This window comes from Larus michahellis, chromosome 6 (assembly GCF_964199755.1).
Source record: "Larus michahellis chromosome 6, bLarMic1.1, whole genome shotgun sequence".
NCBI classification, from domain to species: Eukaryota; Metazoa; Chordata; class Aves; order Charadriiformes; family Laridae; genus Larus; species Larus michahellis.
Genome location: NC_133901.1, coordinates 42619564 through 43117017, shown reverse-complemented (window position 1 = coordinate 43117017; position 497454 = coordinate 42619564). Strand labels below are relative to the sequence as shown.

The window sequence follows — 497454 nt, the reverse complement described above, 5'->3', positions numbered from 1 at the left end:
AGTGAAACTTCTGGTTGCGAAGACAAAAAGTTACTTTTTAATTCATCCAAGAGATTTTTTTTTTCACTGATGCTAGTCAAAAGTGAATCTTCTGATGGCACCCCAATGCTATACAAGAACAAAGATACAGTTAACCATTTATTATTACAATTATCCCTTTCATACCTGCTAAAACTCATTCTAAAGCATGTGAATTTTAATTTCCTCTGACAAATAGATTTTGCTTCAGTTGCTCACAACTTACCATATAAGAATATTGGAATAGGGCATACGACTCCTATTCTTATTTTTCTTGAATACCCTCAGGCAATGTGGTTACTCTTGCCTCCACAAGGGATTTCAAGCAAACAAAAATACAGTAGGGACTTGCTGAGGTTGGTAAAGTGCCTGTGAACTGTACACATTATTTCATTCATAAAAACTCGCAAATAAAAATCCCTAGCTACTTTTTAATTTACAATATTTTAAGACTAAGAAATTTAACACACTGATTCAGTTATTCTTAGCATTCAGCACACAGCTTGTTGAATATTTTGCTGAAATCCAGTCTCATTTAGAAAAGAGGGCAGCTATGGTGCTGCCATTACTCCAAATGGAGTTGTGTGACTGAACCCACAGAGAGATCCATTTTGTTCTCACACTGTCATGTCCCATACTCAGTCTCAAATACATTCACAAATGCATACTGCAAACACAGCACAATATTGCAAGCAGCTGATAATTGAGTAAAGCTCATAAATTAGAGATGCCACAGCTGAAGGCTGGACAGGAGCTAAGCATGCTAACCTTATTTTGACCTAAGTATACACACTTGCACAAACTGGTTAATCATATTTTTCACTCAGCCTTTGTGCCTGTGAAATACTATTCTAAATAACCTACCAAACCAGGTGAAAATAATTAGCTGATAAGGACAGTATCTTTCACCACCTTCTTTCTTACACATTTACAAAAGTTAAAACCTTGTATACAAGTTGAGCTGCTAATGAGAATCTGGAGATGATAGAAATCAAATAGTAGCTCAAAACCATTAGAACCACTGAGAACACTGCTATTCTGTGAACTGAAAATGAACACCAAAGTGGAAATTATCTACTAACCACCTAGAGCATGGACACAAAAACATAAATCAGTAAGTTTGTTTCTGAAGCCCTGTGGGAACATCCAAATAAGAAACTGACCTAAGAATAAGCTCCTTCCTTGCTTTTGTTCCCATATCACATACTATCCGTATCACAACCATATCAAGACTATGGTTATAAAACATCCTCACAACAGATAAGAGACAACCATTCTCCTTATTACTGGTCCTTATGACAACTTCTCAGGAATCTTAAGACAGAGAAACATGAAATCAAGATAAAATTTGAGTATCAGTTGCCTGAAAAATTTATGCATATTAAAAGAGTCTGTGACTAAATTTCCTGTTGACAAATACACACAAAAGTTATATTACTTTCCCACAAGCCTTGCAGCACAGTCCTTGTATGTCCATAGTGGTTAGAGAGATTCCCACAGAGATAAAGCAACTTCCTAGTTATTCCTGCCCTAAGGGCATTGGTCTCCCACATGCCTAAAGAGAAAAAAACCCAAATCTGTATTTCCTAATTAGCAGCCCAACTCCTACAGAAATGAACAAATCGCTTATTCTTTCTGAAGCAAACCTGGTAAAAATGCTGCAACACACTGTCTTGCAGGCCCCAAAAGCGGATCTGACAGTTCAGAACATCATTCTTAGAGATGTACTCAGGAGTCTGAGCTACATAACAACAAATTCCCCTTAACAGACCTGTTAGCAGATGATGCAGGTATTAACTTGAGGCCTCTGTGCCCACTTAACCGGACAGCCAATTAAACACACGTGGATAAGCTGTGTTTGCCTAACAGGCTCCCTTCAAAAGGGGTCTTCACAGAAACTACATTTTCCCTGAAGAATTTTGCATGCTGCACTATGTGGAAGCACCCTTACTTGTATTTGCACCCACGGTACGAGAGGCTTTGCCCAGCCAGGCCTCCCTCCCCTCGCCCAGAACCCTGTCGTACCCGCGCCGGGCACGGAGCGGACCCGGGCAGCCACCTCCAGGCTCACACTTGGGCTTCAGGGAAGGCTGCTTGCCCCACGTTCTTCACGGGCACCGGCGCCTTGCCCAGCGCAGGGCGGCGGTGCCAAGGCTGACGAGCGCCCCGCCAGCGGCAGCCGTTAACAGTCACCCAGGCGCGAGAGGAAAGGGAAGCTCGGGGCGGGAGCGGCTTTGTAGGGCGGGGCGTGGGGCGCGCACCGCCTCACACCCCTTCCCCCCCTCCCACCCGCGCGCGCATGCCCGCCACACCCCCCTCTGTCCCGCCCATGGCGAGGCTGCCCGCGCGCCGCGCCCCCTTCCCCTCCGCCAATGCCGTCGGGGGCGGGGCGGAGCGCGGAGCTCGCGCAGGCGCAGCGGGCGGGCGCGGCGCGTTCCTCGGGCTGCCCCCGCCCTTCCCAGGCCCTTCTGTCGTCCCCCCCTCGCACCCCCTTCCCCCCTCCCCATCCCGGGTCCGTTTAAAGGCGGCGGCGGCGGCGCCTCGCGCCTCTGGCGGCAGCGGCAGCGCCGGGCTCCGCCACAGCCTCCCCGTTCCTCCCGTCCAGCGGAAGCACCGGCGGCCGCCGCCATGTACCGCTACTTGGGGGAGCTGCTGGCGTCCCGCCTGGCCGCCGGGTCGGTGCTGGCGGGCGCGGATCCGGGCGGGCCGGCGGCGGCGGCAGCCGGGGGAGCGGCGGCGGCGGCATGGGGCGGGGGCCGGTGCCCGCGGCGGCACTACTGCGAGGCGGCGAAGAAGGAGGACGACCCCAACTTCTTCAAGATGGTGGAGGGGTTCTTCGACCGCGGCGCCAGCATCGTGGAGGACAAGCTGGTGGAGGGGCTGCGCACCCGGGAGAGCATGGACGACCGGCGCCACCGCGTCCGCGGCATCCTCCGCATCATCAAGCCCTGTAACCATGTGCTCAGCGTCTCCTTCCCCATCAAGCGCGACAACGGCGAGTGGGAGGTGATCGAGGGCTACCGGGCGCAACACAGCCAGCACCGCACCCCCTGCAAGGGAGGTGAGACCCGCCGCCCTGTCGTCCCCCCGCGCGCCCCCTCACGCCCCGCTGCCCGGGCCCGCTGCGGACTTGCCCTGCCCGCCCTTCCCCGGCCCTCTCTCGCCGCCCTGAGGTACCGGGGGGTAGACGCTTGGCTCCGCGCCGCCTGTGAAGGGAAGGTGGGAGCGGTTATTCCGCGGCCCTGCAGCTCGGGCTCCCCGGCGGTGACCTCCCGCTCAGCCGAAGTGCCGAGGGCTCCTGGCCCGCTGGCCCGGCGTCGGGCAAGGCGGGGGGCGGGAGGGCAGCCCGTCGGACGGCTCGGTGTGGCTCAGGCCTCTCGGTAGCCTGTGTGGGAAAACACACGGCTCCAGGTGTCTGCTCTTGAGCCGGCAGCTGGAGAAGCCATCCCTGCTGTGCTCGGGAAACCCGAGTGTTCCCGCAGAAAACCCCGAGTAGAGAAAAATGACAAGTTTTCCCAGTTAGCGGCTGGATACACAGGAAGATCCCAAAGTGCTTTTTCAAGGGAAAAGCTGACTTGGCACAGGTGAGGGCAGCGGCGTGGCTGTGCAAAGGGACCGGCCAGGAGGGAGAATTCTGCTGGATCGCTTCGAGATCAGAGCTGGGCTCACGTGGGATCAGCTCCGATCCCGGAGGAATCGAGCTCCCTTTTAGTCCGGGGTAGATGGCATTTCCTTGAAAAACAAACACAGATGTCGTTCAGCATAATTTATTCAGGAGCTCTGGTCTTTGCGGATAGTTAAGTATTGGGAGTCCTTTCCAGGACTGTGTCTGAAACCAGAGCTTCTATAGCCTATAAATCAATTTTTTCTTAATTCAGCGCAGACCAGCTTTGTGGTAAATCATGACGGTTGCAGGAAGCAAAGTTTTCTCTCTGATTTTTTATGGGTGGAGACCTCTTGACTCCTAGAATAGAGTAGGAAGGGTGTTTTTAGGTAAATGGGTTCTTGATAATCAGTCAGCTGGTGTGTATATAGACATGGGAATTTTTGCAGCACTAATAGTCTGTCCTGTTAATGTGGTTCCTAACTTTCCAAAATCAAATATGTGGTGAGCATCCTGTGGCACGTTTAATTCTTACCCAAAAGAGGCTGACTCAAAATAATTTCTGGTGATTATTTGGAACAAGAGTTACGGGCATCAGACTTAGTTGTAACTGAAGTTGGGTATGGCTGAAGCTTATTCTGTGTGGAGCTACTGTTTCTCTGCCATTTCTATTACTTCTTTTAAAAACTGATGGGTATTACACTTCTGTTTTGTCTCTGTTCAGGTTAAGTTACTTTTTGCGGCTCCTTACAAGAAGTCCTTTTCTGTACGGCCTGTTACTCTTAAGATCCCCACTTGCATAACAAAATACAGTTCAGTGGCAAATGAAGTAACAAGATAGTATTTAATGTATGATAATGTCTAATATTTCACATTAGTATTGCTCAGAACTGAAAGAATTAATGTCTTCACAACAAAGACTTATAAATAAAACACTTTGTACATGAACAAAAACCAGCAGCGGGGTGATTGGATACTTTCTGTTCTGATACCTACATTTCTAAATCCTCACCAGAATATCTTGATTTTCAGTAGCATTTCTTATGCCTGTCAGCACTGACACTGGAGCAAACACTGGAACATTTATGGAAAGTTACAACTGTAAATTTCAAGGCAGTTGGAAATGACAGCTAAAGAAAGTACTGCCTCTTAACAGTCTGTCCTTTTCTTCCTCTGCTGGTCCCCACCCCCCACGGGCTTAGGGAAGGAATTGCAAATGATATTTCCTTTCCACTCTTTTCAGCGTAGTGATCATAAATGGATTTCACCTTCTAATGCTCTCTAGGAATTTGCTTGCTCTCAGATGACAGATCTGGCTTTGTAGTAAATTTAAATGGGACGTATGATAAGTGTAGATCAACTGCTTGAAACCTGCTGTGAAAAAAGGTGGGAGGAAATAGAACATTTCTACTTAAACTGCAGAGAACAGGAGTAGTGAAGATATTTCTGCCTTTATGGTACACTTGATCTACTGGAAATGCACCAACAACTTGAGCTTTTGTCTAAAAGTGATTTTTTTAAATTAGAGTCCTAGGAAATTTCACAGGGGAAAAAACTCAAAGTCCAGTGAAATGCAACTCAACCTCCATAGTAGTATGATATAGGAAAACTTGCTGAAGTGAGTGTTTCACACTCTGTGGAGTCCAGAGTCCAATGCAAGTAATTCACACCAGCAAGAAACACTAAGGGACATAAGGCCACCTTTTAAAAGAAGGGGTGAGTTGGCATCTGGAAGGCTTGCAGAGCAGTAGGAGGAACACAGCTTCCAGATCTTTTCAGATGCAGAATTGTGAACTCTATCTCTGCACTTACTGAAAAGTAAAGTTTGATAAAATAAGGTTCCCCATACTAGTTTTTTTTTAAGGATCTGTGTTTTTTACTAAGAAAGAGACAGCCTTTAGTTACTGCTACGTAATCGCTAGCAGGAAGGGATGCTTTGTCATCTCTGTCATTCTTTCAAGAAGCATTGTACTTTAAATGCTCATCTCTTGTATTTCTTGAGGTTTACATGTTATATCAATTGTAATAAAATTTGGCCTTACATCTCTAGGTACATTTGCAGACAAAGTATGCCCATTTATTACTTACTAGTAAGCTAAAGGATATGATGCTGTTTAAAGAATATTCAGTACTGTTCTGTATGCAGATTAGACAAACGATCAAAGTGCACTTTAAGATTCAAGTATGGAATGCAGGAAAACAAATGTTTTTAGGTCATTTAAAGGCTGTCTTCCTTTAATTTTGTTCCTCATTTCTTTTTATACACCCATACTAAAATACTTCATTGGTGTTTGTATGTTACTTTTGTATACTGTTTTTGTTTATAAGGTCATATACAGATTTAACCATGAACTAATGAAGAATTTATGCTGTAAATCACTTTAAAAAAAGATCTCGATTGAAATGCTCTAAACCTGGAGACAACTCAATTACTTGACAAAACAGAGACTAAATAAACATTTGAATTATCTGCACTTTAGCAGCACCTTCTGTTTCTACTAAATGTTTTTAGCTTAACGTTATAGCAGTTAGATTATGTTCCTTCTGCCACAGACATCATCTTCAATTTCCTTGCCTGCTCATTCTCTTCTAGGGTGAAACCTCAACCCCTGCTTAGTAGTCTAGCCCAAATCTGGAAAGTGCCAAACTTCTTATGCAAGGTTGATCTTTATGAAGCAAGTTTAAAATTAACATGCACCTGCAGATGACACCTGCCAGTAGAAATGCAGCAGTTCCTTGACTACTGCTCCCTCTGTACCTCCTTCTCTGCTGTCTTCTCTGTTACCTGCAAGTAGAAATAACTCAGCAGAGTGAATGCCAGGAGAGGCCTGACTGGATGGGTGACTGTGGCCTGATACAGAAATGGAATGGCAGACCACATGGGTTGGGCTGGATGAGTGAAAATTCAAGATTCGTCTTACATTTTTTGCATAGACAAACTTCTACACCTTGGTGGGTAACTCGACTGTCAGATTTCTGTTCAAGAAGGATGATGCTCTTAATACCCTAGTTCTAAGAATCTAAAGCCTAGTTAATAAAAATAGGAAGTTATTTAATGGCTTATCCTTCTCTCCTCTCTCCCCACAAAACGGGTGTAGAAACAAGTCAATTTGATTGTGTTGGACAAACTTGTCACTACATGGTAGTGCAGGTGATTCTTCATTGGGTCAAGAGAAGAGCTCTTCAGGAAAACTGCCACTAAGTACTGAAACATGCTTTCTTTTCTGTTTATGACTTGTGGGCTTTTTCCACCTCATTTTGAGAACCCAGAAATAACATTTATTGTTGCATCCTGTGGCGCTTACCTATTTAATTGTTGTAGAAATGAAACCTTTGCAACTCAAGAAGGTGGTGATTCTTTTTCTTTTGGTGTGTTTCTCTTCTGTGCTTTAGGAATCTTTACAAAACGGTCATACATATACCCATTTAAGCGGTAGGCCTTGCAGTATGATCAGCATGCAAGTACAGATTTTAAAGACTTTGTTTTCTGCAATGTAACCATTTGCTGGAAAGGAAAATTAATTAGAAGCTTCCTCATCCCACTGAGAACATGGAGATAAGCAATTTTCTTGTCTGTTGGAACTCAAGTTGCTTATGATCCAAACTTAGTATTTGTATGACTGGACTGATGCTGCCTGGTAGCTGAAGTAATGCTGTGGGTCAGATCACTCTTTCCCTTGCTTACGCAGTGACTCGCGTGCTAGTGGCCAGCACTAACAGGAAACCACAGCTGCTCTTGTTCACTGCACTGACAGCTGCCTAAAGAACTAAAACAAACCAAATGGGGTACAGGAAATGAGATGGCTGAATACAGATGACTGTTGAAAAGTACTCTGGCCGTTCCTACTTAAAATAATGAATCTTTGTAAATGATTTTATCAGGTTCTATGAAAGGTATAAAACTGGTTACACTGTTTTTTCATGTGGTTGCTGACGGCTGTTTTCATTAATAGGTCAGTTTCAGAGAACAGACTGGTGAAAATAACCTATGTGCAAGTATGAATAAGCTTATTAAATTCCTACCTGCTTAGTAGTATGGAAGTGATTCCATGTTTGTTAGGCAGCATTTGCTGCGGGGGTAAAGCTATTAAGTGGTTTAAAACTCTGTAAAGCCTTTTCATGTAAACTGACTGTCCAACAAGTCTGTTATCAATGAAACCAAATGAATCAGAGTTGGGAAACAGCCTAACCTTTTGTTTATGCTCACCCAAATTGCCTTAACCAAGTCTCAATGGCTTCCACAGTTCCGAAAAGCTTTAACACCATCTTTAGTTCCAGACTCGATTTAGGCTGACTTTCACTTACATAGGGATTTTGAAAAACTTTGTCATGCATTACTTCAAAGTTCGCTATCTGTATATAAAGATAGATGATTCTTACTTTATTTGCTCGGTTGACTTGGAGGTGAATGAATCTGATTTTCTGGGTGGTGCTGCTTCGGCTGGTTAGCGGAAGGAACTGTTCTGCATTACGAAAGTTTCCTGTGTTCTGGTGTTGGCTGCTTTTCTTCTGCCTATTAGGATTTATCTTCCTCACCTGACTTAATGATTTCATGTTAATGAGCTTCTTTCTGCATAAGGTGACATTTTTTCATGCTATGCTTGCTGCAGTTTTCCAATTGCAGAGACCTATCAGTGCCCAGTCACCAAATAGCCTCTGTTGCACACATTACCTTGTTTAAAAAAATATATATTTACATCATGATGGTAACCTTACTTGCAAAAGAAGAAGGTTTACCTGCAAGAGTTGGACCAGTGCAATTCCATGTGTTGTCTTGGCTACCGTGACATTGTTTATTCCCCTTTGTAAGTGGGGGAAGTAAGAAGTAGTGCTGTAAGGTATCTTCACTTCAGCAGAGCTCTGTTTATTTTGTGGTTGTATTGGTAGCTTTGCTTTTTTAAGTCATGCATGGATGAAAGTTCTGAGGTCATGTCTTTGGCCCAGGGGTTTTAGAGGGTAAGACGTGGAAATATACCCTAGGGACCATGAAACAGATGGAATCATAACATAGACCATCTGTAACCTGAAATAAACCATGGAAACTGATCTAACTACAAAGGAAAACGAGAGTTTTACAGAAAAAAAGGTAATTAGCCTAACTGTGATAGCACCACTTGCAGTGTTACAGTTAAAGTTTATATCAGTGCCTTATTTTCATACTATTCTGTTTTCTTATTGTAGAGCATACCTAAATTTACAAATAGTACAACAGTGGATATATATTTAAACTGCAAATTGAAAAAACAGGACAAGGAACGGGCGTCCCATGCTTTTGCTGTCCTTTAATAAACTAGTTGCAGTTCTCAGTGAACCATATCTGTTTTGTATTTTTACCTTTGATATTCTTGCAGGAGGTTATCTATGCCTTGCTCTTCTGGCTCTCAATCAATCTTTTTGTTTCAAAAGCTTTTCAGCTTTTTCGTATAATCAGCTCATATTGTTCATGCAGTAGCCAGCTTTGTCCTTGATCTTAAATAGTTGTTTTCCCTTGCTGCTGTTGGCTCCTTGTCTATTTATAGAGAGATCATACCTCTCTCAGCATTGGGCTTTCTGGATAAACATGTGTTGGAGAGAGTGAGGAGGGGAATCTCTTGCGTGGTAGTCTCCCTCCTGTTCTCTGGGTCATCCTAGCAGGTATTCTTTGTTGCATGAATTAAAAACAGCTACGTCTTGTTAGGAAATAAACTCATAGGCAAGCATGGAATTTCCTTGCTTCATGTCAGCACTATGGTGGCTTATTGTTTTGTGGCTGCTATGGCATTCGGACTAGTCAGGGCCAACTCGTGTGTTATTTCCACCCTCTGCACATAACCATGCGCGTGGTATTAATATCCACATGGAAGTAGTGTTACTGCATCTTTCTGTATCAGTCCTTGTTATTACAGTGTGAGTGCAGTTCAACGAGCAACTTAATCCTTTAGGTAGGGTTGAGGTAGTTCTATAGGTGAGACTCTACTTCATAGCCATATTGTAAGTGCATGAATTCAGGTAATATCTCCTTGCCTGGTGGTATACTAAATTTGCCACGTTTGCATTAAAAACACAAGATCTTACTAATCCACCACTCTTCTTTAAATGGAGAATATTCTTGGCTTTTCTCTGCGTGGAATGAAATAAACATATACGCGTATATGTTTAAGTATATTCCAAGTATAAGTACAAGTTATTGAAAGTATACAAGAAGTGGTATACTGAAGTGTTCTGTCTGGTTGAGTACCATAATGGCTGCTAATAGATAATTCTGGTTAAATCAGAATGGTGGGCTGTGTCCACAGGGGAGTTTCTTTTCTGTCTTTTTCCTGCCCTAGGTTATAGCTAGCTAATGCTGTGTGGGAAGATATAAATATTTTTATCTCTTCTCTTGGCAGTTAGTGAATTGAGTTTAGGAATGTTCTTGTTTTCCAGCACTGAATTACTCATCTTGCTTTGTTAGGTTTGTCTGGAATTTCTTAGTCTTCAGTAATTACAAATTTGTCATTGTGCTGTTTAACAGACTTTCCAAATGGTTAAATAACGCTAAGCAGTTTCCTTATAGGGAAGGATGGATTGTTTTACTGGATTTAGAAAAATGTTCTTGTTCTGAAAGAGCCTAAGGATTGGTTGGAACATCGATTCCTTCTGTGTTAGGTGTCAGTGATTACATAGAGTTTGATAGTAGCATAATCACAGTCTCATTTACTTACTTCACAAACTTCATCTAAATGAAAATGTAATACATGATCCAGAGTTCATTGAGGAACATTGAGGAACTAAGACATTACAATAAATGCTGGAGCTGATTTATGGATTTTTGGGGGGGATTTTGCTGAATAGTTTGAACAAGGTGAGCATCTTTATTGAAGTCCCTTTAGGCTCTGGATGTAATGTCAGCTTTCGGGACAGGGTCAGGCAAGCTGTTAACCCAGAGAGCCTCTGTAGAATCCAGTGTTGCTAATTGGGAGATTAGTATGGCTGTAGTCAGTTCTACGAAGTTTCAAATGAGATCTGTTTTGCTGAGTGCCATATGGATAGCGTAGGATAGCTGCTGCCCTGAAATACTTGTTCTGATGACCAAGCATTTTGCACACAGAGGTGAGCAAAACAAATGTACTGTCTTAACAAGAACTGCTATCTGTAAAGGACCCAACTTAGTTTCAAAGATCAAAAGATGATCATAACTAGAAGAAAACACTGAAGTCAAACCAGGACAAAAGCCTTGGTTAGATATTAATAATTCAGACTGAGATGCAAGTCTGTTCCAGGTTGTGGGGAACTTGAGAGACTTGCTAAGTTTTGCAAGATATTTGGTGCAGGAGGAGTAGTTTACCAAGTGTTTTGCTCTGAACTGTTACTATGGCAACTGTTTAGTTTTGAGACTTGCCTTTGAATAGTTCACACTTGTTAGCGGTAAGGGCCTACGTAGACACTACCATTTAAGATCACTGGACTAGAAGGTCAGGAAATAATTACACTAACTTTTCTAAATATAGATTTTTAGGCATAGTAGAAAGGCAATAATCATCCTTGAAAAGTTGGTGGTTCCGTACACCATGTTTTCAAAGGAAGCATAATAAACACACTGAACTCTGTACAACGTAAAATCTAGTAGGATGTATAGCCAGTTTTCTTTGAAATCAAGACCTTTTTCACATGCCTGCTAGTACAAACTTGGTGATTGAAATGGTAAATGACTGCTGTTATTATAGAATCCGAAATACAGCCTTACAGATAATTACTACTTTGACATTTATTTAAAAAACACTGTGTTTCAAGTGCTTTGCTACCTCCATTTGGAAAAGTGAAAATTAATCCATAGCATCTATCTAAGAAGCTAAGCTTAAATCATGAGAAAATTTTACTTTGGACAAAACAACTACTGGGCTCAGTGCAAGAGGTAGCTGGGTGAAGTATAATATCTCCAAAATACAGATCATAAAAAAGAAGTTTTAAAAGCGTAGACACTGCAATGTGATGATAAAGCCTTCTCTTTATACTGACCAGTAATAAAATTAAAATTAAAACATTTCCTCATCTAGACGGCCTTGGGCATTGAAAAACAGTCTCTCTTAGCATACTGTTTAACTTCTTGGGGTGTGGCAAGGAAAGAGAATTCTCAACTAGAACAAGAATTTGTATGTTTTCCAGTGAAAAGTATTTTCCATGGCAGTGAGTCATACTGTAACTTGAGGCTTTCTTCAAACTATTTTTTGTAGCTAGTTCACTGTAAAAGTCACAAGTTTCCAGAGACTTACTGCGTGGGATTTATCAGGGCTTAAAAAAATGATAATCTTGCTGCATAGCAGTGACTTTCATTTGCTTGTATATATCAAGAATCTTTAAAAAAAACAACCCAGTACTTTATCTGTGTATACGGTCCATTTTTAGACTCAGGCTATTGAATGCATAGTAACACTGCCAAAAGAGCCATACAAATGCATGGCAATACTCGCCTCCTGCCAAGTTGGGAAGCTGTCAAACTAAATTTCACTGATGTCCAAATAGAATAGAAATTAAGTCTTTTATCTTTGTGCATCCCCTTGCAGATGGAATGTACAGCATTCTCAGATGCCTGCTTCTCATCAGTCCTAACAGCTTAGCACAAATAACTTCCCTGTCAAGAGGTGGGCCTCCTGTAGAGTAGTTACAATTCCTGGAAAATGGTAACTGGCCAATTTGTGAAAAGGAATGAAATGTTAGCGCATCTTAAATGTTACTCACTCATGCCACAGAAGGGAAAAAAATAGTCACATCTGTCAGGGAGCCTGGAATCCACACCTTAAACTATGCCTGACACTGTAATGAAAGTTTTTAGCAGATAAACTGGAGCAAAGTGGCTAGTGAAGTCAGCACAACTCTCAGAATTGACAAAGATAAAGCCAACAGACAAGCCATTTCAATTAAAGCGTTTAAAAGGCCAGAAAAAAAGCTAAATCTTGCTTAAAAATATGAAGTTTACCAGAAAATGACAGTTTCAGCCTCAAGACTGAACATTTTCCTTATTCTGGTATACTTACATGGGTGACAAATAGGCATCTCAGCTAAAGCCTTTCAGTAGTTTGTTGGTCTTGGGGCTTTTTCCCTAGTTCCTTGGGTAGAAAGTTTAATATTTATTACAGTAAAGTTTATAGTAACCCTTGACTGTAATACAAGGAAACTGGAGACCTAACTGTTTTGCATGTGTTTGAGTCTTCTAGTTAAAATGCAGCTTGTTCACCTTTTCAGATCCCACCTTCAATATGATATGCAGAAAAAGCTGCTTTCTGCTTTTATGTTTTGTTTCCCTGGTAAAACTGTACAAAATAACTATCCCTAACTATTTAGCCCACTGCTGCTTTCCATATATCAATAAACAGCATCTTGTGTGCCTGCAGGAGTATAGCTGTAGCAAAACTGCTTTGTGTATGCAGCTTGAAGTTGAATAAATATCTGGGTTGAATAAATACACAGTGACCTATTTCAGCTGGGGGTGGCGGGGCAGAGTTCATTTCTGCCCAGCATAGATCAGGGCTTCAGACTTGTCTGGCTTGAGCAATGCTCAGATGAGACCTGTCCCCAGAGTACCTGCTCAGCCAAGAGGGAACAGTGTCCCCAGGCAGGACAGTCAGTGCCAAAGGTGGTGTTTGTTCTTGCTCGGGGATTGACAGAAGGATGACCACTTCTCTGGAGGATCGGAGTAAGGTGTTAAAAAACCCACATACATTGTAACTTTGACTGGTCTGTTGGGCTCTGATGGAGTCCACTTAAATTTCAAATACTACTTCCTGTGAGAAGGTTCTTGAAAGCCCAGACATTAACACCTTACAGCTAGTTGGTTTGCTTTTGGAGACCACCCTTCCTCCATGTACACACAAAATCTAAATTCTGTTCTGCGGAGGCATGGTACTTTCTTTTACTGATTGAACTTACATAAGAAAGCAGCACTTGGCCCTGAGCTTTATTTGAGCAGCACTCAGTTCCTTTGAAACTGGGATTGCTTCCAGAGCATTCAGGAATGGCTTTCATAGCAGCACAGTGTTTTAGTTTGGATAATGTATGCTGGCCTTTTTTCACTCCTGAGGACCTGAATATGGTCTTCACTTTACATAATAGGAAATTTGTGATGCCTTGTACCTAGCATCTAAAGGACACTCTGTGCCTGCTACAAACTACCGTGCAACTTGGCACAACCTACAGACAAGGATTTGGGGGGTAGAGGTGGGGAGCGTTAGTTCTTCATGGCTCTGTTATATGCTTAGTGATGGAGGAGAAGCTTGGATAGAAGCTAACATATAGGTGTAGGGGTTTATTTTTGCTGTGGCCGCATGACTTTGGGCGCTATGTTGATCTTAAAAGTCATGTTTAAGCTTCTGTAGTTCTGTATATTTGCCCTATCAGTTTGGTTAAATATTTTCTACCCTGCAACTATCTCCAGAATACATGAGTTTTAACTTTGAGTTCAATCAATTTATTGGACGGCCACAACCCATTTTTTAGAAGACTGGCAATAGGCAGGTGACAGATCTCCCTACCTTTGTGTCATTGTTTTCCACTCAGTTTTGAACTGCCTGGATGGCTGGGATCACCCATTTTGCCTCTGAGCCGCTATCAGATCACAACAATTTGAATTTGCTTCTGGACCGTGTGTCAGCACACACTTGTGGTTCTGCTGAATGACTCAGAGCAGGGAATGCAGGTGTGGGCTGGCTCCCACACGGGTGCGGGATGGGTGGCCTGCTCACACAAGCTTGCTGGGGTAGAGTTATTCCATCAAAATGTTTTGAACAAATTTGAGTTTGTGGAGTGACATGCTGCTTTCTGTTATGTGGCTGTGCCTAGTAGCCAGAGCTCTGAAGCTACATATGCTTTTGTTGGACCACAGCCAACGCATTGCAAGGCTTATAACAGGTGCTTCCATTACTTGAGCAAAGAGATCTTGCTTATAACTTGTAGTGATAAGTTACGTTCAGGTACAATGGATGAAGTCCAAAGCTAAAGTTCTTATGGGATGCTGATGAGCTTTATCAGCCTCCTGAAAAGTCTGCTCTGAGTTACCTATCAGCTTGGCTTATCTTCCTCCTAAGGAATATTCACTTTTGGTCCAACGTTGAGTACTGCTGTTAAACTACTTAATAGAGAATTGCTGACATTGAATTTCTGCTAACTGTAAGATAGATATTTAAGTAGGGGAATGGGGGATCGTTCTTTAAAGCCTTAGAGCAATTAAGTTGATAAATTACATACTTGCATGTTATAGATGGCTGGTCTAGAATTAACTTTCCCAATTGGTAAATACCTGTGAAGTTGTTCAGTGAATTCCCTTTTTTCTTGTGTGTCTTTTGCAGGTATTCGTTATAGTTTGGATGTTAGTGTGGATGAAGTGAAAGCCTTAGCATCTCTAATGACATACAAATGTGCTGTGGTCGGTAAGTGACAATTTTTCAAGCAAGGATACAATCGTTAATTTCAATCAGTACTGATGTAGTTTACAGGAAAGGCATCTAAAGGATTAAATTAAGTTTTAGACACTAATCTCTGATTAAAATCTGTAGCAAGATGGGAAAAAGTATACAGTGACCAAAATAATAATAATAATAATAATACATATTCCTTCTGCTGTTACTGTAAATACTTTGAATAAAGTTACATTTTCATTGAAAAGTCAGAATTCTGCTAGTTACCCCCTCCTGTAAAAGTACTGCTCTTGAACTCAAATCAAAGTATGACAAACTTGGATTAGGAGGAGGCTAATTTTAGGGGGAACAGATGAAGGCTGTAAAAGATTCAGGTAGGGGAGCTGTGGAGAGAGAAGGATAAAATTCCTCTGTGGGTCATAAAGAAGTATAATGCATACATGGCTGCTAAGTTGTAGGGGAGTTTGGAGAGAATCTGCACATTATGTATAAGAAAACAAAATACTTATTAATGTATATAGAGACACTTCACTTGAGACTTCCAAAGTAAAATTTTTGCGCTAAACCAGTAAAATATAAACGGTAAAACTTACTGTTTCTACAAGTGCCAAGTACAAGAGCTTGAAGCATAGAAAATTTAAATAATGAATTTCAGAGTTTCAAGGCCATTTTCAAACTGCGCTTGAGAGATTTCTCATTTTATAGGAGTACCTAGATGAGATTATAGCTTATGCTTGTGAAGCCCTAAATGTGGCAAAAGCAAATTCACTGCTAAAATCAAAGTTATAATTCCTCACACATATTACTGATGCATTCTGCCTTTATTGCCTTGTTGAAAAAGTAAAATGATTTTCCTTTGCATTCTTGTAGATGTGCCATTTGGTGGGGCAAAGGCTGGTGTCAAGATCAATCCCAAGAACTACACAGTAAGCTTAATCATAGATAAAAATTCAGTTACCTGCAGCACTGAAGCCAGCCAGTTAAAAAAGCTCTTCTAAGGGCATTACTGACCACTTAAAACTTCCTGCCACTTCTGCCTCTGTAAAGGCTGAATTTAGCTTGTGCATGCAATAGGTAGGAAAAGAATTTTTAAAACGTGTGTTTCAGAGGTGGAATACTTCAAACTATTTAATTTATTACTTTTTTCCTTAAAGTCAGAAGACTACCAATAATTTGGAACCTGATTTTTTTTTAAGTTGATACTGTTAATAAAGGCTTAAATTAAATTACTCTTAGAAAAAAGTTAATATTTTTGTTTATTTTAACAAATAGTTTTATGCTCCATTAAACCTTTCTATGCAGTGTTCCAGTGTGAATAATAACTAACTTGGCTCATAAAAAGTTTACTGCAGGCTTGCCATCTTGCCCTAATTAAAATAACTTGTACAGAAAGACATACTAGAATACGTAACAGATATCGTAAGCTGGAGACTCCTGTAAGGATTTGTGTGAAGTCATTCTACTGTGTTGATTACACAACCAGCAGGCTGGCTACTGCTGTTGCTGGTTATAAATCTCTCACATAGGATATCAGATTTGTTTGCTGGAAATCTCTGCCACGAGCACAGGTGGTTCTTCCTGTGCTGCACTCCTGACATGAGGATCAGAATGTACGGAAAGAAAGGCGAATGTTTCCTTGTGCTGCCTGAGTACCAAGGGTCTGTTAGGCAGTGGCATATAAATATATGAATCATCCTTTCTTCTAAAAGAAAAGGGCATTTGTTTATGTTTGGGCATAAGTTCTAGCAAATATTCATAAACACTAATGATTTCTTGTGATATTTATTGCATTTTCTCTATAGGACAATGAATTGGAAAAGATCACAAGAAGGTTTACCATGGAGCTGGCAAAAAAGGGCTTTATTGGTATGTTGTGCAATTTTACTATTAAAATTTAGGAATCTGACTTACTGTGCACTGGCAGCGTCCACTAGTTAGTATCCTTAAAATAACCATATTTTTGAGAGCTGTAAATAATTTGGGTATAGAACTTTCAGCAAAGAGCCACAACGAATTGAGTCATTGCATCTTAGTGCATTTTAAAGGGAACTGTGTCTTAACTTTTTTCTGGTGGCTGTTCTGCTATGAAGAGCCCCAAAAGCTGAGCTCATAGGATCCAAAATGAATCACATTTCTCTTTGAGGTAGATTATAAAATTGTGACCAAGTTTGTTGCAATTTTGACCTCTAATATCAAGCTCTTCACTGTTACTGTTGCCTGTGGTCTCAGTTGAGGCTTTTGGTAGATATCTGAGGAAACAGAGGAAGGAAATAGAAAATCTACCCCAGAGAAAGTTGATGGCTTCACCCATGGCAACCACAGGCTGCAAAAGAAGCATAGGCAAGAAGCATAGGTGCCTGTTGTAACAGAACCTCAGGTCTAATGTTAGTTGGTGTTTCATTCAGACTCTCAATCCTGAGTTGTTCTGATAGCTTGCTGTCTGGAGTTGCTATCTGGAAGTCTCTTCTGGAGAAAGCTGAATATTACTAGCTCGACTTGTAATTAAATGGAGGATCTTTACCTGGAGGAGGTTCTTACTCAACTGAATAATAAGGCCTGTAACTAGTTAAAGGTCTGTCATGTGTTCCTGATGTCTGAATACCCCTGGGAATGCATATCCATTTATCTGCATTTTCTTGCTCTTCAGCCAGTGTTTGTTATCTGCTCTTTCAGACAGAGCATTTCTCATATAAATTAAGTTCTGTATAAACACGCTTATTTATGTGACATGTGACTAGGGGAGTACTATACACTAAGCCAGCTATAGTGATGGTTAGTTCAGTGACAATTAAAATGGTTTAATTAAATTTGTCTTCCTTTTTGGCTCTATGGTTGGTTCTAGGTAGCTTTCACAAACCTTTTAAAAATAATTAGGAAAAAAAAATGAGTAGAGGCAAAGTTGCATTTAAAATCTTGCTGAGCGAGTCCCTCTGATCTTAAATAGGTTGGGCAAATGCTATTTTTAGTTATCTATTAAAAACAGACAGAATTTGCTTTTATTACAACAGATGTGTGAAAGTTCTTTTAAAGCTTTATTTCATCAAGAAAGATGTAATGTCTCTTTCTTGAAGTGAGGTGTAAAATCGAATGTATGTGCTACAGTGCAATGACTAGGAACTGCCTATATTTTCAATTTTTAAACTCACACAGAAACAAAGAGGAAATTCTAATGCAAAAAGCCCTTATTAATATCATGGTATGTAGAAATCATACCTAGATATCACCCTTCCTGTGTTACAGCAACGATTGACAAAAAAATAAAACTGTAAATATGGTTTTGTTGCATTATCTTACTCTGAATTTTTTTTTTTTTTTGACAAACTGACGTTCATTTTACTGACTGCCTTGCGTGAAAGGTTGGAGGTCTTGACAGTATTGTATAAATGCATGATACAGCATCTAAAACTCAACTGAATCCAGAAGAATCTGTTGATTGCATAATAAATTGAGGATTAAACAGGAAAACAGTTCTTCTCTGCCAATCCCTGCATAGTTCCCAAGGGAATAATGGTTGAAGATAACTATTCATGTTCAATCCTTAAAAGCTGTTTTCACTGTTGCCAACAGGACCTGGTGTTGATGTGCCTGCTCCTGATATGAGCACAGGGGAGAGGGAGATGTCCTGGATTGCCGACACCTATGCCAGTACCATAGGACACTATGTAAGTTCCGAGCAGAGGCTTTCAAGTATAAAAGCTTTCTAGGTCTTTACAGAAATCCTTTTATCTAGAAATTTACTACCGTGCTGCTTAACCATATAATTTTATTTAATTACGTGGACCTAAATATACTCTTGCAAACTGTAATAACTTAATCGGTGTGAGGTTTTTAGGATGCAGCTGAGGAAAAATAGCCTTAAGGTTAATCTTTTTATACTAAGCTTAAATTAAGTTTGAGACAATACTGATTGCAACTGTTCAGCAAAAAGAAAATACACATTTTTTAAAGGTCTCATACTTAATCTAAAATTGATTTCTATTTTTTTTACCATTTCCCTCTGTTTTTCATTAGTACTATAATTACTAATTTAAAGTTGTTAAACAATTAGTTCATAATATTTGGTATAGCCTTAAGGTACTGAAATCTTTGTTTTGGACTACTGAATTTACAAGAGTTATTAAATAAATGCTCTGGTTTTGTGCATTCAAGACACCATGTAAATTAAGTTTGCACTATTCATATAATCTGTAGAAGTATTAAAGTTGTCTGGGGTCCCCTAAAAGTAGCAAGTAATCAGTGTAAACTTAATCAAAGTCTCCAAAATGTAAAACTGATACAATTTATTGCCCAGAAGGCAATAAAAAAATCAAGTTTTTAAAAATTAGTTTTTAATTATAGCCCTTAATTTGCACTTTGTTCATATGTTGCTGGGGTTATTTGTACCTGTTTTGGCTCTACCAAAAACATGACTGTAGACCAAGCACTTCTGTTGTATACTTTTGACAGGACAAAAGGAAAATATATTACAGACAACTTATTTCTTAGGGCCCTACTGTCCATGCTACCCAAACCTTCTAGTTTCTCTTTCAGACGTTGTTTCCGCTACTCCAGCAAGGCATGCTTTGCTACGGAATCTTGCCATAGCTTTGTATTAGTGTGTTGATATGCTGAGGTTTCACATGTTTGCCTGTCCCTGCTCCTTTTGAATTGAAAAGACTTTTCACTGTCTGCAGTCCCTTCCAATAGTTCCTGAGAAACAGAGCAGGGTGTGCGCTCCCAGTAATAAGGCATTAGAGCCAGCCAACATGTATTTCTCTCTGGCATGTCTGTTCAAGACGTGCCTGGCTTCCTGAGACAGCCTTTTAGCAGAATACTTGTCTTGTGCTGTCCGATGCCTTTAAAAATAGGAGGGGACGATGGCACAGGTTCTTCTAGGTCTGAAATACAGTCTAAGGTATCTTAGGGATGGGGAGGAGGGAAGGAATGCTTGGGGAGTAGGCTATGGCATGCCGATTAGTTGACTTTAAATCACTTTTAGACAGAGCTGTCTGTTAGATAGGGATATCAGTATAAAACATTACTTGCTTTTTGTTATTTGTGTATGTAAACACAAATATTCTATTTAAAACTGTAAACCTGACAAAAACCCCAAAATTATGACTTCAAAAATACATTAGCGTGCACAATAGCAACTTGCTCCCTCAGTCATAACATTTTAACAATAACATTTTAAGTTATAACATTTAACTCATTTCACTAAAATGTGTATTTCTCAGTGGTGCAACAGCATTGCTGTATTACGACTGACACAGAAGGCTCACAGCACATGACCTCCTTTAAGATTTACTGTATCTGTTAATAGTTCCCATACAGTTTTATACAGAAGCTTCAGGGTTTTTAATAGGTGGAAAACTAAACACTCATACAGGAAAAGATTTTTAAATGGCTGAATTACTTACTCTTTCCACTTTGTCATCTGAGCTTGTTGTATAGTCCTGCACATACACACGCTTCAGTAACAAAAGAAGACAAACCAACAACTACCGAGGATAAAAATACAATTTGAATTACACTACAACAGCTTCTCTTATTCCTAGGCACTCTCTGCATGGCAGTATCTTATTCTTAAAGAATAAAAAAAAAAAAAGAGAGGATTTAGGTACATTTCTCTGAAAAGGGAATTAAAAAATTGAAATAAGGAAAGCAATTAAATCAGTTTACTTAATTTTGCTGGTTTGCTTGGTTTTATGTGGAAGAGAGAATGGTAGCCATATTGGAATTTATGAGCTATGGTGGAGAATGACCAGGTGTGGAGAAGGAAGGGGCAACTCTGACGAGGCTGCAAAAAGTGGAATAACCTATCAAAACCAGTTTGTAGAGGAAGATGTTTCAGATAACTATCTGGTTGATACACCAAGAACAAAAATAAAGGTGATAAGGAACCACCAGATATATAAATGTGACCGTGGGGGAAGGAGGGAAGGGAACTAAGAAAAGAAAACGACGACTGAAAAAAACTAAAACTAAACCACAATTCAGAAAACAGATGGAAGCTATGCAAGGGTCTATGTTCAATTGAGTGAAAAGATAACTCTTCGGTGAGAAATCTACAGACCTGATGAGTCAGTGTGGTTGCACACAGATGTGTTCAGGGAGCTTGCAGTGGAAAGGAAAAGCCAAATAACAGATAAAAACAGATAGGGGAAGCCTGCTTGGAACCTAACATACAGAGACAGGAAGCTGGAAAGACAAGGAGAATATTATTGCAGCATGGAAATGGGTTAAGAAACAAGCAAAAGTTCAGTGTCTGAACTTTGCCAGCTAAGTTCATAGACTATTATTACTAATATAGAAGTCTTTAATGCCATAAGCCATTTTACAAGCTTCTCATTAAAAGCCATAGTCTTTCTTTTTGTCGCAAGATGCGTTAAACATTTTTTTAATAGACTTAAAACCAGAGGTTTTAGGACTTTGACACCGACTGTGGTTTCTATGTGTTTCAAAACGACCCGGACCTGCCCTCACCTCACGCTCTGTTTTCTTGCCAAACCATGCAAGTCTTTAATAACTACTGTGTTAACTGTTCCAGAAAATCCATCGTAAGTTGCTGGATTACTGAATTATATATGGCTAAAGTTTTTGATTAAATTCATCCTTTCCACTCTTCTGGACTTCCTGACACATCCAACTGACTTTTGGGACACGTGAAGGGACTTTAATAAATACATACTTATGTACGGTGGGAGGCTGTATTTCTTTGGAAGTATTTATAAAACATACTTCCTCCTTTGTAAATGCATGAAGGCTATAATGTAGTTTCAGTCTGAAACAGAATGAAAACCTAAAAATACATCAAAATGCCGGGCCAAGTCGTTCCTAGCAAAACACCACCACAGATCTTGTTTATGGTCGATATACCACCAGAGGGAGCATACAGCTTAATGAGAGCAATGCAGCTACATTTTGGGAAACTGAAATAAGAATTTTGTGGTGAGCCCAGCATCACTTTTATTGTTATTAAAGAGGGGTTTTCTTTTGCTTTCTATAGTTAACTCACTATCATTTTCAAATAATAAATAGGATTTGTTTCCATCATGGCTCTAGTCATCTCCTGCCATTCGGCCTCCACTTACTTTTGTCTGCTCCTTTCCTTCCTCTCACCAAGCATCTTGTGCTCACGCCACAGGCATGCAAATGCATTTGGCACAAGTGATGGAAAGGAGGGAGCCTCCCAGCGAATTTGTGGTTGGTGGAACAGAAACCCATCCGGCTGCTGGCAGACTCATTTCAGTGGATTGCCTTTCATCCCTACTCTTTCACTTGTGTTGGATGCCAAGCCACTGTGTGACTGTTCCCAGGGTGTGGGAGCATGGGAACCAGTGGTGACAGAAGAGGGACTCCCAAACAGTGTCTAGTTTGGAAGAAGTTTTTTCAACTTATTAATGTCAATTTGAAAAATTAACTCTGGTTTTAAATGGTCTATTTTATCTTGGCGAGTGTCTAGCATATGGAGAAACTAATTTTACTGCCACCAAATTAACAACAGAGGCATGATTGTATATATTGCCTTTCTGAATAAAAGTAGTAAATACTTATCTAACTTTTCCCATAATACCTTCTTACTATAGATTTTCCTCTGAGATCAACAACAGAAAGGTATTAGGCCTGTATTGTTGTTTCAAAATAATTGAATTTGGTATAAAGGAACACTAAAGCCTGTTTAAAGATGATTAAAAACCAGTCCAAGGATACATCTTAAGCCCTTTAAAAGATTAAAAAGTCAAGAATAATGATGGAAATTATGACTGTAATAGGAGATTATTTTGAGAAACATGTCCCTCAAAGCTTTATGATTTGTTAAAGGCCTGCTTGTTGCTAACAGTGCTACATGGATGTGACCGTAATTAATTAACCACAGACTGAAGTTAGCATGTACACTTAAATACAACAAAAAATTACAGAGCATATCCAATATTGCATTATGCAACTTTCCTGCCATCTACTAGAGTACTTCTGAGGTGTTCAGACGAAGTCAGGAAGGAAATCATCTTTACAGACTAAATGTATATAAACTATGTCATGTTCTGACTCTTATGATTTGTGTTTTCACTTATCTCTAAAATGTACAAAACTTCTTGTTCCACCTGTTTGATTAATTCTATAGCTCACAAGTCCTTCACTGTTTTACAGGATATAAACGCACATGCATGTGTAACTGGTAAACCCATCAGCCAGGGTGGGATCCACGGACGTATATCTGCAACTGGTCGTGGTCTTTTCCACGGAATTGAAAATTTCATCAATGAAGCATCATATATGAGTATATTAGGAATGACTCCCGGATTTGGGGATAAAACATTTGCTGTTCAGGTAACTTTTTTCCTTTGACTGCAGGGAAAAAGCAGTAAACAAACTTCCAGTAGAGCTGTTTTTAAAAAGGGCTGTAGCAATAAATCCTGTTAGGGTTTTACGACTTCCAAGTTAACCTTTAGTCTCTAACTTCAGAAACACTTCTCAAGCAACATAGGTGCCCTTTATTTTGGACTGTTTTATAAAAACTGAACTTTCAATTGCACTCTACAGGCACAGAGCCACATCTCTAGTCTTTATAAACATAGGCTGCAAAGAAAAAAGTGAAATACTATTACAGGAGTTCTTTAAACTAACGCATTGCACACTTTTCAATGAGCTGTGACAATGGTGCTGCCTACACAAAACTCATTGCACTGTTTTGTAATAAAAAAAATTTAGAGAGAGAAGGAATTGGGGGTTATGTTCTTGTTCTGCTATGGAATGAGCAATTGGAAAAGTAGAAACCAGTACCTTATTCTAAATATGTAGGGTTAAACGTACGTTGTTGGTGTTCGTAAGACTTCAGGATTTATATAGTTGATTTTTGAAGGAGTTTGATATTCAGTAATATGCATTATCATTCCTAAAATTTCAAAGAAAGAACTTGTCTGTTCAGCTTTGAACAGTATGTTAACTTGAGGGATTACTTTGTTTTGTTGGTTTTAGTACCAATGCACTGGTTGTTTGCAGTAGCAGAGTAATTGTAACCTCCAAGTTGTCCTCTAGTTAACCAGTGGGCTGAAACAAACATCTTTGCCCTGCACGGACCCAGCAGCACACTCTTCTCCCTGCACTTTGGCATGTTCATGCCTGGCAGAGGGCTAACCAACAGGCACTTAAGCGTAACTTAGACTGAAAATACGGCCATAAGAATAGCTGAAGATCTTTCTACAAAAATAAGGTTACAGCATTACAAAGAGACCTAATGCACGACAAACTACTGTATTGAAGTTTGCTTCTAATATATAAACAAAAATCCTAAATGTAATTGGAGCTGTCATACAGGAATTTAACATTCAGCTTTTTCCCAGCATATAATCTTACTATAAACTTTTGATATGGGTCATGTGACCTTTTGGTCTACCACATGTGTTCCTTTACTTCCAGAATGTTAAATAACGGCCTGGAATTAGGTTTTCTACACCAGTGAGGATGTAAAAGATGCTAATTAAATAAAAGATTATCTAAATTTAAATTTAGGCAATCTGTTTTGTACAGGACCACTTCAGAAATGTGTTAGAAATTACATAGCTTCCTATTAGGTTGTATGTTTTAATGTGAAGAAGTAATGATGTTCTTGTTTAATGCTTTCCATTGTAGGGAGGGTTTTACACTTGTAAGCCTCCCTTGTCCAAATTAAATGTGAGTGTTTCTTGGCATGCAAATGTTAGTCAAACCTTTGAGTAGTCATACAAAAATCCATGAACCCCTCTAAGACAGCGTCAGTTATAAAATAGATAAGTATAATGTTTCTGTGTTGATAAATATCATAGTTTTGACACTTTCATAGTAGTGTTTATGCTTCCCTTCTGTATTTCCAGTATAAAACATTTAGCACAACTGTACATTGCTGGCTACAATGCATAATTTCTACAGTGGTATTCAGACTAGAACAGAACACGTAGATTTTTTCTGTCTCTCCTATACACATCATCTAATGCCAAGATATGCCAATGGATTAAGAACTATTTAAAGCTGTTCAAATTTATAGAAACCTTAGCAGTAATCATCATTTTCGCTTAAGGGTTAACTACTTTTCCCTTTCTCTTTCCGCCTTCAGGGATTTGGTAATGTGGGCTTGCATTCTATGAGATATTTGCATCGTTTTGGAGCAAAGTGCGTTGCTGTCGGAGAGTTTAATGGTTCTATCTGGAATCCTGATGGGATTGACCCAAAGGAACTAGAAGATTACAAATTGGTATGAAACTTAGCTCCTGAGCGGAAATAATTTAATTTTTGTCAGCTTTGCAAGCACATAGGATGACTGTAGACTAGTGTTAATTTGTGATTTTTAAAATCAGGCTGCAATTAGTACTTACAAAATAGCTTAGGAATGTTGATTCTTCCAGCTTTCTCCTTAGCCCCAGTATGAGTGCAGGTGGTTAGCACTAACTGATCTTGTCACTTTGCTCTCTGTTTGGTTCATAACGTTGTTCTTCTTTTACCCTTTGACCTGACTCTCAGAAAAATGGCAAGGCTTGCATGTGTGCAGGCTTACTTTGGTTTCAGAGTTGTATTGGTGATTATTTTGCCTTTCTTATGACTAAACTAGGAAGGATGTATCAAGGAACCAGGGCAAGGAGGTTCCTAAAGGATTCCTGATGGAGAATCAGGAGCATGTGGCATTTAAGACTTCAAAGTGCACTTTTGCTGCTTCTTACCAATGGGATGTTTCTGAAAAAATGAAAGCCTGTGTGGCAGCGTGACTTGAATATGTGGTTTATAATGAAAACTGGGTATGGTCTTTCAGTTTCCAAGCGAAGCAGCCTTGAGGGAACAGTTCACAGGCACTAAAACACGATTTCCCACTTAGGGTTTTTAAGGGGCTTAATCGACGTGTCTTCTTTTGCAAAGGTAGCATTTGAATGTCATCATCACCCCTTTCTCAAAATAACTAAATGCTCCAGAGCCCAAATGGTTATCAGTGTCTTTGGCCAGAGAGCACTTATGCCTCAATCATGGCAACTTGGACTGTTATCCAAGTTTTGTAGCTTCCTTTTTATGCCTAAGCTAAGTAAAGATAGGAATTATGTTATGTGCTGTTTGTCTAGTACTGTTGCTGCTCCCTTCTTTCTTTTTTGAAAGTTAGAAGAGGGCAAGTAAGCCAAACAAGTACACACACACACTAAAAACCTCCTGGTTTGTTTTCTTCAAACAGCAACACGGGACAATCATGGGCTTCCCTAAAGCACAGACACTTGAGGGCAGCATTCTGGAAACAGACTGTGACATTCTTATCCCCGCTGCCAGCGAGAAGCAGTTGACTAAGGCCAATGCTCACAAGGTTAAAGCAAAAGTAAGTCGGAGAGCTCAAATGCAAATGAAAAGTGGAGAAGGCCTGTTTAAATACTGGTATTCAATAATTAGCATGGATGGAAACTAAAATATACCTCTGATTTACTCTGCTGTGATTCCTTTCAGATTATTGCTGAAGGTGCCAATGGGCCTACGACTCCTGAAGCTGACAAAATCTTCTTGGAGCGGAATATCATGGTTATCCCTGTAAGATTCTATTATGACTTTTGATTTTCAGTAGAAGGGTAATATTTCTGTAAATTGTAGCAAGATGTTATTTATTGAAGGTTTTTATTAATAGCCGATCCTTTTCTTGAAGTGGTTTTTAACTGATATCTGGGAAATGGGTGTCAATGTTGCTTAAGATTGGTAGTAATTACTTACACTGCAACTGTAAATGACCAAAGATAACTATTAAATGAAGGCTATCTATTCAGAAGAGAGAACAATGCGCAATTAGTTCTTAAATCTGTAGTTTTGCATTTCGGAGTATTGGCTGACATTTGCTCAACTAAATAGCCCGCTAAGCAAAGGAAGAAGGCAGAGTAAATACACTGGCCAATCTGTTTGTAAACATTGTGTCTCTGGGTGATGCGCTGACAGAACTGTGTATCGTAGATTGTATAGCACAAATATTGTCTATAGTGATAATTTGAAAGAGTAAGACGTATTTACGTATAATGATATCCTTTTCCCAGAGAAAGGGTGCCCTGATCGAGTGATGCTGCTGAAAGAGCGGCTGATCTTCAGCCTTTACTCACTAAGATGGCCTAAGAATGTTCTAACTTTCTTAATTAAAAACTTGTACTAAAATAAAAAAAAGTGGTCAGTCAAGCACACCTGAACTTCACGTGTTCTAACGTGAAGTCCTCTAAATCAGTAAAAATTATCCCTGGGCTGCAGAAGAGGATAAGGATTGTCATGCAAGAATAACAGAACTGGATTGTCTTCTGTACTGTAGTTTAAACTAGTACTTTGTACATAACACTTGCGCTTGCTTTTCCTTAATCCAATAGAGCTGTCTTCATCCCATGGTAACAATTCAATCCATTTACTATTTCTGTGCAGGATCTTTACCTGAACGCTGGCGGTGTAACAGTGTCCTATTTTGAGTGGCTGAAAAACTTGAACCACGTCAGCTATGGCCGCTTGACTTTTAAATATGAAAGGGATTCAAACTACCACTTGCTCAGTAAGTGCTCAGTTCCACTTTCACTGTTTAATTGATAGATTGAACTAGCAAGCACCACCTGTGGGAGAAATGAATACAAAACTATTTTAAATTCACCTTAATTTCTCACAAGTCTATTATTGCTGCATACTGAAGAGTAGGAAAGATTTGATAGGTTAATTGACGTGAACTCTAGTGACTTAAGTTAAATGTGTACTTTTTCAGTTATCTTTTAATTCATAAAGTGATGCTGTCCTCAGTTTTGCGAAAATACTAAACTTAGAGCACTTATGTGAAATATTTATTACTTCTTAATAAATGTCTTTCAGCTGTACTCTTGGTATTTGAGAAGTATTCAAAGTTTGAGTGGGTAACATAGTTCTGTAGATAGAGATTTTCTATAAAGGACAATAATGTAATTGGTACAGGTGCTGTAGAAATCTGCTTATGGCCTGCAGCTCCAGGGCCAGAATACCAATTACATGGAGAGAGAAAGCTTAATGGAGAAGAACTGCAGGATATCGCTCCATTTTAAACAGTACTCTGTAGAAAATATGAAAATTTCAGGACACAGGACTTGACAAAACATACATCTAAATGTTTTTTAATATAACATTTTCTCGTAAATGATACCTTTCAAGGTGTTTCTAAAGTGGTTGAGGGTTATGGCAATTCTAATTTAAATCCCTTTCTTAACTTAAAGATTGTGTCATCTGAAACACTCTGTAATGTTGTTTAGGAAATCTTACTAATTAAATTACAAGAATTAAGATGAAATAAATATCAATTCCGAATACCAAAGCACTTCTCATGCCTTAAAGAAAAAAAATAAAATTCCACATTGTGCTTCTTTCATAGGAAGTAGTGTGTATGCAAAGTGCAATTAGAGATAATTGATTGTTTTAACTTTGGGAAACATTTTGTCTAATGCTATCTATCAAGTTAGGAAAATTAATCCAGATTGCTCTATCAGCTTTATGAGTTTAGTGAAGTGGGATCAGTAAGTCCACAGTCACTTGCCACGTGACTGTACTATAGCAATATTGCTGCTAATATTGGAGGGATTCACCTGTAAAAACAGATAAATCAACATTTCCCCCTTTTCTTAGAAAACAAAAATAAGATGACTCACTTTGCCCTCAGCCCCTGTATTCTGCATTTCATGCTATTGAATGCTGAAAGTCCTGGAGTCATCTCTTTTGTTAGGGAGCACATTCCTTTCCTTGTCCATTACCTTGCCTCTGCTTTTTCTTCCTCTCTAGTGTCTGTCCAGGAAAGCTTGGAAAGAAAATTTGGGAAACATGGTGGAACTATTCCAGTTGTGCCTACAGCAGAATTTCAAGATAGGATATCGGTAAGTTGTTGCTGTTGTGTTTCTTTTACTGTTACTGTAGCTGTACTCTGATGTTATAACTGCAATCTAAATTTTACCGTTGTAGCTGTTGCAGAGGTTTTTGCCCCAGGCAAGGCATTAGTCATAGTTGGCCTAATGGCCAAACAAATAAAGCTAGCAAATGATCTGAACTGCATAAGAATACTGGAAGTAAGCAATTTTTTCTTTCTTTTACTTGAGCCCATGCAAAATACCTCCAATATTGCTTAAAAGCTACAGTTTTAATACAGATGCATTTTCTATTTGTAACTACTGTTAGATTGCGTGTTGCCATTCAGAGTTTTTGAGAGCAACAGGTTATCTCCAATTGTTTAGGCAAACTGTGTGAGTTCTTTTTACTGGGGAGGGTGTAGGGAATGATTCTTTTTTTGCAGGCCAGTAAGGAAAACTTAAAAACCTGCGGTTTTTTTCCTCATGCTTTTATTTGCTATGAAATACTTGATATTTCTGCTGGCTAACCTGATAAATATATAGATTCCATAATTTCTTTGAACCCTAGCTATCAACGTCTACAGAGGTTTTGTAGTGGGAAATCCTACCTTAAACATTACCAGAATTAGTTTTTGAGATCTCGTTGATATAGTTTGCCCAGATTTCCAAACAACTTTCAACAAGATCCCACACCACAAACAGTTTGGTATGCTGTTTCTGTAATATAGGCGAGAGTTGACTGAAAAATTGTAGAATGTTCTTTTAGGACTGAATTAATGAGCAAAGAAATGTCAGCTAAAACTCATTGTCTAATGTGTGGCAATACACGGTAGGGAAATTTTCTTCTAAAATTAAGGGTTATGAGCTCATCTATTTGCATTCAAATGGAAGATCTGGAGGGGATGACAAAACATAAGCTTAGAAATCCATAGAAATCAAAAAGCAAACTCGGTGTTAAGAGATTGTTCTGAAGGGAAAAAAGACTGACTAACAATGCCACAGTATTAACCCAGAGTGTGTCTGCCATCTGAAGCCTGCATGCAGGTGAGCTCTCTGTATCTTAAAACATTGTAGATATGAAGAAAGTTCAGAGAAAGATCACAAGAATAATCAAAGATGCAGAAGCTTCTCATACATGGAACAATGGCCTAACCGAGGTCTACCTAGGGTAGCAACAGTAATCTATAGAACGAGTGGTGTGAAAATGGATGGATAAGGATAGATTGTTCACTGGCAGGAAGGGTGAAGGAGGCACTGTCAAAACCAGCGGAGTGAGGAACAGAATGAAGAATGGGGATGGTTCTTAGCACAGCAGACAGTTACAATGTGGAATACCCTGCCAAGGGATGTATAGGAGCTAAAAGGTTTGGTCGTTTTGTTTTTTAACACAAGTTCAGGGCGAGATGGGACAAATGACTGGGGGAAACAATCCAGTGAGATGTGAAAAACATTAAACCATGCTTCCTCAGGAAGAAATTGGGGGAAGTGCATGTAAACTTGTGCCACTGTCAGATGATGGAAAGAGACTTTAGCCTGCTCCAGTATGATGCTAGCACTTTCATAAATGTTAGGCTGAATGAATAGCACAGTAGATAGGTTCTGTGGCTTAACATGATTACGGTGATCTTGTAAACACAAGCTGTAGAAACTGGCCTAGTAATTTCTACATCCAGCCCAAATTGGTATTAGAGGAAAAGCATGTATTTTGTGAAGCCAGGTCTCAAATTGTTAGTCAGTTACAACAGTCATAGTGATGAAACATTGAAGGTGATAGCCTAAATTAGAATGACTGAGTATCTTCAATTATTTATCATTCTGTGTATTTAAATTTTAATGGGAACAAAGTTATTGTGGAGTTGCTCAGGGCTAATACAGTATTGAATATATGAACTGGGGATCCATGCCTATCCTAAAACCTGATCATCTTCAAAACAATTGGAAGTAGTTTCTCTAGGTTATTAACTCTTGGCAGCTTTTTTGTTTAACATTTACTGTGTGTTTTGAAGGCTGAAAGCAGTAGTTACAACATCAGTAAAAAAGGCAAGCATCATGCGTGTAGAAGCTAGGCATATAAAAGATTCCAGTGCTTACATCTGAGGTTTTAGAATTGAGTTGACCATAATTAGCTCTTCAAGTAACACAGTGAAGGTGATTTAGTTTCTTACACTAGTTATTAGCAGAAAATGAGTGAGCAGACCTCAGTAATTATGGGAATCCAACATGTCATTGTCCCTAATATATGACTACCACCTTTTTGTGTTTTGAATTAAACTCTGATTTTTATTTCCTGTTGTTGCAGGGCGCGTCCGAGAAAGACATTGTCCACTCTGGGCTGGCTTATACAATGGAGCGTTCTGCCCGGGTAAATACTGCATTAGTAAATGTACTTACAGGAAAAAACTTACGTGGTTTTGCGACAGTTTTGAATGTGTGGTACAGAATTTCTTTGCAATTAAAGGAGTAGATAAGCAGTTCACAATAATGGAAGTCACTGTGAGTATGAGGTATTTCTGCTCTGTGCAAGGATGCCCAACTTTATCTGAGTATAGTAAACATGAGAGACTCATACATGTAATCAGGAAGTATTTTCTAGTAGGAGCTGTAGTAATTAGAAACTTTTTTAGTTGTCCCTTTGTACCTGACTAGTCTGGGACACATACCTAAGAGTGTTTTACTTTGCCATCAGCAGTTTTAGATTAACCCCTTTATGCAGTATTTCTAATTAGTGGGGCAATGACTAGTTGAGACATCCTGTCTCTCAGGTACATGCGGATCCAAGACCTGAAAAGAAGCAATATAGTAACCTGGGAGAGAGCCTTTCAGATCTCAGTTTTAAGGGGAATCAGGGAATTTTAGACTCGATCCTTAAAGGATCTGAGCTCTGATACCAATCTAGCAGCTCTTCTACTCCTAACCTAGATCCTCTAAGCAAAATCTAGTGTAGTTCCTATGGAGAAACTTGCAGAAATCACATGTAACCTTTTCCGTTTCAGCAAATCATGCGTACTGCCATGAAGTACAACCTGGGTCTGGACCTGAGAACAGCTGCCTATGTCAATGCAATTGAGAAAGTCTTCAAAGTGTACAATGAGGCTGGCCTGACCTTCACATAAATAGGCCATTACCGCTCCTTATTGTATCCCATCCCTCTCGCCATTAATGTACCCTCTTCTTGAAAAAGCTTATCACAAGTTTACATGTAACCACAAAATTTTCTTTTCTTCTGACATTATAGTGGATTCTATTCTCAATTAGTTTCAGTCCAAACTAGTCTTTTTTTACAATAAAAACCCATGGATTAGGAAATTGTATACAAGTATGCATCTGAAGATAACAGTTCATCTGCGCTTGTGGGGGCCATTCTGGGTATTTTGCCTACAAAACAAAATGGTACATTCTACGTATGGAAGAGTGGTCTTGCCACCTGAGCCACTTCTCAGACTTCAGATCAGATACTGTACTAAATGAGCACTTAGCTCATTATTACTTCATGCACTTTTGTTTAATGATGTAATTTTGGCTTTGGCACTTTCAGTAAGGCCTTGTATGATCAATGCTGTGGCATTGTCAAAGGAAGAATGGGCCTCCAGCAGGGATTAACTTTGATAGAAGTCTAATTTTTATTTGTAGTAAAGCTTCAGGCCTGATTATCTTTGGGCAATGTTTATTCTTTAACTGTGCTGCTGTTATAGGACCGCCTTTTATTGCTTGTTCAAGCTAGCTTGACTATCACCATGAAGTATGTAGAGGTGGCAGACTAATATTTTTATAAGCTGAAACTATCGAGCAACTCTAGTTATGTTTTTAATCAAGTATCTACATAACTATTCTGACTATAGATTGTTTTTTTTTTTTTTTTTTTTTTTAAAAAAAGGGATAGTCTGAATTTGGTAAAGCAATCATACTTAGGTTTTTTGGAATTCTTTTTTAGTCTTTTCCTTTCAGAGGCTTTCTGAAAATTAGATACTGCCTCAGTGAACAACTAAAGTGAAAGTGAACCCAGAAATCCTTGGCCAAACTACAGAGGAGCTAGAATGCTGCTATGAACTTAATCCACTGTCTTAACACACACAGCCTCTTTTTTTTATCATCAGGAGGTCTTGAAAGTTTTGAACACACTGGAGGACAACAAAATGGACCTCAACACAATATTGGATCAAGCACAGTTTTTAAAGTGTAAGGCTTTTGTCCAGTGGAGTCCCCTTGAAGTGCCAGATGTTATTTATGTAATGAATATGAATGTTTTTTTTAAAAGACAACTAGTCCCTCCCAGAAACTCATGCTTTTTTTCTAACTACTTTGTAACTGCATGACATAACCTGGAGAGAAGAGCAGTTATTAAAAAAAGTTGACCTTTCCAAACCTATTATGCTGGTGTATTACTGTTTTCTATTTCATTCAATAGCTTTCCGTAGTTACAATCAGTCCGTGAATCTTCACAGCATACTTTTGTTTATTCATTACATGCCTACTGATGAGATATCGTCTCTGATTTATTTTAAGGGGCTCACTAATATAGATCTCTGTCTCTTGAAGTTGCCTGTCAGCAAGACTTTCAAAGTTGGGTATATTTGGTAAATCATTTTGGGTCTTTACTGTGTCCTCTCAAATTTGTGTGAAGAACTATTCTAATAGTTAGCATGGAGCAATAAACCTGTGTGATGCATTTAATTAGTGGCTTACTCCATCATATATGCTGATATCTAGGGCTATAAAAGTACTACAAATCACCTAAATGCAGTATTTATATATACTGGCATTTATTTAAAAAAAAAGAGAACCCTTTGAGCATGAAAGAATTACCACGATCAAAGTGTGGATCTCATGTTTAGAGATCTGTATCTTGGATCATACTTTTCACTGTACTTTTTATGGAAACATTTATTGGATAGTAAAATGAAACTAAGATTGTAACCTGCTTCCACCAAAACTTGGAGGCTAAAACACACACTAATAAAGAATTGTGTTATTGAAAAGAGAAAGAATGTTAAAAGCTGAGTTGCATAATCTGGCAGCAAAGTTGAAAGCAAAGTGAAGTAGCTGTGAAGAACCTTGGCTAATTTACTGTTGTCCTCCCTCCCCCCGACATTTCTTCTCCAGCTAGTAAAGCACATTGAGTTTAGCTGTACAAACTTGAAACATTGACCCTTTCAATGTTGGAGCATATAGGAAAGCTAACTGGGATATCTTCTACCTGCTATATACTTGGAAGGAAAAAGCCAAGACCTGCACAATGCCTGAATTCCCTAGTTCATTAGAATCTTATACTTTTGTACATCCACACATTACCACTTCTTTTCCCAGGACATCTTGAAATAAAGCAGACCTACCACTGGGTAGGATTTTACCAAACCCAGAGATGAGCCCTTAAGGTTGACTGGATTTCACCTCAGCCAACTTGATGGCAAATAGCAATAGTTACCAGCCTCTTGTTAAGAGAGTTGGTGTTGGAGAGCTGCAAGGCGCAAATCTGAGCATATGCAAAGGCTAGTATAAGGAGAACTTGGGGTATTTTTGATCAAAGACCTAAGATCTTTGAGATTAATGCCTGGAGTTGATGGGTTGTAATCTGACTTCAGGTTACAGCACATCAGCTCATTTGCCCTTTTGTTGTAGCCAAAAACCAAACTGTATCGGCGAGTCCAGACTTCTTATGATGGATAGCCTGTTCTGAAATGGCCTTGTACAAAAAGGACCGGTGCTTGCGCTCAGTCCTAAGATCAGACAGTTAAAAAATAAATAAAATTTTGTGGCACATACCTCTCAAGACCTGGCAACAGGAACAGAGAGAAGAAAGTGAGTTAACATGATTTTAGAAGCTTGGGTTTAAAGCAGCTCTGGCCTTTTCCTAGCCACAGCTGAAGAAAGCACTCACTCTCTGGGATGTAGGTTATAAATAACTCTACTGGGGTTTTTTTACTGTAACTCCAGTTCGGTGTTAGACCAAATATCTTGGGGAATGCCCCTCTCCTTACATAGACACACCAACACACACAAGTTTTATCTTCTAGCTGAGAACATTGTCACTGCATGTATTCACTTGTGCCACTAGGCATTCACCAAGAAGCTTGCTAGGATGTTTGGCAGGGAGACAGTCACAATACCCGAAGTTAGATTTAAGCACAGATTTGAACCTGCTCTGAACCACACCTACTACTTAGAAAAAAAAAAAAAAAAAAAAACAAACCACACATCCTTGCCATAGCAGGCGTTTGTAATCTCTCAGGCAGCATTAAGAATAGCTGGTTACGTATGATGTAGCTGGTTTGTGGTGAATAGTGGCTCAATAAGTACTCTGAAGATGCAAGTAAATTTCATATGGGTTACAACTACAACATTTGGAGTTACATGCCTCCTGCAAACTACTAAATGCAAAAGTATCTCTATTGTACAGAAGAGCAAGTAGAACAATCATTTTTCATACCAAGCAAAGAACTCAGACCTACGTCTGTTTTCATTGATAGCAACTGTCACCATCAGGAAGAAGCGTCAGAGCAATGTTAATTCTTGCTGTGATTTCAAGATGCCAAGTAAGTGACCTTTAAATTACCATTAGTAATTGCTGAGCATGTAATATCAGGTCCCTTACTCATTACAGTAGCAAGTAATTTCTTCCCTTTTTATGTGCATGCAGGATTTTTTGGTTTGGTTTTGTTTTTTCACAGCCCAGGCATCATCAGTTCTTGTTTTTTCAGCTCCTGCTTGATTACTGTATCAGTAATGGTAATGACACCAGTGCCATGCTGTGTGCTGTGTTACACAGCGATGGTGTGCAGAGCTGTTGAACTTCCACCGACGATGCAGCTCGGGCAGTGTTAAGCAGCCCAGTGGTGAGCTACCTGCTCTGCTGGCAGTAACGCCTGGCTCTGCCATTAGCATTAGTTTGAGTATCACAGTGCTCTTTTACAGTGGTTTTGCCTACCTTAAACCCTCTCAAGTCTTTATCAGCACAGTATCTAATTGCAATTTTACAGATAAGACCAGAAGTACAAGCGCAGTCACAGAAGCACGCAGCTACTTACCTTGCCTTGTAAGGGCTGTTTGCCTGCTCAGCTTGTGCGACACACACACACGATGGGGACTGACTCAGTGACAAAATGGGGAGAGACACCAAATCTCAAGTCCTTGGCTTTACAGTGTGCCTACTCCACGCCATCCCTTAGCTCATAAAAAAACCAAACAGCATTTGTCTGCATTAATAGCATAGCACAGCTTTAGCTGTCTGGTCAGTGACGTAATCCAGTCTTTCTAGACAAGGGATTGTAAATGCGTTTGGTTTGCTGGTTTTTGGTTTGGGTTGGTTTTTTGGGGGGGGGGTTTTGTTTTTTTTTTAATATCTGTAAGCAAAGGATTCCGAAGGAATACATGCAAGCTAAGTAGATTATAAGTATTTTCTTTATTTAACAGTACATGTAGTAGAAACTTGTTTACAAAAATTTCAGTGGTATTACATTTTTGTCTTCATTGTCCGAAGCTTTTGCCCCAGGAAGTCGCTTGATTCGCTACATTTTTTACAGCTTTTTCACCAGTTTCAGCAGCTTTGTAGACTTCATCAAGAGCTTTTAAAACAGAAAAATAAAGGTAACTGTAGCATCACTGCATGGGAAAGGGACAAGGCAGGGTTGTGGGTCTATCTGGAATTTCACTGATGTGACATTACTGAAACAAACAGAAACGTTACCGTACCTTTCTTACCAACATCCTTAGCCTGTTCTGTCGCCTGCTGCACGGTCTGGCCCACTGTGTTAACTGGAATTAGGGGAAAAAACAAGTGTAAATCAAGTAGTCTTTACCCTTCCCCTAAACTCAGTAATCATGTTTTAGAAGGCTTTGCTAAATGTTCCAGGGCTAGAAGATGAACAATTATTCTGTGAGGATGGGCACCCTGGCCTAGTGGGAGAGAGATGCTGTTAGGAAGCTGGCTGTAGTTCCCCACCTTATCATGTGTCTTGGTACAGATGAAGGTTATGGAAGTTACAATCTGTGTCACCTACAGTGTCAGGAAACAAAACCTTCCTTTTACCGAGCCTGGCTAGGATCTGCAGAGAAAGCAGGCTTGGGCAGTTTGGCTGGTAAAGATTTTCCAACTGCATAAGGCTTGCTGCTTGCTGCCTGGAAGAAGCGTGCTGCGAGGGCAGCACATCAGAGTTTAGTGGGCAGCCTCATACTTCTCTTGTAGCTAGAGAAAATTGTATTCTGTAAGAGATCGGTCTAATTTTAAAGGCATGAAAATGTCCACTGGAGGAGACTTACTGAGATGTGAAGAACAAGAGAGGGTGTCGCCTTAAAGTGGAGGAACTGCAGCCTACAAAATAGTGATAAACATTTGTGTGATCAGCTATGATCAGGGAAGTCTTGCTCACAAGAGTCAAATAAAAGTTTGGGGCGAGTGGCGTTCAGTTGAAGCTGGATTTATTTTATTTCCCCAGCTCCAAATTCTACCTTTTAAGAAAAACGATGTCTTCTGCACAACAGAGACTGACAGAGCAAGCCAGATTCCTCACAGACATTGCATGAGGGAGAAGTGCTGAGGTGAGGAAGGACATTTAAGTGAACTGGGAGTGTCCAAAACTTCAAAGGTCTCCAAGCTCGGATTCACTGGCTCCCGAACAGTAGTTGTTTTGTCAAGTGTCTTGTAAAAACCAGTGGCCTATTTCCCCTTGGGTTTGTAGGGCACTTTCTAATGCTTAAAAGATGTGCTAATTATCATCATGCATCATCTGTTGCTGCAGTTTCCTAACTGGTGAATGGTGTACGCCGCTCATAAGGTGCAGCTAAGAAAAATGCTTCCCATAGCAATCTTGGGTCACGGCTGAGTCTGTGGCTCCTCTCAGGAACCATGGGGTAGGTCATAATTTTAGATACTTCCAAAGCCCAGTTGTGTCACCCTGCACTTAGCGATGGCTCATGGGACTGTGCCTTTGGGGCACACGCGGGCACAACAGAAGCAGTCCAGAGATGAAGTAAAGAATAGTTGTACAGCCACCAGTTGGACAGTCTTGTTCTAGTTAGACTAGCATAAAATCCCCCTTCATTTTCATTTAAATGGGGGTTTGGAAGGTACCTCTGCCTATAGTACTCTCAGGAGCAGGTGCAGTGCTGACACTGATGCAACACAAGTTCAGCATCAAGCGCTGTGTATTTACTGCCTGTCATCGAGGTACGAGCCAATGGCACAGAAGTAAGTGGCCAAAGTCAGGCCAGTGCCTGGGAGCTCCTGGTGTTCTTCCAGGATCCAACTCCAGCGGAAAGAGCTGTGCTGTGGCAGAGGACTTGCTGGGAAGATGCGTGTGGGGTTCAGGCCCTTTGCCTTTTTTTCTTCAGACGCTGGTGGTGTCTGAAGAACTGGTTTTCAGCTTCAAATGCTTGGCATAGAAGGGGAAGGACTGCTGCTACTATTTAAAAGCTTTGCTCTTAGAGTTTGTTGACTCCTAAATGCTTAGTTCAATCAGCTGAACATTAAGATTGCTACACAGCTCCTTCAAGATGACACATCCTAAACATGCATTGTCTAAAAGCTCCTTCAAGATGACACGTTTAAAACATCCACATCAGTCTTCTAGCATAGGAAGCCATAGATAATGTTTCCACAAAGTTAAAAAAACATACGGAACATCAAAAAGCCTCCAGAAATATGCATTTCTAGGGCTTCTGTGCAGCAAAAGCACAATGAAGAAATCCTCATTCGAAAACAAAAATTGATGGTTACTCTCCACTTGCTCACGACCTGGTGTTTCTCTTCCATGCTTCAGCATAGAAATAGTTGATTTAAGAATCAGCTTTGTAAAAGAGGGCAGTGGGTCTGGAATTAGGCACCTTTCATCTTCCTAGCAAACTGAACCAAGGATAGAGGATAAATAAGCATCAGGCTTTCCACTTGCTTCATTGGGCACATAAACCTGCCAGTAATATTTCTACTGCACTTGAAGTCACAGGCAAAATATCCATTTACCTAAACGTCATGTAAAGAAATATGAAACACTCTTCACTGCTCGTGTCTTATATGCTAAGCCCAAACATTTCAGGAATTGCACCAGTGCAGATCTCTCTTTGTGTTAAAGCTTCACTAACAGTGGCTCATAGAAGGAGCACACTATTTAAATTCAGGGCCGATTTGGCAAGCCTCTCCATAGGAGTAACCTTGACTCGGGTGCCCTGAGCCCCCACGACTGCGCTTGTGCTTTGTGCAGGGCGAGCGGCTGCGACACAGCCCAGCTGACTTAACTGCATGTATCTGTGCAGCACCCAGCCGCTCAAAGACCTCACAGCTTCAGGAAACTAATCCACTGCACTGCTGCAAAACTCTTATTTATCATGGCTGTTCATGTTAGGAAACAAAGCCCTCAATAAGCAGCCTTGCCTCCCCTCTCGCCTTTCCGCTATCCTCTCTTCGGTGCATCATCTAGACACCCACACAGTCAAAGCCAGCGTGGGAGTTGTGGGAAATCAGTAGTTAATATCGGTCCTTCGTTTACGATTGCGTTAGAGGGTTTGGAGATGGCAGGACATACTGACTGCACCCTTGAGCACAGCATCTATAGAGCTGATGCCTCAGAGGCAGATTTGCTCCCAGCTGCAGGGGTGGGAGCAGGGCACACACTTTAACACCTAAGGCACAGGAGGAGGGAAAGCAGCGATTCGTATTTACCTGCCACCTGTGCGGCACTTTCCACTTGTTGCGTGGCTTCCTCAGCAAGCTTCTTCCCAATCCCAAACATGGCTGCGCTGGGTTCTCTCTCCCCGCAGAGGATGGGTGAGCGAATCCCTAAATTGGGTTCTGTTACAATGTTTGGCAAAGTGCAGCTTTTTATAGACAAAGCAGGACTCCTCCCAGTAGTTACAGGGCAAACGCAAACTGGAGCTGGGAAAGCCATGAGCCCTTGTCGGGTGATTAATATACGAGGCATAAAAGGGTGAAGAAACATTAGTGTTTATTATGTTTTCCTCCCCAGAGAGAGGGCGTGGATTAATCGGCAGAAGTTTTCCACGGCCCAGGAATGAGAGCTTTGTTTTTCCATGTTGAGGAGTTGGTAAACAGCATGTGTGTGCCGCAGCTGTCCCCACCAAAGGCTCCCCGGCCAGTGCCACGGGGGGAGATAGAGGCAGGCACAGCCCGCGTTCCACCGGGCAGAAAAACATTGCATCGCAAAACACGCCACTGGAGAATTGCTTAAATCAACTTCGGCATTTCAAAACCTTACATAGAAAAGCATCCAGTTTCAGATGATTCTTGCCCACGTTTTTTTTTTCCTCCCCAGCGGGACTTAAAATTCATGGTTATAAAAAGAAATGGGAGGAGCTAACCCCGCTTTTTAAAGTATCTGGTGAAATCTTTGTTGTGTTAGACGAAGCTAATAATTTTGTGGTGTGTCATGCTTAATACTTTAACCCCTTGTTCCCAATGCCTGGCTCAGGAGAGTGGACAGGGGGGCTTTGGGCCCTTCCCTGTCCCCACAGCGAACACCAGCAGGATCCAGAGCAGCCATGGGGCTGGTGGGGTGCAGCCCCCCTGCCCCCCCGTACCCGGGGCCAGGCAGTGCTGAGCCCCAACACCAGCATCGCTCCACCTGGGCAGGCAGGTGAAGAGCTGCTTCTGCCAAGAGCTTGTCCAGCTATTTCACCAAAACACCAAAGTTATAGGTAGGGTTGTTTTCTAATAGTTAAGCACTCTACAAAAAAAAGTCTTGCTGCCACCTTGTTCCCCAGGCCAGGAACACCTCTCCTGATCCCAGACACGTCACTTCATGCGCAACAGTTCCTCTACAACGTCCCTTTCAGAATTACAGCAAAAGTTCTGTTTTCTTCCAACCATTGCAGTTTCTTATTGACCACAGAGTCCCACTTTAAATAAGATGTGTAAGGGTTTCTGGGGGTGGGGAGGGGCTTCTCTGCATCATTTTGTCTTGTGACAGCAGGGAGAGGATCACTCACCATATCTGAAAGCAAATTCTACCAAAATATGCTCACGAAAAACAAAAGGAAAGTAATAATTTTGGTTTTAAATTAATGTCTTCCTTGACGTCAAGTCAAGGGGCATTGACAAAGTTCAGAACTGACCTACAACGCAGAAAAAAAAGCCTGAAATATTTCAGATAACTCAGGGCAATGCTAGACCCGTGGAAATTCATCACACAGCAGCCAAGTGGTAAAATGCCCCCATTGTTCCCTGTAACATCCTCAATTACCCACGGTTGGCCTCGCTTGCAGGAAACAGCAGTTTCCTAGCCCTGCCCGGCTGTTGCTCCAGCTACTGACAGGGAGAGATGTGCGGAGACAGCGAGGCTCAGTCAGGCGTGTGTGTTTGGCGAGGCCACTGTTTATCTTGCAAAGTGACATTAGAAATGCCCCTCTGCATCCTATCCTAACTGCGAGGCAAAGGACGGTTCCTTCTCTCCCACGGTAGAGTACTGCAAACACAACCCCTTTTTTTTCAAAAGCCACATCACCACTAGCTCCCGAGCAACTTCCATGAGAGGAGATCGGTACAGCACCAGCACTGCTGCTTTGGCTTCCCAGTGAACCTGAGCATGGAAATAAAATTACAGCTACAACCCTAATTATATTACACCGACGCACTGCAGGTACATATTGAATTATAATGCTAGAGAGAGTACGTGCCATTACAACGCTCCCTACAAACAGGTGAGGGTGGTATTTGCCTCACAGGAGTAAAAATATACAGCACTAAAACATGCCACAGTTTTTGAATATAAAAAGGACCTATTTTCTGTTACTGCGCATAGACTAAAGCCATAGAAGACCAGTGAAGAAGTGCCGTTCTCTGCAGGCACCAGGATTTTCACCACATACACATTTAAACCGACATTTGGCTGCATTCAGCGCGGTAGCTCGTGCCATCCACCAGCACAGCCTCAGCAATGGCGTCTCCCGGCCTCACCCCATGCAGGCGGTGCAGGCACCCAGCACCAGGGCTCCCACACCACCACCCGCCGCTGCCCCTCCTCCCCCCGACACAGGGACATATCCCAGTGAACTTCACTCGTTAGTGCACCAGAGCTAATGAGAGCAGGGCCTTGAGAGGTCCCCACGCCTCGCTCCCCTCCCCGTGCCCAGGGCTGCCGCTCAGAGCCAGGGATGGCAGCATGGCATGCTCAAAACACGGACTGAAGCTGCCAAGGCACAAGCAGATACACGTCCTGAGCTCAGCCACCAGCCCACATGAGCAAACACAGCACAGGAGCAAAGACAAAACCCAACCTCCTCCGCCACAAGCTGCAGGACACTCAAACCCCAGCATGGCTGAATAGCAGCACCCACCACCCAGGCTGTCCCAGCCTCTGCCACCCAGGGAGGGGGACAGGAATCACAGCACTGGGGGCAAACCCACAGCAACCACATCACCCACACGACATGCCACCAACATCCCTCCTCCCCGCAAAGCGCCCAGCCACCTCACACAGCCCCACTCCTACCTGCCCACCATGTCTGCAGCCAGGAACCACCCAGGCCCCCCCTCCCACAGCCATTTTAAAGCCTCCCCAGCACAGCTGGGCAGCCCCGGCACAGGTGCCGGCAGGATTCGGGCTCCTCCAGCCCCCAGGTGCCAAACCTTGTGAGGTTTCAGGTGAAGGGGCAATCTATGCAATTGGTAGGAGAGGAATTTAAAACATGAAAGGATGGAAGGTTGTTTTTGTACTGTGGGCAACAAACCCCAGTGACCCCGCTGCCACCACAGGCTCTGGGAGCAGACAGTGCTGGCAGCTCCAAAAACTAGCTGGACAACATGACAGACAGTAGATCCGTTCATGACCGGAGACTCCAGGCCGGGATGTGCCCTCCAACATCGCTAGCCCAGCAGCCGTGGCTGCTTGGGAGTGTGAGGGGAACAGTGTAGAAAGTGGACATAACCCGGTCAAACATGTCCTGCAGAGGGTCCCCGCATCACCTGCCTCATTGCTCCGTGTGCTGCTGCCACCCGTCAGGAGGGACAGGGGCTGGGGATGGCGTTGGGCATTTTTTTGGATCATGGTGTAATGGCATATCGCAGTCAGAGCGTGCGGCCAGCACGGTAGCTTCGCCCCCAGCACGTACCAGCGGCACATGGAGAGCAGCATCCAACGCAGCGCCCGTTTATCCAACTTTATGTTTAGTCAGGAAGGCGAGTTTCTTTCTGCGGACGTGCTGCCCCATCTCATGGTGAGCAGTCTCTCCATGGTGTCCTCATGAAGCAGTGAGCTGTTCCTGCACGTGTGCTCTGTGAGCCCTGGCACGGCCTCGGTTGCGGCTCCTGCCTGGTAGCTGCTGGCCTCCTGCAGCATTGACTGTGTCCTGCCTTTGTCCTGCCTGTGTCCCATCACTTGGCCCCAGGGCCAGGGAAGCCCACCACGGCAGCCCCCAGCCCGCCAAGGGACAAGAGGAGCCTATGGGGTCTGGGGACACGGGGTGTGCCATGGAGGGGAAATGAGAACCCGATTAACTGCAAAAAATGTGACTTGGGAAAAGAGGTAAAAAGAAGGAAGGTTAGTCCTAAAGGTGAAAGGAGGCTGTATTTCATAAAAGCTGCCTAAGCTAGGTATGGGAAATGAAACGGCAGCTAAAGCCGCAAGGTGTGAGAGCGGGACCTGGGGGAAACTGAGGCAGGGTGAGGTGACATGGGCAGGCCCTGGGGGGCTGCTCCTATCAAGGCCAACAGAAGAGCAGTGAGAAAGTGCTCAGCAGTTGTGTGCTCTGCTCCCCAGCTTCTAAAATTAACCAGGAGGGCTGGAAATGCTGAAAGGGTGCCCCCAGTTGCCTGGGCTATGTCTGGGAATTGCAAAGAAAGAAATAAAAAAAAATATATATATGTGAACTGTTACTAAATGGGAAGAAGTAGCTACTTATAAACCAGGTTTGGATGAAATTCCTGGTAATTTCCTATCTGAAGGCAAAAGGAAAACTAAACAAGCATCACTTGTGTGTGTGGGGGTGCATGCGTACTGCTGCGGTACTGGCTGAGGGGCTGACATAAAGTAGGAGAAGCATCTATTAAGGCAGGGCTTATGAGCAAAGTGAAAATGGCTCATCTAAATCTTTCCGGAGGCTGTTGGCCCCAGTGGTATGGAGCCTGGCAGTGCTGGCAGGGAGGGGAGCTGGGTCCCAGGGCTGGGAACTGCATGGAAACCTGGGAAAGGGCACTGTGCTGAGAGAGAGGCAATGGGGATTTACCAAAAAAAAAAAAATCATCTTTGCATTTTGCCACATGACAGGAAACTACAGCCACAAAGACAGGTTTCAGAAAGGCTGGATTCTCGATAACCCATAGACCATTAATCAAAGCATTCACCTGAGATGAGGATTCATGTTTTCCTGGGCAAAGGAAGGAGACAAAGGTGGATTTTGAGCAGTCTGGTAAAACCTGTGCCCCCTGAGCCCTACCCTGCTGAGCTGTGAAGGGGAGATGTTCCCCCCGGGAAGGTCTCCGGGGTGCTGGAGTGGGGCACGGGGCAGGTGGTGCTCGCGCTGGGCAGCCTGGCCAGGCCAGAACATGAATCTCCTTCACTCAGCATTTCACGTCTCAGGCAGCTGTGGGCACACCCAGAAGCAAATTTTAACAAATTTGAGAACTCAGGTGTTGGGTAACTTCATGTGTGTCTAGGCCTGATGGCACAAGAACTGGTAGGAGCTTTAAAGACATTCCATTTGCTTTTACACAACCTCTGGAGCCTTCAGGTGGGGTGGGAAGGCACAGTCTTGGTTGGGACACGGCTCCCTGTGTGATGCACGAAGGAAGGTCAGCCCCAAATACTCTAAGGCCAAAGAGCACTGTGAATAAGGCAGTGACCTTATTTGTAGAGCAAAGCTCTAAAGCTTAGACCCAGAACCACTTGCCAGCAAGTGACTCAGACTCACGGGTGCCTGTGGCACAGCATCCACCCTCGGGACAAAAGAGATGAGAAATCCTCTCATCAGGCTCCTGGGATCGGTGCTGAAGTAGCAAAAGCATCCCTGCGCTGGGGACCAGGAGTCAGGAGCTGCCTCCTGGTGCTCCTTGGCCAGATGGAGAAAGGTGCTTCTCCTCTCTTGACCCAGCGGATGGCCTCCAGCAGTCCCTTCAGCTGGGTAGTCCAGCCCCTACCAGTGCTGCTGCCAACACTGGGCCAGTGCAGCGACAACCCCTGTAGCTACAGTGAAGAGGTCACCTGTGAGTCCTCAGCACGAGAAGGACATTGACCTGTTGGAGAGGGTCCAGAGGAGGCCACAAAGATGATCAGAGGGCTGGAGCACCTCTCCTGTGAGGACAGGCTGAGAGAGTTGGGTCTGTTCAGCCTGGAGAAGAGAAGGCTCCGGGGAGACCTTATAGCACTCTTTAATACCTGAAGGAGGCCTACAAGAAACCTGGAAAGGGACTTTTTACAAAGGCATGTAGGGTAATGGCTTCAAACTGGAAGAGGGTAGATTTAGATTAGATATCAGGAAGAAATTTTTCACTATGAGGGTGGTGAGACACTGGCCCAGGTTGCCCAGAGAAGTTGTGGAGGCCCCCAGCCCTAGAAATGTTCAAGGCCAGGCTGGATGGGGCTTTGAGCAACCTCAAAGTGGGAGCAGGGCTGGAACTAGATGATCTTTAAGGTCCCTTCCAACCTAAACCATTCTATGATTCTATGATAAAAGCCGCACACCAGGAGTCAGGGCTGCGTTCCCCACGCACAAAGCAGCAGGAGTAGAACCAGTCATGTAAGGGCATAACAGGTATTACAGGCAAAAACCCCACAACTGTTCTTTTTTTTTTTTTCTGTAATATGAACGAAGAAATGGCTTGCAGAAAAAAAAAAGGTGTGATGGAGGCTGGTGTATGGACCACTGTCACCCACAAACGCAGCACTGGTGTCTGAAACGCCGAGCCTCAAGGGCTCATTCTCTGAAGATTTCACCATCAGGGAGGTAACCATGGAAAGTACTAAATAATTAAGTACTATTGAGGGTTGCCCAGTAACTGAGAGTGCAATGGTCTAATGCTTTTTCTGTGAGCTTGTTCTTGGGTAAATATTTAGGCTTTTAAACCTTTAAATGACAGTGGACATTGCATTGGGACACTCTGTGCAAAGCCCTGGACTATGTTTACCCGCAGATGGTCTATTACTTATAGGTTCCTCTAAAGGCTCTTCAGTCCGTGCAGTCCTTGTGCAGATTGCAGTGGTCTTTGGGTTCAGCGGTGAGTCAGTCTCTCCTAGGACTGCATTCCCCAGGATCGCTTTCAAAAACCCCTGGTCAACCACAGCTCTCGGTCAACAGGTGAGAGACAGCAGTATCTGAAGCTGGCCTGGATTGCCCTATTTCCTTAAATCCAGATGCTTTTGGTTATTCTTTGGTTTTCTTCAGTGAGGCCCAGATTAGCTTTTTACTGAAATCAGGCTGGTAAGGCTTCAAACCAGTAGGAAAAAAAAAAAGAAAAGAAAAAAAACCAGAAAGAAAGAAAATAAAGAAAATATTGCCTAGCAATGAGAAAGACCCAGAGGCCAAGGCAAGAGCACTTGCTGTGAATAAGCGGGTATGAGTGCCTTGTGTTGACAGAGGCAGCACTAAGTGGGCACCCTGTCTGGCTGCAGCAGCCTCTGATTGCCCAGTGAGCAGCAATCTAAAATAAATATTTCCATCTCCTAGGCGAGAAGATTACCCACTTGCCTCTCTCATGCCAGCTCCAGTCATTGTTAGCGTTAGTGCTGCAAGCGTGCATTGGGATAAAATCTCTTATTTCTATCTTTGTGAGATTTAACAGGAGATGTGTTGTGGATAACAAGAAATCTAGATGGGGAACAGACACAGGAGGGAAAGGACAAGGGGATGGATGGCTTGCAGAGACCACGGGGCTCCTCTGCGGCACGGGGCTGTTGGTTTCCATATGTCTGCCAACCTGCCAACCGATTCAGTACTCACCTTCCTGACAGGATGGTCACCGACCTCACTGGGCTTTGAATCAGAAAGCAAGAGAGATTTGCAAGACATCGTGCAATCCTTCACTGAAAGCCCAATTAAATAACAAGAGTACATAAAAAGGTGATGCACCTCTGGGTGGTGGAAATCTTACAATGCATTTTATTTATCTTAACCTGAAAATACAGCAAATGGGAACAAACAAAGAGCTGACATGAAATACAAGCCCAGCTTAGCTTTAGATTACTGGAAGAAAACTCGGTTTCATCACACAAGTGTTCTGGTGTCCTGGAGCATGAATGTTTTCACTGGTTTTGGAAACACACTCAGCGAATGTGGCAATAATCATAGCGCTGTTGTAAGAGCAGGGCAATAGCATTGCTGAAGCCTTGTGAACCGTGTTGGAGATTGTGAACAGATGTTACAAGATGTGCTAAAAGATGTATTTTTCCTATACGAAGGAGGGGCAGGGAGTGTCTTCTGCCTTAAAATTTTGTATCTGGAGACAGAGAAATGATCCAGATCTTAAACAGCTTTTTTTTTTTTTTTTTTTTCCACACAAAGCAGTAGGGAATCGCAGACCAAAGAGAGAATTTTTTTATATGCAATACTGTTTACTTAAATTAGCATCATTTCTTAAACCCGCATTTTTTCCCAAGGCCAGACAATGCTTCTGCAGCTTGTCCGGTTGCTTTTTCTACCCCATCTTGTGCCGTCTTGGAAGCCTTGTCAATAGCTGCAAGAGAGGGAAAAAGATAAGCAAAAAGCTGGAAAAATGCCACATGGTTTAATGTTTACAATGGAAGGGGGAGGTGTGAAAATAACTATAAAAATATAGGGATATATCTTTAAAAAAGAAAGGTTCTCCACATCCAGTTGTAGTTGGGTTTGTCAGGATGTATTTAGGATGGGCTGTAAGGCGTTGCTAAATTGGAGTGGTCACTCAGAAGTTTCGGGTTCTGAGCTGGAGCAGCATGAGATGAACGATGGGACAAAGCTGGAATAGATCGATCTTGGTGTACGTGCGGCCTGGCTGATGGAGGAGGGATCTTTGGGGTAAGAAGTACTGTGAACACTGGGGTGTTTGGGAAAGACAAATTGTATGAAGTGCTGGGGAAGGCGAAGGATGCTTTTCCCTCCATTTCCTTCTCGTCAGTATTTGAGGCACCGCCGGTGAGGGCTGTGCTCAGCTGTGGGCCGTGGGCGCAGGCTCACTCCTGCGTGGGACCCGACATCAGCCAGGATGGGAAACACCAGCAGGGTCTCACCAGGAGAGAGGAGACCCTCACAGACGGGGCACAGCTTCTCTCTTTTCTCTGGGATCTTGGCTATATTTTGGCAATTTTGCTGCCTCCTCAGTCTAATGTCAACGAGTGCCCAAGCCCTTCCTTCTCATCACTTTCCTGATGGCACATTTCCAGCTGCGGGACCGCTAATGTTGGACCCCAGTTGCTGCCTCAGCAGGTGCTGGGGGCTGGTGGAGGGGCTGGACCTGGATGGACCCCTGATCTCCAGGCTGGGGAAGCAAGAGGCATCGCAGGATTGCTCAATCCTCAAGAAAGAAGAGCAAAGTTTTTTCTGTGCTGTTTCCGCAAGTTTTCTATAAAGGAAGCCGAAATCTGGATGCTGTGCACGAGACTGGGTGGCTAGGGGGGTGTCACCTGCCATGGTTCACCTGCCAGTAAGCGTAGGGAGCTACTAAGCAACAGATCCTAAAATATTTTCCCACGAGATTTGTGAAAGGCCAAAAATTTGTCACTGAAATCAAGAACTTTCAGGCTGAGAAGGCCCACGGGACAGAGGGGGAATGTGCACAGCTGGCTTGTGTTGAGCTGCCCCATCGCTTCTTGATTTGCACCTCATCGCTCCTACCTTTCTGGCTTGCATCTGTAATTTGGTTGACTGCATCCTGAGTAGCCTGTCCCAACGTGTTTGCTGTAATTAAGGACAAAAAAAAAAAAAAAAAATTCATTTCCAGCTGTTCACACTGATGCTTATAGGAATTCCCTGTGTTAATCGTGTTTTCTGCATGTCTGCAGAAGGTTATGCCCCTGGCAAGAGATAAGGCTGGTACGGAGCTCTGTGTGTCACCCTGAGCACCCTGGGGACCACGTGTGTTGTCGGAGGAGTTTGCTGTGAGATTAGCGTTCACCTAATCCCTACGGTCAGCTGAGCGAATCGATGACAGATAAGAAGATAAAATAAGGAGGAGATAAAGAAGCAAAGATTAGCAGCGAGTTGGAATGATGACATTTAGCTGCAAGTTGCTTATTTTACACTACACTTGCTTTTATTGATTTTTCTAGCGTATTCTACTTGGAGAAGCTTGGCCATTTAGCACGCATTTTCTTTGCGGGCTGCCTGGGAGTAATGCCTTTTCCAAAACGGAAGCAAACACATTAAACGGAGCAGGATAGGAGAAGGGAGAATTTGCAAATAAGATATAACTAGAGTAAGAAGAGGAGCAGAAGCTAGAAACATAACAGATCAACTCCAGACTATATAGCATTAAAAAAGTGAGGTGCCATGTAATTGTAAGATGTCTGATGGTTTATGAAAGAGCGATAGCCATCCTATTGCTTTTGCTAGGAGAAGAAGTGGCCCCTCAATGGCATGAATACATTCAGGATGTAGCAAGGACTATTTTGTTTTTCAGAAAGGTGTTCTGTCATGTTTCTGGCTCTACTTTGCATTTGATCCCAGGCGTGTGGAAACTTACTGCAACTCCAAAGAAGTTGGTGAGGTTACTCACGTATTTCAGCCATACAACAAAGTGTTTGCAGGATCAGAATCCAGGACTGGTACAAATTATACCCTGCTAGGAATGAGCTGCACGCAAACACTGTAAGGAATATGCTATAAAATGCTAGCATAAGCTATTCACATACTGAAATTTAAAGAAAAAGCTGTTATATTTTGCATTGAAAAGCTGGTTACCAACGCAGAGCACTAATAATAATGCAGAACTTGGCCCTACAACATGGGCACAGCTATGACGGAAATGCGTGCACAGATTATTTTTTTTAAACCCTGCAAAGTCCGGTGATCACTGCTGGAGAAGAATACAACAATAAGAATAAAACTTGTACTACTTATTACAAACAGTCCGTTGCAATCAATATAGCTATTACCAGAAGACACTGGTAGTCAGGCCAAGTAGCAAACGTTTATCAAAGGTCAACTCCAACTTCTTAAAAGGAGAGCAGTTTAAAGAGGATGTGAAAGGACTGCCCTGAGCAACGTAAATACACAGGGTTATTTCTACCAAGACAGGCTTCACTGCTCTAAAAACACTAAGTTTGGGGAGCGATAAGGGTTGGACGATGCCCAGGAGCCGCTGAGGGAGCTGTGGGTGGGTGGAGGTGGTTGCTTGTGCTGAGCCAAGAGCCATGGCCAGCCTGGGGCCTTCTCCAGGTGACAGCTAAAACAGGAATTGAAAGAAAAGGAGAAGCTATGTCCTGCTAGCACTGATGGAGCTAGTAGCTTAACTTCAGGTTGTGGTTTCTGTAAGCAAAAGCAGCAGCTAAGCCCCCCACAACTATACAACAATATTTAATCTTTCTTACCAGCATCTTTTGCTGCACCTTCAGCCTGTTCCTTCAGTCCCTGGAAGTTTTTAGCTGACATTGTGGCTTCTGACACCTGTTAACACTCCTCTCCTGCAATGAAACCAAGCGCCGGGCGACGTAGAGCACACTGTGTGAGGGGTGTCCTGACCTGTCCTGGTTTTATACGTGTGCCAGGAGACCTGCTGATGCTTTTGGGGGTGATTGGTACAATGGGTGGAGTTTGAACGTGAGGAATGAGAGCTGAAAATACACACAGAAAAGCCACTTATTTACCCTCCCCAGTGAGAGGGTGTGCCCGGGTGGAGATTTCTGCTTCATCACACGGTCTTTGTTTATAAGTTTTGGTGTTTTTTTTAAAAATCAAAACCACAAGAAAACCTGTTCCACCATCACAGACAGAGAAAAAAAACCACTGAACTGGGTTTTGTAAAGGGTGCTGGAAAACTACTGAGGTGGCGGTGCCTGGGCATGGCCCACTTTCGTCCCCGCCGGGCTGGCGTCTTCCTCCTTCCTTCATCCCCTAAGCTGAACCCTCCTGAGAACAGAAACCAGTCCAAAATTCTTTCATTTTTTAGCAGTTTTAGTCACAATCCCCTTTTCTTGTTGGGTGGGATACTCTTAGATGGGGAGAGTTGTCATTTATGTGTAATTTTAGAAGAAATTGCAAACCTGATCATCGTTTCCAGGTGCCTGCTCAAGTCGGATTGCAAAAGCCCAGCATCGCTGAAGGCCGTGCCTGGGTCAGGCAGGTAACCAGTGCCAGTGCTGGCAATTCTCAGGGAAAAGGAAAAAAAGAAGCCAAATTAGCAAAACCACCTTTTCCTAGTACGGCTCTGCACTATGGGTTTTGTTAGTACAGAAATAATGTTTAAAATCATTTCCTTACCTAGCATCATAATGTTACATAAAAGTTAATAAAAGTTTTGGGCTTTAACCTCTGGCATTTCACAGGTTTCCACTAGCCTTTAGAATTTACGTTTTCTGCCACCAATCCTCAGCACAAAGAAACTTTGTACAAATGAATTATGGGCAGAGTCGGGGGCCAAAGGGCTCACCGGCTTTGTGGGGCTCGGGTTCCACATTGCCGCTTTCCAGGGTACAAAGCACCTTGGTTCAGATGTTCACACTCATACCCATATTTGTCTTCCTTTTTTGTTGAGAAAAAGGAAAAAAGGAAAAAGGAAAGCTTTTTTGTTGAGAAACGGGCACAAGAACAAGATGCCGCAAATAAAGTAGGGTGGGAAGTGACAGTGCTCGTAAGTTTAGTGCTTCATTAGTACCCAAGTGAGGACGGGCAGCAGAAAACAAGGTTAAATGCATTCCTCTGCGGCTCCTGTTCAGCCCGTCATTTCAGAGAGCTCTTTTCAACTTTTGCACCCCTGGCACCGCTTATTTATTATTTCAAACAGCAATTCGCTTCCCCCCCCTCGACGGGTCAATTAGCATTTTAATTATATATTCACATCAGGTATCTTTTTCAATTCCTTGCTGATTTCGTTTTCGGAATGATTCTCTTATTTGGATTTGCAAAAAAACTCAGATAAAGGACACCCAATATTGTGAGGCTCTGGCATTTTTTGGACAAAACCACTATCACAGACCTACTTATCTTCCTTGCCCAAACCGGAGAACTCAGCAACAGCCAAGCCATAACAAACAGGTGAATTCCAGCCGCCCTCAGCCCCCATAGCCAGATGGCTGCAGCCTCCATTAACTTTGTGCCGAGTGTTTGTGAGAGCAAGGAGGAGGCTCTCGGGCACCCACCAGGCAGCTCGTCATGGCCCGAGAGAGGACGTGCCCAGGCTCCAGCGGCAGATACCTTCCAGCTGCCCTCCCCGCTCTTCTTGGCTGGTGGATTTTCAGCTCAAGGGCCCCGCTGATGCCGGCTGGGACACTCAGCCTGAAAGGGAGGACAGGAGTTTTGGGAGAACATTTAAAACTGATGCACGCTTACACCAAGCATTAAACACACACCATGTTATAGCAGTATTTTAGAGACTCCTGGGCAGTTCAGGTAAATATTGCTCTGTAATTCTGCTCTGATGCCTACCTGGGTTACCCCAGCTCCAACTATTATTCTTCCAAGTGGAAAACTTTGGCACTTTGGACCCAATACGGGTGTCTGATCTGTGCCACTGCTTGCTTTTACCTCCTGCTCAAAACATTAAGCACCACGAATTTGTGAGTAAAACCTACACTACTGTCAACATAGCAGCATGACTTCTCATCTATTGTAACCTTATCCTTAGCATTAATACCATTATCCTGGTTCCAAGCGAAAAAAAAAAGGCAAAGAAAGTAAATTACACTTGGACAGCAAACTGACGTGATCATTATGATGCAGCCCAGAGCAGAGGGAAAAGGGACCCTGATATAGTATGTATTTGTCCCATGAGATGGGACAAATGGTCTGTGCATCAGGTGGCTCACAGAGTTACAAAACCACATCAGAAAATTAAGGGAATGTATTGCATCGTCTTTATTCACTTTGTGGATTAACATTACTTTTTTAAAGCTAACATGAAGTATTTTGAACCAATGTTAGATATAGATTAGAGCACTCAGATATAAAAACGATGGTTGACCTGAGCAAAAACGGGGATTTGCATTTCATCTGCTCAGAAATTTACAGCAGTTTATCCCTGAGTTTTCATTTTGTTCTGTTACGAATATTGAAATTACTAATGTAGATTGCATCTATTCCTGGATTTTGTAAGAAACTATTTCTCAAAAGAATTTAACCTTTTCTTGGCCTCTAAAGAGAATAACGTCACAGGAGAAACTGTTGAAAGCTTTTCCTGAGACAGACTGTTTAAGGAATAGTAAAAGTAAAATAGTAGCTTATTTCTAATTATAGATCAGTGAACTAAGTGAAATAACCATATGGCTTTAAATTCATTCCTGTCCTGGTCCAAGCTATAGGTCGTCTGACTTACATTTCACTGCGTCTGCCTCCTGACATTAGGTATTCACGATGGGCTTCCACGGGCCTCTTACAAGTGTCATGGGAAGTGTTTGAGCTCATGATGAGCTGGATGTCCCACCTGGGCATCAGCCTTTCCTGTGACTTCAGCTGGAGTTCAACACACGTGTGGCATCCCTGGGAAATGAGTTGCTATGTTTTCAAGAAAGCCAGTTTTCAAATCCGTGGTCTTCTGAAATGCTGTGTCTCCGCTATCCTGAACATCCGGGTGAAGAAATGAGCTTTTTTAAGAACTGTTCCTCATGAATCCCAGTCTTTGCTCTGACTCTTTTGTGTGCTTTCCAATAGTCTGTCACCACTGTCAGAGAGGATCTACCCATCACTTGATGGACCTGGCCGGCAAGTATTGTGGGGTTGTTCATTTCACCATTGTCAGTTCCCACCTGTGTTGTCTTGTGACAAGAGAAGATAGGGGTGGGGCGGGAGATTATAAAGTATTTTGAAAGCTAAATGCCCAAACACTACAGGCTGTGTGCTCCTTGTCTTCTGACGTCTTATTATTTGGGTAATACTTTGGAGTATTACCCAAAGATCCAGCCTCTAAGTACATCTACAGTTCCTACCTCTGTTCCTTCCCATGCATTACCTCTTTCCGAATGGGTTTCCTGGTCTTTGATTGCATCATTCGGTGTGTCCTAAGGTCAAATCAAACTGCCTACAGGTGGAAAATTAGTTTGGACTTTTGCTTCATTTGGGTCTTGGTATCTGCTGAGCCCACAGACAGAAATCCTGGTTAACGCCAGCTGGGGTAGGTACCACGCTGTGCAGGCAGGGCCACACACTGAGATGCCCCTGAAATTTCAGGTTATTCCAAAAGTTACTCCACCTGGTAACGCCAGAGCACATCACTGACATTGCTTGGCCAGAACCAAGACCTGAATAAGCGTCACCACCCCCAGAAGCTCTGTCTGCTCACCTCCAGCAGGTAACTTGTCTCACTGACACCCTTCGCCTGTGCCTGGTTCCATGGGCCTTTTCTCCATATTCTGCGCTTTCTCAGTCTGTTGTGTGTGACAAGCAGTTATTTGTGTTTGGAGGGAAAAACCCCAAAACTACTTCCTTAAGTGCTAGGAGGGCTCCACGACCCACAGCTCTGGAGCTAGTTGGCAACTCCAAGCATGCAGCCCAATCAGCTCTGAGTTAAATCTAAGGCACTGCAGGGAAATTAGAAATTGTTCTGGTTTCCTTTCCTTTCCCTCCTCTTCTATGGCATCTTAGAGCACCCTTTCACATATCAGTAACGTGAACACCTGACACAGGTGAGAAGAAATTGATCAGAGCTAGAGCTCATGTTTTACACATGAAAATGGGCAAATGAGGTTAATTAAATGGGAAGTGTTGAAATTTATTTGGGTTTTGTTCAATTACAATGTCGCCAGTGTTGAGTTTCACAGATGGGTATGGTTTCCATCAGCAAGGTAAATGCAATGATGTGTCAGGGCTGAAAAGTGTCACACAGACCAATCCTGAAGTTAATGAAGTGAGCAGTGCTCAACATCCGCGGCTGCTAAAAGAGCCTGCTATCAGCGTGGAAGGGATGTGACGTTTACATTAAGAAACAGAATTGTTTTAAGAAATAGAATTGTTTGCTGATAAAAAGATATAATTATTGTAAGTCATAGGTTAGTCATTTAAAGGATCGAACTAAAGCTGTTCTAATTAAGCTAAATTAGCCCTTCAGTTCAAATACAGAAATATTTTTATGGGAGAAAAGTAGGTCTAACTGATTCTTTGTTTACATGGCTGGTAACTTTCTCCAGAAGTCATCAGCCAGCTCTGCTTGAAAGCATGAGATCAAAATAAGGCCAGTATATACGCACATCTTTACCCTCTGGTTTCTGAGTCTTCAGGCAACGTCTAAGTGAAGTGTCCAGTTTCTGCCATCTTCTGGAGCACTGAAGACTAAAACATGCGTAAATACTGGGATTTTTGTGGAGTCTCATGATATCCTGCAGCTTGAGTATTAGGAAAGGAAAAAAAAAAAGTCTGGTCTTTAACTTATAAGGGGTAAAAAGATGAGAAAGGCTCGGCCACCACCTTAAGATCTGGCACAGGGCTACAGAAAGAGATAACTGGTCGTATCCCAGGGGTGGCTGGGAAAGCTGAGGATGTGAGCTGGGATGTAACCCGAGGCTAAGGTCTCCAGGAGAGCTTTGTATATTTTTCTAGGCACACTGAGAGGAAGAAGCGCCTTGGCTCTACCCTCCTGGCCCATGGCCACGCTGCCCACCCCACCTGGGGCTCAGGGGCAGAGGAAAGGCAGAGGAGCGGAGCTGCTGAGCTCACTTCCCTCCCTTGCTGGAATCCACCCAAAAAAGCGGCGCCAGAGCTCAACAGAGAAACTTTGCGCTGCTAACAGACCTGTGCAAAGTTGTGCGGGCAGGGGTTTATCCGACATTTAGAAAGCTGAGTTTTAATCATCTGAGTTGTTTTTCTAATACCCTATTAAAAGTATGGAGGAGCTTCTTGTCATTCGGTAGGGTTGCAATGCATTTATGAAACAGTTAAAATAAGCTACATTTCAATATAGAGAAAAAAGTCTCAAAGTGGTGAGAATATGTGATTGTATCTATTTTATGGAGAACAGTATTAAAAAAACCCAGCCCTTCAGCTTTTAATCAGGTGCTCTTTGAGTTCAGTTTTAGGACATGCATTATGCAGATGTGAAAATGGGACTTTCAGGTGAAGTGGGATATTAAGAAGTGTATTATTACCTGATTTGCATTTAAATTAGTGGGATGCACATTGAGATATTCTGGAGAGAGCCACTGCTTTCCCTCCTGCATCCCAGACAAACATCTTTGAACAATCAGGCCCTGCATGCCCTTTAGCCCTTGGCCAAAACGTATTTAGGGGGGGAGCTCTCAAAGGCTATGAACTGTATCAGAACAAACCACTTAATAAAGCTTAACTGCAGTTTTACACGGTAAGTAATTTTTGCTGTAACAAGGGGAAAAAAAAACAACCCACGTTTTTCAGTGTTTTGTTGGTCATTTGTAGGGTCAAGTTGAGGCAATATTTGGCAGCGGCTGTTCCTGGCTCGTTGGGTGGTGGAGGTCTGAGTGTGAGTGCCTGTGGTCACGCCATCGGGGATGGACTATGGCCCTGGCACACCTGGCACCGAGCGCTGAACTCATCACAGGAGGATTAAATTAACAGCTTCTATGAAAGAGCTTTTACACAGACAACGTCCGCTTAAATAAATCACAGGGTGAGATGCGTAAAGCAAACTCTTGATCGCCCAGACCATGACCTGTCAGCAAAAAATTATTTTGCTAGTGTTTGCCTTCATCGGCTTTTACCTGGGGCAGGGGATTCCCAGCATCTCCCCTGTGAAAGCGCCTTCTGCTGAGGGATGTTTTCTGGTGCATCTCCTCCATCCTCCCACTTTTCAGTTTCCTTCCACCACCTCTCGTTGCGCTTGTCTGAATACTCGTTAAAAGTACAGGCTTCTTTTCCATGCAGTGAACCAGACATACAACGAAGTTTAATTGAGTAATTAATCTTTTGGCTCTTGTATGACAGACCCCTTCGACTTCAGGAGAGACGAGTGTTGACCTTCCTTACCTCTGCTCAGCCTGGCACCCCAGGTCTCCCTGGCTGGGTACTGGCCAGTCGGGAGAAGCGACAGGAGGAATCATAGAATCATTTAGGTTGGAAGGGACCTTTAAGGTCATTGAGTCCAACCATTAACCAAACACTACCAAACCCACCACTAAACCATGTCTCTATGGAACAGGGAGGAACCTGAGGCTGACCGAGCCGGTCCCTGACGCATGATGCTCACGTGGGAGGAAACCACGTGGCCCCATCGCTGGCTTCACGGCTCGTGATTGCCCCGTGCAAGGTGCATAAATGATCCTCTGGGCTCTGACGGCAGCAGGACTAGACCAGACCTGGGCAGGGGCAGTGGCAGGGAGATGCCGAGCCCCCGTCCCAACCGGGCACAACAGGGTGCTCAGTGAGCCGAGAAGCAGGCAAACGCAGAGCCCGATCTTTAGGGAACATTCAGACACTTTCGGTGCCCACGTCTTAGGCAATAGTCGAGCAGTGGTTTTAGGCTCACGGTTCTAGATATAGGTGTGTAAATACCAGTTAAATCCCTCCCTCCCCACAGGGAAGAAGATGTGGTAGCCCAGCAGATCGATGTGGAGTGCTGCAGCCTCCCTCCTAAGCAGGTACGTAGCTCCGCCGCAGCGCAGCGTGCCTGCACTCTTAGCTCAGCAATTGTAATTCTCTCCTGCTTTAGGTCCTTTTGAACCAGGGGTGAAGCCCACTTGAGAGATGGGCATGCGGGGAGCCTCTCACTCCTGCTTTGAGCCACAGCCTGGCCCAGCTGATGCCTGCCCCTGCCTCCCCCATCTGCCGCCGCTAGCGACAGCGCCCGGCTCCTCTTTCCCTCTGGCTGGCAGAACATCTTGTTTGTATCCCCGTAGAGCGAAACTCTGGAGCAGAGGGATTGTTCCCTGTCTCTCTCTAGTGAGCACTAGGAATCGGCTCCAGCCTCCTGCTGCTGGGCATGAGCATCACAGCCCTTTATGCCCTTTTACCTTGGCCTCGATTTTAGTCATTCTGTTTAATTGGCAAGTTCTGCAGATGTTTTGCAGGACATCAGAAAAGAGTATGCACATATTGGATATAACTTCCTTTGAGGGGCCTTGTTATCTCTGCTAGGACTGTTTTGTTCCCATTCCTTGTCGAGATCAAACATCCACTGGGATGGAAATCCTGTGGTCTCGGCAAGGCAAAGCTTTACATGCAGTGTCAGTGTGTGCGAGAGGCTGACATCAAAGCTCGCTGGATCCTTCCATGCTACAGCAGGTCTCTCCTGTAATACCTTCCGTAGTCATCATCATTATGCAACTTAATGAAGAGTAATGGTCTGATTTTGAAGCAGCTTAAATCAGTTTATACCGGCTTCTCATGGATCCATGGGTGCTCTGCCTGTAGGTGAATAGAAGACCCCATTTTTATATCCATACTTACTGAGGTGCTTTAAACTCTTTCTTCATTATTTACAGCAATGGGCTCATAGCAACCTTTTCTGTCCTCTATGTTTGCGAAGGCAGAAGGTCTCTCCTGCTCTCGCTCAGCACCTTCCCTGCAGACTGACCGGCTGCTGCAGCCGGTACCAGTAATTCTCCGTGTTCGCCTGGCACCAGTAATTCTCCGTTGGCACCTGTTATCAGACTCACGCGTTTCGCAGGAATCCTGCCCGCACTAATGCCATTCTGATCCAAGAGGCCAGTGCCCATCATGTTTCTTTAATTACCTGCTAGCCAGAAGACGTCAGGATAGAGTTTCCAAGCTCTGCTGTAAGCAGGATAAACAGCAAAGAATAAACGCTAACCGAGCTCAGCATGACTTTCATGTTCCTTTACAAAGCCTTCTATTTTCCTGTTTCCCCCATGCGCTGTCTCTTAAACGTGGGGGAATATTTAAAAAGTGAAATCTCTGTTTTTCAGCCCTGAGAGACAGAAATCTGACCTACCTATGCTATTGACTTCAGAAATACAATTTTTCATTATTCCCCATCTTTTACATCACACTCTAAGGGCCTTAAAGTCATGAGATCCTTGTATTTTAATACCATGCTTTTACAGGAAGAGTTCATCGGTTTGCAAGGATCAACGTCTAAAATGTGCAAATAAAACTGACAAAACCAAAAAACTTGTTCAAACACCTTTTTATTTGTTTAAAAAAAAAAAAAAAAGAAGAGTATTTCCACAATACCTAGAGATCCCAAGTGCCAGTGCAGATGGAGGCGAGACACGGATCAGTGTGTCTGACCAAAAGTGGTGAAGCGCGTGGGTCAGGAAGCCAGGAGGGATGTGGGGAGGGAGACACACACCCTGGTACACGGCTGCATTTTGCTTACAAACCAGAGGAGTCTGGCTTACGTATATTGTACGGGTGGTTTATGGGGGAGGTGAAAGGCTACAGAGCTGAGCGGAGTTAGTCTATGGAGAGCGGGGTGTTCCTGTTGTAGTGCCAGCTAGTATTTCCATGTATGCTCTTGGAATGTTCTCTTTTGAGCTTGAAGCCCTTAAGTTGATTAATTGCCTTCATTTTCACCCTGTGAGAGAAGACAGACAGGAAAACGATTAATATTTCCAGTGGAAAACATATAGAAATAAAATTAGGAGGAAAACCCATGCTGGTAGTCACCACATAAAAACCCAATGTGGTGCAGAAAATAAATGAATTATCTGTTCCTTCTGGGTACCAGACGCGCTCCTGCTGTAACTCAGGCCCTCCCCTGCCCCCTGGGAAAGCCAGGGTGTGATTTCTCACGTGGTGGAGGAAGTTGAGCTCACGCGGGGCCGGGCTGCCACCGGCTGGCATGTCCTGATTTCTGCTGCCACCTTGGCCTCCCGCCCCGGAGGGAGGCCAATTTTTGGGATGCGCGAGTGGCAGCCCTGGCACCGGGTGGGGGGGTGGGGGTGGGGCGATGACTGGTGGAGGGCAGTAGGTGCAAGCTGTGGAGCTTCAAGCACGAGGAAAAGAAGTCTGAGCTTCGGAGAGGCTGAAAACTGGGGACTGAGCGTGCCTGCGGGGCTGGTAGCCAAAGGGCTGAGCACCCAACCTGTAAAGGCAATTCCGTGCTGGGCAGTAAGAGGTCGTCCTCCCAGAGACAGATGTTTGGTCCAGGGCTTCAAAAGGACATCGCAAGCAGAATAGATCAAAAACTAAAAGAACTAATTTAAGTATAGGAAAATATATAGAAAAATCGAGCTTGTTATCTAGAAAGCTACAGGAAAATCTGACTTGTTAGCTAAAGCTCTTCTAAAGCATGGCTGCAACCAGGGAAAAGCTATTCCATGTGATGATAAAAACCACAGGATAACATTAACTATTGTATATGTGTTTTCACGCCCAAATCAAGCAGCAGTTTGGTCTGCCCGATCTATCACTCATGGCAAATTCTTGGTCCCAAAAAAGGAAGTGGCAAAAGCAAGAACCCATGGGCTCAGGTTGTGTCAAATAACTCCTGAAAATGGGAATACCGATGGGGTTCCACGTGCAGCGGATCTACAACCACAGAAAGCAAAGTGGAGGTTGTCCCGGAGAAAACCAGTAATCCAGAGAAAGCCCAGGTGCGGTGTCACCAGCCGGGGGACCGCGGGGACGTCAGGGCTGTGGCATCACCTCACCTCGCTGCCTCTGTCGGTGCTGGCCGCCGGGTCCCCCTCTCCCGCCGCCCCCGGCTGCTCGGGCGGCTGCGGCGCTGCCAGGTCCTCCTGCCAAGTCACAAGCGAGACATTTGTCCTTGCCAGCACATGCAGAGTCACCCCCCCGCAATCCCAGACAGGCTATTCGAGCAGGCTGCGCAAAACAGGTCTGAGCATTGCACAAGTGAACAAAATACCAGGTTTAATAGTTGGCAAATATTGCTCGAAATCCATTTTTTTGTGCAGCTTGTTAGAGCAGATGTCTATGAAAAAGCAATTCAAATTCATACAGCCTCATTTAGGGTCTTTTTCATACAGAAAAACAGTTCTTTTTCTGAAGTTTTCTTTCCTGTCACTGAAACCAAACGCAGTTTTGACTCCTTCAGCGTGAAGAAATTTGGGAGCAACAAATAAATTTACCTGGAGTAAGACAGATTACGCCTAGCCTTTGCCCACATTACCTTGCTTACGCTAAGCACTCATCGCATAGACTAATACCAATTTCAGATATTGTGGCGGCAGGCATTAATGTCACGCCTCAGATAAAATGTCATTATCAAAGGATAAGCTTCCCTTTGTGTTTGAAGTCCAAGCATTTTCATAAGCACTTCGGGCCCTTTCAGCTACTTCCTCACATCTTTCAGCTACCTTCCTATTCAAAGAAGAAGGGAAAAGGTTTTATTACTAGGTAATTACTTTAAACGTGATTTCATCACATGGGAAGAGAAGACGAAAGTCCTGACCATACTGGGTGTGCCCAGGGGATGGACGGGTTGCAGAGATGAACCTTTGTGGGGTCAGTCAGCAAGAGCAGGGGGAAGCAGGAATAGCAGGACCCCTAGAGTCCAGCCCCAAATCAGCAGGGAACTCCGCTAAAATTACAAAGCAGTATCCCTGAATTTTTACTCCCTTTTCCCACATAAAGTCAGGGCCACCACAGAAGGAACCTGGGACAGGTATATTACATAAAGGGAAAGTCAACTTTGCACACAAGGAAGATATATCATTTGAATTTCAACATTTTGGAAACAAAAGGCCACCACTTTCCCTGGTGGTGCTGTTGACGCAGCGCAAATCAAATGTCCCTGTCAAACCTACTGGAAACAGAACTTGATACTCCATGTGTTTTGGGGGACTCCACTCTTCCTTTTCCTGCCCAGTCACAACTGTTCTCGTGAGCAGGAGAACACCCCTGCTGCTCTTGGGACTGAATTAGGGAAGAAGAGGTGATGTGAGATAAAAAGTCAAAAATAGACGTATTTCACAGAGTTGCATCCCATGAAAATTTAAGCTGGAAATTGGACTTCAGATCCATTTTTAGCAGGAATGGGAGCCGGAGAGATGGAAGCATTGAAACCTGATTTTCCTGCCATAGGCTTCCCGCTCTCCGTGCAAGCTACCGTGAGAGATTAATCCACCAAAGAACGAAAATGGCCAAAATATGAGCCGCAGCCCAATACTGATGTCTGTCGCAGCCCCAGGCGTTCCCTTCACCTCCCTGCCGAGAGTCAATTACTTTGTTTACAGCGAGAGCCATGCATGGGGGTGTCTCCATATGAAAAGCACAGTGTGAATAAATTTTTTTTCCCCTAAGAAAAGTGCCCTTAATTTGCATCACATTGTTGGCCGAAATGATTCTTGCTGGTATCAGCCTGGCCTGTGTTAAGTAAGTGCCGGGTGACCTCATGAAACCCGTTTGTGCACATCATGGAGAGCAGTCTGTGGTCTCCAGCCGCCGGCGGGACAGGGACACCAGGCTGCTGGGGACAGGGCACCGCTCCGGTGGAGCCACAGCCCTTCCCACGTGAGTGAGCTCTCCTCTGGTCAGCAAGCTGAGCTCACTATTCTGAATTTATGGAGGCTCACCCAGCCTCAGGGTCCAGTCTGTGGCTTTAAAATGCCTTACATGAGTGTAGAGCTGCAAAAAAGGACTACACCTTATAACTCAAGAGCGCACATTAGGTCAAAGCAGGTAAAGAGCCTCAGATTGTATTTTGAAGGTTTACAAGCAGTTTTTTTGACTATTAGATGGAAAGAAAAGAAACCTGCAGTGCAAGCCAATGACAACAGCTGCAACAGCAGTCGCTTCGTAGGGTTTTTTGCAGGTGGGGTTACCAGCTGCCTGCGAAATCGTGATGGTGAATCAATGGCAACTGCTGAAGGCGTTGAGCTGCGTTGGGAAAACTGGGGAACATAGGAACACAAGGACAAGCGCAGTGCACCCCATCTTTCTACAGGGCATGACCACCTACTCTTCCTGTGGGCATGGAGCTCAGCTCTGGTAGATGTGGAAACAGTCATGGAAAAGTGTATCCCTTCCTCAGGACCATCCTGAGGACACTGCATCCAAGGGCACTGGGTGGGCTGAAGAATCCCCGTTCAGCTATTGTGCTGCTTATTATATCCCTTAAATCATGCTGCCTGCCAAGACTCTGCTCCAGAAGGATAAAAGTGACTCATCCATCTATTTTTAGAAAGGGAAGCAACCATGTTTCTGGAGAGCGTTTCTAAACTGGTGGAGGAACCAGCACAATCGCAGGATGAAGAGGTGTCAGGCCGTGTTAGGGATGTCGCCTCACAGCCTTTTTCTCACGCGCTTCCCACCCTGCCCAGAATAGCGAGCATGAGATGAGGAAGGGCTGCATTCTTCAGCTGGGTGTTAGCTGGCTGGGGAGATCAGGAAAATAATATAGAGAGAAGGATCATGTAATGTAAGGGTCTTCGCTTAGGATGGAGAGACAGAAATTCCTGGTACCAAACCCCAGCTGTAACAGTGACTCACAGGGTGGTGCTGGGCAAGAAAGAAAGGGTGACAATCCAGCTTCTCTGGAGGACAGTGAGGACTTTGCCATTCCCTTCAGTGCTCGTCTCCTCATTAAAAGGGATAAAATGTTCTAAGGGAAAGGCATGTTGCAACTACGAAGTAATTAGTAACGCTCCTCCTGCTCTTAAAGGGCAAGCAGATTTCTTTTTCCCCTCAGAAATTATGTATTGCCTTAGAAAAAGCATTTAAAATGAAAAAAAACTGATTTAGTTTGTTATGGGCTGGTTTCTTCTTTTTTGGGGGGGGGGGGGGGGGACAGGGTTGAATCTTTTTGGCTAGAGAATAGAGAAAAGCGAGTAGTTTAACATAATAATTAAGTGAAACACAAGACCTTAGAATTCATTACAGGAATGCTATACAAGTTTTTAAATATTTTATATATATAAACATATATTTGTATATAGAATATGCACACTATAGAAGATTTATATATATATAAAATGCAATATTTCAGTAAGGTTATGAAACATAGTTACATGTTCAGATATCACTAATGAAAAACTCAACAAATTAGGGCCTGCTATTTATAAAAATATTCCTGCACAATGTTAAGAGGTCTTAAATAGAGCATACTACAGGCTTCTGGGATCAGATATTTTAATATGTTTTTTTTAAAAACCTATTTTAAAAGTCCACAGATTTTTCAAAAGAAAAAATTAATTACAAGTTGATTCTTCAGATTTCTCTATTTCATGGGTTCTATGAAATTCCCTTTTCAGCTCAGCGACTGTGTTGTTTGTTCTACTGGCTGAGTCCATACATTAAATGGAATTTATATTTTTATCCATATTATGCTATAGGCCAGTGAGGGTTTTTTGCCATCCCCAAAAATTCTGAGATAAACAAGCTTATTGGGGTTATCTTCCTTATCTAACAGAGAAAGCATGCAGAGCCTAAATGTTTTGTGCTGGAACATTACTCATCAGAAACTCAACAAATTCAGTGGCAAGTAAGATTTCTGTTATTATTATTATTATTTTATTTCTATTTTATTTTAAGGCTGTAAAACCATAGAGGTTCACTGACAACCTAATCTGCTACAAATTTAACAGCCTGCAATGGGATATCAATTGCATAAGGCGGAGAAAGGTTCAGCCTCCCATAGCGCTCTTGACCTTGGGCGTTGGAGCAAAAGCAACGCTACTTGGCAGCATCCCCAAACCGCTCCCCTGCAAACCCTCAGGCAACCTGGCAGGTCCTACGGACGGGCTGTCCTGGGTTGGGTTTTGGGCTGAACGTGATCAGAGTGATGCTGACAGCTCTGACTAAGAGTCAACCCGTGATTAAAGTGAGTGGACCCACTGACAGGACAGACAGATGGGCGCACAGGATTCCTGTCTTACCCTGCAAACCCAGGTGGACTGTTGGGGTAGCTTTGTTTTCATCCAGCTCACAGCCAGACTCTCCTAGGGTTTCCTGGGGCTGCTTATACAAATAATACATATTTAATAATGTTTGTGTTATTGTCCTACAGGATTACTGGGGCACAGCCTTTGGCCATGAAGCACACACACAGTCTTATAGACTTTAAGGCTTCCCCAGTGCCGCTAACTCAGCTATTCTGTATGTGAAAAATGTAGGCCTGGATGCACTGATGAGACTGGGAGGGAAGCAGAGAAGAAGTGCCTGTGGGCAGAGTACCCCACGCTGCTTCTGCAGTCTCCCCTGCTCCATGGGACGCTGAAGGATACCATCGGGATGCATCACGGCATCAGTGAAGAATAATGAAGCTTGAATATGAAGGACGAAGCTTGAATACAAAGGGGAAGAGTTTAGACTATTTATTCTACTTAATTGCAAGGTAGTTTGGCTGTTGATTTCCCTGCTCCTCCTGCTTAGCAGCTTTGCCCTCCGTGGCCTCTCAGATGCCCTTGGTTGTCCTCAAACCAGGACGCTCTCTCCTAGTGGCACTCGCCCTACCCAAACTAACTTCAACAGGGAGGTCACTCATCAGTTTCTGCTTCTAATTCCTTCAGTGCGACTGTCTCAGTGTCGGTGGCATCACAGGGTTTAACTGAGCAGAATTAAGGCCATGAACGTCAACCATTCTTACTCAAAATGTGCAGTGGTTATGAAAGCAGTAAGCCGCGGTGCGGGTACGGTACACGTGTGCTAGGTCAAGCGCAGAGAGAAACGATGTGATCCAACGAACGCGCCCAGCAGTTGTACGTAACTGACAACTGCTCAAATTAATTAATGGAGTGAAATAACAAAAAGATCAAACCCAATTCAAAATGACAGAGTCACGAACTGACAACTAAACCATATGCAAACTGCCAGGGCAAACAGATCTAAAGGGAAGATCTCGGTGGAGGGCGTAGGGAAGCATCAGCTATGAGGGAAATTCCTCCAGCCCCCGAGGGACATTTTGTGAGTGTGTCTATGTACACGCGCCTGTTCCCAGCCACGTGGTGTCTGCAATGCAGCAAACTTCGTGCTGTGTCATGCAGACAAAGAATAAATCCTCTTCAAGTTAGGGCTATTAAGTGGGTGGTTACCTCAGCAAAATCCCTTAGTGCCCACCCCAGGGGCTGGGAGGGGAGCAGAGACACAGCCAAAACGCATCACTCATGGGTCTCATTCCTTTGCATATCAGAAAAAAATTGTGGAGGGTTTATAGTCTTTTAACTTACATATTTTTTTACTTAATACTTAACAACTCCTCCGAAACAGTCAATACTTTCTTGTACTCAGTACGCAGTGACCAGGCCAGTGCCAAAGCCCTATTAGTGATGCCAACGCCACTCGAGGTTGCTCTCGTCTGGCACTTGACACCCCTTGGCTCGCGGTTCCCTCAGCCCCACTTCCTTCTGCCTGGCTCCGAGTGCTCCCACTGAGGACAGCAAGGAGCGGCGGGCTGCCAACTGCCCCACGTGTGCCCACATTTCAGTGCCTGCCATGTTACACGAAGGGCTGGATTCTTCCCCATGGCCAATGTCGCCATCTGATACACCCTCAGAGCTCAACCACTCCACGGCTGCTGCCCCAAGCAAAACTTAATCCTTAGAGTTTCCCACTCCTTGCTAGTATGTGTCTGTCACTGATCCCAGCTGTCAAATGCACAGATTAAATGTCAACAAGCTCTCCATAATTGATATTAATACTGGGAATGCTGAGCTGGGGACATGCCTCCTAGGCCACTGGGCTCCCCAGATGCAAGTCATCCTGTAGCACTGCTCAGTGCTCACCATGCATTCCCACAGATCCCCTGGTGCTTTGAACAACCCCTCTATAAAGTCAGCAGCGAACAATACTGGAGGTAGTTGAAAATAGAAATAAGACATTAGCAACTGCTCTTTGTTATTAAAAAGGAGGAGGACAGGATGGAGCATGAGCAAGTCTCAGGGCTGGATACAACAGCTTTCTCGGACGTCAGGGGCTGGAACACTTGTGTGTAATTTCTGGCTTGCAGGATTTTCACAGTAGATATTTATTTTTTAAATGTCTAACTGCTATACCTTATCACAGTGCATCTCCAGCAGGTCTCTCAAATGCATTACAGTGCCCGGCACTGCTCTTGGCAGCCTCTGGCTCTATTTCCATTAGCAAATTGTGCAGCACAATAGGAGCAGGTCTGGAGAGAAAACAGCTGGTGCCCAGAACCCAGCACAACCCCTCCGCTCCTTTCAGGGCCCTCCCTCTGGAGCAGCTCTGGCCCCACGGCCGTTAACCATTAGCAGTTGGGATGCACTCAGAGCTCCCTCTTCCGTGTCATTGCTACCCAAAAGGTGTCTAGCGGGTGCAACTGAAGTATTGCGAGTGAGCATGACTAGAAGATTTGCACTCCTAATTTAAGCTGCAGTAAAATGCTAGAGTAGAGAAGCCCTCTCTTTCACAGAAACAAACATTTTTCCTGAATTTATTTCTCCTGTGACTTCTTTAGCCTTGCTTTTCTCCTTCCTTTTTCATTCTGCTGCCCACCTCTGCTCTTTGGCATGATACCACGATACTGTATCCAAAGCAGTTTCCTGGCTCCCTCATTCAGTCTGCCCTTCGGCATGGGACACATCCCACTATTTTTTCTTCTTGATCAATCCCCACTTTACCTCTAAGCAGGTGGACATTGCCAGAAGATGCCAGAATGACAGTTCAGATGCTTAATGCTTTAACTCTGTGGAAAACTCTCGGCTTTTGCGTATCGCCGGCAGTCTGCATAAACTTGAACCATTAGTACGGCGAAGGAATCACTGATTTTCTAAGGGACTACCTGCTCAAAGATGGAAACAGATAACATTGACCAGTTTGAGCTGTGAAATTACCACCTGTAGGCTGTAAGCTCATCAGTCTTTGAGGAGGGAGCTCTCATTTAGGACTAAAGGGGAAGAGGATTGCTGCTGCTCAGTCCTTGCCGTAAGGGGAGATGGTTCACTATCTACAGGATGGATTCCTACCATCAGCAAACTCCTGGCTCTCCTGGGTCAAACACCCCATGCCCTGTCAGTCAAAAGGTACAAGGGGGTAGTCTGGCCCCACGGAATTAGGAATCATGGGTTGCACTCCTGTAGCCTAACTGCTGTTCCCTATGGGAATAGGGATTACTCTTATCCCAAGGGTTTAGCAGAACTTCTGTATCTGCCCTTTTCACATGCTTTCAGGAGGACATTTTGCGTCACTCATAGCTGCTGTTCTCTTTTGTTAGGCTATTCTCTCAGGATTTATATGGTGTGTAGAAGTTTTGTTTCATATCACAATGTGTTTACGTGCAGGTCAGGAAATTCATCAGCCAACTGTCTGAACAATTAAAACAATTTTGGCGAGCCTGGCTTCGCTTTGATTCTGGGTTTGGGTTTGTCGTGACTCATCTAGCTCATGTCGCTATCAACACTATTGACCACAGCTCCCTCAAGAGGGGCAATGCATCCGGGCTCACCAGAGAGCTGCCAAGTATTACCCTCATGTTCTGTACAAATGGTTGCTGTTCGTTACCACCTGCTGAAAGCATCTTCTCTAATGATCAACTTACTTTGCCTTCATCTAGGGAGCTGTTCTGCTCCTTCACATGCCCCCTTATCCCCTCACTTGAAGCAACCCAGTCTGTCAAATTAGGCTGGAGGACAGAAGACGCCTTGTCTGAATCTGGCTTAATCCGCACACAGTTTGGGTCACGCGGCCTTTATCAACAAGCACTTGGTTGTTGACAAAATCAGCACGAAGCAGAGCAGGAGGGTCAGGCTCTCTGCTGGGACCAGGCTTTGCTGGAATTGCTGCTGCCCTCAGCTGCCTGCGGAGCTTCCGGGGCCAGGGCCAAGGCTGTGTGTTGCACAGGCTCCGGCCAGGTCTGAGGGCAAGCACTGAGCTCCTGCTCCTCCACACCTGGCACATCCCAGAGCTCTGACCCTGGCCAGGTGCTTGCTGCACCTTTCTGCTCAAGTCCCTGGACATAACGCTTTTCTACATTTATAAGAGAACGGGGAGCCGGACTCTTGCCAGCAGTGCCCACTGATAGGATAAGAGGCAATGGGCATAAATCGATTAACGTGTGCATCTGAACACAAGAAAACACTAATTTTTTTTTCCTGTGAGGGTGGTCAAATGCTGGCACAGGTTTCCCGGAGAGGTTATGGAGTCTACATCAGTGGAGGTGTTCAAAACCCAACTGGACATGGGCAACCTGCTCTCATTGACCTTAAGGGGGTTGGACTAGATGATCTCAAGAGGTTCCTTCCAAATTAAACAATTCTATAATTACATATTAAGCATTATACAATAATACTAAGCATTATATAAAAGTAGATATTGCTGAAAGCCTCTCATAAAATAGGTAAAACCATCAACTCTAAATGTTTGCAGTATTTTACATATAATCTGAAGACGACTCTTCTGTCCTGCACATCACCGAAGAAACAAACATACCTTTTTTACAACTCCTGTAGTGGCCACGATGGTCTCTGCTCCTTCTACGGTCTTGTTTGCCACTGTGTTCACGCTGGCTACTACCGCTTCTCCCACCACATTGGCCTGCTCTTTGGTCTTCTCAGCAACTGGGATTTCAACAAAAGCAGAAAGTCAATGAGCCAGGGCACCGCCAAAAGGCTGCCAAATTCACTGGAACCGATTGCAAATGGCTACACCAAGGTAAGAGAAGAAGTTGGCCCTGGTACAGTCCTTATTTGGATTTTTTTCTATGAGATCACGTCTGATTTTAGGTCATGTACGTGAGGGTTTTGTCTGACTCACAATGCTGCTCAGAGAGCAGCGCTGCAGCCTGTCAGTCTTTGTGGGCAATTGGAGAATGAAAAATTCACTGTAAGATGTTAAGAGACAGTTGTGCAAATAAGGTGTTTCACATTGTAGACTGCGTATGACCTCTCTCCAGGTACCTTCTGTTTGATTTAATACCCTTGGGTAGAAAAAAAAAAAAAGTAATTCAGTCATGAAATTCTCCAGGGAAAGGATCCATTAAACTCTCTTCAAGGCAGTCCAGACAGCTGCCCTGCCTTGGAGGTTGGGATACCTAGGAAGGGTCCCTTTACAGGCCCTGAGTCTGTGACCGCCAGACAGGAGTCTCCCAAAGGCCACAGTTTTGGCCCATTGGGACCCGATGCAAGTAAATCCTCTCTGCACACTGGGCAGCACTCTAGGCATTGTGAAATGTCTAAATTGCTGTGAATTATCTGAGTCTGCCAAGTAACATTTGTTAGATTGTTTTTGACCTGCTCTACCGATTAAATATTTCTCCCATCCACGTGGACTGCAAATGCCAGACCCTGACCCATCGCTCCTGGCAAGCATTCTCCATTCATCAAATGGAAGGTCATGCAGATCAGCGGTATCCCCTAGAGACCTCCCATTTGGCAGGAACGATGGCCTTATCAAAAGGCCCGGCAACACGTCACAGATTTCCACATCCCTCTCGGGGCTGTGCTCTTACCTGAGGTCACGCTTTGCACTACGCCTTCCTTGGTTTTGGTACCTGTGAAAGGAAACACACGGTCCATCAGTGCTACCTGGCAAAGAACCCCCTCGTTTCTGGACACGGACAGCTTTCTGTTCTTACTAGGTGCAGTAGGGACCCATGGGGCCAGCACCTCCTGCTAAGACATAAGCCATTTGTAGAGCCAGCAGAAGGAACCAGCTTCCTTTCCAATAAAGTCAATGAGTCCCTTTTTGTCAGGAGCTGGAGAACTTCAACAACAATGTCTGGAGATGTCTAGACCTGAAAAATCATGCTGAAGTATGAGAAATTGCCCTAGAATATTTCCAGAAATGAAAAGAACAGTTGAGTGGAGCTAAATCAATGTTCAGCTAATTGTCAAAATGAATGTCACCTGGTAAAATCTCACCTACATCTGTGATCCTCTCCCGCCTTTGGCTGCAGTGGTCATTTAAAGCTTCATTCTATACCTCTAGTAAAGACTCTCGAGGCTGAATTTACAGAAAAACCACCCACCTACTACATACCTACTTACTAGATTTCCATTTTGGTGCCTACAGCCTAGGCTGTAAGTGCCTGCTCGCAGCGATACACAGATTACAGATGCTTTTATCTCAAATTATGAAAGTACGCCATATGAATGCTTACATTGTAATTTATCTCGCTGTTCTGAAGGCAGAAAAGCTAACAGGATGTGAGGACATTCAGTTCACAACACAAGTAGCCCTTAAGGAATAATTAACCTCTGCAGTTTTCCTCCAAGCTTGAAGTGACCGGCTACACATCCCTTCAACTTGTATACTGCAGCACATATGTTAAATCGTATGCTAGATGGGCAGCCCCCACAGAAACTAGATACTTTTTCACATTCCAAAAATAAAAGATCAAATTTGTCTCTGTTGGAAGTTAAATAAACACGTGCCAAAAGGTTCCACTGGTCCCACTTGGCTGTATTTTGTAAATCATCTGCACCTATAAGTTTCCCATACTGATACAACAAAGGGATTTTTACGGCAAACTGTCCAGATGATAGAAGTAGAGACCCAGGCAGATCTTTAACTCCAGAGGTACTAGAGCATCCATGGGTGTGGTGGGAGAAATCAGCTACAAACATCAGCTACATCACGTTCTCATTAGCAGCCTGAAAAGCAAAACAGGTGCAGCGGCCTGATAACCACAGATCCAGCCCAGCTCTGTTCTGCCTGATACACATTATGTATTATTGAATGTAAGTCTCAATTGTTGATTTATTTTAGTGGTTGTAACGGTTGCCCGGGGCAGAACAAAGCTGTGCTACTACAATATGCCTTCAACATTTCACTCCACCCTCCCAAACTGTGTTAAAACTGAAGAGATGAAATCTTTGTACTTATACTTGTTTTTGCTGTAAACTGAAATTCCTAATGATGCATATGATACTTGTGCACTGCTGTAAACTGGATTTAATAGTGATGCCGATGATACATGCATGTGTACAGAAGCACAGCAGTAAGCAGAGCAGATGCCAGCCTGGAGCCATCAAGGTGAGCTTCTGAACGGGCCAAACGCCCACAGCCCAGCTCAGCCCCCGTCCTGCTTCAGTTTCCCTCCCGGTGCCATTCCAATAAACGACTGCCACTGTATTGATGTGACATACAAGATCTTCTCACATCAGATGCAGATGTTCAAGCTTAGCCCTCCTGTGCTGTTTTTTTGGTCAAAGAGCAGATTTTAGCTAAGCAAAGTATATAATTTGCTATACTAGCCTTGCATATGTTTGTTTTGCAGTAAACATGCATAGTGAGACAAGAGCTGTACCTCTGGGTATTTTTTTACCTGACTTTTGATTTAAGATGACTATCTGGGCTCAATTCTTTTGCAGGGAGAGGGGAATGGGTGAGTGTTGAATTTTCTGCTGGAAAATAATTTCAGAAAGGAGGGATGCAACTAGAAGAAAATTACCCGAATCCGTTTGAGGACAGAGACGATGGCAGTGGGAAGTGCCACCGCTGGGGAGAGATGGCCTCATCTTCCTAACCAGGGCTCCTAACCACACCCCATGACTCAGGCTCAGCATCCATCATGCACCACACGGGATCTGACCTTCCGCCGCGTACCCTTGCCGGCAACCCGCATCTGTTGAATCAGAAAGCGATCACCTGATGCTCAATCTCATTTCGCTCATTAGTCCTTGCCTGCAGCTTGTGTACACAGAATTAAAAGTTCATGCATCCTGCCTTTTCTGAGAGCTGTGAGTCATCTGTAATAGCTGAAGTATCGCAAGGGTGCAACTAAGGCGGCAGAGCGCTGTGCAGTGGGAGAAGAGCTGTGGTAGAAAACAACATTATGCCGTGCTATAAATCCTGCGGGAGTTCCTGCTGGAGTCACTTCGTTTAAGCAGAGCTTGGTGCGTCGGGGCTTTCTGCGGCATGCGTGATTGAAAGCTGTTCTGGAAAACTAGAAGGGCATTTTTTGTTGAGGCTTCCTGAACTGTAGTATTAAACAGTGTTAATGACCTTATACTCAATACTCCGCTGCAGCTTTGCATTAACTTCAGCATCACTTATCCCCCTATTTAAACCCAATAAAAAAGGCAGCCCATTGAATCAAATTCTGGATACACATTAACCGTGCATGAACCCACAGCCCCTTCGGCATACCCAGAGACTCTTACAACTTGGAGAGCAGACTGTGATGTCACTGTGCGCAGAGGTGGCCCGTGCTAGAGGATTTCTCTCTCTTTTCGTGCACCCTCTTCTCTGCCCTACACATTCAGCAAGCGGGGCAGGAGCACCCCACGCTCGTGACTCCCCTGGCCATGGCAGCATCTGTAACCAGCCAGGCTGTGGCCCACATTGCAGCGCTAGCATGGGAGGGAGGTACCTCGGGTGTGGTTGTGGGACCTGAACCTGCGTGACTCAGCGAGGAAGGATGAGGTGGCCGCAGAGCCCCAATGACACCGTCTGCTCCAGGCGGATGCCTCTGCATCAGCATGTTTTTTCTCCTGGGGTGGCAAGTGACTCACCAGATGTGGTGGTTGTGCCCAGACATCTGGAATCCTCCTCGGAGAGTCAGTGATGAGTTAGCACAAACCTGAATAAAAGCCAGGGATCCACTTAATCCATCCTAGGCTTCAGGATCCCCCATCACCCTCCACCCCTCACTTTCCTGACTCTCTGAAAAGACCCTCAAGCTTTTGTACAAGCATTATTTTCTCCTAGCATCCAAAAATTCAGGTTGCGTCACATAAGGCTCCAGCCCAAGCTACTGGGATAGGGCTCTGTAAAGGAAGGAGCAAGGAAGGAACAGTTCAGGTCTCTGATTAACCCTTCATGTGTCACAGAGCGAGAAAAGGTGGCACAGACAACATACTAATCACTCCAGTTTTAATTGATATACCAGGCCTCCACCTTCTCCACTTAAAAATCAATTCTCTGAGGTAATCAGCATCTGGCCTTTACTCTTCCTGCCTGTGAAAGACTGAATATTCCCCAAAAGGCTGCGCATCCCCCAGCGCGCAACCAGGAACCGACCCCCCCCCAAGGCAAAGCACTATCCAGTGCATGACAGGGCAGGAATTGGAGCTATACCAAAAAACCCAATGAACCGAAACAAAAAACGAAAAGGAGAAAGCGCTTCATCTTTACCTTGATTCTTTATTTAACCCTCATTCAGAGATTTAGGTTTTAAGAAGGTTTTTAGAAAACTTTATTGAAAAGGTTGGAGTCTCATGAGCAGACTCTGTACCTCATGGCAGAAATGAACACAGGTCACAGTATGGAGACGTACAACACGACTGAACAGAGATGTGAGGAATTATGTATAAAAGTTGGAATTAATCCTTTCTAACATCGCTCAAATCAGGAAGCAGCCGGAGCAGTAGGGATGCCACAACTTGGCACCTAGATGTGACGTTTCACAGGCTGGTGTTTCAGTTACTGCAGTTAGTTTAATTATTTACAGGGATGCTGTTTACCTTTTTTCTTGCGAATCAGCTTCAAATTGAAATGTGAACATACACATACGTTCACTCACAGCATGCCAATACTTGTGCGTTTAAAATTTCAGCATGAAGACATTACCAGATCTGGTGCACATAAAATTTGTATTTCCTTTGTAATTTACAAATATACATCAGTAGCTATACAACTGTTTTAAATATAGTAGCTCCATCCAGCTGCAGATGTTGCAGCATGACAGCAGGAAGAGCCTGCATGTAAACTTTCCTACTAAAAAAACCAACCCCTCACTCCCACATCTAGCAAACATAAAAAGCTGTGTGAGCTGCAGTAATCAGCACCGAGGCAATCAGTCTTGGGAACCTAAGACTCCACAGATTTTAGAGTATCTGGAATATCTGACATGCGCTAGGTAGTGGAGATCCTGGATTTCGAGGGTGACCTTGAAGGGGGGGTTTCTGAAACAGCCACACTAGCTGTGAGAGGTCTCTAGCAGAACAGCAGGTGGGCTGTTTGCTAGATCCTATCCTGTGGGCACAACGAATTTGGGTGTCTCTTGTAAAGCAAGATTAACCTGTGCATGGGGAACGAAACAGGTTGGTGAACAGGAGAAGGATTTCAGGTTAAAACAGTATGTTTGTGGGGAAACAGATGCATCCTGCAACCCCCACTTAATAACACTGCTGGCTCCTCTCAGGGACCTCCTCAGCGTGTCTCTCACAGGGTAGAGGTGAGGTGGAGATGAGCAGTGCTTGGATGCTTGGAGAGTGACTGACTCACCCTGCAATCAGTGAACAGTCATAACAAAAACCTTCCACCTGGTCATATGCTCCTTAACATTGCTTTAGTTCTGCCTCCCCTGAAGCAGTGGCTGTTTCTATGTCAAATTTACAGTTGGGGAAACTGAGGCACGGGGAGGATAAGGCACCCCAGGCTTACACAGCCACTCTGTGACAGAGCTGAGGAGGATATCCAGACCTCCCTGCCGTTCACTCCAAATCTTTAGCCATGATATAATTCCCCCAGACTTTCTTAGAGACAGTCTATGCCGCGGTTCATGCTCAAATGTAGGTTGAAAATAGTTCTCTCTTACCTACATACATCACCCCTTCTTTAGTCTTCTCTGCAGCCTCCGTCACTCCCTGCTTGGTCTTTTCTGCAGCAGCCACCACACCTTCTTTAGCAATGGAGAAACCTTTCTTAAAGACATCCATTCCTGTTGCGTGCTAGGGTATTACCTGGGGGCTCCGAGTGAGGGACAGCAGCAGAAAGCACCTGCAGACTGGGACTGCAATGTGCAGCCTCACCTCGGCCGGCTCTCGGTTTCCCTGACAGTGCCTGCCTTTGCTCTTACTCCTCCGCTGGATGAAGGCAGTGTGGCAAACCTCACAGCCTTTGCCGGCTCTTATTGATGAAGCGCGCTGCAGTGTAGCCAATGCCTGTGAACAGCTGATACTGAAATATTAATGATATGGATCCGCTTGGGAAGATTTAAGAAGGGAGGGGGAGAGGAGGAGGAGGACATTGGTAGGTAAGGGACTGTCTGGAAAATTTCCAGACAGATAAAGCTTTTAAAATATGCTGCAATGCTTGCACTCAAGGATGCTCTCATGTGAAGAGGGAGACTTTTTATCTGAAGAGCTGAGTTCCTGAAAGGGCATCTCCCCGAGGCTGCAGCAGGAGGCAAACACAAGCCCTCCCGGGTTCCTGGGGCCGGAGAGCACGTAAAAGCTGATAACGTTTGTAGCAAACAAACAGGGTCAGGTTTCTTGGTCTGGCAGTTACCAGAACCAATCCTGCACAAAACCCTAAGAGGAACATTATTTCTAGTAAATACTGCAAGAAACCTAGAGGCTGGTGCTCCAGCGAAGGGAGCTGGAAGCCCCGCTTGCCATGTTTGTCAGGTCTGAAGTTGGCCCCTCGAGGCATTAAGTATAAATTACAGTTTTTGGTCAGCTACACATCCCATTACAATAGTTCATTTCTGAAAAATCAGGTGCCTGTTGGGGGAAATCCTGTTTCCTATTTGTTTCTCTGAGCTGCTGTGGATAGAGCTCCGCCGCCGCAGAGCGAGACGCTGTTTTACACTGACGCCACGGCTCACGTCAGAGGTCTGTGCTGCAGAAAATCATCCAGCTGAGAACCGACTGGGGAAATCTTACAGTTTGCAGAGAGGATCCATCCAGCCTCAAGGCCTCACTAGCAAAAAAATACCAAAATGTATCATCGTTAATCACAGTGGGATATCCTAATGCGCTTAAAGTTGAACTTGAGATAATTGTTTTCTGAAGTAGATTCTGAGTGGCCCAAATCAGCTGTCATCCCACTAGCACGAAATTCAACGCAGGCACCCATGAAACAATTGCTGGTGCAACAAGGTGATTATTTATTTTTATTATTGTTTAATGGTGCCATATCTGAAACTATAGAAGCTACGGAGCACTGGTCTGAGCACAAACCCTGGCCAGCTTTGGCTGCTTTTCCCTACCAGGCAAACAAAGAGAACACGAACTGCAGAGGTTTAACTGCGCTATGGGAGGGCAGCACACCGTAACATTGTGAAGCATGGTGGTCCGTAAGCCACTGCTGCCACAAGTTATCCACCTGGAAGGGTCAGATGGGGAATGACTACAGAGAAAAGACAAAAGTCCGAAGAAAAAATGACATGTCTGCACATACAAAATGACATGTCTGTACATACACGCAGACATGTACACAAACATAGTTCTTCCTATGGTAGTAAGCTTACTTCTTTAGTTTTTGGGAGCGTTTTTTTAGTCCATACTGAAACAATTGAAAGACTGTTGGACTGGGAAATAACATACATATTTCTTAATCTTTTTCTCACAAATGGGTCCCCTTACTTATAAGTTAAGAACAAATTTCCATTTGAATGTAGAGTAGCCAGACCTCTGACAGACTAATAAATGTATCAACTGTTAATTAAAAAAAGTGCAAGATTCAGAGGAAGGCCACCACGATATACCAATTATTATAAGAGCTCTCATTGTTCTAGACAGTTGCAGCAAGGGGTGAAAAAAGGTTTTTCTTACCATTCTTCAAAATTTCTTGTAAGTGGCTGATTGACCACTATCCAAGGTGCACAGCTGGGGTTCATTTCTGCTCCCAGTATATTCTTAAATTGAAGATAATAGGTGTTGTATTGTATCATATGACCAGTGGTTTAAGCTCGCTGCTCTCGGAGTCAGTTGCAAGACTCCCATTGATTTCATTAGGCAGAGGGCAGGAGTCTTGTTTTTACTGTATTTGGTAAAAAGGGAATTTGCCATCTTCGGGATTGCTACCGGCCCATTTCCTTTTGCACTAGACTTTCAAAGAGCACTAAAGCAGAGCACAGCACTTCCCAGGGCTGTGGGTTTTCAGGAGAACGCCTAGCCTGATAAGGCTGAGTGAGAAGCATATTTTGATTTTGTTTAGTTCTTGCTCTGCATTGTGATTTGTACAATTGAATCCTACATATTTTGCATTGCTACAAAAGGTAATAAATACTTGAAATATCAAGCCATCCTGGGATGTGAAACATGAATCATCACCAGATTGAATTAGCCAGTACTCGAGAGGGATACTCCTTTCCTGCTTCTTCCTCTCCTGATGACCTTCAGAAAGAGCTCACAAGAGGCATTTAAATGCCGTTGGATCACTCCCAAGGTAGCAGGCAGTTTGCACAGGCTTTGTTTTACCTTGAAACCCTTTTAGGAATGCTCTGGACTCAGGACAACACCGTAGGTGATCTATATAGAGCAAGCATCAATAACGGCTCCTGAACGTTTGCCACCCCATGGCAACTGTGGTACCCTATTTCTATTCTAGGCAGAGGATTCAGTTCTGATTTGTTGCCAATCCTGCCTCGGACAAACCTAACAACAGGAATTAATGTAAGCAACCTTGGCTTTCAGATTTTTGCGAGGATCTTAACTTTGTGCCCAAAACCCCAATATTTCCCTTATATTAGATAACATGATCAGCAGCTAAAGAGAAGCTCCTCCAGTGGGCCATTCAGGGAACCCAAGTTCCCATGTCTCCTGACAGCAATCTCTTTTTCTCTGTTACCTACCTTGGGACACTGGGGAGAAGTCAGTTAAACTAGACATTAAGTTCCCATTCTTTTTTCCTATCGCGTTGCATCCATATCACTTTGTTAACAAATTTGTATCTCACAAACATTTAGCTGATCTGCGTAACACCAAAAGAAAGCCTCGTCTTGATTTGTGCAATGACAAACCATCCAACTGTTGTTCATTTAAAGTCTGAATTCTGGCTGCTCAGGCTTCTTCATTGAGTCTCTTGTTGCATAACGGTAGTTTCTGGAGAGTCTAGAAAGTTGTGGTCCCCCACATGCCTATACCTCTCTTGGGTGTTGGTGGTTTATACCTGGAAGGATACCTGTGCAACGGTTGCCCTTAATTCTGGAATATGGGCAACACAAGTCTAACTCAAGTCTACCTATTCCCAAAGCATAGACGCAAGGGAAAAAAAAACAAACATGCAAAGCAGAAATCAAGATTCCCTGTTCTCTATGGCCTGACTTGTCTCTGTGTCCGCAACAGATTAAAACAGGATCATACTTAATTTGCATCTCATCCCTCTTTATTTTTTCTAATTTCAACAAAACCTTAACCTCATCCTTTAATGGTGAACTTACGCCGGAGACTATCAATCAGCCAACAAAGGCATCTCGCTGGATGAAAGGAGTGGGATTCGGTCATATTCTATTGAAGTATTTAAATGGTGCCTGATGTTTGAAAGACAGGTAAGGAAAGGAAAGACAGACTGCTTTTGTGGCTGATAAATATCCTCTGCTCAGGAAGTTTTTGTATCGAGAATAATATTAACATTAATGGGATCAAACCTTGCACTATATAAACAGAAATCCTCCCTCTCTCTCCATTTATGAAAACTTCAAAATGCCGAAAGGAGAACTGTCTCAGATTGTTCATTTCCATGCCCTAACAAAAACAAGCAGTTCTGTCTGACATCCTCTTGGCAAACAGTTTAGGACTTGCACCCCTGCATGTACGTTTGCATAGTTAATGAGTAATTTCCTCTGCCAGGGAACGAATAGCGTGAAGGCTGACGGACGAGCCATTTTTAAGGCACACGTAAAGTGAGCAGAGTGCTGCCGGTACAGCACCCAGCAGTCTTTCGTGACTGATCCCTGCCGTTGAATACCATTGATAGCTTTTGAACAAACTAATAAAAATATAGTCAACAAGAATTCATCTTCCACCTTTGAAGGAGAGACCACTGAAAGGAACCCTTCTGAGCCCAGCAGCCCCTCTCCCAACACCCCTCTCCCTGTGCTCCCCTTCTTCTCCGGAGCTGCCGCACAGGCACGTGCACGCATCAGCAGCCGGCAGGGAATGAGACAGCGTTTTCTGAAAACCAATGCCTAATGAGAAGTTATCCCTTGCTGTGCAGCTAGCAACAAAACTGTCCTATTCATCTGCCCAGACATAAAAGCCTTTCAGCTATTCAGTCTGCTTCAGAGATTTGGACCTGGGATACATGAATCTAAAGCAATGCGTGCTTATTAAAATAATGCCCACATGCTTACTAAAACAATTCCAGCTTTTTTTTTTGCTTTTAAAACATTTTTCCAAGGCTTTTTTTTTTTTCTTTTAAATACACAGATTCTGAATTTAAGTCTATAATTAAGAGCATTATGGAGAAGGCAGTGAATCTGGGAAGATACAAAACAAAAAAAAATCTGAATCTATTAATTGAAAATTTAATTTCTAAGGGCTCTTTCTCCAGTGAAACACCGACTGGAATAGCCAGCGCATTTGCTTTCCAAGTCCGTACAAGCCATTTATCAAGCGTATTGTTTGGCACTGTTTACCCTGTGCTCACCCACCTCCTACCCATCTGCGGCTGCAGGGCTCTGGCTCCAAACAAACTGAAAGGGGCCAAGATGAAATTTTACATCTTACACAGATTATCCAAAAGACTTGATTATGGAATTGCAAATGGGACATTGAACCCTCCAGGTAGGCAACACTGGAGGGGGTTAAGAGCTGTGTTTAATGGAAATGGTTATAATTACAAGGCAAAACTAGTTTGAGGTCTGGACACTAGTTTGAAGAGATTGAATAAGTATTTCTCAAATACTTGGGGGAAAACTTTATTCATGAATAAGGGCACAGGAAAAAAAAAGCCACCAATGACTGGGGACCAAGAGTGGAGGAACAATATCTGTCCCCTGTCAAATTTGTTGCCAAAACAAAGAGCGAGTGGGGTGGGTTTTTTTGGCTAGCTGTTCTGAGAACTGCTAGAAACTTCTGAGAGGTATCTGGGCAGCTCCAAACATCTCCACGCTGCTATTATCACGTCACTTACTAATAGGGTTTCAAGTATACTTTTGGAGTAACACCTATTTCCAAATAATTTTCCAAATTATGTTTTAAATTTATCTCACACATTTTTTCCATTCCAGCAATGGTACCCAGCTCCGTGAGGTACACCAAGCCTAAAGTAGGCAACTGAAAAGTGAATAGATCTCTATTGATGTTAGTTGGTCTTTCTCATCTAGAGCAAATGAGCAAATCATTACAGCAAATGACCTTGTATATCTGTTTTCCCTGGTTCCATGCTGAGCCAGGGGCTCAAAAAAAAGAGGCAAAAGTTGTGGTGTATTTCATTCCTAAAAAGGTACATTCCTCATACCTGTTCCTCTACAGATGTTAAAGCAAGAAAACTTACACATCAGTCTGCCACTAAATCTAATGTTATGAAGCAACAGTATGACCTGAATACGTTACCAAATCACAACAGCTATCAGACAGAAACTTTAAATAGTGCTTAGTAAGGAGGATCCTTTGAATAATTCATGCCTTCCATGTGTTCACGGCAGCACCCTGTGCTATGCCCATCACAAGGAAAGAGACGTCAGTCACAGCCACGCTCAATATTTTAACATCTTTCATAACTGCTACCAAAAAGTCATGCTAAATTATTAACTTGCAAATGGCTGAGCAATCTGTGCCTCCTGATTGCTGCACTGGTTGGCAGCATCACTGCAAGGGCACAGAGAACGGGTTCTTGCACCTGAAGGAGCAGCAGATGTTCTGAGCCAGGAGGACGGCAGAGAAACATCGCCCCACCTCTTGGGAGGTATCACATCCACGAAGAATAAAGGTTTAATGGATGAGTTAAGACTAAGTGGAAAGGTATGTATTGAAAGACAAGTCCGAAGGGTTTGGAAGTAGAGTGGGACAACTTCAATACCTGTAGCACAAAAATCACTTTTCTGCAAGCCACAATCACACAGCAGTTCAGATTACAAACCTGTTTGTTTTGTCTCATGTTTGTTTCAGTTCCTTCCCAATAACAGGTCCTATTAAGTAAACAAACATAATGCTTAGGTCACATCCAGTTACTTGGAAGAAAGGCACATTTGTATGTGAAACACGGCACATAAAATATTCACACATTAACACATATTATAGCAGGATGCACACAATTCTGAAATAAAAGCAGCAGGAAGGAACAGAGGGAGGTTGCTTATTTCTTTCAGTCTTCAGTCCAGAACTTGTGATTTCATCTCCCTGGAGAAGTGATGACAACAGCAAGAGCAGGTTTTGCCCTTAAAATTATCAAAATCTCTCTCTGCTTTGCCCCACGTGCCACTGTCGCTGCCCTAGGGCTTAATTGCTCTTACACAGTGGAGTCTGTCACAGGTCGGTATGGGCAATTCTGCAGTTTTCTAGGTTCTTCCATTAAGCGTAAAAGAGGGGCAACCAGAAGGAAAGGGGGCCAGATCCAACCAGTGATAAGGGGATGCAAATCCACTGCCTTTAATAACACGGCTTTCCAAAATCCTAGAGAGATTTTCTCCTCTATTTTTCAGCTGGCATTGGAATGTGTCCAAAAAAGCTTTACATTTAATGCACTGCAGGGTGTGTTCAACTTTGGGCTGCGCATCTCATCATTCAAACTGAGACATGATCTAGCAGCCCTGCACCAGAATTCCCACCTGTTTTGTCAGTGGAGCATCATCCTCCCTCATTTTATTCTTAAAAATGCCAGGGCACATCACCCTGCAAGACAGCGAGAAAAGAAATACAGTTTATGACAGCAACAAAACTAAAAGCAGCACCACCAAGTAAAGCAAAACCAGTAAGAAAACTACATCCAACATCCTCAGCCTTTTTTTTTTATTCATTATTAGCATAAGGTGACAGAGGTAGCTAATTCACAGCAGCTCTTGGCAAGTGTTTTTTGGTAATGCTAATTAAAAACGCACAAAAAAATTAGGCATGAGATACAAAGTTGACAACCCAAACAGATATTCTTAAAAATGGTTAATAATCCTGACCTCTCTGAAGGGCGAAATCATGAAAGTCTTCCACTTTGATGGGAACAGAATATGATTCACAGAGCTGGTTTGCAAAGGCCACACAAAAACCGATGTTTGTAAACTCCTTTTTGCTGTGCGTTTGCTCTGAATCCCTTAATGCCCATAATTTGTCGTTGTCACAGATGGAAATATTTGGCACAGTTATGATTTAGCAGCAATTCAAAATTCACTAACAATTTCAGGTAAATTAAGAGGTTGAATTTTAGCAGCACTTAATCATTAACTGATTTAAGCATTTACAAGATGATTTAACAAAATAATTGGGCGACTTGACTAGAGATTCGAAAATGGCAAAATTCACACTAACTTACCATAAGGTATCCCAAATCAATACATACCCACGTGATCACAAGCACAGGCCACTTGAGGGGTTGCACACACCACCCCCCCGAGGTTTTATCTGCTGGGACCAAAGGTCCTTTCGCAATGGGCAACTCCAATGAGGCCATGGGTGCCCCTTTTAACATGAGCACAGACAAATACTTGGATCCAGTAAAATATGAGAATATCCGCACTGATAAGAGCTAATGCGTATATAGAGAGGTGGGTGAAAGAGAGGCTACATAGCCTATAGTTTAAATTTCCCTCTTTGAGTTTGGAGTAAATACTCACGCTGCATTGTCATTCCTAAACTGAGACTCGAGGGGGGATCGACTCACCTTGGCCTTTTGATCCTGGAGGTGTCTGTCCGAGCCGTGTCCCGACTCAGGGGAGATGCTGGTCACAGCCTGCTGTGATCCAGAATAGAATCATAGAATGTGTTAGGTTGGAAGGGACCTTTAAAGGTCATCTAGTCCAACCCCCCTGCAGTAAGCAGGGACATCTCTAACTAGATCAGGTTGCTCAGAGCCTTATCAAGCCTGGCCTTGAATGCCTCCAGGGATGGGGCCTCCACCACCTCAATAGCTCCAAGGCTCTCGCTAGAATTGCTGCTTATAGGGTCCGAGAAAATTGGCTTTTGTCAGGTACTTTTCCACTCCGGCCCAACTCAGACAATGGAATACTCTGGCACTTTTTATCAGCTGTGCAAGCCCAGAACTTGCCAGGTCTTGGAGTTCTGGTATCACCCCCCTCTTTGGGCACTGTCCATACATTGTCAGGAACAATCGATTATTGTTATTGTTCCCAAGCTCCCATCGTACTCATGGGAGCCAGGTATGCTAAGGGGTTGCCATAGTATTCTGGTCTGTTACTCTCCAGCCTTTTCTCTTGTTTATGTTAGACCATTATGTATCTCAGGTAATATTCTTGTCCATTGTATTGTTATGTGGCCCGGGTCGGGGGGAAATTGCTCCAACCACCTGAGGGGGGAGATGTGTGTTGCCCACCACAGCTGTACATACCATGAATATTCTGCTGCTAAAGCCAAGGTATTTCAGCCTTTAAATTGTAGGAAAAAAAAAAACCATGTGCAGACACTGGAGCAAGCAGGTCTGTGACATTTTCTGGCATGGTAATGAGAGTCTGTTACACCGCTCAGTATTTTCTTTCCTTTCTTTTCTCTTCCTTTCCTTTAAGCTAACATCCTTTTCCTGTGCCTGAGGGAGAAGGCAGTTGATAAAAGCCAAGTTCCTGTTCACAGATAAGTTTAGAAGGCAGCCAAGCTCAGAAGTTCCTTGAATAAGCTATATTCCTACCACCTTTTTTTTTCCCCTCTGTCAGAGACATTTGAGCCCCAACAGGAACCAGGCTCACATTGTTCAATAGCCACGGACGTTTCCACAGTAGCTGGGAGGGTCGAAAGCTTTTTCCGCTCTTTGTTACAAATCTTTTTTTTTTTTTTTTTTCTTCCTTCCTTCTTCCAACTTTCCAGTTAAAGAATATTGCCGGGGCATTCCTGAATTAATCCAGGCTGAGGTTCAGAGAAGAGAACAAGAGACAGGTGTAACTGTGTGGGAAAAAGCCCACAATGCTAGTGAAGCTTTTGCTCATCTGTAATGCAATAGGGTTGGCAAAGCTGGTCAAACACTCAGACTATCACGGGTACCACGATGGTTCCGTGCACAAGCCACGAATTCATGAGACCTCTGCATACCCCCAGAGAACTCCTGTGTCACGCGAGGAAGATGCTTACTGGGAGGCAGAAGGGCTCAGGGGGGATACTCAAGATTACCCTTCAAGTATGATCTCCCTACATCAGGACGAGAGAGAGGATTTGGAAACTGTGAGCCCACAGTTCCGAAATGGGTAAGTACCCTAATCTCTGTCTTACATGTAATGGTAGTGCAGTCCTGTCTGATTCTGATGCCTTTTTATCCTCTAGATAAAGGACCATTTTCAATAGAAGTTTCTCATTAAAATATATTAGATTCTAGGGACCAATCTATATCCAAATAGGAGGGCTTTAAATGTTTTAACTACAGAAACAGAAAGCTGAATTGCTCATGGAGGATGAAGCCACAGGTGGGACTGTCTCTTTGTCCTAGTCTGAGGAGGCAGAATGGGGTTAGGTGCCTGCACACAACTGGCAGATGTGCAGCTTTCCAGTCCTGCTATAGCACCATAAAACAAAACGCTATTTCTGGCAAAACAGAACTATATGAAATTAATATACTGACTTTTTTCTTATCACAAACCAATGCTGATTATTTTTGCTGATCATGACAAGTTTTGCCCATCATTGGAATGTGCCTAGCTGCAGACTTGGGCCTCAGAAATAGAAAGGGAAAGAGAATGGCAGGATGTTAGAAAAATAAAAATAGCAAGGAGTAAATATAACAAGGTAAGGAATAATAAATAAGCATGAAAATGACTACAGATTCAACCCCTCCAAAATGTTTTCATGACAGTGAAACGCTTCTCATGGTAACCTATAGGAGAAGAGTAGCCATCCTGAGCGGAAAAGTCATGTACTTCACTAGAAACATTTCCAAACACTATGATTTTTGTAAGTTTTACAGGGCACGCAAGTAGGTCTCTAAATGTTTAAAATAGATGAAAACAAAGCAGGGCGGTGAGTGCATCTTTTATAGCCCTGATGAATGGGTACTGCACAGCCCTGTTTAGGAGAGCTGAAACAGCAGCACAGAGAGTGCTGTTCACAGCTCAGTGCTTTAGGATACCCTGCTATTTTTCCCTTTAAATGCTCCTGAGGAAAGGTAAAAAGGGAGATGGAAAGAGACTACAAAACCTTGCTCATATCATGCTTGCCTTTCATGCAAACTAAAGTATGTGATCTTGTTTCTGATCTCATCTACATGTAAAATTAAGGCCTGCCTCCTGCATGGTGAGTGTATTCAAACCCTGTTGCCCTTCATACTACATATTCCCACAAATCTGATCTCCCACCATTACCCTTAAGTCATTTTCTAAAGCCTGTAAGTGTTGACTTCCAGTTTCCTGATGGGTAGTGTTCAATAATGACATGCTCTGTTAATTCACCAACTCCTGGTTAATGCATTTCAGACACTGTCAGAGGAAGGAAAACAAAGCCTAAGTGGTACTCTGGATTTGATTGCTGGTTGAAATGCTGAGAGCAATTTGAAAATTCAGTGGTGTAAAAAGGTGCACGTAGAGGTCAGCAAGATGCTGTAATATACTGTCCTAATACGGATTTCTTCCTTTGCGATGCAACTTGTTCAGCACCAGCTTGTGTAATTCAGTTCAGGACCAGCTATTACTCATCCTAATTTCCTCCCAAGAAGAGAAATGCTTCCTCCTTTTATGGAGATAGTTGCATAATGAGTCAAATCATAATGTTCTTCCCAATTATAAAACTATGTTGATGACTACAGGCAACAAAAACCTAGCCTGGCAGTAGTTTTAAGGTATTTGTTCTTTTATAGCGCACACAAGCCCAGGAAGCTGGTACATCCCATGAAAGAAATCTGAGACTTTGAGAAGAATTATGTCTAAAACTGAGGGGAGAGAGTGCAGATAAGAAGGGACAGCACAGCTCCCCTTGTAACCACCCTCCAGATTCCCAAAGTCATTGCAAATGGTTGAAGCAATGTACCTTCAGAGCCTGAAGTCCTCAAGTACTCATGGCCAGAGTACCCTGCTATGCACAGGCAAGAAGTTGTCATGAATCTGGTATCTCACATGTGTGACAGGTGCCCTGGAAAAAACCCTGCGGAACTGAGCTTATATCTCTTAAAGGGGAGAGCAAGAAGAAAAGCATCAGAAGTTCATCAGGAACGGAGAGATACAGGAAGATAAAGACATGCCACAAAAATGCCTGGGGTGGTGGAAAGTAATTTCCTACCAAAGCCATGTCCAGCCTCTAGTTCACTTTTGAAATAAGCGAACACTTTCTTTTCAGAACTAGGAAATAAACATATGAAAAAAACTATGGTAATTGTCTCTGAGGTAAAGTTTTGTCTCATCATTTTCTAACAAAAATGATGGGTTTTTCCGACCTTTTGCTATTTTGCCTATGTATTAGAAATAGTGGTTGTTGCAAAATAGTCTTACATTTAAAAAAAAATCAGAGCATTATTTTACTCATTGCAGTTATTTGAATTATTGAGACCACCGTGACTAACATGTCCAAGGTAATTAGTCAGACAGAATTCTCTGGTTTCTATTTCAGCATATAAGGTCAAATGACTCCTTAGATCCCAGTCAAATGCTTGGATATGTTACTTTACTAATTAATTCCTCTTAGAATAACACAATTATTCTAATAAGAATTTTAAAGTAAGACAATCAGTAAGACATCACTGGCCTTTAGGTGACTTTTTTTAAAAAGAAATGTGTGGATAATAATCCTTGTTTCAACTATTCTTTATAGGAAGAACTAGGTAACAGTTTAGCATCTCAGCTGTTGCTTTTATCTGAGTGCACCAGAGAAGCTCTGCATGTTCAGTGTTTGCACATGTTAACTACAAAAATCAAAATTATCAGAAAAGGCCAATTTTCCAAAGGAAATCACCTGTTTCTTCCCCGCTCCAGCAGCCGTGCCTCGTACGAGCTGATCAGTTTGAGGTTAAACATTTTATTCTATGGCTGAGGTGAATGGATCCATGTGTACTGAAACTTCCAGCAGAATTAAAAAGGGAAATGAAAGCACCAGTATATGATGAGATCTGTACTGTGAAATTGCTGGACTGTACTAGCGTTTGCTTTAGCAATGGAAGCTGAAGAGTAGAGAACAGTAAGAACAGATTCTGGATTTCATAAATCCTCAATGCATAATAACCAAAAAAGGTAATAAATACATTTGCATTCTTCATTTCCCATATAAACAAGATGCCTAACGCAGAACCTTATAGGAACGCTGTGTTGTTACTGGTGGCTTTCCTGCGTGCGGACACAGGCAGCCAAAATGAGGCTTGAAAATGTGCCTGGGTCATGACCAGATATGTGGAAGTTCTAAAAGTGACCCAATATCAAATAAGAGCCTTCAAGTTTGCATTAGCTCATCACCTACTCTGATACTTACCACTAGGTGTAACCAATTCAACTGCTGTCTAATAAGTCATATTGAAAGGGACAATAAACATGTCAATGAGATAATACATCACTATTGTTATTCTGATAATTGCTACGTGGATGACACACCTGATAGTTTGTGAAAATTGTCCTAAACTGACAAGCCACTTCGGAGATTTTTCTTTCTTTAGAGCCACTTCCATCAAATACTTGGTAATGACACGTGCCTGAGCAAGGCATGGTGCTGAGCCGACCTCAGGGGAGCTGAAGGAGAGGGCCACGTAAGTATACAGCTGTGCGCCCTTCCTCAGGCTGTAGAATTCAGACCTGGGCAGATAAAACTGGAATACATGTCCTCCTCCATACGGCTGTATGAGGGCCAGGAACATGGTGACCCAACCTTTGAAAAGAAAGGTTCCCTGGCCCTGGGAAGAACATGCCATCTTCTCTATACCCTTGCCATGGATTTATATCTGTTGCTCTGAGATCCATGGAAAGACCTCTACTGCAATTATACTTGGAAGGGCTTGTTTTCTCTCCCTACAAAGGGATTATTTCTTAAATCAAGCAACGCACTGAAGCACCACTAGCGGAGCACTGTAGCCCAAAGCTCCTATCTTTTCACAGCATTGAGCAGAATTGCAGCCAGCTGGCTTTAATCCAGGTGCCCACAACAAGAAGAACAGTCAGGCTGACACCTCAGATTTCATGCACTTAGTGTTCATATTTAAAAAAAAAAAAAAAAAAGATAAACAAAGCATCTAAAAGGTACAATTCCACCACATGCTACCACAGCAAAGCCCAAAGCTGCCCGTACTCTCAGTTGACCTGACTTGTGTGGCAAGTAACACTGTAAACCAGATCACTTAAGTGTTCCAGGTTAAAAATAAACTTAGGAAAAAAGCAGAGGTTATTTTTAACTTTCTCCCTCAGTAACCACACTGACAGAGTTGGTCCCCAAATGGACGGCTGACCCAGTAAGGGAGACATGGACTGTGGTGATGAGATGGGAAGGAGCACAGCACCCAAAGCTGGTTTCCCCAGCTATGACAAAGTCTCAGAGACCTTCTCCTCTGTCTTGCCAAAAGTGTAATCATTGCCAAGCAGCTCCTGGTTTGGATTTGCCCTCTGGTTGGGCAGGTGGTTTAGTTCTCTGTTTTTCTCTTTAATCTGCAAACACATGCTCCATCTTGCACCTACTGGGATTTTTCTTACAATTACAATGTGTTTGCAAAAAATGAAAACAACAATCAAACAAACCAAAACCAAACTCCGCCACCTGAATTATAAATAGCAGAGGCAAGAATCTTCAGCATAAGTAAATCCTTAATTGCATTAACATATTTGGAGGTTTGGACACATGATTCTATGAAGTCACCCTTGGTTACAGGAAGGCTTCCTGATGTCAACCAGGTGTGTTGTTATCTCAGTGAAACACACATCTCTTCCTTAATTCAGCACTGAGACAGCCACAAAGAAGTAGGCCTCTTTTTCTGATTATATGGGGTGTCAAAATACAGAACAACTATCCTCTGAACTATAGACAAGCAGAGAAAACCCAAATCAGTTTAACTAGGGATAAACTTATTCTAGGGAAAGTCAGAACAATGCTCAACCTTAATAGCTTATTTTCTTTGTCTACTTTTACAGGAAAATATCCATTGATTTAATTAAGAGCAGTTTCACACCAACTCATCTATCTCTTCCAAATTAGACAGGGACTTCTCTTAGGAAGCTTACGCGATACTGAAATTTCCCAACAAAGGGGCATAGAACATATACTTAAAATAAGACACGTTTGGATGAAATGCAGCCAAATGTGATCTTCAGCCCCTGACATCCTGTGAACTAGTGGAATGGCCACTGAGTGCTCAACAATAGCTTCCACAGTGCCAAGTTCATTAACAGAAGCAATGGTTTCCCATCAAAGTCAGGCACTTGGCTCCTTTCAGGACTTCAGGAAATTCTCCAGTTAAGCTTTTGCCTCAGACAGTGACTGCTGACAAAAGCCATCATTCGATATTTGGCTCTCTTGTTGAGCTGCACAGCTGCAGGTGGAATTGCTCCCCATTAGGGTATTTGATGCAAGTGAATCAGCTTCATGGCATGTGACACAGGTGTTATCGAACCCTCTGTGCCTACAGGATTGTTTTATTTCCTTTGTCACAGAGCTCGTTAGTGCAAGCTGCAGCCGTTCATTCTTTCAGCAGATAGCAAGGGATCTCTGGTTTCACCACAGCCACAGAACCACTGTCAGCACTTCCTACTCCTGCGGGTCAATACCCCTTGAATGAATGATCGTTGGCCGACCCTGAACAAAATCACACCCATGACCAAAACACAATCATGGCAAGCCTTGGCACACCTTGTCTGCACCCTGGATTCATGCCCTCTGGGAAGCCTGTTTTCCCCCGCACCTTTGCCTCGCTGGCATCAGCACAGCTGTGACAGTAGGTGGCCACTGGCTGCCATTCCTGCTTCAAGACAAGGTGGGACAAAGGAGTGAGTGTGCTATACACAGGGTGAACTTAAGTCTGCAGGAATCAAAAGATGAAATCCAAGTGTAAGCTGCACTCTGGGCGGGCTTGTATTGTGGGCAGGATAATATAGATGAGGTAACGGCTGTGACACTTTGTGAAGAGGAAAAACCTCTTGCATTTATTTCTCTGAAGTAGCTTGTACAGCAGTTGGATTTGGCTCAAAACCAGCTCCCAGCCAAGCCTGCCTTCTCTAGGGCGTCTGCTCCCAGTGAGGCTCCAGGTTCAAGGCTGTATTTGCTCAGAAAGCCCTCACTGCACTAAGTCTTCAGGATATTCTGCAGGACAAGTCCCAGCTGATAACAGATTAACTGGCACTACTGTTGGAATAAAAGTGGCATTCCACCAGCACTACTCAGGGCTCTGGAAGGCTTCCAGCACTACGGAAATCCACATGTTTCAAACTGCCACTGCCACTCTTTTCAGCCCAGCTTGTTAAGGTAAACCAGAAATCCATCAGCCTGCTTAAACCCCAGGGAAAAACCGGGTGTTTCATGGGATGAGTCACAGGAAGGTGCCAGACCCTGCCTGAGAGGGAGGTCTACCCATCCTAAGGGAAAGGCAGAGAAATAGGAGAATTTAATTTCTGCTGTTTAGTTGTAACACAGGGCTGCTCAGGAAGAGATGGAGAATTCACTGACAGACCACCAGCAATCACTCACTGTCTGCTAATTAAAAGCCCAGTGGCACACTGTGTTCCCTCAGAGAGCCAGCACCTTTTTCAACAGCTGAATGCCTTCTGCATTCCATAACGAATAAAAAGATACATCTGACTTATATTTGACTTGCATAGGCCTAGTTTAGATGAATTTAAATGTGATATTTTACCTCTGTTCCTCTGTTTTATTGAGACTGCTTTTTCTTGTCAGTGAGAATTTTGCACTGAGGGAAAAACAGAACATAGAATATTCCATAGCTAATGCCTCATTCTTTTTCTTTTTTTTTCTTTCCACTTCAGCTGGTATAAGCCAGGAGTCACTCTGCACACATTAGCAGAAAATCACTTGATTAAATAGAACATAGTCTTCTATTGTCATCTTGTAGCACATTTAAGCAGCAATCATTGCTTATCTGGTGCCTTTTGCATTGTATAGAAAAGGAAAGTGTCATGGACCTGAAAAGTTTTGTGCTCTGTCGGTGGTAGGCACAGGAATGGCTGGACAGGAGTTTTCCAAGTAATTATAGAAACTGGCTTTAGAAACATGAGGAAACTGATGTGAAAGACAATTTGGTTGTACAGCCAAAGGAATAACAAAACTTCTGGAAAAACAACGTCCTGAAGTCCTGAAGCTTTTGTTCAGGCAAAAATTCCACTGGCCTAGGAAGTGTCTAAAATTATGCATTGCAGTGCCAATCATGAGAATATGTAACTAAGAAAAATAAAGCATGTAAAGTACCTAGCTGAGCTGGGGGACAATATTCACACCATCATGCTGTGATTGTCAGTGTAGCAGTGTATGAAAAAAGCGATTCAATTGAGCAGTGATAATTACTGCAGAGCAGCCATCTCACTTTATCTCCTGGTTCTGTGGGTTTTATTTTATTGGCGCAGCCAAATCCTAGAATCAGAGATAGAACTACTTGCATTTTGCAATGTTTCAGTAAAAGCAAAAGTAGTATCCAACATAAGAAAAAAAATATCATTGCTCAGTTTATAGCTTAAAGACCTTAAAGGTTCAAATAAAAGGAGCTTGAGCTAACCTAAAGTTGCTGAATCTTATTTAAATACAGAACACCTTGTCATCAGATGTATTTAACGTCAGACAAAAGAACACACTTACTTCAAAATAAGGCAAAACTGGATGACTCTATTCATATGAAGACTCTATTCAATAAGGAGATTAGAAGAAAGCCTAGAAAAAAAGCCCTAGTCTAGTAAAGAAAATTATTCAGATCCTTTTTTCCTGCTTGAAGAAAAAGGATTAATTTACTTGGAATGTAAAACAGGAAACGCAACTGAACAAATGAAACATCTGTAGCCCTGGATTTGCTAGGGTTCCCTCAAGTGTTGCTCTAACTTGTAGTATTGTTATAAACTTTACCATTCCCCAGACTGCAGAGAAAGCTGCTACTCCTCTCTCCTTGGCAGCAGAGCCTTGAATCAAAAGGAAAGTGCATTAAAGAGAATGGAAGCAGAGGGTGTTAAGCTGGTTATATATTCAGTGAATGAAGCAACAGAATTACAAAGAGGGAGAAAAAACACAGAAGCAGAACACAAAGCTGCTGTGTTCCAGCTGAATAAAGGAAGGGCTACTTGTGAAAGAGCAGCTCTTTGAAACTTCAGAGCCTGATTCAGAGCCCACTGGTGCCAGCAGAAGTAGTCCCGCTCACCTCACTGAACTTTAGTTCAAGCCTTTGTAAGTCTTTAAATTGTTCCACTTAACATTAAAGAATGACATATTTTCCCTCAAGGTTAATACAGCTAAGGAGTATTTTTAGTAAGAAATATCAAAGCTTCCTTGAAGGAAGCATTTGACTAGATGTGCAAAAAATACTGCAATAAAAGTTTCACCTTTGTGCATACATATCTATATTGCAGCTCATTACAGATGGGAAAAACAGGTCTTATTTACTTGTTTGACAAAAGAATAAATTTTGGTAAGCTTCACGCAACTCAAAACCACTGAAGGTTTTTAGTATTAAAACCAAAACATGGTATCATGTAGCACTTCAGCTTTTAAGATCAAGTGAAGGAGAACTAGTGACCAGATACTAAAGAAAAATGGACACAAAGAAATGTGACCACCGTTAAAGGAAATTTTTGAGACTATCAAATTCCCTTTTTCTCCATGTTATTCATTCTGCATACTGCTAATAACTGTCCTAAGTAAGCCTCAAGTTGGGATCAAACACTGATTCCATTTCTGATACAATATAAGCCCTTTCTACAAGTGGGAAGCACTACAGGTACGTCCAACTCATTAACAGGTTTGGAAAGGTAATCCTCATGTTTTCTATTAAATTTGTGTGCACATTTACATGTGCAATATAGCAAAAGTAGTCACAGTCATACCGTGCCACATTCTTGCTCACACACGTGTTGATGCACGTCAACACTTGGTTTAGATTTGTATGGCCTACACGACTCAAAGGACGTGTCTGGGAGCAGCGTATGGTGGGAAAAACAAATCAGCCCAGCTGATGATTCATAGGGTGGGGATTGTTTTCATTAGGAAAGAACAAAACACTAAAGCGAAAGAATCCTATTTTAAAAGGAGGTTTCCCCACTGAATGCAGACTCCTGCCTGGAGCTGGCGGGCATCCTGCGGGCAGACCCAAGATACTGCACCTCGCAAGGATGCCAGCGCACTCCAGCAGAAGCATCGGGTCACTTTATTTCCCCAGAAAAAAAGGGGCAGAGAGGATCTGAGGGAGTAAAAGCCACTCCCAGCTATGGCTTGCCAGGCACATGTGAGAGGACAGCCTAACGGCAAACACAATGAGGGTCTCTGTTTCAGAACTTTTCATCTTACACCGACCACTGAAAAGCAATGCAGGCTTATAAAGCCTGGGGGGCACATGCACGGCTCAGAGGCAGACGTCAGCCAGAGCACGTGTGTGGGTCTGCCGGCTTTAACTGAACCGCCCAGTGACACAGGCAGAGCGTTTGACTCTGGAAGAGTAATGATTTAATGAAAACTTGACGATTTGTCTTCTGGTTCTGTCCCATAGGAAAAAAGACTCCCATTGATAATAGCCAACAAAAATTTCCTCAGTCACTTGTAAAGGCCTTAAAACTCCAGCTCACGAAAACAGCTGTTTTGGCTTGAAATCACAACAAAGGCTGCAGCGGCCTGCTTTCCTGTTCTGCTTTCCCAGCACTGCAGGCTTTGCCACATTCCTGACCCTGCTTCTAGGAGATGAGGAGTTCTGCTTGCATGGGTGTTTGCTGAAATCACAATCACGTTTTCCTTAAGAAACGGGGGAGCAAGAAAGGCTGTCCATGTCCCAGCAGGCCTGGTGAACCATCCCCAGCTAGCCCAGGCTGTCTGCCCTTTCCCTCCTGAGGTTTCCAGCTTCCTTCCCTTCTCCTGGCCGCCCGGCTGCTGTGGCCGCAGCTTCTGCTTTTGCGTGGGACTCAGTTCCCCATTGTTTCTGCAACTCTCTCAGAGGGGCAAACTTTTTCCATATATGCTGATTATCAGAGATTTGGTTCCTGTGTTCCCATTTAAAAATATACTGCCTGAAGTTCAGCTATTCTTTACAGCTCTCCCACACACAATGCTCTGCTCCATTATAACACGAGCTGCAATAAATTCAGAGTACAAGAACCCTCCATACCTCCAAATACCCCATCTGACACTATCAGTACTGTAAAAGGTCTGATATTACTTTTGTTCTGAGAAACTAGTGGTGATTTCTTAAGGGAAAGGAATTCAATAGTATGCACAAAGGCATATACTGCGATTTCTAATTTTTCTCCAGGCTTCATTTAAGCAGATACGCTGTGTATATTAACCCCAGCAAGCTCTAAGGCTCATAGTAATGGCTATGAGTAACCATACTAGAGGTAGAACAGCAGACCCCTAGAGATGCCAGACAGAGGAGGGAAAAATTCCAAATCATGTGAAAATAGCACCTACTCACTCATCAGATTTACTCTTGGGCATTCAAACTTTCCAAATACTGAATTGCCAGTGGCCGTATCAGGAAGAACAATGTTAAAAAAATATACCATAACGACCAGTTCTTGTCATCACTAATACACCTGTCACACGGACATCTAGCTCATTTTTTGAGATCCAAGTGGTCTTCAACCAGAACAGCTAATTTCATGACAGTCAGCGAGCTGTTTCCTCTGTGGGTGCTTTACCCCAAGGGAGCGGTGAAGGCCTCAGACCCCTTTTGCAACTCATTTCATGCCAGTCTTCCCTTCTGAAAAACAAGACTGTGATTTAAACTGTGGAGTTTAGCGTTTTGGTTGAGAATAGTGAACAGCCCCAACCCAGTGAGCATCAAGGGATGTTTAGAGGAGCCACAGGTTCTGCTGCAAGGGGAAGAGCTGGATTTCATGGGTCACTGGGAAGATGGAGTCCTCTGCAGCCTGCCTGGTGCCCAGGCAGCATGGGCTGTGGACGGTCACCACTTCAGAGCCCAAACCACAGAGGCTGAGCTGCCACAGTCACCGTAGCACTCTGAGCCCCTTATCCCTCAAAAACTGCATCTTCATTCAAAAAGAAGAACTAAATCCAATCCCTGCTTCCATTTCCCAGACAGGAACCAGAAGGTTAACTGTGTTAACCTGGTAGCCTGTTTGGACCTGTCTATACAGAGACGCCCTGAAAAGTTATGGTGAATTAGCTATAGCCGTGAGGGTTTAATTTCTCTCTCCCCACTACTCAACGCCACCTTTTCCCTAAAGAAGAGGTTTAGCACATTTTGACACCAGTATGTTTTTAAGTGATATGTTGCAACTTCCTAAAGTGCCCCGTGTGCACAGTTTTAGAAATAACCATTGTAGGTGCTCTCCTACAACAGGCAGGACACGTAGCCAAACTCCTGTGAAACACAAGGCCCCAGACTGTCTTTAAGAGAGGTTGTCTGTAAAATGCAATTGCTGGTTCAGTGACCCTTCCTCTGAAAGTTTTGTAGCCAGAGTTACAGAGTGAGAGAGCAGGGACCCCTTATCTCCCTAGAGCTCCTCTGGCCAAACAAAGCCATCACATCTCTTTTCTACTCATCGCTATCCATACAGAATGGCAGGATCCCTTGGTGCTTAACCGGTGAAGTTCTGTAAACACACTATCTGAAATAATGTGTTGAATACATGCATAGTTTATGAACAAAAGTTGCAATTACTAATTAATCAGATGCTAATCATAACTATTTTTTTTTCCATTTCCCATTATAGTTACTGCTCCTCACTTACTGTCACTTTTCATCTTAGATTTTAACCATCAAACTTCAACCAACAGTACAGTTCCATGTCTTGACTTTAAACTCCTGAAAAGGAAGAGGCTTACCTACACTCTGGAATTAACAGTTGCCTATATAATTCTGACTTAGAAAATCTACCAGACCAGTAAAACTCATTTGTCCTTGCTAGAAGCATAAAACTAAAACCCAAGAAAACAACTCTCATTTTTCCAATATTGTTTTCCTGCAGGTGATGGGAGAAATTACTTCAAAGCTAGTCTAACTAATAAAATCCAATCAGTTACTATATTATCTTGAAGAAGTAATACTTAGGGAGACACTGATTATTAATGGAGTTTATGTCGGATTAAGTTTTCAGAAGCAGTCTGCTTCAACCTGATGAGTCAGTCATTAGGCATCTGAAATGGCAACATGCCGAGAAAGGCAATTTGACACTTAAAGTGACATTAACCTGCAGGTTATCATGGGTTGGAAATTTCTTCTGCTAAATGAAAGGACTGGAAATGGAACTAATGCATCAAAGTTCAGACAATCAACCCTTTTGTAACAAACTTAGATAAACATCCCAAATGAAAACAAATGAACTAGGAGTGGAGGGAGAAGCTAGCAAGCATTTTCCACTTTCCTCATCACCCAGCTGACAAAAACGGGAAAAAAAAAAAAAGAAGAAAAAAAACCCAGAAGGCCCTTCTGCATTTCACTCTTCCTTGGCAGTGTTACAAGCACAGGCTTAAAAAGACATTTCAAATTCCTTTCCCATGTCTTTCTTCCACTAGGAACTGGTGTTCCTTCCTGCAGTCTCGGCTGGTAACATACATAGAAGCCTGCATGAAGGAGAAGTACATTGTCAATTCCCAACAGCCCTGTCTAACTGGAGCACCAGACTGCCAGAAGATCATGTAAGTACCCTAAATAAAACCACCGAAGAGAACAGAATTTTCTCTCAAGTACCTAAATAATATTTTCAGAAGTATTTAATGACACATTTTAAAAACAATTAAAAGCATCAACTCAGTTTAATACCAAAGTGATGTAAGGTTCTGATTTATGTACCTCAGGTGATCAGGCATTTAAGTAACCTGGGAGAACAACTGCCTTTCCAAGCCATCAAGTACAGGACTGCAAGGTGATTAAGTGATTTTTCAAATCCTCCCACACGCTTATTCAGAGAAAATAAATAGAGACCATACTTTTTCCATGATTTTCAGGTCATAATACCCATGCAAAACTCAAAAAAAAATCTCTGCCTGTGGCCATCAGTGAGACTATTTACATGGCAGGAGTCAGAGATGTGCAATTGCCCAAGTGCTTACTCTCCTTTCAGAAGGACTGGCTGCCCAAAGGGTACTGTGGAAGCCCAATAGTGTACCTTAAGGCACCAGCACTGACTCATTTTTTAAGTTTGGATACCTTGAATCACAACACACCTTTGAAGTGAAATAATATTTAATACTCATATGTTTTCACATCTACGTAGTTACTTAATTGCAAAAATGCTTTTGCTATTTGTTAATACAATTTCTTTCTCTTTCTCTGAATAACAACCAAAAAAAAAAGTTTCATGATTATTTCTAGTGAAGTTTTTAACCAAAGTTGTATCTTCCTTGGTAACAGTGAAATTTAGGAATATTTGTTTAAAAAAAAGCATGAGGCAGAGCACTGGAGCCCTGCTCACTGAATAGTAGCTACCTTTATGTCAGCGTGTAAGAATTTGCACACATCTCCTGTTGCAGGAAATAGTCCTGAAAGGCAATTTTATGTAGGGGAAAAAAATTGCTGTGGACTGCCCAAGTGTTTTACTAAGCAGCAGTCATACAGTTTATGACAAATTTCTTTACTGTGTTCTGCATTAGTCATCTAGGACACACTTGGCACCAGACTGCTGTGAGAGTCAGTGAATTTACCCCAAGTGACACCAACTGACAATAACTTGGAGTCTAATGCCCAGACCCTTACTCCCCAGGTACAGGACAGCTCTGAAGCCAATCTATCAAGTGAAACAGAAGGTTTTGAAGTCTTTGCAGTGGAAATGCTGCCCTGGATTTATCGGCAAGAACTGTGAACAGCATGGTAAGGAAAGCTAGAGAAAAAGCGTGAGAATTAATGACTAAACGCCAGTCATGGTGGCAAGAAATAAGTTTGCCTATTCATTTTCCCTCTTTTTTTTGAGAATTAATGCCTTATTTTCTTTGGATTGCTATGTCCCAAATCACCGGTACCTTGAAACAAGGAGTAGTTATAATTAGCTGCAATTAGTAGCTAATAGCATTAGCTACTTATTCTTCTGTTAGAAGCACCTTTGTAATCTTTACTCATGGAGAAAGGTGCCCAGGCTGTTACTGCCACGGAAGCTCTAGCAATAGCCTTTACAAACAATAAACGACTACAACCCTTTGTGCTGCTGAATAATGATGCATGCACCTGCTAAGTAGAAGAGAGGGGAGACAGTGTGGTTTAAAAACCAGAGCACTTCATGGCATTGGCAGGATTTAGCAAGTAATACACTAAAAGGAAAAAGAGAATTTAAATGGATAAAAGGTAATTCCCTCTAGAAATTAAGGCAACCATAACAAAAAAGGCAAACACCTGTGTGAAAATTTTCACACAATCTATGTCTAACTCACCTACAGACTCCACACATAAAACAGGAGTGCCTTTTTTTTTTATCTCTGTAGGTTTAGCTTCACAGATAGCTTTTATTCATAGACTTATCTCTAGGTGGTGCCCCAGCCTGACCTTCATTTATAATGTTGTAAAGATATTACCAAATACAGTGCTTCTAGTTTAGTCTCTCCTTCATTACACTCATTGACTGAAACCAGTTGCTCCATCTTTATCTCCTCATTTGTACAGCATCACTCACTGTAGTTGGTGCCATCAGAAAGCTCAGGTAACTGTGGAACAAGGAAGAGGAATTTGCAGATCTTTTGATAGGAACCCCCAGAAAAAAAAAAAAAAGCGCAGATATTTGCAATAGACTCATTTCTTAAGAGCAATAACGCAGCATCACCCCACCCCTACTGCATAGCATCACCGTTTATGCAATATGCTAGTGCAGTGCCATAAGCAAGTAAAATCGTCAGACAAGATGTTCTTTCCATAAGAAACCTGCAACGCAGAAGCCTGTCTCCACATCAGTCACACTACACATGAAATTGCCCTGCGATGCCTTGCTAAACTGTAGTAGCTTCTGTGTCTAAAACATTTTCACAGATGTGTTACATCTCAATTGCAGATCCCAATTTTATTCCAGTGCCAGGAAATCAAACTGAAGGACGGGAAGAGGAGGAGTTCTCAAACCACAGTACGTGTTTGAAGTCATTTTGCTTGCCGTTCTTTTACATCTCAGTCACAGATCAGAAAAAAGAGATCCATTTTTAGCTGCAATTTTAACAAGATAAGCTATGGACAATATCTCTAGTGAAAGTATTATTTGGGAAAGCTTTTACACAACTACATTTATTGGCATAAATGAGGGCTTTTGGTATAAGACTACATCAATGCTCTAGACAAAGCATCCAAAAAAGTTTCAAAAGTTGTAAGCTGGCTGGCCATCAGCGATACCTCGTGAGAATGCCAGCTGGTACAGAGCGCTAAACCTTTCAATGGCAGGGATGTTCAACGTCTTGCCCTGCTAAGGTCTTTCACAGGAAAGCACAGGTCTTACCAGAAAAACGATCTATTCAAAATGCTGTTTTAGAGCATCTACCCAGTAGCTTTGAGATTGTTATCACGAGGTATCGTAGACTCCTATCTCATGCACTCTATCCTACCGATCTAAGCATCCAAGAAGGACCTTTCCTTACCCTCTGGGGAAGTGGTGTGGCTTGTGGTGCTATTAAGTATCTTGTAGCAATTGGCTTTAGGGAGGTGTTGCAGCCCTGAAAGGGAGTCCTCTTTACATTATGCTCTCAGCACTAAATGAATAAGCAGTTGCTTTACAGGACTTACTTAAGTTAATAAAACCATTAGATTGAAATGTCAAAGGTAACCCTGGAGGGTAAGAGGCTCCCAGGATGGTACAGTTGGGATATATCAGTTTCTGCAACTCTCAGTGTACACTTTGAAATCTATAGCTAAAATTAGCAGGTATTTATTTAGAATAACATCAGTTAAAGGCCCCCTCAGCAAGAGTCAGCTCTGACACTTACACCCTATGCTTCTGATTCCTTAGTGAAACACCTCAGTTGCTCTTTCATCCTCTCCTTTTATTACGGGTGGTTAAACCTTGCTATGCTTTCAGTCAATTGGCTTGTAAGGAATTATTATTCAAGAGCGTGGGGAGATTTTAAATGAAAAACATTTTACTGCCATCATGGCTAGCATGGCTGCAGTTCTTCTGTTAATATTTAAATATATTAGGTTTTCATCACTGTTGAAAAAAAATCTTTGCAAAGACACCACAAGTTTAGGTGCTATAAATCAACAAACCTCCTTAAAAGTCAGTGCAAAAAGTACACAGGTGTCCTCAGAGGTCTTGTAGGAATACCTGTCACCTGGTCGCTGCACTCTGTTGCATGACTTTGTTTTTTTAATCTTGTGATTAGTGTCAACACCTGTGGATTCAAGAGAAATGTTGGAAGTCATTCAAAATCATGAGGCTTTACTGGATGATCTTCAAAGTGATATTCATCAAGCAGTCAGCAACTTAGGTGACTTACAGAGACTATTTGAAAACAACGGTACAAGCATGGTGTTAGAAGTGAACCAGAGCAATTCAGGTGAGAGGTCTGACACAGAACTATCAGCCTGCCAATAGGCCATGTAAAACCATGCAGATCAGAAAGAAAAATTGAGAACAAAAATACCATGATATCCCTTGGTCTGCTGGTTGTTTCTAAAGAGAGCAAAAATGGATGCAATTCCAATACAAATGAATAAAGCAAAGTCAAGTGTAATCTGAAATGGGAAATGAGACGAAGGGTAGATTCCTTCATACTTTTCTGGAATTTCAGAATATGCCTTAACAACAGAATAGAGGTTGCTTATACTTTGAATTTGTTAGCTTACTTTTCTGCTTCTATGGCTTCTTCTTGTCTATGGGGATACAGAGTTTAGGGTTGGCTTTTGTCCTTTTTTCATACTCATGCTATATAGTCCAAAGTGTGGAATACCAAACTGGAGCACGTAAAACAAAAACCAGTAACATTCGACCCTTTTCTGGAACATTATTCCTGCCATATATAGGAGTGGGAAAAAAAGAGCTACCAAATTTGACCTACTAATGGGAGCCACTGGCTTGCAGAAACATATTCTAATGATACAGACTATTGTTGCCAGCGAACTTCAAGGCACTCAAGTTTGAACATTAAAGTCAGAAATCAAACCTTAGTATAATTCACAGCTAGTGCAGATACTTCACAGATCTTTCAAGTTATTTACTCCTGCCTGGAATAGTCAGCTGTTAAGATGCTGTATAACTTTGTGAAGTAGAAGGTGCATTGTAGAAAGCATCAGAAAAAGAACAATGTTATGAGACAGTCAAATAAGCAAGAGCCCACCAGATAAGAACTGTTGTGAAAACAGGCAGTTACAGCCACTTACAAAACTGCTTGTCCAGGTGTTTCAAAATGCAATATTTTTATTAATTAAATAGAGCAGTCAATAGATATCTAAGTTATCGTCTGCAGACTCAAAGACACAATGTGCTTCACAGTAACTTTGATTTAAAATTAGGCTATTTTTGCAATTGTCAAAATTTATCATGTGGTCAGATTTTGGGGAGTAAGATGGCAGTTACTATAGAAAAATACACAGTTGAGTTACCCTGGCCAGATTAAGATGTGTTCCAAAAGCAGAATTTAAATTTAATTGAATTATTTTTTTAAAACTGTGCTAACAGATCTACAGGAAAGGCTTCTGCAGCAAGTTCTGTTTCCCCATGTGGAGAATTTTCTACGGAAACATTTTACCCCTATGTGGGCAAGCTTCAACAGAAGCTTACAAAACCTCTCGAACATGGTAAGAAATCTGTCCCATGACGTGGAAGCCAACAAGAAAAGCATAGAAAGATTCCAAGAGAGCACTGTGCCCAAGAAGGAATTCCAGGAGCTGGGAACTAAGTTTGAATCAAAAGTTCAAGAAAACGTAGTGAAAGTTGATCAGGTAAAGAGAGATATTGAGAACCAACTGCAACTGCAGCAGGCTAATATTCACTACAATCTCACCATGATCAAGGCAGATACTGACACAAAGCTCAAGAAGTTTCATAAGATACAGCAGTCCCATTTCTTAGCTTTCAACAACAGCATAGCAAACATGAAACAAGAGCAAAACAATCTCAAAAATAAATTTGAGACTTTGAAAAAAAATTTAACAGAACTCTCCTCACATCATGGTCCCAAAGATGAAAATACCCAGTTAACCATCAGACAAATAAATGACATGCTAGCAGGGCACGCAAAGCAGCTTAAAGAACTTTATATGGAGTCAGATGTGGCCTTTCAGAATATTGCCGTTTTAGAGAGGTGGTTCAAGGAGTTAAAAAAAAATATCTCAAAGTATAGGCCAGAAGATCTTACAATAACTTTAATGGAGAAATCACTTATTATGGAAGAAAACAAAGCAGCAATGGAAAGGCAGATCTCAGAGCTCAACTATACCCTCTCAAATCTTCGGGAAAACTATTCAGATCTGTTGAGGTACATGGAGGAATGTAATTGCCAGAGAATATCTTCTGACACTGATGTACTGGAGGAAGATTTAAAGAATATCACTTATTCCCTTGAAGGCACACAATCAAACTTAAGGGACACAAAACACTTAGAGTCAGTTTTCAGAGATCTCTTGAGGAATGAAATTGAAGAGCTCTCCTCAGCTTTTCCATCTATCTATCAGTCCCTTAATCTCCGTCAAGAAGAAAACAGACAGCTTCAATCGCAAGTTATGGCTTTTTCGGAAGACATAGGCTCCTTGAAGAAGAAAGATGAAGAAATTCATCGATACATTAAGTATCTCAACAGTTCTTTCAGCTCTCTTTTGCAAGATGCCATGCGGCATGAAGGAGCACTGGAGGCTTTACTGGGAGAAGAATTTATGGAAATCTTGTTTGAAGAAGATCCTAGTATCCTAATATCATCAGTATTTCAGCTGCAAGAATCTCTCAGGCACATCTCAGATAAACTCCAAGAACAAAATGTGACTTTAGAATCTCTTATGAAGAGATTTCATCTCTTGGAGAGAGGTCAACAGAATAATCATCATGCTCGTATATCTCCTAAGCATCCCACAGAAGAAACGCAGACATCCTCTACTCTAGATGAAGTTAGCAGTCAACGCAGCGTCGTAGAACATATGGAACCTAACTACGAGGCTGCCAAAGATGACTCCTTGGATAGCTCAGCTTATAACGATATCATGACTCTGAAGAATGATATCAAACACCTGAGCCTGGCAATCAAGAGGCACGAATCCAGCTGCAATCGTACAATAGCAAATGTAATTGAGCCACTCAACATTTCTGTGGAAATTCTCTCAGCAGACTTAGCAACCATCAAGCGGAAGCTGGAGGAACATCTGCTGATTTTTAAAAAGCTATTTGGAAGCAATGAAGAATTAGTTGCCTCAAATATAAGTCTGGATGTTACAAAGATTCAGTCAATGCTGACCAGAAAAGGGAGAAGGCAACAGAAAGGTCAAGACAAGCAGAGAGACAAGAAAAAGCCTGAGAAGCACAGAGAAAATACACAAATGATAAGTGGAAGAAATACAGTGCAGACAGAACTTCTGGAGAAAGGTAGGTTCTTTCCTTTTACTTGCTCATGTGCAGGTCTAGCTTCTTTCTGGGCCCTGCTGTAAGTTCCACACGCAGAGCACGTTAGTTGTGAGACCTGTCAGCATCTTGTGGGATGCTGGAGGGAGAAATTCTGGCATCATTTACATCTTTTCCCCTCCATCAAAATAAACAGTTTGAGTGAGAACCAAGTTGAGACACTGCTGCACTTACGCTTGAGGCCGATAAAATTATCCCCATTCTAGCTGCTGGGAAATTGGCCTTGAACTAATTCACCTTCAGATGTTTAGAACACAAGTTTTGTTTGTGGACGCTCATGTTAATGTAGTAGCAGCTTTCTCTTTTGAAGCTGATGGGGAGCATTAGGCTTCCTGGTCTTGCTTCTTTTTCCTCTGTTGTATGAGTCCGGAAGAGGCGTACTCAAAGCACCAAATCCTTCCAAGCGTGGACAGATATATTAAGTGACCTGCTATAATTTGCACAAGTGGAACAGTGAGGACTGACCAGAGACCACACGCTCTTTCTTATGGCTAAGCTTCAGAGGCAAGTTTTCACCTTATATCACTTTGGCTGGCCAGTTCCCTTTCCCTGTAAACATGTGGCCATAAGCACCTCGCAATTAAAACCACCACAGCTTTAGCACTGGCTTTTATGATGTAGCCCCTGTTATAGACATATAACATAGAGCAAAAATCAGCCCTTTTAGGTATCCGTGCTGCAAAACTGTAGTTAAGACTAAATAAGCAGAGACTGTATTTCAAACTAATTTATTTTTAGGACAGAAAAAAAAATGCCTCTTTTTTTTTTTTCTGGGTGGTCTCAGCCTTATACTTTTCCAAAAGTAGTGGTTCAGATATTTCCAGGGAACCATTTGATCTCATCCCAGGCACATGCCCATTTCAAACATTTAGCTCTACAAAGGAGCATGTAGAAATCAGGAGTGGTAAGGCTTCACCCTATCACCCACCCTGACAATCCCAGAGGAAGAAGAGTGCTCACTGCTAAAATCCTGTTCCTCTTTCTCTTTCAGACTCATTGGTGGCATTCCACGTAGGATTCCCAGGAGGGCCAGATAAAGAAAAAAGTCTGAGGTTTAATGAAACTTACCTCAATTATGGAAACGGCTATTTCCCTGAACACGGCTACTTTAAAGCACCGCATAAAGGTGTCTACCTGTTTGTCATCTCTGTGGAGTTTAGTTCAGGACCAGCACTAGGACAACTCTCCTTCAGCCGGGGGTACAAAAGAACTCTCTCAAGTAGTCAGAGGAAAACACCAAATGGAAACACCATGACTACTTTTGCTATGGCCGAAATGGAGAAGGGGGAGAAAGTATGCTTTGAATTGCTGCAGGGCTCTGTAGTGAAACGGAGTCCAGCTGGGACAACAATGGGTGGATTCCTAATATTTAAAACTTGAATAGTGACATTTTGTTTTATTGATATCTTTCCATAGATGCAATGGATCAATTCCCTATTGCTTCATCTGTGATGTATTCAATCCTACTGCATGTGTTTAAACATAGCAATACCCTAGATTTGTCTTCATGCTTCTTTTCTGGAAGTGTTTGGCTTTTGATTAGTTGCTTATGAGCAGCAATGGGATTTCCTTTCAAGTGATAAGCTAATGGTTTGGACTCCAAATGTATCAGCACACACGTTCCCAAATCCTTCCACTGTGAGAATTGTACCTCATTAGAAAATATGTTTTATGGGACTTTCTTCACTTACAGCACAAATAATTTCTCCTTTCCCATGGCAAAAGAGTATTCTCCTATGGCAAAGACCCCCACCATTGGCAAGGAAAAAATTTTAGGAAGGACTGTATGTATCAACTCTCATATTTTGTAAATAGTAGCTTAAAAACAACAAGCCAGGACAAACAATTTTACCTTTTAGTTCTCGGTGGACCACAGGCAGTCACAGACTGTCTTGGAAACTTCGCAACTCACTCCAACTCAATGTTTCAGTCTGTGCACAACATGAACACTAGAAGAGATCAATCAAACCCAATAAGATGCGCCCTATGCTAGTATTTGTAAGCAAGTATCTTAGAAATGGCCTGTTCTTTTTGGTTATGGACCTGTGTTGTACTTCAACTACACTGCAAAAACTTAATAGTAATATAACATTGCTATGATGAATTACACCTACATTTAGACATTAGGAAAATGTCAACAATATTCAAACATTTTTGGTGAAAATGCAGTTTATTTCTAAAGATAATCCTGAAGAATATCGTGAATTCAGCCCACAGTTGAGCACTTAGTAAATCGTTTAAACCCAAGCAAGCAAGCAAAAAGAGACAAGCTCATTGGTCTGCTGTCATTGTTGAATATAAGATAAATTTATAATTACAGTAAACCAAAGTGTAGGATTTCTGAACTGTGGAGTTTTTTTGAATTTCGAAAATCTCAAGATGACCATATCTGGTCATGTCCTAAACTTTTCTTCTGTCAAATAAAATATCCCAAAGGCTTTCATTTTAAAGAAGTTCAATTTTTGTGGTATTTTCTTTGTCTATCCTATTGCCTTGCACAATAACATTAAAACAATGAAATTTGCCAAAATGAAATGCATTTAGAAATTCCCAGTATTTCTGATGAAAGAGGTAAATTCTTATTATGTACTTTATGCCTTTTTAAGGTAGCATTTTCTGACAGAAATCTATCCTGCTAAGGGGTTTTCTCCCCACCTAAGTGTATGCTAAGCAACACTAAATACAAAATTATTAAAACACGCATCAGTACCGATATCACTGCACTCCAGATCAGTTTGACAAGCAGACAACATGTACCTTTTGAAAGAAAGCTACCAAGCAGTTTCAGCTGGTGACTTGCTGAGAAGACTGTTATTCTCCATCCTGAAAAATCCAACAAAGCAAACGACTGAAAATGATTTCCCATCTACTCCTAGCCAATGGTGATTTTCACACGAGACTAACGGGACAAGTCTCCCCATTTATCTAGCAGGGAGCCACATCTGGCACTGCTCCACAGCAGGCAGCACAAAGTGCCCGCACGCTCCGTGTCATCTTCAGTCCCACAGATCACTCAAATATTTCAGGGAAGAAGAAAAATTTCAAGAGGTGAAGTGTCAAAAAGGAAGAAAAGCAACAAATTGTAAGATTAGATTCTTTCAGTACAAAGCTACTACGCTGGGGTGACCCAGATGATTTTACCAGTGATGCTCTGACTATGGGCTTTTGTGGTGGCAGTGTCCTGCGGGGCCAAGCCAAGTGTGCTGTCTAGGTCTGGGTAGCTCAAGGAACACCCCAGTTGTGCAGCTACCAGATAACTTCCACAATTAAATACAGGCAGGGGATATATATACATTTAAAAACACTTTTCTTGGTTTTAAAACTTTTAACAAAAAGCGTCAACTGGAATGAAAGCCACACAGCTACCTGTAAAAGTAGGCAGTAGACAGGATTGCAGTTCATCCAGACAGGACTTTTAAGGGTTTGGCATCCTTGTGCTTACCAGAGTTTACTTTTGTTGAAGAATAAGCCAGGCACGTTCAGAGATCATCCGCTCCAGAGTGAACACAATGTTAATATAAAGATGTTTTCATATTTGTATTCTTCAACTATGCGCTTAAGTTAGCCACCTGCATATACACAGAAGATACACTTGACTGGATCACTCTTATTTTTAGACTATGAAGCAAAAAATTAACAAAAGAGAATGGGTTAAAACATTCGATTGGCCACATAAGCCAGGAAGCCTGGCTTGCTTCTCAAGCAACAAGAGAAAAGATGATTAAGCTACTGGTTTGTGGTGTGTTTCTTTTTTAAATGAATACCTCAGCTTTTTAATAAACTTCCATCTAAATCACCTCTCAAACACAAGCAAACTATTTGACTACTGGTACAAATTTCTTTACGGCCACATCACCGTGACCTGCATTTTTAGGTAACAAAGTAGAGGAAACCATTTTAATGAACAGACACCAGACTCCAGATTAGGACCTAAAGGAAATAAAAACTTGCCACAAAAATGGAAAAAGGATGATTAATTGATAATTTTAAAAAATTGGTTAGCTCAATAGATTAAGAATAGGGGATTTTCAAACATGAAGAACAAACTGAAGCTGACCATAAGCATTAGGAAAAGAGCAGTCTGTAAGTAGACAAGTTGCTTCAGTTTATCTCATAGCAGACCAACTAGACTAGCATGCCTGATGGCAGTTTCAGCCAAGCACCAACAGAAACATGTATGCTCGTTCCAAGATATATATAGATATAGATATATATCTATATATGAAATCAAACTGAGCATCACATTTAAAAAAAGGCTTCCAACTTCTCTTTGAACTTCCCAAACATCCTGCAACTGCCAGAAAACACTGCCGATAGCTCAGGTCTCTGGATTTCCAGATCAAACCACTAAGCTTTATAAAAGATAAACAAAGCTGGCTGTGCATCTTAATGACTTTGTGTAATTATTTTCTTACTGAAACTTTTACTGCTTTATGAATGTCAGTATCTTATAATGCTTTACATTTCAGAATTAAAGTCTCCTAATGTTTTTTTCTTTTCCGCTACTAAGATGATCTCCTTCCATTACTCAAAATGCAAGTATCCATTGTACACCAACAATTTTACTCTCTATACATCCATCAGTGCCTGAATTCTGCAATCAGTTTTTCAGATATCCACATCAAGGCAGCTTCTGAAGTCCATGGTGGTCACCACTCATGAACCAGGTTCATGAGGTGGTCAGCCCACAGTAGTGGTCCTCTTGTGACTCAGAGTCACAGCTGCTATTGACTTACTACATTAACATCAGTGAGAAAGACTGAAGTGGTAATTTGCGGGGAGGTGAAGATAAAGCTGCATAAGGGATTAATGAAATTAAATCTGATCCTTTATGAAATTAGTGATACTTCTTCAATTTATTTAAAAGCTTGCAATTCAATTCACCAACTACTCAGTATGTTTTTTGGCTTGCACACAAAATAAACGTGGATTTTTTTAGACATGTCACTGGATATGTCTCTTTCAGTTCTTAAAGACTGATGCAAGCTCATCGATAACATGTTTTTATATAGAGGTCAAAAATAATCATACACAAACATTTTGATGTTTATTATTAGCAGGCAGTAGAATTTATTTTCATTTATCAAAACCCCCAAGTTTTTTGAAAAGGATCTTCATGTCTTTAGGCTATAGCACCATCCTGTGGTCACTTTAAGAAGCAACACTGGTGGGGGAAAAAATTAAGCGCTCGACAAAAAGACTGGTGCAAAAAGTTTCAGTTACCCACAGTATTTTCATTATGTCCTGCTGTAATGCTAATGTAAAAATCCCAGTTTTCAATCTAACCATTATCAGTGTAATTAGTGAAGATATTCCACAAACTACACAATAGTTTAATTTCCTGGTATTGCGTATTGAGGGAAAAAAGGTTTAAAACTACATAGTCTTCAACTATACCTTCCAGAACTCTAATGCAAAATTTAATACTGGAATTTACATAAAAAAGTGTTATAATTATCTTTATAATGTACTGAGAACAGCTTACATGATGTTCACATATCAACACTTTCTAGCTACTGTAAATAAGCCTATCTTTAAAGCCAAGATTATTTCTGAACAACAGCAAAAAGAGAATAGAAATTGATCTTAACTTCTTCCTGCTTGCAAACTAAAAGTGAACTCTAACAAGAGTAGCAGCCGATACATTTCTGCAATGAGAAAACAAATTCTGAGATTTTATATAGTTGTGTACTCACAGATGCGATATCCCCTTGATTGGTCTTCATTTGCTTGAATCATAAAAACCAGAGTGAATTTAGCAGGCTATACATAAGCACCTGTATAATTTTATAACCAAGAGTACCTAAGTATATTAGCTCAAACCTCTTAACTTGGATATCACTACACAAAAAGAATGTTGCATACAGAAGGAACAAATACCAATTACAGAATCCTCCCACCCCTTTATTTTTTCTTTTTTTACTTGAAGAGCTTGAAGCAAATTTATATGGATAAAACCAACGTGTAGTGAACCAGGATATGCTCAAGTAAAAGTACTACTCAATTTTGACTTGCTTCTGGCTTTGCTATAAACCAGCGATGAAAATCAGAAGAAGGAAACATTGGTTTTACTGTTGTGCCCAAATTTTGTCCAAGGAATACAGAGCCTGAACTCATAGAGCACCAAATAATTCTGAACACCACTGAACAATAAAAGTGATCATTAACAACTTATTCAAAGACTGTGGGGAAAAAAAACATAAACGAGGTATTAAAAAGTAGGGAATTATTTAGTTACAGTATTACGATTTCCAAGTCATTACATTTTTAAGGCAGAATCTTATAGTAACAAAACACATAACTAATGTGTACTAAAATAAGGTTATTTACTTAAAAATGATACATTGGACATAATTTGTGTACAGAACAAGCAATTCATGGTAAACTCAATAAGGCACCTTCTAAAGCAGATGCTGTACAAAATACATTAGTGTGTTACATTTTTAAAGGAGTATTCTACACTTCTGGCATATAACACACACAAGAGTGTGACCATTTGTCTCGTTCCACTCTTCTTTCATATTTTATTTACATCTTCTCTAGGTTAACTACAATGTTATTTATTCTTCTTGTATACAATATAGTACATTTCATTTTGGGCACGGCATGTCAGAGCACAAATGTCACTACATGATGTGGGCTTCTGTAATTGCATTCAAAGGCAAAATATTACAAAGCAACAAGTACATGAGATTCGTTCAAAAATTAGAAGTAATGTGCACTCCACTTCTGCAATACCAACCAAGGCTAATACACCATGGCTCCATAAAGCACTGTATTGTGCAACATTGCCAGCCATTTTTAGACATCACCCCTATTTGCAATAAAGATCATGGGCACAGGAGAAAGACTTGACTCCACAGGCACTGACAGAAGAATGAGGAAGTGCTAAATCATTCTTAACAGTTGAAGACGATAAGCAGGTAACTTCCCTTTAAAACCATCTGCAGTAGCCAAAGAATGCTTTTTAACTCAGTATCTTTGCTTTTCGAACATTTTAGACCGTTAAAATACAGTCTATGAAGGCAGAGTAGATGAAATGTATCCAAATGATTTGTTTTATAAACACATTCAAACGGTCAATTAGATCAAGATCTAAAATTTGATTCTAGACTACTATGGAGGTAACTTAAAATATTGATTTTATATTTTATTCAATACCTCAAAATAGACTAAGAAAATAATTGGGGAAAAGTGACAGAGATAGGGGAAAAATGTCAGTTTCTTGAGTAAAACTCAGGAAAAATTACATATTGAGTAAAACTCGGCATAAACTCAAAATGTAAGCCTACATTTTTCTGTAGGACTACCATGTTTCTTGTGGAATTCACAAGTTAACCAGGAACACAGAAACTTTCCTTTCAGTTGCTGTAACAGTAAGAATTATATAAGCGACTCCAATTATTTTCCACTTAACTGAAATCACATGGAGCGGGTTAAATAAACAAATAAATAAATAAAACCCCTCCATATGTGAATGTTTAAGAACTTCCAAGGCACAATCTTGAGACTCCCGAAGATATTTTCCACACTTCTGATTTTTATATTAAAAAAAATAGAATGAAAACACATTTGCCAGTTTTGGGTGATAATTTTTTTGGACGACAAATGCTTAAAATTTTGACGCAAATGAGACTAATCATACTCCAACAGAAGAATCCTATTACCCCTCCCTGACCTTAAAGGCTTCCGAACTCCACAGTTCTGCATAAAGCAACAACTTAGCTTTAGAATTTGCACTAAGGATGCTTAATTACGTAAAAATTAATGGGCTAACTTTAAGCAAAGATTTTTTTCCAAATGATTGCTAAAATATCAGTATAGACACACTTAGGCTCCAAAGAGTGAATGACTTTGCATGGAATGTACATTCGTGCTCAAGTGCTTTATGTAACCAGGTCCTTTAGCAGTAACATTTTTGGGAATATCGGGGAATCACGGAATGCTAAAGATCTAGCAGCTCCTGTTCAGGACCATGACAACTGCACATGCATGATACGTCCGAGTATGAAGCTAGTAACTGAAATGCTGAAAAATTAAGGGTTTTTTCCCTCAAAGACCATCTTCGTAGCAGTCAGCTCACATCTTCTGCATTAAAGTGAATGTGTAAATCAATTCAAGTCTTAAGATGTCTACCAAAGATCACCATCCTATTGCCTTGAAAATGCCTAAACAATGGAGGAGAAATTATGTGGATAATTAAAAACTATCGGAATTCACACTTCCAGCAATGGCTTCCTGAAGACTTGGGAAAAAATGAATTAAAAAATTCATAAAACAAGTTTACAGTTAATAATTTTGTGGCAACTTCTAGAAGAAACAAAAAAAATATTCTAAATAGGAATGGGTTAATTTAAATAGACCTCCATGCTCTGAAAGTTCAAGCTAGCAGGGTATTTACACAAACATTTTTCCTTCTTATCGATAAAAATCCTAGAGAAGGGGGTAAAAAAAGAAAAGCTTAACTCTTACTTTTTTTGGCTCATACCAAATATTTTCCAACTACCTGTGCAAAAATTATGTGCGAAGACATGAGTAACAATTTCAAACTCATCACACATTTCTTGGCAATGGACGGAGAAATTTTCTTTTAAAAAGTCCTTTATCATGAGAATTGTGGCAAAATATCATATATCTCTTGCTGTTTTCAAATAAGTTAAAATCATGGCTGACACGCCTATGAACTTTTCTGTGAGAATACGTATTAATACTTAAAGACATTACTGAACAAAAGTAATGACTTTATTTTTTTTAAAAAAAGACATGTCCCTCGAAATAGCTAGTTTTCTATAAAATATGTAGAACTGTTAAATAAAGTCTGTACATCACAATAGAAAATAAAAATACTGCAATCTTTTGCCTGACCATTTACATTATGTGAACTACAGAATAAGAACAAAAAAATAACATGTTAGAAAGTTGTAATTGTTCACAAATCACTTTAGTTCTGTATTACATTGTTTTCTATCAGTTGTATTTTCAAGGGAAATTTAAACACATATCAAAACAATCTCCATGTACATATTTTAAGACAACAAAAATCTGGCATAAATCAATCTGAAGTTTTAACATTTTTTCATCATTTTTAATATTATTCCTATTATTCCTAACTTTTTTCTTCAAATCTCAACTATGGCGTGTGTGTGTGTGCATGTATATAATTGTACACATGTACCTAGGACTAAGTGGTTTTTTGTTCACTAAAGCACAAAACACACCATATAAATAACTTCCCTTTTTAAAGTTATCTAGAACAAGATTTACAGTACAAAGTTATAGGCACTTAAATTATCAAATAAGTTCAATGGTTCCAATACTGTGTGTTCATTCTTCCGATGATTCACGCATTTGAAGCTTCAACTGGAGTTATAGTACTATTTTCTAACTTCAAAGTAGAAGTGCCAAAAGAGTTATAAATCAGTAATTCTGCCTTTACAGTAACCTTATGGAGGGGTTCTGGTTTTTAATCAACTTGTCTGGATCTGTGAAGAAAAGGAGGGAACTACAATTTCTTGTGCATGCCAAATAGTTGGCACAATAGGACTAAATTTTGCAATTATGTTGACTTACTTTATCTGCATGGATTATCTTTCAATGCCATTCCTCTCAAACGTGCCTAAGTAAAACTTAAAACACCCACTGATTTACCTTGTCTCAAATCTTGCGTTTTGCAGCTGTCCACTAAGTGGCCCACAGATGTAGCCTCCCACATGTACATCGGGACAAGCCAGCTCAAAATCTCCTGCACGTTGTGGATATTATCTTCAACAGTTCACATACTCAGTTCTCCTGGCCTTGACTTTGACTGTATTCTCTAACCTTCCAAGTGCCTGGCCTGCGTCTCCTGCCTTCCCTCTGTTGTGTCTGTAAACTAGACTTGTTCTCAAGCCTTTCAAAACTCATCTTCTGCCTGGTTTTGTCAGATGATGAACAAGCACGCTCCTACAGCTGACCGATTCCTTCCTGTATGGAAAAAAGTTCAGAGCATTGCAGACACCTACCAGTGAGTCCCAATAAAGTAGAAAGGCAAAACACGTCATCGATGGTCTTTCTGTTGAGATGTTAAGTATTCTACAGCGAAAACACTGGTTGTATGTGGCACTGTGAAAAATATGCCAAATTTGCCAATTACGGAGCTGACTAGACTGTAAGTGAGATGACCAAGGCAGTCTATATGTCTAAAAAAGATTGTTTCAAGCTCTCTACAGACTCAGGCAGGCATTCCTTAATATGTTAATGGTTCACATTTTTACAGTTCTCCTTGTGACCAAACCAAGAATAGAAATAAAATTAAAACTGAGATTCTGGAAGATAACTTAATGGCAAGGAGTAAATTCTGTAGCAAATCTCTGATTGTGAAGGCACAAAATGCAGAGCCCTGACCATAAAACTTTGTTCATTTAAATGGTTTCTTATCTATTCCAAATGACAGCAAAATAATCCTGGCACACACATAAAGGCATAAGGAACTGTTAAACTGAGTAGTATCACAAACAGATTCATAACGTACAGGCTGTTTCACAAAAACTTGCATGGATTGACTAGGTTTTATCAGGTAGAAGGCAAAAAAAAGCTTATATTCTCCATCTCTGTTGAATCCATATAGCTTGTTAGGCTTTCACAGAAAGCACTGTAATCTGAACATTCAATTCAGTACCCAGAGTTTTACTGGAGACTCACTAAGTATGACTGAAGTCTCAATGCAGCTCAAACAAAAACAAAATGTGTATTTTATCAAGGCTGTCCATATACGTAGCATGTAGCGTACAGATGCTCTCAGTATCACAGTCTATGAAGTACTGAAAGATTTGATTAGCAGCCTGTAGAAATGTGCTGAGAAAATACACTGAATCTCAGTTATTTCCTCTTTCCACATAGGTCTCACCCATTTTTGAGTGAAAAGATCTAGGAGTCCACCTTTGCTCTCCCATGTCTGTTTACTATGTCAAATCTTTACATCTTGTGACTCCACCATCTTGGCAAGCGTCTTCTTGATCCTCAAGGCAGTGAGCCGTGAGGCAGGATTATGAGCCCAGCATTCAGACATCAATTTCAATATTGCTCTTAAACACTGTAAAATAAGAAACAAGGGAACAGTATTGTAACAAGTGACAGTCCTGAGAGGTGTATACTTTTGGTTTGCTGCCAAGCCCAAATTATAGAACTCTGAAGTACAAATGTGCAACTTCTACATTTTCTCCAAAATTGCTGACAGAGAACTATTATAAATACATCAACTGAAAAAAACCCAAAACACCCCACCAGCAACCATGTCCCACTCCTTCTGTTTCCTCCCCTTCACTGCCTGGTATTACAGTAGCTGGCACTAACTGAAGCGTTTCTTTAGTTTCACAAAGAAGCGTTACCAGAACTTATCATTACAACTCAAGAACAGCAGTACAAAACCGGTAGCAATAAGTAGAAAAATGTCCATATATATGTCAGAAAAACTGTGGAGAACTTTTCCCACTGAAAACGAAGATACGACAAAAGTTCTTTCAGCAGTCAAAAAATAATATGGAAAAAATTGGGAAATCCGAAAAGAAATCAAGAATTTGGGGAAAAAAGGATATGGCATATCTAGCTTGCTATGTGAAATAGTTACATCTTAGTTACTGTATTCAAGCATGCTTAATTTTAATATTTTAGTTACAGCATAGTTGCCCTGGAATGTACAGTAAAAAAGAAAAAAAGAGGAAATCTACAAACACAAAGAAATTGTTTCGTATTCCATGAAACACCTTAAGTGACAAGCCAATATGCTATATACATTAAGACTAATAAAACCCATTAAAAACTCATTTAAGTTTTAGCTCCAATCAAAACTCTGAAAAATATTCTGCTGACTAAAAAGAAGATCCCAGAGCAGTATTCATACACTTCAATGCTGCGTAAAGATATAATCCCCTTAGATTACTGAAAAGATACATTAAAAAAAGACAGTATTTTGAGTTGACTTCAAACATATCTTTCTCCTGTTGTTGCTGTGAGGTTTTCAAAATATCAGAATGGCTGAACGTAGTCCCTATTTAACAATGTTTCAGTATTTATTAAACTAAAATACCCTTCCATACTAGTGAACAAACTGAACTAATTTTTCCTTTGAGCATACTCACTTCATCACTATTCCATCTATTCGATACTACTGGGCGGAGGCGTTTGACACACACCACTTCTCTCATGTCCTCATAGGATGGATCATTTGGCACCATGTCATAATATGGCAACTGATACTCTTCAACAATACCTGGAGATAATTATGAAAGATCACGAACCATTACAAAAAAATAATAAAAAAAAATAATCTATATATCTACTCTGAGATTTCCTTAGCCAGGAGCAAAAGTTAACTCAGTTTTGCGTCAAGGCAAACCCAGCACAGTGTTGTATGTGATGAAAATCTGAAAATTTCACTATAACAATCAGACATTTCCCAGAAAAACTCCAATATTATGAATATTAAGTTTAATAGCTACAAGAATTCCTTGCAGCCCCTTTGACTTTGATACTCAATGTAGAGTTTGACATCTTCTAATCTACCACATGCTACAAAGAAACAGAGGGAAAGTGTAAGATGGAAGAAGAAGAGAATACAAGTAAAGATCTATAAGGTCACAAAAGAAGAGTGAAAGAAAAGGAAGGACAAATCACAAAAATACGTGTAAGGAGAAAACCGAATTACATCAGAAAGGCAAGAAAGTATAACAGAAGAATAATACCTTATCAATTACATTTTAAAAGTTTTATTAATAATAGAGAGTGAAATATATCTGCATCCCACTATTTCTCCTAGACCAGTCACTCTGCTGTTTCAACGAGGAAAAAAAGCTTGAAATGCTCAAGTGTAACAATCAAAAAGTTCAGTGATTTTTCAAGCTGTGGTCTGGACAGACTGTTACTACTGCATTTAAAGAATGCAAGCCTGTTGATATAGCAGGCTTGTTATATTATTTCCTGGAGAAGTATTGTTAAAGTGAGACAAGGGCCTGGAAGATTTTATACCGAATATTTAAAAGTTTACCTCCTGTGACGCAGCGCCGAGCCATTTCCCAAATGATCAGCCCAAAACTGTAGATGTCAGCCATGATGTATGGCTGGAAATGGTTTTTATTCAGGCTTTCATCTAGGACCTCTGGAGCCATGTAACGTTTTGTTCCCACTCTAGTATTCAAGGGAACATCAACTTCGTTTGTGTCACTATATGAAAATATTAAGAAGTTAGTGAATTTCGGACTATTACAAGACACTGTATGAAATCCTGTATGATGCAACCATTACACTGCAAAGGTCCCTTTTACAAATCAAATTCTTTATTTTCTTTCCCTCTCAATACTACACTTAGGCTTATGTTTTCTTTCAGGCTCTATTGCAGCAAAAGACAATTCTTTGGCTCCATTGAACCTAAAAAAGTATTCTATAATACTATTGTAGCATTACTTTTTCAATTAAGTTTCAACTCCCTTTACACTGTTCAGATTTTCTATGAGTTAATCTATAATGAAACTACATTATAGTAACTATTATGAAAGGCCAGTTTTGAGTGACAAATGATTAGCCTCCTCTTCCTTTTCTTTACAAAGCTACTTTTATTTTCCACAAGAGTCATTTCATTGTTCTCTTAACTTATTTTCATCTTGATGCTTACCAGCATTCAAAGGAACAGCAGCATTTTACTCTCAAAAATGAAAAAAACTGAAAGCATGCAATCAAATTACTCCGTCTTCCTTACAAATTTGACATCTGGCGCATTAAAAAAACCCAAACAAAACACAAAAGTTTTCCCATTACAGAGGGTTTGTTCATCTACCTGTTAAACTTGACTGCAAGACCCAAGTCAGCAATGCAGCAGGTTCCATTTTTCTTTATCAAGATGTTTTTACTCTTCAGGTCCCTGTGTGCAATAGCAGGCTTGCCTTGTGTCCCATAAATTTCTGTGTGTAGATGGCACAGGCCACATGCAGCAGAATACGCCAGTTTGAGGAGAGCCCTGTTGTCTAGCGTGGTGCATTTCAGAAAATCATACAATGATCCATTTTCATGGTAATCTGTAATCAAGTAAAGCTGTGTCCAGGAGCCAGTGCCTTTAATATCTGCAGCTATGAAACCTATGAAATATAAAAACAAAGTTACAATTTATTTGTACACAATTTTTTTATACAACAGATTTAGTAAGAGCTCCTAAAGCTATATTGTCTTGGAGTGTATCATAAGATACCTGTTACCTTTATGAAAACTAATAATGTAAAGCTCAGATTTCAACTACGCATGAAGTTACCGTTCCAGTCTTCCAGCAAAAAGATTGCAGGCACGTTTGCAACCAAGAGCAGCAAGATTCTACCCTTTTAATAATATTTTATTAGCATACATTACGGGACACCCATCTGATCATTCCACAGAAGCCACCACATACCCCTCAAGCCACCCACTAAGAACTCCTCCTCCTTCATCTTCACACAAGCCCTCCAGTAGCCAAACAACGTGCTGCTTCCTTACCAAGGATGTTTTCGTGACGCATTAAAACAGTTTGGTAAATCTCTGTTTCTCGGAACCAACTGGCTTCTTCTGTGGTGAAAAACACTTTCACTGCAACTTTTTCACCCCTCCATTTACCCATCCACACTTCACCATATCGTCCTTTTCCAACTTGCCTCACCATCTGAATTTGTTTGGCAATAGTGCGCTGAACCTAGGGAAGGAAAAAAAAAAAAAAAAAGAAAGAAAAAAAATGAGGGGAAGGTGGAAGAGGGAAACCCAACGATTAACCAAAAGCACCTGGACAAGCTAGCTCTCAAGCTTGGATTGCTTTGAATTTTGATCCCATTGTAAAATTTGTCTATATTATTTTTCCGTTATTCCCATTGCAAACTCATTATAGCTGCCTCCAAGGAAGAGTTGTATAACAAACCCCTAAAGATTAAATCAGCTCAACTTCTTATTGAATTCAGATGCATTCTCCTGCATTCTAGTTGTTTCTATTTTATAAAGAATTACAGTCATCTGTCTCACTGGCTAATTTTTATGCAAGTATTATATAGGAAGGTGAATCAAAAATTATGATTCGGCAAATAAAAAACAAATCTATTTTATCAGACAGCAAATACTAAGAAAAGAAATACCTTGGAGTTTGCTGAATTCGATACTCAATTCATTGCATTTTTATCTTTATGTCCGTAAGCTCTGATTTTTCTTTAAATTTTGCTGATGCCAACAGATTTTCCAAAATATAATCTAATTTTGCACTTCATTTTATTTACGTGTAAGAACGGCTTTTGTACATGTTTAGCTTGTACTGTGTCTTTCACAGTAATTTTATATAAAATAATGAACATACTGTATGGATAAACTGCTTTGTTCTACGCTATAGGTACAAACCAAACTTTGTATTTGATGGAGAGAAGTTCAGTGAAGAAAAAAATACTAGTTTCTGATTTACCAACAACGGTAGTCCTGATCCACTCCCAGAACTCTGTGACTGGTCAATAAGGTCTTTTAATGACTCCCCAGCTGGAATAAATGCTTCATCTTGTTCCAGGTCACGATTATAACAGTGTCTCTTTGCCATTGACTTACAGTAATGCCTGCAAAAAATAACAGGAGAAGTGAAGCTCAACTCCAAAACACTCTTCAATATATGTTGTAAATTGAGCTAGGCAATTTTTTTTTTTTTACTGTACCTTTTTTTTCAGAAATGTAACTTACATAGTTTTTTAGTATTAAGAAGTTGTTGTAACGCATGTAGAGGCACATCAGTTTATTATGAGTCAGGCAGAAACCCAGCATTTTTAATACACAGCTCACCACCAGCGTTACTAGCATAACATCGCTGGTTTTGGTTTAAACTAACAAACTGAACCTTGGACCACAGCAGATGAGGCTGGCACGTGCACGTTTCTACCGAAATTGCTAGAACAACAATCATCTCTCCAGCACAGGACTGGAGCTGACAGCAGCAGGCATCATCTCTTAAACTGCACCTGCATGAATTGCCATAGCTCAGCTGTTTTGAAACACAGCAGAAAAAGGAAAAGTTATACGTCACTTTAGGTTTGCAAAAGCACTTCACAAAGGTAAATCTCAGAAATAGAGGGAATTTAACAATCAAAAGTGACTGAAGATCCAAAAACATAAAAAGCATTAAGATAATCCCATTTACTGGATGCTATAGCATCAAAGTTACATGTAACTTAGAAAACTGTAAACACTTTGTAGCCAGAGGAAAGGATCAAATTCACTTAAAGTCTATGCTGCAGAGATTTCATGTTACCTAGCAATGCAAACTGCTATCCACAGAAATGTGAAATTAAGTTACAACAGTTTCACTTCCGGTATATTTTTGTCAGAAATACATATGATTAACTGAGTACATTTACAAAATAACTGTTCACACTCTTTGGGGAAATTAAAAACGTTGCCAATTAAAAAAGCGCTTTCCTTACTTGTAACAAAAGCAGCTAAATAAGATGATCATGACAATTATGCAGACTGCCATAGAAATCAGCACTGCCATCCAACGAATGCTGCCATCAAAAAGTCCATCTATTTAAAAAGAAAAAAAAGTTAATTTTCCAAAGTCTATTAATTAAACAACTGAAACACGGGAGGTTTTGTCTAAACATCAGGAAATACTTCTTTACTGCGAGGGTGATCAAGCACCAAAACACACTGCCTAAGGAGGCCATGGCATCTCCCTCCTTGACGATATTCAAAAGCTCTCCAGAGATGGTCCTGTGTAACTGACTCTAGGTTGTCCTGCTTGAGCAGGGGGGCTGGACCAGATGATCTCCAGAGGTTCTGTCCAACCCTCAACCAGTCTGTGATTCTGCGACAGGATGTCTTGCAAAACGTCAGAAAGGAGCATGACAGCTGGTGCATGTAACATATCAGTTCATACGAAGTTACACAAAATTTATGGTATTTTAGTATCAAAGTAAGTATTTACATCAGGAAAGTAGAGATAATGTCATTTGTGCCATGACAAAAAAAAAAGGATTTAACTTGAGATTTTGGAGTTGTTGGGTTTGGTTGACTCTTGTTAGTTCTTAGAAATAGTAATGAAGGATTTACAGCAGTAAGATTCTGAGAAGGTATTAACCAACACTTAAACCAGTACAACTTGACTAGTAATGAATGAGTAAGTGCATGAAAATATAAACTCTTTTCACTGGAAGCAACAGAAAGAAGAGAATGAACTTAAAGTAGATAATAGTTAATAATGTCAGAATACTTTTTTAAGATACATTCATCATGGCAAAGGCACAGCAGAGCTCAAGAAAATAATTTTAATACGAGAGCAGGTTGTGGAAACAGAATAAGAACAGATCAAAAGATCACATGCAAATCAAGATATGAGCAAACTGAGTATGAAAATAAAAATACCATGAGAGGCTGGAGGAAAAGATTAACTTGGAAGTGGCAGCAAAGGAACACTGGAAAGAGAGTATGACGTGTAGTACAGAGCTTCATATCAAAATTACTTAGTAAGGAAAAACCAGATCTCTGCAATACTACAGTTACGTTTTCTCCTTATTTTTATCTGTTCATCAGGACGAACAGAATCCAAGTAGCATTTATTAGTAGCAGTGTGAACATCTAGGAGCTGTTTACCTGTACTATCAAGTGGTGGTAATGTTGGTTGTAAATCCTGATTGCAGAAATCAGTCCGACAGCACTCAATCGTTCGTCGCAATTGTGCTTTAGGCGAGTCCTGTTGAAGGAGAATTGAGTAAACATTCAGATTTTGAAATGATCAGCTAGGATGGGGACAGATGATGCTACCGATACAAAACAGCACAGACAAAAGTTTAAGCTATTTTATTAAAAAAAAGCCAAAACAATTCAACCTTACTATTTAATGTAAGAGACAACTTCACAGTGGCAGACAAGCATCACCTAATGCATATGTTCTATGTTCACATTTTTTTATTTTTCATGGAACTTTTTTTTACGTGGTGCGCAGAAAGAGATGGTTCCTACTTAAGTTGCTATTTCATGCACTGCAACATTTTTAAGCTTGGTCAAAAGCAGCCAGTCATATGTTAAATAAATACTGCTCGTAAGACAAAAAAAACCCAAATCCCTTTAGAAGCTTTTCCCTTGCACTCATCATAGCAGCACTGTTTGCTTCAAAAACATCTTCAATACAACATATAAAAGATGGAAGGGCATGAAAATTAATCTGAAGGTAAGACACTAATATAAATACAAGAACAATTTCAGGAGGTCACCATGACAGCTCAAGTCTGATTTGCAGTAACCCTAAACATTCAGTTATAACTGAAGTCAACAGTGCTTCCCCAAACCAGTGCTACTGACATGTACATTATATAGAAACTGAAGTCCTAGAGATTTTAAAATTGAGTATACAAACCAGTGACAGCATATTGGAAAGGGGAGGGGGGGAAGCAGCAACCTGGCTGGTGATTATCTCTGAAAGCTTTGTTTAATGTAAGCAATGTGACAAAAGAAAAAGCAAAATCCAGTTTCCAAGGCAATATTCATTTGCTCAGCTAGCGCTATATTCCTGTCTTCTAAACAAATCACTGCTTTCTTAAGTGTGTTTTCAGTTCCAACTTTGGTAATAGATAAAGAAGTTCTAAAGACAGCAGTCTACTTAATTATACCTCTTTAAATTAAAAGCAAGTTATACTCATGCAATTAACAATACGTTTCTCTTCTAGAAAGGAAAAAAGTTATATGTCGGACAGGAAAACATGCAGATGTGATAAACCATGTACATGTTCATGAAACTTTAATGAAGCTCTTGTGTAATCTGTGAAGACACCTCCGTATGATTATGCTCATCTGTCAAATCAACCGAAGAAAACAGGAAATTCCAAATTAAAACAATCAAGAAATTCTGCATTGAAACATAAACTATGCAGATCAATTAGATTGACTATAAAGTTGTCTCTTCAACTCAGGAATCAGCTGACAGAAGTGTAAGGTTGATGTCCTCCGCTCATTTTGTCAGTGGCTTACAGATACTTGCAGAGAACTCCAACAACCTAAGATTCTATACCAATCTTTGTTCAAACACCATTAAGTGTCCCTTCTGTCACTAATCGCCCATGATTGTTCAAGTCCCATTCTCCTCAGTGGTAAGTGGCAACATGCAAAATTCTATGATTGCAGTTGTAAACTACAGAGATTTAAACTGCTTATATGGTTTCCCTACATAATCTCCACAGAGATCTAAATTTGTAATGATATCTCATTTTTTTTACCTTGCACTGGAAGTCTGAACCTTCATACTTCATGCAGCCAGAAGCAAGCGTGGGTTCTCCATGTTCGTCTTCCTCAATGATAGCAAAGCAATGCCCATTAGTTCTGGAATAAACATATCAATTGTGCTTTACCAGGATGTTTGTTTAATATGCTGCATCAGTTGACCACAAACCCATTAAGAATACCAGAATGACAATATCTAGTTAAATTCCTCTTTAACATAGTGGTTACCATACAGTTTGAGAACAAAAGACCCACACAGTATTTTCAAACAGAACACTGTAGGAATGTTTTCTCCCGAATATTCTGTCGTCTGCTTCCTCATCCCCCTTCAGGACTGCTCGTATCCAACCACACATACACAGTTATTCAGAAACAACTGAGGGGGTGGAAGATCGAAGATCTGACTAAAAAAAAGACTACAAGATCTGACTAAACTGACTACAATTTTATAGCTTAAAAAAATATTAAAAGTCACTTGTGTCTGTTCTTGAAACTGCAATGATAAACTCTCAAAGAGAAGTCCCAGTATGTGAAAGGTGGCTATTTCAAGGTCAAAAACTCAGCTACACTTTTCCCACATAAACTCTCTCAAATATTCAGCCTTTAGGGCAAAACAATCAAACAAACCCGCAAACCCACTTTCTGAAGCTGACAACAACAAATAGATTACATTATTTAAAAAAAAAAAAAAAAAAAAGGCACTTCAATTGCCCACTATCTCTTTATACAAATGCTTTGGTTTCTATCCTACATGAAATTGTCAACAATATTTGTAAGGAATCCCAAATTAATTCACAATGGTAGGTCTGTGCTTTCACTACCTGAAAAAGTAAGATTTTATTAAGTAAATCAAAGTTCATTCATTCCCTCCATGCAGATATTAAAAAAAAACAAATCCAGAATATTTTTCTTTGCCTTTTTTTTTTATTTAAATGAAGCTAATGAAATGCAGATTTGGGAAGCATAATGCCCTAAAATACCCTGCCCATCAACACTGCATAAGTGTTATTAACTTTCTAACAGTTTTATTATCAGAATGTCATCTATACAGCCGCTAGTTCAGAGGCAAAAAATTAGTAAGGCTAATACTGACTACAGACACTAGAGGGCGATAAAAAGCAAAAAATAACTACCAAAGGAACTGAAAGACAAAATACTGGATCCCAATTGAACATTTTCTAGGTGCAAAGCTATGTTTGCAAAATACTACTTGTGTTTACATTTTAAAACTATACTAGTGTTTATTCCACCTTCTTAGGTTCCACAAAAACTGCTTTATCTGTCAAGTGACAGCTTTAGAGAGGCTTAATATTACGTGTTGAAGTGAAGACTAAAATTACAGTAGCAAATAATATGTTTTTTATTATGTATCGTTATATTAATTCTTAAGAAAGAAAATAGAACGGCCTTAAAAATGGAACTGCAAATGAAGCAAAAAGAAGAAAAACAGGGACATTTCACAACACGAAAAAGTCATCTTAAGCAAACACATTATCAGTGCGCAAGTCTCTTAGAATTCTTGAGCCTATCAAAGCTACAACAACCCTCCTGCCCTTACATGTTCAGAGGCTTGTCTTTTTTTTCCCTGCCTTTCTCTCATACTCTACAACTAATGAACACGTAACAAGAATTCTCAGTAAATGGCCATGTTGGTAACATTACTTTTTGACTACTAGGTGAAAAAACATTAGACTAAGCAAGCAGGTAGTCATATCAGAAGGTTTAGATTTGGGTCATTTAATACTCACCCAGTTATAAAATGCTACAGTTTACTTAAAACCTCATTCCTTCAAAGCAGTTGCTGGGCAAAACGACAGCAAACGGTTCTAAGGTATGGTGAAAACAGTATTGTTTACATACAGATGACCCTGGGGTTTAGTGCTCAGCTCTCCACAGAACCAGTGACTTTCTAATAAATTATGGTCAAATCACCTGACAGAACCTCAGCTAGCACTCTACAGATAGTTTGCTCTCTCAGGAACAAAAATGAGCCCCTTCAAAGAGCCTCTTCTATCCTGTACGCAATACTTACATGCATGTGTTATTAATAGCATCATCTGGACAATGTCCTGAGCAGTAGCACTTAAGAAAAGGTAAGGTGTCCTCTGGAGCAAGTGTTACTCCATTTGCTTGTTTCTTTTGGTCAGGATTTGCCTTCATTCCTGTGCCATGAAGCATGCTGGGTAGATTTTGACCTGGACATTTAAAAAAAATAAAAATAAAATTGCATCTCTGATAACTGTGTTCAAGAGCTTCACAGGCAAAACACAATAGAATAATTGTATTAACAAATAATTGAATCATACAAGATGTAAGAACGCCCTCTCCCAAGATTATGGCAGAAATTTGAGCTAATAATTTTATTCTAGAAATACCTGCCTCAAATATTTTGTATCTCAAGAGCAGATCTTCCAACCATAATCAATGTAAACAGAAAGAGGATATTTTCCCTTTCTGAGGTGGGGCAGAAAATAGTGATGTAACTGGTAAGAATTTTCTGAAGAAAGGCTTTCTCATTCATGTGTTTAGGAAACCAAAATGCTGACCACTTGATAACCACAACAGTATAATTTTATGCATGACTGAACATACTTAATATGCAATTTTCTCATTTTCTGAACTGAAGTAATTTTTTATGGATTCACAGTCTCATAGAAGAGCAGTAATAACTCCAACATCTCTTGGGTTTTTTGATCTCTGTATGCATTAGCAGTTCAAAACAGAACTAAAGTAAATCTTGTTTGCAAATTAAATTTCAGTAAATGACATGAACATCCACACAAACGAGCTTTCAGGGAATAAAAATAGGGCTAAATTACATTCCAAGTAGCCCTCAATTTCTTAACAGGAGGAGAGCTGAGCATCATTTGTTCTAGTTCTATTAAAGTGCTTTTGTGAATGTAGGCATTCAGAAGAAAAATTCCATTTGTTTTCTTCTTAGCAAAGAGCATCCAGAAAAAAAAATTAGGAACATTATCTGCCTCATTTGAAATATGCTTTGTGACCACTGTATGAGGTGAGAACATCTTCATCCATCTCCTCCAGCTTTATCATGCATAATTTTCCCAACAGAAAATACCTTTCCATCATCTAACAGTATTCTTGATTCTAAGTCCTCAAAGTGTGAATCAAAGAAAGCTATAAGAGTTGTGAACAGAGTGTCACCTGCACCGTCACAATTTACAGCAGGTCTCTGCGGGAGGCTCAGTGTGCAAGACAACTGAACAGCCAGTTAGGACTGATAGCAACTTTTACAAATTCAGTTACAGTTAAAGAAGTGGAGATATCTCAGTAGCACTCAAAAAGATTTTAGTCACTACAAAAACATTGATTTATCTAAGAATTGGAAAAAAAAAAAAATTGACCAGGAAACTCAAGTCTCTTTTAACAGATCTTTGCGGCTTCCTATCAAACCCACTGAACACTAGCTGTGAAGTAACGAGAACATTGCTTGAACGTGCTTGAAAGATGTGCACAAAAAATTAATCAAGACCCTGTGCAGATACCACCCTCTGTATCACTCCATTGTAACATCCACTATATCATTCAGCCAAATGTGTGACTAAGTATTTGTGAAATTTGATCTTATCATTCTGAAAAAAGGTTTCCCTATCCAATTAATACAGTACACCCAGTGCATTGTCCCGATTTAGCCATTTCCCTGAAAGTAAGGACACTGTGCCTTTTTCAGACACAATTAAGAGTATATCCTAAGAAATACAGCACCATTTACCTAAACCCTCAAATCACTTAGCCATGTCTTATTTGAAATGTAGTTTTCAACAGTAGTACTTCAGTAACACCCGAGTTAACAGTGTACGTACTGGGAACATTTAACAAGAAGGTCCAGTGCTAGTAACACAGAGTTTACGTGTGCAATAGGTATTTCCAATTTAACCAAAAGGAGTTTTGCACATATGAAATAGCAGCACCTCCCATCTGTCCCCTCTCTCTTTCTACCATTTTCTTCCCAGCAAAAACTGAAAGCTCATTTTAATACTGTGCTACAGATGCTACGCAACAGTCTGTATTCACATTTAAGAGACCCTTACCTGCTCAGAGAACAGGTAATTCTACTTAATATTGAAATGCCACTGCATATGTACAAATACTGTCTTTCCTTCTAATATTGTTGAACTACTAAGGTATCTTTCCTAATTAATGTTATGAAATACCCTTTATCTTCAGGGATATTCCACATGTTAAAAGTCTGAATACTTTATGATGTATCTCTCAGTCACTCATCCATCTTCCTACCCTAAGCACCAAATGCAGCATTTTTTCAATTTGTTAGAAGAGAAATCAAGGAGCACTTAAAGCAAGGCTTCTCCTAACTCAGAAGAAAAGGAAGAAAATTTCTATGCAGGTCTGTGATCTTTTAAAACAGTATTATTCTTTGTAAACTAACACTGATGCATGACTATGGGTATACCAACCTTTTATACTGAGATGAAATACATTTTTTTCTCTTAATTTATTATGAAGGATTGTATAACAAGATTTATGAAGAATACATACCAAATAAAACCCGAAACAGCTAACTGTATTTTCAAAGAACTAGCATCTTTGCCTTTTGTAGAGTTTATATAGGGAAAGATTTTTACTTAATGCAAAAACAGACTACAATTTCATTATCTTTGTAACGTGAAAGAGAAACAATACTCCATGGTAGCCCACTTTCATCTTACAGGTAACTGCACAAAGAATGGGGGGTCATAAAGAAAAGAAAAAAAAAAAAAAAAGAACAACAACAAAAAAATCACTTCCCTCTTGCATTTTTACTTTCTATGACCATAAAGAGAACTCTTATTAAACAAGAGTTTAATTAGGTATCCAGGGAAGGAAGAAAAAAGTAAAATACTGAGTCTGAGATCACTTCAGAAGAAAGTTTTTAATAGCTCCCCATCTAGACATTTTACTGCAGTACTACAATTCATCCTCAGCATTTCAAGAGAGATTAGTGTTTATCTTAAAGATGCTAGGTACGGGGAAGGGAGTTGAATGTGGAAAATGAATTGGCTTCCATTCACCTGAGCTATTAAGAGGGCAGATCAAGATCTGAATGGGGTCACAGGATGTTTCATTGCTGTTTTTCCTGGTTAATAGATACTGGGTAAACCAACAAGAATGGATGAAGGATATGCCTAAATGACATCTTGCTTCAGGAACCACCCGACCTTCTTGCACCAGTGCTCTCATTATCCCCCAGCCTCTGAGCTCCACCTCTCAAACATTCACAATGCTTTATCTTCCTTCTGGGAGCCGGACAGAGAAAGGGAGGATCACGTTTGAGGGATCTTGTGACACTACACTACTTGATGATGTAATTAACGGCTTCTTTTCCATGACACATGCAGTTGTCAGCTCTGCGGTGCAGCCAAGAAACACACATACACCAATCCTACATAACCTTCAAAGGTGTAAATGCTGTGCATTAATACAGCTTCAAAAGAAAAATGTTTGCACTGAAATATAGTACCCAGGGATTTCAGGCACAGCAAAGCTCCTTTCGCCATTATTTCCTACCCTCTATCTCTAAACTGCACCAAGCTGGTGGGGCAAAATAATATACACTAGCAGCAAATAAACTGACATGCTGGAGGTCTTGTTCAAGATCCTGGACCAGTTTCAGCCTGTTTGTCTAACCTTTACCATACAAACTGCTCTATAATGTGTATTTTACAACATTTCCAAAAAAACACCAACTTACAACATTTAATGAAATATCAAGAGTGAGTGTGAGCTGCAACATTCCCCTCACGTAACCACCGAATAAGACAATAAAGAGAAATAAGCTGATGGAACTTCAAGTTCCCCGTTTGTCATTTACTCTGCCCCATCACAACATAGTCTCATACATACTGCATTAATTTTAGATTTCTAGAAGTGTGAACAATTGCTACAGATAAGAAGGCATTAAAATGGCTTTCTGTTTAAAAAATAAACCATTTTTTTAAAATAAAAAAGATCAAATCCTGCCAACGTATCACATCCAGACCATGATCACAAATATAAATTATTCAAAGAACTACTTCTTCCAATCATAGAAAATAAGTTAAGACTATAAAATGTATTTTAAAGCAGTACAGTACCCACTATGTTACAAAAGTAAGTCTACTTGACTGCATGGCTTCAAATACTAATATGAATAATTTTTAAATGGTACTGCGCGTGACAGTGAAGTGCTATTAACCACTAAAAACTGAGCTAACTTGGTTGCAACTCAATGCCAGGATACATATGTAATTTCATTAAGTCTTCTGATCTAAGAAAATATTTGTACAACCCATACAAAAACCCAGCTCTATTAAGAAATGCAGAGACAAAGAACAGTTAAGTGAAAGAAGACAAATACAGAAGTCAAATTATGCCTATGGTTTCTTACTTAACTGTGTCCCCTCTACCTCCACAAATAACGCTGCAATGCTAGAACTAGTAGCCTACAGCATTCAAGTTGTTCAATACCTTTCTGAATTCATAATGGTATAATTAATATAGATGTTCCACATAAAAACGTTTTTATTCCAGCCTAAATTATCCTTAAAAGGGATTTATCCTAGCAGAATTACAGTACTCTCCGCATTTCTTTGTAGCTATTCTGATCCAAGCCTGTAAAACCCAATAAACCCAATATTTTTAATAAAGAGAATGTTTGTCAGAAGACCACCTTCATCTGCCTTCCTGCTGATGCTAAAGCTGTTTGCTGGGGCCAGCTTACACTGAGAGCTTGACCATGCTGGGCTCTTTTCGTAAAAGATAAAAATTGTACCAAAGATCTTTATGTTAGACAGGCCATCCTTATGAAAAACACATAAGCTTGAAATTTTTATGTGGTAGTTTTAAAGTACTTTTGCTTCATAGCAGATACTGCAGAGTCATCCACTCCAACAAGGACATTTCACCTTTCTACCTATCACAAGCTTTCCTAATGATTTAATGTGTACTGCTAAGTGAATTAAATCTCGGTATAACTGATAACAGCTTGAGTAAAGTATTAGTACTTTTTCTTAAAACACAAAACAATTTTAAAGAAGTCAGAAAAAGCAGTTTCATGAGTGCAAAGAAAATATCTTAAGTGCTTCTGTGAGCTTCGTGTCTGGCATTTTAACCATAATTCTCCCCAGAGTGCATTTTTATATATCAAGCCTGTGATCTCTGAGGACTAGGCATGTTAGACGTAGCTCCATCTAGCAGAACTGGTTCCTAAAAATCACAGCATGTTCCCAGACTACTTGTTTAAAATCTCTCTCTACCACCCTCCAGCTCTCCCAGGAGCTACACCAGTGCTCAACACAGAAGGTCCCTGCCTTCCCAACCAGCCTCTGCTCCCACTTCCCTTTCCCAAAAAAGTCACTTCTGAAGACGACTACTCTCTGTTCATATGTATTCAATACAAAAGCCAGAGACAAGAAAATTTTGCGTGTATTTTACTTTAAAAAGTACACTGCATTCTAATTTAAATTAAATGGATTTTTAAAGAATAAAGTTACTTAAAACTAAATTTGACATTATAATAAAGAAATACATAACCTTTTAATAATCCATTAAAATAACTTTAATCAAATATTTAACAACACATGTTTGCTGACAATATTTTAAAGACATTTAAAGACAGATGCAGCCATTGGGGAAATCACTGGTAAGCAGAACTACATCGTCCTCAAGCAATAGATCAGCTTCCAACAACTCTAAGTTCCTTTTGCAGATTTTAGAATATTTTCTTTATTTCAGATTTCTTTATATGTTTAAATTCAGTAATTATTTCACCTGAAATTCAGAAAGTGTATAAAGGTAAAAAAAAAAGTAATATCCTTTTCTGTAAGAAATCTTTGAATAAAAGCAAGTATGACAGTGAAATGTCTACAGATTTTTGTCAGTTCACTAACAGACAAAGACAACTTTAATGTCTGTTTTAATATCGAATATTAACACTAATTATTTTAAAATTTAACTTTTAATGAACCTTTCTTCATACATATTGAATACTATTAACACATTTTTAGTCATCTAATTTACAAGGATTAGAATACTGGTCTTCTGTGGTGTCTCTGAAGAACACATAAAGGTGGGATGAACCACGTATCTAACATTACATCATATGGGAAACTGACAGTAATGAAGCACAAAATTTAAGAGAACATGTTTAAGTATACATTTAGTTCTTTAACTACATCATTACGTACATTGATTAGTTACGCTCATCGATGCATTATAAAAACAAAGAAAGAACTCTACTCGGAAGAAAGACTGGTCATCTGAACTAAACCCCTGCACTAGTGGGAAGACAAAAGCATATTTACCACAGTCCTTGATTGCGACTGAAGCTGATAAACCCTTGCCTTAGATGAGCAAAAGTAGGTGGATGAAGATGCAGAGCAATTCACCGGTCTAAAGATACTTCAAAGGCCTTCCACAGCCAAAAAGGAAATACAAAAATGGTTTTCTTGAAAAGGGTGCTATCAAATCTAGCCATCTGCTACCCAGGTTTATTTTCAAACATTTCCCAACATAAGTGAAAAAGTCCCATAACCTAGAAAGAAGACACAATCCAAAGGGTAACCACTGTGTCCCCCTGCTCTGTAATAGCAACCTAAGAAAAAGCAGCTGTTCACCAATAATTTCATGGAATGACCTCTGTGTTCTGCTGTTCTTTAAGAATATTTTCACATTAATCAACACATGCAGCCACTTGCGTTTAAGTTGCCTATTAAGGAATCTAGTGCGTATATATACATGCATGTATACAGACACACTTGCTATTATCATTCTTTCAGGTCTTGGTAAGCCTGGAGATTCCTACTCTTTTGAAGAAGCCCCCAAAACAAGCAAGGGAGCAAACAATTACACTGGATGCCAGTCACTGAAAGCACACACGCTGGGTGCCCTCCACTTTCTCTGCTTTTCCCTCCTCTTTCTGTAAATCACACAAATTCTCTTCAACTCCTCTCATGTCTTCTCCACCTCTACTGGTTCCTTTATGATGCATTTTTGTCACATCCTGCATATATTTTCCTTGTTGAAACTATTCTTTTCACTTTCAATTTCCACTTTTCAGACTTTTCACTTTGATTTCCTCTTTCCTATAAAAATTTGAAATACTTGTTGACTATTAACTTTATTCTTTCCTCCTCCCCCCAAACACAACTCCTCCATGAATCTGGGGACAAGCAGAGAGACTTGACTGTTTTTCTACTCACCACCTCTAGAAACCAAGCATATTTCATATGTTTGAAGACAAGCCCTCAGGCAACTTGCATCAAAGAACCAACAACATTTCAGCAAGCTCAACTTTCCCATGGCTTTCAGAACTCAGTCAGTATTGATTTGAAAGTTAGAAACATGCCTAAAACAAGGCAATTTCTTCTTTAGAAGCTGAAAAAAAGATTTTACAGGGTCTTTAAACCTTATTTAGCGATATTATTTGTTAGAAGGTATTTACTGAACCATTATTAATAAATGTGATCATGGCAGGAGTTAATGCAATTTAAATTTTACCCACTATAAGACCTGTATATTTGTATTATTATTTTTGTATCTAGAGAGAAAAAAATTGGTCCTTCAGTTGCTATCGCCTTTGAATAAAATGATGAATATTGACTAATGCAAAGGGGTAACCATGATTTCCATAAAAACAAAGCATGTAATTCCCAATCTCTTCAAGGAAAGAACCTGGTATCTTCTACAAGAGGCAGCAAAACCGCTTGAATACTAGTAGAACAAGCTCCACTGCAAATTGCTATGCCTGAAAGTATTTTAGAGTGGAAGAGACCTCTAGAAGTCACCTGATATCACCACCTTGTCAAAGCAGGACCAACTTCTAAGTTAGACCAGGTTGGTCAAAGTCATTCTGGTCAAGTTTTGACTCTCCCTAAGAATGGATATTGCACAATCTCTCAAGGCACCCTGTTCTAATGCTTAACCACATTCATAGCAAAAATTTCTTTCCTGATTTCTCACCAAAATTTCCTTTATTACGATATGTGCCCATTACCAACCTAATCACCATAGAGTTACCTGTAAATATTTGTAAATCTGTACTATAAACTTCAACTATATCCAAACTAGGCTATTTCTGCCTAAATAGATTGAGCTATTTCTCAACAATTAAAAACTGTATGTCCACAACAGGAAGAGGGACTGCTCTTGAGAATTTCCCTCTTCCAACTTGACTAATGTAATGAAGATGGAAGAATACTGGATTTATGTTCATTTGTTGCTTTCAACCTTGAAATCTTTGCTGCAATGGCAAAGGTTCAAACCAAGACCCACGCTCTTCTGCACTCCTGAAATACATGTGTGAACGCCTACGCACACACACAGAGTGAAATCAGCCAAACATCAGTGCTTAAAGCACATTCCTAGAAGTTAGGCGACACTATTCTGAGCCCCCGCAGGCTAAAAAAGATGAAAGCACTCAAGTAACTTGGCAATTATACAGGAACACTTGTCCAGTTTTGGAAGAAAAGTGTTTACAAATCTGTAGGCTGTACTCAATGACACAGAAGTCTTCAGTGTGCTCGTGGTAGCCTCCTGGACTGAATACCACAGAAAAGTTGAAAGGAAGAATGGCAGTTTTAAATACCTTTAACAAACTGCAATTCTGCAGAGATCCAGAGAGAGGACCCCTGTTCCATAAAAGCTTAGCTCTGAATGTGTGTGTGGGATGGTACTTGAAAGGGTTTAAAGACGATCCTCCTTGCACTGAGGCACTATTCATTTCACTCAGGTCTTAGTGTAGTTGGCAGCTCATCCCTGGTCAATTCCAGGTAAATATTTTCAGTGTCATTTATATTTACCACTTAATAAAGGTTTGGGTTATGTTTAAGGGTATGTCCTTTTTCTCTAAGTGCTTCTCCTTACCCAGGTTAGAAGCTCCAGCAATTCCCAAATACACATTGGCACTTCGTTACAAGAGGATAAATACCAGCACAGGGGAAGAGGCAGAATCAAGTGGCTTGATAGGGGCAGGCCATTACACACTTGATGCAAGTCTGCTCTTAAAATCAGTGTCAAGCTATGTATCAACCATAGTCTCAATAAGAGACAGTCCCGTTAAATCCTTTAATCTAGTAGTGCAGGTACTCATCACAAACAGAACAAAGATTGTCATTTAGGTACTTACAAGGCGTTCTTCTCTCCCCATTTTAATGGGTTCATTGAATCGTTATTCTTGAAAGTAAATAGCTCAAAGAATATCTTAAAATAAAATCAAGCACTAAGCAGTAATTGATATAAGCATGAAAAAAGAATACGAAACTTTTTACATTCAAGTATTAAAATGGCAGTACCAAATTAGTCTTGTCTATTTCCCACAGACCGAAAGCTCTGTATACTCAAACATGTGATAGAAGCACAGCTGGGAGAACAAAAAAATCTTACACAGAGACCAACCACGGAGGTACACACTTGATGGACATGAAGAGCACTACTGTTCACATCCCAAATGTGAGAATATGATATCACTTACAGCTCAGATACCATTCTGCTATGCTGACACTTCTCCGAACTACAAGCAATTACAGAACCAGATCTGCCAGGGTCAGGTGCCAATAAGGAGTAAGGAATAGATTTTCCCACAAACTAGTTACAATCTTTATACTTAAGCTTCAATTTCTGACAGAGCTTGAGAAAGGCACATTGGTCAGTTCCCAGTACTTTTCTTTTTAATTCAACCCGATTTGACAGAGGAGTTGAAGTCCTAGTGATTAGTGATAATCGGATTTCCAGAAGTTTTTGATAACTGGTGGCTAGAAAGACAACAGATGTACAAAACAAGTATTTTTGCTAACTGGAAACGAGGCTATTGTGAACACCACAAACAAGTATCTTCACTAACTGAAAACCAGCCTATTGTGAACATCACATAGCCTCACCTCAGCCCATCGAGTAGGCATAATAAGTTTATTTAGATTCATTATGCCCCACTATCTCTTGGCTGCTGGGAGCATTTGAAGGCATGGGGAACTGCATAGCGCAATTTCTTCAGTGGGTCAAGTTTAAAGGGATCAAAGATGCACACATAGGAAACTGAAATTTAGAAAGTCAAACCTTCAATTCTGCTGCTCATATAACTTGCTCGAAACCGTACTATGCTCTTCTGGTATCATCTCTATTTAAGCATTTGCTAAAATATACCTAATCTATAACCTATACTACAACAACACATGATGCTTGTAATGTCCTTTTTAGGGAAGTGTCAATATGGCATGTCAGGCAAATAAGCCACCTGCCTGCAAAAGAACCAAAATAAAAAAAATAATAAAAAAAAAAACAAACCCCAAACGAAACCCCAAACCAAAAAAACCTACCCCAACCACTGGAATACATACATCTCCATTACAGATGAAAACCAAAAACTTTTTCCAACTAGCATATATTTACCTTGAACATGGAGAATGATAAGCAGGTAGGCTCCAAGGAATCGCTCATAAACTCTCAGTCGAGTCATTGTTCACTGTTAATCCTTCCTGTGCAAGGCAACTGGCCTCTCTGCTTGACAAATGTTAAGCTTAGTCTGTTCGGTGAAGCCTAATACAAGATTTGGTGCTTGACTGCAAAGATGATTTTGTAACTTTTCCAACTTCGTTTCCTGAAAAATAAAGCAAAACAAAGCGTTAAGAAACTCCTTGCATTTCTGAAGCAAGAAAAAACCCCTCAAGATTTCTCATCGCACTGATCACAACCATGCGACTGCAAAAAAGTAATTAAAAAAGCATATGTTTATTAAGAATGTAAATTATTATCCATATTTACTATCCAACTGAACAGTAGGCTTCTTCTGAAATATGCATTTTTGGTAACAACCCACAGGAATGTTTTTACATTCCTATCAAAAATATTAGATATGGTAACTCACTAGTCACAGACATATATTTTAGACTCACAGAAAGCTATCATAGGTAAAAACAACGTATTAACATGTAAAGGGCAAATCTGTTTGAAAACTATTTTCTTAATGGAACTTAAAATACTATTTTTCTTAAAATGAAACTCAGCAGTGACTTCCAATAATACTACGGGGGAAAAAAGCAACACCATGTTGAGCCACCAGTTGAAAAATGCTTGCAGAGAAGCCTTTATTGCAATAAAATTCCAGCCTCTCTGCTAGATGAAAGCTAAATTTGTATTAAAATTGTTGGTTTAGTTACCTGATTTACTTACAGTGTTACTTTTGTCTTATAGACTAGTACGTCTTTATAAAAAAAAAAAAACAAACCACCAACAAAAAACAACCACAATCCCATTTAACATTTGACTGAAGAAATTAATTTCTCATTTATCATCAACTATATTCCAGTCCTTCTTCCTGTTGACTACCACGTTATATAGTGTTTTCTGGAGAATAGAAATTTAGCTCAGTTCACAACACCAATGAACATTTATTATTAATCTCTGTTAACTCCAATTCAAAATCCCGGTGTCTTTCTGGATTTCCAAGTTTTGTGCAAATTAATCCCTCCTGAAAAATTATGCTACTATACGCACATGCCATTTGCTCCAAAAATAAAATATAATCCTACTCATGCAGTGGATGAGCACATAGCTAAGACAGCCAAACTGAATAAGAAGTTACTTTTTCAGACTGCAGTAGTTGCGGTCACGTTCTGCTTAACGAACTTTCTACAGCGATTCACAAGGGAAGCATAATTGGGCCTCAAAGGACTAAAAAGCAGCTCGAACACCTAAATAGTTAATCGCAACAAAAGCGACGTTGCACAAAGGGGAACAGAGGAGTGATTTTGCCTTTCCTCGGCCTCTTGTTTCGGTGAGCTTGACCCCCCTGACCCCTGTCAGCCCGGCGCTGCTCATGAATGCCAGAACTGGCGTTCACTCGGGGATGGGCTGCAATTACTGTTGGTGGCCGCTTCCACCATCAATAACTCAATCTGTCCGTCGGTGAGACCCAAGAACTTTTCATTTTAATTGGTGCTCCGGAGGCATTTAACATGGAGGCAAATTAGCGGCCGAGCCGGGAGGTGTCCGTCACTTCCAATTTCGGCGGGGCCGGGGCAGGCCGCCCCCGACCCCTGGCCTACTTTTCACACGTCTCTGACTTCTCCCTAATGAAGCCACAAAGCGGCTCCGCGCCGGGGGAGGCCGGGGGCGAGCTGCCATCCAGGCTGCGCCGCGCTCACCCATCCCCGCAGCCAGCCTCGCCACCACGCGCTTCACCCACCTCCTCACGCTCCGAACTCCAACACACACCTCCATCCTCAATAAAACACGTGGAAGATGAACACTGCCAACTGCTTGCACGTAGTGAAACAACAAAGGCTTTCTTTACAGTATTATTTTTGCAGTCCATCAAGGAAAAAAACCACCCCACTAATAGTCTGTTTAAATTATACTTGAAAATCATTTCTGTCTGTCTTCTCCATGCAAGTTTCAGTATGGACTACACAGTCTCACTCTTCCACATTTCAAGAGCAGGAAAGTTTTAAACTTTCAGAAAACTGGTGGATCTCGCTCCCCAGTTCAGTAAGGTAAGAGGGCATACACTGGCATGGGAACTTAACACGCAACGTGTATTTACCACTCAACTACACAGTACGTCAAAAAATGAAGAAGAAATGGGGAAAAAGGAGAACCTTTTAATGCAACCCACTGCCAATTTCATGGCGATTTTTGTTCAGTGAGACAATCTAAGGCAGTTTTCAAAAATGTTGTCCAAGCTTGTTCAAGAAAACAACGCTCTCCACTTAGAAACAGTATTTTGTACCTGAATCTTCCTTTCACTAAAACTTCACTTTTCACAGATATGCATGTATTAAAGTGTAAATATATAAAAACATGTAATAAAATGACACTGAGAAGAAATTCTGTCATAATTCCCCATTTTACAATCATTCTGAGAACACTTATCAGCATTTAAAAGAATACCTCAAAAATGGAAAGCAAAACCCAGCAGGGCTGTAATTCCCTTCTCTTCCCCCGAAATGCATGTATGACACCATAATACTATTACTTAAGTTTTCTTTCTGTTGGTGCTTCTGCCTGTGTCAAGTTTACCAGAAGAGCCCCGCAGCTGGTGGCAAGGCTTCGGCAGACAAGCCCTGATGAGCCTTGCTGCACCCACAGCACTAACGGGAACATTTCACCCATGGGCAGGTGGGACTAAGTCACCGATGTAAAAACAGTGATTTACCATAAAATGCCCCAATACGAACTACGTGAACTTCAGCATGGACACGTGTCCTATTCTACCACCCACACTACAGAAGCAAGAAAGCTACGTCAAAAACACCACATGGACGGACTGAAGCAGTTTTTTCAGTCACCACAGTACAATTCAGCAGAGCTTTCCTGTCACAGGTATCAGAAGAGACTTCAGGCATTTTTTACCCATCCTTTCAACTGCTCTTCCTTCTTCTCATGTAAGTTTCTAAGCTAAACAAACTAAGGCAATTAGTTCTCTAACAGCCTATGTTGCTCTTTCGCAGAAACAGACACTGTTTGAAAACACTTCGTTCTTAAAATCACCTGGCACTCCAATATAGCTATGTAGTTTAACAGCTTAAAAAAAAAGTTTTAAAAATCTGACTAGTTGTTCTAGTGCTTCTAACAAATGCCACACCCCAAAATGACACAGTTATGAATATAACTAAAACTAAAAACAAAACAAACCACAACAACAAAAAACACATTTGACAAAATTGAAGAGGCCACAGCGACACCTTTTCTGAGCCCCTTCTGGATTCCCACTGAAGATGAAGACTGGTAGCCCTGCTAAGGCACACTACCTAAAATGAGCAACAGCTGGAATGTCTCCAAAACCTGCCTCATATCAACAGTGTAGAACGACACAACTAAATGACTACTTCAAATGTGTTAAAGCAGCAATTAACACCTGGAATGCTACCCTGCCAGAGCAATGCTGAAGAAATTCAAACCCATAAGCCAATCAGTTGATTTCAAAGCCCTCAATCTCTCTCTTTTTCCTACTGTAGCCATGAAGAAGCGTTCAACTATAATCCGTTAAAAAGTAATTTATTCATCAATTGTAATACCCAACTTGTCTACAGTGTAATTTATTATCCTTCCTAAAAATAGTTTATTGGAGAAAATACTTTTGTTATTAAAAATGGGGGAGAGGGAGTTTCTGAACTGGAACTCAGCTGTGAATTCATGGCACTATCACGGCAGCCTTAGCCCTACACTCTGTATGACTCCAAATATATGAAGCTAAAGTATGCAAGATTTGTCATATGGTCCAAAAAGATTCTGGAAGCAGGGAGTTCAGTAGTAACTGTTCTTTAGATGTGGCTCTGTAATATTTTTAACAGCATGATCCCCAAACCAAATGAGTTGCACTGTCCCAAATTTCAATAAAGAATGATAATACTGAACGTAACCACAAAGACAGTATTGTAAACGGGGAACACATGAAAAAAGAAACGTCAATCTCAGACTTCACAAGCATTAGAACATTAAATCCATTTCAACACACAAGATGTTTCAAAACATTTGCAGCAGTACATACAATACCAAGTAAAAGTATTTGCCAGAGCAAAACCGAAAAGTACTAAATGCCTCTCCTATGTGTAATGGGGGCAAGAAGTGACTTAGGTAACTGTAAGCATATTATTACCTCAATCACATGTACAGTTTTGAACACAACTTTGAGGCGGAACAGAATGCCAGAGACGAACTGGACTGCCAATCTAAGCCAGTATGCAACAACAACTTTTCTATCAGAGCTTAGAAAAACCTGATATGGTGCCACAAAGAAAATTATTAATTTGGATGAAGAAAAGAGTGGTTATAAGAACAGTAAAGAATTCACTACAGGGCAAATGACAACTAGTTTCATGAACAGAGATTAGTAGTGTAGTTCAAATGACGTTCAAGGACCTTGATTCTTGAATCAGCTTGATTCAAGAACACTTACCTCTCTTCATTAATGAACTAAACACAAAAAGTAAAACTTTGATAAACCTTGCTGACAAACATGAATTGTCAATTCAGCTGAGTGTTGTTTTTATGCAGGAAGCTTTAGACCACATGAAGAACTGAAGTAACAGAAATGGAATTAAATACAACAGCATGAAATTGCTTAAGTTATGCATATCGGGAACTCTGAAGAGTTTCTGCATCACATGGACTAGGAGTTCACACACAGGGGATAGCCACCTCCAAGGACTCAAGTACACTAACTGATTACACAACATCAGACACATCCAATGGGTGCTGGTGGGAGAAAGAGACAGACACAACTCTAGGATTTCCTAGGGAAATTTCCCAGGGGAAACGGTAAAACATGAACAGCAGAGACAGTACGATTGATAAATTCAACATATGCCTAGGAGGACTGATAATACTATCTGGAGAACAGGAAAGTCCTGTGAATGGAGACAAAAAGAAAGGAAAAAGATTAATACAGTGAAAGCTGGCAGGGAAATGATTACTCTTTGAAAATGTAACATGGGAATAAATGCAAGTAAAGACAGAAAGCACTACAACCTGAAGAAAATTACTGGTTCAACAACAACTAGGTATGGATTGGCCATTAAAATTCACTTAGATCAGAAATTAGAAGACAATTCCTAACCACTGGTTAGAAGGTTCTAGGGCAGATTTTCAAACTAAAAGGAGTCCAAAAACTTAATTAGTCCTTAGTTTACAAGGGCCACTATCCCACGTAGCTGCAGGTGACAGGATGGGAGCAGACTGATCCAGGAGAGCCCTTGCGTCTCCTTCCTGTTATTCTTAATACAAAAAGAGCTATAGTTAACTTCATCTTATTCAAAGTGAAACAGTCAAATTTAACCAATCCATAACAAGAAGAAAGTTAAAATAAAAGTTTCAGATTCTCTACGGTGTAATTCTGTCAAATACTTGTACAAGAACATTTTTTAAAGGTGTTTCTAATACTTTATTGCAAGGCATGCCTACGCTAATTGTTTAAGTGTCACACTGAAACAGCTGAACTAGCTATGCTTAGGTGCTGTCAAATATGTTAAGTTAAAAATGCAGGTAAATCCACCATCAAAATCTATGAAAAAAATCACAGAGTCGATGGAGAAGACTGCTGGCTATTGCAAGGTAGTTGGCTGCATGGCCATCAACAAAAACTACTTCAAATAAGGCCCTATTTGTTTAGGCACTAATCTGTGCAAGCTCACAAAAATAATTACATTAAACCATGGATTGTATTAGAATTATTTAAAACTGTTAGTGACTGCATAAATTTAAAAGCCAAAAGACTGTGTAAGTTATTTCAATGTCTTCTCCCTCTACAAACTGCTACAAAATGTTAAATTAAGCACGTGTGTGTGTGTGTATTACATACCTCTCAAAACACTGAAATGAAAAAATATCTGAGTTCTATTTGTAGGACATTTATAACCATGTATTTATAATGCAGGTACTGCAACAGTGGGCTTGTTCATTCAAAAACCACGAGGCCCTAACAACTGCTTTCTGCAGCAAGAGTTCACAGTCTTAGAAAAGGACTTATAATTTTTGAACAGCTGAAAGAAAAGTCACCAAAATCCACCTAGGATACTGTAACAGAAATCTAACAGGAAAAAAAAAAGGAAGATTTCACACTGCTTGCAAATATCAAATGTGTGTACATTACGGCAGAATTTAGAAGCCAAACTACTAAATTATGATAGATCCGTCTGTTTCATAAACAAAGTTGTTAACCATGAAGAAATTAAAGCCTAGCTGCTTTTTACCATGCCCAGCACAATTAGGTAATTGGGGACGCCACTCATTGGACTCCTGAATGCCCATCTCACTGTTACTCTGGAATTCCAATTAACTAACTGCTAAAAAGTTTCTGCCATTAAATTAACAGTAATGAAATTCAGTAACATTGCTTTCCCAGTGCCATCAGGTATTCAGACATATCCTAGTGTGTTACAAACGTGACACATTCTCTTATTTGAGTGTATTCAAATAGGATTTCGCTACACAATTTTTATTCATCTTGACCCATTTCCCCTCTTTCAACTCCATCACTTTGGTGATGAGCTGGGTGAGAGCTTCTGCCCTTAAGACAACTGGCAAACGGATACCCGTGCTCCTTCTACTACAAATGACATCAACTTCTGCTATTCTACCCAGAAGCTATCATTTTTAAATGTGTTTATTATCTATTTATCATTTTTGCTAGTTCCTTACTGTCATACCAGTCAATGTGAATGAGGAGAAAAGTCTCCACATGTAATACATTCCATCTCTAAATCTAACAAATCCAAACTGAGAATGTAACTGAAACCTTTTAAATTTCATTCACCAAGAAAATTATTTAAAGAATGCCTTTTATTCACTAAACATAAGCAGCAAGAGAAAAAGTCATTTAAATTCATACAAATTTCACACGTTGCTATTGAAAATATTATGGCCATACTATACCGCCTACAAGACCTGTCGCATACTTTGGCTCTGAATTACAATTATTTTATACAAACAACATACCTAGGCTGAGGAAAGGAAAAAGCTGGGCCTCAATCTTGAATATGTACTTACTCACTTTTTAAAAAGTGAGCAATGGACCTTAAAGTCAGGGCCAGTGCCTTTAAAAGTACAAATGCTTCCATAGGAAGGGCTTCTAATAAAGTGCAACATCCCTTTCAGCACTATGAAGACGACTAATGAATGTTTTCACAACCTTACAGTAATTTTTTCATAATTTCAGGACAATTGTTCATTAATCTATGCCAAAAAAGTCCCCAGACCAAAAAACTGACAGTGTAAGCTTTTATTATACTTAGATCCCATGCTCTTGGCTTGTTTCTGTTACACTTATAACCTTTGCCCAATCTAGAAAAAGAAATCCCCAACTACTTTTTGTCTCCAAAACGAAGGCGATTATGCAAATTCTGGGACTCGTGAAGAGTTCTCCAGAAACTGGGATTTTGTTTGGTGGTTACACAGCATATTTTTCATTTCACGGTGCCTAAGCAGAACAGCCTTTTTTTGGATACTGAATTTAATCAATAACAAAGCATGCTATATACAAACCCATGCTTTTCCCCCGATGTCACTGACATTGCTTTCTCCTCCAAGAGAAGAGCAAGGAGTAGAAAACCAAAAGCCCCCCCCCCGCCCTTAAGCCAGCCTGCAGCTCCAGCTTCCAGCACACTTTCCCATCCCAACATTTTGCCCACATGAGGGTAGTGTAAGCTAATTTCTGAGTAGGGGCACGTTGCTAAAATCTACATCTCTCCCGCAGAACGCTGTTTAGAAAAAGTGGTTACTATTTCAAAAAAAACACACGCATCACTTGAATCTCAATTTTGGTACAAAGAAGAAAATAGCAGCAACAAAACTGAGGCAGCTGAATGGGGTTTGGGGAGGGGTTGGTTTTTTTAACATGAAAAATAGACTGCAACAGCTTCTCTCCCCGCTTCCCCTCGCTTCCACCCTTAATTCTTGTTTTCTAGGTAGTAAGATTTTTCCAAGTCTTATGGCCAGCTGCCAGCTCCATAAAGGCAGCCGGAGCGGAGCTCTCCCCTCTGCCCGGGCCCCTCCCTGAGCAGCCCTAGGCGCCCAGCCTGACATGCTTTTCCAGGCGTGCTAGACTGCAGAGCAGACTTTCTGGCTCCACTTCCATTGTTTGCACGGCTGCTTTGCTCCTTATCCAGAGCGCGGATTAGCATAAGAATACTGTCTTCCCCCTCTGCAAGCCAGCTCCCCTCTAGAAGACCTCTACCCCTTAAGAATAAACATGGGGTTGGGTTTCTTTTTCTCAGATTTTCCTCTTTAAAGCCCCTTTTCCTATTCAAGACTTGTAAAAACCAATAAAATAAATAAAATGCTAAATAAGCAAGGCTGACAAGGCTCAGAAATAACCGATTGCATAGATTAGTAATTACCAAAGTCAAAAGAGTCAATTTGATAATGCTATTCATGGAGCCCTCACTCCTCACACTCACGTTGTGGTTATGATTTTAGTTATTAAAGGATACACTTTCCAAATAGAGCAGAGAATAAATAAGTTCTAGGAAAGAGTAACAGAAAGAAGACCTTAAACCCGCCCCCCCCCTTTTTTTTTTTAAATTTACCCCTGGGAAGAGGGAATTTCAAATTAGTGAGAACAGACAGAAAGCATTACTTATCAACACAACCCTCAGCCAAAAATACAAACAACCCCCCTCCAAACTGCTAGTAGCGAGACCTTAAACACAGGAATCACTGCTGCCTACTTATACAACTGCAAACCCTTTCCTCTGGTATCTGACCAAGACACTACAGTGTCCCTTGTAAAGCAAGTGACATGTGAAAAAAAAGGCCAAAAAAGACATTAAAAAAAGGCCAACAAGAAAAGCATTTCACAAGAAGCAAACTGCTTGCCCTCAAAAAGCTTAAAACTGTCAACATGGACATCATTTTTTGTTCTGCTACCCATAAGATAACTGCTGCCCAAATTAATTCATACATTGTTTTGTGAACAAGATAAAAGCACACTTGCAAATGTTACTTTATAAGCAAGATGCATAATTTTTAAATCATCAAATTCAGCACTCCTCATTGCAATGGGCAAGAGAAAAGCCGCCTTTAACAGTGTTTGCTCAATACATACAAGCAGCAGAGACAAGACTGGCAAGTTCAATGTCATCACGATTTGCTAATACAAAACACTGCTTGGCAAACCTTAATCCTCATTTTCCTCACCTGCTTGCCATGCCCATAGAAGCACCATATTCTGCTGATAGGATGAAGTCTCTGTCTACCTGTTCTCACACATCACTGTAAATAACACATGGATATTCTCAAAGGAGTGATCTCCACCAGTCTTCCAAAGAGGCCTTTTCGTAGCTGGGGAGGCCAAATAAATGAAGTAGCAGATGCTGCTCCTTTACACTCCCCTAAACACAGATGTGGCGAGGGGAAATTATTCTTTAAAGTGTTCTTACTACAGAAATAAAATTTTAGATATGTACTTTGCAAACTACATTTAACTGTTAAGTTTGTTCTTCATGTTAGTTACATTGCCCTTCTAACTTTAAATTGCTGAAACGCGCCCTTTCAACCTCTCCTACAAGTCTTTTGAATTATATGAATAGTCAGCTAATCGCTCTTCTGTCCTCAGTGAGCCTCAACACTCACCCTAAAAACTCACGTTGGGATATTTTTACGAGGTTACAAGCTCCAGACACAAAACACACGGAGGTTACCACCTCCACAGCAAGGGCAAGAGAAGTGAGCGAGTATTGTCGGTGGCAAGTCTAGCATAGCCCAAACCAGAATCAGTGGCAGTTTAAATTAATATGCCGGGCTCTGAACAGCTGTGGCTGATGAGCTGCCGCTTGCTTGATACTGCCACAGAGGTGCTGACCTCCAGCAAAAGAGCAAGGTGGACAGCTGGGGGTAGTCACCTCACAAGTCGCCTCACTAGGAACTCCCAGAGCTTGCAAGGAGAACCCTAATGCATACAAGTAGGTTAACAAACCTTCAATAGGCCCAAGCGGAAAAGAGGAAAAAAAAAGAAAGAAAAACAAAAACCAAGAAAGGAAAAAAGAATAAAACCCCAAATCCATCTAAGAGCGCGTACCTTGTAATTACAATATTCATTATCTTACATAGAGCCTGCAAAGTATTTGGTTATTTCCAGTTTTGTAGAGCAACAAATGCTTCTGTATAAAGCATGACATGCTCACTCACAGAGTTATTTCACAAATACTGGAGATATTAAATTAGATGGCTATATTAAGAAAGTGCTTCCACAGTACAAATAATCTAAAATGAATTCTACGCTGCATTCGGTTTCTACTTTCATCTGCAATATTTAATTTTTAATTGTGAAGTCTGTAAGAAAATATTATTGCTCTGGGAAAAATTTCCAGGACTCTAGATGTATGTGTCTGAGCCTATCTTACTGTGTTAGTATTCTGCAAGTGTTGCTGAGATGAAAATACATTTTAATGCAAACCAAAGTTAAACTCCAAGTGCATTGTAGATCCGCTTGGTTAACTAACTACAGAAACAACATGGCTCACACCTGCACACAAAATACTACTCCTAAGTTTAAACAATGTACTTTCATCAAATATAGCTTCAAAGACATTTCTAAATCCAAACACAGTAATCTTTCAATAAGTAGACAAAGACAGAGTTCAAAGGTAATGTTTATACTTCAACAGTTATAGTCCCCTATTTCCCTGCACTGAAGTGCTAAAGCAATACTGGTAATTATTTATTTATTTATTTTCCCCCACACAACATTATTTCACACACAAGAAGCACGACTAGAAAGCTCAATAAGACTAAAACATTTAAATTTAGAATTTTGAGGTTTTATTAGTAGTATCTCTCCCATTAGTATTCAAGCAACTACACTACTTCTTTTCTTAGTGCAAAAAGGTTATTTTAATACACTGAGAAAGAGAAGTTTTTCAACAACTTTTGCACATTAGAGCTAAGAAGAGCAAAACATCAACACATAAGGTAGCAGTTTGGTTGGTTTTGTTTGTTTTGGTTTTAGATTAAATGAAACTTCACATTCAGCTAATAAAATCCTTACTTTTTTCATTCAAATCTTTGCTTTTCTCTCCATATTGTAAGAAAGCAACTGGACTAGGACCTAAGGAAACTAAGAAGGTACAGAGATTATACTATATATTCCTTCTATCAATTTCACTTGCTTTCCAACTTCTTGTCTTTGACCCTTGTGGTATATAACTTAAACTGCCCATACTCAGTACTACAGGAATGATTTGGACACTTTTTTTTTTTTAATTGCATATATTTCCCCCATTCCCCCATCATCCTTAAACTTGAAAGTATCTCCTCTGACGTCTCAAGAGCTCCTTAAGCTAAAAATCTTAAAAGTAAATCCATCTGCCTCCCAAGTCACTTCTTCATTAACTTTGGCAATTCAATTATTCCCCAATCATTCAAGATCACATTCTTATAACCATCTCATTCTGCCTTTTCTTGTGTTACTTCTGTGAAGTTATTATACCTAAAAGTCACTTATTCCTTCCACATCTCCACTATCAAAACCTTCTTTCTTTCATGATTCTTCAGCCTACACTAATCACCTCCAATAGGACAGAATTAAGGCTGATTCAAATTAAATCTGTGAAGGAAAAATTGAGGGTTACAGGAAAACCACAGATTCCACAATGGGAAGAATTTTTTGTTGCAAGTTGAAGAGAATAAGGAATTACTTTAGTGAGAAAGAAAGGGGACAAAAAAGTCGTTGTTATTGAACCTTCTATATCAAATGCCATACAGTATCTTGTAATGAGCAATTCTCTATCACTTCCCAAGTATTTTTTCCATTCCCTTTTTTCTTTGAGATTTTTCACACATATGACTTAAGAACTGTACTGAAACAAAACCAGCAGATGAAATACTGTAGTACAAACACAGCTCTGCCAGAGAGGCAGATCGGCCCACCGTTCCTATGCCCTGACTTTAAGAACAGTCAGAAGGAAGTGTTTAGGGCAAGAGTATAAAACCCAGAGAACAATTAGGATGTTCTTTGTCCGGATATCCCACTACAATCATTGCCTCTGCTGCAAAATTTATTTGTATCACCAATACCCACAGAGGGATCTACTCACTATGAATGTGCCCCATATACACCCTTTAAGTCCATTTTAAATGTTGGTCTCTACAACAGTTTGCAATAACTGAATGTCACCGTGTAGATCTGCCCTATATTTAAAAAAAAACAAAAAAACAAACAGAACACCTCACAGACCTGGAAACCGATACATGAACACTGCTAACGCTTTCAAAAACTTCGGTGATAAGCTATCGATTGGCTGTCACAAGGTACACGAACATACTTTACCAAAATTCCAGTTTTACATGAAAAATATAGAACTTCTTTCATAATCCTTAGAAGCATTTTGCTTCTCCCAGGACAGCATGAAACATACAAGAAGGTATTTTTTATTATCTATCTGAAGCACAGTTTTGATATTGTGGCACAGAAGTAGTACAGCAGACTGTAGACAATATACTTCTCCCAGATCACAAATCTATAAATGCTTTACATGTTCTGTTGTAACTGCTCCCTTTTTAGTAACAGCAGCTTAAATCTCTAATTTAAGCATTTCTATGTAAGTACGTATGATTATTAAGAAAAAACCCCCCAACTTTTATTTTCAATTGTGAATTTTTTCCTCTTTCTTCAGTTACAACATGAGTTACATAATTCGCTTTTTTCTTTTTTGGGGGTGAACAGTCAAACTAAATACCTATTTGCCACTGAGACAAACGTTTTAGTTTTCCAAGGAATTCATTTCAGCTTATCAATTTACCAACTGTAAAATCCTCAGATGCATTAGCGCATTTCAAAGTAATGTTTACAAGAGCAAGGAATTAGGAGACTTAATTGCTTTCAAGTACGCAGTACATTTCATATTGGATTTTGAATTCTATTAAATGTGATTGACAAAACCCAGCAAGTGCAGCCATTCTCACTGGTTCAAGTCTTCCAGAAGATCTTTTCAGATGCTTTTTAGGATTTTCTTCCCACTCACAGGAACGGTGACAATATGCTTTCTTTTCATGAGACTGTACATCCACATAAGGGTTCAGCTACTGATCAGGCTCTGGCAGAGTAATAGGCAGGGGAGGGGGAAAGGTACCATCTACTAATGTATGGAGACAGTAAAAACCAACAGAACTGTTGATGCTAACTTTGTAAAACTGATAAAGAACACCACCCCCCCCCAGTTAAAAAGTCTTGTTAATTCAAAGACTGGGGACATCACCAAACAACAAATCTACTAAGGGCAAAAACTGAGTAGATTACAAGTGTACATTTACAAATTCTATGATAAATTAAAGTGCACAGAACTTCAAGACACCTGTATAAACATCCTTCTTCTCATCCACTGCCATCTCAAAGACTACAGGGAGTCTCCTATGTACAGGCGGACCCTTAATCACTATCATTCCATTGAAAACCTAGGACCAAACTGTTTCCATAAAAAAATTTCATATTTCACAATTGAAACAAATCACTGTTTTTGAACAACCGGCAACTTGAAGGAACACGTTTGAATGAGAGCAAGCATTTTAGATCTTGGGAGATGAACAACAAAATGCATTTGAAGCATGGTCAAGTGTAGCCATCTGGGTCTCCTGCACATCATCACTGTGGAAATTTTCCTAACAGATGGGACTATGGACCCCTCTAGCATTACTCTAACAGATTCCAATTTTCTGTCACTAACTGTGATTAACTGCAAACATTTAAAGTCAGACTGCAAGATGACCTGTTTATACCAAAACATGGAATAATCAGTGCACAGAAATTTCCTCATTACTGTAAGCAAGCCACAGCTTCTAGGAAATTCACGTTAAAAATCAGGAACATGAAGCTGCTGTTTTCTTCAAAAGTTTGTATACAGCACAGACCAATGCAGGCATATGCATAAGTTTTTTCCCATGCAACTTATGCATTTGATCATCCACATGATTATTCTTTTTTAATACATATTAAACAGTGTTGCAGACAAGTTTTCACTGAGAGGCAAGAACTCAGAGGACTATGTAAACCAAGCACTTAGTTCTACATATGTTGTCTTTCGGATTTGTTCATTCACAGAATTGCAGAAGACAGGGGCATCCATTTCATTGTCTTTATGCATGTAGTGCAGGTGCTAACAGCTAGGTTCATGAGAACGGATGGGTAACACTCAGGTTCTAGCAGGTCTCTGTTTACTGAGATGACAGTCTGTCACAGCTTTTCAGATACATGTTTCTAAAACTTCACAATAACATCTACTTCTCAATTTCTTATCTATTGTAATGTTCTAATTTTTTACAACTGTGCCTTACTACTTTAACTAAATAAAGAACTGTCTACTGTGGCAACACCAAAACCCTTGTTCTCGTGGAGACAGCAGCAAGGCTCCCCTTTCCTCCCCTAAAGCAAATATTTGACCACAGCTCATCCTACCTAAATAGTTACATTTTCCTTACCCTAAATTCATACTACAGTACTACTAAAGAAATTTTTGCTTTCATCATCCTTGCTTCTTCAGTCATTCTAGAGCTGTGTACTTCCTCTATTTTTCCCCAAGCTATATTACCTTGCCTTTTTTCCTGTTAGCTTGCCCTTCAGATTATTAGTAAATACAACTGAAGTATTACTACTTCTTGGCATATAGCTGCCTCACCTGTCTTTTTTTTTTTTAAATTATTTTTCAAGTCATTCCATTGTGAAACCAGAATATTGTTATAATATTTTTCTCACTAATTTTCTAAGCAACTTCTGCCTATTTCTAACTGTAACTAGCAAACTTACTAGCCTAAGACTTTAAAAGGTACATACACTTTAAGACTTTGTGCACTTGCACATCATAGCTGAACCCGTGTTTTACATTTGTTCTTCCCTATATAAAGCACACCATCCTAATATTCGGATTATGTTACTAAAAACTAACTACTGGCATTATCGCATCATGTCCATTCATGACAGCACATGAAAGAAAAAAAATACTGCTTTTTTTTCCTCTTAAAAAAATAATTAACCTGTACATTCAAGAAGTTATCTTCCATTCTATAGTATTAAGATATTTCCCTATTTTCCAAAAATGGCAAAATATTTAAATTAACTAGCATATGACTAAGCAATTCATGAGTATTTACTTCCCAATTATTCAGATTATTTTTCACCATAGGTATTTTAACAAAGAAAAGTTTCAGAACAGAATATTTAAGTTTTAGAAGATTCAAATTATTACTCAAGATCCTGAAATTCCTGTACCATGTTATAAATGCAAAACGTACATATTTTAAGGACATGATAAAAGTACGTCTTCTTTACCTAGACTTGGCTATGATACACATTTAAGTTTTTTAAATAATATTACGTATCTGGATTAGAAATAAGAAAAGCGGCAAGTTTTTCTCACACTGTTTTTTATGACGATTAAGGATACTGTACAAGGACCCTTATCTAAATCAATCTTAAGATTTTGGTAAGTTAACAAGTAGCTTTTTATTATTTAAAATACATTTTAACTGGACACCTAGATTTATTTCCATGCAATTCTGTGTCAACTACAACACTTCAGAAATATTTCACCTAACATTTCATGAAACTTATCATAACATCATAACCTTGGAACCTCTGGAGAAGGATATTCTTGACTTTTAAATCTAGCTCAGAGGAACCTACTCCATAACTGACTTCTCAGGACTGTTTCAAAATACTGCCATCAGAAGGAAAGGTTTATCTGCTTGGTTTTGATTCAAGAAAAAAATAAAAAGGAAAATAAAAGCAATTCTTGAAAATTAAAACAATGCCGGTATTCATGTTTAGTAGATAACCACATTTTACCATTCTTAATCTAAACATTAAGTCAACAAATAAGCAAAAAAGAAAATCTGGTATGTTTCTAATTACATATCCACATTACAATAATCTGACTGTAAGATATGTTCCTATCAATACAAACACCTTCAAACTGTACTGTGAATGCATTGCCTGTATACTTTTCTCCCTGTAAGTTCTTGAATTAGTTCTCTATCCTACCCCATAAAATACCCATCTCCAGATATGGAAATAAGATATAAAATTTAGCCTCCTCTTATTACATAGGAACTTGTCTGGATTTTTTTTTGAGATCTGTTACCCACTACACTTTTAACAGGAGCTTCTGAGCCAAACACAGCCAACATAAAGACTATAAAATGAAGGAATGCTTGGACAGCTTAACTTGACCTTCCTGAACCTGACAGTCTTGGCCTAGCAACAGGCTCTTGTTTCAGGCTGAGATCGAGATGGTCACACTACTGGAACCAACTGGGCAAAGCCAGGCCAAATGGAAGTAAGCAAAGCACTGCTAGGAGGATACTGGTCAAAGGCCCAGCAACACGTGTGACAGCATGCCGCAGAACAGAGCGGCTCTAGAGTGGAATCACTGGCACTTCCTGTTTTGATCAACTGATTCAGAAGACAACACGGACTTCTGGTTACTCCACTCCTGGAAAATGCTTTGAGCACACTGACCTGCATTTCCCATTTGTGGTTTGAGCCTGAAGTGGCTCAGCCTGTTTGTTATGGAATTAAATCCTAGCAAATAGTTTGCCACCAAGGAAATTCAGTGGCAGAATAATTGCTTCCTAACTGAACAGAGCAGATCTTATGCAGTCTTCGTGGTTAATAAGAAAACCATTGCAGGAACACCATCTCATCACTGGCAGATTTCCTTCTGAAACACTTGGCATGTGTTCCTGGCTACTGAACGAAAAAGCTCCATCACATGAGAAAAGATGGTTCTACCACAGCCGGTGTGGGAGGAGACAGAAAGATGACAACTCTACAGACACTAGAAGCTGAAGTAGGAAGTTATTGCTAAACTGTCAACTAAAGTTATTGGTTCAACAGTTGTACATTAGAGGTCTTTAATCTCATTCTAGTTGATGCCTTGCTGCAGGCACGTCGAACTAAGGGAGTATTTTACATTTTAATGGAGGGTGGGGGGAGAGTCATCCAAACTCAGTTTTCGATACCCCAAGGAAAACAAAGTAATCTTTCAACTCAAATTTTTATATTAAATAAAGAGAAAACATGATACAGGAGACGAGTTGCAGAAGGTAATTAAGCACATATAATAGCCGTACCGATTAGGTGTAATATACTAAGCAGTATTTCTCCAGTTACATCACACTAGAAATGCTGAAGACTTGCACTAATTCACACTAAAGAAAGATTAAAATAACCATCTTGAGAACTGTCAAAGAGATGTATGATACTCTTCATTGAGCCTAACATGGAGGAGATAACCAGAGAGATTTAATCAAAATTTCTCTCTGTACACCTACTAGAAACTAACAAATAACATTATCAGGCAGTAATTTTAGACGCAAACAAAATGCACATTTAAAACTAAAGCATTCAATTTCACAAAGTTTTGCGGGTGTGAAACATCATAAATGGGCTCAAAACATACACCTGAAAGCAGGTCAGGCTATGAAATACATTACCACTGATCTCTCACACTCAGGAAGTATGTAAAATGTCTCATCAACATGTGGGATGATGTACTCTGTCCACATCTGGTTATTTATAGCTTTTACCTCTTTTAGCCTTAGTAACCTTATTTTTTGTCATTTTTCTTTGTCACCTTGCTACTGAAATTGAAGTATAAAGTTATGAAAACATGGAGTTAGAACATACATAGGAACAGAAATGATTAGCAAAAGGACTTGTTTTTATTTGGTTCTGAGAAGCTCCCTTCTTCTTCTTGACTTACAAGCCCATAAACCTCAGTAAAAACAGGACAAGCTGTGTCAAGATGGGGAAATTTTGTGGTGGAGTGGTGTTGCCATTTTATTTTTTGCCAGCTACTTACATACAGGGAAAGCATTAAACAACCTCCCTCCCTCAATTGTTGCTAATACTATTACTATTTAAAAAGACAGTGGACAAGAAGGGAAAAAAAGGAAACTTGTGAAGGTAGTCTGGTGGTGGTGGGTTTGTTTTGTTTTTCCCTTTTTAAAATAATATTGCATCGAGAGTTTTCAACCCAAGTGCATACGCTTATGCCCTGCCACCCTCTGTAACAGAAGGGCATCCACCCATTTGTCAGCTAATTTCAATTCAGGATAGCATCTGAAAGACATTTAAGAGGGAAATACAGATAGTATCCTGAGGACATATTAATTAGCATTTACTGGTATTCTTTATTCATTATACGTGGTGTCTCCAACCATTACCCTTCCCTCAAATCTCTTATATGAAAGGAGTGAGATTTTTCATTAATAAAGTTTATAGCATCACTTCTATAAATACTGCATCAGCTCTAAATGCTTTGAGAGAGGGACCATTGAGAACCGAGAGCAGAATATCAAAGAACTGTTTTATGATGACCCATTCTCTACCCTCTACCATTCTCTAATCCTACAAAACCCTGAGTTTTACCTAAATGCAGATTATCTTTTCACTTTAGCACATTGATTGCACTTCTAAATGGCTTATGTGGTTCTGGTGTCCATGGCAGACCATCTAGGTTAATGAAGCTATTTAATGCTACAACTAGCTATTAAAGCACAGAGTCTTCTATTAGTACGCACATGTTCCCCAAACACTTAATCTCCATTTTGAAATTTGCTTGTAATTACAAGCCTGAGAATAGAAACTGTTCTTTCTGGTAGACAAAAGAGCAATCTTTCAAGACACTGCCTCATCTGCAAAGTCCTCTACTGATAAGCAATTTGAGAACTGTTATTTATTGTTCAACTGTCTGTCTCATTGGAGGAAAAACGATCTGCTCCCTTCCTCAGGGAGAAAAAGGGAGGAAATTAGTTCTTGGTTTTGCGTCAGTGCAAAGTCCATAATTTTCAGCACTGACTTCAAGTCCTCCACTTTTGAGTAGTACACAAGTACGTTAAGTCTATGCTAGCTGTTGCTTTGTTTGTGAGATACACAGTATAACTGGCCTTCGAATTATCCAGCGTCTTTTTAGGAGTATGTGATTGAAAGAGAAGAAACAGTACTTGCCTGTCTTCTTGGTCTTGTCAGTCATAAAATAACCCAAGTAAAGCAGGAAGGTGAAAGAAGCTAACATACACTATCAAGACAGGCATTCAGCATGTAGACCAGATTATGATCTTCCTCACCTGAAATGCTGTAGATTGACTACAAATTTTGCACTTGTCAACATGAGCTCCCACTTTATAGCTTTGTGAATTTGCTTACGGTGTGCAGAAAGTCAAAAAAGTTTTGAGCAATAAATCAGCTAAAGGTAAAATAAGTTAGCTGAATTCAATGCAGATCTTTCCCTAGGAGCTGTTTCTCTAAAATTTGATCTCTAAAAGAGGATACATGCTCCTCGCTGTCAAATGTATGAATGTCAAATGTATGTTAAGATTCCTTGGCTGATCTCCATAAGTGAAAGAGGCACGGTCCTGTGGTAAGTAAAATTTCTGTTTTCCTGAAAAGGGGTCTAACGTCAGTTTGTAACAGGGGCCCAAATCTGCAAGACAGCATAATCGGAGATGCAAACTTCCCTTGAGAACGAGCAGATGATGACTGGCGAAACCTGCTAGCCTAAGTCTTTGAAGCTGTCCCACCTGTTACAAAGACCCCACTTCTACCCAAATGGGAAAAAGTGAGAAGGGCCAACAGCATCACAGCTTAAAAACCACTGTATGTGGCGATTCCCTCAGCTCCAGTTAAGCAAAACTGGAACAGTGAGACGCTAGATAGATGAGGGCCAGTGCTCACTATCTGTTTGTTGGCTTTTTTTTTTTATTTTAAAAAACCAGATTCAATGTTGCAGAAGAGAATTCTGAAATCTGTCAGAAATCTGACATTTCAGGATTATTCTACTCAGCCTCTTAGTTACATAAAGGAAAAAAAGCTTCAGACACCACAAAGCAGCAAACTATGAAGCAAACACCCCCCACTACTCATAATCAATCACAGGAATGCCTTTAAGATATCAAGGCAGTGGAATTTTGTATGAAAAAAAACCCAGAATGTTTTATTAATAGCAGTAATAATAAAAAATCCAGTGTAATAACATTTTATACAAATCAAACACTGTGCCAGAAGACAAGATGCCCAGCAGGCATGCCACTTAGTTGTGTTACCAAGTCCTTTATTTCAACTAAAGCATTAGTAATAACCATGGCCAGACAGACTGTACCAAACAAAATTTGTCTGATACGGTAACTTGTCTCCAATGTATCTTTCTGCAACAGATGTCTGTGTAGTTGATGCTGTTTTGTCTTTTTTCATAACTGAAACACGGACAGAGAGTTGATCAAACAGCTGTTTCAGTATGGTATTAAAGGCTGTCACTAGCATAAAAATGAAGGCTCAGAAATTTTTGTAAGAAAGATATGGTGGCTGCATATCATATGCTTTTTATCCCTGAAATACTTGACATAAAATTTTGCATGCATTAGCCTTACCTCAGAATTAGGAAACTGAATTAAACTGTATTGTACTTCAAGCTTCCTCCAGACTGTTTTCATCTGTACTTCCACTTCATTAGTTCAAAGGTGATATTATGGAAATGCATATTTCTATTAATCTGTAAAACAGGAAGGGAATTTGAATTAATAGATATCCAAAGAAATTGTATTGACAGTTTATAGTACATAATGTGAACTGCACATTGCAGATACTGGTATGTGGAATTATGAAAGCTCTCTGCTATTATGAGCTATAAAGAATTTCCTAGACTCCTGCATTACTAATAGTTGCATGGTTGCAGTATATTTGTAAAATAATGACACTAAAAAGCCGTTAAAATTCATTTTATATATATTAGATCATCAAATCATTCACTCATATACTTAAAAAAAAAAAGATTTCTATCCTTTAGTTTAAATATAGGTTTGCCTTAGATTAAGTGTTGTCAGAAAGGAAGGGTGTTAAAAATCTCTGTAGTTTTCCTATGAAAATAAGCCATTCTGATCTCTCCCAATAAGTCTTGGATTCACCTGGTCGACACCAGCCCAACTTGCGAACCTCCAGATACCAGGTTTCTCCCATTTCTTATTTATTTTTTTCAAACAGTTAGCAGACTAGAGGAAGGACACATTGTTGGTGACACCAATGGGAAAACCAAACAAACAATGCACAAGTCAACCTTTATAAACACTAGACAATCTGGAAGACTGCAGTTTCACAACAAAAATTCACTGCTTTCACCCCATTAGTTCCAGTACACAAGGAACTGCAATATACTGAGAAATAATCAATAGGTTTATTGTAGCTGCACACAGGCATGACTACTCCTGGGAAGAAAAAGCAAGCCTAGAATTTGGAAAAAAATACTGGCAATAGGGTGGGTTTGACTTTTTTGTTTGTGTTTTGAACTGGCGTACATCCAAGCACTAGAGGAAAGTATGGCACAGGCTCTTACCCGGCACTCTAACAATTGTGAGCAAGCCTGACTTGTGTCAAGTCCCAAAGTTTTCAAATGCATTGTGGATAACTAAGTTGGGCTATCAGCTTTACTATTTAGATTCCATCTTGAGCGTACGCCACCTATTGCCCACTCTTCACATTTTATAACATCACCATTTTTGAATGTTTTCATCACCTGAGGCTTTCAAAAAGATCATACAAGAATTTTATCATTTAGAAGTCCCAGTCTTGTGACTGCAAACAGAACCTTGAAAGTAACACAAAGGCTTAAATGCAGGTAATCCAGCTACACTGTTAAAAAAAAATAAATACAACCTATCTTATAGTACAGAGATGTAATGAGTTATTTTTGAATGCCAAGGCCAACGGTACTGGGAACAGGGATGGGTAGACCATGTGCCTACGTGATTTCCAGCAGAGGAAGTTTCAGCATTCACTTTCCTTCTCCTTTCCCTTCTAAGCACCATAAAGACCTCTACCATTACAAGAAGGTCAGAATACTTCTGTCTCCATGCCCATTTATAAGCACTGTTCCTCACACACTGAGGTTTAATAGTCTTGGTAATAAATAATAAATTTGTGTAAAATGGTAACCCGACACCATCCTGAATATCAGATAGCACCAGTTCTTAAAGACAACTGTCTCCACTGAGCAGACAGGCTGACACTTGACTGTTATTTCTTCCATGGTAAAACTGAAAAAAAAACATTCTTGCCATGCAAAAGTGTTTGTGGAAATTGTGTTTTTTTGTTTTTGTTTTGTTTTGTTTTTTTTTTAAGTAAAGAATTTGCAAAATATATCCATCTCTCTATATATAACCAAGGAACCCAAGTTCATCTTCTGTTGGACTCCAAAAGGAACAGCTACTATAAACAGAAAAAGTTGGTGTGCTTTCTGTTTTTACACCGCCTCCAATCCCCCTGTATCTAGTATCTGATTTATACAAAGGCCACTTTGTATTATTTAAAGAGGCCGCTTTACAAGGGTGAAGACATTTCTGAACAACGCTTGCCTTCTGTTTTTTTTTTTTTAAATTATATCCTCCTGATATTTTTTCCAAACTCTCAAATTGATGAAATTCTTAGTAACTGTTAATTTCTGTAAGCATTCATTGTATTTCCCGATCCCACTCCCACGTATTAGTTATCCAAGCTGTCTTACCAAACAAAATTATTTTAGTGAACTTCCTGATCTGCACAACTGTAGGTACGTCTACATTAGCATTTTAATTCAAATCAAGATTGCACTTTTGAAATCCATCTCCCAAACAACTCTTATTTTCCTTGCTTTGCTTTACATTGCAAAGCAGTCTCCAAGTACGTGAACCAGATTTCTTTTGAATAAAACTAGATCAGAGAATGAGCTTCAGGTGTGCATTGTACATGCTCCAACCACTAACAGAAATCCAGCCACAGAATCAGACGAGGACCAGTTTGAAATAAAACCCTCACAACCTGTTCAGCGTGGATGCCAGGTTCTCAGCACCTGACAGATCTGATCCTATTACACCACACTGCTCGGTAATGTGGACACAGCCTCTTTTATGACTTACCAAATTTTTGTGTCAGTTCCAAATTCATCTCTCCCTTTTTTAAAAGGGGAACTACAAAACCACTGTCAGAGATGGGACTGAAGTTAAGGATAATTACTAATTTATGTGAGTGACCTCACTGTGTTACCATTTCTTCCATTCTTCATCAGCATGAGACGCTGCTTAAGAACATACTTAATTTTATAAAAATCAATTGACTTAAATATTTATTTTATACAGTTATTCAAAACGCTTAATTATTAATAGATTAGTTTCTCAAAATGTTTAGTGCCATTCTTGATGGCATCTTCCAGAGAAGTGCTATCAGGATCAAAATAAAACTATGAATAAATTATTTGCACAACTCCACCTCCACTGTATTAGAACTTGGTCTACTACAATGACTACAAGACACACAAACAAATTCAAAAGTACAGAGCCTCACAGTGCTTGTCACTAGTTACATATTAAATCCAGATTTATCTGGGAATTTTTTCTAAGTATTAGGATTAAATTCAGGATCTTCACGTACTATTAACTCAGAAATATCAGCACCCAATCTGGGAAAAGAAAGATCTGAATTACATGAATACACTAATTACCTAGCTAACCCAGAGAAATGTAAATTTTGTGCCACTGGCAGGTCCCAGGGAACAGCCAGAATATCTAAGCCGAGTGGATTTAAGCCTCATCCTGTGTGTACCCTGCTAGCACAGGGCAGAAACCAACAGCCATGAGCAGGACAGACAGACAGGAAGGACTCGCAATAGCAAAGCTCGAGTCAGACTGACTCACCTTGAGGAGGAAACCGTACTCAGGCTGTGGATTCCTTTTTCTTGTCTTCCTACTTATCTCTAGATCCTGCTTCCCTTCTCAGTAGCTCCGGTTCCTCCAGCTCCAGGGCCACGTGCAACTCATTCCCTCACCTGTCTTTTCTTTTCATGCTAAAAACTTTCCTGGCACTTGACTCTCCCTGCACGCTGTTTGTCCGATTCATTTCCCCCTTTGCCCCAACTGCCTCACGAGTTTTCAGCTGAATTACTTTATTCATCTTAAATTATATCTTCCTCCTCAAAGGACCTTGCTACTTGTTACGGTTGGGGAAATACGCCAAGATTTGAGAACTGCCCTTTATTTGGGGGATGGGGTGGGTGGGATATGTAACTCATTCCTTCAGTATGAATTAGAAATTTCACAGCAGAATACGACACCAGAAGTAGACGAAGGGCATTCCTGATGTGGCTATACCCACCCAGCACCCTGACAAACCTATAGCTGAATAAGCACCGCAGCTTTTAGCCCAGAAACAGACAGGAAAGGCTGGCACATGGGAAATCTGCAATTGCAGGAAGACGGGATGCTCAGAAGGGCTTCATCTTTATGAAAATTGACTTACCACAATTTTTAGAAACAGAAGGGTGCAAATGGCAAATCTTTGTGCTATTAGACATCTCTAACTCAGGTGTGCATTTTAAATGCAAAATTATGTGTATTTAAGGAACATAAATTTGGGAATTAACTTTAATTGAAGTAACATAACAGTTAAAATAATTCAATTGCAATTGAGTACACGACCATGCAAGGACTCATTGCTATGGACTATGGGTTAAATACTTCTTCATTCACTCCAGCTTCCAGTTACATCTTTCCTGCTCTTTTACTTTCTCCAGCCACCGGTGCTTCACTTCTGCAGGGTTAACTGTTCAGCTAATCAGACCTTTACCCCACTTTATGAAACAGAACTTGTTTTAAAGTTCCTGTAAATTCAGATCATGTCACTGACACGGGCTCGGGTGATAAGAGACAAACAGTTAAATCAGAAAAAAAAAAAACAACCCAGCAGCGATAGCCTTCAGCATCTGATTTGGGGTGGGAGCAAAGGGGAGGAGAAAAGCAGGTTGTGCTAGCAACATGTGTCTGTATGCAGTGTCAGAGAGTCCATGGCCAGCTGATGGCTCTCTTAACCATAAATGGGAGAGGTTTCAGAAGCAGAATTATTCATTTTTGGGTAAGCTACAGTCCTAAACAAAAGGCTTTTTATGCACCAAAAAAATACACTGCAGGCCCAGACAGCAACCTAGAAGATGCTTCAGTTAACAGTCTCATGACTGCTTGTCCTGGTTTAGCCAGAGTTGCTGGAAGCTAAAAAGTTTGAAAAATGCTTTTAGAAGTCTACTATAGCTGTGAAATTTGAGTGGAATTTTAAAGGGAAAGCAGCCATACCAAATTTCCAAATCCTACTTCAAAGTTCATGTCCAAGGACATGAATTTCTCAAGGAAAACTTCAACAAATTTACATGCGAGAAAAAAAAAACAGCACGCTGGAAAGAGCAAATGTAATACTGCCTGTAGCACATTTAGGGCTTGGTAGTTTTGTCTGTAGAACAGTGAAGGTATATGAGCAAGAACATCCCATTGAACAAATGGCCCTTCCAAATTCAATGGGACTGTTACATGAAATAAAATGAACAGGCTGAGCAAGCGTACGTATCACTTTCCAGCCTCTGGTCACCAAGTTTTCCAAGTAGCAAGATGGGAAATAAGAGCCTGAAATATAGTTCAAGCACATTCATCCAGTCCTCGAGGTAAGCTAGTTCAAAATTATTAAAAATCACCCAAGTAAAAATATATCTACATGAAAGCTAATTTTAAAAATTAATTTTATGACTGCATTCCCTAAACTAATACAGAAAAGCATCAACTAGTCAATTTAAGTACTAATCTAACCCGGCTGGTTGTTTTTGCAGGTAGGTAGAATAATGAGTGATGTTGCCACTAGTCCAAAATCTCTTGATTGACCTTTCATTTCCAGTCTGACAGAAAATATAGGACAAATCTGTAAATTTAAAAAAAAAAACAAAAACAACTGATTTTCTTTAAGTGACGTCTCCCTCTTTTTAGGAAAATTTTCTTCTCTATCAGAGGCATGCAACTTTCTTCTTATTGAGACAGAATTTTTGTTTATTTCATGAACATTATTAGTCGGAAGTTAAATCAATGGACTAGACCTAGCACACTGATGTAATTTTTTTGCAAAACAGAGACAGCTGCTCTTCCAGGTCCTTAAAGAACTTTTCTACTTGGGAGGTATCAGAGGACTCTTTACATGTCATATCATTCGATCCCTTTACATAGAAGGAGAGAACCTGTGCCGTAGAACAACCTGAGCTTTTTCTTCTGAGGCCTTACAACCATGCAAGCGGGCACAGACAGACAATACCCTGAACAGGCAATATCTGAAAAACAGACACACTGCTTCACAGCTAGGCACTCTCCCTGTCCTCATTACACATTTCTGTTTTCATCATCTGAGTTTCCTGCCAATATATAAAACAAAGTGTTCTACACAATCAAGCTCCTGCAAATCATTGCCCCTGGACATATCTAGAAGTATTAGAACACAAATTCCTGAGCAAGGCGGGACTATGCAGTACCAGACAGATAGGATGCATTTTCCAGAATGACATGAATCTGCATGAATCACAATGCACCATACTCTCCACAGCATCTACTGACACAAGGAATTCATTACTGGGGCCATGAGAATCCAGACAAAAACCGTCTTAGACCCATAATGTAAGCCTGCCTTGGCTTTTACCTTATCCTGGCAGATGTAACTCCCTATAGTAGAAAGAGTTTAAGCCTCCTGATTTCTTAGAGGATATCTTGAATATGTTATTTTGGCACACCTAGCTACATCATCTGGAGTCATCTGAAGGACTTCATAGCCTGCTGTGCTGTCAGAGCAGGCTCTGCGCTCCCAGTGAAGCTGCAGTATTCCTCTCAGTTGTCGTAAATGTTCTTCATTCAATGAGCCAGCAGAAGCTGAAAAATCAGCTGACTCTCCATACTTCGGGGATAAAAGGAATCTGACAACAGCTCGCTATTAAAACAAAGGTGGTTATATAGTAGGCCACCCTCAAAGGCAATCCCATCAGCCTGCAGCACTGGTGATGCATCAAAGCCAGACAGTTCATGCAGCGTGGAGAGATCAAGTCAGAATCTGACTTGCCAAGCTTTGTCAAAAAACAACTGGGCTAAAACCTTTGCTGTGCAACTCCTTTCACCATATCCCACAGCTCTCTAAGTATCCAAAACAGTTCTCTAACAAGTACTTTTGATTTTCAAGAGAGATCTAAAACTCAACTGTTTTACCTGAACTTTGGAGGTACCCAACCCAAAGCTCCTCCATTCACAATCTGAACTTTCTGTCAGGATACTGAAGACAGAGTGGCCCACAATTAAAAGTCTTCTGCTACACTCGACACCCCTGAAAACGTAAGGCTAGTTGTGATACCATAGACTGCACAAGCCTTCCCAAATTTCAAAAATTTGTCAAAAAATACCTAGGCTCCATGCTGTTTAGGTATCAAGCAAATTTCATAGTCAACTTTCCCAGCGTGCTTCAGACCCTCACTGGGTCCTGCTGGCCACCTGGCTAATAGGTTGCCCTGTGTGGATGGAAGAAAGAACAGAATTGGATCACTTGGCACACAGACCCAGAGGCATGCATTCTTATCATAATACTGATCCTGGGAATGCTGCCCAGACTTCAATTTCTCTCTGACGAAAGAGCCAATGAAATCTAGCTTCTGCCTGTGCCGCAGGACATATTAGACCACATTTTGATAGGTGATCCTCTTCTCCCTCCCTTTAAGATTCCTGCAAAAGGTCAAGTATTTCTTCAATTTGTATTTTTATAGAGTAATTAAAATAGTGAGAAACATCTTCCCTTTGATTTAAAAAAAAAAAAAAAAAAAAGTTCTGCCACAACAACCAGTCCTCCCCCCAGCGGCACACAGGGATGGGGAATGGGGGTTGTGGTCAGTTCATCACACATTGTCTCTCCCGCTCCTTCCTCCTCAGGGGGAGGACTCCGCACACTCTTCCCCTGCTCCAGCATGGGGTCCCTCCCACAGGAGACAGTCCTCCACAAACTTCTCCAACCTGAGTCCTTCCCACATGCTGCAGTTCTTCACGAACTGCTCCAGCATGGATCCCTTCCCTGGGGTGCAGTCTTTCAGGAACAGACTGCTCCAGTGTGGGTTCCCCACAGGGTCACAAGTCCTGCCAGGGGCCTGCTCCAGTGCGGGTTTCCAATAGGGTCACAGCCTCCTTGGGACATCCACCTGCTCTGGCATGGGGTCCTCCATGGGCTGCAGGTGGATAACTGCTCCACCGTCAACCGCCATGGGCTGCAGGGGGACAGCCTGCCTCACCGTGGTCTTTACTATGGGCTGCAAGGAAAAAAATCTCTGCTCCATCACCTGGAGCACTTCCTCCCCTCCTTCTTCACGGACCTTGGTGATTACAGCATTGTTGCTCTCTCATATTCTCTCATATTTGGCATCTTAAATACGTTACCACAGAGGCACTACCACTGCCACTGCTTGGCTTGGTCTTGGCCAGCGGTGGATCTGTCTTGGAAACAGTTGTCATTGGCTCTATCAGGCACAGGAGAAGCTTCTAGCAACTTCTCACAGAAGCCACCCCTGTAGGCCGTTCCCCCACCCCTCCGCTACCAAAACCTTGCCACACAAACCCAATACACATAGCCACACAGAATCGTATTAAACACAGCTTGTGGGGTTGGTAACTTCTGACAAGGAACATGGGTGACAGGAACACATAATTGGGAATGAGAAAACCTTTCAAAGGAGATCACTGCCTTCAGCAAACCACTAAGTCAGAGCCATCATCTCAACAGCTCTGAACACATGGAAGCCTGACAGCATCTTTAAGGAAATCAGGAGACACCTCAGACACCCACTTCCTCCCCCAAACGGTTAAAGGCCTTCACCATGAGCAGACTTATCATGTACGTAAGTTTTCCTGCAGAAGATGACGTGGACTATACTCTAACATTCAGGAGAGTAAAATGACACTCCTGGGGGAACATGTGCTGGAGCTCAAAAAATTACTTTTTCATTCAGATATGAGAATACAAACATATCTAGACATTTTTGGCACTTTAAACAGACTTTAAGTACTAAGAGTCCTTACAATTAACATTCTTCTAAAAATCATAAAAAACACTTCTTTATTAGCTCAAAAGTGTTCTTTCCCAAAAGCAAAATAAACACCTATGTCTCTGTCATAACTCAGTCTTTCACAACAGAACACTCAAAGTATGAATGGTTTCCCCTATTGGATCTGACACACAGAAAACAGTTGGAGGTCAGTCATGATGCATGTTAGTTGTCTGCAATGAGAACTGTTTAAAAAGAATATGAAAAACTTAAGGTCCAGAAGTTAGTAGCTGGCACAGAGACAGAGTTGAACATTTTTTTTTTTCCCCTGGCGCTATAAAAATGTACATATTCTATTAAATGGCCTGTACTGAAAACAAAGTCGTATTGGCATTAGAGGCACAAAAGCACAGAATTCTTGCCTCGCTCAATAAAATCTGTTTAAGTTCTGCTAAAACATATAAACCTTAAAATTTGCATTTGTTTCCACCATTATAAAGTAAAATGAAAGAATCCGTCGACTATCATTAAATCTTAAAATTGGCAGTGACTACAAAACCTACTAAAGTACACTTAGATGAAATTCATACAGTGTGCATCATATCAAGAACATAGAGAAGAGCATTCACATTTATACACCAAACCCTAAATTTAGGCTCCTATTGATGCAATCCCTAGTGATAAAAAAACCACAATGCATACTTTATTTTCTATAACTGATTAGTCATACTTTAATCAACACTAGAGTTTTACTAAAACGTATTGCAAAGTGTTTTCCTTCAGACTAGTTATGACTTATCAATGCTGCTTTGGGAAAAACTGACTACAGTAAGGATGCTGAAATAGAAAGCAGATGGGGTGGCTCAGAATGTTGCAAAGGATCTGTGCATCCTTTGGAGATTCCAGCTGTTGACAATCATCTATAAAAAGATATATAAATATATAAAGCTTTGTTCCCAGTAGGCCTATTCAGATTCCCCAAAATACAACCTTATTTCTGTAAAATAGTGATACGACATTTGGAAAATAACTGAACTCCCCCAAAAAGTCTTTAAAGGAGACAACCAAGCACAAAAGTTGTCCTTTTGCGGACAACAGCTTTTAGATAAGGATAAAAGACATTACATCCAGCCTTCTGCTCTCTTTAAAGTCACTAACTATACAATATTGTATAACAAAAAAAGAAAGGCATATAAAAATATTTCAAATTTTTCTAGACAACTTCAGAATTCATTTGGTCCAGGTGTAGTATCTAAAATTCAGGTATTTCCGTGGTATATACTTTAGAACCTTTTGGATAAAACATCAGAAAATCAGAATGCGATGTTCTTCTAATGCAGTGTCCCACATGGTTATTTAACGGGATGTTCTAGCTTTCCACAATTTACTGATGTTACAGAAATAACTGTAAGTCTTTGGCAGAGAAGATACAGAACTAAAAGTTTTACCATTTTTTGTAATTCAGTGGTACAAAAAAACCCTTCTATATATAAGAATAAGTGAAAGAGTGCTTTATAATCCAGAAACCTGTATGAAATTACCTTGGTAGCATTTGATTGTATCTGATCTCAAGCAGATTGAACCTTCCTTCATCTGTTTAAAAAAAAAAACCAAAACAACAGAGTACTACTCTTCCTCATACAATAAGACAGATTTTTTATTCAGACAACTGTTAGTCCCATCGCCAGAAAACACAAGTTGTCCTTTTTTACAAAAGAGGTTACACGTTAAAAAAAAAAAAAAGGCAACTCAAAAGAAAGATATAATCATGAAATCAGAAGTCTTCTATTAAGAAGTTTGCACTGGGGACTTATCCCTGCATACTCTGTCTCTGGAATTTCTGCAAACATTGTTATTTCTGAAAAAAATTAATTAGGGGTATTAGAAGAAAAATCCCAAGTAGTAAAACAAACTGGATACTGCTAAAGTATCATTTTATTCATTAGGATCTCAGAAGATATGACCATAAAAAGAATTGCCCTCCTTACCACTTGCGTGATGATACAAAACTCGATTTGCAAGTCTAAACTCAGGCCACCATGGCTCCAGCTGAGGTGAAGGGGTTGGAGTAAGGCATTGCTGCATCACGTAGGCAGTAATACACATGGGTAATTCAGTGTAGAGACTAAGCTGCTCAAAAATCCTCAGCCATTTCTGCTACTAAGTCTAACAATTATATATTCAGAATGCTATAATATTATACTGCCTGCAGTTCTTTGGCCACTAAATCATGGACCCTTTCAACTTGGCCTGAGACTTCTAATGACGGATTTGTGAAAAAAATACTCCATACAGAATTGATCTGAGGGCCACAGCAAAACAGGGCAGGAAAACTCAAGACTGCGATCTCGGACATGCCGCATAGTTACCTAAATATCTAAACTAATGCCTCTCGCATTTCCTCCCAATTTATATATCCAGAAGTAACAGTAAAGAATTCCCGTTCATCTCATCTCAAATTCTCTTCTCCAAATTCACAGGACTGCTGGTGCCTTCATTTTATTTTTTTTTTAATTTTTAAATTTTTTTTTAAGAAAACACACAATGAAAAAAATTCTGGTAAACACTGGTGACAGGCCACTTACAGAGAAAAATAAAGCTCTCTTCTGGTTAACTGCCTGGGAACAGGATCATTTACATAGCAAAACCACCTTCTATGAACAAATACTGTAAAAGATGGGATGTATCCAGAAAAAAAGGACTTTAAAAAGAATGGCTAAATTAAATCCATAGCTTCATCAGCTGGGGAGAGGCTTTTGTCAACAAAGCTCTACAGGCACCAGAGATGTAGCTACCACCCAAGCTAAAAAGCACCCATCTGCTTAAGCCTGCTGAGAACTCCGACACGCTTGGTATTCTGCACATACCTTTAACCACTCTGACAACACTGATGTATGCTCACAAACTTAACTGACAGACGCTTTCATTCAGACACATTTTAATATATTAATACAGAAGTTAAAGCACCATCCTGCAAGTTGTGGATGAACAGGGTGTTCCAAGATAGACCTGATGAGTACAAGTGATTGTTCTCTGCTGCACTTGCTGAAGACATGTCAGTTTACAGAGAAGAGCACAAGGCTCATGGAAGAAAGGGTAAAAGGGAGAAAACAGGTATTAATTGGTTTTTAGCCAATCAAGCATGCTTGGGTTAGGAGAAGACTCTTGAAACACGACCACGTTTTAATGTATGCTTTATAGCAAAATACACTCCAAACAAGAAGTTAATTTATTATTGGGAGGTAGAGAAAGTAAGTTAGACTTCACTGTCTGTGTTCCAGAGCGGCATAAAGAATAATATAAAAGCTTTTCCACCACATTGAGACCATCAGGGAAATATGTACATTTGTGACAGTTACATTGTTCAAGAACGTTTTTGGAAATTTCATGTTTATTTTCGTTCTGGAAAACTTGCCCTGCTACAAGAAACTTAAGATATTTGACATTGTTGCTTTAATGTGACTTCTAACACAAAAAGGAAAAAAAACCCCACACCAACCCACTGACACTAGCAGCTTTTTCTACTTAGTAAAGGCACTAGAGCCAGCAGATGACATTTGAATCTCATCTAAATTCAAACAGGAAATACACTTTAAAGACTTATCAATTATAGACTGATTCACCCATGACTGCAGTGGATTCTCCACTGTGAGCAGTCTGCTAAAGGCATACTGGATATATTACAGTTAAGTGCATTTATGGCACACTGGGGTAGGCATTTATGTGGGTTTCCTCTTTTGCCCTGAAGTCCATGAACAGAGAACAATCTCAAGTAAAATTCCTCAAACTTGAAAACACCACACATTGCTCTGTTCAGACTAGCCAAGCAGAGCTCCTCATGTACAGAACCACTTTGAGTTCAGTGGAAGCAAAGTTCCATTGCACGGAGCATGGACCATTACAGGAAGATCTTTAATCTTTAATTTTTCCAGCACTGTCCCGCTTGTTGCTAATTAATAATATTTAAATGTTAAAAAAAATAAATCTTTGAAAAAAGATGGAAGTAGAGCTATTGCAGATGTATATATTATTATAACAGGTAATGTATATCTTTTAACAAAAAGCTAAAATAAATTTTACAGATACACTTTAAATTATTAATTACCCTAAGTAATTGCTGCTCCATTATTATTTTCTGGGATATTCGAGAGAAAGGAAAACAGAGCATCTTTACACGTTCCCTTAACTTAGGTATTTCATTTCCTACCCAAATAAGTGAATAAAATTCTTATTTTAACCAAGAAAAAAAATGCAAAAAGGAGTTCAAATATAGAGGTAACCTCTGTCCCTCTCTACACTGAGAATCATCTGGATTCTATTAAACTGTCAAGCAAGTACCAAGGTTTACAGAAAGAAAAATAAAGGAAACAGCAAAATGTTTAACATTGGTAGCTTCTTTATAGGCTACACGAAAGCTCTGTATGAATCTCAGTTGATTTAACACTTCAAATGCACATCTATTTTATAAAATTATAGAGGGAAAACTGCAGCTAAATATTTTGACCTACTATCCTAGCTGCGTACTCCTCCTAAGCAACTTCGAGAACTATTTATAAAATAGCAATCAATACTGTGAAATTTAGGGGAAGGCAACAAAGGCCAAAGGCTTCCACATAAAGTTTTCAGATTATCTTATCTTTTATGTTTCTGTGTTTTAATGTTCTATGTCACAGAATACAGACTATACATAGCACTACTCAAAGATGCAGTGACGAAAGGGCTCAACTGCAGAAGAATTATCTCCTGGGCTCTAAAGAAATTCAGCCTCATCTAGGTGTGTGACAAACTTGCATATGACTTACAAACCTCACCAACAGGAGCACTCCTTGGAATACTTTCATACTTTAAATAGATAATAACAATGCAACTGAAGCATCAGTCTTCAGGTAGGCCTTTTCACCATAACATCATTCCCACCAAACCAGGAAGCCACTGAATTTCCTAACTCCTTGCAGAAACAAATTTCAGCCCACTAATGACTGACTGGAACTTCAGCATTCTCTTTTGACTAGAATGCAAGACACTTGCAAGTGCTGATACATTTCAACGCTGGATAGTTTCCAAGAGTATTCATTGAAAATAGCAAAGAATCCCAGTTCAGGACAGCAGCTTCCTTATTCAGGTGAAGAAAGGTGAAAGGCTGTCCAAGAGCAAACTGAAAGTAAACAACAGAAAAGTCAGGTTCTCCTGAAGTGTTTTAAAAAGGATTGGTTATTTACATTTTGCCTCTGTTTTCTTTTTAGAGCAAGGTACATCAATTAAAACTCTGATATGAATACCACATAATTAAACAAGATTACAAAAGGAAGAGATATACAGACCTACCATGACTGCTTTTGCTTATTCAAATCTGAAATAAAATTGTTGGAACAAACAATTGTTGGGAAAAATGTACAGGTTATGGATTTAAAATTTGTAAGATGATATGTCTTACAACGGCAAGCAGGAACAAGTTTTATATTCCAATGTTTTTAAAATGTAAAAGAACATGTTATTTCTGTAGCCCCTTCCTTATAAACTACAGAATGTTAGGAAGGATGAAACAACTTTCCACCTTTTTATAAGGATCTTCTAAAACAACTAAAACTGACACAGAATTACATAGCCATGCAGGAGCAGGCTCTGTTTATAGTAGTATCTTTCATCTTGCCCCGTAGAAGTATGCAGCTTTCCTAACTATCAGCCCTACCAACTCAACCCAAGGTCAAAACCAGGTTACTTTCCTTTGTGGAATCTTCCACCATTAACACAATGCTAAGAAAGCATGTACCCCAGATATGCCCCTGCATTTACTTCAAGTGATTTATTGAAGTATACAGGACTGCAACTCAGGAAACAGCTTTCAAGCACATGAGGAAGGTTAGAAAGTCTGACTTGGTTCTGCTGGCTCTAGAAGAGTCACAAGATAATAAAAGTTACTAAAGTGAGCAGAAATAAATGAATATGTTTAAACAGAAGTTCTGCTGAATAGATGCAGTACTCGTGCACATTCCTTCTCACATTAGTATATTCTCAAAACTAAAACAGAACAGATTTGAGTATATTTAAACAGAACCACACAACAACTCAATAACCAGTTTACAGCTCTTTATATTTAAAAAGAAAACAGAACTTGAAAGATCTAAGCAATGCAACTACATTTCAATCAAAGAAGTATGCAATCATATGCTGGCAGTCACTAGAGCAGATGCCTGCCATTAGTGTAACATAAGCATCTCCATAGCCTAACTCATCCTTATTTAGAGAGGAAAAGAATACCTGGGGTAAGAACGAAAAAAAAAAAAAAAAAAAAAAAGTTTGAAGTTACAGGAAACCCAGGAAAGGGTGAGCCCAAGATGCTGTAATGTATTTTATTTGTGCATTTATGCCTGGAAGTCAGGTGAGATCCAGAAATTCTGAAGTTCTTTAAAATAGAGGACGTCTGTCTCTAATAAACCAGAATGTTACAGGATAATCCAGTGATGTGATTAAATAAGTTTTAGACTGTCAAACCACCAAAACCCCACGTAGATCAGACTACATGGGTCTTGGCCTTTCCTTAAATTGGAGAAGGGAGGGGGGAAAATAAGGAGGAAACAATGATGACACGGGACAGAGATATGCATGACCCAAACCAAAAACTCCCAATAGTGTCCTTGAACTGGACTGCTAACTCTTGCCAAGGCTTGCAAAGGCATTAAACAGCCTCCGGTTATTTTGTGTTTCCCTAGGCAACTTGGGAGGCAGAGAGGACAACCCTCTTAATACATATTCTTCAAGATACAGCTCGAAAAAGCTTAAAGATTGAAGCATTCAAGAATTCTTTTGATGAATGAGGAGCTTGTGGGCTTTCCTTGTCCATGCTCTCACTCAGGGGTAAGGTTTATCTCTTTGTCAACAGAACCTAACACGCTGCAATTTGTACAATGACAGTATCAGTTCTTCTGTGCGCAGTCCAGCAAACTGGTTTGGCGGAGGTGGGGGTCTTCTTGGCTGCTTGGTGTGGGGCTGTTTTGTTCTGTTAAATAAACTGGGACCTGCCCATAGTTCCTCCTTATTAAAGGTAGCAAAATATTTATAATTTATCTCAAGAGGAACATTCTTAGATACTGAAAAATAGCAGCAGTTCAGATCTGTAATTCTTACCACACTATTTGTAACTTGATCCTAGAATTGACAAACTGAATTACCTGCCTGGGGAGTGTGTGTCAAAAAAAAGACACCTGATCATTTGAAAACTACATGCTCAAGATGCTCTTAAAGATACAGAATATGTTAAGCCAAATACAGGAAAAACACTAGCAGGATGAAGCAATACCCTTCTATTTGAGTTGATAGATGAGACTTTCAAAGGTGTATCAATAGGAGGAGGAAAAACAAGATTTCACCCACCATCAGGTTCAAAGGTCATAACAAAGAAAAGTTTATCAGCAATGTATATAGGAAGGCGTCTTAAATAATTGAATAACTGAAAATATTTATACTTTGAATGGGATGTAGAGCAGGGAGACTGCTTAGGATAACGAAAGAGGTAAGGAAAAGATGTGCAGAGAGAACAGCTTTGTTATAGCTACTGCTCCTCTCCAGACAGAAGTTAAAATACTCCATAATTCAACCTACTTGTACAGCGAGGGAAGTACCCACCCCAAAGCTCCTCAGCCCGGCCATGCTGCTTCAGCTGCACTGATGCCATAGAGCGGCATCCGAAAAAGCAAATTGTCTACTGCACATGAAGTAATGACAAACAACTTTTCCATTATTGCACAGTAATAGTACATTATTTTTCTACAGATCTTTCAGCACCTGGATTATTTTTAAAAACATTTTCCACATTTAAAAAAAATTCTATTTTTAGACTTTTACAATTCTTACACTCTTTAGTCAACTGCTCTTTCTTTCCTGTGGTCATGAATGTTAGAATTTTTCACAGCTTAAGCTCTATCTGTAAAGTTGGATGTATTTTGATGTGCTACAAGGGCTTCTCTTTGCTAAAACGCATGACAGGATACAACACTGAACAAACAGAAAAGCACATTTAATACTTTAGACTGTTCTGATGTTATGTTTTTAGGACAAACAATTGTGTGAAACACCAATTAAACAGCACCACCAGGATATGCAGCTACCACTGAAAAGCAGATAAAGAGCTTTCCAAGCCACTGTCAGCAACAGTGAAACTAAAGTAATTTATGGAGAATCTAGAACTACTGAAATCATGATTTCTGCTACTGCAGTACTAAGAAACACTGCACAAGAATTATGATGGGATGTTGCCTATAATATGGTCTTATCTTTATTACATTTATCTTATTATCTTCATTTTATCCTCCTTAAGAAGGCTTCCTCTGATGCTATTCAGTTTATGTGCTACTAAAAAAAAGTTAAAAAAAAAAAATCAAAAAAGCCACTTCTTACCTAAGAAAATTTTCAAATACAGTTGTTACAAAGAATATATCAGGGGAAGAACAATTTTCACTTCTTTCATTAGCTAATCCTCTGCAAGAACACCTCGACTTTTCTGACAGTAATGGTATTTAAACCAATCATTCAAATTTAAATGATACACACAAAAAAAAAAACAACCCAAAAGACAAGGAAGAAAGACCTGAATTCCAAGGAAACATGTTTTTTTAAAAGTCTGAGTTAATGCAAGATAAAAAAAAAAAAGAAAACAAAAAAAACCCACTTAATGAAAAAACATAGTTGTATTTGCCTGACGTTTTCTTGAGTTTTCTCTTTGATAAAACTACAGTCATATTTGAGAAAGCTTTCCAGCTCACAGATCCATTCTATTTCTTGTTGATGTTGCAGTACATTTTAATTAAAAACTCTAACAAAAAGGAAAACATCAAATGCACAGTTTTAAATAAAAGCCAAGAAAGATACTAAATGTTTATATTTCTACCTTCTAATGATGTCTGGGGGGAAAACAACAAGCTACAGAAAAGAAGTAACAGTTGCACAATGGCTATCAACACACCATGTAAACAAATAAAGGAATATTTTGGTTTTGGGCCTAACTCATATGCACCATCTTACAAGTAAACATGACTTGCAAGCTAACGCTTGTCCTTCAAAGTTATCTTCATACATTTATATGTATGTGCAGTATAGAAATTGTAATTTTCAAACAGTCCAAATTGAAAGAAGTAGTAACAAGAGGATAGACTAAGAGATGTTACTTAATGCCAGTCCACAGCTGATATTTGGAAAACACACAAAGAACGAGTGAAAGATTCTTGCTTTTAGTATTTGTGGAATTTTCTCTAGTTTAGCAATCTGCCTTAAGGTTTCTGGTCCTCCATCAAGTTCCAACATGGTTTCTTTAACAATCTGATTTAAACATTTAAAATAGAAAAGAATTCTATGGAGTTGAGTGATAACATTCACATTTGGTAACGTAGCCAAGAAAAACCCAACTGAAAATAGAACGTAATGATTTACTTGTGCAAGACCTGCAGATAGCCAGAACACCAATTCAAAACCTGCCAGAGTTTATTAAATATTATTACACAAATGATACCTTTGTCCTTTCCTGAGTTTGAAAACCCGATGTGCATGAACTTAAGCTGAAAAAGTTTGCCGTCAGTTTTCCATTGCATCTATTTAAAAATAATTGCTTACAGGCCAACGATTCCACCTATAGTCATTTCATATCCTACCTCACAAAAGGAAGGAACAAAACTAATTTTACTTCACTTGGAAGTAAACTCCCCCCTTCTAAGTCCTACAATAGGATTTTAACATTTGCAGAAAAATCATGGGACTCACAAGAAGTACATTAAGAGTTACTCCTTTCCTGGCAAATTGTTTCTTGTGTTTGTGAACCACTGCCAAATCTAACACTGACAGAAGAAACACTTCAGAACTTCAACATTTTTAAAAGTCTTTCCATTGTTTCAAATATGCACTTAGAAACAAACAACATTTTAACAACCATCGTATTACGTTCTCTTTCCCAGGTCACAAACACCCACAATTTAAAAAACCCTAAGTAGTAACTGCTGTAAGCACAAGACTACGTACAGTTACTTTTGCTAATACAGATACTAAGATTTAAAATAAAATAGGAGCCCAAATAGATTTAGACAACTAAGTGGTCAGACCAACCAAAAAAAAAATAAAATGCTAGGCATCTACCCAATAGCTCCCACTGACAAAATATTTTCAGATTGAGATTTTCAGATAGCCTGTAGCAGTAAACCATTTGGCAGCTCTCCTACCTCAGTTCTCTGTGTAAAGACAGACTTAAATCAGGGAATAGAAGACTACCACAAATGGGGGATAAACAGGAAAAATTGCCTACATAGTTTTTCATGCCCCAACCTAGATCTTTAGAAAGCGAGAACTCAGGCCATCCGAAATAAGCATACCTCAGTTACAAGTAACTAATTTTAGAAGTGAATTGAAAAAAAAATAAAGTCCTGTGAAGTCTCCTTCTAAAGAAAGATCTACTAGAAAAGCCCACCTACCTGACCCTAAAAAAAAAGGCCATCACTCAGTGCCACATCTATTAGCTGAGTTCTTCCCTCAAATGTGAAACAAAAGGAAGACAGTGGTACACTTGCAAACTATACACTAAAGTTTCAGTTTTCATTTTAACTCACTGACACACAATACAAATCAAATTTATCCACTGCATATAGATAAACTAACACGGCTGCTGTTGAACAAGGTCAAGCATTTTTTGCTCCTGTCCTCCATTCACCCACACATTCGAGTAAAATGATGCCAATCAAAAAGGACCAACCAAGCAATCTATTAGACTGGGTCAGAAATCAGATCAAGACACAAACAGTCAGAGCTCCAGAGGAAGACAAGGTGACCACACGAACTGGAAACCTCATGCATTCTAGCTGCTGTCAGACAGAACCATCAACTCACAGAGGATGGAAGAGACTTATGGAAGTCACTCAGTCCAACCTCCTGCCCAACACAAAGCCAAATGCAAAGTTAAGTTGCTCAAGACTTTGTCCAGTAATACATTAAATATGTCCAAGAATGGCAGTTCTGCAGCCTCTCTCAGCAACATGCCCCAGTACCTCGTTATTCTATTTTTTTTAATCCAGTAAGAAATTACCTTGCTGTAACTCGTAACCAGTAGTTTATCATCCTTTCAACTTGCACTCCTGGGAAGACTCTAACTCCACCTTCTCTAAAACAGCCATTGGGTAGCTGAGGACAACAAACAGATCATTCCTCAGCCTTCTGCGGGCAGAACAAACACACCTGGTGGTTGGCAGCCCCCCTGCTGCAGGCCAAGCCGTTCCATCAGTCGCTCTTGTACTGGGGGACCCAGACTTGAGAGACCAAGCCTGCAGCCTACTGGCTACAATTTCTGTTCTAATTCAGCAGAACAGTGAGTCAAAACCAAAAGGTTTAGTCCTGATCCCGCTACCTTCCCCCGACTCGCAGACCAGAGCTGGTACCCCACGTAACCAAAGGATGAGGCTCCTCAAGTAACTGATGTGATGGGTTTGGTGTTGGGTTTTTTGTTTGTTTTGGGTTTGTTTTTTGATAGGTTGGATTTCTGACTGATCAGGACAATGAAATGACTTAACCTGGTCACCACAATTGCTAGATGGACTATAACAAAAGAAGTGAAAGGCGCAGAACCACCCATTACCTCACTGCCCTACCAGATAGACAAACAAACACCTGAGAGAGTTTTACTGAGAAAGCAACACTGGAAACATACAGCATATCCTCCATTTGCAAGCCTGTTAGCTCAAATACCGGGTTATTTTAGTGCCAAAATAATTTTGTTGCTTGCCACAGCAGATTAAGGGAAGTATTTTTAATGAAGACCTATGCAAACATTTTGCAAGGTAAGCATGCGTGGGCAGAAGCAACATAATTCAGATATGTTCGTTGCTAACTTACAGCGTGACTGCAGCAGCTACACTCCGTTTCAACTAAGGCAGGAGTGTTGGCGATACCATTTTACCCATTTAGCTCTCCATCTATTAATTCACCCTGGATCCCAGCGCAGGGGCTTAACCATCGCAGTTAGATTGCTTGAAGTTTCTGAACTGGCACAAGTACCTAAGTAAAATACATTACGTATGCATTTATAGTCCTTTTCCCACTTCTAGGCATTATACACACTGAGATCTCAGCTTAAAAATCATGAAACTGTCTGAACTGCACTGAAATCCATTATAGATATACACACTGGAACAGAAACAAAAAGGTGAAGGTTTTTTATATCAGTTACCTTTTTATATCAGCTGCCTCTGCTGCATACTGCTTTTTTGGAATAAACATATTTTTTAACCAACACTAAACAGATTTTGAAATATAGCGTGGCACACGCTGAGTTGAGAAAATGCTGAAAAGAATCTGGCTAAAGAGTAGATGAGATGATCAAGTCATTTATTTTTACTATATATAGTCTTACTAAAAAAACTGAGATAGTGTCCATTTTCCTTTTTACTCTTAAGGTCAAATTTTCTTGACCTTAGGGGTAAACTCCATCTTCCCAAAAATTTATGTTCAGATTTTAAACTTGTGGAGAAGACAGTAACCAGTCAAGACTAGATTTCTCCTGTTCAGACTGAGAAGAAAAATTCTCCAACCTGTCCCAGAGACACTTCTGCTGGGAGAGGTAAAAGACTCCCTGCAGTGAAACAGAAATAACCAGTCTGACCCCATTGGTTTAGGGGAGCTCAGGGATAAAGCAGCAGCAACTCTTAGAAAGAATTTTCATCAGAACAAGATACTCTCTGCTAGTGCTTTGTGCTAACTAAAACAACTGTAGAATTTTGACATAGGACTCCCCATTTCAGTGGGTGATTGCTTTTTTTTGTGGGAGGAGGGAGGGGAATAAAAGGAATTCCTTTGACAAGAAAGCTGCACTGCTAACCACAACCAGGATCATTTTACCTCTTTTGCTACAAAGAGGTTACATGCCATGAAGAAAAATCCCATGATCTAACAGCTCCATATTATTTTACAAATAATACAACTCCAACCAGTTGCTATATAAGATATTTTTGCAGTTGATTTGCTTTGTACATTTCACAGCACTTGATATACAGTAGTCATCGTTTAGCCTCCAATAAATGTGGTATCTCATGCTCTTGCTGTCTTCTCATGAATAAAGCTGTACTTGGCTCTTGAAGAAATCTAGAGTCATTATTTACCCGATTTCTGTGATACAGAAAATAGGGGAAAAAAAAAAAAATCAAGTTACAGACACCTCACTGGCAGAATGATTTAGAACCTGAATTAAAAAGGGGGAGGGGGGAAAGGGAAGGAACACACCAAAACCCACAACACAACATGGTCAGAGTTTCAAATTAAGATTTCCTCCTTAGTTTCTTTTACCTGAAAATATTTTTGCAGCCTCAGGAAAGTACACCAGACACATGGTAATGACCCTACAGGAAGAGTAGATATAAGCTGACGTTGCTGTATCTTTGCACTGTAACTACTACAATAAATATTCCACAGAGCATTCTGTTCCAAAGTCAACTTGAAACTTTAAATACAAACACAGTTCTATTATAAAAAGCCTTAATGATATTCTCCTGCTTTTTTTTTTAACGGTGAAGGCTTTAAAAAGTGTGCACTAAGTACACAACCATTGTTCTGCCAAGGAACAACTAAGTACTGCTGCAGTGCAAACATTAAATGGAAATTATACGATCTTTAAAACACATTACTTCAAATTGCTATTTTGTATCCATGGGAAGAGATGGGAAAACAAGCAAAATACACAAACCTATATCTCCATGAAAAAAGTAAATATTTGCCTAGAATTTACATAATACTATAAATATAGGTAGCAACTTGAAAAATGAGAAGGAAATAAATGCATCAGATAACTAACTTTCCAGCTCTCGAAAGAAATATTTTAAGCACAATAACCTGTTTCCAGAAAGTCCTTATAAACACTGCTACAGCTAAGCAGAATTAAACGCGGATTTCTGGTATCTAAAAATACTTCAAAACCGAGTTCTTTCCTAGTAAGTTCTTAGGTTTACTCGGAGCCAACCCAAAACCCCCGAAATCCTCGAGAAACGAAAGACACTAGACGAGCCGGTGTCCTTCTCGCATCCCGGGTGCCTGGGAGGGGCGCTGGAAGCAGGGAGCCGGGCTCCCCTTCCCCGGCCCCCGCCCGGAGAACCTCCCCGGGCCCGGCCCGGCCCTGCCGAGCGGGGCAGGGCCAGCGGGGAGCGCGACGGGGCCGGGCCTGGGCCCGGCGGCGGCGCTGGAATGCGCGGCCGGTAACCCGATCTCCTCCCGCCCCTCCTCCCGCCCCGCAGCCCTCAGAAAGTCATTTAACCTCTTAAAATGGCATCTCGGCGCTGCCGAGCAGGGCACGGAGCTGAAATAGGAAAGAAAACGATTTATTTGTTGCCGAGCGGCGGAGGAGCCGCGCCGCCGGCGGTGACAGCCCGAAGCCCGCCGCCGGCCGGGGGACAGCTGCTGCGCACTCGGGACACCGAGGTACCGCTTCACTTCACCATACCCGCACTCAAAGTTCACCCTCACTACCCTAACAAACGAACAGATCTTACTCGGGAGCAAGGAGTTAGCAAGAATAGCTCTTCTTCACCCAGAGAGCTTTGCGTCTCAGAACCAAAACATTCTTGGGCATCAAATGAGACAGAAATTCATTCAGAATGCCACTACATAAACCCAAATGAAAGGGACAATTTTGCTATGAATTCACTTAATTTTTCAAACTATACACATACAGTTTATTTAGGATACAACTACACTACAAGGTCTAAGTTTTCAGATCAGTTACATACATGCACAGAAATAACAAATAGCACAATAAAGTTATCCCTCAAGAACATAGGAGCTGATCTTACAGATATACAAACTGTCTCCATCTATTTTCTCTAAAAGATACTATTTCTGTAGCATTCCGAACTGCCACAGCCTTTTTTCATAAGTATTTTGCGGTAAACAAAATTGCCAAGATTTTTACCATTCTGAACATACTGAAATTACTAAGATACTATTAACCTACTAGATAAGAGACAAAGACTTGAAAAAAATAAGTTATCAATCATTCTAGTGATAGCATAGTATAAAAGAGAAAAAATAACTCGAAAAACATTTTTCAAGCAGTAGTAATTTTACTCATTAAACAAAATACCAAATGTTATTCTATCAGGAACAGAAAAAAACCCTCAAGGTATCTCGAGAGGGTGCAAGCCTTTAGGGAATCAGCGTGGCAGTGAGGAGCTCACACTGATTTTTCTCTTGTGTGATTTCCATAGGAGGTGGTTTATACTTTTGTTGGCTTAACTAAATATGACACTGCAAAACACCAGTAAGGGTGGCAATTCTTCTGCAACTCTAACAAGAGGAGACCTTTGGCCATCTGTAGAACCACTCTGTTCCTGTAAAAAACATCTCGCCAACAACAAAGGCTGCCAGAAACTCTTAACTATCATCAAGCTTTGGGCCTAGATTTTTAAATATGTTTAAGAAGTCAAAACCAGAAATTCAGAGATGAGGGATCTTTAGGTAGAGGATCCTTCACTCACACAGCTTCTCCTGTATTGATTCCCAACTACAAAATAGGAACACATTCTGAATGTTAAGAGGTGTTGATCTGAAACAGTGTTTTCACACTAAAACCCCAGAATCTAGCGAGGAATGTCAAATACCACTAATGATAGGGGCTTCCAGAAGATTTTAAATCTGGCAAAAAAACTAGAGTAGGCATGATGATTAAAATAATCACCCCTATCAATATACTAATACATTTACAAAAAACCCCACTATGAACGTTTCTTAACCTTGGTTATTGCAGGTCAAGATCAGAAGCACTAACAGCTGGCTACTTTACCCTTACATTCTAGGCAAAGTAAATGCAGGGCCGGGGTTTTTTTTTTTATGTATCAGAGCAAAAATCCTACTCAGATGCCTTTGTTACTTACAGAATATGAGCACTTTAAACATGAATATTTTTATTTAGTGCAAATATTGACTTATATTTGCAAGACCTCTTGTTATTTTACAGAAGGCAACATACAGTCATTTTGCTTGTATGCGTTATATAAAATACATTTAATCTTTCAGATTATGCAAAACTCTAAGTCTTTTAAATCTTTCCCCGATGGAACCTCTCTTATATGTTATTAATCTAAAAATTTTTTTTCTGGATCATTTATTTCCAATGTGTAATTTGTATCAGACAACCAAAATTCAAAGTAGGATCACAATTTCTAACTGACAGTATTTTCTGTTTTACTCAGCATTTCTATATTAACCTCAAGGTAACAGAAAATGCTCCAAATATTCTAACACATCATCAGTTATTTTTCTTTTAAAATTTATTTAATAACACTTACTCAGTTGGAATAAAATTTATTCAAACGGTTGAAGTGGAAGAGCAAGTATGTTTACACATTAAAACTGAAGCTCAAAACACCATAACATGATTACCTGACAGCTATTAAATGGCTTGCAAGAAGTTATTAGTGTCGATTCTCTTTCAGAAGGCCTATATAACAGTTCCACCCTTCGCACCCTCCCTGTAGTTGTTAACTTTGTTGTGTGTTTTTTTTAGCATAAACTTCCCCCTCACTCCCACAGGTCGTGTTTTGGTCTCCAGACCTATTATTGGGATATTTCACACAAGCACTATATATAAAGAAAATTAAGACAGCCCTAAAAATACAGAGTAATCCTGAAGGCTTCAACATACTGCGCTAAAAATAAAAGAACGTATACATGTTTTATTGAGGATTCTCTGCTAATGCACTGTTTTCCAAAAGGTCAAAAGGAAAACATGACTGTGAAGTTTTATGAGGACATTCACAAATGCCTTTAGTACTTCAGTTCAGCACAAGTTTCATGCCAGCAAAGATTACAACCAGTCACTGGAGGGGGGGGGGGGGGAGGGGGGAAAACCCAACACCAAAGAACAACAACAACAAAAAAAACAAATCAAAACCAACCAAAAAAATCCAGTAACCCTAAACTCACATTGTCAGTGGAAACTAATTATAACAAATGAAAAATAGCGTCAGGAAATATATTTGCTTATAAAAACTTTTTGGTTTTTTTACAATCACAGCCTTTGAAAGCTGAAGACTACATACATGGTGAAACAAGTTACCCGCAGAAGAGACACAAAACAGATTACATGAAGTACTGTTAAAAAGGAGTATTGAAATGGAAAATCTCCTCTAACTTCTTTTAACTGTACTACTCCTGGGTGCACAAGCAATACAGACCCTGACAGGTGTCATTCTAAAGGAACTGTCCTTTTGAACAGACTTTATCCGTATGAGAAACGTGACTGTGAACGTTACTAACTGTTTTAGCAAGTGCCACTTTAGACACTGATCTCTAAGATAACTGTGCCCAAGCCGCCCCACTGAGCTATAACTGAACTCTAAGTCTAGCCAAACAAAGCTATGCCCATGTGTTACTGCTTTCAAGAGCAGAGAAATTATCTTCTGAAAGATGTATCAAAATTACTGTTTTAAATAAAGTTATTTTTAAAGTCTATTTTTAGAAACTTGCATTCTAAACTAAAATTAAAAACTGAACAACATGGGGAAATTTGTTTGCATGATGATAAAATATTTCCTAATATAACTTCCAAAAGCACAAGTTCTGGATGATAATGCTTCCCACTGAAAACAAAATTTGGTGCAAAAGGGTGGCATTAGGAAAATCCAGCATTTGAAAAAACAAGTGAATTTGCAACAAGCAGTGTATACAGAATCTGTTTTCTATTACAGTATAATCGGTTCAGCAGGTGGAGGAGTGTGGACTGCATACATACTAATATATAAACATGTGGCTGCATCAGTACTCCTATGACCTTGTCAGACATTTCAACACTGTATTTTTAGATTATTCTCTCATACCAACTGCACTGTTAAGATGCATTTAATTCCACTATGACCATTGTCAAAAAGCTAGTCTTCTGCTTCAACTGCAGCAGTCCTTTGAAAAATATATTTTAAACAACTGCATTTAATTCTCAAATATATTTCCCCCATTCATAGCCGTGAGCCAGCTTCATGTAATACACAGGAAGGAGCACCCACGTTTTACTTGATAGATGCTATGTCACTTTAAGCTCGTTTTTGACCACCTCTGTAAAACTCCTTGGATTTAAGAGTAGCATACACGTTGTTCTATCTGTCCCTGCTATATAAAGATTTTATTGTGCCTTGTCTCTGTTCTACTAAAGCCTAGGTTAGATGAGGAAGACAGAAGAAAAAAACCACTTAGTTGAATCGATCCCTTCTGCCCTGGCAGTGATGCCAAACACACACCTATGGTATTTCTGGTTTTCATACCTCAAGTGATTCTTTCATCTCAAATTTTCCTCTTCATTCGGAGGGGGAGGGGTGGGGAGGAAGGGAGAGGGGGAGGAGAAGTCATCACACATCAAACAAATTGCACACTATGAGCAACAGACCTAGGAAGGCCTGGTTTCCTACAGATTTATGTTCTATTTTGGTCTGTATCTTTTCCCAACGTAATTGCCACAGCCCTCTCCCTATACACTGTATGATTTCACTCTCCCTGTCCTTTGCAATATATCCATTCCCCCACTCACATGCATATTCCCCTAACCACAGTTCCCTCTCCCTTTCCCTCCCACATCCTCTGGTGCCAAACAACATGTCTCACTGGCTGGACAGTATGTGCATATTGACTTCCCCCTTATCAGGCATAACAAGTTTACTGAACACTTCTGATCATAACATCCTTCACCTCTGGGGACATTAACACAGCTCAAGACCTTTGAAACCGAAGCAGTGTGCCATCCACTCCCTAATCTTACCAGGCATCTAATCTTCAAGCTTGCTGATACATGCAGCTTGTCTTTGAAGTTTTATGTATTAGGAATTTGCCAAAATCCAAAACTTTACATACTAGATCAGAAACATTTAACAAAACTACAAAACAAAGGACACGACTGCAAAAGAAGAAGAGCAAAGAGGAATGTGGGAAGGGGAAAGTAAGCTTTTGCTTTGGGGAGGTGGGATATACTCAATACACACGAAGTTACATGGGATCACTATTATTCAAGCTAATGAAAAAAAGTGTTCCAAAATGGGTAACGCTCCCAAATGACAGCCTTACCCACAAGCACACTATGCTACAACTAAACTGCATCTGGAAGGGGCACTCTTGTTCTGAACACCAACACTGGCGCTTGGTCTGCCCCCACAACCGCAGCTAGGCTGGCAAGAAGCAAAGCCTATGGGGAAAAAAAAAAGGCGCAAAAAAGAAAAAGGAAAAAAAAAGGTAATTGGCTTTCAAGCCAGTTTAAATTCTTACAGCATCGGGAGTGCCAGACAGTGCTGCTGTAAAGGAAAATGCAAGGACGCACAAGGGTGGCGTTAACAGGGAGTAGAACTGGCCCTTCGAGTGTACCCGGCTGCTAGGCTTGCTTATCTGTAGCACAGAACTGCACTCTTCATCTCCTACTTATTTATTCATCTAGCAGATTTTCATTGCAGACATCAATGAAAGTCTACCTGGCTACACTGCTCCAGTCCTTAGGAAACTATACTATCAGTCTTTCCACACTAACCAAAATAAAGTAGCTGAACAGAAAATATTCAGGATAAGGTAGACACTAAGAACATGTTACTTCATGTTTGATGGCAATATCATTAAACCAAAGCCAACGAATATGTCAATGAAGGCAGCTAGATGCCAGTGCAATATAAAAAAAAAAAGCTGTAGGCGGTACAGACACTACTGAATGTAACAGCAGAGAAGCTGACGTGCCTGGGTGCGTGTGGGTGTGATAAAAGGCACACGAATTAGCCTACTGCACGGCAGCAGATGTCTAGCCGAGCACTCTGTTTGTGACGCTGCCTGCTATCAGACCAGTTGGGAAAGACGAAAGAACAGAGCCCTCCCTTGCTCCATCCAGAAGCCTGTGTAGTTCCTGATCTACAACTGGACACAAATGACTGCTGCCGCCATCAGTGGACACATCCTTCAACAAATCCATATGACTGCAAACCTGCACAATACTTTCATCCCCAGCCACATATTCTGGCAGTGACTTTTCAACTAAAGTACTCGCTGCAAGGAGGGAAAGAAACACATTTTACTGTGCTTGTATCCTGCCCTTCCCTTATACCATGGAGAGAAAAAGTGGTGAAAAATTATTCCCTATCAGTTCTTAATTTCATTTAAGGTTTGATAGATCACCATCACCATTTCCCTCTCTGCTGTTTCTCTTTCCCTGACTCAAGAGGCCCAAGTCTATTTAGTTCTGCATCCCATTTGTACTGCTAGGGGAATTAAAAAACAAACTAAAACAACAAAAAAAATTACCTTCTAGTTTTAATGGGATTGCTAAAATTGTGTTACCAGAACTATAACACACACATATGTCCATATATAACAAATGTGTACATCTGCATAATCACATTTTTAAAAGACTTGTAATTACTCTATAGAATGCTGCTTCAAACTGTTCTGACTGTAAGAAGGGAAGTGCTGCTGCTTCTCTCTCCTTACTCCTCATATGGTCTCACCGTGAGCTGGAACTACTAAAAACCCCTGGGTTTTCATAGGGTTAGTTTTCAGCCAGATTAGCAAACAAATCCAACTTTCCACGTGGCCACAATTACACAAATACAAAAGTGACAGTGGAAACACACAAAGAGAAGGGGGGGGGGGGAAGCTTTAAACACCATAAGCAGATAGGTGCAATCTAAAGTTGGAGCTTCACAGCAAAGAGCTGTTGGAAAACTACTGAAGATTTCCCCAAATCTTAATACCTCATTTAGAGCCTATTACTGTTTTTCCTCTGTCTGAATTAAATTACATTGCACTTACTGTACCTCATCTGATATTTTATCATCCAGGCGTTCAGTACTGCTACAGCCAGTTTACAACACCTCTATCAGCTACAAGTTTCACCACCTCACCATCCACTCCCCTTTCCACGCTATGTCCAAGCACACAGAACAGAACAGGCCCTGACATTTGCTTCCAGCAAGGCTGTTCGCACCTCTCTGCCACAGGGGTACCCCCTGATTCCTTACTGTGAACCTAGAACTGGCTAGGGCCTTCCAGATGTGTCTCAGCAGTGCCGAGCTGAAGGGCATCATCACGTCCCTCAGCCCAGGAGGCCCTTTGCCGCAAGGGTGCGTTCCCTGGATCATGTTCAACTTGCTGTCCAGCTTGACCCCCAGGTCCTTTTTTGCAAAGCTGCTTTGCAGGCCAGTCAGTCCCCAGTCTGTACCAATATGTGGGGTTATTTCTCCCCAGGTGCAGAGCTTTGCATTTCCCTTCATTGAGCTTCATGAGGTCCCTCTCTGCTCGCTTCTCCAGTCCATTCAGGTCCTTCTGAGTGACTGCACAACCACCTGGCCTACCAAACACTCCTCCCAGTTCTGTATCACCTACAAGCTTGCTGACGGTACGCTCTGTCCCATCATCCAGGTCATATGAAGATGTCGCATTGTACTGGAACCCAGCATCAACCCCTGGGACACACTGCTAGTGACTGGTCTCCAGCTGCACTTCCTGCTGCTGAGCACAACTCTTTGAAGTAGTTCCCTGGTAGTTCATCCAGTTTTCAATCTATCTCACTGTCCATTTGTCAAATCTGTATTTCCATCAGTTTGGTGATGAGGATGTTACAAGAGACACTGTCAAAAGCCTTATGGAAGTCAAGGTAAACAATATCCACTGCTCTCCAATCGTTAAACTGAGCTAGTAATTTCATCACAGAAGGCTATCAATCAGACAGACACCCATCAACATCACCAGTGCTGACGTGCTGCTAATCCCGACCCATAAACTCTCAACTGACTCCTCATCCACCCAAAAAGCAGAGCTCCGCACATTCCCATGGCGCCCTCACAAAAAAAACCCACAACACCCTGCACCCCTTGCCATCCTAGCCCATCCTTCCTGGAGAGCCCATAACCAGACCCCACAGCACTCCAGCCATGTCAGCTGTCCCACCACATCTCTGTGATCTCAACAAGACTGCAGCCATGCAACTGCATGTAGATTTCTCCTGTTTGTGCCCAGTCTTTTCTACAACATATGTCAGAGTCAAAACCAAATAAATAACGTATTAAACTTTGTGCAGAGGGAAACTTCGTGTTGGCTATACTTTAATAGCCTGACACCTCATTTCACACTATAACAAAGTACTGACGCTAGAGGGAAAAATCAAAAGTGACAATGGAATAACTACTTGCGGAAAGGAAACCTTTGCATAGATATGGAACGAGGTGCTATGCACAGAAGGGAGATACACAGTTCTGTCACTCCGACCCCCAGGTAAGAAAGCCTGTTAGAGGGCGGCTCTGGTGAAGGACAAGTCCCACCTCTGCCCACATCGCCCTCCCCACTGTGCTGCAGGGCTCAAACCCAGCAAGCCTTCCTCACCACCCCGCTGCTCCTCTGCCCCACACTCCCTGTTACCTGAGCCACCTATGACCCTGCCCCAAGACCCATTTCTGCTCTTTCAAATCCTCATGAGACCCTACCATCTGTATTTGCAGCACACCCACAGCTTCTCTTCTCACTGAAAGTAACCTGAAGGAGAATTATTTTACCTTCAGTTGTTCCAAGTACATGTAGTCCTGTAAACAATTACTCGTTCCAAAAACATACACTTTGAAAATGATATTCAACATTTCTGAAAACCACGACATTTATAACCTCAAACTTTAAAATTTCGGCTAAAATTCTTTGAAGCAAGAGTCACCTTGGTTGATATCTTTTTACAGAGCAAAAACCATCATAGGCTCTTACACTAACTAAATCACCGTTTACATCAGAACTCAAACCAACCCCTGCTCAAACACCTGCTCTAACATATATAAATCTCAGTACCAAGAGGTAACTCTGATGAACACCAACATCATCAAAACAGTACAAAGAAAAAGAAGAACACAAAGGAAAATATAAAATTACACATTTTTATAAACCTGCTTAATAGCTTATAGAAACCTTTTCTAACTAAAATGGTTTAACATTTTAAGGTACTGTATAAAAACACGCCGTAGATATCTACTGAAACGTATTCTATGTGCATTACAGCGTCAACTAGCTACAGGTTACTGGGATATAGGAAGAAGCTTCCACAGAGCGGTGTAATTCCACAGTTGTCTGCTGCAGATTGTCTTGCGCTTTCCTCTGGAGCAATACTGCCGGCCATTGTTGGAAGCAAAACACTTGAGGCTAGTTTCTTCATTTGTAACACTCTTTTGTCGCTAGTGCACCCTCATTTCATATACTTTTATTTGGCTGTTTTCCCTGTAACCAACCTCACCTCTGAAATGAAGTCAGCAGAAATTAAAAGATACTCATAAAGAACCACCAAGAGTGAAAATCACAGAATTTTATTGCAGTGAACAACCATGCATGCTGCAGATGCTTAAGGACAAAGAAAGACATTATTACACCAGCTCTTCCCTCCACCTCTATTCTTCCCCCCATCCCAGGTTCCTAAGACTATTACCCAAAGTATTACAAAGAGATGTAAATATTATACAACAGCACTTGAAACTTTGAGAAAAAGTTGACTAATGCCATTTCTGCAGCAGAACCTCTGTCTAAGGAATGCACAGCTGCCAAGCAGATGTATAATTTCAGCATTTTAGATTCCATTATTTCAAGGGTGATTTTTTTTTTTTACTAGATGTTTTCAGATTTTCTATTTCCATCTGTTTTTTGACCTCCCTCAGTTTAGTCCCCTCTTTTCTGTTTTAGTTCATTATGCCAAAATAATTTTCTAAATTAGAAACATCTCTACATTTAAAAACTTGTGAATTTGAAGAGAGGTGGGGGAGTGAAGCAGGGCCAGGGGCGGAATAAAAACAGACAGTTCAACAGAGGCTCGGGCTTGAATAAAAACTGTCCTGTCTGGGTCAGGTTTTATTTCGCAGTTCCTGGTTTAACCCAAATTGGCGAGTTTCTAACTGCATTCCTTCCATGAAATTTTAAGAGCAGGAAACTGAAGAATATCAACTATATGGGAATGTTTCTACACTTCACCAGAGCCCTCTGCCCTAACTTCTGAGTAGGACAACGTTCCCCATTTTGATTCTTTAGAGTCAGAGAGTCATATTAAGTTAATTATAGTCGTAATCCTAAAAAAAAAAAAAAATTAACTCACCACATACCAAAAGAGCTTCACAAAACACGTAAACCAGTATCAGTAGTTGTCAACTTAATCCAGTAAAGAATCAATAAATACAAAAGTATTTTAAAAAAATATTTTAAATGGAATTAGCATTGTTCAAAAAAATTTCAATTCATCTACGCAAAGTAGAAGACTAGGGCATACAATACTGTCCATCTTAAATGTCAGTCCACACTATGAATTTTAAAGAATTATCACTACTAGGATCACTGGTTCAGCTCAGCAAATGTGACAGGCTGGCTGCAAAACCTATTGATTTTTATTTTAATTTCCAGCTCACAATAATAATTTGCCTGGGTGAGGAAGGACACAATCTTCAATCCTAATGAATGGCATACACTTCAGAACACTCCTACAGAAAAATTTCTACAGGATATTTTCACCAAAAAAAGATTAAATGGTTATGAACTAGTAAATATAGAAGACAAAATGAGAAAAATACATCAATACATAAAAACAAAAGAGTGCTTTTTCATTCTGTGAGATGTATTGTTTGCTTCATCTCTGAGAAAGATGACCTTCAAAACAAGTTTTAAAAAAATACTTCAAAGCCATAAAAATAAAATTCCTATTAACATCCTGTATTCACTATCATCCAGGATAATTCTATTTAACATTCAGTACCACTACTGAATTTTTTATTATTTCTAAAATCCCTTCAATAATCTGAACAAAGGTAGTCCATGCTTTGGGTGTTGAGTCTAAGAAGAATGGCTGCACCTCATTAGCTTTCAGGAGCAAAATATTAATTCTCTGCAGAAGTGAAATCTCTGACGACTTTTCTCCTCAAGAAGTCATTTGGGTTCTACCCACTGATTTCCAGTCAAGTTTGGGATCAGGCTTGCACAGAGGGAATCTGAAGGCCTATGAACACTTTTAGGCTTTTTTCAAATCAAGAAAAAGTTGTTAATAATTAACGCTATAAAGACAAGAGACTTAAGGAAAACCAAATTTAGACCATTTCAACAGCTGCAGCAATGAAAAGGAAATCGCTTCCATGAACCAGGTCTGTATCCTGGTACATATCTTCTGAGACTTTCTTTGATATTTCTCCGACTTATCTCTGCTACATCTGCTTGTATTTTTATCAGCCAAAACACTTTGACACTGTTCTCTTGAAGATGGTGAACTGAGGGAATACAGACACAAAGAATTGCTAGTTGCTTCCATGTTTTATGTTAATGAAGTTAACTGTAACCACCACATAAAGCAACTATCTGAAGAAACACTGTAAAAAATGGAAGTGATTTCAAATTTTGTAAAAAACACTGCTGCTGTTATAACATAATGCAAACTAAGCTACAATACTGCAGAGCTGAGGTAGTAATACTGATTTTTTAATTTTTTTTTCAATGCACAGCCAACTTGCCACATACTAAAATTACATTTAAACCTACTACTGTTTTCCTCTCTATTTTGGGAAATTCTATTTTGGGGAAAAAATGAGTATCAGAGCATTCAGCCACATGCTGCAGGTACGCAACCTATGAACTACTACTGCCCAGATTTTTGTCTTATCAGAACCTTTTAGAACACTTCAATAAAGTTCATATCCTTCATGCTACTCAGAATACCTTTCCCCCCAATGAACCCAATGACCAGTGAATTCAATACAGGTATCAGACTCAGCTGATGACTCACAGGAAGAGCTCCATTTGTAACAATAGATGTCACTACAGAAATTATGAGGTGGTAACACCTTAAATAAGGCTTTGCTGTTGCTTCTCCTTTCATCACGTATATACAATCTATGAATATTATCACAATCATGAACTAGAGTATATTTTCCTACCTTAATACTTATTTTCAATTTTATTAACCATATCATCATAAAATGGTAAACCTAACTGACACACACAGAATTCAAATTAAATAGGAAGGCAACTTTAAGACACCCATTTGAAAAGTGTCAAGGAATAAAACTATTTGGATTATAAATCTGAAACAGAATGACCATATTTTTCATACCATCTGTGTACAGCTGAAGCAATAGGGTCATAACCAGAAACTGATGCATCTTATCACTACCACAACATGAATGAAGTTCTCAGTCTTTTCAATACTTCAAATATACTACAACCAAAAATACTTCAGCATCATAAACCTACTACAATGAATTTCAAAATCTGTATTGAAGATAAATTGAAGATTAGTAGAATAATTGCTTTGTTTTGCTTTTGGGGGAGAGGGAGCATAAACTACACCTAATACGGTCTGTAAACACACCCGGTGAGGTGCTGGGAAGCCAATTCACAACGAAGACCATACTGGTAAGTTGGCAGCTTGTCCCCTAGTTGACTGCCTGGTCAGCAATGGGCCAACTATTTGTTTCTATCAAACTAAGCCTCTTGAGAATCACATAACCAGAGTACAAAGTACTGGGCAGGTGTTTCTTGACTGAATCCCTCACAAAATAGCTATTCCATGTATCTTCTCAATAAGAGCATTCAGAATGCTGAAATGCTTTCTGTACAATGAAGGCAAATGAGGCAACTAGTTCAACTTTTTGCCCAATTTCAAGCATCGCCTATTCCAGTCTCCATATTATTTTTAAAGGACACATAATATAGCAGATTAAAATTTATGTTTGTTTTCAGTTTTACGTATTTTGAAAAATGTTTAAAACTACTTTATGTCTGAGAATATCAAACCCTCAACAGACTTCACAGCAACTTCTAAGGGATTGCAAGAAAACCAGGCAGAAAGAAATTCTTTGCTTTCCCTTTAAAGCACTAACCATCATGGAAGGCACAGGAGCGACTACAGAGGATTCTGCAGATCTTGTCCAAGAAAGGAAAAAGTGGAGCCACTAAATCAGCAGCAGTGAAAGGAAGAGTTTGCTGTCCGGCCACCAAGCACATGCACTCTCTGCCCCAGGTCCTGCATTTTGGGAATACTAGCAAGTGAAACAAGGCTCTAAGTATGCCATCTGCACCCACATACAACTACTCTCATGTGACATATCGTTTATATCTCAGATAATTACTGAGTTGCTTCTGTCATTTATTTACAGATGACCATAAGGTAAGTGAAGAAAGTCCCAGGCACTGAAGATATGTCCTCTTTTTACTGAGTAATCAAGAAATAGCAGACACTTTCTCAGATATCCACATCGAAGGGACAGATCTTCAACTGATGCTTGACATGAGCAAGGGAGAAACACACATTTGTAACACACTGCTATGTACTGTCTGGTCTCATTCAGCCATCTATGCTTTTCAGCAATTTACCAAAGAAATTACTGCAGCTCCCTGTGTCAGACCGTTATCTACTCTTGGAAAGAGATACTGTCCTCATCAGAAAAGTTACCAGTCACAACAACAAACAAAAAAAAGAAAAGGAGGGGAGTTTGTTTTTCTCTGGTTTGTTTGCTTTTAAGGGCTTTGGAGAAGGTGGGTTTGTTTCTCTTGGAGAGCCTGGCTATACCAAAATCAGCGCAAGCACTAATACCTGGTCTTTGATCCCTTCTGTGAAGGGGATGTACTCAGATCCTCCTATCTACACGTTTGCGCCCTGCTATGCCTTGGAAAGCTCTAGAGTTCTTAGTTACACTGACTGATCCACAATTTAAGAGAGATTCCATTAATTCAGAGTTATTTAATACCACTATTTTCAAAACACTTTTGTCTTTTAAAATATAAGTATAGCTTGCACCGATATCTCATTATAAAACCACAATTTAATGAATATTTGGCAAGTCCTTCCCTACATTTTTTTTTTTAATATTCCATAGCCACAGAATCTATATACTGCTTCTTGGAGAACAAATAAAACATTATCATAATTCCTAATTTTAAACCAAGAAAAAACTAAAGATAACAAATAACTTTTTCTTTTTTTTTAAAAAAAATTAATTTATCCATCAATTGCTTGCCTTTCAGGCACTTAGGTAGTGCCTTTCAGGACTCTAAGAAGTAGAAAAAGCTATCTATTCCTTCTTCAAAATCCTTTTCCCTTTGCAATGCAATACTCCATGACATTTCATAAAACAGTAATGCTCATCTATGGAAAACACATGTCCATTCTGAAAGAAGTTAGCACGCTTACTGCACATCTGAACAAGCACCACATTCAATCCCAAATGTGATCAAAATTTTGTTAGCCCTGACTTGAAGTAGTTCAATACACCAACTAGTATAAAGTTAATTAGTTTGGTCACATCACTTACACTTTAGATCCTCAATTCCTGAATGCTGGTATCCAGAAAAAGTATATACATATATATACACACACACATATATATACATATGTATATGTGTACATATATATATATATCTCTATCTCATTTACACGGTCTACCACATTCAGTACTTTTAATTCTCATAACAAAGCACACAATTCTCACTGCGAGAACCTTGCCGAGCAGTATCAAAAACATTGGGATTTGGGTCCAGTACACTGACTTTAAGAAACTGTACGTACTAGCTACATATTGTTTCAGTAAACATATATTTGATTGGTGAATTCCAAGTAACATGCTGTTTCACACTTACAATACACTAACAGCTTTCTTCTCCAATTCGAACCAGGGATGGACCACATAACATCCAGACGTCCCTTTCAAACCTAAGTTACTTCAAAACTAAAAAAAAAAAATAATAATTAAAAAATCCGATCCAGCCACATATATTCATTGTCCCTGGAACAGAGCGGCCAATGGCACATACTTAGGACTGGCAGCTGAATTTTGCAGCTGTGCGAGGAGATTCTCCACAAAATTTCAGACTAGAACTCAAACCCTACCAGGTTGTATGTCTCTCTAAAATATACATACAATATAGACACACATAACAAACGAAACGTGGTGAATAACCTACAAAAAAGTTACAAGAGGAATAGAAGTACAAGAACAAAGGACAAATACATTGCCAGCATGAATTTTATCCAGCTACAAATGCCACAACATGGGGTATTTTTGGCTATGGACTTGATAAAGTATCTGAATATAAATTGCTCTCATGTAACTTTTTCATTCCATAACTAGGTTCTACTACAAATTAGGCAACTTTTTCAAACGCGTCTTCCTCGTCTACAAAAGGAGCTTCTCTATTCCTACAGATAACAGGCCTGAACAATTCCTAGGACACTAACTGGATAAAAGAACTCAAAAATAATTACCTGTCCACAGAGAACAAAAAAACATAAATTAGAACCACAATCAATTTACACTGGGAAGAATCATCATCCAACCTTCGACACAAAGTGACAGGCGACTGCTGAATGGAAATACCACAACTTATTCCCTGCTGCTGAATTCACTCTTAATTTTATACCCCCCAAAAAAATTAAAAAAAAAAAAAATAATCAGAGAGTGGTTGATTGAAGGTGGTAAACAGCCATTCACGTTTTTAAACACTCTTCAGTAGGTTTTGTAATCAGTTACGAAAACATCGTACTTAATTGGTACTCAACAGTGCAATCTTCTGCTGCTGAGGTAGGTGCGATCATTTGGGTTTATTGTTCCTTCAGACAGAGTTTTTCTTCCACGAGCAAAGGCCGGGGAAACCGGCGCACAGACAGCTTTGTTTAAAGCTCGCACAAAAGGAAGGCGAAGCACCTTATCCCTCGCACCCTTCCCACCACGGGCGCTGCCGCTCGCTCCGGCTGGGGCTGCTGGGCACCGAGCCCGGCATTACAACACCAGGGGCGCAGACGCGGGGGGAGGATGGGAGAGAAGGAGGGAACGCACGGCGAGAAGGCGACGCGGGCTGCCAGGCGGCCCGGCCCCGCCAGCGCCGTGCCGGCGGCCCCCCGGCCCACGCAGGAAACCGCCGGCCCCGCCGAGCCCCTGCGCCGGCGCGGCAGCCGCCCGGCCTCTCCTGGGCCGCGGCCCGACCCCCGCCGGCCGCCCCGGGCCGGGTCGGGGAGCGACGGGGCAGCGCCCCCAGCGCCGCGGAGGCCGGGCGGTGGGCGCTCCCCGGCCCCCGGAGGAGAAAGGCCGGGGCGGGAGAACCGCCGAGCAGACGGGGAAGCCGCAGCGGCTGTCCGCGCTCGACGACGCTGCCCGGGGGCCGAGCCGCGGAGAGCGAGCGCGGGGGCGGGCGGGTACGCAGACCCTGCCCGGGGAGGGACACCCCGACGACGGGGAGCGACAGCGCGGTGGAGCACCCCGCGCCCCCCGGCCGGGCTAAGGAGGGGTGCGGCGGCGCTGCCCGGGGCGCCCCGACGCTCCTCAGCCGCACGCACGCAGGCACGGACAGGGCCTCCGCGGCGCTGCGCGGCCCCGCACTCACCGGCGGTGGGGGCTCCTCATCCTCCGCGGCGGGAGGGAAGGCGAAGGGGGCCCGCTCCCCGCCGCGCTCCGCAGGCCGTTCCCGGGGCCCCCGACGGCTCCGGTGAGACGGGGGCGAAGGCGGGTGCGTGTCGGGCGGGCGGGGGCGGGGGGGGGGGGAGGAGGAGGACGACAAGGGCGGGACGGCGCGGCCCGGCCTCGGCGCAGGCTCGGTCCCGGCAGGCGCTCCCGGCGCGGCGCGGCCCGTCCCTGCGGCGCGCGGGCGGGGCGGGGCGGGAACGAGCCGGATTCCAATCACTGCAGCCGAGGGCTGCGGGGGCGCGCGCGCGGCCGTTGCGGGGGGCGGGGGGGAGCGCGCGGACGGCCGTTGGGGGCGCTGAGGAGGGCCGTTGGCGCTGAGGAGGGCCGTTGGGGCAGGAGCGGGCGCCCCTCAGAGCGGCCGGGCGGGAGACGCGGCCCAGGCTCCCCCCTCTCTTCTCTCTCCCGGCGGCGCCCGCCCGCCTCCTCCGCCTTTCCATCAACACGTGCCGTGGGCGGGAGGGCTGGCGGGGCACCCCGGGAAAAAAGTTGGCCGGGAGGAACTAGCCGGGCCTGCTTTTCCTCCCCCGTAGTCCCTCTTCGGGCGGGAGCGCAGGCCGCAGCCAGCCGTCGCCTGAGCGAGCTTGTCGCTAGGCTCCTTGCCCCGCTCGGGCACCCTCCCCCAGCCCCGGAACCGAGACGTTATCTTACCCTGCCGCCGAGAAGGGCTTTCCCAGTGAAGAGGGTGGGGGACCTCCTCTAGGAAAGGCCAGGAAGGCGTGAGGGCAAAAAGTGGCCAAGTCGGTATTATGGAGACACTGCTGGCCAAGAAGAGGGAGCGAGATGTGAGAAGCTACGGCTGGATATGGCAGCAGATTTGGGGAGCTCCATCCAGATGCTGGTGCAGTTGGCGCCATGGAAAATGGACAAGCTGCCAGGATTCACAGAATAGGTGGGGTGGAGGATTACCATAGCAGCTTTGATGTGAATTAAAATGGGGCCTGTGCGTGAGCTGGGGTGGGCGACAAGCAAGCGGTGGTGGCAGCAGCACAGGGAAAAATGATGGCCTGAAACAGGCCTTTTAGCTGTGTGAAAAGTAGTTCCAGAAAGGTGGATGTTGCAGTGCCATATGAGGGATAGAGTTCCATTGCAAATGACAGAATTGTTTGTTTGCCTTTTTGCATTTCCTGTATCTCTAAATAAATAAGCTCAGTTAGTTAGATTGGAATACATTATAATTTCTGCAGTGAGCTTCTTTGCACACTGATAAGGTTGCTGAAGGCCATGATTTGCATTGCATTTCCAGGCTCCTCATCATTAGGCAAAATTAGCAAAGTAATAATTTGTCTGTCTGTCTTCAAGTGAGGTCTCCCAGCAGTAGTGCAGATGGAGCTTTAATGACAGTATGTCATATGACGAGAAGACTGCACAGTTCCCACCTGGGCTGCTGGTTTTGGTCCTTCACTCAACAAAGTGGCAGCAGTTGCACTGCTGATGTGGTCTTGCCTTTCACTTGTCCTGTCACTTGGTTATTCTGTGTCAAGAACTTTGTACACAAAACCAACTACGGGCGGAAATGAAGATCATTTGGATCATACAAACTTACTCAGTTTCCCATTGCTGCAGACCAAAACGCCCTTTAGGCCTTCAGGACACACCAGCAATTGCTAGTGTCAAGATGCCTGCCCAGATAAACTGTTTCTAGAGAATAACCAACTGGGAAGCAATCTCGCTTATCAGTGCCAAATAGCCACATGTGCATATATTGTGGGAAACTCAGGCTTGCTTATTTTGTTGACCTCTCCGCAGTCTAGCTCCATTTTTGTGTGCTAGTATCAGATAGGACTTGTAAATGTTATGTACTGCACTCCAGAGTGATCACCTCTGAATAAAGGTGGGAGTGCTGGCTCTGCGATATTGTTCACATGCATGATACTCACGGATCATTAGGCAAGTGCTTAGCTTGCATACTATCCTATATGACAAAACAAAAGTGCAAGTATAATTTCAAACCTGTCAACTTTACAGAATCCTTTAAAATGTAGGCAGCTAAAGGCACACCTAGTAAGCGTAGCTGGCCAGATACTGCAGTGGTAGTCATTTAAAAACACAGGTCTTGTCTTACTAGACTTTTAGAAAGATTTTTTCCGATGACCATCATCCAGAAAAATCTGTCAGCATCCAAAACAAAGACAGCCTGCAAGAAAGACAAAATCACAGCTTTCATGCCAAGCAATACAGAACTTGTATGCTTATGTTTATAATTTCAAAGGAAAATATGAGTCTGCTGTTCTTCCACTCTGTCTACTATCAGATTATAGCAACAGAATAGACACTCAATATGGAAGAAGAATGCAACATGCCTGTGTGTGCTCCCAACCAGAACCAAAGCTGTTAGAGCTAGTATCTCTCTAAGTAATAATCTGTGTGGTAATACAGTCCTGTGCTTTTCAGATGTTGGATATTGATTTAAATCCAGTATGCATGAATTTAGCAAAAGCCCCTAGCCTTGAAATTTATTTGATCCCTTGTGTGAAATGGACCAACTATTTTCATCCAATTCCTGGTGAGTAAATTTGCACACTGCAGAAATTGCCATCTCAGCTGGTACTTCAGGCACTGAAGATACCACAAGTGATAGTCCCTCTTGGGTCGGAAATAACGTTGCTGAGGATGAAGTCTGTATTGCCATGGCCATTATGCCCATTCTCCGCATAAATGAACACTGTATAAATCCTCGTCTTAATCACAGAATAAAGTCAGTAAAAGTAAACCACATTATAATAATATTAGGGCTGCAGGAGACAGAACTGAATCTTGCTCTAAAATGATGGATCGTAACAACGTTAAAAAGTATTTAGATGTGATGGATGAAACATCACATGGAAGGTACCGGTGTCTTTCAAAACAGTGCAGTACTTACAATATGTTTTCGATTTCATACAGGTATAAACTGTCATTTTTGAAACATACAGATTTACAACAAAAGTATGACAACAATGTGAGTAACTAAAATTCCTTATTTACAATCATACAGCGATCTGTGTTTGAGAAGGGAATTGTTGATCAATCCTGACATGTGAGGTGTTCAACCTGATGCTGTAAGAGTTTTCTTTATGCGCCACCTGAAGAACCCGATTGTATTTCCCCAGTTGAAAGTAACTGTGGAAATTTAACCTGAGATTTTTGTCAAGTAACCCACGAAGAATCAAACCTGATTTGTTTTGCTTTGTTTACCTTACGGGATAGGTATAGATAGATACCTACTTAAACCAGAAGATGAACACTTTGAGTGATAGGGATTCCGAGAGAAGGTTACAGTGAGCAAGTTTTCAGTAACAGACATCTCACCTGGTGAAGATTTTAGGAATCTGCAAAAACTTGGACACATCAGGTTTTGGTAACATGAAGTATTTATTTTGTTAATTGAGCGACATTCAAAGACACTGTAGTCTGAAAATCTGAAAATAAACATATGTTCATTCAACATTTGGCCAGGATGGGATGTAGAAGCCTAACATGAAATATGGAAGAAGCAGTTCAAGACTGACTGTCATGATGAAGAGAGCTTTATTTAAAAAAATAATTAAGTCATGAACTGGATAGTCTTCCAGCTGCTTTCTTTGTCATTTCCTCTCCAGGAATTTCTTATTAGTTCTTGGAATCACTTGGGAACTGCAAATCTTAAATATCAAAAGATCTTTAAGAACAAAGAGGTATATATAGGGAGAAGGTCATCCATGTGATAGGACTTTATCTTTGTAGATCCTTCTTTCCTCAGTCTCTGGAATTCATATGTCTTAAATCTGTGGTACAAATATATTTTTGAAAACTGTTTGCAATTAGATGAGTGCTTCTCTGTTACTGTTACCAAAATAAATATTCCATGTTACATATTAAAAGAATATTGCCCTTCAGCCAGGGACACGATTTTTTCACTTAAAATGACATGAATTTGGCTTTGTCTTTTTTCAGAATTATTTTACTTCAAAGCACATTCTTTTGATTATAAATTTATTCATCTCTCTGTTACTTAGAAATGTCATGGGTTTTATTAAATGTTTTAAATGTAAGCATAATTAATTCAATAAGACAGAATCAAATCTGTGAAGAGAGGTGTTTTTTTAAAATTTCTGCTAGTGAAGCACTGATAGTAAAAAGGCAAAAGTATTCATCAGCACTGTAAGCCCTGGCCAACCTTCGCTCCAACATGCGTGATGTGGAACTGAGCACAGTGCAGCAGTGGAGAGCACTGTGGAGATACTCCAAAGAATAAACAGCTCAATGTGCAGAGTGCAGGCACAAGGAAACAGGAAACTCTTCCCGCAGCTTAAGTACTTGGTGTATTTCAGGGTTACTTCTGGGCTTCTGCAGACCAGATTCTTCTTTAGCCTTGTGCAGGTGGGCAGAGAGGAAGGAGAACACAATGGCTGTACCTGTCATGCGCCTTAGGCAGCTGCTGCAGGATGTGAACTGATTCCTTATTGAGCTGTGTAGTAGGGAGCTCAATTGCATCTTGCAAAGGGCTGTAGCAATCAGAGCACTTTGCTTGATGTTACAAGTGCTTTAGGAGACATTTTGCCAGTCAAGAACCAAACTTTCTGTTGCTTTTCCTGTTTTTTCTTCCTAATTGAGGTGTATGTTTCTGTTTTTATGGATTCCCAGGTATAAAAACCATATTGCAGTCTTTTCAGCAGGCCATAATAAACCCTGAGACAACTCTCCGTATAAATACAAAGAAACATTTCAAATTATTTTGGGTTTTTTTAAAGCCAATGTTGGGTAGTAAGAACATTACAAGTCTTACACAAAAAAAGAAAACATTTGGAGGCTCAGCAGAGGCTTCAGCTGGGTGCTTCACTCACATTAGCTGTTTGGAGAATTAGTAATATGTTTTCCCCTAGATGCATGCAATTAAAATCTTGAAAGTCTTAGTTTCCTCTGAAACTAAGTTTCCTCCTTAGTTTCCTTCCTTCAATTCCTCTGATTAAGTATTTAGACTCTAGTGCTGATTTTAAATTTATATTCTGAATTAGCTATCAGTCTGCAATGCTGAATGATCTACAAGGAAGTTTTAATTATTAGCTTCTCTCTGAGAATGGGTATATCTAAGATACGTTTGTGTGCCTCCACCTTTTATTATGAGGTATTTGTTAGTTTCTTTTACAAGTTCACATAATCCTTAGATCCAAAACCACATTGTATTAACATTTCTCCTCCTTATGCTGAGGCTTTATCCTCTCAAGCTTTTGTAACAAAAAATTCATTTCTTGATAATGATACTTTTCAGCAACAGAAACTGAACCAATGCTGCAAGATGAAATGTTTTTTAAACCTGCTGTTAAACAAGGAGAATTCTTTTCAATACAGAAAATTTCTGTCTTGGTGTGTATAACAGCTTTGTCTTCAAGAGGCGTGGATTCAAGTGGATGTGTTTCTGGCAGCTATAGCGGGTAGTGTAGAGATTTACAAAGATGGACATTTATGAGACTGAAAATGCTATGTTCTTCCAAGCCTCTTAGAATGAAACAGATCTGAATCCTGTACAAAACAAATTAACCAAATAATTTCAACTAATTGATCCTTATTTTTTTTCTCAGTCTCAACATATCTTTAACCATGAATGCATTGCTGTTAAATAAGAATAAAGGCAGCAAAATACTCTCATTCTCCTCTTTTTTCACGTTCTAGAAAAACCAAAATAATGTAGGTTACTAAGTTAATTATAAGAAAAGCATACGCTTGTATTTCAGTCACAGCAGTCAGCTAATATGTCTGAAAATATGTAATGAAGTTAAAGGCATAGCAATAAAACTTTTCTCCTGTAGTGTGTGAGATACTTGAATACGTACTAGAACTGAAACTTGAACAAATTAAAGAAACACACACAACTAAAAGCAAATCCTGACAAATAGTCTATAACTTCCTTTGCTTCCAATGAGAAACTGGCCTGTGTCTGCAAATCTCCAATTTTGGCAGCTTTACCTAATTCAGTTTAAACTCCCACTGGCATCAGCAAAAAATTACCTGATTAGGGATGCAGGATTGGATCTAAGATAATAGCATATTAAAATTCCACTGTAAATTCAAAAGCTACTAATGGAAATTAAATCCCTAAAATATAAAATGTTCAAAGTAGTTGAACAGTTTTCAGTGTACATACTCAAAATGCTAAACAATAGTAGCTATTGCATGTGTGACCATCAGGAAACACAGCTGTGCTTCTTTGTGTTACAATTAATTACTTCCGTTGTATATAAAATTGAAAGTATTGGTACTCTGGGGCGGAAAAAGGATATCCTGATACACTGCTCCTGTTTCCTTACGGAGGCCTATTACTGGATGTTTCGCCATTAATTCAGTTACAATGAATTATCCTGCAATGAATAAAGGAAGGGTAGATTGGGTGGTTAATTGCTATGCTAAAAGCGACTTTTTCTTTGCATTTTTACTTTCCTATGCATTTATCTCATTTTACTCCATTCACATGTGCCCTCTTTGATAGCAATTGTTCACTTTTAAGTAGTTGCACTTAATAATGAAAGTCTAAAATAAACATTTACTTAACTATCCTTTGACTTAAAGGTTGTTGTAATAATTTTTTTGTGTGTTACGAGATCAGAGAAAGCAGAAAACTTTGTCACTGTCCTTTAAAGGAATGAGTAATATCTTCTCAGCTTAAGTATTTGTGGACGGGCTCTCTGAAGCTGGCACACGGAGATGTAATTCATACCTTTCCGTGCCAGTGAATTTCCCTAAGCTGGAGGGGGATGAGGATTCTTACAAAGAGTTAGGGAGGAGCAGTAGCAACCGAGCATTTCTCTGTTACGCATTCTTAATTTTTTTTGGTGAGAATCGCATAGGAGCAAAAACTGTTTGGGGTTCTACTAAATAGTGCAAATCTGGACCTTAAGGATATACACTGCCCCCAGATTTTAATATCTACTTTTTAGTAACACTCCCTCTTTCTTTTCAGAGAATGTCTGAACAGAGAGCATCTTCTGTGACTGCTCAGGAAATCAATGAAGTCTCCAACAACCACTAGCCACGTAAGTCTATAAAAGTTGGATAATATGTTATGTATTTGCTACTAAGAATTTAATCTCTTGGGATGCTCCTAAAAGTCCGTGGTTCTGTGCATAGGTGTAATTAACACCACCAGGCCGTTTCCAGTCCATTATAGGATGGGTAACACAAAGGTGAGTGAGAGACATGGGGGAAATGTGGAATACTTCAATGTGAGCACAAATAAATTCTGCCAAATGAACTGAAATCTTTGCAAGTTTGAATTCAGTCTAGTTGGTGTCACAACAAAGTAACAGAAGAATGGCAACTCAGAAAAGCTGCCATTCCAGAAACTGGTTTACATAATACAGATGGCCGACAGTCCCCATCCACATAAAATACAGCTCTATTATTCTTTTGCTGCAGCAGCTGGCACTGGGAATATAGTCTTAAAGGATAAGCATGCTCTGTCATTATTTCGTAACAACACAGTTTAGATTCAGGTATGTTAAATTTGATGAGATAGCTAGAACCTGAATCTCTCTGGCTAGCACTATCACATTGCTTGCAAGGATTTTTTGGCCAGAAGTATGTGCAGTGTAGCATAGATGCTGTGTGGCATATATGCGGTAAAGCAGAAACTTCCAATTAGTGTCATATATATTGTGTATCCACAATAAATCTCAGTAAATCTGGTATTTCCAGGATGCAGTAGGCTGACTGAATACACTCAGACTAGCAGCACAGCACATTATATTACTTTCTGCCCCACATTGTTGCACAGTTTACAGGCATGTGTAACAGTAACTCTGGTCAGGCTTCCACATGTGCAGAAATCATAGGGAAATTTATGATGTCCTCAGAATCAATACAGGGAAAAATTTCCAGGAAAAAAGAGAAAATGGGTCAGGGAGCATACAGGCCTAGCAGCGACATGGGGTACTGCAAAAGAGCATTTGGTTGTGAAAGAATATATTTGGTCTTTGTTTATAATGCATAAATAAAATTTTTATTCCTGAATTCATATTATTTATATGAAGCCAGATTTTGAAATGTGTGCCCTTCCTTCTGCTTCCACATCTCCTATGCTATCAGAAGTCTAGAGATGTTACCTCATAAAGCACAAATACCAAACCGATAACAAAAACTTGGTCTCTACATGCAGTCAGTTTAATGCATTATTATTATGCTATGTATAGTAAAGGGACTATATTACAACAATTTAGGCTCAAATACTGCAGGTATGATACACATCCACTTAAAGGAAATCAGAGCCTTAGTACTGAGTGTTTTAATCCATATACATGTTCCATACATGTATATAGGAATGCCTGCATTCATCAAGATTTCTTTAAATCAAACTAAACCTTGATCCCAACATTATTTTCCAGTCTACATATGATTAGATCTTAAAATAATTAAAATCCTATAAATTATTCTTTTGTTCTGAAATGAGATCCTTAATTATGGCTATAGATAGTTATTAAGCTTCCCGAAAATCCAAAACATCCTCTTTAATGCACCAGAAGAATAAAACATTCTAGAAGAACGGCAAGTTTCCTAGCTTTCTTGGAGCAAGCAGCATTCATTCCACAAGCACTGGAAGGGCCATCACCTTTATTCAATTCAAAGTTGTATTTTTATCTATATCTTCTAATTAAAAGAAAAATAAATCATTAATTCAGTATCAGAAAGGCCTCAACTTTTTCTCAGTAACGCTACACATAGTAAAACTAAGTGGAAGCAGAAGAATTTCCATAACATCTTCATCATAAATGAAAATAATCTGAATTCTGAAGTTGTAAAATTAGAAAATACTTTTGTAGTGGAAGCAGATTTATTAATGATACTTTATGCATACTAATTTATTATTCTCTAGCAGTTAAAATGTGGTAACTTTTAAAGAAAAAAACATGTTTTGTTCAAAAGTTTAGCTTTGTTAAAAAAAAAAAAATCATTCTGCTTGTCCTTATTGCACAGAAGTCTTGTGACTCAGTCTGACAATCCTTATTAGTACAACACACATTTGTTACTGTTTTCTTTTGATGTAATCTTCCTACGAGGAGGAGGAACTGTATTTTTAACAGCTATCTAAGGGCATGTTTTATAGGCATACAGCACAGAATTTGTGCCTGAATATAATCTGAATCTCACCCGTAACTCTCTGATTTGGCTGTGAGAACAAAGCATTTCATTGTGTATTCAATAATGGTTTCAGCAATCTTATTCACACATTCCTTCCTTTCTTAATCAACAGAAACTGGCTGAATTTAAGATTCAGGATTGGGGAGGGGGGGAACAATGCCAAAGCTTATAGTTTTGAAATCACTGTTTTCTTCAGAGCAAATCATAATCTCTCTTCTAGTAAGAATCTCTTAATGCAGCACTTGTCAAGCTATTTTGCACCATGTCCTTTTCTAATGAACTTTGCTCTGTTCATTTTTTGCACCCTATTAGCTGGCACAGTGCTATGCTTGTGCCTCTGCTGTTTCCACTCCCAACAGCTGAACTCTCCAGGGATCACAGTGCACAGTTTAGGAACCACTGTCTTGTGCAAAGGTTAAAGGTTAGAATGGACAGTCTGAAAAATGGCAATTTTGAACTGACAGATAATTTCTTACGTTCTATTCATTCTTTTGAATTGTGTTTTCCCTTATTGCACATCGTAAACAGAAATTAGGGCTGTAAAATAAAATCAAAGTGCACAAAGTTGTGATTCCTGATGCTGTACTTTGTAATGCCATCTAAAGCCAAGTCTGTCCATTTATCTTAACTTCTTAATTAGGTTTAATATAATTAGTTGTATCTTTAAAAATCCTGCATTCCTGAGGGGTGTGGATTAGGAATGCACAATATGGCTGTTTTCATAAGCCACATTGTTATATGAAGATATCCTTTCATTTGGAAATATTTCTTGGCACTAGAGCTCAATGAGGACGTATAAAATGTTTTTAATATTATTTAAAGTCACTTCTGCTAAGAAATGGAAGAACACCCACCTGAACTTACGCAATCAAACTTTGTTCTCAGATGCATTGATGTAACCGAAGACAGAATTTAACCATTCCTTAGAAAGTTACTATAAACAGTATTTGTTGACACAATAAGGTCTGTGACTATACAAGTCTTGCTAAGTTACAACATGTACTGTTAGTACACTATGTCTTTTAAGCATACTAACATTTGTTTGTTTAAAACAGCGTTATTTGGTTAATAAAACATTCAAGACTGATATACAATAAAGTTGAAACCAATGCCTTTAATTTTTATTTTCAGGTCTGAAGTAGAGAGTACAAGCTTGTGTATGCTTTCTTATCAGTATTACATGGCTGAAAGCTGTCAGCTGTTCACATGCCGTATTAATAAATATGCCCAAATCGTAAAGCATTAACTGTATTTGCATAGTGCTTTTATTACTGAACTGTTTTACTCATGTTGGCACAGATAATCCATGCAAGGTAGTTACTCACACCGCATAAACCACACTACATTCTGTTTCTGAAATAACTAGGAACTTAGGAAAAAATATATATCTAAAAGCAAGAGCACTTGTGGCATCAAGTCAACATGTCAATATGTTATAAAACCTAGACTTCTAATATGACCACTGCAGGCAAGAAATCACTCAGTTTCAAATTCTGATGTTTATAAATACTAAACAAATTAATATTTGCTACCAGGAGACGAATATTGCAAACAAACATTAGCGTGCCCAGCATTAGACACTAATGAGTGTGTTCAGTGCTGTGGACATTCACATTATTAAACATAAATACAAATAATCTTTAACAAAACATTTCACCCAGAGTACTGACCACTGAAGGACCAAAGCAAAATATTTTTCATTGTTTTGAATTGATTTTAGAAATGTGTAATGCGCAAATCCAATATAGTAAAAACTAACTTCTAAATAAAGAAGTCATAAGAGTGATTTTTTTCCAGATAATAAAAGCAGTTTTCTTTGGAAACATTTATCCTGTTCTGCCAAAAGAACGGAAAAAGAGAAAAAAACAATAAGATCATTTTTGAAACCTTTGAAAAGTTATTGAATAATTAGATATTGAAGTTATTAATTAGATAAAAGACTAGTCTTTTTATTTGATCATTCAGAGGTACAGTATCTTTGTTTTATTATGTAAAACCCTGTGTTAATTAGAATGAAAAGAAATATTTAGAGGAATTTAGGACTTGTCCCGGGCATCTATTACAAGACATAAAACATAAACAAGTACACATTATTCATCTTGCATATTTTCGTACAGCATTTATGCTCAGTGATAGTTGAAAGGCCCTATTCTGAATTATACATATATATCTATGCATCTTTCCCCCTTCCATATCACAAAAGTGACATGTGGCAGAAGAGTATCAGCAGTTATGTGGTATTCTACCCCTGTGAAAAGTAAAATACTACATTATTATTATTCACAAATTTCTGGTTCAGATATGTGCAAAAATTATATCTTAATATAGATATCAAGGGCGGGTAAGTGGATTCCCTATTTTTGGACCACATTACGAAGCAGCACAAGTCAAAACAGGAAATTTATTACATTAAAATCCTTAGGGTATCTCTGTTCTTCATTCAGAGATATCACTGTACCTCATATAGTGATATGTAAACTAGCTTTAATCTCACTTGCTCAGACACCATCTGGAGTCAGGGCATGTGTTACAGTGCATGTTATCTGTCCAAGGAAATTTTCAAGACTCTCTCAAGTTAGCACGGCTCCCACTGAAGTCTGTGCTGCTGCATTTTCACTGTTGCCACTCCACAAGCTAGCTCAGCTACGCTTAACATACATTCCATTCACCTTTCTGCAGTACTGACTTCAAATTTACTAGATTGGATCCTATATACCCCTTGCTCACGCCTTCTATTCATACTCAGATTATCTCTCTGGACTATTGTGAACTACTTGTACCCTCATTTCTTGCTTCAAGCCCTTTCCCTGACTGTAGTGAATCATCCTGGCTATTCCCACCTCTGCCCCACCCCAACTATCTAACAACTTAGCGAAACTGGCCTTACCTAGCTATTACCTCTCCTCCAACACCAGCTTCAGTAAGGGCTTCCCATCTCCTCAATGCCTCATCTTTTCACACTCAACCAGAGGCCCTCAGAGCCCCTACGTTTGGCTGCCACAGTTGCTCTCCTCTGACTCAGGCCTCCCTTCCCCTGCCCACACAATCCCTGTCCACCCCAGCAACTCGCTGGCTGACCTGGGCCACTTCAGCTGGCAATCTGGGCTCCCCTGTGAACGTGAAGAGATAGCCCCAGCTGTGCTGTCCGCCACCATCTCCTCACAGACTGTACCCCTGCCTAAGCTGCAGCCTTCCATCTCTGGCCATCTCCTAAAACGCTTTATCTTACATGCTGCCAGGGAGCTTTTAGGGACATTGAGGGGAAAGGTGGAGAGTGAGACACACACATACACACACATGCAGAGTAGAGGTGAAAGACCTCATGAAATTCTTCTGAAGCATCACAAGCCCTAGCAATTTGTGTCCTCCCAAGGAGTGACTCCCTGTTTTGATGTTGATGGTAACAGACCAGTCCCAGTCGGTGGGTAGCACAGAAATCTGCCTAAAGAATATCTTCAATGCAGTCAGTGTATAATACATTGATATGAATAAATAAAAGAGAATAATAAACATCATTTTGTTGATGACATTCAAAAATTAAAAGGAAATCTAGAATTGTCTGTTATAAAAAGGTATTTAATTAAGTCAAATATTAGTGAAAAAATATTTAGCTTCCATGATTACAATTTATTCCTCTTGAGAATATTATGAGCCAGATCTTTGGATTTTGTAATCAATGGAACCGTATTCACACCAGCCCAGCACCGACTGAAAGCAGAAAATTTGGTTGCTATAGGGAAAAAAAAGGCTTTGCATATAATGTACTAGTGTTTTAAAATAATTCATGCATACAAAAGGCTGACCCTGTAGCACCCAGATCAGATGACTGCTAAGATCAGTGAGAACTAAGATACCCACTGAATAAATACAGGTCATACATGTCAAAACTGCCACAGGCAGTTCAGGTTGTTATTTTTGTCCAAGATGGGGACTGCCTGCAGCTAATTTTTACTCCTCCCCCAAATTTTGGATGGTTTGTAATCCCTGAAAAGACACACCAATTTTCTTACAATGGGCATAACCCATAGGATGGAAATGGCTGACAATGCTATGTAATTTCTTGTTACCTAAAACATAAGGTAAAATAGGGTGCAGATGGCACCAGAATGTGGCCCACAGAATGCATCCTCAGCCTCAGAAATACTAATTCAAAACTGTCAGTACTGCAAGCTGTCAACACGCGCATCATAATTCTCACTTAAACAAATTAATAAAACTTGAATAGTGATCAGACTTTCCATTTTAGCTCTATTTTCTATCAGACAGAACTGCTGTCACCAATACAAAAGTCACTGATATTTAACATTAAAAATCCAAAAGTATTATCAGTAATACAAGTATTGCTTTTTTTGAAAGAAAAACCAAAAAAACCCAACAAAACCAAAAACCAAACCCAACGTTTTATAAATAACTGTTTGAACAACTTGAAAGTTGTTCTTAAAATATTAAAAAAGATGACTGTACGGTTATCCTAATTGTCGGAGCCTAACAACTGTTTTACAATGGCAAATACGACTACAATGCAGATGTGTTGCATTTAAACTAACAAAAGTAATAATGAATATGTGCCTGTGGTGTGCCTGCCTTATGAATATTTAAATCAATGTTAATTTACTATAGATTCAAAAAAAATATGCTCTTTTCCTAACTATGTGGGATAAAGCAGGGAGCTTTTGCAAGCTATGTCCCACTTCCTAGCTGTGCTAGATGGATGTGTGTCTTCTGAATTCATCAATGTGAAGATCCAGATGTAGATTCCTACCTCCCACTGATATCAATGGGAATTAGAAACCAAAGTGCTTTGAGTATTTTTTTTCCACACGAGGAAAGGAAAACCGGTTTCGAATTAAAAGCTGGCCTTTCCAGCCAGCAATATTCCATTCAATGTAAGAGCAATTTGGAGAAAGCCAGTTGTCCTTTTCCATTATGATTTGAAAGTGAACTAATCTACTGTGCACATATAAACCAAGTGTACTAGCAAGGTTGACCCAATGTACTTTTCTCAATCTTAGTGGGCTATGGAAGGCATTACTCCATTTCCACTTTATTTTCAAACTAAGTACAGATTATCTCCTAGGCTTCCCAGCTACATATGGATTCAAGGCAGACTTCTTATTTGGAAAGAATCTAAAATATTTGATGCTATGAAGTAGCACCACAACATAATGGAATAGCACTCACTTTTCATAGAGGAAATCCTAATCTATTTATTTCCCTTTGAAAGCTACGGCCTCTGGTTCTACAGATTATTGTACATGTGGCACTTACTCATTCTTGTTATGAAAGAAAATGACTTATTACAAAAAGGACTTTTCCAGTTGTTCTTAAACACTAGTGTGTGGTCTAAGCAGTAAAACTGCTGTGGATAGTTCATTTGAAACTGTATTTGCACATTACTTTTTATATTACAGTTTTTAGTTAATGTCAATATTTTCCCCAACTGTTGCTCTAAAAATGGACTAGTTCATTTTGTTTTGACTGTTCATTCAGTAGGTTTTTGTATGAACTTTGCAAAAGCACGTTCTGCATTTACGAAAGAGGTTAAAGTTAAACTTCAGAAATATCAACTTTCTAGCGTTTACCAAGAGAAATGCTAGCCATGTTTATCAACTTTATAATTGCCCAGTTAGTCATCTGCTTTTCTCCAGCATTACAGACTGTCAGCTCTTCTTTTAAATATTGATGGCATGGGCATGCTTCTTGCACAGTGGCTTATCCTTCTTGGAGTAGAATGGCTGACCTTCCAAATTCACATGGCATACCTAGGATTAATAATAAATACAATCAGGAATCATAAAAAAAAAAAAAAGAGAGAGAGAAAGACGTGATTATCAATTTCAACTGTACTTATCTTCTGCCCACACGTTTCTTTGGCAGAAGTGCATCTGATTTCCTGGATCAAAGTGCATTTCCTACTCCATGTTGAGGTTAGGCTCTGGTTTACATCAGGTCTCCTCTAATTCACTAGTTCTAGTTTCTATTAAAATGAAGTCTGGGTACATGATCCCCATGGCAGCTTCCGCACGTCCCAGCAGTGCTTGTGTAGACCATCAAAGGATAGTCGCACACTCAAGTACATGCAGCTAGCTCAGACTTTTAAGACCTAGCTTCTGATCCTGTAACGTATGATTTTATAGAAGTTCTGCTTTAGGTGCTCTGGTCCCAGGGTACCATTAGATACTCATTCCTCTTATTACTTTGTCTTGGTACAGGTGCTTATGTGATCAAGGAATGAGTCATTCAGACAGCCAATATCATTGAAAACTAATTACTTATTCTTACCAGGTTATTCTTCAACCCTTAGAGTTCTCTCTCTGGCTGCATAAGTGCTGGTGTTGACACAACAAAGCAGGTGAGAATGCAGGGCTGAGGCAGGGCAGCCCAAGTTTAGATCAGCTTAAACTGCCCTGGAATTGTACAGATACCTAACACAAGGTAGCGTAACACCAATTTGCAAGGTTAGAGTTGACTAGAACCACTTAAGGAAGTCAACACATCAGAATCTAGGAATAAGGATAAATGTTGTCCCTAACGCTTATGGCAGGCTTAAGACCAATGAGTGATAACATCAGTGATGTGCTACTGCAAGTGGAAGGAAAATCATGTGAAAGGATATGCGGATAGCATATTAGAAGTTGAGTCATGTGTTTATTTGCATTTGAGTTAACCCACTGAAAGAAATAAAGTTAGCTCCTAACAAAAAATGCTGTGAGAACTGCATTAACAAAACTACCACCTCCACAGAAAATTGCGTTGCTAATTTAAATAAATACATAAGAATGCAGTTAAATGAACAAGCAAAAAAAGAACATGAAATATTCAGAGAAAGCGTCTTTTATAAGTGACTAATAGCTGTTAGTTTGTGAAGGAAACTCGCTGTCTTAGTATTCCTTTCTGTTAGAATTTCCAAAAGACTTCAATTTTCACGGGCTACTTTTGTGTCATGCAGTTCCATGTACCCTTGAAAGACCAGTAGCTAGTTTAGCTTTAGATATTTATAAACATTTCTATACTTTCTACTCTTCAACCTAAATTTTAGAGTTCAACCAACATTAGAAATTGTCACTGTCATTTTTGGTGTGGCCAACATACTATTTTTAGCTAATTAGAGGTTTTAGATATTATTACCTTAGGAATAATATGTTGTAGAGCAGCACAGCTGTATTAGAAACATATGAAAAGTACTGTTTGTCATATGGATTTTACTACTTTGTGTGCGGAGTGTGGGAATATGGCTACACTATATAGCTGTACACACACCACAGATTGATGAGTTTGACCAACTTCTATGCTAATTACTATTCATTCCCTCTAAACAGACTCCTTTTTGCAAGTTTCAACAAGCATTCCGCATGGAAATACAAGCTGCACTGCTTTGTAAGTAAGATTATGGCTATACTGTTTGGTATGGTGTTAATTTATTTTAAATCCTGCTTTATCTTTATTTGGTAAACATTGTAAAGAATAACAGCAATAGCGGTATGTATTGCTGTATGCACTGTCTAAAACTGGATGCTTTATTAGAAAGCACCCACTTGTGATGGTTCAAATTTAATAATTCTAGTAAAAGTTTATGGAGGAGAAATGACTCCCATCCTTCTCTATCTGCAAGTAAAAAATGAAATTCAATCCCTCTGCATCCTTAGGCATGTGTTAGTCATTCCTGCTTTCAGGTCTTCTGATGCTACCTCACAATTTATGGGTATAAAGAAACAAGAGAGTATTTGGTATAGAACCTACAGCACAAATGAAGCAGGTATCATGCCAAGTGTGTCCAAGAGCTTCAATGAATTTATCTCCAGCTTCAACAGGATAATCACAGCCATGGCATTTTGTGCTGAACAAAGCAATATAATCTAAAATAAAAGAAAAACGCAAAAAGCAAACTTAGAACAAACTCTTAACATAATTGTATTAACTCCAAGACAAATACTCAGTTTCCAGAGGATGAATTTTTGCATTGTTTTTTCTCAGTTTCCCACTACATTCACTGAAACACTCACACTGAAATTTGCCTCTTTTCTTTCATTATTTAAATACAAACTTGGTGCAAAACTCCATGTCAGCACAACAGTTGTCATTACAAACATAGAAAACAAACAAAAAATCAATGAAATTTGAAGTTTTATTTCTCACATTAGTTTTAAATTAGCTTTAATGTATCTAGAATCTATTCATAAGGACAAATATGGCCATACAAAACACAATCTAATGGCAAGTGACTGTTACTGTAAGGGTGGTATAAAAGCATAGTTTAAGTTTCCATGACTGTATTTATCTTCTGTCTGCATTAAGAGAGAGTATTATGGAAACTCCATACTGGCTGATTACTACATGTTTACTTTGATTATCAAGTGCAATTTGGAAAGACTTGACATTGAAAAAGCTTAGCAGAAATTATAAGGATATGGAATTCATGAGTCATTACAGGTTATGACAAAACCTCCAGTTTTAAAAGGTAGGTGCCAAGTCAGTCATGCTGTATGGTTTTCATTCTTCACTAGGATTCCTAGTGATTTTTCATCTGATTTTTAAAATTTGATTTGTGCAACCATAAGGAAGGAATCTCCAGAGAGAAGTAGGCCAGAAGCTCATTAAATGGACAAGGCAAGGCTAACAGAGGGAATACCACTTAAACCTTAACCTGCTTCCTAAGCATGTCAGGCAACTCATTTGCATGGCAAGCACCATTTATTAAACCATATTACCCTTCCCCTAGTTTAGGAAAAGCTGGCCTTTTCCTTTCTTAGTTGGCAAGAAACAGCTCGTTTGTTGCAGCACTCAGAAAACAAATCGGCACTACCATGTGTTGCACATCTGACCAGAGCTATCTTTTCATATATGTTGGTCGATCAGTTTTAAGGTGAAGTAGCAGTATCAGAGGTCATAATTCAAGCAACTGAGTAAAGAGAATGTGGGCAGCCACCCACACATACTGTATAAAAGCCCTACCAGAACCCTAGAAGAAGAATTTTTCACCCCGTAACATGTAGATTTCTAGCGAGCAGAATCTACCAGGGAAGGGAGGGGGACAGGCAAAAAAAAAAGTGTAGGGAGAGAAATGGAAGGTCAGTATTGTAATATGTAAGGGAGAGAAATGAAGTAAGGCATTCTGGGACATAGAGGCAAAAGACCAGCACTCTGCCAGTCAATCATATAAAGTGGAGAAAAATACAGAGAGGGAAACACCTGTATATGCAGAAAGTGGAAACAAAATCCGTGCTGGATGGATAACATTTCATTTTGTTCATCATCTGGTTTATTCTTATTTTGCTTCCATACAACATGATTACTGAGCAGAAATGTCCAGATTGCCATACCTTTCTCACAGTAAGGTTCCCCATCCTCCATGTGAAAGAGGCTATTCCCAAACGGCATCTTACAAGCAGCACAGACAAAGCAACTTGTGTGCCAAGTCTGTCTTAGGGCATGCATCACTTCCTGTAAAACAAACAAACAAACAAACAAAAATATCCAGCAGAATAGCATGCCCTGCAACTACCTACTGGAGAAAAATACAAGGCAGAGATGCTCTATATTTTTCCCTTCTGTATCAGCCAATTCCCCTCCTCAGAAAAAAGAAATATGACAGAAATTGAGGTCCTTTGGAGAGAAAGAGGGAATAGGACTGCAAACTTTCTAGAACAATGTATTTTGCCAAAATGAAACAACATAGTTCAGACAGCTGTTGTATCAACATGCCCAGTCGCTGTTGCAGGAGAGATTCTGCACAAAGATTCTGATTATTTTTTCCTTTGTTGTGACGTGACTGGTATGAACTCTTCAATGCAAGAGTATGATTTGTTAAATAAATTTCAAAGAGTAATTTTCTTTCTAAGACCAAGAAACGCATGCAGGGGATAAGTGATTTAAGTCTGATGTTTCAAAACAACTTAGATTATGTACTAATTTCTTCAAGCTTCTCACAAGAACACTTCATAAACTATATGTGAAAATCAAAAAAAAACAAAAAAAAACCGGTTCTTAGATTTTAACTTATGTGAGTCTGTGTGCCTGTTCCTAAGCCGTGTATTTATCACAAAAAAACCCCGATTCTGTGCAACTGATGTTCTCTTGAACCGAGTATCCAGATTTTATCAGCTTCTTTCTTCTATCCAGTATGGAGCAATCTGTATTACTGCTTCATTGTTATCTTGTCATACAGAAGTCCTCCAAGTCCAAAAGCTGCTGTACTGAGCTCTGATACACGGTTACCTGCTAATTTGTCAATCTTGTGCCCAAGATGATGTATGACAATGTATCTCTGTCAAACAGTTCAGATTTCAAAGGGCCAGCTGCATAACTTGTAAATTAATTTAACTTTGTTAACTTCAGCGAAACAGCAGTGATTTACACCAGCTGAGAATCTAGATCCTATTTTATGTTGCTTCCAATTATATATGTAGACTCTGATTGTCTTTTAAAGATTATTTTTAATCTCCATGACTATGACAAAAGAGATTGAAGTCCTCATCCATCCTTTCAATCCAATGAATAGACAAAATAGTCTAATTTATGTTTGCCATATATCTCATTAGAGAATCACCATTTGAGATTCATTAACTTCTGTTACTGTTTGCAAAACAGCTATCACTGATAAATAGGCTTGGATCCATTTATGAACCTCACTGAGCTAAGAGGCAAAAAACAGATTGAGAAATCTTATTAATATAAATAGAGGCAGCTGGCATCTTTGCTATTTTCCTGATGAAAATCCATAATGGGGAACTGATTTGTGCCAGCATTAATTAGGTAAGTTAAGTCAGTACTCTGTTGTAAAATTACTGCTACTGCTGCAGTAGCAAACAAGACTTGGTTGGAGCCAGAGCTTCACCAGATTTCTGATGCTGCCATCCCTAATTGGCAATTGCAGAGAAAACCATCTAGTCTGTCAATGCCATCATTTAGACAGAGGTCTAAAGGTGACAGCTAAGCAGTGAAAAACCAGTGTGGTACTCCTTGCTTCCTCATTTAAGAGAATCATGTCATATATTCACTGTAACTACATGCATAAATACACTGCTAAAATTATCTTACAGTATTCCAACCTCATCACCATCTAAGGTATATGTAGAACAAATTTACTTGCACCTAAGCATGAGTATATTAAGACAAAAGTGGCATCTATTTTTGCCTTTCTGTAATTCAGATCTTTGTATTTATTCTGTATTTTCTTAACTATAAGAAGCCAGCAGAATTCCTCTTGACAGCTGTGTTGCTAGCTACCAGTGAGGTGCAGCAAGAGCAATGGGCTCTTACCAAGATCACTGACTTCTCCATTGAAATTTAGACTAAGTCCTGTATAAGAAAAAAACAACCCAGTTCAACCCATTCTCGGGTTGAAACAAAAACCAACCCATTCTTACTATGAATATAAGGAGAAGATAGATAAAAAGTAACATAGTGTGTATCAGATAGTGAAGAACTATCCAGAAAGTGTTACTTATTTCACAATCAGTGAGATGATAATTGTATTACATATTCTGTCTATGAGCTGAATAAGGTACAGAAATATCCAAGATTTAGGATAGACAAAAATTATTATACAATAAAATGTTTCTCATTCAGAAATAATCAATAGGCTGGGAAATTATTATTTGAATGGGGGAAATAATTAAATATCTACATTCATTGCTTACAGTCTAAACTATTTCACTGTTTCAGTGAACCATGCAGTTGGAGAAAGGGTTAAGCTTGTTGTCTTACCCCCATGATCTTAGTGTGGCATCTGGCACAGGTTGGTGCAAAGAACTGTTCATAACAGCGTTCACAGTACACACTATTCTGCTCTTCCACAAAGCACATATCAGCCAAGGATGTCTTGCAGTAAGCACAATTGAATTCTTCTGGGTGCCAAGAGCGACCCATGGCTACCAGGAAAGGACCCCTGTAAACAATCATAATTATTTTATTTGTATTGCAAAAAGACTGAACGACCCTGATTACAAACCCACTTTGTTAGACGCCACATACATGTATAACAAGCATTCTACTTGAATCATGAAGGTGCATATTAAAATAAGATCCAGAAGCCTGAAAAGAAACGGTCTTTTTCAAGATCATTATTCAAACACTTTGCCAATTGGTTAAAATATTTCATTACTGTTTAGTCATCTACATTGGATTTACAGACAACTGTTGGAAAAATCATCAGTTGTTTTCATATCAGCATAGCTATAAGTGATCTTCGTAAATGGCTGCAAAGACAACAGGAAAAGGCTACAGCTTGTAACACAGAATATAATGCTACTATTTGAAAGCATGAAAAAGCAGACAAATTTTCAAACCTACACATCTACACCTCACAATAGCTCCTAAAGTCTCCTGCCTTCTTTTCATTTGAGAGAGCACTGCATGCGACATGTTGTAGAAATGTCAGACTATCAGGTGACAACTTGCTGTTTGATTATATGCAAGACACATTAAATTAGTTTTGGTGATTTACTCTTGATTGTAATTAGATATAGTGATTATTACTGGAGTCCCTCAGTTTCAGAGTATACAAAGGGCAATAATCAGCAGTTTCATATCACCAAACTAGCTCCTTTTAGTGGGGGAGACTGTCATTAAACATGGATTACTTAAAGTTGGTTAACAATGGGCACCGGTCCAGCAGAATGAATTGGGAGAGGCATGCTATGAATCACTGGTAATAGAGTGTAGGCATTATCTTTCTCCAGACACAAAGGCAACAATTACATTTGGCTGCTGTTCCAAAATGATGTCTCGTTCCTTTTCTCTCCATAATCCTCCCCCCACTCCCCCAACTCTTCCAATGACGTTGTACATACCTCCTTCAAGGGGTACCTTAGGACCAGTGACTTGTTTAAAAAACAAACAGTGATTTGCCACAGCATCCAAGAAACAAACAATTAGCATGTATAACTTTGCAGTGATAAAAAGTGAACCACACAATAGCAAGATGAGCTCTGGAAATGTTAAATTAATGAAGCAGACAACAGAAATCCCTGCTGGGTAATTTAACTGAGTCTTAGGCTCTGGTACTGTATATTAATGTACAATAACCAGTCTCTCTGATATCTTTTTTCTCCATCATCCCTCTTCAAAACCTCATGACCTTACCGAATTATGCTGTTACAGTGCCCACAGAGAGGAGTTCGGCTGCTAGCTGGAAAACGCTCAGCCCTCTGAACTGTTCCCCGGGCTATTGCAGGAGCCTGTGAAGAAGTTGAAACTGGAGATGGGTAAGCAGATGTTGAGGCAGGAGATGGTACTGAAGCACCTCTTGGTAGGATGTTCTTTGTGACAGTGGTGGTGGTTTTTCCAGGTGCAAATTTCTGGGAAAAGGAGTCATCTGTTACCCAGGGAGGGCGACTTGCAGGCTCAGCGTTGGCAGGCGTGTAGGAATGAACTGGTGCTGGTGCTGTTTTAAGTATCCCAAAAGAAACCAAGAAGTATTTTAAAGTCTTTTCTTCTGATGGCAATACAGCAACACTTACCAAAGGGTACTCCACGACACACAAAAAATAAAAGCTTCAGATGACGCTTAATTATGGTCTGTCCCATTATTGCTCATTAATTCTGGACTGAAGCCAAGGATATCAGCACAATCACTGACTTTTAATCCACGTGCATTACAGAAGTCATTGCCTACTGGCTTTTACAGATTTTATGGAGACCATTTTCAAAGGCATCTCTTCAGTTTCTAGTAGGAATGGATATGACAATTCTGTGATAATTTCAGACTGCCACATAATCTACTTAAGGTCAAAAATAGAAAGGCCAGATTCATGTAATAAAGCTTTAGATGGAATTCCCCATAATTTCAATAAGGTATGCTTAAATTTTTATCTCATTACATTCATTAAAATGCAGCATTTTCCACAAATGTCACTGTTATCTATCATTTGTAGGTTTTACTCCTAGGTTTCTGAAGAAAAACAGGCTCACACAGGGAACGCAGAGATAGAGAGCACTGGAAGCAATATTGAGGGAGCCAGTTCAGCTCACATGACCAGCAAGACAAAGCCAACAGCACTTAGAAGAAGGCCAGGCTTGCGGTTATGAGTGATCTCAGTTCAGTTCTTGGCTCTGCCACAGACTTCCTGTATAACTCCCAGCAAAGCGTAGTATCTCTGTGCCTCAGTTCCCGTGTATAAAGTAGAAATATTATACTTCCTTTCTTCCGCCCTTTGACTATCATATAAAATCTTCAGTGCGGACTGCCTCTGTGTTTGTATGCACCAGACTCTAATCTTGGGTGGAGCTTTATCACATAAAAATAAGCAGAAGCTAGAGCCTGCGCATACCAACAAGTTTTCCCATTGCCCTGCTCTTTTCAAAACGTGAGATCTTGCATTGTATAGGACTGAAGTCACTGCCCAAGAAACTGCCTCGCTTTGCCAAGTACAGGAGCACTAACAGCAGTTTTTCCTTTGCAAGGAAAACAAAGTGAATGATTGTTGGTTTGTGTGAGGAGGAACAGAAGCTTGGAGAGTTGAAGTGCTTGGCCCAAATGAGAGCACAGATTTGGGAAGAGAATTCAGTTCTTCTGCAGTCTAGGCAAACACTCTGCATAGTAGGTTCCAGTGACCAAATACAACATTTACAGTTTTAAGGGGCTTGCAGGCAGAAAGGTATTTCAACCAAGAAGAGGGTTCTGTATCTTTCTGGATAATTAAGTGGTGAGAAGATTATGTTCTACTCAGCACTCCTCCCTTAGCCCACATGCTGCCACATAGAATAGCATACACTGATTATTGGCAATTGCAGGTGCTTAAATTGCATATATATCAATCCACCGTGATCACTCTAGTGATCTCTGATTTGCTTCTTTTTATTGAGTTCAGAGTTGAATCTAATGCATCTTCTTGATAAAACTTTCTTATGCTACAGCATCAACAAAGTTTCTGTTTCATAAAACTGTATCCCACCTTAGCTTGAGGCTTCTTTTTCTTTTTTGTTTTTTTTTTTTTTTTAAACTTGGGAATGGTAAACAGTGTTTAAAGATTTCAGAACAGAGAGTTTATATGCAATCTCTTTAAACCCTGAGGCTGTTGCTATTTATGTATTACGGTATTAAGCTAGGCAAAATTAGAAGGCAATATTTCATCTCTAATTGGCAAGTTCAAAAGGCTCCCACCTATGAGGCTCTCTAATTAAATAAGGTGACTTCTAGCTCACTTAGTTTTGTGAAAGGATTCTCCCTCCCCCAAGAGCCAATTCTTGTTCATGTGAAGTACAGCAGTGTATCCCACAGAGGGCCTAACAAAATGGTCAGATATTCAAACCCAGAGTTCCAGAAGTGAAGAACAAATGCAGTGCAGGTACTATTTTTAGGATGTCTTTTTCTATGATTGTGTTTAGTAAATTCAGCTTACGATCTCTTAGTTTTTCACTTTTACAGCTCTTAGTTTTTCACTTTTTCTTCCTTAATCTCACAATGTCAGTGTTTTATTTTTCCAGTTTGTTTATTCCAATGAATGTAGGCAGCATATGATTTATCTGGGTTCAGATTAATCTAAACTCTTCTGAAGGATAGACACTAGGGAAGGGTCTCTGTCTTTCATTGTCTACCTTTTCTACTTGCCATGGTAAAATAAAGCAGCAAAATATATTTTTTTCCAGTTGCTGAAAGAAGATACCAGGGGAAGTAATGCAAAATGAAAAATGTTGGGTGTTTGCAACTGCTCTGAGTTCTCTTTTCAGCCATTATCATTTAATTTTACAGGCTGGATTTATTACAACATATTTTCCCCCTGTAAACAGGCAGGAATTACTATTGATTTAAAGTAGTGTCATTGCAACGTATTAGAAAGGTTTCGCTGAGATTTTATCTATTAAGAGGGAATTATTATCTTGTTATCTCATAGCTATATCCCTAAGCTTATATGAACAACTCTCTTGTCTTAGTAGCTACTGTCATACAAATTCACCGTGCATGTTTACGTATTTCAAAGTCCCCCAACATACATGCAGCAGATAAAAGGTGCTGTTCGCTGGTAAAAAGTACTAAGATTCAGTATATCAGAGAATAGATTCTCGAAATACCAGTATGGTAAGAACTGACCCTTAACTGTTCAAAAATGAATGAATAACTTGGTAACCAACCCCCTATCACCTTGTTTCTCTCAGCCCTCAGACTCTCTTAATGTAGAAGAGAAAGAATGGGACTATTATCCTGAGAGACTGGCAGGAGAAGAGGTCTCTCAACAGCCATAGGAACAAACCAATTCCTTGCTTCTGGGAAATTCGGAATTCTCTCCATCAGCTCTTCATTTATGGTCAATGGATATTTTCCCTCCACAAAAAATAGGCGTGTTACCAATATTCATTTAGTAAACTCAAGATTCGTGTAGTCTCAAATGCTTTAGTCTTACATACTAGCTCACACTGTGAAAACAATTCCCCTTTTTTCTTTTCCTTTGTTAGGGGAACACCTAATTGTTATTCTTTGTAATATTTTTCCAGTAACAAATGTCATTGATAATCACAACTGATTTGGCTTGTTCTACACTTAGTGGCCACATCCTTGAAGCCCAAAATTTCCTATATACTGTTCCAGTATATAGTAGATGATAGACAGATTATCCTCCCCCTCTACTCTGCCTTGGTGAGGCCGCATCTGGAGTACTCTGTCCAGTTCTGGGCTCCCCAGTTCAAGAAGGCCAGGGAACTACTGGAGAGAGTCCAGGAAAGGGCTACAAAGATGACTAGAACACCTCTCTTATGAAGAAAGGCCGAGGGACTGGGGTCTTTTTAGTCTGGAAAAAAGACGGCTGCCCAGCGACAGGACAAGAGGTAACAGGCACAAACTTGAACATAGGAAATTCCACCTAAACATGAGGAGGAACTTCTTTACTTTGAGGGTGGCAGAGCACCGGAACAGGCTGCCCAGAGAGGTCATGGAGTCTCCATCTCTGGAGACATTCAAAACCCGCCTGGATGCATTCCTGTGCAACCTGCTCTAGGGGAACTCGTTCTGGCAGGGAGGTTGGACTAGATGATCTCCAGAGGTCCCTTCCAACCCCTATCATTCGGTGATTCTCTGACAAAGCAGATAATGCAACGAGTCCTTTATAAGAAGACACTATTCTTATTCAGAAGAATTTAAAGTGAAAGGTGGTACGTAACCTGCTGTTTTAGTATTGAAGGTCCTTAGGATTCAGGAAGAAGTTCATTGAAGTCTCTGGGAATCTTTACCAATTTCTAAAAGAGTGGATCAGGCCTTTACACTTGAGCACTTTTACATACACAAGTAGTCCTGATTGGACTTACAGATATGAAAGGAAAGATCTGCTTTTTTACTTTTAGGTATCGTGTTACTTCATAGTATAAAACTGGTGTTTGAGTTGCTTGGAATATATGAAAGCACTATTGTAGTCTGGGAAAACCTACAAGAAAGGAATACACAAGTATTTTCTGCCATCTAGTGGACCTTGTTCAGAAAAGAAGTCTATGTTCCTTTTAAAAACGGATTATGAAATTAATGGGACAAAGAAGGGAAAAGATTTCAGAGTTCACAGCTTTCCCTATAGAAAGAAAACAAAGATTTTTAGCAGCAGAAAATTCCCACGAGAGTTAAGTTAGTCAAAGTAGTATTCTTTCTTTGCTTTAAAGTGTAGACTTACTGATTACTCCCATCTGAGCCAGATACTCAACACTGCAGTTTCATTTTGAGATTGGTTTCAGTGTAAAAAAGGTTTGGCCCCATTATTTTTTTTAATCTAAGACAGATTAAAATAGTCTTGAAAACCATTTTAGTGATTGATTTGGCTGTATGGATATTGCATGTATGAGGCTGTTGTGGGCCAGCTACTTCCAGATTAAAACACCCGCCATTTTTAGGGGAAGCAAGTCATCTCATTCCCATTAACACTGAGGGCTAGCATAAAGACATTCCTCTTCTAAATTCTACATTGCAAATCCTTATACTGATCTGCACTACTTTGGCCTTTTCACATAGTGGATTTACAAAAATAGAAGTGTAAGAAATTATTTACTAAAGTGAGAGTAGAGTTGTTGCAAAAGCCTGAGGTTGCATTTAGATCGGAAGAAAAATTTGGATTTTGTGATTTCTTATGTCAACATCTGAGAATAGCTGGTTCTCTCAGACTGAGGTTGCATTTTACACTGCAGGACAGAATTTATATGCATTGACGAAGTTGGGTGAGGAGGTTTTCTAACTGTCTTTATGGTTTGTTTCAAAGTACTATTGATCTTTCCAATCTGTCACAGGAAATGCCATTTCCTCTATTTCTTCCCAAAAGACAATTTCCCATTTGCTCAGGACTACAACTGTAACTATCTCCAGGGCCACCTCATGTTCACAAACCAGTATGAAATGCTACTACGTCAAATACATAAAATACATAAAAAGTTCCAAAACAAACCCCAAATATCTTCAATAAAATCTGTCTGTAATCTCTTTTGTCCCTGAGTCACTCTGGGGTTCAATTATGAAGGTATTTTAGAATCCTTTATGGGATATTTCAAAATCCTAAACAATTCAAACAATTTCTGTTTCTTTCTCTGCCGACTTCAATGCTGATTTAATTTTGTCTGTGTCGTTTATCTGATTAGATATTATTCTGAATTTTCTCCTGTTCTCTAGAGTACATTATATCCTTGCACTGCCTGCAAAATAAGAATTTTCCACACACAGGCAGACAATATATGCAGCTGAAGTAAGTTTGTTTTATACATAGTGACACAGAACATGGTTTCTATACTGTGTATTTTAAGCCTTTATTGGGAGGCAAGAGGGCTCAAACACAGCAATATAAGGAATTACAAAGAAGATGCCCATCACAGGAGTAAACAAAAGCATTGCCTCTTATTCCGAGTCCAATTGAACAGCTAGCTTTTTCTTTAACAGATACAGCTACTAATTGGATATAGCTACAGATTTATTTCTGTGGCAGGTTTGTATATTCAGAACTGGAGTTTATAATTCCTCCAAATGAGCATGGAGCTTAGTATCAATCAGTGTATTTAGGAGTTATTTTGACTTGCCACAGTTTGCTCTGTTTTGCATTATGGAAATAAATCCTCTGTCTTCATCTTTCCTTCTTTTGCAAGACAAAAATAACAACATTTGCCTTCAGTGAGAACATGGTATGTACTGACACACTTAACCAAAAGCAAATAAGGAGAAGCTGAAACCTTTATTTACTTTGAGACCCTTAGATAGCTCATAAGAGCTCTGAACTGGCTTTTTCCACCTTTATAGCTCAAATATAAAGGTCAATCGATTGATCTGTATGTCTGCTTTATGTCTAAGTAAAATTTCTGCATTGGTTTTATTTCAGTAGATCCAGAGATAGAGCATTACAAAAGACAGAGTTTAAGATTGTTAGAATTCTTGGCCTTTTCATATTTACTTGACTGTCAAGATATAAATCAACTTTTTAATTCTCTTGCTAAGATCAGAACAAGCTTAATTTGAAACAGAACTGCATTTAGACTTATACTGCTGCTTCATTTAATTTGTTCATTTTGAAGGTTCACATTTTGGTCATCAATGGTTTTAGAAGTTCACTCCATTTGTAACACATTAATACAAAGGGAATTTAAATAACATCAAGGAGCATATTTTCCACATGAGTGAATAATCAAATATATTTCTTCACTAACTGGATCTGTGGGAAATGGAAGCATAGCATTATGAAGTACTTTAATACGTCATTCTTTATTTCAAATATAAGCCCAACTTTGAGGAGTTCAATATATGGCCTTACCTATTCTGCAAATATATCCTAATCAAGCACCTTCATTTAGTTTATCTCCTTCCTGAGTTGTGCATTCTTAAGCTATTTTATCAATTCTGAAGTGTCATTGGGCTCCTAATTGGGCGTGCTGGTTTATTTTCCAAATGTGTTTCTTCTGAAAAATCAGGCTACTTTTTTTTTATTACAGACTTCTCCCTTGATTTTATTATTTTTCCTCCATTTGTTCTACATTTTCACTCCGAAGCAGAATACAAACACAACATAATCTTCGATCTTCAGATAATCTGAAGCAAAACTAGCAACTAGCAGCATTTGGTTCCCTGTATATAAATCTTTCCTACTGTGTGTGTGTCCTATTGCAAAGTGTGCATTCTTTGCATTTTCTTTTTCTAAAAGAAGTGCATGTGCCTTTGTGTTCTGAATACTTTCAGTACTTTAAAGTCATCTTACCTGGCTGGTAGACAGAGGGCTTTATGCTGGCAGTAGTAACAACTCTTGGTTTTGAAGTAGCAGAAGCAGCAGGACTTTCACCGTAGCTTCCAGAAACTGGCATTGGTGTATATGGCTGGTTTGCATTTCTAAAAGCAAAATGAAGGTATGAGAAACTTTATAAACAGCAAAAGTTACTGATTATGAAATAACAGATCTGGCAGCTTCCAAAGCACTCCAAGAGGAACTGTCCTTGAGAGCTACAGAGAGAACATTGTGAGATTCATTAGTCTTTATCATTGCTAAGAAAGGCTCGGACAATTCTTCAGAAAGAAAAATTAGCTGAATAAGGATTTTTAAATAATGCCAACTTGCTCTTGTCACAGAAAATAGCTTACTGAAGGAATATGACCAATTTATTAAAGGAACTCTCAGTTTAAGAAGGGCTCAGACTTAAGGAACATGAACAGAAAGTTTGAATTTGCTGTCCCTCTACAAACAAATAGGCCTGTTCTTGTCTAAGATAAATTAATGAGGGATATCTCGTTGACTCAAAAAGATACTGGCTCAGCATAATTACTACTACTACAAATACTAACTACTGTTTATAAGCATTGTACTCTTTTCAAAGATTGTAGTGACCTTTAAAAAGCATTTCTGAAACTAACTCTTTTTCCCTATTTAGACTGAAACCACAATTTACATTAATTTTTCTAATGTTCAGATGCAGCTAACCGAAAAGCATCTGATATGCAATATTACGATGCGATTTCTGCATTCCTAGATTAAAAACATTTGTTCAGGGTTCCAAACATCAATAAGAAATAGTTTTTCTCTATTTCATGGCTTGGATGGTGATTCTCAGTTTGATTATAGTAACATTTTGAAATATATGCCTCTTCTATTTGCCTATTACTTAGGATGATTCTATTTGTAGTGACTTTGCTTCAGAGACCACTAAAAGAGCATTACAAACAAAGCAACAGAGAATAAAGAAGTACAAGGAAGGGAAGCAACAGGTACAGAGATGCGTGCAGTAATAAAAACCATTTACTATTGAACATCATTCTTACCCTGAAAACAGTTTTCCTTTCTTTTTCAGTTTCACTATCTGTATGAACCAGGTCCCTATCCATTTGTGCTGACAATTTAGGAGTTATTTACATAGTGGCTTTTGTCTATAGGAAAACATTTGTCAGCATAAGAAAAAAAAGCATCCAGCTTTGACAGACTATCAGTCCATCTTGAGTTGTACTTTCTTTAACAGTGGAAATAGATGCATCAGGACAGAACGTGTTATAATTTTTACATATGGCAAACCCAGCACATTCCTTCCAGTACAGGTAAATAACACTCTGACAAATTTAAACTTTTGATTTTTAATTTTGAACAAAATAAACCTATCCTTACAACATAGCATTTTGCTACTCTGACAGTGCTTATGTTATAGATGTAGTTTGCATAGCATTGCTGCCTCAGGCTAATTTATTTTGTCTATTTAGTTTGACCTAGAAACATAGCTATTGCTACAATGACTATAGCTCATTATTTCTGTACCTAGTCTAGGGCGTAGGGCTCCACTGTACCATGACTGAACAGGACCCAAGATAACCTATTTTAGTGAGTTTGTATTCACTGTAAATGCTGTTGTGAACTGTGCTGTCATTTTGTAACTGCCAAGGCTGTTCTAAGCACAGTAAGACTTTTACTTTCTTGTCATCTATTTCCTATTGATACCTCCTCATCTGTAGTGCATAAGAACATGCTGTACTCAGGGTCACTGAACAGAGGACCATTGCTTCTACTGTAACAGAAACAGGAAGATGTACGCTTCAGGTACGCTGGCTTCACATACAGCTTTCAAAATGCCTTTAACTAAATACGCACTGTCAAAAAACTTTTCCTTGTTTCAAAAATCTACTATTTGAGGTAAACTAGACAGAAAACCAGTAAAACATACTTACCTTTACAGGACCAGTGATCAATGTTTACAATGTGGATTAAAAGTTTTTAAATCATGTGCCTTAATCTGAAACTGGCATACACTCACGAAAGTCTAGTCCCAGATGTGCAGGTCCATTGGTAGAAAGATTCATTTGAAGCTCTCTTAACGCACAAAATACATAAAGAAGTTCTGAGGCAGATTAGTGATACTTAGACTGTCATGAAGAAAAATGGTTATTCAAAATTCAAGTGTTTCCCAAGGTTACCAGCATGATAAAACCATGTCACTAGATTTCTTTGTATGTTCAGGAAATGAAGTTGAAAACCCCAAAACCAACACATACACAAAAAATGTATTCATAGTAGTACCAAAATCATGGCAAAATTAAAAGAAGTCAACTACTGAACTCTTTTATAAGTGTGTGATGCATATTAAATAAAAGGAAGATAAAAAGACTTGTCAAAGAGAAATAAAGTGTTACGCTGCATCATTAAGTGTTTTAGTGAAGTTAAAAGATTTATCAGAATTTCTGCTGAAGAAAAGGAAGTAGCATGTGATTAAAAGAAAGAAAAAAAACCCAAAAAATGAAAGGAAGAAAGGAAGAAAGGAGAAAGAAAAGAAAAGAGAAAAGGGAAAGAAAAGAAAAGAGAAAAGGGAAAGAAAAGAAAAGAAAAGAAAAGAAAAGAAAAGAAAAGAAAAGAAAAGAAAAGAAAAGAAAAGAAAAGAAAAGAAAAGAAAAAAGAAAAGAAAAGAAAAGAAAAGAAAAGAAAAGAAAAGAAAAGAAAAGAAAAGAAAAGAAAAGAAAAGAAAAGAAAAGAAAAGAAAAGAAAAGAAAAGAAAAGAAAAGAAAAGAAAAGAGAAAAAGATGTACTAAGGATCAAAGATGCTTTAATGGAACAGGAAGCAATGGCATCTTGAAAAGCAGTGAAAGCACCCTAACTGAATTTATCTGTAGCAGCCAATGGCATGTGACAGGCAGCGAATTAAATACCGGCTCTGATAACTATTAGTTGTCAGAAAAAGAAAGAGTAAATATTTCTAAGCAGATCATTTTTATGTTAATACTTCACTAGATGCCTACTAGCAGCAATAAACGGATTTGTTACGTGCTTTTAAGGTAGAGTAGCTGCACAAAACATTTTTATACCTCTTCTTTGACTGGTAGCTGATGGAGGTGGAAGAATGCCGGTTGAAACTAAAATGAGACAAATGTTGTATTTGAAAAAAAATTACCAAGAAAATTGGCATATCTTTTCCTACAGTGAATTTCCTTATGAATAAAAGGTGCTCTTAAGTGCTAAAGTACACAACATGTACATATTTATAATCACATAAGATCAGTATTACATTACATTTTGCTTATCGTATTTAAGCTAGGAATCATAGTGAAACCTGAATAATGATAACATAAATACATGAGCTGAGTATATTGCTCCATAAATCATTTTAATCCAGTTTTGCTCATTCTTTAGTTGTGGAATTCCAATTCAACCACTGAACTGCTGGCTTTGACATTCACCATTTATTTGTATTAGCACAGAAAAATGAGTTTCTTTTTGTCAGTATCATAAGCTTACATTGCATCAGATCTTAAAAGCAAACCTCAAAATCAACCAAAGTCCAAAGATCACCTGAGTTCCCTAGCTTGTGAGGCAACTAGGACAACCTCACAGAAAGGACAGGCTTGAAGTAGTTGAAGCAACAACATCAAGACATGAAGTTCACCTTTTCCCTTGCAATACCATTCTATTGTTCATTTACTAAACAGAGTCTTAGGTAGATTTTTTTTCTTGGGGAAACAGCATAATTTCAGAACAAAAATGATTTATTTATGTAAGAACAGAAAGTACTTAAAAGCCTGGACAGTGTATGAGAAACAAGAGGATTCAGAACAAACACAGCTCCCATCTAAATGCAGAGCAGCGCAGGGCTACATGGCATCCCACAGGAGCACAGCCCACATTTGCCAGAATTACCAGAAGCCTATTGTATGCCAGTTATTTTCCTAGCTTCTGGAAAAGAGTTTTCCTTCCCTTTACCACAGACACAGCGCTTGGATTAAAATCCTAGGATCACAGAAGCCGTACCTTCCTTTCAGAACATAATCACAACTCTTTGTGTCATTTCTCCTCTTGTTGTATTCCCAGAGTCTCACTGGTCGCCCTGCTTTTACCCTCTAGATGGAATAGCCAATTGCATAAAGAGCTTCATAGCTTATTTAAAACACTCCTGCTATGCTTTCTTCTTTGCAAGTAAGATTGTAAGTGAAAAAGTAAGATAACATTGCAGATTTAAATGTAAGAGTAACACAATCACTTAAGGATTAGTGATTTCAAACATTCCTCTTTAGCAACATTATAAAGATTTTACTTGTGTTACGTGTTATGCGCATGGCCTCGCTCACAAAGGCAAAATCACTATAGAACTGGATCTACCAAAGTTGAAAATCAGATTTAAATAGTTAAGGACATTGATCAAGAAATCCTCCTGCATTTTCTTGGTGGACCTTTTTAAGGTATCTAGAAGGAAAAAAACCCACCCCAACAAACACTGGAACAATGGTGGTAAAATCTCAGCCTCATTCTACCTGAGCATGTTTTACAGGATGGGGATACTGTTGTAAGTAAGGTCATCCATATTTTATTTTGAACTAAAATTATATGAAATGCTGCAATGCTCCAATAGTATATGTCAAATTGAAACTGGATTTTTAAGTCTGTATTTTGGCATGCTAATGCATTGCTCACTTTCTAAATGAAAACTATGATGCTCAAAAATTTGAATTATAAATTATTGTAGAAGCCAGTTTTAGTCCCTTATGTTTGAATACACTAGCTATAATACATGACAGTTTTTAAACCAAACATGGAAGTAGTGCACAAAGATAAAGAACCTATTTCAGCGGCATCACAGCCCTCCAAAACAAACAAACAGAGTTTGCTTCTTGTACCTAATTATCAGAGAATCAATTTTTTGCAGGTCCTACAAGTTTCTGATTTATGTCCCAAGGCTTGCTGAATTACTGAACTTCCGAGAGAGATATTAGCTAAGAGAATAACATTTGCCTGCTGATAGCTTGAAGCATATGTCAGCATGATACCTGTGTCATCCATTGGCAAGTAAGATTTTAGGGCAGTACTGTATAAAGCTGATATGCTGTAGATCTTATATATTTGTCTTAATAATTGCCAGGTGCGAGCAATAGGTTTTAGTAGTCTGATTAAAGCAGTGCTTTCTGAAATGGACAGTTGTTTTTTATAGATTTTTAGGTTGGAAGAGACCTCGGGAGGTCTCTCATCTAACCTCCGCTCAAAGCAAGGCCAGCTCTGAGGTCAGACCAGGTTGCTCAGTGTTTTATCCAGTGGTGTCTTGAAAACCTTCAACAATGGAGACACATAGCCTCCCCAGAGAACCTGCTTCCTTTCAAAGGGGCAGGAAAGGGTAAAATGGTCCACGTCAAGCTAATGCAGGAGATAAAAGACATTTGAATTGGAAGTACATTTTAGTATCTCAAGGTGATCTTTTTATCCTCATTACTCATTAAAATTGTGATTCACACCAGTTAGTCCATATTGATGCATAATTACAAATGAATTTATAGTTTCGAGGCCTCACACTGCTTCCCTTCTCCCTGTTAAAGGAATGTGAAATTAAAGTGTAACAGATAAATGCTCCATCAAGAAATATTAGCTCCAAGATAGCCATGCAAGTAGTGTCAGCAAATAATGGCTATCTTTATACTAATTTATTAGCTGTTTGTATATAAATTATACATAATTGTTGCTTAACTGTCATTTCCAAGACAGCAATGAAAACAAAGCTCTTTTATGGAGAGTAGATTTATCCAAAAAGATAACAAAAGATACCTGCATCTAATTCTTATACCAAAAGCTATGCCAGCAGTTGTCAGTCTGTCCCAAGTTATACTCTATTCCTGAACAATGTAGCTGTGATAATTGAATATGAAGAATGCCTATTTTGGGATTCAGAAGGTCTATCCATAGTTCTGTGATTAATACAAATGAATTATAAGCTTCTTAAATGAATAGCCTTCAGTTAAAAAAAAGTATGCATGCATTAACCATTTTGTGAAAACATGCCTTCTGCCTACTCGGGCAGCCTTATTATGTTAAACTGTCTGTCTCCAAAAGGTTTCCAAAGATCTACCACTTTTAGAACTCTGATTTAAAAGCTCACAATGCTACAATTCACGTGTTCCTAAGGGTTTCTGAAGTTTTTAGATGGCTCCGAGTACAGTCTTATAACTCAACATGGCCCCCCTGAGTAGCAGTATTCTCAGTATTCGAATCTGTCTGTCTTCATCTAGTCAGGCAGCTTCACAGAATAATCAAAACAATCTAAAGGAAATTTTATTTCTGAAATACAGCCATTTCTTAAAACTGGAAAATTTGTAGTTTTTACATTTTAAAAGTGTGATGTGTTCTTTAGCCCTGCTCTTATATCCTCCTATTCAAGATACTAAGAAATTGTCAATGAGTAGCATTTTTTTCACTCAAGTGCAAAAACGCCTTTCTAATCTTGGATGGGCAATAAAAATATATCTGATAAAGATTTTACCAATGGAGTCCTAAAAGTGATATATGCAATGCATCTGTGATTTTATCTTTCTGTATTCCTCCAAAATTGTTCATGAAATTAAATTCTTTTATTATCTGATTGTTTTTCTTGAAGGGGAAAAACTAAGGCCTTTTGTGACATCGATGCTAATCTCAATAAAATATGCACATAATGCAGAAATAAAAAGTATTACACAGAGTACTGCTACTACAGGCAGGCTTCAGAGACCTATTATTACCTATTAGGAAATCTCTTATGCAGATATGTAAAAATATACCTCTCATAGCAAGATTGATATGGGTCCTAAGATATAGACTGATGAAACATGAATAGATGTCCCCTGTCTGGCCAGAGCAGTCACCAAGGCTTCAATTTAATTTCATGTTCTGACTGATAGATACATTTCAGTCCTCAACTGAGAGAAGCACTAAAACTGAGTCTTTTCCGTAGCTCAGAAGAAATAAAAAGGTTTTACATGCCAGCATTTAATCAAGCTCAAATATGCAGAGTTATTGATGCTTAGGAAGCAAGGGACTTTCCCTGGTTATAAGAGGCTTTTAGCTGTCTCCTACAACAACTATGTAGGACGCTCTTCTCACAGAGGTATGTGATCATTCCAACTGACTAAAAGAGATTTGTTAATAAAACAGACAGTGGGTGAAATAGTACTGGTGACATTTAAGAGCCTACTCATACCACAGGATCGAATGAAAAAGCAGTGTAAGAATTACTTCTGAAATGCACCGAGTACTCCTCCAAGAACAAGCGATAGGACAAGAGTAAATGGCGTTAAGTTGTGCCAGAGAAAGTTTAGATTACATATTAGGAAAAGATTCTTCACCAAAAGGGTTGTCAAACATTGGAACAGGCTGCCCAGGGAAGTGGCTGAGTTTGCCATCCCTGAAGGTGTTTAAAAGATGTGTAGATGTGGTGCTGAGGGACACGGTTTGGTGGTGGACTTGGCAGTGCTAGGTTAATGGTTGGACTCAATGATCTTAAACGTCTTTTCCAACCGAAACGATTCTGTGATTCTCACAATGTGAAAATTATGTCCTCTTAAGGTATTTTATGATGGATACCCACAAATAATGAATGCCCTAAATAACTTATCACTTTGGAGTTTTGAAAGTTCATACATAAAGTGTCAGTAAATACCCTTGCATCTGTTCTTCCTTCTGTTCTTGGTAACGTTCTGGTGACATTCGCCAACTTCATAATTTAATTGAAACCAGTGTACTTCCACTCAAATAAATAGAATTACATCAGTAGTTAATTTTATTTCTTATGTTTTATCAGCTCCATATGGGAATTGCATCCCCTGTGTAATTCCCATGGCTGTAAACAGCCATGCTTACATCTTAAAATTCAGAACTCTTCTGATCTTCTGTTCTGTAGCTGTTTCATTTTTGCATTGGTTTCAGTGATGTGAAGCCAACCAAAATGCTTTCAAGTATGTACCTGTGCATAGCACTTAACTGCTGTTCTCTATGATGCTCTTGAGAAAGATCATTATACTTCTTGATGTGTAGCCTTCAAGCTCATGTGTTTTGTTCATTTCAAACATCACCTTTGGGTGATTCCTAACTACCTTTTTATATCAAGATAAGAGAGACATGGATAATTGTAATCTCAAATGTATTGCTGATTCAGTTTTTCATTATTTCTGAAGATTGTGTTCAGATGATGAATCTTAAAATCTACTGCTTTCTCCTCTGTTAGTTTTGACAAAGTGTTAATGAAAGCAATGAAAATGCTTAGCAGTGAGGCAGTACAGCAACATTCTCTCTTTCTAGTGATAGATGCTACCTTTCCTTATCAGTGGTCATTCATTAGTCATGATTAAGAGCACAATAAAAGAAGGTCTGTGATTCCTGTGATCCTGTGTTTTCACCAAGGAAAAAAAAGTCTGTCATTCTCACCCAGTGTCACTAGATAAATATTTTCATTTTAAGATGGCAAAACCAGCACAAACCAACCACCTGAAATACCTTTGTTCCAAAAGGATCTTTTGGTCACATATCCTAAATCTAAAACTTAGGTGTTTCCTAGCTTGGTTTTAATGTGAAAGATAAGCAAGAAGGCTATTCCTTTAAACACATCATGCTCTTCAATAGTCTCTGCCAAGCCAATCTCTTAAGATGCTGAAAACCTTAAATCAGAGAGTAATACAGAATAAAACCAAATTAAGTTAAAAGATAAAGAAGAGAGCTTTACAGATATACCTAGACTGAGATGAGATAGCAGATGAAATGGTGGAAGCTGCTAAGGACATGTTCTTGGACCCATGGGAAGGCTTAGGCTGTGAAAGAGAGCTGGGGGCTGCAAGCACTCTGCAGAAGACACATGAAAGCATGGACAAAATAATTTAACAGGGACAAAAATAGTGACATCAGAATCGAGCTTTGTCGGAGTTCATGTACAGGAGGACTCCTGGATAGTTACCAGGAACAGGTTTTCTGTAGCGTACACCTGCAGACTGACAGAATTGCAACAACATTCCTACAGAACACAAGACAAAATGCACACATTATGTAAAAATCTTAAAACCAGAGTCTACCAATAACTAAGAAAGACAATATGTCAGGACAGGACTTTTATCGACAATACGTGTTTTTATCTGCAAGATCTGAAGATGTTTGAGTCTGAATTCAAGCTAAGCTTTTTAATATGCAAGCAGTACCAGACAAAAGATTCTCCTATTTGAAACACAAGTCATTGTCACGATTAGTTTAGTAGAGGCATTTATTTTTGAAGCATATATTAGATAATCCATTTTCTTCATGTTACAGTTTGAACTGAGAGATAAAAATTACTTAAACCATGTCATTATTTTATGTGGAAGTGCCTTACAGCACAGTTCTGAATTACAGAATAATACCTTATTCAAGCCTCCTTTGCTAGCTGGATGATTGATTTTCTTGCACTGAAATAAAAACGCTGGAGTCTGGTAGGTCGTGGTTAGGTAAAAACTGACTAAAGCGAGAAACTAAGCAGTTGGTACATGTAAATAACTTAAGTCAGCTAGCAAAAATTAAACATGAAATAGAGCCAAGAGAACATTTCCAATTCCATTTACACAAATCTAAGATATGACAGACTACATCTTAGGTCTCAATTATTTGAAGTAGTTTGCATTACTGGAAGCGTGGTTTTCCTTGGATTTTTAAAGCATGCTAAACCATACATCTTTTAGGAATATTCATCAAAAATCAAAGAGAAAAGAATAGTATGCACCAAAGGAAATCACTCTATCTCCAAAATTACTATAATGTAACTGACAGCAGTGTAAATCCCACTCGTTTCTTCACAGACTGAGAACTTTTAATATACACGCTAACTCCTACTGTACTACAAGTCTTATGAATGCGTACCTCCCTGAAACACAATTTATGTCTATAGCTAAATCTCATTAGAGAAAAAGTAGTAGATATATATAATAGAAATTAATTGACTTAATACCTTACTGAGCAAGTCAATCATCAGACGCGTGGTTTTATTGACATATTGCTCATTGTCCACCATGTTTCACTGACATCTGCTATGATATGGTAAGCTCAATCACGTGAGTAAATGACATTTTTTAATTTTCCATTTCATGACATACTGCAGAAACGCTATTAAAAGAGCCTTCATTCAACCACCGTTAACTATTGTGAGGACTTGTTTTGGTTTTATTACAAATGGTGAAAAAACATTTCTAGTTTTAAACCTAGACTTGCTTTCTGAAAATGTAAGCTGTACTGCAGACTTAAAACTACATTTTTTAGGGCAGTTTTATTTTGCAAATTCGTTGCAAACATGAACAACATACTTCAAAATAAGAAACCACACCAAAATATATAAAAGCATCTAAAATAGGTTACAGCTTTTACATACTACATTCTTAAGTTAAGAATGTGTATGCAGCATTTCCAGAGCCATACCGGGGTGTATGTGCGAAAGGACAAAGCAATGAAGCATTACCTTTGGAAGGAGGATGAGAAAGACTCTTGCGCTACTGAGGTGGTTGCTGGTGGTGTCATCAGACTGGCTGTATTTTGAGCAGCAGTAGCAGGCTGATGTGCTGAAGCATGTGGTGCAGGAGCAGAGGCAGAACTGGTAGACACCGGAGCATGCTCAACAGGGGTACTAATTAAAGTTAAATTAAATAAAACAAGAAGCATCTTAAGAAGGCGTGTATTTAAACATAGAGCATAAAACCTACTATGTTTGAACCTGAAGCTGCAAACATAGTAGCAGGCTGTATTACTGAGGGAAAAGCACAATTATGCAAAGAAAAAAAAAAAAGACATTTGTTAGGCCTTTTCGGATGTGCAGTTAAGACTTTCACGCAGTTCCAGTCCTGCTTGACTGAAATTTATCCCTCTCACTTAAGTCCTGCTCCCACTGAAGCCACTGGTAGGAAATGTGGCATGCAGTACTTAAATGGCTGCAAAGAGTCTGTCACAAACTCTTTGAGTTGGGATAAATTTAATCCAATATTTACTCCTGGAGCTGAAGCTTATGTTAGGAGCAAACTTTTTAATTAGATGAAGAAAAGCAATTTAAAGGATATTATCATAGTCTTGTGTCAGTAGGTTTCCTGCAAGTTCTGATAGTCTAGAAATCCAATCAGCACAGTTTTGTGTTGGGTTTAATCAGTTTTTTGCAATACAGGTAGTGGAGAAATGTTTAAAAGGAGTCCATTCATCTCTGACCTAAATTCACCTTACATTACACTGGCCAACCCATCAAAAAATAAGACACCTTTTTACACATAGAACAGTATGCAAAATACAAGGGGAAGATGTAGCATAAAATTTTACTACACTAGTTTTAAAACCACTTGGGTGATGAGCACAAGTTGTTACCCTTGTGGCCCTCTTGTGCTATTGTGGCACAGATAACATGGAGCAGAGCAATATTAAAATTCAATTCATTTTCTCTTTATTTGATTGCAAAATAGATTAATTGAAACAAATAAAAATAATAAAAATCTTGTCTTTCATCCTGTGGCCATTTTAGTAACTCACTGAACTACTAATATTTTTCATCACCTGCTATCAGGGCACTCAGTGCTCATTAACGTATTTCAGCCTTGCAGCCTCCCTCAAATTTGGCAAGTATTATTAATCATCTCTTACAGATAGACAAATGGGGCACGGTTATCTATTAGGCAGCTTTGCAAGACACTTTAGTCAAAGCCATCCACTGCTAAGAAATGACCCAGTTGTTTGGGAGGTGCAGTGTATTGTCTTCCACTAGCTCTTATATCGCATGGAAAAAAAACAACCCAAGCCCCACAAAAAAACCCCAATAAATGGACTTAAAGATTCAAGTTCTTTGCTGACTGTTTCAATGAACAAAATAATAATATCTACATTCATTATTCACTTGTCAATAAACTTAACAAAAATCACTAGGTCAGTTAAAATTAAAGGGCGGGGAGGGAGAAGAGGAGAAACAAGAAAAGACAAAAGCTTAAATTTGTGTTTAGGCAGATTTTACTGTGGATTTTATTAGTTATTATCCACAGAACAAATAAGCCACTGAAAAACAACTAATTGCAATTTGATTTTTCAGATTATTGTACTATTTTGGGGCACAAACTTCAGTGACAATAAAAGCATATGTCCCCCAGACATAAGGGACATTTTTCTTGATGCCATATTATTGTGCTGTAGGTTCATTTTCTTTAGTAGTTACCCTAATAAATGTATTTTATTTTCTTTTTTAAATCAGGGCATTACTGTACATGACATAGTTGTCTTGTCCACGAGCAGTGGTATAAGAACATAATGGAAATATTTTGACTGCTTTTCACCTAAGTACATTGCCACATCTCTGGGTTCTTACAAATGACTCCTGGCAGGGTGATGGAATTCATCGATTCTCATGTGCAATGTACAAAAAATGCCCCAAATTTTCTTTCCTGAGCACAGTAAGTATCCAATAACAAAAGAAAGCTTACAGTTCCATGACTGTTTTTCAGCCAAACCTTAACTCTCAAACATTCTTTGTCTTAGCTTTTTTTTCCTATGCGAATTTGCCATTGTGCAAGTATTTTCTCTGTGTTTCAGCCATTCTCTCTAATATTTTCTTTTGCTTCTCTCAGAACCACTGACTCAACAAGTTATACTCCTCAGGACCCAGAATGAGTACTCAGAACTTCAGAATTCGTGATACTCATTACTCTTCAAGGGACTCTCCCATTTCCCCTGTTTTCCTCCTCTTCTCTGCCCTCTTGTATGGTTTAGTAGTCTAAATCACGGTGTCTTATTTCAGCTGTTTGATTAGCTGAAATGGAAGTGTGGTTGTTATGCTCACCAATTGCAAAGTGGATTGCAACCCACGACAATGTCAGAAAATCAGTATTTCCTCCCTTACAAGTGTTTGCAATTATATACATAACAAGCGAGCTCCTGAAAATACTCATCCTGTTTGCGATTCTGGTTTTCAAATCATTACACCAGAAGTTTTGCAACATATATAACATTTGCAAAAAATGCATAATATGCATTTGAAATTCAGATCACTTCTTCCATCTTGATGCATTTGCATTATGATGTAAATTCTTCCACTTAGCTAATACAGTATCAATTGCATAGACTATGCAGCAGAGTAGCTGTCTATTATACATCACAGCTATGGATCATGGGCTCATCTGTTACTCAGTTTTAATATACAGGATTTTTTTCACCCTGTTCAACAGCGGCTACTGGAACTGTCACATTAAAAGGTGTTGAGTCAAAATTTAGTATTACACATCTTTGATTTGGCAAACAGGAAAGCACTGAACATATACCGCACATAAAAATGGCACTTAATATACATCCTAAAAGCAAATACAAACTAGGATTTCACCTATTTTCTCTTTCTATTTTCACTGATGTGAAAGGGAATTTGCTACAGATCCTAAAAGAATCAAGACTTCATACCTTGAATAGAAGAAAACAGTGAAGTTACTTAATTGTTGTAACGATCTCCAAAACGTTAACCAAAACATACACTCAGTGATACATTTAAAAGAAAGAAAGAAAAAAAGATATGTGTGGACATGGACCTGTGTGGAGACAGATTTGAACTGGACAAACACATATAAAGAAAGTAAATGCAAATATACTGGAATACCTTAAAAATGTCAAAAGAAATACAAACAAGTTTTATCTTGCATGCTGTTTGTAATAGTTCTTCTTATGTGATTAAAGTGTTAGAGGCTTGATCACCTTCCTGCAGAGTAGAATATATTAATTAACAGAACAAGGAATTGGAATAAACATAAATGAAGTAGATATAATCTTAAAATCAGGGTGATCTGGTTACATAAATTATATGCAGTTGAGGACTAATTCTCTAGCCAGTTTAATAGAACGAACTCAGACTAAAATTATAAACTAAAATTTAGTTTATAAATTTTAAATAATGTTAGTTAGATATTCAAATAAAATGACGTAATTTTTTTCCCCCTCAAGATTGCCTTCTTTCTAGATTTTTCAATCTTTTTTTTTTTTTTTAAGTTCTTCAGGTGCAGAAGAATTTTAAGAACTGATAAATATGAATGATGATTTATAGAATAGACAATCTATTATAACAGCTTCATTATTACATATGTTAAAGAGCTTTTTGTTGTTGTTTGTTTTGTTTTGGTTTTTTTTAATACAGTTATCCTGCACAATTTTCATCTTTACAGTATTTTGCATTTTTAGGAAAATCAAAGGAAATGGATGTTCTCAAACATCTCCATATTTGTGGTAACAAATAAACATAAAATGTATGAAGTGAGTAAGTTACATGGATGATAACAAACACACATATCTCTTCTCAGCTGATTTTCACTCATGAATACGGATCAGTAGAGGTTAAGAGGATAATAATGGTTAACCACCATAATGAGAAAACACAGCAACAAACACACTCTAACATTAAAAAATGAGTGCAGATTACACTTCTTTCTCTCAGTAAGGTCCTAAGTTCTGAGACTTTCTGTCCAAATAACAATCATCAAGTGGACTATTAAAGCAGTACTTAGTTTCCTTTATGTAACGGTGAAGATCTTTTTGTTTCAAATCCTTCAACAGATCTCTTGTAAAGAATTGAAAACGTAGGGAACAAAAATAAAAATGAACAGGCAAAAATTATATCTTTTTGTAGCATTTGTAGAAAAAAATCCTGGAAAAGGTGTTTAGAGAAAGGTATAGCATGGAAGAGTTTTGCATTTGAATATGGGAATGTTTGTAGAAATACAGTGAATAATATCGGCTGCTGCTTCACTGCAGAAGGTGCTTAATGACCATTGTCTCCATATTGCAGGTGAGATCCTTAAGAGGTGCCACTTAAAATGTAAAACCCACATGAACTAGAAGTTGCTGGAATTTGTAGAACTTGGACATCTGCCTTTTAGGCAATGGGCTTTTCTGTCTGAAGGAGTTAGAGGTTGTTATCGCCAAACCATTCCAAAGCTCCAAACCAGGTCAGTGATGCAGTTACACGTCACAGTGTACCTTTGATTACTGGATGAAGTGAGAGGGACTTTCTGGCCAGTAGTGACGAAACTGGCCTCCCTCTGACTTGTACCCGCTCCAAGCCTCAGAGAGCCCTTGGAAGCCACTGGCTTAGCATTGTCAGTGTTGGCATCCGTGGTGAATGATTTAGGAGAATGCCAAATACTTGAGGTCACATACTGTGGCGCGTGTGTAGTAGCTGTAGGCCTGGGTAACAAAGATTACAAGGGGATTTGTAAATGAAGTATTTATTATGTCTCCAATTTCCTACATAATAGCAGGTATTTGAGGGACAGACAGAATTCCAGCCGCAGAAGCGGCTGGTGGCTTAATAGAAAAAGGGTTGTTCGATGTTTTAGTTTTCAGAGATACATGTGCTTACTGCCTACCATACCAAATAAAGCACCATTTTAGAATGCTAATATCTGGCCCTTTAAGATAGTAGTTATTATTTATATGCAATAAAGCCTTCAGAAAAAATAACCAAAAAACCAAAACCAAAAGTAATGAACCTCATAACTGAAAAATCAAGTTAAGTCTAGGCTTAATAATGAAGGCTTTATCTTTCTGTCTTTTCTTTTTCCTGGAAGAAGATTTATATCTGTAAATATCCAGTGTCCTCTTTCTGTATCCCCAATTTCCTTATGCCATAGGAGATCATGATGATATTGCAGCTGAAATCATGACAAGTCTTGACAGTTTATTTTTTTATTACTGCTTAAAGACCAGGAAAGGCTTTAAGAATTAAAAAAGGTACCTTGTGTTAAAACTGTAAACCATATTGCTAGGAATATCAAAATAAGACACGTAGCAGAGCTGTGATGATAATGGAGATGGAGAAAAGCAATGGTATGACAAACCATGCAAGATTAAGGCAATGTAGTATGACAGTAACATCAGTCATACTTCAGAAATTGCTCCTGGTAAAGTAAAATAAAATAAAATAAAAAAAGAAATTAAAAAAAGAGATTTCAGTGTAGCAGCTGCATAATCCTGTAGATGATTTTACACAAATGAAACTGCTAGTGAAATGCTAACACGTGTTACTTATATTTTCAATTTAATTTACATACAGTAGTTATATAGGAATCAGTGCTTTTATTTCATTCTTTTGACATAATTAATTTAAAAATAAAAATCAGTTTTCCTTACTGTTCCAAGTGCCAGTTGCGATTGCTTGTGTCAATAAAAACGATAATGCTTGCACTTGGATTGTAACTCTATGCAATCTTTGTTCGAATGTGAGCAGCCTTATAAAAATCAAAAATAAAAAGTGACTGCACATTGTTTAGGCAGGAATCAACAGGACAGAGAAAAGCAGAGAGAGAATTCTTTGCATGACAAACTAACAAGAGGCATTTCTTTGCTCCCTTAAACAATTGGTCAGATTCACTGAAGAAATACCTGTGTTGCAGTACTTATGTATTTTAGTACATGAACTAATGGAAAACAATACATTTCTATACGTAACTGCAAAACATGCTGAGATTCTTTGGGACAAAACAACTTTTGAAATGAAAGAACTTACTTACAGAGTTACTATGTCTTCAACCTCATAACCCATCGAGGATCAATCAAGATATGCAAGAATTTGATACATATATGTTTTTAAAATACCAAAAAGATAATCTTATTTAGGTTTTAAAAACATCTTGAACAATCTAGACAAAGTTTAAAATGGAAATTGTTCTTAAAACTCCATCACAAAATTACAATATTCCATTTCAAGAACATTTGATAAAAGCTGCTTATTTTCAGGTTAATAAGTTCTGAGAAACATGATCCCTGCCCGCCTCATCTCACAGAGCTTTTTGAAGTCTACATCAGAAAGAAAAGTCTAACAAACCCACTTTGTTGAAACCTCTACATTCATCATCTGCTCAAACAGCATAGAAATGTCTTGGTTTTGAGGTAAGAACAATATGAGGAAAGCGTAGGTAAACTCTGAATAGAGGGAAGCCAAACACACAGAGCAAACATTACCTGTTTTCTGATGCTGCTGCAACATTTTCCTTGTCTCTGTGAAAGGAGGGGATACAGTATGAATAAAGTGAATGCAATAGCCAGTGGTGGCAAAAAAACACCCCAGGGAGAAAGAAGATGGGTTGAGGTGAAATGTTTGGTTGCAAAAAGCATCCTAGAGTGGTTGCTCATAAATACAGTTGTGAGAAACCTTTTCAGCTCTCCAAGTGAAACCCACCAAATATGCAAGTTTATTGTATGCTGCTTCTCAGTTGCAAACAACTTTGTTTCAATATTAAAGTAAAATGAAGGAAAATTGACAGTTATATACATACATACAATGTCTAATTTGTAATTTCAGGCATAGTTTTGACTTTAATGAGCTCCCTCTTAAAAGAAAATTTCTAGAATATTCCAGCAGACCGTATTCTGATGCCAACTCCGAATGGTAAGAATAATCAGACTTGGGCAGACCTCAAGGATCCAATATTTTGAAGTGATTGATAAGCAGTTAAATGGTTAACAACTCATAAATATGGATTATTTATGTCTGGCATCACTTAAAAATTCTCTGTCCTACCCAGGTAAATACTAGTTTTCTCAGTCTAAATTGGATTAGAAACAAGTGAAATCATTCCTTCACTGAGGTGAGGAGTAAGTCAGCCTCAATTTCAGTGATAGAGAATTAGGCTGTTACTCTGTAAACACACGTACAAGCTTACAAAAATAACTGACCAGTTTAAGCGCAAGCAACTGTGTATCTGTGTGAGAAGTTGCAACATAGGTATTTTCATAAAGAATAGAATCCTTTGGCCTTAGACTTCTAAGTTTGAAATTCGGTTAAGTAATTGAGATAATCTCAATATTTAGCAATTTGGTGGGTGGTTGTATCCTTTCCTATTTAAGGAATTGTGCTGGAATTTCAATACATTTAAAGTTGAAATATGCCAAATTAGAACATTTTACTTAACTGGGATCTAAAATTACAAAACACAAAGCAAACGTCCTCATTTACCCAACTGAAACTGCCTTCTGAAAAGTCCTTCAAAAAAAGGAATGCATGTATTTATTTACGTGGAATTGTTGGGCTCCAGTTATTATCTTACATTATGTTTGGAAGGCTATTCTTAATATTTTTCCACATTATTAGTAGTATTTCATATATTTATCTCTGTGTTTATGTATGTATACATACATACATGCGTACAGTCACATACCCTTTCCTTATTTTAACTCCAATAAAGTTATAAAAAACAACCCAGTTTACCTCAGCAAAGGTTTGAGCATAGGTGTTCTCTACCAATTTTTAAAACCTCTAATTAAAATGTAACCCCTAAAATATATGAATTGAAGCCAGATTTTCAAACCCAGAAGTAGACCTGAAATGACCTTCAGATGTGGCTGTCTGACTAAGAATGTTATTATGGTCAGAATGGAAGAACTTCTCATGAAAGTCAACACCCCAAGAAGATCAATTGGTTCACCACTCTAAAGCAATGAGAAACCAAACACTATCTTGATGGTAACCAAGCCATGACTTCACTGGAACATCAAGTATAGGACAGCCAGGATGAAACAAGGTAGAGGAGGATGGGCTAGAAATTGTGCGTGTGTTAGTATACCAAGAGCCATAATCATGCGAGAGTATTAAAACCCACAGTCACAGCCTGAAAAGAATAAAGCATTGTTTATTTCCAGTGTTACCAAATATTCTATGAGAAATGGCAGTCAAGACCAAAAGGCAGGCAGCTGGGGTCAGGCAGAAGCAGCGTCAGGCCTCTGTTGTTACTGTTAATCTGATCCAAACTTTTCTGCTCCACTATCTGGGGCTATACTGAAGAATGCAGAAAAATGTCACTTGACTTTGTGGTCGGGTTTTCACGGAAGGTTTTTTCCATGCGCGTACAAATACAGGATAACGTTGAGGGAAAATGGCAGGGGAGTTGTGAAGGTTAAAAAGAGAGAGAGAAGTATAGTAAACATACTTCCACACAATAAAGCAAAGAAGGCAGAGAGTAAAGCGAAAGATGAGCTCAAAGGCACACAATACTTCTTCATGATTTCGCTTCGAAGAGCTATTTCTCTTCCCAGTCAACAGGAGTAATTCCCATCTGGCTAATAGTGAGAAAGGCTCAAGATCAGATGTGTCTCTTATTGGCATTACTTGCCTTTTGAGGAACAGACTATTGGATTTCTAGCCTTTATAATCAAACACTTTTTGCTAACTAAATGCAGAATTAATTTTACTTTTGAGTCAAATACATCCCTGTGGCAGGCTTAGCAAAGTCAATAGCTTCACAACGTAAAAGAATTTGGCTCAGAATTATATGAACAGTTTGTATCGCTGTGTCTACCTACACAGGCGGCTCAAATAATGGACAGTCATGGATAGTAGTTTTGAACTATCTGGGAGAGATTTAATATTAATGGGGTTTTGTCTGCAGTCCTTTTAGTCTCCAGCTGAAATGGCTTTTGATAGAAGGGCCTTAGTCAGTGACTGTTCAGAGACAACAGTGCTACTCCCACGGATTTTATTAAATATCGGACATGTATCTCAGACAAGGTTTATTTATGCAATATACTGTCCTCCCAAATATACAGTATATTATACAATGGAAATTATGACATTTTTCCTTCTTATAAAAATATGCTGCATGATATGGTCCTAAAGACAGGGTGACTGAAATGATAGAAATAGTCTTTCCCTCCGACACACTAGCAAGAATTATAATAGTTTGAGTAATGAAATGTAAAATTCTTTTGCAAGCCAAGATTGTGTGTGCTACTAGATCCTAAAAAGAGCCTGAAGAAACTAAAGAGAATTTCCAATAAATTATTCTGTTGAATCCAAACTGTATGCACTGGACATTGAGATACTGTCCAGTATTCCAATCTGTTATATTTTGTTTTTGGAAACCAAATGTAGAAGATTCCTAAACAAACATCTGCGTGTAACAGACGACCTGAGATGTGGCACTTGTGCACCTTTCATCTACCTTCCCCTTAGAGAATAACAGATCTAGACTCTCTCTTGAATAGCTCCCCTCTGTTCCATTAAAATGTTGTAGAGACAGAATCATTTAATCTGGAATGAAGATCTGATGACGTAAGGAACATTAGGCATTCTGAGAGACCACGTGGTCCTTCAACTCTTCTCTGTCTTTCAGTAGGGACAATTTGTGAATACTATAATTCATTTTTTTTCCTCCATATTCTTATGGAGCGAGACTATTTTCTCATTTTACAAATGAGGAACTACAACTTCATAGAATTGCTCATGGTCAAATAGAAGGTCTACAGCAGGGCAAAGAACTGAAATAAGATCTCCTGAATCCCAACTGAGTATTTAAAACATCAGCTCGCCATCTTTAATAAGAGATTATGAATTTTTAAATAAATATTGCTATTCAGTTTTCCAGTATTGTCCTGTATTGACCATCCAATAATCTTTTATAGAACCTGACAGATATATACTGACCGTTTTTCAAAGAGGAAATAATTATTAATGCTTACTGATTATTAGGGTCTATATCTATTGAAATTAAAAATTCAGTTTTTCTAGTAGTATGTTGTGGATTTGAAGGACTTGTCCTTATTAGACTTAAAATAACATGTACTTATATTTACATAAACATATTTGCCTACAAATAAAATTTCATTTAAGAAGTAGAAGTCAAAAAATAATTTAAAAAAAAATCTAAGAGGGTTTCTGGGAGTAAAGTTGTATGAAAGCTATTTCATGGTGGCCTTCCAAACATTTTTGTCTCAAAGGCATGAGATATTGACACTATTGGAAGCTGGACACTGAGCCAGATTGACTGCTGTTCTGATCCACTAAGTTATTTCTACCTTTCTATGTTTGCAGCTGAGAATTATTCCATTGTCAGATGAATATAAGACTATTGAGATTGATTGTCTCTTTTTTTTCCACCAAGCTATATTTTTGTTATCTTAACAAAGACACCATAAGACACATAAAGAAATTATAGGCAGTTAGCTGGAGAGGACAGAAGACAACTGTCATGCTGGTTTAGTTAAAACTTTAGCTTGGGATCAGAAAAAAGGGGTAGAAGAGCTCATCTCTCTTTTTCAGCCACTGTAGTTAAGAATGTGAGCAGCCCACGCCAAAACAATTGCAATATATCCTACTAGTATGTCTGCTTTCCAAAACAGGGAAATACATTTCTCCCAGCAGGTATCCTGGTTTGTGCAGACAGTGCCGCAGAGTAGGAAAAGCATTATCATATATTCAGCAGAAGGAAAAACAACCAGCGACTCATTGTCAACAAGTAGTATGGAACTCAATCAAAGCAGCTCACTAAAGTCAAAGCAAATACCTCCTGTGGATGCGTTTTAGTGGCGTCTACTGGTATGCTGTTATATTTAACAGTCAAATAATAAATGCAGCTGGAAATACAGCAGCATCAGTATTGGTGAAAATTAAGATAACTCTTTTCCAAGATTTACCTAGTGACATTTGGCATGCAAGTATACGTACTCCAATTTATCTTATTCGTAAACACATCACTTTAACAAACAACAAAGACCACAAAATTCTGAGTATGTGGAGCAACTTGAGCTGGGATATTTCAGATAATAATAATAATTCCCTTAATTATGCAATTGGATTTATCTGAATGGTTCCCTCTAGCTTTTTATAGCCCCACTGGTAAAGTGCAGGTATCTGCCACCAGGCACCTGAACACAGGATTTTCAGTTTGTATTTGCGACCATTTTAGACAAAACCACAGCACAACAAGTTTAGGTATTGTAGACCAGGAAATTATTCCCATTTCACTGAAGTGTTCTTTCTCATCATGACTTCACTTTTCTCCAGGGAAGCTGGAGAAAGCAAGACCCATAGATCTCAATTTCAGCTGGTAGATTTTTAGTGCTACTTTTTAATTTGTGCGCATGGATGATAAGAAAATTCATACTTTCTCTACATGGTATTATCCTAAGTTTGAAGCTGCATGTGAAATATACTAATGCGTCTTTTCTATTCAGTTCGTGAACCAAATCAGTAAGCACTATGAATTAGAGCAGTTTTCATTCTTTCACAATGCGGATTACGTTTTATTTCATAAATTCTCTTAAGGGTTTTGTTACCTTCCCTCTCTCTTATTTGTAATCATATAACATTCTGGGTCAACTATGACAAATGCTTACGTGGAAATGAACTATTAGGAAGTTATTAGTAATTAGGGTAATTTTGCTGACATTAATGCAATTTAGAAGCAGAATAAAAGGAAGCAGTGCCAGTGCTACGCTATCAGCCAGTTGTCCAGCTCACCCTAAACGAAGCTCTGTGAGCCAGCCTGATGATGCACAGACCACAGCTGAGCACCTCTGGGTTACACATGCTTGTTGGAAAGCCTGCTACATGCAAGAACTGCTTTTTCCATGTTGGACTGAAGGCAATGCAGGGGAGGAGTCAGAGAGAAAGGTAGCATTGTGCACTGGTATCTATCTCGATTAGCCATCTACATCGGCGGAAAGATGCATATGAGAATCTTAAAGGTTGCACAGTGTGACAGGAATGAAAGCGATGTTAATTTCTGCTTATGCAAAAGTTAACTGCTGGACAGGAACATGCAGAAGGCTGAGATAGTAAAGACAAGATGTTAAATACAGGTCAGTGCACACACCCTCCCACACAAAATTGAATCTTGAGCTTTAACAAGCTCTGTTAGCTTATGCATTATTTTCTCTATGAACTATTTTGAGAAAAGCTTCGTGGTATTTGCTAATTTCATTTGGAGGCCTCATGCTTTGAATTTTAAGTGAATACATTGAAGTGGATACACCATACCTTACTGTCATCACCTTTGATCAATTGGTTCTACAGAGAACTGGCTTGAAAACAAGGAATTTATGATCTCTAAATTCATTTTTCCCACAGAACTTTCAGGAGTATTTTGGGGAACAAACACGTTATATTTGATTGAGTTTCCCTTCTGGTTTCACTCAGAATTCCATACAGACAAGTGAGTTATTTCATTATTCCTACATTTTTGTCACTGTTGAGGTACTAAAAGGTAACTGGGGATGAGAATATATTAAACTGATGTGCTTGTTATTCTTTATTGCAGTTATGTTCCTTAAATGAGAAAGCAACCTATAGAAGTCTGCTTTATTTCATGGGCTGTTGTGGAAAAATAAGATATAACTTTGAAAAGGACTTTGGTAATCTCATTAGCATATAGATATGAAGTTTTTGGCAATTGGGCAGGTCAGCAATGCTAAGCACTGGAAATTCTGGCAAATGAAGGAAGGGGATCAGCCTTAGCTTGTCTTGGTGGTGTCAGATAGCTTTGATAAGGAGCAGTGGAACAAAGAATATTGTTGTGCTCGAGAGCAAATTTTAGTCAATTCATTTTCATGTATGTTGCAGAAAGCTGTTGATTAAAGGCTAACTGATTAAAGAAAGTAATTATCTAGTACTACCAAAATAGTACATACCAAAATTCTATCTTTTTAACTCTGCAACCTAAAATTCGTGCAAGTATCCTGGTATTTTCTGATAGGTGTAATGATAATCCCAGTCTCTGAAACTCATGGTAGACAGTGCTAAAAAGCTACAAAATCTATTTAGTCCCTGTGGGAACCTGGGTGCAGAAGTGAAAAATTGATGTCACCTTTTCTGCCCCTGAAGAAGGCTTCAGACAGCTCTGTGATATGCAAGAGTTGGACTTTTCAAAAGTTATAAAGTGGTCCCTAAAATACTTGTTCCTTGCTACTGAAAATATACTCCACACAGTTGTGCGTAATGAGACAAACTGCAACAAAGAGAAAGCAACCTCTATATTTTTTACATAGCAAAAGCTTACTCTCCTTCCCATGCAGCAGGCGTGGAAGGAGGGAGGCAAGAGAAGGAGCCACAGAACCTTTCTCCTTTTGTAATTTTTTCATGCAGGAAAGGAAGAGAGGTCAGGTTCTCATGCCCGCTTTCCTAAAGTCATACTGTAGCCACGTCCCATCAGCACACACCGCATACAGTCAGTATTCCTGCTGCAACCTAGGCATCGTAGGAGGTGAGGAGGAGACCACTTGAGTAGAAGGCAAGGCAGCAGCATTCAGGAAATAGGTTAGTTTAGATCAAACCGTCTTATACCACAGCAGAAAATGAGCAATTCCCTGTGTCATAACCAGACAAGCAAATTTACCTGGAAAGCCTTTTGGTTTTGATTTCCTACTGGCATCAGCTTTACCGTATCTTCATTAAATGCTTATAACACTATGCTTTACTGGCAATACTGGGAAGGGTGGGGGGTTAATATCACTATCCACATCCTGCGTTTTACTTTATTTTTGGCACGAAGGCTATTTAGAAGACAGTATTGTCACCGACCATTGTCCTCTGCTCAGCAGAACAGGCATCATTCAAAATACAGCTACACTTGCCTATCATCAGTGCTATTTTAAAGAATTACATGACTCATCGAGTCTTCAGTCAGGAGTCTATTTTAAGCCTCACTGTCATTAACTGAGACCAACCTAGGCAAAACAGCAGACTTTTGCAAATGGTCAAGAAACACCACAACGTGGGGTTGGTCAATCAGAAGCAATATACAGCGAGATAACCCCGACACATTAAAACCAGGGCATAACCAGGCCAGACTTGACCTTTAGCTAGAGCAAAGCTAGTGGTTTCTTCAAGTTGTTAATGATTTCTCATCAGGCAAAGTCTGTTACAGTCTCTAGCAGTGAGATGTAGTAGAATGATAAATCCAGCCCAATTTCTCCACCTTACAGAAAAAGTCTGCCTCCTACTCAGGAGGGAAAAACAAGGCCTCTTAATAGTTATGTAAGGAGAGATCTGTAACATTCATTTTCTGGGCTTGAAGATCGCCATGACAACATAAAGGCAGATTTTTGAGGAGTAAAAGTTAAGGAATTACTAGTCTAAACATGAACAAAAAACTGGACAGAAAAATTTGACTGAAAGTATAATTAACAAAGCCCACCACTTATGAGATTTTTTGAGAGGGACTGGGCTAAGAAGTAGGAGTGTGCAGTGATAAACAATCTTGCCTTAGGGAAACAGCACCTTCACAAAAGGTCTTTATCATTGCAAAAGTTCCAAAAGTTACCAACTAGTGAAGATTTTTTTCTATTACCTTTTTTTTTTTTTCTGTAATTACATAAAGAATTGAAATTCTACAAGCTTGGAGAGTGAGTAGGTTCCATTTTGTAACCTCCAGGCAAAAGGATTACAACTGTTTCTCTATCTGATTACATGGTTTATATGGACTGAATTTTTATCATTAAATCCACTGAAGCAGAGCTGAGGGCAAGGGGCTTCTTAATTACATCTGCATTAATTATGTATCTGATCAAACTATGCTTTTCTGATTATTAAAAAATACCTTCAAAAATGCCATTATGTGTAAACATTGAGATATAATCTAGACATTTTCTTTTCTATTATAGTACATGCACTAGGACTATTTGAAACAAAGAATATTAGATTCATAAAACATTAAGGATACAGTGTTTTCACTTATATAGGAATTGCATATTATTACTTATTCAGAAAAAACATTTAATTTGGTTGAAAATTAGAACTGGGAGATTTTTTTTTTACTTAGGTACGTTTGATATGTATGAAAAAGAGGTAATTGCCAATTGATATTTTAATTTCTATCAAAATTTCCCATATATAAATAAAATTCACCCACTCTGAACCAAAGTTTGATCTTAGCAACATTCAGGAAAAGTTAAAATGTTGCTCTTATTTCATGCAGTTATGCTGATTTTCCACAGGCACTAAGATGGTACAATCAGAATCTGTTTGTGTTCCCATAAGGAAAATATAAATGAATGTTGTATATTAGATGGCGTGCTTACTGAATTGCTATGGTACTTATTTAAGACAGTGAGATGCATTTTAAAAGGAACTAGTGATCATGTACTCTTAAATAATACTCAAAATTTAATTTTTTTAAGTATGATAGCTAGATTTTTTTTTCCCCTTTAAACACTCCAGTATTTGGTTGATTCATGCAAAATCCTTCATGAACAGTAGCTTTTCCTTCTTTCCATAATGCAGAAAAACAATGTGAGTTTGAATGAACTTTGTTCTTGTATGGACTGCTGATATAAATTCCAGATGTTTGGAGGCAGCAAGAAGTATAAGAGTTTCAATCTAATCTCATGCAGTAATATCTTTGATCAGAATTACTTCTACCAGATAAAAGGTACCTAATTTGCAACTTATAGAAGTTAATAAAAAAAAATAAATTTATTGAGGGCTGTAGGCAGAGCTACAAAGGAGCCAACCTTCCATTGCAGAGACCAGTGTTTTATCACCAGAAACTTTTGCTTCAATCAATGCTAAGGACTCCTAACGCAGACTGATGAGGGCTAATATCAACTGTTTCTATGGAAGCCACAAACAGTTTAATTTAGTTGCATTTTTTTGTTTCATTTAATCATCAGAGCATAAGCTAGAGAGGGATGTGACACCACTCTTGGTGTCCTTCAAAGAGAAAATAGAACTATTTGGGGGCCTTTGGTATAGGTTTGCCGTATCTTGACTGACACGGCTTAAAAGCAAAGCATTGTTGAAATGTTGAAACCAAAAGATCCCACTCTAAGCATCAGCAATGTCTCAAGTGCCTTCCACATGGGCACAAATTAATACATTATTGCCAGAGAATGCATATCATTCAAATGGAAATGCTAAACCATATAATCAATAGGTTGTTATCTAACATCCATTAATTATTCTTTGTTTTCATTCACACCTAATACAATATTTTTTCCGTTTCTGGTGTTCTTTCAACTGCTTTGTCAGGTTTATTTTAATTCAGATACCTATAATTCTTACTGACGTTTAAATTAACAGGGGAAAGCTTTTTGACCAAATTTTCTATTGTGGAAAGAAAAGCTCTCCTTCTTTCAATAATCAGTTGAAGCAGTTATTGTTTTAAAACAGAATGAAGTACTGTGTAAAACAGGCACATAATTATTTTAGTTTTAAAACCTTTTATTTCAGATAAAGCATGCTGCTATATACAGAAAAAAACGTGGGTCAAAGCAAGAGCGATACAGAATGGGCAACATATTCCTTAAAACTTACAAGATGCAAAACTTCAGTGCACCAGTAGTACTATATATTCTTCTCGCTCCTAAATCACCTCTAGCAAAATGTCATTTCCTCAGAAATCCTGTGCAACCACAGCTATCTCTAGCTTTCCTATAATGACAAATTCAGGTTTCCAACAAAAAACTTAGAGCAATCATTTCAGCAAATGACTTCTACCAGTATAACATATTGAAGAAATATAACTTCACGTTGCTAATATCTTATTTCAAACAGCATCATTCAACTATGCAAACTAAGTGTGTTGTACATTTAGCAAAGTCTAGACCAGGCTCAGTCAATTTTCCTTTTCATCTCTTTCTCCTACTTAATTATCTTTACAGCAGTAAAACTCAGTAAAAGTCTCATTCCTCTTCCTCCTAAAAAATACTGTCAATAACTTCCTTCTCTTTTTCTTCTAGAATTAAAGTCAAGAGAGTACAATAGTGATGTTTTCCTGTATACTGAAGTTACACTTGATATAGTAAAGGACAAAAGCTAATCTACTTTATAATGAAGAACATGAACCGGGTTGTATCATTATTTTTACTTTTGGTGTCAGTGAACGGATACCAGGCTAACGACAGACATCTACAGAAGACAGGCACTCAGAGAAAGGCCCTAGCAGTAAGTCTTTCCTGTGGCTGTGACACTCTTGGGCTCTACCTCAGGACAGAATTAATTTTTTACTGTAATTTTCTGTCTCATGTATTTGCCTGCTAAATGTGGGCCTTTAACTTTTAACATTAAGGATTTGCGCTGATAGGCCGTGATGCCAGTTGCGCAATTTGGCAAAGCGTGGGCTGTTACGTTCCGTTTCAAACCTTTCCCTGTGGCGTGAAGAAAGAGAGAGAAAGACAGAGACAGAGAGAGAGAGACACACACAGAGAAGAAAGAAAGGAGGGAGAAAGAAAGGGGTTAGGGACCATGGCTACCACTTGCCTGCCTTATAACTAGGGCAATGGCAATTTATTTGGACTTTTTCCTCAGCTTTCAAATCAGCGCAAAAGTGGCTGGGTGATCTTTTTTGGACCATGTATGAAAGGTTTTGCAGTTGTTCATTTCTGAGAAGTAACTTGATAGAACTTCATAATCTTTGACTTGTGCGTGGTATTACAGGGCTGCTTTTGCTAGAAATGCAGTGTAATCCCATTGTTTTCCTTCCAGCAGATTCTCTCGGCTTTTCCCTCCCTCCCCCCTCACTGAGTAGTCAGTGAAAGTTAAGTCCATACAAGAGCAAAATTAATGCAAACATTTTCCATTCTGTAATACCTAGGTCAGGCTATATATATCCTGGCTGTCCTTCCTGTAAGGACTATCAGCCACAGGTTTCAGCAGGACTTTTCTGTAACTTTTCTCAGCGTAAGTGAGTATAAGCATTGACATCTGCATAAATATTTCTAGTCACTTGTGTCAAAAAGCACAATAACATGGGATTTTCACAGCACAGTCCTCGGAAGTACTGGCCACCTCCTGTGAACACCCCTAGCAACCTTTGGCTACAGACTGAGGCGCTCGAGGAATTTGTAAGCAATGCTCAGCACCTCTCAGGATTTAATCTTTTCTAGACGTTCTATAATTTAAATTCAGATTTTTTAAATAAAAAGGGGAAGGAGGAGGATGTGGGATGAGAGCACAGTCAAAGAGAAGTGTATCAAACAGAATGGAAAATAAAATGTTCTTGTTATTTACAAAATGTTTTTTATTCATTGCAAACAAGGTAATTTTCCCCTCGTTATTTACACCCAAAACGCAAGACAATTGTGTTAATGCAGCGGAACTTGAGAGTGAAACCAGCCAAACAGAAATAAACAGGCTGGGCTGGTTTTGCTCCTCAGGCTGAAGAAAGCACAAAACAATAAACAGAGTAAATGCCAACAAATTCACTGATATTTCTAAATCTTCTGTTCCTAGTAACAGTGTCATGCAAGTAACACTCCTAAAGAAGTCTTGATGTACGACTTCTCAAACTATCTTTTATGCTTTTAAGTAATTAAAGGTTATAAAGTATTTCTAGCCGAAAAGTTGTGATGGCATTTTTTTCAATTTACATTGGAGCATACTAGCTACAGTGGGTCTTATATGAAATTTCAGAATTTCCTTACTGCTTTAAAGATATACCCCTCCATTCAAGGAAAAGGTATTCAGAAACATCTGTTTGGCTTGAAATGGATACCATCTTTCTGGAAAATATTCTGTAACAATCATCACAACAGCAATGGAAAGTTTTCATAGCAAGATATAATCTTCTCTGTGCCTTCAAAATAGCAGTAGCATGAGCAAAGGACAGTCATGCAATGCACTCATTAATATTAACTAAAAGGAATATTCTGCCACTTGAAAATTCCCAAGCTGTATGGGTTCTGTTCAGAGCATATGTCATGAAGTTAGAAGCAGCGATCTAGAAGTGACTATTTTTATGTAAAACAGTTCTGCCAAAAATAAGCCACATGTATTTTTCTTTCTTTTTTTTTTTCCCCGCCAAGTGTTTGTAAGAAACCTGATCACCATTTCACACAGTTCTTGCTGACTACACTGAAGAGCTGACACAAAGAGACAAGAGAAAGCACCAGTGAGAGATCACTCACAGCATGTCCTGGGACCAAAAGTCCCCACACTGTGAAGTCTCTGGCAGTTCAAGTTTTGGAACATGAAGGATTTTTCCAGAATGCCAGCACAGCATGGGATTAATGCAACACTGAATCTGTCAAGACTCAGGTTCCACAGTTCCATGGAAACCTTTTCCTTTCAGGAGCCTAAGGACGTCTTCCAGGTGATCCCAAACTGTGGGCATGGAGAAAGGTGTGGTTGTACAGGCTGTCTAGAGTAGCCACTGAAGAGGAGTTTCTACTCCGTTATTGTGCTGGAAGAGTGGAGTTAAGGTACGGATTCTGTACATCTGACATAGGTCATTCCATCCCTTACAAAATCACAAGTGTCAGGGCCTTGCCAAAAGATTAAACAGAAGGGGTCCAATAGGCCCAAAAGAGTAGTATGTGATGGATGCGTGCGTAACCAGGGCTGTTGCTACCAAATCCGCAGTGGAGTATGTAACGTTTGAGGCAGGTACCAAGCCACCAAGATAGGGCTAGGACAATCCGTTAGGTAGGAAGGAGACCGCGTTTCATTCCTTGCACCAGAGCTCAAGCCAACTGCACTGCACCCGTATAACTACCTAGCATATATTCCCTTCTGCCTCTCTGCAATGAATGCCCTTAAACCTCTTTAGGTAATACAGCTGTGCATAAATAGAACTGTCCTTGTGAAAAAATGGCTAACACAGTGATACATCAAAACCGCAGAAAATGTGCAAAGCACAGTGGATATAGTCATGTACTTTAAGTTACACTGAATAGGATGTGCAATTTACGCATGTTGATGTGTCACTAGATAATAATTTTCAACATATCTGATATCATGTTAAGTTTCCAATATCTAGTATTTTCCAAAGCCACAGACTATGGCTAGAAAGATGATTTCTTTAAAACAACATATTACTCTCAGATGCGTATGGGGGACTGTTAAGTTCAGCACAACGCTTTAAATCCCATCATAATAAGGATTTGGATGCATGCTGTTACATCAAAACAGATAATGCACAATACTTTTAATAAGAATTAGGCTTGTACATTTGAGGGAAGAAATAATCCCCGAGGGATGTAACAGCAAGCCTGATGTTCAGGCACCCAGCCATGAACATCGGTGAACTGCAATGGAAGGTTTATAGCAAACATAAACTGAAAGTATACTTGCATTTTCACAGGGAAGATGACAGACATCTTTCCCACTGATTCAACATTTGTAACTTGCACTGTGATCAAAAGCTCAGAACCTTTATAGAAGCCACATGACAGTGGAAAAAAAAATTTAAAAAGAGGAGAAAGTGGCTTGAGTATCAAACACATCACAAACCCAGCCAGCGGCTTAGTGTAGCTAACGTGATACAGGGATTTGAAGCATGCGAACAGAAAATCCGGCTTGCGTGCAGGATGCTCTTATTCAGCTGCAGTTTTTAAGCTCAACGTAGGAATCTTTAATAAATCTATTTCCTGGTTATGCAGGACAACATAAGATGATGATAAATCTTAATTCCTTATTATATCTCTGAAGATGTTAACTTTTTCAGCGTTTTTGGTAGATCATATGAAACAAATACATATATTCACTAGCAAAAGCAGTCCTGTGCTTCCACATTCTATGGATCTGGGTTGTATTTATTCCAAACAAAACAATCAAATGGTTCGGGATATGGATGGAAACAACTCCTTTACTGTATTATTTCAGGAGACTCAAATGTCAACCACAGGGTCATCCAAATAAATTGCTCACAAATTTCAGTGCTATCACAACATTATATATTTTCATCCAGTTACACAATCAAGTAGTTACACAGGGCTTGGTCTTAGGAACTCATTGCATTCACACACCCGGTAAAGCACACGAAGGTTGCATGTGCAGAGAGCTTTCAGATTTGAACACACACTTCAGGAATTTTGCACTGTCTTTCCTAAAAACATGCTAATTTGTTATCCTTTTCATTCAAATGCCTCTCACTGATAGCATTTTAATTTTAGTGATTTTTAAGTAAATGTATTAGAATATTTTAAGACAAAAATAATAACATACATTCATATTAATGCTGTTTTAAAACATTATTTTGTTATCAGTAAGGAGAAAGCCATATTTTTCACAGGGAGTTGCCTACCTTGACCTCCTCAGGGCTTCTTCATCTGGGTCTTGCACTGCAGGCAAAAAAAAAAAGTTTCAGTTAAAGAGAGAAAGAAAGGAATTGGCTTTATGATGAAATTATAAGTTCTTTAGAAACTTATCAAAAGCCTATCTAAAGGTGCATTCATGCTGACTTTGCAGCAATGGTTTCTGTAAGAACAGCACAAAGAGGAGCAGTTCCCTAGAGCCAGGAAGAAGGACATTAGTAGAAAAGCAGCTATTACAATTACTTTCTCATTCATTTATTAGCAATGTCCCAAAGCTGCAGGCAATGATTCTACAAAGAGGGCCTGCTGGTTTGTAGAAAAGCATGAGAGGCCACAGCAGATTCCTACGAGGAGGAAATACTAAGTGGGGAAGCCCCCTGAACTTCCTTCTCTCTAGATCAGAAACAAGCTCTGAGGTTAGTACCAGGTGGTCAGAAAAATATTTCCATGGGCAACAAGCAACGAAGTTCAAGCTCCCATGACGTTCGTAGCAGATCTAGGTTTAGATAACAGGGCTGACAGAACCATAGGTTCAATACAACTGGTGATCCATGATTTTTTTTACCTCCATAAGTCAAAAGACTGTTATGAGAGACATACATAAGGTAATTATCTTTTTTTTTTCCTAATGAATGGACAGCTTTGTATGTCCAGGCGCTGGAAGATGAAAGATTACACTGCAGAGATTTGTCTTGTAAGTAAGAATAACTATGGGGTCCCAAATGCTTTTTTTGCTATATAGTCTGTTATACCTTTATGATGAGACCCCTGGCAAACCAAAGAATTTTCTTCATAAAGCATAAAGTGAGATTGATCACTTTGATCTCCTAGTTTACATCCAGGGTTCTCTGATCTTAGCCCTCGCTGACAATGACTATGAGTTGGATGTGAGTCTTCCTTGAGTATCAGTTGCTAATACTGGGGTAAGGAAATAAAGACGTGAATCTAAAATCAGGATACAGGGGATGTTTTGTTATTCGACTTACTGTACTCCGTTCCAGTCATCTGGGCTAGGATGCGGAAAGACCTAGACTGCAAATTGGCAGAACGGCGACTCCAGTCTTCGGTTTCATCTTCAGGCTTGTTCTGAGTTTTAAGCACAGCCTGATACACCGGAGAGGCACTGTCTACGTGAGGATCTTTAAGAGGAAGGGTACTGCAATTCAGAAAGTGAAAGGTTGTGAAACGGTATGTGGTAGCTTTCATCCCAGCCCCTCTCTGGTCTTACGCCTTCTCATCCAGAATAACAGCAATCCAAAACATGGCTTTGAAAACAGCACTTTTTTTAAAAAAAGACAATAGATCAATGTAGTGTGAATTAAGAATGTTATGGCTCATTCTGCCTTTGAAATGGCCTGTTATCATTCAAATCTGCATATTCAAAACAGGGGAAAAATGCTTGGAAATGTCTGTTCATGATTCCTCAGCCAATGCAGCCACAAGCTTATGGTGGTTAGAATAATGGGTGGTGATGAGGGAGAATTATGCCAGGCAAAAATATTTATTTCTCTGAGCATTCTTGTCCCATATTATTTCTTATAAAAACAGCTTCATGTTGATACTCTTTTATGTTATATCTCATTACAGTTTTGGGCCAGTGTATTTTAAGATTGCAATTAGAAATAGAAAACTTATTTCATTACAAAAATAATGTGGTAGGCTTTTAGAGCTTTTTCTAGAGATTCTTTTTCAAACTCTGAATTAAACTTCCAGCTGCCATAACTCTGGATTCATTGTCTACCAAACACGTGAAGCATAAGAAGTCTAGACTTGTACTCAAAACTTACATACATATTTCGTATCTGAAATCTTTACCAGCAGAATCACATCCAGGAAGAAACTTCCAATTTTGCACACCTAAAGTCAAAGCTACAAAGCTTTGTACCACAAGTGAGGAAACCTCTCTTTGATTTATGATGCAAGCTAGAAACAGACGTAGTAACTTAATAGCTTTTTTCTTCTGCAAAAATAACTACTGCATAGCATATGGTTAAAATTAAATATTAACAGAGCTGCAGAAATATATACTGAGGGGATGACGTGTGCTTGGAGTAGCTTGACTCCATGACTTCTCTAAATACAAGGTCTATTTTTGAAGCAAGTGATTTATTGTAACAGCTTTAACATGCTATTCCATATAGAGCTTTGCAAGCAGCATGCTCAACTTCATGAAAATTGAGAAATGGCCCTGTTAAAACTTACGGGCCATTTGGTCCAGCAAAGCCACTGCTATAAAGTTCCGGGAGCAGTCACCTGCTACGTTTCTTCCGTGGTTCAGGCTCAAAGATAGTGTTCTCTAAGATACCATTGTGCAGAGAAAATCTACAGAGAAGTTGGGTTTGTGATTTGAAAGCCTAAGAGGAACCATGAAAAAGCTAAGAAGCATGTCTGATATCTAACATACAGCAGTAACATATACTGTAATAAAAAATTATTACCAGGTAGTGCCTTAAATATCGATATTTTCCAGCTGACACACTCCTGTTCTTCAGCACTGCATAATATACACTGTTTTAATGGATTTGCATGTAACAATAGCATGGGATGAGTTCTTCAAGTAAGACTGCAAGGGGCTCAGAAACATGATATATGCTTATATATGCTATGGACCCCAAAAGCACCTCATCTCTTTAGGACTTTCTTTTTTATTAGAGCAGTATTTATATTCCTCATAACCCCCAGAGTATGCAAACTTCTCACTTTCTTAAGGATCCAGCAGGGTAAAAAACCCAGTAATTTATCTTTTATACGTTTCAGCACAATCACCTACATGATGGAGCATAGCTTAGAAAAAAAACAGACTCTTCAGTTTAAGCTCTGACACAAAACATTAAAGTTACATAAAGACGACTCTCAGCGTGGAAGATGCCCTGTAGGAAGAAGCAGCATTTTCCAGCTTCTTTTTCAGCTCATGTTTCCTAGGTGACTGTCTTTACAATATCTAAACACTAGCAGGTATGGAAGGCGTAACGTGGACTTGTTTATTTTGGGAAGGGTGTGCCATCAGTGGCTTCCACTAGTGTTGCTCCTGTGTGCACCAAGGGACAAATTAGTGCCAGTCTTCAGATGGAAGACGGAAGAGAGAGCAGCAGTCTTCCTCTTCTGACCCTTCCTGGGCAGCAGAAGGGCTTGCTGAGGCAGGCAAGTACGTGCAGTAGGGAGTTCTGCCTTCTGCTGACTTCATGCAGAAATAGTCTTTATATGGAAAAGAGATGCTCTGTAATAGCAAAAGTGAAGTCAGCAACCCCCCTCAAGACCATCCTGCTGCCAATTCTCACTCTTGGCTACGCTGAAAAGTTGTGCCACTGTAAGGGGTCCAGTTAAAGTCCCCAAAAGGTGACCCAGTTTTCAAGTTCCCAGGGGCACTTCAGGCCTATGTCTTAGTAGTGACTAAGCACATGGTACCTTGCCCTGTGTTACTGCTATAGGTGACTGCCTGGGTTTGGCCAACAGTTAACTTCGTATCTCCAGACTTAGTTTTTAATCCCACCGAAGCTTAAAAAACTGCTGTATATGACAACAAATTTCACAGCTGCAGGCTTTTGTACAGTGGATAATAAACCTCTGGGCAGATAGTACTGCTGATTTCAACTGTGGACTACTATGGCAACAGTGGTTTCCAAGTCATGGACAGTTCAAATTCCTTTGTTTAAATCCTCTAGCTGAAATGCTTTATTCTTATATTATGACCAATATACAAAAAAAGCAGTTTAAAAGTGTATGCATAGATATGCCATTATCTCAAAGACAGTTAAAAAATGCTAGAGGCTGGACCACAAATTTCGCAGCAGCAATGTGTGGCATAAATATGACATATTAATATCCTTATGGTAGATGATTAAGGCAGGAAATGGAGCTTGGTGAATTAACCTTCCCTAGCAGAGTGAAACACGCTCATATAAATTGAACTAAATTAATGCAATGCATTGGAATATTTCCAACTCTGTCTTTTATGCAACAGGCCTTTTTCTTTTTTTAAGATCATAATTATATTACAGATTAATAACTAGGACATATAGGCCGCTCAGCATGGAAGTGTAAAATAGAGCACATAGCTGATTATGAGCATTTCATAAACATAAATGTGGCAGCTGATTCTTACAGACAGCCTAAAGATGCACATAACCAGGTTAATACCTCTGTTATACCTCTTCTTAATTTAATTTTTTTCCATCTGGGTGTGTATGTGCAGAAATATCATGTATCTTTAAGCATATTACTTTAAATTGATGTTACTGAAAAAAGTTTTTCCCCAATGGGTTAGAGCTTTTGAGGGTTTTTCCTATTACAGCCTAAGGTATTTTAGTAGGATTCAATAAAAAATTGTCCCCTTTTTTCAGATCATCATACAAGTCACACATTATTAACATTAAAACAAGCTTTAAAGACATTCAAACCTCTTTGAATTGGTATCAATATGATTTTTTTTCTTGGAGTTCATTATAAACTATGGTTTAGCATGTGAATCACTCCCTGGAGTCATTATTCAGGTTTAATTTAAGTAGATAATAAGTAAAAACTTAGCAACACTGCAGTGTTCTACCCCTGATGTAGACATACAATGAAATATTGTGATTTCGAATATTAGACTGATTCCAACTATTAAAAAAAAAAAAGCTGCAAGAGGTAAAAAAAATACCAACCCAACAAACAAACGGTTCGTGCAGCCTGGTACATTATCCAGACAAGTTGACTTATTGTACAGGACAGACGAGACTTTAGTTTGTACAATCACATTATTGATTCTGCTACTAGAACTGTTAGATCTTAATCCTGATAAAGTTGCTGGATTTATGTCTACTTACAGGACTTGTGAATTTGGCTAAAACTGTACAATGGAATTTAGAAGAGGTTTCAGAGAAACGTACTTGAAATATACTGACCATGTGGTTTTACTGCAGCCAACTCTTGGTTCTTGGTATATCAAAATCAATTAAAACAAAGCAACATAGAGTGAGAAAAGATATAAAGTCAGGGCATTCAAATTTTTCTACCTTTAAGTTTCAGCATGAAGTCTGAATAACTGCAGTATAGATAATTTCTATGCTTCCCTTTGTGTTTTCCATGGTGATCCAGTACGTGTGGGTTATTTTCTAAGTGACGTGAGCTGATTCTGATCTCACTGACTTAAATCACTGATTTCAAATGGTCAAACTAGAAAATGAATTCTTATCTTAAGCCTGTCTATCCTTCATCACTGATAAAAGAAGTAAGCAGTGTTTCCAGCTATTGCCTGCCAAAAAGAACAGAAGCCCTTTAGATCTGCAGTCGGAGTGTGCTCACCATCTTCCATATACCTGGTGGCTTCAGGGCTTATCCCTAACATAAACTGAAAATCCCAAAGAAGAGTAATTAAGTGCTGAGACCAAATTATAGGCAGAGAATTGAGACACAATGAATCAGTACACAATTTGGTCTGCTTTTATATGATGAACTTCTTGTACAAATATTTCTGCGTTAAGCATAATTTTACCTCAGGCTTGATAAACTAAGCAAACTAAAGAACATCCTCAGTTTCCACTGCAAATTAAACTTCAGAATATCACAGAGGTGAAAGCAACACCTTAAGGAAATGAGTTACAGGTTTAATTGAATGAATATCAGTCAATGGGTAGGCCATTGTTATATCAGCACAAACCTCGCTCTTATATCTAGATTAAAAATGCTGTGTTAATTGTAATAAAACAACTTACTGAGAAAATTGTTCAGTCACTGTTACAAGTTAAACAAAAAGAAGTTACAAAACAGGCTGTAGCTCACAGCAGAGTAGGTTTAGAGCGTGCCCTGCCCCTGACTGCACACAGGAATAAAAACATCAGTTTCTTCTGGGCCCAGGTGAATGTTAGACTTAGGAGTCACATTCCAAAACGAAGGAAAAGCTTTAACAGTAGTTTATATAGTGGATCCTGCAGAAAAACATTTTTTGCAACATTATGGGGGAGAACATAGTCATGGAGTTGTCTGCAAAGAATAATGTTCCACTAGGACTGTCTGATACAATAGAATTAATGGAAATAATCATCCCATTTCAAAACCACCCATGTGATAGGTGGATTCCATGTTGAAAATGAGAAAAAAAGTTAGAACAGAGCTTTTGCTCGTGGTGTTTAACACAGCTTTTGCTGCTACTGGTGCAACAACTCAACAGTCCACGAAAATCTATTTTTTATTTTTTATCTACGTATCCATTCATTTGGCTCTTTTCAAGATATACGTATATACAAATATAATTCATTACCGCCATAAAGTAATTTATGATTCAAGCCTCTCTAATTCTTTACTTGATTCTTTACTTGACAAGTCTACACGTTAAGACAAATCCCTAACTCCCCTGGAAAGTGTGCTGATCTTCCAGTTCTACTTGCACTCTTTGGACTCCTCTCACCCTGTGTGGGATTTTCTAGAAAGGGCATTTTTCTTCTCTGCACAACACAGTGTGTTTTCATCTCTTCCACAGGTGGGAAAAGACGATGGTGTGTGTTCCAGTCCAGCGGAGCCACTACTGTGACTGGAACCGCATTTGAGAGATTCTTTTAATGTGCTGTTTATAAAATGAAAAAGATCCACGTGCTCAGCAGTGAAACTTTGTAATCATCTGATCATTTAAATAGGTAAAATTTGTAAACATTAGTATTCTCCTTATGTAATGTCACAGCATTTAGTAGAAAATGCTGATATATCATAAAATGTCTCACATAATCCATACCTATGAAAGATGTGAACCATTATAAAGAACACAGATGGAATGAAGTTCTTTCATTGTACTTTGCTAATTGGAAATATGAGTCTACTTACACCTGTGGAGATTCACTGAGACACGGTCAAAACCAACTAAAGGTATTGTTTGGGATCCATCATTAGGGAGAGTTGTGATGAACAACAGAATAATATTGGTGCAAAAAATTAGCGGGGGGAAAAAAAAGAATTAAATGAGAAAAAAAATGGCCAGTAAAAGGGAGCACAAGCAAATACATAAACCACCTACATTTTGAATGAGCCTGCAGCTAACATACTCAAAAGAAACTATGTTAAAGTGTGTTGCTACACCTATATTTTGGTGTCACATGAAAAGAAGGTAAGTTCTATTTTGGGTAGAAAGATACCGAAAAGGAGAGAAACCTGGTTACTTTCATCACACATGTAATTTCAGTTAAGTCATAACAACTGTGGATAAGTTTATCAAATTACCAGAAACATACATTGGAAAAGCAGAATTATTAAAGATCAATGGATTTTGCCATAATCCAAAGGATATGCGTAAGACCAATGTACAATGTGTAAACTAGGAATAGGGATAATACAGCACAACGCTCCATTCTGAAGAATAAAATAGTAGCCAGTGCTAAATAAATATTTTGCATTCTTCATGTATCCATAAAAATTCCACCCCCCTTTCCTGTTCTTTCTGATTTATGCATATAATACAGTGGTTATTACAAAGCATGGTCATCATAAATGAAAAGCCATCCCGTGTCATATACAAAGCACTAGATATATTTCTGTAGGTTTACCAGTTCTAGGAAGAACACCAAAAGGGAAACATTACATTTTTTAACTATCCATCCTTTTACCTTCAAAACGATGAAGTGCTTTCAAACACTATCTAGGATCGATTTGTATTTTTCACGCATAAGAAACTCCAGAAAAAAGAGTCCAGGAAGAGCTGCCGTGTCATGCACATAGGGACTGTTAGAGGTATCATGCAGAGAAAGAGCATTCCACACAAAGAAATAACCTTACCCAGCAAATTCTCCACCCTGGGCTTGTGCCTGGCCTGCAATTGCATCCATGATAGCATCTTGGGAATACATGCTGATCGGGGTGTTATACTGGGCGTGAATGATAGTAGCCTTGCCGCCTAGGCCTTTCACCTCAATGGGTTTGTGTGTAGACAGGGCAGAGTCCTTCAGGACATTGGGGTTGAAACGCTCCGTGAATTCCGTGCTGGGTTACGCAAGAGTGAGGTTCGACAGGGAAAGGAGGGGAAGAAAGGAGAAAGGTGTGACAGTTAAGTGAGAGAAAAAGCACCAACAGAGGAGTGCACAGGTCTGTTCATGGCATCTCACCACAAAAGCTTCTGTCAGAGGGTAAGAGACAACATAAGTAACATGTAACAGCTAAAAGCTGGCTGCACTCACGGATGACACTTCTATGTTGGCTCACAGATGCATAAAGAGAAAAAAAGGTGAAACAGTTGTCATTGTATAAAAATCATGACAAATCCCTAAGTGTTTATGTGATACTTACACATCTTAAAATTGTATTCTCCATGCATATATACATATAAGTGTATACAAACATATATACACACACATACGTATATATGCATGCCCATGGGCATACACACATATTGCAGAGAATTCCCAGTTTATTCACTGCATCCATTTGTTCTTTCAGAAGGGTCTTACAAAGCACTAGAAAGTGCAATGGGGTGAAGAGATGTCAGGTCCTCCGTTATTTAGAAAGTTCCAGTACTTTCTGTCTGGATTATTGATCATAGTGAAATGTAATACCTGAGTCTTTTAATCTTCAAAGCTTTTCTCACAAAGACTGAATTACTGTTCCCAAAATCCCTGTACAGCCAGCCATAAGTGTCACTACAGCATCACAAATGCTCAGTCTCAGATCAAAATATCCTACATTGCAATGAATGGGACAACTGCAGCTGGAAGAGTAGCCGCCATGTTTTCCAGTGGCTCCATTTATGAGGAAGAGATTTTTTTGTTTGAGAAGTAGAGCCATGAGCAAGTTAACTGAAGCTCCCATTGCAGCAGAACAAGTGAGTTTAATGTCAGACTTCAGCTAAAGAGCACCTGGCTTCCTTGTAGCGCCTACTTGTGCGTTGTTCTAGTCCTAGAGTTAGGACTGAGCACACTGAACCTCACCTGCCAGGCACTGAAGTATCTGCTCTTCTCTAACCTATGGCAGATCAGATGAATCTCCAGTCTGCTGTTCCTGCCCTGCCAGCAGGAGGAGGATGTCAGCAGTATAGATTCCATGTGCTCACCAAACTGGGCAAAACTGAGAATTCTCTCCTTTGGGAAATAATGGGTATTTCACAAAGGTTTCATTTTGAACAGAGCCCAAAAGCTGGAAATGGGTATATCTCCCCCAAAAAAGAAATTCTGAAAAATGTAATCCCATTTGATTGGAACAATTTTCCTTTTCAGGTTAAAACCATTACACCATAAGTTTATCAGCTAATATTAAGTCTTTCGCTGAATTTTTTCATGTGACTAACAACAACCTCTCTGGTTGGCAAGGGAACAATAGTGTGCCTGTCTGCCCTGGGTGAGCCCCAGAGGCTGAGTGTTAAAACCAAACCCTTAATCCAGTGTGAAGGAAAAAGGAAAATCAAGTAAAGCTGGCAGCCATCTGACTTAATCTCCCAGAGACTACCAGAGGTGACGTGCTACCTCTGAACCCAGCCAGGGGACTCCACTGTGCTTTCAGCCTTTTGTTTGGTGGGATGCCCTGACTGAGGATGGACAGTAAGAGAGATACGGTCACACATCAGTCAAAATACTTGATAGAGCATTGACAGCCACATGCACAAGGAACGCAGACGCAAATAAACACATGCTGTATTACAGCCATGCCTTTAGTTACACACATCAACATTTTAAGGGAGCAAACCGGGAAGCTGCATTATGCGTTCAAAAAGTGAAAACAATCTTTTTACAAAGACATTTTCACATTTAAAATAGCTCTCCGTTCATCAACTATGACAATATCATTATTATACTGACATCAGCTGTTGAAGGGTGATGTACAGAGGTGCAGGTTGTTAGGCTCTTGACTTTTCAGCATGCACATGCCTTACTTTAACAATGGTATCTCTTTTCTTTGTGATACCCTAAACGATCACACGATAATTATGAACACACAGGTCCTCCAGATCTTGAATTTAGTGTTCTCTTTTCCCCACACTGTTAGAATTATTGAAGAGATTCTAAACCCAAGATCTGAGAAGACTGTGTGAATGAAAAGACAGAGGTTAAATACGCTCCTTTTAAAGAATAAAGTTCAAAGCAATTGGTTTCCAAATCAATTACAAAAATAAAAGCTAGTAATCCTAGAACAGCGGAAACTTGCCTAACAGTAGCAGCAGCAGTGATTTAGGCTTTCACTTGTGGTATTTAAACAGTTCCAGTGATGTTTTTCAAGAGATTTTAGTCACATTACACACACCTAAGGCAAAACTTTCACTGAAGTTAACAGGATTCCCATAAAAATAAGAGTACAGATTTTCAACTGCAGAGTTTTCTTCATAACTCTGGAAGAAAACTGAAGATATTAGTGCTTGTAAGGGGTGCTGTGCCCTAGGACAAAGTGGCAGAGGTAAGACCCTACAGACAGCTGAAGCACCTCTGCAAAACGAATGGGATTTTTCTACCAAGCTGTGAAAGGATCAGGAAAAATAAATCCCAAAGCAAGTAAGATTAAAAACACCCCTATAACGTGACTTCTGGTTTCTAAGACAACTGTAACAGAATAATTATCAATGTAAATTGGCCAGAGTTTTGTCACTCCAAAGGAGTTACATCATTTGCATGATATCACACCCATACCTCATTAAAATCAACAGAGAATGCCAGATCAGTGTAAATGATATGCAGTAAATATTATTTCAACTTTACGTATCCTACTACTTCTAACCTTGTCAGTTTAAATTTGACATTTAACTAATATAATTATTTTTTTTTTTGGTGAATTTAACGCAGTTTCCAGCAATCACAGGACAACACTCAGGTCAGAGACAGAAAGCGGGAATTTAAAGACAAATCCTCTGCCCTTAGGAAACTCAAGATCAGAGCTGAGGACTCTGTGAACTTTCCTAAATAAAGCAGACCAACCACATTTTCAAATCAATAGTTGCTTCTTGGTTGGGCAATATGTTTACTAAGAAAAATTACTTTTTAGATCTTTTCTATATCAGTATCTCATACCAACCTAAATTTGAATTTTAGTGGAGCGGGACTTTGGAAATTAATTTAATGTTGAGGCTAAAAATACATCACTAATACACCAAAAAAGGCTCAGATAAGGTTCTCCAAATCCTGAAGACATGAAGACTATGTAAAGAGTTAGGAGGAATTAAACCCGGACTGTAGAGACAAAAAAATCTGAAAGCATTTGCAGGAACTGAGCAAGCTCAGGTGCTAACTCCATTTGCAGCATTAGAACATCAGCAAGAAATGCCGAACACGTGGTGGGAGCAGCACCACTGGGCACCAGTGGCAGTGCACGATGCTTGCCATACCAGTAAGATTTAAAAAAAAAATACTTCCACTTGCAAGCAGACACAGCAGAAGCACAAGGGATCATGCTACCCCAGAAAACAGATCTTCACACATACAGCGTAGCACAAATACTTGTCATTATATAGAAGTGATACTAACTTGGCAGCGGTGTTGGTTATGACCTAAAAGAAGAGAAAGAGAACAAACAACATCAAAACCAACCAAAAAGAAAAAGTCAAGAGTTTTTAGAGTGCAAAGGGCAAAAGGTATTTACAGAAGCTTACTAAAGCTTTGGTCAGACCATCTACAAATAAGAACAAAAAGTAAATGTATGCCTGAAAACCCCAACATGATTAAGAAAGGAAAAAACGTAGGGATTATAGTTGATCCACTAGGACCTAGTAGGGTACCATGGCATTTTGGCTGACCCTTGAATATGATTTTATTGCTGTGCATCCCTAAAAGTACTATTATCAAAGTGTATGGGGGGAGGGAGCGGAGGGAAGAAAGAAGCATTTGCAGAGCATATTCTCATCTGAAAATAGCAAATGAGTGGTAGAGATCATATTCTTCTCTCAGATAGTAAATATTCAGGGATGAAGTCTGTTCTCCTCAGGCTGCCCTCAGAGTTGGTATTGCAAGATTGATTTTTTTGGTCTTTTACATGCTGGAGAATATCCAAAGAATATATTGGTAGATGGTTTAGATTTAAAACTAAGGAAAATGCCTTTGTATTTAACAAACCGTTGGCCTAAATCTGACTGTACCTACATTACGCCAACAGTGGTGTAAGCCAGTTAATTTCAGAATAGTCGTTCCTAATTTATTCCATGTGAAATGAAGCAGGTCTGTGCATTATGTGGTTTTTTGGACATCTGTACCAGGATATTTTATTCCATCTAGTATGTACACAATATGAAAAAACATATGTTCGTGCTACATCCTGCTTCGCTGCATAAATAAGAAGTGATGGCGGCTCACACAGTAATTCCAAAGAAACACAATATAAAACTCAACATAGGCCTCATGCGGGCCAAAGCTGGGAGCGATGAACAGATAGTGTGCTCAGACTGTAATATTATATTATTTGCTAATAACTCTTTCTGGTTGGTTGCATGAATAACATTAATGGGCTATGACATTTATTTTAACTTAGTTTTTTCAAAGCTTAGAATACCCATATTTTGATCTTATGTTCTTGGGACAAGAGGAATTCATCATATTTTGCGCAAAATAAAAAGGAAGAGAGGCCAGGATCAGTTAATAAACAGTTCTTATTTAGCTGCACAGAATGCTGTTGACAGAACTGGGCGCTGAACCGTCCAACTTGCTGTAATATTTCTACTTGCTGCTGTTACGTGTCTACAAAATACTGGGCAGCAACGTCATACTGTTAGAGTGACATTCAAAGTGGATTTGTCTCCTGCTTTTGCCTCGCGGAACCTTTGATATTACTGCATCTTTTTACATACGGCCCTTTTGCATTTGCTCATCCAGCTGCCTTTTTCATGATCAAAAACACTGATGAGCCAAAGCTGCAGTAAAGGCTTTGCCCATCTGCATTTCCATGGAAAAGCAATCACAGAACACCTTCTGCAGTTACCGTTCTTCAGGCTCTCGCATTTGAGAATATTATTCTAACTTCATAAACCCTACATTAAGCCAAATATATCAGTCTGTTACAGGAACCAGTAGAGATATATTAGGAACAAGCTGTAGCCTGTAAGCACATCAGTGATCCTATATCCATTTTAGGTATGTGCAGGACAGCTGGGCACTCATTTACAATGAAACATGGTGTAATAGTATCATTTTCTGAAGTGGACTCTGATGCGTGCTTTAATCTTCTAATCCAGGCCTCTGCTTTACACATAAAATAATATTTTAAAGGCAGAACTACTGTCCCTAAAATCCCCTAATTAGAGGAACCACTTGTTTGCATATAAAAATATGTTCAAAGATAAAAATCATTATGTGCACACAGCAAGAACAGGTCAACAGCCACATGTCTCACTAAAGACTTTGTAGGTGTGAAGAGGCTACTACAGCTTCCTTCAAAAAGAGTAAGTCTTTACTTCTTCTGTTTAGTATGTGATGAGAAAATTCTCTCCAGTTCAGAGCCACACATTATTTTAGCTTAATTCTAAATACGGACACGGATGAAACACCCAACTTGCTGCTCACAGAGGTCACAGAGTAAGAAGCCAGTAACCCAAGCCACCTGGCACGTACTTGTGGGGCAGGTATTTACTGCCCTTGACCTACAATGTGAAAAATAACTTACGCTGGAATGAAAAAGAACCACATGTTACAAGCTATGACTCACTCTTCGTATTTATTAATACTTCCCTTTCCAGAGCTTTCAGCACATGAAGTTCCACACTCTGAAGACGCCACGTCTATTTTTCACCCTGGGCCAGGGTGATAAAGCTTTAACATAAAAGTCTATCAGCGAAACAGATGCTTTGTTATTCTTCCCAGATCAAGAAAATAATCTCAAAATAAATTTTAGCTTTCTGATAGGATTTTCCAAAGGGTTTAGCTAAACCTCTAACAGTAATTCACACAATTAAGTTTAAATCATTTGGTGAAAAGGACACCAAATTGAAATATGAAATATACCTTAAGATCAACCCCCCAAACCTGAATTTTCTTACAGCTTTTGCCAAACTGCTAAATGCATGTTCATGAAAGCATAATAAATTCACAGTTTTGGAGCACCATAGTTTCACAATCTTTACGCAGTATCTCACGTTGTACAGGATGTCCACAACAAAGTCCAGAGATGATTTGGCAGAGCACTTAGCTCTGGGATCTTTCACCTATTCAAGTTGTTCCTGGGCTGCACGATAAAAGCTGATTTTTTTTTAACAGAACATTTAGATGACCTCATAAGTTTTCTTGTTTGTTCCTCAGTGCTACAGATATTACAGGTGGATAGACAGCAATTCCCTAAAATTCTGTTCAAACTAAATAAAGTCATCTCAGGTGGTTGTTCTAAGGTAGAACCTTGCTTTGTAATTCAGTGCAGTGCCACAAGTGTGCACTAACATGCGTACACATAAAGGAGACAGGAAACATGGAAAAGCAGGAGAGAGAAGACAGTGAGGTGTTTTCTGCAGGTACACCTTTTTCACACCCCAACGATCACCGTCACATTACATCGTCTCAGCACGATGCCCTCTGGAATCGATCGAACGGTTCACACTGCCTTCGGTGAGAGATGGATGCAGCTGTGTTGTAATTTTGATACCAAAGAAAGAGTCGGAGTGCCGAGCCATCCAAAATACAGCCCCTTCACCCTTACCCGTGCAGATGTTAAGGAGGGTTGTGAAGCTACTGGGAGCAAGGTAGTGAGATATACTCCCAGGAAACTCTGTGTATTCAAATAAGACAAGGATTAGTTTTCCTCAAGAAGACTGTAAATTAAGAGAGAATCATTCTGACGTTTATTTTGCTGATCTTGCTTACTAACGGAAATTATTTTCTTTTAAACGCTAATTGCCTTTCTTAATTACCCACTATGAGGAGAGAGGATAGGATTTTTGGAGATAAGTTAATTAGGATTGTTATTGCCGAGTGCTCAAGAGAGTTACAATGAATCACCTAAACTGCTTGAATCATCTAGAATATGTATCTATGCTCTTTTATAAGGATAAAATATCCTTACTTTGCTACAACTTAAAACCCCTTGGTTTAACTCTTGCAAAGAGCTGCTGCAATGGGATATAAAGGACTTAAAAATATCATTTGCTATCAGATCTCGAGTGGATTGTCTGAACTTTCTGTTTTTCCTCATATAGCCAAGTCCCTAGTGTCATAAGTACACTTTTTCCCATATTCATAATAAGAATTTTATCTCCATTTTAAATAAACACACAAAAAAAACCAAATTAGAGATTTGTTTGCAAATGAATACATGAAGGCAGAAAAATTAGGAAAACATGTTTGTCATTGCCTTTTCTCATGTATTGTAGCCTAAGCTCCTCACTTCACAAACCTACTAATAAAACAGTTGATCTGCAATCCAGTAACACTGAAAACTGTGACAGCATGGGATCAGACTACCTGGGTAGTATCTAGAGATCATTCCTTGTTACATACAAGTTAAGAGCAAAGCTGATGGATGTGAGAAACAATGTCGAAACCAGAGGATTCAAAATACTGCAATTTTGACTCACTTTGCATAGGAAACCCAATACGTTAAGGCAGGAATTATAGCAGGACACTCCAGTAGACTGGCACGTCAGATGTGCTGGGCAAAGCAATTTCTCTTTAGGAAAGTGCCAAAGATGAGATCTGCTTTATAGCAGCTTCTATAATGGCCGACAGCGATACTTGGTTCTATGAGACTACATGCGTTAGTTTAAACTGCTAAGTGCCGCAACCCTGAGATGATCACAGTTACTTCAGTTATCGTGTTCCTCCTCATGCTCTGATGACTATTGACAATCCATATTGCAATTCAGATACCAAAGACCAAGAGTTTTTCTGTACTGGTACTGTGTATGTGTGTTGGGGGGTACTGGAAAGTTTCATGGTTGTTCCAGACCTTAATCATGATTACCAGACAAATGCACAATAGGGTAGGTACTACTACATTCATTTTTCAGCAAATTCATTACTTATTGACATATTAAATATGTTACCTACCCTCTAGGAAGTCCGCCTTGTGAAGCCCTTCGGTTGAGACTTAATTTATGCATCTCAGCCATTTCCCTGAGAGTCTCTGCTGAGTAAAGGCCAATGGGGTTGTTATACTGCCTTGCAGGGCTCAGCTGCTGTAAAGGGCTATTGCCATCAGTCAAGACGGGGCTTACTTTGGAACCTAGGTTACTCTTTGCAGGTGAAATGTCGGGAGTCACAGACTGAGAGGACATGGAAGTTCTAACTGTGGTAGTCTTTAAGTAGGAAGAGCTATTTGAAAAGCTGATCTCTTGCTTGTTGAGGTAGCCTGAAAACGTTCCATTGGTTTCTAAAATACTACTCATAGGCCCAGTCGCCGTGTTAGTTAGAGGACTGAAGGTTGTTCTGTTGCCATTGATTTCCCAAGCAGGTTCCTGTAGTAGCAAACATGCAGGCCAAGAAAAGAAAAAAAGAAAAGAGCAATCATAGAACACATGCAAAAATAACATATCTGCAATTTCTGCTTTCTGAACATATTGAAAAACTTGCAATAAGTAGATTGGGGCCAAAGCATCCAACCTTTCAAGGAAGATTTTCAACAAAGAAATGCATTATTTCAAAATAAGGGAAGCAAAACATACTCAAGCATTTTTTTACTGAGTTTTAGTTGAAATCAACAAATAAAGCTTAACATTAAAAGAGCATTTGCTACTAGTTAACCTCATAGCAATAATTTTACAAAGACAACACTGTCCATTAACTTCTAGGATAATTAAGAAATCTTTAAGAAGTGTCTTGAGGTCAGAATCATTTGAGAGCATATACGAACACAAAAGTCAATGCCATTATTATAAAAACATAATGATTCTAAACCACACCATTCTATTTCCCATGAGTACACTTGAGGTTATTGAAGCCCACACATGGCATTGCTTCCACAGGCTCTGGTTCATGCTAATTAGGCCATGCAGAATGGTTAGCAGATAGACCAAGAGGAGTTGAGAACAGCTACTGCTCAACAGAGAGGATGCTTCTATTCTCATCCTTTCCTGCATAATCTCCACTGGAAGAAATGTGCACATGAGTATGTAGATGATGAGTGTATGATCTTACAGTCACGTCACAGATAACGTTCGTAACTAGGACAGCAGGATGTATTGTCTTAGTCCAAATCACAGCAATCTCTCCTACAATAGCTATACCCAGAGAAGTCTGTGCTGGTGCTCAAATTACAAACATTCTACCAAAACCTCATCCTGGAAAAATACAGAACTATGCTTCAGTTTCAAAAATGATTTGCTATTAATGCGGCTCTGTGAAACCAAAATAAAAGGTAATATCAAAAAAGAAAATTACTGATTTTTCAGCACCACAATGCAGGAAATTAGTTGTCACACGAGTTCTGAGGAAGTTTCATGTAAAACTTGTGTGCTCATGTTGCCTAAAGCACCCTATCACTGTTTCACGCTCATTCTGGTGCAACACCAGCTAAATCCCTGGGACTGGAGTGCACTCAGCACTTTGTGGGAAGCACAGAGTGCCCTTGGGGTTAAATTGCCTCTTTCCCTTCCAGCTACTGGCAGCGTGGAGCGCCTACAGCTCTATACTTTTTGGAAGGCTGCCTACCTGCAGTCTGGACAATTTTATCAGAGAGGAATAGAAATTTCACTTTCAGGAGGGCATTTTATACCTTTACTCTCAGTTTTCTTATTCTTTAACTTCTAAAGGCTCAGTGATTGGAACATGAATAGCAAGATTCTAATACTGATTATTTTTAACATCTCTTTAATGTTTGCCTTTTGAACCTCAAATCCTGAGTGCTGGAATTCATCAGCACATGTTTTAAAATAACGAATTATATAGTTTCAAAAGCTGTTTCATTCTTCACTTCTGTTTGTCTGTAATTATGTGCTTTGAATTTAAAAAAAAAAAAAAATATCTATAGCCAAGGTACCCAACAAACTATTTGAATGTTTGGCAATTTAGTGATTTCTCTAGAGCCATAATATCAATTTGTAGCTTATCTCAGAAGCTCCTGGCTCCAGCCTAACTTAGGGTACATGTCTTTTGCTACAGGAGAAGGATCACTTCAGCCTCTCCCTCTGGACCTAGATACGCTGCAGCCATAACTGGTACCTGGATGCCGTGATGCTCACAGTTAAGAGCCCACCAGTAACGCTGGCAGCATGCTGCGGTCCAGCTCTGGGGGACAGGGACAGGCAGGGGACATTATCCTGAAGAAGGGATGGATCCCACAGGCTGCCCTCAATGAAAGCCCGTACAAGAGAAGGTGGTGGCCCACAGTGACACTGTGCCTCATTTGGGCTGGCACTGCTTCAGTTGCCATCTTTAACATCTTACACGCATCTTTCCCGTAGCCTTGCATGAAACATAAGCCTGAGAATAATTTGACCTCTGATTTTCTACTTTTGCTAGTATTGGTTATCGTTGATGGCATTTACTGATCTGGGTACTAAGGTTCACTAGAAAGATAAATATTTTATACTCTGCTCTTGGATTTTTCTACATTGTATATTTAAGTTTAGAGAGATTACATTTGAAAAATTGAGATATTATAGCTTGACTAATTAAAATTAATTGCAAAAAAAACCCCTAAAGATTTAAGGATATAATTAATCATAACATAAAATACATTTAATACATTTTGAATCAAAAATGTAAGGCAGATAAAATGAACTGAGGACATTTTTCTTAGTAGTAAACAGGAAGTGATTTTAACTGGCATTAATAGCTGCCTGGGGCTGTAGGAATAATCCTAAAAGCGTTTTTCAGGCTCTACCTTTTTAAATAAATACATTTGAATTATATACTTCAGTCATAATACCCTGTCTACGTCACATACCCTGACATAGAAAATAGCAAAGAACCAACCTTTAAGTGGCCGACAGCAAGCTTCCAAGTACCATTAAATAAACAGAAAACAGGGATTCTCTCTAAAAATGTAAGAGGGGCACAAACGCACAAGGCCACGTTCCTAAATTATCACCACTGGTGCAAATGCATTTTACATGCTAGCAGAGAGGGACAAAACAAATATTAAAAAAAAAAATACAGAGGCAATAGAAAAGAAAAAAAATATGCCAGAGTTGTATTTGTTTGTTGTCCTGAAAACTCTGTGGCTTTATATCTAAGTTAACTGTGAGTTTCCTTTCTAAACCCCATAATAAAAGGACATGCAAGGAGATCTGATTATAAAGTGTCAGTTTCAACTGCTAATGAGAGAAATGCCAGATATTGCCTTAATCCTAATGCATTTTCATAGTTTTGGTGTTACTGGACGCTAAGAGTAGAAAAAGGGAAAATTACAGGACCACCATCAAAAACCATGGTTGATGATTTTGCTCACCTTTATGACATGAATGGAGTTTTGGTTTCAATCTGCAAACAATTTCTAGCTGGGATACCAGCATGCTGGTAACTCAGCACTAGGATTCCCAGGACCCCAGCAGTGCCAGGTTAGAATTCTCCATTTTAAGTTAATATTCGTGGTAGTTTTAAGGTAGGTGTTTTCCCTATGTTTGTGGGGAAAGGGATGAAACAGGAGGTGTCTAAGAAAGCAGCTGTGTAACTTCTAAAGAATTACTGCCCAATAATCAGTTTATTTAGCTCTTTCCTTTTGTGATTGACAAAGAAACCCTCATTCAGTTCATTCCCAGTAGGATATTTTAGATTTTTTTTTTCCTCTGGTTCAGTGGGAATACCAGATCAATGCAGCATTTCTGAAACCATTTCTGAATGTGAAGGTCAGATTTCTGATACTGAGCAGCAGCACGGCCCTTAGCATTACATCACATGAAACGCAGCCAACAGTAACAAAAGCTCCCCTGTTTCCCATCTCTCTCATCCCATTCTGCCTCACAGTCTCCGTGGCTGGAAAAGCAAGAAAATGTTTCAAACTACGCAAGTCTGATGCTACCCTTCAGCCGACCAGAAGAGGAGGCTCTGACACCGAGCAATGGACTGCTTCCCGCCAGGAAGATGAGATCCTGCAACAATCCTGCAACTACGAGGGGAAAACTGCTTTTTAATTTCCCAGTGTACCGTCAGTGAATGATCTTAAAGCCGATACATGCAGAGGAGTCTCAAACATTGGGGAATAAAAGGAAGCTACGAATCAGTTCAATTTCCATTCTGAAATATTATTATTCTTTTCTTTATAAATATTCAATTTCTATGAAAGGCAAATGCTACTCCTTACGTATCAGAGAAGTGAGAAGCAAATCGTCTTTATGCACCTTCTGCGCTTCTGAGAGAAAAATTTCAACACTATACTAATGAATTTGACCTCCCAACATGCCCAAGAAGCAGCTGTTGCTTTAAACTTTTTATAGAAAGAAGGAAATGGAGGCACCATGGCATTAAATGACTCTGCTCAAAGATACCCAACAAACAGCTTTTTGCTCAGCCAGCTCTTCTATCCTATGCTTTACTTACAAAGTCAATCGTCTCTTTGTCTATTTTCTCTCAGCCACATATTTCCCAAATTTGACAGGAAACAAATCATAAGCATTATGATTTCTTCAGTGGGACTCTGAAATAAGTGTTCAGTACTGTTTCATAAACAGGACAACGCATAGTCATATTACTAAAATTAAAGAGGCTGTCTTAATACCTTTATGCAAAGGGACAAATGTTAAAGGTATGCTTAGTCTTAAAGCTTCAGCTTGAACGTTTTGAACTGCACTGAGCTGAATCTTCACTTCTGTTGTGACTCCGTGAAAAGCTTCAGGAACCCACCGACTGCTGACGGCTTAGTTTCAATCCTTGGACTCAGGCTTGCTCTTCTTGTCATTTGAATACTTTCAGCATTAGTTATGCCCTTTCTACCAGCTAGGCCACACCTGTCCAAATGACTTGACTAAATCAAAAAGATTCGACTAAACTAAATGAAAATTGTTTCAAGTTTGAGATTAATGTCAGATAAGGAAACAGTGAAACTGTAAATCACTGAAACTTTTATTTCCAATAACAGCCCTACAGCTGAGTTGGTGCTATACTTATGGTTGCAGAACCTGTATCATCCATAGCATTGATCAGCTCAAGAAAGTAAGCAGAGAAGGTGTGGTACTTGTGGAATGTAGAAAAATTTCTATCATGGTGAAGAACTCTGGCATTTTTACACCTTCCTTAAATCTTTGTAAAAGAATGTATGCCTATTTTTCTAAAACACAAAAAAACCCCATGACCATAGCAGTCAAAGAAGAAATACATGCTTGAAAATTAGTGGAAGCTGCAATCAGATCAGCAATAATGTACAAGAGAATTTATGGTTTAAACTAGACACTGAACTTGCACATGCAGATTTTTTAGCTAACATTGCCATGCCTTAACCTTGACTCAGAGGAAGGTGAGAAAAACTTCTCTTGATGTTTGAGGACAAGACTGTCGTGACTGTCTTGTAATGTAGTTTTTTTGCTGTTTATTGAAATGCAATTGAATTCATTTCATGTGAACCATCAGAGTCTAAACACTGTCAAGCAGTGATGTGGAGGTGACAGCTTCTGCCTATGTGTCATGGAATTCTTCATTTCTACAGTGATCCTGTTACTAGAAATAATAAAGGGACAAGCAAAGAAACCTCGATTTTTAAAGTATATTTACTGTAACATACCTTATTGCAACATCCCCATACCACTGTTTGTATCAGTAAAGACTTTTTGTTCTGGATTTTAAGGCTCCTCCAATGGTTCAATGCCTTCATTCCCTTCCAAACCACCCTCAGAAAGAATTTTTCATAGAATCATAGAATGGTTAGAGTTGGAAGAGACATTAAAGATCTAGTTCCAAGACCCATGCCATGGGCAGGGACACCTTCCACCAGACCAGGTTGCTCAAAGTTCCATCCAGCCTGGTCTTCTTCAGTTAAAAATTACTGTTGTCTACTAATGTATACTAGTGACACAAATGTCAGTCCTCTTGACCTGCAAAGGGCCTCCCACTCCAGCACTCTACTGCTACCTCCTTCCCCCTGGGCCAAAGACCCTACACCTAAGAAGACCTTGCTGAATACCTTGCTAGATACCTTATTTCCTACCATACCTTCTCCTAGTTGCCACCCTTTTCCTCCAGAAAGGCTCCAGTAAATCTCTTTTCCAGCTGCAAGTATTGCCTGTAGCCCATTCAGAATAGGCTGCCTCCAACAGCTCCTATAAACGTTTCCTAAGCACCGACGCACAGAATGCTTAAGTGTGAGACAACATGCTCTGAAAAAGGGTTGAGTCCTTTGATCCTCATCTCTCTCTGTAGGGTTAATATAGGAAATGTAAAGGGACCTTATAGTTTTCACACTAAAGGCACTTTTAGGACTTTTTAAAAAAAACAACAGTGAGTGGAGTTAGCTTTCTATAGGGTATATATTTAAGGGAGAAAAATGTTTTGTGTGGTAAACAGCTTGGAATACCTATGGCAGCAATTTTAAAATTGACGCTTGCAGGGAAGAAATTACCTAATACAGTCATGAAAATAAAAGCTTTTATGTGGTGGAAGTAGGCAAATTTGTCATACCTGCACAGGTGCTACTGAGGGTCCCAAAAGATAGTTATAAGACTTGTGTTGGTGAATTAACCCTGAAGAGACATAACTCTGAAGTCTACTTGCTGCCTTGAAATCTAACAGCATTCTGTGTAGTTCTTGAGGGAAAATAAGTACTCTCTCCTCCTTCCTGTCCCTATTACTTTGCTGGTGTAGTTGAACACCAGCCTAACAAGAAGAGTGATCCATCGTTTTTGTTCTAGGAATTTTACAGTACTGTTTGGTGATTCTTCAAGAACTTTCTCCAAGATAACTTCTATAAAATCACGATATAAGCAGAGACAACTCTGAGCAAGAGAAATTCTTAATTTCATCTTCCCTTGCCAAAAAGCTTACAAGATGCGGAGCAAAATAACATTATTTCTGTTTCAATTAATAAACGGCCAGACAAGTTGATTTCAAATTTGACAAAATAAAATGGAATCAAATTATTCTCTCCAAATGCATTGTCTTCTGTTAGTTCGAACATATTTGCAGCGGTTACAGGGATGATGTTACCTTCTGAGCTCTGAATTTGGAAAGCATGTTTTTTATAAAAATTACCTAAAATTGATCTATGGAAGTCAGAACTGCCAAAAACAGTAGAATATGACCTAATTCCCCATGTATTTTGATCTTCAGTGTTTCTTATTTATACTCATGCTAGGGATGAAACTGGCACTCACAGAAGGGGTAAAGTTGCAGCAATGGAGATTTTACCTCCTCTCCATTTGTCTAATTAAATGCATCAGCATTAGAAGTGTCCTACCCAGTGCTGGAGCCTAAGGATATATACCATCTTCAAGGTATCCTTGCTCCTCAGTGTCTCCAAAGATACAGATGATGAGTTGCCAGGTACAGTCAATGAATGCTCTTTATTCTAATAGGAACATTTATTTTATGGAAGATGACGAGCTTTGACAACAGAAACCAAGCCATCCATTTCCTCTGCCACTTGCTGTTATCCTCGGCATTTTTTATTCTCATGTCTTTTGAATAATGTGACAAGAATGCAATATGATGCAAGATTCCAAATGCCCTGATGTCCTCTTTCCAAATCAGTGTCTTTTCAGTTGTAGTCAGGATTTGGATACGCTGAGGCACAGTCTAACGGTGCCTCCTGGGGAAACCCAAGAATCTACAAAAGCAAGTGTATATTTTGAGAAGCTTTGGTGGCCTCTTGCAGCCTAGATGAAAACAAGCTTCTCGGAATAGGTTAGAGCAGATCACATCAGAGGACAGCTGGATGCTTTGGTTCTGCTAATCAGAAATTAGCAACATACAGATCATTAATACACTGCACTGTGGCAGTTTCACTGCTTGTGCATTCATTCAGTCTTTACTTATCTGGGGTGGGCAAAAGTTATTTACTATAGTAGGTATTTACCTTCACTGTGGTAGATAAAAATGATATTAACTTTGGCTGAGGAGAAATGTGTCACATACCTTCTGGTGAGGAATTACAGCCCTGGGAGAGTCAATTCTAGGTGCTGTGGTTGAAACTGGCACTGGTCGTTTAGATCTGGGGACCCAAAAAAAAAAGAGAAAAAAGATTAGCCATCTGGAGTCCTATTTTTCAGCTTTAATTTCATGTAAAAAAGCTGCTTCAACAGGAGCAAAAGCTAAGCATAGCCTAGACTTTTTCTCATGATCATCATGCTTTTTCTACATCCTCATTTACAAAGGTCTTAAATGTGAGAAAAAGTTTGATATAGTTTCTCTGAATGATGAAAAGCCACCAGTTACGGAAGCAGCCTCTGACTTGGGAGATCATCTGTTTTCCAGTAGCTCGCAACAAACTGCATTTTCACACATGACAATCAGCCACAACTGATAGATAAATTCGGGTTTGGGCAGCATGCTGGAAAAAGAGACTTAAAAGTGTCTTAAAATGCAGAGACTAAATCTCAGTACTGAAGCATCTCAAGGTCAGCTCCTGAAAAGATTATTATTTAATAGCTTAAGCTGTACAGCAACTGCCATAATTTAAACCTCTCTGCAGGAAGAAACATGGGCTTCTTTTCAGACAATTTAGTTTCAAAAGGAGCAGACTGCTATTGCATTAACCACACCCCACTCCAAATGTCTGCCTTTCACCTGTATTTGACAAATATACATACGTGATCATTTAAAAAACAAAAATAAACCCCGCTAAAATGCACACACTTTGCCCTTTCCTTGGAACATAAGAAAGAAAGCACAGTAGTGACAAATGCTAACTGAAGCACTCCAGGATGCTCAGATAAGTGATGAGGTATTTGCGGGAGCTGTTGTGAGAACACCCCCTGAAATCTTTCCAGTACACGTGGGATCACCAGAGAAAATGAAATGAAAAACATAAAAATAGTCAAAAGAATCAGAATTATACAAAGAATATCCTATTGCCAACCTACAGATCAGGATTATGCCGGGAATTCTCATCTTTAAAAAGTACGTTTCAAAAATTAGGACAGGTAGAAAAATGAAATAAAAATACTAAAAAGCACACCAATCAAGGAGAAGTGACTGAGACATTCGGAATTGTTTGCTTTGGACAAGAGATGAATAAGGGAAGACATTACAGAGGCTTAGAAAATAATGAATGGTAGAAAAAGGGAAATAAAGCCATGTTCCTGGATATTAAGTGAAATTGAAAAGACAACACATATAAAATTGATAAAGGCAAACATTTTTTCCTAGAGTACTTGATTAACCTGAAGTGAAACTCATTGTTAGAAGACATCATGGAGCCTATGAGAATAGCAGGATATCAGGAAGGATTAGATATTTAGACTGACAACAAAAACCCCAACAGCTGCTTTAGATTGGGTAAAAATAAGGAGCCATACAGAGCCTCATTTTTCATGGCACAACTGAAAAGACTGATAGCAGAAGATCTGTGTTAGGTTCGTTATTTCCTTACGGAGGGCTGTGGTGCACTTTCCTCTGAACCACTTACCAGTGGCATCTGTCAGAGACAGAAAGCTGAGATAGACAAAAAGCAGGCTCATCCATAGGGGCAATCCCTGCAGTAATACCTAGCTTCACATTGAGCTCTGTAAGTAGCTTTAATTGCCGCACATAAAATATTTCCATAAGCAGGAGCAAACAAACAAACAAACAAAAGTGAGGAAAAAGGAGTAATCCTTACAGGAACTGGAAGATTTCCATATAGAAGATATGGAAATTATACTACTTTGAGGGCTGAAAACAAAGATGATGTAATAGATGCCTACCTCACAACAAGATACTGTGAAAATGAGCACAGTTTGAGGAGACAATGAAAACTGGCATTTTGTTAAACAACAGGTAATTAACCCGTGAAATTCACTGACAAAGTATTCCTGAAACAAGAGGCTAGAAAATTGTAAAAGGCACTAACTTTGATACTCACAGTTGGAATATATCACAATATACTCCCTAAGACATAATTATCTGAGATATATACACCTTCAAGTTCTAAGCACAAGAGCTAATCGCTAACTGCCTAGAACAAACTTTCCTCAGGTGAGTTACTAAGTGATCTTCCCTCAGGAGTGAGTGCCGTACCCTTCCTCCAACTGCTTCAGCTTGAAAAGAAAAACAATAAATCATATTCATGAGACAGGCACATGTATCATGAAAGACAGCAAAGAAGAGGAAGAAAAAAATAAATCAGCTGCAGCCTAGAACACAGTCAGAGTTGCTGAAAATTGACTGTGACAATTTATGAACAGACAAAGATTTAGGGGGAGATTCTGATCCTCCCTCCATTGGTGTCATTTCTGGGTACACCCCGTTCTTTCTGTGAAGTTATGCGGGGGAACCCGGGCATCCTCCAGACTGCAGCCGCCCAGAGCACGCACTAACTGTCCCCTCCGCTCTGCTCACTGATCACGAATTTTAGTGCCAAAACTGCTCAGCGCTGTAAACGCTGTTTGTCACCTACAGGGGTATAGCAACCAACCACATACTTACTGCATGTTTGATGCATAACCGGAAAATATTTGGATTGCAGCAAAGGAATTTATTTACCAGACTACTCCATCACTTCTGTCGTTTATTGTATGTCTATTTTTCCTTGCTCATTACCTGACCACAGAAGATGATGTTAAAAAGCTGTATTTCTTCCATGTAACTGATAAGCTACATCTGTCATTTCACAGTGCTATCCAACCAACATCTTTATTTCACATCGACTTTGAGGTTTCAAGATGTTACCTTAAAACAATGAGGTTCCTACATAACTCTGCCCTGGATGTTTATAGCTCTGATATTTAAAAACAGAATGATGAGGCTTGCGAGATTTAGCAGAGGCTTGCACCAGAGAAAAGGGCAGAAGAGGTGAAGCCAATTTGTGGAATGGAAGTGTACGCACTTACAGAATAAAGTGATTATTTACATAAGAAGCATCACTCCTCCAGGAAAAAACATCTGCAAGTTCAGGACAATTTTTTTTCCTCCCTGTCTTGCTAGATGAGTCAAATCCTGCAGCAACACAAGTTTGCTTTTCAAGTGATGAAGTTGCTGTTGTAAATGTGTGTGTCCAGGTTTACATTTTAATCCATTGATTGCAAAATTATTTTAATCCAAACACTCAGGGAGTGTACTTGCTCAGTAGGGCTATGAAGTGGATGAAAGTCCAAATTTCACAAATGACTGTGATTGTTTTAGATTCAATGTTGAAATGTTCCATCAAGATTGTTTTTCCAAAGCAATTAATTTGATTTCAACTTTCAGACATTTTCTTCTATATTTTCAAAGTTAAAAATGGAAACGTTTCCCTCCCTCATTTCAAAATGAAAATTTGAAACAGTTTTCATGATGAACAAATCCGTCATTCCGGTATTTTTTTAATTCTCCTCCCCTCTCCCTCAGTACTGGTTCTCCTTGTTTATGTTGAAACCCAAGATGGATGTGGTTTTGCAAAGCAGTTCAATTTTGATAGCACTGCTGATATGGCTGTCAAAGTTTCTGCTTGTTCCCACCTACCTAAATATATCTTTAATTGCAGAGCACTCGACTTCAATCCTGGCAGCTTTGCGCTCACAACAGAGGTTCATTAGGAGTCAGCTGCACTAAGAGGATCTGCCTGCCTAAGGAAGGGCTGCAGAGAGTTCTGTAATGCACTATCAGTTTAACCCACATCCTCAGGGGAGCACAAACCTGTACTTGCAGAGATGTGACATGATCTAAGAGATAATAGCTCTCTTTCATCTTCATGTGGCTTTTTTATATTTCATATCTTCACCAGTCGGTGTCTACCTTCTCTTTTCTAATTCTCAAGACAACTAAGATCAACATTTATTTTCTTACAGTAAGCTTCTGCTTTCATTTTATTATACATGAGCACTTATTTATACCTTGTTGAGCATCTTAATAATTGTACCTTAATATTTCAACCACTAGGAAATGAAAAGGGGTCAAGTGCATGGAAAAGTAATAAACCAGACTAGATTAGGGTTAGAAATGCTAAGAAAGTATTCTACATACTTACCACCTCATTGAAATGGAATCATTTTGTAGTGGAGCAGGTGAGCACATAGCAAGATGCAAAACAATCGAGCATGCAGAATTGGGTTTTTGATATATATCTGTTTTAACACAATAATATTCCTGACAATTTGGCGGGGATGGGAGGGGAAGAGACATAAAAGGGACAGACCAAACATTCCTCATGGTTATCAATTTGAGGTGTCCATTTAATAAGTGCTCGGATCAGTAATGTGTCAGTTAAATCTTCAGCTAAACAGTGAATTAAGTAGCCAAATAGAAGCTGCTTCTTGTTGGTAAGTCTTGCACAGAAAATTTTGAGTCTCGTGATACCACAGTTTAATTCTCTACACCCTGCCTGGGACAGCAGCAAACAGTCTTGGTGACTCCAATGGGAATCACAAAGACAAACCCTGAACGTTTCACAGTACTTCAAATATAACCACTATCACTTTGGGGCTGGGATGAGACCTACTTTCCTTCTCTCAGGATATCATCTGTGCCTGCAATAAAATTGAAAAGTATTTCCATCAGCAGTTTTGCTCTCTCTATATCAGTCGCAACTGCAAATATTAGCATTTGGCTGGATGACTGATTTGTTAATTATTTCCCTGCATTGTGCTGCACTCGAACTACAAGATAGGCAATTATGCTTTCCAGGCCTAATGTTCATAGCCACAGCAATATATGGACAAAAACTTTTTAAGCATAAATGGCACCAACCTAAAGGGAATATGCTATCCAAAAAAATCTATGAAAGAGAATTTGTTTGGAAGTATGTAAAACCCATTTTCCCTTAGAAGGGATCTGAGTCAGGGGCAGCTGCAAACATTATGGGTTAGAAAGGGAAAGGAAAAGGGAAGAAGCCTTGGAAATTTTTGTGAAAGGAAGGGAACTGGAGACAATATGCATAAAGCTGAGCTTTTTGAGACAAGGAGTATGTATTAAAAAATGTTGGAGAAGCAAATTCTACTCTCCTGGTTTCTCTTTGACCCTTTCTACTTCTGTGGCATCTGCACAGTGCCTGTTGCATCTTCTTAACTCTTTCCTTCCCTCCTGCTAGGCAAAATCCTTTCTTTTTTGAACTGCCCCACATTCTGCCGTCCAGCCTGTTCCCTCCTGAACGGAGCAACTGGCTACCGATGCCTCCATCTCCTCTTAGTTGACTCGGTACCAACCGTAAAATTCCCTCATCCCAGCAGCTCCTATGGGCAAATGGGGAGGCTCTGCCAGTGTCCCTGCAGCTCTGCTCTGCATGGGACAGTTCTCCAAAGACTACTAAGGATGCCTGCTGAGCACCTGCCTGCCACTCACCCAATGCACACAGAAAGCTCTAAACAACCTCCATGGAGCATGGACACCTTTTCAGGCAGGTTATTTTTCTTGCTGTTCTCTTCTTCCTGTCTTTGCACTAGTTTTAAACCATTTCCAAACCTTTTCTCTCCTTATCACTACTGAAAACTCAGGCAAGCCATATAGAAATGTGGGTTCATCCCCAGGAAATTCCATCCAGTTATAGAACTTGTTTATGCTGTCATGGATTGGAATTGTATTGCCATCAACATTGTTGAAAAAATACATTAATTTCTATCAAATCCATAACTTTGTTTCTAAGTAATAAGTAGATGATAAGAATTTCAAAATGAGCTTGCTTTAATGCTGAATTACCAATAGATCACTCACTCAGTTATACACTGATCTACTGTAGCTCATAAAACCTTGTTGACATCACTATATTATCAGTCAACTCTCTCACATAGCTAAGTTGCTTTGTTTTAAGCTCAAATATGATATTTTACTAGTTTTTCATCCATAGATCATAATCATGATGCTACTTCTCTGAATTTTTAATGTTAACCCAATCCAGATACACATTTGACTTCAGATTTCATTACAGGAGTTTTGCACATCTTTTCTACTTATCCATGCTAACTCAATTTGAATAGCACAGGATTCACAGGTAAAATACATTTTAACTAGGCTGAAACAGGGATTCTGTTGGAGGGAGGATATGTGTTCTTTTTGCTTTCTACTTCTCACTTACATGTTTTCTATGGCTATTACTGATCAGATGAAAGCGTCAGATGTTCCTCTCAATGCTTGCTTTAAAATAACAGCAGAAACATTAACATGAATAGAAGCGGTACATTCAGCACAGTGCAGGCAAAACCACAGTACTTCAAATACTCAGAAATATTTAAACAGGAATTGATTATAAATAGGAAGCCACTATTCTCACCTCAATAATAAATTGGCTAAATGCAGCAAAAGCCTAACTCAGGATACTTTGAGCATCCTGACTACAAATTACTTCCTTTAGTTTCCTGAAGCTGTTAATGAAACGTATTTACTTAACTGATTTTCCTGTAATTCCTCTTACTGGGGATGTGGACCTTACAGCGTGCCACATGGCTTTTAGAGCATTTCTAAGTGACATGTAAGAGAGAGAAAAATTAGTGAACATAATCATGGATAATTAGATCTTAACTACAGTCCGCCTCATTTAGGCCTTCACTTTTTCTGTTTCCAAACTAAAACACTTCAACGAGCTTTCCATTAATGCCTGTACCTGAGAGACTTTGACTGGAAACATAACTCCATGTCTTAAGACTGCTAAGTCAAGACAGTTAGCCAGGACTTGTCAAAAGAATTTGTTTCCTTTTGAGGTGCTCAAGGACTGTTTGAAGTCGTTACAGTAAGGCAGAAACAGCACAGGGCCAGTCTGTACCCAGTGCTCAGTACTGCCACGCTGCAACAGACACCGGACAGGGACAGCACAGACACGAAGAGATAGCCAACCCCAGAAGGTGCCTGAAAGCCAGGCAAAACGGACCTTGGTGTATCTCAGCTCTCGCTGTAAGAAACAATGGGGCCAGCAATGATTTTTGTGAAAAAAGAATGAGGCTTGATAGTTTTTATAGTGGCTGGTGGGCAAGAAACACCGCAGTAAAAAGGATCCAAAGGAAACTACAAACATCACCTGCACAAATAACGCATTACAAGATCGATCTAGTAACACCTTAGTATTTTACCTGATAGAACAATTCGTCATTCCCTTTCTTAAAAATACTATATCATCCATTCCAATTAGCTTCAGGTGTGTAATTTACATTTTGACATGACCATGCTTAAGCTAATTAATGTTAATCAATAAGAAAAGGTCCCATTGTGACCTTCCCATCTACGGTAACATTTTGGGTAACGTATCCACTTCCTCATTGCAGAATGCAACCAGTAACTGTTTGTCTGAAAGATTACAACTGTCATGTGTATTTAGTGTGTTGTGTCAGCCCATTGACCCTGGTGAGATGTGCCCGTGATACCCATCCTGACCTTTCCACGGTGAGTGCAGTATAATATGTGAAAGGATGCACATGGAGATTATCTTTAGCTCATCCAGAGAATATTTCTCAGCCAAATAAAACGATGATTTTTAACCTCACCTCTAAGCTGGTATTTCGTGGGGGAAAAAAAAAAAAAAAAAGTGATGTGCACTCTGAGAACAGTTCTAATCCCTAAGTAGAATCTTGTTGTAATGAAAACTTCATTGCCCTTTAAAGCCTTGGCATATATCCACAGTTTCCAGGCTCTTTTCTAAAACTAACAAGGACACTTTATGCAGTGAGTGTAAATAGCAGTCCACTCAATTAAACTGCTCATGTATGGAATATATTTATTGCAGTGACTGACAGTGATATTTTATTTCATTTTCCATGGAAAAAGCTGTTCATTAATTTTAACCAGCATTAAATGTTACTACCCAAAGACAGTAACTCACAGCCCTGCCCAAATGCTACCCTGACATCTATTAACAAATTCTACTCTCCTCTCATACCTGCATAGAGAGACAACTGGGCAAGTGATGGGATTCACCTCTATTTCACAAGGAGTGAGGGAGGACCACCACTCTCAGCTCACAGCAATACATGGTAGCTTCCTTAAATCCACTAGTAGGATACGTCTTTTTAAATGCTTTGAGCACACAGCATGATCGGAAGTTTGGGGAGGAAACCTTGGCTATTGGAGGCAGATGGCTCTCAAAAGCTCTAGGTCACATATCTAAGCAAAAAAACCTAATTAGTATCATATGCCACATCCACTATTAATGTTCCTCTACTTTTTCTACTAATATGCTTAAAAATTTGAATTTATACACATTGTGATTCAGTAAAGCATGTAAGCAGCCGTTTGACTGCTCTGCTTTTCTTACCTTTCCGTAGATTTTGTGATACCTCTCCTGAATGCAGGTCCATGCAGTTACCTACAGACTAAGGTGCTCACTGAGTGATGTGGGGAGGGCTCCAACACAGACTGTCCACATGGTCACACACCTCAGTACTTGGTCCAGTCTAGACCATAATTATTCCAGTGAACGCCACATGGAATATCTAACATTGCATCAGCTTTAAATTTATGCCTTTCTGGTATTTCGCCAGTATTTCCTTAATTTAACCTTTCGGTCCTGCTGTGAATGATATTGGCGTATTTATACATTCATATCCTTAATCCAGTCTGACATGGTCACAAACATCTCACTTCTGCATCCAGTAATTCAGAGATCTTTACTGGGGTCTCAATGTAGACCCTGTTCCCTGAATTTTTCAGTGCTGCTATGCTAGCTATTGTGTCCCAGGTGGGACTCCTGAGTGTAAAAGCACTGCTGCAGCCTCACACAAGGAGCAGCCATTTGGTACTGGGCGTTCAGTTTCCACAGTTTTAAGATTGCAGTCAGAAAGGCAGGAGCAACCAGGAAAAACTTAGTCACTGCAAGAATGGATTTCAGGAGATATATTCACAATGCTGAACACGAACACTAGCAAATTATCGCTAGCATTAGTGTTCCTTTCCAAAAAAAAAAAAAAAAAAGTCACATTCATATGGGCTCAGATTCTACCTCTAGTATGTAAGCAGCCCCTGAATGAAAACATCATTAGTCTGATGAATGTAATGGAATCATTCAAATACGGGAAAAAAAATTCAAGCCCATATTTTCATTTTCTGTTTGTTTTTACTAATCATCTCCTACAATGCTTTTAGGAAATGTTTCTACAGAACAGTCTGAGTACCACTATGTCAGACTGTGCTTTCATCAATATTGTTTATATAGTTTTAATTTAGTCTTAAACTGGGATAGATACCCTCTTCTAATTCTTCTGAGCATAAACGCAGCCTAAATCTGGTTCTGATTTAAATCATGCCCATCAGCAGACCTAAAACATGCACAGAATTGGTTACTATTCACAGCTTCAGACAAAAGAAAGCAGTTTACAATAACCACTGCATTCCCCTTGCTTGCAGTTTGCTGTCACCACATGCTTTATTTATAGTAGGCCTGAAATAAATACTGCAGGATCAGCCATCTTTTGGTGCTGCACAAAAAAGGAAAGCTATTAAATATTTACCGTAAGTCTCTCATAGCTGTGCCTCCGACACTTTCCCTTTCACTAGAGAAAAGGATTATTTAGCTCAAGATTTTCCAGCAAAAGACAGTCAAATGTGACTGTCTGGAAGCAAATGGTAGCATCATTGTCATGCCCTGGGAGGGGGAGGTTGTGTCAACACGCACCAGGCGCAGAAAGTCTGCGCCTCCCCTGCTCCTCTCCAGCAGCAAAGGGTGACGCCAAGGCAGGAGTCTGAGAGTGTCACAGGAATGTTTGTGCCAGCAGAATGAGGCGTGCTCATGTTACAGCACTTTCCAAAACTAAGCCAGTACATTTGGTGAATCCTTTCCAAGGAGGCTGATCAGATTCCTTGAGTTAAGATCAAATGGATGTTGTGGATGCTCCAGTGAAACGTGTTGACAAATAATACTGCACTCTCGTGCATTGCATTTACTGTGAATTTAAAAAAGAAAGCCATTTGTATGAAATAAAAATAGATTTTGCATGCATTTAGTTTTTCACCTGTGAAACGAATACTGTAGGACAATAAGTTTACAGCCCAGCCTCTGTGGGACAGCCAGCCAGTTAAAGATGAACTTTGACTGGCCCAGAATTAAAATGCCTGGGTGCAGCTGTGTAGCTCAAGTAACTGATTTAGAAAACTGATACTGAAAAATGACTGAGGACTAAACTCCAGGAGGCCACAAAAAGATTAAAAGCAAAGCAATGTCTTTTTCCACCACAACCCAGGTCATTATAGAGTATGATCATAGCCTTCCATAGCATTGTCTAGCAGAACTAGACTTCCTCTCAGTACATCTAGAGTCATGTAAGTTTCTACGGAATGAGCTGCATCTACCTAAGTATTTAATGTTTTAGAATATCAGCTTTGTTTGCCTGAATACTATCATGCCACATGGAGTTCTACTGGGTAATAGTGCACAGTGCCAAAGAAATTTCTTTCTCCCCTCACTGCTGTTCTCTTTTCTTCAGCAAAAGAGAATTAGCTTCCCAGATGTGTTTTGTCTTCTAAACCGAAGGAAGCAGAGCTGGTCTGGAGTGTCCCATACCTTTCCACACCACTGGATCACAGGTCTCTTTCTCTAGGAATGGTACAAATACTTCAGCTCCCTGACACTTGCCTGTCTGTATCCTTTAGCTTCCCAAAAGGAGCACAGGGAGGGCAGGCTCTGGAGCAGGAGGCACCCAGACGTTGAAAATGAGCAGTCAGAAAACGCAGTGCTGCACTCAAGCCAGTAACAAGACAAGTTCTGGCTGCCTGATCAAACCTCTGGCATACTTGGCAAGATCTTCATCCTAATTTTGTGGTTTCATGTGAAAATATAGCACGGGTGAGGTGATAAGAACAAATTTAACCGGGAGTTTAAGGAAGGAAGATATCAGAAAAACACTTGACATCCACAAATTCCTGAACCCATAATGGGATGTCTACATGACAAACATGGCGAATTCCACTCAGGCCAGCACTGCGCACTAAGCACTCACTGACGAGCAATGTCAGTGCATCTTGAACAGCACAGATTGATGGTACTTGGAGAAAAACTAAGTTTGTATAGCCAGAGAAGTGCAGACTCTCATTGTTTAGGCAAGCAAGTACGAACGGGCATTCTTAATGCTTCCCTTCTGCTACATTTGATGTCTTGCAATTTGATGTCCTGCACAAGTGCTGACACCATGTACAGCTTTTCTTGACAGCCAAATAAAAAATAACCAGTTCCCCACCCTGAAAGAGAAACCCCACAGGGAACTTAGACGCAATAATAAAAGTGAGTAGCAGCAAACACTGTCTGAACTGTCAGGTTATAAACAATGCTCATGAAACCTTCCTGGCCAGGATCAATAAAAGGAAAGGCCATCGCTCTTGAGAGCCAAGAGCCATTAGAAAAATAAAAAGCTTTCTGTCTCAGAGCATTTATGTCTAGATTTCACATTCCACTGCTTCTTCCATGGCCTTATAAACTAAACAAGTGCGTTCACTTCTGCTTCCAGTGCTGCAACAGTGAAACCAAGCCACAGATAGGCTGGTAAGGCATTCCATGACCTTGAAACATGCTTTGTGGAGCCATGTGACTACTGCACATAAATGTCCAAGATCATCAAAATTTAGGGCTTAAGTTTTCCTGTCACAACAGTTCATTTCCCAACGCACATATATGCCTTTTCCATTTGAAAGGATTTCCAATGTTTCCAAACTTTTATGCAAATTAGGTAACTGAATGTATCCATCTCTATGATCTTTATGGAAACTAGCTTTGTTTTTCCATATTAGTAGAACACACCACTCCAGTTTCATTGCTGCAAGCCATGTCTAAAAAAGTAAAAATTATCTCTTAGCACAGTCATTTTCCTGGTAACCAAGTCCCACGAGAATTTGCCTTTCTCCTGTTTTGTTCTTATTTGGTTGTAGAGAGGTGGGTGTTGGTCTCTTCTCCCAAGTGAATAATGACAGGACCAGAGGAAATGGTCTGAAGTTGCAGCAGGGGAGGTTTAGATTAGACATTAGGAAGAATTACTTTACTGAAAGAGTGGTCAGGCACTGGAACAGCCTGCCCAGGGAGGTGGTTGAGTCACCATCCCTAGAGGTATTTAAGAAACATCTAGATTTGGCACTTCAGGGCATGCTCTAGTGGCAGAGATTGTAGGGGGTTTTTTGTGTGTGTATGGTTGGACTCGGTGATATCAAAGGTCCTTTCCAACCGTGAAGATTCTATGATTCTATAAAATTACTATCAATAGAGACTGCTCCCATATTTTTCATGTTAACAGTTCTTCTCACCAATACAATCTTTGTAAAATTATTTTGGTTGAAAAAAAGTATGTTTCATTGTAAATTTGAGGCAGGTGACTAAACTGACACAATCTTTTCGTACTTAGTTAAATTAGCCCATTTGTGCCTAGGAAAAGTGATTTTTCAAGGTGAGATTAATCTAACTTTCCAAATATTGCGGAGATGCCTTTTGCTCAAGACTTTGGGATACTGGATCTTTAATAGGGTTCTATGCACATGTCAGTTGGCTGAGATCACGTGCTCGTAGGGTTTAGCTTAGCTTGTATAAATACTGAATTGTGCAAAGTTAAAACCAGCTTAATGTCTCTGAGCACAACTTTTTGTATAGCCCCTAATCATTTAAGAAACAACACCCTAATTGAAAAAAAAAAATCACTTTTCAGTCTTTGTCATTTGTTTTTCCCATATAACTCTAGTAAGGCTGAATGGGTCACCAATCAAACTAATACCTCATATCAAAAAGCGACTGTCACACTGAAGATGAGATTCTACGAATTGTATAAGTTTAGAGCAAAAGCACCATCTGTAAAAGTTCTCACTTGCTAAGAAAGAAGCTGTCTGACCTGTTTGTGCTTAATAGTATTTCATATCGCTTAAAGCTGTTTTCCTTGTTTTCAAAATGTATCTTAACTCATCTACATCTATTATCTATGCAAGCATATATCAGTCTGTGGAACACTCCATTCCTGCTTATTTTGACTGTTCATTATCCACATCAGTTGATTATCTGAATCACATACTATTGTTTTGGAACCAAGAGACAAGGCAAGCTTTAAAAAAGAAAAGAAGCAATAGAGCAAGAAAGCAATAAATAATGATACTTCCACTAGAATTATGTGGAAAAAGAATAATGCATACCACAATAAATAAAGCTTTAGCAGTCTGAAAATACTTTAAGAAAATTAAAAATTACTTCAGTCATTAAACAATAAGCAAGCTGTCCTGGATGCTGTAAAACACTTTTTTTTTTTTTTTAACGCTGTGGCCACTAGAGTTGCTGGTGGTGTAATTTAGAGGTCAGCAAGTACAAAAGCACAACAATTACTCACATGAACTATCCCTGCCTGATCCACGCGATCAAGATTACTGTTTTAAGTGACTTGCATCTGTGATATGTATTACGATAATCTGGTTTTGTCAGTCACAGATTTGGGAATCCTTCATCTGTGTGGAAGGAGAAGTGATGATTTAGAGTTTTAAATGCCAGGCCATAGAGGCAGCCACTGGACCACTTTTCAGGTCCAACATCCAGGAAAATTAACTCGAAATGTGCAACAAGCAAAAGCACAATAAGAAACATTTTCTCTCAATGTAAAAACACAAGGATCCAATAGAAAAGGAGACAGAAGTTCTAAAATACTTTATCAGAGATGATTTTCCTTAACTTTCAAATACAAAATAATCCAGAACAATGTAATTTTTTTAAAAACGATATCATACCTATATTCATAATATCACTAGCATTCATTATAATGGAGCAAAAAGAAGCTGGAATGGGTCATAGGATGAGAATTCAAGTACCTGCATCAAGATAGTGCCCCATCTTCCCTCAACAACTTTGGAAGACCGTTTTCTTCTGCTTTTGATATAAAGCCCATTTCAGTACATTTCGGATTATGCTCCTACACACATCGCACAAGGTGACAGAAATTATTCCATGCATCTCCCTACCTCCCTTGCGTTCATTGAAACAGTTAGACTACAACCTTTGAGAAAAATCTGGAACAGATTAAAATCTGAAAACTCTTTAATTTAAACTCTTTCCAGAAAAGGTGCGTGACACATTTCCAGGAAATACATAAGTCTACCCAGTGTTCTCAAAGAAGCTAACAAATAGGTTGCAATTTTGTTAGCATCTTTCTACTTTGTGTACTTATTTTATACATTATCTGGAACGCCCACTTAAAGACAAACTTGAGAATGGTGAAGCCATGTGGGAAACTCAGACATATATTTTGCTTTAGAGTACTCTGTCTCGGAAACTTCAGCTAAAGATCTTTTTTCCTTAGGTGTTTGTCTGTTCCTGATACTGCTTAGCTCTACTGTATAATCATGTAGAAATTGTACTTCCACATTACAACCTGCTTTCCGTACCTGTCTCTGCCTGGCCTATGCAAAAATTATTTTCTCCACAATGCAATAAAATAGCAGTTATTTTCCTTTATATAATTATGAAGCTTTACATATTAATACAACTATTACAGAAAACCTCTGTGCAAGGTTATCTGACTTGAGAACAAGTTTCCTTGGAAGCAACATTAACTAGGGAAAGTTAAGAGACCCGTTACGTGAAGAGATTCTGCTTTCTCAATTGCAAGACAACTTTTATCACATCTCTATGAGAAAGTCTGCTCTCTCCATGTTCTACTGGCTTCCTTTCCTGCACTCAGGCTACTCCTTTCTTATTCTGTCAGACGCAGGGAGGACACTTTCAAACTCATAGGTGCCAAACCATTAACACAAATTCTCAGGCTGCTGTGATTATTCACCATGTGAATGACAGGTTCTTCCCACGTGCTCATAACACTTGTTACTATGGTCATTTCTAGAATAGTTGTTCATAAATTAACCAAACAAAACCGTGTGTTGTCCACATGGGAATAAGAAACATCACTGTTGGATTTATTTTTTAACTGAGGCTTGAATGGATATGGGACTATACCCGCATTCAACAGGCTAAATTCAACACAGATACACTCAACGTATCAACCATACTGATTTCTACGTGAATCCATCTTATTTCTACAAGAATCAGAGCAGATTTTAGCTTTCCATCTCATATCTGTGCCATGAACACTTCTGAATCTAACAGACAGAGATAAAACATTTATATCCCTTAGTCACGAGTTTCAGAGGATGCCCTTAGGAATGTAAAGACTTTAACTGATATCATCATACTTCTGAAGAGTGAGGCTCAGGTTGTGGCTGGCTGACTTGATCTTGTTCTGGGCCTCTAAGTGGGTCATGCTGTCAGTGTTGACTCCATCAATGGCTACCACAAGGTCCCCTTGGTTCATCTGTGACTGTGCTGCCTTGCTGCCAGGAGTGATCTGTGTGGGGGGAAAAAAAAAAAAAAAAAAGGCATATCAGGCTAAGTCATTTTGTACACAAAGTACTTCTAGAGAACTCGCCAAGAATTATAATGAGGAATAGATACAGCAACAAATACAGTAATAGATACAACACTATCTGTTATTGTAGGGGTGGAACAACAAAATTTATGGAAATTAAACAAACTCAAAATTAGCTCACATTTCTGCAAAGGTCCAGTACAACATCTACTTGTCATTACTTCCATTTTGAGAGGTTAAGCCCAATGTAGTGGTTCCCTTACCACCTATTATTTCCTCCTCAAGGGGATAATTACCACTATTTATATTGGAGTAGTATACAGAGACATTACTCAGAAGCGGGAAACTAATGAACCGCTATTTACTGCATGACTTTATTGTATTTTTCCTCCAAAAAGCCATTTTTCCCAAATTAATTCATTATATTGAGTGGACAGAAAATGAATGCGTGTGAGGGGCCTTGGACATGCTTTGCTTCTTTTATAGTGAGCTTTATAGGAAATCATTCTGCTTAACCTTACCCACGGACAAGTATAGCTCCATTACCAAGACAGATTACTACATTATCAACCTGTTGGCCCTGACCCTCCAAAGACAGACCAGCACTTTTAGAAATAAGAAGCCACAATGCTTCAACTACAAACCCAACTACAGAGACAACAGTTCAGAAATTCTGGTCGTTCAATATGGCATCACACTTTGTTAGCTCCAGATGCCTCGTGAACTGCATCTGCTCCGAATGGACAGATCCCAATTTTACACAGCCCTCTCAGCTTGCATCTGGATGACATTGATTCAGCACAGCTACTCATGAAACTTGCCTCCATTAGGGAACTCAAACTAAAACGAAAGAGCCTTCATGTAGCATCAGGCACACAAATTTTAGTGAGCACATCAGAGTTGTCCTCTGCTTTCAGCACTCAGTACTTAAAGGGTACAGACATAAGCTATAGTCTTTGCTCTTATTTTTAGGTACTCCCTTACATTCTTCACTCCTGAAAAACCCCAAGGATAATCTAAAATACTACAAGAAAGGCTGCTGTCAAAAACCCTGTTCTTTCAGCACAGTGAATATAAAAGAAAGATGTGTCTAATTATGAGCCAAAACTCCCATGTTAATTCAGCCAGGCTGAAACTGTGGAATTAAATTCCTAAGGAAACCAAAACCCAACACAAATCCAAACATTTTTCCTCATCAAGTGTGAAGTGAAATTTCTTAAGCTGCCTTCCCTAGTATGACCTCAAAACACTTCAAAATATGTACGTACTCAAAGCCCTTCCAAAACAATTCCCTAGGCTGCTTGTTTGTGCTCTTCCACTGGAAAAGACAAAGAAGAAAAAAGGAAAAAAACCAAACCCCTTTCTTAAGACTCCATTAAAGGTGCTTAGTATTGAGGCTGGCAGTCTAATTGACAGCATATTCTGACAATTTATTTACTAGAACAGAAGCTCCAGCATCAGGGTGCTAGAATACAGCACCCTGAATACTCAAACACTAAAAACAGATTACTTTGGAATTAGGAACTGATCTGACTGGAAGGGATTGCTTTCTATACCTTTCCATTAGAAAGAATATCAATAAGTGCTCTATTTTCCGAGTGAAGGACGGGCACAGATATAATGTTCTCCTGCAAAGTAGAGCTGACTGATAATGGCAGTGCCATTCCCTGATGTATTTTTCTGTTGTTAAGGAACTGAGGGGTGGGGGAAATACTCTGTGGAAGTTTCAACGATGGAGTTTTATTCTCTAGTTTAACATACCCTCAAAGAAAGAGATTAGTAGAAACAAGAGATTCATATTACAAGCATAGTTTCCCTAACCCATTATACAAACATTAGCTGCTATGCATTTCATTGACTTGCATTGTGCTAAGTACACAGAATCTAGAAGCCTAGAAAGAATATGGATTATTTGCATACCCACATGTACTTGTACAGTTACTCAAAGACCCTTCCCCGCTCAGTCCCCCAAATATGTCAAGAAACAAAATCTGCAATAAACTAAGAGGTCAGGAAAAGGCAAAATGTGAACAAAAGCAAAACGCAGATAATCAGTCAGTCAGACGTGAATTCACCAGGTAGGACACTTCAGTCTTTCTCAATTTACCTTTTTTCTCTAGTAATATAAACTGTTTGCCAGTCAGGTGGACACCAAGGCTTGAGCCTTCTTGATAAAGATTTTTTAATAAATAATCTTCACACATCACTTGCCTAAGACACCACTTTTTACCTCCTCATGAAACATGCAAGTTTTTGCCTACAAAACGTTAACTGTGTGATGCCGATACTTCCAGTCTCCAGGCAGCTGGTTCTGAATGCTGGGAACATCAACACAGTTACTGAAAGTCAAATTTCTGCCCTAATTTGGGAATTCCTATTTAACACATATGTCTCTCCTTCCATTCCGCAGTGATGCTTCAAACAAAATAAGCCCAGAGACGCAGAGCTTCCACAGAAAGGATAAAGAAACGTAGATCTGTGACTAGTTTAAGATGCTGTAACATAACTTCCCTCTCAGTTTCTCTGATTTCTGCTTTTTGCAGACCCAAATTTAAACGCTATATCTTAAAATAAAGATACATCAGGTAACTACAACTGTCCTAGAATTAGAGCCAAATTTAGAGGGAGGGGATGGTTATAACTAGTGACCTGATTTCACTTACTCTAGTATCTTCTGCCTAACACTTTCAGGAAATACTAAAGTCCTGGGTAACTTTGAATTTGTGATTTATATGAATTTCTAACTACTACCATTGCAACACCCTTTCTGAGGCAAAGAGCTACAGGAGAACCATACTGTAAAAGATAAGGAAAGGTCTCAACCATGGCTTACCAGCCACTGTTCCTTTATTTGAAATGGAAATTAAACGGATTTATAGTCATCTCTTCAGCTAAGTATAATGGTAACGAATTCTGGGCTGGATTCCTCATACAGCTCTACCTTTGCAACTCCCATTTCAGGGGCCAGCACTCCATTGATGTCTCTTTACCTCTAAAATTCAGCTTATCCTAGCTTCATAGACAGTAAGACTCACAAGTATGAAAGATGGATCTAGTTTAATGTACCTGTAATTCAGAAGCATAGTAAGTATCAGGAAAGAATTACCTCTTCCCCCAGTCTTCCGACTGGCTAAGAACATGCTATGTAGATTATTTGGTTCTGTAGATCTTTATATAGGAGGCGTTATTGAAGTCTGGATGTATAATCTATATAAATCAAAGTACAAAATTATACCTATTTTAGTTAGAGGCTAACAGGCTTCTCTGTGAGACTTTCAAGTGAACACACAGCATGCATTTACAGTAGACATTGAGAACAGTCAGTAATTGTTGGGGACAAAATACCAGCGTACAGATGGAGATACAGGGCAGCCAGATCTGAAGTGTCAAGGCACATTCAAGACTATCTTGTTCCCATTTTTAAAGATCCAGCAGAAAGGAATGGAATGCAAAGTGTTTATCTGTTGGTATTTTCCTTTGAAAATTCATCTCTGATCTACTAAAATTTTAATAAATATAATCACCAACAGAGAAGATCTCACTGTGCCTTTGTGAGATCTGTGGGGATTAGTTTCTATTTAAAAAGGTTTTAAAAAGATATTTTTAAATGAAGGGTGAATGCTAATTAACGCTTGGAATTAGACTGCAAATCCAGATCTGTCTACACAGTAAATTCTAGTTTGCTCTCATCTCAGCCTCTCTTCTATTAACAGAAGTAACAAAAGTAGAGAAATATAGTTCTGTCTAGGCCAAATATGCATTTTCCAATTTAACCACCAATGTTTTTATCTTAAAATATCTCTGGGTAAGATCTAGACAGAACTCTTTCAGAAAACCTTTGTAATAGTCTTAACTCACTTGCTCTGGATTACAACATACCTTTCAGATGCTAGGTGTTGCAAATGCCTTTATTTAAGGCTATAGTGAGATGTTCACCAGTGATGCAAGGAATAGCAATCTCTGTCAATTGATTTACAAAATCCAAGCCAGGGTACCACTGACAGATCTAATTTTAATAATATTTCTTTAGCGTCTCAAGCCCAAGCACAGACTTCAGCTTGAAAATCCAAGCATCTTTCCCCTCTCTCAGAAAAGCAGAGGAACACTTGCTGCTTCAGAGATGTGGATTTTCAGCCCTCACAAATTTCCTACGAGGCAGACATCTGACTTCCAACATCCCCAGCTTAAAGCAAGTGGGCATGCTGGAAGTATCACATGTTGCTTTCAATGCACTACAGAGAATTCTTACTACGCTCTGTTGTGAGCGGATCTCTATACTGGGTGAATATATAGTACAACAGTGACAGCTGTGCCCTAAAAATTAAGTCTGCACTGGGTTCACAGTAAATACTACTTATCAGGAGCTCTGGGAGGCAGTGTACGAAGTGCAGCTGCTGCACCACCTTGAGAACAGCACGTGTTCCCAACCAAGTCCCCTCAGCTCCATTCCAAATGGGGGAGAGGGAGGGATCAGGCAGCACTGGAGAGCCGGAGTGTTAAAATACTAATGAGAATGCTCGTATAAACAGATGAATGGACACAGCTTTCCTACCACAAGGAACTCCTGATTTACAAGACAGACAAAAATACATGGGGAAGCCTATACAACTGAGAAGGTGTTAATATGGCTGCTTGCAGAATTAGCTCGGGCCTCTTCTTTTTGCAGGACTTGAGCTATGCCTGACACCCTCCTGACCCCAACCCCAAAATCAACAAGTTACATTTTCCTCTTCTCATTTAAGAACATGTCAGAGAATCAAGTATTCACTAGCATTAGAAATAAGCTAAAGCACTGGAAATGAATACCCTCTCCTCTTCAGGATCTTTGGGTAGAAGAAAATATTAAAAGAAAACGTCCCTTTCCGCAGTCAGAAAGGCTAGAAATCAGAGGCAGGACATAAGCTGTCCGTTACAAGAATAGGAATGGATAGACACTAAGGATTACTAGAAAATAAAATGTGTTTCCTTTATGGAGAAAGCAGCATTTAAATCTCTCTTTGCTAAATTTTTGCAATATACATTTTGCAAATATATAGATGCTTCCAACAAACCTTCATAGGCTTTCTAAGCACCGAGGCTCATAATGCCCAGAAGCGGCAGAAAAACTGCCATTTTACACACAGAACACAACCTACTGAAAGGAGAAGAGACGTGATTTGAAATCCCACCACAGAACAGTTGCACTGAGCTGGTGAATGCCCATATGAATCCAGGTATCTATCTCTGGACTGGAGACATCAGTTCCTCTCCCCTTGTGAGCAAGTTAATTGAGGAAATTTATATTATTGTTTCCTAAATGAGTTCCCAGAATAAATATGTAACAGCTCCAAAGGGAAAATAATGGGGTTTCTCAGAAAATAGAAGACAATTCTGGACAAGCAAAAACAGCAAAGAAAAGGAATAAAATCCACTAGGATAAGTCATCAGGCAGAAATTCAGCATTTCATTCCACACATTGCCAGAAGGTATAAAACAGGAACACAAAAAGAAAAAGCCTAGATAACCTATACCATAGAGCAAACATCCCACTATCTTTGATGCTGGCTTTTATACCTTTCAGTGTCAGCTGGGAGAGCTGAGCAAGACCGATTAAATCTGAAGACAGAGGACTGTAGAAAACTAGAAATGAAAGCCCTTGCACGTATCACTAACCAAACCTACAGAAAATTCCCTTTTCGCAGCTACCATTTTCCTGAAGAAAATGTCCCATTGTTTTCAATTTACTACTAGGCTTTACTTTTTTTTCCTTTCTGCTTTTTGTTTTTAATGAGACCTGCCTTACACGAACACTCAGGGCATCTGCAAAATGTGCCACTGACACCTTGTAGAGCTTCCATTTATATCAAAGAGAGCTGAGCTGGCAAGCTGCAGAGACTCTCTGAAGTGGCCTCTCAGGCTGTGCTTCATCTGTGGTTAGGAAGGGAGATTACAATAAATGTGAGAACACCTAAAATAGCTTTAATCTACCTCTCTTGGGTACCCGGAGCCACAATGGCACAGCAGCATAGAGATTTTGCGGGTCGGCCAGCGAAGCACTTACAATTCAGGACACCCTGTGCTGAAATCTGTACTGCGAGAGCAGAAGAGGCATTGGCACTTAAGCTCTCTGGCTTACCTCAGGCTCTGGTATGCCAGGCCACGCTGGAATGATAGCACCTCAATTAACACCAGAAATTTTCCTTCTGCTTAATGCCTTTACAAGGCTGCTGTTCAGGCACAATATATAGGCTCTTCAAGGAAGAAGACAGACAGCGAGGCCTTCTTGCCAAGCTAAATAGACTCAGGTGATGAAAATAAGCCAAATGTAAAAGATTTTCAGCTGGGAAATGAAAGGAAGCCTATAGGCAATGCTTACAGGATTGCCCTAGGCAAGGCTTTGGGGGATTTTTTGAGAGTGAGCGTGAATGCTCCTGTCCCTGCTTGGAAGGAAGATCATTCTATTCCCTGCCTCAACTCCATGTTATCTGATTGAAAAATTTTCAATCCTTTGTTAAAAAATAAAAAAAAGGAAATACTTTGGAGTTTGCAGCTGAGCCTGTTATAAGCATGACTTGTCTACACCAACTATACAGATGACAGTTAAAATGTGGATGTGGCTTTTTAATAGGATGTGTTGGCATAGCTAGAAGACTATGCAGCTCTCTAAATCTTGTATGATGTGACTAATAGTAACGTCTCTTCTCCCAATCTTCATCCAAAAATAGCTGTTAGATCTATTCAGTCTATTCTCAGTTAGCATCACATACTGTGCCAAGATAGCGTGTGCTATCTATCTTGCAGAAATGAAATGGAAGCAGAGAGGTGGGTCATATAATAATAGATGTTGATTTTCTTGTTACAACAACAGCTTTTAAGGAACGAGTAAGTTCTTCTTTAGTATCAACCAGTTTAATAACCTTAATGCAAATCAAAACTGAGAATATAACTGAGGTACTGATCCTTAGTATCCTGGCAGCCCCATGTGGGTGAGCCGTTCTGTCAACTTCCACAGGACAACTCCCTGCAGCAAAGTTACACTCGGCTTGTAAGTGCCTGCAGGATCAGAACTGCCAAGTTTCTTTAAAGGTTTCCCTCCCTTTTCCCTACTTCTCCTTTTCAAATCTTAATTCATTTTAAGACAGTTTTATAAGGCAGGATGTTTCTTTGCGTCTCAAGTAGACAGATCTCAGTTATCAATATGGCCTTTCACATTTTCATAGCTATTGGCTTCTTGAATTCTACATTCTGTGCAGATATTTGACTTCCTCATGCAAACACAATTTGTCCTGTCTCCCCCTACAAGCATTAGCAATACACTGAGGGTTTTATGTCTTTTGCTATTGGCCACTATGGTAAGATATTTTTTTTTTCAAGTTCATTCTGCTTAATGCATTTCATTGAATATAACTAAGACCACAATGCTTTATAACTTTGAAGGGCTTTTGATTGGTGGAACAACAACAAGCCTGATTGATTGAAAGGGCATTTGAGACAATACCGGGAGTTTTGGTTTGGCAGTTAGTGGCCTGCAGCCCTTTCTGATATTACTCAACTCAAAATAGTTTTGACTTAAGTCCTGAGGTTCCAGCACAGATTTGACTGATATATGTGACACTTCTGCTCCTGTGTGTTTGTAAATTAGGGTGCTTATTACATCCATGCAGGCTTACGGTTAACTTTTCTTTAAATGTGAATTTGCTCATTGCATTCTTTTTGCTTCTGGCCACCAGAATACCAGGGGAGTATTTCTCACTAAAACATGAGCTGCCAGTTTGACACAGCAAACAGCAGTTCTGTCTCTAGACCAGAAACACGTAGTATTCAACTCCGTGCTTTGCCTACAGATGCTAGAATACTATAGTACAGTACACACAGAAAGGCATCCGTATGAGAGAAGATGAAATGTAGCACACGTCCACAGTGACAGAGGTGTTGAATCACAACTAAGTTTGCGGAAACTACACTCGGTATCATGCCATTACTTTAGTGTCTAAGTTTTTAAGAGGCTATATTGCCCAATGTGAATCTGTTTCGACTGGATGGCCCAGCATTAACCATCAACTATATAGCATCACGTACTCATTAAACACTCTCCTTATCCACAAGAATAACTGTTTTGTACCTGTAGCGTTCATCCATGCTCTGGGAGAGAACAAACAAAAGCACAGGCTTCAAACTTCAGAGAGTGAAGGACTCCTTTCAAGATGCAAGTGAATAAAAAAGAACAGAAGCAAAGTTCCCCCAAGAAAGTGCAATGCAAATTTCTTCTGTAATATGCTGTATCATGTTTAGTGTATAACATGACATCCTGCCAGGTATCCCAGCAGGACCTTGGAAATTTAAAGATGTAGCAGGTAAAATACAGTCTTGACACATTGAACGGGTACGTAAACTGCTGGATGTTTCAGGAAGCAAGGGAAGTTGTAGAGACTGAGGATGTTTCTTTTACCTGTTAAAATGTAATAGCTTAAGATTTGTTCTCCTATCTTTTAAATCAGAGATGCCCCTTCCCCCATGAGGCCACAGGAACCACATTTGTTTAACAGGGAATAATTAGAATATGTTGATAAAATCTCAAATCTAAAAGGGAAAACTTGCTATGTTGAAGACTGTGAAGAGAAAACGGACAAAATAATAATCAGGAGCATCACAATCTGAACTTTTAAAAAGGAAGCAGCTTGTTTTACCTCTTCTTTATCTTGACTAAGGAGGGATGTGGCTATTGCTGAGGATAAGGATTCAACTTTATCTATAGAATGACAATACCAATGCTGGTTTTGGGTGTTTTAACCCATTGTAGTGGCGGGTACAGCAATCTTCAAAAATTTCCCACTTAAAGCTTGCAGAGTATAATAAACCCCCCAGATTTTATTTGACAAAGTACAAGCCAGTGACATATATGGTTTTCTCAAGGTAAAAGCATCCCTTTAAGTGAATTTTACATCCATCAGCTTTATAATCCTCTATTGCATAAATGTAGCCAAGTACCTTCCCATGCATCTCATAGTGGCTTCAGGGCACGTAGCAGTATTAAACTGAAAAGTTTTCAAAATGTGGTTTTTGTCTTTTTTCTATATACTGAAGTATTTTCCACATACCCTACAAGAACCAATTTTTATGTGACTTTAGAATGGCTTCCTGTTTACAGACAAAATGAAATAACAGAAATGAAACGTTTTAACATACTAGTACTGCCTGTAGCTAAAGGCTATTTCAGACTCAAAAAAAAAATTAAAAAAAAATGAATAAGACGGAAAAAGTATCATTTACTGAGAAAGAGACAGTGATTTTTGTTCAAATACTAATGCAACACGGGTAGGTTCAGTGACCGTAAGTTTATCTACTTGACTTCTCTCCCCTACCCACCATCAAGCTTGTGATGAAACAGGAGGCCAACTCAACAATGACAGAGTGGCCTCTACATTAATCTAGGGCTCAAAAGCTTGTTTGATTTCTGGTCAGAAAAAAGTCATATCAGTCGTCATATCAATAGGTGTGCTACACACAAAGGTAACCTGGACTGACAGTCTTCTTTCCCCACAGAGTACTGCTTCATCAGCTTCCCTTCCCAACCTGCACCATTTCCTAGGGAGAATCTAAAGTAAAAATCTTTTACAAAACATTACACAAAAGACAAAGATCTTACACTCTGAAAATTTACAGAAAGTCTTCATTAAACATCAATATTGTTTATGAGCCAACACATCCTGAAAGGTACAACTGAAAATACTGTCAAGTTAAGAAAACGCAACATCAAGAAGGGTGCTCTGAAATAAGGTTTTAACAAGAATGTCTCATAAATTTAGGAAGCCATAAGCTGATTTAGAAGCAAGTTGTTTATAAAGAGCTTTAAGAAATGAATGACCTCAGATAGTTAATATTAATTTGAATATGGTGAATGGCTCTTCATTTAAACTGACCTGTGTTTGAAGATCCGAACAATGCCACTCACCTTCATTGCATGATGCCTTCTATTTTTTTGCCCAACTTTTGGGCTGAAACTTTCTCAAAAATTCCCAACCATGACAAGGAAAGCTGTTCCTGGGGAATTTCCATTCCAGATAAAGGCAAGAGCCTGTGATCTCATCATTCTTAATTCAGCAGAGTGCATAGTTCAAGCAGCCTCAATTACCTTCGGATAAGCTACTGGGTTTTTATTTTTTTGCAGAGGAAAAATTATTTACTCAAACTCCCAGCTCCTCTAGACTTCTCTAAAATGGTAAAGCATGTTTACTTACCCATCCCACTCAGCAGCATATTCCCAATACTCACTGTTACAAAAATAGAACTACTTCCACAATAGGAAAACCAGAAACTTTTTGACATTCACAGAAGAACTTATTTAGTTATTGTTGTGATAAGGATGACATTTGGACCCCTCGTCAGCAGTAATACCAGGTGTATTACCTTCTTTGTCAACATTCACCCACCAATCTCTTATGTGCCCAGAGCAGCACTCCCTTGTGGACTAGCTCATCTGTTTCTGATGACAGGTTTTGAATTCCCCGAGGAGTCACCCAGCACACGCGTTTGTGTGGAGTGGGATTTCAGTGTGCAAAGACTATGACCAGTGACTGGAACTTGAAAGAAGGTACTAAGGCAGGAAGACAAGCTTGATCGGTATTTCCTACCCCGCTGACATGCTACTGTGGACAACCTTTCACCTTCTGAGCTGCTTCCCTGGCCATCAACAGGTCAGGGTTAGAAAGATTTCAGTTTGCACCAGGAATGCTAACTAAGATGTATCCCATCTTCGTGAATTCTTCAACTTTATTTTGTATTACATTCCAGAAGGTCCAATGAAAAATCTCCATTGTTTTAATTACAGGTAGTGAAGCGGGCAACCATCAATTGTGAACGAACACCTTCTGTCTAACCAAAAGGCCCCTGCAAAACACAGCATGCAGATTTACCTGTGATACTGATATTGCTGGTTAGTGATACTTTGACCTGTTAACCTGGGAAGCAATGTTTCTGCCAATTCCTTTTTGGGTACTCTGCTTCTCTCCTGCTTTATCTCATCTAGATTTGGTGTTTGCCATTTACTGGTGTGAGCAGCACCAAGCCAAGGCAGGATTATTCTTCCAGAGCACACAGGTTTTAAAAGAATGTTTCAGGTAGGGCCTTGAAGCATGCTGTCTACATATACTCCTCCAAATCTCATTCCTCTGTACAATCCTGTTTCTTTCAGGTAGTTATTTAAACTTGGAAGGAAAGTAACAGTGAATCATAAAGATTTCTACCACTTTGTCAGCATGATCAGTGGTTTAGGAGCTTAGCATGGATTTTCAAGAATGGCTTACACATTCGTATCTAATAAACACTCTTAGGTAACAAAGGTCAGGTGCATAAATTTTGTATGAAAATCATCAATAGTTTGCTTGGTATATTCTGCTAGGCTTTATCTAGATGAATGTGGTTCTGATTCTTAGTTTCATTCATCCTTGATTCAGAGCACGGCCCCTTATGGATCATCAAGCTGTGTAACTTACGCATAACAGAATTATTCTGCAAGGTGCTTCACTTCCATTTCAAAGCTGTACTTTTATCTTTCATTCGTCCTTGGTAACTGCAGACATTTTTCTCATAAGCACTGGAAGCAGAGGTTGTAATGAGCTACGCACCTAGACATCAGTTTCAAAATTCTGCATGTCCAAATTAGGACTTTTCCTCTCCTGCTCCAGAGTAAATACACTAATTACAATAATCTGATTGCATATTTTGTTATGGAATAAATGTTCACAGGACATCTATTTAAGTCGATGGAAGGAATGCAATCAAGTTCAGAATTTGGCTTAACAGTGTTTTCCTTGGCTGCATTAGACACTGTAACTTCTGCAGTGAAGCATGTCAAAATCATTAGTTTCAACGAGGCAGCAGGAAAGCTGTTGTTTGACCAAGAAAGAATTTCAGAAAGTCTAAGGTGGTCTGCCTTTCTATGCCCAGTTTGTCTTTTTTCCTTCATCTGGCACCAAATGAATTGCTAAAGAATGAATTGTGTAGATGACAAAATATGACAGTTACTTTAATAGGGATTCCTGCTGCTAGTAAAACCATTATGTGCCTGATACAAATGAGGAATGAAAGGAACATGTAGAAAAAAGTTAACCCTCCACTTTGATTTCAAATGAGGAATTAACTAAACTGCAGGACAATGAGCTTCATCACTCTATTTTGTCATCAAGCAAAAATTTGAATGGGTAAATTAAAGTGACATTTTGGACTGCATAAAACGGAGATGTCTTTAAAGAAGATTGATGTATTCCCTAATATCAACATAGAAATCTGAGATCTAGCTAATTATGACTGATGGAATTATGAAAGTTCTCTGTTCTAGGCAGAGTTATATTTACAGCAATATTTTTCAGACCTGTACACCCATGTGCAAACAAAATCTGTAAGCTTTTTGGAGTTTAATATGTTGTCAGAGTTTGATCTTGGCCAAGTTTCCCTAAACCATCTTAAATCAGGATGTTACTTAGTGGATGACTGGCTCCCACCCTCCCTACTTATTATTTTTCATCTGTTCCCTTTTTTTTATGTGCTTCCTTCTCTCACAGCATCTTGTTCAATAACATTGCTTAGTCTCATGAATCATGTTTACAGAAAAAATATTTAAAAACTGTCAGTGATGGAACTTTGATGTGCTCCACATCAAGACTACGCCAACTGCAGTGGCAGCAGAAAACATTTCTCAAAGTGAATATGCACCTACTTAACAACAGGAGGCTTTTACTTCAGATACTAAGAAGCGGAAATTAAAATTAAGAATGCTTGGATGGTTATTGGGCAGCTGGGGAGATTCCTGGGGCAGACAGAAATGCCAAATGGAGCTGTATTAGTAATCTCTTTTTATCCTAGGATGGGTCTTCTATTTATAGAATTATACAGCTCTTTACAAGACTGTAAGATTACATATGTATATGATATGGGAGCAACATATGCATTTTACATGTAGCTGCCTAATAAAGTCCGAAGATGCTCCCAAACTTTTGCTAGACATATCTTAAATAGTCCCACAGATTATGTCCATCTGGTTCTCTCAGCTGGTGACAGGCATTTTCTTCTGAATGACCTTCCACTCTGCCTTTTTGTATCGTTTCCAGGACTGAAAGAAATCTGTCCTCTGACATCTGCTTGCATTTCCTGTGTATGTACTACATAAAATCCTCAGAAAAGAGCTCCTTCACAATTCCAGATCATACCAGGGAGTCCAGCACACACTCAAGTAAAAGTAATTTCTATTACACACGGGGACATTAACCTCCTATTCTATATCTAGAAAGCAACAATTTCATAATGATGCTATTCTTCAACAACTATCCAAAGTCAGAACTTGAAAGAGACTCCTATTATTCGGTCTTAATATTGACTCACTATTGGAAATAGCATTTTACTAGCAAAATTTTATTATGAAATTGGAGAGACTTCCGAGGATGCAGAGGGAAATATTAAGCATAAACAGTAGCTGATTTTAAAGCTGTATGTGTCAACCACACAGAGAAAATGTAAATGTAAGCTTAGATTAATTTGGCTATCTGTCTTCTCCAATTAAGAGACAGACCAGAAATTTGAGGAAATTCTCTGATTTTAAACAGTGAGGCATTGACATCTCTGTCCCACGTATGTACATTGCTTCGCATAACGGGGCCCAGACCTTCCCTGGCCCTGTACCTCAGGGTAATAGATGTATTGAAAATAAAGCATCAGCGTGTTTCACAGAGTGACAAACAAGACATCCAGCAGTATTTTGGGCAAATGATACAGAAGACTGGTATAAAGAATCATGCAGATATTAAAATGAGTTCCTAATAAAAATACAAATAGAAAAAAGGCGAAACTGTAACGTAAGAAAAACAGAAAACTTATTTCACAAAATTCTATCTCTGTCAGAGAAGAACAAGACACTGTCTTCACTCTCCACTTCAAAACACCTAACATCATCTCATGTAACTGCTGTCCTCTGTGAATACCACAGACCAGCAGAATTGACATGAAAGCATGGATTTCAAGCTCTATGCTACTCTGCCCTGTAGTCTAGGCAATAATTCTAGCATCTGTTGCAGCCTCTGTAAAGAGATTTGCAGTGATAGTGCAGAAGTAAAAAGCTCCACAGACAATAAGGTATCGGTCACGTCTCTTTGGAGGCCCCTTATCCTTTTTTATCATGCATGACCCTGTAAGAATGTGCAATGCGATAGTCCAGAGGGAAAAAGCACTAGGCTGTCAAGCTGAGCTTTTGCTGGCTGCAACTCAGATATGACACAAAGTCATGCCCATCTTATGTAAAGACTGATAAGAAGGCCGTGCACGGTTTATGCTTTATCAGTGTGTAATTAGAAAGTCTTGTGCTTGTATTAGTAGGTACACTGATAAACAGCCCTCAGAAAAAAAAAAACCACCAGAATGGAGAACTGAAAGTCTGAATATCAAAAGTGGTTAAATCCTTCTAAAGATGGAAGGGCAAAGAACAGAACTGCTCTAAGATTTAACAGCTTTTGAAACAGCGTGATTATAAGTACATTCCCCAAGTAAGGTGTGAATCAAGCTGTTGTGAAAGTTAGTGAGTTAAGGAGGAAATGCAGGAAATTAATCCCATTGTGCATATTCCTCCTGTGACTCCATCCTGTTTGCTTGGAGGACCACAGAACTTCTGTCTCTTGGGATTTTATTTTTCTGTCCTGTCTGTCAACACGTTAGAAATAAAGCCTTAGCACAGCAAAAATATTATGGTCTCAATTCCCCATTACTTAGCATGAAGTTATTCTCTTCCGTGCAAATGCAAGTATTTCAGTTTTTCTGTTAACTGTTTTGTAGCTCCACAAATGACTGCATAGCTGCCTGGCAGTGGTAAATCAGAGTTTGCATTTCACCTCAGGAAAAACATCAATGATTTCTTCTGAAATAACATTTGGTAAAAGATACCTTTAATTTACAATATGGTTCTAAAAGCTCTTTTATTTCCCCTACAGTTTTATGTTAATGTTTGGTGGGTTTATGAGAATGGAAGCAAAACTAAGGATTGCAGGCAGCCTAGTGCTCACGCCCCCGTTTCCTTCTGTCCTGAAGAGCAACCTCCCTGCTCTTCTTATCAAAAGTAACAACTTTTAAGTCCATCTCACCTTTACATTTGAGAACCCCTCTCTAATGACTATGGCTAGGGCCACAGCAAACTCACTTCACAAAAAAGAGAGCTGGCAAGACTCACACGTAACTTGCCATCTTGCAAAGTCAATGTGTAGCAGACAGTTCTTCTTTGTACCAGACAGTTCTTTTCTGCTCCAGTATGTGAACACTCAGAGCACAAAATCTTTGCAATCTTTTGAATGACATTAAAGCCTAAATCACAGAAATTAAAGATTTGTTAAAAAAATAAATAAATACATATAATGGATTTAGGAGAGTTTGGAATTCAGATTTCAGCCTTGTACATTTATGTCAGTGGGAAGAAAGGATGACTACAGGAACTTCTGAGGTAAACATGAGTTACTACTAAGAAAGTAACTTTTTTTTCCACACTTAAAAAATATTTTGTTTTCCTTTCTAGCTTTATGAAATAGATATCACAACCAACTGGGAAACACCATCCATATGTAGATAGTGCACACTCTCAAATCCAGGCGTAATATGTAACATGCCAAAGAGGTTGAGGGATGTGTATGTTTTTGCATAAGCCATAGACAAAGTATTTGCCAGTCCACAGCACAGGTATTTCCATAGTCGACAGTAATATTATAATATAGCTTTTTGTTAACCCATCATTTGAACTATGTTAATATTAGGAAAGGAAAAAAGTTTAATCTATTTTTGTTATAAACTTGTAATCTAAGCTATGACACTATTTTCAGTATTTAGTAATACAGAATGATGTTTCCAAAGTCTGACTTAAGAGTATTCAGTGCAATGTCCCTTGCTAATATATTGATTCTTAGGTGTTGTTTTTTTTTTTAAATGGAGTTTATTTGTAACAGAAGTTGATTTGCCTTGTTAAAAATGAAAGTACTCCTATTCTATACGAGGCCCATACTTAGATACATGGCCCTGTTTCAAGAAGGGCACTAATCCAAATTATTACAAGTACTAAATGCCAATTAATTCTCCCTTGTGAGTTATGATAAATGATTACTTTAGGGTAAAGCTATACATTTTCCAAAGGGTCTTTATCACAGCTATGTTGACAGGACTTTAAGTATGGTGGTATGCTTAGTACTACCCTAAAGTAGCTGAAGTATGTGCCACAGCAGGTGCCGCAAGTAGAACATAGATTTGCTTTGACATTAGAACGTAGGGTATAGAGCGCGTGCAGGATCATTTGATGGATTTAAAAGGAGCATATGTTGTGAATGGTTTAGAAAAGCATAGCCTTTGGGGTATAGCATTAGAGTCAAAGCTAACTGAATTTGAAGAAATCCTGCCTTGTCATGGCAACAGTCGTTTGTACTTTATGATCCTCAGGGTATCTGTCATTAAGGAAGCATTTTGCCACCTTTAAGGGAAAAGCTGACTGAAGTGTAACCTCTTGGTGAAAGTAAGACCAAAGTATTAAAACATGTTGTTCTGCCACAGAACTGTAAAAATTATATTTGCATCTATTTTGCAATATTTATTTTGCACCAACTCCCAGTGTCCCAGGATGTCAGTAATCAATATACTCTTAGTCCTTCAGGCACAAAGTGGCATCGAAGATGACAGCTTCTACCAACAAAGGATCTCTCTGCATCTATGACTTTCTATGTCCCCAACCTAGCCTGACCAATTCACTCTAACAAAGTAGGAGATGAAAAGCCCATTCTTGTTAGCCATAGCTTTACCTCCCTGCTGACACACATACACTTCTTGCATCCGTAAGCACGCGTATATGCTCCTCCGCTTCTCACAATGATTTGGAAACAGTCGATGTAGTTGTGATCTGGGCAACAAAGCTTCTCCTACAGGAAATTTTTTGCAGCTTCTAGTAGTCTTGGCCTTTGCAATGTCTTTCTACAAAGATGTTGATTATTCCTTTCCTAATACCTGAGTGATGGGACAACAGTATCTAGTTTTCGTTTTCACTTATTACTACTGACTTTTCTTGTTCTGTCTGCAAAATAAATTTATTGCTTTGTATATGAATGAAAGTCACAGATAACTTGTAAAAATTAAGTGAAACATCTAACCAGTCTGCTTGATAGCTTATCAACTTTATATATGCCAAAACTGTAGCTAAAATTAAAGATCTGTGAAAAATAGTGGAATTATCCCAAATGCCACTGGGAAAGCAGCCTAAGCAGAATATATGTTTCCTAGATTAACCCTAAAACATATACACAGACAGAAAACCTCAACTTCATTTCTGATTAAAAAAACCTAGAGCTAGATTCACAGTGTTCAGCCTCCTTAATGCAGTTATGCTGGTTTACACCAGCTAAAAATATTACTCTTATCTTAGTGAGCATAGCATTTCTCTTACAGAAGAAATTTTAACTTTACGTTAAATTATATTTTTTCCAACCTCCTTTTATACACAAGTGATTTAGAATAGGAGTATTATCCTTCAACTCATAAGGCTCTCTTGACAAATATATTTTCCCTGTAACTTCATAGAACTAGTGGAATTATACCAGGAATAAATCTGTTCCAGTATCTTCAGTTACTCTATTTGGAAACCAGTCATTTGCCTGACCTTCAGTGCAATGCTAAAAACAGAGTTTGTCTGTCATCAAGAGCCAGTGAGATTTCAGATAAAACAGAAGTCATGGCTCCTGCAATGAAATTCCAGGAGTGTCCATCAAAGGCTTGCCAACAATAGCATCTCACTCTGTCAATACTTTCATACTTTGATAAAACTAAGAAAAAAAGAAAAAAAAAAAAAAAAAGAGAAGAATTGACATTTGGAACTGGCCATGTCACAGAGACTTAGTATTCAGTCTGAAGTATACAAAACCAAAATAATTCTTTAATTACATTAAACCTAAACTTTTATGACTTGAATAGCTTTGTTACTTTAAAGGCCGAATCATTTCTCACACAATTGAGAATTTACTTTTTTTTTTTTTGGCAGGTTGGGTTTGTTTTTTTTTACCCCTACCAGGGAGCATTCCTTCTTGCTATTCACATCAGGACGCATTTAAAATAACATATATATCAACACAAAATAAGTCATCTTTGTTCTAAACCCCAATGTAAATACTGTGAGCAAGCACTGAAGTGGAAGCAGGACTGTGTATTCTCCAAGCTTCCAACTTCCTTGTTTAAACTAAAATAGATTAACTTTGTGTCATTAGAATAGGAGGACTGTTATAGAAGGATAGCTGCCAAGCAATACTTCTAACTTCTTCCTTATGGTCCTATGCCAGTACATAGGCTTACAGTACGGGTGAAGGCTTTCAGACTTCACCCTGGCATTTCTCTTGACATTACTCAATCCAAACTTAAACCTCAACATACTCTCCCAGTCCTAGTGGGATATTGCCAAATGCTTTGATAGTGAAAGATGGGGATAGCAAAAACCACCAGTCATTTCCACGTGCATCCCAAATATCCATTACTATATACATAGCTTGCTAACAACCTCACTATCTCGGAATATATGCCTACATTTCCAGCATTCATGCAGTTTGTCATACATTCATGACTTCTAACTTGAGTTTCTACTTACAGGATATCAACAGCTATGTTTATGGTAAGACTAAGGATAAGAGTGGATTGGAGTAAAGCTAGCAAAAAGGATACCATGTCATCTTTAACAATGGACAATGTATATTTTAATCAAAAAATAAAGACCTATCCTAGTCTCTCTTTCGCTAGTCTTTGCAATGAAAATTAGCCATAAAAAAACAGAAGCTAAAGGGGTCAGAGGTCAGAATAGAAGGGAAAAAGACAATAAATTTCAAGACTGTGTCAGGCATTACAGGAAGTGAAAGCCGTATTTCAAAGCTCAGAAGAGGCTAAGGTTCATACGATCAATTTTTAAGTGCAGTTTATAGGCAGCTCTCCTTAAACACGAGGCCATGGCACTCTCTGTTATGTTATCTAATTAAATTGAGAATTGTCACATTGCAACATATTCGCAATACAAAGTGATAGAAATCACCAGAGGAAAAGAGGAAATTGCCAAGAGTCGCAGTGAAACCAATGGCTATTTGTCCTTGGTGTCACAGCAGTGCCCATAAGTTCAGTCAGAGATGCTGAGCCTGCTGGACAAGTTTTGCAAATTCACATAAGAAGAAAACGTGCACGGCCATCAAAACTGTTGTCTAACTAGGCAAGGCATGCAAAAAGATTAAGAAAAAGAAATAAAGCACTTCTAGTTTAGAGAAAAATCCAAGTCTCCATGTTCTTGAACACTAAAGGAATGAAACTGGACAAAAAGTAAAAAGATACTACCAAAACAGCCTAGATTTTTACTTATTCTGGTAGTAAAGCAAGATAAATTGAGCAAAATGTTAGTCATGGTGTGACAAATGACAGTGAAAGGATAGATATATTATTATACATACATCAAGAGTGCCTGGTCATCACAGGCATACAAAAAAGGAGAAGGAAAGATTTTGCTGTAGGCCGCTTGCATCCAATGATAAATACACAGGTCACAGGCAGTATACGTTCAGGACCGAAAATGGGGAGAACAAGTCTTGCGTACCAATCAAAAATGTAAAACTAAGCTCAACTAAAAATGTAGCAAGGACATTGCAAGTCACCGCTGCCTTCATCTATTCTCAGGATTTGATATCTTACCAAACAAGTGTGCTTTTACTTGAATTCATATCTCCTTTCTTTCCTTTGGTTTTTTAAAACAGAAATAAATACAGGGATTTGGAGCTTTTACTATTATGGCTTATATATTAATATTATGGCTTTACTCAATAAATATATGAAAATATTCAAGTAAATATTAAGAAGCAATTAGATGTTTCAACTTCACCTCTTCAAGGTGGTCACCATCAGCTCTTGTAGGGTGTTAGAATTTAGCCAGAAAAATGCTTTTCTCTCATGAAACACTGAAGAAACTAATTTTTACTGAGTATCACATTAATGTAATTGCAGCAACGGTGGGAGGATATGAAGAGCTTTGGAAGATGGTGTGCACCCTCTCCTTTTTCCAGAGAGACTTTGGCAATCTGGGGGCTTTTCTTGCTAGTGAATCCTGATCTGTATTTTGTTATTGTAAAATTGGGTTGTCTGCAGTGGAAAAAGATAATATTTTAGAGTATTTTCTACACACCTCTGTCTCCAGCATTAGAATACCCCAAGACAGTCTCATATTAGTGTGGATATATGGGCTAGATAGCCATTACTCTCAGACAGCAGCCCAGAGCAGATACTTTAGGGGAAGATTAAAACTAAGGACTTCTGGCATCCAGGCCAGAACATTCACTGTAGATGTTCTAAAATTAAACGCCAACAAGGAAAGTTTCTTCCTAAACCCTTTATCTACACATTGAACAAAGAAGCTTAGCAATCAACTAACTACATGGCAAGAGCTCTTCCTTAGCCTCCTAAGCTTGGAGATGTGTTTAATATTGGGACACAATCCAATTTCTGCAAAACCTGCAGAAGAGGATCAAGACCTAATGTAGACAAAAAGTAATACTCTTTTCAAGTCCTTTTAGAAATACTTTTCTCAGTTATAACTAATAAAATGTCCAGTTAATAAGGCAAATAATTGTAAGTGTTACATTATACTAAAACTGCTCCTTTGTACTGTTTCCTGGACTATAGTTTTATTAGAACAAAAAAAATTACAAATTAAGTAATTGAGCTAAACACTCAGAGTGGCAAAAGAAAAAGACATCTACCCATATCATCAAGTGGCACGAAACTTGGGTCCAGCTTTGAATTCCTTCCCCATGGGAAGGATCAGCATCTCACACTGTACTTATAAAGTACAATACTGTACAAGACTGTCCTGCCTCCTTTCCAGGTTGTCTTTAGGACACATGAACTCCAGGGAATCGTGGGTGGAATGTATAAAAGATCTTATTGCAGCTGTTTGTACTGCACCTGTTCAAGGGATAAATAAAGCATCTAAGTTCTAGTTTTGGTTTCATTCGCTGCCAGTCCCTTGATGTTCAAAGAAATGATATACCACCTCCTCATCTTGTCAATCATATTGCAAACATGTCTTCAATATTGTGGAAGTGATGATCACTTTTTTTTTTTTTGCAAAGAATGTTCCCACAAGCTGGGATAACCTCTGTGACAAGTCACACACACACTGGGAAAAACCAATGGCTCTTCACTTCAGATTCTTCCAGACAGCAACCCTGTTCATGCAAGTTATCAATCCTTAGACCTCTTCCCATTTTTACTAGGAAAGGAATTAGAATTGGGTCTAGATGAAACTGACCTGAAATTAAAAGTGAATTAATTCACAAATTCTCTAGAGCTTAAAGAATGTTTATTCTCCTTTGGTTTTTCCCCGACTTTATTCACCTCTGACTCCCAAAGCTAGAAAAATGTTATCATATTGTATAAAAGAAATACTAGATCTGTGTGAGTTAAGATCCAGACCTTTTTGATGTGAGTCATTGAGGTCTTTCCATTGACATTTAGGACACACATGCACATCTCCACAGGGCACATTTTCCACAAAAATCTTGTTACTGTTACTCTGCAGGGCAGATTTTATTTTTTTTATTAAGTCTTTTACTCACTTGCCTATTTCTTTAGGCCAGCTAAAGAAAGTTTTCTAGAAATTCAATGAAGTAAATGATGCTAGCCTCAGAAGATACAACCTGGGTTTATAAAAGATGCACATATTCCCGTGTTTTGCCATGAAGAATTTACAGAAATGCTCACAAACAATATCTGCTTGTTTGTTGATTGTTGAGTGTTTGTGTTGTGTTTTTGTGGTGTTTTTGTGGTTTTTTGTTTGTTTGTTTTTTTAAAGAAGATTAATGTGTCCTATCTATGCTCAGCATATTTTCTTCAGAGAAAACATTGGAGATTACAGTCTAAAATAGCATTTTGCAGGGTGAGGAAGTGAAGTTCTGCAGAAACTTCAGCACAGAAATGTAGAAAAAGGGAATTGCTCATGAGCAGGACCAAAACATCATTTTGCGAGCCATAGAATGTTTCGGTTGTAAAGGGAGGAAAGTCTTACAGGAATTCTCAGTGGAGATATACTCTATTCTCAACACAGAAATTATATTGGTGTAAGTTGCAGCTTGGGTTCCCCAACTTAGGGTAAAAACAACTATTTAACACAGCAATGCATGTAATCAGAGAATTCTTGCTGTCTTTCCCTTCACTGCTCTATGAGAAATTGTAACACCTTGTGGAAGGGTCTGTAACTTTCACGTTCCAAATGCAGTGTTCATCTCTGCTCTTCTACTCACAGTACACTTAATCTAAACATCACTGAAAGCTGGGAGCAAAGAAAGGATGGTGGACTCTGATGAGGAAGAATGCGGGGTAAAGCAAGGAAAGGCAGGCAGGGGAGGAAGCCCCCATCAGCATCCCAGGCATATGGAAAGAAGAGACAGCAGAGTACCATGCCACACAGAGCAAGGATGAATGCCAGGAGCCCCCATAGGGGTCTCCCACATGACCAGAGACCACAGTAATATCAGTACTTGCCTTTGCAGCCAACCACCACAACAACATATAGTTCTCAAGTGTGGGATAGTTCCTCCCTCAAAAGAGAGGATAGTTTTGCTACACCTCAGGGGCGAAACAGCCAAGCAATTCTGGCACCCTAATAATCTGTTCGCTCTTTCTGTCAGGGGCTTACCTCCAACAGCCTGCTACCCACAACTCCGCACACTCATCCTGAACTACTGACAACTATACGCCAACATAGCACATATAGTTTAATTTTAGAAATGTACTGCTTCTTTTACACTGAAAAGAAGCAGTACGGAGCAGTAGGCAATTAAACTGAGAAGAGATTGCTGTTCAAATAGGTTTGGGTTGTTTTTGTTCAAACAAGCCATGACACTTACAGACTTTTGACCACTTCTTGTCATCAAGAAAGCAAAGCAGACACATAATAGAAAAATCCTCATCCGCCCCACCCCATACAGTTGGCAAAAGGGTTTAACCTTGAATAGTTTGATAGATAATTTAAGCAAACAAGTGAGACTAGAATCTTCTGGACAGGAAAGCAATTTTGACAGTAGGTCAGGAGGGTACTTGTATTTTGCAACTCCTGTAAAAAAATTAGCCAAAAGACTATCCATTTATTTCTTACACTAGTTAATCTTAGCCAGCTCTCATGAAAAAGAACATCTTGTTTTGGCTGCCTATTTCTTTTTTAAACACCTGCCATAGTACCAACTGCCCTTGACCATTTCTGAACCAGCTATGACTAGGTAAGGAGAGAATGCTGACATTCTCAAATAGAGCAGGATGGTCCCAGTGACCCCCAGGATCAAGAAAAGGCAGCCCAAATTCACCCTAATACCAGAGCATTCTGATTTGGCACTACGTACCAGAATCTGGGGTTACATGTAGTATTTTTGGAGTTTTGGATACCATGTCCCATTCCAGAAGCTTGAGGTAAATGTAGCATTCATTCCAATTCAAAATAGCTTCCTAGGTTACAGGATGCTCTAAATATAGCATGAGAATCCCATAGAGGCTTCTGAAGAGTGTGCATGGCCCCCCAACCAGGTATAATAAGGACTATAATGCCTTACAGTTATTTTTCTTCATGCCACAAAGACCAATTGTCACTAATGCTGGCTTTAAACTGAAGAGCCATAAATTGTTAAAGTAAATGTGTGCCCTTAAACCTGTTACCTTTAACGAAAATAAGGGTTTATGTGTATTAATAAGTATGGCTAACCAAGTGAGGGAGCCAAAATAGCACAGCAGCTGGAATTTGGACTCTGAGGAAGGGAAAGGAGGGGATATGGTGCGAGCATATGAAAGGCTGAGTTCCTCCTAATCCTCAGCTGCCATTGCTACAAATCAAGTGTATTTGGAAAGATTTTGGGGAAAGGTTAACACCTATTTATGCACAGTGTTCAGGCACTGAACACCTGTGGCACAGATGATCACAACACCAGCTACGTGTGTGGGAGGTGCAGAAAGTAACTCTACCCTTGCAAGGGGATTTGCATGCCTTTAAGACATTTGACCCATTACGTCTTCCTAAAAGGAGAGCAAGATCTCATTGACTTTCTGGAAAAATGGCTGCTAGCCACTGCTAACAAAAGAGGAGTCACCTTGTATGAAGCATGTTCAAGATGTCATCTGGAGCCATTTGTAAGCTGGAAATGAATTTTTTTCAGGGTACCTAATTACAAAAAACACAGAGTGCTTATGCTCGAAGTCAGGGGGTGGAAAAAAGTTCTTTCTTCCCCCTATAAATAAGAGCTGGGTGCTCTTATTCCTGAAATCTCTCAGAACAACACAGCTTCACATTTTTGGGAAAAAAAAAAATAAAATACACTCTTTGGAGACCTGCAAATGAAAGTTTTTAGGACTGTTCCCAAAGGATACCCAACAGTAGAGCTGGACTAAGCTTCAGGGCCAGATTCACACTGATGGCTCATATGATCAAGCTTTTATTTCACTTAGGCCCTTAACTTATGATAACAGCTAAGTAAAATACATCTTTTTTTTTCCTCATCTATGCAGCACATTTTGACAGGTGATACCTGTTTGTTTTTAAGTGTATGATATTATGTAAATTATAGGTCAACAGAATGTGACTGAACAGCAGATTTGTTAACATCTTTGTCCTCACTCTGCACCGGCAAGAATTAAATTTTTTATGAAGTGACATTTATTAAGTATCATAACATACTTTTGTCAAATTAGGATTTAAACATTTAGACAATTGTAAGAAAAAGCCTATTTGAGATTTTGCTCTCAGGTAACCTTTTTATTAAGGCTTAAATTACACTACTACAGAAGCAACAGCCCTTTAATGTGCTATATAAGCCATCCTTTTTCAATTAGCATTATTCATTTCAAAGTATACCATAGCTGACATTGCCAAACATTGTTTTAAATTAATTTATTTCCTCAAGACATGCAAGTGTCAATTTTTACCATGTTCAGCAAAAAATTCCCTCCTTCCTCTCCTCTTCCTCATGATCTTTCACTGGGGATTAATAACTTACCTGCACATTGAGCATCAAGCTCTTCCTATAACAAAACACAGTAAAAAAAAAGCAGTATTTGTATAATATTAGACAGTATTTAACGCTATATTATGCATTAAAATGGTGGCATCTCAGGTACCTGTGTGCAGAAACTTCTAGTTACACACACAAAAAAAATCAACTATATCAAATTGTTTTCTCAGCTAGCTCCAGTCCACTATGAATGCTAGATTATAAAGATGACCATTGCATTTTGTATACCATTTTGATACTTTCAGAGTGCTACTGAAGGTTAGCTGTTTGGGTTTTTTTAAATACCCACATGTTCTAGAGTTATAAAATAACATACTCTTTATGCTACTAATTAGACAATAAGAGTGGCCAGATGGGAACTGCTGTTGCTAGTATAGAAAGTTAATGTTAACGTATTTGCAGAAAAATGTTAACGTATTTGCAGAGATAATTTCCCTCTTTGTGTTCCACTTGTTAAAGTAAGAGACTTTCCTCTCCACTTGGAGAACATTTTGCAATAATGTGTTCAGAACGGAGCTAATGACAGGGTTATCTACTGTGTTATGAAGACAGCCATTTACTGAGTTCAGACGTCAGAGACTAATAAAAAGTTCTACCTGAAAAAAACTTATTGTGCATTTTAATTATAAAGCACTAACGGTTCACCAGCTTTAAATTCATAATTTAATGGTTACCTCCTGCAGTGTTTACTAGTTCTAAAGGATCTGCAAAATTATTAACTTTACCATAATTAAGTAAATCTGAGGCCTTCCTGAAATACTACATCAACTATATTCTCAACTAAATAAACTCTAGGTCAAAGTCTGAGCAGTTTGTCAGACCAGAATATCCAGTTGCCAGGGAACATTGTTAAAAATTAAAACAAGAAAAAAATTAACATAACTCATTTGAGTTGTGGACCTGTTTCCTTAGGTTAAGAAACCTTCTCCTCCTCCTCCATGAAGACACAGTAACTATGGTTATCCCCACTTGTGAACTTCTCAGTTTCTCAGTCAACACTGCCTCCTGTTCAAGGGAAGGGTTATGTTACCCTCCCTTTTGCAGGAAAGCTGCAAAGTCACTATGGAGTGGGGGTTTTTGGCATAAGTAGTAAAGCTATCACCAAGAAATACTGACAGTATTTATAACTGAGTTGGTAGTTGCACAGATGCCATTCAGCCCAATTATTTCATATACTGAGCCCTTTTCACGAATAATGCCACATGAGCATTGATGATTCAGATGCAATCACACCCCAAAGAGAAAAGCTGCATTTAGCAGATAAAATAAAAGGCTTCAAACCCACTGGTTATGTATTATGTGTTGGAATAGTCAGAGCAGCAGGTTTCATGATATATCATCATTTAAGCCAGTACCTCAGCTATTACAGTCCATTATTCGTATTAATCTGGCCCAGATTCTGACAGGGCTAAATATTTCTCCTGAAATTCAAAACACGGACAGAATTGAGAAACAGAATCTTCAATAGAGCTATGCATGATGTCTGCACAGATACTGTGCAGAGTACATAATACTCCTTTATTTACCTCTGGCCTTCAGCAGTGAGCTTAGTATTTAGTGATTACTTTAATCATACAAACAGATAAGAGAGGCTGCCTTTCAGTTCCAAGTGTGTACTTGATGAGAAGTAATTTGACCAAGGAGAAATAATTTGACCAAGAGCTGTAGTTAGCTCCATATCCTTCCTGAAAGTTATTTGGTCGAGTACAGTACATGCATTCAAATCACATTGCATTATGATGCTAAGATTTAAATAAAAATAATAATAAAAGGACTCTTCCCCTCAAAATCCTGAGTTTAAAGATACAACCACAAGCCGCATGGATTTTTCAGAATGTTTTCTGCAAGGAAAGAAAATAAATGCTTCGTATACCATGATTGTTTAACCAGAAAGGAAAAAGAGTACATATTGTGCTGGAACTGCTTTGTATTACAAAAAACAGGTATTTGTTGAACTCAAACCTTGTCCTGAAGTGTTAGCAGCTTAGGTGAAACATCCATTCATATTACTCCTCAGACCTGATACAGTGTTTTTGATCAAGACAAGGAATGTTGCTTCTCTCAGAATAGCTAATGCCTTACCTCTTAGACTACCTGCACAGCCAAGTTTAAACCTGTTCTGCTGTATTCAGAGCAGAGACTTGAGTCATCCCCAGTATCCAGGAATGTTCTGATCCCCAGGCCCCAGAACCCATCTCTCTCTCTGGCCCAATAACTATTATTTTAAAAGAATGCAACTAGAGAATTTGCTCCTTCCCTCCTTATCCAACATACAAGTGCCACTTGTGTTTGATGAGAGAGGCAACCATATCATACAAATGGCCTATATATTGAACTGTCACTTATAGTGTAGATGCTGACTACTGGGAACAGCTCAAATAAACAATACCAAAATCAAATACTCGCAGGGTTCAGGATCACAGAAATGCAAATGTTTCTGATAACTGTGGCTGTAAGCATACCAGAATCAGCTTGCAAATTAGTTTGAAACCATGACAGATACCATCTAAAGTAACTAGCATTCTCTCATGATACTGACACATACAGTACATATAACAAATGGCGGCATGTAATAAAATTCAGGTTGCTATAACTTTGGATGGGGTGACTCTGTTGCTCAAGAAGTGATCTGCAAATTGAGCAGATTATGGCTTCTAGTATTGTGGGGGACTTAACACTTAGAGATGAAAAAAACCCTCTCAGTTGCAGTTGTGTAGGACAGCTACTCAGCAGTTTGCTTCACCAGAGATGGATGCTAAACAGGTGACGTGGAGTCAGCATTTCAAGGGAACTTGTTAAGTTTCTTCAGTTCAGTCAATACAGGTACACTTCACTCTTCTGATTACAATTTATGTACAGCACCACATGGCCATCCAAATGACAGCTGCAAAATCATAATGCCTGACCCAGATAATCTGAGATTTCCCTGCCTTCAAGAATAGAAGAAAAGAAGCTAAGAGGGACTCCCTTTGCCCATCACTTGCCTGTTGTAAGGCACTGATATCCCATATGCAATAAGGCCAACAGGAAATTAATACTCTCACATAGCTCCTCTAAAGGAAATGCAGTCGCACGGAGAGATTGACATATGTATGCTAGGGATAAAGGAGAGACACAAAGTAATCAGGAAAAGATGATGGTAAAGGAAAGAGTCCAACATATGTGAGAAAAGCCTTCCTGCTCCTCCAGAGACATGGACTGAGAAATGCTAGAACGGGGGGGGGTTTGCCCCCCCAAAGAACTGTTTCAGGCTGCTTGTATCAGAGTAAGTATACAGATTCAGCGAATTTAATTTTTTTTATTAGTGTCTGCCATTTCCCCTCACTGCGCTTATGTCATCACCAGATTTCAACTTCTTCCTCACTTAATAGAATAAAGCCAAAGTAGTTCTCCAACAGTTTTGTTTTGTTTAAGCACTGTCTCCTTCAGCTTCAGGATCTGGTTTTTGATTTGGAACACAGGAAACATTAAAAAACCCTCTATTAGGAAACACAAAACTGTATGGATAATCCCAGAGTAAATATACCAGTCAAGTGTTACTGTGCTGTTCTGGATAATATTTACGCCATCTCAGATGATGATAGTTTTTGCATACCTTTCAGCTCATTGCATCACCTGCAAGCCAGTCTGTCTCACTAGAAAAAGCTTGCTGTTCAGCAATAATCATTCACAAATATATGAAGAGGCTCTGCTATTGCGTCCACCCATGTACAATCATACCATCTTAGGTAACATGGCAGCGCAGCACGGCACTTAGATAATTAACTATGCCTAAAAGCCTTCTTTACAGAGGATTAGGTCTATAAAATTAATGAATTCTGCTTGCTTCCAGACAGTTCATGCAAGCAGTAGGAGAAAATAACCTGCTTTGCTGCCCACGTCAGTTCAGAAAGACCAGATTTATGCATATGATCACACCACTGGTGACAGCTCTTAGCACTGCCAACAACTTGCAAGTCTCATTCATTTCAGTAGGACTGACAGATGCTCAGCTTTACTAAGAGTCTGTCAATACTGTTTTCCTACCTCTGCTACCCACCCATGACACCTCATGACAGAATTTGTTGTGGAGGGTAGGATGGTCTGCAGGGTGGGGACTCAAAAAATATTTTTAAAGTCTTCCCAGATTATTTTCTAATGCCATTGTTAGAGTGGGAAATCTACAGAGTGACCTTAACTCTTCTCCACTTGTTTTTGTCTCCTCTTTTCCTGTCCCTACCCTCCTATGTTAGTCAGGCAGTTATTTTTAGATAAAGAACAGATAGGCAGAACAATCCATTTCAGGGAAACACCTATCACCCAGCTGACTGACTGTGACTCTTGTGTCATATGCTGCTGACTATTCAGCAGTGAGCTGATCACCTGGACATACCTGAAGGGAAGGAAATACGTCTCAGACAGCATTTTAAGGAGTACTTTAAAACTGAACCGTTGTGCCAAACGGCTCTGACTTAATTCCCTTTCTTGCTCACTGTTTTAAGAGCATTTTCCTGAATAGAAGCATTAGCAATGCCACAATCTTGCATTGTGCTTTTGTCAGTAGGCTTCAAAGTCCTTCAGGTTTTCTCCCGTTTCTCAGGTGGAGAAGTGCAAGCTGAGTGTCAATTGCATGGGGCTGGCTGACACAGTGCAGGTCAACAGACAGCTAATCCACAGCTCTAGTTTCTAAGTCTAGGGTGCCCACTTTAGTTCTAGGTATGGGCTAGCTTCATACTGGCACAATACTAGCTTCTCCTTTTCAGGAAGGTCCTCGGAAACATGCAGGCATAAGACTATAGGTGGGATGAACAATCCCGGCATGGTAGACTGTTGCCGTCATCTTTCTCAGGAGCTCAGAGGCAACTCTCTCATGGCATGACTTGCTGCATGACAGAAGAGCACAGAGCCTCCATGAAAAAGGATGAATCTTTTGTTCTCTCACAAGCAGTCTTATTGCTTGGGGGCAGGTTGAGCATAATGAGCGTGTCTTCATGTAAACCCTATCTGCCTGCAGAGAGGGATACTATGCGTATCTAGGCAAAAGGGCTGCAGCGCATCTGGTATTAAAAGCAATTATAAGACCCTCTAATTTGAAGTGTTTGGGGTTTAGGACTCCTCTTGCACATAGGTCTAATCTCACCTCAGGGCAGCTATAGATCAAAACCAGCCCATAGATAAGTGCATGGCATCCACTGGCAACATTTAGAGCTGTGTGCCCTTCACAAGAAGGGGATTTTCCTCACAGTTATCTTCCCTCTCCCACTCCCCGCCAAGGATATGTTGAAAATGTAAGTACAGCTTTCCTTTTCCCCCATGGTAAGGTCGCAATTATGGCTAAGTTCACAGCTCAACTTACTTATGACTGCAAATTGCCGATTAAGGGAAATATCTGATCTGTTTGAAGATACACTTATGTGAAAGATGCTAAAGAAAATATAGACTTTAAGAATATTATCATCAAGACACATATTACACTGTGTTCCAATTAAAAAAATATCACAACCAGTAGGCATTCCTACTCCAGCTCCCCCTGAAAGAGGCTACATTCATTTCTGCATACCTGCTTTTCCCCTCTAAGACAGGCTACAAAATCCAACCCTATCCCAAAGCAATGCTCCCAAGTGAAAGCTGGGCCTCACTGGAGAAGAGTTCAAAACATTTAACAGTGCTTACTGACACTTCTACTGCTGGAAATGCAGCCAGCTGTGTGAAGAGGTAATTCCTCCACACCTCTGGGAATGCAGCCATTGCAGATTCACTCCTGCTCATCATATGGTCTCCAAAGCCCCATGAGAATCATATAGCCTTTGGGCATATTGAGTATTCTTCAAGAGATTATAATCTGAGACAATGGATTCTTTGGGAAACAACTGGTTTTTCATTTCTGGTTATGACATAAACAATGGAAGTGCCACAGCCCCAGCCCTTGACTGACAACCTCCAGGTATGACTGAATTACTTATAAAAAAATAATCAACACCATACAGTGCGGGCTGCAAAGTGTCATGAAAATGCCTACAAAAATATGTTGGCACCTCTGTACTTACCTTGGGTGGAATAAGGAAAGAAATACCAAAACTATTTACCATAGTGAAATTAGTACAAATTTATTACATGAATTTATTTTTGTGGGCAGGGGTGGTGTTTTTGTTATTTTTTTGCATTTTCATTTTTAATAACACTGACAGAACAGCCTTCTTTGCAATTACTATGCTGCTTCTGCAAAAGGGGTTATGAAAAGTTCCTCTCATCATCACAGGACTTAGTATTACAGTAAATAAGGCTTTATCTTCAGTGAAAGGAATATTGTGCATAAGAATAAGGGAGATCAAATAATACAGAGCTTTACAGTATGAATATGAAATAGCATAGTTAAGATTTCAGAAGCTCACTGGTGACTTTGAATCATGATTGTTGCAGGGATATCAATTTGGTACCCACAAGTTAACAGACCATATGTTTTCATTACAAAAAAAACCAACCAGTTTTTAAAATAGTTTAGGTGGCTTTTTTTTTTTTTTGCAGTGGAGCAGACCTATTGTTTGCCTACTATTTGTTTGTCTGATTAAATCAGGCTGGTATTCCTTTTAAACACTGTTATATAAGTAACATCTCTTGTCATCGCACTGCAAAATAAGCCTTCTGCAGGTGACTGGTGGAACCAAGATGTCTCTGAAAAGATCTGAACATTCTGGAACAGATTTGAGACTGTCAGAAAGAAAAAAGCGGGGGGGGACCCAAAAAAAGGAGGGGGGAGCTTCAAGAGGTAGTAGAAAGCAGAGCTCCCAAACCAGAAGTTACACGGAACTATCTAGTTTGTTAAGGGTAGGAAAGGGAAACACAAATTTCCTGAAAACGGTACAATGTTAAAAACTTTTAAGAAACTAAGCTAATTTAGGTAATAAGAGCACTCTACTGCAACACCTTAAAATATTGCTTTTAGGAAAAAAAAAAACAAAAAGATGGCTAGGAAATAAATGGGCTAATCTGTAATTGACAGATATACCAGGTAATTAATTATTAAATAACATGCTGTTTGTCAGTTGCAAATGGAAAGCTTCTGCATAATTTAAGACTGTATTTTAAGCATTATTGAGTCTTCTGCTCGACATGTTTAATTTTCATCCCATTATTGCTCCCCCCCAAAAGAGGGGACGTGTATCCCTATCTTTGTCCAGTTTTAACACCTAAACTTCATGAACTTACAAGCATTTACACATTTATTTTCTAGAAACATAATTTTATATTCCCATTCATAGTTGTTCTACTCCCTTCCCCCAAACAGACAGTACCAGTGAGGTCCCTATCAGCAGAAAAAGAGACAACACTGTACAAAATAGAAGTGGAAGCTTATTTAAGAGAGACGGTATTGTCATTCTTAAAAAGATACTAACCAGGACTGTCTTCCTAAGGCATCATCAATGCCAGGCTGTACCTTGAACTGGTATATTTAAAGTCCACATTACATTCTCTTTTCAGACCTACCTGCAAAGATCCTCTATTTCACTAGGCCAAGTCAGAGTGTACATATGACTGGTTTACTGCTATTTTCCAACCTAAACAAGATCAACAAAGTTTTTTTGCTCACTTACTCTGGAGATAGTCAAGGGCATGTTGAAGTCCTTGCCCCCTTGCAGCCGGAAACCCCAGGGTCCAGGTCCATTCAGAGTCACGCTGTAAGCCATTTTGTATCTCTTTCACAAAGCAACAAGGTGGCACTACAGAACAGAAGGATGGGGTAGACAGAGAAAGTGTCAGAAAACAGAATGGGAAGAGTTTTATATAATGAAAGCAATTCTCTTTCTGCCTTGCCTGTTCAGTCCTGCTGGGATATCACCTAAGAATAGATGGGAGCTATAATGCAGATGCTGATATCCCAGCTGAGTGGGGACCATAAAAGGTTTGCAACCAGACACCTACTATGCAAATACTTCATGACTCAGAGGTCTAATATAGCCCCCAGGGAAGGGGACAGATCTTTCTAGGCTTCTCAAGCCCCTCTTCATGCTCAGTTACTTTATGGGCAAAACATATTTTTTAATAAAACAAGCAAACAAAATCCCATGCTAAAATCCCAAACACCCAAATCTCTTTACTAATCTGTTAACAACTGCACAGCCATTTGTAACTTCTGCTTCAGAACATCCATTTATTGCACTGTGATATATAATGTACTACAAACAAGTTCTTTTTACATAGATTTTTCCATATGTAGCAGGAAAGGCTCCAAAAAAGAGCGTTTACCTTCTTTCGCATTGGTTTGTTAAACTGAAAAAAGTATACACTACATGCATTTAGCATCACAAAACCCCCCTACAACTTAATGTTTGGCTGTGGATTCCATAGCCCTTGCTTTCTCAGGGTAAAATTAGAATTTATTCTCTTTGAACGCAGATAGAGGTGTTATGGGTTATTTAATTTCCATGGCAAAAGCACAGTTACGCTACATACCTGTCTCATTATTTCAATACAGGTCTTCTAAAGGCATGACACTTAAGTAGAAGGCTAAGAATATAAATACCTAGCTAACTGCTTCCTTAGTTCATTACTTGATTTTTCATAGCTTATATTCCAGCTGTTAGGCATTCCATAAAACTTTATAACATTTGTTCAGTAACACTGGAGAGCATTTCTGCCTTAGATCGGGAATAGGTAAAATACAGAGAACACGAGGGAAGGGGAGAAGCTGTTGGCAGAACTACAGACATAAACAAAAAGTTTCTGCTCTCAGGATAGAGCTATAAACATTAAATAATGCTCACCACTTTCAAGTCATTCATATGTGCAGGACCTCCAGAAGCACTCTACTGTATCTCCACAGCATCCCTACCTTTACCCACCAGTTACAAAGAAATTTCCATTATGTTAAGGTGAAAAAAACCAAACAAAGCATCAGTTTTACCCTGATAACCAAAAAGACAACCCAAACCACATAATGCACTAGAGTGATGTAGCTGAGTTTGAACACTGATAATAGGTTGCTCTGACCATACACGTACCATAAAACGTTGACAGAAAAACTGGTGGTGAAACAGCAGAGAGCAAACACTACCGGGGCCCCAGTCTTTTTCTGAGGAGACGGTCAATAATTTTTCAAAACCATGAGGCAATAGAAGTGTTTGTTTAGTATTCACAGTGGCAAAAAAACATTTGTACAAGGGAATAATTATGCTCCGCATAGACACTAGACTAAACCACATAACTGTATTTTTTAGTCAGAGGTCCAAATTAAACCACAGAAATTCACAGGGATTTGAGTGGAAGTTGCACTCAGCCAGTAGAACTGGCCCAAAGCAAAATCAGTGCAGACAGCAACATACAGCTTGAAAAGAAAACAGGTTTCTGATGTCTCACAAATACCTTGAGGACACATTTACATTAACAGCATTTGGAACCTAGCCTGTATAAGGCCACAACCAGTGGTGCTTGGATGATTACTTTGAGGGAAGACAAAACTAACTTGTTGCACTTCAAACAGCAGAGTTTTCAGGCCTGCCAGTTTATCCAGTAGTTCTCTTTCCAAAGGCTGGTACTGGTTATTTTTATTTATTTATTTTTTAAAATGCAGACACAGATGATTGAAGGTAAATTCCCATTGCAGTATTCCTTTCCTTTTTCTAGGAATTCGCTGTTGTTTTTTAATGCCCTTTCTTGGCTCCATTTCAAGGGTTCAGGAGAATGGAATAAAACGAGGAGTAAGATAAACATGGCAAATCATTGCTTCACTAGTAGAGACAGTATGACAGAAAAAAGTATTAGAAGAGAGGTCATGTTTTTACAGACTGTGAATTCTTCCTATTATCTTCCTATACTTAAATCTTCAGTCATTTGTTAAAAAAAAAGGGGTGGGGGGAGGGAAACAAAACCCAGAACAGAATAAAACTACACAGTCATCAAGCTGAACAGAGCTAAGCATTAAGAAACAGGGATACTCCTGGGCTGCTTAATCAAGAACTATATGCTTCTATCCTACTTTCACATGTGTAACATGCCATTTGCTTATCAGTTTAGGACATCTGAAAGTGTCTGTGAGATCTTTTGAGGCTGAGTGGTGCGCTAGGAAACTAAAGCGGTAATCTCATTAGGGGCACTGTCATTTGAATGAAATGTTAAACTGAGATCACTTGTTCCTACTCCTTTGGTTTCTGTCTGGGTCTGCATGAACATTCAGCATAGCTTAGCACTTTTAAAAAGAAAGTGTAGAGGATATGCCAGTGTCCTGGCCAACATTCCCCTTAAACACAACAGGACAACAGCTCTTTCATGTGCTTGCATTATCACTACCAGGTTCATTTCGGAGTAAAAATATTCCACAGTTTTCTTCTTCTAGGCCTCCCTAAGTCCTTTCCCTCCTGTGCTTGTAGGAAGCTCTGTGCCTAATAATGGAGTGCGAAGAGTAAAGAAGCTCATTCTGTAGTCACAGCTTCATTTGCCAGGGATGGTAAGAGCACAGGTTTCGCTTGTCTTCCACAGACTTTTAATACAAGCAGCCTCTAAAGAAGAAAGCTGGTGATCCACCCAGATGACTATTTCAACCCTGTCCTATTTTCAAAGGTGAGAGACATGGGTGTTGTCACTATGTCAAAAATCCAGAGCAAATCCAGGAACCGGACTGGTAAGCAGGTACAGTGCCATCATAGCTACCAGCACAAACCTCAGCAAAAACTTCTGGGAAACCTGAGGATGAAACAAACTGTGTACATAATAGACAATCCCCTTGTTTTCAGAAGCTTGTGATGTTCAGATTAGGTTCTAGTTGCTTTACATAACTGCCTGTTAGACTGTTCCAAAAATCATTTTTTTTTGTTTGCTCAAATAACAGTATTTTGTTTCTCTTGGAGTGCCTTCTTCCCTACAGTCTCCGGCTATGTCAAAATTTATGACTTGCCTATAGTTCCCTCCCTTCAGACAGAAGCTATGCTGAGTCAGATGAGGTCACTGATGTAAGGAGTGACATTTAAAGAAAAAAAAAAGAAAACATATTCCAGGAGCAGGGTGACATTTTCTCTACAGATATCATAACAGAGCTGTCCAGAGCTCACCAGGTCCCCCCCGGAGCTGTCCCCAGCTGACTGATGGGAACAGTTGTGAGGAAGCTGGATGGGTACCAGGCTCTACAGCAGAGGAGAGTGCTGCCACCTCCAGCAAATGCCTTGGAGCCTGAGCAGAGCTGTCCTTCCACAGCTACGTCAGAGACGTTACACTAGCGGAAACAATTCACATATGCTAGGAGACCATGTTGTGAACCGACTTTAGGAAAGCTACAACTGCATGCTTGGGAGTGCATAGCCATTAAGTGAATGAAAGAAAAACCACTAGTGTCAATGCTAAATTAAGGTGGAAGGAAACAAGTAATGGAAATTCCAATTATTCAAGTTGCTACTACTTCATTAAGCGGGCCACATTACTCACTGGTTATATTTTAGTTGCATTGGTAGATGTGTTCATAGAAGACCCTTGCATTATTGTTTACTGCAGCAACAAGGTTGTATCATTTGTATCACCAAGCATTTCAGAAATAGATTGCTTGAGAGTTTGACTTCTGATCTGCAATAGGCTACGCATCTTTGGCATATAAAAAGACACATGCAAGGTCATGGTTTCAACAATCTTTTATGTTTTTCTTTAGGCGAGTGAAGGACTTGCCCTGCAGAGGAATAAACTATCATTTCTTCTTTAATAAAAAGATCTTCAATAAACTGGATGGACATTCCTTTAAAAAGCAATCAGATAAAAATACTGGCTGCCTTTGTTTAAGTTTCCTTCACCTGAGGGAGTGGCAGTACAGGAAGGCAGTATTCAGCTTTATGACAAACATGTCCTTTTTGTCTCATGGATTCCTGTACTGTCCCCAGTAAGATTATCTACACCTTTCAGAAGAGCGGAGCAGTGAGGAGAATGGGTCAGGAGCCTGTGAAGAAACTACTCACCTAAACAATTGCATGAAAAGCCTCAAGCTTTGTACCATATGTCTGATATGCAATCCTGGAGTTTTCCAAAATTTTGAATTAACCCTATGTTGATTATATTCCACATGGAATGATGAGGAAACAACAGCTATATTTGGGGACTGGCCTTCATTGCAATTCACAGGGCAAAATAGCATATATTTACTATATATTGGCTAATCAGTGCAACTGACACATTAGAGACGTAAAAGCTTTTTAGCTCTTAATTCCTACCTTGCCAATGTCAAACTGAATATAAGAGTAATTACCAAGACCAAGGATTTTCCCCACAAGTGCAAGATTCCTTCCAAAGCAAGACTATTCTACAATGCAAAAGAGCTCATTGATATCTCCTTTTCTTCACTGCTGAGCTCTGAACTAAGTTGAGCTAATCCTACTTGTACTTCCATGTACAGCTTTGTTTCACCCGTTTAATCAAAATCCTTCAGTTCTGACAGAACATTGTATTTCTGAGTTCCTCTTAGTACTTTTATCAAGTTGTCCTAAGTCCAGTATTTTGATCTTTCTTAAGAACCTATATTTTCTACCACACTTGGCTTCATCAAACTCTGCTTTGTCAGCAACTTACTAGTAACATGGTTTGTTGATCCCAACAGAATATAGTATTCCTGGGGAGATATGCTAGAGCAATATAATGGTGGAATATTATCTCCCTTCTCTGTAATGCAGTGCCTTCAGAAATGCAACTCAAACTGTTCCGTGTTTGGCTGTTTGCTGCTGCCAGTGTCACCTTACCGATTAATCAAATTTGCTCTTTACCCTCACCTCTAGACCCTTTGCCATGACTACTTTCACCATTACAGAAAAATGACATTTCACGCTTTTTTCTCTGCTAGGTGGCCTTTTTTTTCCTGATGTGACCTCTTTTCACAAACACAAAAGACTGGAAATACACCATAGTGTAGTCAGACTTGATCTTTAAAAGATTTGAAGACTTTTGGTAATTATGTTAAACTGGAAACCATACCTGTGGAGAGACAGGCTACCGAGGGAAGGGCTGGAAACCACACCTGTGGAGAGACAGGCTACTGAGGGAAGGGAAGAGGAAAAGGTACCTGTCCAGGCTGTTTACAAAGACTTTTTTCCCCCCCTGTATTACAAAAAGACTTAAGTGCATGTTACTAAGTTCTCACCTTAACAGCATTTCAGTCATTGTTTTTAAAGACACCCACTGCAGCATGTAATATCAACACTCCTATGGCACCTACCTTGCCAAGATATCATATTTTTTTTTTAAGGTAACGAACATCTAAACATCTGTTGTTGTTACCATCTCCTTTTTACATATGTAGCCATAGCACTTAAGTTACCAGCTTTAGGTCACAAAATGAGTAAACAGCAGCAACTGGATCAAAACGCGGGGCTCAATTTCTAATACAGGTACTCAAACCAGAAAGAGAAGGCTACAAAACGTGTTGCCATTCTGTTTTTATCATTCTTTCCCGACCCTGGGCTGAAACTAGGAAAGTTTATAGCAAGCCTGTCACTACTGTAATTTGTGCCTTGCTTCAGGTGATCCTAATTGACTGTTTTGGCTTACAGGGGAAAACAGCAAGAGAAAAAAACCCAAACACACATGAGAAAATGGCTAAAGAGGCTATGCGCAGATCATCGTCAGGTCCATATAGACCAGGGAACGAGCTGTGGCATCACTGTCACAGGACCTCGAGGGTGTTGGCTTGCCTCCAGAGAGCCTGAGGCTTGGCACAGCACAACGAACGTACAGCGAGGCTTAGAAGAGGGACCCCATGCCGTCAGTGTAGTTTCTCGGTTGCACAGATCCCTCAAGGATCCCGACACCACGCTGAGGTAGCACTGTGCCCCAATCCATATGCACACAAGGCTGCAAGGTTTAATCTTAAATTGAGCAAACTCCCAGAAATTAGAGTTCAGCCAAACGACTCACCCACTTGTTTCTGCTTTCCCAGTAAAGGCTTTACTGGGCAATGCTGTCCACTAGAGAAACTTTTCGGAGCTGCAGGGAGACTTTTAAAGACAGCAAGCGGCTCTCGCCCTACAGCCGCCTTTGGCTAGCACGGCGCCTGCCCCTTAGCCTCCCTACTGACGCCCTAACCGCCCCCCGCCTGCTGCTCCCTCTACGCGGCCGCTGGAGGCTGAGGGACCCGGGCGGCCCCCGCCGCCCCCGGCCCGGCTCTCTCCGCCTGACAGGCCTCATCCCCTCGCTGGGTACGGGCGCCGCTCCTCCCCTCAGCGCCACCCACCTTGCCCACTCGCCACCGCTACCTCCGGCCACGCTTCACCGTGTCGCGCCGCGGCGGGTGGGTGTCGCTAGGCGTGGGGCGGCCGCTTCGCCGCAGCCAAGCCCCCGAGCGGACCGAGGTCCCGGTCCCCGCCCCCGCCGGAGCCGCAGCTGCCCTCAGCGGGCGGCGCTTGCGGTCACACGCACCCACGGACATCACCGCCGCCCCGGGGGAGGGAAGCTGAGGGAAGCGGGAGAGGCGGCAGCTCCGAGGTGGAGCTTTTAAAGCGTCCGCGGCCCTTCCCGCCGCCTCCGCTGGGCCCGGGGCGCCGGTGCCCACTGGGCGCCGCGCTGAGGGGAGGCCGCCGGGCAGCGGGGCCGCCGCCAGGGGGCGCTGTGCGGGCGAGGAGGAGCGCGAGGGGCTTTGCCGCCGCGGGCGGTTGCGGCGCGAGCGCTGAGAAACCGTTAACTGCCGTGCCTCGACACTTCTTAAAAAAAAAAATCCGTTTTTTTTTTTTGAGCGTAGGTCGCCTCTCGGCCTTGGTGGCAGAGCAGGAAGGGGACACAAAGCTGTGGGGAGCGGTTCGGCTGAGCGCCGGGGGAGCAGGTACCCGGGGTGAGGGGGGGGGCGGCGGCAGGGCCACACGCGTGTGGGAGCCCTCAGGGCTGCGGCGAGGGGAGACATGGCGGCGGCGGCGGCGGCGGGGGCGGCGGGGGACACAGAAGGTTCGGGAAAGCGGCACTGCCCGCAAGGGGCACTGGGCTCCTCCTCTGGCAACGGCCCCGAGGGGCAGGCGGGAAACCAGTGTCCGGCCTGAGCTCGGCCAAAGCTCTTAAGCAGTGAGCTTTAATGCTTTGACAGCCTGTAGCCTGCACCCCGCCGCCGTTTACTCACCGCTGGAACAGGTGTGAAATTGGTGATTTCCCCTCAGGACAAGTAGAAGTGAAGGTTTTCCCCCTGCCCTCTGGTGGTTCACTGGCATTGATAGGTAATGGTCGCTTTAATTGAGTGGGAAAATGAAAACGAGAGCCTGACCGGAGACAAAGGGCTTGGAAAACAATTTAAAAAAAGTACAGAATGAAGATGTAATTGCCCACCGGAATTTAAGATACTTAGCCTTCTGGTAACTGCATATGACTGCTGAGTTTTGTCACAACCAAAGCTACCCGCTACCTACATTCAGCAGTGCTGTGTGAAGTTTTTGTAGCCTTCTCCCAAAAGTATCTTCCGGAAAGGCAGCTGTTTTCTCAGTGTAATGACTGAGACACTGCTTTATGACTTTGTTTAAAAAAAAAATAAAATCCTGTTCCCAAGCATTGAAACCCTTAAGCCTGCGAGGTGCCACACCTGAGTCACCTAGGATTTGCACAGGAGTGAGGGATCTGGACAGGGTGGATCGATGGGCCGAGGTCAGTGGTATGAGGTTCAACAAAGCCAACTGCCAGGTCCTGCACTTGGGTCACAGCAATCCTATGCTGCACTACAGGCTTGGGGAAGAGTAGCTGGAGAGCTGCCTGGCGGAAAAGGACCTGGGGGTGTTGGTCGACAGCTGGCTGAATATGAGGCAGCAGTGTGCCCAGGTGGCCAAGAAGGCCAACAGGATCCTGGCCTGTATCAGGAACAGTGTGGGGAAGTGATCGTCCCCCTGTACTCAGCACTGGTGAGGCCCCACCTCGAATACTGTGTCCAGTTTTGGGCCCCTCACTACAAGAGGGACATTGAGGTGCTGGAGCGGGTCCAGAGAAGGTCAACGAAGCTGGTGAGGAGTCTGGAGCAGAAGTTGTATGAGGAGCAGCTGAGGGAGCTGGGGTTGCTTAGTCTGGAGAAAAGGAAGCTGAGGGGAGACGTTATCGCTCTCTGCATCTACCTGAAAGGAGGTTGTAGCCAGGTGGGAGTCAGTCTCTTCTCCTAAGTAACAGGCAACAGGACAAGAGGAAATGGCCTCAAGTTGTGCCAGGGGAGGTTTAGATTGCATATTAGGAAAAATTTCTTCACTGAAAGCGTTGTCAATGTTGGAGCAGGCTGCCCAGGGAAGAGGTTGAGGTATTTAATAGTCGTGTAGATGTGGTGCTGAGGGTCATGGTTTAGTGGTAACTTGGCAGTGTTAGGTTAGTGGTTGGACTTGATGATCTTAAAGGTCTTTTCCAACCATGACGATTCCATGATTCTAAGCCCCCGGCCGCGGCGGGAGCTGGTCTGAGCTCGGCTCCTTCTCCGGGCGCAGGGGGGGCTGCGGCGGGGCCAGACGGTGTGCGGGGCCGTGCGTGCGGCTGCCCGGCGGGCCCGTCCCCGCGGCCGGCGCGGCGGCCCGGTCAGCACCAGGGACAGGCGCCGGGGCGGGGCGGGGGCGGCTCCCGAGACCTCTGCGGGGCGCGGAGGCGGGACCGACACCCCCGCACCCCGTCCGCGGGGTCTGGAATGGCAGGGGTTAACAAAACTCGAGAATGAAAGCGCCCGAAAGTGTCTCAGGGGTCGCGCGCGGGAATAAATCCAGCAATGGCACCGCTGAAGTACACAACAACCATTTTGAATACAGTCTCAGCGCAGCTCTAGCCGGCTTAAAAGGATTGCAGTTGGGGTTTCGTGTTTCTCGTCATATGTGCACCGTGCCTGAGTACTGACTGTGATGCATATTAAGTGGAGTCCTTTGGTCCAATACACAGGCCGCACAGACCAGTCCAGGAAATCGTTATCTAAGTTATTCCTGTATTTATATTTGGCCAAAGTTCATATTCATATGGATTGTGACTTAATGGTAGTTGCAAAAATGTTCCACTGACGAGTCAGTTTATGTCTCCAAAGGAGACATTTTGCATCTTGTCAAATGCCTGAATGCATTACTTTTCACAGAGGATTAAAGTTATCAATAATTACCACAAGACAGTGCAGTTTATATGAAAGGTTTGTCAGATCTAAGGCAACATGCAAATAGAACAGATCATTTTTACCATGGATTATAAACCCAAAATCTTTGCAATTTTTTAAAAAAAAAAAAAAAAGATAATACAGAAAGTAAAGGAACAGTTGCTGTGGAAAGAAGAAAAGGATACCATAGCATTGTGCAGAGTCAATTTTATAGATCACTTAATTTTCAGCAGCATATTAGGTATCACTTTTTCCAAAATTCATTCAGAGCTAAAATTATACATCTCATTAGGGAAAAAAGTGTTGATGCTGACAGCAGTATACTCAATTTGTCTTTTAATAAAGAAAGCAATTAGAAAATTGATTTTTAAATGGCTATGGCTACTGCTGCCTCGAGCCATGGAAATACCAAAGTATTTTTTTAGAATTGCTTCTTATTACACAGTTATCAGAACTATGAACCATTGGCTGTTAGTATTGAGGCAGCAGTGAAATTGTATGGTAAAATGTAAGAAATTTACTAAAACCAATTTATTTAAACTTAGCATGTCTTTATTTACAAATGGTGATGTTAACCAACTGGGATGATGATATGTACTTCTATATCCACCAATTAATGAAAATAATGGATATTTGCAGGGGGTAACCGTGCAATGAGGTGCTTTTCAAGTAAGTGATTATTTGATCCTGAAGTTGGTATAACAAAAGACGTAAATATCTTTTCGTCTTCTGCTAGAAAGCTTCAGAACTTTAAGAGATATTTCATTTTTTAGCTTTAATGCATTTATCATGCTGTAAGCCTCTCTCTTGTGCAAGTTCATACCCTGTTTGCATCAAGGCTATTTGATTGTCTTTAGGAAGATTAGGTGGGAATAAATGAGGGCAGAATCTGATTTGACTTTCTGTGGCATGTGGCTAGGCACTTCTGTGTGCTCTGTACTAGTTTCATCTTATGGTATATGCAAGTGCATTTAAAACATTCCTCAGACACTCAGTAGTGTGTTTAAGGGGTAGGAATTTTGATTGTCAGAAGCTTTTTGCAGTGGGATCTGTGTTAGTGAATCTCAGCATGAAAATACATGCTTTATTTTCCTTGAAGTTAGCTGTAGCTCTTTGTCATCCTTTGAATTCCTCATCAACTCTGCTGTCTCTTAGAAGCCCTCTGTAAATAACAAAAGGGGCAAAATGACCACAGGAAGTTCTCCTGCAGATGGTCAAGCCTCGTAAAGTAGTGTAATTGATGACTTGGTCTGGAAAACATGACCCAGATGGAGGGAAATTAGATCTATTTTAGTATTAATAGGGTGATGATCTGTTAGATTATTCCATTCTACATATGATAGAAAAAAATGATATTTAGATTTAAGGGCTTATTCCTGAACCTTTACAAGGCCTTTAGCAACCTGGTTTTCTGCTCCCTGGTAAACACATCAGCAAGGATGACTGCAAATTGGTCCATAATCCTGTTCTGATAAGTGTCAGATCAGTTTTGCTTCAGAATTTGTTTTTGTTTGAAACAGGGTGGTACCTGCTATCTTTTGTGTTGCTCATTAAGTCACCCAAGGCTAGGGAATATGAAAGTATGGGAGCTCTGCCAGCTCAGCAGTCTCTAAAAGAGCCTACAAACTTGTTCCCAGAAGCTTGTGCCTGTCTTTTGGAGGGACAAAATTCTCTATTCTCTTTTTCTAGCAAGCACCAGTGACAGTATTAAACTTGCATTTTAAATAATATTTCAAAAATACATTGCTGACCTTCCAGTGGCCTTGGAACAGTTCTGTGAAATGCCTTCAGGATCACCACTTAGTACAGAAAGCTGAAGACTTAGGAAGCTGAGACTACTCTGGCCAGGCCATCCTGTGCAAACAATCCTATTTGCTTTCTGGAAAGTAGCTTACTAGTAGATTTAGCTGTCCCTTTTTCTCTGTGACTCGCTCCGTGTGATTTGCTTCTGACCCATGAGTTTCATTCCAGCCTGGGCAATTTCCTTTCTTGGGAAATTCGTTCTGTCAAGGGCTAATTCTGGGTTTTCCGCAAGTCCTTCTGCAAGTCTTTTGTCCTTTCTACTAATCACAATCTGATCTCCCCAACTGTTGCATTAGCTGTTCAGCCTCAGATCAGTCACAGAAAGACTGTTTTTGTCATAAATAACCCCCTCATTTTTCATAAATTTCTGCAATATTATTTCATTAGGGGTATGAGGCATTTTGGTAAGCCATCTGCACATTTTAGTTGCAGTAACTGTAAACTGAAGGTACAATCATCATGGATGGAATGGTTGCTGGTAAAACCATGGTAAAAGAATGGTCGCTGCCCAACAAGGCTGGCGTCCTCTGCTACTGAGGGGTTCCTCACCAATGATGACGTTAGGAAAATTGACATGTAAAGTAAATAAATATACTGCAGCACAAAATACAGGTGTGCTTTCTTCCGGGATAATGCTTTTGATACCTGATCTCATTCCCTGCCCAGATGAAGAGGTTACAGTTCCGAGTTCAGAAATAAACTAGTGCTAAGTGCGGCTTTCTGGGAGCCTCTACTCGATTATGACCAATGACAAGATACTCCTTTGGTTTTGATGGGCTGTGTAGGTGTTATTTCTCTGTGGTGACTTTGATGTGACTTGTTCAGACAGAAGTGCTAACTTTTAGAGGATCTGGGGTGCATTTGCCCTGTCATTTACCCAAACTATAACAGCAGTAAATGAGGCCTTTCCATTTGTGATTGGTTATTGCTTAGCAGTTCTGACTTTCACTGTCCTTTGTATGTGCTATGTAAGGGGGCAGGAGATTTGGTGATCTGTTCCTTCTGCCATTAGTGAATGAATGAGCAATTTGCAAAACAGCTCACGATTTTCACTTGCCTTCTGATAAAAGACTGGAAGGAATTTCTTTAAAATTAGGACTATAGATGTGTCCAATTAACAGTCTGATTCACGTGGGATTGTAACTTAATTTCTGGCATTGGCAAAAATACTGCCAAAAGAATCTAATATTTCGGATCTTCAAAATTATTTTATTTTGCAGAACCTTTACAGAAAATCCTAGGAAAATACAGCAGCACAGCTCAGATGAGAATCATATTTTCAGAGTGATACTGCTTTGGTAATTTTACCCTTGTAAGACAGGCATTCATCATTCCCATTTTCAGTCTTATCTTACCAGTTTTGCAAAGCTCCTAATGTTGCCCACATACAAGAGCAAACAAAACAATCAAAACCTCAAGCTGTTACATAGAGTTCAATAAAACATTGTAAATTGCAACTCTAGAGTTTTGCTCAAACATCAAAAAGGAGGCTGTCAAAGTTAACCTCCTTGGACTGTTCCTGTCATTTTCCTGTGCTGCATTATTAGCATAGCATTCCTCATACAGGGTAGAAATAGAGTTATGGCAGGAGGTAATTCAAGATGGACTGTCAGCAGAATGAACCCCAGCAACGCAGCTTGATTCACAACCCAGGCTGCTTTCATACTTGGAGCCAGTCCAGCCTAAAAATGTCAGTGTTGACTACACAGTATCCACAAATCTTGTGCTGTGATTTTAGAGAGAAAGAAAAGCTGGAATTCTCTTTAAGTTTAAACTTGATCTATTTTCAGTTAGTTTGTCTAAATAAATGTTGGCCTTTTAATTCTAGCTCACTGTTCAACTGCAGGTATTCAGTTGTAAATGCATGCTATTTGTATGAAGGGAAAGGTATTGTGAATCTCTTCCCACCTGTTTCAGTCGATATCTCTGTGCATCTCTCAGTTGAAGGCTGATTAATCCATCATTGCATCTTTCTTAAAACTGTCACTGTTAATCCTCTGTTTGAGTATGGGTTAGAGTTTGCAGCCTTTATGCAAAACCTTCATAATTTTGCCTTGCAGCACTCCAAGAGTAAATGGTATGCCCATTTACAGATAAACTTGGGCACTGCAGTAAATTGAATTGTCAAGGTCACAGAGGGAGTTAATGCCATACTCTGGCTCAGAACTGATTATCTTTGATACTTACCACAAAGTAGTGTCAGCTAAGTATCTGTCTTGTTCAGTTTGATTACTTGGCACCTTGATCTGATGATTTGTTCAGTCGAACCTATTGATTTATTGAAACAGTTTTAATTGTGACATCTGAAGACTAGCTGAGAATACTGTGTGCCAGTTGGGTCTTCCAAATAAGGGAAGCACTCAAGCACTACTTTTCCTTGAGCACTAAAAAATTATTTGAACATTAAAATGACATAAAAAGCATTCCCAGAGCCTTTTAAAAGAGGTATTTACAAAGGGATATATGACCTCTAGATTATCCAAAAGAAGAAAGACTGCCCAGCTCACCTGCTTTAACAAAACAGAATTAACGGATATTTTGCTCTGCTGCTGATATATTCACTGCATCAAAGCAGTAAAGGAGGAGCAAAATGACCTACACTTTTCTGAGAATCTTTCATTTAACTGTCAATAGAACATGTGATCTGGCTCAGCAGCTTTTCTCACAGTGGCCTACAACTAATGCTTTGGCCACTTTGTAGTTGCAGGTAAAGATAATGATTGCAGGTAATGGTAAAGATAATAAACTTGGCAGCCTCTGGAGAATGCCTGCTGGTGTATGTTTTTTTCTAAGGGTAGCATCTCAGTTCCCAAACTTTCAACATCCCACAGAACTTTTCCTGGCTCTTCAAGCTAAAGTAAATTTGTTTAACACCATCACCTGAACAGATAATCTAGAGTAAGCTAATATTGTAGCAGTATGTCTGTTAAAAAGGAAATAGAACAAACTAGACTGAAACTTAAGCACAACAGTTTTCATTTAATACATTTATGCTAACAGTCTCCTGCCAGTTACATAAATCTACACAAGAGAATATGTGCAAAAGCAAACATTCGCTACTCAACATTAGTCAGGAGACTGTAGCCAAATGCTCCAACAAAATACAGTGACAGAACTGCTTCAGATGAGGACTTGGCTATTTAATAGTGGTTTAACCGAAGTCATTTCTGTTTTCATTCACACATTCTTCCGTTCCTTTCTTAGTGTTTTTGGTTCTGCTGGGAATAAGGGAGGAACTGTAACATGTAACGTGAGTGTGCTAGCTGACTCAGCTTGATTCTCCCAAGTGGTAATTTTTTTCTTATTTGAAAGGTGTGTAGGAATATTGTTTCTCAGTTGAGAGGAAGGAAGATCAAGAATGTCTTGATGGTCAGATGTGAAATGTCCAACTCATAAGATGGGAACTGACAAAACAGCTATGTAATTTGCACTTGCACAAAGTTTTCATGCAGTAAGCAGAATGAAGGACTGGTAGAGAAAGGCACACAATGTCAAAAAATGTTCTTGTCTACCTCTGTTCAATCACAATAAATAAAATAAATGAATTTAATATGTAGCTTTATTTGCAATTTCAGTAATAAAAAGTTTGTTTAGGGTCAGCCAAGCTTTCCAAGTGAGTTTCAGTGGCCTAGGGGAGGACAAGTGAGATACAAATTCAGGATCCTGTTATGTGAGTAACCTGATTCAATTCCCCCTTGTTTAGAGAAACGCACGAGTTAACAAGAACAGAGCTCCAAGACAAGACAACAGGAATGTCTTATTCCTTATTCCATTTATTTTATTTTGTTCCTCAGCCCTTTCCTTTACAAGTTAGATATTAGTTGTAGCGGGACTGGAATGAAAGTTCCAATGAAATGTGTGCTCTGTGATGAGCTTTTTTCTTTTGATGAGATCTTGCCAATTGAGATCAAGTAAAATAACAGTCAAATTATAACTGAAGTCAAATAAATCTGCTGGAACCAATGTTTCTTAAGTAGAACCAAGCCACTAGCTCTTGGAGGGAGGAATCAGAGAAAGACAGGTTTTTTCTTTTTCACATGTTGAAACAGAAACATTATGGTGTCCTCTTGACTTGTCAAATCAACTGATATTTTGAGTAATTTGCACTGAATATGTAATAGCTGGGACAGTTGCATTAGTACTTAGCCTGGCATTTCCAAAGAGTTTTAGTTGCTGAAGTTCAATTGAATATCCTTTGCACAAGCAGGATCCTTTTTCAGATCTCTGTCCCCAGTCCTGAGACATCCAAAACTGGGCAAGAAATGCTAGTATTGTGAAAATCTCAAGCAAGTAGGAAACTAATCACTAAGACACAATGTGCTTAGTAAGGGATTTTGCTTTATTGCTATGGGACTTTTTGTTTTGTTTTAACATTTTTGACTGATAAATTTAGAACTGATTTGAGATCCCTGTGGAGTGGTTTAACTGCCATGATTTTCTGTTCAGAGAATCCTCCTTAAACAGCGGATGAGAAATACATCTCTCTGAAGAGTAGTTTGCATTAGGATCCACCTCATGTGGCTGAAGCACTATGCTCTAAGTCCTTACTGGTATCATGCCATTCCTGTCTGTATGGCTGTTCTGGTAAGGCATGTGGCCCTGGCCTTCTTTTGGCAAAAGAAATGCACTGATCTTATCTACACCCCAAATCCTAGGTTTCCCAGAAATGGCTTCCAAAGATGTTGGACACTCAGCTGTGTTATTTTGAAAACTCCTGCAAGTAATTCTATTTTTAAAAGCTGGAATTCAGGCAGCTCACACTATAGCCATGTTCATGACCTGCTCTAATAAGCAATTGCCTTTGTGCTGTGACTCAGTAAAAATGGAGCAGGTTCAGCTGTGATGAGGATTCTTTCTATTTCAGGAAACAGCACAATGAAGGGAGGCTGCAAGATGTAGCTCTCTAACGTATGCTGTGGCCTCCTCAGCGCTGTCTCTGAAATCACTATGGTCTAGCTCCTACATGTGAGAAAAAATCAAGGAGGTTTGAGTCAGTGAAAGAAGCAAGGAGAAATCTGACACAGTAAGTTCCTTTTCTGATAGCGGCCCACAACAGGAAAGAGAAGAGTCATGTTTCATATGAAGTTTCTGTGTTTTGCAACCCTTCAGGATTCCCTAGCTTATTTACAGTCACCTTCTTTTGATGCAGTGCTAATGGGTATCCTGAATTGTGTTTTCTTTTTTGCTTACTTTGCCTTTGTCCATCCTCTACTGTGACAATTTGGGCTAAAGCAAAAATTAAAGTGGGTGTGATTTATTGAAATGGAGTTTCACGTGGTGTTTCATGGAGTTTTCATGTTTTTAATTCCTTCAGTTGAAAAAAATGGTCTTTGCAGTGCTCAAAGAGAACAGCTTTTACTGCATGAAACTTATTTCTCAACTGACTGAACATAATGATCCAGGACCTGAAAGATTGGTGTGGTTTTGTCTTTTTCAGAGGAATGATTTTCAGAAGGAATCTATGCAGTGAATATGACCAACCACTGAGCTGCCTGATGCTACTACCTCAACTCTGTCCTTCAGCAGATTAAGTTCTCTTCTTACTTCACTGAGCAGCAGCAGAAAGTGAGTTTTAACCAGTGCATCTGGAAAGTAGCACTTCAAATAAGATGTATCAATACACGTTAAGAGTTCTGACACGTGCTTCTGTTACTCAGAGACTTCAGCTGAGGACAGCAGCATCAAAAGGATTCATATTTTTAAATAACAGTTGGAGGATTATTATAAACCCAGATTCCATCTGTTTACATGCTAAGGTGGAAGCATACATGGTTTCTTTAAAAGCCAGGAGGGGGCTGTGTTTAGTTAATGCTGGCTTTGGCACTCGAGGACAATGGGAACTGCTTGGAAAGGTGTACTAGAAGTGTGAACTAGTGAGAATTAGAAGAAGATGGTGATACTGCTGGGATGCAAGACCCTGGAGGGCTTGAAGGCTGGACTGCTCCAGGACTGTCTCTGGGGTGAGTGACAAGGAATACTTGACCGCAGGATCTGCCTGGTAGAAGGGAGCCGAGACCTGAGTTTACAGGTACTCCAGAGATCAGGGTTACAAAGAGAAATGAGGTTAGAAACAGCTATTTCCTGCCAGGTCCTTGTAAAGGGTAAGCGAAGGCCTGTTCTGTGGCCCTGTGGATTAGCTAGCAAAGAGCTGACTGGTCACTCTCTGCTGGGACTAGGGGAAATGAGAAGAATCTCTAGGAGATATGGACTCAGCTGAGCAGGCTCTCTGCAGTCTGCACAACAGGATTGTGAGTGGTGGCACTGCGAAAGAATGTCTAAATTCAGATCTGAAACTTTTGATTAAAGAAGAGAAAACATTTTTTCTTGGTTTGTTTTTAAACCTGTCTTTCTTATTTTCTTTTTTTAAGTGAATTTGCATAGCATGTCAAATGTAGAAAAGTAAGGGGAGAGGTGTTACCCAAAACATTGAGGTATATTCTATTCTCTGGTTATATGTTTACAACTGTGACCGGTCTAGTGTACAGTAATACTACTTGCAGTCTGATGGAGAACAGCTCAAAGTCACAGCTCAGTACTGGGCAGTTACCAGCACTATGTGATAGTAGCCACATGCTCTAGGCACTAGAAATGCCTCTATAAGGTTTTAAGAATACAGTCTTATTCTTTCCTTCACTCCTTCCTTTTATGGCTGAGCCTCACTGTATTCTTAAGACTTGTTGCAGTTCAAACTTTGATACAAATTGCCCTACTTTAAATCCTTTGACTTTAATGGAGCACTTTTGTGCATGAAAGTAGAAGTTGGCCTTGAAAAGGGTAGCTCATGTCTGGACGGGACAGAAACAACTATCTGATATTCAGAGCAGGCTGCACTACACAGTTTTCTGTGATTTTTGTTCTGGGCAATGTCCAGGGAAGGTTGTGGAAATCTTGTTGGTTTGTTTTTGTAGTGCTTCATCCTGCTAATGTTGCCCTTGTTTCCTGGATGACGCTGCTGGTCAACGACTCACATTGACAATTTTTGTCCCACTAATAGAGCAGAAGACCCTAAAAAGATTCTACTATCTGTTTGACTTTGTCCCCTGACTTCAAGGGACGAATTTCACCTATGGGGCCTCAGCCCTCTTTCAAGGATCTCTCTCTTAAATCATCTCCTGTTAATTAGTTGCTTCTGACCATAGATCTGTTTCAGCACCTTCTCCACAGATAGTTTTCCTTTTTGCTTATGTATCATAGAGAAAAAATTGATCCAGTGATTTTTAATATTCAGCTTCCTCAAGGGAATACATTATTACATATCAGGCTCTTTGATCAAAGAATGTACACAACTACATGATACATATTTTCATGAGTTACATTTTACCATTAAAAAGCTTGATTCTACTTGACTCATGTTACAAAGTAAAATATACCTGTAAATGATAACTGAAGTCAGCTTGGTGGGTATCTGTAAATTATTTCTGTTGAATAGTTCCTGTTGAGAAAATGAATTACTATGCATTCTTTATCCACTTCAGTAACAATCTCTGCCTTTCATATGTAATAGCATAATTTAGACTGTTTGATAACTGTACAGTAAAGGAAGAAACTGAACAGTGGAAAAAAGAAATTATATTTCCAGTTGTGAATCTTGGAACAAACTGCAAAAACTAGTTGAGAGTAGCCTCATGACGATGAAGAGCATATTATCTCTATTGTGGAGGTAGAAATACTGAGATATGAAAAGATTAAATAATTTTCCCAAGGTCACACAGAAAACATGGAAAAAAACCAAAAATAGAATCTTGAACTTCTGATTCCAATTTCTGTGCATTTCTCAGGTCTGTTCTTCCTCTTCTTTGTAAGGTTTGCTATACCAAAGTACTGCTTTCTACATCAAATCACAGTAGGGCTAATAACAATACAGTTTGCAGCCCAGCTCATCTATCAGTATTAACCTTGGCTTTAAAAAGTGTGAAACAGGAGATTTATTAATGTACAGTTCTGTGGAGCTAGCAGCAAATACTAGACTGGAAAAATATTTTAAAAATTCAGTAACTTTTCGTACTGACCTAACATACTTTTAACTCCTTCATTTCAGTTGTGTGTCCTGAGGGATTGTGTAAATTTTTATGCACATGATTAACTTCAGACATCTGAAAAACTTTATAAAAATCAATTATACCAATCCAAAGGGTGCATCTGGGCATATGTAATACATTTTTAAAGTACTGGGGCTTTTGAAGGAAATGCTGTTACATTAGGGGTACAGTCACTTTCTGTGTGACCCTTTAGGCATGGCACTGTGTGGAAGGGTATGGATTTTCCATTCTGTTTTTCCAGTCAGTGGAAAACATATAGCAGTTGTAAGTATGCCCGTTAAGTGTGCCTACAGCCTACGCAGGAAATGTCCTTTATGAAACTTTACATAGGAGAGCTTGTGCTATCCAATGATGTAATCTCAGATTTTTGTGTCTGTTTCTGAACCATCTTCTGGTACACATGTGGAAGTTGCAGTGAAGTCTAGACGTTGAGGGAAATGAATAATGGCTTTGGTTTTACATTGTGGGTAAAACATGGGTTGCAAAAATTCCCCTTAGCAAGTTTTTTACATATGTGTTGTTCATTTTTTTAGTGTCTGAAGCTAATTATTTGTAACAAGGTAGAATGCTGAAGTTGGATGATAATACTGAGAGTAGATGCTTTGTGGGGAGAAAGAAACACAAATTCATATAAGGCAACATATACTGCAACTGTGCTATCATAAAATAATGTAGGTGATAACTATCTCCAGGATAAACTGTAATATTAGAAAATCACATATGAGTCCATAAATAAAAATACCAAACAATGATGGACTAAGAGGCACATGATGAGCTTTACTTTAGGGTTATGTCTGTGTTTGATTGTGTGCTGAGACAGTTTAACCTGAACTGCAGCTCACTGTACAGCTTACCTAAGGCTTGACTCAAGCCTGATAAAGTTAAAAACAGTGTTTGAGCAAATTCTACTTATCTTTCAAATTACAGTCAGCATCAGAAGACCTACTTTGGCCATTTTTACTGTGGATTTCCGTGCTTCTCAGTCATAGATCTGATGGATTATGACTGAGTATGTATTGTAGTAGCCCAAATTAAAGTGGGTCTTAAAACGGTTCTCTGACATAAAGTCTTCTTGGCAAGAGTTGGTTAAAATTTTCCTGAAAGCGGTCAAAAAAATCTTTGGCACTAAATCTGCATCAACACTGCTGCTTGTGTAAGTTTAGAAATTAAAAAAACAAAACAAAACAAAATCAAAAACAACCAAAAAACCCCAGAAGGATAGGGAGGCAAAGTTCACTGTAAAGAGGAATGAATCCCTTCTCATTCTTCCCGGCCACTGGTCGTACTATTTAGCCCCAGTTTCAGGTGAATCTTGAGAGCCAATTTCGTTGCCATTGTAGGTAATACGCCAACCAACCACCGTGAGGCCAGCTTTGTAGTCTATTATCACAAGATCCTGACATCTCTATACACAGTGAGGTGATATCAGTGTTTGGAAAATGTATTAGAATTTTCCTACACTGACGTGACTCTTGCAGCATTTGCTTTGTTCTGCAAGCCAGGTACGTAGAATTCCTGTGCTGTGTCTTCAGCAAAACCCTGCTGCTGACAGAACTGCTGTAACTGAAAGAAGTATTTTCCTACAAAAAAAAAATAAATCTTCTTACTGATGTTTGTGCTTTGGATTAGACTGCTAAGGCTAGATTTGCTCTAGAGAAACTTCCCTGGTTTTATTAAGCTTACACTGATGATTTACTCAATCTACTGTCTTTAGAAGGGATGTAAATAGGACAATTTATAAATCTTGACAACTGCAAACTTTGCATGAGTTTGAAAATGAGCATTTAGGCTGTAAATTTGATGGGGTAAGGAAGGTATAGTAATCTTTTTGTTCTACATGAAATGTTTAGTGTATAGAATTTGGCTCATGTCTAAGGTTGTTAGGAATGACAGTACTAATAATTTATTTATTTGTTTTAAGACTGCTTTTATATAAACCTATTTATAACATGGGACTTTTCACATTCCTGTGACATTAACAACTGCAAGACTACAGGCACAAGTGTTTAAACTGAGATACCTGTTGCTCAGCCATTGAAATATCACTGTCTGATACTAACATTGCTTTGCAGACAGGGCCCTCCCTCAATAGAGCCCTGTGGAAATAGTGGTTTCAGAGCAGACAGATGCCCTGTTAGTGTTACCGAGATGGTAATATCTTTTGCTGAGGGATCAGAGGACGAGGGCCACATTGCAGCACTTCTTGGAATGGCCTAAGTAAAAGATGGCATCAGTCACACCGAGGAGAACGGGGACACATGTGACTTACCCGTGTTATGCCCTAAAGAGTTGTAGAAACACCCAAAAAGCATTGGAGGTGCCTTTGTTTTTTCTGAATGTCAAGCTTGCTGTTGATTTTGCATATGACTTAAAGAAAAATATTCTTTGTTACTCTGCCTTTCCTGAGAACCCGTGAAAATTTACTCAATGTCACATGCTATGATGACACCTTTTAGTCCAGTGGTGGATGCAAAACAGTTTCCAGAAGTATGGAAAATGAGGCTGTAACCTGCAAAACATAGGGACTAAGATACCTGGCAGTATGTGAAAATTGGAGAGATTGGCAACTTGTGACTGCTGCCTTATACAGTAATTCAGTCTTGACTTGCAACAGCCTTTTATTACACTGGTTCATGGCACATTCTTTGCAGGACCACCAATAGCAACCAATTGCTCAGCAGTTTTGCAAAATTGCTTGGATGATCACATCAAACATTTTCACTTGTGACCCGAGCCTGAATTTGAGCTTGAGCCTGTGTAGGTGAAGAGCTTGCCTGTTAACTCACAGCCCTGCTTGCTATTGCCTTTGCCAGCGGACTGCTCTATCAACAGCTGCTGTAGCACAAAAGGCCAAAGTGAAGTGCCTCAGTTTTGCCCTAGTCCTTTCACACCTCCAAGTCACTGGAACATACCCAAATGCATGGTAAGCTACAGGCGGTCTCTCCAGTGCAGAACAGGCTGTACAGTTGACTTGAACTGAAACATGAATCATCTCAGTCCTAAATTATTTTAATCCAATCAGTCATCTGTGTTAAAGGGTGCAAAGAGACAGCAAAGCGGAAAGAATGGCTGCCAAGTAGAGGATACAGGACACAAATAAAGCTGCTAAGATGAGGTGAAATATGAACTAATAATGATTTATTCCAAATGCCACTGGGGTTACAGTGTGAATCACTTAGAGAGATATTCAGGTGAAGTGAATTTTGTAGGCTTTCCCCTGAATGATTTTTATAGTCTCAGTAGAGGTGAAGGGAAGGCAAAGCTGTTGGTTACATAGGGAGTACACACAAGAGTTTTGAAGTGCTCCCAAACAAATTCTCCCTAATATGTGGTTTTCAAGCCTCTTGTAAGTAGACGAGCACAAACAGCTGTAGTTCTTTTTATGGATACAAACTAATCTCTAGTTCATGTTGGAGTTGAAGGATATCGAGAACAACATGCTGTGGATTCGTAAGGCTTTTCTAGCCATGAAAGTATTCTTTTTATACTCTCTAAAAGTGGAAGGGAATGCAGAAGAGTGCAGAGTATAGTCTTCTAGGATACTACTTGGGAACAAAATCGTGGCAGGAGCAAAGGGTCCAGCTCTTAAGGACACATACCATGCACTTCTTATTAACGTATGAAACAACACGTGTGAGTTTTGACCTATTTTCTTGACAGGTTCAGCCTTTTGTGACCCATATGAAATGGGCAGCATTCGTTAGCATTTGTTCCCTGTTTTCACTAGTGTGAATGGCCTTCATGTCAAAGGATGGGAAGAATTACATGCTTCGTGTTTTAAAATAATTTTAAAAGCCTAAGCAATAAGTCATGATAAAATTCCCTAGACTTGATTAATATCTTTGAAGATACTTCCTGTTTGAAGATTATATGTTTTCTCCCTTTTCTCCTTATTGCTAGCTGTATATGTTATCGGCTTAATATTGTCCTCTGTCTGGAGACAATATCTGGTTGTGGTAGGTGAAGGGAGGAACTGTAATAGCTCCTTTCCATCTCCTTTCTATTAAAATGCTTAAGTGGGGATGGTGTGGGTTTCACGCATCTCTAGAACAACTATTGTTGGAGAACGAAACCTTCTACTCACAAGATTTACTTTAGAAAAGCACATCTAAAGGTAAACCACTTTGAAGTATTAGAAGGCAGATGTATTGACTTACCCATAACACATTTCAGCATAAACATTGCTTTGAATTCTGCATTCTTCTCATGAAATCTGCTAAAGGAAACTTGGAAGGAGTTTCCTAATACTTTCCTATAGCTCTGGAGAGTTTAGCTGAGTGGGTTAAACTGGTCTCTTAAGTGACAGCTGAAAAAAGAAACTAAGTATGGAAAGGACCTTAGCCTCGTCCTCAGTGTTATCCATTCTCTTGCCCCAGAATCTCAGAAATTAAAATAAAGATCTGAGACTTCAAATTTGTGCTCAAGTGCATTGCCTTTCAATTGGATTGTAGAAGAAAATGAGGGAAAATCTGTCATTAATGAGAGAAGGGAGCACTGACTGTGTGATTTAAGTTTTCATTTGGCTGAGGAAGTTCACAGTGATGAAGAAACCATCTTCAGGAAGTAATGTACGTTTTTTCCCAAATCTCTCAGCTTTAGGTCTGTAATAGCTTTGAAGTTAAACTACACCAAGTGAACAAAGGCCAGTTTTGAATTTCATACTTCCCTTTCCTCTCATGTTAATCCTAGGAGGCTCATAGGTAAGATCCATGCAGTGGTGGAATATACCTGAGCAGAGTAAAATCCAAATGGAAGAAACTGTTTCATGAGCTGCATAAAGAAGAGATAATGAAATTACAATGTGACTAAGATCAAGAAGAGAACCACTGGAGAGAGTTCTCATGCTGAAAAGCTTACTCCTCTTGCTTTTATCCTTGCTTGTCTTGTGTTGTGTCTTTGTAGGAGCATTTGAGAACAATGTAGGAAGGTATTCTGAATTCAGCTGGTCCATAGTTGTTCCAGAGGTATTGGCTAAGGTGACATTCTGGCTTGCCCCACTCACTTAGCCATTGGACTTCTTGTTACACTTGTGACTGTTGATCTTAGGGTACAGGAAACCAGAGTTGTATCCAGAAGGCAGCTTTACTCCTTGGACATTGCTGTATGTTATTGTAATGCTGGGTATCTGGGCTGCAGATGGTCTGTGGTGAGACTCTCCTTTTCTTTGTCCAATACCATTCAGGCTCTCACCTCTCTAAAGGATGCAAGGATTTAAAAGAAATGGAAAACACAAACATCTACAAGGAGATCAGGTTGCATCATCTATGAAAAAGACGGATATATTTAGATAAGCACTTTGCTGATCCCCACAACTAACTCAAAACCAAACTTGATTGACCATCGAGGAAAAAGTAGATCTGAATATTTTTCAATGTTTCATGGGTAACTTCTGAGAAAAAACCCAACCTGTTAAACAAGCTAAAGTACTAAAGCACAGACTTTGCATTTGCTACTTAGGAGCTGGTCAACTTTGGTGAAAGTCCAGGCTAACGGCAGCACATTTGACTATAAATAAAAGTGCTGTGAATATGCTCAGTCTATGAATTCAATCAATTAAGGAGTCCCCCCATAAAGAGGGACTATTTAGGTTCTTTGGGGCTAGAGGTAATGTAAAATGTAGCGATAACAGCATGGGTAGTCTGAAGGGGGAAGCAAACTAGAGAATGAAGTGAAAACTGGAATTGAGGAAAAAATTAATTAGCATTTTTTGACAATAGCAATGTTAACGGTCACTTGCGCAGGACCAAAAAATGAGTGTTAGGATGAGGCTAGCAATAGCTCATAAAGATAGCTACTAACAATAAAGAGATAATTTAAGATGTTTATGTTACGTTGGGGTTAATACTGGAAAGATAAAACTGGCTTATTTTCACATGTCAACTTTTTTGTCTTATTTCTCTGTCTGTCAAGAATTAAGGCAAGTTGACTCACTTGCGGCAGATGTAAAAAAAAATTTTATCAGTATGTCATAGCTTTCTTACATGGAAGAAGAAATAGACACACAACATCTTACTGAATAGGTGATAAGGCACATTTCAAAAACTTACCTTGATTTCCTCCAAGTTGCATTTTTTAGATGTTGGGTGCTACCCAAAACAGAGAACATTAAATAGTTAAAAGTGTCACTTTGCACAGCAGTACTTGCCACTAGACTATACCTGTCTCAGTGGTACAGCCATCGGAATGGCTGTCTCAGCTTACTGTGTATATTATTCATATAAAGATGGCACAAAATTAATGCTTCCATGCTCCACTAACGAAATCACAGACCTCATTAGGGGACCTACTGAATTCAAGAAAAATATTCAAGTTTCTTGAAGAAGTTGGACTTAAGGAGAACCCTGTAGTACATGTGTTCTCTTTCTGCTTAGTTTCAGCAATGATCTACCCACTGTGGTCATGTTTTCTATATTCTGCTGGGAGTATTGTGTGTTTTTTGCAACTCAAAAAATGACTTAATTTGTGCTCAGAGACTGAGATTATCATTAGTTTTTATTCCCTTGGTTAGTTAGATTCACGCCAAATATTAAAATAATAATTCTTACAGTAGGTGTAGCAGTGTACTCTGTGACATTCAATTCCACCATAGATATATCATCAGCATCTACAGGTGTCTGAAAAATGAACACAGGTAAGAAAGACATAAATGATATATAGGTATGTCCCAATATTTTACATATGTGAAATGCAAAGTATAAGAAAAAGAAAAAAAGGGAGACAGCAGAGGACTGACTGAAAAGTAGTTATATGCTAAAAGTAGCCGTGTTTTATACCTCTCACCACATGTGTTCATTTGGTAGCAAATGGCAAGACAACAGAAAGATTGACCAAGTAATTTGGACAGTGAAACACAAATATTACTGAATACATAGTTAAAACCAAACACAAGAGAACATACCATTCAGATGCTAAGTTCACTAAAACATCACCATTACTTGTCAGAAATGCAACAAAGACAGCTGAATAATGAACCAGGGTGGAAATAAAAAGCTGATGACCTTTTACAGCCTCTAAGTCATTACTCATTGTGTTAACTCATAGGTTAACCCCATCTTCTTGGCAGGAACCTTCATGATTAATTATAGTAAAATGTGCAGATTTGTTAACCTACCAGCTGTCAGAGAATTTAGATATTATGCAGTCTATTACCTTCCCAGAAATCCCAGAATCGTGGCTCTTCCGTTTAGGTTTGGCCCTTATGTCACTAGTTTGAGTTGTGTCTTTCCCCGTTTCATAGGAAATCTGTCTGCTAGCAAGTCTGGAGAACATAGTGGGGGTATCAGTTTCTGTGTCAGTACAGCCCTAAAATGAATGCAAAAAAACCCAATCACTTTAGCTTCCTTAGATTTCCATCCAGTTTGACCCATGAGAAGCAGTTTTACCTAGCCAGAAATTGTAAAAGAGAGAGACATTGTATAAAAGACATTTCAAAAAAGTTATGCCATGTATGACTTCATAAAATCTTTTATAAGAGGTACAAACAAAACTATCAAGTCTGTTGAGCCTAAAATTCGGCTTACTTTTTTTTCTTCTCCAAAGGATGCACTGCAAAATTTCAAGCAAAATAGCGTTTGTTTATAGTCTATTGTTGACACTTCTCTAATGCACCTCATAGCTCTGAGGAGACAGTATTTCCATAGTAGCACCCAATTAGGAAGCACAGGTGTTTGGAGGAATTAGGGCCAAATTTTCCAAAATTAGGGCCAATGTTTCCAAACTTTGGGCTTGGGTTGAAGGGGCAATAAAGAAGGAAATGTCTGGAGACTGCAGAATCAGTGCTTTAGAAATACTTTGTTCCATGAAGAAGCCCTGATTTTATAAACTTCATTCCAATTAATGGGAAAACAAAAAAAAAAAAAAAAAAAGACAAAGCTCCATAACCCACCAGAATTTCCTAGAAGTCAAAAATTCTGTTCCTGTTCCTGACTGGCAGTCTTCTCACTGCAATGATGAGGAATCACAGAATTCCATAGATCATAATAAAACAATGAAACAGCTAACGGGGTTGTGATGAGCAGCTCATGTCAAACCAGCCCATTCTCTGTTTGACAGTGTGCTTTGCCTTAAAATTGGGGAACCTAACAGTACGATATACTTTCTTAATTTTTTTACATACAGCAAGGTGTTTTCTAAGCAATCTGTGTGCTTTGGATGTTTCGATAAACTTTCCCCAGGGAAGAAAATGAAAATAAGAGGTGTAGAAAAACATCAAGTTTGGTGGAACTGGAGAAATTGGCCTGATGAGTCTGTTACTGTTAAGTGAGAATCCCAATTGGTGATGCTATAGCAGAATTTTAATACAGAACAGATTGATTGCTCTAAGGAGGATCAGGATCATTTTTTCTGTGTAACTGTGGGAAAGGATAAGGGCAACACAGAAGGTGGTTAAGGAAAAATTAATTTAAGTTGGAACAGTGACAATCAAGACTGTATTTTCAGAAGCAGCTTTCTAACTGTTGGGGAAGCAATGATGAAGATGAGTCTACAGAGTGAAGTGTCTCCAGACTGAAATGTCTCCATAGAAGATTTTTTTAGAAGAGCTCAACAAAATATCCAGGAGGACAATCTAAGCATATATTTTCCTGCTGAAGCACAACAGGTTGGGCTAAGCTGTTTTCGGGATCCCAAAATTTAAAAAAAATGTGTACTGTGCTTCCCATTCCATGCATAGAATGTATTAGCACTTACAGTCCCATTTGATTGAATTTTAAGATGGAAGTGACTTTTATTTTCTGAGCATCTGTTATGGAGCTTGGCTCCTTTTCATTGCAAAGAACTGACTGGAAATTGTTTCTTTAGGATTTTCCAAGGTGCAGAATATATTTGCATCCACAGGAGTACAAAAAAGTTGCATAAAGATAATTTATCAGCTTACAGTTTGATGACCAGCCTTGACATAAAATACATGGCAGCATATGTACTGCCTTTTTGCATTGTGAGTTTATGATGTCTAGAAATCTTACAGCCAAATTGAGACACATATGGTACAACAAACCCCAAAATAAATTCTCAGCAAGCATTGAAGCAAGTTTGTTTGCTTTAAACTTGAGCCCTTCTTTCTGCTCTGTACTTCAGTTAAACTGATATTACTTACTAATAAATCAGACTTTCTATGGTCAAATCAAACAGTTAAGGGAAGCATATTCTTGTCAGAAAATTCTAAGTCTGTCATTGTTCTGAACAAGATTCAGACTTACTCAAGGCTTATAGAAAATTCCAAACTGAAGCATGCCAGTTGCTTGGAATTTTTTACTTTGGCTAATTTTCTTTCTCCATTCCACTATTTTACCTTGAGTATTAAGATTTGCTTTCCTAAGCAAAAAGCGTTGTTGAATTGTTTATATGGTTCCCCTTCACCGGCACTGATAGTAGTACAAGAATACACAGTGTTACTGAAAGAGTCTTGTTGTGTTTTTAAGAATTGGGATTCGCAGCCTATGAGATGCAATATAAAAATGTTTCTTTTTTTATTAGCCAGTTTTAAAACATTCCACCTGAATGGTGGCTACTAGCCAGAAAAATTTCATTTTGATTGGACCAAGAAAAAAGAATATAGAGTGCAAAGAAATTGAAATATCACTGTTAAAAACAACTGTCAGAATTCAGCATGTGACTGGATTAGATTATCTTGACTATGACTATCTGATTATCTTGACTATGAAAACGAATCACTGAGAAAATTGTGGCTTTTCATGTATTTGGAAATTTCATTTAAAACAATTGCAAAGAACTAACTAATGTGCTTAGTTACTTAGTGATGTAACTTCGGGTTGCAAGAGAGTGCCTGGGATGCCAAATATTTGCCCTGTTTCCAGCTGCTGTGCAAAACATTTGGCTTCACTTAGACTGGCAGCAGCAAGCTGTTGAGGTCTTCTGTCAGAATGATTCTGTAATGGATTTACTGATTTGTCTGAATCTGATGATTAATGTTTCAAAATACAGCCCATTTCACTTTCAGAAAGCATTATCTGTTTCATTACAACCTTGCTTTCACTAGAGAACTATTTAGTGACCAGCATTTTCTGGGCGCTCTGGCCACTCTTCCTTCAGTGTCACAAACCATGAAGAATGCAAAGATCAACATTCTGCTTTTACACTTCGGCCAGACAGGATGTCTTTTATTTCACTATGTCTCTCTGCTTCCTTTGGAACTCTTGTAATGAGCACCATAAGGCCGTTCATCTAAAGGATCTACCACTTTGAAGTAATCTAAATGAAAATTAATTACTTTGCAATTAAAAATGGATGTATGGGAAGTGTCTCCCTTACTGATTCACTGTCAGAGAGAGAAGACAGTCGCCTTTTTCCTTTCTGTAGCCCACTTATCTCAGAAGACTGGCTGGTTACGGTCGCTCGTCTGGAGGAGGCATAACTGCTGAAAGACCGTGAGTCTTTAGGAGAAACTCTCAGCAGGGGTCCAAGGCAAGGAACATGTGTTGCAATGGCTGTTCTAGTGGATGAGAGGTAGCACCAGTCAGATTTTTTCTGTTAGCACAAAAATTCAGTCATCATAAACAATGCATTTATTCAGAGAGATGAACTTATGCTGCATGGACTGGAAAGTTACAGGGTAAAAAAAGAGTTTTCCGGATATCCAATATCTCATACACAATCACCCTGCAAGATCACTTATTCACAGTGTTCTGCAGAACTCAAATTTATTGCTTGGCAGGGATAAAGGCATTAAAGTATAACTCTTTGAACTGAAGGGACCTATTAAAATGATGTTTTATCTGCTTTCAGCTTAATCAGGGCAAAAATAAAATTCTGTCCCTTTAAACTGAACCTTGCAGAAGTACCACATAATGAATTATTTTAATCTTCCCCTAAGCAGCTATTCTAGCTTCCTCTTACACATTTGTCTGCCGGCTATCTGTACAGTTGTGCAAAAAGTGTAGTTATTTTACAGTATTTCTTTTCTCACATGCAGCATAACAAAACACTTTTACCTAGCTCTCCTCTTCCTCCTGGCCTTCCACACTTAGATGTTCACGCCCACCTCTTCTCTATCCAATTCCCCAGTAGGTCTTTGTAAAGGATGAAACAACAGCATATATATGGCTCTGCTGCCATCCATTAGATCTCACAGTCTGCATCTGAACTTGATATGGTAATGACCCTAGATGTTACAACTCAGAAAAAATACTATCTGAAATATAAAAGCTTGAAGGGTGGAGAAGATGCACAAATGGGGAAGAGGTGGATTGACTTACTGAATTGCATCTCTCGCTGGCCTGGTTAATGTAACAAACTGCCATTTGCGACACTGACAAATGTCTGCATCTCTCATGAAGATAGTTAAATTTACGGTGCTTTCCTTTGAGGTGGGAAGGTCTCTATCCTTTATTATGTAATCTGTAAGTACAGATCAGTATCCATAAACATCTCTAACTCCCATCTGCACAGTAATTCGTTCCAAGTACAAATTCCTCTGACATTTATGTGGCATTGGGAAGTTTTCTTGGGGAGGGCGAGGCTGTCTTGCAGACGTAAAATGAACAGATGAAGCAGAGTTCAGGTACTAGTCCTAAAAGTAACAGTTACTGTTTGATTTTCTTTGCTATATTAAACGTATTTTATAAAAGTGAACTTACCTGTATTTTGGGTGACTAATGGCATAAATGATGGGGTTATGGATGACAGAAGCTTTGGCAATCACAGCTGGTATGGAGTTCATGTAGGGTGTTAGGACGTGGGAATACCTGGAGTAATGCAAATGCGTTCCATATTTAGTATTGAGTTCTATGTAGTCTATGCAGTTATACACTGACAACACAATGCTTTATTAGTGCTTCAGAGAGAGTAAAAGGGGAAGTTCTGTACCCAGACAATGAGAGAACAAATTCTACATCCTTTGACTGGAAAGATCAACATCCATCTAATTTCATTTCGGAGAAACATGATTTTCATGGGGCTTCTCTTGCAGCACTTCACTGCTATGACTCAGGATGGTGGTAATTCCCATATTATTTACCCTAGGGACAAAGTCAGCCTTCAGTAAGTGAAACTGCATTCATCAGAGTATCTGTCTGTTCCAAACTCAGCAGATACACTTGCTGAGTAATACGTCATCAAATAGGTGTGCAGAATGAGGCATTTTCCAATTCAGACTTTATTTTTTGCCTGATCTGAACTAAAAAGTGAAGGGGAAGTATTTTCAAGTGTCATTTGCCATGCACATGTGTTACTGTGACCATGGATATATGCAGGTCATGTGACTCTAAAGGATGAAAGAATTATGATTGATGTCTATCTGCCATGCTGCTATCAGCCATTTAATTTTTGAAGATAGCTTGAAGTAGCCCATAAGGTCTTGGTCAGAAGAAATTCAATAGAACAGCTCAGACCAAAATAACAATAACATTTCATAGTCAGTTTCTACCAGGCAGATTCTACATAGACCTGCTTAGAGGCTATGAAGACCTCTTCCTGCATTGGTAGAAAGAGTTCTAAGTGAAATGGCCCAGAAAGTCAGTCTTCCCTCCCAAGGATAACATCCTTTCTTTATCAGTACTCTTCTTCATGAGAAGACAGTCTAAGCTCCATCTTTCAATTAGTCTTGTATTCCTGTAATATTATGGGAGAAAACAGATTTTCCTCTCAATCCTCTCTCAAAAGAAGGTCTCTCATATGAGCGCTGCAAACAATGAAGAGAATTGCATAAATAGGTGGCAGCTCATCTTCCTGGTGAAGAAACTTTTCATCACACTATGGGAATATTTATGCTCTGTGATGAGGTGGAAATGGTTTGCCAATGGTAATACAGGAATCATTTTGTCAGATGCCTGAATGTTGAGATGTCATTTCACCTCTAATTTAAAGCTTTTCTCTGATAAGAATTGTCCAAGTAGCACGTTCTCCATATACAATTTTTGACATGTTTTTTCCTAATCATACTTTTAAAGCATTGGTTAGAAGTGTAGTTCTTCACAGAGTCTGGAGAACACATAACAGTATGACCTTGCTGGAATGGAGTTTTTGTCCCTGAGTTGAGAGAGATAGTGCTTTGCTAAGGCTGATGGAGAGTTCAGCTAACAAAAACAAACAGTGACAAAGGCTTTTGTTTAAGCTAACCACTCCCAGAAAATACGATCTATAGACCAGCAACATTAGTGAGCATAACTGTGTACTAGCTTAGTATTGCCCATCCAAAATATTTTCTAAAGGAATTAAGGTCCTTCCTTCACTTTGTGTATGTTGTTGTATTGTCAGATGAGTTGTCTTTAGTCCAAGACTATAGCCACACACTGGCATGTGGTGATTTTGTCTGAGTTCATTGTAAAAAAGTTCACAGAAGGCCTCCAGGCTTGGTCTATTAATCTCTGAAAAATCCCAGAAGGATTGCCTAAAAGGCATAGTTCAGAAATGGAAAAAAAAGCTAAATGAAGCTGTGTTGTTCACCACACGTCTTCATGAGCAAAATTTGCAAAAGCTCATTTGTTACATACGGTAGAGTTATAAAACTGTCTATTTGTTTTTTCAGTGCAAGACATGGGCTAGAAGCCAAGTTAAGTTCCTGAAGTAGATGCTGACTCATATGGGACAGCCCCACATAGCTAAAATGCTTAGCTGAAAGCATCTCCTCATTTATTTTTTTTGAGGTTATCTTAGAGCAAGTAGTTCTGCAAGGTAGCTGTGCTGCATTTCTTTGTCTTCTTGCTCTTCCTCTGCCTCTGGCTGGTCACATATCACCAATGGTGGGTGCCCAGTACCTAAGTCCCCCTGTGACAGGAAATGGGACACTGGAACCATTCTAAGGTTCACATTTCTGAGTGAGGAACCTGTTTACCTTCATGGAGAAAATGTTTGCTGTTGCTTGAAATTGCCCCTCTGGATACAAGCGGAGAGAATCCTCTTTTAGCATTTTTTTTTCTTAAGCATAAGAAAATATGCCTTCCTAAGCCATGTTTGAGAAGAGGCCCTCCAGTGGCGTCTTCCTTAGGTGTGTAACAAAAATCACCCCTGCCTCCCAGAATACTCCATTGTAAGTAAATTTATCCTGTGTGTTAATTTTAGGAAGACCTACTTTATATTTCTGACTTGAAAAATACAAATAGAAGTGTTTTGTACTGTCATAGGAGTCTTCCACTTGAGGATTTGCAGCTGACTTTGTAAAGCAGATAGTCACACCCATTTTACAAAGGCTAAACTGAAGCACAGGAAGATTCACATGTTAACATGGCAGAAATATCCTCATGGAGCCAAGGCATTCAGACTCCCAGTCCATTACTTGTACCTGGTTTGTATTAACTGTTGTCTGGTGTCAAGCCATGTACAGATACTGTATTAATAGCATCATGCTTTTGCTGAAATTTCTGTATAAACGTCTGACAATTAATTAGATCAAGAACATGCTTAGATGATTTATATTTATGATCTTTTATACCCAGCATCGAAAAGATCTCCAGTGCAATTAGGTACTGATTTTGAACTTGCTTATACATGTAAGGAATTTTAGCATTTTGATGTAGCACAAGAAAATGAATAGACTTTAACAAATAAAAGAAGTGGAGAAAGAAAAGAGAATTAACCCCTGGATGGATCTTTTTGGGCCCCTTATGTAGCATTTTGGTGCTAAATAAACTTCAGATAGTTCTAATATCCTAGTACTTGACAGGTAGCTTTGAGTTTCATCTGTCTTGTGCAATTTCACACGTTTTGGTTTCACTGAATATTCCTTTGCTGATACATTCATAATTACCCAGCAAAAGCTACCAGAGCAACAACAGAGTATGGTGACCAGGAAATGACATAAAGCAAGATGACAATCAGTGCAATTTTGGCCATCTTCCACTCATTTTTCATCCTCTGATACTGTTTCTGGAACTCTTTATTTCCGTGTTTGCTTCCAAACATCTGAATAGACCTAGGGGAAATAAACACACAACAGCAAAAACGGAGGTAGGGAATTGAGCAAATAGCTTCATAAAATGGAGCAACAATTACTCTTATGCTAGTTCATGCTAAAAGTCATGCACTTTTAACGTGTGTTAATGTATGTATGTGACTGGACCTTCAGAATTCAATGCACTTCTGTTGCACAAATCAGTGGAAAATTCACGTGTGCTTCAGTGAAGAAAATAGTCCCGTACCAGAAGAATTTCCACATAAATCAGGTATTCAAGCCTATTGAACAATGCTACATTAAATACAGTTAAAGAAGTCTTTGCTTCCCTAGGTCTGATTTTGCCACCTTACTCTCACTCTGTACTTCTGAACTATGTGACTAGATATGCTGATATCTTTACCTCTTTTTCACCTTTTGTCAAACATGGAATTTGTGGTTCAATTCCATCTATTTTTCTGTAGAATAGTTGTTGATACACTGTTGTTAGGTGTCTCTGAAGTCCCTTTAGTATTTCTTTTGATTGGTTAATTTCTGTAGTCCTTTCTTGTCTTTCAGATTTCTACTGTTGCTATTCATACTCTTTTCCACACTATTAGACGATGTACTGAATGGCTCTGGCTTAAATTCAGGAATGGGCCTTCTAAGGATCATACTTCTTACCATGTTGGCTGTTGACAGAATTCTTGTTTGATTTCCTGTCTCAGTCGTGCATACAAATTAAAAGTGAAAAATTTACCAATTTTCTTCTGTTAGTCTTTGTTTTAGGAAAATAAGCAGTCACTTAAACAGAAGCATAAAAACTTAAGACTGTTGGCTACTTACTTGTTGGCCTTCTTGATAGCTTCAAATATAAAGACATAGCTGTATATGATAGCAATCAAAGGAATGAAAAAGACAAAGCAGAAAAGCAACATCGTGTAGGCACGGACTGATGGTGTGAACGTCATGTAGTCCCAGGAACAGGAAGTCAGCAGACCCTCGGGAACATATGCACCTAAAAAGAAAGACAGGAGAAGGCATAAGCCCTGAAGTGATTCTTATTCTAAGTGCAGGAGTTAGAAAAAGATACTCAGAATAACATGAGATTTAGTCCTATTCTATTAGAGGGGAAAAGATTTTTAAAGGATGCATGATCATTTGTTGAAAGCACCTCTTTTTTCTTTCTTTTTTTTTTCTTTTGCTGTGTTACCCTATTGTATTTATGTTTAGTGGTCTAAGGCTTCATATTGGAAAACTGAATAATTTTGTTTCAGTTCTTGAATATTGTTTAAAGCTCAACGTAGTCAAAGGGTGTCTCTCCAAATACTTCAGTGGGTCTTGGATCAGACTCATATTGTTTTTAAGTATCTGCATTTCCTGTCAAATTGCAGTCTTCCCAAGGAGTGAAATGAAACTGATTACTGTAGCTACTGCTTTTTTAAGTTTGTGCAGATAAGATAAATTTGCTGTGCAAAGGAGAGAGATTTATTGTGCAGATCAAATTAATTTTGTTGTGGAGTACAAGTAAAAAAAAAAAATCATACATACATAATATTTTGCCTGACATAAAATATAATCTCCTTAAAGGAACTGTGTCGAACTGTTAAGTAAAGAAATTGCCAACAGCAATGTCTTTTTATGTTTATATTTTAATTTTGACTGTTTACAGTGATATTTTCCGTTGAACTCTTAAAAATATTGCACCAGATGTGCTCAGATGCATCTAATTACCATATGAGAGTTAGTAATGTGGATACTATTAGAATCTAATTACAAGATAACAACACCCTTCAAGCAATTATTCTGCCTTCTCCAATTAAGAATCTAGAATGTAAGACTATATTGTCGTTTTATTTTTCTAACAGCTCCTCATTCAACCAAAGGCTGCTTCTCCCAGTATTGCATTTTGCCTGCTTAAACATGCTTCATGTTTGTGGAGGACCAGGATGACAATAACAAGACAATAATAAAAATCTGCTTAAATTCTACTCAGTAGCTGAGTTGGTTGCAGCATCCTTTGGGAAAATGAAACATTGCTATATTCTCACCTCAGCTGAGCTGACACATTCTCTTCTGGAATTAGGGAGCACAATAATGGTCTGGGGTTTTGAGTGATGAGTTCATTCTAACTTACTGACTGAAACTGGTGACTCACAGGAATCAAATTAATGGTAGTGAGGCAGATTCTGTTGTTACAGAAACTCTTTGTTACAAGTCGCACGGATCAAGATGCTGTATATGTGTTCCAATTTGCAGGCATAAAATTCACATTTACAAAAGCAAATTAGTTAGTTATTACTAAATGCCATCCTTATTGGAAGCCTTAGTGAAAATACCAATAGCTGACTGGAGAATGTGACCCACACCTAGTGCAATTTACCCATCTAGAACACAGTTAAGACTTATTGGAGATGCACTTGCTCAAAATAGTCAGACTGTATTCCTTTCTTACACGAATAAAGAAATTTAGATTGACATGACTAGCTTCCAAAGCCCCTTTGGGGAGGAAAAAAGTGATCAGAAAAGAGAAAAATACATTTATTTTACTTTTATATTGTTGAATTTGGCTCAACAGAAGTAGGTATGGGATAATAAGCAGGCACATCCTTCATAAATTTTGGCCTTGATTTTATCTACTGTTCTTTATTCAGTAAGTAATGAGCTTATGGAAAAGTGCCATTGTTGTGTAATATGCTGTAACACAGGCTGAATTTTTTCTCTTTTGAATAGAGATCTTCAGTTTCAGTATGTATTTTATCAGTTTTCTTCAAATAGATTTATTCGAGCCTAGTATGCAAGCCATTAATTCAACCCTCGTCTATACCTGTAACTGGTCTTTAATCCAATGCTATGAGGGAAAAAAAACTTTTATTCCATTTCACTTACTCCATCCAAAGAAGGGCGGGAGGCTCCAAGCCAAAGAGTACAGCCAGACTCCTACCAGGATTATTAGGGCCTTCTTCTTAGATGTCACTCCAACAGAAGCCAGAGGTTTTGTGATGACAAAATATCTGTCCAAGGCAATCACCATCAAAGTGATCATAGATGTAATGCCAAAAAGAGCTCCGCAGAAGGCATACAGCTCACAGCCTTTCAATGAAGATGACAGAAGTAGCAGTGAAATTAATCTACCCATGCTAATTAATTTCTGGGAGAGTTCAAGTCTGTGTGTCTTGTGAACTAATGTCTTCTGGAATTTGTAAAGCAATGGAACTTCAGTTTTCCTGCAGCTGAAATGCTATTTCAAAGCTGCTGTCTGTCTTGCTAATTACATTATCCATGGAGATAAACTTCAAAGATTTTGTTTGCTTGAATTGCTGGAGACAGTGATACTAAACATATTTTCACTCACTGATATCTCATGTTTCTAGTGGAATCATTTCAGCAGTCCATTAATATCTTGTTTAACTCCAGTTTTACTGCAGCTTCCATAGAAACAGCTATTTTGCTTAACAAAAAGTAGTGGCTACTTAATAGCTACTTTGATATCATGGAAACATTTATATCTCAAGGTCAGCATAGCTGCAGTAAATATGCAGACTATGAATATATTAATGAGTGATTTTAATTATTCAAACAACCTAATGATTAAAAGCAGGGGTTTGGATTTTTTTTGGTTTTGGTTTGGGTTTGGTTTTATTTTATTCTAACAAGTATGCCATTGAACGCTAAAAAAAAAGTGGGTTTAGTAGTCATCAGAAATCAAAATAGCAACATTACTGCTCTGACCTTCCTCTCTGTCAATACCTGAGACTAGTCTTACTCTTACTACAGTTATATAGCAAGAATGAAAGCACCTTTATTCCACATTTTCTTACTGCACAGGAAATGTTCAGTTAATACTTCTGTTGTGAAAACTGACTTTTTCCAGGCTTTCTTGCCTCACTGTGCCAGGTGCAAGTACCAGAGCAGGTTATTTAGAAGAGCTTTTAAGCTGGTGTGTTGAGGTGTGGTGCTTCTTTGTCGCAGGTCTCTGCCAGTAACTAAGTTAAGATGATTTGGGAAGAATGCTGGCAAGGAGACTAGTCCTATGCCAATGTCACCTTTGTATCTATCTCACAGTATATAATTTTCCTCTCCATAGTGGGAATGTGTTTATTGCACACAGACAAAAATGTTCAGAGAAACATTTGTGTTAAAATTGAAACAATGTTGAGAAATGTTCTCAACACTGCAAGTGTACTGAGAATAAGGAAATAGTAGATTAATTGCCACTATGGTAAGAACATACTTAGTGATATCTTAGAAAGAACATATACAAACCTTTCTCACCAAAAATCCAGCGTTTGCGGAGGCTGTTGGTGAAAAAAACTGGAGACTGCGTAATGGACATCAGGAAGTCACTAATAGCTAGATTGATGATGAATATGTTGGCTGGAGTCTGAAGGCTCCTACTCCTGCAAAGATTAGAAGGAATGTTGCTAAACACTGCTGCACTGTTAATTATGTTGTTACTTTTTCCCCTGAGCTGTGGCAGCTTCACAAATACCAAGGCACCCTACATAGCAAGCTAAAGCAGAGAGCTTCTCATTTCCCTCGTGAGAGAACATAAGCAAGGCTCAGTTTTACACTCATATCCTGTGCACTTTAGAGGATTGTTTGGATAACCAGCTCAGTGATGGGGATAAATCATATTCTTTAAATATTCTGACCCAGTGCACTGCATGTCCATGATTAACAGGAAATTAAAGTTGATGTACTCTATGGATTTGCTGGATCTGGGTCGTGTTAAGCAGGGGGAGGGCAGTGCATTTTCCAATGCTGATAAGATCAACAGTGACTTCCAAATACAGGGATTAAGTGAACTCACTATGTACCACATCAAGCATTTTGTTTTACATTAATTCTTCTCTATGACACGCATTTCACTGGCCCAGACACTGACTCTAAAGAGAGCAATAGCCAGCCTTCAGTGTATTCTGCCTGTATATGTTATTCATAGTATTATAGTACACTGTTTTAAAGGGTACGCATAAAAGCTGAAGCGAGAGCTCCTCAGTTTGGGGTCACTGTAATTTTTTAGCTCCTTTCTCAAATTTTGAATCTTAGACACAATTGAAAAATACCAGAATAAATGATGCATTCTTTGCACTGATCCAGAATCAATCACTAGGACTACTGTGCCCTATCTGTCAATTTAGGAGCAAGAATATATTATTGGTAGATGCTTATGGGCTGCTTGTATTTGTTCAGTAGTCTGCAAAGTTACTGAACATCCTTCTGTTTCAGGGAACTGCCTGCCTTACAGTTTGCCTTTACTTGAGACTACTTCTTAGGCATCTGGTGTGTTCTCTGAACTTCTTATATACTTGTTACTTTGCTATCAGTACCCCTTTCTGTCTTCATAACATCTTCAAGTGAAGAAAAGCTGTGTCCTCCAGTGGAATTGCAACTGCCATGACTGTATTTAGAATCATAGAATTCCCTAGGTTGGAAGGGACCTTTCAGATCATCTAGTCCAAGCATCAACCTAATACTGACAAAAACCAGCACTAAACCATATCACCAAGCACTACATCCACCTGTCTTTTAAATACCTCCAGGGATGATGCCTCAACCACTTCCCTGGGCAGCCTGTTCCAATGCTTTATAACCCTTTCAGTGTAAAAAATTTTCCTAATATCCAATCTAAACCTCCCCTGGTTTCCTGTATGGGACCAGGCAAAGAGCTGAGCTAGCTCATGTACTTCATCCTCATGCATCTGGTCTGCATGGCAACACCTTCTGTGTTCTTAAGGCCATGTCATTCACACTTAAGTGTTAGTATCTACTCTGAATGCACATGCTGAAACCTACTGTTTAATGTGCCACATAAATATAGGTGCAAGATCCAGACTACTTTCATCCACACTCCAAAGATTTAAGTTAACACAAAAAAATTTTCATATGATTGCTATTATTTTGGTTTATTACATTAGTGCCTAAAGATCAATCACGAAGTACAAGCTCACTGGCCTGCACATCATGCCAATGCTCTGCCCCGGTGTGACAAAACAGAAACAGGATGAATGAACAAGAATGGTGAAAATATCACATTGTTGTCAGAGATCCAGTTTCCTTCAGATATATAAGTTGGAATGGGGCTTTAGTTAAAAGGAAATAAGCCAAGTGTTAGAAAATGTGAAAACAAGAGACATGGCCAGTAAGGAACAGAGAAGGAAAAGAAACTGAGTAGTGCGCAGCAGGACAAAGGAAACATCTAAAATAGAGAAGATACGTGGCAGACACAGGTGCAAAACATCCCATCAGGCCAGTACAGACACAATTCAGCCAGTAGAAAAAAAAAAAATCACTGGAAGTTTTCTCCTTTGGGTGCTTCTCTATTGCTTGGCATATCTGGGTGATTCTTTGCTATTTTGCTAATAATTTTGCTATGGCTGTGGTTAATGGGAGAAAGTCAGAGGGAGATGGTGGGTTGCCACAATTTTTCCTACAGAAATGTTTCTTGGTGCATTTTACTATGTCTGCATAGTAATCTGATAGCATGCCTGTGCTGCATTTGCAGAGCACAGTCAAGGTACTGTTAAAGTTCATAAATTTGAGTATTTAAAAAAAACACCCAAAAGAAAGATACCTGCAGAAAGCATAGATGACCAGGAAATTACCCAGAGTTCCTGTGATCCCCACTATAAGAATGACTGCTCCAATTGTATAGTGGGCATGGTCTGGGACATCCACGGTCGGAAAAGCACCAGGAGCATCTTGCACTGTCATCTTCTGTGGAGTGAACAAGAGGTCATAGGCATATTGTCAGACTTTACTGAATAAGCTGGCATGTGCTTCTCTAGAAGTGGAAATGGTCAAGAATGCAGAAAGATAGCAAGCAAAAGAAGTCAAAATAAGCTAATTGCTTTCAAATTACACTTACTGTTGATCATCTTCAGGGAATAAATATGCCATCAGCAGTGCAAAGGTCAAAGGTCGGTTTATATGTTTACTGTTGATTTAGAATTTGGGTGAAGAAAAGCAATCTATTCTCTCCCAGAAGAGACACCTGACATCAAATAATGCAGTACTTAACAAGTAAGTTTTCTCTAGTTTTCATTTCAGGAAAGTTTCTGTACCTGTGAGATGGGATTTCTGTTGTCATCTGACATCAGTAGCTAGACTTCTCTAAGTAGAAACGATCTTCTATGGATAAACATGTATTTATTCCTTTAGTAGTATGGCTATTTCATTTCTCCCACTAAATAACACTGAATTGCGAGCTGCCCTCAAGACTTGGTTACCAAAAGCCTAGTAGTGTTGAACAAGAGTCTTTTGGACACTAAATTATGAATCCGAAAAACTGGAACACAAATCCCTTACATCTAATGCCCGGTTTCCATAGCAGTTCTGTTTTCACTCTGCACTGAATTAAGGTATTTTGCTCTCTGTGAAGTATGTGATAAAGCACTTGATGATAGCATTTGTGTCTTAATCAACTAATAGCTCACAGTAAAATTCAGTAGACAAGTCTGGAGACTATAGCATTTTAAAAAATTTTTTAGTTAAGCATCAGGAGCCACAAATACATTTTAGACCAACTGACCCCAGATTAGTAATGAAGCAAACAATTAGGCTGCACCCAGGAAGCAGGATGACCTGATAGAAATTGAAGAGGAGAGAAGAACAGCTGTCCATCACTGTTCTGGTGCCTTTTGATAGAAGGTCAGGCAAGGAGACTTGAACACTCACCTCTGTGCAACTGCCACTATCCTAAACGTGTCTTGGCATCAGCTCGAACCAGCTAATGGAGTCACGAAAAATACGAAGCCCCATCCTTATTCATCTGCATGGACAGATCCTCTCTCTTCTTCATAGCCAGGCTTTTCTCATCAAGGGTGGCACTCACTCTGGAACGGCATGCCATGACCACTGTCCATAGCTCAAGCCTGCGTGCTGCAGCTAATGGCATTCCTCAGCTACTGAGCTATGATAATCACACCAGGGTTGAGAAAAGCCCAGGAAATATTTTAAATCGTTTCTAGGCTGCCTATGGTGAATACCGTCAACTAAGATCCAATACAAGGAATTGCCTGTACCAAGGTCTGTCCCTGTACCAAACTTAAATAGTGCTATGAGGTTAGGTATGTTCTTTCCAATCACAAGTACTGTCGGGTGGTGCTACTGCTGTCATATGCAGTGATTTCTTCACAGGTAAAGGAATGTTTCTGGTAGGGAAGGAGGAAAGTGCACAGAAGTAGATATCAAGTTCTTCTTTTTATGCTACAGTTGACTTAGTAGTTGGTATTCACCATTAGAGCGCAACTCAGAAATGCCTTTGACGACACCCCAGTTATCAAAAGAAATGGGCATTTTCAGACAGTAGGGGCGGACATTACTTCTGAATACATCTCTGAGATTGGACTGAAGTTATTAGAGACAGCATGTATTTAAAACCACTGTGCCAGTAGCAATAGGTGAACCCTGGGGGTGTCTGGAATTCTGATAGAGATTGTCTTTGCTTGTGTGCTGAAGATCTGCCCGCAGCAATCTACAACAACTACAGTGCACTCCCTGGGTTTCTACATTAACAGCAATGAAATGCTGGACAAATAATCTGATCTTAGAGAAAACGTAGCTCTGGCTGTTACTGTAATTGGAGCAAAATGTTACACTAACTGAATGACAGTATCATGGCATTTGTTGTTCAGGTTCCTGCAGCAAAGTGTAAGTTGACATCACATCATCATCATCAATAGGCATCTTGCCAGGTAGAAATTGCTGTGCTTAACACAGTGCCCATAAAATAACCAAAAAAATCCAATCCTAATAGCAAGTGGCAAGGGAGAGTCTGAGATAAAACTTACTTATTTAAGTAAGATCAGGTGTTCTTTGACTGGGTTTTTTTTTCCCCTTAGGCTTGTGGCTAGAACATTTTTTAGCTGCTTTTCTACAGAAAGTTAATAATGTTTGTTAATGGAATTAAGATTTCTGATGTTTTTCCCTGTAGCTATCCATTTAATCAGAACTAGATAAAGGTAACAGAAATGAAGCAACTGAAGGACCTTGTTTTGGCTACAAAGAACAGATTAAAATGGCTTTAATTTGAATTAAATTTGTGAAGGACTAAGGACAAGGAAAAATTTAAAAGATAAATATAAATACACAGGGAAATCACAAGAGAGGAAAGGTTATTTAAGGGACAATAGAAGACTTTTAAATTACTTATTCAGGAATGAAGCAAGTTCAGAGTCAATAAGAATGTCAAATGTGAAAAAAATAAAGGAGCAGTGATAGGACATAATACTAAGTATAGGGACAAAAAAAAAGGTCTGCGGCAAAGAGGAATAAATTCACATTTTAGTGTGGACTTCCTGTAGCTCTGGGATTTTTACCACAGGGTCCAACTCTGTCTATTATCTAAGAGGAAAAAGTCATTTATTAAAAGAAGTAATTTCACTGTTTTTATTGGAAATACACATCTGATTGAAAGCTTTTTTAAGTCAAAGAAAGGTACTAGTTGACGGATCAGGCCTAAGTGCTTCAAATTCATCACTAAGTTGCATACATACAGATTCCTTACTAGAAGATGAAAACATGTGCCTATATCAAGTTCAGGTCTAGATCTTCTATGGGAATTATACATCAAAAGAAAGGACAGAGAGAAAAAGACAGTGCTGAGGAAATCAGGTCATCAGGATAGCCAAGAAATCAGACAATTCCCAAAGCTTTTCTCTATTCAGTTTCTCCAGTCTTGTTTAGTATCTGTCTTCTGTTCTCACCTCACAGTATGAGTACTTGGTTGGCAAGGGAGAATAAAAATCCTGCCGTTGCAATCCCCACTGTAGCAATTGTCCTTTGAGGATACTCTGGACAACTGTTCCAACTGTATTGGCAATACAGAGCCTTGTTGCCTTGCATGTTTTTCTGTTTAGCCTTCTTTCTATAAACACCTTGTAATGAAGATAAGAAAAATGAACAGGCTAAACCAGCACTTCATTATTTCTCTTCCAAGTGATAGCTTGTGATATCACTTCCAAGTGATAAAAGACAACAGTTTATTTAATGTAACATGGTTCAAAACATCACCAAATGCACAAAGAAACTGAACTGGAAGATAAGGGGTTGGACATTTTCCAATGGATGGACAATAGACTACAGCTTTCCTGAATCAACAAGTAAAAGATGTGTGCACCTGAGGCTCTGGACCACTGGCTGCCAGTATACCCAGAGACCAACTGTGCTGTGGGTGGCTTAGATAGATTGGTGTTAATTCTGGAGGAAACAACTCATTAGGAAGCACAAACTTCCTGATGGTCAGTATAAATATTGCACATTTCTCAAGCAAGCAAACAAAATGGTCATGGAAGCTGTGGAAGACATCAGGGTAGTAACCGTAATGTAACAAAATTTCTTCACAGTAAGTTCTGAGAGTCAGTTGGAGAACATACCACTAGCCAAGGATGGCATTTTGGTCAATCTTAAAAGCAGGGTTTATAATATTGTTTGGGTGTTTGTGAAAACTGGCCTTTTGCTAGAACTGTAAAAGAATTTGTGTTTTTAATCTCTGATAGGCATGTAATTATTTATTATTTATTTATGCTATAGTTTTGCAAAATCGGATAATTTTGGTGTGGTAAGGAACTTGGGAAGTGCCAGGCTGATTCAGACAAGCATTCCTGATAAAACACTAGCCTGCCTTTAGCCATGACTGGGTGTTTCACAAAGCTGCAAAACATGCATAATGAACAATGATGTGGGAATTTAATTTTCAGAATAGTCTTTGCAGCTGGTTTGTGCCCTAAAACAGGGTTATTATCCCTTTGAAAGGATAATCTTAGTGGAAGATATTTTTATTCTCCATATATAGGTGTAATCCTTTTCTAAATCCTGCTCTCTCATTTGCCTCCATAGACTCAGTGTCAAGAAGTTAAGAAGTTGCTCTCTTTAGAGAGAGAGAACAGAAAACTGTTAGCGTATTTCCTTCCAACAGGTTTATATGTGTCCTTGTAGAAACACTATAATAGAGGGAAGCAGCTAGGTTTAATGCAGTCTGCCTTCTTAAAATGCTCATTGTTCTCCCTAAAGGAATGCTTGTCTACTGCCTACAACAAAACAGCTAAAACAGAACTGACCATGTTTTCAGTTATCATTCAGTAAACTTGACTGAGACATACAAACTGGTGATGCTTTTTGGGAGTCTGGAGAAAAGGAAATGTTTGGTAGATAAATATGTCTAAATCTTTGCTGTTCTGGCCTTATGGAGGCTGCAGCACCACATGGAGCCTTGTTATTTCACCATGTAGCTTGTCAAGACACTGGTCTGAAGAGAGTTAAAAGGGTAAAGGAATTCCTTTGCAGTCCAGGACAAAACCACGATTCCTAAGTGATTTACCCAGGTTAGAAGGAAGTCTAGATCAGATATAAAATCCAGGAATATTTGATGTCTGCATCTATTTTGTCTTGGGAATCTATTTACTATACAAATTTTCCTGAAGAGAAGGTTTTCTAAATAGTTATTTCCTAATTGATTTAAAAAAGAAACAACCAAACCAACAAAACCAGCTCACCTCTGAATAACTTTTAGTAGAAGACATACCAATTTTGAAAGTCCAACCCTCTCCCCCCCCCAACCCATAGCACGAGAAAAATATTTGTGTATAAGTGAAAAAAGGGCAACATGCAAAGAGTAGAGTTCAACAATTATTGGGAAAAAGAATATCTTCTTTTTCAGAGTAAGAAAAAAAAAAATCATATCTCTTAATGTTCACTTGGAGATGTTGATTACTGAAGTCCTACTAAAGCTAACAGTGATGATGGTAAGAGCAAGGCCATGCATGTAAATACTTGTACTGAATATAACTCATGGTTGATATAGCCCACTCCACACATTCTCCCAATGGCAAGAGTATAAAGCAAGATTTAGTTTATACTTCGAAGGAAAGAAGAAATCCTCATAAGGTTATTTGGGGATTTGAACATATTTCAATGCTGGTTCTGATTGATTGATTGATTTGCATGACATTATTTCAAAAGCCAGGAACAGAAAAGACTATGACAAGGACATTTTTCAGCTACTTCTGCCTGGACATCAGATGGATTGTATCTAATTTGCTGTAAAACAAGACAAAACAAGGAAGGAAAATAGGGACTGCTATGTTGTTGCTTTTATGAATTCATCTGTCTTCAAACTGTAGGCATTGGCTTTGCAGAATGCATGTTTTAATGGAATAGAGCCCAGTTCCAAAACACTGCCGGTTTTGGCAGTCCCACATTGACTTTGGCAACATATCAGGTTTCCTTGTTCTTAATTTTCCTACAAATACAGGTAATGAAGCTACTTATTTACACAGTAGGACTTACACAGCCAATGGTAGTGTTAGGCCTTTTACATTACAACAAATCATATAGTTTAGAAAAATTACAGAACAGAAACACCGTAATTTCCTAGGGTTTCTAGGTGCAGTGTTTGTACTGCCTACCTACAAGAGGCCTCAAACAACTGATAGCACTTATTTTTCTTCACAGTTCCTTGCTCTGATTTCTGAGCTTGCCCCTGTAGGCACTTGCTCTGTGATGATAGACAGCACAGAGAGGAGTGTAATCCCACCTCAATTATGGTTACAGCAGGGTGATGCCAACTGCTAAGCCCTCCTTCCAGTAGACAGCAGGGCTTTCCATAGATGATGTTTGTCATGTTGAGCAATTTGGATAGCAGATTTTGTATCCTATCTTCCGGATTTAATCTCAACCACAAGCAGCACATATTGCTTTCAGTCCTGAAACTCTCTTAAACCAATCTTAGTGTCAAATTAAAATGCGAAAGTTTGAAAATATGGTCACTTGACCTAGGGAGAGGAAACGAACAGCTAATTACTTCTTTGAGCAGAGTAAGGAAAAAATCCATTTTTAATTTTCCGATGTAAATCACTCTGTCCCCAAATTCCTTTTCCCTTTTGCCATGCGCACTCCAATCCCTCTTCTCCCTCCCTGCTGTGTTCAGCTAGCCTTTTTCATATGTTATCCATCTAATTTAGTTTGTAAGCGCCTTGGCTGAGGACACTTCTCTGTTTATTTTTCTGGAACACACTGCACACATCCAGGTTTTATTAAAAAAATAAACAGATTGCATTATTACTGTACGAACAATAAAATACTTACTGATCCTTCATTATAAATTAGGATCAAACTGAAACATCCTATATGCATAAAAACTTTTGGAGTCTTTGAAACTTGGACGCAATTTTTAAGTGCCCACTGTGTTACATGGGCCGTGCCAAAATACCTGGTGTGACCACATCAAGATTTTAAGTTCAGATTTTTAAAAATTTAAAAATTAGCTTGGGTCATTTTTTTATTCTTTACTTTTAAACAGACTTTTATATGAACATCAGGCAAACAAAACTTTCTAATCCTCATAGTATGCTGAGATACACAACCAGGAAGAGGACTTACGAACTCCTTTGGTTCGGGCTTGTGAGGTGGGATAGAGAATATTTTTAGCAAGCCTAAAGAAATTCCATCCTGAAGTGTCATCACAACAGATTCTCACCTTCACACTTCTAAAGGAATTTTCTTTCTGTTTAGTATTTAACAACTGAGAAAGAGCTTTGATAGAACTTACCTGGGAAAACCTTCTGAACAGTGATCTTGGGTAACTGCAAGTAACAGCTCTTTAACATTTGCATAAGCACTCTACCGCACTTACAGACTATGACAGGGATTTCCATCTTGAATAATAACAACAGAGCATTGTGTTTGAACTGCTAAACAGCTGTTTAATGCATAAGAAGATGTTGCTTTGATAGTTTGCAACATATTTGGTGTACTTTGCCATTAAGACGTTCCTCCCTGTCTTCTGCCCGTGTAACTCTGCTGAACAACACTGCTTCTACAGTCCTTTCTGCAGTAAATAAATACTTAAAGGAATAAAAACATTGTAAAGTTTTCACTGTGTTGTTCATTATTGCATCACAGCACTAAATGTGTACATGCACCTTAAACGTCCATTTACAGTTCTATAAATGCCAGCTTTGCCAGCAGAACTATTTGCTACAGCTTTGTAGATGTAATGACAGAAATCACTTACTGTTGGGGCTCTAAGAGGCAGGTCCATCAGTGTGTAGGCATTGGCTTCCGAGTCATTCCGTACATTGAAGGACTCCACAGTTTTGGTGCCGTTGGGGTCCTCAGAGGGACAAGAGATTCCCTTTTGAATGGGCTGATTATTCAGGTGAACAAAATCTAAGCAAAAACAAAGAAATAAAAGCTCTTCTCTGAATTTAAGTCAGCCAATTTACCTTTTTGTGTGTGTGCAAAGAAGATTGTTAGATTCTCTGGAATAATGTGAGATCCAGTGCAGAGTTTCTCACTAGAGCTTCAGATTGCTTCACTCCATCTTCAGCTTAGCAAAGGGCAGCAGCAGCGACTTCCATTTAAATAGAGGAGACAGCAGGGTCCGCACATGCCCAGTTTGAAGCTTGTTCCATCCAGATTCCAGCTTCACTTTAATGACAGTATAAAACTGATGCTCACTTAAAAGTGCTGTTATCTTTTTTGCCTTTGACAGATTTATGTCTGAATTTTAATGCTATATCCACATTATCCCTGTAGGAAGACAAAGAAGTTAAAAGGTTGACTTCGCTATCTGTCTTAAATATTAGACCTTACTGTTCATTTTCACTGTGTTGGTGAATTAGTTTTTTGTAGTCTGCTTTTAAAGAAGATGTATGTGTACAGTTCTGCTGAAATTGTCCGAACTCAAATAGATTCTGATATTTCACAGTGTGCTTGCATGCACTTCTGTCTTGTAGAATTTAGGTCATGGTTATTTGTTGGTCGACTTCTAAAAATAAACAAAAAATAGGGATAAAACCCACTGACATCATCCTTTTCTGCTCTTCACTTAAAAAAAAAAAGCACACAAATATCTTAGGCAGAGAACAGCAAATAACCACTTGTTTAAAGTATTGTCTCCTTCCTTTCTCAGTTGTGTTTAGTTACGGTTTACATTGCACTGTGCAGAGATATGAATTGCTGTATTCCCAGTTGAAGGCATGGTTTTCACTGTGGTAAAGTGAAGTTTAATTGTAATAGAGAATTAGGCACAGAGTGTGAAAAAGCTGTTCTAGCAGATACCGCAGCCTGAATATCACAGAGTTTAGGCCTTCCACCCACCATCAAAATTACCCTAATGCAAGCTATTAGCTTCATTGCAGTTGGTAATAAAAATAGGTGGTGTGAACTGTTTCTGGAAAGTCTTTGTGAGAAGGCTGTGATAGTAATGATGGGAACTGTATTCCTTCAGCTCAGCGCAGATTACCCTTCTCACGTATCATTTCTTAAATTAGCACTCACAGTACCTAACCTTAAATTGACGGAAAAGGGATTGCATTTCTTTGCATGAACAGGAGCTGTGCCTCTATATCAAAAGCACTCACCTATAGTGCTGCAGATTCCGTTTCCTTGATAGTCATCAAATGAAGGTAGCGTTTACCTTGTGTCACCAGGCCACTGAACTAAGCACTAGCACTAAGAGACACTTCTTAGACTCTACAGGCTCTCAAACTGTGAGACCTTACAAATAATTATTACTGGAACCGTTGCGAAAGGCAGAGAGATTTCATAGGGAGATTCATCCTTGCCTTGCAGTGTTAGGTAGACACAAACAAGCCAGATTTGAACTAGCTGTGGCAGAACTGAGCTGAGAGATGGCTAATCACCTGACAATTTTTAACTTTGTCAGTGTCTTAGATTCTATGGTCATTTTCTAGGGCGTGCTTTTCCCTTCTTCTCTATGTGTGACATCAGACACATCAATATCAGGACAATGGTGGACGTGGCGTTAATGGTACAAACTTCAAAAGACATTAATGTGAAGTCCAAATCCATCACTCTGCTCCTGCATACACAGTGCTTGCATGCAGCATGCTGCAGGTATGAGGCAACAAACCATGGTGTTGGACATTTTGATGGACAGGACCTTTTTGGAAGATGTTTTTACATTTTACTACTAAAAAGGCAGGAGGTGTCATGTCCAATGGAAATGTTCTCTTATGATTAAAGTTGTCTGATCTTGTATTATAGCCAATTGCTAGAGGCGATTCAGATGACCTATTTTGTATGTGATGGCTCAGCTTCCATGGAAGGAGAGGAGTCATGTCCTAGAACTGCAAAAGGTGTGAAGGATGAGGCATTGCATTCTGTTTACCTAGGGCTTGGGAAGTCAGATAAAGAGATATGATAGCAAATCATTCATGACACTTTTTTTCTCTCAGATTTGCTTCTGTTTTATATGCAGTATTAAACCAGAGAAAACAATTCAAAGTATTTTACAGAGCAATAGAATCATAGAATCATAGAATTGTTGAGGTTGGAAGGGACCTTTAAGATCATCGAGTCCAACCTTTAGCCTACCCTGACAAGAGTCACTTCTAAACCATGTCCCTAAGTGCCCCATCTACCTTTTTTTTAAACACCTCCAGGGATGGTGAATCCACCACCTCCCTGGGCAGCCTATTCCAATGTTTAATAACCCTTTCAGTGAAAAAATGTCTCCTAATATCTAATCTAAACCTCCCCTGACGTAACTTGAACCCGTTTCCCCTCGTCCTATCACTTGTCACCAGGGAGAAGAGGTCAGCCCCCATCTCTCTACAACCTCCTTTCAGGTAGTTGTAGAGGGTGATAAGGTCTCCCCTCAGCCTCCTCTTCTCCAGGCTAAACAACCCCAGCTCCCTCAGTCGTTCTTCATAAGGTTTGTCCTCCAGACCCCTCACCAGCTTTGTAGCCCTTCTCTGGACACGCTCCAACACCTCAATGTCCCTCTTGTAGCGAGGGGCCCAAAACTGAACGCAGTACTCGAGGTGGGGCCTCACCAGTGCCGAGTACAGGGGGATGATCACTTCCCTAGTCCGGCTCACCACACTATTCCTGATACAGGCTAGGATGCTGTTGGCCTTCTTGGCCACCTGGGCACACTGCTGGCTCATATTCAGCCGGCTGTCCACCAACACCCCCAGGTCCTTTTCTGTCGAGCTGCTTTCAAGCCACTCTGCCCCAATCCTGTAGCGCTGCATGGGGTTGTTGTGTCCCAAGTGCAGGACCCGCCATTTGGCCTTGTTGAATAGTTAGTTTTCTTCATAGGTAAGGCAAGGCTTAAAGTCATCAGAAGGCTAGACTTACAGATCTGGAGGGAAATTTGCCCTCTGTCTCTCCCTTGTTTATTTTCCACCAAAAGCTCACCTCTGTTGTATCCCTGGGAAATTAATGGAGAAAATGTATCAGCTCATGACCCCAGGTACTTTCTAAAGCCATCCTGCGCACCCTAAAGTTTTCAAACATTTCTGCCACAGTTTTGTGTGTGAAACATTCTGGAAGCCCACCTGGCTTATGGCCCAGGTCTGAATTGCCCTCTAGTCACTTCTGGAGAAAAAAAAGCCTGCCCAGAATTCATTTCTCTGAATTCTGTCACATTGAGGTATGGTGAGAACATCCTTCCCAGTTTGAGAGTCCTGACTTTCACCTGCATATCTTACTCTTGGTAATTAACTTCTGTTCTTAGCTTTTTATAAACTACAGGCAAAAATAGCAGAAAGACCATGGACTCTCTGGGGCCCATCCCTGAAACTGAGCAAATTGTCTAACAGGACAAGGGAAAGATAATGCATGGTTAAAATTTAAAGTCCACATGAGCGTAGGAATTCTTTCAACATGCATAAAAGGGGACAGTGTCCTCTTCTTTGACTGGGAGCTCTGTGTGGAATTAGGCTTTAGCTCGTCTGTAGGAATACAGTCGCCTGCAAGAACAGGTAATCTGCTGCTTAGAAGATAAAGACTGCTGTTGGGAAACGCCAGGGGAGTTAGAAGACCAGGGGTATGGTCAGCCAGGCATTAAGGTCCCTAAGACATATTTATGAAAGCTCACCTGGGGTTCCTTAAACTTTACAAAAGATCACCTAGGTTTTCAAAGCCAATATGAGTAGAGAGGAATAAACTGCTTAGGAATGGAAAACGTGAACTCGCGCTCTTCTTTGAGTGCAGATACAGTTCTGGTATTTGAGTTACCACAAATGAGGAATGCACAAAGCAAGGAAGTTGGGTGATTTTTTTCTACCCTGTTATGATGGGGAAAATGATAGTGATAACCCCTGTAAAACACCTTGAAGATAACAATGCTACCCTCAAAATACGCTCTGCTTGTCTTCTAAACATGCTAGTTCTTTGTGAAAGTGATGGGGTAGAGGGAGGAATTATTGATTTTTCACTTGAAGCCTATCCATTTTCAGTATCCGCCTTTCAAAAGGCAATACCACACTATAAAATCTTAGTCTACAGTAGCCTTCCTTACGCAGTCCCTCCTGTATAGGAGTTGTGAGCCCTGGGTGTTAGGTATTGCTGTGGCTGTAACGTCTGAGAACACATTTCTCTCAAAAGCATTTTCAGAGGCCTGCTTTTGTACTGGTACCTGCAACAAACTTATCTGCTTAGATATGCAGGTGAAATCTGGTTGCTCATTTTATGCAAAAATCTGGTTTCACCCATCTGTGCTCTTTTTGCCTTTTAACAGCTAAGATGTGTCAGGTGGGAACTCTCCCACTTCCTAACTGTTCCCAGACAACGTACTGCAATTTTGGCACCCCAAATAACAAAGCAGGGAGAGAGTTGTGTAGCATATCTCTTCTTTGTGCTCTGTTAATCATAGAAATTAAATTTCGTTCTTCATGCCTGGAGTAACTTGGCAAGGTGATGTGGAGGCAAGAACACCCTTTGTAAATAAAATTGTTAAACTGAGTATAAAGTTCTGTATGGCCTTTTATGGGAGCAAACTGCTAGGACTACCCAAAAATCAATAGACAAAATGGAAAACAGTAAGTCAAATCAACGTGGTTTCTCATTAGGTGTAGAAGTGAGCAATTCACCTCATAGGTAGTTCTAATTGTATAGGGTAGCCAAGTTCTATGGTGAACAGCAAAAGCACAAACCACTGGGTGCAGCCAGCAAGCCTGTAACATTGCGGAGCTGTTTAGCCCCGCAGCAGGGCGGTGAGAATCCCAGGGCTGGGCTGAGTACAGAAGGGCCAGACCAGAAAGAATGATTTAGAAAAGCCCATTCAAACACAAGGTAATTTCCATTGAGATGAAAAGATTATATGAGTGATCTCTTCAACAGTATAAATTTAGCTCTGTAATATGGCATTAGACTGCCACTCTATGGCAAGACACAATCCAGCAGGTGGTCTGCCTTAGTTTCCCCAGTAGTATTTCCAGCTTACTCTAGTGGCTTATGGCTTGCTTCAAGGCCGCATAGCTTGAAAAGGTCAACCCACCTCTCTCCCTCTTGCCCTTCCTCACAGAGTCTGAAGACAAAGCAGTGACACAAAGGGCTCTCCAGACCAGCCAAGTTGGATTTGCAGTGCCTCCAAAAAAAGCACGTTGCCTTGTTTTGTGCACTGAGCTCTCAGATTCATCCTCCCCTGTCTGCTACAGCTTAATCTCTGTGCAAAACCTACCCTTCTCAGGGAACTCTAGTTAACCAAACTCTTCTCAAATAATTTCAGCTGGAAGCTTCCCTGCTTCCAGTTCCCAAATAAGAGCTCTCACCTTCCCAGTCCTTCTCACATGCGTGAAATAAAGCTGATTGTGCTGGTGCAGTTTAGTGCCTACTGTAGGGACAAATCATGTTTTAAAAACAATAGAAAAGTTGCTGTATCATTGCAGAAAGAACAACCTCCCCACGTTTCAGGCAATCATTAGGTCACAACTTAAAGGAAACTTCCCTTGCTATTCTCTTGCCCATAATAAATCAGGTCTGTGCCCCAGGCAACCCAATCTGCAGTGGGCTGAAAGGTGGGGGCAGCACACGGTGGTCTCCAAGATGCCTTGTAATCTTTGCTGGAAGCAGATATTATGAAAGATTTACTTATGCAGACATACAGCAGAATAGCATGTTTTCCAGATAGGGTAGGACTCAGATAAAAAAAAGAATTATTGGTAGAGAAGGGGTGAGGAATAAAATTGCAGGGAAATTCTACTTATCAAGTATTTTCCCCCAGTCAAGTACTGACTGCCATTAGAGGTGTACACAGTGGCCAGGTTTGGGTCAGCTTGATTAGAGAGTTTGTACGGCTGACAGGAAGAACAACTGGTACCATTTGTTTTTTGATTGTTTTTTAATCTAATCCACTTATGTGGTAGTTACTTCTGGAATAAAAAGAACTTGGTGACTAGAGCCTTTCAGTGGGTGGGGCTGCATTAATATCTTGATAGCTAAGATAGAGGACAGTAATGGAGACAGCCAGGTCTCTGATGAGAAGGCTAAGGGAAGAGGAACAATAAGAAGCAATTTGTACCCACACACAGCAATCAAAATGAAAACCCTGGGGTTTGAGAAATAATAGTTCATGATAACCAGAGGTAAACAAAGTGTGGTCTCATTTGATATTAAAGAATTACCATCTTTCTCCTTAGATAATAGCACTATTGTCTTCAAACGATCCGCAGAGAATACATATTCTGCCCTGATGGTTATACAGCTATTTTTCCTGGCACATACTGTCTTGTCTTACAACCACCCCTGTGAAATAAATCCTATGCTTTCTAGAAATAACATCAGTGATTCTGAAAAAAATAAAATAAAATACGTGATTGTCAGCCTACTGGTGGGAGAAAATTGTGTTACTGCACTAATAAGCAGACAGCTTTATCACTGCCTGCAGCTTAAGTCTCAGCAGCTCACAGCTATTGCAAGTGCCCTGTGCTTTGCTCTTCTAGCCTACGCTGTGCCCAGTACTTCCAGGAATTAGGGCAGGACAGGGAGGGAGAAACTCACTAACATCACTGAATTTTCAAAATCTCATATTTGAATTGTTTCTGCGAACAGCCTGAAGAGTGATTGCAAATTAAATATACCAGAGGATATTTTAGATGGGTCTGTAAGAGATTTCAGTGACAAGTGTCTTGCTCCAGACAAATCAGCCAGCAGCAGCTGAAGCAGGATTTGGCTCAGATTACAACAGTGTTCAAGATTTGGGCAGGATTCTGTCATGACCATGAGAACAGAGACATTATGAGTAGTTTCTCCCTACTGCAACTTGAAACCTTTCACACAAAGTCCAAAATCAAACAGACCTAATGCTTAAGCTAAAGAAAATCCACCACAGTTCTATAATCAGTTTCTCAAGGTACAGAAGCGTAAAGCCATATGCCCGTTTCTTTATAAACTCTTCTGCTAGTGCTATCATCCTGCCTGTCATCACCTTGGACTCTGATTTCCTATGTGTTCACATAAGGCCTCTAAATGAACATAGATTCTTCCTTGGTTAACTCTACAGCGTGGCCTTTATTAATACCTACTCTTGCTAAATGCCTCTTCTAGATCCTCACTGGCTTCGGTTTCAGTTGCCATGACATCCTTTTTCTCCAACCTTAATTAATGGAATGTACAGGGCAATTATCACAAGGCTGCAGACAGGATGCAAGTGTGCCAGTGCGGCTATGTCCAGCTGAGTCTGAGCCCTTTTCATCTTGATCCTGTCCTCTTCCAGCCCATTGCTTTGGCTGTTACTGCCATGCATCCCTTTCTTTGACTCTCCCTTTTCTATTAAATCAGATATATAATGCTGGTCTTCACTTCCAAGGGCCTTGATGGATTATCTATCTCCAGCTTACCTATCATCTTTCAGACAGCATTGGCTTGCCAGCTCTCACATTCTGTCAGCCAGTGATGCTCATTTTCATCATTCACTGAACAGAGTTTCCAACATGCATGATTTGCTTGTCTTCATGCAGTTCCTCATGCTGGTGGCAGTGGCAACAAGAGACACTGGCAATAGCTATGCTGCAGGCACACAGAGCCTACTGGCCATATGGTCAGCACTGACCTATATTGTCTTATTGTTACCTGCTACTTTCCTGCCAGTATGCCTCCATTTCTTGTCTCCCTATACTTTGATAACAAGCTCTTTGGAGCAGAGACTTCTTATTCTGTACTGGTATAATGCTTTAACTTGCCTAACATTTCTAGGCATGAGAGTAATGAAAACATGGTGGACTTCTATTCTCTGATAGTGTCGTGAATTTCCTTAACAAATATACTCTGCTTAATTTTTTGGTGATGAATTGGTACATAGTTCAGTGTGGTTACAATAAAAAGTCAATTGAAGCTCAGGCTTTTGTTTTAATAAAAATGTATACTTTGTTTGAAGATTGTTTTCAGAGATTAAAAAGCAAAACAGAAAGCCTTCTGAATAAACAAATATCTCAAAAGCAAACCTATATGAACTAAAGTGATAAAAAACACTGGCACTGATCCAGGCAAATGCTGGCAAGGATCCAGGAAATTATAGGCCCATCAGTCTTACTTCTGTCCCTGGGAAAGTTAGGGAACAAATCCTCCTGGGGGCTATCACAAGTCAAATGAAGCACATGATTGGGAAAAGCCAGCACAGATTCACCAAGGGCAAATAGTGCTTGACAAACCTGATTGCCTTCTACAACAATGTAATCTGCACAGTTGATGTGGGGCAAGCTGTGGACATTGTCTACCTGGATTTCTCCAAGGCTTTTGATACAGTTCCCCACAGCCTCCCCTTAGAGAAACTGATGCGTTACAGTGGAGACCAGTGGTCTGTGCAGGAGGTGGGGAGCTGGCTGGCAGGCTGCACCCAGAGGGTGTTGGTGGTAAATAGCACCTTTTCAAACTGACAACCTGTCACAAGTGGGATCCCCCAGGGATCCATATTGGGCCCAGTGCTGTTTAGTATCTTTGTAAGTGATGTGGATGATGGGATCAAATGTACTCTGGCAAAGGTTGCTGGTGACACCAAACTGAGTGGGGGAGTGGATGCTCATAAGGGAGAGCCACCCTGCAGGAAGAGATGGATAGGCTGGAAGAGTGGGCTAACAAGAACCTTATGAAGTTCAACAAGGACAAGTGTAAGGTCTTGCACCCAGAAAAACATAATCCAGGAGTGCAGCACAGACTGGAGTCTACCCAGCTGAGGAGCAGCTCTGTGGAAAGGGACCCGGGCGTCCTGGTGGACAAGTTCAATATAGGTGAACAGTGGGCTGCTGCAGCAAAGAAGGCCAACAGGATGCTGGGTTGCATCTACAAGGGCATCACCAACAGACATAAAGAAGCCATTATCCCACTCTACTCAGCACTGGTCAGGACACACCTAGAATACTGTGTTCAGTTTTGGTCCCCACTATGCAAAAAAGATGTGGAGAGGCTGGAGAGGGTCCAGAGAAGGCCCACAAAGATGATCAAAGGACTGGGAAGCCTGACGTATGAGGAAAGGCTGAGAGAATTGGGTTTGTTCAGCTGTGAGAAAAAAAGGCTTAGGGAGGACCTTATCACCACATTCCAGGGTGGCTACAAAGAAGATGGAGACTCCCTTTTTACAAGGAGACACATGGAAAAAGCAAGGGGTAATGGGTACAAGTTACTCCTGGGGAGATTCTGACTGGACACAAGAGGAAAAATTTTCACAATGAGAACAATCAGCCACTGGAATAATATCCCCAACATTGGACACTTAAGATCCAGCTGGACAGGGTGCTGGGCCATCTTGTCTAGACTGTGCTTTTGCAAAGAAAGATTGGACTAGATAATCCCTAAAATCCCTTCCAAACTGGTATTCTGTATTCCTCAGAAAGCCAAACTATTATTTCTCCCTTTACTCTTTCTTTTATAATTCTGCCTGCTCCCTACAAAACTGGCATTCCTGGTCATGACTTGCAGATGATGGTGCAAATCATGAAAATATAGTTGGGTAGTAATTTTGCAGCACAGCAGACAAACAGACAAGCATGGCATATGTGTGATTGGGAAAGCTATACCTGTATTCTTTACACTCTTCCTAGACATCTACAAATATGCTTGAAACACCAAAACATATTAAAAACATGCATCCTTGAATATGGACTTAATTTCTGGGCCTGATTCCCCAAAGCAGTTGAGCTATTTTGCACACCACCATACAGTTTCCTTCTTGTACAAACTGAAACTTAAGAATGTCACCAGTAGGAAGCAACCAGCCTCTCCCTGTATAATAAACAAGTGGACCCCATGATGAGGGACATCAGATTTAGATAAGCCTTATCTCACTTCTGACTGAATGATTCAGCTACTTCTTTTCCTAGTAAGAAAAATCAATGTGCTCTTTTCTAAGTAGAGCTTCAGTAATGGGACTTAAAACCGCAGAATACCTTGATAAAGAATGGACATTTAGAGGCATTTTTCCCCGATTACAAAAACATTTTCTTCATATGTTTTTACCCCTTTTTGCAGAATTTAGTAACAAAATGTAATTTACTAGTAGTAAAATTCTTGTCCTCTCCTTGGTCCCCCAAGAAAGAACTCTACCCAGCCAAAAAGTTAAGCCTTTGCCTTTATTACATAAAGAATATTTTACTCAACAAATGCATTGCTGCTGCCTTTGACACGAGAAGTGAAGACACTACATTTTTTCAGTGTTTATAGTAACTCATTGACAGGGAGAAGAGGCAATGAGAAATGCAGTCACTTCCGTCTTCACAAATTTAAGTGAAGATAAGTTCAAAAAATCCTAGCCATGCAATCAGTACGAACTGTTGGTATTATATTGCTGACTATGGACATACTTAACGGTCTACTCAGTCTTTTTGTTTTCTAATTCATTGACTTGTGGTAGAGTTACTTTCTTGGACTTCTTTTAAACTGAGAGAACAGGGCTGTTTATTTTGCAGTTCACAGAGAAGTGTCCTTGTGCAGCAATCGGAACTAGTTACCATCATCAAACAACTGCAGCGATCTCAGTGTGCTCTAGTGTCTTGCAGACAGCAAGTCAACAACAATCATGTTGGTCACTCAATAAAAACAATAGAAAAATAATCTTGTGGCAGCATTCTGAAGTTAGATACCAAAAGAAACTCAAACCTGTTTTCTGAGCATAAACATTTCACAATTAAGGAATAGCATACCTGTTAGGAGTCAACTTTATAGTGCACCAAAACAGATATTCCACAGAACATACAATAAGCTTCCAGATCTAATTACCTTTACTGAATTAAGTAGTTTTGTACTTTTATCATGGATCTACTCCTCAGATCACGAGTCAACACAGCTCTACTAACTCACCTCTTATCACTCGAGGATCTGAGCTTCCCATTACGAAGCAACTGCAAAGCTAGTATAAATTGCCCAAGGAAGATTCTGCCACAGAAAGAGTTTCCAAAGCATGTTCCCTTCCTTGCAATGCTTGTTACCTGACAGAATCCAGTTTCTGGACAAGCCCTCCAGAGCTGCTTTACAGTGGGAAAACAAGGGAGGGTTTTTTTTCCATTCACTGTGCTGATTTGAATACTACAGGACCTCATTCTCCACAGGAACTTCTTGATGGTTTAACAAGTGACTTGGTTCTATTGCAACTTCAGTTCAACACCTGTTGAGCAAAAAGAGTAGCACTTCTTTTTCCTGGGGATGTTTTAAGATGATCAAACAGTCCAGTGTTCAAACGCTAAAGCAAACAAACAAAAGTTTAACTAATAATAAAGAAGAGCAAGAATTTAAAATTGGGACATATGTGTTTTACTATGTAGGAGAACAGCAAAGGCCAGCTGCTCTACAGGGGCCAAGGAGCAGAGGACAATAATAAACCAGGAGCCTCACCAGCCAGAGCACCATCTCAGAGCATATGAGTCAGGTGAGCCAGGCAGACCCAGGGATGGTAGTCAGGATTAGCTGGGAGCGTAGGCCATCAGGCAAGTCCATGCCAGCGAGGTAGGTCCGAGGCAAAGCTGGGAGCAAAAGGCAGCAAGTCATGGTCAGTGACAGTACCCAGGGCCAGATCAGTGAGTTCCATGGCTAGGTACAGGCATAGCTGTGACAGGCTAAGGAAGGAAGTGCAGGGCCAAGCCTAAGCTTAAATGCAGCCCCTAGCCCCATGGGTAAAGGGGGTGGATGAAGGTGTCAGGTGAGGCTGGTCAGGGCAATTAAAACCTATTAGTGCACTCAGGCCCTTGACAGACCCTGAGTCTCAAATTCTTACTAAATTCTCACCACTAAATTCTTTATGCTAAATTAAATTCTTAATAAATGAGCACATTTTCACAAATACAGTCTTACTACCTTGCACTGAGGTCACCCTAAATACCTATTTACCATCTGGCCATTTATTTAGGATCTTAAGTTTGGATTTGGAATCTTCTGACATTTGTGGAGTTAAGAGCAAGCAATCTCATGAGGCGTTATTTATTTATTTATTATTTTAAATCATCTGTTGCATTAGAGAAATATGTTGGTATTTAATAAATATCTCTAAGAACAGAAGACAATGAGAATAACCATTCTGGGTCAGTCCAGTCTTATCTAACATCCAGTAGCTAAAAGCAGCATGCCAGGAAAGAGTGCAAGAACATGGTGAGATTTCCCTAGAATACACTTTTCAGCCTCCAACTATATGCAGCTCAGCAAATCTATGCCTCTCAAATCATATTTCAGTGATCTAAATCAAACATTGATGGGGCTTTTGTGGGTTTGTAAGAGGATTCGGTATGTAAGTTAGAATGTAGTTTCAAGTTACCGACATAAAAGTCAGGGAAAAGAAAGGCTGCGGTCTGAACCATGGAGTTATTTTGGTCCATGTCAAATTGCTCTTTAGCTTGAGCACAGGCCCAGAAATCTAAAAGCTAACACAGCCTCTCTTGGAAAGCTTTGTGTTATTTAAAACACAGTCATACTACAAAACCAGTTTTCATCTCAGCTCAGCAACTCTCTTCGTGGTATGCAAGTACCTTTCAAAAAAGTTGCCAGAACAAATGAGCTGAGATACAAGCTCCCTTTCCCTCCTTTGTCGTAATGATTGGAACAGAAATCATTCCTCTTAAAATGAATTTTTGGTTCACAGATTTTAATGCAACATCTTTAAAAAAAAAACCAAAGATCCTAAATAGCCTTATTAAAAGCTCTGATTTTCAAGGTTTGATGATCAGAATTCTGAGATTTGCATTCCAGAGAAGTGCCTGCAACTAACTGAAGCACCCAGAATGACTAGCTGAAGATTTAGTAACATGTGTTTTGTATAGGAATAAGGCTTTAAGAACTGAGAGGCTCAATAAAACCAGAAATCTAGCAGAGTAATGCAACATTTAAATAGTTTTTAATCATTGCTGTTTCTCAGGCTTTTCCTGCAGTACTTTGATGGTGCTTCTACTGAATTTCTTACCTCCACTCATTAGACATTACTGCAGTAAAAGGCTCTTCACGATTCATTGAGTGCAGAAAAATAACGGCGGGAAGACTTTAAAAAGAACAACTGTTGTGCATTCTCTAACCATTCCACTGGGGCTGAGTTTTTAATGTTTGGTAACCAGTACAGTTATGAATATATATGCTCCCAAACTGGAAGTAATGATCAGTATTGAGAGGTCACGCTAGAGATCATACTATGAGAAATATTCACCCACAGGGAGCTGGGTATTTTAGTCCTTTAATGATGATCTGTGTGAGTGCATTTTGGAGCACTGGTTCTGGACTTTCACCTGTGTACTTCTTCTGAGATCACTTGATGTACTTTTCTGAAAGCGCATGCATAGAACTCAAAGATGCTGATGGCCTTTTGTACAGTGTACTTATCTAACTAAACTCTGAGGAATTCTTTGCTGTTTGTGTTTAGCTTTGAAAGCTACTGCTTTTACCTGCCCTGCCAACTTGGTATCACACATTAAGTTGTGTGTCTGAAAACTATCTAATATTTCCAATTAATGCGAGCTTGCACGGCCTGTCTTTGCACCAAAACAGTTACAGCAAAAAACAGAAATAATGGCATGTTTTCCTGACTTGACACCATCCCTCCCCAAAATTCATGAAACTACACCAGGAACATGAAACACAGGAGTACCATCGTTAAAAACAAAGTGTGTGTCATATAGAGAAACAAAGGAGAGGGGCAGCTGTAATCTAGCCCACGGATATCATTTGCAGATGATTTTCCAGTGTCATAATTGTTTCTACATTGAACTTAGGTCCGCTTCTCTGGAGGGACATTAAATACAATAATAGGGGACATATGCAACAAACAGGGTAAAGTATAAGCCATTTGGCCCTCTATGAGAGTAACGGTTTGTGTTTCAACAAAAGAATTAGGAACTGGAAGGCAGTGCTTTAGGAGACTTGAGCAAAAATTTTGAAAAAGGAAAATTACAGCTTTACTATGGAGTGGCAGATAACTCCATATCCTACTGGTGGTGCCGTTTGCTGTCTGACATAATTTTTAGAAGTACTTCATCTCAGTTGAGTCTTACAAATTATACCTGAAATTCAGCACCGGAGCTGTATTAGTTAAGGTTTAATTAATTATTATTTACATTTAATTATTTAAGGGAAGAGAGAAGTTGTTTCTACAATTTCACCATGAATAACAGTGTTCAGTCATGTGTAGCTAGCAACTTTTATGATGATGTATGAGCCAAGATGAAACTCAGCAGTTTTCCTTGATAATGCTGGCTCTGTACTGTTAAAAGGACTTCAAATATCAGTACTCCAGAAATGTAACAATAACTGTGGCATAAAAATGCTCTTTTAAGAGTTTGTGGTTTGTTTTTTTAATTTTTCCTAGCTATAAATATGTTTGAAAAGTAAGTGTTGTAAAAGATCTTCCATATGACATACTAGTGACTAGGCAGGACTGAATACCAAAAAAGCCTGTAGCTCCTTTCTAGCTACTACTGGAAGTCAAAGGAACAGACACTTTTTAACATATGTCTGAATAAGCATGCTATTTTCCACACAAGATTTCACCTGAATATTTTTGTTGATAGCTACATTATTATAACTATACTAGGCTAATGCTTCTGAAGAACTAGATTTAAATTAGTTGAAGGCATTTGATTTAGTGCAGCTGTTATTGAGATAAAGTCTGTATCAAAACAAACTGTACAATGAAAATCTTGTTTCAGATTTTTGCTTTAATAAGAAGAATGACATAGACAAGGAAAAGAGGCAAAGGACACAAATTTAAAATCAGTCATTTCCATCTTAACGCAAGAAAACAGTTTTTTACTGTGGAGGTGGTCAAACTTTGAGACAGGTTGCCTAGAGAGGTTATGGAATCTCCATCTTTAGATCTATTCAAGAGCCAGCTGGACACAGTCCTGAGCAACCTGCAGTAGCTGACCTTGCTTGACCAGGGTGGGTGGACTAGATGATCTGAAGAAGCGCTGTCAAACCTCAGCTATTCTGTGACTGTCTGACTGTAGGGAGGAAAGTGAATTCTTCCTTGTTGACTGGGGTCTATTAGGCAGAGCGGTAAGAACATATCAGGGCTCAAAAATTCTAACATGCATATAATATGAAAACAACAGCTCCACACTGATGAGCTCGGAATGCAGCTTCAGGGAAAAAAAACCAACACCATATCTTAGTGAGATGAAAATCTGAAAAACATCTCTCTCCTATCACAAAGAACCTAACCCAAAAGTGAATGCTGACATGAGGAATTAACCATGTGGATACTCATGCAATACTTCTGGAATAATATAATTTAGAATTTGATAAGGTTTGGTTATAACTTGTTGACTTTGTAGACACGAGCAAATGTTAAAAGCATATTTTTCCCAGAATATTCACATATACAAATACTTCCCTTGTTGAAGTAAAAATATACTAAAAATTAAATAGTTTATCTTTGTCCAGCCATTTGCAAGTTGTTTTCCTGTTCTGGTACTTGAGAAATCACAATGGAAGCACTTCTCCCCGCCCAGCCCTTACTAAAATCCAATTTTAATTCAATTTTGTCTGTCTGACAGAAGATTTCACTAGTTGGAAATAAATGCTCATTGATAAAATTAGTATTCTGAGTTATAGGTAGTGTCTTTATTGATATTCTATGGTCAATAGCAATTCCTCTCCTCTATAGAAAAAAATATATATGCAAGTATTTTTATAGGTTTTATTACCAAGCAGTTCTACTAGAAATTCATTTAGTTGATGTTAGCAAAAATGTATGTGATTATTTTGGCTGTTCCCTGATCTGAGTTCCCTTTTTGTCTTCCTTTCTTCAGGAAACAGTCACAGGTCTTCAATTACACAATAGTCCAACTGTTTAGAAACTTCTCTGCATTGGAGGTAGAAACCTTTCTCCAGGCTAGACTGCAGCATCTAGCATTCTACCAAAGATTTTTTTGGTTTACAACAGATGCTTGCCATGTTTTGCCAGAGGCTTGAGCATTTTACAGCTTTTCCTAAACATCAGTTGCTAGTACAAAACCCACACATTTCCTCCATCCTTTTTCAAGAAATTGGAGTAAAGAAAATTATTTGTCAGCTATAATGTGAACTTCTCATTTCCCCTGTACTGAATTTCAGAAACCAAGTGCTGTGTTGAAACTGAAGTGGTCTCCAGGTAAAGTATCTTTTGATAAAATGGTGGCGTTCTAAATACAAATGAGCTTTCAGGCCAAAAGAATCTGTATCCATATTAAGGAAAAAATTACAAATGTTTAGACATCTCCTAAGGTTCCTGCAACAGCTTCCTGGCATTGTAAAAAGAATTACAATCCAAGGGATTAAGTTCTTTTGATTGACCAGAAAATTTTTATGCAGATACAGACCTTAGAAAAGTGGGTGTTCATCTTAAGTTTTCAATGGCCGAGGCTACTTAGCTGTCTCTTCTGAACTAGCTGTGTGCCCTCTTTAAATGCCTCCCTCCCAAGTCATTCCATTCTGCGATAAGTGTCTAAGACAGCCAGAATAAGCCACCCTCTAGGGTTGCCTGTCTCTCTCCACACTGCTACAGAGAGGGCATTGATGACTAGCAGAAGCAAGTTGTAAAACTCTTGCTAAGGTTAGCCGAGTTGAATCTACCCTCGGGGCATAGCTATGGGAGAAATGCAGCACATGGGGGGAAAAAAAATTTCATTATGCTGAGGTCTGCCTTTTTTTTTTTTTTTTAAACTTCTTTACTTTTTCTGTCCCACTAGTACTAGCAGACCCAAGAAACGTGACTTTGAATTAGTCTTGAGCTTTCCGTTATTATTGGGACTACTTCACATACCACTTCAGAAGTCGCCTCTATTACTTAAATGTTGTATTGAAACCATACAGGAGACTGCTCTGTGTATTGAAGGAGATTCCTTTTTAGGAAATAGTGTATTAGAATGGTATGTTAAAAAACAAATCTCTCCTTAAATACCAGAAAATCTCAAAGTCTTCGCGATGGGACAGTGCCAGCAAAAATAAATGGTAAGGGACTTACCACTGCAGTGATAGATAATGCAGGGAAATTACTGCATCTGTTACTAAGGCAATCTTAAAGAATCTTCATGTCTGCAAGAAAAACTAGTAAAAATCAGCAGTGCTGGAGCTAGTGAAATAATTTCCGAACAGTTCCAGTAAATAACAGTATTAATGCAAATACAGAGGCATTGCACTGTCATTTGAAGTTCCTTGCTTTCGCTGCTCTGTTTTCATGTTCTGTGATGATTTATTTCAATTTATCTATAGGAATGTGGTGTTACTGAATCTAAAACCAAGAGCTTCTACTGCTGCACAGTGAGGGGTTAAGCAGGCTAGATATGAGGGAGAGACAAAACAACCTGTGTCATAACTGCAGTGCAGTTCTGACATGGTGCATGTTTTTAGAAAACAAACATGCAACAAACTGATCATTTGCCACAGAAGCCCTTAAATTGCCATAGGTACTCCTAGTTTTTAACTGTATCTCTATCTCCTACTCGTGATCCAAATCAGTCCAGATCATTAGCAGGAGACAGGGACAACAATTTCATACTTGAGCTTCCCAGAGGTCAGCAGAGACACTGGGGTGCAGCTTTCCTGCTGTGGAAAAGGACAGTTCAACACATGCTCTTCAAGACAGCACCACAACCCAACAATTGAAATTTGAATTTGCCTGAGGGTCTGACTTTCATTTATGGTGACACTGTCCTGTCATACAAGGGGACAAACCAGGTTTGAATGCAAACAGATCCTTTTATTCTGACCATACTACAGAACCCTTCTGCTTGACCAGGAGGAGTACAGTGTGACTGTGAGAAAAATCAGAAACTATTTCAAGTGGCATTTTCTTTGTTGTTGCTAGGAGAGTGACAGAAGGAAATAGGATTTTTGACTATTCTCTTTAGCTTGCTAGTAAGTTAGCAGCTAGAAATCCTAAAGCTTAGGGCATACATTTTCCCTGTATCTATTTGCACCAAGGTAAATAATTCCAAGTTAATATTGCTTATGTATTCATATTAATATAAGTTAATAACATGTGTTTATCTCTTGAAATCTTGTTCTTATAGGTCTGGGGGATGGAGTTCAAAAGACTTTGCACTGATTATCCACAACTTTGTGGTTTAGGCTAGGCAAAGGAAAGCAAGTAAGAAGGAAAAAGTATTCCTGAAGGAAAATACTTGTAGTATAAGATTGTTGGAGTCCTGAGGTCCAAAATATCTTGGGCAAATGACAGTTGTATTTCTAACCATACACCAAGAAATATATTTCTTTGCAACCATATAGCTCTGATAGTACATGCTAAGTAACTTGTATACTTGAGGAGACAAAGTAGTTTTAGATTAGTCTCTCATGGGTTGCCACTTATATGGGAATAGGGTGCCTAAATGTCCTCCTATATATTCTGAAGTCTCTTGGAAGGTCCAGAAGCTTTGAAGATAACCAACAAGGGGAAAAAGTTAATGCTAACAGAAGTGAGTTAATAACCACATTCCCTCTTCTGTTATCTAATGTGATTAGCAAAGGAAAGAATTAATTAGCATGATATGAGGCAGGAGATTGACACTGTTTAAATTTAGGATACAACTTTACACTGACTGATTTATTTACCAAAAGTAGATACTAGTCAGTTGATTTAATTTCAATCTTCTTCCTTCACAGACATTACCAGAAAACCTTTTTAACAACCTGTCCCCACCTGAGGACCTTTCTGCTCCACTTCATACAGAATGCTTGGCTCTGGATCTCCTTGCAGAAAAGTCATGGCTATTAGGTGACAAGGTCTAACAGGAAAACATCACACAGACATGTGGAATCAGGTACATTTAAAACTCCCATTCTGTAACTCTTCTTTTACAACCACCTGCACTATCTGTTATATTGAGGTCCCAAGCCTTGATTCACATAGGCATGTAGTTTCTATTGCTCTGTCCCACAGCTGATGGCACATTGTCATTTTTGAGAATTAATTTAGGTGACCAAATCTTACAGACATTTGATAACCTGGCATTAAGTAAGATTTTCCTCAAAATTTCACTGAAGTATTTAAAAAAAACTGGCTTTGAAATATGGTGTAGATTATCAGTGCTGACAGCCTAATATGAAGTCTAATTATTACAGCAGTGCAACAAAAATAATGAGGGACTTAAAAGTGCAGGTGATGAGTTAAATACTATATTAAGCAAGATGTCTGCAGTCTACCAAAGACATCAGCTATCAGACACCTGTAGAATAGCATGCAGAAAATAGCCAAAATATATAATCTGTACTGAACAGAGGTGCTAGTGACTACAGTGTATGTATCCAACATACAAAGTAATTCCAAAGCACAAAGCAGGAGGTGATAGCCAAAGATAAAAGGAGCTGGAGTTCGTAGCCTCTGAATTCAAGAGATTGAAGAGCCAGATCTGGTTGTATAGGGCTTGATAACAAACTCAGAGTGCACCATACTGCCCTTAATGAAACATGAGAAATCCAGTATAAGTAAACTCACATACCTGGGTACTGCAAAGAATCTAGAACCTGGAGGTGGTAGGATGAGGAGCTGCTGCAGTGACTGAGGAGCCTCCATAGTGCCAGCAGCCCCCCACCAGGGCCAGACTGTGGGCCCTGGAGAGCAATAGCAACCAGAGACAGAGCAGCTCACAGCCAGCAGCAGAGTCATGCTCTGCAAGGAGCAATAAATGTGAAACACCACCCTGTTAACTTTGAAAACACTGCTGCATATGCATGAGTTTTCCATTTTTGCACTACCTTGTATGTTCCAAAGTTTAGTGGAAATTCCCCTTACATAGAAGGTGGATGAAAAACAGAAAAACATAGTAAAGGGGAGAACAGTACAGTGGCACAGGACAGAGCAGCGGAACGGAAGGAGACATAGCAAGGAACTGACTAAAGGAAGCAGTAACATACCATTCATCTAACAACAGTAACAAGAGGTGCCAGTCCCTTACTCTCTGGGAGCAGAAATAAATCTACTTACAGCATTAATCAGTAATGCCTGAAATCAATAATACATAACAGACTAATGGATCTGAAAAGTCATTAGTGGTGTGTAGGAAGCTTACTTCCTAAAAGTAATCTGCATGAACATTAACATTAGAGCTAGTCAGAGAATGGATAATCTTGCCTGTGGAAAACCTGATATTATATCTTCAAGTGATATGAAAAGCATAAATTCAGGGGGTTTGCTTGAAAAGAAATGTCAAAATAAGTCTCTTGATAGGTCCCTTTCAATATTTTTGCATTAAGCTTCTAAACTAAAAATGTTTATTTCAAAAATGTGAAAGAATGCAGATATTCAAGGGGCTTTTTCTCCAGTTTTTTCATCAGTAAAACTACTGGAAAAATATCTATTTGAACTGTCTTTTGCTAAGGGACAACTATTTAGAATTTTTTTAGTAAAGCTGTAACTAGCACCAGAAGTGAATGATGTGGGAAACAATGAAATACAGTGACTATGCCATCTTGCTACCTTTCCCTTTAGCTAGATAAAAAGCCAAGTAATTTTATCTATTGTATCTAGACAATAAAAGGCTGTTCCGTTACAGGGATGTTTTGTTGCAGGTTTTTTCTTATTCTTTAGACAGATGGAAAAAAGCTGCAAGGGCTGTGATAAAACTAGTAAGTCAAATCAAATGTATTTTTTTTAAGGAATATCTACTGACACCAAATGTGTTCATCTTGCTAATGGTTCTGGCATAACATTTATGTGAGAGGATTACAAATTTGTAAAGCAAGTCTGTCACAATCATCTGTTCAAAGAAGGGACTCCTCTGGAAGAGCTGCTGTACTTAGACAAGAATGGCCTTTGAATGTCCAAAGCAGATGAAAAAGGTCCCTTCCAGGCTCTGCTCCCCAAAAGACAAATATCTCTATTAAAAAGTAGCATAGGAACAGCATGGGAGGAGGTATCTTTCATTTCCACCACCCATGACAGGGGAAAAACTTTTAAGATAGTTTTCAGAAAAAAAATTCTGAAATTCTGTATGAAATATTTTTAAAGGCAACCAGCAGACATTTGAGACCTCCAAAAGTTAACAGAAATGCTGATAATATTACTTCCTTCTCACTCTGAAGGAGATTTAGTAACTTCAGGCCCCACTACTAGTTTGCTTTCCTTTGGTTTTTCCCTTTGGTCCCTTTCTTTTTTTGACTAGAAGTTCCTATTTCCTTGAAAGGCAGGTTAAAAACAGAGTGTAGCTGGAAATAGCAAATGAGGTTAAATTCACTTCTACAGCAAGTCCTATTAGTCAAACTGGTTTCTGAAAACTGGGCAAGTTTCCAGAAGTGTTTATAGATAAAAAGGTATAAAATAAGACTGCAGAAGGTCTGTAAGAACCAGTGTGATAACTTAACATATTTGGTATCACTTAACCTCTATCAAACCTAATAAGGACATGAAGCTTATGGTAACTAAAGCATTTGCTAAGTCATATTGATTTTAATGTTGTTTATGTGTGTGGTATATTAAAGCATAGTTAGCTTTAACAGACCCTTTGCCAGTTCGGAAAGTAGGTATATGACCATTTCACTGACTAACATAGATCCTTGCTAAACAAGTGAATAATTTACTGCGCTCAAACCATAGAGGTCCAGCTGTCATCCACTGAACTGGACTAAAGCAAACTCTGGTAAAAGCAAAAACTCTCAGGTGACTTCTCAGTAGTAAGAGCAATAGCCACCCTGAACACACACGTGTTAAATCCTATAATGGTAGGCATTGGAAGGGCGTTGTGTACTTTCAGGAGTTACATGAAGAGAAGAATCACTTTATATAGTGTTACACATACCAACCTACCAGTTCAGAAGATGTCATCCTAAGGGTTAGAGTCCTGTTGAAAAGAAATTGTGACTATAACTGGAAGAAATTAACAGTAGGACGGCCTCAAAAAATTGCACTCGGATTATTTAAGTAGTGTTCTGTGAAAGCTTGAGAGTTCAAGCAACAATTCATTTACCCAACTTATGCCGTTCTTGTTGTACTGGAGATATTGCCTTAGTGAAGTAATTTCTTTTCTCACTTTTTTCACCTTACTCAGTTTCTCATCCCCCACCCGATTTACTGTTCTTTCATTTTCCTCCCACCCTTCATTTCTCCCTTCCTTTTTCCTCCAAGTTTTCTCTCATTCATTCCTCTGTTACTTATCCTTTCTTCATTTTAATATCTTCTTGTCTCTGTGGAAGACTAAATAGTTAGTTTTGTAGGAAATCGGACAAACACATAAGCAAGCTATTTTTCTTAACAGGGAAGTGGTGGACCGTATCAGCAGCAAACTAATCTCTGGGAGTCTAACAGTAATTGCGTGGAATAATTCAGAGTTTCGTATCTGCCAGTCCCACTCTAATGTTGTGTTCAAGAATTCTTTGCACACCCAGCAAGCTAGCAAGTACACAGACTTTGTAACAAGACCTTTAAAAAAGATTTCACTGCAGTATTTGGCACAAACTTAGGGACTTTTTGTTAGCTAATGAAGGAAACTTCCATTGTAGAGGATAACATTACTTGATGGTAAAACAAAACCAAGGAAACAGTTTTCCCCTACAGAGTAAAGGCGTATTACTGCATCTTGCTGCATATAACACACTAGTTATATTACAAACATTTAGAAAAGCCTACACTTACTCTGAAAAATAACAGTTTAAAAAAGTCCACACCCAGTGCTACAAGAATATAACTATATAAAAGCTATTTCAAAGATACAGCTGTTTTGTTAACTAGATATTGACCTGGTTATTTGCAAGTTAGTCCTAAAATAGCATCATTCTGGTTTTAGGAGCTAGATAAGTAGAATGGAGGTATTTTCTTTTAACAAATAGCACTAAGTTAAGGGGAGCTTTGGTGGTAGTTCATGAACTACTAGAGAATCCATTTTACAGTCTATTGGACACTAAATAATGGAACTGGGTTTGTGCACATTGTTCCTTCATTTGATTACATTGTTCAAGCAAATGCAATTGCAGCAAGATTAGCTACCTTCTGAGATAAGACTCAGCTCAGCCAGAGGCAGCTGTTAAAGTTTCATACCTTTCACAAGCAATTAACTGCTTTCAAGTAAGCAGTATCTCATAAGGAAGGAATGGGGGATAACTTGTTCTGCATGAAATAAGGAGGCAAATTCTGACTTCTTCGAATACAGTTTCATTTGAATAGCTATTCATTTTTAATTTGAAAGCATTGACAAGGCACAATACCTGTACTTACAACCTATTTTATCACGTGACAAAACTGCAGTGCCTTGTCTCCATCTCTTCTGCAGCAGGATATCCAGTGCAAATTTGTTACATTATACATTACATATACTATAGAAGTATCTTTTTTTTAAGCAAAATGATAGCTCCAACTAAGAAGGACTTTCTGATACTGTACAGCAAGTATTTTAGCAAAGAGTCCAAGTCTTTAGAAAGACTTCTTGACCACTCCTTTTGTGCTAGATCTCACCTTCTGCAGTCACTTCTCTCCTTTCTTTGTTATCAGCTGTGATGAAAGACATACAAGAACCTTCTGTATCTATAGAAAAAGATTGTTCTTTTTGTTGGAGGTCCACATTTCTCAGACTTCTCTCCATTTTGGAAATAATGTTTGATACAATCTCAGGTGTATACACCTCTCTATTCCCCTACTATCACTTGGTCTGAGCAATTCTCAGCACTTGAAAACCAAGTTACACCATGACTTACCTACCATTCATTTATATGATTAGATTATGTTATCTGTTAGATTATGATTAATCACTAAGTAGATCTCTAGAAAATTTAATTTTAAGAGAAATACATACTATTTCTGTTACTTCTCCAAGCCACTTGCTCTAGTGCAGCTGGAAATGGTTCAGCTTTTACAAAGCAATATCATATGATCACTTATGTTTTCCCTAGCCAGCTGATCAGTTTGATTATAGCAAGAGGAGAAAATAGCAGCAAAATATTTTCTCAACTGTTAGAGAAAAGATTGAATATTCTGACACTACTGATCAGGAGAGCTGGGACATTAAAAATATCTGAAACATGAGCTACCAGTAATGACCACCATCTCATAATCACTTACCCTTTAAGGAAGTTCCTCGTCTGGGTGTTGCAGCAAGATTTGTAACACCTTTATGGACAGTCTGGTTCAGCAGAGAAAGGCTGAAAACCATTGCTATAATCCACAGTAGGCATCAACAATTGTTTCTAGTCCTTCTCATGATATACTATAGTATTGTCCAAATTAAATTGTAAATTTCAATTAGTAAAGAGAGCACCAGTTAGTCTGTTTATTAAGGATCCTGGGACACTGTCACAAGAGCTATAATAAGAGAGACCAATTAATGAAAAATTAAGTTTTAACATGAATAGACTTTCCTAAACAGGGCTTTATTGCCAGGGCTCTGGCTTTAGCTCAAACAGTGGATGTAATTCTCAGTTACATTTGCCAGAAGCAATTTTCAGATGCAATAAATCAGCACAGGATAACATACATCAGTGGTTCCTGCTCCATATTTGTCACTTAAGATTACAAGATGAGAATAATTGTATATGCTTAGTGAGCCCCATTACCTTCACCTGAACCCTGAAATTCAGGGCCAGTGATTAACTGAAGGATATGGACTCTGTGATCTCAAAGGTCCTTTCCAAGCATGAAGATTCTATGACAGCTTGCTTCTTCCAGCCTTTGAAAGCCTAAGGATCCCAGGGGATACTGTGGTGCCTATAACAGGCTAGATGGAATTGCTTATTTACTCATCACTTAATAGTAGATACCATTGCTTTAAGTTACTGCAGAATTAGAGTTTTATATGCAGGAAAAGGATTTACACCAATTGGAGTTTCATATATGAATCAAGTGCAGCTTATACAACAGTGATTTATAATGTGAATATGAACTTCATAGATACAAAGAGAGGAATGCTTTGCTAATGTACGATTAATAGAATTGAATATAAGGCTTTAAATGAAGGTGGAGTTAATGTTTTCAACAAAACTGACTGCAATAGTCTGAATTAGTCTTCAAAGACCCTAGAAAAATAATGGAAGTGATAAGGATCAAGCTCTTGCTTTTCACATAGAATGTTCTTAGGCATGGTTCACCAGCAGAAGTTTTACTGAACTAAGCCCATTCATAATAATCTTATCAAATTAATGCCATTAATTAACAAACATGAGAGAACAGGAGAAATACTTAAAGTATAATTTTCAGCAAGTGAAATTGGTGCAAAAAGCTTTGTACCAAGAAACAGCAAGGGGCAGCAGCTCCCCAAGGAGCTGGAAACCAGACACAGCAGCTCAGCCAGGAGAGCAGGGACCTCCATCAGCCAGGATCCAGCCCCACTGTACCTAAGAAAAAGCAAGTAGGACAGGCAAAGAAAGAGCAATTAAGAGTCTAGATCCTTATGCGTGCCCCTGAAAATAATGAGGCAGATCTGAATCAAGAAACCATGTCAGAATCAGACCTACTAAGAATAATCAGGTCAAGGCACCTCAATGAATGAGAGCTAAGCCAAGAAACCAGAGCTAAGACCAAAAAGTCATAAACACAGCAGGGCTAGAACTTCAGACTAGCAACATACCTCCAATAAGCTCAAACAGGAAGCAAGTATCCAGGGCTGAGCTTAAATAGAGCTCCTGGGCAGAAGGAGTGGGTGGAGGCAACCGCTGACGCTGGTCAGGGCAATTAAGGCCTGTTAGTTCACTCAAGGCTCTAGCAGTTTGAAAACACTGTTGCTTCCCCTAAGAGCAGCTGATTTACTAATATCTACTAATTTACTAATATCTCATGTTGCATTTAAGTTCACCATGGTTTCTTTTCAAGTTCCTGAAGTGAATGATATTCAAGTGATTTTTCAGCTTCTCTTTTATTCTCCATAAGTTGGACTTTAACAAGCTGTCAGATCAAATACACACGAGGCTGTTCATGGTTCCACTCATTTTATCAACAGAGCAAGAGTACTCTGAGTCAGGAAGAGAACAGAGGGCATGTCAACACCATACAATAAGCACCAAGCAGAGATGCTAGTTTGGATTGTGGAAGCAGAATGGAGACATTGGTACAACACTTCTTCCCAGCCAATTACTGAGAATCAAGTTTCAGTAACGCCAACTATTCTAACCATCGTGCTGTAGTAACTTCTGTTCTGTAAATTCTTTTGCTACTACTAGCTTCTCTGCACAGCGCAGTAGCACATGGTATAGGCACACTAAAAATAAAAAGAATAAAATAAAATAGATGGGGATAACAGTCAAGAACCTGCACCACCTTGTGCTTTTGGATGTCCCTATGTTGGATACATAAAAATCCCTGATATGGAGAAGGTATATGTGTAGCATGTTCTGCAAGGTACTTTGGGATATTCTTTACAATACCAGTTGGAAGGAAAGAGAGCTGGCCACATTGATTCAAGGCACATACTGTGGGGCTCCTGCCATTTTGCAAACAGTAAACCCATTCGCTGCAAGTGAGCACAGGCAGGGAAAAATGTTTTGAGCTGTCACAAGGCTGTGAGGAATGTGATCACCTGCTGTGCAGGCACAAGTCATGTCCAGAGCCAGCTGTGCCAATAATCACTTGAAAATTAAATTGTAAGAGCAATGGGGCCTGTGTAATCCTGTGATACCTGTTTGAGACAGTACAATTCTTCCAAAATATCCTTGGTTTGTGCAAATACAGTATTTGTGTAGCTGTGGATTCTCTGAAGAATTGTGTTGCTTTTTTTTTTTCCTTAAGATAAATGAATTAAATGTGTCAGGGCCCTCAGTGACTAGGCCTTAATGGCACTAATCAACCTCATCTGGGACTTCTACCCACACCCACTGCCCATGGGCCCAGGAGCTCTACTTAAACTCAGGTCTGAGCCTTCAGTATCTAAGCTGTGCTGTAGGACTGGTGGTTTTATCTGGCTGTTGAGTCTAACTGTAACCTACAAGCTGCCTTTCTAACTTTATTTCAGGTTTGTCTTGTTTTTGGGGGGGTCTGCTGGGTAGCTACTGGCTGCTCTTACTAGACCAGACCTGTTCTGTAGATCAATTTTTCTGGTTTCACCTCAGGCCCGTGCTATTGCTACAACTTGTTGGATAATCTGGATGCTTTGTCCTATCTCAAAAATGTGAGAAGGCTGTTTTTTGTGGAGTACCAGAGGCCAAACTGCAACTCAAATGTGACCACTCCTGTTGTATCGGCCAGGTCCTACCACACTTTACAAGGGAGGCCTGCCAGGCCAGATGCTGTTCTCATAAAGCAGGCTATGGAGGAAAGGGAAGTAATAACATTCCCTTCTCCTCAGTGCAACATTTCTCACCACAGAATGAACTCTTCTTAGTGAGAAGCTGTAAAAGACTGCAAGGGTCAGCAGGCTTGCATTCTAAGAGTGTCAAAAAAAGGAGTTCCTCACGCTGGAAACCATACAGAAGAAAGACAAAAAAAGGCAGGAAAGCGAAAGTAGTATCTTCTTCTTGCAGTTCAGAAATAGGATATGAAGTGAGTAAGAGAGTTGTGTAAAGTCATAGGAGAAGTACAGGTTGCCTGAGTTCCAGCCTCATTTAGAAGACCTGTGTGTCCTTGCTTGCACAGAAGGCTATATTCTTCTAGAAAGAAAAAAAATAAATAATTTTTGCCTCAGGGCTACTAACAGAGAGGATGTAGGCTGTTTAGTAGTCTGTGTACAGTCTGTATTTGTGGGTGTGAACTTGCTGAGATATGAAAAAAATTAAGCTGCTGGTTATAACTGCCTGGGAGTGGTCTGATGTGGCAGCAGGTACAGCCCAGTCAGTGGAGACTATGGCAGCAGAAACTACCTCAGCAGCATAATTATGTGCAACAGACCAGATGCTGTTTACACATGTGGAAATTATTTACTAACATTCAGAGATACTAATGATAGTAATCTTAGGTGCTATTACAGGAAATACTTAGTGATTTAATCAACCCTGACTGACTTTACAAGATACCCTAGCAAGGGCAAGAAAGGAAAATTATATTGTATTCTTGCCTTATGGAGATACAAGAATCTGTTTTCAGTGTAGGACTTCTGTGTCAAGTAAGTTTCTTCTGCATCAGTGTAGAGGAGGATCCTGTCATTGGGCAGGAAAACTACTTTCCCCCTTCACTTCTGCAGTTCTCGCAGCCTTAACATTCTTCCACTTTCCTCCTCTTTGAGGCTGTCTGCATTTGGTTGTTAAATCACTTTTGCCCCACAAAGAACTGCTTTTTTCACAATGTTATGTATACTGTTTACATGACAAATAATTTGTCATGGAACCGTGGCCATAAGCATTAATGTTCAATCTAAGTCACGGGTCTTTCTAGTGCATCAGGCTACTGTATCTCAAAGGATACTGCCTTGCACTTAGCCTTCATGCTGTTCTCTAGCTTCCTTAGAGCCTTTCTTCAATGCTTGCATCCTTTTAAAGGGAAGGGCCCTCAGGGCACCGCTGGCCCTTGGTGCTTGCCTTAGGGAGGTAGTGCCACAGTCTGTAAATGTTCTGTTCACCTGCTGTCAGAAAGCTTTAAAGTTGTCGCCTTGTGGGAAGCACTTTTCTGATCCCTTCTACTACAATGCCAACAGTCCTTGGCAGAGCAGGGCCCTGGCTTCTCTTCTCATGCTTTCAGGCCCCAATGGTCTCTGCATGGGGTTCAGAGGTAAACACAGGCTGTGAAAACCCTAAATGGTGCATGGATGTGACACAGCCTTGTGAAGCTTTATGTGGAAATAGGAGTTGAGGCAGGAGGCCCTGTAGTGAGACAGCTGTCAGGCCTTGCGATAGCATGCTCCAGTCCACCAAATTAATGTACATAGCTCTGTCATAACAGTATCAGAAGGAACAGTCCTGCACTGACAGAGAAAAATAGTGCACATAGAAGAGATGCAACTTTTTTATCTTGTAGAATGTTAGGTTACAGGTTGCCATATTGAGTTTTTTTCTGAGGAAGAGTGACAAGACTATAAAAGGAAACAATAAAATACCTGTTAAGGAATGACAAGTTGGGGGTTAACTTTGGCTAGTAGCTTTTATTTAAAGTGAGTAAGAAAACCTAGGCTAAAAACATGTTATTATGTCTTCACATCTATTTTAATCTGAATTAAGAACATTTCTCTTTTTTCTAGTGTAGCAGAAACTATAGATTCATGTGTATCTTAAATGCTCCTTAATTACTGGTATATTGTGAGCTATCAAATAACTATTAAATATACATATGGTTTTATATAAGGGCAGACAATTGCAAACAATGGAAGCAGTAATATTCTGGTATGTCAAGGCCTATTTACAGAGTGACTCTTGGGTACACCTGTTTAATGAACAGAGCTGTTCAAACCTAGTGAATAGAAGTAATTCCCACTGATGTTTTATGTCAGGACCTACAGGGACATTTTCTGAGCCACAAATTATATAACTGAAGAGATTTACATATTTAAAGTTATTATGGCACAATACACTGTTGATAAGGAGATGACTGTAAATGCAGTTCTGTATAAGAGGATTGACTGTGCTCCATTTTGTAACATAATGACTTTAGTTAACTCCTCTCCTGAAAGAGACATCAAATGTTTGTGGGAGTCTTTCGGAGGTGAAAAAGAAAGGTTTTGATTAACATAAAAACTATTGTTATAAAGGTATATATTTTTTTAAAGTATAAAGTAATGTTGATTAAGTTGCAGTCATCTAGTGATGAATGCCTTCCCTCAGGGCTGTTGGTGGGAAGATGTAAGCTTGATTTGTTATTGGCTTATATGAAGCCAAGCAATGCTGTGGTGGTGTGGTGTGTGGCAGTGTGCACTGGGATAGTCTTTTGCTGCTGGGGATTTGCCTTGTAAGGAGGAAGCAAAACTCTTAGGCTAGTTTAGCTATTCATTTGGTTGTGCATCCTTCCTTTTAAAATAACTGAACTTCAGTGCCTTAGAAAACCCTAAACTGTTTCTACTGATTTAGCCAAAAAACCACAGTTGTATCTAGCTGGATGGAAGCTAAATACAGTGATGGAGAAACAGGATAGTTGCATTATTATGCCATCCTCTCTAGGTCCATCCTTTCTTGTCTTAAACGTGTCAGAGAAGCCAAGGTAGAAAACCCAGAAGAAATAGGAAAGGAAGAGAAGGAATGTGGTAAGGAGAGATGGATGTGAAATGCCAGAGGAACAGCGAGCAGGTGAAACAGACTGAATGAGGAATGATGATGGGAAAGACTACATGCTTTCTTTTTGCCTAAGAGTAGCGAAGTGTCTGGTTTGCTAGTTTTCACTCCCTGTCTCCACAATGATTACAGCTATGACTGTGCAGAAGGACTGATGTTCAGCAAGATGCAGTATGACCTGTCTTCTGTAGCTGCTCCTCAGCAAAGATACATATGTTTGGCTGTTCTGGGAGCCTGTAGACCATGTCTGTAGTTGCTGTATTTGATAACTGCTTGATGCTCTTGAACCTGTGTAACTGCAGATGGATTTTTATGATGCAGTCTGAGGAATGTCTGCGTCAGCTGTACTCTGAAGTGTCAACCTAGACCACCTAATATCTCGGAGTGGCTATCATACTCCAGCACAAGTTCCCGGAGTCCCTGCTTGCTAGGTTCAAATTACATCTTTTGTAGCAAGTGATGGGCTATTAGACAGCCAGGTCTGACACATGGAGAAGTAGATCCCTTTTTGTTAAAGAACACCATCTGCAGAATTTCCTCAAGTAGGCAAAATCAGGAGTATGTCATACACAGTTCTTTGCAGGACTACATCACCTTTGTGATCAAATCTTCAGAGTTTTGAAAAGATGAACTGTTGCACAGTAAAAGGTGAGCATAGGTGGCCAATCATCACCTGTTGCTCTGGACTTGCTGCTTTTACTGCTTTTCCTATCTCTGGTAGTCCTCTTGCTCTGTGTGAGAGCTACAACTTAACTGAATGTCATGTTGTGTTGTATCGTGTGGTGTGTTGGCAAACTCTACAGTGGAGTGGGACCAATAGTGCCAATACAGCAGTTCCCAGTGAAGTTCTATTTGCATTCCTTGTGAAGTGCTACTGCTGCCTCTACAGGATTCAATTTCCTTTCTATTTTTATATCATTTTCCAAGTCTGTAGTTAATATTAACTGACAGGGCCAGCTGAGAATATTGGGATTTCCTATTACAGATAATTAAGGAAAATACTAATTCATGTACAGACAGATGCCTCGTGGTAAACTGCACTGCATGAATATCATTGCCTTCACTGCTAATTCTGTTTCCTACTGTTTACTGAATCTGTCTTCTAGTTCTTCTAGTATAAGGTGCTAGAGGCAAAGAACAGGTTTTGTGGCAAGTAGACATGTAAAAAAGCTGCAGAGAAGCTCTTATTCTTAATTATTTCTCAAGTGCTGCTTTTAAGGGCCAGTTGTCCTAAATTGCTCTGTACCTAGAATATATGAGAGTTTGCATTTTATGCTTTCTTAATGGAGCTTGGAGGAGGACCTGGGAGGAGAATTTGCATTCATCTGTTGTGGTTTGGGCTTTTCCAGTTCACCTTGGTTATTACTAAATTGGTGTATGGTTCCATATTAGATTAGAACTGAGCTTCCTCTTTTGTTCAAAAGAGATACTACCAGCAGTGAGCAGCGAGAGTGGGCTGCTCTGCAAGGTAGGCAGGCCAGGAGATGAGGATGAGAGCAAGGCAGGTGGAGGAAGTGGCCTCACTAATCCCACAAGACTTGTGCAGTAAGAGCAGAGAAGGGCCAGTGGCAGTTACTAGGGGTGGTCACAGTCATTGCTAGACAAGGCACTAGCAATGAGTCACGTCTGAGGTCTAATGAGAAAGCTGAGTCAGGGTCTGGATCAGCAAGGCACTACAACGTAGCTCAGGATTAGAGGCTACACTTCAGACCTGCTCAGCCAGACCAATGTGAGGGTCTGAACTTAAACACAGCTTGAAGTGAAGTGGAGAAAGTCCTGATGAGGCTTTTCACAGCTCTTGCAGATGAGCCTGACCCAGTGTTGCAGCTGCATTGTATCTGAGCTGTCCTTGGGTAGAGGGCACTCAGAGGTAGAGGTGGCAGGTTGCAGAGCCTGTTGGTGCACTCATGCAGCAGTTGTAAACTACTACATGCTCACTCTTGTCTTGAGCTGTTTCCTAGACAGGATATTAGATTAGATGGATCTACAATCTGATGTTATGGTAATGTGTTAAACCTTTCTGGCCTTGAAATAATTTTAGCTTAGACATGGAAGAACAGGACTTAAAAATTCAACTGAATGAACTGCCTCAGGCTGAGCAGGTCTGAAGTGTAATACTTTTGTAAAATAGTGTTTCCTTATTAGTTGTCACCATAAACATGTAACCAAGTACTTGAATAGCTGTGATCAGAAGTACAAAGCTGGCCTCTAACATCTTGTGGAATAGATCTGTTTCCTGGGAGATTGGCTGTTTATCTTGGCAGTTAAAAGAGCTGATAATTTAATCCCTGTTCTCTAGGAAGGAATGTGCTGTAGTCTCCTGCCTCATAACTTATCAACAAGCAGATGGGTAAATGTTGATTGTAACGTGTCTGAGTACAATGAAACATGAGCAGAGAGGAAGGAGATCTAGTGCTTGCCTTTCGCCTTCTCAAGTGTCTCCTGCAGAGGGATATGAGAGCAGCTTCACTGGAGGCACACCAGTTTGCTCTCATCTGCCCACACTGGGTGCCAGCAGCAGGGACACTATGGCAGGTCTGGCTTTTACAGTCCTCTACCTGATGAAGATCTAGTTGGAGTGTGCAGACTCAGACCATCAACTGCCTGCAGTACAGGTGTGGCCTTCAACTAAGTCAGTAGAGGTGCGACTTTGGGGGAAAGGAATCCTTTCCAATTGTAAACAGATCAAACTTAATCTGGAATCAAGGAAACACACAAGTATGGCCTGAAGCAGATCAGACATTACACTTTAAACCTGTTTAACCAGAGGATGTTCGTTCAATTGAATCTCGAAGTCCTGTTCCTTAATGTCCAAGTTACCAATTTGAAGGCACTTTGTATGAATCAAAGCTACTAGGGGGCATGCTTAACACTCACTTCCTTGTGCTGTGAAGTACAGACTAGTTTCCTGGAGTTTCGCATGAAAGATGGGAAATAATACAAATAAACAGGATGTAAGTTTTATATAGCATGACTGTACTTGTTTGAGGTTGCTGAGTGCCCTTTAAGACAAAGATATGTCAAAGCTCTGTAACTGGATTTTGGCAGACTCCATTGCAACAGCTTGCTTTTCTAGCCCTGTTGTGCCTCTGCTTTTATCTGATTTTGTAAGTTCATATCTCAGCATGGTTAACTCTGATTATGGTCATTCTGATATCTGTTAAATGAACTGCTTTTTTCCAAGCTTTATTTCCAAGACCCTTAAAAAAAAGACCAAATGCTAGGGTATGCTATAAAGTAGTTGCAGAACAAAGACAATCCATGCACCTCCAAATTGCTACTAATTCTCTCTCTCCTCTCCCTTGGAATACTGCAAAAACAGTGTCTAACCATGCACACTTTTTCTATTGATCTGAATAACCCAGTGAGTGCTGAGACTTGTATTTCCTATTCATGCACTGCAGCCATCCTAACCTACAGCATTGGTGTTAGAGAGAAAGAGATATTCTGTGGGCTGCAATTTAAGCTGCTAGTATTAGAGAGCTGAAGTTAATATATTTGAGTGTATATATGTGATGCCATTTTCAAAAAGCATAAGGATCTCTTGGCACTAACTTGGATGTACAGTTTATCATAGAATCACAAAATAGTCCTGGTGAGAAGGGACCTCAGGAGGTGTCTCATCCAAGCTCCTGCTCCAAGCAGGGTCAGTTCTAAGGTCAGACCGGATTGCTCAGGACTTTATCCAGTTAGGCCTTGAAAACCTTCAAGAATGGGAACTGCACAGCCTCTCTGGGCAACTTGTTCCCCTGCCTGCCTGAAAAGGTTTTTCTGTACCCGCAGTTGGAATTTCTCTTGTTATTACAGCTAAATCCATATTGTAAAACAAGTGCGTTGAATTATAGTTCAGCTGTTTAATTGGGAGCAATGTCAGATGCAGAACACAATGCTGAGAACCTCTGTGGGCCATAGGTGAAATGCTGCTGACAGGGACAGAGGCTGATGTCTGTAAAATCTATGCTCCAGTAGTGATACAGGAGCCCTGCCCATGTGGCTCTTAATTACACATGGAGCTTGATGTCTGTAACTCTGTTGGAGTGGAGGCCATTACAGAAGCAGTGCCATGACACCAAAAGTACCCCAAAGTAAAAGATGTGTGTGTAAAAGTTCTACTGAATCTTCCATACCTCATTTTCCTAACAAGTTTTACACATCTTCCTCCCCTGCAATTTAGGCATGATTTGTGTCTGTCTGCTGCTGCTCATATCTTTGTAGAGCAGCAAAACCAGCATGAAATTGATGTGACCTTCTTTCACTGCTGCCCAAAAGGTTCTGAATAGCAGCCCTGGAACTGAGCAGGCTTGTTGACTTCATTCTGCAGCTGCATGACAAATCTGCCTCTAAGCCTGCAGTTTCAAGAAGACAACACTGCATCTGTTCACATAAAAGATCGCTTTTGGCGTGTCTTTTTTGAAATAATGAGAAATTTAAACTACTGGGTTTAAATGGAAACTTAGAAACAGGTGACTTGGGCTTCCTTCATTTGCCAAGAAAAGCTTCCCGCTTATCTTTGACCGAGGACTGGATGGATTATCCTCAATTTCATTTAAATATTTTCACTCCACATGTGGAGAACTTGGCATCTAATTTACAAGAAGCTTTAATCCTGGTATAATAATTATATTCTATTATGTGAATCTCTGTTTAGTCAAGGTATGACTACACAGCCTCTTTGATTATTTTTTTTTATGGGCTAGTCCTTTCTATATGCATCTCTTTCTATATGCCTTTGCTTGTCACCATGACAACTTCCTATCAGTTTGTCTGACACTGTACTTCAGAGAAGTTACAGTTAACCCAGGACCTGAATGCAGAGTACCAGGGAGTAACATCTGAGCATCTGATTTCCATGGGGTCATGCATAGTTCTGCTCTGCTGAAGTCTGATGCATCCATGTATGCAATTTTAAGAGAATTTTAAGAATGAAGAACAATATTCTTTTACCAGGTCTTCAAGCTGCAACACACGGCAACTTCTCCAGTATCTTTTAATTCTAATTAGGTGCACAGGTTTATAAAGCCAAACTTATGGACATGTTTGTAAAATCAATGTTTAACTACCACTTTACAGTTTTATAACCTGACTTATAAAAATGTCTCCACATTTCCTTTAGAAATTAATCACTTCATAGTCAAGCTTAGAAGTTTTTTATTATTGAGTACTGGAATCAGCACTTAATTGGCGAGTATTCTACCATAGAACTAAGCTGCCTTACACCTGTCTACATGCTTTTCAGTAACTTAGAAAAATATTCCTGCCTGTGCAAATCTGTCTGATCTGCTCTGTCAGGAGCTATTTTTCAACTTAAACTTTGGTGCTCAAAGAGATCTGTGCATTCTTTGTTCTGAGATGCCTGGGCTGATACTTTGTGAGGTGTGCTGATTTATGGTGCTGGTTGGTGCTCATTGCCATGCTTTCTTGCCACTCCATACAGCATTTTTGTTGTCTTGGGAGAGTTTGCACTGGAAACTGGCAAACTTTACCAAAACAGGCTTTTGGACAGGAAGCTTCAGTTCCTTGAAGGAAGGATTTGCAGGACAAAGAGTTCAAAAGCTTATTTGGAGCATCTAGCTTTGCTCAGCCGTATCTGAAAGTGCCTCAATGTTAGAGGCGAAACAGAGACAACTCTAAGCCTGCCAGAGGTAGTAAGGGCAAAGTTTCCTCATGAAATGTGAATGGCTTGACCTATATCAGTGATGTTTATTGCCAATTGTTTGGTGAGACTGTGGTTTAAAAACTTTGCATATGTTACTTCCCTGTCAACCTCAGAAGGAAACCCTTGATCACAAATTATCTTAAACAGAAATATTCACGTCCATCCAATGAACTAGCTTACATAGTGGAGCCTAATGGTAGATGGAGGTATTAGTCTGCTGCACAGAGCAGTAGTACCGCTTCTGTGTGTTGCATTGATTCTGCATGTTCCACCTGGCAGCTGCTGTGTCTGTGAATGCACATCATGCATATTACCTCTGTTTTCAGTGTGTAAAGCCTTGCATCGTGTTTGGGGTTTTTTTTTGAAGAGTTGTAGTTGGATAACTTGAAAGATGCACAGGAATACTCTCTTTTCCTAAACAAAATATCTCAAGTATCTGAAAAGGAAATTGGTTACCCTTGGATGCGTTATCTGATCAGAAAGGCATGTAGAAATGTGACAGCTACAACTATTTCCCCAAGAGCCGCTTGTTCCAGTTTTTGCTAAAAGGCCACTGGAAATACCTTATTTGAATCACGGTCCTGGAAATGGGCTATTCCCTCTGTTTTGCCATTGATAAAAGCCTTCCAGAAGGAGTTCTCTAGACCTCATCCTAATTTTAAAATCTCACGGCAGGAGGATAAGAAAGCTGAGTTTTGTATTGCCTAACAGAAAAAGAAAGCACAAAACACTTAATGTGAAGGGGGGGGGGTGGGGAGCGAACATGACTCCCAACGATCTTTTAGGAGATTTATTGGTATGTATTCTTTTACAAGTGGCTGAAGTTTTGTTCAGAAATACCTGTATGACCTACAAGACTAATACAGCTGTGACAAACTAGTTCAGCACTACAAACAGCAGGGATTTGTCAGAAGGAAAACCATGATCTCAGCTGTTTGTGCTACTGATGAGACTTTAACTTTGGGAATCCATGCTAAAATGCATGCATTTGAAAGCACATGAAGATGTATTAAATTATTTACTTTTTGACTATAGTTATATTAATGAAATGACTAAGGAAATTGTTGGAGACACGTCCCGGTGTACTCTAAGCCAAAAATCCACTAGACTATTTTAATGTACTGCTGCCAGTAGCAAAATGTATGACTTGACGATATCATTAGAGTGATAAAAATACAGTTCCAAGTAGTTAATAAGCAGATGGAGTCAAAATTCTATTTTGAAAAATAAACACAAAATGTTTCATTAACTGTAAAACCAAATTGTAGCATAGTTCTTAGCCTGAGCTGCCAAAAAAAAAATGTATTAGTGATCCTAAGGGCAGGTGCATAAATTAATGGTTCTGCATTTTCAAGAAATGTTTGGTAACTTCTTTATTTACCAGTAGATGTCACTGGAGCCCAGCAGAGAGCTATTGTTACTTTGAAACATCTTTTCTGCTTAATTGAACCTTTATTTCATAGAGAAATGTTTGGTATTTGTACGTATTGATGTACATCCACTAAAAATGAAAAACTGCAATCAATGCTGTTTCAAATATGCTTTTTTCCTGTCTCAGCTACTGATAACTGTTGGTGGATAACTCAATGGATTGAGCAAAAATTCAGACTTTTTTTTTTTCCTCTGCAGTATGCCTGAATCTGGTCCAAGCTGATAATGACCAAAGTGATTATTCAGTCCAAAGGTGAAGCCAGTTAGCAGTGCCTGTATGATTACTCAGCCTTTGCCCAATCTTCCATTTTGGGGGTGGGGGAAGAAGATGTAAAATCAGCCCAAAAGACAAAAATCTTCAAATTTTTTTTGGCACCTGTGCTGAAAATTACACAGTCTGGGAACTGAATGGGACAGGAAGGACCCATCAGCCACAGAGCAGCTCTCTAAGACTGAGAAAGCATTTGGGGGGGAAAACTAGTGGAAGCTCCACTTCTGGTGTCTGTAGGTACCTAAGTCTGGAAATAAGCAGTATGGTCATACTGATGTCAGATGTGTTTTTCTTCCGGTCTTAAGTGTAAATTACTTCCAAAGAATCTATATAATCAGATGTCATTAGTTTTATGCACTTGTACTTTATTACATGGATGTGTTTCTGAAGATATGGATCTTGCTTCCTACACCTTGCATTAGAAGACACAGCACTGTGCTGAACGAGACTGCTTAGGATTGAACTGAAGTAGAACATGGAATGACTTTTCTATTTTAATGAACTGTAGTTCTTGTCTGCTATGTGTTTGCTAGACAGGTGATCAGCAAAGGTATTTTGATTGAAATGCGCTTTCAGGTATGCTCAGGTGTTTGGTATCTGAAAGGCATAAAAAAGTACAAAGTAGACATTTGTGGCTAACACATAATGTTGAAGCCACTTGATATCATACATCAAAAGATAAAAGGGGAGTTAGGTTTTATTTTTCCCCCAGGTATGGTAAAAGACTTTTTCTTTATGAAAACCACAAGGGAGACATTTTGAGTTAGTTGAAGCAGTCTTAGTTTGAGCCTAAGCTCTTGCATCAGTACATTCCTCCCGTCTCTTTCAAATGTTTACCAAGAAGTGACTGTGGTACACAGTAAACTTTTATCTCTGAAATTCAAGGTCGCACATCCAGTAGCATGCCACTATCGCATAAGGAGGCTGCTGCAGGCCAATCTATTTTTAGGATAATAATGTTCTTTTGGACAGTAAATGCACTGCCTGTTCTGTTGCTAGATCCAATAATGAGTCATGTCTTTGATATGTCTAAAGAACCAGTCAATACACAGGCTGGTTTTAGCCTTTTGTTATCTTCTTTAAATAAATTTCTGAAGTACTCTGCCACCACTCACTCGTTAACAGGCACTCTATTGCATGCTGTAGGATGATCTTTGACCACTCCACAGAACATGGGTACGTTGTACACAGTGAACCCTGTTAAGTGCGGACAGGATTGCAGAACTGGCATGATGTATAGCCCTCCATGTACCAGTCTTGTGCAACAGGCAGAAGACGTTGCAGCTTTTTTTGTGGTTCTGCATTGTAATTTGAATAAAGGTGAAAGTAATTTGTTCAGGGCTGAATTCTGGCAAGAAACTAATGAAGTCACTAACTGATAATTTGTTGCCTCCTACCTTCCCACCCTCATTTAATTATTTTTTTTTTAACTTTCATTTTATCAACTTAATTTGCTAGATAGTTCATTTAGTCTGCCATGACTTTCAGGGACATGTCCATTCAGTCCTCCTTAGTCCTGCAAGTTGTAATTCTCCGTGGATTCTCTTTTTCCAGTTGCAGTTTATGTTGCTGTTCTTTGTATCATAACACACAACGCCCAAAGACCACGCATACTGGTATCAGTGTAGCAGCTTAGTAGTTTGACCTGATATTGCTATGGTTTAATGTTTTGTAACTGCTGAGTTAGAAGTACTTAATTACTGGCCAAGTTCTACTCTTTCTAAAAAGTACAAACAAGTACTTGGGAAATACAGAGGTGAGAACAAAAATCTTGTAAATAAAAACTCAAAAGGGAACTGAGTGATTATAGCATCTGCATATAAGAGCCACACACAAACCTAGTAATCAAAACTAAGAGGACAAAGGAACATAAAGCATAAGTGTTGGTCACACACAAGGCCTTTTTAAACTGGTGAGGGAAGCAAATTAGCAAAATAAGCAACAGAAATGGCTGCTACCCTGTTGCTGGAGGAGGAATAGAATAGGATAATGAGAGTCCCACCAATGAACTCTTTATAAGAACAATTTAAAATGCTAGTTGCTTGTTGTGTTCCCATGTTTGCCCTTCCCCAACAAGCACTATGCTCTTGCATTTTTGGTAGCTTTCCTTCAGGGCTGCTACCATGAAGACAGACATAAATTCAATAATAATGTGAGACAATAAGTACTTAAAAGAATTAAAAAAAAAAAAAAAAAACCAAAACAAAACTTCAGGGAGATGATAAGGTTGGTATTGACTCTGGTCCTCCTATAAGGCTGCAACAAGTCTCTGGCATTTGAGAGAGTCAGCCCCCTTTTATTTCATAACAACACAATGGAAACTTTACCTGACCAAAGAACCTAGACTTCCCTTGCTGCTTTTAAAGTTAGGCTGCATCCTTACTGCACACAAGGGTTGTTTTGTTTTTTTTTTCCTGAAACACCTTGGCATGTTGTAAAACCTTCATGGGAAGCAGCACAGGTGGTTACTTTGTCAGCAGAGCTTGCTGAGATAAACTGCATGGCAGAATAAAGTTCTGACCCTGACAATTATAACAAGGTGAAAGCTACTTTGTGCTTTTCCCACTAGTATTTTGCTACAGGTTTTTCCAGTAGACTTGCAGGCTGATCACCTAGGGAAAAAAGCCTGCACAGAACAACCACTGAGAACTTAGCCGTAGGTGAATGACTGTTGTTGGTTCATCAAGTAAAACTAGTCTTTCCAGAGGCTGTTACATTGCAGAGACGATGCTGCCTCTCTCATGATTGCAACAGATGGGTGTGCAGGCTGGAGAGAAGGTGGAGTAGTGCAACTTTTTCTTCTAGCTGCCTGGGTCTGATTTGTTAGTGCCACAATCTGGGGAAGTCCTTTTTTTTTCATCACAGAGAACTGGCCCTCTGCTGCTCTGTCCAGTGATGCTTGTTTTAACCTTTCAGTTACTTAACTTAATGCCTTGGTTTGACCACCTCAAATGAGAAGACAGCTACAATATGATGCAAACACTGAAAAATATGATCTGAAACTGTATAAAGATCCCCTATTTGAATGCCTTTCAGTCTTACTTTTCAGGGTGCAGTCAGAAATAAGCAGTATGCTACCCATTGGAAATACCTCACTAAGAAAAGCTATATTCTTGACAGAAAATCACACTTCCCTGTACACTGGGTTGCAGACCTCCCCTTCCCTCCCCAGCCTGTACATTCTGCCTTGTGGTCTGCTCTGATCGGGCCCCTGCAGCTCTCAGTGCAACCCAGCTGTTCTCGCCCACTCCCATGCTGCTGCTGGTGCTGAACTTCCTCCAGCACGCATTAGTAGTGATACTAATGTATAAATGACTATTTTCAGAGCTGTTTCAGAGAGGTTGACTAAAGCATGGTAATTAGTTACTTAATGTGTCTCTTGACCCTCCCTTCATCTTTGCTATGCAAATAGCAAGGGGGAAATTTTAGCCCCAGTGAAGCAAAATGGCAAAGCCCTGAGTGTTCTCACCCTTGCTTGCCGTGTGACACTTGAAGGACAGGAACAGGAGGAGACTGATGTTCTGCAAAGAAAAGGCAAAGCATACTGAAATGTTTAGCATTTTAAGTGGCACTAATTGGGACATGAAAGCACTGCAGCAGCTGTGAGTGCAGCAAGAACAGCAGGACATCCTCTTCTCCCCCATCTCTTCCCACCTGGACAAGAGGCAAGGAAGAAAGTACTAAAGGAAGCTGGAGAGAACTTGGGAGGCAAATAGTGACTGGGCTGAGACCCATAAGAATGGGGAAGAGGTGAAGGAGAAGATGCTGAGTGGACTGAGGGGAGTGGTCTGGGCATGAGGAGAATGGGGAGACCCTTCCTGTGAGTTACTATTTGCTGCCGGGGTGGTGATTCACAGGGAAGCAGGGCAATGGGCAAAAGAATATTGAGCTTATTCTCCTGTTTGAGGGGGAAGGAATTGAGCGAGGATGCATTATGCTGTTAATTCATGTACTTGATATGAAGTGCTATGGTCCTTTTAAAGTCTGTTTGAAGTCTCACTTTTAGTTGATGTTACTGTCAAATGCTTGTTTTTGTCCATGAGGCAGCACTAAGAAACCTTCCTGACAGCTTCCGGAAGGATATGACTGTCTCCATCTCCCCCCAGCGTATCCGCTGCATGGGAAACCTTCAATTTTCCTACTGCATTGCCTCATTTTTCTTTTGAAAGAAACTCAAATTTTCAAATGTTTCAATGGCTGCCTCAAGACTGAATTACGTGAAAGGCTCCTTACCAGGCTACAGCTCATTTTGAAAAGTCTGTGTTGTTCCCCCTGTGGAGATCTCAGCACAGAACCTCAAAAAGAGAACTGGGAGGGTTCTAGAGTCTATTAAGATGTGATGTATCCAAATAACTGTTCTGTCCTTATATGTTCCTTCTACTGTTACACTTCTATCTCTCTTATCTCCAGCTTTGATGTATTTGAGCTGTGTTTGTCAGTGATTTCTGGCTTTATAATAAATAGTAAAGATGCTAGTTTCTTTTGGTGGGGGGAGTAATGGAACGTGATAGGGAGCTGTAGGCTTTCCCAGAGAAGTTTTTAAGATGGAAAAGCTAAAATTGTAAGATGGCTGCTTCCCTCCCACTGCTGTTCTTATGGAGGCAAATGCCAAACTGGAGTGTTTTGTGTGCTGCTTTTTTGTGAAGGGTTTTGTATGGTTGGGTTTTGGTTTGTTTGTGAAGGGAGATGGCGACTATCAATAATAGAATTCCACAAAAAGCCTAAGATGCCTGTTGAATTCCCTCCTCTTTGAGAATTAAATTTACCTACTGCCAAACGTAAATGGGATTTGGCTTTTATTTGCCCTGTCTTGGTACTTGCATATTTGAGGTAAGCCAGATGAAAACAGAAATAGCAAAGCTTAGCATGTTAATTGCCGAGCTTATTAAGTCACAAGGTGTGAAATTTTCAAAAGTATCTAAAGTAAGTCAGGCGCAGAAAAATTGGCCAGTCTCTGCTGTTTTTGAACATAACAATGTTTGTTTTCCATTGTCATCTATGTAAAAGGTCTTATTAGACTTACAGGCTTCTGCTGATACCCAAGATAGGATAGGCAGTACATATATGAGTTTAATTTATCCTCTGTTAGTCATGTGAAATTCCGTCATGACCATGAATCTGCACTGTTCTAGATTACTCTGTATGGAGATTCTACAAAGACTGAAAATACGGTTGGGAATAGGAAGCCCAGGAGGCATAGGGTGTGTGAGAGCTTTCAAGTGACATCCAGTTACTATCACTATACTGCAAAATTCTCTAAATTACTGTTTAAGTGACCTGTGTAGTCCAGGCTTTAAGTTAGAAACGTTTTTAATTTAATTTCAACTCTTAACTTTATATCCAAATGCAAACGATTTCCAAATAGTTTCTTGGTGCCACTTCTTTACTCTGGCCATATTCTTCAATTTTTCTGGTCCTCAGGACAAACTTTTTTAATGTTGAGGAACTCCACAGAGCCTGAAAGTATTCTGAGCTCTCACAGGTTTTTGGGTTTTTCCCTCTTTGTCTGACATATCAGTCACCAAATTAGACTTTTAGACTCACGCAATAGTATGCAAATCTCAAACTGGTTTAGCTATCTATTATACTCTTGAAGTTTAAACAAACTGAATTAGTAGCTGTGATACAAGAATACTCTCAGGAAAAAAAAAATCTTCTCACTTTTTGTATTCAATTTATGTATTTTAAAATTTGTAACCTGTTTTCAGTAGCTCTTCAGTAACTGAGTGGTTAGATATAGATAGACTTGTAAGCTGCCTTTGAAACACCACACAAACCTCAACTGTATCTCAAATCAAGCTTGTACATCTCATCACAAGGCCCACTCTGTTTTATCCTCACTTTCTCTAGCACCAGTTGTATACTGGCTTTAGAAAGCACATTCAGAGTGTGTTTGTTCTTCAGAAGTGATTCCTAAAAGCTACCCCACACATCAGTAGGTACCAGGTTAAGGCCAAAATTCAATTTACTTGAGTCGCTAAACAAAACTATAGTTTTGCATCTCCTTAGTGAAAGCCAGTAATTTTGCATTCGGTAAAATTAAGAGGGAAAAAAAAAAAAGTAATGTTTCTTAAATAGAAGTATCAAAACAACTCCAACCTCTTCTATGCAGTGAAATTGGGCTCTTTAAAGTTTTTGGGGTTTTTTTTGGCATTTGGGACCTGTATTTTAAAACCTTTCCTCAAATGATAGATGGCAAGTATGATCACATGTGTTGTGAAACCATTTTAGGTTCTAAGGTTGTAGAAGGCTGGGGTTTTTTTGCCTTCCCCCCCCCCCCCCCAAGCTTCTTGTTCCTCTTAAAAATTCCCAAACTACATCTGTGAGAGTGATGTTCTTTTTTAATGCATTGCTTTTGTAGTAGCGCATCCCTAGTTTTCTACTCCACAAGCATTTTACAAAGTACTGCTTACAGAATGTAAAATAGTGGATTTGATGATTGTTTGATGCCTATACGTATGTGCTGTATGACACAATCTCCGTGGAGTTTTTTTTGACTCTACATAGAAGTGTACTGTTAATTACACTCTCAAAGGTGTGCATAAATATAATCTACGTGGGTGGATGTAACTGGTTTGTATAAGCCGGTGCTTGTGGAAGTAGGAGCATGTGAAAGCCTCTACTTTGCAGCCTGCGCGCTCTCTCTTCCTTCCATGGGAGTTCTCTGCAGAGCACGTTTGCTCCCCGGAGTGGGTGTAAAGGCTGGGGACAGTGCAACCACTGTGAGTACGGATAAGTGCTGCCCGGAGCGGCCGGGGCTCCTTTCCCGGGGGGCGGCTGCCGCTGCTTGGCCTAACAAACTTTTCATGGACTCGCCATCGGGCTGGTTGGGTGCCCGCCGCCTCCCCGGACTCCCAGGGAGGGTTTCGACCTAAGCTCTGCCCGCTCCGGCTCCCTCCTGCCGCCGGGCCGGGGCTGCGCTGCACCGAGACCCCCGACGCGACCCGCGGCCTGGTGGGGCTGCCGCCGGCGGGTCCGGCTGCCCCCGCCTTCAGCGGAGGCCGCGGCGCGTCCCGCCAGGCCGCGTCATCGCGGCCGCCTCAGGCCACCGGGCCCAGGGCGGCGCGGGCCCGGCCGGCGGCTCCCTGGGGCTTGGCGGGCCCCGGTGCCGGGAGGGGCGGCCCCCGCTCGCCCCAGGCCCGCGCCGGGTTGCGAACTACAGCTCCCGGCAGGCGCCGCGCGGGGAGGGCCGGCGGCAGTGGGGCGCATGCGCAGCGGCGGCGGCGCCGTCGGTTGAGTAAGGCGGGGTGCGATTGGCTGGGCGGCGGCGGCCGGGCGTGGGACGCGCAGTGACGGAAGGAGCGGGGCAAATGGCGGAGAGATGGTCCCGGGCCCCGTCCCGAGAGCGGCGATAATCCCGGCGCGGAGGAAGCGGCGCCGGAGGAGGCGGCGGCGGGGGCCCTAACGTCCGCACCACTCCGGGAGAAGGGTGCTGCTGCTGCTGCTGCCGCCGCCGGCGGCGGTGGTGTCCCGTCGGCGAGCGCTTTTCGCAGGCGGCAGATCGGCGGCCAGAAACCGCGGCGAGAGCCACATCCGCGGCGCCGCCCGGAACGCGCCGGGCCCGCGCCCGGCACCGTCCGCCCGCCTGCCCGCCCCTGCTGCCACAACCGACGCCGAGGTAGGTGCTGGGCGAACGTGCAGCCGGGAGCGGCCGCCCGGCCCCCGAGGCCTGTGCGGGCCGCGGAGCAGGCCCCGGGGGGCCGGAGCCCGGCCGCTGCCCCCTTCGCTGTCCCCCGCTTCCGGGGCGGTGGTGGGGGCGGCGGCGGCCTGGCGGGGCGTGGGGGGAGCAGCCGCGGCCACCCCCGGCCCGCCGGGAAGTTTTCGGGGCGGGAGCGGCAGGACTTTGCTCGGGGGTGAAGTGCGGGCCGGGGCGGAGCGGGGGGTGCGGCCTGCCAGGCCGGCGGCGGCCTCCGCCGCTCGCCCCGGGCCGCAGGGCTGCTCGGCGGTCCGCGGACTTGTGTAATGGGGTTGGTTTTCCTGCGGGGCGGGGGGGGGAGGGGGCCGGGGAGGAAGGGAAATGACATCAGAAATCGCCGGGCGTGCACGGTGGGGTGACCCGGTTCCGCTAGCTGCCCCTTCCCCCCCCCCCGCCCTCCCCGCCGCTGGGGGAGGGAGGAAAAAAGAAACTGTCACCGTGGGATTTCATCAGCTTCTTCTGCCTCCGTGCATTTAACCTATTTTTCTTTCCTTTGATTATGTAAGAGGAACGGTGTAGAGAGGAGGGATGAGTCGGGATGGGCTGATGGGCTTTCTGGGGAATTAATCGGGTTTTTGATGTCTGGCTGGTCCGCCGAGTTCGCTCTGGGAAATGCGGGAGAATTACGTTTCGGGTTTTTGTTTGTGTTTACGTTTCTTGCACTGCTTCAAATATCGCAGCATAATGCAGGAGAGAGAGGCAGGGAGTGGAAAGAGAGTGAAATTGGCCAAGTTTTTTTATTTCACGCTCAGCGAAAAGCAAGGGAGTATTCTAAGTAAAGATTAAAATCCTGTTCTGTGATGTTCTTGTGTAAGGAGGTACATGTGTATTTTGTTGTCTTTAATCTCACTCAGATATGAGTTTATAGCATAGCGTATATTTTCCTAATACTCATCCTTTAACCTGTTTGTGTCATTTTTTTGAGTTTTGACATTTTGATTCAAAACTTCTTATGAGACTATCTTAATTTTTAAACTTATAAATAGGAAAATGTAGATTGAGGAGCTCTACTTTCTGAAAACGAAGTCCTCTTGTCTATGAGAATCTTCTTAAAACTGCAAGCCACAAGTCACAATTTAACTCTGCCATTACTTTTGCAGATGCTGGAAATGCAGTGTTGGAAATACTTACTTGAGTCAGGGTTTCGGGGAGTAAAATGTGCTAATGAAGTGAATTCATTTTTTTTCCGTAGGAATTATAGAGGAACTGAGATTTTAATAAATATTTCACTTTAGTTTCTATAGCTGTAAAAACTGTCCTTTCTGGTATAAAACATGTTGGTTACTGTTATAAGTATTTTCAAGCATCAGCAAAATGAAACTACTAAGATGGATTTGTTTTGCTGTTCATTTTCTAAAAGATGCAGGGAAGTTTCAGTTTTGCTCTGGAAAATAGAGCACAGTGGAGCAACAAACAAAAGGTAGTTTGGCAACGATCTGTTTGGAGCAGCACAGAGTAGGCCGATGACACTGTGGGGGGAATAAAGAGGATGGAGATGGGGTTAAAGAGTAATATCTACTAGGAGCAACCAGAAGCAGTTTGCAGAATGGTGTTTCACAGCAGAATTCTGGGTGGTAGATAAGCCCATGCCTTTACCATCCATCTGCTAAACTGCTGGGGAGAAGAGTGTTTCCCAAAGTGGTTGTTCCTGTATCTCTTCTGCATTGCAACACCATCTGACTGGTAAACTTCTGAAGTTCAAATTTGATACTTTTAATTCGATTAAAATTTGCACAGACATAGACCCGATGAATTGCTCAGTTCATGTGATAAGTGAAGGTTGGCCTGGTCTGATAAAGGGAGACTATTATTAGTGAGACAATCCTGCTAGAGTGAAGTGGTAGAATGACATTTCTGGAAACCAGTTGGCGATTTTGACAGAAGCTAGTCTAGCACCTCAGGCTGAGAAACTGTGAGTGTTGAGATGAAAACTAAAATACGGAAGAAAGGTAGTGTACCACATATTCAGGGGGATAATAATAAAAACAGTTGTCTTGAACAAGGGGATCATGTGATAAGTTTATTAATGATGATTTTAAGTGCTATTTTTCATATACTTTATATGAAGGCAGTCAACAGTTTAAAAGTTGGATTTCTTTGATTCTGTAGCTTAAAGAAATGTCCCCCCTGTTTTTAACAGACTTTTCTCCAGTATGGGGAGTAATTTCACAGAGAAAGATGGATTTGATTAGATTCAGACTGACTATAAAGAATTCCAATTTCCTATTCATGTTTGGACCAAAAAAAGAGAGAAATGCTGGTTTACAAAACAGATATGGTTGCTTTGTTTTTATGTTGTCATTTATCCAGTAGTTGAACTATTTGTTTTGGGAAAAAGAAACAAAGTGGTCTGTCTTCCTTCTTGAATTTAACAAAAGTAGGAATAGAACACATGCAGGGAACTGTTTAAATGTGTTCCTGTTTAATCTGTTCATATTTAAACTTTATTCTTCTGAAAGACCAAACTGAATTGGGCTAGAGTTGCAACAGCTAGTAAGCAGTCATGGTTTATGCTGGTCTGCATAAGGTGTCCTCCATGTTCTTAGAAATGGGTTGAGAAGTGTCTCTCTTTTCCTGTCCCTTGATCAGTCGGATTTACTCATGGGGGATTGCCGTGTACCAGTCTCGACGACCATGACTGTGCAGATGGCATAAACTGCATCACATTACCAAATAATATGCTTGCTCAGTAAGTCTGAGTGTGCGAGAAGAACATGGGGTGAAGTTGTCATCAGTATTTGTGATTAATTAGTATTTAAAATATCTACAGCAACTTAAAATATTCTGACAGGGTTTTTTTATTGAACTACAAAGAGTCTTTTTAAATCCATTCTGTGTTATTGGACTCTAGCAGAGAGCTGTATATTCAGATGTGGTGAAAATATTGTTTGGTTTGCTGCTGATGTTTCATGAAAGCAGTGCCATCTATACTTGAAAATATAAAATTAGAGCAAAGCAATACCAAAAATAATGCATTCATAGCAGATTTTTCTTAAGGATCCATTGTGCCATTGTTGTATAAATCCACAAGTAGCTGAATTTTGAGTTAAGCTGGTAGATATATCACTTATTGTAGAAACTTTTGACATAATGACATTCACATGCAAATGAGTTAGTCTATAGAAAGAAGCAGATGATGTGATGTATCTGTTGCTCATGTGAAATGTACATGCTTGTAGGCCCAATAAAGGATGAAAGTTCAATTGTTTGTACAAAAAAGTTGGTGAATTTATGTTTCTTCTTTCTTTTCCAACAGAGAATATGAAACAGGAGCCAAAATGACATCCAGATTTGGAAAGACCTACAGCCGGAAAGGGGGAAACGGCAGTTCCAAGTTCGACGAAGTATTTTCCAACAAACGGACCACCCTTAGTACAAAATGGGGAGAAACCACCTTCATGGCCAAATTAGGACAGAAGAGGCCCAGTGTCAAACCAGATATTTCTGAAGTTCCTAAAAAACCCAAAGTTGAAGATGAGGTAACAGAGGATCCATTTGGATTTGACAGTGATGAAGAATCTCTTCCTGTGTCTTCAAAGAATGTGTCACAGGCTAAAAGCTCCTCTCAGCTGGAACCCGGTGAAGCTGCTCAGCCTGAGGACTTCACTCCTCTACTTGAAGCTAACAGCAGAATTAATCAGCCAGACAGTGGAGAAAACGTTGCATCCAGCAAGTGCATATCTCTTGACAATACTGTTCCTCTCTTAAAAGAAAAGAGCACAAGCAAAAACGTGGAAGATATAGAATGCAAAGGCAGCAGTGCTAAACTTGTAACTGCAGGTGCGTTTACTCATCTCTCCTCATAGTTCTGTTATCCTCTAATTTTTACTAATCTACATTTAGACTTTGTGTTTTCAGGGGTTGGTTAAGTGTTCTAATAAAACCGGGGGGCAATTAATTGTAAGAAATTGTAAAGGACATGCTATTTAACTGAAAACAGTGCGAAGCATTCTATGTTTTACGCGTCGGCCTGAGATCATTGGCACTCTAATCTTTATGTCTGCAACTTGCGATACAATGGTTTAGATTCAACGTAGTATGTAAGCCTGCCTGGAAAAGAATGGAATAATAACCTGCCTTTTCTAAAATTTGTTCTGAGCTCTGCATTTGTGGGTTTTTTAACATGCAGTATTTTAAAGAGTGATGAGTTGGTAATAATAGAATGCTTTATTCTTAAATTGATGGCTTTAATTTAGTGTGGGTACGCAGTAACTACCATGCAGGTGCAGATACAGTTTATAACCTGCCATATTTAATTATTTGGATGGAAAAAGTAGTTTTCTGAACTTCAGTTGCCCAAAGGTGTATGTATATCTTTTTTTAATTAGTACATCTTTATCAATGTGTAGATAAAAAGCTTCAGACCTATGAAACAGAATTCTGTCAAACGTCTTTTAGGGGCTGTTTTCTTAATGGTTTTGAGAGGGAATTCACAAACTCCATGGAGCTGAACATCACTGTAATTTTGTTCAAGTCATTCCTAGACAAGATAGATGTTATTATATCTCATTAGAAGTTTTTCATATAATGGGCTGATTAAACTGCAGCTTCTAAAATTGGGCAGAAGATCACAGTAGATGAACCTTGATGAAGGTGACACCTACTGACTTTTCTCTGGATTATTGTATTCCACTTTAATGAGAAGAATTTATGTAGCTTTGAATTCCCAGCTATGGTTAACTTAACCCTAGGATCAGAAATTTGAGTGGACTTGTTCAGTTGTTAAGACAGTGGACAAGAAGATACTGAATAGTGGAAGATATGCATAGCTCAGTTATTTGCAAGATGATTTTATTAGTGATATAATACAAGAAAAAAACAAGAAATGTTGATTTGAACTGAGTTTGACAGACATGTTGGTGAGACGTAGTTGTCTTTTAATCTTAATCTTATTTTTGCTGCTGAAATATTTCTCGTTTTCATATGGTTTTCTGCAGTTTATTTATCTGTAAGTATGATCCACCTTCAGTCTGGAAATACAATTTATGTTTTGCTAAGTTTTCATAAGAGATTGAATAGATTTATCCCCTAATGTTTACAAGGATAAGAAATGGTAATGAGTTTCCTTGGTTGTTAACGAGAGATTGTAGCAGAGCAGGTTTTACAGTGAAATAGTTTCCATGTAGAAAAGCTTTGTTAGAACAGTATTTTTCAGGTTGAAAAAGAAAATGTGAGAGCTGCGCAGAGAGAATGTGATAGAGCTCTGAAATTCATAGTGCGTGAAAGGCCAGGAGGAACAGAGTTCAGCACTTCTGTTGGTGCTTCCTGGTTCCAGTATTATGGAAAATAATAAAATGCAATATTTAGGGAATAAAAACTTTTTAATTGGATGCTTATTTAAATTCTAGAACTCCTTGCTAGACAATAGTATATATACCATAAATATATACAGCTCTAAAATGAAGGAAGCTTATGAATCTTGGTGGATAAGTCCATCAGTGGCTGTGGAGGGTAGTGGTAGTCTGGATGCAGAGGGGGAGGTTACTTAAGCAACAGTTTACTGAAGGAATTCTGTTCTCGCATGCTTTCCTTAAGTATTTGTTACTGACTGCAATTCAGCCAGTAGGGAGGGACAAGGTGGATCTTGATCTGATGATACTGTTCTTTCAGAATCTATTACATTCTGTTTACAGAATCACAGAATGGTTTGGGTTGGAAGGGAACTTAAAGATCATCTAGTTCCAACCCCCCTGCTGTGGGCAGGGACACCTCCCACTAGACCAGGTTGCTCAAAGCCTTATCCAGCCTGGCCTTGAACACTTCTAGGGATGGGGCATCAACAACTTCCCTGGGCAACCTGTTCCACTGCCTCACCACCCTTACCGTAAAGAATTTCTTCCTGATATCCAATCTAAATCTACCCTCTTTCAGTTTGAAGCCGTTAACCCATGTCCTATCATTACATTCCCTGATGAAGAGTCCCTCCCCATCCTTCCTGTAGGCCCCCTTTAGGTATTGGAAGGCAGCTATAAGGTCTCCCCGGAGCCTTCTCTTCTCCAGGCTGAACAACTCCAACTCTCTCAGCCTGTCCTCATAGGAGGGGTGCTCCAGCCCTCTGATCACCCTCGTGGCCCTCTGCTGGACCCGTTCCAACAGGTTGACGTCCTTCTTGTGTTGAGGACTCCAGAGCTGGACGCAGTACTCCAGGTTGGGTGTCACCAGAGCAGAGGGGCAGAATCACGTCCCTCGCCTTGCTGGACACACTTCTTTTGATGCAGCCCAGGATGTGATTGGCTTTCTGGGCTGTAAATGCGCATTGCCTGCTCATGTTGAGCTTCTCGTCCACTAGTACCACCAAGTCTTTCTCCTCAGGGCTGCTCTCAACCCATTTACACCCAGTCAAATGAAGATAAAAACCCATTTTGTAGCTTTCTTCAGAAATTAAATTCAACTGAGAATGAGTCTTTGCAAAACATTCTAAGAAGGTGTTTAAATAAGGGTAAGGAAACCAAGACTGTAGTTTTGGTGATAGTGTTTATTTTGGACAGTTCTTGTAAATGAAACTCAGATGGTTTAGGCAGCTATTATGCTTGTGTGTAGACTGATCCAGAATAAACAAAAATTGTCTCTGAGTACGTCACTCGAACATTGAGCAATTGGAGATAGCCGTATAGTTAGCCAGTGTAAATGTAGGTACTTCAAAGGCTTCTTTGTTATATTGACTATGAAGTAAAGTTTGATGGTATAAGGCTATCTTTCAGAACTGGAGAGTTAATTTTATTGATTTGGGGGTGGGGTTTATGGGGGGAGAGGGAACTTGGGGGGCAAAAAATGAGTTACAATAAAAAGGATGTTTCTTGTTGTGTGGTCTCCTAAGGTATAGTCTGTGTATATCTATTGCTTCTGTGTCCTCACCCTCCCCATAATCATTTTCCCCTTCCTGGTGACTCTTGAATTCCACCAGGTTCAACCAATTGTTCAAAAGGCTTATAGATCCTTGAGACAGCAACCTCTACTATTCCTGAAGAGGAAGCAAGGAAAGAAAGAAAGAAAAGCAACCAGATAGAACAATATTAATATTCCCAGTGTGAGAGAGACTGCAGTGTGAGCTCAACCTTAACCCACATACAACAGTGGAGGAAACTAGGCTATATTGGTACTGATGGTCATGAAAGTGCTTGTTAACTTATTCGAAGTGCAATTTGCTAGTAATTTGTACTAGACAGTACATGAATTAAGGTCTCAAGACTTCCTGATAGAAAATGTGCCATCATTGTATCTTAATTCTTAACCGAGGTGAAGTAAGTTTAAGAATTAGAATGAGGTGAAAACTGTGACTTAATGTGGCTATGGGGCAGCTGAGAGCTACAGTTTAGCCTGCTAAGTCTGCTCCAAATGTATTATCCTGCCTCAATGTCCATTTCTTTGGATGTTAAAATGAAGGTTATGCAATGTCAGTTAATTTTAACTAATGTTTGGTATTAAAAAGCTGGCCATTTTTTGGATTGTTTTAATAGTTGTGCAACTGTTTAACGCAGTTGAGGATCTGTACCTTTTCTGTAAGATGGTATGACTTACTGGTCTCTCTCTTTTTTTTTTAATAGCCTTCAGCTAGTGCTTGTAACAATCTCATTTTAAAGGCTTTGAGAAGCTCTTAATGTGGAAAGCTTCTCATAATCTTACCCTACGTTGCTTGATCAAGACTTAATACTGTTGGAAGAATGTTCATGAGTAATCCTGTACGTAACAGGTAATTTACAGATAAGAGTTCAGGTAAATTAGAAATACTGAAAGAGTATTCAGTATTAATAGCTACTATTAGGTCACTTTTGTTGAGGTAGGAGGACTCGGTAGCTAGAAAGTAAGTCATGTCATTGGAAAAATATTACACTGGTAATTCATATCAAGCAAAAATGCAACAACTTTATAGTTAGAAGGTGAGCTTTTCTTTTGAGAGTGTCTTACAGTAGGATAAGGGGAAAACACACACAGCGATACTTATTTTGATTTCTGAAATGCCTTGCTGGGGTTTTGTTTATTTGTTTTTTAAACTGCTAACCTTATTCTGTGAGGCATAAACCCAAATAGTATTTCACACTAACTTCACCTGCACACAAGCTTTAACATAAAACCATTTACAGCCTTGGAGAGCAAATTGTCAGGTGCTTGTTCTAACAAAATTTCTGATAATTTTGTTCTTAGGATATTTATGTTAGCTTGTGTGTTGAAATTAACGTAGTTCAATTTTTCAGATGAAAAGTAAAGCTTGATGAATTTTAAAAGATGGTAGGACATTTCATAATTATATTACTGTATGAATATGTTTCAAATTGAATAACTACTTTCCCTACTCCGGCTAGTTCAGTTAGGGAAATGCTACTTCTGGCATTCTTGTGTGTGAGTTTGGTTTTGACTTCAGACTATGAAATAATACTACTTATTTACATTAATTCTAAATTAAAATATTAAGTATTTCATTATGCTTTTAACCCAGAAGTGTTTTCATTTGCCGTGGATTAAGTCTGATTTGTTTTAAAGCCTATGAGTTTATTTTTTGAAAACCTATTTTGCTTGCTGTGGAGAAATAGAATATAGAATGGCTTAATATGTGTTTTCGGAATACAGAGCAGCGTAGGAATAGTATCCCTCTCTGCTGTGTTCTGATGCTAAGTACAGATTTTGTGGTTATTGTCTTGGCAGTGCCCTTTGAGGCTTTTTGAGATTAAAAAGACAAATTATTGCATTTAAAGTACTTGTGATACTTGGATTATTTATTTTTTTTCCTTAACACTTAGAGTAATTATGAAAATAGCTATTCTGCATCTTGTCATTTGTTACTGTGTACTGGTAATCAAACGAGTCTTTGGTCTGGAAGTAGTTTTGCTCATGGTGCTGTAAGGAAACATTTGCCTGTTGTCTGCCATTCAGTTCTTTTGTGTTTGTAGGTAGTTCTTAATGCCCTTATTTTTCACTTAGGGCTCATGCACGTATTGGTAGCAAATCAAAATGGCAAATGTAATCATTTTTAGTAACTTGTGCTTCTGCAATATGGGAGTGAAGGGATACAACTGTGCTTTACCCCTTCACGACCCAATATGCAGAATCTAGTTGCGTTTAGTTGCTTGAAAAGCACACTGAGTGACTAGAGTAATTTGTAGAAAATGGTTGCCCTGAAAAGAAGACAGTTCAAGTCATGGGGTCTGTTCTTGACGGACTATCCTGATAGTACCTTGGTGAATGCGTCTGCAAAGCCTCTGCATCCTGATTATGTGGGTGGGGGAGCCCTATCTTTAGAGTTAAGGTTCAACTTCTCAAATGCAAGTTTGTTACCTAATTACATTGGACAAGATTTGCCAGGGTATTCCTTTCAAATTGTTTTAGAGCTTCTATTTTGTATTTAACGGTGACATGGACATTTAAGATAGTAGTTACATCTGAGTAATCTTATCTTTCTTTCTCTGCAGAGTTGTTGAGTGCACTTTATTTACCTCTTGAGGAAGAATTTGAGTTAAGCCATTTTTCTGTCCAAAAATGGAGCAAAAAGTTGGGGTAAAGTGAATGAGGTCTGAGCATTTGGCGGTCTTAGGAGACAGCTGGCGGCACCCATGATTAAAAAGAACTGCAGCTGTGCTCTGGCTGGCTCAAAGCATTAAGAAACTGATAGCAGGGAAGGGGAAAGGTCTATCAGAAACTATGAATGCCCGTTGAATTTCAGTGTTATGAGGTTTTTTTAGATGGCAGTAGTTATGCTGGGTATATAGATAGCTGCAAGTCCTCTCTTCTTCAGTTGTTTTTGTTATGTGTCCTCCTTTTTAAGATAGCCTGTACATGCAGAATTTTCTTGCTGTATTGGTAGCCCAAGTTTGAACTAGCGTGATAATTGTTATCAATTTTTTTTGCTTTGGTATTACTCTGATACTTCTTTGAAGGTTGGGTTGTGTGTTTTGTTTTTTTCTTGATATTTTTAAAAAGTCTGGAAGGACTGCTATTCTGTTTGAATTTTAGTATTTATACTGGTTTGCTAAAATAGCAATACAGGGAAAAACCCCTCGTATTTAGGAAGGAATCTTCTGATTTCTCCAACATATTTTTCCTAATGACAGGGAAATGCACACTATGTGTGTCCATGGACAGAGCACATGAAACTTTTTTCGACCGGTCTATAACTCCCCTTTCCCAAACAATGGTGAGATTCTCAATTCCTTTTTTGGATACCATACTTTTAAAATCATTATTTCTTTATGGACTTGCATAATGAACAGTTAGTTTTTAAAAGGTCAAACCTTTGACTGCTTCTTAAGTTCTTTTGTGTTTAGAAACTTGAAATAACTTTGAGTTGAAAACAGTTGGTCGGTGCTTGTAGAAGAAAAAAAAAGAAGCTGTTAATGTGCATACCTCTTAAGCGGGCCAAAGCATGCAGGAAAGCAGAAAACAGTTGGTAAGGAAGCCATTTTGGGTTCAAACTGACGAGATCTTACTAACTGTATGGAAAATGTTTTTCAAGTTCAAACTTAGCTCATATTTTCTTTTAGGAAACTGCCACTGTGTTTAGTAAAGGGTTTCCACATATTTATGAGTAGTGTCTGAATTCAGACTGACTTAGCCTAAGGATACATTTCCTTTGACAGTTATTAGAGCTGCTATGTTATAATATGCTTTAATACATTTTTCATAAGGGCTCACACTTCAAAAGTTGGTGAAAACAAGCTTTTTTGGCATGTGCCAGCCCCTTGTGTTGCCCGTAACACTTTGTCTTGTTTTCCCTGCAAGGGAGAAGTAGTTAGCTTCCTGGATCAGCTTTCTCCTGTTGCTCTGGGCAGATGATGCCCTTCTGAGCTACCAGTAAGGAAGAATGTGTCTGTTCCACTGGACTTTCCATCAGAGGTGAACACATGATACAGCTAGTTCAGGCTCTGACAACTCTTGTAATACAGAGTGTAGCAGCTCTTCTGACCATTGGATCTGATGTTGCACAATTTCTTGTCTCTCCAGACCATTTTATTTTTAGATTTCTAGCCAAGTAGTCTTGCTTGCGGTATTGTAGAGTCCTTCAAAGCTTAATTCTTTGCTGGAAGACAAAAAATAGTTTTCTTTCTTTCTGTAGGAAGGGTTTTTAGCATTGGTTACCTAAAACTGCGATTTGTCCTTCATTTGAGAGAGTTGTGGTCTTTGCATGCAAGTTGGGTATGGGCATTGATAACACACTGTGTGGTATGCTGGGTTTTTACATAATATCAGGGTCTGTAGAGTCACGTTATAATTTATATTGTTATGAGTGTAGATAGATAAAGATGTGAGGCAATGTTAAAAAAAAAAGAAAAAATCATGTTTGTCCTGTAAGTATATACTCACAGAAGGAAAACGGACTTTAAATGAGGTTTTCAGAATGTTGTAGAAAAGTTTTAAGCAAGACTAGAAAAAAAGAATGAAGGAGGAATGATAGTTTTTCCAGCTGTGAAAGACAAGGTCCAAGACACATAGGTGCAACTTGGACAAAAATACTTACCTTGGAAAACAAAAAGGGTCAAAGTGTATAGGAAGTTATAGGGCTTTAATTTGATAGAAATTGAGAGGCTGGATATAGCTGATGACAAGTAACCTAGATTAATTTTTAGGTGTATTTTCATTGGAGGTGGCAATGGTTTTAATAATGAAAGAGTAAGTTAGTAATTTTGAGGTTTGGTGGGTTTACTCCTGAATGTTTGGAGGGAAGGCAGTACTGCTGAACACGGCACTGTGCCTGGTTTGGCCAGGTACGTATGTATAGATTGGAATGAAGATGGTACTGAGCTGGCAGTGACTTAAGATACAATGAAAGATCAGTGATCAGGCAGAATATCTAATGATTGCTAGCTGAAGAAGTAGAAGAAGAGGGGGAAAAGCAGATAGATTGTTACTTCAAAAAACAACGTCTTCCTATACCATTGAAAATTGTGCCTGAGATAAAGGCAAGTGATTAGCTCTGTGAATATTTTCTGCACAAGAGGGAAGGTGGTCGTGTCAGCCTGGACCTCTGTGAAAGCCTTCCGTTTCCATTGAATTACAAGGATTTAAAAAAAAATAATTGTACACTGGCTAACAGGAGGTACCATTTTTGCACCAGCGTAAGACAACCTTTCAGAACGCCTGCTGGTACCATGTTTTCCCAGTGGAAAAAAAGTCTACAAGGAATTACTACTTATGGCTTAAACAGGGGTCTAAGGTGAGAAGTAGTAATGCGGTGGTTAGGGTTCAGCTTTTCACAGCTTGGAACCACAGCATGGTGGGTTGTTGTGCTAACAGCAGCAGCAGAACAGTTCACGTTCTGAAAATATGGAAATCTGTTAGGTTCATGGAATGAAAATAATGGTTTATGAGAGATGCTGAATACTGTGTTACCAAACTGAAAGGCTGCATCTATGTGATTTGAGAGAAGAAAAGGTGTATTCTGTCTCACAAGCTATACGCTTAGAAGAATAACTAATCTTAACTGAAATGATGTGATGGAGAACCTGTTTCGTAGATAGTCTTAATAAATAATAAATTTAAACTTTTCATATAAATTGCCTTAGAATTTTGATATTCAGGATGCTGGAAAGGAAACAAGAAGAGCAAACTGTTCTTAAGGAAAATAGTTCTGTGATGGCAGTAAATTAAAACTCATCACTTTAGGGTTTTCTGTGGAATTCTGCAAAAGAAGATGCCACTAAAAACATCTGCAAAGAGGCAAGCAGTGTCTATCCAACCTGCATGCAAACTGGTTGGGAACTCATTTTGCTTCAACAAAAGTAAAGAACCAGAATTACTTAAGAATTTGTAATCATAGCTATGGATGTGGTGGTTCTATAATTTTAGCTATTTTAGTGATTATTAACCATGAAACTGGTCTTTAGAGTCATCTTCTGAGGCTCTTAGCTTCTTATCTTCTGTGTATGCCTGCTAACAGGCACTGCTTTCCGAGATCTTGTGGGTAATGATGGATCTAAGTAAATTTTGCCCTTTTCTTAGAATTGTGTATTTTGTATCCAAAAGCTTTTTTGTGTTTCCCATCTGTTCAATCATAGGCAGAAAATGGATCAAAGGAGTTTCGACTGTAACCTTTTCTCCTTACCAACCAAACCATTTCATTTCCAATGTAGAGCAGAAGACAGAAACAGTAATGAAATTTGTTTTCTTATTTGGAGAAAAGCGTGGCTTTTCTGCAGTTGCTGGTTTTCTGTCTGAACCAGAGAAGACACTGAGTGTATGTCTCAGTTGGGCTCTCTTCCCAGAAATGAGGAAGCACCTGGTAAAGATTCGTCTTTTCCTTTAGCTTGGTCATCTTCAAGTTGTAAAGTGATGTAGCTTTATGCTTGGGGACATCAGTGATGGTGTAATGGAGCCGTAATAAATGTTGTTGAGGTTCAGGAACATCAGGCAGAGCTGTAGCTCATAAGGAGCTTAACAAACTGTTTCCTACATCCTGTGTCAGTGGTCTGTTCCTGAGCTGTAGCCTGTTAATATTTGTGCCCTCAGTAGCTGGAGGGATCTGAGGGCCCTGGATACACTTTTTTTTTTTTTTTTTTTTTTTAATTTTAAAGTCTTACTGTTGTCTTTTCCTTGAGGTTTCGTGTTCTTGTTTTTACATCTGTCTTGGTAGTCAGGTGTCTATTTGAAGAGAAATAGAGAGGGATATAAAATTGGCATCATGCCACCTGCCTGCCTTTTTAAAGATTTCATTGCTTCTGACTAACTTTAATATTATCTATACATTTGCAATGAATTCTGTGAATATGTGTGGCTAATACTAAAAGAAACCTAGTTGAAGTTCATAGATTTGTTTCCTGTGTATAATAATTCAATCATGCTTCTTTCAGTATTAAAATTAAGGCTTCTACAGCTAGTTAAGCAGCAATAAAGGGGCATAAGGTTTCATAGTACAAAAGCTATAGAAGGCAATATGTCTTTTTTTGTAGCTTGGAAGATGCTTTGGTTAACATTCATAAAGAATTGCTGGAAATGAGAGAAAACTAACCTGGAGTTCAAGTTAGTATGGCTAAGATTTAATGCTGGCACTCTTCCGTGAATAAATAGAAGTAGTAAACATTTATTTTGCACATGTGGCCATATTTTGACATCATAGCACATTTTCTTAGCATACCAAGGTTAATATTGACCGTCCTTTTGTTTTCTTAAATTTCCTAATAACATTTGTACTTAATAACCAGTTTTGATGAAGCTTTGAGAGGTAAGGGGAGATTTCAAAGTGTCATGAAAAATGGTGGAGTGAAAAACTGAGTTGAATTGATTCATCTGTTCCCTTCCCTCTCTCTTGTCTGCATGCTGGGAAGGAAAATGCGGTTATAAGTGGGTTCCTAATCCATTAGAAAGGCTGCAGCAAGCTGGCTAGCCAGCACATGTTGCCGCGCGTGATCTGCAGTGTGTGCTGTCTCCTGCCCAGTCTAACAGGTTGGTGTTGAGGAGGTTGTGGGGGGATGGTGGTTGAGTTACGGGGCAACGAGTTTTGTTTGTTCTGTGAGCCCTGAATCTGTTCGGGATAGAAATTTACATTAAGAGACACTGTTCTCACAGCCTGAGAGGCTTCTCTGTGCTCCAAGTAACTTAAAAATAGCAAATAAGGTTTTGTAGCTTTATCACTGAATTGTTAACAAAGCATCTAGTGTTTGACTTTAGGCGATTAGTGTTATACTGTTAATGATGATTTGATTTTTATGGAGCCGAAAATGATATTTTCAGACATAGAGCCAGGCAACTTAGTCTTCTAAGTTAAATGGAAATGAAATGAAATTGAAATGAGAACTAGGCTGGAGGATACGTTTCTTGATGGCTGGTTTGGATTATGGGGGTTTGTTGTTTCCAAAAGGTTTTTTTCCCTTCACTGTGTTTTGGATTCCATCTTGGTATATGCTGTATCAGGGTATGAAATTGTTAACTCATACAGCTTTGGTAGTTGATGGAGAGTTATCTTTTCTCCAAACTGCAGTGTTTCCTCTTCAAGTAAGAAGGCTCTGTTGAACTCCTAATCTCCTGTGAGAAATGATAAGAATTGCGTTTATGGCTTCGCCTTTTCTGCATTAACCCGCTCACTGCTTCTAGGCCCTGCCTGGAGCAGGTTTTGACCAAGTTTGAGTTAATGCAATGGTAAATGCCATTATGGTGAACCTTGAGCAGGAATGAGAATGGTTCTTGCTACGTGTACCCAAATGCTAAAAGTGTAACGCTTGGTGATCAGTCAATCATATCAATGTAGTTTCATTACTGTAAATTTTCGAGTATGTCATCAATGACGATATGAGAAAATACCAGTTCGAGCTGTCTAAAAAATTCTCTGAGGAATCTGTGAAGCTGTCTGTTTGACAGAACAGAGCAACTCTGGCAAGATGTATAACAAATCCTGGAAAAACACTTCAGGCTCCTGGGAGCACTTGTACAACCTCTTAAGCTCCTGTCTTCCCCCAGACACTTTACTTTCTTCTCCCTTCTCCCGAGGTACTTCCAGGCAGTTTCTGGTGTTCTCTACCTGTATCTCCTTTCAAAATCACCAGTAGGAAAACTGTTAATTACTCATTGAATTCTTTTTCATGCTAGGCATCTTTTCCTGGCCTCTCTGGGTGCTGCTGGCCTGTTGCAGCTATACGTAATACAGCTGGTGTTTGCCTGTTCCTCTTGGTCTCTTGATGTTTATTTCTAGGTCCTGGGATCATGCTCACTTGTTTCACAGGAAGCTGCCTTGTACTTACAGATGATGTTGGTCAGTGGCTCTCACATCTCTCTGTTGTTTGTACCAGTAACTTCCCCTTATGTGTATTTGTCATTATCAGAGAAAGATGTAATGAATGTGTTCCACGCCACTCCAAGCAGTGGGGGACAGTCAAAGGTCAGGTTTAGAATTAATCATATTTTTGCATTCTTAAAACCTTTATGCACTTGTCTCTATGTTTCTTTGCTGTTTTCTATACAATATAAAGTAACTGGAATCACTTAGCCAATTGTGAAGATAAATTGCCGTATGGTCTCTTTATTTGTTCTTCTAGCAACTTCTTTTTCTTATTTCATCATCAACCCAGAAGTTAAGTTTTTTGAGCCAGGTGAATAGAGGATTCCTTAGAGTCCCCTTTTTACGTTCACTGCCTGTGCTAGAAAGTGTCTTGAATTAGTACCAGAGGTTCTGCTCAGCTGGTCTAGCATGGCTTTTGCTCTGGAAAAACTATTGGCTATCTCTTCTTTGTTCTTTAAGACAATTTATATAGCTAAACATTGAAGGTAAGAAGCATATTGGAAGCTGTCTTTCTATCTTCAACTAGTAACTTACCTTGTTTTGTTTGTAACTTTCAGTTTAAAACACTTATTTTATGGATGGAATACAATTTAAAAAAAAAAAAAAAGGTGATTCTTTCCACTCTGGCGGTTTCTGAAAGACTCGCAATTTTTTTAGACCTTTCACCATCTCAACAAGTCTGTAATTATATCGTGTGTTTTATTATTACTGTGATCGAACTAAAAGTTTTGTGGGTGGAGAGATAGATATTCCTTCCTTTTCTCATATAATACAATGAAGAAATAGTAATGCTTCTGAGGGCTGTTTGGAAGCATGTTTTCAGGGAGACATTAGTTTCTTAAGAAGAAAAATCTTTTAAAATAAGGGTGAAGTGTGGGTACTTGATGAAAATATCAATCTGAGACATCTTAATGTCAGAATTATCAGAGATGTCCAACTGAGGGATGTAGATGTCTTACCCCTAAAGGAAATGCGTTTCTATTAAAAAAAAAAAAAAAAGTCTTAAAAAAATTAAGTCTAGAATTTAATTCTTCATTTTGTATATGGTATTAAAAATGAAAAGGCAAGAGGTGATCCCACTATGGCTATTCATGGTAGCCACAAGGCATTTTCTTTTTTATTGGATATATAGAATAGCATTTGTTCCATCTAATAAATGAGTGCTTATATTAAATATGTATTTTTTAAAAAGATATGAACAGAATATTATCTTTATATTCACCTTGTCTAAGTGATATAAGAAGTCTAGATGGACATTTCTGTCATGTTTAAAGGTCTATTACTGAAAAAGCAAAGGTATGTTATTGAAAAAGCAGTAGGGTTTTGAGAACTCTCGGTTACATTCCCATTGTTTGAGCACTTTCATATTATATTTAGAGAGGTATAAACTATTACCTTATATAAATTGAATATCTTGCAGTGTATGAACTTGAATTTTTGTCTCTAATGGTCATCTTACAAAGGTTACTTGGCACAATAATCATCAAAATCACATAAATGGAGCTTTGTGAAGTTTGGTTGTGTGCATCTCTGTATGGAAACATCTCAGTGTGTTTGGTGGGAAAGAGTTGAAGTTTCACTTTTTTTTTTTTTTAAATCATCAGCAATAATTAAGACATCCCTATCTTGCTAGTGACATAAACTAGAGCATAAAATAAAGCAAGAGTTAAGTAGTTATGTATAAATGTGTGGGTGTTTATCAGTTAACATTTAATTTAGACCTGCCAGTCATTTAGATTGGTTCTCTCATACTCTGGTAAATAAATTCTAGAGATTTAAACAGAAAACAAATCATGATTACTACCAAGGACTGTTATGGTGCTTAGGAATATACATGCTACTACTGGGGGGGTGAAGACTCTCTGGTGGATTATATAGTTATATGCTATTGCTGATCTGAAATTACTTGGCAGATTTATTCTGGTATTTGAGCCCCCAAAAGAGCCTAATTGCGGTTAAAATTGGGAGGAGAAATTGCATGCCTCTTTTGAACTACAGAATGTCTAATAATTCAAAATTATTTAATTTTCTCATATTTTCTCTGTGCTTTCTGTATCTGTAAATAAAATTATATGTTATGTTTCGTAAAGTCATGCTAGCTTTTGCTGTAGTAGTTACTACAGATAAATGTAGTAATTTTTAAAATCAAGGTTATCAGAATTGCTGGTAGTGTACACCTTTGGGCAATTAGCAAGCGATTTGCAGTAATTTTTGGTATAGGAGCTTCAGTCTGACAGCTGTTGACCTACTGATGAGATGAATACAGTGACTTTACAGAGTGTCCTTTGAGGAAGTATTCCTCTCTCACTGCTTAGTTTTCCACTAAAGCATTATGATGATCCATTTTTAAAGCCAAACTTTCTATTTGGTGTACAGTAAATGGTTTACTGGTCACATTTTCCATCACCCTTGCTTTTTATTGGAGATGGAAAAACCTCCCTGCTGCAGTAATTAAAAACTTCTGAAGTTCTGGGTGATTTTAAAATTTTGGTGTCTGATAAGCATAAAATGAGGGGGGAGGTTAACTGCCACTTTTTTTGCTGTTTAAAAGTAACTTTGTATGCTGTATAAAATTACTAGCTGAGAGTGAAAAATTAGATGTAGCATTTTGTTGATACTTGTGGAGTCTCTTAAGAGACAGCTCAAAATTTTAACTTGGTTATGCACATACTTAAAATGATGCATATAGCTTAGTTAAAGGCAACAGAAGTCCTACTGTAGGTACAGAAAGAGCTGTTAATTATTAACATTTAGCTTTTGAGATCATTCCTTGGAAGTGTAGTAAACCAGGCATCAATAAAGCTGTTTGACTGGGATAGGATGGATTTGTTATTTATTAGTCAGCTGAGATGACTGCAGAAAGTGATTTTTACTCACATTTACAGATGAAGAGAAACAAGGAATTCAAGGCTGGAAGGACTAGATGTGTGGTGCTACTGCCTTAACCCAGTCTGATCAAATTTTATTAATATGCAGGTGTATTAGTGCCTTGAAGTACCTGTGCATTTTTGGTGGTGGGGACTGGCATTGAGGCCTTAATAGCTAGCTCAGTTTCCTCAGTTTTGTACTTGGGACTGTTGGGAAGGAGGACAAGGAGAAGAGCAGGCAGGCTGGCTAAGTGTGAAATTGGAGATGACAATAGGAGCCACTCTGGGAAGAAAAAATGTAACAATCTCAGTGCAGTGAGTACAGAAAAAAATGAAATAGAGAAAATAGATGGGAAGGAGGATTGTTCTTGTCATGATGCATCTCTCAACTGATGCTTCAGTTTGTCCAAATGAGGTTGCTGCAATAAGAGAATAGAAAGTTTTGTTCCCTTAATAGGTCACAGACAACTAGATGGGGCTGTGTTGCTTGCTCAGAGTTATTAGGCTAATTTTAGTGCGTTCTAAAATATTCTAGAACAATTTGTAGAATAGTTTTTCAGTGTATGTATTACATCATCAAAATTAATGTTTTCATTAAGAGGGAAATTAGTTATCTGTTTGGATTTACTATTGCTTGGTGTCTAAGGCATGTTAGAGAAACTTTTAAAAATATAAACAGCACTGTAGTTGATATAAGTGTTAAAAGGATCACCTTTTCCTACAAAGACCTAGTAGATGGTGGCTTTAGCTCTGGGTTACTGACAGAATAACTTCCTGGCAAGGGACTGAAAAAGTAAAGTGGTTTCAACTGCTAAACACTGCTTCCGAACTGATGAATGAACAGAAGAGTTCAGGAAGTATGTTACGGATGAAGTGATCTTCAGTGAAAGACTTAAATATGGACTCCCTGAATATCTTTGTTTTTCATGTATTAAAAGTCTGGAGTTTTAAGAGAACATAATGTGAAAGTATATGTTATAGGGTAGTTATTATTTTTCTGATGGCCTCCTAGCAAAGTGTTAAAAAAACCAAAACAAACAAAAAAAAACCCCAGCAACCAACCAACCAAACCAATAACAAAAAAAAAAAAAAACAAAACCCCAACCAGACACAAAAAAACCAAAACAAACAAAAAACCCCAGCCTTTTTCAGAATACTTCATTAACGTTTCTTTGGAGACAGCTTCCTTGGTAATTTTTTCCATTAATTTCCTGTCAATGCCACTGATGTGTATGAGCTGTATATATTTTTATATATCTTTGGTCTGTTTTCCAGGCTTGATGTGTTGATCGTCTTTTCTGCTTGGGAGTACAGACTGAATTCACTTTTGCATTTCATGTTTTCTGTGAAGAGCTTTTTTATTTCTAGCTGAGTATGTAAACTTCTCTGACAGATCTCAGTTGTACTCCCAGAAAACTTAGATGCAGTTCGTGAAATATTACTTGTCCTGTCTGCCTGAGGCATTTCAGCTAGGATTAAACCAACTTCCTGCAAAACTTGACTTGGTAGTAATTTCTTTTACTGGAATCTTCTGCTTGAACCTTAAAGTTCTTTTATAAACCATATGTGCAAGGATGGCATTTAGATGATGCTGGTTTAATTTGAAAACAGATGAACAAAAGTCCCTGGAACAGTTCCAGTGCTCGCTTTCCTCATCCGGAAGGTTGAAACCTTTTGGTCAGTGCTATGAAACGTCTGTGCCACTTGGGTAAATCGTAGCTGATGAAGTTTAATGCAGTCAGGACTAGTGCTAAAGGATGTTATAGCCTTTGTTCTACTGATGAGTTTATGAAGCATTTGCTAATGAACAAATTTGAAGCTTAGGGGGTAGCGTTCTGGCAGTCGACCGACCCTCTCTTATTACTGAAGCATTCTGTGCCTGTGTCTTGTAAGCATGTCGTTCTCTTCTAGGATCTTATTTTTCTACTTGTCTCTGTCCCAGTTGCTTCTGTTCCTCCAGTTTATCTCATCATGTGCTACTCTTCTGTGCGTCAGGGTCTTCTGCATTCTAGTCAGACTTCTTATCTTCCTTCTCCTGGCCCAGGCAGCCAGTACAGCAAGTGTTGATAGTAACAGTAGACACCTTGGTTGCTGTGCTTGGTTGTACTGTCTCAGAAATTTCAAAGAAATTTCTGCTCGTCTTGTTTCCAGGAAATAACACACTTATATTTCTGGGTATCTCTGTGTATGCGTGTGAGGTGCAACAACAGAGTATGCAGTCTAAATGAAAACTCTGGTACTAAATCCACTGAACTTTTGTTGGTATTCAGGGAAGCCAAAGTGAATGGTTTCCCTACCAGTGGAGGGGACAAGAGGTGGAAGGCTTGGTACTTTCTTTCCTGGTATTACTATTACGTGGATGTTGGTCAGCTGCAAACAATTCTTACAAGAACCGATTTCTTACAGTGGGGTTTGTTCTCTTTGACAGCATAAGATGTGAGTGTGGCTATGGGAGGAGTGCAAGACTAACTTCTGGCAGCAGCTGGTCTTCAGAGCTGTAGAAGTTTGTTGTAAAAACCTGCATTTCAGAAGTGATTTAATTTAAAATTGTGATGAGAATTGCCTTTTCTGTATTTCTTTCTGGAAGTCCAACCATTTTAATTTGAAGCAGCAAAATAAAATAACAGTTGCTGAAGTTGTGTGCCCTTCTGCTCAGGGTGCATTGATCAAAACTTATGGTGCAGTTTGTAACAGGGACTGTAGCATTTTTAGTACAAAAAATGTTGGTAGACTTCTTTCACTGGTTTTAGTAGCTCCACAGTTACTGGGTTAGGCGGTGAATTACAGGATTATTTTCAGCAAATTTACTTAACTTCATCGGTAGATTCTGTGGTTCATGCTGATTTTCATTTCTACTGTGATGATGCCTCACTACTGTCTAGTGCTTAGACCAGTAATGTCTGCAGGAGCAGCTGTAACCTGCTCATGCATCCCCTTTCCTGACTACAGCACGTCGTTATAATGCATCTGGTAGTATTAAAAATGAATATGTGCAAACTTAGCTGATTCATTGATTTATATGTATGTGGCATTTCCAATGATATTACCTGTTCAAGTTCTATGCCAAAGCAAAAAGTACTTAAAAGTAGGGCATCTTAAGTAAATCAGACAGTAAAATCTAGATCACAAAACTTTCACTTGAAACACTGGTGTAGTTGCAATAGCTTGATGTAAAAAAGGATTCGGGGGGTATGTTCACATAAGAATAAAATACAACACTCTTATAACCTATGTACCGGAAGGAAATATAATTAGAAAATGCTTTAGAATCGCTCTTTATCTCTGATTATTCACTGTAAATCGCTTGTGTGTGCATCATTGAATGGTGATTGACTTCACTGGAAATTTCATTGTGGACTTTATTCTTTTTTGTGTAGGTTGTATAGACAAATAAGTGGTTGTATTTAGGGTTTACTATTGTTTTTTTCATGATGCACTTGGTTTCAAAGTGATGTTTATTTCAAGTTATTGTGTATTTTTGCTAGAAATGGTAAGAAGGTTTTACTATAGCAAAAATTTTAAACTGGAAGGCTTGAACAGTATAAACCAGGAGGATAAGGACCTCTTTAATGTTTTTTGTCATTGAACACTGAATAATTACTGTTATGTTATGACTTTTCAAAGTTGCCTGCAAGAGTGATTTTTTTTCATAATGTTTTTTAGTAACAAACTTATCTTTTCTTGTAGATAAAATTCAGAATTTGAATGAAGATAATGAGAAGAACAGTCATTTTATCTATGAGAATGCTGAAGACAGTAACAAAACCAATGCTGAAACTACAGACACTTCGGGATACAACATTGAAGCCAAGGTCTTGCCTGATTCTTGGGACTCCCACATTGGAAAAACAGCAGGCTCTCCATCAGAAACATCTCAGACGAAGGGGCCATTAAGAACTCACTTGTATGAATGGGAGGATGAAACTGAAGACACCAGAACTGGAGAGTATATATTAGATTTTGACAATGAACATCTCTCTGAGGTGAAGAGCAAGGATGAGGAGTGTGATAAAGAAGATGCTGAAAATCCAAAGGAAGCCATTAGTGAAGAACTTGTGCAAACTATTCCTAGGCCAAGCAACTGTAGGACATATTGTCGATCCAACAAAGCAAAACCGCAGGGGGCAACAAATTTTGACAAGCTAATGGATGGCACTAGTCAGTCTTTATCCAAAGCAAACAATGAGTCAAATAATGACGGTCTGAACCCAGCAAGAAAAGTTTCTTTAAGTAGTGGGACCAGTTTTAGAGGGACGGTTGGACGGACTAGAGACTACACTGTTCTACATCCATCTTGCTTGTCAGTTTGTAATGTTACTATACAGGATACGATGGAACGAATCGATGAATTTACCACAGCAGCCCCTACTGACCTGGGAGAAGCTGGACGCTTAAGAAAAAAAGCGGACATTGCTACTACAAAAACTACAACCAGGTTTCGACCAAGCAATACCAAATCCAAAAAGGATGTCAAATTAGAGTTTTTTGGGTTTGATGATCAAGATGAGGGAGGGGGAGATGAAGGCGCCTCTAGAAGTTCTGGGAGTTCCAATTACAAAATCAAGTACTTTGGGTTTGATGACTTGAGTGAAAGCGAGGATGAAGATGAAGAATGGCAGGTAGCAGAAAGGAAAGCTAACAAAAAACGAAGTAGAACTGCACCATCTTCTTCGCTACAGTCGACCTCTGACAGCAATGAAAACTGTTCCCAGGATAGTCAGCTCAGTACTAATGCAGGTAAGCAGAACTCTTCTGGAATGCATACTTAACATTTAAATTTAGTTCACCTTTTATATTTTGTTCTTTTTGCAGCATAGCTAGGAGTTTGTTGAACAGTACTACTGATTTGGAAATGTAAAAGTTAAATTTGCTTATTTCTGCTGTGGTCCTGTCTGGTGTTTCGTAGCTGTCTTGAAGTATGCTTTATACCCCTTGATCTTTTGCCAGAGGTAGAGTTTTCTTTTTGAACAGAAGATTCTTACTTTTTTGCTGTGTTGAGCATACACTACCTCTGCCTGGAAGGCACACATCTTCCCACAGAAGCTCCCCATCAACCCAGAATTACAGACCCGATTGCAGAAATTTAAGTGTTTCTTAGAGATATGAAGTATCTTTTTCCCTTTTGTGCGTTTGAATGCATTGGAACAGTTTGGAACTTTCTCAAGTTCCATCTTACCTGAGGATGCACAGCTCAAGGAGAGGCGGTGGGGACCCATGGAATGCCATGGGTGGCAGATGACTGGCTTTGGGTGTGCCTCTGCATATTGAAGTATTTCTTTTTTTGCTTCCAGTTTTCAGATATCTCCATCTTCTGCATAGGTGGGGCGTATGTGTACACGCACACATATACAAGTAAAACTGTTCACACGGAATTTGCTGAGCAAGTTCTGGTGTTTGAGTGCCTTTGAAAAATTAGACTTGCTTGGTGGTCGGCTGGGGCCCATGTAATGACTTTGATCAAGGTTGGGGTGTGTTGGTGAAGAAGAGAAGGAATAACTCTGGTGAAAGGTTTCTTTTTGAAAAGGTCTAATGCCAAGGAATCATGCATGTTGGAATAACTATTTCAAAACACTGATGCTGTTCTAGGGAACTTAGATGGTCCTTAGTTTCAGAGCATGAAACATGAGAAGTTTTTATCCATTCATGAAGTTGCTACGTTTTTAAGACTTGGGCAAGATAGATTTCATTGTGATGGGGAGAGAGGAGGACTCAAGTCTAGCCTTGCAAATGTTGGAAAAGCTGCTTTTTCCTACAAATAGCTTTTACTAATGTAATCCAGAAATAATATTTTTCGTAAGAAAATAATATTCATTTCTCTGTTCTAATCATAGCGGTCTCTAAAACCAGAATTGTCTGTAAGCCTTTTAATCAAAGGTAAATGTAGCTGCTAAGTTCCTTTGTAAATTCTAAAAGGGCCAAATTAATACTGAAGTTACATGAGAAGATTGTGTTTTCAAACAAAAAAAACCTTGATTTGTTTTTATAAAATTTAATTATGATGAGACACTTGCATTCAAGCCTCTTTGGAAAATGGGTTTAACGTAAAGGGCCACTCATGAAATACTCCATCTGAGTCCCTTTCTCAGATGAGTCTTTGTTCAGCCATTTATTGCAGGGAAAAAAAATGGCTTATACAGTTACTGCAGCTGAGATGCTGACCCATCAAATAATCCTTTCAGCTGCTGCCCTCTGGGGTCTCAAAATATCTGCAGTTTGCATTCAGCACTTCATTTACCAAGGAGGCTATTATACTCCAAGGCATCACAGATTACTTCTCTGGAATATTTTCCTAAGAGATTCTCATGGCACAGGTAGATGTAAATTTGTGTTTTGTTTGTTTCTTAATACACTTCTCCACTTCTCAGGTAAGAGTTATCTCTCAGTGCCTCTGTTGAGAGATGCTTCCCCTTTATTTTTAATCTCCTTTGCTCACTTGATTCCTATTTTGTGCTGCTGTAGCCAGGTGAGATTTGACTTGCATTTTTTCTTCTGAAAATTGAAAGGGTGATGTGAAGTTATTTCCCTAAGTTGCAGCATTTTCCCCGGTTCAGTCCTGTAGTACAGATATAAAAATAGGGAGTCTGACATTGCCCTAAAATTTGTAAGACTCCTTGATGTGTTTCATGCTGACTTCTCTCAGACCTTTGAAACTTTTGAGCATCACAGTCACTCAGAACAACCATATTAAGGCCCTTGAATATAGTGATGATGAGCCTGAGAATTTATTAAGGACTTCTGGATCTAAGCCCGAAGTTGCGGTAAAATACGTGACATTGCTGTGAGATATCATCTTTACATGCTGAAAAAAGTGACTTCTGCATCCATGGAAAATGCCAGTTTTGAATCCAAGCCTCAGAAAAAGTTTTCAGAACATCTTGTACAATAAAACTTTTTCCTGAAGTTACAAACAGTACTGAGAGGTGCTAATGCTACCTGAGTTCTGTGTGTTCTGTACTATTTTGTACTAATGAATAAATCCACAGATAAAAATCCAATGTTCCTGTTCCAGGTTGACAGGTGAGATACCGGATAGCCTCTTTGACTTCCAGCCCTGGAAATTCCTAAGACTGATTTTGACATTCTGTGCATAAAGAATGTTATGTGGCATAGTCAGTTTTTCAAGAGATTTGATGCTTTCTATTACAGTTTTACAAAATTTTTGCCATAATACTGGTTTGGTTACTTACTGTAATTTAGGCCCATTTTTGTGAAACATATTTTAGAATCTTAGTATAAAATATCATGCAAAGATTTTCTAACTGACTGAACTGGAAATGGACTACTCCTTTCAGTCTGGTAGCTCACAGTTGAGGGAAAGTGATACATATTTAAATGCTTCTGCAAATAAAATGTAAGGAAACACTAAGGACTAGATGGGCAATATTGTTGGTGTAGGAAAAAAATACAGGGCAGATTCAATTCTAGTTAGACTGTCTTTCACTGAAGCGTCTTTTCTGTTGTTCGCTGGTATGATAGTCTTGCCTGCTGAAATGGTTAAAAAGAAAAAACACCACCAAAAAAAACCAAACAGCGAAACAAATAAAAACAGAACAAACAAAAAAAACCAAAACCAAACAAACAAAAAAAAAAAACATGAGATGCTCCGGCTTTTACATTCCTAGATGCTGTTCACAGACTTTTCTTTTTAATGAAAGTACTTCATAACTTTATGAGCCTGAGATTTTTGGTGAAGCTTTGAGTTCTAGTTAAAGTTGCCGGGTTTTTTGTCATTGCAATCTAAAATTCTCTCATATCAGCCAGTATAGCAGCCCAATGAAATAAAAGCCCCTTTCACTCGCGAGCCTCCCAGCTGTAGTCTGCCAGAATGTCAAGGGCTAAAAGTACTGATGAGACTTTACTAGATCTGAAACAGTACCTGTATCGTTTCACTAGCCAGAATACAGGATGGCTTTAGTAAAGAGAAGCTTTTAATACCGGAGGAAAATGACTTAATTACTTGATTATATTAATCAATAGGGAATTGTATCCAAGAGAAATCTGAACTAATGACAAAGAATCACGGAGTGGTAGGGGTTGGAAGGGACCTTTAGAGATCACCTCATCCAACCCCTCTGCCAGAGCAGGTTCACCTGGAGCAGGCTGGACAGGATTGTGTCTAGGCAAGTTTTGAATATCTCCAGAGAAGGAGACTCCACCACCTCTCCGGGCAGCCTGTTCCAGTGCTCTGTCACCCTCAAAGTAAAGAAGTGTTTCCTCATGTTTAGGTGGAATTTCCTGTGTTCCAGCTTGTGCTTGTTGCCCCTTGTCCTGTCGCTGGGCACCACTGAAAAGAGTCTGGCTCCATCCTCTCGACGCCCGCCCTTTAGATATTTATAAGCATTGATGAGATCCCCTCTCAGTCTTCTCTTCTCCAGGCTAAACAGACCCAGGTCTCTCACCTTTCCTCATGAGAGAGATGCTCCTGTCCCTTGATCATCTTTGTAGCTCTCCGCTGGACTCTCTCCAGTAGTTCCTTGTCCTTCTTGAAGCGGGGAGCCCAGAACTGGACACAGTATTCCAGATGCGGCCTCCTTGACCTGCTGGCCACACTCTTCTTGATGCACCCCAGGATGCCACTGGCCTTCTTGGCCACAAGGGCACATTGCTGGCTCATGGTCAACTTGTTGTCCACCAGGACTCCCAGGTCCTTCTCCACAGAGCTGCTTTCCAGCAGGTCAACCCCTAGCCTGTACTGGTGTGTGCGGTTATTCCTCCCCAGCTGCAGGACCCTACACTTGCCCTTGTTGAACATCATTAGGTTCTCTCCACCCAGCTCTCCAGCCTGTCCACGTCTGGCTGAATGGCAGCACAGCCTTCTGGTGTGTCAGCCACTTCTCCCAGTTTTGTATCATCATCAACCTTGCTCAGGGTATACTCTGTCCCCTAATCCAGGTCATTGATGATTATGTTGAACAAGACTGGAGCCAGTACTGACCCCTGGGTTAGTTACAGGCCTCCCGCTGGACTCTGCACTGCTGATCACCACCCTCTAAGCTCTGCCATTCAGACAGTTCTCAATCCACCTCACTGTCCACTCATCTAACCCACGCTTCCTAAGCTTACCTACGAGGATGTTATGGGAGATAATGTCAAAAGCCTTGCTGATGTTGAGGTAGACAATCTCCACTGCTCCCCTGTCATCAACCCAGCCAGTCATGCCACCACAGAAGGCTATCAGATCAGTCAAGCGTGATTTCCCCTTGATGAATCCATGCTGACCACTCCTGATAACCTTTTCCTCCATATGCTTGAAGATGACATCCAGGATGAGCTGTTCCATCACCATTCCAGGGATGGAGGTGAGGATGACTGGTCTGTAGTTTCCCAGGTCCTCCTTCTTGCCCTTTTTGAAAACTGGAGCGACGTTGACTTTCCTCCAGTCCTCAGGCATCTCTCCTGTTCTCCAGGACCTTTCAAAGATGATGGAGAGCGGCTTAATGGTAACACCTGCCAGCTCCCTCAGCACTTTGGGTGCATCCCATCAGGGCCCATGGATTGGTGAGTGTTGAGTTTGCCTACACAATCTCTAACCCAATCTGCCTCAACCAAGGGAAAGTCTTCCTTTCTCCAGACTTTTTCTCTTACCTCCAGGGGCTTGTCTCAGCAGTAAAGACTGAAGCAAAGACAGCATTTAGTAACTCCACCTTCTCTGTGTCCTCTGTCACCAGGGGACCCACCTCATTCAGCAGCGGGTCCACATTTTCCCTAGTCTTCCTTTTTCTACTGATGTACATGAAGAAGCCCTTCTTGTTGTCCTTGACATCCCTTGCCAGATTTAATTCCAAGTGGGCCTTAGCCTTCCTTGTTGCATCCCTGCATACTATGACAGCGTTCCTATATTCCTCACAAGTGGCCATTCCCTTCTTCCACATTCTGTAAACTTCTTTCTTCCATTTGAGTTTTTCCAGAAGCTCCTTGCTCATCCATGCAGACATCCTGCCTCCTTTGCCTGATTTCTTATTCATAGGGATGCACTAAAGAAGAGTAATGCTTAACTAAAAATAACTTTAAGCTTCGGTTTTGAAGAGCAAACCTGTATCTCAGGGACGGTGTTATACTTCTGGAAATAACTGTGCTATCAGTTTGTTTCTTTTTTCTGAAGATCCTGCCATGGTTGTCAGTGGTTTGGGTGGTCACTAAGATTTTAATGTATTTAACTTCTGAACTTGTAGTCTCAGAATGCTTTACTTCCCACCTGGGAACACCTAGGACTATGTTAATGCTTGTTTTACTACATTTCATTTTGGCCAATGACAGTAGAATTATTACAGAAAATGACAGGCATAAAAAAAAGAAAAAAGAAAAAAAGAAAAACTGTTGACTAAAATTAAACATTTCCATACTTCTATGTAGATTGACATAACCAGGATAGAGTAGTTGCCCTGAAACCTGCTGCTAAAGGAAGGTATGAAGATCTGTCCTCTCTAACATGCTTATTTTTATTTGGTTCACCACCTCCTTCACTATATATCTCATAAGCAGTATAGTAATGATGAGCTATGGTATTCTTGATTTAAATTATAGTAGCAGTTATCCTGATATTGTACTGTAAGTATTGCAGCTTAGCCTTTTGCTTTGTAAATCAGTTGTAATATACAACTTAACCTTTGTGTCATGCATTCATTTTCCTTTCAGTGACCAAGGTGAGATCCCTATAATCTTTTTGTATAATAAAATACCTTTTGTATATCAGCATCTAGCACTCAGTTCATTTCTGGTGAGGAAACTTGCCCTATTTTTTTTTTTTTTTCTTCCGTTACATCTCATCAAAAACTGAATCACCTTAATTGGGTAAATATTTTTAGCCAGTTAAGAGTACATCAAAGTCCTCAAAGGCAGAGTCCTGTTTGGACTTCAAAATCTTCTACAGAATTACCCTCGGGCATTAAAACAAAACTGGGTTGTTTTTCCCTAGGAAATTTACCGCGGTGTTGCCTTCTAGTTGGTCTTTGAACATCTTTCCAATTTTAGCCGAGACAGGCAAATTGCTGCAAAGATTATAAATGCCTTGAAAATGGTAGGATAGAAGAGAAAAGGCCTTCCGTACTCCCATATTGAGGAAAAGGTCAATATGCTCATCTTTTCTGTGAGCGGGGGAAAAACATCCATAAGAGAGAGCGCCAGTGGAAAACAAGCTTCATTAGTGTCACTGCTTACCAAACTACTTGTGTCTTTGCGGGGCTCAGTTAATGTTAACAAAAGACATCTCCCATGCATCCTATTTAGTTTAGATTTGAGAATCTGGTAAGGTAAGTGTGCAGAGCGCTCTTAGGATACCTAGAAGGCCTTAAAGAGCATTGCTCAAATAAAAGCATTCCAGATGATCTTAGGAAACTTACCAGGACAGTGTGTGATATGCTAGCAACATCAAAAAATGCAAAATTATCCTATTGTAAGTGGGAATTGAAACGTCTTTACCAAGAAGTTTCTTTGAATTTAAAATTACCTAATTTGAATGGGATAGTTGAGGATCGCATAGGTGTAGAACTCAAATTTACATGGTTTTAAAATTGTGACTTAGTTGATATAGAGCGCTATTAATTATTATTAACCTCTATATCAGCTACAAGTCTTAGTGCAAGGCACAAATTGTGCTGATTTGGTCGGTGAAAACACATCTTGCATTTCTAGGTGACTTCCATGTTTGTAATTACTGTATTCAAGTGAGTTACTACTTAGCTTTTAATCTGCGATAGGAGGTCCAGTTCTGTTGGTTTGACTTTCTTTGGGGAATTGCATTCAGGGCCTGGCTTCTCCAAAAGTATTTCAGGATTTGTGAGGATGTGTATCAAAATAATTTGATTTTAATCCTTTAATTGGTAAGTTCTCACGAAGAACTGAGTTGACATATATATTTGGAAGTAGTTTTGCTTTATTTGGATTAATGAGAATTGGTCTGTAATATTTTTCCTCTGTTAGACTGATTTTATCAAAACATCTTTTAAAGTCCCTTATTTTCAGAGGGATTGTTGACGTTGTGTTCTTAAGCTTCTGTGCTGACATTGTACAACTAAACTGAACACCAGTGGGCTGGGATGCGAGAGACTGGTTCCAGTAGGTGCTTCACGGTGGGCATCCTGCCTGCCCTTGTGCTGCCAAGCCCATCGGAATTTACTACAATTTAAGAAAATTTTATACTTATATCCCCCAGACTAGATAAGTTTTGTGTCCTTGCAAGTGCTGTTAGAAATTTGCTTGCCTGATTTGCTTTTGATTTCCTCCTTACCTAGGCGCTTGGCCGGTCCTGTTTACTGGATGTGAGTGCTCTTGGGATTAGAGTAACCAATGCAACCTGCTTGCACTTTCGCAGCGCAGTTTTCAAATAGCAGCAGCTTCTCTGGAATAGATTGGTTTTTTAAACTGTTTATCAGATGAAACAGTGCTTATCTGTGCCTGTCTTTATTTCCGTCTCGAAATTTATGGTAACTTCTGGTTTGTACCAAGTAAAAGAACATAAGCTGGTCTCCAAGGGATAGTGCTTCAAATACAACACAAGTTTAAAGAAAAAAAATAGGACAAGAATTTAATTAGATCAGTGAATTACAGATTTACAATCCAAAACTGAGTACTGGAACTATTGATAAGGTACATTGAAAGGCCATTTGAGCTGTTCCTTCCAGCTGACTCCTTTCTGAGATGATCACCATATTTTTTTAATACTATTCATAACAGAATAAGCAAATACAAACAGGCTGCCTTCATGAGAAGTGAAGTAGGATCAATTCTTTGGTCCTGTAACTGTAGTGGGAAATATTCTTCCTCTAGATCTTTCAATCTCACACTTCTGAAGAACCCCATCTAATGTTTAATTCATCTGCTGCTCAGAGTTGTAGCAGTAAGCCGTAAGTAAGCACGTATAGAAGGTGACCTGGGATTCACAGGGGTGTAAGATGGGAAATAACAACTTGAAGCTTACACAACGGGCAAGAGGTGCTATAATAACTGTGACTATGTACTTTGTAATGTATCTTCTATGTATTATGGCAGTCCAGTCAGTGAACCTGAGCTCTGTCCAGGTCTCTGTTTGGCTTTAAAGGTGGGTTTTTCTGATGAAGATGGTTTATTATACGATTTCAGAAGCTATACATGTGGAAACGTCAGATGCAAGAAATGCTCTAGCAGTTCAACAGCTCTCAGTACGGTTGTTTCATGTCTATATTTACCTTTTACAGATCTTCTGGAGTTTTCAGAGGATGCATCTGGTGTGCCTGAAGGCAATAAGAAGTCCACAAATAAGCAAGGTGATAAATCAAAGGAAAACACCAGGAAGATTTTTAGTGGGCCAAAGCGGGTGAGTAATAATACTGAGACCAAGACAAAGTTCTTACTTTAATTAACTCTTCAGTATTGATGTTTTTTTCTCGAAATGTAACAGGGCTTTTGTCCCAGTTTATCTCTGCACTTGAGATAATTTGTTGGCTTTTAAGGTTATATCTGAAAAAGTAAAACCTTCAAGTGCAAAATTTTTGTCGTGATTACTGGGAATTTCATTTTCAGATGTAGGTCTGGGGTTGCACAATGGTGATGTGCAACGTAGATGCATTCCCTTCTAGATGATTGTTAAAGCAAAACACCATTAAATGCTGTGTGGGTTGTTTTGTTTTTTTTCTTTTATCTTTCTTCTTTCTTCACTCTCCCAAGAAATAGCTAGCATATTATAGGGTTGAACCTTTCTGAAAGCTTCAAATTTGGCATTGGTATCGTTTTTATAAGCCCAAGTGCCTTTATACCACGTAGAAAAGTGAGATTTTCTTTTAGTTAAGAAGAGTGACCCCTGATCCCGCCCTGTATACCGGAACTATGTAGTATTCAGTATGAATTTGCCCTTTCATACTGTGAATGGAGCTTACTTATTTTGTTGATGCTAGGTGTGGTTTATCTTACCTCTTGTTATAGGTTACTCAGTATTTTGAGGCTTTTAAAAACATGCATACAGCAAAAATTGTATTCAACTATGAGGTGAAAGTTTGCAATAGTGGGACCCATGTAATCGCTATTAAATGAAGTTTTTGTGACTTGATTGTCCAGGATAACCATTTCTAATGCTTAAGGCCTTTTCATATGCTTTTTGCATAACGTGTTCCCGTTGTCTGGTGAAGAGAGTAGCTGTCTCACCGTTGTTGCAATCCAGAACTGGTGTAATAAGAGAAAGAGGGAACTGGAGAGGAAAATGCACTTGTATTTCGCCTCGCTCATTGAGTTCCATAAGTTTTACAAAACCCAGCTGTTGCATGTTATAATGGAAACTCCTTTATGTGTGTTCAAAATGGGTTCAGCAGTCTGACAGTTCTAAGAATTTTTTAAAAAATTATTTTCCTTGGTTTTTTCCTAAAGAATTCTAATAATTAAATCACACTCTAAAATTTCTCATAAAGGTAGCTAATTACTTGTGTTGTATGATAGTTTCACTTGAAGTAATTTTTAAGAGTTTTTTTTTTGGTCTTCCAGAACCAGAAGATTTCTTTTCTCCCCAGCTGTGTTGATATATAATCATTTTCCATTTAAAAATGTGGATTTGTGGGTGGAGGAAGGAGGACAAATTTGTTTTATTTCTCAAAATGTGCAGGGGAATATTTTCATTTGGGAGAACACGTGACAAATAAGTACTGCCAGTCGTAATGCCCTTTTGAAAAGAAGTATTGCTGCTTCTTGCTTGGTGGCTTTGGGAGGAATGGGGAGCTCTTAGCTGCTAACTCTTGCCTCCAGAGTTTGAAGTTGGGCTATCGATAAGTGAGGAGGGTCTTTGCAGAACTGAAATAGTATTTCTTGAAGACGAGAGTTCCTCAGCTTCTGATTAAATAACTACTCTTTTTAAAGTCAGCTTCCTGTCAGTGAACATGTTACAGTAGACTGAGAAACGGAAGTACAGGGTATGTAAATTTAACGGTACTTTTTTTGCTGTATTTTTAAGCAGCATAAAACAGCTGTGGGTGTTCTGGTAAATATGGAAATTTTTTTTCATGATTAAATATTTATATGCTTTAAATACTATTCTGTAATAGCATTTTATGTGCTTCTTGTTTTTTATTCTTTCAGTACTTAAGGGTTCATATGAAAACTTTTAATTAACTTTGTATATATCGTGAAATTATGCAGGAAAAACCTTACAGCAATACCATACTGTATGAGACAATATGGTTTCAACTCTAGAAAATTCTCAGTTGGGAATAAACTTAATTCAAGTGGGAAAGGTGAGAATTAAGCAGCCTTTTTGACCCTGTAGTGATATAATGCATGTAGAGGTAGAAATTGCTGTAATTGCAAATCAGATTTTAAACTTTAATGTTCTCTAATCGTACGGCTGTTACATGGAGTTACTAAAAAAGCTTGTAAAGCTTGCTCTAATGGTAATTAGAGACACTATAATTATCTTCCTAAACTATAGATATAGACTCTTAATCCCAGTTGCATCTTAAGGGAATTTTCATTCTGGGAATGAAAAAATCTGAAAGGTATTAACCTGACCATAACTAAATGATCTAAAAAATTTATAATAAAAAAAATCTCTGAAACTTCTTCAGTGTCTCATCACCATTTTTTTTTCTCTTGTAAAAACTAGCAGATGCAGTATTAATTATTTTCTGCAAGGTGATGATGGTAGAGGTGTGGCACTTGGCATCACACTGACCTGAAAAGCAAACAGCTCCGTTAGTCAGGAAGCAACAGGTGGTATTGTTAAACTTCAGTACATCCAAAAAGCTGAAATATTTTTTCCAGTTCATAGTCAGCAGGACTCTGGCCCGTGTTTGTGCTTTTGAAACCTGACCATTGTACTGAAGGTTAAAGTCCAGTTGTTGAAGCTTCGAGCACATGTGTAATACAAGACTGCGGACGTTGACTTAGTGAATAACAGTGCTTCTAAAAACTGCTTTTAACATAATGAGTCTCACTGAAATCACTGGCTATTCACACACATAATAATGAGCATAAAAGTTGCAGTAGTATGTACATTATGATAGGTATGTAAAGTCTCAACCAGAATTCTGCTTTTAAGTGAATTAAGTCTCTTTATCCTGAGCCTGAGTTACAGGGGGAATATTATGTTCCATAGCAACATAATTATGTGCTTACAGTACATAAATATTGGCATTACTTGACTTGCAAATTATGGGTGTGAAGCATACATGAGTAACATCTGCAAAAGTTTGTTTGCAGCTGTTTACAATTTTAATTCAACTGGTTCAGTAACTCATGCTCTAGCACGTAAGTTTGGGAACTCTATGGGGCTGTGATGTGCCCACCTGCTTAGTGTGAGCCTAGTTCCCCTTCTGCAGATGAAACTAATTCTCAATCATCAGGCAAAAAACATTAAGGTATACAAGAAACTTTTTGTTGCTATGATCCAAATCTACTCAGACTGAAGGCTTGAAAATAGGGACCACAAAAATTATTTCCTGAGATTTCTTGGTCCTGCCCGTCTCACCACAGACTTGGGCTAGAGTCAGTGAGTGAGGACAATCAGTTTTTGTAGGAATACTCTGGAACAGTTCCCAGTGGTCTTATGCAAACTATGCATGCCTCTAAAAAGGAACCTGCAAAACAAACCCCAACTTACAAATGTAAGATAAAGAGAACTAGTCTATCCCCAAACTTATCTTTTGATTGATCAGTCCTAGAAGTCGATGGCTGTGCCTGGTGTTTTGTGCCAGATCTATACTGTCAGTTCAGCGTTTCTGTTATCCAGCGTGTCATTAAGGACCACTAGATCCTCTGAACTGCAAATTATCTGGGGCGACCCTCTGCTCTAAAGCTCAAAATGTATTGTAAAGAGTGACCTGCAACTCTGTGGTGATCGTAGTTCTGCCCGTGGCCGCAGGAAGCCAGCCTAGACAAGGTGAATACTGATTACCTTTGAATACTCTGAGGGAAGAATGCAAATAGAGCTGCAAATTGTAATTAAAAGGTATGGGAGCCTTTCAGTTTTAAGGGGCCAGGGAGAGGGGGAGGACTATAATCCTTCTGTTAGTGCTCTTCAGTGCTGCTGAGACATATGGGAAGACTTAACTGTGTCACTTGAAGTGGGACAAAGGAGGTATAACAGAAAAAAACACTGACTCTTTCAAGTAGACATACCCCGAAGCAGTCTGTATGTTCTGTTTTCTCAATGTATTATAACATTTCAAGGTATTAGATGAGTGCTGTATCAGGATTATTATTTTTTCTGTGCCTTAGAATAGGTGAACTTTAGAAATGAGTCTTTTGGAATTAATTTTTTAGATGTTGATATTTTTTGTGCTGAGTATATTTCGTAAAGACTTCCATGCTAGTTTGACAGAATGCAATTTAGCACCTATAAAAGACTGACATTTTCTTGAGAGGGTAAAACATATTTTTTATGATTGGTAACGTGAGGAAGATAGTACTCACTGCATGGACAGCCTACATTGGTGATTTCACGGACTATTGTTCAAACTAAAAAGTAAACTGAATGCTAGTCCATTGCTTAATGAGTTCTGGCCAGTTAAAATTTGTGCATTTCCCTTAACTACTCGCTTTTGCAATGAAAATTAAATGTTTATGAACAAATTTAAATTACCTTAAATATTTTTTTTTCTTCTTTTCTTGTCTTGCTATGCCTGGAGAAGTTTGTCTAAACTCACTTGTTGAGGTCTTAGCTCTACAAAACCTGTCTGTTTTGTGACTCTCTATACATTTCCCCACATGTACACAGTGAATGGGAAGAACCACCTCTTTGCCACACTCAACTACTGGAGCATGGAGTTTCCCGTGCAAAGCACTTCTTTGTTTTTAACAGTGGCATTGCTTGAAAGTTATTCCACTAGTGTGGAATGCATTTGTCAGGAAAAGATGAGATCATCTTATATTATGCATTAAAAAAAAAAAACCTAAAAAAAAAAAAAAAACACAAAAAAACCCCAAACCAACCAAACAAATAAACAAAAAAAAAACCCCAACCTGCTGTAAGGACTGGTTTTGTATGACAAAAACCCAAAAAAATCCTGACAGAAGTATTTGGTGAATCTGCCTTTGCTCTCCTTTTGCTCCACCTGCTCACTCCTGTTTCCTTGCTCCTTCAGTTTCCCAAGATTGTGTATTGAACTAAATTGAGTAGACCATCTGTCTTTAAAAAAATTAACCCACTAAAAGGAAACATTTAACATAAATCTCAGTCCGATTCACTGGGAGACTGTAAACAATTGTATCCACTCAGTTGAGGGAACCCAAGAAGAGAGATTAAGTCGTCTTAACCTGGTTAAGTCAACATTGCAACTGAGAAATGCTCGCTAAACACAGCCGGCGTTAGCAGGATTACATGCATTACTTTGATCAAGTGACATTAATAGAGTTAGTCATGACAGTAGTGTTGAATACATCAATGAAATCATTGCTGAATTCAGATGTGGCTTAGCCAACAGAATGCTTCCGAACTCTGTATCAAAGTTAAAAACTTGATCCAGTCATAACCTTCTAATTACTTACTGCTTTTTGTGTTTTTTTTTCAAGTTTTACGAATAACTGCTGTGTTTTGTGCCCAAGAAGGTACACAAATGTGTGCAAGATTTCAAACTGTGAGTTTTGGACAGATCAATTACTACTGTGTGAAGCACTAATTTTCAGTTATCAAGTGCTGAACCAGAAAAAAAACATTTTTTTTTTCTTCTGTGTAACTTCAGTTTGATCTGCAACTAGTCCATAGTTCATTATTTAATTGCATCTTTCTTGTCCCGTAGGCAGGTGTTTTTTCCGCAAGTATGTTGTTTTCATTGAGTTGCCGTATTCCTGTTATAAATTTTAGGCACTGTGAGAAACTGTCAATCCTTGAAAATAAAGCTTACTTGTCATCCTGTTGTTCCTAATAGGATTTGCTGTAACACGAGTTTAAGGGTATAACCTATGAGATCTTTTACAGGTTGACGTGAGCTTTTTCCACTGGTGCTTCGTGCTGACTGGAAGAAGCTATAAATATCAGCTTGAAACAAATGCTGCGTCTAAGTTTACTTGAAGTCCAAGATGAAATACTTGTACCTGATCTTTAGAAGTGTTTTGAAATTGAAGAAGTACGAAACCATGCATGGCTCTTGGTTTGACTGAGTAATCTTATGGCTAATATGACAATGACGTGTGCGTGGGAGGGGAAAGAAACTAGGCTGCGCTGTGATCTGTAGTTTTCCACTTAGCTTGCATTATACTTTACAGTAGATGTTTATCAAAGACATCCTGCAAATAACATTTCTTTTTGCTTGCCTGCAGATGAATCTGCATCTCCCCAAATTAAACTTTGAAATTTATTATTTTATTTTTCTAAGATTTAATGTGGGTGAAGATTAATCTATCGTCAGTGCACAACCTCTGGTGGTTTTGGTTAATTATTTTACCATAGCTTATTTTAAGTAAATAGTCCTGGAAAAGCAGCAGTCAAAGCGTAATTCTAAAGTTTTACTCTATCAGTTGTAGCCCTTTCCATATATTTAATGGTAGGATCAGAGTAGACTGGTCAGAACTAATTTTAAAAAGAACTGCTTGTCTTTTATCTTGCATAACCTTTAGGAAAAGAGTGTCCTACCAAAAGAGTGAACAGTTACAACAAAGCATTTTTTCAGTGGTAGGAAACTGCTGATACTGCACACATTGAGCTGCTATTTGCATCATAATTTAGGTTGTCAAAATTGCATATTTTTTTTATTAGTTGACATTTGCTATTTTGACTCTGTTGAGGAGTTGAGCTGAATTTTGACAATCAAAATATTCTGTGAAATCTCTGGCTCGTATCGGTTTAGCACTAATCCAGCAGTCTGTTTCATCAGCACTTTGACAAACAGTGGTGGTTGGATCTGACAACCTGTGACAGCATGTTGCTGCTTCTGCAGTGCATTCCTTTTGTGCTTCTGGCAGATGGTCTGCCCAGTCCTGAACTGAAGTGGGTTTTGTGGGGTTTTTCTGTCCAAAAACTCTTTGTTGGAATGATGTGCAAGAGATGAGCTGTTCTAAGTGCTAACCAATTATAAACAGCACGTATATTTTAAGCAACTTTCATATTGCTGGAATAAAAATGAATTTTAGAAAAAGATAAAAGATGGTAAAGGGTGAGACTAAATCTGTTTCTTAAATAGTTGATTTGTTAAAAACCAGAGCTTCGTATTGATACGATTATTTCCCTTAACCTTTGCAAACTCAGATTCTTGGGTAAGCATTACTTATTTAATACTTCCTAGTATTAAATACTAGGATACTAAATAATATTACTAAATAATAGAATACTAGGCTTCCTGGTGCTTACCATTTAGGGATATTTTCTTCTTCTGTTATTACTGTAAATAGACCAAAACCAATTCTTAATTTTTAAGTTAGTAAACAGGATACCAATCAGGACTGGCAGGTTTTTAGATTAGTCACCTAATTTGAAGTAGCCATTGTAATTTTACTGAATTGAATTGGGGCATAACACTTTGAAGCCATCTCAGAGTGAAAGCAAATGCCAAGAGTTGGTCTGTTAACTTCAAGATAATCGTTTGCTGATCAAGATTATTTTCTTCCCACTCCTTCCTATGAAACCCTGGTGAAGAAGGGTGTGTTCTGGTACATGCTGAGCTGAGATGCTTCCGCCAGGCGAAACTGCTTCCTCGTCTGTGCTCCATATGCAACTGTTAGGTAGAACTGTGGTAGCAAAGTTATTGGAAGTGCATTTTTTCTCCTGTGCGGTGTCAAGAAAGATGTTACCAGTTGAGCCAGAGCTTTGCCCTGAGAAAGGTAGGGATGCCAAGTGCAACCTGAGGGGAACAGGCCAAATCCTCATAGAGGCAAGAGGAACAAATGAAAAATAAGCGTGGAAATCCTTCTCTCCTTGTGTGTACTTACGCTTTTCAAGAAGTAGAGAAATCCAGTTGAATGGAAAATGTTTAATGTCACAGTGGAAAATGTGTTTTATACTTCCAGCTCCTACTGGTATTAACTCCTAGGTTAAAAGCAAAGATGCACTGAAACATTTTTGAAAACAGATTTTCTCTTGCATCTTCGCATTCCCCCTCTCCCACCCATCAGTTGTGTAGTTCCCAGTAATTAACTCAGTGTTTTAGTAATTAGGCAATGCAGGATAACTGTGTAGGATAAATGTTACATTGCACAAGGCCTCAGTCCTGTAGAAAGTTCTAAAACAGGAAAAACACTCAAAGAGATTAAAATATACCAGATTCATTTGCCAGTAGGAGCTTAATTTAGATGTAGATTGGTATGCAAAATTGTCTTCACAGCTCCCATGTACTGTGTGAGTGGGGCTGGTTCCCCCCACTCTGTCTGTGACTTTCTGTGCATTAGATCATGGTGCATGAGCACACCTTGAGAGTGGAGCAGTTGGTGTTGAGAGCCCAGTGTCCCCATTATACGCATCCAGAGGTTTTTACTTTGAATTAGCCTTATTCTGATCTGCTTTAGGGGATGCCCAGTCACAGCTGGCGTGAGGTAGGTGCTCGCTGGAAGAGCATCTCCAAGTTTAGTTTCATCAGAACGAAATGAGGTGAGCGTACTCTGGGACTCAGTGATGCCAGCCACAGTGTCGTAACTGAGGACACTGGGGAGATTTCTTTGAAAAATGTTTCACTGATTCAGATGGAAACGCTTATGTGGATGTGCACGCGCACGCACCCCAACCATATGACCTTTGGAATTTCATTGCTGTTGCAGTTTCGTAAGGCTTTCTTGTTAGTAGATTGATACACTTTGAGTAGTTTAGGATTAATGGGGGGCGATGTGGGTGTGTGTGTCTGTCTCTCTCTCTCTCTGCCTTTATGTAGCAACAAAGAGGGCAGGAATTTTGTCTAACAATTTTTACTAGGATGTGTTTGTGCCAGTACAGTTACTTGCAGGCAGATGCAGGTTTACCCCTTCTCTTGATTGAAGTGATATGTTTCCAGTATTGCGGTGATATAAACTATTGTACCCTGTCCCTTTTAATTAGACTTAAGATAGGTTGCAGGCCAAATTAGTAGCCATAACCATATGGCTTCTGCTTCTGGGCTGACCAGTTTTGAGCACATTCGGTGTAAGCAGCATACAGAACACCTTTGGTTAGTTCTGTTAAAGAACGAATCTCATGCTTATCAAACTGTCCTGTTTCTTCAAGGGAAATTTTCATCCTTCACTTGGATTTTTGACCATCGTCTTGTTCTGCCCTGTCGGCCTCCTCTTGAGCTTTGAGGAAGAAAAAACGTTTTGCAGTTCTTCAGAAGTCTGATGCAAGAAAAGCTTCAATGACATTTTTTTTTGCCCCCTGCTCAGCATGTTGTCCGCTGCTGATAGTCTTCAACCTTGTCTGACTAACCACTTGTTATCTAGCTATGTGTGTGCATAATGTTTTTTGAGTACTGCATTAAATGGTATAGCAGCCCACGATTAAGTGGTCTGTGGCACCCAGAGGTGATTTATTGGCACTAATCTGCTACTGTGATCCAAATAATGGAGAGTCAGTTCATATTTTGAACGCTGAATAAATGACTTCTGTTTGCTTCTGTTTTTTTAACTGCTTTTGAAAACTGGTCTCTTACCTGGAGTCCAAATTAACCTTTTTTTTTAATATACACATGGCTCAGCTTGTGCTGAATTGATATTCCATCTTCCTGTTTTGAAGTGTAATTTCTTTTTCTTTGCCATGAATGGATGTTCATTCCTTTCCCTTTTCAAGAGAAACAGTCCATTATGACTAGTTCTGCGCTGCATAGCACACTTGCTATCTTTTTCCCATTCAAACTGAGAGATGCAGGACAGAGTAGTATTCCTAATGATGATGAATACTGAGTGGTAAATAATCATACATTTTGGTTCATTGGGGTTTTTTTGGAACTTGTAGTTTTGACGAGCGTCTGGTGTACAGTCTTACTGAATGCCCTTCAGCTATAAATGATGCATTTATCAGGATAGCTGTTAAAAATGGCTTTGGGTTTTCTTTTGCTGTTTGCTACCTTGGAAAGCATTCTTGCCTGCAAATAGCTGCTGGCTTTCTTGTTTTGCTAGTATTTTCAGCATGACTCGTGTCCCTGGCCCTTATTTTCTGCTATTCTTGTATCTATGAATGGCAAGCAGTGCCGCATCAGTATATGCGGAGTGCCAGCTCTTAAAAATTTCAGCTTTGAGGCTTTCAGGGATGGGAGGTTAAGCATGACCCATGGTTTGTGCCATTTGGAGATGATCTTATAAAACTGACAGCCCTGTGCATTTTGTAAAATTCCTGGCATTCGTTCTGGTTTTACATCTCGGCTCACCCCTCAGAGCCACATGCGGAGTCCCACAGTACAGTATGCTTTATACCCTCACTGGAATATTTGCACTCTTTCAGACGTCTGTCTGTGTGTAAACAGCTGTCAGTTCTATACATGTGAAAAAAGGAGATTCTTCTGCTATTCAGCAGAAGCTCTTACAGCTGATTAATATTGCAGAACTTATTTGCCTTAAGAACACAGAATTCAAAGGAGTGATGTACTTCCACTTGCATCTATTCTAAGTTAATCTTGAGAGGAAGAATTCTTAAAGAAAAGTCTGCGTTATTTGAATAATTGCAAGGTTGTCTTGTCTTTAAGAGAAAGGAAGCCAGTTTCTTAAATTACTGCTGCTTAAATATCAGAATTGCTGCTTCAGGGAAGCTTGTTGTCACAAGCATTTGAGTTGCCTTAAGAAAAACCCACCAAAACCACCCAAACAAACAAACCCGCTTGCTTTTGTGATCAAGCCCTTCTGAAAAGTCTTTGTTCACTGGCATTCATTTGATCTTTGAGACTTTTCCTGCCTTCAGTTCTGTCACACAGTAATCTAAAGTGAGTCTACACGCTGCTTACTCATTGATCAGCATTGGCGCAGTTTCTCTGCAATTGTTTTGAAAATTCATCTTTGTTTTTTGTGGCAAGGGAAAATGTGAAGGTTGTTTTAAAAGGTTGTAAAAGAGGGATGTATTTGCCATGTCCGTGTGAGTTTTAAGAGAGGCTCCAAAGTCTCTGCATAATGTGGTAGAGCTGATTAGATCGTATTTCATTGGAAAGCAGTGCTGGATTTTTGCAGGTGTGTTTGGTGGTTGAGCTGCGTGGCACCAGTGTGAGACAGGATACTGGACCAGACAGTAGGGATGCTGGGGAGCAGTGTCTACTGCCTAATGAAATATTCCTGGGAAGGCATGGAGTCCCAGGTGAAATTACTTTGATCGAAAAGTGGGAGATATGACAAGGGATAGTGGCTAAAACTAACCTTCCATAGGTATTTGAGGTTTTCGGTAATTACCATTTTCAGTTACAGTTTAGGTTCTGTTTCAAGAGAGCTATTAAATGAACACATTTTCATTTCTCAAAACAGACATTTATTGGTGGCATTACTTGATTTCTTACATAAAATGCGGCTTTCTTCTATATTGCATTGGTAGTGCCTAAGCAAGCTGTAAAGTGCCTTGTCACAAAACACTTTGGGATTCCGTAGCTTTTGATTTAGTAAGGGATTAAGGAAAATCAGGGAAGAAAAGCCCGTTTTTTGACTTGTTAACTAAAAAGGATGCCATCTCTGACTCGGGAAGCCTCTGAGCACTGAGTATTTAATCTAACGCCCAGGTGGGGCACGGGCAGGGGCTTTGTGTAGCGGGGCCGCGAGTATGGCGTGCTCTTCCCGTGAACTTGATAAACATGGGGGTGCTGCAGCATCAGCAGAGCCTGCCTTGCTCTGTGCCCGCGTTGTTCCCAGCTCAGAGAAGGCATGAGTCTAGGCTCTTGCCGTGTGGGTTGCAGCTCCCCGCAGCGTCTCCCCGTGGGGTGCGCTGAGCCCCACACCACTCTTAGGGAGACCTGAAAAGCTTCTGCACAGCGTGGAGCTCCCAGACAGGAAATTCGGGAATGTTTATAATATTTGTATCCTTTAAGCGGGGATAGAATACTATTGGAGACTATAACTGAGATTTGGGACTGTTAATAAAGAATATCCCCTGTTCCTAGCATGTGTGGCAGCGGTAATGCAGTGCGCTGCTGTCACGGTTGTAGTGCTTAAGCTTCCCTGCAAGGTTTAGAAGAATTATGCATCAGCTGAAACTGATACTAAATATATGCTGTACTTTCATGCTGGTTACTTCATAGGGCGTGTTATTTTCTTGAATTATCCTTTATACCAGGATATGGCACCCAGAAACTTATAGCTTCTCTTCCCAGTCATAAGTATGCACGGAGGTAATCTGTGGAACAGTTGTGAGTAATTCAAGAAAAAAAATTGAGCATCGAGAAAATACTCAGTGGTTCTTTTCCATGGGAGACATTTGTGAAACATGTGTGTTTCATGATTAAAAAAGCATCTTTGTTCATCACAAACCCTGAGTCACATTCTGGTTAAGAATTTGCTACTCGTAAATGTATAGGAGAAAAGAGAGTTAACTTTTTAACAATTTTGTCAGCAATTAATTTTTTTCATATGACATGATCTTCCTATTTGTGGACAGAGATGTCTTCTCGTAACTGTAGCAGCATGAACTTCAAACTGGTTTCTCAGTTTAACTTTTTGACCTTGGTGAGATTGTCAGGAAATTGGGCAAATTAGTGTTTCTGTTACTTGGGAAAGTTAAAAATTGAAATTATCAAAAACCTTATTTTGGTATTCCTGTGTGCGGCAATGGTGGCCACGTGTGGCTGCTGAAGGACTTTGTGTGTCTGTCATCTGAAAATGTATTATTTCAAAGAGCTTCCTTGGAAAACAGATAAAACTGTTAAGACGATGGCCATTGCATACTTGTTGCTGAATGGTACATGAGCACTGCTTTAAAAAAATAATTAAAAAATCCAACTAAGTTAAGTTTCTTATGACCACATCAAAGCTCGCTGTAGGAGAGAAAGAGGCTTTTCTCTTGTCTGGAAACTGAAATGATTTAGTGCTTGACGGGTCTTTTGGGCTCTGAAAACATAGCTGAGGCTTTCATTCTGCTAATATTCTTTGAAGTTTTGTTAGTCAGGGCTTTCCCTTCTTGTAGAGAATGTAAGGAGGCAGCACAGTAGAGTTTTAACAACAGTAATACAGAAACTCTTGAATTACAAAATCTACTTTCCAGCTTTTAAAGTGCCAAAACCTTCCTACACTCCACAGAATGGTATTCAATCCATAGCTGGTACTGCTGGTTTGCTGCGCATCGCCCCTCTGTGGGCTGTACTTCAGCCACTACCTGTTTTAAACAGTTGATGTGTTATATTTTGACAAAAAATTATTTTTAATGCCCAACTTCCTTTTTTTTTTTTTTAATATAGGTATTTTTTTTCCACATTTAAAATGCTGTAGAAGTGTGTGTGAGGAGATATGTAGTTACACATTTTACACAATATATGGCATGTTGCAAAACTCTAATGGTACATTAGTCTGAGGTATTACTATGTAATTAGATTGGTAAACTTGGTCTTTGCTTCCTCTAAGAATTATATTGTATTTCCCAAAAATTCAAGGACAGTAAATCTTGATGAGTTTTGATTTGCCTTCACACATTTTTCAGCAGGAAGGAAAAAAAAGGCTTCTTAATTTATTAATACAGATTAAGGCATTTCATTTGAGTGTTTTCTGTTCCTCCAAGCATAAAAGCCTGTATCAGTTCTACGTTTTGATTCTAAACTAGCCATATTTTCTACTGACGTGGTGTTTGCTAATGTATCAGGGTTTTTTCCATAGCTGTGTGGTTTTGTCTATAGGCGGATTGCAGACCTTTTGTCTTTGAATAAATTTTAAAAGTAGAAAACCTGAAAAATTCTTCAAATACACGTATATCATGTCTTTTGCCATTTGAATGGGTCCATATGTCTTTAAAACTATCAGATGCTTCAAAGTCTTTCGGGTTTTCTAATTTATACGATACTGAGAACTGGTGTTGCTGGGAAGACAGAAAGGGGGAAAATGAAGCTCATCTTCCTTGTTTGGCTACATTATTGCTGCAGTGTTTTTTGAACTACATAGTGACTACTGGTAGATTTGCTCAAAAAATAACTTTTATTTTTATCTCTTAGTCTCCCACAAAAGCTGTATATAATGCTAGACACTGGAACCAGCCAGAATCAGAGGCCCTGCCAGCACCACCGGCTTTGAAAACTCCCAGTGTCCCAGTAAGTAGACAGTTTGTTTCTTCTCAAGTTTAGTAAGTCTCCTTTTAAGATTCACTGATATTTTTTTAAAACACAAGTTCTTGATATCTGGTAATGTCACAGTAATTCAGAATGAAATCCACTTTGTGATGTGAGCCATTGGGTATTTGATAAGAAAGAAATTGTCAGTGGAAATACTCTAGAAGGGGATCTTCCATATCTTTTCAATATATAGATACAAAAAATACTTCAGTCAAGTTATGTTCCCTAATCTGCTGAAGTTAAGCTTTCTAACAATGGACTCCATTTCATCTTCTGTGAGAACCCCTAGGATTAACTTCCCATAGAAATCAGCAAGTTGCAGGTCAAAAAGGAAAAACTTAAGAAGAGATTTTTAATTTCTTTTTCCTTTCTAATGGAGTAAAGTGTTGTGAATTTCTGACTCGAGTCTTTAGACACTATGAAAGAAACAAAATTTTCTGTATACAGCCAGAAATGCTAATATGAACATATTGGATATAAACATGTCTGCAAAAAGTAGATAAGAGGTGAAAACAGTTCTTGAAGTAACTTGTTTTTTCAAAAAACAGTGATTGTTCCAAGGCCTAAGGTAATTGTTTAACTTTTTTGAGACTCTGAGAATCCAGTGTCTTGGGCTTATATATGTGTAAAAGTTGTTAGTGATTATGCTAAGAGAGCCTCATACATTGTCAGTAAACTTTATTTTGTTTGGTACCTTCTTAGACTACATGCCTGAGAACAGAAAATCAGAAAGTAGATATTTTTGCAGTGATAAGTCTTCAGCTTTTGTTGTTGTCACCAGTTTTAGGGGGTTTTCTCGGTTGGTTTGTTGTTGTTTTCTTTTTTAATTCCACCTCTGTGTGTGTTGTGATACTAGCTCCTCTCTGATTTATGGTTGGTTTTGGTGGCATCCTCACAGTACTCTTAGCAGCCTGCCTTCACATTTAACTGCATTGCCTGGAAAATGCAGGTGACAGAACAACCATTACCACTAGTGTTTGAGGAGAGAGCAGAAATTTCAGTCCTGGGTTTCTCCTAATCCCCGTTCTCAATTTAAATTACGTGCATTTGTACTGAAGCTTTTGTTGCTTACTGAATCTTTGTATTGATACTGATTTTTGTGAAGTACTCTGATAGCTGACTTAAAGGCAGATTTTGTCTGAGTCGTCTCAGACACACTTTGAATATATCCTCTTCAGGCTAGGAAAATGTCTGGATCATTCATATTCAGACAAACCATTTTGTCTTCTGTCAGACTTCCCACTTTGTAACTGGAACCATCAAAATATTAATTCAGGAATATGGCAGGGGTTTGGCTGAACAAACCGGTCAGGGGAATTTGTATCTGCTCCTCTTGTTAAGATGTACAGCTGAAGTTACTTCAGTCGCTTTTTTTAACCTTGATTTATGTGTGTATGATTAAGAGTTACAAGATAAATGAGCCTCAATCCAAATGTTCAGTGGTAATCCCTGCACAGGTGATCCTGTCTCTTTAATTTCACTAGGATTTTGTTACCTGAAGATCTGGATAAATTTGTCTTAGGTTTATGGTGAGAAACACGTAGCATGTGAACTGCTTATGCCAAGTACTCTTTCTTCTGGCCTCTCCAAGATCCCTTGGAATTTGCTTTGAAGGGGAAGCCATTAACCAAGACTTGGATGAGATACTTCAGTGGATCTCCTGTATTCACAGACTGATAAGATCAGACTCCTCTGCAGTATGTGCTCTAAACCAGCTCTTCAGGGTGGTTTATTGGCATTTTGCCACTGGAGCCTAAGTGAGCAAATACTGAAGTACTGCACACTGATAGAGGCAGCGTGTAAAGAATAATCCATTAATATAGCAGGTTCTTTTGGCTTATATTTTGACCATCAATGTACAATGCACAAGAAGGCGCTCTTAAAGTGTCCCCTGGAGTCAATTAATGCATCCTCTATAGCCTGCATATTAATTCTGGTTTTTTCAGTTATGCTTCAAAAAAATTCTCATTTTTCTATGTAAGGAAACTAAGTACATGACGTTACTTAGAGATTGAGGGTGAGTAAATGACCACTGACATTGGCCTTGTACGTTTAGAATTTGGCATTTGGAGGTCTCTTGCCTGTATGCCTTACTTTGTGTAGTTTGTCTTCACATCTGAATTTGTGCTAAAGAAGTAATCTGAAGATAAACTGACGCTTAAGCTTATTAGTAGCCTCAAACGAATACAGAGGAGTAGGTTGAGGAGAAACCTGTAATACTTGCCTGAGATGGCTGGAAACTTGTCAGTAGTTATTCTAGATCTAATATCAAATTCTCTGCTACCTGTTGTAAGTTCAGAATAGGTTTTGCTGTATTTCATGCTATAATATGTTCCTGAAATATTAAAACCACAAATACGAATAAGGCCAGCGTATGAAGAATACCATGAATTGACAAGAGCATACTCTGCCTGTTTGAGACACGCACCATGGCTCTGTTACTTCTCTGAGTGTCAGTTTTTTACGGTGCTACATATATTGGTAGTCCTCTACCTACAGGCAAAAATCAGTTAGGAGTATCAGGTTGGAGAGGTGGGTTCTCTGAGAGCTACGCCCTGAGTACAGTAGCTGGGGAGCCTCCAGTAGAGGTGAGGGCAACAGGCACAAAGTTTTTCAGTTTGGGCTGTGTTGAGACAGTGGCTGCTCAATGCTGTGCCCGTATCCAGAGTAGTACTTAATGATGGATCAGCGTAGCAACCAACTCAGTCAATCCTGGAAGCTCCAGTGTAAAGGGGTAAGATACTTGTAAGTATCAACAAATAATAATTGTTTTTAAACACTGAGCTGGGTTGGTTTACTTACCCTAAAGCTTAAGGAACCAGTGTAAAGGACTTTTTTTCCCCCTTTTTTTAGTTTTGGAATTCCACTGGAGCTTTCCTGACTACTTAGAACTGGGTTTTGTATTTAAAAATGCATATAATTTCTGACATCTTTTTTTTTTTTCAAGAGTAGGTACTTTATCACACAGCTTAGGTACCTCTTGGTAGAGTAAGGCAAGGACTAAATGGTCCCAAAATGTGAGTTTGACAATTGCACACCTGTACTGTTTCCTGATGTATTTAGTGTATGTTTACATGCTCAAAACATCTGCCCATTTTAGCACTTTCTTATTAATAGGTAAGGCTATCTTCAAAGGAGGCAATTCATAAAGATGATGGAGTTTTTAAGGCTCCTGCACCACCTCCCAAAGTGATAAAAACTGTGACAATACCTACTCAGCCCTATCAAGAGATAGTAACTGCATTGAAATGTAGGAAAGAAGACAAAGAAGTAAGTATTCTTAACAAATTTTTAAGATAAAGAATTATTGGTAATCCTAAATACTGAAGGAACAGTGTCAAAATGAGATCTGGCTTTCCTATTAAATATAATATTTTTATCTAAATAGTTGAATGGCCTTTGTTAACTTCTTAATGTTTCCTTGCACTCAAAACTGAGTAGTTTTTAAACTGTACTTGTTAAGGTTATAATCAATCCCAAGAGCAACTTACCTAGGTCAAAATATTTGTCTCTTCCAGTTATACACTGTTGTTCAGCATGTAAAGCACTTCAATGATGTAGTGGAATTTGGTGAAAATCAAGAGTTCACAGATGATATTGAGTACTTGCTAAGTGGATTGAAGAGCAATCAGCCCCTAAACACACGTTGCCTTAGGTAAGATACCGTAATATAAAACACTGAACTTACATTTAAAAGAGATACTGAATTAAATATTCATCCACGAAGCGCCCATGCTTTAAATTGTCGTTTGGGTAGTTACCTGGCACTTCTGCTATAAAGGATAACATTTGAAAATAATCACCAAGGTGATATATTGTGAATAATCAAAAGTAGTGTGCCTAGGAAGGTGAAATAAAAAAATTGTACAGTAAGAGGCATCTTCAACACGCTTGTTTTCCTTGCTATAAGTTAAAAAGAAAACATAAATAACTTTTCTTTGTTTAGTGCAATCTTATGTGCAATGTCTGTTCTGTTTTTAATGCAAAATTCAATTCTAAAATAAAACCCCTAAGACTGGAAAGTTTGGTGGCTATAATCTAGAACTAATGTGATATTGAGATACTGTTTAACTCCAGCCACCTGTTGAAAAATAACCAAGCTAGTGTCCACTGGGAGTATTGTGGCCTCGATGTTAATTGGAAGGTTCCCTGAGTTGTCTTGAACTACTCGTTGCACTCTTAATAAGTTACACATTATTGCACAGTTAGTATTAAAAATGTTAGTCTTGTTTTGAAGGAGTTTATGACTTAATATTGGTGTCCATTCCCTGGACGTAAAAGTAATTAGAATGATGTTCTGTATCCATGTAATAATTACTTTTTTTAATACTTCTAAATTTTCCTTTCTGTTTAGCAAAACTAAAATGGTAGAGAAGGAAAAATCTGAATCCACAGAGACAGGTGATGAGCACGCTTTACTTGAGATTTAACTGTGGATGAGAAAAAGCTTTATATGCTTTTAAGAGAGCTGTTTTAAAAATTTGTTCTTCATGTTCCTCAAAAACTACCAATGCATATTGTTGCTGAAATATAAACGCAAGAAATCTATTATCCTGTTTGTACATGCATTATAAGAAGAATAAATTAATAGCATAATGGCAGTTTAGGAGTGTTTTTCATATTGAGTGCAGTTGATTTGCTCCTATGGCAAGCTTCCAAAGATCTTAAACTGACTTTTTTACTTTCCAAATTTATATCATGGAATGTAACTTGTATAAACACCATAAAAATTTTTTCTTTCAGTTAACAAATTAAAAGAAAAGTATTTTTCCAAAGGAAATCAATGTGTAAGGATAGGAATAGACGTAAAAGAATCAGAAACTGGTAGGTAAGCTCTAACTGGTGCTGCTGTGATCGGAGACAGAAAGACCGCTTGTATTTTTAAATGCCATACCATATGAATCTTTTATAATAAGATTCCTCACTAGTCATGGAAGACTTGATTGCAGAATTGGTCATACATTACTCCATATTTAAAAGCAATATATTTTTAATAGTTGACACGTTGGGCTGTGCTAGAAATGGCAGACAGCTTGCTAATAAAACCTAGGAGAAGGATTCTGGTTTTAAAATAGAACTGTTACGCTGATCACTGATTAGATTAATATATTTGTCAGATTTTTCCTGAAATCTATAGTGTTTCCATCAACCATAAATGCAGCAATAAATATTAAAAATGTTTGGTTTTTTGTAAAAGTATTGTCAGGCATAAGCGGGACTAATCAGTCAATTAGATACATAACTATTAGATAGCAATGGAAGCTCACATTATAATTTCTGATAATGCCTTGATCCGTAACAAGCTCTCCCATGCCCCTAAATCAGAGCTTCATGCTTAATCCATCAACATTTTCATTTCAATTTAACTATTTGAAATTATTTCAACTTTTGTTGGAAAGAAGCAAGTTCAGGGTACCATTTCAAATGATGTCTTTAGCCAACCTTAAAATAAAGCAAGACATAGTTTGGTGCTGGTAAGCAGCTGTTGAGTAACATGCTGCTCTGTTCACCAATTACAAACTTGCCATGTACAAATTTTAGAAGAAACATCCCAACAGAGTTTGTCAGGGCCTGAGGTATGTGGTCAGTCATGTTTTGTAGACTTGATTATCTGCCTTTTTTGTAAACGTGTTCATTTTAGTTCTAACCCAGGATTAATTTTCTCTAGTGTAATCAGCTTGGCGACAAAGTGCGCCATGCCCAGCTTCCGAATGCATCTGAGAGCACATGGGATGGTAGCTATGGTTTTCAAAACACTGGATGATTCCCAACACCATCAGGTATGGATACATTGTGGATTTCATTAAAGTTTGATGGTACCTGTCTACTTTGTATGAATCTTGTGCGCTTGGAATTTAAGGCCAACCATCCTGATCTGAGAGCAGTGGCTCCATTTTAGAACTGTAGGGTGAAAACAAGAATAAGAGCACCTGCCTTCCAATGACAAATTCCCTTTCCACTGTTCACGTGCTTCTGGGTTTGGAAACTCTTTTTAAAAACCATTCAAGCTTTTTAAAAAAACTGCCTGTGCCTTGGATTGCTGTTTTATATCTACTCTTAAGCTTTTTTAATAGCTTTATTGTTGTATTTATAATTTTCTTCAAATAAAATACATTTGAAAGGAATCCTTTCTCCTTGTAATTAAAGATGGCTCTAAGTGCTCATCTCCAGACTTGCTTGTATGTGAATTATCACCTTTTCTGTAGCTGTTGTGGGGGGTTTTTCATGTCCTGCACTTGTCTCCTTGAGCAGTGCTGTAGTTGCAGCCAGGGGATGCCTTGAGTGTGTGCAGTGTGCTATGATAAATCTAGGAAAGGTGAATTTTAACTACGGATGGTAACATGACCTGAGAGTTAAAAACTGGAACACTTTGGGTTTTCCGTATCAACGTTACAAGTCCAGTGCAGCCGTAACAGAAAACGCTTCTTGCAGGTGATACTATCTTCCCAGTGGCTGGAAACGGTGGCTCTGTGGGGTATCCCTTCAGGTGTTGTTACAAAAGCTGAACACAGGAAACGTTACCTGAAGTGGGTCATAGATACGTATATCCAGTCAGGTTTATTACTTTTATTTAATAGCTCTAGAAGAACAACATACAATGCAGAAGGAAACTTTGCACACACAGAAATAGACATTTAAGAGGTGGTATTTGACATCTTACCATGGGTGAGGGGAAAAAGCTGTAGAGCTTTAAGTAACTAATTTAGAATCATGGCTTATTTTCCATCTCACTCAAAAATTAGCAATGGCTAACTGTAAAATAAAACATAGGAATCGGGGACAACTACAGTTCCCTGGAAAGCCTACAAGCTTGCTGGGTGTATTTTTGGCTGTCTTTTAACAGTTACCAGTATTCCTTCATTTTCAAAAGAACTAGCACATACAGTTCAAAAGGAAATTGCATGCTATTATTAGCCTGCAGTAACAAAAAGCATTGATTATATTCACTATTTTCAGTATATTTGATGAAACGATCCCTTTTGTCAGAGAAGGGAAAAAAAAAAGGTAGTTAATGTTTTAATATAGTTACAATGCATTCTTGGTACAGGTTATATAGTATTATAAAATTCCTGATTTATCAAACTACTATTAATAAATGCTAAAATATATGCTTTAACTACTGACAGTATATACTTCAACAGTGACCTTCTCTGTATAAGCTTCCTGGCTTTTTATGCTACCCTTTCATTCACCAATTATTTCACTAAAACTTGAACTTGTTCAAAATGAATAGAATTTTCTCCACGAAAACTCAGTGCAAAGTAACTCAAGAATAATAAATCACACTAGGCTTTGCTTGAATGGCTCACAACCATTTAAGATGGACTGGGGGGGAAAAAAATACAATTATTAATATTCTTTTAAAAGTATTTTGGAGATGGGAAAATTGCCACAATGACGTTGCTAATAGAAACAAACTTGAGCATAAACTGCATTCATTGTAGTGATACAGTGGAATAGCCTGAGAAAGTAGGGGATTTTTACATTTCCATAAGAATAGAAAATAGCAGTTGCAGAGGTATTTTTTTTTCGCCAGCAAGGAAAACAAAATAACCAGTTACCTTACTGCGCTCTGTCCCAAAATATTTACATGAAAATATCTTGTCCTACCCAATTTTTTTTGCAGATTTGTCTTTAAGTTTCAGTTTTTAGCTGATTTTTTTCTCCTCAGCTATGCTCTAAAGGTTTGGGAGTATTAATTTTTAAAACAAAAACTATATTTTCATTATAGCTGTCAGTAGTTAAGCACAGAAATGTGGTTTTGTAATGTCTTCAGCATGTGAATAATTAAAAAAAAAAGTGCATTAAATGTAGTGCTGAACCCTAGAAAACCACCATCTGTTCCCACAAGCTGGGGTATAAATAGAACAAGCAAGGGAAGACAAGGATGAGAGTGGGTGTAAATGGTCTCCGTTTTTGGAGTGTATGTTCAATTGGGATGTTTCCTTGAATTCTGTAGAAGTATGGAGTGCAACTCCATAGTTAGATATGCCATACAATTTCTGTCTAGAGCAAGTTCTATTTATTTTACTTTCCTCTCCACGTTTGTTTGGAAGCAGAATGTGTTTGAAGCTTCTTGAGGGACAGAACAGGAGAAAAAAAGCCCACCCCAAAACCCAGTTTTGCCACTGCAATCCATAAGGGTGGGATTTTGTACGTTTGATTGGCTTCTGTGGTTGGTGGTTTGTTTGGGTTGGTTTGTGTTGGGGTTTTTTTTTTTAGGATATTTATAAAAAATTAGTTGTACTGACAATTTTTCCCTCATTCTCAACTCAGGATTCTGTGTATGGTAGGGCATGAGAGAGCTTTCAGACAATGCGGTTAACTGGTTTTAATGCTTACAGAAGATCAGAGCAAAATGTAGAGTTGTTATATTCAAGATTAAAGCAATTTGCCTATAGAGATGAAGAAAAACGTGTTTTAGAAAACCCCTGTCACTGGCAGCATGTAGCTGAAGCAGGTTTGTTCTACATTGTAAGCACGATTCACATTTGGGATCCTTACTTCTGCAGCATCGGTATTTTTGTGTTGCACATTTGGAGGCTTATTGGCCTGATTGCCTTCTGCGTACATGCTGGTGCAGGAACCTAGTTCTCGTCACACATGCCTACTCCCCTCCTTTTTGCTTTTCCGGCACTCCACCTGCAGCCCAAAACCTTCTGTACAATGTTGTACTCCCCTGCTTGGGTCTCTTCTGATCACACTTAAGTATCATAAAACCTGGGTGGAAGGTCTGAAGAGAAGTGTTGGCAGAGCTGATGCGGAGGGAGAGCCATTGCTCTCTGCCTAATGGGAAGCTGGTTGGATCGCAAAGAAGGGAGCCTGGGACAGGCATGGGCTTGGTACAGGGGTTTACAAAGTGAGTGTGATTGCCCTTACAGACTTTGGAGTATCTGTAAAGTATTTTTGAGTAGGGATTTAAGAACAGTCTCTGACTTTTTGAAATGCATTCGTGTTGGCAGCAGAGATCATAAATTCAGCTGTTTCCCTCTGTTAACTGCAGCATTATTTCTAGTTGATAGAAACTCCTTTGGGCGTTAAGCATTTTATTTTTTTTTACCAGGAAGCTCACCTAGATAAAGCTGGTCACTAGAAAGTAGTTCTTCATAGATATTGCTTTATTTGGTCCCACATTGTCTGAACCAGTTAGTGGCGAACCTTTGGTTTCTGCAGAACGCAGGTGCTCCTGTGTCCTGTTTTAATAACTGCCATTCTGAAGGAACAGAGTCATCTTCCAAGAACCTGAAATTTCTTACAGTTTAAACCAGTTGCAAGTAAATCCAGAGTAAACAATTTCTATAATTACAAAGATAAAATTGCAAGGTTTATTGGAGAAAGTTAATTGAAATTAAGGGAAAACAATGTATATACCCTGTAGACAAGCCACGTAGATTGCTTTCTGCCTTACATCTGGCAAGGCTGGAGTAGTGATAGTCACAGCTAAGATTTTTAATTTTATTTTTTTTTAACCAAGTCTGTGTCTCAAGGTTGCTTTCATGAAAAGAGATGTAGATTTGGAAACTCGTGCTTCCTTCTTTCCTTCCTTCCTTCAGTATTCCAAATGCATCTTTGGTAGTTAGTCAGATTAAAGCCTTTATTCACCTGAGGGTTTCCTTGGCTCAGACAGGAAGGAGTTTAACAGAGCTTTTGATAGGCTGTCAGCTGCCTAATCCTGTTTTGGAAATGCTGATGCTGCTTAGTATGACCAGGTACGATTATTACTTGGTTCTAAAATAAACAGAAGCAGCTAATGATTGCTTTGGTGGTTGGCTGAACTCTAAACAACATGTTAATCTGCTATGACACAGAAATTCTGCTTTTTCCTGTTGGGCTGTGCAACATTCCAATATCTTGGAATTAGTTTGTCTCCATTTTTAATTTACTCTATACCGAAAAAATTGGAATAGATGCATGCAGCGTGTTGACTCTTGAGAGTTGAACTCAGTAAGACAGATACATACCCCACATGCTCCCAGCTCTTCTTTCCTCCATGTATCATCAAAGGTTTCTGAAAGTATTGTGCCCGGCACAACTCTGTTCTCCGTGAACATTTCTCTTCTACCATAGCTTGGAGCTCACCTGGACAGATGGGTCTCTTGTTGCACGTGCTGTATTCACCAGCACAAGGGACAGATAGCTTTGCTCTGATCTTCTTCACTGTCATTTGTCCTTTCTGACAGTCACCTTCTGCCTTTGCTTTTCTGGATCTTCCTGAAGATTAAATTTAATTCCTTCTTGAAGAAGGATTAAGTATTCTTTTGCCAGTAAGAGGTCGCTATACACCAATTCTGTGTAAGATAGGGGTGTTCAAGATAGTAACATTTGCTTGGTAGGGACTGATGGGCATGAGGCAGAGGGGAAGCTGGTTTGTACTCTGGCTGTTTCCAAAAAGCAGAATTCCCCATGAAATTAAATGTGTTTATGCTGGAAAGGTTTGGGTAAACTATTGACTGAGAGACCTGCTTGGCAGAATCGGAATGTATCTCACCAGGCTTTTTTTTTTTTTTTTTTTTGCCCTTCACATGCAAACACTGTCCCACGATCTCTGTATTTTCTGGTGCTGTCACCAGCTTATCCCATCAAACCAGAATGTTCACCTATCTTGCCATGTACCCTGTGCTTTTTCACTTTGTTTCCCTGCCATCTGTCTCTTCTATAATACAGTGTTACTGGAGTTACCGTTTCTTATTCTGTCTGCAGCACCAAGTCCCTTAAAAATAGAAAACCCTGCTTTTCTACTAGGGCTTTGTAAATGTATTAAGTGATTTATGTCTCAGTTGTATTGGTCAGGAGAATGCATTAGTAACTGGCCAGAAGTAATTGATGTACAACAGGAAGTACTCACGTGAGTAGATTGGGACCTGCCAGGCTTTTCCTTTCGTAAATATTCAGCTTTTTTATTAAAAATTGTAAAAGGTCTGCCTAACAGGGTTACTAAAAATAACTCTTTTCTTTCTCTCTTCTCCCAACCCAAGAATTTGTCCCTTTGTACAGCAGCTCTAATGTACATCCTGAGTAGAGATCGTTTGAACATGGATTTAGACAGAGCTAGTCTAGATCTGATGATACGGCTTTTGGAATTGGAACAAGATGCTTCTTCTGCCAAGCTGCTGAATGAAAAAGACATGAATAAAATTAAGGAAAAAATTCGGAGACTGTGTGAAACTGTTCACAACAAACACCTTGATCTCGAAAACATCACGGTGGGTATCACGCTTTTATTTGAAAGCCTTGGCAGTAGTGGAACGCTTAGTAAAATGGAACTTGTAAGCATCATCCTTAATCTCATATCTCCCAGCTAAGGAGCGTGACATTTTGTCTACCTTCTATGTATATATTACTTCTCTGCAAGTATTTTCTTCTTTAAATTTTAAATTCGCTTTCTAAAAGGCTGTTAGTGCGATAAAGTTATGTTCTTCAGCTGTTTGATTTGCCATTTGCTCCTGCTAAGGGCAGCAATTAAAAACAAGTAATGCTTTAAATAACCATATGTTTGAAGACCACGTTTAGATTATTTGACTGTTTCTTTGCCTAAATTTTAACCAATATAGATTCCCAAACAATAAGGGTTCTTACATGGGAATAAGAGTATTGTGTGTTAAATTGACAATGTGGTGCTGGTTCTCCCATGGAAAAAAAAAAAAAAAAACTGTCCTACAGAAACTGGTTTCTCTCTGCCCAAAGTGTGGTGGCAGATCTGTTGACTACCACAAATGTGGATGAATTGTTTTTCCTTCCTTTCTCAAACATACTTGTTTTTTATGAATGTATCTTCGCTGCAACAGAGTGAACTGGTTTTGTTTAAAAATAAATTTGACCATGGTTTGATGGTCAATTGAAACACTTGAAAAATAAAGGGTAAGTTGCAAGTCTTCTTAAAAGAGTGTATTTAAAGAATTGATGACAGATTGACTAGATGAGTGGTCATAGATGGCAAAAATTAGTAATGTGTTTTTGCTTTCACCATATTTCAGTATAACAGATGTTACTATGATCTTAATTTTTTTTAACATCTTGTAATACATTCTTTTAATGTTTTAAAAGTCCTTATTCGGTTTTTGCCATTTTTCATGTAATACTTGTGCCCAACAGGAGAAGCTTCTGATTTATTGTTTATGAAGTGAGCCTTTTAGAGCTTTATCTCTGCAAGGAATGTTTCAACTCCTGCCAGTAACCTGAAGATTGTATTCCATTTTAGGTTAGATTAAAAGATTATATGCCTTCTTGAGCTGGTATTTTCTTTTGCTGTTTTTGTGACTTTTTTGTTGGTTTAGGAAGGGTTTGGTCTGTTTTTTTTCCCCAAAATTCTAGCTATGGCACAGATAGCTGAATTGGTATGAAAAGTCAGTATCACGTAGCAGTAGAAAGAGTTGAATTTGGGGGGAGGAAGATAATATCGATGACATTCTTAACCTTGGTAATCAGTTTGTGGTGACAAAGGAGAATTGTTTCAGACTTTCAGTTTTAGGCTTGTTTCCTACAACCCTACGAAACGTGCAGGCAGGGGGCTCGTATTAATTTTCTGGCCTTTGAAATCTACAAAGGGAGAATGAATTTGAGATTATTCTCTGCACTTTTGGCTTACTCTCTGAATTCATGTGATACAATCTCAAGATACCAAGACAGGATGAAATTAGTTCCCTAGGTGGTGATCAGCTAGGAATCTGGGACTAGTTCCTAGCTAGGAAGCTAGGACTTGGTATAATCAGTGTTTTACTTCAGTGCTGTTTTGGCAGCGAAGGCAGCTGACGTAGCTCCCAGTCTGTCAGTGCCAGGCTATCTTTTGCACTATAAAATGTAAGACAGCTCCCTTTATTAAGCGTGGAACAGCCGGTACAGGTTCCTCATTGCTGAAGCATCCAACCACGCAGACCACTGTCTCCTATTTGAGCTTTTCTGGTATTCGTAAACGGATGGCCTGATGCTTTTTTATGAACGGTAATTCTGTTCTTGTGTTTTCCTAGGCACAGGTTTTAAAGGGAAAGGATACATTACAAGGGACTCTGTCTTACGAGGAAGTTGTCCATCATCAGTAAAGAGTAATATTATCTCAGGCCATCAGTTTCAGCTGGTTGTTTTTATTTTTTTGAGGTGTCTCTATTTTTTAAAATCATGTCGAGCTGTTGTTGTGAATATGTGGAATACTGTAGTACCTCACAGATGGAAACTGGTTCCCTCCCAGCTGTACCATCCAGAAGCAGAGACTATATAGCGTTTAGAGAATATATGCAAGCCAAATGAAATTATTAGGTTCTCTTCCAATTTATGATAGTAGCAATGGTAAGTTGAGACAATAACAAACTTCATATGTGGGAGATAAAGTTGCTTTCACGTAGGTCTCTGTCATGAGATGTAATAAGTAATCCCTGGTTTGTACCAGATGACAGGCAGAAAATGCTAACAAAAGTGCAAATCTTCTGGGGGCAAAGAAAAGATCTGTGCTTTTTTCAGACTCAGACATACCCGCTGAGAAACAGAAGGATTGCAGCAGATGTTTTGATAACTTGAGTTTGTGCCTAACCAAGTTACACCTTTGGTTTTTTGAATCTTACACGGATCAAACGAAGATGATAATAGTGCCTGTCTTTCCACAGACAATGTTGTTTGTGTCACTGTCTAGAAGTTAGATCGGACTAATTTTTGAGTACTCAAACAGGTATCAAAGGATTCTGTTTTCTAGACTGCGATAAAAATGAAAAATGTAAATGCAGAAACTGAAACGGAGTTCTCTGTGGGTTGAATTTGTGCCAGGTTTTTTTGCTGGCTTGGAAGAAGATAAAACCTTGAAGAACTTTAGCCTTCGTGTTAGCAAATAGCCCTGGCCTGTCAGGCGGCAGAGCCCTCTGTAGCTGGTGCTTGCATCTCGCTCCTCTCTATTGCGCCATAATGAAAACCTTCAGAAGTGACTTCTCTCTTCAGTTGGTGAAAGGGGTTATTCTGGTTTTCACTCTCGGCATAAGGCTAAAAGCTTAAGGGAACCGTGTTTTGAACCTTTGATGTTAAAATTTCATAGTAATTGCCATAAAAATTGGATAGAATGGATTACTTTCCTCAAAAGCAAAGGGTTACAAGGTTTGATTTGTTTTATTAAAAAAAAAAAAAATATTGAAAATTGTGTTCTTATGCCCAGCAGTATATATATCAGATTATATTCTCCTGGAGTTTTTTGAAGTTTCATTAACCTTTGGCATAAAACTAAGCACCATATTTTAAATATTGTGTGGCCTAGGAGCTTTCATGGTGAAGGTATTTAGGAAATTACCTAAATCTTTTGTAGCCCTTAAGATTTCTAAGGAGAGTTTTTAATCAGCTTCTATCGACTGGTTGAGGTGATGAGTGATTTCAGATATCCACGTTACAATATTTTCAAGCTCAACCTATAAAAGTGAAAGGAATCATCTGGAGAGGATGATTGGGGACTTCTGAGAGCTAGGGGACTGTCAAACTGCCGTCTTCGGGTTCTCCCTTCCTCCCTCAAAACACTTTCTCATTTGGTTGGCTTCAGAAGGGAAGTTCTCCATCCATTGCTTAAAATACCCGCATCTCCTTTAGCATTATGTTTTTAACTTGCAGTTTTTAAAAATGTGAGGTTTTGGATCTTGTATCTCCCAGTGCTGAGATGAGAACACTCCGTAACCAAGGGTGTTCAGTTTCCCTCCTGTGGGAAGACTGGATGAGCTGTTGGCAATTAAAGGTAGTTGGCAGTGTCCCGGGTGGTGAAACAGTTGCAGGAGTAATTGCAGCTTTGTCATTGTTTGCTCTGTGATGGGGAATTGAGATGGTGCTGATGCGGGGAGGAATGGCCTATTGTAGATTTGCTGCTGCTCGCGTTCTCTTGTCCCCTGCAACACTGTCATGACCTGAGGACACTGCCATTTATATTGGGAAAAACGTTACTAACTCTGTGCTTGTGAGTGACGGCGTGCTGCAGAGCTTTCTCCTGAAAAAACAGAAATAACTAACCTTGGGTGGTGGCTCTTCTTTGTTCAAGACTAATCTTTAACTTTCTTTTCCTCCTTGGAAATGAGTATTTTGAAAACAAGGAAAGCAGCTGAAGATGGTGGGGGGAGGGGGACAGGGAGCGCATGCAATTTATAATTTGGTTTTCCAAGAGAGTGGGGTGTTTACTGAAGCCCGGTGAGTACTGGTATTCCCAGATCCTGAGGATTGAACTTGTATCCTGGAAGAGCTCAGGAAAAGCACAGTTCTCCCTGAAGTGTTACGAACCAACTGTGTCAGGGAGGGAAGAGTGGTTAAATTTAGTTGGCTTTAATGAGATCTCACGGCTTTTTCTCTGATGTTTCATTGTTGCATTTACGTACCAAATATGAAATCATTACGCGTATAGTAGTCCAGATTTGCCTGTGCATTTTCCAGCTGTCACAGAAGTCTATACTGGTAACTTTTGTGTAGGTGTAAATTTATACGTATGTATATGTTTTATTATTAACATTTGCTTTTTATTTGAGGCCTTTGGAAAAAACAAGTTATAGCCTTGACTTTATAAATGGTGTTAGTTTTGTTTAAAAACATTGCAGGGGATTAACTAAGATAATCTCCTAAAATCCCTTCAACTCCCATTTGCAGGGAGTAAACTTAGCTTTGCTGTTGTAGAATATTGAGATGGATTCCTCTTTTTTTAAAAAAGCAGTAAATCAGTAAACATAGTAAGATTTTCTTCAGTGTTTTTAGTTTCATTGCTATCTTCTAGAAGTTTAAAATTAAGACCACAAAATGCCTACGTTAGAATGAAATGTATCCTGCAAGCGGCAGAGGCAGTGTACATGGGAGACGCAGCAGTGGTGTTCGCTGGAGCTTTCCTTGGGTTTGTTCCTGCCTGGCTGATTTGTCCATTTCCTTCCTCCATTTCTTTCTTTTGATAACAAGAGAAACAGATGAAAGCGGGCTGCTTAGGTTTTCTAAGCTATTAATAAAATCGAGAAAAAGTTGAAAATGCACAGTACCTTTTGTCAGTACCACGTAATTTTTTTAAAGATAGGCATATTTTTCAATCTATTCTTGCTCCCTCTGGTGGTTCTTCTACTCAGAACCTATAACTTTGTTTTCATGGTTTTTATATGACGTAGATTTGTATGATTTGATGTATTTGCTGCAGCTGCGTGTGATGATTTCACTAATTCTGGAACCTGACTCTTTCAGACCGGGCATTTGGCAATGGAGACGTTACTGTCTCTCACCTCAAAACGAGCTGGAGACTGGTTTAAAGAAGAACTGCGACTTCTGGGTGGTCTCGATCATATTGTAGATAAAGGTATAATGGAGATGCTGCTTTGACAATGCAAAAAATTAGTCAATCTTACTAAGCTGTTTGCTTTTCTTAGTGTTCATTTTCTGTGGTTAAAACCAGAAACATTATGTATTTTTCTCAGCAATGTTAAAAATAAAGTACACAATTCGATATTGAGTAACTGGGAAATATCAGTGACTTTACTCTGTTGCATGTGGGCTTGAAAGAAGTTTTAAGGTTAAATAGAATGTGTATAACGTTGCATATAATGCGTGAGATTAAAAGTGGTTTAAGCTTAGACAGAATACAGATCACTGTGCTGTGATCTGTACAGCACACAAATATAGCACACTTACTGTGGAGTAAAATCTCCTTTACATTCTTCTAGAATTATTTTCAGGCCTGATATGTTTTAACTAAACATCCCAGAGGAAGTCAGCCCTTCAAGAAGAAATGGGTTGGGTTTTTTTGTTTCTGTATTTTTTTTTAAAAGATATGTCTTGGTTAGGTTTTTTAGATCAGCATCTCACAGATGGGAAAAGGGACATTTCTAATTCTTGAGCTGAATAAAGATTGGTCTCAAGTAAGCAGAGAGGTGGGCAAAGGCGGGATTGAAGAGATGAAAGTGTTCAACTTGCACACGGTTTCAGACTTGGAAGCGTGGGGAGAGTGTGCCTGCTGTAGCTTTTTTTTCCTCTTCTACAAAGCAGCGCGTTGCAGGTAAAGAACATAGGCAGGTAAAGAACATAGAGACTGTACAGTCTCTTCATTGTCAGGAGAAAATAAAATATGCAGATAGATAATTTGTGGCAAGAATCACAAACTTCTAAAGCCAAAATTGTAAGGTTGGGGATTTTTTAATTTACTTGGCGAAATGAAAAATTTTGGATGCTGATCATGCCTTGCTGATTGTTTCCTAGTAGCAGAGTTTTGTAAAGTGTAAACCAAGGTTGGTAGCAACTCTCCAAGTAGCTAGTTAGTTTGTGCACTTGGCTTTTGAAGACCCTTACTGATAGTGGAAAACAACTTCTTTTTGTTGTTTAGTTAAAGAATGTGTGGATCACCTAAGCAGCGATGAAGATGAAGAGAAATTGGTTGCTTCGCTATGGGGTGCAGAAAGATGTTTACGGGTCTTAGAAAGTGTGAGTATGAGCAGATGCGTTGCATTTCTGAAAGCCCAACCTTTTCAGTGTTACATTCTTCCCAATGTATAGTTTCATAATAACACTATAATGTTGATTATTTTTTATAGAGGATACTAACTTTCTGATGTTTATCAATGTTCCTGGAATGTTTGTTTGAAAATTTCTTTTACCATTCTGTATGTATGTACAGCATTGCAAGTTTTTGGTAAGAGTAACTGAATGTAACGTGATGCTTTTTCTTAAGTTCCTACAAAAAGCTGATGTTTATGGACGCTGTTTTTGAAGCATGAGTTTGACTCTCTAGTGTGTGTCTAGTAATAACGCATCATTAGAGAAGCAGTGTTTTCTTAGAAGCAATAAATCGGTGTATATTTTTAGAATTGCTACTTTCAAACATCAGCTGCCTAAGCACTGAAAGAGAAAACTGCCCTGAAAGTCAAACTAGTCCTGTAATCGGTTGAGCGTGCACATTGAGCTGGTAAATATGTTTTGATGAGAACTTTGAACAGAATTAAAACACGTGCTACTTTTTTAGAGCTTAATTGACAAGAATTGTGACCATATGCTTCTCTGCGATGCCTTGTTTTGCTGAGTTTCATATTTGTTATTAGCGTTACTCTCGCATTGTGAAACGGTGAGCAAGCAGAAGAGTCTTGGGATGCTTTAGCAGTACAGCTCCGCGCATCAGAAAGCGACATTCGGGTTCAGAGTACAGGTCAATGAATCTTAGTGAACACCTTAAACCCAAGTCAGAGGGCAAATAGCTACAGCGGTAACTTGTTTTCTTCGCTAAAATAGAAGGGTGGACTCAGATAGTTGTAAAAATCAGCTAAAACCTGAGAAAGATGAACAACTGCTGAAGTACTAATTCAAGGGTGCCGACTTACGAACTAATGGCACCTGCCTTCTGAACAGCGAGGGGCAAATTTCAGATCCAATTTCTGCTTTTGTATTTGGTAGATGGAATTGCCAAGCAACAGCCTTGTTTAATGGTGAAATATTCAAATTTGAACTTAAGGGTGGTTTGGGATGTAGTGAGACCCTTAGGAACTTGGGAGAGATGGCAACAATCAACACAGCAAATCATGCAAATTTAAGAGAAGAACATTTACTGTTTCTGAAAATTGATCCTGAATTTCAATCAAGGGAATCAAGGAAAAACTTGATTTTTATGGCTGGATGCATAATAAGCTCTCAGAAGTAGAGTTAATGTAAAATTCTAAAAATAACATTACGTATGTAATTCTATTCTGTGTTATATTTTTATATGTATTTACATCCACGTATGTACGTACACACTTGGGACACTGTAGTCCTAGAATATAGATTAATGATTCTGCTGTGGCAAAACATTTTGCCACATGGTTTCTGCACTTACTGTTTCAGGGAAGATGGTTTTATCTTCAGTGCCACAATTTTGTGTGAATAATTAGAAGGTGAAAACTCCAAGGAAATACTGGACAATGATTAGTGAAAGTTTGCACTGGATAGTAACAAAGAAATACGGAACTGAATAAAGTGGGATGTGAAAATAAAGTGGGAAGGGAATGCTTGTCTTTCAAGGAAAAAAAGTCCCATTTTTAATATCACTTTCTCCTCCCCTTTTTAGGTAACTGTGCATAATCCAGAAAATCAGAGCTATCTGATCGCATACAAAGACTCGCAACTCATAGTCTCCTCAGCTAAGTAAGTTATAACAAAAAGACACTTTTGCAGACCACTGCATGTGATAGGAGAAAAAAATAAATTTGTTCTACCAGAAGATTCTAGGGGGGGAAATAACCCATGCTTTCCACCATTGCTTTTCATGAAGTAATGCTAAAACTCATTTAGATGAGGCTGTGGGTAACTACCTGAGTACGAGGTGGCTTCAGCTCCTCCTGTACTGAGTTAATTTGAACACAGAAGAGGGCAGTTGGGAAGCTACATTTATTTATTGTGTTTTCATTATGCTTAAGTGTTTACTGAAATGGAGCATAACAGAATTGACAGTGTAACTGAGAATTAGAATAGCAAAATTCTGTTCTTAGCCGTTCTCCCCGGCAAAGATGCTTGTGGAACACCTCTAACCCATTTATCAATCTGGGTGAGGTCTCAGTTGACTGGCAGAGATTGCATCCCTCTTGTACTTGCTCTTCATAAGAGAGCAAATTAAGCTGAAAATTCGACTCTGCAGACCTCATTGGAAACATAATGTCATGGTTGTAGGTTAGTATGAATATTTCTTTAAATTAAAGAAAAAACAACAAACCCCCACAGTTTACTGTGCTGTTTAGACAGATATATATTTTTGACCTTTTTCAGTTTTGTTTGTAATTGAAATCAGTGTTGTCAGTTTAACATCAAACTAACGTTGTGCAGTGGAACCATGCCTGTGGTCCAGTAGTGTTAGGAGATGAGCATTTTACTGCTAAGAAGTCACGCGTCATTCATTTATTTCTCACAGAATGGAAATGGCTCTGAGGACAGAACAAGCGAACATGTAGATAATGCTGTCAGAATAACACTGTGCCTTCACGGTCAGAGGATCTGAGAGGTTGGGTTTGTAGGGAGAGAAGGTATCTTTTGTAAGAGCATGTGATGCAGTTGGAAAGAAGAACTAACTTTTGCTCTTGAAGCTGATAAAGCTCTAAGCCACAAAGTCTTCCTGGTTTTTGTTTTCACAATTTTAGTTGAGCTCATAAATTATTTTATAGGTGATAAGTTTATTATCTCTCCGTACAGACTGGGCATCTGGGCATTGGAAAAATTCTGCATAAACTCTGTATTTGAGGGTTTTTTTCCTGGTAAAATGAATATAAGGGTAGAATGTCCTGAATGTTGTCAGGGTAATTTTGTTCTGCATCTTCTCCCTGCAGAGCACTGCAGCATTGTGAAGAGTTAATCCAGCGATATAATCGTGCTGAAGACAGTATCTGTTTACCAGACAATAAGTCTCTGCCTCACCAGAATGTAACTAACCACGTGGGTAAAGCAGTGGAAGACTGTATGAGGGCCATCATTGGCGTCTTGCTCAACCTAACAAATGATAATGGTAAAACACAAAAAAAATTTGCATATTCTGTGTTAAAGCATCAAATGATATAATACATTAACAGAAACCCTTTTCTCTTAACTGATTATGTTTTTTCCATGTACAATGCGATAAAGCAGTTACGTATGGTAGATGCTGGCTTTACAGTACTCAATAATTTGACTTTGCAGATTGGATGAGTAATTGCAAATATTAAGTGTTAAGGGGCGTGCTTTGGCTAAGAGAGTTCCGTTTATCTTTAGGGCCAAAAGGTTTTTATCAATGCGCTTATGGTTATGAAAATGAGTATTTTCAAAACTGAGCCTCTAAACTCTTTTTTTTTTTTTTTTTTTTTTTACACAGAATGGGGTAGTACAAAAACAGGTGAACAAGATGGTCTGATAGGCACCGCTATGAATTGTGTGCTTCAGGTTCCAAAGTTCCTACCTCAAGAACAGAGATTTGATATTCGGGTGCTGGTAAGCTCTTGTATTTGTTACGTTCACATCAAGGGATTTGCCCCCTCCTTGTGCTTTTAACTACTCTGGTTCCCAATTAATGAGCAGCCCCTACAGTTTTCATTGACCATACACATACTTAGTGTGGTGTTTAAAGGATTTCCGTAATGGTTTGGTGGTTTTGAGCTCCAGGCTTCCCACCTGTGTTCAGTGGGGAAAAGTGCACTGCTAGATGGACAAAGAAATTTAGCTAAATAAGTCTGTGAATTATCTAATTTTCAAGTGTCTTTTTAACTTTAGAAATATGGTGGATGTTATTGTTTGGGATAAAGGCTTTGTCAGTTTTACCTCAGCTTATGTATAATGAGTCTGTGTGGCCTAAATAGCAACAGTGAAATTGTGCACGTGAAGGGTCTTTTAAAAATGTGAGCTGAAGGTTGGGCACCTGAATCCCTAATCTCTAAGTGAAATCTCATCTTTAAAAATGTTTTTGTGCTTAGAATCGGAAAAATGGAGATTCCCCCATCCAAGTTCTAGTATACAGGGATCTCAAGTTTGCCTCATATTTATTTAAATCCCGATCCCTCTGTTTATGAAACTGTTTCATAAAGTTGTATTAGTAAGTTATGTAGCCTCAGAAAGATGAGACATCTATCTGGATAGATATTTATATTTTTTTTTGCTAAATTATCCTTTTTTAATGTGTGTAATCTCTTTGACTCTCCAATTCTTGCAGGGATTGGGTCTGTTGATCAATCTAGTAGAATACAGTGCTCGGAATAGGCACTGTCTTGTTAATATGGAAACATCCTGTTCTTTTGACTCATTCTGTACGGGAGAAGGAGATGACAGCCTAAAGATAACTGGACAGATTGACGCTGTTCAGGCTTTAGTGCAGGTAAGAAATGTGGTTTTCCTGTAATAGTTACCATTTCTCATTATCAGACTGTCAAGGGGGAAGGGAGAACTCAGCAATGAAGATTTGTCAATTTTATTTTTCTGTTTAGTGTTTTGAGTAATTCAGCATAGTGAGGGAAGAGGGGTGCTGCTCACAACTTGTACTGTCCATTACAGAAACAGCTTTCCTGGTAAAAGACAGTGGTGTCATTAGTGCAGACATCCAAAGGCTGTTCTCCTGCTCCATAAAGCTTTCTTGTTCCTATACGGTTTATTTCTAAGCTACTCTTGCCTTACAGACTTTGCTTCCATAGATTTATTTTTTTTTAAAGTATTATTTTTATGGGAGCTTGCAACAAACATAAAAATAAAAATCGTGTGTTATAAGAGCAGTAAAATATAAATGTAATGAATACAGATGTGAAACAGCATTCTTAAATGTTGTATTGACTAACTTGTTAAAAAAAGAAATCCAGCAATAATTTTGGTGAATGACTTCCACCATGCAAACTAAAATAAAAGAATTGAAGGGATTTTTAAGTACAAGCTTTTTATTTCAATTGAGATAATTTTATGGACGTTTTAAGCAGTTCTTCTATTTAACTGTATGAAATAACTGTCCATCAGCAGACAAGAAAAATCAACAATAAAAATAATAATATTAAATATCTTAATATACAGCTCTGCAAAGCAGTATTTAAAACTGGTGGTTGTATGGTTTGGAAAAAAATTTGCAAGATATAAGTGCACGATCTGAGATTGCTGGTTCAGTCACATCCTAGTTAAGTCATTTCAAATTACTTTTTCAAATTTTTGCCTTTTATATATCAAGGGAAAAGCGAAGAGAGTGAAGGGAGCGAAGAGGGGGCTAGCTAGCATGAAAAGGAAATGAGGATTGGGAGAGAACAAAAACGGACAGGAAAACATGGCAACTTTTAGTCTTCAAGCTGTGTCTCAAAGAAAACGATTAAACATTTACGATGCCCAAGAGGAGGCTGCCAACTGGTTCAGCACTGGGGAGGGAGGGAGGCCTTTTCTGTAGAGCACAGCGTTAGTGTTGGGATAAATTCTGTTTCCCTTTGAAGAAGAAAAGGCTATTGTTAAGGAAAGTATTGAAGACTGACTGTATTCAGGGGTGAGTTGCGACAGGGAAGTAAACTTTCAAGTATTAATTCAATGTGTTTAGGGTTTAATTTATAATAGAAACTCCCCTGAAATTTTCCCCATTAGCTATTTCTTGAGCGTGAGCGAGCGGCGCAGCTGGCCGAGAGCCAGACAGATGAATTGATTAAAGAAGCTCCTACTGCTCAGCATGATAAGAGTGGGGAATGGCAAGAGACAAGCGGGGAGATCCAGTGGGTCTCCACAGAGAAGTCAGATAGTACTGAAGAGAAAGATAAGAAGGAAGAAGATGATGAAGAACTTGATCTCAATAAAGGTACGTTGTCTGGTTGTGATGAGCTCGGAAAAGGCAAAGAGCTCTGTGATTGCATAAATTCCCACCTTGTCCTCTGCTTCCTTATCTAGATGTGGTCTCTGGGGCTGAGATTTCCTCCACGTATCCCCCAGGTGAAACTGTTGCAGATCATAAGTAGGAGCAGTTCAGAGCTGAAGCATGAGAAGTAGAAGTAGTTATGCTACTTTTTACTTTCTTAATAATACCTTCTATAAGTTCCTTCTTAAAACAAAAAAAAAAAAAAACAAAACAAAAAAAAAACAAAAACAGAAAAACACAAACCTTTTTTAGGGATACTCTGTGTAAGAAATATTTGGGGAAAGGATGGCTTTTGAGGCCTTTATCTTGTTCTTCTGAAACAGGCCTTAAAAGTTATCTGCCTTAATTTGTTTTCCAGGGTATCGTGATCCCTTCTTGTTTCATGCTACTTTTAGATTATTGTTATTTGTTCCTTCCCTCCCTATTTGCACGTGTGCTGGTTCTGTCCCCGTCTTCTTCGTGTCTGAGGAGTTCTCACTCCATGGGTGGTATCTCACATTCCTGAGTAATGCCTTGATGTGCTGCATCTTTGGTAGTTTGTTCCAAGAATTTGAGTATCTCTAAGCTGAGTTAGGTAAATGGAAAATGTATCAGGTCTGAAACATCAGTCCTTCTTGTTTAATCTTCTAATAGCAGGTGCAGTAGATTACTTTCTCCAACCTTGCTTTATATCCTTCGTCCTTTTTGTAGCTCCATCAACCAGTGTCTGCAGCTATTTGTGCTTTGCCAAAAAATGCGGAGTCATTAGCAAAAAGTGTATATCTGTTATCCTTAATTCAATAAACTTCTTTTGGTGGAAGTCTTACTGGCCTATAGTATCACATGAAACATTTATCTCTGTATTTTGGTGTGTTAAGCGTGCAGTTTGCACGCTAAAATGACAATTAATAAAATACTGTACAATGTAATGAGTTGAAAGTGAGTGAACTGCGTTTTTCTGCTCAAGAATGTGCTGCTGAGTTAGTAAGTACAGAGTTTGTCTGACTCTCACTTCTGAAGTCTCAGGCCAAAAGCTCGTTTTGTTTGAGAAAAAGGAATTCTGAAAAGTGATAATGGAAGATTGTATTTGAAGCAGTAAAAGATACCAGCTGCTTAGAGAATACAATACACTGGGTTGTCTCTCTTCACAGCTCTCCAGCATGCCGGGAAGCACATGGAAGACTGCATTGTGGCCTCCTACACAGCATTGCTTCTAGGCTGTCTCTGCCAAGAGAGTCCAGTAAGGGAATAAGTCAATAACTTCCTCTTAAATCTAGTACAGTGTTTAGTAAAGTAATAATTTGCAGTACTGAAATGGGTTTATTAAATTAGGGTTCGATGTAAGCTATTACATTGATGAAACTACATTGAGATATATATATATACATGTATATTTCAATGGAAAGTTGCCAGAGGTATTCCATCCCAAACAAATTTTCTGAACATCAGTATGTTCATGAAAAACAGTTGGAATTGAATATTTAACCTCTTCTGCCTCTCTCCCCTTTGCTGTTAGTCTTAACCAACAAATGAACTTACTTCAGAAAGGCAAAGGAAAATTGGCTCGCTATAATTATAAATGCTTGCTTTATATTTCCATAGTCTCAATAAGAAAGTTAACATCAGGCTTGTTCTATTCTTTTTTATCAGTCTGCTTTATTTTTTCCTCCTTTGAAACCACATGAAACTGTATATGTCTGTATTAGTTGAAGATGATTGCCTCGGATTGGAAATGCATAATAGAAAGCTGAAGTTAAAAATATGGAACTCTTAACAGCTGAGAACTTCATAAACTCTCCTGTCAAATATATGCTCAAATGAAAATGAGGTTCAGACCTGCCTTCAGGCCTGTCTTAATTTACTGTGATGGCAGAAATGGTCTTTAACATGCCGTTCTGTACCTGTTGTCTGATTAGCTTCCCTACAGTTGTAGTGTTTGGAGTGATGCTGACAACAAGCTCAACAATTCTCAACCCTTAACAAATCTAAAGGGAGATTCTCTCCCTGTCAGGAGAGTAATCTGTGGGGTTTTCAGTTCTTGATAGTCTTGTAGCTCATGGAGGGGGTCAGATGCTGGTAATGATCTTTAAAGAAAACACAAACAACAACAACAACAAGAAGAAGATTTTAGCAATTGTTGTTTCCTAGAAACATAAACACCATAAACATGAGTATTGCTTCAGAGACTTGAATCATAGAGGTGACGGCAAAAGCCGTCTTAATAATGCTGTGAACATGCTTGTCTTACTGCATTCACCTGCAGAGTAACATAGTTCCGTGTCAGAAAAAATATTTTCCAAATTAAAATAGCTTCTTTTATTTCTTAGATCAATGTGACTACTGTGAGGGAATACTTACCTGAAGGAGACTTCTCGATAATGACTGAAATGCTCAAAAAATTTCTCAGTTTTATGAATCTTACTGTAAGTAATATATATTTTCATTTGATGTAGGTAGATATTTTTGTAATTGTGTTTTCTGTTAATAGCCCATACATTTTTAGAAGCTTTTACCATTTTTCAGTTGTGTCTTCATAAGACCACTGGATGATTTTGTTTTTAAATACTGAAGACCCATTTGTCTGTCATTATTTTGGTAGTAAATGGAGCGAAGCCACTTTCCTTCCATTTGGTTGTGACTGGTCAGGAAAATATTTTTGAATCCTCTGCCTGAACCTAATTGCTTTTACTGCTACCTAATTGTAAATACTGAAATTGCGAAATGAGCATAGCTCTCAAGTATTTTGAAGAGGTCTTACAACTGCTTGTTTGTTACTTGTGTTTTCTGTTCCCTTTTGCAGTGTGCTGTTGGAACAACAGGCCAGAAATCTATCTCTAGAGTGATTGAATACTTGGAACACTGCTAGATACTTAACTTCCGCTGCAGGCACTGTAATGCTGGAGCTACCCTTAGACAAAAGAAGTCGTCATGAAAGAACTCCTTGAAGGATATACCAAGAGCATTCATCTGTGTCATTCGTGTTCGGATTTTTAAGGCTACCTGGTCTCTTAACCATGCATTCAGCATTTTCTAAAAGACAGTTACTACATCAATCTGCAACTATCAAAAATGAGGGGAAAAAGGTTCTGAGGAAAATAAATAAAGAATCCATGCTGTTTATGATGCAGTGCAGTATTTAAATATTTTTGGCAGGGTTTACCCTCCCTATCTTTTTTTTCTTGCTTTGTTCGTGACAAGTTTCAAGGGGAAAAACTTGCTGCTGATAGTGCAACTGCTGTTTACTGTTGAGCCACTGTTTCATGCCAGCCAGGTGCAAAGGCAGCTTAGCTACTGAGGTATCAAACAAATGTTCTAATAAAGAAGTTCTGGACAGCAGCACCGCTCCTATTTGACTTTAATTTGCTCTTGCTTTTTTATTACTAGATTATTCCAAAATCATAAAAATATAAATTTTTAAATACTTTTGTGATTTTAACTACTGTCTATATTTAAAATTTGTTGGAATCCAAAGAGGCGAGGATTGGATAGTTTATTTTTTATACTGTTTTGATTGAAATTAGGTTGTTGAACTATTTCTCAGTTCTAAAGCTGTCGCGGCCCGTGTACTGTAAACCGATAGACCATAACACTTTGTAGTTCAAGAAGCATGCAAACCCATAAACGCATAAAGCCATTTGAGGGTATGTTATCCACAAAAGAAATAGGAACTGTAAAAAGTTGTGCCCTGTTTGAAAAAAGAAAGAAAGAAAAGAAAAAAAAAAAAAGATTCAATCCCAGGGTAGTTTACACTTCTAGTAAGCAAAAACTTTGAAATGCTGTTTTAATTTGTTTCAAGGAAGCACTCAAGATGTATTTTGTAATGCTCAATACAAAGAATTTGGATGTTTTTAGGGGGAAGAATTTTAAAGAAGCTAAAACACCAATGGGGATTAATGTTTCCAGCTGACATAATCTTTCTATTTCATTCTGCTGTAGTATGACAGAGTTTAAATGCATACAACACAAAGCCTTAAATTGCTGATATAGCTAAGATTTTGTTCAGTCTGAGGTCTAGTTCACAGCAAAGCATTGTGTTTGAAGACTTAAGTGGAACAAAGAATCCCAGAATATACATTACTTTTTTACACCATTTTTTTCTTGCACTCATTATTCAGACCAACGGAATTGGTAATTATTTTTATTAAGGTGGTCTTGAATATTTGCAGACTGTTCTGAGATCTGCCTCATCGACATTTTTAAATACCTGTATAGGTAGTTACATCATGTTATTCCATTGAATTTGTAAAACTTGAAGCCATAAAAATATTAGTTCTATGTATAATGAGGGGGAAATAACAGGAAATCTAACCTGCTTTTAGATCTTGTGTTATCTCCATGTATAAAGTTAAGAACTCGTGCTTTTGTATCAGTGCCAGCTGTAAATTTTTTACATACAGTGGCTGCCTTCTATGTCTTCCTATTTTTGATAATGCAGATTGTTGGGAATTCTGTAAGGAAGTAACTGATTAGTGGCAAAAATCCTATGTTGGTCATACTTTTTTGCGTTTTCTCTCATCACCTTCTAAAACTTAGCGTATCAGTGTAACTTAGAAAAGTTTTTGAGGTTGTATTCCCCTTTGGAAAAAAAAAAATAAAAAATCAGTATTGAGAGAGAAAGAAGCTTTATGTAAATGAACTACATCAGGAGGAAATTATTGAATACTTTGCCCATCTAGTTTTCTGATTTTAGAGACTTTTAATGGGATTTCAAATTGATTATGTAGTTTTCTGCGGAGAGATGGCAAGAGAAAATAAAATACAGATGCAACGATGGGGGAAAGCAGGGACAACTACCTTTCTTTGTTACACTGGTAATTGTTTGGGAATTGATTTACCTCAGTGTTTAACAGTTTTTTTTCAATGTAACTAATTGTCAAGCACTGACAAATGCAGATTTTTTTTTTTTGAGGGTGGGGGGAGAAATCACCCTGTGAACTGCAGTGCATTTTTGTGTGTTAGACCCTCAAATAACTCTGCATTAAAGGGTACTTGAGGCCAACTTGCAAATTAAAGTTTTAAAGTAACTTTTTTTCCATTGTAAATATTTGTGTAAATACTCTCAATTGGAAATTAGAACAGTAGAGTACTTTTCTGAATCCAATCCTATTTTTATTTTATACAGTATTTCTCAGCTGTGATCTTTGGAGCAAAAGCCAACGGCAGGAAAAATAGTTTGTACCAGTTTCATGAAGTATGTCTTTGGGTTTTTGTAAATAATTTTAACTCAAATAAAATTGCTACTTTCAATACATATCTTGTCTTTTAACATGTAATAAAACACTCCTCTGAGTGACTGCAGAAAGAAAGCAGTGTCAGGTAAATTATTAGAAGGAAAAAAAGAAAAGAGAGGAGGAAAAAAAAGAATGGAGGAGCATCCTGAAGGTAGTGCGCTGTTTCTCGCTGATGTGTTGGGACAACAACATTCACTGCCTGGAGCTGAGGTTGGGCTCAGCCAAACCAACTGAGGCTTGACGTTTTCTGGAGATGATGGACTCAATGTCTTGATGCATTTTTGGAGTTCTCCACACAAGTTGCTATTGATCCTGCAGCTGAAGGGGCCCGTAACAACTCTGAAGAGCTGTAGTTAGAATGACAAAAATAAGCTAAAGCATAGGGGAAATGGGGCAGTTCTTGTTATGCTGATACTTTTCAGGTGGCGGAGTAGGTATGTATGTGTGTGTGTGTTAATGGCTTCTTTCTTCAGTGAAAAATGAGACAATTACCGTGAGCATTGCTCTGTTTCTCTATTAATATGAATGATACTTTAATTTCAGGATAGATTTTTTTCCCATGGATTTTTTTCTTATTTGATACAACTAGGTACATACGATATGCAGTAATTCATGAGCTGTAAAGCGAATTGAATGTGATGTGTTATCTCTGTTGGCACTTCAGCCAGCATCAGCAAAATGTAACTTTATTTCTGTACTGTAAAGAGATGTTACTGGAGTTTGAAATACTGAGCAGTATGTTATTAGTATGTGGCGCTGCAGGAGGCAAATACAGCTTTGTGTAAGGAAATGTCTTTCAAAAAAAAATAATCGTAAGATCCAGAAAAGTATTTCCTCTTGGTTAATTTTGTCGGTACGTAATGGAGGCATTATGTGTGGATGCTCTCAGATGACATCAGCATTTTCAGATTAACAGGACAATTGTGAAGCTTTTGTAGAAGACTTGGGAGTCATAGCCTTTCACATAGATTATTTCACTTCTGGAATGTTTTGAAATGCATGATTTGCATAACAACAGACTGATCTGGCGTGATCTGTACAGCACTGATTTATCAGAAGCTTAATGGAAAAGCAGGTACCCGTGCTGGAGATGGCTTCTCGAGCTGGTCTAATGGAGTAGTTGTGCTGTCAGCAGATGGAGTCTCTCTGGGCAGAGACTGGTCAGTAATCCCAAAGGTATAAAAGCTTCGTTTTCCTTCAGCCCGCGCCCCTGTGCCAAGCCTGCAGCTGGAACGGTGCGGTTCTGCTGGGGAACTGAATAATCACAGCATGGCCACTTCTGGGTGGAATTCTCTTACCATTTTTAGGGTGTTATATTTTTTTAAACTTCTTGTGTAACAGAATATTCTAACAGGAGTTCTTGCTTTCAACGATATTTTCAGACTCAAGTACCTCACCGAATTGATAAAGATGTTTGTGGTGTCAGATGCACTAGCGAGTATTCTGTCTTCCCTCATTTTTCCTTTCTGGACGTGATTAATTCCTCTGTTGAGTAAGCAGAAGTCAAAGCACACTTGGTTAGCTGGGCTATCGCCAGGCAAGCCCACATGGCTTTTTCAGGAAAGCTTTTTTTCATTAATGTGGTACACCCTTTGTTTAAATGGCAAGGAAACCAAAAATGTGTATTTGATTTCAAAAGATAAAGAGGAGTTAAGTAGCTGCTATTCATCTGCATGAAGCCCTTCCTATAAGGATGGCTCGTTAATTGGGTTTTTGAAGAGGCTGGAATTTGCCCTGCTAGCGAGTGTTTTCAAAACCAGGCCAATGTAATCCTTGATGCTGCTGCTCCTCCTTCTCTGTGTGATATGTTAATTTGTCTTTGGGTAAAGGACACTACTGGATTATTTTAGCTACATGGAACAAAAGCCATTTATACATATTCTTTTTTTTTTTTACCTGCCCTAAAGGTCCCCTATCTAAGGGACTTTATTACTACATTTGCAGCATCCGTAAGTGCAGATAGTCTTACTGTAAATAACAGTGAAGCCATTCTAAATAATGCAGCTGCTTGAAGCCCTCGTATGAGGGTAGATTGATTTACTAATTCCACAAGGAGCTTCATTCCAGTTGTGAAGATGGAACTTAATTTGCAGCTATAGGTTAAGCCTCAGGTTGCCATGCTTGGTGTGGCGTGTCTGTGCGTGACAACGGGCACTCACCGGTGATGCAGAGGATGTTGTAAGGAGCCCTGGAAAAAGTCCTCATTGGGAGGAAAGTGAACTACGCTAGAGAAATTTGGCAGGCATGTTCATGCCTTTCACCTCCTGTCTGCCAAACTGTCTCTTAAGTCTCCTAACCCCCAGCTTCTGCTACTATCTGTTGAACTTC

General features: G+C 39.5%; 8 protein-coding genes across 56 annotated transcripts in view; 3 read left to right on the top strand and 5 right to left on the bottom strand.

Annotated features, from left to right (window-relative positions):
* Positions 1 to 2166, bottom strand: part of SHLD2 (shieldin complex subunit 2) — a 41784-nt gene extending 39618 nt beyond the window's left edge. For 9 of the 13 annotated variants that reach the window (XM_074592395.1, XM_074592394.1, XM_074592391.1 and 6 more), the window contains exon 1: positions 2044 to 2165. The gene's annotated coding sequence lies outside the window, so the exon portion shown is untranslated. Of the gene's footprint in view, positions 1 to 2043 lie in introns of all 13 variants that reach the window. The other 4 variants (XM_074592401.1, XM_074592405.1, XM_074592398.1 and 1 more) reach the window with 3 other exon arrangements.
* Positions 2167 to 2437: 271 nt separating this feature from the next.
* On the top strand, positions 2438 to 33464 carry GLUD1 (glutamate dehydrogenase 1). Its single transcript, XM_074589967.1, has 13 exons — positions 2438 to 3079; positions 14923 to 15003; positions 15862 to 15917; positions 16794 to 16857; positions 18559 to 18653; positions 23122 to 23301; positions 25064 to 25201; positions 26162 to 26299; positions 26425 to 26505; positions 27367 to 27490; positions 28732 to 28823; positions 31093 to 31155; positions 31787 to 33464. The coding sequence occupies exons 1-13, from the start codon at positions 2647 to 2649 to the stop codon at positions 31904 to 31906; spliced, it is 1665 nt and encodes a 554-aa protein (XP_074446068.1). The 5' UTR covers positions 2438 to 2646; the 3' UTR covers positions 31907 to 33464.
* A 25422-nt stretch (positions 33465 to 58886) lies between these two features.
* Positions 58887 to 83146, bottom strand: SNCG (synuclein gamma). The gene is made up of 8 exons (XM_074589966.1): positions 83061 to 83146; positions 82018 to 82081; positions 81330 to 81378; positions 75118 to 76223; positions 70084 to 70125; positions 69066 to 69193; positions 60371 to 60457; positions 58887 to 59292 (listed from the first exon to the last, which is right to left on the bottom strand). The coding sequence occupies exons 4-8, from the start codon at positions 75236 to 75238 to the stop codon at positions 59272 to 59274; spliced, it is 399 nt and encodes a 132-aa protein (XP_074446067.1). The 5' UTR covers positions 75239 to 76223; positions 81330 to 81378; positions 82018 to 82081; positions 83061 to 83146; the 3' UTR covers positions 58887 to 59271.
* Positions 83147 to 83856: 710 nt separating this feature from the next.
* On the top strand, positions 83857 to 108464 carry MMRN2 (multimerin 2). 2 transcript variants are annotated; one of them, XM_074591012.1, is made up of 7 exons: positions 83857 to 84588; positions 96965 to 97087; positions 98152 to 98258; positions 99424 to 99492; positions 100736 to 100909; positions 102031 to 103923; positions 104951 to 108464. In XM_074591012.1, exons 1-7 carry the CDS (start codon positions 84311 to 84313, stop codon positions 105337 to 105339), a joined length of 3033 nt encoding a protein of 1010 aa, XP_074447113.1. In that variant the 5' UTR covers positions 83857 to 84310; the 3' UTR covers positions 105340 to 108464. The 2 variants fall into 2 exon arrangements, with proteins under 2 accessions (XP_074447113.1, XP_074447115.1); XM_074591014.1 differs by lacking the exon at positions 100736 to 100909.
* Positions 108465 to 108889: 425 nt separating this feature from the next.
* On the bottom strand, positions 108890 to 195071 carry BMPR1A (bone morphogenetic protein receptor type 1A). Of its 3 annotated transcripts, none has more exons than XM_074591045.1 (13): positions 194838 to 195071; positions 156031 to 156152; positions 135568 to 135775; positions 125219 to 125381; positions 123183 to 123285; positions 121564 to 121663; positions 120396 to 120495; positions 119393 to 119537; positions 118453 to 118645; positions 117767 to 118064; positions 116981 to 117156; positions 116076 to 116206; positions 108890 to 115030 (listed from the first exon to the last, which is right to left on the bottom strand). In XM_074591045.1, exons 3-13 carry the CDS (start codon positions 135632 to 135634, stop codon positions 114905 to 114907), a joined length of 1602 nt encoding a protein of 533 aa, XP_074447146.1. In that variant the 5' UTR covers positions 135635 to 135775; positions 156031 to 156152; positions 194838 to 195071; the 3' UTR covers positions 108890 to 114904. The 3 variants fall into 3 exon arrangements, with proteins under 3 accessions (XP_074447146.1, XP_074447148.1, XP_074447147.1); XM_074591047.1 differs by lacking the exon at positions 194838 to 195071 and adding an exon at positions 194001 to 194169; XM_074591046.1 differs by lacking the exon at positions 194838 to 195071 and adding an exon at positions 159322 to 159340.
* Positions 195072 to 205093: 10022 nt separating this feature from the next.
* Positions 205094 to 334556, bottom strand: LDB3 (LIM domain binding 3). 28 transcript variants are annotated; one of them, XM_074591021.1, is made up of 20 exons: positions 334223 to 334416; positions 332968 to 333010; positions 327624 to 327749; positions 294831 to 294982; positions 279738 to 279813; positions 267294 to 267316; positions 263632 to 263835; positions 256878 to 257047; positions 255882 to 255918; positions 241111 to 241146; positions 239128 to 239334; positions 234611 to 234775; positions 232870 to 232977; positions 227217 to 227264; positions 224146 to 224273; positions 217088 to 217388; positions 215711 to 215891; positions 213325 to 213445; positions 211745 to 211860; positions 205094 to 209766 (listed from the first exon to the last, which is right to left on the bottom strand). In XM_074591021.1, the coding sequence occupies exons 3-20, from the start codon at positions 327714 to 327716 to the stop codon at positions 209677 to 209679; spliced, it is 2256 nt and encodes a 751-aa protein (XP_074447122.1). In that variant the 5' UTR covers positions 327717 to 327749; positions 332968 to 333010; positions 334223 to 334416; the 3' UTR covers positions 205094 to 209676. The 28 variants fall into 28 exon arrangements, with proteins under 28 accessions (XP_074447122.1, XP_074447123.1, XP_074447117.1 ...); XM_074591022.1 differs by lacking the exon at positions 332968 to 333010 and having other exon boundaries at positions 334223 to 334424; XM_074591016.1 differs by lacking the exons at positions 263632 to 263835; positions 267294 to 267316 and adding an exon at positions 271788 to 272194.
* On the top strand, positions 334435 to 495146 carry WAPL (WAPL cohesin release factor). Of its 7 annotated transcripts, XM_074591006.1 has the most exons (22): positions 334563 to 334807; positions 343734 to 343892; positions 344307 to 344434; positions 394535 to 394692; positions 424284 to 424807; positions 443279 to 444328; positions 452764 to 452882; positions 466543 to 466638; positions 469777 to 469929; positions 470178 to 470314; positions 472328 to 472439; positions 477636 to 477863; positions 482821 to 482932; positions 483953 to 484050; positions 485663 to 485739; positions 486912 to 487087; positions 487430 to 487545; positions 488261 to 488422; positions 489652 to 489859; positions 491047 to 491135; positions 492223 to 492318; positions 492696 to 495146. In XM_074591006.1, exons 5-22 carry the CDS (start codon positions 424306 to 424308, stop codon positions 492759 to 492761), a joined length of 3597 nt encoding a protein of 1198 aa, XP_074447107.1. In that variant the 5' UTR covers positions 334563 to 334807; positions 343734 to 343892; positions 344307 to 344434; positions 394535 to 394692; positions 424284 to 424305; the 3' UTR covers positions 492762 to 495146. The 7 variants fall into 7 exon arrangements, with proteins under 7 accessions (XP_074447108.1, XP_074447107.1, XP_074447109.1 ...); XM_074591007.1 differs by lacking the exon at positions 343734 to 343892 and having other exon boundaries at positions 334435 to 334807; XM_074591008.1 differs by lacking the exons at positions 343734 to 343892; positions 344307 to 344434.
* Positions 351911 to 375776, bottom strand: OPN4 (opsin 4). The gene is made up of 11 exons (XM_074591048.1): positions 375750 to 375776; positions 368310 to 368452; positions 365999 to 366132; positions 364622 to 364825; positions 362579 to 362750; positions 361610 to 361774; positions 358503 to 358610; positions 357178 to 357358; positions 354058 to 354210; positions 353454 to 353522; positions 351911 to 352102 (listed from the first exon to the last, which is right to left on the bottom strand). The coding sequence occupies exons 1-11, from the start codon at positions 375774 to 375776 to the stop codon at positions 351911 to 351913; spliced, it is 1548 nt and encodes a 515-aa protein (XP_074447149.1).
* Positions 495147 to 497454: the final 2308 nt, after the last annotated feature.

What these genes read in the sequence shown, in the direction of transcription:
- GLUD1 (XM_074589967.1), top strand. Translation starts at nt 2,647, where the DNA reads ATGTACCGCTACTTGGGGGAGCTGCTGGCGTCCCGCCTGGCCGCCGGG. An exon ending in CCGCACCCCCTGCAAGGGAG is followed by an intron (nt 3,080 to 14,922) that starts GTGAGACCCGCC and finishes TGTCTTTTGCAG; the next exon opens with GTATTCGTTATAGTTTGGAT. An exon ending in CCAGTACCATAGGACACTAT is followed by an intron (nt 18,654 to 23,121) that starts GTAAGTTCCGAG and finishes ACTGTTTTACAG; the next exon opens with GATATAAACGCACATGCATG.
- SNCG (XM_074589966.1), bottom strand. Translation starts at nt 75,238, where the DNA reads ATGGATGTCTTTAAGAAAGGTTTCTCCATTGCTAAAGAAGGTGTGGTG. An exon ending in AGTGCAAAGCGTGACCTCAG is followed by an intron (nt 69,194 to 70,083) that starts GTAAGAGCACAG and finishes TTGAAATCCCAG; the next exon opens with TTGCTGAGAAGACCAAAGAG. An exon ending in CTACAGGAGTTGTAAAAAAG is followed by an intron (nt 60,458 to 69,065) that starts GTATGTTTGTTT and finishes GTGACTTGGCAG; the next exon opens with GAGGACCTGGCAGCGCCGCA.
- MMRN2 (XM_074591012.1), top strand. Translation starts at nt 84,311, where the DNA reads ATGCTAGTGAAGCTTTTGCTCATCTGTAATGCAATAGGGTTGGCAAAG. An exon ending in CCAGACTGCCAGAAGATCAT is followed by an intron (nt 97,088 to 98,151) that starts GTAAGTACCCTA and finishes CTTACTCCCCAG; the next exon opens with GTACAGGACAGCTCTGAAGC. An exon ending in GGAGGAGTTCTCAAACCACA is followed by an intron (nt 99,493 to 100,735) that starts GTACGTGTTTGA and finishes TCTTGTGATTAG; the next exon opens with TGTCAACACCTGTGGATTCA.
- BMPR1A (XM_074591045.1), bottom strand. Translation starts at nt 135,634, where the DNA reads ATGACTCGACTGAGAGTTTATGAGCGATTCCTTGGAGCCTACCTGCTT. An exon ending in TATCATTCTCCATGTTCAAG is followed by an intron (nt 125,382 to 135,567) that starts GTAAATATATGC and finishes TTAAATGTCCAG; the next exon opens with GTCAAAATCTACCCAGCATG. An exon ending in GCGTCACGAAAACATCCTTG is followed by an intron (nt 118,065 to 118,452) that starts GTAAGGAAGCAG and finishes TATATTTCATAG; the next exon opens with GTTTCATAGCTGCAGATATT.
- LDB3 (XM_074591017.1), bottom strand. Translation starts at nt 327,716, where the DNA reads ATGGCTTACAGCGTGACTCTGAATGGACCTGGACCCTGGGGTTTCCGG. An exon ending in CTGAGCCTCACTCTTCAGAA is followed by an intron (nt 279,814 to 294,830) that starts GTATGATGATAT and finishes TTGGGTCCCCAG; the next exon opens with ATCTAAACGACCAGTGCCAG. An exon ending in GGAACCTTACTGTGAGAAAG is followed by an intron (nt 211,861 to 213,324) that starts GTATGGCAATCT and finishes CTTTTATTTTAG; the next exon opens with ATTATATTGCTTTGTTCAGC.
- OPN4 (XM_074591048.1), bottom strand. Translation starts at nt 375,776, where the DNA reads ATGGACCTGCCTCTTAGAGCCCCAACA. An exon ending in CTGGATTTTTGGTGAGAAAG is followed by an intron (nt 364,826 to 365,998) that starts GTTTGTATATGT and finishes CTTCATTGAAAG; the next exon opens with GCTGTGAGCTGTATGCCTTC. An exon ending in GCTATCAAGAAGGCCAACAA is followed by an intron (nt 361,775 to 362,578) that starts GTAAGTAGCCAA and finishes TATTTCCCCTAG; the next exon opens with GTCTATTCAGATGTTTGGAA.
- WAPL (XM_074591007.1), top strand. Translation starts at nt 424,306, where the DNA reads ATGACATCCAGATTTGGAAAGACCTACAGCCGGAAAGGGGGAAACGGC. An exon ending in ATGATTCCCAACACCATCAG is followed by an intron (nt 472,440 to 477,635) that starts GTATGGATACAT and finishes TCCCAACCCAAG; the next exon opens with AATTTGTCCCTTTGTACAGC. An exon ending in CGATCATATTGTAGATAAAG is followed by an intron (nt 482,933 to 483,952) that starts GTATAATGGAGA and finishes TTTGTTGTTTAG; the next exon opens with TTAAAGAATGTGTGGATCAC.